This window comes from Drosophila arizonae, chromosome 2, assembly GCF_054131065.1.
Source record: "Drosophila arizonae isolate 15081-1271.41 chromosome 2, UAZ_ARI_1.0, whole genome shotgun sequence".
NCBI classification, from domain to species: Eukaryota; Metazoa; Arthropoda; class Insecta; order Diptera; family Drosophilidae; genus Drosophila; species Drosophila arizonae.
In genome coordinates, this window is record NC_142922.1 from 3,088,045 (window position 1) to 3,644,252 (window position 556,208).

General features: G+C 38.5%; 70 protein-coding genes, 8 long non-coding RNA genes and 7 other non-coding genes across 137 annotated transcripts; 40 read left to right on the top strand and 45 right to left on the bottom strand.

Moving 5' to 3' along the window:
- The first annotated feature begins 3,853 nt into the window (after positions 1-3,853).
- yellow-e (L-dopachrome tautomerase yellow-e) lies at positions 3,854-11,447 on the top strand. Of its 2 annotated transcripts, none has more exons than XM_018000333.2 (4): positions 3,854-3,983; positions 9,556-10,249; positions 10,309-10,441; positions 10,508-11,447. In XM_018000333.2, exons 1-4 carry the CDS (start codon positions 3,972-3,974, stop codon positions 11,292-11,294), a joined length of 1,626 nt encoding a protein of 541 aa, XP_017855822.1. In that variant the 5' UTR covers positions 3,854-3,971; the 3' UTR covers positions 11,295-11,447. The 2 variants fall into 2 exon arrangements, with proteins under 2 accessions (XP_017855822.1, XP_089318464.1); XM_089462338.1 differs by lacking the exon at positions 3,854-3,983 and adding an exon at positions 4,008-4,340.
- A 1,618-nt stretch (positions 11,448-13,065) lies between these two features.
- LOC149270191 (uncharacterized) lies at positions 13,066-14,860 on the bottom strand. The gene is made up of 3 exons (XR_016268597.1): positions 14,748-14,860; positions 13,248-14,646; positions 13,066-13,155 (listed from the first exon to the last, which is right to left on the bottom strand). It is a non-coding gene; the product is annotated as an uncharacterized LOC149270191 (long non-coding RNA).
- On the top strand, positions 13,399-14,801 carry yellow-e3 (L-dopachrome tautomerase yellow-e3). Its single transcript, XM_018018878.2, has 3 exons — positions 13,399-13,770; positions 13,828-14,203; positions 14,265-14,801. The coding sequence occupies exons 1-3, from the start codon at positions 13,399-13,401 to the stop codon at positions 14,741-14,743; spliced, it is 1,227 nt and encodes a 408-aa protein (XP_017874367.1). The 3' UTR covers positions 14,744-14,801.
- A 45-nt stretch (positions 14,861-14,905) lies between the features above and the next one.
- On the top strand, positions 14,906-15,475 carry Dpm3 (Dolichyl-phosphate mannosyltransferase subunit 3). Its single transcript, XM_018000335.2, has 2 exons — positions 14,906-15,159; positions 15,220-15,475. The coding sequence occupies exons 1-2, from the start codon at positions 15,010-15,012 to the stop codon at positions 15,352-15,354; spliced, it is 285 nt and encodes a 94-aa protein (XP_017855824.1). The 5' UTR covers positions 14,906-15,009; the 3' UTR covers positions 15,355-15,475.
- A 403-nt stretch (positions 15,476-15,878) lies between these two features.
- On the top strand, positions 15,879-18,802 carry GILT1 (Gamma-interferon-inducible lysosomal thiol reductase 1). The gene is made up of 4 exons (XM_018000334.2): positions 15,879-16,066; positions 17,785-17,919; positions 18,011-18,370; positions 18,444-18,802. Exons 1-4 carry the CDS (start codon positions 16,007-16,009, stop codon positions 18,624-18,626), a joined length of 738 nt encoding a protein of 245 aa, XP_017855823.1. The 5' UTR covers positions 15,879-16,006; the 3' UTR covers positions 18,627-18,802.
- Positions 18,803-20,552: 1,750 nt separating this feature from the next.
- On the top strand, positions 20,553-28,023 carry CCHa2 (neuropeptide CCHamide-2). Of its 4 annotated transcripts, none has more exons than XM_018018519.2 (4): positions 20,553-20,820; positions 24,941-25,018; positions 27,319-27,554; positions 27,618-28,023. In XM_018018519.2, exons 2-4 carry the CDS (start codon positions 24,946-24,948, stop codon positions 27,723-27,725), a joined length of 417 nt encoding a protein of 138 aa, XP_017874008.2. In that variant the 5' UTR covers positions 20,553-20,820; positions 24,941-24,945; the 3' UTR covers positions 27,726-28,023. The 4 variants fall into 4 exon arrangements, with proteins under 4 accessions (XP_017874008.2, XP_017874010.2, XP_089318467.1 ...); XM_018018521.2 differs by lacking the exon at positions 20,553-20,820 and adding an exon at positions 24,037-24,360; XM_089462341.1 differs by lacking the exon at positions 20,553-20,820 and adding an exon at positions 24,356-24,473.
- Positions 28,024-28,618: 595 nt separating this feature from the next.
- LOC108621290 (WD repeat-containing protein 36) lies at positions 28,619-31,747 on the top strand. The gene is made up of 3 exons (XM_018018505.2): positions 28,619-29,916; positions 29,983-30,420; positions 30,488-31,747. The coding sequence occupies exons 1-3, from the start codon at positions 28,752-28,754 to the stop codon at positions 31,669-31,671; spliced, it is 2,787 nt and encodes a 928-aa protein (XP_017873994.1). The 5' UTR covers positions 28,619-28,751; the 3' UTR covers positions 31,672-31,747.
- Positions 31,748-32,248: 501 nt separating this feature from the next.
- Positions 32,249-35,545, bottom strand: Droj2 (DnaJ heat shock protein family (Hsp40) member A4-like). The gene is made up of 3 exons (XM_018018510.2): positions 35,318-35,545; positions 33,272-34,407; positions 32,249-33,189 (listed from the first exon to the last, which is right to left on the bottom strand). The coding sequence occupies exons 2-3, from the start codon at positions 34,370-34,372 to the stop codon at positions 33,079-33,081; spliced, it is 1,212 nt and encodes a 403-aa protein (XP_017873999.1). The 5' UTR covers positions 34,373-34,407; positions 35,318-35,545; the 3' UTR covers positions 32,249-33,078.
- A 78-nt stretch (positions 35,546-35,623) lies between these two features.
- mRpS21 (mitochondrial ribosomal protein S21) lies at positions 35,624-36,145 on the top strand. The gene is made up of 2 exons (XM_018018523.2): positions 35,624-35,892; positions 35,954-36,145. The coding sequence occupies exons 1-2, from the start codon at positions 35,746-35,748 to the stop codon at positions 36,068-36,070; spliced, it is 264 nt and encodes an 87-aa protein (XP_017874012.1). The 5' UTR covers positions 35,624-35,745; the 3' UTR covers positions 36,071-36,145.
- Positions 36,146-36,220: 75 nt separating this feature from the next.
- Positions 36,221-40,684, top strand: LOC108621291 (uncharacterized). 3 transcript variants are annotated; one of them, XM_018018506.2, is made up of 9 exons: positions 36,221-36,360; positions 37,915-38,018; positions 38,084-38,466; positions 38,581-39,006; positions 39,176-39,304; positions 39,650-39,959; positions 40,028-40,125; positions 40,257-40,386; positions 40,452-40,684. In XM_018018506.2, exons 2-9 carry the CDS (start codon positions 37,931-37,933, stop codon positions 40,568-40,570), a joined length of 1,683 nt encoding a protein of 560 aa, XP_017873995.1. In that variant the 5' UTR covers positions 36,221-36,360; positions 37,915-37,930; the 3' UTR covers positions 40,571-40,684. The 3 variants fall into 3 exon arrangements, with proteins under 3 accessions (XP_017873995.1, XP_017873997.1, XP_017873998.1); XM_018018508.2 differs by having other exon boundaries at positions 38,614-39,006; XM_018018509.2 differs by lacking the exon at positions 38,581-39,006 and having other exon boundaries at positions 36,222-36,360.
- Positions 39,746-42,375, bottom strand: LOC108621299 (uncharacterized). The gene is made up of 2 exons (XM_018018522.2): positions 42,127-42,375; positions 39,746-42,067 (listed from the first exon to the last, which is right to left on the bottom strand). Exons 1-2 carry the CDS (start codon positions 42,219-42,221, stop codon positions 41,851-41,853), a joined length of 312 nt encoding a protein of 103 aa, XP_017874011.1. The 5' UTR covers positions 42,222-42,375; the 3' UTR covers positions 39,746-41,850.
- A 1,442-nt stretch (positions 42,376-43,817) lies between these two features.
- Positions 43,818-45,249, top strand: Lip3 (Lipase 3). Its single transcript, XM_018018511.2, has 3 exons — positions 43,818-43,967; positions 44,031-44,750; positions 44,818-45,249. The coding sequence occupies exons 1-3, from the start codon at positions 43,884-43,886 to the stop codon at positions 45,196-45,198; spliced, it is 1,185 nt and encodes a 394-aa protein (XP_017874000.1). The 5' UTR covers positions 43,818-43,883; the 3' UTR covers positions 45,199-45,249.
- CheA87a (Chemosensory protein A 87a) lies at positions 45,170-46,119 on the bottom strand. The gene is made up of 2 exons (XM_018018518.2): positions 45,853-46,119; positions 45,170-45,559 (listed from the first exon to the last, which is right to left on the bottom strand). Exons 1-2 carry the CDS (start codon positions 46,072-46,074, stop codon positions 45,242-45,244), a joined length of 540 nt encoding a protein of 179 aa, XP_017874007.1. The 5' UTR covers positions 46,075-46,119; the 3' UTR covers positions 45,170-45,241.
- A 151-nt stretch (positions 46,120-46,270) lies between these two features.
- Positions 46,271-50,231, bottom strand: Dic1 (Dicarboxylate carrier 1). Its single transcript, XM_018018513.2, has 3 exons — positions 49,909-50,231; positions 46,945-47,373; positions 46,271-46,873 (listed from the first exon to the last, which is right to left on the bottom strand). The coding sequence occupies exons 2-3, from the start codon at positions 47,340-47,342 to the stop codon at positions 46,429-46,431; spliced, it is 843 nt and encodes a 280-aa protein (XP_017874002.1). The 5' UTR covers positions 47,343-47,373; positions 49,909-50,231; the 3' UTR covers positions 46,271-46,428.
- Elp6 (Elongator complex protein 6) lies at positions 47,668-53,114 on the top strand. Of its 2 annotated transcripts, none has more exons than XM_018018517.2 (2): positions 47,668-47,828; positions 52,211-53,114. In XM_018018517.2, the coding sequence occupies exon 2, from the start codon at positions 52,237-52,239 to the stop codon at positions 52,993-52,995; it is 759 nt and encodes a 252-aa protein (XP_017874006.2). In that variant the 5' UTR covers positions 47,668-47,828; positions 52,211-52,236; the 3' UTR covers positions 52,996-53,114. The 2 variants fall into 2 exon arrangements, with proteins under 2 accessions (XP_017874006.2, XP_017874005.2); XM_018018516.2 differs by lacking the exon at positions 47,668-47,828 and adding an exon at positions 50,354-50,572.
- On the top strand, positions 51,799-51,872 carry TRNAI-AAU (transfer RNA isoleucine (anticodon AAU)). The gene has a single exon. It is a non-coding gene; the product is annotated as a tRNA-Ile (tRNA).
- Positions 53,115-73,195: 20,081 nt separating the features above from the next.
- PK2-R1 (Pyrokinin 2 receptor 1) lies at positions 73,196-81,768 on the bottom strand. 3 transcript variants are annotated; one of them, XM_089476379.1, is made up of 8 exons: positions 81,333-81,768; positions 78,216-78,983; positions 77,969-78,134; positions 76,165-76,297; positions 75,902-76,100; positions 75,453-75,485; positions 74,650-74,873; positions 73,196-74,594 (listed from the first exon to the last, which is right to left on the bottom strand). In XM_089476379.1, exons 2-8 carry the CDS (start codon positions 78,754-78,756, stop codon positions 73,782-73,784), a joined length of 2,109 nt encoding a protein of 702 aa, XP_089332505.1. In that variant the 5' UTR covers positions 78,757-78,983; positions 81,333-81,768; the 3' UTR covers positions 73,196-73,781. The 3 variants fall into 3 exon arrangements, with proteins under 3 accessions (XP_089332505.1, XP_089332507.1, XP_089332506.1); XM_089476381.1 differs by lacking the exon at positions 75,453-75,485 and having other exon boundaries at positions 74,650-74,870; XM_089476380.1 differs by lacking the exon at positions 75,453-75,485 and having other exon boundaries at positions 73,197-74,594.
- Positions 81,769-87,677: 5,909 nt separating this feature from the next.
- On the top strand, positions 87,678-94,040 carry PK2-R2 (Pyrokinin 2 receptor 2). 6 transcript variants are annotated; one of them, XM_089468758.1, is made up of 9 exons: positions 87,696-87,819; positions 88,675-89,402; positions 89,482-89,989; positions 90,048-90,213; positions 90,273-90,411; positions 92,208-92,406; positions 92,540-92,754; positions 92,810-92,920; positions 92,991-94,040. In XM_089468758.1, the coding sequence occupies exons 3-9, from the start codon at positions 89,608-89,610 to the stop codon at positions 93,768-93,770; spliced, it is 1,992 nt and encodes a 663-aa protein (XP_089324884.1). In that variant the 5' UTR covers positions 87,696-87,819; positions 88,675-89,402; positions 89,482-89,607; the 3' UTR covers positions 93,771-94,040. The 6 variants fall into 6 exon arrangements, with proteins under 6 accessions (XP_089324880.1, XP_089324878.1, XP_089324884.1 ...); XM_089468754.1 differs by having other exon boundaries at positions 87,678-87,819; positions 88,578-89,989; XM_089468752.1 differs by lacking the exon at positions 88,675-89,402 and having other exon boundaries at positions 87,692-87,819.
- Positions 94,041-103,383: 9,343 nt separating this feature from the next.
- LOC149270192 (uncharacterized) lies at positions 103,384-104,279 on the bottom strand. Its single transcript, XR_016270055.1, has 2 exons — positions 103,718-104,279; positions 103,384-103,660 (listed from the first exon to the last, which is right to left on the bottom strand). It is a non-coding gene; the product is annotated as an uncharacterized LOC149270192 (long non-coding RNA).
- A 5,437-nt stretch (positions 104,280-109,716) lies between these two features.
- LOC108621601 (aminopeptidase A) lies at positions 109,717-121,726 on the bottom strand. Of its 2 annotated transcripts, none has more exons than XM_018019018.2 (9): positions 121,594-121,726; positions 121,114-121,517; positions 120,015-120,385; positions 112,306-112,453; positions 111,727-112,248; positions 111,372-111,664; positions 111,153-111,296; positions 110,599-111,090; positions 109,717-110,532 (listed from the first exon to the last, which is right to left on the bottom strand). In XM_018019018.2, exons 1-9 carry the CDS (start codon positions 121,601-121,603, stop codon positions 109,857-109,859), a joined length of 3,060 nt encoding a protein of 1,019 aa, XP_017874507.1. In that variant the 5' UTR covers positions 121,604-121,726; the 3' UTR covers positions 109,717-109,856. The 2 variants fall into 2 exon arrangements, with proteins under 2 accessions (XP_017874507.1, XP_017874506.1); XM_018019017.2 differs by lacking the exons at positions 120,015-120,385; positions 121,114-121,517; positions 121,594-121,726 and adding exons at positions 112,589-113,075; positions 113,327-113,759; positions 119,505-119,663.
- On the bottom strand, positions 120,540-120,995 carry LOC108621607 (uncharacterized). Its single transcript, XM_018019024.2, has 2 exons — positions 120,876-120,995; positions 120,540-120,811 (listed from the first exon to the last, which is right to left on the bottom strand). Exons 1-2 carry the CDS (start codon positions 120,901-120,903, stop codon positions 120,597-120,599), a joined length of 243 nt encoding a protein of 80 aa, XP_017874513.1. The 5' UTR covers positions 120,904-120,995; the 3' UTR covers positions 120,540-120,596.
- A 280-nt stretch (positions 121,727-122,006) lies between the features above and the next one.
- Positions 122,007-125,586, bottom strand: LOC108621604 (glutamyl aminopeptidase). Of its 2 annotated transcripts, none has more exons than XM_089463217.1 (6): positions 125,041-125,586; positions 124,619-124,977; positions 124,410-124,557; positions 123,818-124,351; positions 122,811-123,748; positions 122,007-122,733 (listed from the first exon to the last, which is right to left on the bottom strand). In XM_089463217.1, exons 1-6 carry the CDS (start codon positions 125,206-125,208, stop codon positions 122,055-122,057), a joined length of 2,826 nt encoding a protein of 941 aa, XP_089319343.1. In that variant the 5' UTR covers positions 125,209-125,586; the 3' UTR covers positions 122,007-122,054. The 2 variants fall into 2 exon arrangements, with proteins under 2 accessions (XP_089319343.1, XP_017874509.1); XM_018019020.2 differs by having other exon boundaries at positions 124,619-124,974; positions 125,041-125,582.
- Positions 125,587-126,430: 844 nt separating this feature from the next.
- Positions 126,431-130,109, bottom strand: LOC108621603 (glutamyl aminopeptidase). Its single transcript, XM_018019019.2, has 7 exons — positions 128,924-130,109; positions 128,744-128,841; positions 128,353-128,670; positions 128,125-128,243; positions 127,963-128,048; positions 127,486-127,891; positions 126,431-127,237 (listed from the first exon to the last, which is right to left on the bottom strand). The coding sequence occupies exons 1-7, from the start codon at positions 130,107-130,109 to the stop codon at positions 126,583-126,585; spliced, it is 2,868 nt and encodes a 955-aa protein (XP_017874508.1). The 3' UTR covers positions 126,431-126,582.
- Positions 130,110-130,245: 136 nt separating this feature from the next.
- Positions 130,246-133,172, top strand: wntD (wnt inhibitor of Dorsal). Its single transcript, XM_018019023.2, has one exon. It carries the CDS (start codon positions 131,911-131,913, stop codon positions 132,844-132,846), a length of 936 nt encoding a protein of 311 aa, XP_017874512.1. The 5' UTR covers positions 130,246-131,910; the 3' UTR covers positions 132,847-133,172.
- A 498-nt stretch (positions 133,173-133,670) lies between these two features.
- Positions 133,671-135,206, bottom strand: Osi22 (Osiris 22). The gene is made up of 2 exons (XM_018019022.2): positions 134,425-135,206; positions 133,671-134,355 (listed from the first exon to the last, which is right to left on the bottom strand). Exons 1-2 carry the CDS (start codon positions 135,137-135,139, stop codon positions 134,027-134,029), a joined length of 1,044 nt encoding a protein of 347 aa, XP_017874511.1. The 5' UTR covers positions 135,140-135,206; the 3' UTR covers positions 133,671-134,026.
- Positions 135,207-138,628: 3,422 nt separating this feature from the next.
- Positions 138,629-139,377, top strand: apn (apnoia). Its single transcript, XM_018018364.2, has 2 exons — positions 138,629-138,852; positions 138,920-139,377. Exons 1-2 carry the CDS (start codon positions 138,750-138,752, stop codon positions 139,204-139,206), a joined length of 390 nt encoding a protein of 129 aa, XP_017873853.2. The 5' UTR covers positions 138,629-138,749; the 3' UTR covers positions 139,207-139,377.
- Positions 139,378-139,914: 537 nt separating this feature from the next.
- Positions 139,915-142,650, top strand: LOC108612729 (uncharacterized). Its single transcript, XM_018005742.2, has 3 exons — positions 139,915-140,264; positions 141,176-141,575; positions 141,633-142,650. The coding sequence occupies exons 1-3, from the start codon at positions 140,124-140,126 to the stop codon at positions 142,142-142,144; spliced, it is 1,053 nt and encodes a 350-aa protein (XP_017861231.2). The 5' UTR covers positions 139,915-140,123; the 3' UTR covers positions 142,145-142,650.
- Positions 142,651-143,625: 975 nt separating this feature from the next.
- Positions 143,626-149,683, bottom strand: LOC108621182 (acyl-CoA Delta-9 desaturase). Its single transcript, XM_018018361.2, has 5 exons — positions 149,206-149,683; positions 145,873-146,218; positions 145,457-145,793; positions 145,023-145,369; positions 143,626-144,955 (listed from the first exon to the last, which is right to left on the bottom strand). Exons 2-5 carry the CDS (start codon positions 146,216-146,218, stop codon positions 144,696-144,698), a joined length of 1,290 nt encoding a protein of 429 aa, XP_017873850.1. The 5' UTR covers positions 149,206-149,683; the 3' UTR covers positions 143,626-144,695.
- An 8,266-nt stretch (positions 149,684-157,949) lies between these two features.
- TBC1D5 (TBC1 domain family member 5) lies at positions 157,950-160,617 on the top strand. The gene is made up of 7 exons (XM_018018355.2): positions 157,950-158,474; positions 158,534-158,938; positions 158,997-159,090; positions 159,153-159,298; positions 159,358-159,500; positions 159,568-159,908; positions 159,972-160,617. The coding sequence occupies exons 1-7, from the start codon at positions 158,131-158,133 to the stop codon at positions 160,464-160,466; spliced, it is 1,968 nt and encodes a 655-aa protein (XP_017873844.1). The 5' UTR covers positions 157,950-158,130; the 3' UTR covers positions 160,467-160,617.
- Positions 160,618-161,256: 639 nt separating this feature from the next.
- On the bottom strand, positions 161,257-165,555 carry Su(var)3-7 (Suppressor of variegation 3-7). 2 transcript variants are annotated; one of them, XM_018018353.2, is made up of 6 exons: positions 165,422-165,555; positions 164,657-165,340; positions 164,041-164,598; positions 163,646-163,981; positions 162,682-163,587; positions 161,257-162,631 (listed from the first exon to the last, which is right to left on the bottom strand). In XM_018018353.2, the coding sequence occupies exons 2-6, from the start codon at positions 165,316-165,318 to the stop codon at positions 161,419-161,421; spliced, it is 3,675 nt and encodes a 1,224-aa protein (XP_017873842.1). In that variant the 5' UTR covers positions 165,319-165,340; positions 165,422-165,555; the 3' UTR covers positions 161,257-161,418. The 2 variants fall into 2 exon arrangements, with proteins under 2 accessions (XP_017873842.1, XP_017873843.1); XM_018018354.2 differs by having other exon boundaries at positions 161,257-162,616; positions 164,657-165,490.
- A 166-nt stretch (positions 165,556-165,721) lies between these two features.
- On the top strand, positions 165,722-166,475 carry Bet5 (blocked early in transport 5). Its single transcript, XM_018018366.2, has 3 exons — positions 165,722-165,924; positions 166,002-166,144; positions 166,206-166,475. Exons 1-3 carry the CDS (start codon positions 165,826-165,828, stop codon positions 166,399-166,401), a joined length of 438 nt encoding a protein of 145 aa, XP_017873855.1. The 5' UTR covers positions 165,722-165,825; the 3' UTR covers positions 166,402-166,475.
- A 7,751-nt stretch (positions 166,476-174,226) lies between these two features.
- Positions 174,227-182,220, bottom strand: LOC108621179 (acyl-CoA Delta-9 desaturase). The gene is made up of 4 exons (XM_018018356.2): positions 181,230-182,220; positions 176,489-176,619; positions 175,481-175,872; positions 174,227-175,413 (listed from the first exon to the last, which is right to left on the bottom strand). Exons 1-4 carry the CDS (start codon positions 181,681-181,683, stop codon positions 174,978-174,980), a joined length of 1,413 nt encoding a protein of 470 aa, XP_017873845.1. The 5' UTR covers positions 181,684-182,220; the 3' UTR covers positions 174,227-174,977.
- A 6,603-nt stretch (positions 182,221-188,823) lies between these two features.
- On the bottom strand, positions 188,824-191,218 carry LOC108621183 (acyl-CoA Delta-9 desaturase). 2 transcript variants are annotated; one of them, XR_016268673.1, is made up of 5 exons: positions 190,958-191,218; positions 190,747-190,877; positions 190,073-190,278; positions 189,457-190,013; positions 188,824-189,377 (listed from the first exon to the last, which is right to left on the bottom strand). XR_016268673.1 is itself a non-coding variant. In XM_018018362.2 (4 exons), the coding sequence occupies exons 1-4, from the start codon at positions 191,124-191,126 to the stop codon at positions 189,512-189,514; spliced, it is 1,008 nt and encodes a 335-aa protein (XP_017873851.1). In that variant the 5' UTR covers positions 191,127-191,218; the 3' UTR covers positions 189,368-189,511. The 2 variants fall into 2 exon arrangements, 1 of the variants encoding a protein (XP_017873851.1); XM_018018362.2 differs by having other exon boundaries at positions 189,368-190,013.
- A 685-nt stretch (positions 191,219-191,903) lies between these two features.
- Positions 191,904-201,082, bottom strand: LOC108621180 (acyl-CoA desaturase). 4 transcript variants are annotated; one of them, XM_089462845.1, is made up of 7 exons: positions 200,941-201,082; positions 199,986-200,155; positions 195,023-195,460; positions 193,377-193,507; positions 192,592-192,983; positions 192,339-192,514; positions 191,904-192,275 (listed from the first exon to the last, which is right to left on the bottom strand). In XM_089462845.1, exons 3-7 carry the CDS (start codon positions 195,414-195,416, stop codon positions 192,112-192,114), a joined length of 1,257 nt encoding a protein of 418 aa, XP_089318971.1. In that variant the 5' UTR covers positions 195,417-195,460; positions 199,986-200,155; positions 200,941-201,082; the 3' UTR covers positions 191,904-192,111. The 4 variants fall into 4 exon arrangements, with proteins under 4 accessions (XP_089318971.1, XP_089318972.1, XP_017873847.1 ...); XM_089462846.1 differs by lacking the exon at positions 200,941-201,082 and adding an exon at positions 199,799-199,867 and having other exon boundaries at positions 199,986-200,051; XM_018018358.2 differs by lacking the exon at positions 199,986-200,155.
- LOC149270193 (uncharacterized) lies at positions 199,757-206,333 on the top strand. Its single transcript, XR_016268675.1, has 3 exons — positions 199,757-199,897; positions 200,657-201,261; positions 201,333-206,333. It is a non-coding gene; the product is annotated as an uncharacterized LOC149270193 (long non-coding RNA).
- RpS7 (ribosomal protein S7) lies at positions 206,117-208,245 on the bottom strand. Its single transcript, XM_018018365.2, has 4 exons — positions 208,087-208,245; positions 207,617-207,784; positions 207,218-207,550; positions 206,117-206,359 (listed from the first exon to the last, which is right to left on the bottom strand). Exons 2-4 carry the CDS (start codon positions 207,782-207,784, stop codon positions 206,276-206,278), a joined length of 585 nt encoding a protein of 194 aa, XP_017873854.1. The 5' UTR covers positions 208,087-208,245; the 3' UTR covers positions 206,117-206,275.
- LOC149270194 (small nucleolar RNA psi18S-1377) lies at positions 206,638-206,773 on the bottom strand. The gene has a single exon (XR_016268813.1). It is a non-coding gene; the product is annotated as a small nucleolar RNA psi18S-1377 (small nucleolar RNA).
- Positions 206,872-207,007, bottom strand: LOC149270195 (small nucleolar RNA psi18S-1377). The gene has a single exon (XR_016268814.1). It is a non-coding gene; the product is annotated as a small nucleolar RNA psi18S-1377 (small nucleolar RNA).
- LOC149270196 (small nucleolar RNA psi18S-1377) lies at positions 207,026-207,165 on the bottom strand. Its single transcript, XR_016268815.1, has one exon. It is a non-coding gene; the product is annotated as a small nucleolar RNA psi18S-1377 (small nucleolar RNA).
- Positions 208,246-209,007: 762 nt separating the features above from the next.
- Positions 209,008-209,450, bottom strand: LOC108621190 (cecropin-2). The gene is made up of 2 exons (XM_018018370.2): positions 209,262-209,450; positions 209,008-209,197 (listed from the first exon to the last, which is right to left on the bottom strand). The coding sequence occupies exons 1-2, from the start codon at positions 209,358-209,360 to the stop codon at positions 209,105-209,107; spliced, it is 192 nt and encodes a 63-aa protein (XP_017873859.1). The 5' UTR covers positions 209,361-209,450; the 3' UTR covers positions 209,008-209,104.
- A 1,199-nt stretch (positions 209,451-210,649) lies between these two features.
- LOC108621188 (cecropin-1/3-like) lies at positions 210,650-211,108 on the bottom strand. Its single transcript, XM_018018368.2, has 2 exons — positions 210,899-211,108; positions 210,650-210,835 (listed from the first exon to the last, which is right to left on the bottom strand). The coding sequence occupies exons 1-2, from the start codon at positions 210,995-210,997 to the stop codon at positions 210,743-210,745; spliced, it is 192 nt and encodes a 63-aa protein (XP_017873857.1). The 5' UTR covers positions 210,998-211,108; the 3' UTR covers positions 210,650-210,742.
- Positions 211,109-214,435: 3,327 nt separating this feature from the next.
- Positions 214,436-215,560, top strand: LOC108621187 (cecropin-like). 2 transcript variants are annotated; one of them, XR_016268674.1, is made up of 3 exons: positions 214,436-214,643; positions 214,717-215,329; positions 215,389-215,560. XR_016268674.1 is itself a non-coding variant. In XM_018018367.2 (3 exons), exons 2-3 carry the CDS (start codon positions 215,227-215,229, stop codon positions 215,515-215,517), a joined length of 228 nt encoding a protein of 75 aa, XP_017873856.1. In that variant the 5' UTR covers positions 214,452-214,643; positions 214,717-215,226; the 3' UTR covers positions 215,518-215,560. The 2 variants fall into 2 exon arrangements, 1 of the variants encoding a protein (XP_017873856.1); XM_018018367.2 differs by having other exon boundaries at positions 214,452-214,643; positions 214,717-215,325.
- Positions 215,561-216,039: 479 nt separating this feature from the next.
- On the top strand, positions 216,040-216,519 carry LOC108621189 (cecropin-1/3). The gene is made up of 2 exons (XM_018018369.2): positions 216,040-216,264; positions 216,328-216,519. Exons 1-2 carry the CDS (start codon positions 216,166-216,168, stop codon positions 216,418-216,420), a joined length of 192 nt encoding a protein of 63 aa, XP_017873858.1. The 5' UTR covers positions 216,040-216,165; the 3' UTR covers positions 216,421-216,519.
- Positions 216,520-217,489: 970 nt separating this feature from the next.
- LOC108621192 (cecropin-1/3-like) lies at positions 217,490-217,973 on the top strand. The gene is made up of 2 exons (XM_018018371.2): positions 217,490-217,702; positions 217,766-217,973. Exons 1-2 carry the CDS (start codon positions 217,604-217,606, stop codon positions 217,856-217,858), a joined length of 192 nt encoding a protein of 63 aa, XP_017873860.1. The 5' UTR covers positions 217,490-217,603; the 3' UTR covers positions 217,859-217,973.
- A 26,486-nt stretch (positions 217,974-244,459) lies between these two features.
- Positions 244,460-244,951, bottom strand: LOC149270197 (uncharacterized). Its single transcript, XR_016270214.1, has 2 exons — positions 244,795-244,951; positions 244,460-244,743 (listed from the first exon to the last, which is right to left on the bottom strand). It is a non-coding gene; the product is annotated as an uncharacterized LOC149270197 (long non-coding RNA).
- A 3,513-nt stretch (positions 244,952-248,464) lies between these two features.
- Positions 248,465-251,476, bottom strand: LOC108609102 (CLIP domain-containing serine protease B8). Its single transcript, XM_018000796.2, has 4 exons — positions 250,200-251,476; positions 249,945-250,041; positions 249,587-249,885; positions 248,465-249,527 (listed from the first exon to the last, which is right to left on the bottom strand). Exons 1-4 carry the CDS (start codon positions 250,822-250,824, stop codon positions 249,205-249,207), a joined length of 1,344 nt encoding a protein of 447 aa, XP_017856285.1. The 5' UTR covers positions 250,825-251,476; the 3' UTR covers positions 248,465-249,204.
- A 1,472-nt stretch (positions 251,477-252,948) lies between these two features.
- LOC108609103 (serine protease 7) lies at positions 252,949-276,586 on the bottom strand. Of its 5 annotated transcripts, none has more exons than XM_089471411.1 (3): positions 276,464-276,586; positions 254,341-254,998; positions 252,949-253,699 (listed from the first exon to the last, which is right to left on the bottom strand). In XM_089471411.1, exons 1-3 carry the CDS (start codon positions 276,483-276,485, stop codon positions 253,105-253,107), a joined length of 1,275 nt encoding a protein of 424 aa, XP_089327537.1. In that variant the 5' UTR covers positions 276,486-276,586; the 3' UTR covers positions 252,949-253,104. The 5 variants fall into 5 exon arrangements, with proteins under 5 accessions (XP_089327537.1, XP_017856286.1, XP_089327557.1 ...); XM_018000797.2 differs by lacking the exon at positions 276,464-276,586 and adding an exon at positions 256,364-256,538; XM_089471431.1 differs by lacking the exon at positions 276,464-276,586 and adding an exon at positions 256,500-256,518.
- TRNAL-UAG (transfer RNA leucine (anticodon UAG)) lies at positions 259,210-259,289 on the bottom strand. Its single transcript has one exon. It is a non-coding gene; the product is annotated as a tRNA-Leu (tRNA).
- On the bottom strand, positions 259,793-259,872 carry TRNAL-UAG (transfer RNA leucine (anticodon UAG)). The gene has a single exon. It is a non-coding gene; the product is annotated as a tRNA-Leu (tRNA).
- Positions 261,275-262,563, top strand: LOC108610251 (uncharacterized). Its single transcript, XR_016271424.1, has 3 exons — positions 261,275-261,499; positions 261,575-262,034; positions 262,097-262,563. It is a non-coding gene; the product is annotated as an uncharacterized LOC108610251 (transcript).
- On the top strand, positions 263,557-264,665 carry LOC108609185 (uncharacterized). The gene is made up of 2 exons (XM_018000915.2): positions 263,557-263,758; positions 263,824-264,665. Exons 1-2 carry the CDS (start codon positions 263,663-263,665, stop codon positions 264,586-264,588), a joined length of 861 nt encoding a protein of 286 aa, XP_017856404.1. The 5' UTR covers positions 263,557-263,662; the 3' UTR covers positions 264,589-264,665.
- LOC108609460 (uncharacterized) lies at positions 265,229-266,287 on the top strand. The gene is made up of 6 exons (XM_018001183.2): positions 265,229-265,518; positions 265,600-265,707; positions 265,770-265,829; positions 265,904-265,936; positions 266,006-266,092; positions 266,152-266,287. The coding sequence occupies exons 1-6, from the start codon at positions 265,279-265,281 to the stop codon at positions 266,170-266,172; spliced, it is 549 nt and encodes a 182-aa protein (XP_017856672.1). The 5' UTR covers positions 265,229-265,278; the 3' UTR covers positions 266,173-266,287.
- LOC149270198 (uncharacterized) lies at positions 268,899-269,992 on the bottom strand. The gene is made up of 3 exons (XR_016271605.1): positions 269,782-269,992; positions 269,330-269,600; positions 268,899-269,269 (listed from the first exon to the last, which is right to left on the bottom strand). It is a non-coding gene; the product is annotated as an uncharacterized LOC149270198 (long non-coding RNA).
- Positions 276,587-289,290: 12,704 nt separating the features above from the next.
- Positions 289,291-294,333, top strand: LOC108612543 (odorant receptor 42b-like). Of its 4 annotated transcripts, none has more exons than XM_089461683.1 (4): positions 289,291-292,861; positions 292,973-293,194; positions 293,616-293,973; positions 294,049-294,333. In XM_089461683.1, exons 1-4 carry the CDS (start codon positions 292,425-292,427, stop codon positions 294,118-294,120), a joined length of 1,089 nt encoding a protein of 362 aa, XP_089317809.1. In that variant the 5' UTR covers positions 289,291-292,424; the 3' UTR covers positions 294,121-294,333. The 4 variants fall into 4 exon arrangements, with proteins under 4 accessions (XP_089317809.1, XP_089317810.1, XP_089317808.1 ...); XM_089461684.1 differs by having other exon boundaries at positions 289,292-290,073; positions 292,626-293,194; positions 294,049-294,330; XM_089461685.1 differs by having other exon boundaries at positions 289,294-291,169; positions 292,626-293,194; positions 294,049-294,328.
- A 955-nt stretch (positions 294,334-295,288) lies between these two features.
- Positions 295,289-297,262, top strand: LOC108611137 (odorant receptor 42b-like). 2 transcript variants are annotated; one of them, XM_089468642.1, is made up of 4 exons: positions 295,289-295,892; positions 296,004-296,225; positions 296,617-296,974; positions 297,050-297,262. In XM_089468642.1, exons 1-4 carry the CDS (start codon positions 295,456-295,458, stop codon positions 297,119-297,121), a joined length of 1,089 nt encoding a protein of 362 aa, XP_089324768.1. In that variant the 5' UTR covers positions 295,289-295,455; the 3' UTR covers positions 297,122-297,262. The 2 variants fall into 2 exon arrangements, with proteins under 2 accessions (XP_089324768.1, XP_017859105.1); XM_018003616.2 differs by having other exon boundaries at positions 295,289-296,225.
- Positions 297,263-298,005: 743 nt separating this feature from the next.
- Positions 298,006-299,489, top strand: LOC108612630 (odorant receptor 42b-like). Its single transcript, XM_018005619.2, has 3 exons — positions 298,006-298,832; positions 298,883-299,240; positions 299,302-299,489. The coding sequence occupies exons 1-3, from the start codon at positions 298,063-298,065 to the stop codon at positions 299,371-299,373; spliced, it is 1,200 nt and encodes a 399-aa protein (XP_017861108.2). The 5' UTR covers positions 298,006-298,062; the 3' UTR covers positions 299,374-299,489.
- Positions 299,490-305,932: 6,443 nt separating this feature from the next.
- heca (hdc homolog, cell cycle regulator) lies at positions 305,933-423,849 on the top strand. The gene is made up of 6 exons (XM_018003464.2): positions 305,933-307,877; positions 349,871-349,967; positions 408,140-408,328; positions 409,313-409,401; positions 409,492-409,591; positions 410,716-423,849. Exons 1-6 carry the CDS (start codon positions 306,586-306,588, stop codon positions 410,887-410,889), a joined length of 1,941 nt encoding a protein of 646 aa, XP_017858953.2. The 5' UTR covers positions 305,933-306,585; the 3' UTR covers positions 410,890-423,849.
- On the bottom strand, positions 345,104-346,261 carry LOC108611257 (uncharacterized). The gene is made up of 4 exons (XM_089461901.1): positions 345,913-346,261; positions 345,760-345,851; positions 345,566-345,701; positions 345,104-345,504 (listed from the first exon to the last, which is right to left on the bottom strand). The coding sequence occupies exons 1-4, from the start codon at positions 346,019-346,021 to the stop codon at positions 345,410-345,412; spliced, it is 432 nt and encodes a 143-aa protein (XP_089318027.1). The 5' UTR covers positions 346,022-346,261; the 3' UTR covers positions 345,104-345,409.
- Positions 423,850-430,979: 7,130 nt separating the features above from the next.
- On the bottom strand, positions 430,980-434,062 carry Fer1HCH (ferritin 1 heavy chain). Of its 4 annotated transcripts, XM_089465052.1 has the most exons (6): positions 433,926-434,062; positions 433,630-433,860; positions 433,195-433,320; positions 432,366-432,449; positions 431,984-432,261; positions 430,980-431,921 (listed from the first exon to the last, which is right to left on the bottom strand). In XM_089465052.1, the coding sequence occupies exons 3-6, from the start codon at positions 433,271-433,273 to the stop codon at positions 431,640-431,642; spliced, it is 723 nt and encodes a 240-aa protein (XP_089321178.1). In that variant the 5' UTR covers positions 433,274-433,320; positions 433,630-433,860; positions 433,926-434,062; the 3' UTR covers positions 430,980-431,639. The 4 variants fall into 4 exon arrangements, with proteins under 4 accessions (XP_089321178.1, XP_017859254.1, XP_089321175.1 ...); XM_018003765.2 differs by lacking the exon at positions 432,366-432,449; XM_089465049.1 differs by having other exon boundaries at positions 433,195-433,860.
- Positions 434,063-434,891: 829 nt separating this feature from the next.
- On the top strand, positions 434,892-436,780 carry Fer2LCH (ferritin 2 light chain). Of its 4 annotated transcripts, none has more exons than XM_089465068.1 (4): positions 434,892-435,050; positions 435,374-435,503; positions 435,708-435,734; positions 435,819-436,780. In XM_089465068.1, the coding sequence occupies exons 2-4, from the start codon at positions 435,392-435,394 to the stop codon at positions 436,382-436,384; spliced, it is 705 nt and encodes a 234-aa protein (XP_089321194.1). In that variant the 5' UTR covers positions 434,892-435,050; positions 435,374-435,391; the 3' UTR covers positions 436,385-436,780. The 4 variants fall into 4 exon arrangements, with proteins under 4 accessions (XP_089321194.1, XP_089321201.1, XP_089321192.1 ...); XM_089465066.1 differs by having other exon boundaries at positions 434,953-435,112; XM_089465075.1 differs by lacking the exon at positions 435,708-435,734 and having other exon boundaries at positions 434,894-435,050.
- Positions 436,781-448,089: 11,309 nt separating this feature from the next.
- On the bottom strand, positions 448,090-450,084 carry LOC149270199 (uncharacterized). Its single transcript, XR_016271660.1, has 2 exons — positions 449,413-450,084; positions 448,090-449,326 (listed from the first exon to the last, which is right to left on the bottom strand). It is a non-coding gene; the product is annotated as an uncharacterized LOC149270199 (long non-coding RNA).
- A 21,762-nt stretch (positions 450,085-471,846) lies between these two features.
- LOC149270200 (uncharacterized) lies at positions 471,847-473,107 on the bottom strand. Its single transcript, XR_016271587.1, has 4 exons — positions 472,914-473,107; positions 472,533-472,843; positions 471,965-472,470; positions 471,847-471,902 (listed from the first exon to the last, which is right to left on the bottom strand). It is a non-coding gene; the product is annotated as an uncharacterized LOC149270200 (long non-coding RNA).
- Positions 473,108-473,277: 170 nt separating this feature from the next.
- On the bottom strand, positions 473,278-474,189 carry LOC149270201 (uncharacterized). The gene is made up of 3 exons (XR_016271586.1): positions 473,995-474,189; positions 473,430-473,931; positions 473,278-473,367 (listed from the first exon to the last, which is right to left on the bottom strand). It is a non-coding gene; the product is annotated as an uncharacterized LOC149270201 (long non-coding RNA).
- Positions 474,190-474,386: 197 nt separating this feature from the next.
- On the bottom strand, positions 474,387-479,870 carry LOC108611277 (uncharacterized). 5 transcript variants are annotated; one of them, XR_016271583.1, is made up of 8 exons: positions 479,692-479,868; positions 479,375-479,627; positions 476,423-477,166; positions 476,171-476,358; positions 475,717-476,096; positions 475,128-475,652; positions 474,539-475,063; positions 474,387-474,484 (listed from the first exon to the last, which is right to left on the bottom strand). XR_016271583.1 is itself a non-coding variant. In XM_089476255.1 (3 exons), the coding sequence occupies exons 1-2, from the start codon at positions 479,791-479,793 to the stop codon at positions 479,388-479,390; spliced, it is 342 nt and encodes a 113-aa protein (XP_089332381.1). In that variant the 5' UTR covers positions 479,794-479,870; the 3' UTR covers positions 477,182-478,293; positions 479,375-479,387. The 5 variants fall into 5 exon arrangements, 1 of the variants encoding a protein (XP_089332381.1); XR_016271585.1 differs by having other exon boundaries at positions 474,999-475,063; positions 475,717-476,358; XR_016271584.1 differs by having other exon boundaries at positions 474,548-475,063; positions 475,717-476,358.
- Positions 479,871-479,918: 48 nt separating this feature from the next.
- Positions 479,919-481,181, top strand: LOC108611172 (uncharacterized). The gene is made up of 2 exons (XM_018003660.2): positions 479,919-480,085; positions 480,146-481,181. The coding sequence occupies exons 1-2, from the start codon at positions 479,988-479,990 to the stop codon at positions 481,032-481,034; spliced, it is 987 nt and encodes a 328-aa protein (XP_017859149.1). The 5' UTR covers positions 479,919-479,987; the 3' UTR covers positions 481,035-481,181.
- LOC108611247 (mitochondrial transcription rescue factor 1) lies at positions 481,136-481,875 on the top strand. The gene is made up of 3 exons (XM_018003776.2): positions 481,136-481,437; positions 481,492-481,564; positions 481,630-481,875. The coding sequence occupies exons 1-3, from the start codon at positions 481,136-481,138 to the stop codon at positions 481,831-481,833; spliced, it is 579 nt and encodes a 192-aa protein (XP_017859265.1). The 3' UTR covers positions 481,834-481,875.
- Nep7 (Neprilysin 7) lies at positions 481,871-484,559 on the bottom strand. Its single transcript, XM_018003558.2, has 2 exons — positions 483,038-484,559; positions 481,871-482,981 (listed from the first exon to the last, which is right to left on the bottom strand). Exons 1-2 carry the CDS (start codon positions 484,184-484,186, stop codon positions 481,974-481,976), a joined length of 2,157 nt encoding a protein of 718 aa, XP_017859047.1. The 5' UTR covers positions 484,187-484,559; the 3' UTR covers positions 481,871-481,973.
- A 218-nt stretch (positions 484,560-484,777) lies between these two features.
- LOC108611113 (uncharacterized protein CG4951) lies at positions 484,778-488,014 on the top strand. 2 transcript variants are annotated; one of them, XM_018003594.2, is made up of 7 exons: positions 484,778-485,004; positions 485,064-485,518; positions 485,582-485,782; positions 485,842-485,925; positions 485,985-486,218; positions 486,549-486,756; positions 486,821-488,014. In XM_018003594.2, exons 1-7 carry the CDS (start codon positions 484,954-484,956, stop codon positions 486,995-486,997), a joined length of 1,410 nt encoding a protein of 469 aa, XP_017859083.1. In that variant the 5' UTR covers positions 484,778-484,953; the 3' UTR covers positions 486,998-488,014. The 2 variants fall into 2 exon arrangements, with proteins under 2 accessions (XP_017859083.1, XP_089332376.1); XM_089476250.1 differs by having other exon boundaries at positions 484,784-485,004; positions 486,867-488,014.
- Positions 486,980-490,906, bottom strand: Gp93 (heat shock protein 90 Gp93). The gene is made up of 6 exons (XM_018003526.2): positions 490,816-490,906; positions 490,512-490,752; positions 490,314-490,400; positions 490,065-490,147; positions 488,315-489,579; positions 486,980-488,253 (listed from the first exon to the last, which is right to left on the bottom strand). Exons 2-6 carry the CDS (start codon positions 490,549-490,551, stop codon positions 487,356-487,358), a joined length of 2,373 nt encoding a protein of 790 aa, XP_017859015.1. The 5' UTR covers positions 490,552-490,752; positions 490,816-490,906; the 3' UTR covers positions 486,980-487,355.
- A 101-nt stretch (positions 490,907-491,007) lies between these two features.
- On the top strand, positions 491,008-497,791 carry mfrn (mitochondrial iron transporter mitoferrin). 3 transcript variants are annotated; one of them, XM_018003636.2, is made up of 7 exons: positions 491,008-491,163; positions 491,218-492,054; positions 495,953-496,041; positions 496,112-496,236; positions 496,309-496,544; positions 496,611-496,772; positions 496,840-497,791. In XM_018003636.2, the coding sequence occupies exons 2-7, from the start codon at positions 491,938-491,940 to the stop codon at positions 497,260-497,262; spliced, it is 1,152 nt and encodes a 383-aa protein (XP_017859125.1). In that variant the 5' UTR covers positions 491,008-491,163; positions 491,218-491,937; the 3' UTR covers positions 497,263-497,791. The 3 variants fall into 3 exon arrangements, with proteins under 3 accessions (XP_017859125.1, XP_089332377.1, XP_089332378.1); XM_089476251.1 differs by having other exon boundaries at positions 491,013-491,163; positions 491,230-492,054; XM_089476252.1 differs by having other exon boundaries at positions 491,030-491,167; positions 491,230-492,054.
- Positions 497,792-498,555: 764 nt separating this feature from the next.
- BOD1 (Biorientation Defective 1) lies at positions 498,556-502,566 on the bottom strand. Of its 2 annotated transcripts, XM_018003492.2 has the most exons (5): positions 502,010-502,566; positions 501,208-501,953; positions 499,145-501,148; positions 498,935-498,948; positions 498,657-498,824 (listed from the first exon to the last, which is right to left on the bottom strand). In XM_018003492.2, exons 1-4 carry the CDS (start codon positions 502,231-502,233, stop codon positions 498,941-498,943), a joined length of 2,982 nt encoding a protein of 993 aa, XP_017858981.1. In that variant the 5' UTR covers positions 502,234-502,566; the 3' UTR covers positions 498,657-498,824; positions 498,935-498,940. The 2 variants fall into 2 exon arrangements, with proteins under 2 accessions (XP_017858964.1, XP_017858981.1); XM_018003475.2 differs by lacking the exon at positions 498,935-498,948 and having other exon boundaries at positions 498,556-498,824; positions 502,010-502,565.
- A 90-nt stretch (positions 502,567-502,656) lies between these two features.
- Positions 502,657-507,622, top strand: NSD (Nuclear receptor binding SET domain protein). The gene is made up of 5 exons (XM_018003452.2): positions 502,657-503,083; positions 503,140-504,325; positions 504,387-506,907; positions 506,963-507,088; positions 507,149-507,622. The coding sequence occupies exons 1-5, from the start codon at positions 502,762-502,764 to the stop codon at positions 507,347-507,349; spliced, it is 4,356 nt and encodes a 1,451-aa protein (XP_017858941.2). The 5' UTR covers positions 502,657-502,761; the 3' UTR covers positions 507,350-507,622.
- On the bottom strand, positions 507,621-515,769 carry mino (glycerol-3-phosphate acyltransferase mino). Of its 2 annotated transcripts, XM_018003504.2 has the most exons (8): positions 514,668-515,769; positions 511,298-511,409; positions 510,581-510,745; positions 509,537-510,522; positions 509,169-509,473; positions 508,762-509,105; positions 508,381-508,705; positions 507,621-508,317 (listed from the first exon to the last, which is right to left on the bottom strand). In XM_018003504.2, the coding sequence occupies exons 1-8, from the start codon at positions 514,778-514,780 to the stop codon at positions 508,085-508,087; spliced, it is 2,583 nt and encodes an 860-aa protein (XP_017858993.1). In that variant the 5' UTR covers positions 514,781-515,769; the 3' UTR covers positions 507,621-508,084. The 2 variants fall into 2 exon arrangements, with proteins under 2 accessions (XP_017858993.1, XP_017859003.2); XM_018003514.2 differs by lacking the exons at positions 511,298-511,409; positions 514,668-515,769 and adding an exon at positions 510,877-511,059.
- Positions 511,458-515,505, top strand: nenya (RING finger protein nenya). Its single transcript, XM_089476254.1, has one exon. The coding sequence runs from the start codon at positions 511,906-511,908 to the stop codon at positions 512,596-512,598; it is 693 nt and encodes a 230-aa protein (XP_089332380.1). The 5' UTR covers positions 511,458-511,905; the 3' UTR covers positions 512,599-515,505.
- A 275-nt stretch (positions 515,770-516,044) lies between the features above and the next one.
- RpL4 (ribosomal protein L4) lies at positions 516,045-518,017 on the bottom strand. The gene is made up of 4 exons (XM_018003604.2): positions 517,861-518,017; positions 517,487-517,667; positions 517,045-517,415; positions 516,045-516,803 (listed from the first exon to the last, which is right to left on the bottom strand). Exons 1-4 carry the CDS (start codon positions 517,861-517,863, stop codon positions 516,153-516,155), a joined length of 1,206 nt encoding a protein of 401 aa, XP_017859093.1. The 5' UTR covers positions 517,864-518,017; the 3' UTR covers positions 516,045-516,152.
- A 95-nt stretch (positions 518,018-518,112) lies between these two features.
- On the top strand, positions 518,113-519,136 carry BCAS2 (BCAS2 pre-mRNA processing factor). The gene is made up of 2 exons (XM_018003686.2): positions 518,113-518,253; positions 518,313-519,136. Exons 1-2 carry the CDS (start codon positions 518,179-518,181, stop codon positions 519,063-519,065), a joined length of 828 nt encoding a protein of 275 aa, XP_017859175.1. The 5' UTR covers positions 518,113-518,178; the 3' UTR covers positions 519,066-519,136.
- On the bottom strand, positions 519,074-522,927 carry LOC108611078 (colorectal mutant cancer protein). Of its 2 annotated transcripts, none has more exons than XM_018003538.2 (7): positions 522,313-522,927; positions 521,437-521,692; positions 521,050-521,382; positions 520,848-520,984; positions 520,494-520,780; positions 519,732-520,436; positions 519,074-519,668 (listed from the first exon to the last, which is right to left on the bottom strand). In XM_018003538.2, exons 1-7 carry the CDS (start codon positions 522,640-522,642, stop codon positions 519,503-519,505), a joined length of 2,214 nt encoding a protein of 737 aa, XP_017859027.1. In that variant the 5' UTR covers positions 522,643-522,927; the 3' UTR covers positions 519,074-519,502. The 2 variants fall into 2 exon arrangements, with proteins under 2 accessions (XP_017859027.1, XP_017859035.1); XM_018003546.2 differs by lacking the exon at positions 522,313-522,927 and adding an exon at positions 521,755-522,166.
- A 117-nt stretch (positions 522,928-523,044) lies between these two features.
- On the bottom strand, positions 523,045-525,743 carry LOC108611103 (coiled-coil domain-containing protein 149). 2 transcript variants are annotated; one of them, XM_018003567.2, is made up of 6 exons: positions 525,316-525,733; positions 524,671-525,261; positions 524,507-524,614; positions 524,043-524,127; positions 523,848-523,986; positions 523,045-523,783 (listed from the first exon to the last, which is right to left on the bottom strand). In XM_018003567.2, exons 1-6 carry the CDS (start codon positions 525,457-525,459, stop codon positions 523,210-523,212), a joined length of 1,641 nt encoding a protein of 546 aa, XP_017859056.1. In that variant the 5' UTR covers positions 525,460-525,733; the 3' UTR covers positions 523,045-523,209. The 2 variants fall into 2 exon arrangements, with proteins under 2 accessions (XP_017859056.1, XP_089332369.1); XM_089476243.1 differs by having other exon boundaries at positions 523,296-523,794; positions 525,316-525,743.
- A 258-nt stretch (positions 525,744-526,001) lies between these two features.
- On the top strand, positions 526,002-530,836 carry gb (solute carrier family 7 member genderblind). 6 transcript variants are annotated; one of them, XM_089476244.1, is made up of 8 exons: positions 526,002-526,289; positions 526,374-526,590; positions 526,768-527,276; positions 528,751-529,264; positions 529,338-529,538; positions 529,615-529,764; positions 529,844-530,021; positions 530,155-530,836. In XM_089476244.1, exons 2-8 carry the CDS (start codon positions 526,588-526,590, stop codon positions 530,214-530,216), a joined length of 1,617 nt encoding a protein of 538 aa, XP_089332370.1. In that variant the 5' UTR covers positions 526,002-526,289; positions 526,374-526,587; the 3' UTR covers positions 530,217-530,836. The 6 variants fall into 6 exon arrangements, with proteins under 6 accessions (XP_089332370.1, XP_089332371.1, XP_089332373.1 ...); XM_089476245.1 differs by having other exon boundaries at positions 526,407-526,590; XM_089476247.1 differs by having other exon boundaries at positions 526,002-526,590; positions 526,763-527,276.
- Positions 530,837-534,214: 3,378 nt separating this feature from the next.
- On the top strand, positions 534,215-538,763 carry CAH9 (Carbonic anhydrase 9). Its single transcript, XM_018003674.2, has 7 exons — positions 534,215-534,436; positions 536,503-536,615; positions 536,947-537,037; positions 537,101-537,369; positions 537,431-537,581; positions 538,306-538,385; positions 538,449-538,763. The coding sequence occupies exons 1-7, from the start codon at positions 534,385-534,387 to the stop codon at positions 538,623-538,625; spliced, it is 933 nt and encodes a 310-aa protein (XP_017859163.1). The 5' UTR covers positions 534,215-534,384; the 3' UTR covers positions 538,626-538,763.
- On the bottom strand, positions 538,683-540,336 carry LOC108611189 (protein takeout-like). The gene is made up of 5 exons (XM_018003699.2): positions 540,194-540,336; positions 540,035-540,127; positions 539,806-539,962; positions 539,168-539,301; positions 538,683-539,098 (listed from the first exon to the last, which is right to left on the bottom strand). Exons 1-5 carry the CDS (start codon positions 540,276-540,278, stop codon positions 538,746-538,748), a joined length of 822 nt encoding a protein of 273 aa, XP_017859188.1. The 5' UTR covers positions 540,279-540,336; the 3' UTR covers positions 538,683-538,745.
- A 1,839-nt stretch (positions 540,337-542,175) lies between these two features.
- Positions 542,176-545,841, top strand: eater (transmembrane receptor protein eater). The gene is made up of 4 exons (XM_089476241.1): positions 542,176-542,358; positions 542,443-542,606; positions 542,668-545,447; positions 545,511-545,841. The coding sequence occupies exons 1-4, from the start codon at positions 542,269-542,271 to the stop codon at positions 545,564-545,566; spliced, it is 3,090 nt and encodes a 1,029-aa protein (XP_089332367.1). The 5' UTR covers positions 542,176-542,268; the 3' UTR covers positions 545,567-545,841.
- Positions 545,842-549,380: 3,539 nt separating this feature from the next.
- Positions 549,381-550,688, bottom strand: LOC108611200 (protein takeout). The gene is made up of 4 exons (XM_018003710.2): positions 550,449-550,688; positions 550,121-550,370; positions 549,845-549,978; positions 549,381-549,784 (listed from the first exon to the last, which is right to left on the bottom strand). Exons 1-4 carry the CDS (start codon positions 550,540-550,542, stop codon positions 549,444-549,446), a joined length of 819 nt encoding a protein of 272 aa, XP_017859199.1. The 5' UTR covers positions 550,543-550,688; the 3' UTR covers positions 549,381-549,443.
- Positions 550,689-551,154: 466 nt separating this feature from the next.
- Positions 551,155-552,336, bottom strand: LOC108612456 (circadian clock-controlled protein daywake). The gene is made up of 4 exons (XM_018005378.2): positions 552,154-552,336; positions 551,846-552,092; positions 551,613-551,746; positions 551,155-551,554 (listed from the first exon to the last, which is right to left on the bottom strand). Exons 1-4 carry the CDS (start codon positions 552,245-552,247, stop codon positions 551,244-551,246), a joined length of 786 nt encoding a protein of 261 aa, XP_017860867.2. The 5' UTR covers positions 552,248-552,336; the 3' UTR covers positions 551,155-551,243.
- Positions 552,337-553,450: 1,114 nt separating this feature from the next.
- Positions 553,451-554,965, top strand: LOC108611210 (protein takeout-like). The gene is made up of 5 exons (XM_018003721.2): positions 553,451-553,596; positions 553,667-553,759; positions 554,033-554,186; positions 554,250-554,389; positions 554,450-554,965. Exons 1-5 carry the CDS (start codon positions 553,503-553,505, stop codon positions 554,758-554,760), a joined length of 792 nt encoding a protein of 263 aa, XP_017859210.1. The 5' UTR covers positions 553,451-553,502; the 3' UTR covers positions 554,761-554,965.
- Positions 554,966-556,208: the final 1,243 nt, after the last annotated feature.

Below are 556,208 nucleotides of genomic sequence, written 5' to 3' on the forward strand. Positions count from 1 at the left end.
CGTCTCTCGACTGGAGCGTTTACTAATATCGCATCGAATCGTCAACACATCATTCGATTGGGCTTGGGCGCAGGCCTAGAGTGTCTGGGCTCACATGGACTTGGCATTTTTACTTGATTATATTTTATTTGTAGTTTTATTTTTATCTTTTTCTTGTTGGTCTCTCTATAAATTGGTTGACTTTCGAAATAGCCAACAGCTAATGAGCGACTTTTGAGGGCATTGCCGCTGTCGTTGTGAAAGGAGAACTGACAACAGCAACGGGCAGCGGAAAGCGGCAAGCGGGAAGCGGGAAGCGGCCAGCGGCAATAGGGCTATGCCACCTACAACGCCAGCTCCACCTTCGGCTCCAGCTCAGATGTCGTAAGCGTAACGGTAATCATCATCGCCATCGTAATCCTAACCATGTTACGGTCAAGTGCAGAAAGCACTAGTCGAATTTCATGCAGCTTGAGTTACGGCATTATATCATATGGCCAATTACCATAGACAAATACCGGATAAGCCAAACCTTGACTTTGGCCACTTTGGCAGCACTCATTCAGTTCTAAATACCAGATATTGGGTATATGTATATATGCATATATGTATATCTATATATAGCTATATCGTCATATAGCCAACTATAGGTGAAGTGAATGCATTTAGCCAATTAAAGCCCAACCAGATGAACTTTTCGGGAATGTCTGTACATGCTAGAGTTGAACATGCCGAAAAGACACACGCTGCATGCATGCATGTGTGTGTGTGTGTGTCTGATTCATGCAACCAAAGCTAACGTGCTACATGCTGAGACTAGTGCCCAAAAAATCCACAAGAGCTGCTGTGACTTTAGCAGCTTGGCTAATTCTGGCGCCGTAAACCAGTTTAAATGTCGTTGTCGTTGCTCTGGTTGCTCACGTTGCTGCTGCTGCTGCTGCTGTTGTTACTATGTATTTTTAGTGGCCGCAACAATTGCTTTTTATTTTTAATGTTTTCTTTTGGCCTTTTTTTTTTTGCATAACCCCTTTTGCGCATTAGCTGCAGCTGTCCACATCAAATACATCACAGAACCTAGCAAAAGCGGCAATTAAAAGCTCTTTAAGATCTGCACTTAACACATAATGCATATATAGTATATATACTATATAAATATTGTTTATATTGGTGGGCTGGACTCTCTTACTTTCGATTTCAACATGTATTTCGTTATTTTCGGCTGTCAATTTGGGTTTGCCTCCACTCTGGGCAAACAAGTTGTTGTTGCCGGCCAGCCAGGCTCTGATTGGGCTTTCACCAATCTCAATCGCTGCACATGTCCCGCAACTATTACGACATCCAGCCGCTGTACACCTGCCTGAGGATTTGTGTCTAAACCATTTATAGGTTCGTTACAGTTCACGGTTTTTAATATCAAATTAGCATATGATAAATATGTTTATAAGCATTTTTAACGGGCTCAAAACGTTTTTTTTTTAATTATTTGCAAAGTTGTTTACATTATTTTTGCACAAAGCTTTTATTATCGTATTTTGTTATTCAAATAAGTAATATTTAATTGTTATATAAATTTTGGAAATTCTCTCAACTGAATCAAAAGTCATTGACATCAAATCATAAAATTTTTCATTAGTTACCAAAAAAAAAAAAAAAAAGTTATTTAAATATTGTTCCTAACTGGATAAAGGATTAGCGAAGCAATAAGAAAATATTTATTCCTGAGTTTTAGGTTAGTAAATCTAGCATCTTTTAATAAATTTACCTCCCAAGTTATTTTATATCAAATTTCCTAAAGTCTAATCCCTTATTTATCAACAATTTTAGTTGAAATAATTTATGCATGCAAATTAAGTCAAATTAAAATGAAATATTTTTTGTTTATATATGCATATATCATACTTAATAGCTAACACAACATAACATTTTAAAGCACAGCCACAGTGTCATATATCGTATGTCATATATAAATTCGAAAGCTTTGCTTTCAAGTCCCTACACAGACTGCTTAACTAACTTGCTGTATTACATTTAATTACTTGCCTAATGTCAGCTCTATATAAAGCTAATTAATTGCTTTAATTGTGCCCTAAGCTGTCATGTTTACAAAATCCAGCACATTTATTGACCGCATTTATTGCTGCTGAGAGATGTGCATCATCAGAAGTCCTCCTTTAAAAAGATAAACTGGTTTCAATATTTATTTTTGTTTTTCTGGACTAAGTGCGCCGCATTCCAAAGCAGAACACAAAAACATTTAAAATATATATATAAAAAAAATATATTAATTTAACATAATTAAAATAAAATAATAATAAACGCTCGATATAATTTTGCGAAGCTCGTTTAACTTGTATGCCATACAGCTGCCTGACGTGTAGGCTTAATTTGCTTTACCAGATTGGCTAGATATATAAACACAAATATCGATTATCAAGAAGTTCAAACAGACAGAATTGAGCTTTGATTGCCAAATTGCGATAATGAACTTGTAAATGCAAGTTAGCTAAATAAACTAGTTACGCACACGCTCACACTTACACATGCGCAGACACACACACACACACTAGTTGCATGCAAATTTGCGGAAGATGTGCTGTCAGCTGAGAGCTTAGCTGAGTTAAAAGTAGCTGCAATTTTGCATACTGGCCAACAGAGCGTATGATTAATAGCCGTGTCAACAAATATAAGAGCACGGAGTTGCCACTGCAACTTGAAGTTTAGGCGGTTTTTATGGCGCCCGACATTGCCCCGCCGTTTATCATGATATACCCTGTGAGGTAGACATGCAATGGGCATATAGTGTCAAATATGTTATATATATTTTCATATTATTTTCTATTTTCTTTTTTATATTCCTTGAACTTGCTCTTCGACTAACAGATATATCTGTGACTCTCGAAGATCAAGAGTTGACTAAAAAGTCTATAAGTATGTATATGACTTAACATATACCTTTTATCATTTCCGCCAACTCCAATAATCAAACATCTATAAATTCTCCAGGCTTCAAAGCAGAGACAATAATGCTTAAAATTCGGATTTGTATATTTAAAAAGTCTCATCTTATAATATACATATATGTACATTTTATATGTATACATACATACGTATATATGTTTCATTCAAGTACGTTTTTTCTTTTTTCATTTTGCCCCATTCAAACAGGAAATTGAACAAAAGAAAACGTCTCCCTGACTAAACGTAAAAGGTCATCAAATGTGTTCCCATAAAAACCTGAACTTGAAATTTCTTTCGTTCTTTTATGCGAATTGCATTTCGCAACAAAACACTAATTAAATTAAAAATAATACAAATTCAATGTTAAAGTTAAGTTAATAATTCAATTTAGTTTCTTTTAAGTCCAAGTTTTTGTTTTATATTTAACAACATTGAATGTTAAGTAAATAAATATATTTATAAATATCATTGTGATATTTATATATTTAAAGCAGATAGCTCAAGGTATGATTCAACAACTTTTGAAAAATAGTATGCATTTAATATAAATACAAGTACATAAATAAATACAATAAGTTTTAATAATGAAGGCATTTACTTGCCTTTAGAGAAAATAAAATAAATTCCCAGATATATTTCCATTATAATATTTGTGAATACAATTCTATTTTGAGTAATTGAACTAAAAATATTACTTAAATTAATTTCGCATTGACAAACAGCAACTTCCAGCTGTAATAAATATTCAAATTAATATCTATACAAAATAATAAACACTTAATTAAGGCCAGTTTTAGCATCACAAGCAATGCCGCATATATAGTATATGCACCCTATAGGGTATACTTCTGCTTCGACACCTGAACGTGCAGCTTTGCTGTTTGATATTTGAGTTTTGAAGAAAAAAAAAAGCTCTTATAAAATTCGGTGCGCTTGTGATACGAGCGCAGTCGCAAAACGGCAATCGCAACGCTTGGACGTGTCGCGAACAGCACGAAAAAAATCAGATAAAGCGAATTCGTATAGCCCGCTGAATGTGCCTCAAAGTAAGCTAATGCCAGGGGAAAACCTCTAAATGCTAAAACGCCAACCGTTAACCGCCAACCAGCAATCGCTAGCCGCTAACCGCTAACAAATTGGCCAGCAAAACAAAAGACTTAGGCAACGAACGCGAATGCATTTCTCGGCTGTGGCACGGGGCACGGTCTTCAACGGTTAAAGTGGCAATTGGCATGCGTCTCTGTGTTGAAGTGTGCAGTGCGGTGTATTGTGCATTTGAATCGAAATTGCCACAGTGTGTGCGGCTCAGTGTGCGAGCCATAGCCAAACTCCCAACGACTCTCACCATATCCGTATTGCATTCTACAAGAGCCGCGGATATCGATTGCAACAAATGTATATATGTATGCACATCTAAATAGATACGTATATGCAATTAAGCTATCCATAGCCAAGGGTATGCTGTTGGCCAATAGCCTTGTTTAGCAATTGGCCAAAAGTGCACACCGGCTGCCGTGTTGCACTTCTTGCGTGGCCAAAACAAAAAGAACTCTGTTAATTAAGTTGGCCAGCAACGCGTGTTGTTTGCTTTTGCTTTTGCTTTTGCCAATCGATCGCCAGCGCCAAGTGTGAATCGAGATCGTGTTGGCATCCAAACTTGGCTATATCTTGCTGGGTGTATGTGTGTGAAACAGCTATATCAGAGTATATAGTATATATATTGAATGTAGAATCTAAAGTAATTGTCTTGCGAATATATAAATTCTGCAAGGGCATACACATTCACACATATATAGCAGCGTGTGTCTACCATATATATATATATATATATATATATATATATATATATATATATATATATATATATTCAATTCAATTCAATTCAATTCTGTAAGGGCAAAAATTTAGCCATGTCTCTCTGCCATAAGCCATATATATGTGTTCTAAATCTATACAATCAATTAATCCATTTACTCATCTGCTATTGTCTGGCTAAACAGGTTTCCTTGACATTATCATATTGGCTGCTATATAACATATAATAATTATATTAATTATATTATTATTATAGTATGATAAAATTAATTTTATATGTCAGTATGAAAAACTGGTTGTATTTGATTGTATTAATCCAATCGTAAACCAATCCAGTTGCTCAGAGAAACCTAATGATCTAAGTTATATAGCTTTTTTATTGACAATTTTAAATCTTCTGAAAAATATGCAGCCAAAAATTGAATCAATAATTAATTAGTTCATAATAGCTGAAATTTATTGATTATTGATCAAGTTTAGTTCATTAAACTCGAGCTCGAGACAAACCCGATTTCTAGCTAAGCATATTTTTTAACTTTCTGATGATACAGTAAAGATTTAGAGCTCAAATCTGTGAAATAATATTTTTCAAGCTAAATATATTGCATAAAATATAATTTGACTTTAGTCGATTTTCTTATGGTACACACTCAAACATATATCAGCGGAGAGCATTTTATTTTGGTAGTTCTCTTACTAGATCATGCTTCTCATTTTTGACTTATTCAGATGCCCTCTCAGATCTTTAGTAAATGTAATGGGTTTATTAAATCCCAAGACACCCAAAACTTAAAATGAATATGAAATGCACTTTCCTTTGTTAAAAATACCCCAGAAAGGGTTAGTGTCTATAAACATTCTGCGTAGTATTCTCACTTTACCATTGTACACAATAAACATCTCGATATATCATTGTCATGTTAAAGCCACTCAAAGCAAATTTGAATTAAAAACTCAATTTTTCACTTCAAACTTTCATCAAATCCAATATAAACACATATATATGACTTATACACCGTCTTTTATATCTACCATAAGACTAGCGTTTACATTTATGGCTCTGCTCGCTTTATGAGGAAGCAGCTTCATCACGTTTGGCCTCTGAGTTCAACTTTGTGGCTGGCAATTTTTATTGCAATCACGTGTTAATTTGGTAACGATGGCGCTTCCGTGCGACCCTTAATTAGATCAAATTCAAAACTTAATTAAAAACTGAAGTGATAGAGACAACAAGAAAAAATCCAGTGATTCATATTTATGTTCTCACATGGCGCTATATGCATATAGAATGCTCCAGTTGCAGCAATTAAACAGTTTGCCACATTGTCTGCCACATCTATCTGCATGTCTGCGCCATTGTGCAACGCGTGAGAATGTCTACAGATAAGACATGAGAGAGAGAGAGAGACAGAGAGAGAGAGGGAGGGAGAAGGCAAGAGGGAGCTCGACTCTAGTTAGCTGTCGTGTGGCAAGTGCTGCAAGAAATAGTTGAGCTCAATTTGGTCTCTGTTTCTGTGGCTCTGTGTGTCTTGGGCTAACAAGCTGAGACGCTCGGGAATAAGCCTACATTACATATATAAATTTATAGCTTATTGATCAAATGTGTGTTAAGAGTTCCGGCAGTAAAGTAAAGTATTGTATTTATTATTGAAAGTATAAATGCAATATTCGACCCCTCCTCTCTCTCTCCCTCTCCCTCTCTCACTGTCTCTGTCTCTGTGTTAGCCTTTGCTCGCTGGCTGTTTAGCTGGCAGGCTTATACAAGATTATAACTATAACGAATGCCGGTTACGAGTTCAGCAAACAAGTTTGCGATGAATTTTATTTCATTTTTGTAACAATCAAACAATTTACAAATTTTAAAATGAAAACTTCAGACATGCAACACATGAATTATGCCATTTATTGTTGTAGAAGAGACAGCCGTATGACGTATGCGCATTGTAAGCCCTTTCGCTTTTATGGCGCTATCTTGTTAACCGGCTGTCATCAAAACCCCCTGAAGGCCAACTCTTGACAGCAGGCCTAATTTGCTGTCCAATGTCAGGCGGGACAGCGATTATTATGACTTATTTTATTTACAATTTTCATTGTGAACATAAAACATGAAATTGTTCGCATTTCCGCTGTGCATTGCATAATTCTTAATTATATAAATAAAAAAAAAAAGAGTAGAAATTTTCTTTATTTTTTATATTAACTGTTGACATCTTTTACATAATTTATATCAAGTTTTCGCACGAGACAGTTTTAAACTAGTTTTGATTAGCTTATCTTCAGATAGCGTCAAGCGTAAAAGAAAGTGAAAACTAGAAAAATTACCAAAATATTATAAGCATGTTGTGCGTGTATGTCTCTGTGTGTGTGTGTGCGTGTGGGCTAGACAACAGTTAGCGATAAATCAAATATATAATTGATTAGGTGAAACGAGAAATAAAACTTAGTTTGTCAATTTGATAAAGCTTTGCCTTTACTTAGTTTAGCTGCCAAACCAAAGAGTGTCTAGCAAAACGAACTGTCAGCAAAATTTATGCTCAACTCTTGCGCATGCCATGCACGTTATGCACGAGGGTCGACTCCAAACTTTTAATGACCAGCAGGTGTTGGCTTGCCTTATATTGCGTGTGAATTTCTGAATGGGCATATTGAGTTATTGAGTGTGGCTAATGATGATTGGCTGGCCATTTACTTGGAAGCAGAGCTTTGTTTGTATTTGGAAAGAAAGAGCTTGAAAGAGAGAAAAAATATTAAACAACAAATTTACTCTTATCAATGAGCTAGTTCTTCATTTCTATTCCTGTTCTCTTTTTGTTTGCCTCTGAATACAAAAACAAGCTGACAAATAAGTGGATTTTTTAATGCTATTCTTGATTTGAATTATCATAATTTAGAAGGCATCTCCATTATTTAAAATATTTATATAGAATATATATCTTGTGCTAGCCAACAAGTCGCATATCATTGAAATTGTATTAATCAAATTTTCTGTGCTCAGTTTTTGCAAACATGAAACTGGTTTCTGTAGTTAAAAGAGCATCAATCAATGTGTGACATCTATCAATTGCTGTTGAGCTGGACCAAAACTCACAAGAAAAACGCTCAAAGTAATTGCAAGCAAATATTGCTGTCAAGCGCCGCAGGATTTCGCGAAGGTCTCTCCAGATGTGGTGCTGCAGTGGCTCGACATATGCGTATATGAAATATCATGGGAATTGCTATGGGAACTTAAGAGCTGTGAATTATAAATAGAAGTAGAGATACATTCACCTGATATAAATTCTGAGATAGAACCAATTTAAATAGCATTCCCACCGGCCTAACAATATAAACGACAACCCTCGTAGTAAATCCCATATGCATATGATATAGAGCACTCTAAGTATGTGTGTGTAATATTCATTATATATACATATATTTCGCCTCAGCAACAGCTGCTCAATCTTAATCATAGAGCTCCGTCTTGATCGCAATCACAGCTGCGCATGCGAGACCAGCTATTAACAAGGCTAAGCAATAGACAAGCGCCATTTGAATACAATATCTTGACAACTTCAATTGTAATCTGCAATGCCCGCAATTGGCTCCATATACTATAATATATAACAACAATATATAAATCTGTTAACAAAGGGCAAGAAATGACATTGCATATATTAAATGATTTATATATGCAATCCTGAGTAATCCAGTAAACTATACTTCATGTATTGAATGGGTTTATAATTGAAATTAGCATTAGCTATGCATCGACTTAAGTTCGATTTAATTAAGTCTTTGATAGATGGCATTCATCTGGCAAACTTTTAATGAGAACAGTCTATCAGCTCAACACATTCCCATTGAATGGTAATTCAGAGTGTAATCGTTTATCGAACATGTCTGTCACAGACAGAAGAAGGCGTGGCTGGCCCTATGTAGTTCAGAGATTTTAAATCAGGGTAACAAGATGGCTAATAAAGCCGTGTGCACCTGATCCGCCGTATTACTGCAGCCATATTTGAAACATTAAATACAGTATATACTTTTGTATACTACAAAGAATATATATACTTTCATAACAAAATATATAATATATGTACTATAAAAAACAACATATGTATATGTAGTCGGCCAAATATATATTCTATATTGTCGCTGATAACTGATAGTTTGACTTCGATTTTTAAATGTATCTCAAAAAATACTACGAATTTACACTACCTCGAGCATTTTCTCTAAATTTGTAAAAACTTTTAATAAATAATATCAGTATTATTTTTTTATATAATATAAAATTTTAAATTTAATAAATGATAATATTTAATTATGCTTTGATAAGTGCCGACTAAAGGCCACTTATTCTCAATTTACAATCACGTAAGAAATCCCTTGGCTTATAGAAATATATACTTATTTTTTCTTAGAAAAAAAAAGTTATTTTTAATTTATTCCCTTATATCAATTTATCGTCAGAAATCACTTTTCAATTAAAAATACCTAATAAAAGCCCCATAAAATATTTGCATAAATAAAACAATAAAATTTAACTCGCTTCAATTTCATGTTAGTTAATTTCAAATTATTGAGAAATCTTTAATTATTTGCTTACAATTAACATAGATTTGGTGTGGATGGGCATATTAAATGATTGATTTATTGAAATTTCCAGCGTGAATCATTTACTAGTTTGTTTATTGGCCACATCAAGTTGGCTAAAATGAATTGAATTGCGAGTGTATTCATTTTCACGATTTCGAGTTGTTTATGGCTAATTAATTGAGTTTATATGAATGCGATTGCCTAATTTGCTTCCCCCTCATTTAGCTGGGATTCGCCATGCAACGCTTTCTGCTGGCCACTGTGCTCTGCTGGCTGCTCTGTCAGCTGCCTGGTGGCGCCCAGTCATCTGGCCTGCAGGTGATGAAGCAATGGAAGCTGCTGCGCTACAACTTTCCAAAGCAGATGCGGGCCGGCGATACGAACTTTTATAATCCGGAAAATGTGCTCATCACGGGCATTGCCGTCACGGCTGATCGCATTTTTGTGGCCACGCCGAAGCTGTTCTCGGGCGTGCCATCGACTGTCAGCTGGGTGCCAAAGGACAAGATCGGGGACTCACCCACGCTGCAGGCATTCCCCGACTGGTCCTTCTCGAACACAGCGCGCACGAACTTCAACTGCAGCGATTTGATTCTCACCTCGGTTTATCGCCTGCGCATCGACTCCTGCAATCGCCTGTGGATGCTCGATGCGGGCATCTCGCGTTCCCTGGAGGATTACGAGCCCACCTGCCCGCCCAAGATACTCGTTGTCGACCTGAGCACGGATCGCGTCGTGCGTCGCATTGACTTCCCGCCCGAAGTGCTGCGCGGTGAGACCCTGTTCACCAACATGGTCATCGATGAGACGACGGCCACGTCCTGTGACGACGTGTTCATCTACATCACGGATACCGTAGAACCGGGCATTATTGTGTACGACAGCGGCAAGGATGTCACCTGGCGTGTCTCGCATCCAGGTACAAATCCAAATCAAAGATAAAAGTGTGAACTTGTTTTATATGTGTGTCAATCGTAGCCATGTATCCGGATCCGGACTTTGCGCAATCCGAGATACTCAACGATCGCTTTGTGCTGATGGACGGCGTTGTGGGTCTGACATTCGATGAGAAAAAGGGCATTGTATACTTCCAGCCACTGGCCACAGATCGGTAAATGAGTCTATCTAGGTATATGGAATCTATATATGTATATCTGTATACTCCCATCTCTCCCAGCGTCTTCTCGGTGCACAAGGACGTGCTGCGCAGTGGACCGCTGCCCAATGGCCAAATGCTGGACGTCAAGCTGGTGGGCAAGAAGTCGTCGCAGGGCATTGGCTTGGCGGTGTCCCCTTATGACAGCAGCCTGATCTTTAGTCCGCTCACTGAGACGGCCATTGCCTCCTGGAATCCGGCGACCAATCAGCAAGCTGTCCTAGCCCAAGATGTCGACCGGCTGCAGTTTGTGGCGGACCTGACCACGACACGGGCTGAGCCGGGCGTCGTCTATGCCATATCCTCGAAGTTCCATCGCTTCTTCCTCAAGAACCTCAATCCGAACGAGTATAATAATCGCATCCTACGCATCGAACTGCCACAGGTCAAGGGCCAAACTCTCAAGAGTCCCTTGCTAGGCCATTCCCTGCCTTTACCCACAGCCCCAGCTCACAATAGCCTGCTCCACTACAGCCTGTACAACGCTCCAGCACACACGAACATCCACGTGCACTCGCAGGCGAACAGGAATGCGCTGCAAACGTACTTTACCAGTCCGGCCTTCGGCACGCCCCTGACCACCAAGACGCCGTACAAGTTCGAGAATACGGGCTTTGTCAACTATGGCCTACGCAATCCATTCACGGCGCTCAATCAGGGCGAGGCCTTTCCGCCCAGCAAGGCGACACGTGACAACTATCAGCGTTCCTATCTGGACACCCTGGTGAGCAGCCCCGTGACCACGCCTGCAGCAGCGCCCACGCCCTACCCTCAAAGCCTTCGCCACAGTGGCTTCTACTATCCCTAAACGGATTATTTTGTATTTGTATATTCTTTTGTATTTCTGTAAATATTTTGTTTAATTTATTTTATTTTTGGTTTCCGCCTCTCTTTTTATTTGTTTGTAAATATTTTATGATTTTCTATAATAATTGGTTGTTAATCCAAGAACATGTCCTTTTCATGTCATTGAACAAATATACATATACATATATAAATATAAAAAAAAAAAAACACAAATTTTACTGATTTCTTAGAAATACTTAGAGGAATACTAGAAAAAATTCTTAAAGGAAATACATAGAAGAGTTGCACTATTTATTTTTCTACAAATTTCATAGTTTCTTAGGACACTAACTAAAGTTGGAAATTTATAATGTATTCTCGTGATATTAATATCAAAGATAATTAACTGATTATAGAATGTTGTAAACTGATCCTAAACAGATTCTAAAAAAAGTTAGACTTCAGTATGAACCCAATTTATAGATAGTTGTGAATGTCAAAGAAGTTAAATAGCCGAAACACGACTTTGACATTTGCTTCAAAGTATTTAACTACAATTAGTTCAACTATCTAAAAACCTTTTCAATTTTGCTGTTAATTGAATGTTTGACTATATATCTGACTAACAGCTGCCAGTTAAAGTAATAATGAATTGATTAAACAAATTTTTAATTACATAATTAAGTTACAGTTTCTGACAAGTTGAACTCTGGCGCTCTCAAAGCCGACTTTAATGAGCCATAAAACGACGGCTTAACCAGTTCTCAAATGAAATTGTGTTTTTATTATATTTTGTTTGTTTCTATCTTAGGCAACGCTTTCGGGCGATTTCTCGCTTATGGTGGCTTGGTTCTGCTTGGCTAATCTGAACTTAAGTTTCATTTGGTTTTGGTCTTTGGCTCGACTTAATTGATACAAAATAAGTGCAAAAAATGCAGCCGATTCGTAAATTGATTGATCGAGTAGGCCATAATTTTAAACGTTTCCAAAACTTTAATGACATTAAATTCCTAAGAGAAATAAATTGTTAATTTGTTTTGAAGCAACTTCCGCTCTCTTCAAGCCTTAAACTGGTTGAGAATCGCAAGCATTCCGCTGTGGAATCGTGCAAAGTCCGCTTTATGTGCATAGCTGAAAGGCCATTCAAATTTCAAAAATTTCTTTTTAAAGCACTTGCTGCCTGAGCTCTAGACATCAAAGAAAACAATTAAGATTGATTAAGTTTTTGGCTATTTGACTAGTGGATACTCTGTAAGCTCATGACAATAAATATTTCAATTATTAAATAAGAAAAATTGTAGGAATTATTTTAAAATATATAAAAAAAATATTTTTAAATATATTTATATAAATATTTTCTATTTTTCCAAACTGTTAAACTACCCTCGGAAAGACAAAATTTTGTTTACTAAAAGCTCAAGCTGTAGCTACAAAAGCTTGCCTCTATCTCTCTATCTCTTGCTACAATATATTATATACATCAGTGACTTTCACTGTTTACAGGGTGTATACAAATTTGAGTACTCCTTGCAAAATGGAATGTAAGTGGCATGAAGACATGGAATTAAACACGCTGATACAGAAAAAAAACATGTGACGGCACACGAGACTCCGGCGCGTGGAAAAAGCAAGTTCACTGACGATCCCAAATACCCGAAGATCGACCAACTGCAGCCGGTTTGGCTTTGATGGCTTTGGAGTGTTGGCTCAGAAGTGGTTAAGCCTACACTCAAATTGCGGGTTGACAGCATTTTCCGGCAGACAGCGGGCGGCCGGGCGAGCGAGCGCGGGAGTGCGGGAGTGAGCGAGAGGCAAATCAATTAACATGCTGTGAGCCAAGGAGGCTGGATGCAGGTGGCATGAAGTGTGCGTGTTCTATGCGTCTATGTAAATAGAAAGAGAAAAGGTGTCCATAAATCTCACAAGTATTTAACGGCAATAAACTCGACGTGTATGTGTGTGAGTGCGTGTGTACCTGTGATAGGGCTCTCGACTGTTTTGCCCCTTTTAGGGTTTGTTAACACTAGCCAGGCCAACATGGGCCCTACCTGCGGCTGCAGCTCAGTGTTGCAGCATCGCCTGAGTAGCTAAGACGAGATTTTCATTTTGCTTTTCGAGCTCTTCAAATGTTTCGTGTCAGCATTGTCCTGTTGGCTGTGGGCCTAGTCCTAGTCCTGGCCAATGCGAGTGCCCAACAGTTGCGCATTAAGCAGCTGCACACGCTGCACAGGTGGAGCAATCTGAGCCTGGGACCGGATGAGGCCAGCAATAGCCATTTCCTGCCCGTCGATCTGGACATTGAGTACGGCGACGAGGGGCGTCATCGCACATTTCTGACCATACCACGCCTGAGCACGGGCACGCCATTTACGCTGGCCACCGTAGCAGCGGCTGATAATAAAGTGGTTGAGAATCCCCGCCTGGAGCCCTATCCCAGCCTGGAATGGCATCAGTCAGCTAACAACTGTTCGGGCATCACTTCGGCCATCAGGACTTTTGTGAGTTCAGGCTCCAAGCTAAGCTTAGACGTATTTTAATTCCTATTCCGTCTACAGATTGATGAGTGCTGGCGTCTTTGGGTTGTGGATTCGGGTCAAGTGAACTCCTTGCAGTTGTGTGCTCCACAAGTCTTGATATTCGATCTGGTCAAAGATGTCCTCGTGCAGCGTACCATGCTGGCCCCGCACATGTACACGCCCAGTGTATCGATTTTTACAGCGATGGTCGTGGATCTGGATGAGAGCAAATGCTTGGGTGGCAGGGCTTACATAGCGGATGCCTGGGGCTATGGCCTGATTGTCTTTGATGCGCTCACCGACAAATCCTGGCGCATCGAGCACGAGTCCATGCAGCCGTCCTTGGGAGTGCGTCGCTTTGGCAACGCCCATGCTGGCATTTTCACAGTGAGCTTGAGTCCGCGTCAGGCAGCAGGTTGTCTCATTCACATCATCTTGAAAACGTATCTCTACAATATCCTTCCTTTCGATTTCAGAGCGCTTTTTGTACTTCCACACGCTGAATAGCTTCTATGAGATAGCCCTTCCCTTGCACGTGGTCAACAACGAGAGCATCTGGCAGCAGCAGACTTCGAGCAAGGCGATCAGCAAACATTTTCGCATCCTGGGCACGCGTGGCACCCAGTGCGAATCGGAGGTCATGGACAATGGCGGTAATCTCTACTGCAGCCTCATCAGTCTGGGTGCTCTGATCAGTTGGAACGAGCATTCCAATTACACTGCAGACGATATACGCGCGGTGGCCTACAATCCGCAGCAGCTTAAATTTGTAACTGGCCTGAAAATCAATCTGAACTCAAGGGGAGAGAATGAACTATGGGCGCTGAGTAGTGAACCGAATCTCTTTGTGGGCGGCACCTTGAAAGAAAACGAGATTAAGTTTCAAATTGTTGGCTGTCGTACAGCTGATTTGCTGGCAAATAAACCATGCACAGTGGGCGCTGCGCAGTCTTAATTACCTTTAATAATATGTATTAGTTTTAAACTTAATAAATTTACTCATTGATTAGAAATTACATTTTAAATTTCAACTACATTTTCGCTTGCTCGCATTAGCTGCTTGTCACGGCACGCAGTCAGCTGTTTGTGGCCAAGTGAATACCGATTTCACTGCTATCGATTTATCGTTCATCACTAGGCCGGCCGCTTGTTTACGTGTTGCATTAGAGGAGTGTTGATTATTTGGAATTTCTATATTTGTATTAATAATTAGCGTTAAACATGACAAATCTACAGCGTTGGCTATTCTATGCAACGCTCTTCGCAGTGCCTTACCTGAGCATTGTATTGGGAACAGTGCAAACATCATTTACAACCAAATATTTGCTACACATTCAACTGCTACCGCTGGTGCTGCTAGTTCTTTTTGGTGTAAGTTTCTTGGAGAATTCCAGGCATACTTCAGGTTAACCCCTTTTTATTTACCTTTAGATATATTCCGCATGGATTGTGCTGTATCGCACTTTCACATTTAACGACTGTCCCTCAGCTGCAAAGGAATTGCAGCTGGAGATATTGGAGGCGCGTAAAGATTTGATTGCAAAGGGATTCAAGTTTCGCGATTGATGCCACAGAGAATGTTTTTAATTAAACTGACATCTGCATGTACATACATTTATAGCTGAAAACATTTATTGTAATCTGTAATTCCATTTAATATAAAGAGAAATTTTGTGTGTAAATCAAACTTTTATCCCCTGAGATCTGCGTGCAGCATGAACGCAGTACATGAATTCAATTCCCATTCGAATTGAGCCCAACACGATCCAATTAGCTGCGTTATGCTAATTAGCATTTTCCACAGAGAGCGCCAATGCTGCTGTACCCTTAACAAGAGAGACACAAAGCTCCCCTCTAATTGAGTTACGGTGCTTTTTAGTGCACTTCTACTAAGCTTTGGCCTATGCATTAGCTGCGTTCGATCTGTAAACTGTAATATGCATGCACACATATGCATGCGTATGCATATACACACATATACTTCTATAGGACCAAGCCCAACTCTAATTACGTATGCATGTGAGCGTTCGCTCTCGCGCTCAGACTGGAAAGCAGTAGAGCCGCTGCTGTTGCTGTCCAAACCAAGAGGCGAAGCAATGAAACAGTTCACGCTTAGACGTCAGCACGTTCACAACAACTAGCGCTTTAATTGTGTTCGTGTCAGCATAACATAAATCGTTAACCGTAGGAAAACGAAAATAAAAAGAAATCAAGAAGCATGACTCACAAGATTATATTATTGGCCTGCCTGGCTGTTTCTGTGTGTAGCGCCGCTAAGGTAAGTGTTACATAATCACAGCAAATCTTACACACTATCAAATTAAAATGCAAGCATTGAAATTCGCGATTTCAAAAAAAGTAATGTACTGGGTCAGGGTCGACAGTCTTAAATAAAAGAAAAATCAAAAAGAAGCAGCCTCGCGCCCATTTCAAATGCAGCAACAAGTGGCGCGCCCTATAAAATGGGTTGAATGAACTGATGATGGAAAATGCAGCAGCTGGAAAATATTTAATTCACATGTGTATACACATACATACATATATGCATAAATAATTGTATAAATTCAGTTTTCTCTGTTTTGTTTTTGTTTTGAGAGTCAAAACCGGTTCTTAATGCCGACCAGTTTCCATTTCATTGTATTTAAATGTGTGTATATGTGTGAGTGTAATGCATGCGGGAACCGGTGCTGTCTGCTTGCCCATCGGCCACTCTTGGAAGCCCCTTTCCAGGCAACCTGTTGTTGCTCTTGCTGCTGCTGCTGTTCACAAGAATGGAACTCATAACAGTTCTACTGATGAGCTTCCAGTATAGACAGCACTATAAGAACTTCTGTCTGGTAAAAAAAAAAAAAAAAACAAATTGAACACAATGGAATTATAAGCAAATTTCGTTTGTTGTATCTATTTGTGCATGTGTATGTGCGGCTACGCTGGCATTTTTAAATAAACATTTTATTTAATGCGCATCATTTGTCGACTTAGTCACGACAAGTTGTAATTTGCCTCATGCAAAATTTCGCAATTTATAGTTAAAAATTTGTTATTAGGTTCACAAAGATTATGGAAAATATATATGAATTATATGAGATTGTAGACTCATTTGTTTTTATCGAATAGCAACGTCTATTGCAATATGTTTAAATGAAATATGACAAACTGTGGAGCTTTATTTTATGTAGACATAAAAACCAGATGTTGGAAAAAAAGAGAAATATAATTAAGAATAATATTTGAAATGTCATACAGCTGAAATATTTTTGCAGATATATTCATCTATGTATGTATGTACATATATATATATATATATATATATATATATATATATATATATATATATATATACTTTTGCGTGCCCAGACTTAAACTTCATTTTATTTATATTTTTATATATACATATTTACATATATTTGCTGGTAGATAAGTAAATAAAAATTATATAACTAAATTTTGTTTAGCATTAGATCCATTATTTTCATATGCATAGTTATATTTTTTTAAAGGTCGATTGATAATTAACAAATTATTTAAATCAAATTATCATTTTTTGCACATGACATGTATACATATATACATATGTATGTACATATATGTATATAGTATAATCACGAGATATTTTTAGCAGTCTGGCAACGCGATAATCTTAAACGTAGCTTAATTTAGTGTGATTAAAGTTTATAGAACAATTTATTTTGGAAATATAAAGACTATAAAGTTAGCCATTTATGATATACTCTTTCGTAGAGAGCAAATGAAGCCTAGTTCTTTTTTGGTTCATACCCTGAAGCCATTGTTTGCTTTTGTTCGAGTCACAAAATTCAATTTTTGGCCATGCTCAGTCAAACGAAACTGTTTTGCATTTGCAGTAGAAATGCAAATTGGCAGGCACAAAATATGGACATCACATTATGAAGCATGTGCATAATACGACACACCCATACACACACCCACACACACAGGCATACACCTGACTCACACTTGTATTGCATTGTTTACCAGGTGCCCGTAGCCATTTACTATGAGTCCCTGTGCCCGGACAGCGCCAAGTTTATTACGGAGCAACTGTATCCGGCGATGAAGACCGAGCTGCGTGACTTCGTCGAACTGACATTTGTGCCCTTTGGCAAATCCCAGGTGAGTTAGTCAATGGAACAATGCCTCATTTGTCACACGGGCACACTAACTAACTGAAACTCTTCATTCTCCATTTGCATTTCCCACGCAGTTTTTCACACAAGGCTCGGAGGTGACCTTCACCTGCCACCACGGCCCCAACGAGTGCTACGGCAACAAGGTGCATGCCTGCGCCATTGAGCACATTCAGGCCAATTCGTATCAGGTGGAGTACACCCGCGAATCGCTAACGCTTGACTTTATCAACTGCCTGATGCGCGCCGGCAAGAACTTCCCCGACAACGTGTACCCCGGCCAGCGTTGCGCTACGGAAAACCATGTCAACAACTGGGAGAACATCAAGACCTGTGCCAACACCACCGATGGCAGCATCCTGCTGCGCAAGGCTGGCGAGACCACGCAGCGCCTAAAGGAGCCGCTGACCAGTGTGCCCACCATCCTGTTCAATGAGGTAGGCCCTAGCTAGCCGCAGGCTCCCCAATCTTATCAGTGACTAAAATTGATTCTCCCTTGACCTATCGCAGCAATTCGACAAGAAAGTCAATGAGCGTGCCCAGGTCAACTTTGCCGGCACGCTCTGCAAATATGTGTCGGCGCCCCAGCCCCGCATCTGTGCCCAACATAACGGCGCCATGGGTCTCGTTGGCACTGGCTCCCTTCTCAGCGCCATCTTGGGCATCTGGTTCATGCGTCAGCTTTTCAACTAAGTGCTCGGCATGAATATCTAATTTGAATCTCCGCAATTTGTATATTACTTTATTACTTTACATCCCAGCTTAATTAAAATCCGTCCACAATTAGCTCTAGCATTTATGCAAAAGTTTATCAAATAATAATACAATTGGAGCTTTAAAAATTAAAGATTTATATATTTTAAACTAGACTTTGATTGTGTTTATCTATCAATGTGCTGAAAATGTATTAAAATGTGGCTATATAAATTCAATTTTTGATGCAGTTTTCATTGGAGTTGTAAGTGGAACAAATTGCATATGACTTAATCTGCCTCCCTGACTAACTTGATTAATAGTATTACAAGTTTTTATTTGACAATGTTTCATTCTTAAAATCTATATTTTCCATCTTTGAGATTTGAGTACTCGCGTTGTAGTAGCAAGATGAATCATAATAAAGCCAGCTGGTAGTTAACGTAACGTAAGGCTGATATTCCAAGAAAAATAATAGAGAAATTCTCCTCAATTATTTTTTCATATAATATAACTATTATCAATATATATATAATATAACTATTATATGAAAAAATAATTGAGAAGAATTTCTCTATATATATTTAGAATTTCTTTAAAATATCTATCAATTTTTTATTATTTTTATATAATTCTTAATTTAGAATATCTTTGAAATGACATTAATATTATGATTATAGCAATGTCATATGATTCTTAGCATTTTTAGAAATTTCTTTGAATTAAAAATTGTTTTGTACTTTGAAGTACAATGAACCAATGAAATTCGAAAAGCAGGATATAATGATTTTAATATGAACTTAAGGTATCTTATTTTTCTTTGAACATTGAATTGAATTGTGTTATTCTACGATTCGAAGTTAAAATGCTCTCTTTAGATGATGGCCGAGGTGATAGACGCAATTTTTAAGAACAGAGCCCACATCGCTTTCTAGCAAAGCTGCCTCATAAGGCTAAAATAATACTAGATGAAATGAGGGGTTTGATTATCTCTCTCTCTCTTTCTCTCTTTCTCTACCGAAAAGAATTCTCACTAATCAGATCAAGTGTTAGTATATTGACGTGCTCCTTCACCCCATATATACATATATATAATTAATATACGCTTAGATTTGTTTATTAGCAAATTAGGTAGCCCTGCGGAAATGCACAATAAGCCATTTTATATACATACATGTGTAGATATTTCGAATAGTGATAGAGAGCTCTATATGTATGCATATGCAGGGGCGTAGCACCAGCTTCTGTTTGATGTCAAATATTTTGATCTGTGTTGTGTTTGGGGGCAGCAGCAACAGCAATAGCAACAGCTGCTTATCGAGGTAATTTTTCTACAGGCGATAAGCCGTTGGGCTTTAGCAACAATTGAAAATAATTGTTGTAAACAAGTCAAGCTACATATATATGTATATATATAAATTTATACATGCATAGGTATATAGGTATTCATAAATTTATGCAAATATACAGTGAATCAAAGCCAATTTAATTGAGTTAACATCAAGACAGCCCACGCGGCAGGAGTTCAGAAAAGTTAAGAAAATTATCCACGGGTTAGACGTCATTCACGCGTATATATATATATCATATATCAATTGATATATACATATATAAATCTGTGCCCATTGCTAATTTGAAACAGAAGCAGCGCGGTTGCTCTTTAGCCCCTATCACGGGGCATGCCTGTGGCCCTAAATTTTATTTTTGGGCGTTCAAATGGCTGCGGCACCCACGCAGAACTAGTGGCATCAATAGTCATTGCATACAGCCAGGCGGCAGTTGGCAACGCTTCGTGTGTCACTCGGCTAAGGGCGCGCATCTGATTGGCTGCGAGGCAGCTACACTCACACCCACACACCTACACTGACAGGCTCACACCCACACACGCACACAGAGCTGGGGCTCGTCCTGCGATATAAAGCAGAGCCGTTTGCTCTTAACGGCATCAAACGAATTTTGGCTTTCAGTCGAGCGACATCAACACCAAAAACGCGCTAAAACCAAAAGAGTCCAAATTTAATGTTAACAATTCCATTGCAAGCCAGTTAGACTGCAAACTAAGTTTCAAAACATTTATTTAAGAAAAAAAAAAAAACAAGGTGGCAACTCTGTGTTAGCAGCAAAATCAAGATTTTGTGTGAAGTACAACTTTATACTCAAAAGTTCAAAGTAAAAAATTAAAATTAATAAATTGGTGAGTAACAATTAAGAATTTTGAAAAGTTTAAGTAATTAAACACTATAAAATGTAATTTTTTAAAACTTAATTTATGTAAAAAATATGTTTAAGTCCAGCAATATATGTTTAAAATATTCTAAATTATATATTAATTAATTGAATAATTAATTTATAATTTAAGTTTCACTTGCTTAATGTTTGGCTTAGCAAACTTTACTCCTCTCTCTATTTCTCACACACACACACAGAAATTTTGATGAGACCCTTTGGTCATATTTTGTGGCCATGTTTATTTGTTCAATTTTAATTGACTCAAATTAGATTAGTGCGCATTTGAAGTTCCTTGTTGGCTGTTGATGCCGATGCTTAACTTCTCCCACTTGGCAGCTTTGATTAATTTTTTATAAGTCGCCACGGGCTGCACTCGTTGGCAAAAGTTCAAAGTTTATAAACGTGGCCCCTCGAATCGCCAAGGCAAAACAGCTGCATAAATGAAGACTCGAGGACTCGATATAATTTGATGTACCTTTTGCTGAAGCTCCTCGGCGTGCAGCCTGCAAACAGTTTAACTCGATTTATTTGTTTACTTTGCATAGAGCTCTATTTAGTACGTACATATATATAGAGATTCATATATGCACATGCTCTTGCTAGAGTAAATTTGTTCAAGGTAAACTTAATTTTGTGAGTATCAAGGATTAGCTAGACTTTGGCAAATATTTTTCTGGATTATTAAAGAAAACTTAATAAGCGGCAAGGCATCGAATGTAAAGGATTTATATAGATAAACTTGAGGATTACTTTATTAAACCATTATTATAAATTATTATTAATTATTATGTTAAATCATAAAATATCTTAAATATCTCTACTAGTTAGATCACTCAGAGAGAGTAATTTCCTGCTTAAGTTTTAATTTTTATATCATATATACTATAAATCTAATCTTATATTACCATAGTAAATATATATATACTTTATTATATATCTTCTGTCTGTCAGATACAAACAAAACTAGCTAAAGTATCTACAAGTGTGGATAAACGTACCTTACGAATATCTCTAAGTGATCTCTCAGATACTGTCAACGCTTGCTAAAGTATCTATGAGTTACTATTTTAGTATCATATATCATATTTCGCTAATTAATTTTTTAGATACAGTAAATATTTACTGTAGTTTCTATAAGCACAAAGTATAGAAAGTATACAGAGAACACGAAGTATACATAGAATACCTACAACTGAGAATTTGCTAATGTATCTGTATCTGATCAGAGGATTTTTAGCTTAAGTTCAATTGAACCTAGCACATATGAAAGCATATCATAAGCACTTATAATAATAGTAACGAATATAACTTAGAATAATAGTATCTTATATAGTTTGTATGTGTGTATTTTGAACTCAGTGTTTATCAGTTTTATGATTCCACATATAATTTCTTTACTTTTCGCTTTTCCAGTATTTATGTGCCTTTACAGAATATTCATTTATTCATCTTCTCGACTCACATTCACAAATTAAAACGCGTAATACATGCTCTTAAAGAAATTCAATTTTTAATGTTGCGAGTAGACGAAAAATTTCCTTAACTGCTTTAAAGCATTTATTTGACAGTTGTTAATCAGCAACATTTTTATTATAAAGACTTTTTAAAGAACTAGAGAAACTTCAGAATAAATAAATATTAAATGAGCAAGTAAGAATGGTTAAATTGATTGGATGATATCCAATATACTTACTCCAATATACCACTTTCTGAACAGGCATAAAAGGCGAACAAACTACATGTATCAAGAGAAAAGAAATTGCATACAAAAAGTGTATTGAAATTGCCAACAACAATAGGACAATAAAATGCAATAAAATAAGAGAGAAATGAAAAAAACCTAGTGTGAAATGAGAGTGTTATGATGTGAAAACAATTTGCTAAGCTTCGTTAACCTAATTTCATGAGAATTACATAGAAGAACGACAAATTAAATATAGAAATATATAATGTATTAAATTCAGTTTGAGGCTTAACAATTGTTTTTACTATTATTAGCATTTTTATGAAAGTTTGAATGAATTTTAATTACTGCCTGTGTCTAATATAAAATTGAATAGAGAGTATATACTTAAGTACATGTATTTTCCTTGACTATTTATTTCACTTTTAGTGCCGCTTCAGGTCGAGGTAAGTCTCAAGAGTTTCCGAGCTGCAAACCGCAAAAGAAAAGGGCAAATAGTTTGAAAGGGCATCTAATTAACTTTCAGTGTAGTAGTAGTAGTTGCTTATCGCACTCATCTTTTATGTCAGAGGCGAGTTTTTTGTTTTGTTTTCTTCTAATCAGCTCGCGGGTTTGCTTGCTCTTAAATCGGCTATCAGCTCGGCCTGAACGCGATTCGCAGCAGCTTAGCGGGCAGGCCTTTAAGCTCCAGGCGTAACGCCATGCCGCAGGCACGCTTTTGAAAGCTGCGCGGATCTTAATAACAAATATAATATATATTATATAAATATATAATATATAATATATATGTGTAAATTATCAGCTAGCTGCTGATTAGGAAAAATTTCACACGGAACACAAAACATGGCTCAGCGAATGCAACTGAACTTTGTCTTTGGGCAGATGGTAAACGCGCCTGCCGAGCGATTCTACTGAATCAGCACCTGGCTATATGCATATATGCGTGTGTGTGTGTATGTGTGGAAAGTTTTGCGAAATTGATTTATATTAGGCAGAGCAACGGATATTATGTGTACTTTTGACAGTGCGGCAGCAGCAGGTCATTAAATCGTTATTAGCTGACAATCGGGTCTGGGAAAATTGATAAGCGAACGGCGGCAGGCGCCGACTGCAGAGGCTCCGTTGCTCATTTGCTGCGTCCCATTTGCTGGTTGACATATGACAGATTGATAAACAAAGTAATAACAATAATATTATTGTTATTCCAGCGTGTTGTGGGTGGGAGTTGCTGTTGATTTTTACAGCACACACGCACACGCACACACACACACTCACACGCACACGCACACACACACTTATCTGTTATGAATGTTTAAATTTAATATAATTCAAAAATAAACCCCATCTCGAGCGATTGTGAGTGGGCAAGTCTGCAAAGACTGACATGATTTTTAATTGCGATTAAAGCGACGCATTATGTGTCTTATCAATGAGCCAAGAGTCAAGCAATATATACGTATATGTATATACATATATATATATTAATGGGATTATAAAGCTACAGCCGAACGCCTGAGCAGTCGCAGGGCAGCGCTTGAAAATGTGAAATCGTGAATTAAATACCGCTAGCAGCTGCTATTAACTTAGTCGAATGCTGTTTTACCAATAAAACCAAACAAAACGACACCATTTTAATTCAATAGAAAATTCCGTTAAAAAAATACCCCACTTTATCTGTGATTATTCTATGCAAACGTACAAAGTTCCAAAGTAACAAATATATACATACTTATATTAATATACATAACATATGCATTTATAATATAGCAATTAAATTTCAATAAATATATTTTTAAAATCAACTAATCAGTGCGAGCTAAGGTGAGTTTTCGCAATATACATGTCGACACGCGACTTGCTGCGTTTTAGTGATATTGGAAATATTTTCGGGTCCACATGTCGTATGATTGATGGCGAATGCTTCAAAATTCATTGTAAAAGGCTTTCCAAACACAAATATGTATATGAAAATCGTGCAAATTCGTAATGACTTCATTTTATTCGACATTCAAATCACGTAATAAACGCACATTTGCTTGAGTTGTCACACACACACACGCACACGCGCGCACTAATTGCCTGTATGTGGGTGAAACATAAATCAAAGCTCAAAAGTTTTTGTGCCCCGGATTAACTACTTAGTAAATGCATGTGACTTGCGTGTGTGTGTATGCGTGTGCGTGTGCGTGTGTGTGTTTTGAACTGTGTGCCGTGCGTTTCTAATTAGTGCGGCATATCCGCAGGCCCTGCAGCCCATTGTCAGTGGCATCAACAGGTGGGCGCACGTCACGCCCAAACGCCCAGAGAACTTTAAGCAGAACTAAGTGTTTTAATTGATGTTTGTATTGCCATACCACTCTCTCAAGCTCTCCCTCTCGCTCTCTTTCTCTCTCTTTTGTAGTTAATATGAAATCCACAATTTCACTGCTGGTTGTCATCTGCACCGTCGTTCTGGCCGCCCAACAGAGCCAGGCTAAAAGTGAGTATTGTCTTTTGTGTTATTTATTTATTTATTCCTTCAAAATATTGGCCAAGGTATGCGTAGATTGCTCTCACACAAGCCACTTTAGCTCCTCTTATGGCAATACGCATTGAACAACAAACCTATAAATGCCCGTCAGGCGGAAGTCCTTAAAGACACACACACACTTATACACACACTCATACACACCTGTCCCCACAGATTATGGCTGGCAGCTGCAATTGTTACAGTTTGACTTTAACGGAAAACAAACAGAAGCTTCTCCGTCTGCGCATCGTTGACATCGTCGGCGTTGCCATTGATATTGCTCCTTTGTGGCTTTGTTTATGCAGCTGCCGCCTCATCAAATTGTGGACGATTGGACAGGTGGGTAAGGGTGTGCCATAGGAACGGCTACAGCTAGTAGTAGTGCAATTGCCACTTGCACCTGCAACATTCTCTGCGCTCTACTTCATTATGCACGCATATTTTCATAAATGAGCAACAGGGAGAGTCGATGTTTCCTATATACATGTAGGTATTTTTCTTCAATATAGATAGAAAATGTTATGAGAGGAAAATAATGACGTTGAAGAGCATAAAATATATATTTTTATATTTCTTAAAAGTTAAATGCAATAAATTTGTGTAAAATTAATTTGATATGACTCTTAATAATTTATATAATTTTGTATTCATTAATTAATTAATAAAGTGTACATTTGCTCTTAAGTAGTTCATAATATTATCACAAATTTTTTCCATACGATTTTGATATATGATCGAATTTAAATTTAAATTTATATTTAGTAAAGAAGCAATATTTAAATTTGAATTCATTTACTTAATTGTTTATTAATTAAAACAAATTTTCGTTTGCCTAAAAATGTCTCAAAGTACTTACAGAAATCAATATCAATCATGCTGAAATTTTTGATGTCATATCAAAATTTCTTTTTACATTTTATAGCCAAAAAAAAAAAAAAAGCAAAGATTGATTAAATTTTTCTTACTCCAATATTCGGATAAAATCAAATTAATATTTTTAGATTTCAGCTCCACTCCAAGTCAACTTAAGCTCTTTTCCAGTAATCCTTTTGCTTACGCATATATTTTCCCATTCAAAACTTTTATATTGAAACGTCTCATAGATTAGCCAAATGACATTTAATGTGTGTTAACAATATGTTGTTAATGCTTCCCCAAGCGACAAAAAATCACAAGTATAAAGAACATTCTATTTGAGTGACTGGAACAGAGGTTCAGCTCCCATGCGAAGTCCCATGCCTGGCGCTGTGCGAGCGGAAGCTCAAAAATAGCAACGACGAGTCAACAGACGAAAACAAACGCAGACAAACAAAAAACCCAAAAAAAATAAAATGAAATTCGAAAAAATAAAAAACACAAAATCATTGTCTCGTATAAAATATCGCATAAGGTCAAATGCTTATCAAACGTTTGTCTCTCCAGAGCATTTGGCGAGCGATTAAAGATTTCCACTCTCCTACTTATTGGGGACACACAAGAGCTCCACATGTTCGTCACAGCAGGGCACAAAGTTTGCGGCCTTCCTGCACGAGGGAATAGCCCAAACGGTTTAAACTTTGCTAGCGAGTCGCAGTTAATAACTTCTAATACCCTAAACCCATTGAAGGTGGGTACAAGAGGCTATGATGTGTTTGTGGAGAGGTTTGTGGGAATGATGAATATACTTATAAATGTATGTAGAGAGATATTCATATGAACTAAGGTGATCTAGGCATATCTATCCGTCTATCATAAAGTTCAGTCCCATAACTACAGCAGCTAAAGCTACTAAATGTCGTTTTTATACGGATAATATATAGTTTCAGTTAAGTTTAGATTTCTCATTTTATGCTCATATTAAAGTAAACAAAAAAATAAATAAATAAAAAATTTAAATTCTTGAGCTATATAGTATATAGTTAATCGCGATTTGTAAACTTTTTATCGTAAATCGTATATCGAAAATCGTAAGTCGTATATCGTATACCGTGTATAGTAAACCGTAGATAGTATACCGCATATCGTATATTTTATATCAAAGAAAAGAAACAAATATGTTTCATTAATCAATTTCCAATTGAAACATAATTCTCAATAGGGTATCTGTCAGTCGCGTAGTCTAGCATGTTTTCGTAAGCGTGCTGGAACACGCATGTTGTGCGTGGGCCTTATATCGATTACCGTTATAGCTCGAAGCATTTGCAATCTGCTGGCCAAGTAGATGGCGACTAATTCATTTTGCGATTTTACCATTTACTGATATTCTGATTTTACGATTTTGCATTTCACAGAGGGCTGTCAGGCCTATGGGCACGTCTGTTACGGCGGACATGGGAAGCGCTCCTTGAGTGCAACGGGCAATGGTGCAGCTGCCGCCAATGCCAATGCCAATGCCGTTGGCCTCGACCAAGAGTTTGTGCGTCCAAACGGTTTGCTGCCGATGCTGGCGCCAAATGAACAGCCGCCAGAAACCGAATTCGATGACTATCCATCTCGTCAAGTGCTCTATAAAATCATGAAGTCCTGGGTAAATTGAAGCTGAATAAATACGAATTCTTAGAGCAAGCCTAAATTGTTTGATTTCGTGCAGTTTAACCGTCCGCATCGACCTGTGCCTCGTCTGGGTGAGCTGGATTATCCGCTCTCGAGCTCTAGCGAAAGTTTTAACCGGGAAAGCGCGCTGAATGCGCTCAACTAAGCTAAACAACAAGTGAACCAAATTAAGCACTTTTCTGAACAACAATATCTACTACAACAACAACAAACGCTATTACCTAATGAATGTTTATTAAAATTGTTTCATCGATGTCTACACATAGCGCGATTCTCGATTCCTTGCTATTTGCATAAATTGTAAAAGTTGTATAAACAAAACAAAAAACACAAAAAAAAAATTTACTGAAGTTTTTAAGGGCTGGTAAAAATTTCAGTGTATATATTGGTAAAAAAAACACGATCAAAAGTTTTTGAATAAAATACAAGATGAATGGCTACAATAGCAGTGTTTTATTGCTTTTATCAAAAATTATTATTAACTTTATGTGTGTAACAAGCAAAAGACTATATATATATATAAAATATTTGTAGTTTGTAATTTTACTAATTATCAATTAAATACAAAATAATCGAAACAAAAATATATACGACTAAAAATACAATTTAAAAAATTCATACAACTTATCACAAGAGCTTTTATTGTATATATGTTTACAAATACATGGTTATTTAATAAAATCAAATTTAAAATTAATACAATAAAAAGCTTTTAATTTTCTAAGCACTAGACGATTAACACTAACGGAAACTTCGATAACTCAATATTTTCTCGGCCACCATTTGTTATCGATAACCTGAACAGCTGTTTAATATTTACAATTGAGCATATAATAGTGCCAATTGAGTAAATAAAAGTGAATATTTCGGATACTCAAACATATTTAACATAATATTTATTAATTATAAAGAACATAATTGATTTATTTCAAATTGTTAATTATACCGAGTCACACAGTTTTGGCTGCTGTCGGTCTCAGTTTTTAAATAAACAGCATTACAGTTTGAGTGCAATGCTCTGTTATTATAACATCGACTCACAGTTTGAATTGCATTGTTTTCAGGTTTGGAAACATTGAAAGTAACACACGTGCTCAGTCGTTGCGGGTAAACATGAAAATCGCTGAAGCATAATTAAAATATAAAAGAACGCAAATTGGGAACCAATAAAATGACGCATTTGGGTGAAGAGGACAGCCCGGTCGAGGAGAAGAAAAAACCACGCGGAATTGTTAGGGAGAGCAGCCAGATATTCCGCCGGAATCGAGCGCTTGGCTATGTCAGCAACCAGGTGCCGGCAGTGACGCGCTATGTGCAACGTCGTCGGGACACGCTGCTGATCACCTGCATTGGCCGCTCCTTTCAGGTGTACACGGCCAGCCACATGCGCCTCCTGCATGTCAGCGGCCTGCATCCAGACGAGATTACGGCGCTGGCTACGGACAGGCTACACACGTATGCGGCGAGCAACAAGTGCATCTACGCCTGGCGAGCGGGCAAGCACATACGGCATGTGTACCGGGGCCATGAAGGTAATGTGCATCTGCTGCTACCCTTTGGCCGAAACCTAATTGCTGTGGATCGCAAAAATGTGCTCAAGGTGTGGAACATACCCACCGATGACGTCTATTTGAATGTGCCCTTCGACGAGGAGGAGTTCTCTATCACAGCTCTGGCCCATCCGCCCACATATGTGAATAAAATTGTTCTCGGCTCGCGGCAGGGTCAACTGAAGATCCTGAACATTAAGAAGAACACCATACTGTGCACCCTGAGCCACCATTTACAGCGCATCACTTGCCTTGAGCCGGCGCCTGCATTGGATGTTATGGGCGTTGGCCATAGCGATGGCACCATAATTGTCTTGAATCTGAAATTTGATACGGTGCTGATCACCTTCAAGCAGGAGTGGGGCACGGTCAGTCAGTTGTCCTTCCGCACAGATGGTCCACCCATTTTGGTCTCCGCCAGCGGCATTGGGCACTTGGTCTTCTGGAACTTGGAGGAGCGCAAATTGGCTGGTCAATTGCAGGCGCACGAGAGGAAGGTGACGACGGCAATCTGCCTGCCCAGCGAGCCGGTGGTCTTCACCACATCCCCGGACAATTCAATGAAAATCTTCGTGTTCGATATGTCCGACGGCGGCGCCAGACTGCTGCGCATGCGCGAAGGTCACACGAAGCCTCCATTATTCATACGCTATCATGGCGCCAGCGGCGTCTCCATTCTGTCCGCCGGGGACGACAGCACGCTGCGCGTCTTCTCCACCATATCGGAGTCGCTGAACAAGAGCATGGGTCGAGCCACCTACAATCCCAAGGCGACCAAGAAGAAGAGTATGTTAGGACGCAATTAAAGCATCAAACCAAAGCTCAATCCCAATTTCTTTTTGTATTCCATAGATCACTTTGTGTATGACAAGAACAGCATGCCGCCAATTCTGGAGTTCACTGCGGATGCGACACGCGAAAAGGAATGGGACAACATCGCTGCAATGCACGCGGGCATCATACAGACCACCACCTGGTCGTTCCACAAGAGCCGCTTGGGCGACCATCGTTTGGTGCCACAGCAGTTTTACAATAGGAACCGCGACGATTTCCAAGCGGAAACCACATCTATCGTTGCTTCGCATTGCGGCAACTATGTTATTATTGGCTACAGCACCGGCGACGTGGAGCGCTTTAATATGCAGTCGGGCCTCCATCGCCTGAGCTACGGTGGCTTCCGCTCAGCCCACGAGGCAGCTGTGCGTGGCCTGGCGTGTGACAATTTGAATCAGTATCTGGTCTCGGGCTGCTCACAAGGCCTGGTTAAGTTCTGGCCATTCAAGGCTAATGGTGAGTGTTTGCCTAGTAAATCATTGTTCCGCCTCAAGCTCATCATCCTCACCCACTCACTTCACAGCTATGAAGCCAGTTGCCGTGCTGCGACTAGCTGATGGCGTTGCTCAAATGCGGCATCATCGCGAGAGCTCCTTGGTTGCCATTGGTCTGGATTCGTTCAAGATCTACGTGGTGGACATGGATACGCGTGTGGTGATCCGTAAGTTTGTCGGGCACACGGCAAAACTGAACGATATGGCCTTTAGTCCGGACAGCCGTTGGCTCATCACAGCCTCCATGGACTCGACCATCAAGGTGTGGGACATACCCTCATCCTATATGATCGATCACTTCAAGGTGCAGCAGCCCTGCGTCTCGCTAAGCATGTCACCCACTGGTGACTTCCTGGCCACCGCCCACATCGGCTTGTTGGGCATTTACCTGTGGGCCAACAAGACGCTGTTCAACCAGATCTCGTTGCGTTCCATAGATCCGAATGAGCCGGCGCCGTATGTGGGCCTGCCCGCTAGCATTTGCAATGCCATGGATCTTGATGATGCCATGCAGGAGCTGGGCATTGATGACGCTAACGATAATGTGGAACTGGGCGAGCAGATTGATGCCCAGTACGAAACGCCTAAGCAGCTGACGCCCGAGTTAATCACACTCTCCGGTCTGGCGGCATCGCGCTGGCAGAATCTGCTCGACCTGGAGCTGATCAAGCAGCGCAACAAGCCGAAGGCACCGCCTAAAACACCCAAACAGGCGCCCTTCTTCCTGCCGACGGTTGCAGGCCTAGATCTGCGCTTCGATGTATCCAATGGGCAAACGGACAACCCTGAGCAATCCCGTGTGCTCGAGGTCTCCTCGTTCAACAATCTGACCGCCTTTGGCAAGCAACTGGAGGCGACGGCCACAAGCAAAGACTTCGACTCCGTGGTGCAGCACATTACCCAGCTGGGTCCGTCAATGGTGGACTTCGAGATCAAATCACTGCATCCCGATGCCGGCGGCACCAGGCTCGCCATGCTGCAGTTCCTCAGCCTCATCGAGCACATGTTTGGCACGAACCAAAACTTCGAATTGGCCCAATCATATCTAAGCGTTTATCTGCGCTCCCACGGCTTGAGCTTAAGCGAATCCCCAGAGCTTGTCAGGTCGCTGCGCAGCGTTGCGCAAACCCAACAGGCGGCCTGGGAGCGCATCGAGAGCAAGTTGATCTACGGCACTGGCGTCGTCGCGGCACTGCGCAACTTTGCTCGCTAACTTGGTCTATAGCCTTAAGTCTCTTAAATTACGTTTTACCAGGTGTTTGTAAATAAATTGGTAAAGTTTTATATTACTTTGGAAGCATTTTCAAATGTCAAATTCGTATGTGATCCCAATTTTTAATTTGGCCAAAGAATAGATATACCTATCTGAAAGTGAGCTCCGTCAGTCTTGAAATCGATAGATATTGGGATTAGGAATTTCTATTGCAGTTGATTTTATAGACCATCCTAAGTTGATCGATGATGAAAAATTTGCTAATCATGCAATATTGATGATATGGAATTTTTTAAATTTAGAATTCAGCATTGGAAAAACTCAATCGAAATTCGATTTAGACATACTTATCTGATATTATATACATCATTCCCTATGTCGAATAGAGTGAAAACCTAAGAATTTGTAAGGTCTAAATGAAAGTTTAAATTCACTTTCTTTAGTAAGCTAATGTCTAAAAATTAGTCAGACCTATGAATCATATGAATCACGCCAGACTGATAACCGGCTTAGTTAATATGCAGTATCGTAACTTATCATGCGCTACCATTCAAAGAAAAGCGAACGCATAAACATATATTTTTAAAGTTGAAATTGTGTATTATTTTATTTATTATATCCGTTTAATCTAACGCTTTATTATTTAGGCTGGAATTAAATAACTTAAATTTGTTCCTAGACGCGTTGGATCGCGGTCTGTAAATATGCGGTTCTAGTGGCGAATTGATTCAAATTTTGTTTCATTTATATTTTCGTATTTCATGGGGGTGGCATCTCCTATTGTCAACTCATATATATCATATATATCCAACTCAACATAAACGGAATAAAACAATGTTTATATATAGTTTTTCGAACCACGCGTTAAAAATGTAGTGCATAATATTTTTGATAAGTATTTTCTTTTGTTTTGTTTTGTTTTTATACCTAAATATCGTAATTAGCATATCTCGTAGTCTGAAGAGCGTCTCCCGATCCTAAGCCATATATATAACTTGAAATTTTTGTTTCTTCAATTTGGATACATTTTAGTGTATATATGGGTGTGTGTGTGTGTGTGTGTAAATTTCAGTTAATTATTTGCGAGTGTTTCTTTTTTTCTTTTAGTTTTAGTTTGGGATATTACAATGAATGCAGCAAATGCCAGTCGATGCGGATGGAGTGCCAGGTGTTGGGAATATATACGCGCTAAGTGCCAAGTGGGGGGCAGTAGCTAGTTCAGACGATGTTAGTGACGGACTTGCATTGGGTTGACAATTGGAACGCGCAGAGGGGGGTTGGCGAGTGGATATTCATTCTCCAGATACACCTTGGGCGCAGACACTTGATTTACTTCTTGGATTTCGTTTTTATGGGTGTTGTTTACTTTTGTTGTGTGCTAGTTAATTTGCTTTAAGTGTAAGCCGTTTAACTGGATGTGCACTGTTGAACGCGTGGTCCGTACTGGTAGCCACCCTCGTCCTCATCATAGGCCATGCGCTGGTGTTCCTGGCGACGTTGCTTGGGATCAAAGTCCTCCTGCAAAACGAAACAATAAATAGTTAGCGATTTACTTTTTCTTAAAAGACCTCTCTCTCTCTCTTCCTCTCCTTAGACTTACCAAAACTGCATGCTCTGCATCAACTGGAATGTCAATATCTGGCGCCGGTGGCAAGCATTGCTTGAGCGTCGGGATAACTGATGGATTGAGCATGTCGGGGAATATAACTTCGAATTGAATGATGAGTGTGCCCTTCTCCAAGGGGTTCTTGAATATGGGCATACCCTCTTCAGCAATGCATTTGGTCATTTCGTGTCGGATAACTTCACCGGGTTGTGTGGAAATCAGCAGATCGCGATCATCGAGAGTCTTGATTACCCGCTGGAAGCCGCACAAAGCCTCGACCAGCTGCAGCGGCATTTTCATCATCAGATCCGTATTCGCATGCACAAATGTTGAGTGCTCTTTTTCGTCCAACAATATTATGATATCACCCGGCTGAGATTCGGGCTCGTGATCGCCCTCGCCTGCGAATACTATCTTCTGGCCATCCCGCATGCCCTTCTCGATGTGCACCTCCAGCACCTTGCGCTCTCGCACCGTTTTGCGTCCGTTGCAGTTCTTGCAGCGATCCTTCTCCTGTATGGTTTCACCGCTGCCGGAACACTTTCGGCACACCTGCTCATTGTGTTGCACGATGCCGGGCGCAATCTGTTGCACACGGACCTCGACACCATTGCCGCGACACTGCACACACTTCTCGATGCTGCCCTTCTTGCCACCGCGTCCCTCGCACTTGTCACAAATCACATTCTTTTGCAGCTGCAGCTTGCGCGTTGCTCCATTATACAGCTCCTCCAATTGAACGGACATCTGGTGGACGACATCTTTGCCGCGTCGCTCACGACGGCGACCGCCGCCGCCACTACTGAAACCGGTACCAAAGAATTTCTCAAAGAAGTCCATTGGATTACGGAAATCGCCAGAATCGGCGCCGCCCTTCTTGATGGCCGCCTCACCACCCTCGTCGTATATCTGACGCTTGTCCGCATCGGAGAGCACCTCGTACGCCTGCGAGATGGCTTTAAATTTCTCGCCCTCATTGGGATTCTTGTCTGGATGGTATTTGAGCGCCAATTTTCTGTAGGCCTTCTTCAGCTCATCAGGGGTCGCATTGGGCTTCACTCCCAGCAGATCGTAATAGCCCGTTTCCTTAACCATATTTTTTCTTGTTAGCTGATTCTTTTGCACTTTAACTGCAAGCAGAGACGAAATTACATTGCAATTACTCGGGTTGCCAGATATTTATAAACTGGTCGCTTTTTGTTCGTATAAATGGTAATTTCCGGCATGCGAAAATTCAAAAGAAAAAAAAAACGCAATATCAAGGTCGGCACACGGCGGTATCGAAGACAACAGGGCCCCACGTTTTCTAGAAATTTTCTATTTCAATATGCTTTTTTGTTCAGTTTTGGATACCACATTCGACGCCTCACAGCTGACTCTGCCCTGCTCTTTGCATTTCGTTGTCTCTCTCTCTCTCTCCCACTCTGACGTAGATACATATACACACACTCATCCATACATACATATTTATATACAAATGTACATAAACTTCTAGAAAATTTCGTCAGCAGTGCGCAGCCCTGGTTGCCGTAACCGTTGCCCCTGTGCGAACATCGGCACAAAGCGAACGGCATGATAATGTGAAAAAAAGCACACCAACACAATGACTAGGTGTAAAGCAACGTGCAAAAAACGAGACGAAGCGAAAAAATTAGAAAACGCTGTACAATTTTCTATTGATTTGTGTGCGATTTTCGTAATGTCAATTGTGCATGCTGCAATTCCCAGACAGGCGCACACATACACACATAAATATGATTATGGGCGCACACGCTAAAACATGTGCCGCGCAGGACGCTGCGTCAGAGGAATATTAATTGGGGTAGAGACAAAGAAAATTCAGCTTTCGTTGCCGACTTGAATCGATTTTGCAAAATAGTGAATCAGGCGTAACATAGTGCAATTACTAACTACGACGCAAATATAAAAATTATATATTCCCTATGATTACTTAACAAAGACTGGGCAAAAACTAATCATCAAATACACACTCACATAATGCCTGCGGGAATAATTAGACCATTTCTTAGTAGTTCTCACCTTTTTATTACAGGATTTCACGAGTATTCGAATATTTTTTCTAATAGTTATATATTTATATATATGTATACCGTTTTTACAGTACGCTTTAAGAGTTACACTTTTACTATAATTTTAAATCTATTTCGAATACTTTTTCAGCAGCCTGCTATCGCTGTACGAATGCGCCACGCTTGTTGTATGAAAGATCGAGAATATATTAGGGGTGATACATGTTACACTACTTTTATTATAATAATACTGCCATAGCAACGAGTCGCTCGTTGAGAAAATGCAACTCTGTCCCAAATGCGCCGTCTGGCAAGCCTACGACAGATACAAGCAATACGGTCACACTTCACAAAACAGCTGTCTACGGCGGCCTGGTTATTTAACTCGAGTGGAATAGACAGAGATTTAATAAAATAAATTCTGAATTTGAATTAGAAATGAGACACGCTCAATTCATAGCACGCACTGTGTTTGTGCACAACAACAACGTGGAGGAGGCATGCCGTCTTCTTAACCGGATACTCGGCAAGGAAGAAATCTTCGATCAGTTCCGCCGCACGCGCTTCTATGAGAAGCCTTACCAGGTGCGAATACAAACAATATAAACATGTTCTTAAATGTAGCTAATGACTGTTATTTTTACAGGTGCGTCGTCGTGTTAATTTTGAGAAGTGCAAAGCCATCTACAATGAGGACATGAATCGTAAAATTCAATTTGTGCTACGAAAGAACCGAGTGGATCCGTTTCCAGGCTGCAATTAAATTTACATGATTTAATGTTGTGGCGTTGTTTTTTAAATAAATCTAAAACATAGTTAAGAAACAAAAACGAAGAAACGCATAAATGAATGCTTAAGCTTTTCATGGAGCTTTTATCCTTGCAGCGGGCACACAAATGCCCCTTTGGCCTCATAGTGTTAAAGCGCTTTAGCGGCAACAGTGAGCTTTCAATTTCTATTGCTGCCAAACAATTCGCAATTCGTTGCTCGGCTCAGAGTCTTCTCTGTGTTCGTGCAGTTAGGACGAATTTTTAAGTTGATACGTTACAAGAGGTAAAAGTGAACATTTTTGGTTGTTCCATTTGTGCCAATTACAATAATAATAATATCTGTTGTTATTTGCGAAGTGTGTATTGCGTTGTTAAACATTTTTATAGCACACTTTTGAGCGTTGCCATATTTGTTATTTGTGCAAAATTCATGAGCATGTATTACTAGCGTATTTTAGTGGGTGTAGTGTGTATATGCCAGTGTGTGTGAGTGTGATTTGCGCTGCATTTGCAGCATAATTTCGGCTGTGGTTTTAACTGCTGCTACTGCAGTTTGTGCTGCATCCCCACTCAACAAAGCAATCTACAACAGCAAGTGGCTTGCAATGCGCAAAACGTGCCTAAGTGCTCCCAAATGCATCGATAATTCGCTTTTGTGGCCAATCTATTACAATCGTGTGCGTGTGTATGTGTATATGTGTGTGTAAGTGAATGTGCTTCTTCTTTTGTTTGTGTGCATGTGTGTGTGTGCCTGTGTAGCTGCCGATGGTTGGGTGGCTTAGTTAGGGACCACAGCATAAAATTCGCTTAACATCAAAGTTGGCGTGTTCCATTCTGCTCTCCCATTGACAAGCCCCACGCTTGTTGTTGCCGTTGTTGTGGCACCTTGTTCGAATACCCTTGCAATGGGTATGCTGCCTATGTTGGCAAATGTATGATTCGATGCGAGATTGTATATAGTATCGATTGTGTGTAGCATATAATTGCTAGATATATTTTATTCTTTTACTTTATTTCATTCCTGTGTTAAATTTTACTGTTATACTACATTTTGTTATCATCCTTTATTTATTATTTATTATATTAAGAGTATGTATATAAAATATTACATTTTATTTGTGAATGATATTTTATTCTTATATTGTAAATATTTAAGTCTTGAGTCAAATATCAAATGGATTAATTTTTACTGCTATGAAGTCTGAGCTTTTTGAAACAACATAATATAATTCATAATTATCTGCATTTAATGAAATTTAATTTAATTTTATCATGAATCGCTAATTTTTTTTTTTTTTTTTTTTAAATATACATATACATTTATATATAATTGCGATTTTAAATACAATGTTTACTTTTAACTATTTTAACAGTATCGAAATTTAAATTACGGATTTACAAATTTACTGTTTTTCGTATATGTAATATATTTATTTAGCAAGTGTATTTAGTTGTCGTACTTCAGAATGGAACTTACTTTTACTTTTTGTTTATGTTTCGCTGAGCGTTGCTTGCATTGCTTTTACTACCTGTAAGGGCATTTAATGTTCCCCATTACCAAATTAAACTTTTCATTTTTGTTTTGTTGTTGTTTTTTGTTTTTGGTGTTTCCGTTGTGCTGTGCTGTGCTTTGCTTTGGACGCTTTTACTGCCGCTGTTTTATCGATTTCTTGTGTTATTTTTAGCAATATTTATTTGCATTGATGTGCGTGTGTTTCTGTTTCACTCTCTTGACACTAACACTTACACACTCGAACACACTTAAACTTGCATTTGTATGCATAATCAAATTTTGTTGGCAGCTAATCAAATTGATTACGTCTAATGTCCTTTACAGCTCGAAATATTACGCTATGTTTGGCAATCGATTCGTGGCTGTTGTCCTGGTTGCCAGCTGCAGCCTGGCTCATGCCTATCCGGCGCTCTTACCATATCTCTACTGTAAGTAGGGCTCACGATATATACTATATGTATAGATATATGTACATGTATTCATGTTCGTGCAGCCCCTTTGAAGCGCAGCGCTGATACTTTTCCGCAAATCGAGGACGATGTCGTGGAGCTGGATCAGCTGAGGCAGGAGCAGCCCGCGGTGGGCAAACGACAGCACGATGGCAGCACCGCACGGACCACCACAACCACCACCAAGGAGAGCATCGAGAAAGTAATTGCCCCACCAGAGGCGGGTAGCAAGGAGCAGCCTCTGATGCCTGACCTGGAGCGTCAACTGGAGGTGGCCACGCCCCTAATGTCGATGTCCACCACAACCACCACCAGCACATCGGCAACGACGACAACGGCAGCGTTTAAGGACGATGGCGAACGCTCACAGCTAGAGGAGCCAAAGACGGCGGCCAAGCCGGCCAACGAGCCTGGCGCCCATGCTAAGGTAAAGAGCTATTGCCCTGCCCAGAACCCGTCCCATAGCTGTATTTGTATGTGTATATGTATGTATGTATGCCCCTTGTAAACCAAGCCAATATGTGTCTTTTGAAAATCCAAGTGTATATCCACGAAACCACCCAAAAACCAACAGGCTTTCTACGGTGCAGCGCGTCTAGCATTTGGCCAAAATCCCGAGGTATTGCCCACATCTCCAGCAACCACAACAACAACTACAACAACAACAACAACAATGCCCACGACTACAACAACAACATCAACAACAACTGCAGCGCCAACAGTGGCCACAGAAGACGCAGCAGCGCCAGCTGGCGAGGATGTGGCGGGTGAGCCCGTTGAGACTGCCGAAGAGACAATCGACGCAGTTGGCGGTACCGACGTAGACCCAATGCCGGATAAATTGCCTACGGCCCATCACAATCACGATATCAACAAGGAGACCATTGGCGACATACTGATAGACCAGTTGGAGACGGTGGCCAAGACCACAGAGCGACGCTCCAGCATGCCACATATGACGGCCAAGGTTCTTATGACAACTCAAAAACCATTTTACTGATCGGCAACGAATTGGCTAACCCAACCTAAATTGATCTATTCTCAACATTCGCCCACTCTTGCTTGCACTTTGACCCCACGCACATCTCTGCTGATCTGCCCTGATTCACATACTCTCTTTAATCTCTCTTTTGTAGACGGCTCAGAGCTTGCTGCGCAATGCGAATGGCCAATACTCTTCCTTTGATATGGCCCAGTATGTGTTCTGGACTGGCGACGAGACAGGCGTAGCTAGAGCTGTTGAGGAACTGATCGATGAGAATTTGGTGGGTTTATCTAACTATCTAATATTCTAGGTCGACATCCTGACATCTATATAAATATATATCCATATATTTAGAAATGATCTATAAATCGTGAGTCATGCACCCTGAGGTGAATGCCCAAACTAGGATTTGTTGTAGGAATATTCCTCCTAGCCTAAGAATATATCGAATATTTGGATATACGATTCAGTTCCAACTAGAGTATAAAATCGATATACCTCAGATACCCTGTATACCTATATCCAAAAATCCAAAAATATATATTTCATTAATTCTATCTCTACACTTCTTGAATGAATCCATTTCTATATATTTATATTCCACATTTATCTTTTATCTTCGCAGATCACCCGAGAGAGTGCTCTGAAGTTCTTGCGCGATATTCGTCTGGGCATTGAGTTCTTGCAGCGCTCCTATGCAAATCGCATTTTTCCCGAGGAGTTGCGTCAGAATCACTTGAAGCGTAATACTTTGCCTAGCTCGACAACCACATCGACAACAACAACAACCACAACGAGCACCACCACTGAAAAGCCATTCATACACTTGGACAGCGATTCGGATGCAGTAAGTCCGGAAATAGGACGAGGCAAGTCCCTAGACAGCTTCACCTTCTGGAATAAGCTGAAGGCCCTAGAGAATGAGAGTCCTCAAGGTGGGTGGCAAATAAAGAAAACTATGTAAAAAGTAACTATATATTTAAACGATATGTGTATATGTTAGATCTAACGGACTATGATGAAACCATGGGTCGTGCTAAAATCGTAGAATATTTGTATAATGAGTACAGCTTGGAGGAAATACTCTACAAATTGGCCAAGGTAAGTTGAGATATAAACAGATGAAGAGAAAGAGAGAAAGAGAGAGAGAGAGAGAGAAAGAGAGAGAAAGAGAGAGAAAGAGAGAGAGAGAGAGAGAGGGAAAGAGAGAGATTGTAACATTTATCCTGCAGGTAATGTTTGCTCAGTCTTTGGCTCATGGCTCTGATGAGGCCCAGCAGGAGCTGCAGAAGCTAACCGAATTCCTGGAACACGAGGGCAATCTGGGCATTATTCCCGTTGACTTGCAGAAGAAAGTGCTAAGTGAGTGGGGATTTAATGTTATCAATAAAAACAAGTTTTCTAATTTGTTTTCGTTTTCCTTTTAGGAGTTCTGCTCACCGCACTCTCCGATACTCTAACCGAACATCCCGAGTTGCTGCCGGCTGCGCGTGTTAACTTGGCAAATCCATTTTTCAGACTTCCAATGCATACCACAAGTCAATAGAGCATTGAGGGCAGCTCTTAAATGTTATCAAAAGTATATATATAAATATCTATATGTATACATATAATATATATGAATGAAATATTAACTAAGTTATATACACAACTGATCATATATACATACATATATAATTATTCTGTTTCACAAGTTGTTTAACATAGACAGAAATGCGCTCTCTCGGAATTGGTTCAACATTTTTTCCTTCTATACTAAAGACAACAAAAAAGAAAACAAAATGGCAAATATCGAAAGGCTTATAATTTAGTTCTTATCATAGCAAATAAAAAAAAAACTCTCGTGATATTTTTGGCAGGCTAGAAAGTGCGAGATAAAGAAACGTTTTTATATTCATCATATATACTACATATATGACAAATTTTAGAAAAGTGGTAAAAGGAACCCTTAAAAAAAATAAAGAAAATGAAGAAGACAAAAGAGAGACTTGCGCTTTTGAAAAATAGTTAATCTGAATCTGTATTGTATGCTTGCTTATATTTGATATGAGTTAGTTAAAAAAAAAAACAAAAAACATGTAGATGAAGATGAAGAAAACTTAAGAGGTTGAAGTTGATGATATCTATGTAAATGTCCTTTGTTATTTGAGGCTCTTCATATGGCATCGTTTGTTCGCTTCCCCTCAAACACTTGAAATTTAAGCAGGAAAGGGCTTAAAGTCCGCATATATCAGTAGCAAATAGAACTGCTTTTTCCAATACATACATATATATATGGTTATATATATTTTTTTTGTTCTTATTATAAGTACCCATATATATATACATATACATATGTTACATGCATACATATACCCTACTAAATAAATACATAACTAACCAGTTGCTGATTGATTGATTATACGTTTATGTTTTGCCAATTTAGTTGATTGCTCAGTTTTAAGATATATAAATATTATATATGATGTGTAAATCGCTGTAATACCAATTATTGTTTGAAAACATACTTGATATACTAAACAAAATATATATGCTATATATTGTTTAAAAACAAAATACAATCTGTGTACTTGATAGCTAGTGTCTACTATTGCCAGCTGGACTCATCGCTTACTGAATTGAAAGTTTTCAGAAATATAAAAAATAAATATTTATTCAGGAGAAATCTTGTCGGTTCTTTATAGTTAGTATCTACTGTTGATTTAGGGGATCTTTGCTATCTATTTAGCAAAGATCCCCTAAATCAACAGTTATTTTGAACTGCTCTTCTTTTCCAGATATGTATTTATTCATTTAAAATTCTTATGTGTACTTCATACTTAGTGTCTACTGTTCTTTTTTGGGCTCTTCGATCTCCGATTTGGAACCATCCAGCAACTTATTAATTTGCGCCTCTGTTAGGGGTTCCTTGCTGTTGAAAATCTTTTCGATTTCAGCGCGTTCCTCCGGATCCATTTGTTCGCTATATTGCTTGGCCAAGGCTTCCAATCGTTCCTGGTTCTGATTGAAACGTTTGGGCAACCAAAAGATCGTTTGCACCATTCTACGACGAATACAAAGGAATTCAAGATAAAGTCTTTGAGATATAATTTTCATGTATACCTGAGAAATATAAAACCCGTTACAGCCAATATCAGACACAATGCCGATGTCTTCAGCATGGTCCAGTAGTCAACAACAACTTGCTGATGCTTCATTTTGGTAATTGGTAACAGGTAGCAGCTCCGATAAGCAAAATGGGGCAACTAGTATATCCTTCCGCGACAACGCAACAGTATCTAATAAAGTGTCATAAGCCAGTTTATCGAATATTTCTTGTACATGCTGCTTAAGGGCGCAATTATCGGATTGTTGTGGTCGTGGCCGGTCGTCATGACTAACCTACATATTTGATGCATATGTGTATCTCCCACAAATCAATAATTCTGATTGCATACGTGTCTCGACTATGTGTATTCGGAGTGCTGACCTAGACCCACGTCGAATGACCTGTAGGCATAGGAAATCAAAGGAAATTCTTTTACTTTTCGAACTAGTCCTTTTTAATTATGTGCTTTAATAGTAAAGTGGGCGTGTTCTACATGGGAGACGCTCAAGCTACTTAAGGTTGTCTGTATATTTACATATATAAGAAAATAGATGCAGCCAAGCACATGTCAAAGTAGTTAAGACCTCCACTGAACTAGTTTAATAAATTGTAGGAGCTGCAGATATGATCTAAGATTTATTTTAGAGAATAACAATGATATTGCCATGAGTATGTAAAAGAATATAAACAATATTTGCAAAACCACAAAAATAAAAAATTTTAATACCTCTTATCTGTACAAAATTGAATCAGAGTCTAGATAGCAACCTGACCACCTGATATACATAACTCTATCATTGTATTTATGTATCTATCTGTATCTAATCTATATTGATAAATGTAGCTGCTATGCAACCATCATAGGCATCTATTAGGTAAATCCCTAATATCTACCAGTTATACTCTCAAATCTAAGTACAACGATTGATTTTTATTGATAACTTTTAAAGGGCTTCAGTTATCAAACCCAAATATTAAGCTTATACTAGTTATGTTATAGAATAGTATTTACTTAAAGAATTAAGTCTCTAGCGTTTACAACTATGGAGATCACTGGGTTAAAACCAATGGTATAGACAACATGTATGTCTATGCTAAATTTACGATATGTATCCCGCCTGTTTTGCGTTAAAAACGTGATGCCATTTTTTGTTTTTAAAATTTTCAATTGTTTTTCAATTGCTTTTTTTTTTTTTAATTTTTTTATACGAGCAATCACGTCACGGCCTAAATAATAAATATTGTATACCAAGCATTGACCTACGCCCGTAGGTAGACCAACAGCAAAGAATTTTGTCATGCTGTCCTGATGATGCATTTTATTTTGTATATCGTTTATAGCGAACGTACGATTGGGCTTATCAAATATATTATTTATAGTACCAGTACACACGATTGTAATGGTTTTGCACAAGAAACTCAATAAATAAAACCAAAAAATATATATACGTATATACTATATTGACGATAAAGGCCGACATGTACTGAAGTAGCATGGAGGATCGTGCGAATTGTAAATTAGAGACAAAAGTGTCTCAAATCAAAAATAGAAAAAAAAAAAAATAGATTAGACCCATGGCTCTACATAGCATTCGATTCGCTGGGGGGGTAAACAAAGTGTAAGACAACAAAAATTTTGACTCACAGACTGAATATTATCAATAGATAGTGCTGCAGGCATATCAGATCTTCTAGAGGCGATAACAGATGCCCAGCCTATATAAGGCGCTCGTATTCCCAGGCTAAGTGCAATACTGAAAGAAGGAACAAGATGAGTAGACACTTGATTTGCGCCTGCCTGCTCCTGGGCATGCTATCTCTGGCTCTGGCTGCCAAGAGACCCATCTCGGATTGCGTAAGACCCATCCACAATTAACTTGGGGCAAGTTCTAGATTTCTAGATTTCAACTGCTTTCAGGGCGAACGAATCGAGAACGATGGCTATCCCATGGAGCGCCACACCGTGGTCACCGAGGACAACTACATTCTGACCATGCATCGCATACCCTACTCCCCCAAGACAGGCGACACTGGAAAGCGACCAGTTGCGTTCCTCATGCACGGCATGCTGAGCTCCAGCTCCGATTGGGTGCTGATGGGTCCCGGCAAGGCCTTGGCCTACATCCTCTCCGATGCAGGCTACGATGTCTGGATGGGCAATGCCCGCGGCAATACGTACTCCAAGGCCCACAAATACTGGCCCACCTTCTGGCAGCTGTTCTGGAACTTCAGCTGGAACGAGATTGGCATGTACGATGTGCCCGCCATGATTGACTACGCGTTGGGTGTGACTGGCGAGAGCCAGCTGCAGTACGTAGGCCACTCCCAGGGCACCACCGTCTACCTGGTCATGATGTCCGAGCGCCCCAAATACAATGACAAGATCAAGTCGGCCCATCTGCTGGGCCCCGCCGCCTACATGGGCAACATGAAGAGTCCTTTGACACGCGCCTTCGCTCCCATTCTGGGCCAGCCCAATGCCATGGTCGAGCTCTGCGGCTCCATGGAGTTCATGCCCAGCAACAAGTTCAAGCAGGACATGGGCATTGAGATGTGCAAAGCCACCTCGCCCTACGCTGAGATGTGCGCCAATGAGATCTTCCTGATCGGCGGCTACGATTCCGAGCAATTGGACTATGTAAGTGATAGAAGAGAATAGCTAGATAACCAGATATATGACGTGCTCTATCTTGATTTCTCTGCAGGATCTGCTGGAGCACATCAAGGCTACATCGCCCGCCGGCGCTTCGGTCAATCAGAATCTGCATTTCTGCCAGGAGCACAACTCCGGCAAATTCCGCAAGTTCGATTACTCTGTGTTCCGCAATCCCTACGAGTACGGCAGCTACTATCCGCCGGAGTACAAGCTAAAGAACGCCAAGGCACCCGTCCTACTGTACTATGGTGCCAACGACTGGATGTGCGATCTGAAGGATGTGCGAAAGCTGCGCGATGAGCTGCCCAACATGGCGCTCGATTATCTGGTGCCGTTCGAGAAGTGGGCCCATCTGGACTTTATCTGGGGCACTGAGGCCAAGAAATACGTGTACGACGAAGTCGTGAAGCAAATGTCTAACTACGAATAGTTTCTTTATTCAATCAAACGATTCAAGCATTAAAGGGCATTGGTCAAGCAATCACGATTTCCATCTGGTAGCCCAATTTGATTTCGTCGTTGTTCAACAGTTGTCCATCTACTATATAGAAGCCAGTCGACAAATATTTCTCAAGTTTCGATGCATGCAGCGTGTACTCCTTAATGTAGAAATCTTGGGGAGACAATGGACAGCTCTTTGGGTCGGGTGCATTCGAATATTCCTTTATCTTCTCATATATGAAGTTCTTATATAACGATCCCATTAAATCGCAGACACCCATCACAGGATAATCCTTATGCACTTTATACTCCGATGATGGTGAATCCGCCCTAAGAATCGTAATGTTTACCTGATTTAAATTAATAAATATGTATTACTGAGATGAGATATAGGCATATGCAAAATTGATATGTATAAAATTAAATAATTACATAACAGCTAGCTGCTGTCAGTCTGCTTTGAGCAGTGAGTGTGTCATATCAGTTAGCCAACCGTCAAAGGTAATGTATGGATAGTTAGTGCTATAGCAGTTAGCAAATGTCGTCAAGCTCGATCCTTCTATTGCATAAGTATGAGAATTTGCACTTACCTATTTGTATTTTGTATAATATATTCTTATTGATATATACACATATATCTCACCTTCCAATCGTTGTCTAGGCTGGTCAACATTTTCAGCTCCCCATTGATAACAGCGCTTGTCTTTTCATCCTGGTATTTGACTCTTAAGTCAGCTCCGAACATCGTCGTGTCCTCGTGAGTCTTTGATATTTCGCCTATGGTTGAATTAAATTCGCCACCTTGCACAAGGACGCAGCTGCCGAGTAGCAGCAGTGCGAAGAGCTGCACCAAGTACACAGACATTGCAATCGGATATAAAAATTGACGAGCATCGAGCGAGGTTTATATACAGCTGCTATTGCATGCGAGCGTTGCGCATCCGCCACGTAGGCCGATCGAAATCAAAAGTGTCAACGGAAATGGCAGCATGTTTTTTAACAATCACGAATTTATGTATTTTTTTTTTTTTTTTTTTTAATGGACTTGTAACGAGATAAACTCTGCCCAGGTTGAATATTGTTATAATTCGATCAAAGCTTACATAACATAAAATTCAATTTTGATCTAAAAGTCGCAAATTATATACATTAAAAACAAAAGCCAACAGCTGCAATTTATGCAATTAACATCATCTTAAACTAGTTGCAGGCGGGAATGTTACTGCTTCTCGTAGCCGAAATTTAATCTCAGCTGCTCTAGGAACATGAACGTCAATATCGTCTGCGGACCCAGACGCACAAATGCCGGTACGTAGCCCTTGAAGAAGCCGAGCGGCCCCAGTTTCGCTGTATGCAGCACAATGTCCCAGAGACTCTTATATTCGCCGGGCTTGGCATTCATTGAGCGCGTCTTCAGCACATCCATGGGCTGTGTTAACGTCGTGGCTATGGCGCCGGCCATGAGGGAGGCGGTGAAATGCGTGACCAGATTGTCCTGGAAATAGGGCGTGGCCAACAGCGTAGATTTGATCTGGTCGTAGAAGGCAATCTGGCCAATGGTCATGAAGACGCCACGAGCCGTCGCCGTCGAGCCGCCCGAGAATAGCTTCCTGAAGCCCTCCGTCTTGTACACCTTGACAATGCCATCCACACCAGAGCGATAGCTGTTGAGAGAGCATATATAGATTATGATTAGTTTGGGATTCAGTTTAGTTTGTTTCGTTCGTCCACTTACTTTCTACGCAGTTCGGGCGGCAGTTTAACATCGTTTTGCATGCGCACATTTATCATATCTGCGGGCGTGCCAAAGATGCCGCCAATCATGCCCGAGAGGCCGGCCAGGGCGATTTTGCCCGCAAACGTGTCCGTGTTGACGAACTCCTTGCCCACCTCGTAGGCACCGAATCGTGTCGTCGAGTATGTCATTTGGCGCAGGATCGAGGCAGATAAACCATTGTAGAAGGCCAGGACACCCTGTTCCTGCATGATTTTTGGCACCAAGCGCAGCACGGACAAATGGCCCTGTTGCGTCTGCAGCGTCACCTTGAGCAGGTCCAGAGGGTGTGTCACGCATGCCGCTCCAACGCTGGCAATGCCACCAAAGTACCAATGGGCATGCTTCTCGCTGCTCATTTTGTTGATTTGCGTTTCTCCTTTTTGCTAACTAATCAATCAATCAAATTAGCAAAATATTCAAATACATTTTTGTCAATTTAACACTAAAACTATTAACGAAATTGTGATTTTATTTTAATATCAAGTTGGCGCAACATTCTTAACAGCTACAAAATATTACATCATCGCCACTATTAATAAAAGCTAAGGATAATAAAATACGCATAATCAGCTGAGCCATGACGTAAGCATTGGTTGCGCGCGCCTTCAATCACGTCAGCCATTTGGCAACACTAGTCATATATACAAAATGGCCACATCAGCGAAAACTGAACGCATCTAGTGGCAACGCTGCACGAACAGCTGTCTGCTAAATGCTGTTGAAAGCATTGTGAACTCGTTTGTGTGTAGTGCCGCTTATTGTTTTCTTTTCGTGCGCAAATTTGCAAGTTTTCCACAATCAAATCTATTAAATTGCTTTGCAGCATATGTGCCATACGATTTGTAAGTACATTGGATAAATATTTATACATATATTAGTTGCTTACATGCTGCGAAACATACAACGTGCGCGTAACTTCGGCTAAGTTGTTGACGTGCACCTAGTTAATTCTGTATGCATCTCCTATTACGAAAAAAAGCGGTTGTATTTCATTTCGGCATTGAAATTGGTCAACATGTAGCGGATATTTCTGAATATTTGAATATTTGTATATGTTTATTTTCATTTCAATTTAAAAGCTGCCTGATTGGATTTTCCTTTTAAGTTAAGCAATTTGCGCAACTGAATTATAACGATATCGGAATGAGTGTGTGTGTGCATGATAGATTATGTGTGTATAAGTGCCTGAAGCTGCATAGTTATGAGTACGCGTGTGTGTCCTTGTGTGTGTGTGTTTGCATTTATTTGCTTGATTAGCCATTTTCGAATACACACATACACACGCACACTGACCTGCGCACCCTAGCGAGTTACGGTGGGCGTGAGTGGATTCAAAGGCGTTACTGCCGATATGCCAAAATTCATATTTTAAAATAAGCTAAAATTGTTCGATTTGATATTAAAAAAAATTTTAAATTTTGAATTTTTGTCTTTCAAAAACGAATATAGCTGATAAAAATATTAAAATTGAAATTTCAGAAACAACAATGTCAATCAAAATACATATGTAGTATAAACACGTATTTAAAATTTCTAAAATTATTGCTTTATTAAGAAGGGCTATTATAATTTTTTTATAAAAAGGTTTCTGGTTATATAATATATAAAGAAACCCTAATTAAAAGAATATATAATATTTATAACGTAACCAACCACACTAAAATTATAATTGCAAAAATTCCTTTTTGTAGTTTTATTTATGTTGGGAACAATTGAAGACTTTTAGATAAATTAATGAATATACCCATTAGGGAAGTAATACTGTATTTTATTTTACGTCAAAAATATCTGATAAAATTTTCTGACTGCTACTGTAATGAATCTAATTGGAATCTGCATTTGTTTGTTCCGCTATGGACGAAGCAATTGGAAATTATATTGCTTTTACACTGGAAACTTTTTAGCGATAAATCTGCTTAGTTGCAAATGAATATATTCATGTTTAGTTGAGAACAAAAACTTATTAGCTAACAATTAACATTATTTCATGCTTAGTCACCCAACAAAATGTGACCCTGTTTGACTTTACGCTAATCGACTTTTCAGCTCGTTGCCCACTCGCCTGGTGATAACAAACTAAATAATTCCAAATATGCATAAGCTTCTTTATGAATATTTGTATGTATATGTGTATATGTATGTGTATGTATATATAAGACATTTTGTGTGAACCATGCCACGTGCAGCAAATGGCCAATAAATCACACGATTCTTTTCCTCTCTTGTGTTGCCAAAAAAGAAAAACAAGTGGATTCTGATTGGAAACACTTATTGTTTGTGTTTTTCGAGAAATCTAAGCAGCTTCCATACAGAAAGCTTAACACATAACCGTTTATCGAGCTTAACATATACAAGAGCTTTTAACAGCATAGTAAATGTAAAAACATTTGTTAGCCTTCCTGCTGTGATATAAAGATTACATGTTATACCGGCTATTGATAAGTCGTTATTATTATTAGATTTTGAACTTTTTGCTGTTTATCTGATCATAAACTGAAACGTTCCGTGAGCAAAGGTCAAAGCAAAACATCACATGATCCAATAAGAAAAATATGCTTATAGATTTATTTCTATATAATATGAAAACAGTCGCGCCTTCCCAACTAAAACATATTTCTCGGCGTGTGCGGCTGTGTACATATAATATGTGTGTGCGTGTGTGTGAGAGTGCATGTGCGTGTTTGCAAACAGCTGATTGTCACATTTTTTCATAGACGTAGATCACGACAGGTAGCGTGATAATGCCATGATTTCTCCCGCTGTTGCTATCAAAACTAATGTCTGTGCAAATGTTGGCAATTGAATTAGATTTAAACACACACATGTATATATAACGAAATGCACACACATTCATTGCATGCAGTGTAAATCGTTGCATTTTGATATTGAAAAAATTGACTACTCAGCTAATTGAAAGTTTACCTTGAAAACGCGAGAGACAAATGTTGTAGCGGCGTATGTTGTTTACCGCTATAAATTGAGCTCTATATTTTTGGCAACACCAATACACCAATACACACACACAAACACGCGCGCACACAACACAATCGACAGAGAGAGAGAGAGAGTGGGAGAGTGGGAGTTCAGCGCATCATTACCACAATTGACGGCGAAAAACTGGTCTGGATATTGTGAATCGTTCTTTACCCGGTTTCTTAGTGTTGTTCTCCCTCTCTTGCTTTACTGCTGGAACGCACACCACGCACACAACACCACAACACGACGTCGTCGCCGCTTGAGCACTGAATACGTACTGATCGAGCAGCGGGTCGTCGACGGTCGACTGAACGTCAGACGAAGCTTCGTCCAGCGACGCTCGCGCTCTTCCACTCGGCGCGCTCTCTCTCTCTTAGAAGTGTTTGGCTTTTGGATTTTGTTTTATCACTATTGAGGTGACGGCGCGGTCAAGGCGGGCAGTTTGCAACTGTTTTTCAGAAGTGTGGCGGGGCTTGGCTTACGTTAGTCAGTTGTCAGACGCTTTGGCAGTCGCAGTCGTAATCAAACTCCTATTTAACGAGTATTTCAGAGAGGGAGTGGGAGAGAGAGAGAGAGAGCGCGAGTGTGTGCCTTCATTAAACATAAATTGGTGAGAGCTTTTTATTTCTATTCTTTTCTGTCATAACCTACGTACGCGCTCACACTTTGTATGTGCGCTGCTGTGCAAGTGTTCGTGCGTATGTGTGTCTGTGCTTCCATTCTACAATTGTAGAATAATAAAGTTAATGTCAACTATCTGCCATGTAATCGATGCGAAACGAAACAACAATGATTGAAAACAATACCAGTGTGTTGTGTATATGTTTATATGTGTGTGAGAAGTTTTCATACCGTTGCAATGGCTCATCGGTGGGCTGAAGCTCATTATCGCAGCGTAGTTCGTTCTTGTTTCAATTGTACCCTGTATGTATATGTAAAGGGGCATGAATAATGTAAAGGTTATTAGAATATCAAATATATAAAATAAAAGTGAAGAGGGATTTGAGGATATTAGATATTTATTATATATGTATGTAGCTAAAACGAAATCTCCAAATAACGAAATCACTAATGGAGGTCGAGGTTATTTAACATGCTCTACTCTGTATTTCGTCAGACAAAAAATCAATTAAATTGTTGCTAAATTATAAAGAATGTGTTGAAAATTAATTAGTTCTTATATTATTTGTTAAAATATTTAATATTATTATGCATACAGTTTCCTTAACTGCAGGGTATTTTAAGGTCCATGTATTAGGCAGCAAAGATATTGTTGAAATTATCTATTTTAAATGCCCTTTATGTAATAAACAAAGTGTACAATATATTATTAATCAGCTGCTAGGCGCCTTTTGAAAAATATAAATAAATATGTACTCACATACAATATATACCCAATAAATATTTATCTGTCGTGAGTTAATTTAAAATTTATTGCCATACATAATTATTATTAATTACGAAGCTCATATTTCAAACGGCGTTCTTTCGCCATTCGCATTGACAGCCAAGGTCTAATTAGAACGTTAATTTGTTGCAGCAATTTTTTTAACGCTTTTAGCTTGATAAACAAGTGAACGATTGGCCTAGACGCTAGAAATGGCAAAATAGTCGCCTATATAATAACAAAGGCAAATGTGTTTTTCTTATTTGCTGGCTGAAAAATGGCAGAAACACGTTTAGCTATTCTATTCCAATCAGAGTTTTGTTTACCATATTCAATTTGCTTCAAAATATTTACACATGCAGAGAAGGCGCGTGCGAGCTTTTACGTAAAAGCTTTTTTCGTCTTGGGTTTACCGCTGAAATGGGCTTTTGGAGGCTCTTTGTACATGTGGCCCATTAGCTCAGCTGGTTAGAGCGTCGTGCTAATAACGCGAAGGTCGCGGGTTCGATCCCCCCATGGGCCAAGAAGAAATTTTTTTGTTTAGTTTTTCAATTTTTTTTTTCCACATTTAATAAATTATTTTCATTGATTGGCGGGTTATTGGCCACGTGTGCGGCTGACAGCGATGACGAAGTGACAAAATGAAAGTAAATAAATTAAAAAGGAAAGTCTGGAGGTCATTCTGGCCGTTTGGCCATTTGGCCATTTGGGCAATTGGCCATTTGGTCTGCAACATGAAGCATGTCGGAGCACGTGACCCCGCGTCACATTTAATTAATTGAATACACATTTTATGGCATTTATAAATTGACCAAAAACATATTCACTTCAGTTGCTCCTTTGTGTATTGTGTCTTTGCAGCTGCCCACTAAACCATAATCTGAATTATGGCCGCCTCAGTGCTGCTCGCTTGCGGTCTCAACGAACAGAAGCTGCCAGGATTCGTGCACATCAGCGAGGAATCGAATGTCGATGGCAGTTTTCTAATTAGCTGCATTCTGGGCCAACGCCTGCGTATCTCCAATGCGGGCACGCTGCTCGTCTGTCTGCAGAATCACTATCAGCATTACTTCAATGCGGGCATGCGGCTGGGCTACAACTCGAACATCTTTCTGGGCAAGACTTTCAATGTGATCGACGTGCTCAGCGACATGGCGCGACATGGCCTCAGCTCCAAGTGGCTGCGCTCTCCTGACGGTTTGACTCTGACGGAGCAGCTGGTGAAGGACATACGCGAGCAGCTGGAGAAGAACTATCCGAATCGCAGCAGCTACACCATACTGATTGATAATCTATCCATACTGATCAATCTGGGCGCCAGCAAGCAGCAGGTGCAGCAGTTCTGCCTGGATCTGGCCGACCTGGCCAAGGCGCACGATAATCTGACCGTCATCACGAAGCTGAGCAACAGCGACATCCACCCGCTCACGGACAACAATGTGGCCAAGCTGGGCAACGTGCGCATCCAGGTGCTGCGGCTGAAGAGCGGCGTCTTTCGCGAGGTCGATGGCAAGCTGCTGATCGAGCGTGTCCTGGACGACGAGGGCAGCTACTCCTGCGAGCAGACGCGCAAGGAGGTCCTCTACAAGGTCAACGATCGCAACGTCAAGATATTTAATCCCGGCGAAATCGGTGTCAAGGTTTAGCTTTTCCAAATTCGCATTGCTGCAATTTTGTATGGAATTTATTAAAGCCCATTTTGATATACCTATATATTATATACCTACATATACATAAAAGAAAACAACAACTACAACAACAACAACTCTTGCTGTAATTGTTTATATACGTACGAGGCAGACGTCTCTGTCCGAATGGCATGTGCCAATAACATCTGTTGTTTATCCGTTTCACGTTCGTCCGTTCGTTTCTTCTAATTGCGTTGTCTTCTTCTTCTGCAACTGCTGACGTCACCGCGGGCTCGACCGGACCGGCCGGACCAGCTCTCAGCATTGACGCAGACAACATGATGAATTCGTGTCTGGACATGACTTTACGGCGGGTCCATCCGACTATGTAAACCGAACTAGAGTTCAAATATCCTGCGGACCCACAGTTTAAGGGACGCTGTTCAATATGCGCTGACGATGAAAATGTGAAACAATGCGAAAATGGATGACTGGCCAGCGGGTATAACCAACGGCACAATACTCTATTCACTCTTTAAAGTTGATTTATATTGAGTTCTTCATAGTCATGACTGTTGAATGTGTGACTCTAAAACTGTGCACAAATGTCATCGACTGTTGAATATGTTATTTACTGCTTTAGTAATTTGCGATTTAGCTTAGTGAAACTGTCACGGCTTAAAGTGCGATTGACGAAGCGAATAAATCAAATACTGTTTAGGCTTAACAGCTGTAAGTTTATGGACTGAAGACTGTTCACTGACACTGTTAATAGCAGCTATCAAATTTACATTGTGTGGTAACGTAACTGTAATGAATGCAATGACTTTCAAACTATGCTGACTGTAAATATAACTATGGCTCTAGCTATAAAAGCATCGAGTCAAATTTTACCTGGAGTGAAATAATTGCTTAGCTCTTGAATATAAGTACAGTGGCTTTAAAACTATAAGCTATAACAAGAATGACTTCAAACTTTGCCAACTGTGACAATGCATGAAATGAAAATTAATGCTGATAACTATAGTTCTTATAACTGTAAGTGCAATGACCATAAAACTCCGCTAAGCCATAAACAGAATGACTTTCAAACTGTGCTGAGAAAACTAATGAAACTGCATCCACAAAGTAATCTGCTGAGCATTTCTTCTAAACTGTAAGTACAATGGCTCTCAAACTATGCTAAACTGTAAGTGGAATCGTTCTCTGTTCACTGTCACTATATAAAGAGGCGCCTATAAAGGCTACTGCATATCACTTCTTAAATTGTAAGTACAGTGGTTCTAAAACCTCTTTAGGTAGCCATAGTACTGATAGTACCCGTGTGACTGTCAAACTATGCTGATGCATCTAAAACTGCTAAGTACTAAGTAAGTAATCCAAGTAATAAATACAAAATAGTGACTCTAAAACTGTAAAACCAATAACTGTGTATACAAGTCGATCAGAAGCTCTAAGCTCAACCCGAAAATGGAAGCTCATTCTAAGCCAAAAAGTATAAGAATACTAAAACCAAATATACCCTTCTTGTCACTGCGTACGCTGTATGCAGCAAGTGAATATTGAATTTAAGCAAAACGCCCCCACAAGCTGATGAAATTTTGTCTGCCCGCCAAATGATGATAATTTGCAAAACAACAAACTCGCTTGTAATTCAATTCTTTTGCTCGACATCTAAAGTGTTTCATGAATAAAATGCCTCATTTCTTATGTATTTTGAAACATTTTTTCAAATCTCAATCAATACTGCGACGACAGATGCTGCCAATGAACTGCGCCTGAAAAGGGAAACTTTGTCAGCAACGTAATTAATTGCATCGGGAGCTTGGCTATGGTTCGCTTTCAACTTTCAACTCGAGAGTCACGTAGGTTGTAAACGACTTTTACTTTAATCACAAAATATGCTCGGGCCAGAACGGAAGCGAGCCAAAACGGAAGTTGGAATTCTGATTGGAAATCTGCTATATATACATATATATAGAGACCGCCAATGACGGCATTGCGCATCAATTTGACTAGACTTTAGAAAAAACTCGAAAATTTGGTTTACCCGTTACGGCCATCAATTTGTGTGCGTGTGTTTGGGCCAAGCTAATGACAGCGTAGAGTTTAATGGGCGAACGGAAAATTTCGTTGCATACTTTCAGGCAGTGACAAAAAATATTTCCGCTAGATTCGCATGCACAGCGAGAGAGAGCCTCTGTGCGACAATGGCATCATCATGCGGGAAAAAAGCAGAGCTAAATAACAACTCGGGCGATAATTTATGTTCAGCTGTGTAGGCCCAGTGCGCTGTCTACCCTTTCATCACTGATAATAACAGCATATTAGTATGGTCCAGAGCTGAATATATTTCGCTCTTAAAAAACCCCCAACACACACATACACACATCCAGCATCAACTTGATTTTATCTTCTTTTTTTTTTGGCGTGTGTATGAGTCTTTTCATCTGCCGATTTATATCGCCATTGTGTCGCGCGCACATCCACATCCACATAATTTCTCTCAGCTGGCACAGCATGGCGTATGCGTAATATTTATTTAACAGCCACAATTTACGCTTTAAGGTTCGCTGTTTCGGCTAAAAGGTTCTGACGGCAGCTTCTTATTTATTTTATTTGCCAGTACAAAGTGCTTGAGCCTAAAAGGGTTTCAAATTATATTAAAGTAATGAAAAACCACGAAAAAAATATGCAAAACAGCTTCAGCAATTATAAAATGCATAGCGGAAAAACATATAGTGTAACGGAAAAAGTATGTGTGTGTGTGTGTGTGTGTGTGTGGTGGCAGCCTGTCAATGTGGCTTTTAAAGCCACGTTAGTACTTTTAGGTTCCTTTAACGCTCGCACGTGCATAGACTTTGGAAGTGATTGTTCTTTTAAATTCTTACTGAATGTGAGAGAATCTGCGAAATAGAGGGTAGATAAGATACGATATATCGTAAATATAAATTTGATATTATATTGATATTGTTATTATGAAACTTGAAATCAATTAATAGTACTTTCAATTTATAGAAACTTGTATATATAAATAAAACTAGTTCAGAAATGTAAGCCCCTAAATTCTGGCATATAAGTTCTGAGTATTAGATTTAAATAGCTTCTGATTAATTTCACGTAATATTTATAAGACAGAGTATTATATCGTGAAATTTTCTGTAATACAAAATTGCAAGAATATATATCCTGGCATTATAACTTGAAATTTAGTTGTATAATGCAGGGTATATCTTAGCCTAACATAACATGACATTATACTATTTTAGTGTAAGATTATATCATATTATAAATATATATATCATATCAAAAGCTAAACCTTATATTTAAAATGCAGGGTATCTTATAGTCGATCACTTCTTTGCCGACTACTCGCTTGGCTCAAACAGTGAAGTGAATGCTTTAAAGCCACTTTTCTTTTTCCTCATAAGCAATTCACGCCTGCAGCATGAACCAGTCAGGAAATGAAATTTTTGGGGCAAATCACAACAACAACAGAAAACGAAGAATATAAATAGAGTCTGAGCAAACCGCAAAATTCATGGGAAGTAAGCAGAAATACTTGATACAGGCAGATAAATGACAAAATATAAACACTAGCTAAGTCGAAAACAAGCCGAAGGCAATTAGTTTATTTCAGAGTATTTCAAGCAAACTAAATAAACTCAGTTTATTTTAGAGTATTTCAGACGAACTTAATCCGCTCAGTTTGTCTCTGCATATTTCAAGCGAACTCAGATTGCTTTAAGCCAACAAATTCACTTCATGGTCGAATTGCTTTTGAAACAAAGTGAAATTCACATTTTACATTTGATTGTTTAATTGAATTCGACTCGGGCGAAAAGTTGAGAAATTAAGCACGCACATTTTTACTTTTCACTTATTATTCTTTTTCCCTATTTTCCTATTCTATTTCTTCTTCTTTTTTGGGCATCAGTGAGTTAGATAAAAGTTGCGAAAAGTGAATAGAGAATTTTTGCAATTTTCATATCATCATCTGGATGCTGCCAATGAACATTTGTCGGTGTCCTCTCTATCTCTATCTGCACATTTCACATTTCTATTTCGCTCTCTCGTTGGTGGTTCCGGACAATTAGGGAAACTGTTTTGTCAAGCAATTTAGCATTTGCCAACAAGATTTCTGCACACAATTTAATATTGAATTTAGCGGCTTTGCTTAGTTCGTTCTGTGGCTAAAAACATTTCCATGGAAATTTGCATCAAAAGGAATGATTGGCAATTCGCTAATCGGCTGAAACACAGCTGATAAACAACTTTTTCTGTGTTTCTTCCCCTCTCTCCCGCCCCCCTCTCTCACTTATTTCAATTAACTGCGTTGCGTATACGCAACATTTGACAGTCGACTCTCGCCAGTTTATGCCCTTGAGCGTAAATTTTCAATGATATTCGATTTTTTGCTCATTTCTATGTAGCCTGAGAACGGGGGCTCTTCCACTCAAAGTGCTCTGCGGTCTGTGGCTCTGGTTGGGTGTTAGCTGCACATGCGAAGGAGTTTGCGTTAAGTGCTTTTACACCTACGCACAGCTATGTAATGGAATTTACTTATTTTTTTTTTTTTTTTTTTTGGGCATACAAGTGGGCGAACAGTCTTCCATAATAATGTAGACGAGCGCTTGCTCACCTCAATCCTCAATCGTCGCCATCAAAACGCATGTCCAGGCTTGTCACATTATTTGGATTTCAATATCCATAGACAGAAATGGGCCGTAATTCAAACAGATATTATTTTTATGGTAAACCACAAAAAAATTCGATAAGTAAAATTTATATTATTATATGACAGTATCATATTGAATACTATTGACAGATTTTTATTAAACTGTATAAATATACTTTATATGTATATTTAAACTTATATGCTTTTTAAAAAATTGCTTAAATATTTTAGATTATCCCTCGATAATAATACATGCTTTTAAATAAATAATAAATATATGGATGAAAGTATAAAAATGATTTTATTTAATAATTTGTCATAATAATTTGTTATTTGTTAAAATAATTTCAAAGCTATATATATATATATATATATATATATATATATATATATATATATATATATATATATATATATATATATATATATATATATATATATATATTTTTTTTTTTTTTTCATTTATATTTATATATATTAATATTTTTATATTTTTATAATATATATATATATATATATAATCATTCTTTTATTTATTTTTTATTGCACTTTATTGAAATATTAGATACAAAATATTTGTATAATATATTATATTATTAATTATTTCGCTTTACATATATCTTTATATTATATATTTTATTTATCATTTGTATTAAACAAAAAATTTTTTAAAAATTATTTTGTGTTCATTTTTTAAATCCTCTAAATGTTTTAAATTTTAAGTAAATATACAACACACTTATTCCAGGGTTTAGCAAATCTCATATTACCACATCAAGAGAGCTTTAAATTCTAAGCAATTGTTGCTAATCAAGAATATATACTATTTATGCAATATACTACATATTTATACAATCAGGAGTTTTTATTGAGGTCCTTTCAAGCGTTGCACAATTCATGTTCAAATTTATAATATCCTCTTAGCATCATAAAGACACAATATGGATGCGTTTACATTGTGTCTGTGCGTGTGTGTGTGCTCGTTGGCAGGGGAATTGCATTAAAATGCTGTTTGGCCCCGTTTTTGTTATATTTGTGGGAATACATTTTGCAGGCAGCCACAAGTGGCGCAGGTCCCTCTGATTGCCCTAGGAAATGCATAAAATTCAAGGCAAGGCCAAAATCGATGCCCGAGCACCACGTGTCAAATGTGTTCGGCATGTTATGCAGAGGATTTACTGTAACTGATACTCGTCCCAGGCACAGCACATTCTCATTGAAATGTATGACACCGCACACACACACACACACACGCACACGCACGGCATATGCAGGATCTGTTGTTGCGCAATGCGCGTGGCCAGACTGATTTGTCGTGTGGGGGGTGTGGCTCGAGGCGAGGCCATGAAAATAGCTAAGCCAAAGATATGCCACACAATTCAATCACTTCATAATAAGTTCCATTTATATAAGGCTCCACGGAAATTATAGTTGTCTATCTCTTTATATAGAAAACTTAAGCGCAAAGATAAATTCCTCTTCAGCATAAAGAACACATTGAAAAGTGAAAACTACAGTCTCAGATTATAGCTTCAACATATATATCTATATATTATAAATGTACATCCAATTATATATTATATAGAAAACGTATCCATAAAATAAAATCTCTCTTGAGCATAGGGAATATTTTTAAAATCTGAATGAAATAGATATATTATACAGAAAACTTATCAACAAAGGTAAGTCCCTATTCAGCATACGTAACATATTTAAAATCTGATTAACTTTCAAGATATACCTATCCAAAGGTAAATGCCTCCTAAGCATAAGCCACATATTTAAAATCTTATCTTGGAAAAATGAAGTGCAGAGATTTGCTTCATGTATATCCATATATTCTACATAGAAAACATATCTTCACAGTCAGATCTCAGAGTATAATATTCAGATAATAGTTTCAAATATTTTATAGTTTCTATATATTATATAGCAAACGTACTTCCAAAGGTAAAGCCCCCATCAACATTAAGAACATATTTAAAATGTGAAATCTCTTGGAAAAAGTTTATTTGAATTTTAATTGCTTTTGCGTGCGCTTAAGCAGTTTAAAAGTTTTTGGCAGTCTTGCTGGCTTTGTACTTGCTCATAGAATAACTTGGGCATGGAGTCCAGTTAAATTGCTTTCTTCTGGTAGGCGTTTGCCTGGGCGCTCCGCAATGGCTGGAATGGCTGAGACTGACCCGCGGAGGATTTGCATTTTGGGGCTTGCCGCAATGGCTCAGTGCAAATTGCTAGCTAACCAAATGCGTTTAATTACATCTCATCTATCTATCTCTGTTTAGCCCACGCTTAATCTGAGATTCCAAGATTCTCGGAAAGCTCAGCGATTCGCTAATTTGGCTTCTGCTGACACCGCGAACCAACTTTATGGCTGCAATTTCGCTAAAAACTTTGCCATTTCACTAAATTTCGCACACAGCTCGAGGCGCTGAGGTCTGTGGGCGGCTAAAATTGAACGTTTGGCGAAAATCAACAGTTTGGCCAGGTTTAGTTTGGCTTGGCTCGTTTTGGCCTGTTGATGTGCAAGAGCAGCAGTGAGCCAAGATAAAAGTATATAGACATTAACATATGTGGTCAGAGGTAAACAGAGACTGATATACACACCTACAACTAAAGCACACACACAGCTAACACACACACATTAACATATCAATAAACTTGATGTGGATTTACTGGCAGGAATCATGTTTATGCTATACCCATTACAGCTGAAGCTGACGATGAAGAGTATATTGAAATTAAGAACGATTATGTGACAGATGAAGAGAGGAATCATGAATTTTTCTACAGCTTATCTTATATTATAATAAAATCATTGAATTTTAACCAAGTCGAAATGAAGAGTCATATATAATACATATATAAGTTATGGCAGAATAGGTTTCTTATCTCTTCATCGAACTTAAATTTAGAATTTGTTATCCATTTTTGCCAAACTCTTTTCTATATTTTCTGTTTAGCTTTATAAGAACTGTTTCATTTAATAAAATAATAATAAAATAAAGATATTGATTCAAAGCTTTAATAGTCTCTCTATCTCCTTCTCTCTGTCTCTCTCTCTCTCTCTTTATCTCTCTTGGTTCAGATTTATTTTTCTCTCATTTTGCAACTTTACCTCTTATAGACTACCTTGAATATCACAATAGTCTTAAGTTTCTAGCAATTGCATTCCAATTTGTATTCCCGTACTCATATGTTCTCTGAGATATTAAATCATTATTAAAGGGTAGCATTAAGTCAGGCTACTCCCCAAAAACTGTGCAGCTTCTAATACTAATATTGTTATTGCCTGTGTCAAAAACCAGTTCATATTATGAGAAGCCAATGCAAATATTTAGCTTACAGCTCTCTACGTGGTATCTTTAAGTTAGATGTCCTTTATTTGTCATTTTGACAAAGGAATTTAAATGTTTTTGCGCTTCTCGCACTTTGCCTAGCCGCATTGTTAAGACAGAATACATTAAAGCAGATTAAAGCCAAGCGTGGCAGCAGGTGGATTTGGCCCAAAAAAAAAAAAAAAAAAAAAAAAAGGAAAAGAACGACCCATTCAACTCTCTTATCACACACACCATTGAAAATACAAATTTCGTAAGCCAGTCACGAGCGTGCTTGCCGTCTCGCCTCGTGTTGAGGCAGGTCTTTCGGCTGGTGTTGGCCTCAAGCAGCGCCGTTCCTCCACTTGTTTGGACTAATTTTAATTATTTCTTGGAGCATTTTTCATGACGCCAATGTTCAAGTAGCTACACAAGCAACAAATGCATACACACACTAGCACACACACACACACTTATAGCTGGGCAAACAAATGTCTCCCCTAGCAATTTATTTAATGAAATTATCAAATTATACAAAATGTGCCGCCTAAATATAACTGCAAAGCAAATATAATGTTGTTGTTGTTGTGGTCGGCTCTGTTGTTGTTATTACTGTGAGACCACATGAAAAATAAAGCCACAGCCATGACATGCTTCATCTAGCATCTCATTCCACACACACACACACACACACACACGCACGCACGCACAGGGACAGTCACAGAGGACAGACAAGCAAACAAATATATTATAGATGGACAGCTATCAAAATTGCTGAGCACGAAGCACGACTCACGAAGATGCACGTTTGGGCAAAAGTCAGTCACGACTTTTTTAATACGTATAAAATGTACATACTCGACCCATCTGGCAATACATCATTTGCCAGTGACGGGCACAATACGCCGTACAAGCTGAATGCGACCAACAAATCTATTTGAAGCATATCAAATAATTATTATCAACAGCAAACAAATTGTGTTTTTCTTTCATAAAAAAAATCATGGGTCGAATGCCGGTTGGGTCCCTCGAATATGGATCATCCTGTATGCATATACCTATACAATGACTAACTAAATTATTGGAACAGCTAGCCTTTTAAACTTGACAGATATTTTTGTAGATCTTTTTAAACTTTTTTTTTTCTTCAATAAAATAAAAAAAAAAATTATTATATAAGAGTATTTTTTAAATAAATTTTAATTTATTAACTAAGACTGCAAAGAACATTTTTTTAAATTAAATACCCAAAAAAAAAAAAAAAAAATCCCGAACAAAAATATTGGCATACAAAAATTTTAATTTAATAAATTTTGTTATTGAATATTTAATGTTACTGTTTTATTATTTATTATGTTTATTTTCATTAAAAAGGTTGTATATAATTTCAATAAAAATTTACATTAAAATTTTTTGTTTTAAATATTCTTTGTCTTTCACATTTGAGCGGTTTTTTGTTATGAATTAAAAATTATTTTAATTTATTCTTTATCATTTGTATTTTATCTGCAACTATTCTTATAATATTATTTACAATTTTATAATATATATTCTACTTATCATTTGTAGCAAATTCATACTGATTGCATTCATTTATTATACAAAATTATTTGTACTTTGAAATTTATTTATTTAAAAATAAATCGTATTTTTCTTACACTGAAAATCAATTTAGAATTGTTTCACTTTTCTTCTAGAACTTGCTCGAAATTTCACCTGCCATCATCATCTCGCCCCCGTCTCACGCTGCCGTCTCTAGCCGACTGTCGAAATGTATCCATTACACAGACATAACTTAAATGTCCTGCCAACTGCTCCATCCCGAATCGCCAGTCACCAGCCAGCCGCCAGCCGCCAGCCACGTGGCGCAAGTATCACATTTCGTGGGCTCAATTACACAATTAATCAGAGCATTTGCAGTCGTATATTAAGCAGCTTGAGTTTTGCCCGCATTCATAGATTTGTGGCCAAGCTAACTTTTTCAATTAACACCAAATTATGCAAATTGTGTGCGTGAGTGGGGGTGTCTTTGGGTGTATGTGTGTGTGAGGATGCCAAACATCCCTTTGCCAGTCGCACTGCCTCAGGGAGCTGCTCTATCTGCCCGCCGACCAAAATTGTTCAAGTGTCAAAGTTTACATACCGTCGCCATAAAAAGTAAACTTTGCAAGTTGTGAGGTGTGTCCGCTTGAGGGGCAGACATGGGTGGGGAGGGTTCGATGTGGATGGGTGGGAAGGGAAGCTGTCCCACATAATAGCCACGCTAATGGCTTGCAATGTTAACGCAGTAGAGGACAATGTGATAAATTAAATTGAAATGATGCAAGGGCTGATTCTTAGGTTTACAAAAGCAAACAGTTTAAAAGGTTTCATTTTCTCAAAAATAGCTACAAATTGCTCTAAATTTAAATAAAAGAAACTTTAAATATTTATTCTTCTTATTATAATTCCAAAATTTATCACACAATTTCCTTACCTTTTTTTTGCAGTTTTATTATCTACAATTTTTTTCCACAGAGATTTGTAGCCCACCTCGCAGCCTTGGGCTAACTGTTTGGTAACGCTGCTGCAAACTTAGTTAGACTGTTCATTTTGTGGATGCCACAGTTGGCAGCAGCTGCAATATATTCACTCCAATATATGTATGTATATAACGGAACGCATACCTATATTCCAATTTCCCGCGCACAATACGAGTCCCAGACGAGCCAAGGCAAAGGCAAAAGCGAAAGTTGGCAATGCCAATGGAGAAGCCAAGTTGCGCTATTCATCAGGCTGCGGTTGCAGCACACTCGACCTACCCCTCCAATGTCTCCCTCTCCCTCTCCCTCTGTTTGTCTGTCTTTCCTTATCTACCTGTCCGCGGTCTGTCTGGGTCACTCCCAATTGGCACTCGAGTTACTTGGTTCGTCTCGTTGCGCTTACTTAGACGCCTAATTTACGAACTGTTCATAATACAAATGATGCATTGTCTTAGCAAGCTGCAACTGTGTTTGTGTGAGCACGTGTGTGTGGTTTGTCTACAGTCTAGGTGTGACTTGAAGAGCCAAGCACTTGCTGAGTGCTCGAGCACCTGAAAATGATTCAATTACGCAAAAGCTCTCAACTTAAATTGTTCTCAATTTAAGCATCTAGATTGAAACAATAAATATGAACATGTTAAATATTTTTGGCAAGAATAAATATGCAGTGTATTATATATCCATATATTGTTATATTTAAAAATAACAAAAATTATCAGCTGAATTTCAATATAAAACAATAAACTTAAACTTTACAGGGCATAACAATCGATCAAGTATTTATTAAAATATTTGTTTAAGTTAGAAAATGTAATTTTGTTTTTATTTTTATCTGAATCTGTATCAGAATCTGTACATAAATTTTATACGTTTACAACACATTTAGTATAATTATTTAAGAGTCAAATTCCTTAATATTAATAATATAATATCCCAATATTTTCTAGATTTAGTCTCTTAATCCTTGAGCGTAGCAGTATTCTCTCAAAATGCGTTTAAATATTAAGTATGATTCTAAAAAAAAAAAAAAAAAATTCATTCTATATATAGAGTTAGAAACTTGCAATGAACAAGAATAAAAAAATGCAATATGAATATATATTCAGTTGAATAATGGATTATATTTACAGATCAATAGACATTGATATTTTTTCCATTGATTTTAAGCTGTCTGGAGAAAAAAAAAAAAAGAATTATTTAAGTTGAATTTTACATTTTATTTCCATTTTAATATCCCCTATCCTGAACAATTTTTAAATTTATTATTATTATTTTTTTTTTAATTTTGTTTATTTATAGAAAACTTTAATTTTTTTTTTAATTTTTTTTTTTTTTTTTTTTTTTTTGCGTTTTACAAGGTGATTTTAACAGTAAAAGCGTTAGCCGGAACGCACACTGCGACACATAAAAGCGATAGCGAAAGAAAACAAATGAAAATAGATAAATAAAATCAAAGTAATGATAGAACATACATATATTTTCGCTTAAGTCTCCAACTGGCAGAATATTTTAAATTATGTGTGTATATCCATATATACTTAATGTAATTGGAATAAATCGATCTGAAAAGCAGCAGCAACAACAGCGACACTGGTTGATTTGCTTGTCGCGACGGAGTCGTCGTTGCATAAATCAAGTTTGTTTTTTTTTATTGTTTTTTTATTGTTTTTTTTATTGTTTTTTTGTTTTTTGTTTTTTTTTTTTTTGTTTTTTTTTTTTGTTTTTTTGTTTTTGCAATGGATTTAATGTTGACGCTGTCTATTTGTTGTTATTCGTACTCATTTGCCTATTGTTGACATCAGCTTTAAATAATTTATGCATGTTACCTACGCCCATATTCCCATATTATTATTACAATTTATGTGCGGTAAATAATGCATAATGCGCAGTAAACGTGGCTTACTTTGAGGCGTTCGCTTTTTGCGACTTTTGCCTGTTTTACTTGGGCTGCCTGTTTGCAGCACTGATTTATGCCCAAGCAGTGTTTGGTGTTCTTCGAATTGTGGGCGTGTCTAGTTTTTGCCCCTCCGCCACACTTGATTTGTGGCTGCGTGGCGCTTGGCGCTGATGGAAAGGTCACGTTGACTGGCGTGAACTCTCAACTCAGGTTTTGATATACGATACACGATATAGCCATAGATATATGTTATGTGCGGGAGACAGCTCGAAATCACTTTGAATCAGTTTGTCAGCGCCTCAGCTATAATTAAATGGCATTTACTTGCCTATTTGTATGCGTGTATGTGTGTGTGTGTGTGTGTGTCACGCGTGTTTGCTTTTCCGTTTTTCATTTCACTTGGCTGCTAATTTTGACAACGTCTGGCTCTGCCTTCGCTTGGTTGGCCACAAGCCAGGGCATCGAGAGGCATCGAAACGCACCGAAATCATTTCAATTAGCGTCGACTCTAACAGCCATGCAAATGTGGGCCACATGCAGCGTTTGGGCCAACTGAACGCTAAGCATTACAATGGAGCTAAAACGCAATGCCCATAGTGTGGTCCTCTGCTCGGGCATTGCTGCTGCTCCAGCAGACCGTAAGATACGTCTATTGGGTAATAGACGACAGCAAACAACAGCAAACAACAACAAACAACAACAGGCAACGACAAACAACAACAACAATCACATTAGAAGTCAGCTCAGAATTCGCTTTGCGTGTATTACAGTTTCTGTGCGATTTGTAAAACGGATGTGGCTCCTATCACACACACACACACACACACACACACACATGCACATACATATGTATATATATCTATGTACACATAGACATGTCCTGCGAACTGCAGACACATGTCGCTTTTAACGAGCGCTCCCGGCTCGGCATCCGACTCAACAGTATTAACCTTTTTCCTTTTATTCTTCTTTTTTCTTTTTTTTCCATGTCTGCCTCTGCCATCGAAATAACTCAAATGCTTTGCCGCATTTGTTGTTCCATTCTATGGCAATTTGTGTGAAATTTATTCTCACACACACACACATACACACGTACTTAGATAAGGGTCTGTACATTGTGGTCAATAGTTCAAAATTTATGTTAATGCTGGCACAACTTACTTTTAGACAAATTCAGCTTATTTATGCAATTGAATTTAGAGACGAATTTATTTTTTTATTGTTGGCAATTTAATGCCTAATTTATGCTTAATCATTTATTACGCCATGAATTTAAATAATTTTTGTTAGGCATTTTTTGCGGCTCTTTAAATAGCAGCTCTCATTGCGATTATTATTTTAAAAAAAATATATAATAAATTTTTTATTAAATTACCAACTGCTAGAGAAGAAATGCAATTAAATTAAGTAGTTGACATTAATTGACAATTTCAATTAAATTGTCGTATTTAATTATGCTCGCATTGCATCACATTTTTGCATTGAAGGCAGCTCAACTATTCAACAGAATTGGCAACTGAATGCCACAGCTGAAACTTAATTGAGTTGTAGTCAAGAGAGTTCTTATGCTCGTATATGAAGTGGAACTGCTGGAAGTGTGCTCTAGAGAGTAAACGACTGGCAGATACCCATGATTCCTTTAAATCGGTTCTTTTAAATCTCAAGTCTATTGATAAATGGACAGAAGAACTTGGCTAGATCCACTCCACTCCCCTTAATAGTAAATACTTTATGGCCACGCCTTCATCATCAAGTCACCATTTCAAGTGGGCTTTGGGTACATTGAATGGGGTATATTGGTTTTGTGCAATATCCGCTTTGGGCCGTTCTTTCGTCCGTTTGACCCTTTGCCCATTGATGCGTCGCTTCATCTGCCTGCTTTAAGAGAGATTTGTCGGGTGGAGCATATATTGTAAATACTTGTATGTGTACCCTTATCTACTAAAGTGCTTACATTTTGCGGACGTGCCCATTGGGGCGTGGCAAAACAGAAATTACATTATTATTTACAACTTAAGCGCATTTATTTATGAGTCTGCTGATAGCTAATGACTTGCAATTTGAAATACACACTCTTTTCAATCTGTGTGGCATAAAAGTATCTCTATAATGTATGATAGATTTAAATATAAATCAGTTCGATTGCGAAGCGAGAACTATGTCTGTTAGGCTCAGAAGTGGGTGCTGCCAAGATTTGCTGTTGACTTAACAGATTGGTCGAAACAGCTGCTTTTAACGAGTAGTAAGGGTATTCCACAGTAGATATTGCTGTTAAACTTCTTTATGGATTAATATCCTCTCAACCGATTCTACAGTTACAGAAAAGTTACTTAACATTTTTCAGGATAATACAAGGTGAAAAATATCTTGTACAAGTGAGCTAATATTGACCAAGTTCAAGAATGGCTCAAACATGACTCTATCTCTTAATAATGCTCAATGGTATTTTAGCTGTTGACACATATGACTTTTACAATGCATCGCAATGGAGTTGAACCACCATAACTCCATCTGTGGAGGTTGATTTGACCATAAATTCATCTATAGAGTTGAACACAAGTTGACTTCATATATAGAGTAAATCAAAAGTTGATTTGAACTATAGAGTACATGGAAAATATCGAAATATCTGTCGAGTAGATCTAAACATGACGCCATCTATAGTATATTTCACAGATGACTTAATCTATAGATAATATCTAATATGACTCCATGTATAGAGTAAGTCAAACAGAACTTCACTCATCCAATAGATCAATCATATTATTATATTTTTAATGTGTCCACATTTTGCTATTCTTCAGCACTTTTCAAGCTAGAATCAACCAGCTCTATACTGGGATACCTGTTGACCTCTTCCGTAGCTCATTTATACTGCACTGTAAGGGTATTCTGTAGTCGTTTACGATAAACTAAAACATTCAGAGTGCTTCTGCTGGTGCATGCTTCGATTTGTGTATGCTTTTAGACAGGTCATAAAAAAACTTGACATATTTGCTTCTACTTCATAGTTCAACTTTCAGTTAATCTCAATTATTATGGCTTCAGGCGGGTTTTATTTGCTCTGGTTTTATTGTTTGTGCCCCTTTACTGTATTTTGCAGCTACTAATGTTAGCGAAAACTCCTTTTATTTGCTTGTTTGCTTTTCCTAGCATGTTTGCAGTTGGTTTTTCTAGTTGACTCAATACCATTACCGAGGGCGAAAAGTTTGTGAGCGACTCGAGAAAGCAGCGTTAATTAATAAACTTTTAATAAGCCAATAAATTATAGAAACCACTGTCCGCCGTCTAATTAATCCAGCTAAACAATTGTTAAAGCTGCACAGTGACCACGTATTTTGCTGAATCTGAAATTGAATTGCCATGTATCTAAGGATTCGCTAATAATCAAGAATCCTGTGCGCATTGTCCACGATTCCGTGTTCATTTGCTTAATAAATTTCAATTGAATGCTCAAGTCGATGGCAGTGGCGGGCTTAAACAAAGCTCGAACGGATTACAAAAGACACGTTCCGCCAGTCCGGGCAGTCGGACAGTGAAGTCTCGCTACAAATGCCACGCATTGATCTCGCAAGTGCGTCAAACGATAGTTTAAAGGCAGTCTTTAAGCTTCAGTCAGAAGCTGAAGTAGATTATTATGTGCAGGGACTGTGTGTGTATGTGTGAGAAAGAGAGAGAGAGAGAGAGTTAACATAAAGAGACATCAAGCTGACGGGCTACACATTTTTGAATGGTTGTTGAATGCTAGTTCATGGGTCCTTGGTCAAGGCTAAGAGTCTTTATTATACGGCTGCAATTGTACAAGTCATTCGAGTTATTTTTGGTCCTCTACTTGATTGTGGCTATATATATATATGTATATATATATATGTGTGTGTGTGTGTGCTTGTGACAAGCTGCAGCTAATCTTTAGCTGTCTGCTTGGCGATTTCGCCCTTTTGTTTCGCCCTCTTCTGTTGCTGCTGCTGCTGTCGTTGTTGTTCTTGTTGTTGTGGTTGTGTCGAGTACATGGAGGCCATAAAACAAACACTTTTAGTTTGTTGAACTGTGACCGAGGGCTGCGTTTAATTTGTTGTCAAAAATTGCTACCGAAATTTGATGCGGCTACCAGCTGCCAGCTTGACAACAATGTTTTTCTTCGGTTTTTAACTACTTACGGCTTTTTTTTTTAGAAAAATAAATAAATTTGTTTGTTTCTTTATATATATATATGTATATATGTATAAATATATTTTTCTTTCTTTCACTATATACATATAGAAAGAGAAAGCTAATAAGCTAAAATGAAGTTAAAAATAGACCTTGTAAAAATTTAATCATAAAATAGCTTTTAAAATAGGATAAGCTCTGGTTACAAGAAAAAAAAGTAAAAATAATAATATAACTATATATACATATATACATACATGTAAGAATTTATATAAAAATATATGCGTATATTTACAACAAAAATAAATGTAATAAATGTATTGTATATTAAAGTAATTGACACTTTACTACAATATAAATGGAAATTTGTTAGCTTAGATAATAATTACTTGACAAATAATTAGCTTATAAACTCCATTATAATTGCTATTCAAGCTGCCAACAATTAAAAAAAAAAAAAGAAAAATGTAATTAGCTTATGCCTTTAAAAATAATATAATAAATATATTGTCCAAGAGAATAATTAACAATTCAATGGAATAAAAATTGATATTTGATAGCTTATATAGTAATCAGTGGCTGTTAAATTCAATTAAAACTTCTATTCATGTCGGCAACAAAAGCAATTTCCACTGCGCACTTGCTGATCAAACAATCAAACTGTTTTTACCATTGCACTCTGTGGCTAAATAAATAATAAATGCCGTGGCTGAAGCGTCGAGTTTAGTTGAAAACTCTGTGATTGCAATTTAATTAAAATATTGCAACAATGCGCAGAAAAGTAGGCTATATAAAATGTCACTCAACTGCAGTTGAATAGAAGTGTTAGTAAATACCACAAATATGATCTGGTATATATATTACAGCTATCATCTCAAATTTGGTTGGAATATGCGTTATAGTTTTGCAAATATCACAAGGGAGGCAGTTGTTGACCTCGTTGACTGAATATAAACACCGATTGGGTTCATCAATACTATGCGCTGTCTATTGCGCATAAAAACTCGACAATAAATATTCACATATATACTATATTTAGATATGTGCAAATATGTGAAAATTTATTTCTTTTATTTTTTATTGCACATGCATATACATATGGTTTTGATGAACTCACCCGCAAGTCGACGAATTTCTGTTTAAATTTTTAATTGCCCAGCCATTTGTGATGCTTAGCAAATTCCAAATTTGTTTAGCTTAGCACTTTAATTTGGTCGAAATGAACTCTAGAGCCCTTCTCTATCTCTGGAGTCCTTCAACTAGTTTCAAAACCTTTCCTGCGGCTACCCTCTTGCTCGTTAAGTGCAGACAAAAGCCACAAAACACAAAAAACAAAAAAAAAGAAAAAAAGTAGAAAAAATGCAAAATTGTTCAAAAATATAAACTAACTGACAGGATATGGGATTAAAATCTGTACTTGAGCATGTCAGCTTATGAAGAGATACAAAACTCTCATAATTTTATACTTGTGCGTGCAGCCAGACGACAATGGAAAACAATGTAATAGACTTTTTATCATATACACACAGATATTACATATATACATACATACAGACCATAGCTGTCTGTGCATAATGCCTTAAACAGGCCGCACAAATTGCCGCTACAGCAGCAGAGTGCCTGCTGGTGGGGAGTACCCGACTAGTAGATATCCTGAATGAGCCTCAAATGTATTATTTATGGCCTTGTTGAGTATATTCGCCTAAGAGATACCGTAAGTGTAACTGAGTTTGCAAGCTTTTTTTTTTGTTTGGCCTATGGTAGAAATTAAAGTAATGGGCATATCTGACTGAGAGATACCTTTACTTGAAATGTTGTTACTTGAAGACATCTTCAGTCTGACTGACTTGGAATATATTAATTGTAATATCGGTGTGGAAAGAGTCCGACAGTATAATATGCCTACCGTAGCTGTAATCTCCAATGGGAAAACGCCACGTAAAATAAATTTTGTGAGCTCCTGACTTGAGTCAGAGCTTAACCAGGCTTAACTATCTTTGGAAGTATTCTTGCTTTTAGGAAATATCTGTAATAGAGTATCTCTGATTTACAGATACCTTACACTGAACTGTCCTGGAAAATATGCTAAGAAATAGTGATAAATCGGAAGTTATATGGAGGTAGTAAAATATAATAATATAAAATCAATATCGATATTTCGATGTTTATCGATAGACTTAAACTTAACTAAGTATTACTTATTTACAAAAGAACCCTTTTTCCATTTATAATATTTCTTGAACAAAATCTGACTACCCACCTTCTTTCACTTTCAATGGGTATAAATAGGAGCAGAGACCTTAAAGGTTTTTGGCTTTAATTTTCGTTGCGGCTCCTCTGCATTCTGATTGATCACACAGACAGTCAAGCGGCGATTGCGACAACGACAAACCGGAAAAGCGATTTTTTTTCTTTTTTTGCGCGCTGAAAAGTCTTACAGTTCAAAGACTTTGCTTGCCATTCAATAACGCTCAAATTTTGACTGGTTGTCAAAAGTGAAAAATAAATTTAATGGACAAAACATGTTGCCAACAGACCTAGCTGATGGCAGAAGCCAGAAGGTTTAGGAACTGCTTATGGCGATATGCAAACTGAATTTGATTTTATGTTAAGTTAATCAACTGTTAAATGGAGTCTCGCGACCCGGGATCTCTAGAGGCAGCCATAAAATTGCTATTGAAATTTTATGTCAATTTTGGATGTTATCATTTGATAATGTGTTAAATTTTGAACTCATTTTTCATTTTGGGGCCAAATTTTATAAATATTTTATTTCTAAATGTTTATTTTTAGCGCAGCTACTGTTGCTCTGGGACTTCCTGTGCGCTGTTTTCTCAGTAAAATATATCAAATGTATAGTGTAGATGAAGGTATAGATGTACTTAATTTAGCTGCCTTGCACTTAGCCAGCTGCCAAATGCAAGTACTAAGGCTTATCCCACTGCTTTATGTATTTCCTAAGGGCAGCAATACAAAGCGAACTTTGCAAAAAGTAACTGCCAGCTACATAAGAAGTAAAAAACGATTGAAGTAAAAAACTCTTGAGAGAAGAAGAGAGAAGAAGCTAACAAAAATCGAAGTTTTCTTTCGATTTCGAAGAATCGTTGCTTGCAGCAGCTGCTGCTGGCAGTGTGTTTAAGGATAATAAAAAGAAAAAGCCTTTTCATTTATTTCCATTTGTCTTCTTTTCTTTTCTTTTTGGCCTGGCTTTGCTTGGCTTTTGGTTGCATGTGCAGAGCTTTATATGTGGTATACATACTTGTTGCCGCTTAAACACTTAATTTATGCGTGGTGCTTAAGCACTTGTGTGTTGCGTAGTCAGTTCGTCACTTGCAGTCTCGCATTAGCTGGGCATAAATCGTCTGGGCCCAGCTAATGCAGTCGCCGTCATTTATTGGCCCATAAATTTCCATGCAAACAAGTTTTCTGACCTTAGCCGAAGTTGAAGTGTTTGCTGTGTTTATGGAACGGTAAAAAGACAATAAATATTGAAAATGTATTTTTTAATATATGTTTAATATTTTTTTAAATTTATTTTTTACGTGTATTTTAATAAATAAAAAAATATGTTTTTTATATTCTTCATTTAATTAATTAAATTTTTTTAATGTTTCGTATTTTTAATATGGTTTGATATATTTAATTATTTGTTATTCGGTTAGCTATAAATGACTAGAAAAAAGCTAAAGTTCAAGCTGAAGTACTGCTCTAACAATAATAACAAAGTGTTAAGAGAGATTTGTAAATGTATGTATGTCGATTATAAAATATACGTAGATATATTAGCATGTGATATATGCATAGCATCAACAGCGTTGGCCATAAAAATATAGACATTTCTGTATATATTCAAGCCCCCTTCCAGCTAAATCTAGATTTTGTAAGTTACGCACAGCCCTGATAAGAATCCAATAAGAATAACATTAAGAACAAAATCACCAATCATTTTAACATTCAATATATAACATTTATTTATAACACTTTGCAAGACAAGTTTAACTTTATATCTGAATTGTACTTAAGTCTGGAAAGATGTAAGAAAACAAGTTTCAAGGCAAATCCCTAGCCTCGAAGCCCTTGATCGAACTTTTTTGCTATGATAGTTAAATAAAACTATTAGTTAACATTAACACACTGTACATTTATATCGATATATATACATATATATACTATCTGGAACTAAATATTTATAAAGATTTATTTGCTATCTAAATACTTGCAGCGCGGGCGCCTTTCATTTATCACAGCGACTTGGGCGTGGCATAGCCATTTCTGCCACTGACCGTTTCATTGTTGTTGGCCGGGTTTTGCTTCTTGCGCTTCTTGCGCCATGGAAACTTGCTCCCCTCTGGCCCGCCGGCGCCGACGCCCCCTCCTCCTCCCGTGGTAGCAGTGCTCGCCGTCTCCTGGTCGGGCAGACTGCTGCTGCCACTGTAGGCCGGCTCATCGCGTCGGCTGATTACACGTGTTAGCTTGAGGCGCGTGGCGGGCTGCGGTGGCTCTTCTATGGACTGGGCGGTTGCCAGCAGCAACGCGCCGTTATTTGTGGCCAGCAGCGTGCGTTTGGCACGTGCAGGCGCACAATGGCTGCGAGCCACTTCAACCACTTCCGGGTCGAGCAATGCGTGTGTATTGGCATCACTTAGCCGCGAGCTCTGCGTCTGCAGCAGGCGATGCGGCACGGCGCTGCCCGCCGACGTCGCGTACAGGTCCTGTTTGCGTTGACGCCTGCCAGCAGCAGCAGCACCACCAGCAGCACCACTGCTGCCGGCACCTGCACCGCCAACAGCGGCCAAACTGCTGCTATTAATAGTCGTGGTTGTCGTATTCGTGCGAATGCTGTCCTGCAGCGACAGCTGATGGTTGGCATCGCGACAGCGGAACTGCACCACGCGATACGATCCATATGGCTCCAGGGCATTGTTGTTGTTGCTGCAGCTGACGGGCTGCAGCCGCATCGATCCCTGCAGTCGCATCAGAGCACTGTAGTTGTGCTGGTGGTACTGATGCTGCTGCTGATTGCGGGCCAGCCCGAATTGACGCGTTAATGTAATCTGCAAGGCACATTAAGGGAAAACAAAAACCTCAAAGATTGCCGGCACCACTCACCTTGAATGCCTCCCGGAACTTGTGGCTCATGATGTTGTACAGCAGCGGATTGATGCACGTGGACAGGAAGTAGAGCACGCCGGATGTGTAGTGAAGTATGTGATAATAGTCGTTGAAGGCATCGCGACAGCGGCAGACATTAATCAGCGAAACGCCATAGACAGCCATCAGGCGCTGGGCGTGAAAGGGCGCCCAGCAGAGAAAAAAGGCAACGGCTACAGCTACTGCAAAGAGGGCAGAATGGTTTATCAAATACTTGGGGTGGCCTCGGTCTCTGTGCGGTGAGGTGTGGGAGGTGGCGGGGGAGGGGTATGGTGGCATAGGTTTTAGGTATATGGCGGCACACATGGCGTATGCGCATCATTGCGTAAAGTTTTCAAAGCGCGTCGCCAACTTTGTTTCGCTTTTCTAGCTGTGTAATCAGTGTATGTGCGTGTGTGTGAGGGTTCATACTTATTAGGGCTACACTCAGAGAAAAAGTTAATATTTTAATATATAATGTATTAAAAGCTACCAACCAAAATATTTTGGTTGGGTGGGTTTTTCCTTAATTTTTGAGCTAAAGAATTTTTTACATATAAATGACTTTAGATATATATATATATATTTTTATATATATAATATACAATAATAATATAAATTTTCCATATCAAAGTTGTGCCAAGAATTTTGTCTGCTAGAATGTTTGTATATACAACAACAAAAAATTTACAATTTTATGATCAAATAAAAAATTGTAAATTTTTTATTAAATATATAATAATAATATAATCATAATATATTTTGATATGTTTTTAACTTACAACATTTTTGTTTGTACTTTGAAAATTGTAATCCTAAAAATGAATATAAAAAAAAATGAAATGCATAAAAATAAAAATAATATAAATATAATAAAATATATTGTATAAAAAATATTTACTCTAGCATCCTCTCTGGTTGTGCACAAAGTTGGACAGTTTGTAAATGATTAACTAATTATTATTTAAGTGCAGTAAATTAAAGAAATATATACATATGTAAAGAACGTAATAAAAAACAAATAATTGTTTGAAAATAAATAAAAAAAGATAAGAATAAAAATGAAATCATAATATATTTTAGTTTTTGTATCATATTATATACAATTTAGAAAAAATAATAAGTAAACAGAACTATGACCAGATTTTCTCTGAGTGCATGACAATTCGACAGAATCCCTGCTAATTTCAATCAATCAATCAATCAAACGGATAACTTGGCCCGCACTTACCCAACATTCTGATGACACGACTTTGCGCGTTTAGGCCACGATTCGCGTCATAGGCGCGCCTCGGCAGCGACTGCAGCAAACGGCTACGCTTCAGCTTCATCCCAATCAGCACATAGAGCACACAGATCGCAGTCATGGGTCCGCAGAAGAATATAAAGCCCGAGACGGCGAAAACATGCGCGTAAAAGTTGTTCTCCATCTGCAACACGGAATGGCAAGTAAAGTTGCGGCTTGATGGGCAATTAAGCCAGTGCTGTACCCACCGTGCAGGAGTAGCCATCGCCCTGGTTAACCACCGAGAACTGCATGGCCTGTGGCAGTGCCAGCAGGAAGGCCGCCAGCCAAATAGCAAAGATGAATTTGATGGCACGCGATAACTTGGACATGGTGTGTTGCCTGTAAATGTTTCATTTTTTCAATTTATGCTCCCAAGAACTGACAGTTACATGACTGAAGTACACTTAATGTAACTTTGAGTGCTTGTGTGTGCGAGTGTGGGCGAGTGTGTGTGTACAAAACATAAACTTTTTAAGTGGCAACACAAAAAGTACTTAGTTACTTCAATTGCTACATTTCTTAAATTTTCCCAAATTATGGCAGATTTATACTACATTAATTTGATAAATATGAGAGGAGCTTAAAGCAAGTCCATCTTCCCATGTGTTAGGTTGCTTCGTAGATCTAAAGCTTTGTCTGTATTTTGTCGTTATATTCAGAGAACTGACGTGGCTTGAAGTCAGACAAAAGCCTTTGACAATTTGAAGCCAGTCAACAAAGGAAATTTATTTTTCGGATATATTTTAATTTTTATAAGAACAAATTATAAGGCTTGGTAAATTATAAAATGACTAAAGGAGTCAATATTTTTCCTTTCAGTTTCTACAGTGCGCCTGCAAGCTAAGGAATTAAAATGTACTTAATTAAATATTGTATATTGTATAAACACCTACATAAGCTGCTCTGAATACAAAGTCTATTTATAATCAGAGAAATAAGACTTGGCGCACTGGACTGTGGGCGAAGTATGGAAACGAACAGACGTTAAGGAAAAGGACTTTCAGTAAAGCGCACCCTTGCTACTATTTCCCGGAGATCCATTCCCATTAACAAATAGACTAGAATATACAGGGTGGGGCCCATGACCTATTTATGGCTTCATATTTTGGTGAAATTCTATTATAAACTTGTAAACAATACTCAGAACTATCATTATAACATTATTATAAATAAAAATCTGCTAAAAAAAAAAAAAAAAAAGAACAACAGCTCCGGTATACGGTATGTATATTTAAGGCTTGTACTGCCAGTAAACAACCCACTGTATTAAAAAAAAAATTGTTAAAATCTTTTAGAAAATTCGTAAAGCTAACAAGTTCTATTAGTCTTAAGACTTCTCCGATTAAAACCGCTTTGCTATAATTTAATAATACTTTTTTTTAATGTTTTTTATCATAAATAATGAATATTAGTGCTTTAATATCGTATCTATTTTCTGTATCAATCTGTAGATCAGCTAAAAATTAATTTTATATCATGCAACAACTACAAATAGATACAAAAATAGCAAACTGTTTGTCTTTCTAATTGAAATGTGCAAATGAAAATGGGGAAAAACTTTGCAAAGTTTTCTAAGCCCCTGCGGCTAGGAAAACGGCAAAGGTCACCTTAGATAAAATAGGGATAAAATAAACTGAATAAAATTGAATTTACTGTTTGTTTTCATTTGATAAAGAAGATAATAGTAATCGATGGAAGATAGCGCTGCCCATATAAATATTCATTATGCTTGATAACTACTGTAAAAAGTAAGTATATTAAATTAATTTATTTATTATTATTATACTATCTCGACTAGTTTGGCTTTAATTACTGGCACACCCAAAGTCAATGAAATAATTTTGTCATGTAATATTGTAAGTGGTTAGAAGCAATAAATATTATATATAGATTTTGGGATTAATTAAGTGTGCCTATATTGTGTTAGGGGATATAAATTATAGGCATGAGCCAGTGTTGCCGTAGCTAATTAGTTGTTATCTTAGGGTCAATACACGCACACTCACTTACCGAAATGGATGGCAGATGGCTATGTAGCGCTCCACGGTGAACGCCGTGATGGTTAGCACCGTGGCGTTGGCTGCCATTTCGGAGAGGACGCTCTCTATGATGCAGATGCCGTCCGTGAAGGGGTACGAGTCGGGACACCACAAATCGTACAGCTCCTGCGGTATGCCTAACGAGATGGCCGGAAGTAGCACATTAAGCATACGCAACGTTAGCCCCTTGGCATTTACTCCACTCGCACTCGACTTACCTGCGATGAGCAGAATCAAATCGGAGACGGCCAAATTGAACAGATAGAAGTTAGTGGCCGTGTGCATAAAATTGTTTCGCGAAATGACAATACAGGTTATTAGGTTGCCCAGCACGCCGGCTACAAAGATTAGCGCATAGCAAATAGTTAGGAAAATGAGCAGCGTGGGCGACTCCTCCCAGTTATCTGCGATAGTTGTTGTTGCTGTCCCTGTTGCTGTTGCCGTGGCTGTTGTCGTTGTTGTGCCATTTGTGCTATTTGCTGTTAGCAGATTTGTTAGATTCTCGGTCGTCATGTTGAGCATTTGGGCGACATGTGTTAGGAATTTGTCATTGTGCAGCAACAACAGCTCCGGGCTGGGGCTGGAGCTAGAACTGGGATTGGAGCTGGAGCTGGGACTCGGACCGAGACCGAGACCGAGACCGAGGCCAACACTCAGACTGGGCCTGCCATTGGGCAACGTATGAGCCATGAATGATTGATTGAGGCCATCATCATCGTCACTGCTGCTGGCAAGTGCAAAGTCAACGCTTTGCCTCATGCTGTCGCCGCTGCGTCAATTAATCCGCGCCCGTTGGTTTGGTGTTGACTGCCAACACTGTTATTAATATAGTCTGCTGTTGTCACTGCTGCCGCTGCCCGCACTTATCGTTATGTTTGACGTGCTGGCTGTGCACATGGCTGATAAGCTCGGCAGCCAGACGACAGGCCCCGAAAAAAACAACCTAAGCCGCACAAACAAAAAACAGCCAAAAATTGTGCATTCGCCTGTAAAGCAAACAACAACATTCAAAGTCATTAGTCTCAAGCATGAATTTAAATTGTTTTCCAAAAATACTTGGAGCATCGGCCTATCTGAGACTCCTGCGGCTTCGACACGCACCGGATTACAACAGGTGGCTAGCCACCTGGCCCTGGCTGAGTCACATCTGCGCAATATGCGAGACACTTTAAGTGATAGAAATTCATGCGGAAATTTTATGGCTTATTCGCAATTTCGTTTGACTAAAAATAGGCAGCATCCACATCGCATTGCTGTGGGGCAAGAGTTGTTGGCATAGTTTCGGCCCCCCTCCCCCTCCCCGCCCACTTTGTTTGCTGCTGCTGTTGCTGCCAGACGAAGCAAACTTTTCTGGTATTTGTGGTCAGCATAGTGAGGGAAAAGTTTTCGGAACACGAGGTAAAATATGATCTGGCAATGATGATGAATTTAAGCCCGGGGCTTAATGCGAATACGTATACGCAATTTACAGCATCTCTGATAAATGGCATTTAGAGCTCATAATTCACTCATTATTTTTCGTTGGCACGTTGACAATATGCATACGTAAATCTAACAGCTGCCAGCAGCATGGCCATAGCACAGGAGTCGAGCGAGCGAACTTTTGAACCACACACGCCAACGAGCGAGCCTCTTGGCATTAATCATATTTACAGCTCGTGTTCTTTGCCAGCCTTGAATTCGGAATACCTTTTGCATACACTCAGCTAACGTCCGGTAGCATTCAAACTTCCCCCCTAAGATTGGAAACGAACCAAAACCGCAAAGATGTTAATTGAAGTGGGCTAAAGCCAAATGATTCCTGGAATCATCGATGGCTTGGCTAATAAGATAAAATTTTCGTATGTTTAATGCTTGAACTCTCAGCCTAGGTAAAGCACTATATACATTTGGATAGGTGTTGATTAAAGTCTTAAGGTGGCGCAAAAGCAACTGCAAATTTTACTTCGAGCGAAACTAAATTAGAAAGCTTTGATGAGGTCAGATTTATTGATTATTTTATATTTATCAATATTCATTATTTATGGAAATTTGTTTTGCTAACGATTTTACCAATTGTCGCCTATGAGTCAATTGTTTTATTAAGAGGAAGAAATATGTATACAAATTATAATTTTACGATCAGATTTATTTTAGTAATCTTTTATATTTTAGGCTTTTTTAATTTTCATAGATTATAGCTCACAAGGATTGAATTGGATATTACAGTGTTTTATTGGCAATTCTTAAGAAGTGTATATTCTCTCAAGTATATCTCAGTTATATCAGCTGCCCGTTTTTACAGTTAAACAAATAAAAAATAAAAAATAAACAATTTCGAAATATATATGTGTCAAAGTTTGTTTGTCACTTTAATGCAAAAAAAAATAAAAAAAAAATAAATAAATAAATAAATTTTTTGTTTTGCTATATGAACTTCTAATCCTAAATAAGAATTGCAATTCAACTTTCAAATAAAAAAATTGAAATCAAAAAAATGCAAAAATTCATTTTGAAGTTATTTTATATGATTTTGGCAATAAGAAGAGCCAAAGCTCCACTGTGCAATGCAACACAAAAATAAATTTGACTTTGCACTTAATGAAAACTTGATTAGATAAATAAAATGGCAGCAGCCCAAAGTTTTTCTAGGGATTTAATTTGATATATAATTGGTTTATTGACAAAGAAAAATAGTTCAATATGAAAAGTTTCTTAACAATGCAATTGAATTACCATTTACTTGATTTCTCTTAGACTGTCAGTATTCAGTTCTGGGAATCAACCGAGATTATATACATTCTCGTTCACTTAAATCAAATAAAAATCTGTCATAAATACCTATAGTGCATTTCACGTGAAGTACAATCACTTGCACAACTGAAAATTTCATTTACACATGTGAAAAATAAATTCTTTCCTGGAATTTTATTGTCCTGTTGTGAAACCCGTTCCACGAAATGTTTATGCATATAAGTATGCATGTGTATGCATGCGAAAGCCCGCAAAAAAGGACACTTGCTGTTTCTTATTGGGGAAATATTGCGACGTTGTAAATATTTCTTGATGGAATAATTTAGTTTAGCCCAATCAGGCGTAAATGTCGGCTAGCCCAACCGAAAAAAACCCAACATAAATAAGTCTCTCTTTGTTCTGTCTCTCTTTCTCTCTCTCTCTTCATGTCTCTCTCCTGTCTGCTGCCCAAATACTAGAGTTCGATTAGTAATAATTCTCTGTCCGTCTGTCGATTTCTTGTTTTGTGCCAGGCATTTGATTGTTGCGCAAGGTCATGCCAGCTATTGCGGCTTAAAAATTCACAAACGCTGGCTTTAAGTCTAAATGAAAATTCAGCTTACCCAAAAGCGTTCAAATGACAGAGGCCATTAAAAACGGTTTGATTTGATTTCCCGTCACTTAAGTTGGATCAACGAGCAGTCGCACCTGAAGGCAACAATTGTTCATATCACTTTACATCCTTAGCCAAACTCTGCGCTGTTGCTAGACGCTCGTTGCCAACGCCTGCAGTCAAAGGCAGCCTCCGCGATAATAACTTAAGCAGTTTATGACTTTGTGTGGGAGAGTTTCAAACTTCAAACTTTTGTTTAACAATTTTTATATATTTGCTTAATCTAAATATTTCAATTGACTTTAAATAATGTTATTAGTTTTTGTTGTTCACAATTATATACATATAAGTTAGTTGCATCATTTAGTTAATTCAAAACTCGCGCTTCTCCACTTTAATTTATGTTCAACGCTTTGTCGGCTCGCCACACGTCCGTTTGGCAGCGCAGTCAATGTTAGACTGAATTTCCGTGTGGCTATTGCAACGGCAGTTGGCGCTCGGCTGTTAAGGGTTAACAGCTGTTAGCTAACAGTGGCGTCGCGTCCTGTAAGGCGTCACTTGCTCTCTCGCTCTCGCTGTTACCATGAATGGCTTTTGTGGCATAATTTCATTCATAAATTCATGTATTTCACCTTGCCTCAATAGAGACGGTAAGATAGGCCCCCGTCTAACGTCTAACGTGACGTATACGCAATTTAGCGCTAGGTCCATAAATGGTGGGTAATTTAATGAAATGGAATTGAATTCAAAGTGGAACAAGCATATTTAGCATTATATTGAAATGGCAAATGGGCCAAGTCGCCAACAGTTACTTTTAATATTTATTGGCCAAGGCGCCGCCCATTGACGTTCAACTGGTTCTCCGCCGCGCCGGCCAGACAGCCGCGACTGTTTGAGACGCAGCGAAACAATCAAAACTCACGCAAAATCCGAGCCGCAGCTGGCTTCTAAATCGGACAGACGTCAGTCGTCAGTGTCTGTCTGAATGTCCAGAACAAATGTCAATTGTTTTTTCTCCCTTGACTTTGGCAGGACTTTTGAGGACAACTGGCGACCGCATATTAATCTTTGGCTTTGACCGGCCATAGATTCGTGGTATTTACTTAGACACGCCGTCCTCACCGACCCCCTGAACTGCGGCGCAAGTCGTTTTGCGGCTTTAAAGCGGATTTCGCCAGTTTCTTGTTCTGCTTCTGTTATGGCCATGCGCTTTATGGTTATGGCCAAGGGCGTATACCGTGAACACTTTGTCATCGGCTCATAATTACGCCCCGAATATGGCTTGAGTCAAACAGCTCAAGCATAAATTTATCAAATGAAAATTTTACGCCATTTTCTTATGTAAATAAACATCTGATCAAAGCGAGCAGAGGCAGGGGCAGGCCACTGCAGAGCCGGCTGTAGATAGAAAAAGTGCTGAAAGGTGTAATAAAATTAAAGATGGTGTGGTTGACGCATACGCGTGGAACCTAATTTTGGCATAGATATGAAGTAAGACCTTGGAGTTGCTAGAGCAAAAACTCGATAAGGGTTTTATGTTTTTTTTTTTTTTTTTTTTTTTTTGTGTATGCGAAGACGTTTCGTTTTGGAGGTAGATTTTTAGCTAGAGCAGCTAGCAGAAGTATTTATTTATACAATTATTTTTAAATATATATATATAAATTTAAATTTAAAATGCTAATCATAATAAAAGCTAACTATGCGTAGCATCTTTCCACTCTATCTCCTTTCATACTTAATGCCAAAAATTAATTATGAACCACAATGCTTTTAGCAAGCAAATGTTTTCATATCACATATCATCAGCAACTATTTTCACGCCCTCTCAGACAGCTCTGGCATATATACAGAAGTATAATCGCATCAAGGACATCTAGGCTGAATGTGGCGCAAATAATCACAGACAATAATCTGCTTTTCGGCCATGGATTATTCATGAGATATGCAGATAAGATAAGCCAGAGCAAATGCTCACATTTGCTCACACTATTTAATTGGGTATTACGCCACCTTAGCCAACATCCACTGGCCGGCGATTCAATTGTAATTGCTGCGACAAAGTCTGTGGTCAGGACGGGCACAGGCTGATTAGCATAGAGCACATGTGGCGCATGTGGAGCGCCCAGCGTGGGCAGCTGTGTGGGGCTGCGAGCTGCCTAAATGGCTGGGCTTAAATCAAGGAGGGTCGACCGCAGCAGGGCGGGTGTTCTAGGGGCGCTTATCTTGATGGACGAGTGCAGTGGGGACGATAATTTGAGCAAGTTGGGCACAGTTGTAGGAGCCACAAATCTAATTGAATCGAGCGTGTGTGCGGGCTCAATGAACTTTGCATTGTAAATTCCTTTTTGCTTCTGTCTCTCTGCTCATTACTCATACGCCCCGAATGCCAGCTGCCGACAAGGCTTTTAATCAAATGAAGCCGCTGTCAGAAATTTCGACTTTTTCTTTTGTGGAATCGAATTTTGGGCAAGGCCGTCTAATGCTCGGCTCAATGGCTAATCGAAGAGTACAATTAGCCAGAAAAAGCCAAGACGTTGACTTGTTGCCAACGCGTGCCTGGGTCAAATAAATCGAAAAAAAAAAAACACCGAAATGAAAATGAAAATGAAAAAGGAAAGTACGTTATCCCCTCAAAATAAAAAAGGCAAAGAAAACAATTAAAACTGTTTGTCATGCCAAATACCCTTGACTGCTCTGGAATATGCATATCATTTGAATTTCGTGGGAAACTCAAAGAGAAAACAAACAGCAGAATTGGCAAAGCGCACAATAAGCAACAGCAGCTGCGTTCATTTATTTCTAAGAGGACAACATTAAGTTAGAACTGTGACTTCCTGGAAAGGGATCGGAACAGAATGAAACAAATATGTTCTGAGAACTTGTTTACGTTGGACGTGTGGACATCACTTACCAAGGCATCTAAGGCATCTAGAGGTCTAGCTCAATTTCAGAAACTGGCCCAATTCGCATGAAATTTATACTTGTAAATAGTTTAGGTTATGCTAATCTTAATATACCTTTGCTAAGTGCGTTGCGTGCTCGATAAGCTGGAGCAATGGCCAACGGGTTGGTCGAACTGCGAATGACTTTTGGCCCGACCCGTGGTTTGGCTTGCAATAAAACTAAATGAATTGGAAACTTGCACAAAAATTCGACTCAGCAACTGCGATCCAAGAACCCAGCGACAATGGCGAAACTTCAAAAAGAAAACAACACAGAAACAAAAACAACAATGGAAATAGAAATAGAAACAAGAAAAACATCGAAGTGAACCCCGTTCGGGTGCTCCGGCTGATGTCATGCCTGTGGTTCATAAAGAAAACAAACGAATTCTTTGACTTGAGCGCAAGAAAAGCTAAGCACAACTTGAAAATTGAAAGGCGACAGCTGACAATTTGCTGTTTTTCGGGCGTCCTGAGTGGGTCTCCTGGCACGTCCTGGGCTGCTGCTGTGTGTCTCTGTTTGCCTTGGCATTGAGGAGGATGCAGGAGCCATGGCATGTCCTGGTGGGTATGGTGTCAGCTGCTAAACATCTATCTCAACTGTTGTAGCGCCTACTGTTTGTTTAGGTCTTTTCTTTTGATTAAGTGGCAGCCCGCTCCCGCCCTCTCTTGTTTGTGCACTATTTGCATAGGGATTGAGATATCGAATGCATGCAATGAATTTGATTTATTTGCCCTTGTCATTCGCACGCAATTCCTCAATCGCGTCAAATAACAACATTTATGCGTTTATGGGAACTAGGCTTTTATGAGCCGTAAAGCTATGATAGATTCCCTGGCACACGCCCATTAAACCGACTGAGCTAACAAGCGCCCAGCGGGCTCATAAAATCTTACCAACTACAAGCCATAAAATGGGCACACGCCAATTTCAGTTAGCCATTTAACTGGCCAACAATTCAGCCTCCCTGTCTCTCTCTCTCTCTCTCTCTCACAGACACTCTCGTTCTTTCTTTCTGTCTTTCCGACGGCATTCTTATATTTCAATTTCGATAGCTGCCATTGGTGAAGCAGATTAAAAACTTGATCTGTTGCTGCTTTCAGCGCTTAAAGTCTCAATTTCAGTCATATTTTCATGGAGAAAATTCTGGAAAAATTTAATTGTTTTCACTTGTGGATTATAGACAATAAAAATTTATTTTAGCCTAACATTATATTTTGGTTATTCTTAAGAAAATGTTTGACTTTCACTGGCATATCAACTTAAAAGCAGCTCCCTATCGCCGCAAAATAAAAATATTGAAAATTTAATACTAATATTAACAAACGAGAATGTTACAGTCGGGTGGCAACGACTGCATAATACTCACTGTGCAAATACAGTTGAGTCATGTTTGGTTTTAAAGCAGTCAGCAGGGAGTAACATACCTATCCAATTTAACAGTTTTGACACGCCCCCGAGTGGCATACATATATACATAGTTTTTAGTCAAGAAATAGAAGAGATCAACCGTTGATTTTTTTATTGTTAATTTAATTTGATTTAATTTAGTTTTTATTTATTTATTTATTTATTTTTATACCCTGAACCCATTGAAAATGGGAAATCAGGGTATAATGGTTTTGTTGAAATGTATGTAACAGGCAGAAGGCGGCGTGGCAGACCTCACAAAGTATATATATTCTTAATCAGGGCGACGAGCTGAGTCGATTTGGCATTGTCTGTCTGTCTGTCTGGCCGTCCGTCAGTCCGTCTGTCTGTATGATTGAACGCGTCGATTTCAGAAGATATAAGAGTTAAAGACATCAATTTTTTTTTTGTGCGTCCGTATATACAGCGCGGATATCAAGTTTCTCACTAAAAATCGATAGCTCAGCCCGGTTTTCTTATCGATAAAAAACTTTATCGAAAATCGGATTTCAAATTATATCTCCTAAAGCTGGAGTCTCCAAATTTTATATGTATACTTATATGCATTTTATACACTTTCGGTTTTTGTTACAATTTACTCCACACCTCTATTTAAACCCCCTTACCCACATATTTGTAAATACTAGAGACTTGTGCTTTGGCAATTGCATGCATATCTATATTATAATCATAATCTGAAAGTTTCATGAAGAAAGTACAACCACAAGAAAAGGTTTTTAACAATAAATGTCCCATAGTAAGCCACCACTGCAGTGCACTGCAGCCAATGCGTATTTATGCGTGCGTGCGTATGCCTGAGTGTGTACGTGTATGTGTGCATATGCGAATAATTGTTGAAATCTCAGTTGCTCGAGGGGTTGAGGGGATTTCGCAGTCGAGCATTCTCGACTAGAGCTTTCTTACTTGATTTTTATTGAAATTTTATTAGACAAGTTTAACTTAATCTAGTTTTATATTTTTGACCGTTTTAACTACGTAGCTTTGAGAGTTCTTTAAAATTTGCACAATGGAGCCTACTGAGGCGTGAATATATAATAGAATTGAATAGAATAACGAAGCGGGCAAATTTTATGGCTGAGGCCTACAGTGTATTTTTAGTATGCCAAGCTAGTCTCTGAGACCATAGTAGATATATATATATATTGATATTGATTGATATATATATTATATTGACTATATGCTTTTTTCATCATAGGTTGACGATGTGAATGTATATTTATTCAATAATGAACGGCCGTGCTTCTGGGTCAATATAGTATTTCTCCATATTTAAATTCCACGCGCTTGCATTCAAACGAACGTTGCCCAAAGCCAATATACCCGTTCACGCGAAAAACACTCAAAAGTCTTTGCTGTCCACACCAAAAAAATAAAAAATATAAATAATTAAAATTAATTATAGATACCAAAATATATACATATATAAATTTCCACAGATTTATACATATGCTTAATGAAGAATCACTCTAAGGCACCAGCATAATCGAAGCATAATTATGTTTGTAAATTTGTAATGCGGTTCGCTTTAACAACTCATTGGCTCAACTCAATTATAGCCGGGAATGTCTGCTTCTGGGTGCGTAAACATTTATGAGCTTAGTATGAAGTCTTTTATAGTTAATTGAATCTATGTCAAGCTGGCTGGAATTGTGGTCATTAGTGTGGCTAAAGGTTATCATTAGTAAGGTTCTGGATGCGCTCAGGAGTCGAATACACGTAATCAGCCAGGCTCAAACACTTAAAGAAGACCCTAAATAAGATTAAGTGCATGCCACAATATTAAGTATTTGCATTTTTACATAGAAAGAGGCAGACAGTGCGTGAGCAAGCGAGAGAGAGAGAGAGAGGGAGAGAGTGAGAGAGAGGGCAGCAGCGCGGCCAAGAGAGCGCCGTCGCAGAATATGACTGAAAGCAACCGGTAGTTCTTGCTGTGCTGCCAGCGTCGGCAGCGACTGTTGCGTCGCACTGTTAACATCTGCCGCCAGAGATTTTTGGGCCAACAAAAATTCAGTCGCTGTTATACGGATGCTGCGGACAGTTGTTCTGTCGCTGTCGACCAGCTCGTGGCCCGGCTACGCAAACGGAACGTGACGCGTCGTATACGCTATATATTCGAAAAACAAGTAATAACAATCAAAATAAATAAATAAATGTTGAAAAATTCTTGAAAATTTTTAGCTTGCTACGCACAAATTCCAATACCTAAAAAAAGACAAAACTGTTTAATTAATGTCTGGTCATAAAGCTTGTTAATAAGTTAATACTCGTGCTTTTAGCGATTGGTTACTAATATGTACATACAGGCCATATTCCAAATAAGTGAATAAATATAAGTACATACAAATATACAAATGAAGAAGAAGCAGACAAAACAGATCAACAAAGTGCATTGCTCGCAAAGTTACTCAAAACAATATCAAAAGCAGTTCAAAGCAATAAAAAATAATCAAAAGACGAATGCAAAAGGCTGAATGCATAAAAATGTGGCAGGCAACATTTAATAAATTTCAATTAAACGTGTTTTAAATGCACAAGCGATTTCCAGCATCTACACAAAAAAAGAACAACAGCAACAAATGAATTCATAATTAATTGGGAATCAGTGAATAAATACGAAAATATTTCCAGCAGCCATTAGAAAGAAACGCAAATCGAATTAACAAAAATAAATAAATAAATAAATAAATAAATAAATAGAAAGAAAAAAAAAATATATATATATACATATAAAACATTAGGAAAAAATATGTATACATATATTTATTTATTTATATAAAAATATAATATAATAGATATACAAAAATATTTCAAAATATATATATATATATATTTTTTTTTTTTTTTTGGTACTTTGTAAATCATATAAAAATGAATAACAAAGTCATATAAATAGCAACAAAACTCATTAGAAAAAATAAAGAAAAAATTAAAACTTCTACTTCTACTTTCCAAAAACAAAAACCAAATCCAAATTCCAGTGATTCGAATAAACATTTTATGCCAAATGTCGCTGCATAACTTATGGATGCGATGATATGGTTTTTTAGCCATGTTGAAGGCGCTGTCCAATCAATGAGCTGCAAAAAAATAATGCCAAATTAGAAAGAACAAACGAAAAACGACAACTCGCTATATTAGTAGTTAATAAAACACAACAATAATAAAAAACAAACCGCTAATACCAACGAAACCTGTTCTGGCCTAAACATTTGTATGAATAAAATCGAACTCGACAACATTCTTGAAAAATAACGTATGCACGCCGCATAAAATTTGAAAACATAGCAAAGCAAACAAATAAATATGTTAAAAGTAAAAAAACATAAAATAATATAAATAAACAAAAGTCATTTTGTTGTTGATTTGCAAATAACCAAAAACTTAACTCTCATTTTGGACACTATCAACGACCTTGTCCGTTGCTAGCCAATCAAATCTCACTTTATTATGGAAATGTGCTTTGAGAGATATTGTAGATCCTACGAATTGCTTGACTCACTCCACCCTTACCTGGCTAATATTTAATTGATGAATATCAACGAAATTGCCGTCCGCCGCTGCCTAATGAAAATTTAATGTGCAAACTTTGCGCATTATGAAAATGTTATTGGCTCTGCAGGTGGCAGACATAATATAATTGTTTCAGCATTTGGCATATATATGTACATATATAAGTATATATGTATATCCAAGGATTTGACTTTAAGTAAAATTGCATTTTACATATCTAATACATCAGTTGGCATATACATATATACATATCTTTACTTTGCATATTCACTCAGTCCAATTGAGCATACAAATGACACTTTAGCTGCCAAGCACACAAACACAGGCACACACACATACACACAAACACATAGAGAGAAGGAGAGAGAGAGAGAGAGAGAGAGAGAGAGACAGACACAGCTATGCCCGCCATGTTGCCGGGAAGCGCAAATGTGTCTAGCATGGGCGCGACCACGCCCCCTTTGTCTGAGCTGCAACTGTTTCACAGTGAGAAATTCCTTTTGAATTTAACCCAAGTGCTGAACATATCAGCGGACAATCTGACGGAGCTGCTGCAGGGACTGGAGCCGCACGATCTGCTGACGAACCAAAGCTCGCACACAATGGCCACCCACATGGGTCTATTAGCCACGCTCAGCATTGGCTATGCGCTCATCTTTATTGCCGGCGTGCTGGGCAACCTAATCACCTGCATTGTCATCTCGCGGAACAATTTCATGCACACGGCCACCAATTTCTATCTATTCAATTTGGCCATATCGGATCTCATACTGCTGTGCTCGGGTCGGTAGCATCCCGTCTATTGTGATTGTAATTAGCTGGCTAATCCTTTGGCTTGCAGGCATGCCGCAGGACCTATATAACCTCTGGCACCCAGACAGCTATCCCTTCTCAGACGGCATTTGCATACTGGAGAGCGTGCTGTCCGAGACGGCGGCCAATGCCACCGTCCTGACCATCACCTCGTTCACCGTGGAGCGCTACATTGCCATTTGCCATCCGTTCAGGTAAGTGGCCTTGACCCTGCCCATTTGCTAGCCACTTGATTGATGTCAACTCCTACCAGGCAGCACACCATGTCCAAGCTGTCGCGTGCCATCAAGTTCATCTTTGCCATTTGGATAGCCGCCCTGTTGCTCGCCCTCCCGCAGGCCATTCAATTCTCCGTGGTCACACAGAGTCCGGGCTCATCATGTACGGTAAATGTTGGTACAACTACTACTACTACTAAGACATTTCAATCTACGCTAATAGAGAGTGGTTGTACATGAAGCAGAAGAAGAAGAAGAAGCATGAATGCTTATAGAGTAGCATAAAGTTAGGCAAAAGATTGTTGAACCGTAGTTGAATAAAACCTTGATGATGGGTGTAATGCCAAATGGAAGAAGTAATACGAAGTAGACAGCTAACGCTTCAAAACTATCCACAATAATTCCTTTTCTTGATAATGCTGAACAGCTTGGTATTTACATATATCCTGATCTTGAGATCTACTAGATATAAAATCTTATTTATTATAATTGGATTAAGTAATATAAAGCTGACAGCTGGCTCTTACTAGTCTATATAGCTATATATTGTTGAGAATGATTCAAATAAAGGCGGGAATTTATTTATATTCCTTATCGTATGATCACCCGAATCACTACAGCTACCGACAGCTGTATATCGACCATAAACTACTTCAGCAAGTTTCTCTTCCTCTTCATTAAGCCTCTCAAAGTGGCAGACCGAACCACTTTACAACATCATTTGAGTTTATTTAAATTTCTAATTAAATTCATTATTTATAACCCTCACTTTCGGCTAGCCAAACTATTAAATTATTGTTCATTAGCATTGGACCTCTACAGCATCATATTAAAATTAGTTCTTAAAGGCGGCGCGCGTTTACTATGCAAAACTAATAAATTAAAATCAAGCTTATTATCTCAAGCTCAAGCTCAAGAATAAAATATCTGATCGAAATATTTTATTTACAGACAAGTATATCATTTAAGGAGAGGAAGAGAGAAAGAGGAAAGAATTTAATGGTGTACATATACATATAGGATAGAATATTTGAGTTTATCCTCAATATACACTTTCCTCTTTATCCGATTATATTTGCTAAGCTAAAATATATATGTATGGAAGCATGTGTGTATATTTATTTTAAATATTGTATATTTTTGTTAAATCTTGCTCCTCATCTCATCAAACCTGTCTGCTCGATTCAATACATATATTGTATATTCCTATATAGACTTTATGTCTCTGTAAGAGTATTCAAATTTCAGTGAATCAATTGCATTTGATTTGATCTCTCTAACTATATTCAATTTTCGATAAGCCGAATAGCATTTTTGACAGCCTCCCCAAGATAAGACTTCTGTTTATTAGACTTCTGTGGTATATTTCCTGAGCTAATAATATACGTATACACTTACTACATTAGAATAAATCAAACTTAATTTTTTCATTCGTTAATACTTGTTTACCCTGTCAGTTGTATTTATATTTCTATTGTTCTTTCTACATACAGTCGACTCTCGTTATTTCGGAGCTCGATAATAAATAAAGCTTGGATTTATCAAGGGAATTTATTTAAATGCTGATATTTTACATATTCGCAATGTATGCTGAAATAAAGTAATCTTTGAAATGAACTCATTTATACGGGCGCCGATATTTGTTGATATCTCTCTTGCTACCCTAAATGCCACCTCTGCCCATCGGTTAAGGATCATGAAACAGCAAATCTTCATCCACTTGAACATAGTCTTTTCTTCCCACTCGTGATAACTTCGAAATGTTACAGATTTAAAATAACGAGAGTCGATTCTATGCATCTGCAAGGGCATTCAACTATCGGCACTCTGCATATAACTTTTGCCTCTCATTAATCTAGTCTCTCTGTTGCTACATATTTATATGTATATATTTGTTAAGCCGAGAGACATGCAGACATACATACAGCGATACTTATGCATCGCATTACATTGTCATTACTTTTTGACAGATGAAAAACGACTTTTTTGCACATGTCTTCGCCGTGTCCGGCTTTCTGTTCTTCGGCGGGCCGATGACGGCCATCTGTGTGCTGTACGTGCTCATCGGGATCAAGCTGAAGCGCAGCCGTCTGCTCCAGGCGCTGCCGCGTCGCAGCTACGATGTTAATCGCGGCATCAGCGCCCAGACGCGCGTCATCCGGATGCTGGGTGAGTGAGTGGGTGTGTGTGGATGCCGATGATGCTGCTGCTACTGCTGCTTCTGCTGCTGCTGCTGTTGCGTGGGCATCAACTCATTGACAACTAATAAATTCATTCATTCTTCTTTTCGGTGGCCTTTCAGTCGCTGTGGCAGTTGCCTTCTTCATCTGCTGGGCGCCCTTCCATGCTCAGCGCCTGATGGCTGTCTATGGGTCCACCTTTGGCGTCGAGTCGCAGTGGTTCAACGACCTGTTCAACGTATTGAACTATGCATCCGGCGTGCTCTACTTTCTGTCCACCTGCATCAACCCGCTGCTGTACAACATAATGAGCCACAAGTTTCGCGAGGCATTCAAGGTGAGTGGAGCGGTCAGCAGGTCGACTCACGTTAACTCTCCTCTCTGGCCTGCAGGTGACATTGGCTCGTCAATTCCGACTCTCGGGCAAGCATCAAGGTCACGGCTTGCCGCACAATTACAGCGCGCTGCGGCGCAATCAAACGGGCTCGCTGCGCCTGCACACAGTAAGCACACGCTGAAATACACTAATCACCTTTGTTGGTCAAATGCCATTGCTTATTTAACCCTCTGCAGGACAGCGTGCGTACAACCACAACTCTGACCACACTGAACGGCTGCAGCAGCAACGGGACTGCAGCTGGCGGCGCACGCAACTCGCAGCGCTTGCAGCGAGGGTCGCTCAACAGTTCGCACGCCACACTGCTGAGCACGCAGAGTCGCAGCAGACAGGACTTGTTTGCAGCCCGTGTGGCAGGAGGGGATGGGGCAGCAGCAGCAGCAGTGGGAGCAGCGGCCACTGCTGCAGCCATGCATCCACATCCCCATCGCACGCTGCAGACACAAATCTCACAATTGTCTTCGGTGGGCGATGCCCACTCGCTGCTGGAGGCGGACCTGCAGTGGCCCGAGGAGCATTACGAGCTGGCTGCCCGGCATGGCAAGAGCTCGCATTCGGCAATGGGCGCCATTGACGAGCTGAGCTGTCAATCAAGTGCTGTGGGCGGGGCGCCTGCTGTGGGGCTGTCCCGGCCGCGTGTTAAGCTCACTCGCATCACACGGCAGCCGCAGCTGCAGACAACTGCCAGCGCCTCAGCAGCAGCAGCAACTACAGCAGCAGCAGCGGCGACGACGACGACAGCTGCTGCTGTGGCCAAGTCAATGGGCAGTGGCAAAGTGCGCAAGGCAAAGGCTAAACGCTCGACGACACTCAAGGCTCTCAAAGCCAAATTGAATTGGCGTGGCAGGCAGAAGAAGAAGGAGGAGCAGGAGGAACAGCAGGAGGAGGCTGGCGCCAGCAAAGATGCTGCTGATGGCCAGACAAGTGTGGCATCAACGCCAAGTGCCGTTTATTAGTCAGCCAGTCAGGCAGTCAGTCCATTCCAGATAAAGGACAGGTACTCGTAACTGTGATAAGAGCAGCAGCAGCAGCAGCAGCAGCAGCAGCATGAATTCTACAGCAACTACAACAAACAAAAATAATTCCAATTTGCGGCCAACCTAGCGCCAACTCAATTCCTAGCAAATACTTAGTCATATATATGTATACTATATACTCGTTATGTTTCTGATCTGCTTGCATGTGTCTCAATTTCTCTTAATAAAGCAGTCACATTTTAGCTCTCATCTCTCCCTATTTCTCTCTCTGTCTTTCTCTTTCGCTTATATCTCAGCAGCAGCCAAATTATCTGCCACAGACTAATGAATTTCATGCAAGTATCTAAATGCAGCAGCCACTGTAGCTTAATCCTCAGTAATTAAGATGTCTATCGGACGCATAAATTCTCTTCTTCTTCATTTTTTTTTTTTTTTTTTTTTTTTTTTTTGGTCTAGACTGTTCGAGTGGCTTAGCAAAGCGACAGCTGTAAAATGCGCATCAGCCATTTTTTATAAAATGGCGTGCATGTGTGTGTGAGTGTATGCGTGCATGTCCATGCCCTTGACTAATTACGACAACTCATTAGGCAAGCTGTTCGAGTACTTGACTCTCATATACCCGCACTCAACTGCCGCCAAATTGCAGCCGTCGAGCGAGTCATAAAGCCAAAATACTTAAAACTAATTGAAACGAAAATTGAGCAAAATCTGTGAAGATTAATGTGAAAATGAAGTAAAGAGATTAGTCACTAAGTAAGTGATTGTGCTCAGAGCGTTGCCCCGCTTTCTACTTACCATTCGGCGGCCTTATTAATGCTGGATTTGGTTTTCATTATTTAATTTTCGGTTGCAACGACTATTACTGGCTTTTTCTTTGGCTATGTATATTTGAGATGCCGGACTATTTCTATATTGAGATGGAAGCATGGTTGAAAATGTCATGTGAGGAAAGTGTGATGGATATAAACTCATGAGTCTTTTGCATCTTGTTTTATGGCTCAGACTTCTGGTAAGCATGTTAGCCTGCAAAAACAGTTTGTGGGGATATGTTGCTGATTGCTTGTTTATGAACTCAATTATATACAAAGGAAGTGCAGAGTTCGGCAAAACAAATAATGCTTGAATTTCAATTCAACTAAAGGGCTTAACAAAGATTTTTTGAAATTTATCAATCAAGTATTTGCATGAGCTTGAATTTTTCGGAATGTAAGATGAAATTAGAGCCTATATTCAATCTTAATATTCTAACAGAAAATAGTAGCTAAAAGGTATAGATATCTGTTAAAGCAATAGCAATGAATAGAATAGAAAGTCTTCCCCCTGAAGGGGCACCAACAAATAAAAGTGGAGCGGCTGCCTCGAGTTGCAAAAGTTGATCAAAGTGATTTTATTGCAATTTACATGGAAAGCAAACTAAGAGTGAGCTAAGATGCAACACCTCCTTTCACTTCGCTTACACAGAACGTAGAGAAAACAAAATAATAATATACTTATTTATCATATTTATTTATTTTTTATTTAAGACTATCTCATCAAAACTTTCTATAACTTTAACTTTCTTTAATAACTTTTTTATTGGTTGCTAAAATAAGTTGGCCCAGCACAGGCAGTTTAAGCCAGCTGATGATTAATTCAGCAGAAAATAGTTCGATTGGTGAGTAATAAGCCAAACCTTCTGAAAACTCAACTCCATTGATTACTTTAATAATTATTTGAATTGAAATTGAAATCCAGTTAAGTAACTTACTAAATCATTGTCTGCTTACCTTACATCCTAATTTCAAGTTAGCAACTCCTCTCAGACCTTCTGGTGCAGGTATGCATAAAGTGCCAGCTGTGCACTTTGTGCCACATTTAGTTTTAATTGTCAGCGAGGAATTAATTAAGCGACAGAGCGCAATTCTGTGGCTGGCACCGTGTGTGAGCCAAAATAAATGTTTAGCAAATTCATAAAGCGCAGCGCGTGTTGCACAGTTGCTGGCAACATTTTATAGTTGACAGCATTAGAGCCACTTTGACCGCAGCATAACGAAAATGTTGGCCAAATGAAAAGAACATTTATAAATGCCAACTGGCGCAGGTGAAAGCGAAACCAAATGCGGTGGGCTCTAACAATCTGATGTGTGCCAAAAATGTTGAGCTTAAATCTAGCTGGGAACTTTAAAACAGTCAAAGGCAAGCTTTACTTACTACACTATACAATTTAGTATAAAATACTTGCCAGACATCACATTAAGTATACGCAGTGACTCACATCGTGACGCTTGGTCAATGCCCAGCCGGGAATTTCCATCAACTGTCGGTAGTTGAGTAAGTAACTGATTCACTTTACTATGCTAATCATTTGGCTTATGAGCAAAAACAGGCTGTTAGTCTGCAGTCCCGACAAAGCGACAGCAGCTAAGAAAAAAATAACGAAAAAACAAAAACATTTTCATCAAATTTGGCAGCATTTATCGTGTGTGACATGTCAAAGTCTAAATAGTTGCCGATGAATTTTATCAGTTTTTATGCGCGACCTAAAAAAACGAAAGAAGAAAAGAATACAGTGCGTACGCCTGATATGCAGACATGGCCAAAGATTGGTTACTTTGGCAACCGCATAATAAATTTTAGTGTCCCCTTATGCCATCAAATTTACTATCTACTATCGCTTTGCCAAGCATTCAACTTGTCTGGGCGCTGATGGAGCGGGGTCTGTACTCGTAGCATTCAATTTACGGGCAAATGAAATGAAAATGCGCCTTTCTGTTTGTTTGTTTCTTGCTTTATTTTCCTTACGTCTGTTTTGTATTTTAAATTTTGCTAATACGTCTTTACACACTCACGCACTCGCAATGGCACACACAATTGAGATTGAGCGCATAAATTGCATGCGAATATCGGATAAAGACGACGAGTGAGAACTAAGGGACTCGCAGCGCCCCTTATAGCCAGGCAATAAACTCCGCTCACAAACACAATTCCATTTATATGTAGAGGCGCCCCGTTAGCATTTCAAATGCGCCTTATCAATTGGGGGCGTAATGACGAGCCCATAAATTATTGTTGCCTACTTTCTTGCGGCGCCGCTACTGAAATTATTTATCGCTCTCCGATGGGGCTCACACTCGATATCAAGTTATTTAAGGCTCAATTAGTTAACACGCCTCATTCGCACTCTAATTGCCACACGCAAGCAGCCAATGGCAAATATATACATAAATTTACATAGAAAATACAGGGGAAAATGGAGGGGGAGGGGAGCAGGGGGAGCACTGGGGGGGCGAGGGCCGAGAGGGGTGAAGAGCGGGGCGTGAAGAGACACGAAGAGGACGAGAGCGAGAGCGAGAGCGAGAGCGACAGCGAGAGCGAGAGCGAGAGCGAGAGCCAGAGCCAGAGCAGAGCGAGAGCGAGAGCGAGAGCGAGAGCGAGAGCGAGAGCGAGAGCGAGAGCGAGAGCGAGAGCGAGAGCGAGAGCGAGAGCGAGAGCGAGAGCGAGAGCGAGAGCGAGAGCGAGAGCGAGAGCGAGAGCGAGAGCGAGAGCGAGAGCGAGAGCGAGAGCGAGAGCGAGAGCGAGAGCGAGAGCGAGCGAGAGCGAGAGCGAGAGCGAGAGCGAGAGCGAGAGCGAGAGCGAGAGCGAGAGCGAGAGCGAGAGCGAGAGCGAGAGCGAGAGCGAGAGCGAGAGCGAGAGCGAGAGCGAGAGCGAGAGCGAGAGCGAGAGCGAGAGCGAGAGCGAGAGCGAGAGCGAGAGCGAGAGCGAGAGCGAGAGCGAGAGCGAGAGAGAGCGAGAGCGAGAGCGAGAGCGAGAGCGAGAGCGAGAGCGAGAGCGAGAGCGAGAGCGAGAGCGAGAGCGAGAGCGAGAGCGAGAGCGAGAGCGGAGCGAGAGCGAGAGCGAGAGCGAGAGCGAGAGCGAGAGCGAGAGCGGAGAGCGAGAGCGAGAGCGTAGCGAGAGCGAGAGCGAGAGCGAGAGCAGAGCGAGAGCGATGAGGCGAGAGCGAGAGCGAGAGCGAGAGCGAGAGCGATAGCGAGAGCGAGAGCGAGAGCGAAGCGAGAGCGAGAGCGGAGCGAGAGCGAGAGCGAGAGCGAGAGCGGAGACGGAGAGCGAGAGCGAGAGCGGAGCGAGAGCGAGAGCGAGAGCGAGAGCGAGAGCGAGAGCGAGAGCGAGAGCGAGAGCGAGAGCGAGAGCGAAGGCGAGAGCGAGAGCGAGAGCGAGAGCGAGAGCGAGAGACGAGAGGAGAGCGGAGCGAGAGCGGGAGCGAGAGCGAGAGCGAGAGCGAGAGCGAGAGCGAGAGCGAGAGCGATGAGCGAGAGCGAGAGCGAGAGCGAGAGCGAGAGCGAGAGCGAGAGCGAGAGCGAAGCGAGAGCGAGAGCGAGAGCGAGAGCGAGAGCGAGAGCGAGAGCTAGGAGAGCGAGAGCGAGAGCGAGAGCGAGAGCGAGAGCGAGAGCGAGAGCGAGAGCGAGAGCGAGAGCGAAGCAGAGCGAGAGCGGGAGAGCGATAGCGAGAGCGAGAGCGAGAGCGAGAGCGGGAGCGAGAGCGGAGCGAGAGCGAGAGCGAGAGCGAGAGCGAGAGCGAGAGCGAGCGAGAGCGAGAGCGAGAGGAGAGCTAGAGCGAGAGCGAGAGCGAGAGCGAGAGCGGAGGAGAGCGAGAGCGAGAGCGAGAGCGAGAGCGAGAGCGAGAGCGAGAGCGAGAGCGAGAGCGAGAGCGAGAGCGAGAGCGAGAGCGAGAGCGAGAGCGAGAGCGAGAGCGAGAGCGGGAGCGAGAGCGGAGCGAGAGCGAGAGCGAGAGCGAGAGCGAGAGCGAGAGCGAGAGCGAGAGCGAGAGCGAGCGAGCGATAGCGAGAGCGAGAGCGAGAGCGAGAGCGAGAGCGATAGCTCGAGAGATAGCGAGAGCGAGAGCGAGAGCGATAGCGAGAGAGAGAGCGAGAGTCTAGAGTCGAGAGCTAGAGCTAGAGCGAGAGCGAGAGCGAGAGCGAGAGCTAGAGCTAATATCGAGATCTATGATCTATATCTATATCTATATCTATATCTATATCTAGATCGATATCTATATCGATATCTATAGTCTATATCTATAGCTATATCTATATCTATATCTATATCTATATCTATATCTATATCTATATCTATATCACACTCAACGCTCGCATCTCTACATCGAAGCTGAAGGAATAAAAATACATACTTAATATCAAAGTTCTTGAGCATAGCAGTTATTCAGCTGGCACGTACAAATCGCCTGAGATGTCAATGGATAGGCTGGGGTAGAGGAGACGAATGAACAGGGATAGATGACTGGGATTTTTGGATGTTTGCTTAAGCCTGGTAGCCTTTAGCCTTTTGACTTTGCATTTGCCATTGACTACACGCTCTCTGGTTTGATAATCTTCTATTTCCGTTTCTGTTTCGCTTTCGCTTTCTCTTTCTCCCTCTCCTCTTTTTCTTTCCGTTGGCAGTTGCTTTTGCCTGGCATTGTTCTTGCCATTTGGCACGTTGTTAGTGGCCTTTGGGTGCGTGCAGTTGTCGTAAAATGGAATTTGATAGGCCATGACATGAATATAGTAGCTGGACACATACACACACAGGCATACTTGCATACATTTACAATCTGCGATTGCCTAAATGCCAAATAAAGTGCAATTCAATGATCGAGCCCCGTGCCAAACATAAAATACCAAACATGCTAAAAATACCAACGACTGTCTAATACCCTACCCTAAAAAATACTGCATTTTTGTATGGGCTTATAATTTAATCGACAAATCTATTTATAAGATATGTGAAACTTTTGAATACTATATGATGTGAAAAGAATCATTGTGTTCAAAATGGATGCTGCACAACAAATGGCAAGCATAATAATATACATTTGCTATTATTTCTAAACAAAGCACAACAAGTACTCAAATTTAATATCCAAACAAAAAGCCAGTGAGCAAGCTTTAGGGCATGCTCGACTAGAAGATACCCTGAACACCGAATATTCAGCATATAAAGGAATATTTGATATTTATAGATTCTTAAATTAACGAAAGGATAGACGAACTAATCCACGCAGATTGTCCTCCATTATCTGGTCAAGTCCTTTTGTCCGTCGGACGTTGCATACAATCCTACAAATCATCATACCCGGTTTTCCCATTTTCATTGGGCACGAAAATCTCTCTTTGCTTTCTAAAAGCAAAAATTTGTAAAATAATTTGCTGACTCTGACTTGGCGACAAATTGTTGGCATGGCCTGCGATAAGACTTATATAGAAATGTTTTGCATATTTGCGTCACGTTGACAATAATACTAAAGGTAGGCAGGCTACTTACAGTCGAGTATCTGACAAATGCCTACATCACAGACCATTTCTATGGTGACCTTGAAGCTGATTTGCAGCCAAATTCCCGAAAACGTTGAAACGAAATATAATCATAAATTACCTGTTTAACGGGAAATGCAAATGGAAATGATGGATTGACTAGGAAGTGTATTGCGCATTCGTTGTCAGCTTAAAATTCTGTATAATTGCCAATGGAATTCGAACTAATATTTAAAAAAAAAATAAAAATAAAAAATAAATAAATAAATAAAGTAAACTTTAAAATATTTAAATTGAAGCATGGGCATATTGAATTAATTAAGATCGCAAAGCCTAAACATTTGAAAGCAGCTGGTAAAATCGTTATTTAGCTGACCGGCTTGAAGACCCGTTTGTTGTTGCTTATTTATTATGTTAGACACGCTTAATATATGCAAAATATTAATTGACGCGCGACAGACCAACAAGTCGGCAATACGCCTACCAAAAACATAACGAAAACAAATTTAAAAACAGAAACAAAATCTGCGATTGGTCCAAATAGCTGAAGAGCAATGCTGACTCAGCCAGCGAATAAAATTTGTTGTTGCTCGCGCTTAAGTTTTAATAGCAGCCGTTAAAAGTTTAGCACACATACAGACATATACTATTGCTCTCTCTCTCTCTCTCTCTCTCTCGCTATATATATATATGTATATCTCTACTATAGATCTGAGCCAAGCAAAACTTAAAAGCCATTCAGCTCGTGGCTGCACATTAAGGCTCGACTTATCTAGGATGTGGACGGGTTTCATATTGACTCCCAACAAAAGGCAACTGAACTTTTCGGCTCGCTATGAATATATCTATACTATATAGTATACATATCTATATATAAAACGTTCTATACTCTTTATGTATATACTATATATTCACGCATATTTATTAAAACCAGTCAGTCGGCTTGGCCCTGAACCTGTTATATGAATTCGCCATATTAAATTGGAGCAATTTATATGTTAAGTTCGCTTAATGCACGCACCACGATAGCCGCCACGACTTACGGTCTCAGATTTTACTTGTTTCTGTAATTGCTTTAAAGAGCGAATCGCGTCACTAACATTCAATTTCAATTTTATCATTTAAAGTGATGTAAATTGGATATACGTGATTAGAATACTTCAATGAGAGTCCGAATTATAAAGACATTGGGTTAAGTTGGCAGCAGTTTGTGGAGTAACATTTCATTATGTATTGACTATTCACTAAGTTGAAGTGTCCTATGTTAGGTTTATGTTATGCTATCTTATGTTAAGCCATTTTAAGCTAAGATGTACAGAATACAGTATTGATATGTTCTGTTAAATAAAGTTATGTTATGCTCTGTAATCTCATGTTGAGTTATATTCGTATATGTAATATTTTGTTAGGATGATGCTCTATGTTAAATCATATGAAGTAGTTTTGGATTATATTAAATTATTTTATGTTATGCCCTTCTATGTTATGCCTTTTTAGCTATGCTAAGGAACGTGAATTTAGATTTGGTCATTTGGAGCTTTGCCTATGACATAATATATTATATCAAGTTAAATTGCACTCGATATACTATATACCTTATGGTATATTATATACCTTATGGTATACTATATTATGAATGTTATGGTTATGATATCTAACATTTTTCTCCACTGACTCACAGTTTAGCAGTTACTCAGCTATAAATCACTGATAATTCTGCAAACAATTTTGATAGCAATCCTTTTGCTTTCCCTTCCTTTATATTAATAGCAATTTCATATCATAAATTATATTTTTTAGATTTCCACAAATTGATTGTAGAGTTGTTTGCCCCTTGAGGAATGTTTCTAGCTGAAAAAATACGTGCAGCTCTTGAATGAAACCAAATGAGTACGAAAAAAGAAATAAAACAACAATAATTTGACATTGATGGGGTCTATTAAAAAAATATGGCGAGCTCTTAAATTTGAACAGAAGTTCCGAAATGAACATGGGGAGAGCGCTGCACAAAGACCTGATTGAATTAAATGGAAACATAACAATCTTAATTAATTGTAAACAAGCAATGGACAAAAAGAACCGCAACTGCTTGCCTCCTTTCCTCACTTTTTAGCTTCTGATTGTTTACACCACGGACAGGCATATGGCTGCCAAGAATGGGATATAAAAATAATAAAAATAGGTGTGGGGGCGGCACTGCATTGGGTAGTGGGTGTATGCCCAGTTCTTATGGCATGTATGATTCTTATGTGGCGCTTGATTGCGTCGACTTCGCACTGCGAGTGGGCAAAGATTGATGGCGTCGTCGACATTTGCTATTTGTATGCCATACAATAATATTGTGATTGAATTTTCCAGACAGAAGCAGCACTGCGCGAGCTGCGAGCTGCGAGCTGCGAGCTTCGAGCTGCACACACAATAAACTGGCATTTTATTTATGACAAAACGTAAAACAAGCTGTTCAGCTGAGAATAACTCGACGTGTCGGCTTTCAATCAGTCAAGTGACATTTTTTGTTAAATTGTTCATTTTCAGCAATTTTTTTGGAAGTTAAACAAACATTTGTATAAACAAAACATCAATGTTATTGACCCAATCTCCATCGTCTACGCATTTCGTAAACAAACAAATAAGTCTATCGAGAATTCCATAGAAAAGTATTCGGATTAATTGTCTAATTAGCTGCGAGTTATTAAAGAGGTGTAAAATAATTGTTGAGGATAATGATAATGATAATGATTAAGGCAATAAAGATGACAATGAGAATGATAATGTTAAAGGTAATCATCATGAGCGTGATAATGATAATGGTAATAATACTAATGGAAATGATACATAAAATGATTGTTTTATAATGATGAATACTAGAATGATCATACTAATGATCCCGGTAATGATAAAAATAATGATATTTGTAAGGAAAATGAAAATATATGATCTTCATCATCATTACCATAGTGATCATTATAAAGATCATAATGAATTTCATGAAAATGATCCTCGTAAAGAATATGATAATATGAGTAATAATAGCATCACGATCATTGAAAATATCATGAGCATAATCACGAGAACAATATGAATGCAAATGAACGTGATAATGATCTTGAAACAATAATGTGAATAACCATATCAACAATCCCAATTGCAATCCTTATAAGGACATTTAAAATGAAAGTGTTCATGACAATAATTATCATAATTATAGCGCAAATGATGACAGTAATGATAATTAAAAATATTCCCCGTCATCATTCAATTATTAACTTTTGTTCAATTAAATTCAATGAACGAAAATTTCACGCACTCAGTTCTCAAATCTTTTGTTTTATTATACATGTAGACATCTGTTTGTATTTACTCTTAATTGCTCTGGCTTTTCCTTTCTCTGCAGTTCTATATTTACACTTTGCACGCATGTTTTGCGCCATTCTGAGTAATTATAAGCTCGGCCATCCGGCGGAGGCGATTCGCTGTCGCCGTCGCTGTCGCAGTCGCTGTCGCTGTCGACGGCGCCAAATACCTCATTCGTCAATAAAACTGTGATTCATTGTGTTCTGTTGCCGGCCAGTTCAAAATATGGCTATTGCCAAATACTGTTAACATCTTAATTTGCACATAAATCGGCATGAGAGTTTACCTCATGTCAAATGGATTCGTCCAATGGGGTAGCCATAGATGAATATCTCATTATTTGGGTGGTTTGTTGATAATAGTCGATGCTTTGCACTTAGAGTTGCCTCACAGAATCATATAAAATAAGTCTTAATTATTTACAACTTTAATTTTAAATATTAATCATACATTCTTCATTTTTGGCTCATTCATAGGGTATCTGCCCGTCCAGCACTCAGCTCGTGAAATCTCGCGCTCTTGTTGTTGCAAGAATTATGGGAATGCGTCGCAGCCCACGTTTGGGTGCGTCTCGATTTATTTATGGGCCTGGAGCCAGAAAGCCGCACAGATTTGTCAGTTCATTAAAAATGAATCTATGTAAATGTTAATGAATTTAATGTGCGGCGGGGCGCAGTGACCACAGCTGTCATTCGATGCGGGAGCCCAGACATTCAGACAGTTGGAAGGTGTCAACCGTGTGGTCGCTCTAATTTATGGCCATTATTTATGTGGGCGCGTGCGAAGTGCACTAATTTAGCGCATTTGCATTCAGGCTGGAAGTGCAGTTGGCAAACTGCAAAAGTTGTACAAAGTGTGCGGAAATAAATTTAAATAAGCGCCAGCCTAGCTATCGAAACTTTGCCAATGAAGGCGGCTTATCGGGGCTCAAGGCATGCCAAATGGAATTGGAAATGGAAATGGAAATGAAAATGGAATTCGAATTCCAATTGAAAGCGGAATTGCACGCAGAAGATAAACGCAGCGAACATGGCATAAACAAGCGGAAAAATGCAAGCAAAGCCAAATGGGAAAAAGCGTTAATGGAAATTGCTTACGCTCCGATTGTCGAAAAATCGTCTCTAAGCCATTGTCGTCAAGGCCGCAAGTCAACCGTTTGGAATAAGCAGGTTACATAGCCGTATATATACTTTGGCATTAACTAAAGATTAGGCGAAAGCAGATGCCAAGCCATGAGCTGTACGTGTGGCTGAAGAGAATTGAAATTCACTCAGACATTAATTTGAAATATTTTAAAATTAATTTACATTTCACTAGCTATCTATGTACAATAAATTTAAAAACAGAATTTTGTTGATCGGGTCTGAATGCGGTGAACTAATCCACCCCATGTACTGCGCTAGCTGCGGTTACTTAGTTGCAAGGCAAAAATTAAGCATACGCAATGTGTGCAAACAGTCGAAAGTTGTGTTCAATGATGCAAATTTTGTGCGTGCAAATTTGCATTTAACTTTAAATGGAATGAAATTCCCTAGAATGCAATACAGAACTATGCTATGCTATCGCCATTCGGTTGGCCAACTTTTTTTTTTTTTGTTCTACTCTCTTGTTTATTTATGGTCTTGTTTGCTAAGCGAAAAACAAGCAGCAATAAATCAAATGTCATATTCCGAGCACACAGACAACCAAGGGAAAAACTTAAAAAATAAATACAATAGACATAATTTAGAGGGCAAGGATTTGTGATTTCAGTGGTGGATAGGCCAAAATGCGAGCTTGAGCATTCAATTAAAATGATAAACATGCGTTTGAGGGCAATTCATTGCGCCAGAGGCTTAGAGTTCACTCACATTGCGTATACGCCGTGTGTGAGCGTGTGTGTTGGTGCGAGAGCGTGGGCATGCGACTATGACATTTAATTACAGACAGTCGCATCATTAAAGTCTTTTTATTGCACTTCTTTACCAAAGAAATTTTACTGCCAACAACAACAACAAGAACAACAACACCAACAGCATGAGCATCAGTTTTATGCCATTTTATGCACACAACAACAACAGCAACAACAGACGATAGTCGATAGACAACGGACATCAGACAGATGGCAGCTTCATCCTGTGCTCTGTGGCCCGTACACACACACACACACACACACACATACATATATATACATACATATATGTCTGTCACGCATCGCCAGTTGGCTGACCAGCTAGTAAATATTCTCAGCTCAGCAAATATTCGTATGTAAACGAACCATGCACAAAATCCATGAAGCGTCAATATCTATAAAGCTCAAAACAAAATACAATAAACACATCTCTGTAAATATCATAAAATCGAATATTTCAACTAGATAAACGCTGAAGCGGAAATAGTTTTTAATGAAATTTTTTGCACAGTTTGAAAAATGTAAAAAAAAAAAAATATTTACAAAAATCAAATGATTTTATATTCAATACAACAATGCATACACTAAAATACATATAAAAGTTAATAAATATAATAAATGAATGCATACACTTAAGAAAAATATATATATTTTTAAGCTCTTATTGTTAGCAAATAAATATTATACATTTTAATAATTTAATTTTTTATATTACTTAAAATTATTTTTATTATTAATTTAGTTTATTTATTTCATTATTTTTTTATTCAATTATTTATTAATTTATTTTTTATATAATAATATTTCATATTAATTATAGCGTATTGTTATATTCGACTGGAATAATTTGCTTGAATAAACATTAACCAATTTCGTAAGCAAAAAAAAAAAAAAAAAAAAAAAAAAAAACAAACAAAAAACTTTAGAATTTTAATAATCAGAAAGCATACTAATATATATGTATATATAAATTTTTTAAAATATAAATGTTAATGCATATACCAACACAACTCTCATTCATTGATTTGATTTGCTTCAAAATAAAAACTGGTCTAAGAAATTCGGCCAATGTCAAGTAGAGAATCAGATGCAATAAATACAATAAGATAACGAAACTCATTTTAAAAGTGAAGTTTCTCGACAGATTCGCTTTAGGTTTCGTTTCAGAATTTAAGTTGAACGGAATCGATATTTGGTCAATAAAAATGAAGCGTGGCTGGGCTCAAGTGTTGCTAATTAGCGCTATTTGAGGCGCTAGTCACTAGGCAGGCCAGTGAAGCCCCCCTCTCCCCCCTCCCCCGCGCGCATCTAACCGCAGCTGACAATTTAATTTTTACGAGGCGCTTAATGTCTCTTTAATTACAGCAAGGCAGGCAAAGGCAGCGAAAGCAAAGGCGCATTGCTTGATTGAATATTTGCACCGAATTAAGATTAATGACAGAACGCCGCAGGCTGTGCCAGAACGTTGCTATTATTAACACAACATAAATAAGGACACCCGAATCCAGTCTTTCCGCTGCCAGCCAAAGCCGCCAACTTAATTTATCAACAATTTCCGGTGCTTGGCAACAGTGGAGAGCCCATGCGAGCCCGCTTAAGTTCTACTACAGAAAAAATACAAATACAGGAGAAACAAATTTAATTTCTTAGAAAGTGGCAAATCTTACGAGTCATCAACATATTCAAGGACCAATGGCGATTCAATTAGCAGTGAAATGAAGTATTTTGAAGAGTTGCCTGCATTTTTCCATTACAATTACAATTACAATCGTAATTACAATTACACACCAACAGATTTGACGTCATAAAAATGCCAACATAAAATCAAAGGTCACTTTTATTGACTTTCACACACCTACACACACACGCACACAGACACACACACACTAACAATTAGGAACTCTATATGCTCGCAATTCAGATGCAAGCTGGCAAAGGAGCAAGTCAATGGCCGCACAGCGCCGTGAATAACAGGGCGTATGCGTGTTGCCAAAGCTTGCCCGAAAGCCCGTTAAATGGCTAACAAAACGAGTTTTATAAGCAACTCAAACGCCCCTGTCTTCATTTGCTTAGACATTTGGCATTATGATAATATTTTATTGATAATCAGACAATAGAGCAGGCGTGCAATAAAGCATATAAATAAATGTATATGACCAGATGTATATATATACATTTATTATTTATCTGCATCTGCATGCGCCGAAAAAGTTGGCCCCAAATAGCAACAAAGAATCAGTTAATGCGTTTCTATAAAATTAGCCGTAAGTTTATGACTTTAATCTAGACACGTCTACAGATTTATGCAGTCTAGCTATTTACATATACTCTCATACATACATATATACATAGACATACTTATTTCATATACAGCTACTTTAGTCTACTCAGCTTGGCATGTTTATTGCCGATGCGGCGGTCTTCGACGGAACAATAAAGCGAGAACACCTAACAAACACCCAAGTACCATAAAAACGCTATTAAAACAATTTCAATCGGTTGCCCACGAATGCATAATACTCGCTCGCAGCTGCCCCGAAGGAATTCAGTTGTACAATAAAAATAATAGCATCACTTGCAATATTTTTTGCATTTATCAAATTTTAGTGAATTTACTTAATTTGGTTAAGTGAAAAAAAAGGTAAATAATATTGTTGATTAGAGTTCAGGATTATGATTTATTTAATTTACTTTTATATTTTGTTGTAAAATTAATTTTAAATGTAAGCAAGTAAGATTGAGGCAGTGCCAAATTATAAAGTAACCTGTGGTAGCAAACCGAATATACTCACTTTACTTTGAGAGTAGATGGCCTGCCGTTTTAGATGAGCAGCCAATCATAAAGCATTCCAATTGATAGTGATAGAGCAGCTCTTCTATTAGCATAAAACATATTTAAAAATTCTTAAATATTACAATAGATTGTGCTTCTAAGACTAACACACTTACTTTAAAGTATAGTTGATATACTCGCATTTCAAATTCAATTGAATTTAAACTCATTTGCACTCACAAAATGCTAATGCCTGAATAGTGCTTATAAATGAGCCCTAGAATGAGCCTGAAGCTAGAACGAACTTTGTTTGCCTGCGGACATGTGCGTTGGCTGAGAAACTTTCCTCAGTTGTTTATGGTACACTGGGGCATCGACAAGAACAGGGACAAATGAGTCAGGGCAGAATGCAAGTGGGAATCAGCATTGTGGCCTGTTGTTGAGTCGGCCAATTTAAACGCCTGCAGCCTGTTGCGAGTGCTACATTTGGTGTGTCAAATTAAAGAGGTTTTCTCCAACTGCCTTGATAGTCGCACACACATTATTGTGTCTCAATTGGGCGATTTCATTAATAGATGTTGGAGCACCGTCTGCTCGCCGGGTCGATACGAATGACCTTCTGAGTGAGTGGACCTGGCGTTCATTTAAAGGTTCAACCAGCAAGCGAGCACTTTAATTTGCCCACACAATACGCCACAATACAATGCAACTAAATGTCAGGCAATCAGGAATTTACGAGCTGCCGAGCTGCCAAGCGGCCATCAAACTCATATAAAATCGAAATCAAATAAATTGCCAACATTTTGAGCGACAGATTATAAAGGACAATTCTGTGAGTTATGCGTGCCGCTGCAAAATATGGCCATTTGTATATATTTTACTGTTGCCGAAATTTATGCAACTGGCTCGGCAGCGTTATCCTTGAAGTGTTGCCATCATGGCTTCTGCATGTAGACACCATTTGAGTGATTGGCTTTCAGCTGCAGATGATGTCCATGTGGTACAAAATGTAGATTATTTGTCACATAATCAGTTGGGAAATTCAATTGCGTTCAATTCAAGTCGTAAACAATTTGGCCTAATGGCCACAAGTAAACAGCAACAACAACAACAACAACAACAGCAGTGATGTCCTGTTGCCATAAATAGCTTGGCTGACATTAAATCATAATAAAAAAAAATAATAAAAAAAAACAAAAACCAACGCAACTGCTTTCAAATTAAATAGCCACGCGCGTCACATTTCGCCTCGTTTCCGTTTCCGCTTCCGCTATTTTATTGAGAATAACGGCACAGGGAAAGTTGGTCCAAATATTTGTAGGCCATGTGGGAGATAATAAAGCCATAAATCGGTACCAACTGAGACGAAGTGGCGAAACTGGATACCAATTTAGATACACATATCAAATGCCTTCGAATCAAATGATAAGCGATTATTTCGCTTGGTCTTTACATCGTGGTTCGTGCACAGGAATTAGCTAATTCGCAAACCCTGATTAAAGTTTCTGGTACGTTTTCCATAATTAAATAGTTTTAAGAATACTTATTTGCTGAATTAATTTGAACTTTCTCAGCCATTCTTCAGATTTTGTAGAATAGTATTTTATATAGAAATATCATATTCATACTTCATTTAATATTTTATTCAAAAAATAGTATTCACAATTCCTTTCGTTCACATTTACAATGCAGTCAAATTGCAGGCTAAGACTATTCAAAAATAAGTTGCTAATTTACAGTTTGCCCTTGGAGCAATTTATCTTAGTTGATGCGATTTGACACGGCCGCCTGTTGCACGTAGTTGGCCAACCATTTGCCGACTTGACCCTGATTGAGCTCCAGCCACTTGATGTTGGCCTTAACCGTTTCCAGTGCCCGCTGACGCGCCGCAGTGCCAGCACCAGCTTCTGGATATTTGGCAAAGAACTGTTGCATCTCCTCCAGTTTTGTTTGCGTTGCAAAGCGCCCGGTTATTGTAGGAATAAGATTACCCAAAGTGCGCTCGTTGATGCCATAACGCTCCACCAGCTGCTCCCAGTTTTCGCGCACATAGTCCCAGACGAGGCTCTGACCAACTGGATTGGCGGAAATTTGTCCCAGCAATGAGAAATAGTCTTGGCGGCGCACATTCTTTTCGTCCCATGCCAAATTGATGTAGCGTTGCAGCAGCCAAGGCACCTTAATAGCTGTCAGTGCATTCATCAGCTTCACTTTCTCCTGTGCGTCGGGTTCAGACAGATAGAGTTGCCAGACCTGATCCCAGGCGGCTTCTGTGTTCACTTCTTGCAGACCATAGAAGTAGACAACATCGCGCACATCAGGATTAGGACGCGTATCGGAATTGGTCAGCCACTGCTGGAACAAAGTGGCAGCCTGCTGCAGCGAGCTCTCGTGTCCGACTCCGCAAGCAGCACTCAGCACCTTGTTGCGCAGCTTACTGCAAATTTGAATTGAAAATTCAATAAATTACAATGGCCAAACGTAAATGAAGTGTCATATTTACTTTTCCAAATGATCCGTGCCCACGGTAAAGGTCAGCTTCTCCACAATTGGTGACAGCAGCTTGCGAGCGTACGTTGTAAAGTCCTTGTAAAGGCTTGTGTAGTAAACACGGTTTCTGAGCGATATCAGTGATGCGGTGCCCACGCTCCAAGGCACATAGTCCTTCTCCTCTTCCAGATATGTGCTCATGTCTAGCGCAATGGTGTAGTCCAGCTGTGCTGCATCCGCCAAGGCATTGGCGTCGTTCAACAAATGTGCTCGATCCGCAGTGCTGAAGTCTTCACGTGAATTCTTCAGAGCTTCAAGCAAAGTTTTCCACTGCTCCTCGGCATAGTTGACGCGATAGTAGCCCACCTGGTCCTTGTTGAACTTTACCCAACTAACAGTACTTGGCACAGAGATGACAAGCTGGTTATCGTTATAGTTGAATATTGTGGTTTTTGGCGTGCTGTCCGCGCTTGTTACGTAGGTTATTGGTATGGACCAGCGATAGCTGTAAAACAAATGAAAAAGAGTTGAGTGTATTGCGCAGATGAACCAACAATAATCACATACTTGAAGGAGGACGGTTCGACCACAACATTATAGTCATCCTGATTGGCTAGAAAACGTTTCTGTTTCAGTCTGTAATTGTTTCCATCCTTCGCCACCTCAACCACCGGCAATCCCATCTGTTCGGTCCACGTTTGCATGATTTGCCTGCAAGCAAGAGTGAAGAGTTATAAGATAGACTGTAATCCCAATAGAAGCAGCTCACTAGCTGCATTGACATACTTGACATCAAAGTCGAGACCCTCCTCTTCCTCAACGGCCGTCAAATAATCTTCGGTGGTGGCTGTGCTATAGATGTGACGGTTCAAATAGCGCGTGGTCGCGTTTTTCAGTTTCTCCTCGGTCACAAGATTCTCCAGCATGCGCACCAAAGAGGCGCCCTTAGAGTAGGTGATGGTATCGAAGTATTCGGTGATCTCAGCTGGACTCTCAATCGTTTTGACAATGGGATGTGATGCAAGCGTAGAATCGATCTTCAACACTGGATGCAGCTCGTCAATCACAAATTGATTCATCTGTGCGCCGAAAATATAATATATAAAAGCAAAAGAACAAACAGAGCACAGAGAACTCTTACCATATCCCAATCAGCGTGCATGTACTGCACGCCCTTGTACTCTATGAATGAGGCAAAGCCTTCGTTGAGCCACAGATCGTTCCACCATTTCATGGTGACCAAATTGCCAAACCATTGATGAGCCAGTTCATGGGCAACGACAGTGGCAACGCGTTGCTTGTTTGCGCTGGAGCTGGTCTTCTCATCGTACAGCAGCGCCGTCTCCCGGTATGTGACCAGACCCCAGTTCTCCATGGCACCGGAGACAAAGTCGGGTATGGCAACCATATCCAATTTGGGCAACGGATACGAAATGTTGAACATATCTATATAATATTCAATAACGCCAGCGCCAATATCCAAGGCGTATTGGGCCTTCGAAATCTGTGCTTTCGGCGCAAAAACGCTTATGTCGATGTTGGTTCCTCCAATTTTCTTCGAAATGTGCGCAAAGTCCGAAACGACAAAGGCAGCCAAATAGGTACTCATGGGCACTGTCTCCTCGAACGTCACCTCAGTCAGATTGCCCTCAATGTGTTCGCTCTTTAAGAGGAAGTTATTAAAGACAGTTCATTTGTGACTCTATTTGTCTTCACTTACGGCGACTGGCATATTGGAGAGGACGTGGTACTCGTCCCCACTGGGACGGGCCACTGTGATGACAAACTGTGCCTTTAGATGCGGCTCATCGAAACAGGGGAAAGCTCTGCGCGCATAGGTGGGCTCGAATTTGGTGGAAATGATATGTCTGTAAGCAAATTAAGCATATTCATTTATTGCTCATATCCAAAAACCAATTCAATTAGATAAAGGTTAGTCATTGGTCAAATTATAGTGCATGCATCTAGGGTTAGCTTATGAAAGACACCAAATCTGCGTCTACCTGCTGCGATTGGTCAGCGAATCGTAGTATGAGCTCTGGTACATCCCGGTTAAGCGATCGACCAATGAACCATTGAATTTCAGATGCAGCGTATAGTTGCCCACCTCCAGTGGCTGATCGAATTCGCTCACCCAGTACTCGAGATCGGGATAGGCAAAGCTGAGCGTTGGCTTGATTTCCGTCAATGGAGCACCCGAATCATCCAGGCGCTGCAGTTGCCCATGGCTCACATTTAACTGATTAATATGCACGGGTATAAATGCAATGGGATCCAGTACTTGTAGATAGATGCTAATGTTGCCCGTATAGCTCTTCGCATTGAAATCGGGACGCAAATCCAACTTGTATTTTTGTGGCTGCAGCGCCTTGGGCAAGCGGTAGGTGAGTTTCTGCAGTACACGGCTAACAGCTCGAATTTCAGGTGATATGGCAGCCATGGCGTGTACTTTTCTCGTTGTTGGCACTTGGGTGGTGTACGCTCGATTATCTGTGTTTTTTTTTTTATTATTTTTATTAATTGTTTATCAGTAATTTATAAATTAGTTCAAAATTTTATTTTTTGCAACTCAGCGCGTCGAGCAGCTGTTGCGTTGTCGATAACGATAACGATATCGATAACGCAGCACAGTATGCTGAGCAAAGCATAAGCAGCCATACAAAGCTGATTGCTATGAGACTGCTGTTGCTTAGCGCGCACTTGCTTATTTGAGTTGATAAATTTTGGGAAATTGAACGAACCTGAGAGCACACTCAGTATTGGCTTCGTGGACAATAGCTGATCACGATCCACATATATGGTGCGTACTGTATCATTAAATACAGTTAGACTGCCAGCAGTGTTCGCCTGCTGCTTCAGATGCTCATCGGCAATATTTTTGCCCACATAAACCAATGCGCCCAGCAGAAAAGTGCAGAGGACCAAAAGGAAGACACAAAACGCGACCAGCGTGAGGACCGTGTTGCTTGGCGATTTCTTGTGGACGCGAGTCGTATCCTTGATGCGGTGATTGTCATCTGTGGAGAGGCTGCTGCGTGGACGCACGTTTTTTGTCGCATACATGCCGACCTGACTTTTTAGCCCTTTCCTTATTTATAATTGAGACTATTTGGCTTAATTTGTAATTGGCCACTATTTAAATTGGTACTCAAACATTTATGATGATTGGGCGTGCTATAATAATTGAAAGTTGGTTAATGTAGACACCAGGTATTCAGAAATTTCCACTAGCCTGATTAAGTTATATTACAATTTCGAGCTGGGTTTGTAACCTTAAAAGTAACCAGCTAAAGACAATTGGCATTTAGTTGTTCTTCAGTAGGTTAATTAAAATCGTATATTTCGAGGTAATTGTAAGCATGTAGCTTGAATCGTAGATAGCTTAGATAGTACTAAGGTATCTTAAAAATGTGTTGCCAATGGCTTTCGCTTGACGCTTCAAATCAAGCAAAAGCCAGGGGCATAACATTTCTCTCTCTAACTCGAGCTGAACTCAACTCCGAAATTTTACTCTGAACCCAATTATAGACCTGCGCTGCCACCAGGTTTCCTTACTCTGTAAGTTAATCCTAAAATTTTTTATTAAATAATCAGTGTGTATCAAGTTACAATTCCGTAAACAGGATATATTTCTATTGATTATCATTTAATAACATGGGACAGCTGTTATGTATGCAGTTTACAGTCACCTAAAGCCCTATAATATTCACAAATTATTAATAAAACAAAAATAATATCACCAAAAAATGTTTATATCTGTAGGCCCGATCAGTATTTTGCCATCGTCACCTGTAATTTGAGCTCTTCATAAACAGGCCAAATTACAGACGTGGCTATTATCACACTTTCGACTGTTAGGCCCCATAAACATAGACAGACTTATGTGTATACATAACATTCGCTTGTCGCATTTGATACGATTTTCATTCAAAGTTGATGCGATTTTGTCTCCATTGCAGATCAATCAAATGTAATCTTCAAGCTGTCACGTAATTGAGTCGCTCTGTTCGCCTTCTCTGTGTAATTGTAGCCAAGTTTAAGTCTTTTTCTGTCATTGTTGTTGTTATGGTTGTTGTTGTTGTTGTTGGCAAACCGCAATGCTGTATTACAAATTTCCAGGTTTATTGCAATTGCAATGATTCGACGACCGCAGGCCACTTTCTATAAAGGCGTTGGCTGCGACGTCAGCGTCGCTGTCGCTTGCCAGCCTGCCAGTGTATGTGTGTGTATCTGTGTGTGTGTGATTGACTGATGGATAGACGGATGGATGGATGAATGGAAAAGGTTGTTGGCTTTTTGTCAGTTGATTTGCACTGCAGTTTCTGTCTATCTTTCCCTCTCTCTCTCTCGCCCTCGGCTGGAGTCATGAGAAAAATTTCTCGTACCAAAAAATTGACTTTGCAAATGAATTGAATTAGCCATAAAAGTCAGATGCGGTAGTCAAAGCAGCAGTAATTTATGTCATCACACGTACATATGTAACATATGTGGGCTATTAAGCAATGAAGAAATTAGCATTAGGTTAATGGCCAAAACTAAACATGTTTCAGTAATCAAGCAAGCAAGTTATAATAACAATATTGTTTACAAAGTGATTCATGAATTTAATCAAACTTCCGGTTTAATGAATATATTTACACAAAAAAAAAAAAAAAAAAAAAAAAAAAATAAAATAATAATAATAAAAATAAATAAAAAATTTAGCTTCTCTTCCGAATCTTTGGGGATAATAAAAATAATCTCAAATTAGAGTTAGACGAGCTTTTCAGATCAAAGTAAAGGAGTTTTAAGCTTTTATGTGCTAGGAAAGCTATCATTCAAGCTTTAAAAGAAAGATCATAAAATATATAAAATCTTAAAATGTAAAGCTTTAATTGAGCACAAGTACGCCACAGACGTCTAATTAAGCAACCTGAAAGCTCTGAGAATCCTTTCAAGGAGAGATAAGAACCTCATATTTACGAAGCCTTTCCGTTCAAGAAATTTATTTATTTATTTACAAGCTTTTTAATAAAGGCTTTTAAGCCTAAAATATCGCTAGTGCTTATAAAATATTATTATATATACAAATATTGGAAAAAAAAAATCTTGAATTTAGATGTTTCGCTATATTTTAAGCATAATTTTTCCCATGCTACACACTGTTATATATATCTTGCTTGTATCTTTTATGCAAGCTAATATAACTGTGTCTTCATTTTCAATTCGCATAATCTATGCTATGCTCTTACAATTGTGATTTTTAAGTAGTGCAGTGTACACAGGCCCATACTTAAGTAGCTCAGCTTCCACAATAAAATGATTAAGATATGAAATTCAAGAGAGCTGCGAGCTGAGAAACATATGCGTTAATTTCGGCAGCTTGTGCGAAGCCAAATGCGAATCCGAATGCGAATGCGAATCTAAAGTGTTGAATATGATAAAATATGATAATTGTCTGGGGCCGAGGGGCAGAGATGCAGGGCGTCTGTGTGCTTGCCACACAGCTCTCAACCAACTCATCATCATCGTCTCTATTTCCATCTCTGTCGGTGACGCCTACGATGATGCAATGCATTGGCGTTGACTCAATTAGGTTGCAGACAAAAGACAACAACAACAATAACAAGCAGAAAAAAAAGAGCAACTGCAACTAAAAATGCATGACTACCTTATAAGCCGAACACTTGATGTGGCAGCTGCAAAGTATCTGCGAATGCATAATTTTATACATCCCATTGTATCCAAAGCGGATGCACTCGCAGAAAGAACTAAGCTCAATCTTAAAACTTAAAAAAAATTTATTCTTAGAATATTTATTTATATGAAGCGAAAATTGTATCTTATATGCATTCTAAAATATTAGAAAAACAGTTCATAATTTAGTTTTGATAATAGGACTACTATATACTTTCTCTCCGTGTATGCTGCTGCGCTGTTAATGAACGCGACATCAAAAGTCAAAAATTTTTTAAATTTAAATGAATTAATGAACGAACCCGAGTTGAATGCACTTGCAGAATGTTAATATTATTATTAAAAATCAAATTTGATTCTGACTCTTTTAATGCTCACTCACTTAGAAGTTAGAAGAGTATATTAGGTTTTTGCTAGCAGATAATGCTTTCATATGCTCACTGCATCTTCAGTTGATAAGATATAAAGTCTTTTTTGGATTCTATAAAGAGTTTTAGATTAAATAACTTATTTAGTTATTTAATCGCAAAACTCTTTATAAATAAGTAATAGAGATTTTTATTATATGGCTATTGCTAGAACCTATAGATAAATAGAGAACAGATATAAACTTTATTTCATTACAAACTAAATTTATAAACAACTATTTATAAAAAATATCTATATTTAATTTTTTTTTTTGTTTTTTTTTTTTTTTTTTTTTTGGCTTTATATTCTGCAGTCGATAACTCCTCACAACAAAGTTCTGACTTGTTTTAGGTTAACTTTCACACAACCGATGTAAATAAAGAAACGCCAAGTGCGACCCACAAATGCCCAAAAAGTGAGCCGCAGCGATATAACAATCGCTCTAGCCACCGGATTGGGTCACTGTGACTAAGAAATACGTGACTGAAATTGCTAATACGCACAGGCATAAGTATTTCAAAAGCACACCCAAAAACCTTTGAAGTGAATGAGAAATTGAAGCAGAAAACATAAATCTGAAAACAAAGCTAAACTTTCAACAGTTTGCCTGTTATGCACAATAAATAAATGGTATTGCTTACGGTTTTGTTTTTAAAGAAATTACATAAGGATTCGACATAATGGGAAACAACGAAATTTAAATTAATTGCAGCGAGCTTAAAAACAAAAACAAATTTACATACATAATTATTGCAAATGCATATACATTAGAATTGCGAATCTAACAAAAAAAAACTATCCATTCATTTTTTAACGATCGTTATTAGGTATTTCTTCAATAATGGCTACAAATTTGAATATAAGCGTATACTTAAAATTCATTATCGAAAGTATGGCCTATTCAAGCTAACAATTATTCAAAATCTATTCCAAATACATTCATTATTGAGGATTGTTGTCAACTTTTTTCAATCATCATTATTGAATATATAAATTTGAGCTTAGAACTCATAATCTAAGATATGGGTCATTTGAACTGAAATGTATTCAAAACCCGTTCAACAGAATCTTCAAATGTGAATTTCACCAGCCTATCTCAGACATTATTATATTTCGTTCTTTATAATAAGACATTACTATCTCAATAACGATAATAAATATAAATAATAAATGGATTATTAATGAATATATCAAGCTTCATTTATTTAAATTTCTTAATAAAAATGAAGATCCTCATTTGGAAAACTCCGAAAATCAAATTAATGAGAGTTTTGCTTTCAGCCATACTTTTTGTTAATTACAAAACTAATGATGACCTTCATTCTCTGACCAAACACCAACGAAGAATGAATGGAGGAAAGAAAAAAATTTAAATAGATCGAGCGACAGTTGGCCCGAAGGCGTTAAAGAGAAATGGACAACAACAAAAAAAAAAAAAGAAAAGAAATCAGTGCCAATGAAAATGAAAAAGGTTTGAACAAAGCGCGTCGCATGAACTTGTCAGAACAGAAAAAAAAAACACCAAACATGAGACCCAAAAAACAAAAACGAGTTAGACAGTGGTCTAAGAAGTGCAGCTGCGTAATACCCTGTGAAATGCGATTCTTCTTATATTTTAAAAATTATATATTATATAAGTTGGGTAACCTATCAAATCATTTCACATTTAACAATATATTATTAACATGCGAAAATTAACATCTAATAGTTTTTGACTATGTTTAAAAGTATTATCTCATTAGTGTTGTTGGCTAATAGAAATTCAGTCAACACAAAAATCGGCTTAGTGGTGATTCTAAAAATATAGGTGCTAAGAATGTAGGGGGTATATGATGCTTTCAATAATTACAGAGTATTTTCAGAACGAAACAAGAATCAACAAGCGACAACAACAAACGGAAACAACGCTAAAGTCGAAGTCGACCCATTTCATTTGAGCTTTTGAAGAAAGTAATATTTTTTTCATAGATAAACGAGCAGCAGCTTGCGCTTGGCCACAACAACTTGTAAATGTAAACACAGCACAGAAGCGAAGTAAAGTCGACGTCGCTGTCGCCGTCGCTGTCGCGTTCGCAGTCATCGTCATCGTCGTCGTCGTCGCCGTCTTCGTGTATTGGCCGATTTTAAGGCCAAGAACTTGCACGGCAAGTGAACTATGAGAGAGGCTGAGCCGAAGCCTGTTTGCCGGCTCAGCGGATGTGGAGCAGTGGGAGATGGGATGTGGCGGGGGGACCTAGCCCCATTGGTGTGTTGCGGTCTTGGTGTGGCAAGCGCAGTTGCAACCTGTTTTGCGTGCGTGAAAATTCTGCTGCTTCTTGCGGTTTTTTTAATTTTATTTATGATGTTTATTGTTGAAAGTCAAAGTTGGCATCGAATTCAATGGCCGCATTCGTGTTTTGTATTATTTTATTATTTCTTGTTGTTGTTGTTGTATTATTATTGTGGCTAGGTATTAGAAGTTAGTTAGATAGCTATATATAGTTATTTGGCGCCGCACCGCACTGCCCTCCCCTTTGCAATGACAACACAAAAATTTGTTCATTAGTTAGAAAAACTAAATCGAAATAAATAAAAGATAAAAATAAACGGTATTCTGTCGCATTATTTGCACTCGTACGCGAACATGTGTCAGTCCATGTCTATATCTGTTACACAGTAGCTCGTAAATCGTAGTTTACAGTTGGCTGGCAAAAATTCGGTGGTGACAGTTACATATGAGTTACAGTTAGACAGAGTCAGGGCAGCCTAGTTCATTTCGTCTGCGCTAATTTATTAACCCAGCCCAATAACTGCTCTATTTGATAACGGCACTCGGCTTAATCTGTTTTGCTTTACTTAATTCAAATCGATGCCGCGCACGTTTCTTTCACATTCGTACGAGCGCGCGAGAGAGCGAGAGACGAGATCAGAGTTCGGTGTAGCGATGCGCATTGACAAACAACGACGACCGTCGCGTTCAGCTTTGAACTTACAACTGAAAGGCGACTGCCAAAGTTGCCGTTGCGTGCAAGCTCTCCCGAAAGCTTCGCGCAACAGCTGAGACCGGCTTATTGAACAGTCGCGCTCAGCTTACCACCACCACACTGACACTTCATTGAGCATTTGGCATATAGAGATGGCACTATGCTCACGCGCTCTGTCTTTCATTGGCTTTAGCACTTGAGCGTATAGAGCTGCAATTGTGCTCACGATCTTCGACTCATATAAAGTTCAATTTAGTTTAAGTTTTCGATAAAACTGAAACGCAGAGCTTTGACTCAATGCAGCACGTTCAGTTTTGATGCCTTTCATAAGCTGCTACATTAGATGTACTCACTGTTTTAAATTCCTACGAATTAAACTCACCTCTCATTGCCATCCTCATCCACATAGCTGCTTCTATAGGAGCCAATTAGATTATCCAATTTGCAGTCAAAGCTGGCGGACAACGTATATGCCTTGTTCACGCTGAGCACCTCCTTCAGCTCGATGATTAGCAACTCTCGTGTATCATCCACATAATACGTTTTGATGGCAATGCGCATGCGCGCCATCATATTCAAAATGCTAATGCCATGCACATTCAGATCCTTGGCATGTAGCACTATCAAATTGGTAACGGCGTCCAATTGGAACTGTATGGAGACTGTGCCGTCACAGTCGCCCGTCTTCAGATCGGGATTTATGTAGACGCGATAACGTATGGGTCGAATCTCATTTGGCAGTCGATACACAATCTAGTTGCAGTAATAAATATTTGGTCAATATCCATGGTTGATAACAAGAAACGCGTTAATTATGATAAGGTTTGCGATAAAGAACTTAATCATTGGTCAGCTATCGTTGAAAGTAGCTGAACTGAACTAGCTAAAATAATATCTGAAATATACATGTATGCCGAGACGTTTTTTATTTATTGGGCATATTTAGTTAAAGGCTCTTTAGGAACTAAAATTCACTGCGTAAATGCGTTGGAAACTGATTTTTTAAACTAGACAGGTCTTTGTTCTGTATGTAATCCTCCAAAACATCAAGTTTCTCTCTTGCATCGGCTAGCTCGATCCGCAGATTGTCGCTGTGCACCACAACAGTGACCAGGGCGACGATCAGACAGGTGGACAGCAGGCCAAAGAATATGGCCACATGTTCCGCTGTGATTTTATCTAACGGAATTAGACTTGCAACATTTTAGGACTACGAATTTAGAGGGTGTTAACTGCGACTCACCCTTTAGAGTTTCTATAAATTTGACCATTTCGAATGACCAATTCGTACAATGACTACGCCTAAACTGAACTAAACGGCTGACCAATGCGCAACGCTTTTTCAGTCAAGATAAAAGGGAATAAAAACCCCAAATCGATAATCGGTAAAACCGGACTATATGATACGATAATATATGAATTGGTGCTAATGCCGACTTTACGGCAGTCTATTTAGGGCTATAAACAATGCACCTACATACCTCTTCTGGATTAGGCAGTCCGGTTGGCAGTGTAGGATATATGGGACTTGGATTGGCCGTGCTACCGGGTGTGGTACCGCCTCCAGGTGTGGTGCCGCCTCCAGGTGTGGTGCCGCCTCCAGGTGTGGTGCCGCCTCCAGGTGTGGTGCCGCCTCCAGGTGTTGTACCTCCACCGGGGCTCGTCTCTCCACCGGGTGAGGTTCCCCCACCGGGTGAGGTGAGCGTTGTACTAGATGAGGTGGGTCCTATAGTCGTGGTGTCCGCCAAGAGTACATCCAGCTTAGCTAACGCATCCTGTAGATCATCCTCCAGACTTGCATTTTCCACAGCTAGCACAATAGTGGCTACACAAAAGGCAGCAGTGGTTATGCCCAAGCAGATGGCCGCCGCCTTGACCGTTAGCCCTAATGGAAACGCCAACGATTAACACAGCTATATATACACATATCAGGAATATATATATTTTTCCTTTGCACTCACAAGCAACCATGTTTTATTTCGATAGATCCTTTGCTTTTAGCCCAATTTCCACATCCACTTCGCAAAGCGTCTGAAACTGAACTAACTTTAAAATCGGGCATCTGAGCAACTATTTGGACAGTTTATTGATATGTGGGCCTAGCTGGGCATGGTACACGATAGGCGCCTATCATTACGATGGGGCTTTTAAGGTTATATGGATGCCATAAAACAGGAATGCATATTTATATATCCAATGTGGGCAGTCCAAATCGGAGTATGACATGCAGACTTTTATCGAAGTTATTGATGCTATTAAAATCGCCACTCGGGATATCTTCAATAAAATGCATGCAAAGGTTTATTGGCTCTGGTTAACGTTTATTGATTTATAGGCTCTTAATTATGCAATTCCCTGAGTAATTGAGGAAATGTTTTTGGTGAATCGACATTTATTGGATATGGGAAAATTTTTTCGTATTTTACAATGGGTATTTAGAGGTCATTGGGGAAGGCGAACCGCCCAGCCAACTGGCAATATCGTTCCGATTCGCCTTGAGCCAATTGATATTATATTTGATGGTCTCGATCGCCTCCTGCCTGGACGAAGCGCCGGCTCCCGACTCTGGATATTTAACGAAGAATGACTCCACCTCCTGCAACTTTTGTTCACTGGCGAATTTGCTCGTTATTCTGGCAATTAATCTGCCAAAACTGCGATTGTTGAGGCCAAAGCGTGCGACTAGAGTGGGCCAATTCTCCCGATAGTAATCCCAAACAATGGGCATGCCTACAGGATTGTTAGCGATATTTTCCACAGCGGTGAAATAGTCCTGGGAGCGCACAATAGTCTCATCGCTGGCCAGGTCCAAGAAACGGTAGAGCAGCTGAGCGTCCTGCACAGCGGACAGACCAAACATCAGTTTCGACTTCTCGCTGGCATCGGACTCCGTCTTGAACAGCTCCAGCAGCGCCTCCCAGTTCTTCTCGTTGCTCGCCTGCTTCATGCCATAGTAGTAGACTACCTCGCGCAGATCGGGCGCTGGACGATTTTCCGCAGTTGGTGCGTTGAGCCATTTGGTGAAGCGTTGCTCTGCTTGCTCCAGGCAATCCTTGAACTCCAGTGCGCAGGCTAATTTCAGCACAGACATGCGCAGACGACTTGAAGAGAGAAAGAGAGAGAGAGAGAGAGAGAGAGAGTCAGATCTATACAGCTTACTTTCTCAGCTGCTACTCACTTGCCCAAATGGTTATCCTGCTCAACGGTCCAGCCGACCTGGTTGTAGACATTCGTCAGCAGGGTGCGTGCATAGCTCATATAGTCAACATAGGTATCGGTGAACATGAGCTGATCTATCAACGAAAGCAGTCCACTGCTAGCCACATACCAAGGCACAAACTCACGCTCGTTGGGCAGATAGGCGGTCATCTCCAGGGGCACTCTGTACGAGAGCTGGCTGGCATCGGCCAGGGCGAAAGCATCGTTCAGTAGATGAGCTCGATCCGCGACGTTGAAACGCGTCGGCTCAGTCATTAGCTGCTGGATGAGAGCTTGCCAAATGCTGGACTCGTAGTTGACGCGATAGTAGCCCAACTGACGTACGTTCAGCTTGATCCATTTGGCACTCGTTGGTGCCGCAATGCCCAACGTATCCTCATCGTACTCAAAAACAAGACTGTTGACTTCAGTGGCCGGCGAGCTGTCCAGAATGTAGGTAACAGGCACGGTCCACTTGTAGCCAAACTCAACGGGATCTACCACTACGTCGTAGCTGTCCTTATTGGAGAGGAACCGCTGTTGCTCGATCATGAAAGCATTTTCTCCGATACGCCGTACATTCAGCACCGGATAGCCCATCTGCTCTGTCCAGGTGCGCATCAATAGCTTCACATCCAAATCGCTGAATTGGGCAGCCACCTCGGTGAGGAAGTCATCCGTGACGGTGTTGGCGTACTTGAATTTGGTCAGATAGCTCGTTACAGCAGCCTCAAACTTCTCGGAGCCCACCAAGGATTCTAGCATACGCAGCACAGAGCCCGCCTTCTCATAGCTGATCGTATCAAAGATGGCCGAAATTTCATCCGGAGACTCCACCTTCTGCACAATGGGATGCGAGGAGAGTTTAGCGTCGTAGACGAGCACGGGCTGCAAGGCCAATATTTGAAATTGCTCCAGCTAAAAGTGGGATGAGTGCGAAAGGAGATAAAGATAGGTATATTAAGAATTTATGCTGCACTAGCTTACCATGCCCCAGTCCGGATGCACTGCGTGCACGCCCTTGTACTGCATGAAGCGAGCGAAGCCCTCGTTTAGCCACAAGTCGTTCCACCAATTCATGGTCACCAGGTTGCCAAACCACTGATGAGTTATCTCATGGGCCAGCACACCAGCAATGGACTGCTTGTTCAGCGTGGAACTGTAATTCTCGTCATAGAGCAACGCCGTCTCTCTGTAGGTGACCAGGCCCCAGTGCTCCATGGCATTGGAGGAAAAGTCCGGTATGGCTGCCATGTCCAGCTTGGGCAGCGGGTACTCCACATTGAAGTATTTGATGTAGTACTCGGTGACAGCGATGCCAAAATCTAAGGCGTACTTCACCTTATTCAGCTGATGGGGCGTGGCAAAGGCGCGCATTGTAAAATCGTTGCCGATTCCGTTGGCCTTGACCGTGCCCGTCTGTGAGTCAAAGTCGGAGACAATGATGCAGGCGAGATAGGTGCTCATTGGGACGCTGCTGGCAAACGTGACCATTGACTCCTCACCCAGATTCATGGAATCCTGTTAAGAAACTATTACGTGAGGGGAAATAAAAAAATTGAGATGAATGGCGTATTACCTCCTCGTTCATGTTCGAGAGCGCTGTATAGGAGCCGGAGTTGGGATGCACCACGCTGATAGTGAAGGTGGCCTTCAGAGCGGGCTCATCGAAGCAGGGGAACGCCTGGCGAGCATAGGTCGGCTCAAACTTGGTCGTCGCAATTTTTCTATAAAGTTGTGGCATGCTTTTAGGCTGTCTCACAATTGAAAAGAATTCACGCTACATACCGACGCTGCCCCGCGGGCGTTAAGTAGCTGCTGCTGTAGAGTCCTTCGAGTTTGCCCAACGACTTTCCCTCGAAGACAATGCCCAGCGTGACGACGACGTTCGCGGCCAGCGGCTCCTTCATATTGACAATCAGCAACTGACGCAGCTCATCCAACTCGTAGTTCTCCACCTCGTGATTTACCACATAGACACTGGTCAGGACCAGGTCTTGTGAGTGCAAGACGATTTGATTGGTTGTCTCTAGCACATTGATGCGGATTTTCTCTTGGCCCATAAAGGTATCCGCCTCCAAATTTGGATGCAAATACAGCTCATAGCTGGAGGGCTTAACCGTTTTGGGCAGGCGATAGTCGATCTGCTTGAATGATAATTGATGCTTGATGAGCTAAGTGAAACACTTCCTGATGCTAGTAAGACCCACCTCCTCTTTAGTTTCGCGCCTTGCTCTGCTAGATCTGTAGATCTGCGTATCTTTTGGCGTCTCGTATATATCAATCTTCTCCCTCACATCTCGCAGATCTGCCCCCACATGGAGGACCATAACGGCGAAGAGCAAAAACACGCTTAATCCATAGCCGTTCGAAAACATCTTGATGCCTCGACCGACGATCGCTAACTGAAGAAGTTGGTCACAATTCAGCTATGAATATACTAATCGACTGTAACCATAGTTTTTCGGTTTGCCTGCCAGTAATTCAATTTGATTGTGGGCACTTGATAGAATTTTATTGCCAACAAGGGCGATAATGCGCGTACAACTGGAACTAAAAGCTATTTGCCGTCAGTTGTCGAACTCCCACAAATAGAGCCGATGGAATTGGATAATATAAATTCGGACACTTTTTTGAGCTGTTTTATGTGTCGTGTTAACACTTGCGATAAGCGGACTCGATGACAGAAACTAATTTGATTTGCATGTTTATGAGAATGTTAGCTGTCACACCCGATGCAAATATATTGCAGATATCGGCTGACGATTCTTCACTGAATATTGACTGTCACACCCGAGACAAATATAGATATGGGCGCACGACTGAACCTAATATATGTGACGTACTAAATTAATATATGCTTATAAATACCAGAGACAGCTGGGGATAAGATAAATATTGTCATTCTCCTCGGCTTAATAATAAAGCTATCAGCACCAACTGTAAATATTATATTGATTAATATATTCAATCTACATATACGGTTTTACTTAAGTTTCAGAAAATTTTCACACTAAAATTCATTCGTTTCGTATTATATGCCTATTATATGCATTATAGTTGATTGATTTTGTCGGTAAATATAGATTTTGAAACACAAATTTGATGGGAGTATATCGTATATCTCTTCATATATCTTCATATAAATTTGAATTTGAACATATCGATAAATATCGAAGAACAACTTTGCTTGAATTGAACATTAGAGTTAACCTTTTTTGCCTTCTTTCTTATTTTTCTTCTTCTCATTCTCATTATATTCATTCTTCTTTTAGTATTACGTATACGATAAACTTATCAAATTCTGTTCGATCCGATCCGATCGATAAATATTGATCCAGAATCACGTTAATATGGTCATATGTGTAATTTTATTAATTACTCGATTTTTTAAGATTTGAGCCGCACTCATATATGTAAATCAAATAATTTTAAGATATGTATTATCGAAACAGACTGAATCTGGGAAGCACATGACATAATTTCATGCTATTCGCCTATTCTTAAGCTGTTTCTATTTTTCATAGGCAACATTGTCCCATGACTTCACCCTGTGTCCAACACTCTTCCACATATCTGGTTTATGGAGCTATTCCGATATCCATTTGAAAAATTTCTTTATTGTCATTTATGTGTTTCTCTGCAGTTCTCTAATCTTTACAATGGCAATTCGATGGTTAAAAAAAAAACTTTGTGACTCTGTTTTGTGAGCACGTCCACTACGATTGCCCCAGTTGGTCAGGTGCTTGGGGCTAGTTCAGTCGCTGTTGCTGCTCCAGCCAGGCATCGACGCTTTCGAGATTTTCGGCCAGCCACACAATGTTGTTCTTGACTGTCTCCAGGGCACGCACGCGTGCTGCTGTGCCCGCACCCGCCTCCGGGTACTTGGCAAAGAACTGTTCCATTTCCTCGAGCTTGGTCTGAGTGTGGAATCGCGCCGTTATCGATGGTATCAGATTGCCCAAGTAGCGTTCGTTGAGGCCAAAGCGGGCCACCAGCTGCGGCCAGTGCTCGCGCACATAGTCCCACACCAGCGGCTCGCCCATGGGATTGGCCGAGATGTAGGTCAGGCAAGTGAAGTAATCCTGGCCACGCACATACTCCTCATTCCAGGCCAGATCAATGTAGCGCTGCAGCAGCCAAGGCTCCTGTACGGCGGCCAGGCCATACATCAGCTTCGACTTCTCACTGGCGTCGGCCTCATTGACGAACAGCTCCCAGACGGTATCCCAAATCTCCTGGTTGCCCACCGACTGCATGCCATAGTAGTAGACAGTCTCGCGCACATCGGGATTGGGTCGCTTATCGGGCGTGGCAAGCCAGGCCTTGAACTGCTGACCGCCCTCTGTCAAGCAGGACTCTAAACCCAACGAACAAGCGGCACTCAGGGCGGTCACACGTAGGCGGCTGAGGAAGAGAATTGAGAAAGACAGATAGAGTTAAGTGGATAAGGAAGGAAGAATACTAATAAGTATTCCAAGCCCAGCTATCGATATACATTACTTTAGTAAGTAATCGATAAATCAAAAATTTTCTATATTCCTATTTCTATACGAAGCTACCTCATCTCCCATTTTTCAATAACTCCCGGATTAGATTAAAGAAAATCCACCGCAATTCCCCCTCAGTTCTGGTTCTATGAAAACCCCACTTACTTATCCAAATGATCCTCTCCTACCGTCCAGGTGAGCGACGTGTAAATCGGCTCAATCAGAGCTGTGGCATATTTCTTGAACTTGGCATAGCTGCTGGTGTAGAAGAGAGTGTGCTTCAGCGAGGTCAGCTTGGACGCAGCCACGCTCCAGGGCACATACTCCACCTCCTTGTCCAAGTACTTGGTCATGTCGAAGGCAATCTCGTAGGGCAGCTGAGTGGCATCAGCCAGGGCGAAGGCATCATTCAACAGGGAGGCACGATCGCCGGCACTGAATGCCTCTGGCTTGGCCACCATCTGATTGGCCAGCGACGCCCAGAGGGACTGATCATAGTTGACCCGATAATAGCCCACTTGATCGTAATTGAACTTGATCCAATCCACAGCAGTGGGCACGGTTATAGTGACTGTAAAGAAAGGAAAAACATAAACGATTTAAACGATAAGATAAGCAATGCAAATCGATTTGATCACTTACTTTCGCTCTTATCGTGATAAAACCATTCGCGCTTCACCGTGGGATCTTGGCTGGTCGTATATGTGATGGGTATGGACCAGCGATAGCTGCAATCGTACATATAATATATGTGTGAGTATCGAGAGACAAAAAATCAACTAAAGATAACACTAGAAAATTTACTTGAATTCCGAGGGCTCATGCACCACGTTATAGTCATTCGGATTGGACAAGAAACGCTTCTGTGTCAATTTGTATTCAGTGTCGGTAACCTTGGTGATCGTGACTACCGGCAGACCCATCTAAAACACGGCAGCCATAAAAATTGGGTTAGAGATGTGTATGTAAATCGGGAAGCTTGCTGCACAACTAGCCGATCATCATCATCATCAATCCACCGCACATGCTCACCTGCACCGTCCATGTCAGCATGATGTCCGTCACATTAAAGTCCAGCCCCAATTTGTCAATCTCGGCAAAGAAGTTGTCCGTTACGGCGTTCTGGTATTTGTATTCATTGAGATAATTGGTAACCGCTCGGCGAAAGATTGTCTCGCCCAGAAAATCTTCCAACATGCGCACCAGCGAGGAGCCTTTGGAATACGTAATGGTGTCAAAGATCTCTGTTATCTGATCGGGATTCTCAACCTTCTGAATGATGGGATGTGAGCCCAGAGTGCCATCCAGGTTGAACACTGCATGCAAAGTGCTCACAATAAATTGATCCCGCTGGAAGATGAAATAAAATTAGACTAAGCCCACATAATGAAAATAGAAAGTTATTTATAACGCCAAGACTTGCCATATTCCATTCGGGAAAGACGGAATCCACGCCCAGATATTCAATAAAGCTGGCGAAACCCTCGTTCAGCCATAAATCATTCCACCAATGCATAGTAACTGATACCAGACCGAATATAAAATCGAAACGAAATGAAATATTAGCCGAGCTTATCCCCCCGCTTATCTGGAGTGGACATACCTAAATTACCGAACCACATGTGCGCAAATTCGTGGGCTATCACACTGGCAACGCGCTGCTTGTTCACCGTGGAGCTGGTGGCCTCCTCGTACAGCAGCGAGGTCTCCCGATAGGTGACCAGACCCCAGTGCTCCATGGCGCCCGACACGAAATCGGGTATGGCGGCCATATCCAGCTTGGGCAGCGGGTACTCGATTTGGAAATAGTCGATGTAGTATTCAATGACGCCCTTGCCCACCGTCGTGGCAAAGTCGACCTTCTCGATCTGTTCGGGTGTGGCATAAACGCCCATGTCGAAGGGCTCGCCAATGCCCTTCGTATCGATCTTCACTGTCTTCGACTTAAAGTCGGAGACAATGAAGCACGCGAGGTATGTGCTCATCGGCACGCTCTTGGCAAACCGCACCTCTGTGTAGGTGTCCTTCTCCAGCTGATCCTCCACATTCATGTTGGAGAGCGAATGGTAGTCGCCGTCCTTCGGATGCACCAACGTGATCTCGAAGGTGGCCTTCAGGGCGGGCTCATCGAAGCAGGGGAACGCCTGGCGGGCATAGGTCGGCTCGAACTTGGAGGTGGCTATTTTTTTGCGACTTTCGTCGGCCTTTACATAGGACGAGCTATACAGACCAACAATTTTATTTTCCATATTGCCGGAAAACTCGAGGGTGAGCAATACAGTTGCACCCTTGGTCAGATCCTGGGTCAGGTGGATGATGAGAAACTCGCGAACCGCATCGAACTCGTAGTCCTTGACCGCAATGGTTGGCTCGATCGCCTGATAGACGTGCGCACTTTTGATATTCAAGTTTAGCGAATGCAGTACTATCTTATCCGTAGGCTCGTTCACGGTTATGCTAATTGTCTCCTCGCCCGTAAACTCACCCGTCTCGATATTCGGATACAAATAGAGATCATAGTTTGTGGGTGTCAATGCGGTCGGCAGACGATAGTCAATTTTCTCCGGCGGTTCTGTGGGGCCCGGCTCCACAGTGGTGCTCTCAGTAGGGGAACTGGGTACAGCCGTGGTGGACGTGAAACCAGCCTCGAGCTGATCTAATTTCTCCTGTGCATCGCGCAAATCCGCCTTCAAATCCGCCTTCTGCACGGCCAGCACGATTGTGGAGATGGTGAAGGCAGTGAGTGCCACGCCCAGGCAAATGCTAACCACCTTAGCAGTTATTATCATATTGACGTGAACGATGCGGGCTAATCCAAAACGGGCGACATTCAAATCGCAAATAAGCGCTAGCTACGGACAACTAGCGAGAGGTAACCATCAGCCCGAGAACTGATATCTCGTTGCTAATCTAATCGCTATCACAAGTCTCTCTCTCCCTCTCTCTACTCCTCTCTCTCACTCAGTCTGTCGCTCTGTGTATCTATAGATTTTTAATGATCTAGCTTATTTACGGGCCACTCCATTCCAAATGGCCGTATTAGCGGGATTCAATTTTTACGCATTGATTAGATTTGAGAAATGCCAAAAATCTGCGCGAATTTCCAATATTTCGAGAACATTTTTCGAGAAACTCCCGGCGCCAGCATCCTAACTTTCCCTAGCGCCGGCGCCCATATGTGTATATACCTATATGTAAATATATATCTCTTGTAAGACCAATTGACCAATCGTTGACTACCTGATCGATCGATCGGATCGGCTTTCGTTTTTGTGTACTTACCCCGGCGCCTTAGGTACTTAAAAAACCCTTTTCCGGTATGGAATTCTCGGCCTAATTAGAGATAGCGAGTTTTTGGTATTTTCATTGTGTTAAAACCCAAAACAAGAAATTTCCGCGCATGTTTTTAAGCGGGACGACTGGGGAAATGTAAGACAATGACTTTACCACTAGGAAAAAGTGTGCCACCCATTAAAAGGAAGTCTCTCATTCTCGCTCTCAGCAAATTTATAGATGTTTCGCAATAATATTGTTGCCAGTCCTCTTCAAGTGGTGCTATAAATTGGGATTAGATAGATAAGCGATATGAGTAAGCTTAATTGTTATCAATATTACATGAATATATATTGCCGAATCATATGTTGATCGATAAGTCTGACTATGACATGCCCTATAAGGCATCTGTAGACACTCTATACATTTTATTCACCAGAACTCTATTCATTTATAGATGATACATAAGAGTTATCAACCTTAAATTTATGTCTAGCACGTGTGCACCCATTGTAGAGTAGGCCCGCAGCCATTGCACCCCCATTGCCTACAGGGTATTCGCCCAATACGTTTCGCCCAATTCGTTTTCCCATCTATTCTCCTACGCCCTTTGTTTTCCGATTAAATCGTAAAAGCGTGTTGATTCCTGATAATATATTGATAGTGAACTTTGCACTCGATGATTGACTCATGGCATTCGGGCCGCATCGAGAGATTCGGTAATACCAGGACAACGAATTCGGTCTGGCAGTCTGTTAACTGTTAGCGGGATTCTCAAACAGCTTACCGCAAAGCGCAATTAATTTTCCAAATTGTATTATTTGTCATATGTTTTGTTATATAATTGGCTTTGCCAGCCGAGTTGGCAAAACACAGGGACGAGGGACTGCAGCCAGAGTACGGGAAGTTGGGAAAGTCCGTAAAACTGAATGGAATCGATTGAGTTTCATTCATGAGCACGTTCAGGCGCCGTAGGATATCTACCTGCCTAAGCGTGGGAAAGTTGATAACGCGACGGCCAAGATCCTCCAAGTCGGCCTGCCTCACAGGTAGAGCGCTACGAAATTGGGCTGCTCCGCAATTGCGTCGGATCGCCGGGATCTGTTGGGTTATTTGTGCGACGCGCTGGGAGTTTCTTCTGTTCATGAAAAAGTCCCAAGTGGAAAAAAGGCAAATTTCCGGTTTTTTGATCTCGTCTCGTATTTCCCACGGCCCACAGTTCCTACACTGGGTATAAAACCGAGCGGTTGGCTCCAGCCAGGACACAGTCGACCTAACGACAGCAACGAGAACACACACACACACCCAGAGAACACCATGTTTTATATCATACAAATATTCTTGAGCCTGGCGAGCAGTGCAACGGCTGCCAGCTTGACGGAGCCACTAAACTACTACCAATACACACAGTTCCAGGCGCCACTCTCCTGGGAGGCCATCAGCAGCAGCAGCTTGGACCAGGCCATCGCCAGTTGTCAGCGGAGCTTCAAGTGGCAGCGCTGGAATTGCCCCAACCAGGACTTTATCAGGCGTCGCACGTCACCAACTCCAGCCCAGGCGCTGGATCGCGAAGACGTCTATGTGGCTGCCATCTCCATGGCCTCCATCTTGCACACGCTCACCAAGGACTGCGCCAATGGCGTCATCGCTGGCTGCGGCTGCACCGACAGCGCCCTCAACGTGCCCTGCGCCCATGAGCCGGCCAAGGCCATGCAGCTGTACGAGCAGCGCTATGGCGTGGGCTCCGGAGCTTTGGGCCACAATCAGCGCGTGGTGGGCGCGCTATTGGAGAAGTCGCTGGAGCAGGAATGCCGCTGCATCCAGCACAGTCCGCAAGGCAGCTGCCTGGAGAAGAAGTGCGTGCAGGTGCTCAAGCCATTCGAGTCAATTGCCCAGGACCTGCTCAACATGTACGACGACGCCATACAGCTGGACACGACCGCCAGCAACCTGAAGATCATGTGGGAGAACATACCGCTCGACTCGCTTGTCTATATGCTGGACTCGCCCAACTACTGCCAGCCGGAGGCGAGCGGGCGCTGGACGGGCACCCGTGGACGCCAGTGCTCCAAGCACACGGGCAGCACTGCCGACGAGCGCCTCTCCTGCCAGCAGCTCTGCCGCGTCTGTGGATTCCGCGTGCGATCCCAGCACCTGCGCAGCGAACGGCGCTGCAACTGCAAGCTGGTCTGGGGCTTTCGCCTGCAATGCGATGTTTGCATTCAGCTGGAAAGGCACTACAGCTGCTACTAAGCCAGAGAGAAAGAGAGGGAGATAGAGCGAGAGAGGTATCCACAGAGAGTCGGAGAGAGAGCGAGACTTAGCCAATTGAGGGCGCTGGTTGAGCCCAGCCACAGCTGCAATTATTTAGTTAGACCTAAGCTAATTTATATATGCATAACTCTAATTTATTGACAACAATAATAATGAACAATAAAAATACGTAAATCGAAAAATATTACTGTGCAGAAATCATTTAACATTTGAATTGGGTATATTCACCAGACTGAACGTAAAGTTGATGTCATACGGTAATTACATTAGTTAGTCGAATATCTAATCAGTGCCAGGCCATCTAATGTTGATGTCATGCGATAATCGAATTATAGTTATTGTCTAATATCTAATATCTAAGTTCTAATATCTAATCAGCTCAGAGGCACAAACAAATTGAACATAAACGCGCATTACTAATTTGGAAATGTTATAAATATAGAACTTTTTCTTTTTTTTTTTTTTGACGATCTTAACTTCTGAACAAGCAGAAGGATGCGTAAAGTACATATTTATTTTTATTACATATTTATGTATATTATTTAACCTTGGCAAGGACCTGAATCTATCTACCCATTTTCTTTTATACAGCTTTAAATTTTCAATTCTTAATATAATTTTTTTTTAAAGATCTTTTTGCTCATTATGAATTATTATGAATTCACCGATTTTTCTTATAATTTGGAATTTGAATATCATAAAATTTTCCACTAAATTTACCAAAAAAATATTTCATGCCATACCCTACACATATGAATATACTTAATATGCTCTTCAAATTTTAGAATTGTCATCTAGAGCAAGCGATATGTATAAAATTAGAAGAGTAGAGTGACCGAATGTTGAGTGCAATGGTGTAATATATTTTCTAGTCAAGTACACCCGACTAAAGCAATCTGACTGGATTTTTGATCTGAGTATTAATTTTATTTTATTACTGGCACTCATTTTCTAGCAATTTTTTTATTTTTTAAATAAAACACAGCGACGCACCAGATTTCTTTTTATTTTATTTTCATATTTTATAACTTAATGCGAAACTTATTGCAATTTGTGTCTTTTGTTTGTTTGATCAACTAGCTGTCTAAACTCTCTCACTCATTCCCGCTCCCTCTCTCTCTCAAGCTCTCTCTCTCTCTCTCCCTGTCTCTCCCTGTCTCTAGTTGACCCAGGCAGTGGGTTTGCCCTCCACTCGGTAACCATTGTAGGCAGCTGACGCGGATGAGGCAGCCGCCGCCAGCTCGGATCTGCGGCTGGGCTCGCTGGCCCAATAGGAGGGCGCCACCTCGTAGGACTGCATCATTTTGTTGCTGTTCTTGATGGCCGATATGATGAGCAGGAATATGGCCAGCTTGCCGACTAAAATGGACTTGACCAGCAGCAGCTTCAGCTTGGTAACCAGGAACGGCACAATCGCCGATTGGATGAGAAAAGGTAAGATGAACAGCGGCAGCACTTTGGTCATCATGTCATACTTCTTGCCGCGACCTAGATGTAATTGCAGGTAAAAATGTATATTAAGTCGTCACTATAATCTCCAATTGCCTTTGAACTCACCTTCTTCGCTGTTATCCGCGGTCAGCCAGCGCGCGGCGAGTATCTCCTTTAAGTTCTCGCCGTCGAGCTTCACGCGCACGATATCGTTGCTCATGTCGAGGCTGACATTCAGGCCGGGTCCCACATGGTAGCGCTCCACGTTGTCCGCCTCATCATTGGGCTCCTCATCCAAGTCGGCCTCTGGCTCCGGCAGCTGCTCATCCAGTTTCTTTACATTGTTACGGTTCTTGCGTTTGCGCTTGCGCCGCTTCTTGCCCGCCGCCGTCTCGTTCTCATCATAGACGGGAGCGTCGGTCTGTGCCTCCAGCAGCGCTTCGGCATTCGCCTCGTTGCGCAGCTCCTGCGCCAGTGCATCATCGATGGCCACCTCCTGCTGCTGTTGCTGCTCCAGGTACTCATCTCCCTCGGTGGCCGGCTCCTCAATCGCCTCATTGTTGGCCAGGTGCACAGCACTCACCCGCTCACGCAATCGCTTCCGATACTCGCTGGTCGTCTTGTTGCCCAGATAGGTGCTCTTGTAGTTCTTATAGATGCCCATGTACATGTGGGAGCTCCTCCGCTGCGTCGGCCTATCTTCCGGCTCATAGCTGCTTGCCAGGCCGCGCGCAACCTCCTCCGAGGCAGCAGTGGTCGCCTCGCCCGTGTCCTGCTGCTGGCTGCCGGCCAAGGTGGCGCACAGCGCGAAAAACGTTAACAAACTCACAAAGCGGCTCATCTTTGGTGCATGTCAGAGAGAAGAATCGTCGCACTGAATACTGAGTGTGTGCGCACCACACGCTGGCCAGTCACTAAATGTGGCACGATCGGCGTGCCACATGCATTTTATCAACTCAGCTGCACAAGTTGCAGCAGCAACAACAGCAGCAGCAGCAGCAGCAGCAGCAGCAGCAGCAGCAGCAGCAATTGCTGTCGCAGTGGCAGAACATGCTGCGAGGAAAGCCAAGACCAGATCTGGAATTGGTATTGGAATTGGGCACAGCCAGCTTAAGACTGTGTCACTGACAACGCGCTTGCAACATCTTGCGGCACAACTGGATAGCCAAGAAGAAGCAGAAGCAGTGGAAGACGACGCCGATTCAGAATCTTCCCCAATTGAATTGTGGTCAAAACATTGTTGGCCTGCAGTGCAAACACGATAGATATCTGGAGTAGGCCTGCAATTTCTCATTGATCTCCATTATTGAATTTCTTTTAGCTGTAATTGACCAGCTTGCGTCTTGGCCATAAATAATATGAAAACGTTAAGTAGTCTGGCGAGCTGCTCTCCTGCTCTGACTGCTAACGGTCGCTCGTGTAATTCTTTGGCCATAACCAGAGACAATTAGCTCTGACGGCTATCGCATGAGAAAGTTGTTGACAGAATTGCCTGGCAAATGATCTGCTTCTTCTTCTTCTAGTAGTGCGGCTTCTCCATCTTATTTCTGCTCCAGCTTTTGCGATTGCTGCGATTGCTCTGATTGAGCTAGGAGCGGGTGTCTCGCGTCGCCAACAACTGTATCTGAAATCCAGGCTAGAAAGTAAATTCTGCCATTGCTATTGAATCCGCTTAACATATTTGGTCTCTCCACTAACTAACGACTTTCACATAACTTAATGCCGTTTATCTAAACTCGTTGCTAATCGATTCTAGGTAATTTGGAAATTTGATCTGTGTCTGATGTATTTACAGTTTTGTTTATGCATAGCAATTTGTCACAAAAAATATTTAAAAAAAAAAATAAGTATTATTATTATAATAAATATATATAGATAAAGATAGAATAATGGAATTTAGTATAGAGAAGTAAATTCTATGGAAATAATTAGTTCAATATATGTACTTAAATTTAATTATAAAAGGAAATTCTCTAGAAAAACGCCTAGTCCATATGTAAAAAGGTATAGAGGCCGATAGGAGAGATGCACATACTTAGATTGATTCAGCTGCTCAGCCTGAACCTATATATGGCATGCCACGCCTACTTCTACTTGTTACTTAAGCCTTAACAGAACTACATATTATACTCTGATTTCCCATTTTAAACGTGTTCAGGGTTTATAAAAATCATTATCTTCCATAAAAAACAATAGCAAATTGAAGTTTTTTCTAGATAAGCGAATTACTAGAAGAGCTTAGATTCAACTTATCTTATCAACTATTAAAGTACTTATGTACTTATGTATATACAATAGAATTTGATTCGGAGTACGCTTTTTAAGTAATTCACTTCATAATACTAGATCACAATCTTGTATTATGGATCAGTCTTTTTAGAGGCTAGACACGTTTTGAGGGCTTTTGCAGTTTGTAATGAAAGTGAATTGTGGACTTCAACAATGCCTACCAAAAGTATGTCTGCACTCACACACATATATATTTATCAATGGGTACGCATTGATAATTAAAATGCATTGCCTTTTGTCAATTAGCTGATAAATCAATATTGTTCATATGTATATGTACACGCAAAAACAAAAGAAGAAATGAAAGCGAATGGTTCCGTCTATTTGTCGGCAGCTGCCCTCAATATATAGACACGCGTCGTGAAAGAATGCCCATGTCCCAAAGTTTTTCAATCTGAGCACCCAAGTGCAACATGACCAAAGCCAAAGCAAAAACCAAAGCCAAAGCCAAATGAAAATCCAAAAGTGAGTCTCATCGCTTGCACCTTAAAGGGCACGCAGTTGCCACCGCCGAGTTGCAGAGTGAAAATCACTGATAGCTATGCATATTCAAAATAAAAATATGATATAAAACATAAGCGAGATAGTAAGCATTGAACGACTAGTAGATGCCCTATAGACAATTTGAAAAAAAAACAAGTAAGAAAGCTCTAGTCGAGACTGCTCGACTACGAGATCCCCTGAACCCTTGGAGTGCTAGCTATTTCAATAATTTTTCGCGTCTTTCAGCTTACACAAGAAACACACACACATACACAAACACATACACACACAAGCACCCACGCATAAACACGCATGGGCTGCAGTGTGCGCTTACTATGAGAACTTAATTGTTTAATAACTTTTTTTGTGGACGTACGATCTTCATGAAACTTTCAGATTATGATTATAACATGAATATGCATGTAATTGCCAAAGCACAAGTCTCTAGTATTTGAAATACGCGTTTTACAAAAGTGAGGGTGAGGGGGTGAATTTAGAGGTGGGGGGTAAATTTTAACAAAAACCGAAATTGTATAAATTGCATATAAGCATATATAAAAAATTTGGAGACTCTAGCAATAAAGGTGTAGAAGATATAATTTTATAACTGGTTTTCGATAAGGTTTTTCATCGATAAAAAAAAGATCGGGATGAGTTATCGAATTTTAATGATAAACTCGATATCCGCGCTGTAATTACGAACATTTTACAAAAAATTTGAAGTCTCTAGCTCTTATATCTTCGGAAATCGACGCGTTCAAACATACGGACAGACGGACAGACGGACAGACGGACAGACGGACAGACGGACAGACAGACAGACGGACAGGGCCAAATCAACTCAGCTCGTCACCCTGATCAAGAATATATATACTTTGTGGGGTCTGCCACGCCTCCTTCTGCCTGTTACATACATTTCAACAAAACCATTATACCCTGATTTCCCATTTTCAATGGGTTCAGGGTATAAAAAAAACAACTTTTATAAATAGGTCTAGAGCAAAGGATCTTTCCCGAATGAAGCTCAACTTTTGAAACAACTGCAATATCAGCTTGAATCAGCTGTATATTGATATTGAATCTGTTATCAATCATTATCAATAAAAAAAATAAAATAAAAAAAAAAAAGGGTATCGATATGGTTTTGTTATCTATCTTTATTGAAGATTTGTATTGAAATAAATAAAACTTTATCAATCTCTGTCAAAAAGAAGCTGAAACAACTCAGCCAAAACTATTCGTTCTATTCAAAAATTAACTGAATTTAACAATATTTCTATCGATAATTACCGTTTTCTTACGAACACAATCGATTTTTATCGATTCAGAATATCAACTTCCGCTTGTCCCATATGCCCCAAGACAAAGCCAACATACCACTTGAAAGCCATTTCCCTCAGTCCCTAGGGTATACTGACCCGTTGTAAGATTGGTCATCGAACGGCGCGACATTCCGCATGGCGGCAGCGGCACGAATTGCTTGTTTGGCGCACGTTCGTGCGACGTCCGGCTGTCGAATTTCAAGTAGCCAATGGCCCAGACCTCAGCCCTCAGATAAAAGCCAATGTCAATGTGGACAGCACATTCAATTGTCAGCCAGCACTGGTACCGTCTACATTGGGCGCATTGAGCAGATCGCATTACGGATTATACACTCAGGATTAAAGAGCATCAACACAATGGCTGCCGCTCAGAAATTTGCAATCACGCTGCTCGGTCTCTGTCTGCTCTGCGATTTGGTGCTCTGCCAGCAGCAGGCCAGCAATGACTCCGATGTGACTGGTTAGTAGCTAGAGCTGAGCTAGATCATCTCATATATATAGTATATAATTTATATTGTTGTAAACAGAGAGTCGCACCTTTGGTCATCATTTCCTGCGCCGCATCAGCTTCGCCCTGGTGCCGGGCGCATTTGTTGTGGGCGTGATCACCACCCTGCTGGCCGCCTTGACTGTCGTCTCGATAAAGGGCCTGGGCGTCGGTGTCATTCTGCTGGTGCTGGCCATTGGCCAGATGCTCTCCCGTGCTCTGCCCGTCCAGGCCGCAGCCGCCTACGCTGCCGCGCCCGCACCCGTGCCCGTCGTCTACTCCCACTCGCACACCCAGCAGCCCGTGTGGCTGGAGAAGGAGTGGTAATTCGAATGGGCTGGAGCTGGTCGCAGGCCACAGAATACCTCAGCGAGCGAGCATGCAACCAAATAATAATTTAAGTCTAGTTTAAATTATCTATTTACCAAACAGCAACACAGACACACACACAATAATTTATTTATTTAATACACAACGCAATTATTTAACGAAATCAAATATTTGTTTGTTGTTGTCTTTGATGGAAAGTGAAATCACCTCGTGATTAGTATGCAGCTCAGGTGGGTCATGATTTACGGTTCTTTCGTCGGCTCCAGATTGTTAAACGTGATAGAAAGTCCCGCCCCCGCCGATAATCGAATTGGGTCGCAAATCGAAGAGAAAAAAATTGATCGAAAATAATTATTGAATTTCTCTAGCACTTAGATCTCATTATGGACAGGCGACTAATTAATAAAACTCTCACTTGATTGGCAGTGCGGCTAATTAAGGCGCTGCCAATACAATTGTCAACCAGTTTAAGTCCGGCTGCAATTGTTCCACTTTGAGACAATTTCAAAGTTTCTAAACGACCGCCCCGCCACCTGCCCGCAGCTCGGCCTTAACTAAGTGCTGATAAGGCTGTCACTGATAAGAGCTGGCAGCACGCTTTAAATAACAATCATTACATCGTGCGATAATCCAGTTAACACTTCGCTCTTCATTTTGTTTTCTTTGACTCTTGACATTGAAAATTGGTACGTTTCAGCAACTGGGACGACTATAACTCAGCCGAAAGGGGCCAACGATGCACCGCCGATAGTCAGAAGAGACTGCAGCCACTGCCATGGCCCCAGCCAGTGTGACCTGCTAAACTAAATTGGCGAGAGCTCGAACGCCACTGGCCGCTCTTGGTGAAACCAGTTGGCTGTGCCGCGCTTGGCCACCAGGATCGACAGCCACTGGCAGCCACCGCGATCTGGCTGATGCATTCAGTTCAAAGCTGTTGCTGCTCTCGTGCAGTTGTGCCCACATCGAGATATCAAACTTCAGACTTCGCAATGCGTGTTATTGTTCTCGCTGTGCATATCCTGCTGGCCGTGGGCCTCGCGCAGGCCTTTGATTGGGTAAAGCATAAAAATATATATCAAATAAGATTGGTGTTGAGTGTTAGGCCACATTGACAGCAGAATTTATGACGAGAAATAATATACAATAATAATATCAGTATGATATTGTATATTAAAGTACTACTGTATAGGGTCATCCATTAAAACAAAGTCTGTGACTTCATCACGCTAAAATTGTGGTCACATATCAGAATCGTATTGATATTGCTGAGCTATCAAGGAAAGTTATATCTTAGTTTATATCCTCAAAATAAAAAAATTAAAAAAATAAAAAAAAATAAATAAATTTGTAAATGTTATATTTTTAATCCAAGTTTATTATTTCAATGTATTGCTATAAATAATACGATATATAAATTTAAATTAAAAGCAATTGTGAATTAGTGTCCCTAGGCAAAGGCATATAATTAGTATATCCATAAATTTTAATTGTTGTCAGTTACAAGTTAATACTACAGTAAGCGAACAAAAGTTTTATAGCTATATATTTCAAATGCCGAACCAAAATCTAGTTACTTTAAGTTTGTGCTCCAGCTAATTTTACTCATACTCTGAACATCTCAAAAAGAAAGAAAAAATAAGTATGAGTATGAATGTGAATATCATGAGTACTTTAGTTGATTGGAAAGAGAAGGTCTTGCTCCAAAATCCTCTCTATTTGGAGGAATAAATATTACAATTAATTCATTTTTCTGTCTAATATAAAGATTCTTTACTTCATAATATTGAACAAAAAAGAAAAATAACCTTAGTTGATTGTTAATCATATGATAGACCAATCTGAATAGTGTAAACCTTCAATGAAAAACTCAAGAGATTACACTAATCCACGTAATACCCACGTAGTACTGCTTCCCCCGCCCACATAGTAAAGTTGAAAGTGAAATTTGGTGTTGCATACTTTGCAGCGCGCCTTGAAAACCTGCGATACCTCAAGCCCGAACTGCGTGACACGCATTTTCGGCTCGACCATACCGATGCGACTGTACGAGTGTCTGAGCGAGTTCAGCATGCTGCGCTGCACGAAGCTGTTCGTGCTGCAGAAGCTGGAGGAGCGGAAGCAGTTGCCGCAGACGGGCAATGTGACGCGCGACTTTCTCGACCAGTTCTTCGGGCAGGAGACGCAACTGGGCAGCCTGATCACAGAGAAGTATCAGCAGATGTCGGAGAAGGAGCTGAATCAGCGGCTGGTGCAGAGATTTCAGCGCTTCTTCAAGAATCGCGACCTCAAGCTGCACTTTCTGCCCGGCATGCTGGTCAAGGTTGTGCCCAGCAAGGAGAACAAGCTCAAGTTTAGCCTAAAGAAGGGTGAGTATGTGCGCCAGGAGAGATATATTTGCCGCTGACTATGTCTATGCTCTGCAGCCATCAAGTCGCGCCTGGGCCGAGCACGCCGGCGCGATACGGACGACGAGCTCCATCTCATGAATCTTCACGCGCTGACTGGCGGCACCTTGGGCGGCCCGAGCGGCACGAGCGGCAGCGGAGCCAGTGCCAGTGGGGAGATCTATGTGCCGGAGGTCGAAGGCAGCTCCAAGCACAAGGGCGGTCTGGGCGGTGGTCAAGGCGGCAACGACGAAGACGGTGGCGGCGGCGGTGGCGTCGGTGGACTGCTCAAAAGGCGTAAGAAGAAACATTCCTACAAGACGACCATGCTCCAGGTGGCTGTGCCCATACTCGTCCTGCCCGTCGTACTCTTGGGCAGCCTGCTGCCCTTCATCCTGCCCACCCTCAAGATGGCCACCATTATGTCGCTCCTAATGAACAACGGCGCCTTTCTGGCCGCCATGCTCTACGCGTACTCCTCGGCCACCGCTGCCAGTGCTGCCAATCAGCCGCAGCACATCAGCTACGGCTATAGCGAGGGCTTCCATTGATCGTAAATTAATTTAATTTAGTTAAAAATTCCCATCCAGCTTGATAACAATGCTCTTCCAATAAAGACTGTCTCCCGTTCTACGGCCTTCGTTTCTTGAGTTTGATTTTAATGGAAATTGGGTGTAGAAGGGATCTTTGAAAGTGAGAGTGACCAAGGCCTCCTCCATTTGGGAGTACCGTGGCGTTGATCTTTCAATGTCGGAGAAGAGTTCTTGTGAGGAAATACCTTTTCTATCGTTCGGAATACATTTCTATTTCTAAATTTCGCAGCTTGAATATATTCCTGTGTTTTCCCTCTCTCTTTCAGAATCCAAATCTATTTTTGTTATTGCTTTCTTAATCGATTTAATCGCCTTCACCCAGGTATTGCATAAAACATAGTGGATTTTAACATAAGTTGAATAGATCTAAAGCTAAGTCGCTTGCCTTATACACTGCAACTGACCTATATACTAATATGTATTTCAATTCCCAGCAAATTCAAGGTTAAACTAATTTAATTTTATAAAGGGTAAAGTCCAAATCTAAAAAAAAAAAAAAAACATTAAGTATAATATAAAGAAATGTTAGGTATTTTTATTAGATACTCATATATGATATATATATGTTAAAAATTCTTAAGAGTTCAAGAATTTTACGTCATTTCTAAATAAAGAACTTCACCCGAAAGTTCAGCAAAAGTTTTGGATGATAAATATGCGACGTTTTTTTTTTTTTTTTTCGTTTTTTTTTTTTTTTTTTTTTTTTTTTTTTTTTTGTCGCAGCTCATTAAAAATGTATAGGCGCACGCGCGACTACAGCAACAAGACAGCAGACAACTAGTTTGGTATACAGCAGCAGCAACAACAACAACATACAGAAACAACAATGACACTTAAGCTGCCGGTACTTCCCAGTCAATCGAAAAGAAGCGAAGCATACGAAATGATTGAAGCAAACAGAGCCAGAAAATAAATATTAATTTAATAATAAAGGTGGCTTTAAATTTCATATTTGATAACTGTAATAAACCAGGCACTAAAGGCGGAAGTGCATGACCAGCAGATACCCTATTGTGCATAAAATATTTAAATATTTAGTTCTCTCTTGCTGTTCGCTCAGCAGTCCAATTGTCGGTCCTATTGAGATATCAAGATTTTAATGTATAAATGATCGTCTGATCTGAAATTTAAATATACTCGATCTTCAGTAAGAGAATAATTCGAATACTAATTAGACAATCAAAAATAAAAAATGTATAATAGATGTAGCCAGGTTAGTTGAGAGCGTGGGAAATCGTCTTTAGAGCTAGAGACTCAGCATTAAACTCCTTAATTGAACTTCTCTTGAGGATATATCTTCAAAACTTTTCGAGCTAGAACTTCTGAATTTAAAAGTTAAATTACTTCACTTTCTTCCTTGAGACTTACCAAGAAAAATTAGTTATGTCGAAATCGGGTATTATTGATTGCATATACATAAATCATAAAGAAAAGAAAAATTTACTATATATATAAATTATCTATGTTTTATTTAAAGGAAAATCTTAAACAAAATTGTATTCCTTATAGATAAGGTCAATATATATAGAATAACTCTAGAATCATATATGCTTAAACATGTTGTCTGAAATTTGTTGTCAATTGTGGCCTGTGTTGTTATTGCTCTTCATATATACATATAAATATATATACCGTTTAATCTTCACCATATTATCGTACATTAGAAATTATTTGTTTTGAAACAATCTATCAATACATCAGTTATACCATTTCCCATTGTTTTCTGAGTAAATGTTTTATATATGTTATATATATTTATATATATATATATATATATATGCTCATTAGGCATAATCTTTATTCCATTTCCAGACAAATGTCCAAGTCGCGCGATAAATTGTTTCTTTTCCTTAGCGCGAAAGACAGCATATGTATATAATTTTTTGAATTTTTTTTTTGGAATTTTAGCGAATTTTTTTTTTTTTGTGGTTTTCAATTTTGTTTTTGTTTTTCTACAAATTGTTCTGATTAAATATACAATTGGAGTCTTAAAGCTTAATATCCTACACACCTAATAACTAAAAACAATTTACACTCTCTCCATTTGAGAATCGAGACTTAAGCATAAGCCTTATCAAGTACATTTAAGTCTAGATCCACTTGCGTCGTTAGAACTCAGGCGTTACAATTTATGCATAGATATATATATATATATAGGGGTCAAATGTGTGCTCAGCATTGAACGATTAAGTAGATATATAAAAAAAAAAAATGTATATGTCTTCTACGTAGAGCTGCTGCTGGGTTTGCTTTGATAGTCTGTACAAAGTTTTGGGCTTATCTCGAATATGTTAAGGTTTGAAGATTTATCTTTTGATCTTTTCGTTTTCTTTTTTTTTGGAATTGAAGCCATTTTTTTTGCGTCCGATGCACGACATAGATAACAGACGCGCTCATTCGTATATTAGGAGTATATATGTGTATATACTGCCAGAAAACACTGTATTCCCATCTATCAAAATCGGCGAGAGTTATATAGACCATTCGGGACGCAATTCACAAACATTGTCTAATCCTGTTTGCTCTCCTCGACACTGTTCACAATGGTGGCATGCTTGCGATCCTCCTCGCTGATGTCCTTGTCGTCCCAGCCCCAGACGGCGTTCTCCTCCTTCTCGTGATCCAGGTGCATCACCAGCTCGTTTGTGGGCGCGGCACTGGAGTTGTTGTTGGCATCCAGCAGGGCGGCAATGTGGGAGCCGTCGCCAGTGCGCAGCACACGCTTGTACACCATCTCCTTGGACACGTACTTCAGATCGTAGGCTTGGCCTGACCAGAGATAAACAATAGTTTCAAAACCGCACTACAACTCGAGACAAGTTGGTCGTCTGCTTACCTATCTTGGCCATCAGATCGATAAAGGCTGTGGTCCAGTTACCATTGTAGGTGCCCAGCTCGGCTGCCTTGTAGTCCCAGGGGAAGACGTGATGGTAGTTATGCCAGCCCTCGCCGAAGGTAATGTTCGATACCAGTTTGGAGTTGACGGAGCTGATGTTCACATCGTAGGGCTTCATGCCGTAGAAGTGCGCGGCGCTGTTCACCAGCCAGGTGCCGTGCAGAGAGAGGCAATAGCGCAGCATCGAGCAGCTGAAGAAGCAGACCTTCAGCGAGGTGCCCATCAGATAGTAGGGTATCAGCATGGGCACAACAAAGCAGCAAATTGGCATCACAACAAAGTAGTATCTAAAGAGAGAGAGAGAGAGAGAGAGAGAAAGAGAGAAGGAGTTAGTATCGTTGCCTCAACTTGTCTCAGTCCTGTCTTTGACTCACTTTTTCTGGAACATGACAACGGGATCGGCCTCAATGTCGCTCATGTCAATCTGCTTGCCCTTGCCGCGCACATCGGGATGCTTCTTGCAGAGCAGCCAGCCCATGTGGGCGAAGAAGAAGCCACGGCGAGAGTTGTGCGGATCGGCATGTGTATCGGTGAACTTGTGGTGCACACGATGATCGCGTGTCCACTCCCAGATGCTGTTCTGGAATGCCAGCGACTGGCAGAGCATGAGGAAGATGCGCAGCGGCAGCTTCGCCTTGTACGCCTTGTGTGACCACAAACGATGCACGCCCGCCGTAATGCCCAAGCCGCCCAAGAACGAGAACAGATAAACTGTGTGAGAGAGAGAGAGAGAGAAGCAGAATTAGTGAATGCCGCTTGAGAGGCTGATGCTGTCCGTTCGACTACTCACTGGGCAATATTTCGAGGTAGGCGCTCTCGGCCGGTATCAAGTAGAGGCCATAGAGTGCCGTCGAGTGCAGGATGATGAACAGCACAATATTATGCCAGACGATTTGGGTCTTGAAGGGCTCGGCAGCTGCAGTCGCTTTCTGGGCATCCGTTTGGGGCGTGGCCGGCTTAGCTGCCGGCATGGGTGCTGCCTTGATGGGCGCAGTCACTGGTGCTGCTGCTGCTGCTGGCGCTGCTGTTGTTGCTGTTGTTGTTGTTGCTGCTGCTGTTGACATCTTATTATTATTGGCATCAGCCATGGCCGTCTCAGCCAATATAAAGGTGCTGCCTATTATGTTCGGTGCCATCTGCAAACACAAAAGATCAGCTTAGTAAATAACTACGTATATATGTTGACGGAATAGAAATGAAACATGCCCATATCGTCGATATTTCGCTTCCTTATTAATGGCCTGTCACAGCGGCAAATTGCTGGCAATTGTGCAGCGCTGGGATGCAAAGCAAACTCATTTGCTATGCAGAGCATGTTAGCTGACTTTCCACGTAAATGGCAGAGCGCCCCCCAACCTCCCCAGCTGAGCAGCTAATTATGGACCAGCTTTAGGCAGCTGCCTCATTACCAACGGCCTTCGATAGCTGAGCTACTTCAGATTCGAATAAAGCCGATACAAAGAATAAGCCGGAAGCAAAAGGCCAAGACAAAACAAAAACAAAAAGATAAAGCAACAAAGTATTTCGATATATACATTTATATATGTATGTATATATTTCTCTCGACACACTTCAGCACAATTCTTGAAGAGGCCATCAATAAACTATTTTGATTTTAGTATTTCAACTATTTTAGCATATTTACGCGGCACGCTTTAGTACAAATTATAGACAGACTGTATGGGCGAAGTCATGAGGTTGATCTCTCGAATTTATTAAGTTGGGCGCCTGCCACTAATTACCAATTAGATTAGAATGCCCATTTGCATGCATGATTGTACATTTTTACTTTGCGCACAATAATGAGGGAGAACACAAACAAAAAATGGAAAAAATAGAAAGAGAACTTGGAATCATGCCCTGCATTAAGTTGGCGTTGCCCCTGCGCCGCATGTAACGCGCTTTGTAATTTGATATTTGGATGACGTCAAGATTTGGCGCTGCATTTGAATGCAACTCAGCGACCTTGGCCAAGTGTGTGAAAGATGCTCGTTTGATAATTGCAGCAAGTGCAGCCAGCTGCAAATAGCTGCAACTAGCTGCAACTAGCAGCAACCAGCAGCAGCGAAGCAGCTCCATTGAGCAATTATTATTTCGTTATTTGGTTGCTTTTGGCTTAAATACTTGACTGGCGGTCGGGCAGGTGAGGCTGAGGCAGACAGGTTGGCTGCGGCGGCAGCTACTTCTTTAGAATCGACAACCGGTTGACCTCATACCACATGCACGCCGTCTAGAGTTTGATTTAATGTTCTTGTTGGCTGCTCAGCCCGGGCATTTCGTATATCGTATATCTAACTCGATGCCAACTCGTGCCTAGTTTTTGAAGTCAATAACTCGCAGCCGTTGCCAATGTCAAGTTGAAGCCGCAGCCACTTAATCGATCGGCAATTGAATTACAGGTGCGCGCATAGTTCAGCCTTTGAATATGTTCGTGCCAAAATCTATATTAATCAAAGAACTTGACCTTGACCAATGGCTAAGTAAACAAATTTACAAACAAAATTAGACTTCAATCCAGGCAGTCAATGCGCAAAAGAATTTGCATTATTTTGTGAAATGTATCTAATTAAATGTTTTGTAATACATTTAACACCAATATATATTATATATATAGTATATTTATATATAGAGCCAATCAAGCTCAACTTTGGCCTGCATAATGCTTGCCCTTAAATGCATTGCAAAATACTTCATTAATATCAATTATAAGGCAATGAAAAAGTTGACAGAGTGCATTGCACTGAAGTCGTCACATTGTAATATATGGACAAGCCAAACATATATACATATGATACCCAACTAAATCGAGAGCCAACACTACTCTTTGCCTCTGTCAAAACAAGTTTTGGGGTCTGATATGCCAATGCCAAAATATGCTGAGATTGACTAGCCTTGCTTTGTGGCTGCGGCCATCCTTACCGGAATATTAGCATAATTCGACAATGAAGAACAAAACTTATACAGAAAACAGCTTCGATTTAGAATATAAGTGACTGTGCATACACACACACATACATGTATTTATGCTGTGGGATCAAGGTTCTAGCAACGGGTTTTGGCTAGAGTTTCAAAGGCATGTGATTCTCTTGTATCATTGTGGTGTATCTTTCGTGAGAGTTTTTATTATTATGATTAATATTATTCTTTTGTTTTTTATTTGAATCGAATTGATCAATCGATCTTAAACTGCTCGGCAGCAAACACTAGCGCGTCAGAGCAACAACAATGACAATAATAATAATAATAATAATAAATATCAGCTACATTCAATCAATGTGCTATAGCTGTATGTCAATCCATCTATATCTCTATGCATATCCATTGATCAATTCGTCGGGCTGGGACGCTGTTGGCATAACAATGGATGACGCTCTGGCTCTGTCTCTGGCTGGCTGGAACGTGACGACTGTTCTATATGCATGATCGTCTTTAATGTCTTCATTGCTATGGCCAGTTCGCAATTATGCGCGCCATCCATATTCATTAAACACTATGCTAACGCATATATAGATATTCAATTTAAGAATCGACAGAAATAATACAAATACAAAAACCTGATACAAGCAGCCGCCTAGAACAATCGCGCTCATTACGCATACGCCCCATTGTGCGTAGAACGGGGAGCCTAGCCAGCCTAGCCTATCTACATATTTGATGGACTTTGACTCATTGCCTTTAAAGGCTAGCATAATTTTTTTTATTTATGCTACGTGATCCCTAACTTTGTTGCGTTTTGCTTCTTCATTTTTTCCCAATCATATTTCGATATTAAATTTTTGGTGCTCATTCTTAAAGCGCGTTATAGTTGCTGTGTGATTTCCTATTTCGCTGATGATTCACAGATTTTTTCCCATTTTATAAGTCTATATATATATATAGCTATTGTCTTCTTTATATTGTGTTCAATGGTGAAACTATGAGTTAAGAGATTCTTGACTCAAGATTGATTTGATTTTATTTATAATATTGATTGATGTTGAGCACATTCCACTTAGTGGATATCTGAGGATTTGATCATCTTAAGCATTCCTTTAATTATTTTCTCAAAATGTTGTGAAATTTCCAATGACTAACATCTCTGTTGATATAGACTTGTATTCCCTTATGAGCTGCTTGCACTTACCTTTGTTTAATTGCGTTACAGATATATATATTCTATATATATATATATATCTATTTGATGATCAGGTAAAATCCGTATGCACCGAGCTCTCGTTTTGCTTATAGATTTGCTCTTTGCTTTCTTAACAAACACACACCAAATCTGAGGTACGAGTTACGCACTCAATAGTTCGTTTTGCATCCCTATAAGGATGTTCGATATTCTATATATATATATATTTTTGGTTAACTTATCAACACACGCGGCACATCCACGGTTCGCGAAGAATGCACGGCGTATGATTGTACGGCACGTCAGGCAGATCGTTTTTAAGCTAGGCTAGTTCAAAATTCATATACATATATACATATATAGATACATATATATGTGCTTGTGTGTGTGAGTATATATATATATATATGGAGATTCGCGCACAACCGATTGACAGCGAGTGAGGTTCGGCTTTGGTGCTCCAATGCTGACGAACAACAGTGCCTCAAATAGTTAGCAACGCCGAATTTTAAAGCCGATCTTCATGCGACATGCAGTCGGCTCTCCGACCGATTCTTGAACTGTGACGATCGTTGATCGCGGTTCGCTTGTGTGATTTTTTTTGTTTCTGTTTTTGTTTTTGTTTTATTTTTTTCCCGTCGACCTAATGTGCGACGCGTGGCTTCGTTGATTTTTGGCATTAAGTAATTTGATTTAGATAAAAGCGACAGCGTAAATTGAATGTAACAAGACTTCAGTTATGCTGTGAGTGGGAGAGGGGTAGATGGGAAAGGGGGAAGAGGGGGACTCGGTGGTTTACCACGAATCGTCATAAAATTCACATTTAGCCCTGCACTCGACGACAACGTCTATTTGGCCCAACTCACGTAGGCCTCTTCAGTTCCCTCTCTCTCTTTCTCACACACACACGACTCAAGTTGTTGAGCAACATTGGATTTTCAGCTTTTCTCTTCTTTGCGGACTCTTCTAATCGTCGGCGTCTTTGGCTTACTCAACAGGGTCGGGCCTGGCTTTATTTCAGCTGCAGGTCATGCACTATCCAACTAGCGGTCAAGTTGAGCACGTTGGCTACTTTATTAACTGTCATTATGCTTAGCTGTGCTTTGCATATGCATGTCAACCATGTCAGCCGGCTAATAGACACATTTAGCTCTAAATATTCTCAATTCCATCCAATGCTGCGCGTTTGGCCTAAAAGTGGCCGCGTGTGCGATTTTTGTTAGCTTTTTATGATTTCATTAAGCTCTGAGAAGCCAAAGTCGATCGATTCAAATCGATTGAGACATAAATAATTCACTTTTTGTCCGTTCATTCATAACTACTTCTATTTGTTTATACATACATATATCATATTATATAATTGTGAATACGATTTGTATTATAATAATTATAATTATATTTGTCAATTTAATATTATTGTCGTTAATGAAATTTTTATTTTTCAATTTCATATTTCTGCTTGCATGCATAGTATTCGAATTTTATTCAGTGCCTTGATATATTGAATATATTAAAGAAATAAGAACATTGAATTATATATTTATTGCTAAAAACTAAATATTAATTTTTAATATGAAGGAAGTGGATCATAACAATCAATGAATTTAAATTCGTATATGTTTTTCATTAAAACTTCGCAAATAATCTTATGGAGCTTTACCGAAACGGAAGAAATAGATGTTTATATTTATGAAATATGAATACATATGTCTATCATATTTCTTTTATAAATATGCATCTGGGCTGACAAACTTATCTTGCATACTTTGAGCAAACTTCTTCCTAGTAAACAAAAAAAAAAAAAAAAAACACTAAAGTTTCGTCTCTTTGAGGGCCTTTTCACATAGTTTCCATGGCACTTTACATGTGAGGCAGCCGCTTTTTGTTTGTTTGTTCTCAAAGTTCGCAGTTTGCTGCTGATTTGTGGCTTTGTTACAGTTCTAAAAATCAATCGCTTTCATGACCAAACTTAATTGCTGTTGAATCCGCGTCAATATTTGGGCACGCAAAGTGACGGACGACTCGCGGTTCTCAAGACAAACAGCTAGGTGGGCCCAAGCCCCGTTTTAGGCCAATAATTATTTGTACATGTTTCGAAAAAAAAAGAAGAAACAAAAAACTGAAAATGAAAATGAAAAAAAAACTGTTTACAGTTTACTGCCAAATGTTTATTGTTAAAATGAGTTGTGTCTAATTTTGTTGTACTGACGGCCACTAAAATTGTTTGCAATGCGAACAGACAGGCAGACAGAGAGACGGACAGACAGACTCGTGCGAGAGGGTCGAGGTGTCAAAAGTCATCGTTTTGCAACTTGCAGCAACTATGGAAGGTCAACAGGTGGCAACAAAATGTTGCACAGAGTTTAAAGTCAAAGTACCTAAACATACTCATTCCACTGTCTGGCTTCAATCGTTAAATAGCCAGGAACTGTGACAAAACAACTTGATTGGAATATACTCTATAAAGGCAGAACAGAAGTCGGACCTGTGCTAAATATTATGAAGTTTCGGCGTGTGCGTATTTTATGAGGCTAATCAGAAAATCGTTATCAAAAATCGTTAATTTTTTGAGCACGTGCGTGAATATTGACTAAATACCCATCGAAATGGTTCATTCAACTTGTTCGCTGAATGAAACTGATGTGAATGAATGTAAAACTGGAGTAGTTCGCCCCAAGGTATTTGTGTCCATAAATGCGCTTTAGCACATACATCACAATTAGAGGACGTGCCTCAGAAGCAAATTAGGTCTCACCTATGCTTGTATTGTAGCAAACTAAATTTAATTCAATCCATTTTGTGCCAGCTCTGCGACACTGTGCACTCGCCGTGTAACCCCGCACACAGGTCGGGAGAGTAATTGAAAGGCTGCAGGCAGTTAGCAGCTAATGGCCGTGTCGCTGCCAAAACACTTAATGACTTGCAGCATTAAAGCACCAAAAACAGAAAACATCATAAAGAATATTAAAAAATCAAATAAACACACATGCATGCAATTAAAATTGAAAAAAAAAAATAATACAAATTGAAGATAATATGAACCTCTGCTTAGAGATGCACAAAGAAAATTCTAGCTGCGTCAAGGTGAGGCCAAGAATATTGCAGGTTCTTGAACAAAGTCAATTACCCAAAGCAATTATGAGGTCTTGAGGTGCTTGTTTAGCCTTTAATCGTAAATAAGGGGAATTTGTTTTGCTACAGATGGTTCATACCCATTATGAAATAATAGTAAAATTTATAGATAAAGAAATTTGTTTGAGACTATATAATCAGCAAAAGCCAAGAGGTTGACTTGAGCTGAAAATGAAAACAATCAGCATAAAAACTGAAATACTGCAAAAATTATTTTGTAGCGCTCATATAAGAAATAATCCAGAGGTGGACTACTGGTAAGTGTTAAATAATTAACATTCATTATAAACATGGAAAACGATCATATGCTCCAATCACAAGCCTTGGGAGATCATAGCCATAAAGATAACTTAAATTTGCTGAGGAAAAATTATGTTTATTTGCATGAAGACTGTTCCTAGTTGAAAAGAAACTTAAATAAATTTCAACAAAATTCAATATAGCAGAAATCTTTATTTGTCTCTTTATAGAGTTCCAGAAAGAGCCACTAGTTTGATAGAATTGATATTCATGGTCCTATGTCAGTCATACGATATAGTGGTCAGATACGCCAGATAATCATAGACGTCAACTAGGAAATGAAAAGCTTGCCGAATTTATGTTAAGTTTCAAAACAAACTAGAAAATTAACTTGTTTCAGAATCTGGTATAAAATTCTTATGAGAGTAAACAAATATATGTACATATATTTAATGGGTAGTATCAGATACACTCCGTCTCATATACACTCACTCTCGCGCGCTCTCTCTCTCTCTCTCTCTCTCTCTCTCTCTCGCTCGTTTGCTCTCTTTATCTCTCTGCCTTGCTCTTTTCGCTCAATATTGGCTAATCTTTTGCTTTCAGCTATATGATGCACTAAAGGTTACTTCAGAGCTTGAACTATTTGCAAGTCAAGTCAATTTTAAATGCGACGCGTGACAATTGCAAAATCTGAAACCGAGTCTGAAATTACTTTGAAAAACATAATAGAGATCGATGTGAGGCGACAAAGCAAAGGCTGCATAGTCAAGTGCAAAGTGCGTGAAAACCTAATTAGGCCTGGATTCGAATGCTTTAGGCCAAACGCTTATGCAAATACCAAATGACAGCCGCGAAATGAGGCGCAGCCACAGGAAGAACGCAATGTCACACGTTTGAGTCAACACAAAACACGCACTTAATGCCCCATGAGCATCGCCAGAGAAAAACACACAAAGCGCAAGCAAAAGGTTTGCAGCAGCGCAACACAATGGAATCTATTGAAAAACAAAAACAATAATTATAATTCTATTTGTTTCACAGCAACCTATTTCCATAGAATACACAATACACGATACTTTCTCACAGGCATTATCAGACCAAGCCAATCGTGTGGTTCTTCGATCCCAGCCCCAGGCTGATTATAACAACTGAAATCCATTAAAGCCCAATCAAAGTGACGATCTGTAAGCATATGAATAAATCACGATAGAGCATAAAGAAACACCTTAAATGATTACTCAAAATAAGTTGAGAAATTCATTGTTAAAATGCCAAGTCTAAATATTTTTTAATTTTAATCTTAATCTGCATTAAAAATGTCCAATTACTTCATGTAATGATTAAAAGGTAGAAACAACTTTATTTATATATATTCTATATATATTCTTCATAGAAATAAGGTATTTTAAAGCAACGCCTAAAATACATAAACATCTATTTATTTAAAACTCGTTTGAGTAACGACATTTTTGCCTAGCTCTTCGTCATTTAGAAGAGCCAGGTCTCCTATGCTAGTTCACCTAAAAACTATGAACTGTTGTTCTTATTAATTTTACCCTATACACATGTAGAGCTCTAGTCTTTAGTACATTTTCGATATCTGAACTCTACTAATTTATATCAATCTATTGTTGATGCGAGATCATGACTCATAGTGAACAATGAGTGAAGAATGTGAGTGATAATAAACTATAATTCTTTTCTCACTTCCTACCTGGTAGCTAACCGCTCTAAAATGTAGTTTTGATTTCATCTAACCATTTACGTATCTAAATTACTCTATCAAACATTTTTGATTGAAGAACACGCCATAATAATAGTACTTCTAAATTTTAACTGCAAATTACGGTATTCTATTCGATTTCGATCTGACCACAGTTGACAACAAGCCGATTTCACATTTGATTTTTTGTTTTTCGAGAACTCTAACGATTTTTTCAGATATTCAAGTAGAAATTGTCCAAAATCAGAGCTCAAGTGAATGAATTGTTATGCTCTGGGCAGAAAATGGAGTAGCTGACCATTCGAATTAGCAAATGAATCACGTGCAACGAGTTCGCGGCATTTCAAAACTTTACGTCTAACATTATTCTTTGTCACCATTTGCATATGCATTTGTTATTGTTTTTATTTTATTGGCACTGTTTCCGTATAAACTTTTGCCAAAAAAAGAAAAGAACAAAAACAAAAATACTGCTTTGCTTTGGCCAGTTGCTGGGTGCTGGCTAAAAAGAACGTTTGCCAACAGCGAGAACTTCACTATTTTCATTAACAACTCGATCATGCCCAGCATGGATAAGGCCCAAAAATCCGCATGCTGTTTAGAATTCAACAGCATGGCTGCAAAACCTGATTCGTGTTTTAAATATCTACATATATAAACCTATATATACTTTTATATTCTCAGCCTGAGCCTGTGCCTGGGCATGGGACTATGCCTATGTCAGTAGCTATGCTACATAGAATATCATTTCGTATTTCGTTTATTAAATACTATTCATTTTTTTCTACATTTCGTGTTGTGTTAAATACGTATACATAGATTGCTATATACATATAAATATATGTGTGTCTATGTCTAGCTGGTCTGATGTATATATAAAAAAAAAAAAGAAATAAATAAATAAATAAAAATAATAATAATGCTAAAATATAATGGGAGATTGATGGATGGCAGTGACCCTTTAGATATCTGGGCGAAACCTGTAGAACAGGTGCTAAAGGCTTGCAGATACTAAAAATACGCATAACTGGAGTATGTCGCTAATACATTAGAGCAGCTTAATATTATTCAGAACCAATTTATCTTTTTCTTTTTTGATTTTTGATTTATTACTCAGCTTTGGAGAATTCTTTACACTAGAACTAGTTATCTTCCTCTTGTGTGACCCCTTGACCTTATGATTAAGAATATTACATAAATGTATGTTTATATATATTTAGTATTTAATAGTATATAATATACTAAAGCAATGCCACTGGCATGGTCATCAAATTCTTGTCTCTTGGTCGAATATTACAGGCCTCAGACATTGACAATGGACTTCCGGCCTTTGTCTTCCGCGTACGACTTGCAAATGTAACTGTAAAGAAGCACAACATACAAAATCAAAAAATAAAATAAATAAAAAGAGTAAAACACAGCATAAGAAAATAATTAAAATATGTAAATGGATACAAAGTCACACACACACACACGCATACACACGAAAAAAGGCCAAAGTCGCGCGAAATCGAACTTCACCTCGGCTGCGTCATGCGGTCGCTGCAGAGAAGAAGCAGAAAGAGTCGCTGAAATTGAAAAGAAACACTCAAATCGACGCACATTTATGCTCAGCTGTTGCTTGATTGAACATCAGGAAATACAAAATGCTAAGCAGCCCAAAGCAAACTGTAACAGGGCCCAAAAAAAAAAAAAAAAAAAAAAAAAAAAAAAAAAATAATAACACAAACAAAAACTGAAATCAAAAACGAGTTATCTTCGGCGCTGATAAGCAGCTAACAAACGTTTTCGCTGTAGACCGTTGCACGATCGGCCAAGATATAACATAAACAATAAAATATTAAATAGAAATAAACCAACAGATTAGTTAATTAATGCGTTGCCATGGCAGCGGTTGCGTCTTCCACAATTCGCATTTGCATTGACATTGACTTTGACCGACAAAACGAAATCGAAGTCAATGCGGCGTATACTCGTTGTCCGCATGCGTCTGTGTGCGTAAGCTAGTGGTATAGTGTATATGTGTGTGTGCGTGTGCGTGTGCGTGCGTGTGAATTTCGATATATGACAATGCGCTGGACGTGCAGTTGACAGCAACTGCACTCATAATTTATTTGACAACTCAGAACAGACGGGAAGGAACCTTAAAGCTGTGTGATGTGAATATCTGTTAGTAAAAATTACATTTCGCGGCTCAATGCAGCCAGCATTGTTAGTAATTGAAATTTCAGAGCATAGTAAGACATGATTTTTTGGGTAATGCCTAAGATTCATTCATACGCTCCATTGGACAGCGGTCAGACAGCGTAAATTTGTTATAGCTGGCGGATTCATTGGGTCAAGTTTAAAATGCTAGAAATATTGCTCGAGACTAGATCAAAAAACGGCATTGACCGTCTTACTTGGTTCAAAAATCGCCAGCCATTGACCATAGCATAATAATACATTAAAAATAGAAGAGTTTCGATGCCATAAACTGCGATATTTGCAATTTGTTTTTTGTTTTTTTTTTTTTTTTTTTTTTGCAGGGGGTCGCACTTCTGCTGAAACTGTTGCTTATGCTAATGCTCATAATATTGCGGCTGCTGCGCCGGTACGACATTGTTTATTGTTTTTTTATTTCTTCTTTATTTCCTGGTTTGTCAGTTTCGTTAAGCATTATAATCGATAATTTGCTGCGTATCAAGCGCGCTAAGACAAACATTGACCTCAATGTGTGAAAGTATATATGTGCGTGATCAAATATGTATATATTGAATATTAAAATTATTTTTTAATTGCTTCGCTTTTCAAATAAATGTGTTTGCATAAATGCCCATATGCTATAACGGCCAAATAAGACCTAAAACTAGAACTATCGAGTGCCACAAATTTATGTTAACAGCAGTTGGCGCTGCTATCCATGAAATTCTAAACGAATTCAATGCTGTACAGTGGCTTACCATTATTATTTATTTATTTGCTACGAAATTTAATGCTCAGAAAACCGGTTTTTAATAACCATCAACATAGTTGATTTTAATACTTCAATTCTAGATTTAAAAAAAAAAACTTACTAAACTTTTCATATTTCTTTTTGTCGCTTTTACATCAACTTAGTCGTGCTCTAACGGCTAAAGCTGCAACTATCGATTGGCGCAATTATTTATATTCCCAGACACTAGTGATGGTATCTATAAAATTCTAAATAAACGGAATGTTGTACAGTAGCTTAGCATTAATATTTATAATTTGAAATGGGAAATTTTCTGATTAGAAAACCTGTTTTTAAACATTAATTTGTTAACCACCAACATATTTGATTAAATTGCAGCTATTCTAGATATAATAAATGACGCAGCTTTCAGTGCTTAAATAAAATAATTATACTGCAACGGCCAAATTCAAACTGAAGCTGGAACTATCGATTATCGTAAATATTTAGCACGTAACAGTCCTTGCAACAGGCTTACATGAGATTCTACCTTATGCTGTTTGCTGTACAGCGGCTTAGCATAAATATTTATATATTTGCATTTCAAAATTCTATGATTAGAACAAACCTGTTTAAAATTTTACTTGAGTACATTTAAAAAGTTGTTCTAATACCATTCTATTGCTAACATCGATAAGGCATGAACAATCGAAACTACAGCTGTGCTTGCCAGACCCGTGCAAAATGTAATAAATCTTTACACGCAGGTCGGTCACACTTGCACCCTTATCTCACAAATGTTGCCAAATATAATCAGCTTTGTTTTGTAAACCACTCACTTTTATATAGTATTTGTAAATTCAATTCAATTTGGTGCGATTATGCTTTCATTTACAATTCGCGTAGAGCAGCCAGCAACAAAGCAATGACTGTGCGGGGCATAGAAGCTATCAAATTATATATGCCGACGTCAAAGGCAGATGCAAGAGCAGCCATAAAAACAAACATACGTGAGGAAACGGGCAGGGCCGTGATAGAACCTACACCTGTTGACAAAGGCCAGGCCATGACCTCTGTGGAACGCTACAGGCAGGAATGGGCGCAATTGCTGTCCAACTTGGACGAGGACCCCGAATCTTTGCGTTTGGCTGCATTCAACGGCCAGCTGAAAATGTCAAAGTTTCGCAGCATCCACTGGGCGCTGCTGCTGCGAGTGCTGAGCGCTGATCATCGCAGCTGGGTTAGCCAGCGCACACAGCAGCGAAGCAGGTTAATTAACTAAATAATCAAACCTGCAGTACTTTATAAATGTGTAAACGAATTTGCAGATACGAGAAGTTTCGCGTGGACTATGTGCGCAATCCTCACGAGCTGGCTGGCCCTGTAGACGATGATCCCTTATCGCAGTCGACGAAAAGTGTCTGGAATCAGTATTTTAGCGATCAGGAGCTATTCGCTGTCATACGCCAGGATGTGGTGCGCACCTTTCCGGGCGTGGATTTCTTTCGCAAGTCCCTAATACAGAATGCCATGACGAACATACTCTTCTACTATGCACGGGAGCATCCGTACATGTGCTACAGGCAGGGCATGCATGAGATATTGGCGCCCATTATCTTTGTGGTCTACAGCGATCATCAGTCGCTGTTGCACTACAAAGAGATAGCCAAGACGGACATCAATGAAGCTCTGTTAAATGTTCTGGATGCGGCATATCTGGAAGCGGATACCTAGTAGGTTCTATTCATATACCCATTATATATCTATTATGATAGTATGCTCTCTTTCCAGCTCTATCTTCTCGCGCCTCATGTCTTCTGTGGAATCGTATTATCGAGTTACCAGCATAGCCTCCTCCCCAGTTGAGTTGCAGTCGACGAGCGAGGTAAGCCGTTGCCCTGGATTCATTGTTTTAAACAAATGTGTATAATAAAGATTTTATTACAGACACCCGGCGCTGACGCTGAGCCGCAATCAGAGGTGGAGGTTATCAGCCAGCTGAATTTGATACGCGATAAAATATTGGCCAAGCAGGATCAGCATTTGCATCACTATCTGCTCAAAATGGAAATTCCATTGCATATATTTGGCATGTGAGTGTAATTCACTTAAAATCTAATTTCTATAAAAATTTACCTCTGATAATTTTCAGTCGCTGGCTGCGTCTGTTGTTTGGGCGGGAATTCATGCTGCTGGATTTGCTGCTGCTCTGGGATGCCATCTTTGCAGACAGCGATCGCTTCGATCTGCCCAACTACATATTGGTGGCCATGCTGGTGCATATACGAGATAAGCGTGCGTAATTGTTTATATGTGTGCAAAGAATCCCCTTTTTGATTTGTCATTCGCTTTGTTCTTGCAGTGCTGCTGAGTGACTATACGACATCGATGACTTATCTCATGCGCTATCCCAGCCATGTCGATGTCAATCTGGTGCTGCGACACGCCTTGCACATGCTCAATCCCAAGCAATTCGACTACCCAGCGAACGCCTTCTCCTGTGTGTCATTCACAAACAATTCGCCCGCATCTGAGCCGCAAGCATCACCGCAGCGTGTGCGCACTAGCTCCGAGTCTTCAAATGTGGGTACCCAAATCGATCGGCACATCAGCTATATGCAGGCTCGCAATGCTGAGAATTCTTCTGCATTGGCGAAGCTACAGGATGTCAATCGCGTCGCCATGGATGGCTACCTTGAAGATGTAAATTTAATTCAGTGTCCCACGTAATTAGCAATTTGTAACTTTATTTGATCGTTCTTCCAGAGCCCTGAGCTACTGCGTCTGGAGCTGAAGAACGCGCAGACGGTCATCAAAATAGCTCACAGCAAACTGCTTAGCTATTTAACCACTGTGCGCAAACACATGGGCAAGCATAGCAACGAAGATCTCAGTCGTGCTCTCGATGGCATGGAGGAGCTGTGCAGTTTTCTAGATGTGAAATTAATATTCCCGCTTCATGTGCCCACAGCGCCCATTGATGAGGCACTGGAGGCCAACGAGCGCAAGCAATTGAATAGCAAACGAAACAACGCCGCTGCGATCACGCCTCCAATTGCTCGTATTCCGCAGGTGCCCGTCGCTAGCAGTAGCTATGAAATGCCCGAGAATGCCTTCATGCACAGTTCGACGCGCCGGTTGCTGGGCGATCGACGGGAGATCGAGCTGTCGACCATCACCAGCGACGAGAGACCCGAACAAATGGTGCTGCAAAATGGTTTGCCCGCGGCCGAGCCGCAACAGCCGCAACGGCCGCAATGAAACAATGTTTCAGCCATCGACTGAATATTATTTTACAAATTAAGCTAACGAATTGTGAATCCTCGATAAAAACCTTATTATTCATTTTTTATTTGTATAAACTGCATCGGAATAATACGAAATAAATGGATGCAATGTGCTGAAAACCTTATATATACACACATATATATACATATGTATAACTAAATAATTTTGCGGTTTTTTATATACTTATACTTGTAACTTTCTTTCTTTTTTATTGCAACATGATTACAATGAAAACAAAAAGTCAGTTCGTATTCATGTGATGCAAAAATTATATTTCTAAACTAATAAAATTATGAAGTTTTTTAATTTTAATATTTTCAGATATTTTCTGGTTAAGGCTCAAAATTATTAAAACTATTTTCTTAAATATGTTTGAAAAAAAAAATCGAGTGACAGTTCTGTAATAAAAACTTCATACTTTAGTAAAAGTCAAATAAAAATAGGAAAATAAAAAGTTAAGCTAACAATGGTATTTATAAACCAAATTTTTGATCTTTAATTTAAATAATAAAAATTTAAGATCAGCGAAAAAAGATTTATATGTATACACATATAAAAAATAATAAGTTTATCTATTCATATAGATAAGTAGTATATACTTTGATTCTTATTCAAATAATTCGCTTAACAGTCAACACATTTTCAATTCAAGTATCGTGGAGAACTTTTAGACTTCAGATTGCAGGAATATAATAATATAGATATATATATTATCTATGGATAATAATAACAATGCTATGTGAACATCGTGGCTTGATTCTAATTCAAATTTAACATTTCGCATAACAGTCAATACATTTACAGCTATAAATATGTCGTGGAAATCTTTGAGCTTAACACAAAGAGTAATTTGATTTCCTTACAGTTGTTTCGTGAAACAACTAAGAAAAGGCGTCACTTAGCTATTTGTATATATCAACGAGTTTTACATATTGGCTGGGTGTGATGGTCTGTTGGGTTGCACGACTGGGCGGTTCAAAACATATTGCCGACGTGCCTGATCTTGGATGTGTTGCTGCGTGTTGGTAGCGGCGTTCGAGTAGCGAGGAGTACTCTGTGGAAGCTGCTGTTGGCTGGGCTTCTGCTGCCTCACCTGCTGAGCCTGGCCAGAGTTCTGCACTGGTAAAACGATGGTGTTGTTGTTATGAATCCGCCGAAAGACAGGCGTGCTGCCAGTGCTGCCATTGCTCACGTCCGAGTTGGAACTGGGAGGCGTGTTCATTACAACTACGTTCGGTGGCGCATGATTCGATTTCTTCGATTGGGCCCTGACAGTATTTGGGCCATTCGCGCGCGCACCGCCAAAATTAGCATTCACTGTGGTCAGCTTATTGATGGGCACAACGCGCACTGAATCCTCCGGCTTGGAATTGGAGCTGGTCAGAAAGCGTCGCACCTTGAACATCACCTCCTGTGAGCGTCCATTACAAGGATCTGATGATGGCACACTGATATTTGCGGCAGTTGGCGCCGTATGTTCAACTGGAGCCGAACTCTGACTGGGTTCGGGTGTGTGATTGTTGCTGGACGACAGCCTTATCTGCGCCGGCGGTTCGTCCGGCAGATCCTCAAGGGTTATGAGTGGAGACGCAGATTCTGGTGATTCGGGAGCTTGTTGCAGCTTTCGGTTGTCTTCCTCGAAATTTAAGCGCACCGGTTCACTCTCTTTGGGTGTGCACACTGTTACTTTGTCCCTCGACTGAGCTGAATCAGCTGCTGGCACTGGGGCGTTACGTTGGATGCCGCGCAGCTCCAGGTCGCACACAATCTGCATGATTTTGGCTTTGCCTTCGGCAGCTAGATCGCTGGGCAGACTTTTCATGGTCTGTGTGATGCTCTCGAAGAACAGCTCCATGGTGTCCCGGGGCTGTGCAACGGACACGCTAGCCAATGAGCAATTGTGGGATGACGTATTGGCTGGCGAATCGTTTTCCCGCTCGAGAGTACGCAGACGCGATACAATGTCGAAGGAGGAGCATATCATGTCCTTGGCCATATCCAACTGGCTGCGCTCATCACTTCGCTTGCCCGCTGAGTCGCGCAATGCGCGCAATATGCGACGAATCTCCATCGAGCGACGCGCCCGTTTTGCTGGCGGCTGCTCCCCGGTGCTGCATTCAGACCTAGAGAGAAGCGGACTGCAAATGAGTTAATTGAGTAGCATTTAGTGAAACGGTGCTTTGCTTACTTAACGCTCAACTCCTCGTCGCTCTCCTGGTCCACATCCATTACAGACGCGGCTCGATCCGCTTCGGTGGTTGTTATCGTGGTGATCTCGCTGGTATTTCTAAGTCGCTCCAGCTGTTCCAGATGCTTGCGTGCTCCATCGTGCTGCCGCAAAAAGAATATCTTAATCGGCAGCCGAGTCTCGCACAGCTTGCAATGGCAATAATTCTCATCGTTGACATCCGGCTCCAGCCAATCGTATTTCGCCTGCAGCTCGGCCATGGCCGCTTTATGTTTGGCTTCGCCCGTGGGCAGAGCTGACGAAGCTGGTGCGGTCGTTGCCGCAGCAGATGTTGGCGGCATTCGAGCAACTCGTTTGCGTTCGAAGCGCAAGCGAACGTGTCGAGAGCTGCGCTGGTGCTTGGAGGCGTACTTAAAGCTGGGCAGGAAGACAGACACTTCGCAGAGCTTGCACCAGCCGTAATTGTGGCGGGCCTCGCTGCGCTTGTACGAAAGCCAAGGAAAGCGATCCTTCCACACCATTACCTTGCCCTGCATTGTGGCCGGCACGGCCTTGAATACTGGCTTCGGTAATGCTTTGTGTGCTGAGACTGAATGCGAGTTATCCTCATCAACAGTTACGGCTACGGACTCTTCATTGCTCTGATCACCGTTATCGTTTTCCTCCTCGAGCTTGCGCTGCCTTCGCGCTTCCTTACGGCGTGCTGCTTGGCGCGCCTTAAACTGAGCCGCAAGCTTCTTGTGGCGTGCGCTCTGCTCGTGCCGCACCTTGTTCGACTCTTTGTGGAAACGCACGCGACAGAATTTACATATCTGAATTTTGCGATCCTTTGAGTAGCGCAGCCACGGAAACTGTCGCACCACAGGCTTAGCTTTGCTCGTTGCAACGACGGTCTCTTTCTCCAGTCTGTGACAAATATTTCAAAAATATTTATAGCAATCAGGAGGAGATATTCTTTGCTTACTCTGGGGAGCTTCTTTGCGAGGTGGATAGTTTGTCGTCTTCCTGAATATAATCATCGTCGCTGCCTTCTGTCTGCGGGTCTGACTGCTCCTGCTCACTCTGCTCCTCCTCCTCCTGCTCCTGCTCCTGCTCCTCACCATTGACTGCGATAGTTGCCGCCACTGCAGCCTGATGCTTCTCCGAGTTTTCATGGTTTTTACGCTTGATTTCGGAATGCCCGTAAATGAAGCGCCGGCTGCAGACATGACAGTAGGCTATTGAAGGATCACTAGGATCAGCCACTATCCAAGGATGCTGCTCCGCATACTTTGCCCAAATGCCGCGATTCATCTTCGATCTAGAAGCAAATGAACAAAGGTTATATTTAATAGGCAAGATGAATACAATTGTACGCACAATTGTTTCTTCTTGAATGCAATTAAATTGCTGCAATGCACTTTGGTCTTCAGGTGGCGCATGAAGCTGGTTATGGCCATGCGGCAATCGCAGAGCGTGCAACGGCATTGCTGCGGATTCGTTTCGGGCAGAAGCTCACACCAGTCACTGGGATCCGTGGACTCTCCGCAGGAGTCAACGACAGTCATCACAAGCGTATCTTCAGCAGTAGCTTTGCCACTATCTCTCAGCTCCTGAGCTGGATTATCCGCGTTGTCCGATTCACTGCCGCTAAGTTTGCGTTTGCGCTTCTCCATCGATCGCTGGGCCTCGCAATGTCCTTTGCTAGTCTCGTGCCGCTTGCGCAAATAGACAAACTCCACGTTCATGCGCACATTGCAGCACTTGCACAGACCAACTGTTCCCTCCTTTTGAGTACGCTCTAGCCAATCGTGCCAGTTTAGCCAGCGCTGCCAATTGAAATCGTTTAGCTTCTCCACTTCGTTGGCGCGCTTCCTTTTCATGGCAGCCACATAGTTGTCTGTGCCGAACTCATGCTTGATATCCTGGTCAACCAGTCTGAGAAGTAGAAATATTTAGTTACGGTGCAGAGCAATAGTTATTAATAGTTACATACTCGCTCTGCTTATACTCATCGCTGTTCTTGAAGGCCAAATAATTGCTTTCACGCTCCTGGTGATAGAGCGACAGATTGTGTTGCTGAATGTATTTCAGCTTTTTGTTTATATTGATGATCACATTGCAGTACAAGCAAAAGGCAAATTCGCCGTCGCTCTCCTCGTGCAGCAGCCAAGGCCAGCGTTTCATCCAGATTTGCCAGCGTTCACCGCGGCTGATACGACGCGACCCGCTGCTGCTTGCCTCGTCGGCGCTTTCCTCCTCCTCATCATCGTCGTCATAGTCTGCCTCTTTGCTGGAATCGATGGGTTCCAGCAAACCCATCGGATCAGGTCCATTATATGAGGTGGCACTTTCGCCATCGCTGCTGGGCTCCGTTTTAGTTGAGGTTTTCTCATCATCCCTTGATTTATCCTCGCTGGCATTATTAACATTTGCCGTTTGTTTTTCACCCACCGAGGCGCCTTCATCTCCATCATCGTCATCTAACTCAATAACTAGTGTTTCTTCTGTCGCGCCCTCCACTTCCATTATTTTTAACTCGTGTACGTCCGTAGGTGACTTCTTTGACGAAGTCGACGACGCCATTTTGTTGGTATTGCCGGCATCGCTGGCATTTGGTACGGAATTTCCAGCAATTTGGGCGATTGGCGATTCCATTTCAATATGGGCAGACCTTACCCTGTTTATCCAGAATGTAATTAAATTGTTTTCTAGACCATTTGTTTAAATTGCAATAGAATAATTTCAAAGGAAGTTTTACTCTTAAAATTCGCAAGGCAGTCCAGGAGTTCGCGTTCGCCTGAAATTATCGATTACAAAATATTACGCTCTTGCGAAAACTACTCAACGATTGGCAGGGATATATCGATATGGACATGTTACAAAATTCAAAATAGTTAAATAACAAAATAAGATATCAAAATATATTAAATAATTATTCCAATTGAGTTGACAAAATGAATATGTTTTATAATTATTATATTTTTAAATTCATACTAGTTCCACTATTTATACATTAATGGACTATCCCTTTGCATCTACAAATATATCGCAAATACTATCGATATATATATTTTTTTTTATTAGGGTCACACTGTTGGAGCATTTGTTATTGTTAATTTTGTTGCTGTATTTTGTATTGCATTTAGCTGTGATTTAAACAAAATGACAATATTTAATTTGTATATATTCGACAAAATGGGCACTCTGATGCACTACGCCGAGTGGAACCGTACCAAGAAATCAGGCATAACCCGAGAAGAGGTACACATCCATCCACGTCAAAAACAAAAACAATGCCATTTGTTGTATAAATTATTTATAATGTAATAAAATTTCAGGAAGCGAAATTAACGTACGGCATGTTGTTCTCCATCAAGTCCTTTGTAAGCAAAATATCCCCCCACGACCCACGAGAAGGATTTCTTTACTACAAAACAAATCGCTACGCGTTGCACTATTTAGAGACGCCCTCTGGATTAAAGTGAGTAAAGCAACAGCTGATCTAAAGATCTAGATTAAAATGAAAATATGTATTTGTTTAGATTCGTGCTAAACACAGACACCGCAGCCATCAATGTCAAGGAGCTACTGCAACAGCTGTACGCCAAAGTCTGGGTGGAGTATGTGGTGCGTGATCCACTGTGGACGCCCGGCACAGTGGTTACATCGGAGCTGTTTCAAAGCAAACTGGACGAATTTGTCAAGCAGTCGCCCATTTTCGGCATTAGAAATATTTAGAAATGTAAGCCCACTGTATAGCTAATAGATACGTATATGTATATGTAAATAAAACATCAACTGATATGTCACAAGCGCACTGTGTCCCCAAATTGTAGTTGTTAACAGCTACAGTGGCCCTCAATTATGTTCGCACAGCAGGAAACAGCGAATTGTCGCAGCAACATTTGAAAAGAAGCCGCCCGACACTTGCGCAAGGAACACACTACAGCTGAACTGTTACTCGCAAGCATCCAAATTTATGATTTGCAATTGCATATTATCTTTTGTTTTGCTTTTTTTTTTGTTTTTTTTGTTGTCCGTGCAAATTCGTTAGCGTTTCGCATGTGAAGACAGTTATTGTTGCAGCTATTAAATCTGTGACCGACTCGCCCCCATCGCCAGTTGCTCTGCCTCGCATCCAAGGGTTTTGCGCAATGGAAAATGATTTGCAAAATGTTGCCAGCTGCCCATACACACACACACATACGCAGGCTCATGTACTTGTGTGGAAAGATCCAAAGCTAAGAGAAATGAAGAGTATGGCAAATGCCAGTCGCATGAATGACAGAGCGAGATGCAAACGTTTAACTCCGAATTTGCTGTACGATTGCTTTTTCGCAAAACCAGTCGCTGAGTACCGTTAGCAACCTTTTGGGCATGCTAATACATGCATCATACACACAAATATGTTTATATACATATACGTATGTATGTATGTGCATAAGTATATTTTTGAAGCGTGTATTTTGACTATGTCACCAAATATGCAAAGCTCCAAGTTTCCATTTATTATTCTATATGCCGGCACATGTACATATGTATGTATGTACACATTGTTTTTGTTATCCAATTTACATATGAATTGGAACATGTTTTTTTGAACTAGTTCATTTATGGAAGCCGTTTTATGCGCTTCAGTTGCTTACAGAGCATTTCAACTTCGTGAGACCAAAAACAAAATTTTCAAATATTTATGTTTCACATATTTTTTTTTTTTTTTTTTTTTTTTTGCCAGTTTTTACGATGTCTCACTTATTTAAAAATTCATGCAAGTCATCTGCAGTTTTTGGTCTAAATTTATTTGTATGTCTTTTTCTTTCTGTCATACTGATGCTTGGGTTAAATTCGAAACCGGGTTTCAACAGGGCATTGCAAAAGCAAAATCAAAAGCAAAAGCAAAAGTTGCGAACACAATGGAAATCGAAATGTAAAGCGAGTTTTTAGGCCTCGGCCTATGATTCAGTTATCGAGTGGGCTAGTGTTATATTGTAGATGGCAATAGAAAATGGTATATGTAGGTGTATACATACATATGTACATATAGGAAAACCAACATTTAATAAATCAAATGAACTGTCACATTACGGCGCCAACATCTTACAAAATGCCCTTTCCAAATCCAATTATTGCACACATATGTATGTATGTATGTATGTATTTATGCATGTGTAAATATCTATATGTATGTAAGCACATTTATATTTATATAAGTATTCAGATTTGTGTTTATCAATAGCGAATACCGGTTGGCGTATGTTTGCCTTCGGCTTTCTTTCAATTTGCTAGTTGGTGGTTTTGTTTTCGTTTATCGATGACACGATCACGATTACCATCGATTCAGTCAGCCCAATTAAACGCCGCTCGTATCCCTACAACCCACTCTGCGTGTATGTGTGTGTGTTTGTGTTACGCTCTTGCTTGTTTCTTTTGCTCACAACTTTCTGCATTTCAGTTTTTCCAAATTTGTTTTTATACCCTGAACCCATTGAAAATGGGAAATCAGGGTATAATGGTTTTGTGAAAAGTATGTAACAGGCAGAAGGAATCATCGCAGACCCCATAAAGTATATATATTCTTGATCAGCACGACGAGCTGAGTCGATATAGCCCTGTCCGTCTGTCCGTCCGTCCGTCCGTCCGTCCGTCCGTCCGTCCGTCCGTCCGTATGAGCAAAAGAATCTCAGAAGATATAAGAGCTAGAGAGCTGAAATTTGGCATGCATACTCGTGTATACCATAGGCAGTACAAGTTTGCTTTATTTTTTCGATAACTCGTCCGATAACTTTTTTATCGAGAATAATCGAAAAATCGACTTGGTTTTTTCAGCATAATTTTAACACTTTTAGACCTGGAGACTTCATATTTGGGTTGTATATAAAGTTAGTGGATACAAAGATTTTGTAATTTGCAGATTTTGGATACCACGCCCCCTTCTCCCCCAATTTGTAAAAGTACTAGTACTAGTACTTTTCAAGTACTAGAGACTTGTGCTTTGGAATGTACACATATTTTAACCATATGATTACGCTCTGAAAGTTTCATTAAGATCGTATGTCTACAAAAGAAATTATTCAACAAATAAATTCTCATATTATTGCCCACATTGCAGCGCAGCCCAAGCGCAGTCGCTGCTAACTGCGCAGTCAGCAGAGCACGTGCTTATAAGTGCATGTGTATGTATGTGTGCATAAAAGAAGTCCAGACTGATTAGAATATCAGCTTGGAGGGTTCAGGGTATCTCCTAGTCGAGCAGTCTCGACTGGAGCCTTCTTACTTGTTTTTTTTTGTTTTTCGTTTCTTTTTTTTTTTGGGTCTGCAAATGTTACGCAAATTACGAAAGCTCATTCAGTGGGTTTTATTAGATGTCAACCGAAAAGTTTACAAGGTTATGATCGCTTTGGTGGGCCGCATCCAATTGGAAAATGAAAACCAGTCAATATGTGTGTCACATGAGAAGTTGGTGTGCTCTAGTTGGAAATTTGTAGCTTGAGTGGGAGGGACTGTGATAGGTGTGGAGAGTTAATGGAATGGATTATGAAATTTCTATTATAGTTACATATTTTAATAAATTATACTTTTTTGAAGTTTATTTTTATTATAATGGAATGGAAATTTATTATATTATATATAATAAAATATGATAATCTATCGATTCTTAAGTTAACAAAAATTGATATGTATATATTATAGACTAGAGTTGTATTTATTTTCTGAGCTTGAAGAATAGAAATTTAGATGAGTAAAACGTAGTTTTATATGTCAAATTTATTCCTTCTTTTAATTTTCAATATATGATCCATTTGGCTATAAATTGAAACGTATTGATTATATCAAAAATCCACCAATACATAGAGTTATATACATTGAATTATATCGGACGCGTGAATAGTTCCATATCTCTTTCCGATTCCCTAAAGCAGAGCTGTTGGAGCTCTGATTTCATTCAAAGCACTACAAATGCATTCACTCTAAAGAAATAGCATACATCCCAAAAAGTTCATTATAGTGCTTTGATGACAGTTTCCACAGTTTAATGGTCAGGCTATAATATTATGGGTCTATTGTTTGGTGTGTGGGAACCGGGAACCTACTGGTTGGGGTAAATAATTGTGGAACCTTTGATAGGCAATTGTCGTACAGCTTTTCGCTTTAGCACAATTAAATGTGAAAAACGGGGAAAGAGGAAGCTTTAATATTTTGTTGCTAACTAAGCCTAACGAAGCAATCAACATTTTTGCCCACGCTCAATTGTGAAAGGGCCTTGGGCTCATCGTATTTGTTAAGCAGAAATCTTCGATACTGCGAAGTTGTTGACCAACTGACAAAAGTTCGATGCTAATGAAATTAGCTAAAAAAAATACTATGCAAATTAGTTTCGAGCCTAAAATAAGAACAGGGAACGAGCAACACACGTGTGATGATATTTTAGGTATAATGTAGTAAGAAAGAATCTAGTTGAGTAGATAAGACCAAGCTGGATGTATCCCACTTTTATTCTATAAGGCATATTTACTAAGCTTTAGTCCAACCTTTTATTATATAGGATTTACAAGTCTCATTTTATTTACGAACTTTACATAGAACAACTATTTATGTAAATAATTCATGTAAAATTCATAAATCAATGTTATGCATTAATTTTTGGGCATCTTTTAGTTCTTTCTAAAAATCCACAAAGAGCTCGACGAATTTCGGCTTGACAACCGCTTTTGTTTCTTCTAGATAGAATGCTGCCTGTTTGACCATATACAGAAATTGCGACTTAGTTAAGCTATAAAAAAGACGAAAAAATATTTGAATAAACCATTTTATGCAAACGCTATATATTTATATATACTATATGACTAATATCAATATCTAATATTTTAGAGAAAAATCTATAAGTGACTATAATTACATTAATGAGCAAAAATTGTGTTGATAATGTTGAATAATTGAGAATTTTTTTGCGAGGCGTTGGAACTAAATAGTTTATACTATGTTTAAATTTTAGATATATTGCTTAAATAATTTATAGATGCTTGGTTATAGTACTTAAATATTAATTAAAAAATAATTTCTATTGTGTTTTAGAGACCTTTCTTGATGCTGGAAAGTTTAAATGTTATAACCTGTTATTATTAGATAATAATGTGGAACGAAAGGTGAGTTTTAGCTTCATCCGTTATTGCTCTCAATTACTCTCAATTCGTTACAGTTTAGAAATATTAGAAATATTTAATAATCCGTAAAGCATAGAACGCTGTTTAAAAAGAAAATTAAACTTATTTTTATGACTTGTATTTCCTAAAGTGAACTAAAAGTATTAAATGCAAAAAATGAATATTGTTTACGCCGCTTTGACCTAGGTTAACTATGTGAGATAATCATTCGCCTCGTCCATTATAAAATTGACTTTGCATACAAGATGAGTAAAAGCACAATTTCGTTAAATATTTAAATTTCAATTTAATTAGGAGACGAACGGATATATATATATATATTATTGTATTTTTTTTTTCATATTAATTCGCATATTACACATATTCCATTAAATATACTACAAAAAGGAAAAGTAATATATATTGCAATTTTTCATATTTATATGTATAACTATTCCATTTATTTCTCATAGTATAACGTATATTATGGTTATTGTATCATATACTGATTTTATATCCTATATATAGTGAATATCATGATATTTTTAAGAATGAACTATCTTTAATAAACTAACTTTATTTATATACTTGTTATCAATAATAGATTTCATATATATAATATCAATTATACATTACATATTATATGAAACCTATTTTATTTGATATTTTGTCTAACTAAATTCTTAAAATTAATCGTTTCACTATCTTTTATAATAAAATATATTTACCTTACAACATATCTTCAATCATACATTTTATGTAGCAGCTTATCATATATCATACATCATGTATCGTATGTCAATTGCAAACTGATTTGGTCTTAGCTGTGTTTGCTGATTTGTGACTAATTATGAACTCTGTGACACGTAAAGTTCAGTCAATTGCGACTAACTAAGACGCGCGAGAGAGACTTGAGCCGCGATATTGTTGAGACAATATTGGTAGAGTCACAAATAGTTGACCCTTTTTTCGCTTTACGCATAATGGCAAGTGGGCCTGGCTGATAAATGGCTCATAAAAGTTAATGAGACATGCGTGCGGTTGATGAATAACTGAGCTCTGCTGCACCGCCCAGGTGGTGCAATAAGTGGCTGCGCGGCTTGGTGGTGCTGGCGGTGCAGCAGGAATTCCTTAAGGCGCGCTTCAATGTGAACCTTTTCAAGGCTCTAGACCAGGTCGACGAGGTAGTCGTGGCAATTGGCACGTAGGCCAATGCAAGCGTCATTGCTGACGCAATTACCTAGCGACTCCTTCCGTTCTGAGATAGTTTTGGATTCTTGTGCTGACTGTACAGTGAAGACGTAGATGCGACGCGCGTCTCGCACACAGCCTTGACTTGAGTTGACTCGACGCAACTTGGACCAGATGCCGCCTTGGTCACGTAGGCCAAGGCATTTAGATCCAAACCTAATCAAACCAGTTGACCACTCGCCAATTGCTCCAGCTCCATCAGCCGGCTAGTTACCTGTATATTTAGTCACCTAAATATTTAAACAAACTTATTTGCTTGAATCTGACGCATACGCATTTGCATTTGCATTTCGTTCATTTAGTTTTAGGTCAGCAGATGTTTAACTTGAATATAATAAGTTGAGCGTGGGGGGCTCAGATGCATCTGAATTTACCATATACATACATATATGTATATACAAATTTCTGAATAAAATATATGTATGTATACATTATATATTTAGTCAAGCAAGCACGTAGACAAGGCACGATCTCTAATGATGCATATCTGTAACTCATTTGCCACGGTGAATTTACAAGTCACAAATTGTATAGCGTATACGACTAGCAGATACCCTGCTAAAGCCTAACTCAGTTATATAGCATGCCAATTGAAATGCATATATTTAGTATTGTATGTAGAGTTGCCAGATGGATCCCTCGAAGTTGGATATACATAGTTAGCCAGCTTTGTCCTCTACATAAGATACCTCACATAGGATATACGAAATAAAACACAGCAGGAGTTTAATAATAACTCTTAGGCACAATTTTCAATTTTAAGTCTTATTAAATTATCTTATGTAGTTAGGTCTACTAGGTTATGTTTAAAGTAAATTTGAGGCTAGAAGTATTCAAGATTCTGAGCAAAATGTTTCTTTTATTCTTTTGCCTTGGACATATTGCTTTCCTTAATCAATAAACCTTTTCTCAAAATTTTCTATGGGTATATGAGATAAAAAACCTACTTACGAAAGTACCATGCGTGACTTAGGCCTAAATTATGCAAAATAAAAGACTTTTAAACGCAAATTCAAGATACCGCAGATCCTACGAGTATAGGGCATAAAACACATATCTAAATCACAGCTTTAATCTGAAAACTAAGGAAAGTCGAATCACTTGCAGCTCAATTGAAAACATTTTAGGTTTCACGTTTATCTTTACTATGCCATGGCTAATAAGCCGTAAGATATACAGGGCATAAAAGAGCAGACGAGTTCAAGATGAGAACTTGGCCAACTTATTACTAGACTACCAAGAAAAGGGTAGATTTTTGCAGATTAGTCATTGGCAAATAGTTACTAAACCTATGCCTAATGTAGCTCTAAGCATATGCACAATAAACAATAAAATAAAATGTTTACTAGATCTTTCTAGTGAATCAGCTAAATGGTGGAATACTACTGGAAGTATGGAAAAATATATGCAAGTAACTAACTAACAAATGACGCAACTCAAACTGAAATTATTTTTATTTTCTAGATAATATATAGAATATATATATGTATATATATATAATTTAAAATGTGTGATTTCTTTTGTTTTGACAACATATAAAAAATTAACATTGACTTTGGCTCTGTTTGGTTTCCCATTTCGGTATGAATATTTATGAAACTCTAATATTCAAAAGATCTGAATTAGTTTGAAGAAAAGCAATTTTAACTCTTTTTTGTACCTTTTTCTATTCATGCATTTTTAAAAGTTAAAAATTTCTTGATAAAAAAAATGATTTTTTGTTACGTTATAGAATTTTAATACTCTGTTCCCGAAAGGAGAAATGTATATTGGTATTACGCATTGTCTATTGCAATGTCTTATAGGGTCTATTTTCGTCAAATTTTACTTACCCTTCATAGACTAGCGTAGACAAAAGTGATATGTCTACGCCCACAGGTGGCGTGGTAAATCGGCCAGCTATGCAAATTTTTCCATTTTCAATGGGTTCAGGGAATAAACACAAACTAGGAACAAAGTATCTCTCAGTCAGTTGCGCCCGACTGGAAAGCTCTTACTTGTTTCATATATACTATACATATATTATTACCATTTCGCTTCCGGCACGTAAGTCAAGCTCATTCTAATGCTTATTAGAGTTGCTTGAAATGAAAGCCAGTTTTAATAGATTTAATTTAGGAATAATTTTCGTGAATTTGTTTCGCCCAAATCCAATAAGAAATCCAATTGAGTATATTTTTTGTAAATTATTTATTTTACACTCGTTATTTGTGGCATATTGTTTTTGATGCTCGTGTGTTTATTTAATTTGCAAACATTAATTTATAAAAGTGTTTCGCTTAAATTATGTCGTACCAATATAGTATGCTAGAGAATACCTAAACCTACGCAAAATGAATAAATGAGGGATATTTGTGGATATCGTTGAATATGGAATCTCTGATCGGGGCTAGGGAATTCGTGTGTGCGTGTTTGTGTGTGTATCTGCATTTATTGGTAGAATTTCTTGTGTGCACACGGCCCTCGCACCTGTTGCAGATTATGCGATACGAATATAAGAATAACAGAATAATTATAATAAGAATATTAATTTAATAAAAGAAACGATAATCGACCATCACCCGCCCCACGCCCAAGACGCACAAGTTGCGGATGCCTAGAGACATATATCGTCCGTATATCGTATATAATTAATTATATATTTATATATATATATATATATATAAGTATATATACCTATTCGAGGATATATATAGTTATATATAGAAACAGCCATATGTGGCCTGCTTCAGGTATGACAAGACCTCGCATGATTTTATGAGTTAAGTGTTAAGATTTTTACAAACATATTTGTTTTTGTTGTTTGTATTTTTTTTATGTTGTTTTTTGTTGTTGTTGTTGAAGAGCCCCACACTTAAGTAAACCGCTGAATCCTTGACAATTCACAATCTGTCTTTAGCAGCTGAAACTACTACCTAATCCTTAAGCGGCCAACTTTTTTGTCGCCTTCTTCTGTCGCTCGCCCTCGTTCTCATTCTCGTCGAGCTTGGCGCTCTCAGTGCTGCTCGACTCGGCATCGTACTCCAGCTCGGGATCCGGCACTTCGGCGTAGTGGATATGCCCAACCATTTGGGTGGGCACGGCTCCAAATTGAGCTGCTCCCTTGCCACGCTGCGATTCGTGTGACCCGTCGCCGAATTTCTCGAGAGTGCGACGCACCAGCTCCTTGGACGGCTGCTTCATGTCGTACGCCCAGCCCAGTTTGTGGAACGTGTCCAGCACCATGGTGGTGAAGTTGACCTTGTAGTTGCCCAGCTCAGCTGCTTTGTAGTCCCAGGGGAAGACGTGATGGTAGTTGTGCCAGCCCTCGCCCATGGATATGATGGACACATAGATGTTCTCGCTCGGCATGATGCGCCTTGGGTTATAAAATGAATGGAAATGCTATCACGCGCGAACAATTACCAATCCGGCGGGACACTTACTTGTCATATGGACGCGAGCCCCACAGATGGGCGGCACTATTCACCGACCAGGTGAAGTTCAGGCTGAACACGTAACGGAACAGGCACTGGGTCACGAAGGCGTGGTACCAGGAGTCGTTCCAGCAGTAGACCGGCACCAGCGTGGGCAGCACGAAGCAGAGCAACACCTTCAGCACATAGAAGTACTTCTGATGGAACTGTATGACGGGATCCGAAACGATGTCGCTCATGTCGATCTGACGGCCACGACGCAACACTTCCGGATGCTTCAGCATCATTAGCCAGCCAACGTGCGAGAAGAAGAAGCCGCGATTCGCATTATGCGGATCGGCGTCTGTTTCCGAGTACTTGTGATGCACTCGATGATCTCGCACCCAATCGTACATGGTGTTCTGCAAATGGAATTCAAGTTTTCAGTTCGCGTTAATAGTCTCCATAATCGCATTACGCGCGGTCATTAACTAAGACAAATGTATCTGTCAGATGCGTTTTTTCTCTCTCTTTTTGGGCTAACTATCTTTTGTGCATTACACTGCTGTCAATTTCCAGTTTTCGACATTAAGCTGTTGTACTTAATGATTGCAATTAATGTTAATTACGTTACAGCCAATTTGTCTCTCGGCAAAAAAAAAAAAATTAAATAAAATAAAACAAAACGAAACCTTTGAAAATTAACAAAGCATAATTTAAATGAGTTGACAGAAATGCCAAAATTACATGGCAAAAGACTTGGCTGTGCTGCCATAAGGTCAGCTAAGCGAATTTTTGACAGAGACAGAGTGAGAGAGAGAGAGGGAGAAAGAGATTGATGCGGAAAGGTCAACAGATGCTCGATAAACTTAAAGTGCTATACATGGAAATTCTATAGGAATTTATACATATATATAACATAATATGTATAGACTAGATTTAAGATATTTGAGAGTTCTTTTTATAGTTTTACCTTTTCTTTTCTAATAGAACTGTTTAGATCAGAAGACTCTGGACGAGCTATGTATCATAACTTACCTGACCAGCTACTGAGTAGCTGATCATCAAAAGGCTTCTGAGGATCGCGTTCGCCTTATAGCTGCGATGTGTCCAGAAGCGATGAGCACCTGCTGTCACGCCAAACCCAGCAACGCCGCCCATGAATAGAGCTGAAAGTAAACAGAAAATAACACCTTAGATATAGTCATAAGGTTAACAGATCCAATCAACTGCCCTCAAAAGCGTCAATAAAACAGAAACAGCTAAGAGTGAAACTAATGAAGTGCTCGACTAACAGATACCCAAAACCCACGTGTGTGCTGTCTCTTGAGGTAATGTGAGAAGAGTAGGCAAACAATTGAAATACTTTATATGTGTGTATAGTTGAGAAGAATCTGAATACCAAATATGGAGTCTCTTGTGAAGTGAAGTATACGTGATGTTTTCTAGCGAGTAAATTGTTATATGAAATTGAATCAAGTTCGCGGAAATATTAAAAGTCATTGATGTTCTGAAAGAAGCATGAATTACGTATACTATTGTTCATATGCTATTCACGGACGTACAGAGAGAATCATGGATGGATAGACAGACAAAGGAACCTTGTTTAAGGACAGAATCACGGATGGACAGACAAACAAAGGAACTATGTTTAGCCTACTTCACGGTGAGTTACAATCAATAATATATTATATATATACTCTATAGATTGAGGAACCCAGGAACTAGGCAATAAACGACATACACCATCCACTCAATTTCAATGGGTATACAAACTACAAAAATGCATGCTAATTGAATATAAAATTGTGAATAGAAATAACTAAAATAGCAAAAATTACATTTGACGGAAATTGAGGCATTTGTGTTGTGGTGTTAATTTGTTGGTCAAGACGGAAACCTAAACTCGGATAGTCGAAGCGAAGTCCACAAGGCCAATCAAGGGAGCATTTATTAAAATTATTTAATCATTTGTGTTTTGTAAGTACAGTAATTACCGGCTACAGCGACAGCATCATGACATGCTAATAGCATAATGCATACACGTGACTCTGGCTGTGACTGTTACTGTGACTGTGATTGTGATTGTGATTGTAATTGTGATTGTGGGTGTCACGACATTTCGGCTGAATTTCCATCACACCCACAATCAAGGAGGAAGCACAGCCTCAAGCACCACTGCTTAATGATCAAATCGAACTTTAATTATTGAACTGTCACCAGACGATGTCGAATGTATCTGAATAAGCGGCCAATTTTATCTACGAAATACACGTAGAAATGAGCTTCAACAACAATTAACAGCGAGCAACGCGATTCGCAAGTGCTTTTCCGCAAACCCCCAACAACTAATGACGAAAACAAAATGATCAGACAATGACATTTGCAATAGACAAAGAGACTAAACAACTCCGCGGACAATCGCCAATGATCGTTAACAATATTGATAGACGCAGCGTTACACAATTTTTACTGATGAACTATTAACAGTTCCCCTCGGCCCCGGTCCGGCCCCGGCCCCGGTCACGGCCTCGGCGCCCCCTCTCCAAAGTCCTATCCCAAAACGGTGAATGAAAGATTAACCTTCAAAAGTTTATTGCTGGTTGCTGGTTGCTGGTTGCGACAGGGCGGCAAACCAAAAAACCGAAAAATCAAAGAAACCTGTTTTCCTAGCTCAAAACCTGACAATTTAGACTGCTGTTGGCCATCTATTTATAAATAGATACATACAAACACACATGTACGCAACATTTGACCACTAAAAATCATTCCAGTTGCAACAAATCAATTCAATTCGATTGCTAGAATGCTATCCAGACCTTAGACCCTGCCTGGCAGGGGTTAACAAGGCTAAGCCGCTTGTAATCCAATTCAATGCATATCAATTGCCTATGCCTATCAGGATTTCTATCAATCTAACACAATGGTATATTAGGAATTTGCAAGTCAAATGGAATGCATTAGCTGCACGATCCAGATGTCAAAGTTGTCGAGTCCAAGGCGCTTTGTCGAATCATCCGATGCGCTTTTGCCTATAGCTAAAGAGGTAAACGTGACGCATAGAGGTGATATATGAAAATGCATTGGACTAATAGATATTTGCAATTTTGATTCTAGGAAATATACAAAACGACATTTTCCTATTCGATTTTATAATATTTTTACTTAAATTGAAATAATATAATCTATACAACTTATATGCAGTATTTTCGTCATTATATATTATCAATAATTCTATAGATATAAATTTTTACATTTATCTACGAGTATAGTTCCCCCCGCACCGCATTTGGTAAATATCGAAACGCGGCCATTGGTGCGAAACGTCTTTTGTTTAACATCATAACGCCCCAGAAACTAATTAATATCATTACTGATGCGACGATCGTGTTAAACATGACAAAAAGAAATACAAGAAATAAAAAACTACGACGAAAACAAAATATTACAAAATAAAAGATCTAAAATATATAACTAAACAACTCGACTTTTAAATACGCTAAATAGCTCAAATTTCGCTCTTTGGATGGGAGATACTATGGAAACTTAGTACTTGCTAATGTTGTAGAATTTAGCATTATTTTATGAGTTCGCCTTGGAGTTATCGATTTCGTGAAGCAAAGCAACAATTATTGAGTACTTAATAAATGCGGAAGTAATTACAGTCCTACCCACAGAGCTATAGCTTTACCAGATTAACTTACAGGTCAAACTAAGGAATAAGTAAAAACAGATAGCGTAAGATGAACTCGTCTCTCGATCTTTGGGTACATATATGCAAAATTCATATATGAATGAATGTATATATACATTTGTGTACATAAATACCTGTTATTCATACAAATCGAATATGATGACGACTCTTACTCGTCTCACCTACGAGCTATATGTTTGAATAACAAAAATTTGCTATCGATTTTTTTTTTTTTTGAAAATTATCATTTAATATGAAATGGAATTTTGCAAGGATGCCAAATGACATTAACTCGTAGAATCTATGAAATATGCCAAAATAGCAAAACTTTTTTTTTATCGATTTTTATCGCTTTCATGAAAATAAAATATGGGTTTGATATGAGTGGAAAGAGTCAGACAACACACAGACATATAACTAAATAAATCTAGTTCAACTAGATGTTAATCTCTACCAACACCATGTATATAAATTTACATGCTGTCAACCACGCCTCCTATTGACTGGCACATACTCCCCAAGACATGCACTCTGCCCTGCATACCCTTTTTTCCCATGCTCAAAATACTATGTAAAGGTAACGATCATTAAGTAAACGCTGCACGTCGGCCTGTAATTTGCCAAAATATTTACGAGCGAAACACCGCCCATAAAGGGTCTAGACAAGTGCGTGCTCCATGGACCCGGCTGCAGCTAGCGGGCTCAATAAATATGGAAATTAAACGCAAGTATTTCAGTGAAGTAGTTTTCGTTTTCACCTGCGCTCTTCTGCATTAAATTGCAATGAGATGGGATTTCCAATGATGCGCCAATAAAAACTGATGCTCAGACGATGCTGTACCGCGAGCGATCTCAATGCCAAGTGGGGCTCAATATAATTTAGTTTGTTTTTGTTGTTGTTGCTGCTGCTGCTGTTGTTGTTTTTTCGCATGCGTAGAGTCATAAATCGTGTATATTCATACATGTAGACTTATGTTGTGTGTATTGAACCATGGCCCTGGCTGGGACTTACATGGAAGTCTCTGAACGCCAGCTCAAATATGGCTAAAATGGCGAAGAGGCGGCTCGGCTCGGCTCGGCGGCATTGTCTAGCTTCGGCTTGGCAACGCCAGAATGCGTGTGGCTTACAAATAACCTTGGCTGCTCATAAGCATTTGACTAATGTCCCACAAATAAGAATAAAGCAATAATGTCAACTGAATATTTGGTTTACTTTTCATACGTTTTCATTTTCATTTTCATGTCTGAACTGTGTCAGTGCGCTTTAATGCTGAATTTGCAAAGCACAGCTCAAAAACAAAAACAAAAGAAGAGAAAATACAGAAATTAAAAAAAAAAGAGGGAAAAAGACAAAAGCAAATACCCTATAAACCCGATGCCAAATGAAATGAAATTTCAACATGGCGAAGGCGAAGACAACGCTAGCTGCGATGCCAGTGCCGCTGCCGACGGCGACGGCGACGTCGACGTCGATGGCAACAGCAACGGCAACGCGTCGTTGGCAACGCCAGCCCAGCAGCGTTGCCAAGACAAGAAAAAAATCATGTTAAGTAGTAATTAATTAAAGCCAATAAATATGAGTTCGAAGTGTAACTGTGAATGTAAGCCAAAAATATTGTGAAATACTTGAGATGCCAAGCCGCCCTGCCTCCGCGCCCTTCACTCTGCCTACGCACCTAAGCCGAGCTGTGTAAATTACTTTCTTTCTCGCTCGTCAGCACATGCGCCCGAATTGCAAATAACGGCAAAAGACAGTGTGAAAGACAAAGAGAGCGAGCGAGGCGAAGCGCGAAGCAGAAGTTGAAGATGAGCAAATGGGAAATACATAAGCCAATACAAAACATGAGATGACACCACACAAAAATGTTCATATTCATACATATGTATGTATGTATGCATGTAGGTATGTATGCGTGTGTGTTGTATGTCGGTATGCTTCTCGAAGTGTGTGTGTTTATACATAATCATTCGTAATTTCGGAATCAAAGCAACTGCAGTTGTATTTGTTGTCGATGTAACTAGCTGGGCAGGTGGGCGACTGACACTTTGCCACAGCTTATATAATATAATGGGGCCAATACTTACCCCAAAGAACCGTGTAAACGCGCAATTCGTGTATCGGATAGGTGACCAGACAGAAGAGGGCGACCAGATGCAGCAAGGAGATCTGTATGACCTTGTCCCATTTGAGGGGCGCGTTGAAGCGCCAGCCCAGGATATTGTCGCCCTTGAAATTGCGCACGTATTCCTCCATGTTGATTTGATCCTTGGGTATGTAGTCGATCAGATGCTTTGGAATATTCCTGACCGCCGGCTCTGCTGACAGTGGCACCGACTTCTGCTGTTGCTGTTGTTGTTGCTGCTGCGGCTGCTGCTGCTTGCCGCGCGGCATCGACTCGGGCGATGAGTCCTCGCTGCGGCGCGCCTGCGCCTCGCTGCTCAGCTTGGCACGACGCGCCAGCAGCGGCGGGCTGCCCTCACCTGTGCTGGCCATGGGCGTGGTGCTGCACACGCGCTCCGATGTGGACAGGTGACCCATTTGGTGCTGTGCTGTCTATGACTAAGAGATGGGTAGGGGCAGGGGACTCGGGCAAGGGGATTACGATTTGTCAAAACTTTTCACTTGGGCTGGCGGAAACCCAGGTTTCGTAATTGCCGCTCCAAATCCAACAACTTTCTTCTTCACAGATTTACACACAAAACAAATTTTTTAATTGCGACTGGAAGTACGTTTTTGTTGGCTTTGTCGCCTGCTATTTATTTCTTTTATCTTATTATTTTCTTTTCTTGGTCGTTTTGGCTTTATTTTACTTATTTTCGGTTGTTTTTCGCTTTTGGTTTTGCTTTTGCTTTGCACTCGTAACACTTGTCGCGGCCCTTTTTATGGATATCTCTCGCTCTCCGTGTGCGTGTGTGTGTGTGTGTGTGTATGTGTGTGATGGTTGGGTCTTTGGGTGCAAGACCGCGTTTTCTCTTCGTCGGGGGACCTGGGATACTCGTGTGGATTTTTGGCTTTTCCTTGCGCTCTGACTATCTAACGAACTTAACCCGCCGCCGTTCCGTAGACAAATGATCGCAGTCAAAACTTAAAATTTCTACCCTATGCCGGCGCTGGCTTTGACGTTGGCGTTAGCGTTGGCGTTGACGCTGACGCAGCTGCTGGCGTCGCTGCTGCTGCTCTTGCTGTGGCCATTGTTGATGTTGCTGTTGCTGCTGTTGCTGTTGCTGCTGCTGCTGCTGCTGCTGATGGCTGGGCTGACACGCCACAAAACTGACTGATTGACCGACTGACTGATTGTTGTTGCTGTTATTGTTGTTGGTAGTTGTGGTGGTGGTGCGCACTGTGGACTCAGTAAACTTAATACAAAGACAAAAACTGCAAAGCAAAGGCCAAGATTATGCCACCACACACACACACACACACTCAGGCACGCAGGCACGCACACTCGTGCACTTGCCACTGCGTCAAAGCTCGCTGTGCGACTTCGGCGTAGGGCTCGAGCTTCGGCTGCGAGCTTCGGCTGCGAGCTTCGTCGCAGCATCAGTCGGATTGGCGGGGAATTTTGCTGTTATTGTTGTTGCTGTTATTGGTTTTGGTCATCTCTGCTGCTGCTGCTGCTGCTGCTGCTGGCAATCGACAAGAAGTCTGCTGACTGCGCAGCCAAAGCTGTTTCCTGTTAGGCAATGCGCATGACACGTAGGAGTGAGCCGTGTCTCTCTCCAATCGATCTCAACAGATTTGCATGCATTAACATATACTGTTAACACGAACATTTATCTATATATCAAAATAAAAACTATGTCAACCGTATGCTTTATTGTATATATCGGCCCTAAGGGCATTTACCTATTTGTAAATTTATTATAAGAAAAATCACCTTTGTTTTAAATGATGTAAACTCAGTTGGATCATTCGCAAGCCGATTTCTATTTGGCGTAGGTTAGTGCGTTGTCTACCTGTGCCCAATCAAATGGAGTGCAAAATTATTGCACAAGAGCCAACAGCTAATTCTGTTCGTCGATTGTATTTGCATATGACAAAAGCAAAACCAAAAACAAAAAAACCAAAACCAACAACAAATTTCCCAATCAATCTCTCTTCCATAAAATCTCTGAGTCTCGGAATATGTTTATGTTTGTGTGTGTGTGTGTGTGTGTTTGTGTTGTATTTAAAATTGGATCCACAGCTGTAGTTCGCTGCTGTTGTTGTTATTGTTGTTGTTGTTGTTGCTGTTGTCATGTGGCCTTCTCCACTTTGGCTTTTTTTGTTGACCAAAGTCAAAAACCGTTCGATGATCATGAAGTTCAACAGCAGCAAAAGCAACAGCAACAGCAGAAAGAGCAGCAGCAACAGCAACGTCGACTACTTTGCTTTCTCTTTACGTAACGGCAACAAAGCCAAAGACAAAAGCCAAAAAGCCAAAAATTTAATTAAAACGCAGCAAAAACAGCGAAACTAAATAAAAGCCAAGCACTAAAAGGAAGCGCAAGCGCGATCTTTAAAACCTAAACGAAACATCGGGAGGTATAAAACTGAAAGACTACAAAATAAATTCAAAGCTGCAGCTCGCACGGTCTTAACTATTTCAGCGATTCCCGTGCATTTACGAGATTTTGTTGTCGGTGTCGCAGCTATTTTTTTTCTTCTTCTTTCCTCAGCTGTTTTGTGGTTTATGTTGTAAGCTTCACACATTAGCAAATTTAGCTGAACATCAAACTTCAATTGTCAAAAGAAAACAACCAAAAACCGAAAAACAAAAAAATAGTCAACACAAATGCCCAACTTGACCACAATGCAAGAGGCAAAGGCGAGAATATATGCGCACGCATATACACTGCAAGAAAATAGAGTATCATCGTCGATTTACGTATATTGAATAGAGCTCAAACAGTTAAAATAGTAGGGAATTTTTGTGGCTTAGGTACATTTGTGTATTGTTACACTTGGTCATTTGGAATACTTAGTATATTTGGAACACTTGGTACATTTTGAGTTCTTGGTATACTTGGAACATTTGGAACACTTGGTACATATGGATATCTTGGTAGACTTGGAACACTTGGTACATTTGGAACTCGGTAAATTTGCCTCACCTGGTGCATTTGGAGTATTTGGTACATTTGTTGGGGCACTTGGTACGTTTGGAACACTTGATTTGACTTGGAGCATTTGGATTACTTTTAACAGCTGCAATATTTTATAAAGTTGGTACACTTAGTATTCTACTTGAACAAATCGGTATACTTAAGAGACGTCTTACACTGGGTGTGCCTGGCATGCTTGGTACATTTTCAACACTTGGCACATTTGTCAGATTCGGTACACTTGTCAAACTAGGTTCTCTTGACACACTTGGAGCATTTGGTACACTTGAGACACCTGTTAGACGCATTGTAAGTTTCACAAGCTTTACCTTCAATATTTCTAATGGTCCAAGTGAGTTCAAAGAATTCTTTAAACATACATATGTACATATACCATCTGACACCTTTGCGATCTGTTAAGCACACCTAGCGAATTGTGAGTGGATTGCTTATAATAAATTTGACAAATTATCTCAATGAGCATTCACAATATGTTGAGCCAGTAGCTGGTTTGTTTGCTTTATTTACTTTATTGCGCAGCTTCACTTAGTCAAGTTTGCAACGTCAGCGGTTTTTATGAACGAAACAACTGAAAGACAAAGAAATAAATTCTGGGCCCAAAGAATTGTACGAATGCGAACAAAGCTCTTTACTATGTACCTAAGTACCCCCGCCACACATACAGACATAGGCATGACTTCCCATTCTTCACTTTGTGAATAGCAACAAATATCTGAAATTTAATCATTTCCTACTCTTGCGCTATTTGGTCACAATCAAAAACCATTCATTTCATTCCCGAGCCAGAGTCGTATGAAAAGACAATTTGCTGCCGATTAGTTGGCTAAGGTTTATTTCTTTTTACCATACCCTATAAAAAGTGTGGGTAGATAATGGACATGCTGTGACTATGGGTATATGTGTATCATTATATGGAATCTATTTGGCGTTATAGATGTTTCTACATCATATGCAAAGTCTGATCGCATGACTTTTGATCGATAGTTCCTTCCAAGTCTATAATAAAAATATATGTAGTTTTAGAGACTTTGTCCCCTCTCGGTACTGACTCAATAAGTATTACACCAACCTTGGTAGAGCTGTTGCGCTTTCAAATGCGGGCGCAACGACATATAAATATATGACAGATAATAGAATCGTTGCACTTTCAAATACGGGGGCATTTCGCCCAGAATTAATGAGACGAAGCCGCTTTGTTTCAAAATCAAACTTGAGCTTAGGCACATGTTTGCATGCATTGAGGATAATTAGACTTTGTGCAATTTCTTAGGCTACGCATCGGACTGCACATTCTGTAGCATTCATTTGCATTATTGTGTAGAATTTTTAATTGAATGCGAATGCGAATAATTATTTGGGTTCAGGGTAACTTATAGTCGGGCATTCGTCATCAAGATACATTGTCGTATTTCTACTTGGCTTTTAGTTTTTACTAGCTTTTTATTGATTTTTTCCAAAAAAGGCGTCAGTGTGCAAAAATGCTGTTCAGGGTTATAGACAAATGTATTAAGAGTGGTACCTATTTCAATTTGAGGTACAATGCGATAAAGGTACATTTTAATTGCATCTGAGCAGATTTTGTATATTTGCTTTGATTTTGCATAAGATTGAAGCTTTTATTTATGTTTTCAAAACATGAATGTTTACTCCAGCAGAAAAGTCACGTATGTACATTATGGGAAATTGCAGACACATAAATATACGTACATAAGATGCATTTCCTAATTTCGTTAGCCTTGAATTGGTATTTAAATGTGTGAATATTAGGTATATTTTTGGGCTTTTCGGTTCTCTATGGATACATGGTAAATTATTATATAAATCAGCTAAATTTTAATGTATTTATTGGTGCTGTATGGTTAATTGCAGATAATCACGACTGTATATGGTCCATTATATCTAATTCTTTGCTGCTCTTAAAGGTGTATTTGTAGACAGATATATGTATGTATACACAATAGATTATCGTATTTTCCATGTTCTTGGTACTTTATGATTTATAGATTTGATATTTGATTTATAGATTTGATATTTACTTGATGGCTAATTACCGATTATATTATTTTTAGGCACACTATAAATATCTCGTTTATATGTTAATGTCGAATGGGTGTTCTTAGCCGTCCATATATATATAGATACATAAGTACATGTGGCCATTCTCTTAGACAGATGAACACGTAGGTACATTTGGAAAATTTTCATGTATTTTCTTTTTTTGTTCAGTAAATAACATATGGCATATTAGGTCTTGTTTGCACCTCTTAGGTACTTGATAGGCTCGTTGCTCTGCATTAGGCATCGGCCATCGAGCAACAAACATTAAATATTAAACATTACACAAGTTAAAGCCGTCAACAATAAATTGCGTATCTGTGCAACCTTCAACTGTCGCTCCGTTGACTATTTCCATGAAAAAGACAAAAAAAAACACACACACACACATATTCATACAACAGAAACAAATTAACATAACAAAGCGCAAAAGTAGGCACAGCGCAAGTGCAATTTGCAACAAACTTAATGCCCCAGCGAAGTGTGAACAAAAAACGAACTATCTACAGCCACACACACACACACACACAAACACATCCACACACAGACACATTCACACACCGCCATATGCAATCAAAAACCATTTTTATTATGGCTGCGCATGTGTGTCTGCCTGTGTGTGTGTGTATGTGTGTGCTTTGTACCTGCCACTGCCACAAACAAAAAGCAAATCAATCAAGAGTAACTTTTCAAAAATTAAGAATATCGAATACTCTCTCAGTCAAAACAGAAAAAATATTTAAAATATTAAATATATAAATATTAAATATACTGAATGCTATAAATAACTTGGCTCAACGAGTTATAGAATTAATTTAAAATAAAATTAAAATAATAAAAATCTCAGCTGATATATAAATATTTTATAATTGCTATAAAATACTCTATATATTATTTATAAATATATTCTATTTAATTCTACAATCTACACTAAAGTCTTAGATGTATAAGCCCTCTAGTCGAAGCCCGCGTTAAAACTCGTATGCCCCATTGTCTAGTGTATATGAAACTACAGCAAGCTTTGCGTCGGCGCAGCTTTTAGCTGGCAAATTCATTAGTAATCACTTCATAGCCATTAGGAATTAGTACAAGTGCCTCACATAAACACACAAACACACTCACACACACAGAGACTACTGCAGTAAATCTCGACTATATCAAGCTTAAATTTACAAATCTGATACTATACTACTACAATATATACTTTTGATACTATATATATATTTAAATTTGGAGTTGGCCAAAAAGTGTTTTATTTTATAAAAAAATTATTTTAAGATAAACACAACCAGTTAAGTCAAGCATATTTTACAGGCATCCATCATACTTATTGTTTCGTTAGCTTTTTATGGGATTCTTTGATTTTATCTCTAATTATAAATGTGTGCGGAAAGCGTAGTTGGACGATCTTAAAACTTTTGTGCCAAGTCACAAGTAAAAGCAGCAAAACATGTTAAAATGCAAGCGGCAATGCTCGACTGCAAAATACTCTGGCCTTATAATTGTTGAACAGGTGCCAAAATATCTTAGCCACGCCAGCTTAGTGAAGTTTTCAAGGGGTTTAATCCCATTTGAAGTTGGGCATATTCAAGCTTTGTTTACTTACATTCTAGAAACCCCTTTTTTTTCATTGCAAGCAAGTATTATTTATCATCATAGTTATCATCGAATTGTCCCAAGTAAATTGGTACAATGCGAAATCGCGTGCCAAGCCGATATACTCTCTTCACTCTCTGTCCAGAGCATGTAAAGGCATATTTAAATTCCTTTGAATTTGCATTGCAGAACTTAGATTGAAACGCGCCCAGCTTGATTGAGCGCAACTCAAGCGCAAAGCCTAGTCCCAAATGTTGTTGATTCAGTCAATATTTGCCATGGCAATTGGACAGGAGCTGCACGCAACGTAGAATACCAGGCGATCTATGTATATACATACATACATATATGATAGTTGCTTTGGCTTTTAGACTCAGCAAAGGTCTTAGCTATTTTTTTTCTCTTTCTTTCGGCGAGGCTTCTGTGCGATGCGCTGCGAAGTGCTTAAATATTGACGCATCAATCAAGCACTGGGCAAACATTGCGTATTAGTGATAATTTATTGAGTGCGACTCATTTAATTTGCTCATAGTGGCACGCAACGCCCTTATGGGCCTTATGGGAGTGTGGGGGGTCCACGCTTGGAAAAATCTTAAGTGAATCGATTGCCAAATGGAAAGGCATTTGAAAATGGGTATTCCGAGTGTCGTCGGCTCTCGTAAAACTAATTTGGAAAGCCTAATTATAAAGATTTGTTAAGTTGTTTAGAGCTTGAAGTTCATTTTATGACTTGGCCTTATCGGCATGGTGATCTTAGATTCGAGCATTGGGCAAATACAACAAAATCACAGTCGCGGCAGGCAAACTGTAGATAAGACGAAACTATTGGAATGGACCCTTTGAATAGACTTGCAGCAAATTGAATTTGTATATATAATAGATCTGAACAGAAAATAAAACAGTCACTGGAAATATAAAAGACTTCTAATTTTACATTGGGAATTGTGAATTTATTATTCAACAATCATCATTAATTATTCATTCATCATTCACAATTAAAGGGATGAATGAATAATGAATGATGAGTAATGAATAATTCATGGTGAATAATGAATGATGAATGTGGAATAATAAATGATAAATGATGAATAAGGAATGATGAAAAATGAACAAAGAATGATGAAGAATAAGAAATGAATGATGAATAATGCATAATGAATGATGAATGATGAAGATTGAGTAATGGGTAATGAGTGATGAGTAACAAACAATAAATGATGTATGATGAGCGATGACTGATGAAGGATAAGTGGTGACTGATGACTGATAGCCGATGAGTTATTAGCGATAGGTGATGAGTGATGACCAATTAATGATAAGGGATGATTGATGAGGGATAATAAATGAGAAACCCAAATGGCAAATTATGAATGATGAATTTTGCATGTACATAGATTTCTATGGTTAACACTTCTGTAAAACGATGGAACTTTGCTGCCGCTCATATGAATAAATTCCGCTAGAGCTATGCGCCATCTAAAAATTATATTTAATTTAATCAATGTACTCTTATAGACATAAACATGAGTAGTAATAATAATAATAATAGCTTTACCAATTATGCATTATTGATGATTGAATGCTAAAATTTTGTTTCCATCGTGCGCGCCTCACATGAACTTATCGCGGTTGAGAAAATGGTTGAATGGGCGTAAACTTTCCTCGAGCTTCACCTGCTCGTTGATGCACTCGATAATTGGACGATTCTTCTCCACGGCCTCCGTTAAGCCATTGCGCACCGCCACCGAGGAGACGGTGTGCAGGTCCTTGGCCAGATCAAGGGCCGCAAAGACACGGATCATGGTGGAGCCCGTGCCATTGGCATAGTCCCCAAACTCCCCACTCAGATAGTCATTGGGCAGCAGATAGTGGAATTGGGGCCAGAAGGATTTCGTAATGAAAAATATGCTGTTTGAGTCGGTGGGCTTGAAGCCCTTGTGTATGCTCCAAATGAAATGTGCCGAGTTCACAAGATTTCCGATATTCAACACAATCAAACTGCGCAGCCAGAAGCCGACGAAGAATGAGTTGGTCAAGGCCTCGCCGAAGTACTGGAACGGCGTATTCACGGGCAGAAGCACATTTATCAGAACATAGAGAAGCACATAGTAGCTGAAAATAGATTGGATAGCTGACGATTGCGGAGCATAGATTCTTAATAGGTCACTTACCGTTTCTGGAACATGACAATCTTATCGTTCTCGATATCGGACATGTCCACCTCCTTCAAGAGCTGCTCCTGTTGCTGCGAGTACTTCAACATATTGCCATGTAGTTGAGCATACCAAAAGTTATGCTTGCTATAATAGGGATCTTCGTCCTTCTGGAAATACGCATGATGCAGCCGATGTGCCTGAACGCGACTGTAAATGGAGCCCTAGACAAAGGATACATATGAAGAATTTTTCAAGTATTTCATTTCATTTAAACCTAAACCCCAATTGTATTATACCTAAGATCTCTATACAATGTTTTAGTTAAATATCTCACATTCATTCATTCATTTTCAAGAATAAGAAATTAGATTCCTTTACATAAATTTAAATAAAATTGGGTAATAGGTATGATTTACGTTGCCCCAACATATAAATAAGTAGTTATAATCATACTCAGCCATTTTAAGTGAAGATATAATATTTAAGTACATACTAATATATAGTAAACATATTTTTAGTCGCAGTAAAACAAATAAATATTAAACCAGATTTTCCACACGATCTGCTCTCAAAGATAACCGCTTGAGGTGCTGATCATAGCTAAGGTTTGTGTCTACGCTAAAAGCGCAGAGTACAAGCTTTGGCACAAGCTTTACGCCAGTGGCGTAGCTGACTGGGGGCTCACTTACCTGGCCAGACATCGTCTGGCAGAGCATGAGGAACAGGCGCAGCGGAGCAACTGCTGTGAAGGTGCGATGCGCCCACAATCGATGCAAGCCCACCGTCACGCCCAGAATGCCCAATAAGGTGAGTGCGGTAGCTGGAATAGATTAACCAAGACACGTGTGAAATTACCAAATTGAAAATGCAGCAACCTCGCGCCTGACTTATTCAACTCACTAAATAAAATCGTAGACCAAAGGGCGCTCGTGAATGTTACATAAATGCCATAGCTGCCTAAAATATAGACATGGATGTACCAGAGCACGAGAGGCCAGCTGGCATCGCGCTTCTTGAACTCCACATCGCCTTGGGTATCCTTTTTGTCTGTCTTCGCTTCTCCTGCCATCCTATGTCAATCCTTTTCTTGTTATCCAGGTGAAGCTAACTGTTGCAGACGCTGGCTAGATCGCTACTGGATTGGACTGTAGCACGACGGTGCTGTCTAAGCTACCCTAGGTTCAAATAGGAGTACCCCTATACATATGCATGAGAGCCGTATAAATTTGCGTACGTCGGCGTAAATATGCGAATGTTCTTTATAGCGGGCTCACATTGTATGTACGATATTTAATTTAAAACTTTTACTTTGTGTATTCTTCTATAAATAAATCGCCAGAATACCCCTTTGATTGTCTATGAATGTTTAAATAAGCTTGGTCATTCCAAGTTGCAACTGTATTTAAATTATTTAAAACAGACTATATTATAGTGTGACAATGTTTTCTTTTCGAAGTAAATAAGAGGAGTACCCCTAATGCATATACAATACAGACTGACCATTCGATTGCTGTTGTGTATGTCTATATTTTTGTAAAATATTTACATTTTCCGTAGTACTGTAATGCTAGTTTTTATTATAGTCAGACAGTTCGAATCCCCCTAATCACCTACGAGGCAATTCACAAGCTAAACTTGGTTCGCTAGTAATTTTTAAGTATATAGCAGGAGCCACTATTTATTAATTTGAATCCCGATTTTCAAGTTGAATAGGAAAAATCAGGACTACCCCTAATCATATATACTGAGAAAAAAATACAAAAAATTACAAAATAACAAAATAGAAATATTTGTAAAGTGCTTTGATGATCTTCCATTAGATAATAAATAAGGGAATACCCAAATATCAAAGGCAACAACAGCTTGGGCTGGTTTTAATATGTTCATGTCATTCTCTTAAAACGTAACACAAGCGACTACAAGAGCAAGCAGTGTAGTTTACATCTGTAGTATTGTGGGTTGGATATTGGGACGCTTATCTAATAACTTAGGATTTACAACAAAACACAGGCGAATAAGTGCTAATACTATAGCATCACTAAGTGCCACAGAGCTCAATTTTGCATCTTGGCCAACTCGGCGAGATCCTCGCGTGGCAAGTCGCGATCTCCAAAGCCCCAAACTTGATTCTTGTGCGCGTACTCGTCGCTGAGGAAACGCGTACCATCGCCGCACTTGGCTGCGCGTCGCTTCACCATTTCTGGTGAGACCGATTTGCCTATGAAGACAGAAAATTTCAGATCATTCAGATATCAATTGAGATCACACTCGATCGACTTACGTTCGCTGGCAAGGCCGATGCGTGCACAGAAGTCTATGAAAGCTGTTGTCACATTCAAAGTGTAGTTGCCAAATTCGCCCGTCTTGTAGTCCCAGGGAAAGACATGATGATAGTTGTGCCATCCCTCGCCCATGGCCAGAAACGAGACTACGGGTGCCTCCACGGGTGTAATGTTTCTAAGTAAAGCAAAAAAGAAAACATTTTACTATGAATTCATCCATTCGATATCAATATCCCTGAAGTTTCCACTCACTTGTCATACGGTTTGTTGCCGTACATGTGAGCCACGCTGTTCACAAAGAAGGCCACGTTGAGTGTCCAGGTGAAGCGCATATTGAAGTTTATCCAGAAGGACATCCAGAGATCCTCCTGCCAGAAGTACCAGGGCACCAGCACGGGCAACACAATTGAGCAGAGAGCAAACAAGGGTATATAGTATTTGCGCTGAAACATGACCACTGCATCTGCCTCCAGATCCGACATATCGATCACCTTGCGTTTCTCAATCACCTTCGGATGTGGAGTCAGAAACAGCCAGCCAACGTGCGCAAAGAAAAAGCCGCGCTTGGCATTATGCGGATCCGCATCCGTCTCTGAGAACTTGTGATGTATTCTGTGATCCAAAGCCCACGTATAAGCATCGCGCTGAATAGTAAAACAGAGATCGAGTAATTAGAGTTCTGTTAATCAGTTGAATTACTAATAACTTGGTCGATCTCAAGAATTAAAGTTGTATATTGAGTAATCCCTAACTGAGCTAGAACTTTTTAGCTGTAATGTTATTAATAAGTTATATAAATTCGATTTCAAGAACGGTATTTAAATGAACCAGTTGGTCTTGGAATTTACTTTATTTTATGGAGTATGCACTTTTACATAGAGAAAATCCTACATTAACTTTTGTCGGAACTTGTTCCGGATATATTAAGATGAATCAGATTAATGATTCACTCAGATTCTAAAAACTTGAGTGATTGGTACACCTTTTTACATTATTTAGGTTAAATATTTAACTTAAAATATTTCATTGTTACTTACCTGTCCCGCTATGGAGAACATAAACGCCAGCAAGATGCGCAGAAATAGCGATGCTGTGTAGGACTTGTGAGACCAGAGGCGATGCGCACCCGCCGTAATGCCAATGCCCGATACCCAAATGCAGCCAACAACTGCAGAGAGAGAGAGAGAGAGAGGGAGAGTGAAAAATTGTTAAAGAGTGGGCAGAGGAAAGTGTTTGAAACTTTTGTTTGCTGTGGATGCTGTCACGCTTGATTTGCTCGCAATTCGATGATATAATAATGGCACCGTGCTATAATGCTATATATAAACGCATGGCAATTGAAATAGTCAGAGAGCTAATGTTGGCAGGGGAGACACCATACTAGAGAGGAGACCCTTCCCTCCCCACCTGGCTCTTTGTCTCTTTCTAATGCCATGCGTCAGAGCAGCTGTCACCTATTCGCCCGACTCTATGGAAATGATTTTGATCACCGTTCAAAGCCCAATGAATGCCAATTTAAACGATCGTTAACTTTAATTACACTGGTCAAAGTGCACATTACTTGTCGTTCGAGTTTTTGTAGGTATCTAGGGTAAATCTCGAAACGAAATTGTATGCTTTCAAAAACAATCTAATAAACCAACTTATAGAGAATTTTAGTCGGAATTTAACTTAGCAAATGGAAACACATAGAATCCGGTTATAAAGACTACGCTTATCGCATCCGTCAGGTTATTGCGACGAAAATTCTGGTCTCCAGGCAAGCTTATATGAACAAATTTATACAGGTTTTCAAAATATCCAAGTTCCTTGAGGCGTCGTTATAGGCGGACTGCACTGTATGTCATAGTCAATTTCATTATGATTATCATCATTGTAATTAACATTATCATATGACTATGATATATCATTTTCATTACCATTTGTATTGCCGTTATTATTGACATTGTCATTAATATTGCCATTGCAAATTGTCATTGTCATTGTTATTTACCATAATTGAATATTGTTGTTATCATTGTCATTACGATCATTTTTTCTTGTTGTTCATTAACATCTTCTCAGCTCACATTATCGCTCTGACTATTATGATTATTATTATTATAACTATCATTATCATAATCATAATCACAATAGTCAATTTCATAATCACTCTAGATTTTGACAGTATAAACGAGCTTATCATTATCGTTATGGTAGAATTCCATTAGTCCTGTTCTCACCTAATCTATATTATCAGGAATATATACCTATCTTTAAAAGATATAGATAATTGCTTTAAGCCACCTTCTTATCAAGTGCTAATTTATGAGTTTGATAAATGAGGCTGATTCGAATACGATTTTATGTTACTGTAGAGTCGAAAATATGCACCTTACATCATTTATATATATTAGTTATAACCTTTAACATAACGATTTGTTTTGACTCAAATTCTATGCTCCTATTCATAAAGATTTGCGTGCGTGTTAGTAACTATGAGTAAATAAAATATTGCTCAAAAAGCTAACTGAAATATAATTAACATATTGTTCAAGACAATTAGAGTGTCTCTGGGGCGCAGTTCGCTTGCTCACATATGTTAATTACAAGTCACCACCCTGTGGAAAAATATATTTGGGGTATGTACTCTACCCCGAATATATATGTGTATATATATGGCATATGATTGATTGATACATACCCCATAGGAATGTGTAGAACTTGGCGCTAAATAGCAGGTACAGGCCATAGAGGGCGCCAGCGTGTAGGAACGTTTGGGCACCCAGATCAGGCCATCTGATCTGCGGCTTGTAAACGACTTCATCAGTGTCCGACTTCTGTCCCTGCTGCTGCTCCTCGACCAGCTTCAATGTCTTTTCTGGATTCTCCTTGTAGACAGCATTCTCCTCGCTATATCCTAAATTATCATCATCTAACTCTTTGGTCTGTTTAGCATCTGTGGCTGGGGCTTTCCTGTTTTTCAACTGATTGTCCTGGCACATCGCACCCAGGCTGCAGGCCCCACCGTTGCTCTGTCCTGCAACGGAGTCGGCGTTGACGTTGGGCTTACTGGGCGTGGGCGTCGACAGGCACATGGTGTTCACGCTTGTGGGACTTGGTGTAGAGCTCGCTGGACTATCTGAAATGACAGTTGACGACACAAACGATGAGTAATCAAGTAGCTGTAGACCTGCTAATTGCACTTTCGCCCATAATTTAACAGCCTATTGATAGGAAATTGGGATTTGAAATAATGTGAATTGAGTGTGAAAATTCGTAGATGTCTCTCAAATGGTTGAACTGGTTTTAGTACATCTACTTTAAAGCAACTCGTCTCGCCCAGAGTTTACACTAACTATTAACATTTCCCATTCTCAAGTTAAGCTTGTCAATTCTCTGTGCACTTGATCTTATCAAAGTAGTCACACTCCATCTCATTTAGAAGTAGTGCCTCTTTGATAGTTCCTTATCTTTTTGATAGTTTCTGTTTGCCTCCTACATTAAAACAGTTTCTTGACTATTGACATTGTCATGACTATAACCCAGATACTACAGTTTATTGCTGAATTGAATTCTTCAAATATCATTATATACGATCAACTCTTACTTTATATATATTATACATATGTATATAAATATATATTTCTTTTATATCTAAAATCTATCAAAAAAACTTTAAACAATATTTTTTACCATAATATATTGTATTAAGTACATGTTTTGGCATTTCAGTTAATTTAACTCCTAAACCCAAAAAAATAAAATGAATTAATAAAAATTAATATAAAATTTGAAATTAAATTTTTTTTTTTCTTTACAAAAAAGTATATACCCAATTCTAAAATTTCTCATATTGGGTAGTTGCTCAGTCGAGCAACAAATGCAAACAAAAAGTTTCTAGGTTTTATTTTAGAGTCTTTAGACTCTTCATGCTGCTTCAGAGTGAACCTATTATTCGGCTATGACATAACGCCCTATGCAAATAGATGAGACAAGCGATAAAAAATGATGAAGGAAAGTGTTTACGACTCAACCATACACTATGCTAAGCATTTGGACTCAGGGCAAGATATTCCCAGGGCTCTGATTGTCTTACATCTTTTCTCACTCTGAGAGAGAATATTTATTTAAGATCTATTGCGAAATTTCGAGTGCTGCAAATTGGAATTTTCATTTGTGTTTTGGTATAAAAAGCAAATGGTTTAGCTCTTAAAAACTCTTAATATTTATTTTAGATTTGCAAATGAATCACTTGATGCGTGAGATAATCATATACGTTATAAGTTATGATAGACATTTAACAATATAATAATAATAATTTTTGCTTACACTTGAAAAGCTATAAAACTTATATTTTAATTGGGCCTTTCAAAGTATAATAAATCTACTGATAGCAATATTTATACGTAGCTTTATAAATAGCTCAGCAATATAATATTCATATCGCGAAAAATAACAAAAAATTGAAACCTCCCGTCAATACGGATAAAAAGTCGCTGTGTCACCGGGATTCATGACATTTGTTGGTTCTGAGCTGCTACCGAAATGCTTATCAGTTACCAAGAAGTAAACTAAATTTGCTAGACAATTTCTAATCAGTGATAAGCAGTGGAACACCTGGCGCTATCACATAAATGACCCGATGTCTGGGCACGCGGTTTGCAGCTGAAATTCATTCTGAATTTCGGTTATTGATAAGCGATAAGCAATCATATTTGACTGCAATTGAACAACACCTCCTATGATTCATCTATAATCATCAACAGGTGTGCAATGACTCAATTCTTGTAGAAATGTTTGCGATCTTATTCTACATATATCATATAAAAGAGCGCGTACTTGAAAAAGCCAGGTGAGAGCATGACGTATTGAAACAATTTTGTATATATTTCTATGGACAGCATAAACAAGACTCGTGTCACGCAAGTAAATGCGATAAGTAAAACCTGAAGTGGTAAGATACGACTATAAGAGTTTCTTGAAATTGACTCACTATTATCACTACTATTAATTAAAGAAATGTTTAATAGGATCATGTGCTGTGTATATGGCATAGAAATTAATGAATTAGAATTATGTCAATGAGTCACAACCAAAATCACGACACGAACATATAACGATTCAGATATGAAGCAAAGAAAGAAAACTCCGTCCTAGCATCTGAAGAAGTAAGAATATAAATTCAAGTTTATGAGGAGGTTTTAGTTCAGAAATAGAATTTTTAAAAAGAAATCGTGTCACGTAAGCAAACATCAGACAAGAATTCTCAAATATTTCGAATATCCAACTGTGTTAGCTGAGTTAGATCTTTATGAAAGACTACGAATAATTTTGAGCTGGAAATTAATAATTAAATTGTGAAAGTCGTATCACGGGCCCATCTCTACAGTGGGCCCATTTCTTTGGCCACGGTCAAAGGAATTTTATTGCCACAAATAATATAGAGTCGTTGGCGTTGCGTTGCCGTATGCCATTGGCAATCTGCTATTGGTTCCGCACTTGTTGCTGATAAGATAAGTTAGCTATCTCTATAGCACGCATCTGTCAATTCAAGGCGTTTATATGTACACATATACATATATACGTATCTTTCTGTGAATACATGATTTTGCCGGCATTGCTCATACGCAGCGTGCGCCGCATTGGCGTCCCCATGGCGCGCAAACACGCCCCGTTTCGCATTTGCCTTTTAATTAGAAAAAATGTAGCACATTAGGAGCCAACTGAGAGCGTATGCCGAGCACGCTAATTTGATAAGGGAGAGGAATACAATTAATGTGAAACGTAAAGGAACTGAAACTAGGAGCTTTGGCTGTCAATGGCAATCAAATAGAGTAAAGGCTGTATGTGAGTGAGTGGGACACAAAGGGTATTGGCCCAAGCCCAAACCATAACTCCAAGTCCAACCACGCTTTACGAGCGTGTCACAGAAATCAGCCAAATATTTTCATTGGAGCGACGCACGCGACTCGAGTGTTAGAAGGGCTTTGAGGGTTTTATTGAGTTCAAAGTCTAGTCCAGAGAGCATGCATAAATTACGCTTGATATACAAAATTCATTTGTTAATTCGACTCAGCCACAGCTTGGCAACGGGCGAAAATTCTATTACGCTTAATAATAAATAATAATAAACAATAAAAAGAGGCCAAAGCGAGACCATAAGCGCTATTGACATTCGTTAAAAACCTCGCCGCCCGACCGTCGCCCGAGCTCTCAATATTTGCCAATCGCTTGCCGATTCGCACGTCCCTATCAATAAACTATAAGCATTAGAAAGACAAAATACTAATAAAAACAATCATAAATAAAAGCGATGCAGCCGGGTGCAAACAGCCGCAACATACTCCTTCATGATTCAAATGGAATTCAATAAAATGTAGAAATCGATATTTATCACGAACTAATTATTTATAGATCTTTACTTTATATGAGATCAGTTAAATCTAAGTGACAGACATTAGGAAGGAATAATATAAGAATAGAAGTAGTTTTCTTTTACTCTCGCGAATCATGAAAAATATAAAATGTATTTAATCTATCGAACTATCATTAAAAACTAACTTTAACAAAAAACAGAATGAACATAGTATATAATCAATATACTCTTTTTCCTATAAGGACAGGAGTATATAAACTAATAAGCACCAGCAATAATAATCTTCACTCGCATACAAATTGACAGGCTGTCACTTGCGGCCAATTTTCATTGGCTATCTTGATGGGAGCTTTAGAACGATAGAAGCATGTGCTTAGCATAAATACCCTGTGAAATTAGTTCATTAATACAAAAAAAAAAAAAAAAATTTTTTTGTTAAAATTCTTAAGATTTTTTTGTGATATGACGAAGATTGTGTTGGACTTTGAAGTCCATGTGATAGGCTCACAATAAAAACTTATCAATGAAACTTAATTCAACGTAATTTATGTATATACTCCGCTTTCATTCTATCATAGACAATACATTTAAGGGTATTCTCTGAAATGTAACCATTAATATTTAAATAAAATATTTTTATCTGGTCTCCCCTGTAACTTTATTCTTATACTGGTACCCCTAGGAGCTAATTGTGAAGCAATCAAAGTTATTTTGATATATTTAATCAGCAAGAGCAACTATTACCCCAGTGACTAATAGTATAATATATAAAATTAATAGCAAAAACAAAACATTTTAATATCTACACAGATCTCATTTAGTTACATTTTAATTGAAGCAGTTAATCGCATGTAAGATAAAAATATAACTAAACTTATTAAAGTTCTCATAATTTAGCGCGACAATAACGACTGATTTGGCTGGGTATATAATTTATATATGTATACATATGTACATATAAAAATATATGCACTGATATACACGAATAATCTTGTTATGCCACATCAGTTTTATTCATTTTAGAAAAACTCTTCAGTAAAATTAGAAATGTTTCGAAATCTCACGTCACATCACATTGCTATATATATTTGATATACTTACAAGAGCAGCTGATTTCAAAATATGAAAGACCCTTAATAGATTCCCGCGAAACTATTTCGATTCTTATTACTTTCGGAAATAAATGAGCAGCAAACAAACGTGAGTATACACATTAGACCATTTGCAAGTAATATTTTGAGCATCTTTGCTTGGCTATATTGTTTTTACAAAATATTTTTGATTTTACCTCTCGGAAGCTCGATTATTCGTTTAGTCCAGTCGATAGTTTTCTCTTTGTATTGCTTAAAGGAATTGCATAGCTCCCAGCTGAATTTTTAGATGGACTAATGACATATTCTCCCAGAGTTTTGGATATCAGCTCACCAACCAATGGGTTTTACGTATGTCTGAACTATGCTACAATTTAATTATGAATGAATTATATTAAGAATAGAACACAAATCCATTTGTTCAGTTCGACTAATTGACACTTATTGCTATGCTACACGATGCTACAGTAATAATTAGAGCAATTCCTTTGGGACTCGTTAACCAGCCACTTGAGGTCGCATATTAATCCAACAGTATATATAGATAAGTAGAAAATATATATTATCAATTATATATTATCAAATTATAACAGTATAACAGCAGTATACAAACATATTTTTTTATTAGTAATACCGTGATATCCGATCAACTGTATAACAGTATATCTGTATAACAGCATATCCTAGTATATGATAGTTTGCAAATTTAACTGTAACAGTAAACAGTAACAGTACACACATCAGCAGTATAACAGTCTATCTGTATAAGTATAACCGCTTCTACACCTACATGAGTAAAACATTTTCTACGTGTATAACACTCTAAATATATAACCATTTGACTGTTTTCAATCATTTAACTTTTCAGCTTTCAGTAGTTAAACAAAACAGTTCAGATTGGCCAGTAAAATATATTACAAAAATATCGAACAACCCATAAATTTCTGCAAATGTCACAGAAGTCGCACAAATTGTTAAATTTTGAATAATTCGCTTACGTCAGGGGAACGAACGTTTCGGATTCTCTTAATATTAACATGAAAAAATTACGTTCCGTGTCTATAATTTATATTTATTTGTTTAGCATATGGTTTATGGGTCTGTAAATTACTTTGTTGAAATGCAAACATTGGCTAATTTGGTTGGACGCACTTAGATCTTGATGAGGAGAAGCGGGGAGGTGTCGTATTTGGGAATATTGTTGTTATTGTAATTTTGAAACTATTGCCAATATTGTTGTAGATTTTCTCGCTGCGCGCTCTGCTGTTCACCAACCGAACGAACTTAAATGACTAACAGCCACTGCTCAACTGGCCGACATTTACTACATCCACATCAAAGAGCTGGCGGCGGCGGCGACGTCGACGTCGACGTGGACGTCGCAGTCACTGCCGCAGCGCCAGCGGGAGCCGGAGCGGGAGCGAGAGCGGCAGTCACTAGCTGTGCGGAGTAAAGATGAGGGAAATGGAAATGGTGGGACACCCTTTGCCGCGATTCGTATTCATTATTTTTCGGTTCATTATTATTTTACTTTTATTTTGCAGCTGGTTGAGTAGAGGTGCCGTCCCAAACTTTGTTATCTACCCATGCTCTCTCTTCTACGACTGTTTACTATTCTCTGTTGTGCTCACACATTCCGTAAACATTACAAAAACAATAAGGAACGAAGAAAAAACCTGCTTGCTGTCTGTTGGCGCGCCAAGCGAATTGTAGTTCAAAGTCAATGCCTCTCACTCACTCGTTCTCCCTCTCTGACTCTCCGCGTGGGCGATGAGTGGCTGTAGACTAGGGGTGAGCAACAGCCTTACTCTAGAGCCGGCATTTCGTCATCGGGCGCCGACAAAGCTCGTAAATATCGGAAGCCGCGTCGCTGCTGGCGTCGCTGCCTGTGTGATGAACGAACGCTAACCCAGTTTTCTGTTTGACGCCCAAGCACGCTTGTTGCTTTCCCATGCCAACCAAACTCACGTTGCCTCTCTCCCTCTCCCTATGCCGCTCTTGCTCTTTCACTCCAGCTCTCTCGCATTTGTTTGATGCCTGCTCTGGCTGATTATCGGCTTCTCATTGCGTGCGCTTCGCCTGCGTCTGGGCAGTCTGCGGAATGTGTCCCCTGTCGTCTGTGGGAGGGAGAGCACAAATATCGTTAGGTGGAGAGACTAGCAACACATGCGTAGCGCGTGGTCGTCGACTGTGGCTTTTTTTTCAAATTTGGTTTCTTTCATATCATATACAAATAAAACGACCAAAGCAGACGTTAATGAAACGGAAGAGCTGCGTTGCTGTTTATCTCTGTGGAGTGTTAAATAATAAATTGTTAAATGCTGATAAGCCGCTCATAGGCAAGTAGTTATGAAATGTTTACACATAGCGAACCTAAGCTAATATAGTAAAACAGTTTTTTTTTTTTTTAAATCTTTAAAAGCAGAGCACAAGATCAAGTTCGAAAGGTTTGTGGCTCACATTTTCCGTGTTTTCTCAGCCTTCAAATTCAAATTTAAAAACGATAAATTTATGAATAGAAGATGTAAATTTAAGAAAAGAGAGAAAAAAAAAACATATGTAAATTGCTATGAACCGGTTTGCTCGTGTCTGGTGGGCGGGGGGCGTAGGCCAACGCAGCGAATGATGATGCAATGGCAACGTGCTGATAAATATAGAATACGCTGAGCGCGCAACTCTACACTAATGTATGTACATACATATGTATCTAGAGTCCACACAGTTGCAAAGCTAGCGAGTGTGCGACTGTGTGTGTGTGTGTGTGTGTGTGTGTGTGTGTATCCATGATCAATGGCTGTATCTTTACGCTTATCGAGCAAAACAAAACAAAATTCAAAAAGTGTTTAGTTTCGGCATTTGGCTGGCAGGAATGAAGCTTACAGATTTTAATTGTTTATTTTTTGTTTGTTTTTCTTTTTTTTTGTCTACTCAACATTCGTTTTGAGACACTTCACTGCACACTGTGCAAAGGGGCATATTAGTTTTCGTGTTTATATTGGAATTGGAGCGAGGGTTGATATCATGATATCTAAGTAGCATATTAGTAAGAGCTTTTGATTACAGAGTATTACACAGTCAGATATTCCCGTTGAAGCCAATCATTTCTATTTGATTGTGTAATCAAATACTTTTATGCCTCTTAAGGCACGTTGTAATACTGCAGTTCTCTTTGGCCAGACCATGGGCGTACACTCAACACCTACGCTCCACGCCCCACGCCCCATTCCTGGGTCACCTTGCTTAGGTATGAGCAGAGACCCCACACCAAAGTGGGCACTATTGACACAGCTGTGCAGTGGTATAAGCATGCGATAGGAGTGTACTAATTGGGTCTCACAATGATAAGACGATAAGATTAGTCACTCTATATAGGCTCTGTAGGGTATATATGTAGGGAATATAGGGCTGTGTCTGCATGGAGTAATGCAGTCTCGGCACTTGCAGCCCAGAGATGAGTCATGGCACGCCCATTGCCAATAACAGCAACAAGTGATGACATAATTTTCACACAATTGTGAGTCAATAATTCATCAAGCCCACCCAGGCCTCCCCCGCCTCGCTCGCTTCCGCAGAACAGACAGGATAATAGCTGAAGGACAACTCGTACTGGATGAGTGCCATAAACATTTTTGCTCCAAATAAAATTAAAATAGAAAGTGGCTGGAAATTCACATAAGCAATATTGAAGTGTGTGTGGGTGTACGTGTGCGGGCGTGTGTATGTATGTGTGTGGACTTCTAATTAATGTTTGGCTTATCAAAGTCAAGGCGCATGCGTCACCAATACCGCCTCCGTTTTGCCACAGCTAAGCCGGCCAAGTTAGTCCAGCTGATAAGGCTGGCGATAAACTGGATGTTAAATAATATGGCAGCCGCACAATTGGGCAAACATGAATAATTGATTTGACCCGTTGGGGGCCATTTGCCTGACGTGAACTTGATAACCATCGTCCGTCGTCCAATTGTAATGGCGTACAGCCCTAATCGAATGCTACAGAGTATATACGCCTATCTGTCTGCTAGACTATCAATCAAAACACCCAACTACAACAGAAATTAACAGCAACAACAACAACAGCAGCGAAGGTAACACAAAATGTTGCGGCCGGGATACCTTTTTAATTGCATGGGCAAACCCGTTTTCTACCATGTCCCTGGACGTTGGGCTTTTGTTGACAGTTGGTACAGTGGAGACTCTGCAACAGCTTCAAGTTCCAGATAAATTTTATATGATTTCAAAATTTTGCAAAAAATATCCAAATAAATTATTTTGCTCATAAAAGTTTGTCCTGGGACCAGAAATTTCGTCGCTATAACCGCACAGACGCTTTAAGCGAAGTAGTTATAGCCGGATTCTACTATATAAAAAATTTAATTAGTTAAACATATGTAAAACTATAAAATGTTCTTTAAATTTGTTTTCCTCTTTTTTTTTGGATCAATACACAAATTTTCCCAAATTTTTACCACAGCTCTGATTCACACAACAAGCTTTAATCCAATTGGTTCGTTCAAGCGTGGCTCCACTGTCCATTTTAGCTAGAACATTAATGCGCGGCATTTGCTGTAATTCATTTCAAAATTGTTGTATTGCGTGATTTGATGTTGACTGAAATCGAATATCAAAATGGCAATCAATTCGGTTTGTTGTGGTCTCCAGTCTTTCTGTCTGTAACCCGGAGATACGAAAAATGTTCGAAATTAAAGCTATGCGCTAAAATTGCAGATGTAAATATTTATATTGAGCATACAACTTGTCGATCGATCTTATATTACAATTATGATAAATTTACTATATTGCCTTGCATAAAGAAATATCAAAGAATTTCAAATTGAGACATAGTGCTTCCCAGTCCAAACATTTAAAAAACAAATAATTCTAGTAGTTCTATTGTGGTTGTTATCCCTGCTATTTGCCTAAGTAGAAGCAACCACCAATGTGGTGTGTTTGGTTGGGTTAGCAAAGACACACACCAATGCAGGCAATGGCGAATTTAAGGCGAGTCAAGCTACAAACCAATATCTCTGCTCGCAAATAATAGTGTATCATGGATAATATATACAGAACATATAAGATATAATAAAGTAAATGTAAATAGCTTTAAAACAATAATTTAATTTTAATATCTTGACAATCTTAAATAACTATATAATAACTTAAGGAAGTGGTTTACAAGGATTTTAAAACACTATTTTAATAATTTAAAAATTTCTAAATGAAAGTTACTTAAGGTAGTTTACAGTTACTACAAAAACGCAGAGAGAACTCATATGCAAATATATGTATTAAAAAAAAAAAAAAAACAACTACATTGTCTGGGAGACAAATACTGATATCTTAAATTTCTTAAAATTCAGATTTGCTTACAAAGCTCTTTTGGGCCTTACAGGAAATTTAGTAACTACTAATAATGAGAGAAATCTAATATTTAGTAGAAAATATGACATTTTGATGCTGTTCTACATTACAAATACTGTTAGAAGTATTTCTCGCTCATTTCCCAGTACTTACATAATTATATTATTTAACAATCACTAAAGTCAGTTATAGATGTTGTAGTCCCTCACAAAAAGGGTTAAAAACAAAAGTGAATTTAATTAACATACAACATCCAGCTGCGTTTAATCATAAATGTTGGTATTTAGTACACTTTTTTGGATTCATTGTCTTGGCATAAATCATTAATCCTTTTGCTTGTAGTAAGCAGTCAACTCCCACTTCCACCACACCCACCAAACCGCCAGGCGCACCCCTCCCACAAGAACCCCTTCTCTTGGATGTCACACACGTGATTATTCCAAATATTTATTACCGATTCCCACATGTCCTGTAATTACAAGCGGCGCATGTAAATGAGCCGAGTCGAGTGGAAAAGTAGACCTAGTCGGCCGCAGGATTAACCCCTTTTCGCACATGTGTGGCAAAAGGATCTCACGCATCGCTGCCACAAATGCGTGTATGCGTGTGTGTGCGTTGGCTGGGGTATATATCAAACGAGAACAGTTACAAAGTGAATCCAATAAATACACTTTTTAATTAAAGGCCTCCCAGTCAGACATATGCAACGCCGCCTGGGGAAATGCGCGAGCGCCGTTCAAAAGGATATTTCACACAAGGCGTTGGCTTCTAATTTATCGAACGTCCTTTAATCACACATGTACGCCACGCCCACTTTGATGTGTGTACATTAAAATAGGAATTATAAATTATCCTTATAATGACACCCTCTCTCCATACAAGATTAAATTACAATTCATATTTCAGCAAGTAATCTAATACACGTTCAATCGTATCCAGTTGAACAAAAATCAAAATATCAATTCATTAATTAAATTTTTAAAAATGTTTACTGATTTTATTTAGTTGACGTCGCGCGTTCTTTCAGCTCATTTGCATGTTAAAAATAACTTCTGTACGACAGAATTCCTTTTGTTGAAACTAAACGACAGCGCAACGGCGACGACGACATTGCCAGTGGAAAACACTCTTAGACATTCAGGTAGTTGTCTGGGAATTCGAAGGTAACATCGCGGCCGGTAAGCTTCTTGTAGACCGATGTGAAGGTATCAACCTGAGAAAGAGAGAGCGAATAGAGATTAGCAATCATTTTTATAGATAAAACATTTATAGCTGAGAGCATTAGACAAGTGTTAAACGGTTCAGCATATTGCTACAGCATGATGCATTGCAGCAATGGCGCGCTGAGCAGGTCTTTTTGATTTGCCGCCGAAATAGGAAGTCCCGAGGCACCAGGCACAAAAACGGCGCTCGGGAGGCAAATAGGCGGGGGGAAATTACAAGAAGGGACATATGTATATTGTTATACATAGAATATATAGTTTAGGAGTAAGCTGTATCCAGTGATTAGTATTGCAAAAGCCTTTGGGTAGATAGGCTCAACAACGTGGATAATTGGAATTTGCTATGCGTTCTGTTTGACAATCACTGAATGATAATGCTAATTCAGCGAATAACACAAGAACGGGAGGGAGGTCGATAGCGATAAACAGCTTAAATCACAGGTAAACAAAATTACAAGAAAGGACATAAAGCAATATACATAGAAAATATACTTTAGGAGTAAGCTGTATCCAGTGATTAGTATTGCAAAAGCCCTTGAGTAGATAGGCCCAACAACGTGGATAATTGGAATTTGCTATGCGTTCTGTTTGACAATCACTGAATGATGATGCTAATTCAGCGAATAACACAAGAACGGTAATGTAAACAATACTGAAAATGTGGCCAATATATGGAGATGTGCGCCCGCAGGAATGCGTGAATGGAGCACAATAACGAGTTATTGGCTAATTTGATATGTGTCCCCTTTGACAATCACGGCGCTTGATGAACGTGCCGCAAATAACACGGGGACAACATACAAATAATGTTTAATTTGAACTGACTTATCAATCAGTAAAATACTTACTTTGTGTTCGATGGTGGTCTGCTGGTTCTTGTCCAGGTGCACCTTGACCAGCTGAGAGCCGTCCAGCTTGACGCGGACGCGCTTGCCAACGATCTCGGCGGGGAATACCAGATCCTCCAGAATGGCATCGTACACAGCGGTCAGAGTGCGCGAGCGTGGACGCTTCTGTTTCAGTGGGTTGCGCGCCTTGCGCGTTGGCTTGGGCAGAATCTTGCGCTCGCCAATGACGACAACATGCTTGCCAGAGAATTTCTTCTCCAGTTCGCGCACCAAAATGATCTGGATCTTTTGGAACACCTTCTGCTGTGGAATGGGCACGTAGATGATGACGGCCTACACACACACACATGGAAGAGAAAACAATTATTTAAAATATAAACACAAACAAGCAAAACTCACCTTCTTGCTGCCAAACTCAATCTCGCGTGCACGAGTAATGTGCAAATCGCGCAGGTAGGGCTTCAGGTCGCTGTTGGCCTCCAACTCAACGAGCGCCTGGGCGATCGACTTCTCGAAATCATCGGGGTCCGCGCCGCCGGGCTTAATAATTTTAGAGCCGATGGCCATCTGTAAGTGAATGAAAAGAGACGTTTAGTATATTATTATGATTCACTGCTGCGAAAAACGGCAACACACAACAAGACCGCTGCCCAGCCAATATTTGAATTGTTCATTTCACTCAGTTGCCTTTAACCTTTTAGCAAATCACTGAGCATCGACTTGGTTTCAATGGTTTTCACTTAGCAACTTAGGACAATTTCGTTGGCAGCATTTGATTGACTCGTTTTACCATTCATTTTTGGCTTTGCATTGCATGTTGTGCCGGTTTTTCGGCTTTTTCAAAGCATTCACAGAAAATGTACACCAACCTTTGTCGACTATTTTGACAGGAAAGGAAGTCGTCGATTTGACACTGAACCGTGCAAAACGTCATCGATGCGCAGGGTTGCTTTCCACGTGAAGTTAGCGGCAAACGGTTAGGTTGTGCGCAAGCCCACTAGATGGCGCTCTCGTGCAATTAAATTGCTTTTGAATTTATGTATTTAAATAAATATTTTTGAAATTAACAAAAGCAAATGTAATGTAATGAATGGAAAAATATAAATGTATATGAAATTGTTAGTTTAAGTTAAATTTTACAATCTTAATAAGTATTAATTTGAATGCATTCTTCTTATTAAAATTAAAAAAAAAAACAGCTGTCAATTAAATGGCATTTTATATGCTTATCTAAACATTTTTTAGTTAAGGCAGCTGTTGTCTGTTTATCAAATAAAGTTGCTGGACTCTAACTAAATTTTTGCTATAAAAATCCAAGATATTTTGAAGCCTACATACTTTTCAAAAGGCTATTGAACTGAAAACTTGATGTGAATTGGGCTTTTATATAAATAAATTTCAATTCAATATAAGGAGCAACGCCAGCCATAGCGCAAAATGAACTACGTCACTATTCTCGGCCTGTGCTCCTTCTTGCTGCTCATCTACATGGATCAATCCGAAGCGCACTTCCTACAAGACTCTTTCAATTCTCTTGTAAAGTTTATCAAGCGAATGTTTTCGAAAGAAGATAATCCACTTAATAAAAAATTTCTCTAATAACTAAGTAATATAAGTATATGAAGGTGCAATCAAATATTATTTTTACTACATTATTATTTGCTTAAATTAATATTATATTAATAATATTTTTACTAATATTATCACTATAAAAATCTTACTTGATAGCCAACCAGTCTAGGATCTAGGAGTATAGCTCATAACCATGATAAATAAATTATCAGTTATCATTTTTTTATTTTATTATAAGTTTATTAAAAATGTCTTATGATAATGTAATAAATAATGTACATAATTTCTACAATAAATAAGGAATCCTGTATAGGTTTAGCCTCTGGCTGTGGCGGCTACGTTCGCAGCCTGCTGAGCAATGCCCAAGCCCTGGATGGTGGCATCTCGTGTGTGCTGGCCAACACGTTCCTTCAAGGACAGATATTTTAATAAGTATTTTGTTTTGATTTGATATTAGTTGTTGGAGACTTACAATTTTCTTGCCAATCTTCTTCAGCCAACCAGCCTCGGATTGACCCATGCTGATGGCCAGGATAAGAGCAACAAAGATGAAAACCTTGTAGAAGTTCATGATGGGGTTATATTCTTTGGAATCTGGGTGTTAAGACGCGAGTAGGTTGAGCTGCTGCGGTTGATGCTGAGTGACTGATGAATTGAGTAGCCAGCCAACGTCGCTTTTATAGCTCGTATGGGTCGATGTCGCTGATAAGCCTCGCATCTCAAAAAGAACAACGACTGAACGCTCTAGGGGATTTTGTTTGGTGAAAAAGCACACTGACAAAATCCAAGTCTGTTTGTAACAAGGCGTATATGGTAGGAAAGACTAGGTATAAGAAATGTATGCATGATTCATAGAAACAATTAAGTATTTTTATATACATTAAAAAAATTTATATTATCAAAAAAACATTTTTTTTTTTAAATAATAAACTGTCATCAGAGAGTTTTTTTGTTGGCTAGAAAAATGTTAAGGTATTCAAAAATTGTAAACATTAAAAAAAATAATCAATTAACGTTGCCAAAAATTCGGGTGTTTCCGCATTCTCTCTCCCTTCATCTCTTCCGTTATCTTTCTTTCCCTCTCTCCCTATTAGCCCCTCTGATTGAACGGTCATATCAATTGTTTTTATCGGGTATTCACCAAACATATTTACCAAAATAACATAATGAAACGTCATAACTGAAAGAAATAAAAATTTGTAAAGCAAATTCAATTATAAATCTCTTTCTTTCTTAAAATTTGCTGAAGTTAATCAATGTATGGTGATTCATTAAGCAGTTAGCAGTCATCATTTCATCTCATTAAAATCTAATATTCTATAAAAGTGTATATTTGTATCAAATGTGTATAGTTATGAATAATATATAAAGTTAGGGTTAAAACACGTTAGGATAATGAAGGAGGTTACAATTAAGTTGACACTGGAGCATGCCAGCCGCAGTACTAGAAGATCCGAATAGAAGGGGGATTTCGATAAGCCAAATTAACGCTTTGTTACTTCAGTTAGCTGTGTTTTGGGCTCTGCCCCAGCTAAGAGCCATAGACTGAGCTAGGTGAATAAACTAAGGTAAATTCAATCTTTATAGAAAGCTCAAGTGTTCCAGTTGAGCAAATAAACAATGTACGAAATGTGTTCTCTAGCTGTACTGTAAATATCCATGCAATTAAAAAAATGTATTTGCCATGGAATACTTTTGGTTTACTTTCCAATCTACGTCAAATACTCTTTTAAATATTTAAATTAAAGTCGATGCACAGCTTATCAGAAGACAGCCCAGCTGTATGGAACATGTGTATTGCATAATATGTATAAAGAGAGGAGATCAAGTAGGTACTACAGTTAATAATAATATCTGTGGTTTCTGTTTGTACTTTAAATATTTATTTATAAAAGTCTTAAAAGTTAATGAAAATATATTTTTAAACTCAATAATCTGAAATTTTATATAGGTTTAGCCCCTGGCTGTGGCCGCAACGTTTGCTGCCTGTTGAGCTATGCCCAAGCCCTGGATGGTGGCATCTCGTGTGTTCTGGCCAATGCGTTCCTATAAGGATAAATCGTTAATAAATAATATGTCGAAAGTTAATTTTAGTTATTAGAAACTTACAATTCTCTTGCCAATCTTCTTCAGCCAACCAGCCTCGGATTGACCAAGGCTGATGGCCAGGATGAGGGCAACGAAAATGAAGACCTTGTAGAAGTTCATAATGGAGCTTGATATATAGAAATATTCTATAGAATTTTAAAGGAGTTTTGAGCTAGAAAGCTGTAGCTTTTGCTGTTGATGCTGAGTGACTGATGGAATGTGCAGCCAGCCGGAGTTACTTTTATAGCTCGTTTGGGTCGACGTGGCTGATAACTCTCTCCACGCGACGATACGGCGGGGAATTTGTTTGGTAAACAGAGCAATGTGAGGTGTGTTCAGTATTTGTGTTCCCGCAGATAAATATTCCAGAATTAAAGAAAAACAAAAGAAAGAAAGAGGAGGTATACAAATTTCAAAGCTGTGCGCTATTGAAAAAAATATTGAACTAGAGCTTGTTGCCTAATTATATTAAATTCTTGGGGATGTAAATGTTCTAATTTGTAGCCTTACTAAGGCAGCTATTAAATATATAATCAATTATAATTATAACAATAATCATAGTAATACTATTTGATCAGTTCTTCATTAATGTCAATTCCCTAACCTAGTGCATTCACATTAGGCCCAAGTTAATAATTCAATAATAATGAAAATTAAAATTGTAAAAATCTAGTGGAAATTTTAATTTGACTTTTACCTGAAGCTGTGAAAGCTTCTAATAATTAGTAATAGAAATCGTATTCATATTCAACTTATTTATTTACTTATATGCGAACTTCTAATAAGAATCGCGTTGTTTGCTCAGCTGCGGCTATGTGTTTTTATCCAATTGGAATTCTTCTGTTTGCTAGTGATGCAACTGTACTCGTGTGCCATTAGTATTATTGGTTGTGTGGGCGTGGTAGCGGCTCTTGTACTATATCAACCACCGAGTCAAAGACAAGGACAATGAATTAAGTCAACAGTGGGCAGCATGGGACATCAGCAGCAGGATGTGCCCACTGTCAGGATATGCCACTAATTTCCTTAACAAGTAAAAACGCTTCGGTCTTGACTTTCGCCAAAATCAAACTCAAAGCATTTCCAAGGCAACGCGGCTCTCTCTGCAGCCTTCTCCCCTTTCCATTCCCTTCCATTCCTTTCCGGTTTTCTGCTGTTTCTGCTGCGGCCTGTTGCTAAAATGTAAATAAAATCGCTCGAATTAACCGCTGAGTGACAGGCACAAGCAACATCCAGAGCTCTGCCTCTGTCATAACAGCCCCAAAGCCTAGAGAAAACATCGACTCCGACTCCGACTCCGACTCCGACTGCGACTCTGACTGCGATCCAGCTGCACAGTTTGACTTAATGCTGTTCATGTCCCTGTTAAAGACTTTGAGCGCCCAGAGAAGCGTAAATAAGACAATAAATGCAACTGGTTTTTATTTGTTGCCAGCTATTTGCATAAAATGGGAGAGGGTGATATGAAAGTTGCAGATGTTGTTTGTTGTTTGTGGCCTGCTGAAAATAATGGGCGTTAGGCACAGGTATGAAAATGAGATATACAGAGAAACAATGAGATATGAAGTTATACCAGTTAGGATAAAAATTGAAATCCCTGGAAATCAAAGGAGTCTATTTTATTTCCAGCTCGTTGATTCGTTTTATAATATATTTACTGAAAACTGAAAACTCTTCTCTAATCATATTAAAAGCTTTACACAAATTTACATACTTTTAAATGAGCTTACATAATTTTAAACCAGCTTAAATGTAAGCCAAATTGATAAAGACAAATAAAAAGAAAAGCAATTTTTTTTTTTGCCATTTTTAATTAACTGAAATTAAAATTGTAAGATGAAACAAAATGAAACGCTTTTATAGATTCAAGTAATGTTATAGATTCGAAAACTAATGAAGAAGAGCTTTCAATATTATACCGTAGTCGAGTCGCATATTTTTGTCAAATTGTGTAAGAGAGAGAACACAAAAACAACAATAATATTCATGTTGATTTAAAATTAAAATCTATATTATTTTTAGTCCATATAATATTCGTAAAAATATACATATAATAAAACGGCATTTCTCTTGCTAACTGATAAGAAAATTTTGCAGTGAAACTGACTAGAACTAGTATAATCAAGCCAGTCCACTTAATAGTCTATAAAGCTGCAGTTAAGTGATAATACAAGATGAGAAGATGAGTTAACAAAATATCATAAAGTAGTTGCAATTGGCATAGTAAAACCTAAATTAGGCTTAGTCATAGGGAAGATCCATAAACTTTCAGATATACTATTCATAAAATGCACTCTAACGTCTAAATCAACTAAATTCGAGTGCATACAAAACAAGCGAATGTGACCTTCTTATACAAGTACAGACTGTAGCTGCAATTAAGTGGTGCCTAACATGTGTATAAACATGGATATACTTCATATACATACAAATATTGTTTAGTATGTTTGCACATTTTCAGGTCCATATTAATCAGCTAGCTTTTTGTAGTGAACTTGCAGAGGTTTACTTAGGTGCTATCTGTAGGCTGCTGCGGGGAATTTTTCAGTCAATCGAACCACTTGGGATTCACATTACACAGTTCTTCTAGAAAACACAGAAGAGCAGAGCAATCAGCGTATTTAGCTGATAACTGGGGCAGATGCGCTGATAAAGCGCGATGGCAACGCCGACAAAGAGAGAAACACCAACAACAACAACAACAACGACAGCAATCAGCGAATATAACAAAAGCAAAATCAAAAGGCAAGCTCAAACAAAAAACCTGCTTTTACTGATTCTTTGTGACGTGCGTGTTTGCTCGCTCAAGTGATCCGTCATTGTCATTATCGGCAGCCCGATCGGATCAGCGACATATTCATATATACTACATACAAGTATTCCCCAGTTGTAGTCAGAATTGAAGAATTGTATTCTCTGAAAAACCCGCGAACAAATTTCATTCATAAACTCAATTTATAGTAGAAATTTGTATTTCACCCAATTCTGAGCTGCCTTTCAGGCATGACAAACATGTTTGGTGGTTACCCGATCGAAGCGCATTTGTATGACAGTTCGATCAGTCTGGCTAATTAAGTGAGAAGAATGTGAAGAATTCCCGTTGGATAAACTATTTGACAACGCTTTGTAATGTCAGGGTTGACATTATTAATTCGATTAATATGTTTTTGCTTTATAGTAATTCGTCACAATTGGCGTTTTTAATGGGGTTACATCTTTTAACTGATTGTTTTCCATCATTGACTTTCATAAACACTTTAAAGACATTATTTAAAAAATTAAAAATTTATGTAATTTCTTCAACATCTAATTTCCAAAATCTCACAGCTACAATTACATGAATATTCAGTTCAAACAAAACTGTTTGTATTCGATTATGTAAGAGAGAAGGAGACAATGTAGAAATACCTAGTAATTCTATTGGACAACCTACTTGTCCAAGCCCTGCTTGAATTTAGCGTACAAATTTGAATAAATTTGATTTTACTTTGCATTAATTAGTCACATTTGGCGTTCTAAATAGCGTTAGTTGAATCTCTAGCTGCAAGCAAATAATATATATCTTAAATTATACATACATGCATTGGGACTTATTTTTTGGTCATTGGCTCAGTATCATCATCTATAACTCTAGCTCAACTCAACATTTACATTCCACGGAAAATTAATTATGAACTTGAAGGTCTTCATCTTCGTTGCCCTAATCCTGGCCCTCAGCGTGGGTCAATCCAAAGCTAATTGGCTGGATGATCTTGGCAAGAAAATAGTAAGCCTCTAAGAAACAAAATCAAATCAAAGCAAATTACTTACGAATATACATATACCTTCTAACTTGAAAGCAACGTGCTAGTCAACACATCAAGATGCCACCCTCCAAGGCTGCGGCATTGTTCAGCGAGTTACGAAAGAAGTTGTCAAAAGTTAAACCTATTCCGAATCCATTATTAATTATTATAAAAATGCCTTTTGTATGCAATTTTAAGACGTCAAATTGCAAAAACTGATTTTTCTGTTTATAATATTTTTATTCCCCGTTCTCTTGAAGACATGACGAACATGTTTGGTTGTAACCCGATCACAGCGTATTCCTATGCCAGTTCGATCAATAGATTGAGAGAGAAAGCGAGAATGTGAATTGAGAATTTTCGGTCTACTTCGTTATGCCATACTCGGATAAATTTGATTGGATTACTAGTAATTAGTCACATTTGACGGTCAAAATAGGTATTCATAGCACCATAACTGAAGACAAAGGTTTTATTTCTTAAGGCACATATATTATGACTTGTGTCTAGTTCAAGTCGCAACTTTCACAGTAAACGGAATATTTCTGTACGCCAAAGACCAATATGAAGTTCTACAAAATCTTCATCATTGTTGCCCTCATCCTGGCCATCAGCATGAGACAATCCGAGGCTGGTCTTGCTGGTACGACTGTCACGGCAATTGTAGGTAGTCAATAGCTTAAATCAAATCAGAACAACTTACTTATCAATGGTTTATTCATATAGACAAATATTGGACAGGCTATTAAAAATATCTACGTCGCTGGCTGGGAAAAGGTTAAAGAGGTAACCAATAAAGTGGTCAGTGCAATTAAAGCAAGAAATGGACAACCCGATACATTAAGAGCATATTAATAAACACTGTAGAAACACAATAAAAAGAAAAGTAAGCTTGTTATTAATTTTAGTACCTCCCTCTGTATGGTCTGTATAAATTATCTAAATACGATAATTGAAAGTGGATATGAAGAAAATCGAATGGTGAACTAAAATATTTATATTTGCTTAACTCCACTCGAGCACTTTAACTTCTCATAAAGCATATTGTATAAAGTCACGAGACTGAACTTTGATTGAAAATGTTTTCAATTTGCGAATTACTTAATATATTTTTGACTTCACAATAATCAATCTGAATTTACAGCTTGTATAGAATACAGATTTATTTGACAATATAATAATACTTTTTGTTTAAATGATTTACAAATACATAAATATCATACGAAGCGTACATATTGAGCTTGTGACAACAGAATTGGATTTAAAGCGGGTGTTTTTCACCTCGAAAAATCCCCTAATTCATCCATCCATTCACTGTTCCGTGTTTTACCTAAGAGCTTATCAGCGCCTGTATAGATAACGCGAGCTATAAAAGCGACGCTGGCTGACTACCCAATTCATCAGTCATTTGGCATCAGCAGCAGCAGCAGCAGCAGCAGCAGCTAAAACTCAAGTCTTAACTCCCAGATTCCAAGGAATATACTTCAATAATACAACTTCAACATGAACTTCTACAAGATCTTCATCTTCGTTGCCCTCATCCTGGCCATCAGCATGGGTCAATCTGAGGCTGGTTGGCTGAAGAAGATTGGCAAGAAAATTGTAAGTCTCCAACAACTAAAATCAAATTAAAACGCATTACTTATTAGAGATGTATCCTTCTAGGAACGCATTGGCCAGCACACACGAGATGCCACCATCCAGGGCTTGGGCATTGCCCAGCAGGCTGCGAACGTGGCTGCCACAGCCAGGGGTTAATGCAACATTTCTTATTATTCATTAAAAATACTTATTTATTTTATTATTCTAAGACTTTAAATAATAAATATTATAAATATATTTATCAAAAATAAACAACCCATGACTTTTAATTTTCTCTGTAGCACCTTCCAAAAGGCATTTATTAAGTATTTATTTGCTCAGATTGCGGCCTTGAGCTTCCTAGACAAACTCAACTAAGCGTAGCTCAACGCATTCTAGGGCATGATCATTCCAATAATTCCATGCTTACTATAGGGATGAGCTTGCGTTGCTCAGCATCTCGTCGCCTTTTATAGGGCAACTAATGTAGTTGCATTTGAATCTAGTTTTAACATCACTTTCCTCGCACGTGTTATATATATTTACATTCATGTATACTTATATATGTATATTAATATATACACAATATATATATGCGTAATCAATGATATTACCACCAAAGATATTTTATTCAAATTTAGAAAAACATAAAAACAAAATTAGTTACAAACTATAAATTTGTAATTTGATTATTTTTTTTTCTCTTAATTATTTGTATTTGTATTTGTATTATAGGTATCTAGTCTCAATTCGAGTTGACTCTATTTTGCTATGTTATGAGTGCGGCCGTGCAGCTACCCGAGAGTTCAATTCCGATTGGCTAATTGAGAAGAGAGAGACAGAGAGTGAGTGAGAGAGATAGACATAGAGAGAAAGAAAGAGAGACAGAATCAGTGAAAGCGAGAAAGACAGAGTCAGAGAGAGAGAGAGAGAGAGAGAGAGAGAGAGAGAGAAAAAGAGAGAGAGAGCAAGAGTTGTTAACTTACTAATAGTCTTTCTAAATATATTTGTTTGATGGGATATACTTTTACACATTTAAAAACACTAAAAAACACTTTATTGCTTGAATGATTCATAGATATATTTCTTAAATATAGCATACCATACCATCGCATGTTCCCATGGCGGCACCCGTGTGCTTTTTCGCCAAACAAAATCCCCTCGTGCGTTCAGCCGCCGTTCTTTTTTGAGATGCGAGGCTTATCAGTGGCGTCGACCCATACGAGCTATAAAAGCAATGCTGGCTGACTACACAATTCATCAGTCACTCAGCATCAGCAGCAGCAGCTACAGCTACTCAACCTCCTCAAGTCTTATCCGCCAACTTCCAAGGAATATACTTCAATAATACAGCCTCAACATGAACTTCTACAAGATCTTCATTTTTCTTGCCCTCATCCTGGCAATTAGCATGGGTCAATCTGAGGCTGGTTGGCTGAAGAAAATCGGCAAGAAAATTGTAAGTCTCCAACAACTATAATCAAATTGAATCACATTAATTATTAACGATTTATCCTTATAGGAACGCATTGGCCAGCACACACGAGATGCCACCATTCAGGTCTTGGGCATAGCTCAACAGGCAGCTAACGTTGCGGCCACAGCCAGGGGCTAAATGTATATAGAATCTATTATTATTTATTTTTAAAATATATTTATTTCATAATTGTAAGATTTTTATAATAAATACTGTGAATACATTGAACAAAAAGAACTAAATTAATATTGATTTATTATTAACTGTAGTAGCCACTTGACCACATCTCTATCTACATACTCCGAAATTGAAATACATACACTACCAGGTCTTTGTCATTTATCAGTTGGAGTTTTGAGTTTCATAAAAAGAAGAGAAATATTCCAAAAACTAAAACTTTGCTGTTCAGTTCAAAGAATTGTTTTTAGTAAACTTGATTTTAATATTAAGATAATTATATTAGTCACTTTAGTTTTGCCATTGAACCTGTTTCGCAATGATTACTAATTAAAATGAACTACTTTTTAAACTAAACGGGGTTTCGTTCAAAGAGTAAATTCCAGGAAATACGCCAATGATTCAGTTTAAAGTATTCAATTTTAGCTCAATTTTAATAAAATTTGAGTTCTAATAAACTCTCTAACCAAAATTATCCCAGGGCTCAAACCGACTGTTCCCATGACTCATCAAACATGATTTATTTAAACACTGCAATATTTGACTAAATAAAATCCCCATTGAATCAAATTCACGCTTTAGGCTTTTGGGTATAAAAGCGACTGCTACTAGCCAAGTCGATTATCAGTTAAGCAATTTCTATTGATATAGAAATATCTGCAACTTTGACATTAACTTTCACAAGATCTTGGCTTTACCGATTTTGGCCATTTGCATGGGCCAGGCCACACACATTTTTATCAATCTAGTAGTTAGGTAGATATATTTATTTTTGCAAGCAAAATCGAGACTAAAAATGCAGCTCAAGTGATTCTACAAAAGTGATATAATATAGTTTTATATGCTTCAATAAGACTCATTTCTAATTTAACCTTAAACTAGATTTGCTATGCAATACGAGACCAATAAATCAGGAAATAGATCGTCAATAGCCTATACCCTTAGGTTTTCAAGATCTTGTGACATCACAAAAAAATTATACTTTCTTTACAACTCCATTAGCTGAAAGTATTAATCATTTAGAGAGGCAGAGAAAGAGAGAGAGAGAGAGTAGGGCAATAGGACAGTTCGACTTTCAGAACAAAGTCTTCCGAAAAGTGTGACAAATATACAATTTCTATTGAACTATATGCAAATAATAATTATAATAATATATTTCACTTATGTTAAAAAACTACAATTATGCGAATATGTGGATTATAATATACAATAACATACTTTCTATTTATTTGTCGAGCAATGTAAATGCAATTCAAACTCCATTTACATGAACGATATGTCGACGTAGGTACAGTTCTTCATATTTATATTGTTCACACAGGGTTGGTTTGGGTTCGGTTCCCACAGTTAGGGTAAAATACCACCAATTGTAAGAAACAAGTGTAAGAGCTCCCTTGGCAATAGACCCGGGATCTATATGAGTGCCGCGCCTGCAGCCTTTGTTGCTGGTCATTTTGAGCATAAAACGCGTTTAAATGTCAAAACACTTGTAAATCGCACATACGCACACAAGCACACACACACCACACACATGTGTGTGTGTGTGTAGTTTGCTTTGATTTTAGTTACATTTGGGAGCAGTTCCGGCACGTGACCACAAAGTTTACATTAAATTAACAGCGTGCCCTATGAAAATATCATGCACAGACCCGACTACCGAGTTGGCAAATTAAAGCAAGTCAGAGTTGGCAGAGCAAGGTTGCTCTTACAGGATTACCTGCCTGCCTGCCACACAGGGCATTTCAACTGCCAAAGTGAGCAAATGAATTGAATTTGAATACGAATTCAGTCTAATTACAGCTGCACAACTTCAGCGGCTTAGCGCAACTCGCCTGGGAAATCGACAGGCCGCATCTCCGCGCTTCCGATTTTATTTTTCTTTTTTATTAGCCACCTTTGGCGGTTGTAAAGGAAGAAAAACGAGAAGTACACGACTGCCTGATACTCGTTAAGGATGAAAAATAAATAAATTTGTAAAGATTTATGTTTTTTATGTTTATTCGTATCATTGTGGGTCTCTAGAGTAGGAACAGCTATGGTAGATGTATGCACTTTGAGTCGCTAGATGCGTTATAGATCAGTTGAAATATCATACAACTATAGAACTGTAAAGTCCTTGCTTTAAGCAATTGTGTTTCCTTATATTGTGTGTGTATTATGTTTTTTGATCGAATTCTAGAGATGATTTTTAGGAACCCAGCCAGCGGCTCTACGTTTAATATTGTTAGTTAAGAGTAGCAATTAGAGCAATAAAATAGATTCGTAAGAGCTTTGTCTATTGGTTCCCTCTTCTCTCTTTCCTTGCTTCTCTCGCTCGCTCAGCGCTCGGCTTGATTATGCTTCCAACTCCAATTCAAACTTCTACATCAGCGGGTACGATAACATATTTCAAACTTCTCCACATCATATCGTTGGTATATTCTATCAAACCAATATACTCCCTTTTCACTTAATGAGCGGGCATTAAGGACAGTAGCTGGCAGCACATGGTTTGAATTATTGACAGCTTAGGCGTCGCAAGTGCCAGTCAATCATTATCATTTGAGCCGGCATTTGAATAACAATAAAGATCAGGCGAAATTCTAATTTATGCATTGATTTCGACCTCCCCCTTCGCCAAGCTGCCTCGGAGCTTATGTAATAATCATTTTTAAATTACATATAAAAAGAGAGAAGCAACGCCACAGCTTCTAAGTAATTTAACAACTTCCTGACGCCCGCCCGCAGCGCAGATTGTAAAATTTCTCTCAATTTTAGCTGAAAGCTGGCGTCGTAAATCCCAGAAAATCATCTGTAAGCCGCGCATGGGGCCGCATCAAACAACACTTGAAAGTATGTTGAAATATTGTAATATGCGTCGCAGATAGCCTATAGATAGGATATATATATTGTATATGCAGAGAGAGAGAGACAGGGAGAGGGGGAGAGAGAGCGAGGACACCCCGTGTCGCCTGACTCTTCAGAATGCGTTTACAATCCATTGAGAAGCTGGCGATGTATCAATAATATTGTTGCCCAAACCTCGTCGAGTTCAAAAAGGTGGTGAAAGTGGTTCGACCCGCGGCACATGTAGCACAGTGTAGGGCCAGGGACGGGCCTGGTTACAGCTAAAAATAATGTTTGACTTAATTTCTTTTATGGCTCAATATAACCATTATTCGCACTACTTGAGCACCCGGCCAAGTGGCGCTTGGGCCGCATAATCAGCAAATTTAAATTCAATTCGCTTGTCGCTCGCCGATTTTAAAATGTTCGCCCTTAAGGCAGATGGGGGCGACAGGATGACAGGGCAACAGGGCAGCTGGGGGCGTGGCGGGTGTCAGCCGCACACGCCAAAGTCGTGCCACAAATTTACGAACCTTTGCCGAGCTCTGCGGCTTTGATTGCGGCTGAATCTCGCTCGTTCTGTGCAAATCTTTGCCAACAATTTGGCAACTGTGAAGCACTTTCCCGCAATTTATTTCAGCGTAACATAATTTATCATATTTAAATAACCATAAACCGTTACATATAGTTATGATAAAAGTATATGTATGTAGTAAAATTATAATAGATTTAAAGTTTTGCTGAGCTTTAATTTCTTTGAAATTAAGAATTTCCATACACGAACTTCTACTCTCATGGCGAGAAAAATCGATTTGAACTTAATATAAAAGCTATCAGCTTAGTTTGTGATTAAACACGTAAGCTAGGTCTGCACCAGTCTTTAAACTAAGCTTACATAATCGCTCGCTCTGCCTCTCTCGCTCTCTCTCTTTTAGTTTTCTTTAGTTTGTTTTTAGTGAGTCTATTCAAAATGCGTTATAAATCATGTATGAAAACCCCATTTTGTTCTGCATTTCATATAAATTGTTGTTATTTCTTGTTGTATTTTTGGATAGAAAACCAAAATACGCTCGCCTCTGACATGGAAAACAATGCAAAAAACAATTCAATTTATAAAATATTTTTGGTTTCATATTTGACTATTTTTTGTGTGTATTTTCGCTCGATATTTTCGTTTTGTGGAATGGTTGACTGAATGCACAGCACGAGCACATGAAAAATGTGATGATATATATTTTCTTATATTTTTTTTTATTTTTATTTTGGTCTGAATTGAGGCATTTCATTTCATACGCATTTCAATGGCTTTTGTTGAAGGACTCACATGTCGCCTGGCTCGTTTGCCCAGATTTATGGCCGGCTTGACGATGGCGCATTACATTGTCCAAATTAATAAAGGTGCCCCCCTGGCCCGGCCCGGCCCGGCCCGGCCCGGCCCGGCCCGCCCCGGCGCTCAGCCGCCTTTGGCCTGAGGTTCTCTGCTCTTCGAACCCTGAACTCTCACCCCTTTTCAGACCATGGCGCAACAATTTAATAAACACTCGAGCGCTCTGTCCTTTTTTGGGTGCATTTCGAGCATAAATTGAAATTGTTTTGTATCTCTGTGAGACACAACAACAACAGCAACAACAACATGAACTATGCTGCCTCTATGCATTGTGTTTAGGCATTCAACTGCGCGTGTTTGTGCATAGTCCTCGTGCAATAAAAAGAATTATTGAAATGCTGTCGATTTCCACACGAATGACCCACAATGAGAATGACAAGCCTTTTTCGCCAGATCAACATAGTTCGCGCGAGGGTGATAAGGTTTGCCCATAAACATATACATATATACATATAAGTATATATGAATAATATTGCTTATGAATAGTTGAGCAAAATGAATTCCTATATCATACAAGTGTGAGTGCTCTTAACTGGCTGCATGACAAATATTTACCATATGCCTTTTAATATCTTTAGAGAGAGATTCCAAAGATTCCGTGAAGTGGCAATTCATGGGGATTCCTTGTGTAATTTGATAAGTCTTTTTAAGATCAGAATAAACAAAATATATATTGTATACTAAATTGAAATATTTAAGATTGCATTTCTTTACTAAACTATCTGATCTTTACTAATCTAATCTCTTGTCTTCAGACTTCCTCAAAAGTTTCTTCTTCTGTGACGTTGTCTTGTGGCAAGTATGTTTAGGATCTGTGTACTACTTTAAGCATCATATTTTGTACTTTTTGTTATTCAATAAAAAACATTCTATTAATCTCCATATAGATAAGCTGGCAATCCAATTAAAACTTGTACCACACGCACACACACTTACACACTTTTGACTCTCAATTCAATTAATAACAATTTAACGGTTCGTGGCACAGAATCCAATTGCCAGTTGCCCGTTGCTCGATTATGAAGATAAAAGAAAATGTGGCCAAGCGTTTTCCTCTGACAGGCGCACGTCACTTTTTGCCCGGTCACAAATTAATCTCGATCCGAGGCAGCCCAAAAAATTATTAATGAGACGCATGTGTGTGTGTGTGCGAGTGAGAAAAGTCTTAGCCCGAGTAAAAAAAAAATGCGAAGGACTTGGCACCCTCATTAACGGGAAATTAGTTTTTCCCGGCATATTTGCTGCTCTGATTTCTGAGCTGGTGTCAAACTGGAAGTAACAAAGAATTTTCCTGGGGTGATTAAATGCGGAAATGAAGCAAACAGCTTGAGCGGACTGCTCGACCAATTGAGTATCGCAGAGGTGTGGTGTGTGGTGTGTGGCAAAGCGCATAATATTAGAGACCAGCCAGCAAGGACAATAACGGGAACACCGAAGAGGATTAACTGAACTTTCGGCCCAGTTCTTGTCCCGTCTCGTGTTGCCCGGCGTTATTTTTATTTGAATTAATTTTTCGTGCGACGGCACTCAAGTGCCACACATAAATCCTTGAAGCGTTGCATTGTCCTCGGTGTCTGCGAGTGTCCTTTGAGTGCACTTAATTATGCGGAAGTAGGAATGCGAATGGCTTCGCGTGTGTCTATGTGTGTGTGTGTGTGTGTGTGTGAACGGTCTTTCCTGACATTTCTGACTTATTTTACATCAAATTTGCCGCAATTATTTTCCATTTTTCCAACGCCTGCGGCTGATGAGCGTCAAATGCAGAGCGAAAACTCCAACTGTGGTACAGTTGTGTGCAACACGTTGCCGTGGCACCTTCGAGCGTTGCACGTTGCTTCCTGCCTTTATTCTAAAATTTCAATTACCAGTCACTCAGCATTGTTTGCCATTCGTTGTTTGGTTTATTGATATGCTCGCCAGTCCCTTGGGATACTTCCCAAGTCAAGCCAAGCCAAGCTGCCTGTCATATTGCGTTTGTTCTGTTTTCTTTTTTTTTTTTTTTTTGTTTCGTTTGTTGCTCGCCCCCAAATTGATGCCCTGCCAATAATTTGTTTAATGGCAGCGTAAAAAATTAGACCATATTGAATGTCAATTGTTTGATTTTTTGATTAAGGGTCCACAGAGTCCACAGTGCCCGGTCTGTTGCCTGTCCAACTGCCTGGCTGACTGCCTCCGTGACTCCTGCTGCCTGATTATGTCCTGGCCGGAGCTACCTCTCCACACTGATTAAATATTGAAAGAGTAAAGTATGTAATGTAATATGAACCCGCAACCGACCGCAGACAAAACCTTTATTTTTTCGTTTTTACAAATTCGGTTGTTGTGTTTGTAAGTGGAGAGTGTTGCATCTGCCCTCATAACTTTTATGAATGACAAGAGATGTGCGTGCATTATACTTGAATTGCTGTAAAATGCTGAATATGCTGAAAATATAGTTTAGTTTGATATGAACCCTCTAAGTTTTTCAGAAAAAGATATATTCATAAATTATATCAATCATATATATGTTAAAATTTTAAAAATTTCAATGGAAGGAACAAATCAAGAATTTATTAGAAAAACAGAAATTCGAGCTGATGTGTGGTTTGCCTGGTTTATAGTATGGTATCCTAAGATGTATTTTCTAATGTCCTTGTCATATTGAGTACATTTTCCATTAGCTTAGTGCGCTGCTAGCGTATGTAACCCTTCTTTATGCACCACTATATCATATACTTTCGTGAAAGATTATAATTCCCAAATAAATCTTTTCAGTTTGAAGCTCAATGTCAATGACAATGCAATAAATTTTTAAATTTAATGGAAAAGTTTCTTTTATAAAACTAAATCTCAATTCTCAAAAAGCAGACGCTTTATTCTCGACTTATGGTAGAACAAGTAAGAAGACTCTAGTCGAGACTGCTCGACTAGGAGATACCCTGAACCCTCTAAGCTGATATTCTAATCATTCTGCACTTCTTTTATGCACACATACATACAGATGCATCCACACGCACGCATAAGCCTGCGCTCTGCTAACTGCGCAGTAAGCAACGACTGCGCTTAAATATGTGTGTAAGTTCCAAAGCACAAGTCTCTAGTACTTGAAATGCGTTTTTTACAAATTGGTGGAGAAGGGGGCGTGGTATCCAAAATCTGTAAATTACAAAATCTTTGTATGGAATAACTTTATATACAACACAAATTTGAACACTCCAGGTCTAAAAATGTTCAAATTAGGCTAAAAAACAAAATCAATTTTTCGATTATTCTCGATAAAAAAGTTATCAGACGAATTATCGAAAAACTAAAGCAAACTCGTACTGCGTATGGTACTCACGAGTATGCATGCCAAATTTCAGCTCTCTAGCTCTTATAACTTCTGAGATCGACGCACTCATACGGACGGACGGACGGACGGACGGACGGACGGACAGACGGACAGGGCTATATCGACTCAGCTCGTCACGCTGATCAAGAATATATATACTTTGTGGGGTCTGCCACGCCTCCTTCTGCCCGTTACATACTTTTTCACAAAACCATTATACCCTGATTTCCCATTTTCAATGGGTTCAGGGTATAAAAATTGTTAGCTTCTAATTTCCAACGGCTACAGCTGTCACAGTTTCATTTTTTACTAAAACTCCGTGGGATCATTAATCAAAACTCTTTACGCCAACAAGATATTAGCATAACGAGCTGTAAAGGAAACCCAATACCTACCCTCCACCCACATGCCCCTACCCCTCTTAGATGTGGCTAAAAAGCAAAGCTATGTCAATTTACGCAACACAAAGCGCTAGGAAAAACCATTTTCGCCAAGGCTTAAAATTGCAAAACGGATATGAAAAGTCAGACAGTCAAGCCGAAGAAGAAGGAGAGGGAGAGATGAAGAGATTCAGTTGAGGCAGCACACATGTGCTGCAGTTCCCAGTCTGCACGATTTGCCACAAAGCCTTTTCGCGCTTTTCACTTTATGCGTATTTCTAGGCAAAAATATCATTAATTTTAGCGGCTGGAGGGGGTGGAGGGAGGTAGCGGGGGCGTGGCAGGACGGCCTGTTGATGATGCTGTTGGCATTTTCAACGTTTCATCAGTTGACAACGCCCCAGTCGTCAGGACACTTTTACTTGCCACACATGCCACATGCCCCAAGCCACTTGTTGTTGCTGTTGTTGTTGTTGTCGTTGCGATTTTTATGAATTTTTGCAAAGTTGAGTGCGAAACATATGTCGAGCTGCTGCGCGTTACAGTTTGACGTGCCACTGATTGGCGCCAGTCTCTCGAACGGCAAAGGGAACGGGTACGGGGCAAGAGCAGTGGCTATGGCAGGGGCATGCCCCTTGGCTGTTGCTGACGCCCAGCTTTGCTTAAATGAATGCAAATTTTTTTATTTAAACATTACGGTAATGGCATTGAGCTGTCAATATGTTTGTCTTTTTATTGTTGCTGCTGCTGCTGCTGCTGCTGCTGCTGCATGCGGCACAGTCAAAGGTGGCAAGTCTAGCACGGATGTGGCATGCGGCATGCGGCGTGTGGCATGTCTGCTGCTGACAGCTTGAAAAATGGCAAATAGCGAGCGTAGTCAATTCCCATAGCATCCTAAATCGAATCGAATTCATGAATATTCGCAATGTAAATTAGAGCAGTGGAGCTGGAATTTGTATAACGAAATTTGCGCAATTAGCTGAAAGTGAGAAATTTAGATTATATATTTGAAAAAAAAAAAATTTTTTTTGTTTTTTTTTTTAATCTGCTCAAAGTTGACAAGCTCTATATATCTACATATATAAGGTAAATCATAGGGGGAAGACAATATTCAATTCATAATAGTAGCGTGCATGAGTTGATTGAGTTGAAATTCTGAATATTTTTTCATCAGAAGAACTCTTTATTAATATAATACATTTTTTGTATAGTGAAAAAGGCAGTACAATTATTCTAGATGATAATTAAATGTATACCAATAAACAAGTCGGCTAAGTCAAATATGTTGGGCGTGGGATATGAATTGGAATTGGAATTGGGAAGCTTCCTACGGATCAGCATGGAGCTCAGAGCATCACCAGAAAGCATCTAACATACATGAGCGAGGCAAACCCTCATAAGATTTCGCTGTGCTGAAATGGAATTTATTGTCCTAGAGAAAGAGACCGAAGAGAAGGGAAAAACAATTAGGTATAGAGAGATTTCGCATAAAAGACAACCAACTTGCTGGAGTTGCACTGTTTTTAAAGATCCAAATCAAGCCTATCGTACAGGAACCTAAATGTATTGTATTGAAAAGGTGAGTTCTATAGAGGTTCCATCTGTGTGTAGTATGGTGCGTGGTATCAAACATGTGCGATGCTTCACTAATAGAATGGAACGATGCTTAATTTAATATCATTGCATAAGAATACTAGAGTCCCCAACACTCCAGCAGAGCTTTCATAACTCACAATCTGCTGCATTTATCATGACACACATTTTGACTTACACTGCACGCTGCGATTACTGGGAAAGAGCCATAAAAATTATTAATGAATTACAAGCAACAACGAAATGAATAATTTCAGCCAATAAAAATAGAACAACTGGGCAATATCAGATTTCGTCATTTCGTCATTTCGATCCAAGAGGAGGGAAAAGGAACAGTTGCAGCTCGATCGCGTGCCGGCCAAAACAAATCATTAATCATCGAACTGTTGCAATTTCCGTGTGGTTGGGGCTGTGGTTGAAATTAATTTTGTAGAAAAATACAAAACGCCCCAGGCGCGACTTGTAGGGGGTAGGAGGAGCGCAGGAGCGGGGGAGTGGAGGAAGGAGTGCTACACATAGGCCGAGGGTGGCTGGAGCTGAGTGCCAAAGCCTCGGGGACCAAAACAACATTAAAAACTACTAAAAAGGCGGCAAAGCGATGGGCGGGGGGGAGCTCGAGCTGGGCGGCTGCTGAGGCCTGTGTCTGACACATGCGGCGCTTCATTTTTTACGAGCATCCCACAGAAAAAGAGAAGCAGAAAAACTTTCACACATTGTTGTTAGGATGTGTAGCGAAAGCGCTGCGGGATATTTGTGACATGCCCCGCCCACCCAACCAACGCCCAGCACACACACACACACACTCAGACACACACTGAGCCACACTCGAACACCCAGAGTTCGAGTTCGAGCTCGAGTCGGGGTCACAATCGGGTGTTCATTGTAAATAACGATTTGCGACGATTTGTGTCAGGGCTGATGACGTCGCGTCACCGTCCCCGTCGATATCATTGATACTTTGTCAAACGTGTAAATTACATGGCGCGTTCCGCGCTTGCGATTTATTTCTCACATGCAAATTTTGCCGAAAAACCCGTTAGATGACGGCGACATCATCATCATTATTCAAAGAGCTTGGCAAATCCCAATGGAGTCGAGGATGCCACGCGCTGGCTGAATCCAGTTCGCAAACTACTTTAAAATTTCAACCAATTTCAAATGACTTCTTGTCACACATGTGGCCTGGTCGGGGCAGGAGGCGGAATAGGAGGAGGAGGAGTGAAGGCTTAGCTGGGTGCTAGGACATTGCATCGTTAGTGCAAATCGCATCAACGCGCGTTTTGATTGATGTCAGACGCTTGTAAGTCGCCGCGCTCCATCCACAATCCCTCGCAGCCCCTGCGGTTTGACTTTAAGCCTAACCCCTTTTCCTGCCTCCGCTGCTGCTCAACGCTTTGACATGCGCTCGTCACGCCAGTTTTCAGCAGTTTTTCACGCGTTCATATTTTGTAATATTTTTGTCGGGAAAGCTTCGTTTTTTGCATCTGTGATTTATGTGGGCCCAAAGGGATGACTCTGCATTGGGGGAGTTGTGTTGTTTATAAGGGTTAAGCTGTTTCAATTTCACGTGCACTGATTAGGTCAGATAAGCATGATAATGTTAAGATTGTGTCATGTTTGTGGGCCGTTCACAGTTTGACACTCACACACACATATATTCAAATGAGCGCACAGTGGCTGTCAAACTGTAGCCAACTGTCGCACTCGTGTGCATTGGCCAGTGAACTATGTGCACACTTCTTGAGCTTGACCGGTCGGCAGTTAACCAGTCGTGGAGTTGCCAGTCATTTATCAAATCGGTGACTGTGGCAACTCTGGCTTAGCCGGTTTGAAGAGCGTGCGACAAATGTGCAAACAAATGCCCGTTATTCACGCTCAATGACTTTCAATTAGGACAGCAGGCGATCTTTCTCCAACCGTTTTGTGCCCTACAGCCCTGGTCAAGTGCGCGTCCAGTTGCCATGTTAATTGGCTAACACGCAAAGGGGTTAAACGTGCCCACTGTCCACCCCAATGGGCAAGGCCAGCTACGGGCGCGCATTGTCCATCAAATTGCCTTGATGATGCAGCAAACTTCAAAAAGTATTTTTCTGCTCGTTAGTTGCGTAATTTTTCGAAATTTCTAATCTGCAGACTGTACCCGAAACCGTTAAGAAATTCATTGGAATTACTCCAAACATTATTTTGCTGGTCATTCTGGGCATTGTCTGCGCAATGAATTTGTCAATAAGCCCGACATGTTCGTGTGTGGAATATACATTTAGTTGAGATATTGCTATTGGGAAGGCATTGCTTAGTTTTTGCAATCAAGTTGGATAGTAAAGTGACTTTAAAAACTATTTCTTTACAACTTGAACTCAATACATTTCCTTGAATTATAAATTGATATATTGGATCTGCAAATTTAAGGAGATACAAGTTTCAGCATAACGGACTTCGTCCTAAGAGACTTTAAATACAATTTTCAAATAGCTTTAAATATATTCATTGAATTCTATAAACAGGGATGCCCGTCAGCGGGCAGAGACTCTTAAATTAAATAAATAATAAATTGATTTTTTGTTTGATTATTATTTTCTGCAAGTCATTCTCTTAATTGATTGCAAATCCAAAAACATAGAAAATAGATTGAGCACAGCTCGTGTGTGGAATGTATAACAATCTTCAAATGTCATCAATGAAGAAGAGAGAGAGAAAATAAAGCAAATAAAAAGGAAATGCAGAAATGATATGAAATAGCTGAAAGAAATTCTAAATAAAAAACTAAAAAAAAGTTAAATATAATTTGATATCATTTAGCAAAGTTAATTTAATATCGAACTGCATAACGTGTTCATAGCAGGTAACAGTTCGCTCTTTCTCTATCTCTCTCTCTTTCTCTCTCCCAGTGACATTGCGTACAGTTGCGTGCAAAATATAATAGAGATGCGCTTCCTTTATATCTATTATTACCAATATATATATAACATATACACACATATATGTACCTATATAAGGCATGCAAATGGCGTACGCTTTTCTTTCATCATTTCCATTTTTGCAGCCGCCTTTTGAAAGCAATTGAAGCAGAAATGCCTCAAATCATGTTCCACATGACAAACAGTACTAATGTTGGCAAACTTTACGACTTTCCGCAATGCAAACACCGGCTCCAAGAGCCAACCCTTTAATGAAACATGCGACGGGTTGCCCTCGCAACAACAACAGACAGCAACAACAAAAAAATCCGCAAACTTTAAAGCAAACAACAGCAGCAGCAGCAGCAGGAGCAGGATCAGCCCCTCCTCCGGCTATATACACTCTGCTCTGTTACTCAGATGCGTTTGACAAAATGACAACCATGGTCCAGGGTCCATGGTGCTCCTCATGCCAAACGGATTGTGCCCATTGATTGCTCTAGCCGGGTGACTGCTAACTGGTGAACGATAACTGGTGAACGGTGGCTGCCTCGTGCCTCGTGTCTCGTGCCTCGTGCCTCCTGCTGGTTGCTGTTTGGCGGTCGCCTGCGTCTGCTTCACGCTTTATTGGTTCCATTTCGCATGTCAAGTTCTCCGTCCACCTCGCGGCTAATTTGCAAATAATATGCATGTGGGTGTATCTCTCTCTGAGTGTGTGTGTGTTTGTGTGAGTGCGTCTGTGCGTTGCTAGCATGTAAATTTTTGGCAAAAGGGATGCCATTCTCAAGCATCCACGAGCTCATCTATTTTTGTTTATTCGCTTTGGCGGTTGGCTTTCAAAATACGAAATTAGATTTTAAAATCCTTTTTGCGTGCAGCTTAACGCTTTTCTTCATCTTTTTTTTGGCTCAATACGCGCTCACAATTTGTGATGGAGCATATTGGTTTAGATGAGGAACATAGAATTCGAATGAGAAGCTGTAGATTTATTTAGTCTTTAGTTTTCATGCCAAGTAAACCAATATGCTCTATCTTCAATTTGGAGTATTATCTCTCTTTATCTATGCCCATTTGAGGTGTGGCACATCAGCTGCAGGGCTATATATAATAGCATCTGCAATCTAAGTCGACCTGACGTCCGCTCTAAACCCTGAACTGTAGGCGAGCATTACGCAGTTGTTGACAGCCGTCTAGCTATTGTTGACTCGATTTTATTTACATTTGCAAATTAAGGTCACAATTTGCCGCATTTATTTGTGCCCCTTTTTTCACGTTTGTTGGCCAAATGTTTGCCCATTGGCCTTTACCTTTGAAGATGTTGGGCTTTCAGCTCACGTGGCCCACTTGAAAGCCCAAGGCAAATATGTTGCCAATTTGTTGTAAATCTTTTGATTTGAAGAAAGCGCTTTAGTCTGAGTCTGTCGTCCACACTGTTTGCCGGATGCCACATGCCACATGCCACAGTCATCGCACCAGCCCCAGCCCCAGCCCAGTTTACATTATGCAAATGACATGCGTCGCAGCCTGATAAGAAGTGGGCGCAGGTAAGCGCAAAGCGAACAATTGATTATGATTGTGATTATGATGGAGCGACGCGCTAAAGTCAATAACAATAGCATAATGCTAAGGACACAAATACAGCTGCCAACAATGGACGCGGCACAGCTATCCCAGTGGTAAGTCTCATGTCTATCGTCCAATGCCCAACCACAAACGCAAACGCAAACGCAATCCCAGTTACCAATTCCATAGCGGAAACTGAGAGCGCACCACTTAAAATTAATGGAAATGTATAGCACACACACACACGCACACACAGACTTACACTCGCACAATTGAAATTTAAATAAAAACTGTCGATGCTCAAGTGAAGTTCCCAGTGCTCCACTTGCTCAGGCCCGTCCTGCTCCTGCCACTCACGCGAATGTCTCTGTCGAAGCGTAAAATATTATGGCATTATCAAGGAAACGCAATAAATTTCGCTGGACGCGCGTTAGTCAAATTTCAATACAATAAAAAATAAGAATGAAATACAAGTAAACAGGTAAACACTTGCACGACTGAGCAGATACCCTGTAAGCCTTACAGCAACAGGCTAATTTCATAATATGGATCTTATACATTGTAAATACCTTTCTCAATTTATCGATTGCTTATACCAAAGATCCAGGACATAGCTGCCTTAGCTTTTCATTTTTCATTTCAAAACTAATTTAGATTTGTATGTTAATGATATGTGAAATTTAATTGTAATTGCTTTAGATTCCTGAAATTTCTTTAAAATTTATTATGTGCTTATCGATTTTTATCGATTTTTTATATAAGCATATAGTTTGCATTCATAATTCCTGCGACTTTGTATGCTTGCTGTATGCTATTATATAGATATATATATCTGATTTTTTGATAACCGTATATATATGACATTCAAAAGCTATAGTTGTCTGGTTTTCGACATATCTACTTTAGCAGTTTACATAAACTTTCTGCGCCTCATTATACTCTGCTAAGCACACTCTCAATTTTTACAGAGTATAAAATGAAAGAAAAAACTGTTTGAATTTACAATTAGCTGTTTGGATGGAGGTTGAGTGGCATTGTTGTCATGGTGTGTGTGTGTGTGTGTGTCGATTGATAAAGTGTTTGAGCCAGTGTCCTGCCGCGTTTCATTTTTTTTCACAGGCCACTGACGAGAGGGGACTCAGAGACGAGGACCACCGCGGCGTTATTATCTTGGATTTGGCATGCGTTGCGCCAGGCATCTAATTACAGAAACAGGAGCCAGCAGCCAAGGAGTGCCAAGGATATTCAAATGCGAATTTAAGCTGTGAATGACACTCGCGCTGTTCCGTTATAGCCGTTGCCTTGGTCGCCTTTGTGCCTGCCCAGTCATTGGCCATGGCAACAGTTGCCACTTGGCCAGCTCACTCACTCTCTCACTCTCCCTCCTCTCTTCGTCGGTCGAGTCATTAAGAGTTCGTAATTGCTCTGGCCTGACTTATCAGCAGTCCAATAATGTGCATATGGAGTACTTGGAGTAGCCTCTAGTTTATCTAATGTCGCATCCCCTGTTGTTTTTATTGCCTTTCACTTGATTTGTTAGTGTGACCAAAAACTTTCTCTTGGCCAACTCAATTCACATATGAATTGTTTATGGACCACACCCACCCACGCTGCTCATATCCGAGTTTCATAAAGGAAATGACATTTTTCCACGGCGTTTCTAACCATTGACATATATGTTATATATATAAGTGTATATTCAGCTCGAAAGTGGAATCTCGGCTAACGTTCCACATTTCCGTTTTTGGTTTTTCCCCTTGACTGCGCCGAGGATGACGCAGCGACACAGGCGCTTTTCTTTTCCTTTTTTCTTGGCTTGTGGCATCGCTCGATTATGGACGGAAATGAAAACCCATAAAAATCCTTTCCTACGGTGATTAGTTAACATATTTTTCTCAGACATCTATGGGCAAGGGAAACAATTATTTATGTGAAATATTATTTTTATTATTTATTATTGTTGTTCTCTTGGTGGTGCTCCTTCATGAGTGTGCGTGTGTGTGCTCCGAGTGGTTGAGGTCCATTAAACTTTCTGCCCGCTCGGTCATTTATGAGTTATGCATATTAAAAGAGGGTTCACCACTTAATAAACATATATATTCATATTTATATATCAATATTGGGGACTCTCTTTCAATGTGTAGACGAAATTTGGGTTTATTTTATTTTCGTTATGAATAAATCTAGATATTTTAGATTGTATTTCAGCAAATAAAAATGAATTCTTAGCATTTAATTTACAATTTGCAAAATAAATTCATACAAGATATGTAATTCATAAAGGTTCAAAAAATGATTACAAAATATTATTAATTATAAAGTAATTAAAAAAGAGAAGATAAAAGAACAAATTATGATAAATTAGAAATTAAATATTGGCGTAGAGCTGTAAAAAAAAATATATCGAAAATTTACATATTTTACAAAAAAAAAAAAAAAAAAAAAAAAAAAAAAAAATTACTTATAAAGTGTATATCAATTATGGAGTAATTTACATATACCAGCATTTTATAAAATGTTTCAAAAATTATGCAGGCTGTGAGTGAGCAAGAGCGAGATTATGGAATCAATGCAGATGCAACCACAGGGGCGGCATTTGTTGTTGTTGCTGTTCTTTAATGTCCTGACAAGCACAGCACGCTGACAAATAATTGAAATCAATCAAAATGCTTAAGGACCTTCTGTGCTGCCAAAAATGAAAGAAAAAAAGGTAGCGACGCGTGCGCCGAAATGTTGCCAACTAATCAAAATTCAATTTGACAACGCTGGCCAGGCGCTTAAATCATTAAAATCAAAATTCGCAAATGATGCGCATAATCAACTCGACGCACAATTTTCCCATGTAACAGCGGCAGCAACTAGAGGCAGGATCAGTAACTGCCACAAGCTGCTTTGATGGGTTCATTCGGTGACAATTGAAATATAGTCGGGCATTTGTTGCTGCCAATGTTTGCAAACATGTAACCCCTGCTCCTGCCCCTGATCCTGCTACTGCTCTTGCTCCTTCTCCTGCTCCTGCTCCTGCTCCTGACCCACCTCTTTGTTGCTCCGCTTGTTGTTGCGGCAGCGAAGCGTATCAATAAATCCATTTAAAATTGCGTGCAGGCCGCGTGTGTGTGCTGGGTCGAGTGTTTGTCCTTTCAGGCCGCACATAATGCAATGGGAATTATGGCTGCTTAGTGTTCCGACAATATATCGAAAATAAATTGGCAGCGACAGCAAAACAAAAGCGCCAAAAGACGTCACCAATTGACATCGCGCTATCGATACACATACGCAACCCTAGTTGGCTAATACCCAGTCCAGACCCGATCTAAGCAACCCTCAATTTAAAATGCAAAAAATCCAAGTAAATCAATTTCAGTTCGCAAAAAAAAAAAAAAAAAAAACGAACCTGGGCACGTTCTGTGCGTTAAGTCGGCCAATAAATCAAATTAGAAATATTTGTATTTTACTTTGATTTTCTACTGTCTCCAAAATTATGCGCATATGCAGAAACAATCTCTCTCCCCCACTCTTTTACTCGCTCTATCTATCTCTCTATATAGACATTGTAATTTGTGCGAAATCCTTAAAATCCAACACATTTATCACATATATGCGCACATAAATCAGCATGTGCCTTGCATGTGGGCGTGGGCGTGGCAGTTATCTTGACACAGTTTCGGCACTCCAAAAACCAAAATCTAAAATCTACAATTCTAAAGGGCCATAAAATGCGCTTCGTCGCAACGGGCGCGCCTAATTTGCACATTTTCACTATTTTAATGGTCGCAGCTCTGATTTTTTAATGCGCCTGTTTATGATTTTATGCGCTTTCTATGCTAATTTCCAGCCACAAATGTAGATCGTAAACTAAAGGTGACGTCATTAATCATAAACAAATTTATGCAAGTGGGCGTCACGAAGGGTACTTAAGCACACAGCAACCCAAACGCACTCTGCCAGATAGAAAACTGTACTCGATTTTCCTTTCTTCCTCTTTGTAAGTGTTGTCACTGGAATACAATTGAGATTGTTATTTAAAGTAGCGAATCCGAATTTATAGCTTAGAAACTGACATTAATCATGCATACATTGAACTAATTTTAAAGCGGGCCAATTTATCAATGTGATATGACAGAATTTAATGGTAATGTTTTGTTATATGTGAAATTTCTAATTACAAAAGCGAAACTCGAAACTTAATTTTACTTAAGAAAAATAAACATTCCTAAAATATTTTAATATATTTTATATACATGACTATACACATATCTAAGTAATTCAACACTATTCGTATTTTTAAATATTATCTAAGTAATTTAACACTTTTTAATTTTCAATCATATTTTTCAAGTCCTATTATATATTTTAATAAAAATAATTATATATTTATTTATCACCATTTTTGGCGGCATATATATTTATTTTTTATTTTTTTCTTTAAATATTGTATATAATATAATTAACTATTTTAATACAATTCTATTAATATATTAAACATAAAGAAACTGATTAATATAGTAAATGTATATAATAATAAAATATAAATAATAAATATATATAGTAAAACAAACCAAATACCTTTTGGATATTTCTGTAAATAATATATTAAAATATATTTTTATGTGCATAATGTATATCATATTAGCCCCATATCCAGACAAATATAAAAACCATGCTTTTAGCTTAGTCTACTTTAAGTGACAACCTTTTCGATTTCACTTTGCTTGCAGCAGACAGTTTCGCCTCTGGGGTCTTCAATCCGTTTTTAGTGTCGTTTGGCAAATGCTTTTTAATAATTTAAGCCAAAATGCAAAGGAGCGAACTATGCATAGTAGATGGGTATCTAAATATATGTATTTACGACTCCCCCGTCATGTTGTCAATAACAATTTCGCAATGACACACGCACACACACACAGACGCTTGAGAGAGAAGGCAAACTAAAACCCCTTTGGCTACAAATCGCTGCAAATTACATACATAAAATTTTATCACCCAATATCGGAAATGGATTCCTTGCTGTACCAATACACACCAGACTAATGGGATCTCTACCCCCACATCACCCCTCCTCCACTTTCAGCTAAACAAAGAACGAATGGCCAAATCTTGAAGCAGCTGCGTTCACGTCATTTGCAGGCACTCGGACAGACCATCAAAGTAGTTGCAACAATTGCTCGATGGGATTTGCACAGTAAAGCGAGAAAATAAGTAAGAGAAAAAAAAAATAAAAATAAAAATAAGTAAGCCAAAAGGGTTGCCAACTGCCATTTGATATTTTTTGATGGTCATAAGCAGTCATAATTTCATTATTATAAAGTGTCAAGTGCGCCCGACTGCTGCCCATTATGGAAATGGGCACTTTGTGTGGCCATTCCGAGGGCGGTTAACGATTTTGGTGGGGCACAGCTGGGATTAAGGCTAAGTGCGCGATTGGAATTTTAAGTTGGCCCTACGTCCGTCAGGCAAATCAAACTTGGTCTAATTACTTTGAATTATGCGCCTAATTTGGCGCAATATTTCGTTGCCAGGACGACGATGGGTGATTCATGAGTGGGAGAAAGGGTCGTGGGCCGAGGCCAGTCAATCATGCCAACTGTTGCCATCAGTCAACTCCAAAATTGAAGCCGTCGTCAAGCCAACTTACAGCATGGAAGGGTGCAATCGTCATAAACGTGGCGCATTGGATTACATAATGTCAAGAAGCGAGCCCGACGGCGAGTCGAAGTGAGACCTGCTTCTGTTCTTACATATCTTTCTCCATTTCTTTTTTTTTTTTTTTTTTTTGGTCAGCCCGAGGGCAGTTTGGGTCAGCGAAGGGATTACATATGAGTGCGAAACTGGGTCTAACCACAAGCGAGCAGCAGCCAGACCAACTCATGTAACCACAAAACGGCTTTTAGGGACTTGAGCAGCTAGCCCCAGGGGCCAGTGGGCAATGGCAACGGGTAAGTCAATCCTAGCCCAAATCGAGCAGCAGCTGAAGTACAGTTAATGCCTTGGACACAGATTAATCAGTGTATCGGGCAATGAATTCATTGCTCGTATGTAGCTAATGAAGCCGCACAGGCGGGCCCAGTAAGCAAAAGTCAGCACATTTTTCCATTTAATTGGCGCACAATTCAAACATGCGACGACGACACTCGAAGGGTTTCCACAAATTACAGCTCTCAATCAATGCAATTTACACAGCTAGGACAACAAAAAGGAAATCCATCAAAAACCATAACCAGCCAAAGAAGAAAAAATCCGAAAAACTACTTGAACATTTTACTGACCCCAAAGTTCTTCTATTCTTTTTTTTATACCCTGTGTGGGGTAACTGCTACAAGCGGAGCATGATGAAATATCAGCTACTATAAAAAGTTTTGTGAAGCTAGTTTTGAGAAAGATACAGAGGTATTATGAAAATTATAGAGCTCAATTTCTACACAATTTTCTATAATATTCTTATACATTTTTTTTTTTTAATTGAATATTATTTTACAGATTTTTTCTTGCATCTAAGCCTATGATATAAAATTTAGTTTTCTATTATTTTTCGAATTTATTTTCGCATGAGCTTAAGCTAATATTATTCAAATCATACTCGTTTAAACCGAATCGATTGCTTAGTTTGCTAAAAGAACTAATCTAGTTCCGATCTAAAAATATTATCTCTGTTTGGAACATCTTTCGACTGACAACTTCTCTACGGAATATTTTCAAGTCGTTTACTCCCCGACAACTTCCAACATATTCCATTTTCTTTGCGCTGTACTTTCGCAACAATAAATTATCAAAATTTGTGACATAAATCAGTGATGCGACCGCAGCAGCAGTCACATATTGGCAGCATATAAACTTTTCACTTTTCAATATTTGCTCGGACCCTTCTCGACTCTTGTTTGCTCTGCTTAACCAGAGAGTGGGTAGGGCAGAGTCAACAAGAACTGTGCGGGTGTGTTTGATTTGTTTGGCATATTGAAGTGGTCAAGTGGTCGAATGCGAAAGCGAATGCGAATGAGGGACACATGAATCACCAGCAGCAGCACCAGTAGCAGGAGCAGCAGCTGGAGGAGGAGTAGCAGGAGTTGTGACAGCTAGCGTATCCATGTAAGTGGGCGTAACTCCAGTGCTTGCCCAGTTATGGGCGTTAAGTTAATTGATTAAGGGCAGCGAAACCATAGAAAGAATTTACGAAAAAATGTACCGTTAAATTGCGAGCATTGTCCAGCTTAAATTGTGCGCCACAAGAAGGGCTGCCACATAATGTGGCAACTGTGCGAGCCTTTGTTGCGTTTTGATTGGAATTTTATGAGCGTTTACCTGCTGTGCTCCGAGATAAGAGGCCAACTGTCTAAGCCAGCTTGCTATGGCAGCCAGCCATATTTGGCTATATTTATGCGTTTAATAAGCAACATGACATGTTGCAAATGTCATGTGTGTGTCGACTGTCATTCAAATGAAGGAACTGCCCCAAGTGAGAGCTGGGAGACGCGTGCGCAGGATGTGCTTGATTACTCTGACATTTTGCAGGGTATCGCGCCATGTACGTTAATGAATGAAATAAATTTAATTTTGGCAATTAATGCACTGCCAAGCATCAGACGTCAGCAAGTTTCCCCCTCAATCGCAATCTGTTAACTTTATGTTTATCATTATTGACTCGTGAGTGCTTCGCTCGCCCTTTCACTTGTCGCTCATAATGAGCGCCGAGTTCCGACTATGACGCCGCCCCCACTTGCGGGGCGTGGCCATTCTTGGCTTAGATTGGTTCGCATTTCGTAATCAAATATTTCTGCTTTTCGCAAATTGCAATAAAAACGGACAGCAGAGGGTACCAAGCACTAGCCGGAGGGTTGAAACGGCACAGCTAGAGGCGAGATGCAGGAGGCGAGAGACAGTGCTTAGTCATCATAGTCATCATCATTGAGGCCCGAAGGCAACTTATTGAATTTCTTTTTCTCAAGTGCTGCTTTAACGCTATTTACGAGACAGTTCTCTTTAGATACAAACTCTGTAGGAGAGGGAGCGCAATTTTTTCCTTCACACCTGGTGCATGATTCCATTGTGCGTCCACTTCAAAGCCACTTGAAACTGGAACAAAGGTTATGCATGTGTGCGTGTGTGTGTGTGTGTGAAAAGTCTCAGCAATTAGTGCTAAAAGCAGCATCAAAGCTGAATACAAAGACACGAAAAAAAAAGTAAAAGAAAAGCGAGGCTAATAACTAGATTAGAGCTTAAAGCCGCAAACGTGACTTCATTAAATATGAGCTGAAGCCACAAAAAATTAAAGGAAGAGAAAAGGAAACGCGTTTGCAGTTAATCGACGCTTTCCATATGAGATATGAAGGATAATATTACAATGCGCTCGCTGTCCATGTATCCATTACACTCGACTGACGGCCGACTGCATTGGCTGAGAGGGTGATTTCGCTGGCTGGCTGGCCGGCCGGCCGATTAGTTCAGTCAGCCGAGACCAAGTTCTGGGCCATGTCCACTCGTTGCCGAGTCCATCAATGGCACATCAAACTGTCCGAGCAATAACAACAATGGAACCATTCAATCAGCGCGCATAAAAACATAAAGAGATTTTAATTTTTTGATTATGTTGAGCGTGTGTGCGTGTAAGTGTGTGTGCGTGTGTGTGTGATATGTGCGTGTCCTGCTCTCGAGGGACTTTTTCCTCTTTGCCTTTGTCCAATCGTTAATCAATGAAGTTCGTGTGTGGAACTCCCCTTCGATCGAGACGCAGAACCCTCTGGTCAGCAGCAGGACAGCTCATTTGCGGATTTAGCATAATAAAAAAGGAGGAAAAGGAAGAAAAATCAAGCAAGTTGATTAAATTTCGTTTGAGCTGAAGAAAAGCGTCACGAAATTTTGTGTGCTAATGCGTCGTAATTTCTATTAAAGTCAGTTCCGGACGAGGGGAAGTTAGTCGAGGTTGATGTAATTCAGACAATAATTGCAGTTCATCAGCTGCAACCGGAATTACGCTGGGATATAATACTCTCTCTCTCTATATATATATTTTCATACATATATATAGTTGGTACAGCACCTGAGGTAGGGAAAATGTTAAAGCTACGCCTGCTTCCGCTCAATTAAACAATTGAATGCAATTGAAGGCCTACTATACTCCAAGACAACAAAAGACAAATCATGGCTATTAATTCCGCACTCGTGGAATGTTTCATTATGTGTGGAAGCAACCAGCAGGCAACTGGAACCCGGGCAACTTCTGCCACTCTTCTTTGTGCACACATGTGGCACAAGGATTCCAATGCTCCTGCTGCTGCTGCTCCTGCTCCTTCTGCTTACTTTTAATTTCCTTGCGCCGCCTTATTACTTCCATTCATATGCAAATCGTTGGACTGTAACACAAAAGCCAGTAGCAGCAGCAGCAGCATCAGTGGAAAACCTGAAAAGCCCAGCGCAACAAAAGTCAAAAGAAAAAGCAGAAAGGAAAAGGAAAATTGTATAAATGGGAAAAACGAACGCGCATCAAGTCGCTTGGCATTTGGCTGTGAGCGATTAAAAAATGGCAACTGCCTCTGTCAAGGCATATGCTTAGCATATGAATGCCCAATCCTCCAATACCATATAGTACACTGGAAAAAATATTAAGTGATTGCTCAGTATGCATATTAGAGTACAAGCTCTACAAAAAGAGTTTAAGTTTTAAATGAACTATTTTTTTAAGACAAAAACTATGTGACTCTTTCGGTATAAATAATTCTTTAAAATAGAAATTCTTTTGAATGTAAATTTTTGCAAAAAAAAAAGTATATTTATATAATCAAAAATGAATTAAATAGCTAAAATTTAGTAACAAAATTCTTATATTATTTTTAATTGGTTTGAAGGATATCTAAATTTTGTTTAATTTTGATGGACATTTTAATGCCGATATCAGAACATATAAATACATTTAAATTTTCCTTAAAGATCGTATTTAAATATCTAATAATATTATTCATAATAATATTATGTTAAATTCAAATATTCTATTCTTATATATTTGTATTTAGTTGTTTATTCATTTTTAAAACTTTTTTATGTTTGTAAATAATAAGTTTTATCTAAGTATTTATTTATTTGATCATTTTATTACCTTGAACTTAGTTCTTATTTCATTCAAAGTGAATGTTTCAACATATACCTTACTTTGTTTTCAGTGCATCATCTTAAAGTGCCTGAGAGCTCTTGCTGAGTTCGCAGGATTTTCACCTCGTAACCCAAAAAATGTACTCCGTGGTGTTGGTGTGGTGGTGGTGATGGTGGTGTTTCTGTCTTTTAACTACCCGCGAATGGACCGTCAAATGCTTTATGGGGTTGTTATTATTGTTGTTGTTGTTGTCGCTGTCCTTGTTGTTGTTGTTGTCGTGATGTTGGGACTATACCAACGATATGAGTGCTACAATTTGGATTTTAAGCATGCCATATCAAATTTAAATGAATCGCTTTGCCTACCTCCGGGGACTACATGTGGCGCTTATAGCTCTATAGATTTAGGGTTACAGAAAACTGTATCACTTATGTGCTTGTGTGTTTGAGTATGTATTTGTGTGAGCATAGAAACAGTTCACATTTCCAATTTCCGCTGCGATTTCGCTCTTTTGTTTGGCAAAACAATTAATGTTATTTTGCATAATAGTTGGGCGTCGAACATTGGGCGTTGGGCGTTGGGTTTGCTCTGGGCCGCAGCCACACAAAAGGTCACACAAAAACCTTTGGCCACATGTGGTCCACAAAATCTACAACTCCCCTGAATTTCTAGTTTCTGCTGTTCTTGCTATCAAATTGTATTTGACTTTGAAACAAGCTCGCTGATGGCGACAAAAAGGTGTATGTGTAGTGATGTGTGTATGTGTGAGTGTGCATCTGTGTGCGTGTGTGAGTGTGTCTGTCAAGTTATTCGCTGACAGCTTCAAGTGCTCTCCTTCCTTAGGCTCTACGCTAGCTTCAACTTCAAGTGCCGCTTTGCTAATGTGCAAAAAATGTTGCCGAACTTTGTTGCAGCTGCAAATTGCCGCTGAGCTGCCACAACGAGTGCCACTTGAGTATTTGGGAAAATTGCCAAAAAGACACACACAAGTGTTGTGTCACACACTCGCACACACACACACACACATGCTCACTCACACACATATGGCTTACTTCCCTGCTTATTTATTTATTTTCGCTTAAATGACACGAATTTGTCATCTGATTGCAGAGCTAACATGCACCCCGTTGCTTTGCCCCAGACCAGCTCAGCTCCCAGCTGCCTCCAGCTCCTGCCCCACCCACTCTCACATGCATACATATGTCGTTGTTTGCTTGGCCTAACGCCCACCTTTTGTTTGCACAGTAGCTCAAAATTTCAATTAGAAGGGAGCACAAAAAAAAAAAATGTATTGTAAAGAAAATGTTACAAAATGTTTATAATTAGTTTTTCGTATGCAAATTTCGTTGTGGCAACAAATTGAAATTAAATATTCTTTTTATTGTGCGAACTTTGACCTCAGGCTGTGACCCACTGCCTTAGAAATTGAGGTCTGACAGCTCACAGCCCACAGCTCGGCAAGGTGACGTTGGTGATTCAGGCACGTTCACTGCATTATTTCCGCCACATTGAGCTGATGTTGTTGGCAATTTAATTTCAATAAAATAAATATGCATAGCTCACAGTACAGTCTGCACAATTATAACGGAAAATTCATATAATTTGCACACGTTCAAATGCCAACCCAAACGAGATAAACGGAAGTAAGCGACGTCGCCAACAGATTCAAGAGAGATTCGCATCTTCTCACTCTACAGCTGCCTGGAGTGCTTTTCCACTCATTTCAACAGCTTGTTGCTAATTTCTAATAAATATTGAACACATCTCCAGAGAGTGGAGGGTGTGGACTCTGCCCTGGCAATATGCAAATTATGCCAGCACAATTTTCGCACAATATGAAAGTCATAATTTTTGGCATCACGTGTCGCCTTGGCTTGTGATTATTATCATTGCAATGCATTGGGGGGTTTGCATTATGCCCATGTTGATTAAAAATCTAATGTCTATTGCTGTTGATGTTTGTGCTTGTTTATACATGTACTACAATAGAGTTTGTTGATTTTGCGTTAGCGACACGTGGCACAGCATGACGAGCCGAACAGAGGGAGACAGAGAGAGAGGGGTACAGTTGAGCCTATTGAGAATTGAAAATCCAGTTTGGCAGCAAACTCTTAAAATTTGTAGAAATGGAGGTGAGTTATTAACACAATCTCTTACGGAATTTGGAAACTAAAAGAAGGTACATATTGCATTCTTATATAAATACTCAAGTCAGGAGTTCGATTTGAATTGCTAACAATTTTTAGAGATTACAGTCTATAGTTTTGGAGCTATTTCAAATATAATACGAATTATTAAAACTTAATATATTATTATTAAAATTATATACAATATACAAGATATACCCTTTGCTTTGACTATGGCCTGTAGTGTAGCTCTAAGAGCTCTTCATAAGAAAATAAACAATCAATTTAACAATTTGTAATCAAAGAGTTTTCAATTAACCACACATTAATTATTATTATTATTATATTTTTTTTCCTGCCATTACTGTAGCTGGAGTTTCCCCAATTTAGTATGCCGCTCACTCAGCTTTATTTATCATTTATTGCATACTTTTTGGTTGTCGCATTTAATGCAAAATAAAATTCACTTTGTACAAATATTAGTGATGCTTGAAAGAATTCCGGGTAGTGGCTCTAGTCGACCTCTGATACTTGTGATGCTTGCGTTTTCTGTCACGATTACCTTGGTCCTTGTTGTTGTGCGTCCTTTTTGGGCTGAATCGGAGTCTTTGCAGTGGTCGAGGATTGCCAAACATAATGGCCGCCGGTCCCGCATGAGCGAATGCCTCAGTTGAAGCTGCCTCAATCTGTGTACATTCAAATTGTGCGACTGACTGTCAAGGACTTCAACTACGTACCTCCACAGAATGACGATGTCTACCATCACACAATTGCAGCAGGACACTCAATAGAGCTAAGATCATGCAATAGCGCCACATAATACTTTGATTTAATTGTAATTCATATATCAATATATGCGTTTGTTTATGCGTGTACTAAGCTCAAGCTTTTCACTCTGACTGATATAATAAATAAATTACTGTTTACGACCGACCAGATTATCAAGTGTCTGTGGAGTGCATATACATATGCATATACGCGCACACATATAGATTATACACTATATCCGCTGGAGAAGTATTGATTGACTGGAGAGAACAAATGTTTAAGTACATATATTTCTTAATTAAACACTATCTTATATAGGTATGAACAATATACTCTATATTATACAATATTTTGTTGTGGCTCTGCTACATACAGTTTAGTTTCAGAGTGCCCATAATTCAAGTCTAAATTCTATTTTTCATATCTAGATCATGCTCCAAAATAGTACCAAATAAATACTAGAACTCTTAAAAAGCCTAAGATATAGACGTGAATAACAGTTCATGTGATAATAAATACATTGTATGTTTGAAAGGCTAAAAGCGATTGTTGTTTAATAGTAAGATAAAAGGTTGAGTTTTTCGAGAATACAATAATCTTTATATAAATACATATATGTTAATATAAGTCTCGGCTTAGCTTAAATATTAAGTTAACTAAAAATACATATAACAAACTTCAGCTAACATTATAAGTAATGCACATTATAATGATTTCCTTTCTTCTTTTCTTATGCAGCAAGTGTATAAAAACTTCGTTTTTATTGACTCTCGGTAAGCCTTTATTTATGCTTCCCGTTCGACACATAAGACGCAATACGTAAAATGCTTTTACTCTGATAAGAACGCATATACATATGTCTCTCAGTCCCGCCGTTCGCTCTTCCCACTTTGCACTAATTCTATTTTTATATTCTCTGTAATTCTGACATCCATTAACTAATGAAAACGATACTCTCAATATATACACACATATATATATTATAAACATTTATTTCTTTTTTTTTTCGCATTCTAATTTCATTGTGTTTCCACAACAATTTCACCCAAATGCCCATGTGAATTACCCTTGAACCCTGCCCACTTTCCCATATGCCCGCCCCTCTTGTATACATATGTGGCTGTCATGCAAAGCGTTTGATGGTCGTATCCTGTCCTGTCCTGTCCTGTGACAGACATTTAATGGCAGTGTCAACGTCTGTCGCATTTTGTTGATATTGTTGTTGATACTGGAGCTGCTCGCGAAATTAACAAATCGATAAACTTTTATCGTTATGCATTTCGTTGCTCAGCTGCACATAAATGGAAATCCAATTGGCGAGCACATAAAAAACGACACGAAACATCTAATAAAACGTCACTGGCAAAGCTGAGAGGCAAAACGGTTCTGCACCTGTAGAGCTACGGCCATATGGCTAATTTTATGGAGTTTACCTATTCATTTTCCAATTTTGTCCAAACAAACAAACTTTTTACACAAAAGCCTCTGCGGCAAAAACTCTGGCCCAACTCAATTATCCACTGCAAGAGGGTTGCTTCGACTTTTAAATTCGATTAGGCGACCTTTTCTACTGCGCAGCACACAATTTGGAATTTTTTCAAAGTTGAGTGGGCGTGGCAGCTGAACTGTTTTGCCCCATAGTACTCTAAACAAATTAGCTGGCTGTCCTTTCAACGAATATTACTTCTCATTATTTTTCAATTTTTGCGGTTACATCTATTCACTTATTATTCTCTTTGGGATGCCCAGAATGGACAAATGTGAGCCCACAAAAAATAATAACCCCTCACTTAACTATGCTGTGTTGGCAAGAGGAGGGCGTGGCTGAGCACGTAAAGTTTCTGAGTAATACGGGTAATGCATCCATTTCAATGTCTTCTTTAAATATAATTCACACCTTTTAGTGAATTATTATTTCAAAATTTCTTTCAGTTTTCAATGTCAAATACATTTGGCAATTTCCTGACATTCGTTTAACATTTATGTAAACATATACACATGTTTACATAAATATATCTCTATTTAGTTCAAGGTTAACGAAAATCGCCAAAGCTTCGTAATGAGCTGCGCAAATAGCGATAGCAACAACAGCAACAGAGACAACAACAATAATGCCTCACTGTCTTCTTCTGACTGTTGAACATCATCATGAATATTAATGCGACATATCGCACACATATCAGCATAAATAGCATTAACATTAACATTAACAGCAACAACAACAGCAGCAGCCGCAGCAGCAGCATTCGCAGCAACCCGTCAAAGAGTCAAGTTCACTTTCACTACGCTGACGCATACTCTATCATTATCATCATCATGATGATGATGATCATCATCAGCATTCAGTGTTGGCCAGTGACCAATTTTGGTCAGTGGCACAGTTGGAATCAGCAGCGCCCGCTGCCAAACTGTGCATACAAATTGTTTGCCCTGTCTTTGGGCTATTTTTGGCCAACTCGGTTTGGCCTGATGAATGGCATCGATTTGAATTTGGGCAGCATTAGGCTTGGCTTGAATTGAGTTGGCTTGGCTCGGCTTGGCTTGACTTGGCCATGCCCAGCTCGTCTCAATTTGGCCCGCATTGCATCACTGCTCACGTTCGAAATCGGCCGTAGTCCGCGTTGAGCCAGGTCTACGCCAGGTCTGCCTGCCTGGACTGCACGCGAATGATGAGTGAAAGCAAAGTGTGGCAATCAATGACGACATCAAAACGACGACGAAAAAGTATACATATATATATTGAATATAGAAGCAGCGATGACTGTGGAACTCGATGGTTAAATGCTCTAACAATGTTAATTATGATCGAATATATTAAATTACGATTTTGTATTCTCAAAGAGGAACCGAGTTAGACTATTTGGCCATAAAAGTTGAATTTCAGTTGACTGAATCGGAGTCTTAGATTAAGGAATTAAATTTCAAATTTCTTCTTATTGAGATTTTATTATTTAGAGCAGTTGACAATTATAATTTTCATATTGTATTGTACAGAGATAGAATAAAGTGTTCTCATTAATCAAACTTTTAATATCACAATAAAGTCAAGATATTTTCAAAATTAAATTATATGTAATATTATTATATTGAATACAAACTTTTAGTTTAGAGTACAACTAAATGTATATTAATTAAATATGTATGTATTGTATGTTTTAGATTTTTATTGATTTATTTTATTTGTCTGCTTCTCAAACATCTCTATACTTTTTGTACTTCCTTACCAAATCATAATACCCCTTGTTAGTGTATTTAAAACTGCAATATCAAGTTTAACCAGCTGCTGACAGGGATGTAAAAAAAAAGTGAAACAGCTGACTGGCTGTCTATATAACTGTCTGGCTGGTAAGCTGTCCGTTCGGCTGTCTGTTCAATCATTTGCTTAACGTGTCGCCTCTTCCATGGACACGCCCCGCAGTCCTGGGGCTCAAGGGCATGCGACGCTAGCTAAGTGCAAGTGCAAACAGTAAATTCAACTCTTCTTCATTGTTATCTGTTTCCTTTTTATTTCCCCCCATCTCCACTGCAATGAGTCATTATGGCGGCAGCATCGACAACCTCCAATTGCAGCTGGAACCGAGCCAAGATCAGCTCAGGTCTTGGAACATTTCTGGCATTTGATTAATAAGGAAAACGTGCTAGTGTGTGTAAATATTTTAATAGCTTATTTCAATAGAAACATGTTTTTCAGACTTTTGTTAACTCACACACACATGCTAAAGCACACACACATATACAGACACACGCTCACACACTCACGCACTGACACAACAGCATGCACACACGCATTCACACTAAGTAACTGTTAGATAATTAGCAAAATATGTACAAATATTTAGAAACAGTTCAGTCCAATGGCCACCGACCCCCTCCGCAACCCGCCTTTCGTATAGGCGCCAGCTGTTAACGGCACATTGAAATACGTCCGCACTGCAAATCTGACGTCAATATTCCACATTCCATCCTCGTCTATGAGTTAATATGGCTCTCAATCGTCTATAAGAATCTAATATCAACGTTTTACGTTCTCTGCCCTCCTTTACTGCCCCGTTCTCCCGTTCTCTCGCTCTCTCTATTTCTTTAGGTCGGTAGTGCTCTCGATCCAGTTGCTGGCTAATTGGAATATGAACCCTAGTATTAACTGACGTCAATATTTTCTATTGCCTAACCACCCTTTCCTCACCGTCGCGACCTGTCGATCTTCTCCCTCTCCCTCTTATAGCTTAATGAGGTTCAGATTTCAATTTTTGCTCTATTGAAATTGGCTTTAAACAGAATTTGACGTCAATAAAACATTCTATCTATCCCTCCCCCTCTCACAATACCACCTCAGAGAGAAGCTCCCTCCTCCCCTCTATGCTCCCTCTTCCACTCCCTCTCTATTTCTTGATTATGCTCTCAATCCAGTTAATATAGCTTAGGACAGATGTATAGACGCCCGGTCCGGAGCCGCATTGCGTGAATCCGTAGCTTACAATGCCGTAAGCCACCCAGCGCGAGTGTTGGCGATCGAAGAACATGAGCGGACCTCCGCTGTCACCGGCACAGGTGTCTTTTGCCTTCTCGCCGCCGGCGCAGAGTTGCTTAGGACCCAGTCGCACACCATAGAGATCCAGCATCTTGCTGCAGTTTTCGCTGGACACATAGGGTATGCGCAGCTTCAGTTTGATCGGGCTGTGCGTATTAATGAAATACTTGTTGACTGTAAGAGATCAGAGTTAGAAGAGGGGTACTATACCAGCCAGCGAGGTCAACACTTACAGAGATCGGTGCGTCCCCAGCCGGAGACGGAGAACATTTGCCCCTCGGTCAGTGGTGTCTGAACAGTCTTGTTGGGCAGACAGATGGGCATGATGAAGTGCGTGAAGCTAACCGGATGCTTCAGTCGGATTATGGCAATGTCATTGTACTTGTGACTCGAGTACTCCTTGTACTCCGGATGCACATGAATGTGCTCATAGCCAATATCCAGTGCCGCATCCGCACAGCTCAAGTAATTGGGCTCCTCAATGCAATCCGGCTCCGTCTTGACATTGAACTCCCCCAAACGCACGTGTTTCCTATAATGTCACTGATGAAATTAATAGACCCTTAAATAAAGCTCACTTAACAGACTTACAAGCCGCGACGTTCCCGCACACCCTCGCCCTGAACGCAATGCGCAGCTGTCAGAACATGTCGATCGTCAATCAGAGCTCCACTACAACCGTAGTCATCTAAGGACAATGGTGAGAAAAGGCGACTATTTAATTTGAATTTAATATTTGCTCAAACTATTTAATAAAATCATCAAAGTGATCGAAGCACTTTTTAATTCGGTTTTCCTATCCCACATTGTATTTCGGACAGTCCCGCCCTCTGAGCCGCAACTTACTTGAATGATAGACCAGCAATGCCAGCCATGGATATTCGTCCAGTTCAGCAATTTCCCCACCATAGATGCGATTCGTAACCTGCTTGCCACACTCGTTGAGCAGATTGAAGCCCGTGCTGGGCTCCACGGTTTGAATGCGTCTCTTCAACTTCTTCCGCTTGAAGCGCGCGGTTACATCCAGAAAGCGACGATACTCAAACTTGGTGAATTGTATAACCGGATAGAGATAGTCCTGGCCATTGGCTGGGCAACATACGAGTGGATTATACGAAGCATCCTCTATCGTAAGAGCAGCAGCAGTTGCTGTTATATTTGCTGTGTCCGTTGCATTTACCGTTGCTATTGCCGTTGCATTCACTGTTGTCTCCATTTCGCATTGCACCTTCTTCAGAAAGTTGACGCGCTCCGAGCTCAAATTCGTCACATTGCGCACCTGTAAATAGGCGGCGCACTGGCTCACCTGTACACAAACGCCACGCTTTGTTTCGTTGGGTATATCGCAAGCCAGCTGCGCCGGCTGAGGCGGCTGAGACTGAGACTCAGCGCTGCTGGCTGTGATGCGCAGGGCAAGGGCGAGCAATGTGCTGGCCACCCACAATGCGCCGCTGCTTGGGTGAGGGTACATCAGCGATTGGCCGAGTCCAGGTCCAAACAATGCGATGCTTTAACGAGAGCGACGCCAACGTCGACAAACAGAGAGGCGAACAGGCGGGGAACAACGCGACGTATACGCAATCGCGAACGCGTGCAATACTCAAAAGCAAATGTCGCGAATATCGAATTGTTGATTGTTGATTGTTGACTGTTGATTGTGGACTGTGGATTGCTGAGCGGCGTATGAAAACGCATACGAAAAGTGAATCCGCTCGCGTGAACGCTCGGCCGTGTATTAAAATCCAATTTGAATGCTGCGCGCAGCGGCGACAGCGTCAACCGAAACCGAAACTAAAACCGATGCCGAAACTACAACAGCGACTCGGAAGAGCCGAAGCTAAAAGTGCCAAAAAAAAAAAAAAACAAAAACAAAGCAAAAAGAAATAAAAAAAACGAAAACAAAAAGCAAAAGTAAATAGGTAAATAAATAAATAAATAAACGACCACAGCCCTCGCCAGCTTGTGACACCAAAACGAGCCCAAAAACTGCAATCGCCGTTAACGAAACGGGAGCAACGGTCAGCGTCGTTGTCGTTGTTATTGTGGCTGCTGCTACTACTACTGTTGTTGTTGTTATTGCTGGCCGCACGCTGGCAACTGGTACGCGGGTCCGGTTATGCAATCAGCCGTCAGCTGTGTTTTCTGGTTTCACTTTCATTCGGCGTTCGAGCTGTGCGATTAGACATTGCCTACTTTTAGGGTAAGCTTTAAAAGCTGCCATCAAAAGCTTTTAGGGAAGAGTGAGAGAGCGAGAGCTTTTGCAATTGAATATGGAATTAGATCAATAGGAGCAGAGAACGGATGAAAGATCGATCGATATGACTAATTACAAGTATGCATATTATATCAGACATACGCTCTATTCAAATTGTCTCAGTTAGTGAATCATATAGGATATACACATATGAGCCCTTAATTATACCCTTATTTACAATTGTTTTCAGAAGATTACTAATACCTATATCAAGTTGGAAACTCCAACACTAAAATTAACTGGAAGCTCCAGTAACTAAATGTTTATTAGATTGATAATTGAAATGTCCCTGCTGCCAATGAGACATGACGAATGGGTGCTTCAACTGAGTAACTGTCAAGGCTCTCTATATGGGTTTCTAATGTTGCATGTTTTGTTTATATACATTAAAAGTTTATTTGTCTCATAAATAATCATATAAATATGATAGCTAGTTTTAAATTGAGTTTCGACATCAGGTTGATTAGGGTACTAGTGATGGTACATATTTCATATACAGATGATGTTTATAAAACAAAAGTTTTGCTCTATATATCATATATATATCGGTATATTATTTGATATGCTCCGAATAACACATGTTTACATTTATCATATAAAATATTGCTATTTGAACAATCTGACATATTTTTTATTTCACAACTACTAAAACATCAATTCGAACAGACCAATAGGGCTGGGATTGTCCAGATGACCAACAAATCATTTTTACAAACAAAATTTTTATAGCAAAAAGATAATGCTAAGTTCGAATGGTAAGTTAATAAACTTCCATAGAACAACGAAAGTTACACAGGGCAAATTTATTAATTATAATTTGGATATATCTATACATAAGAGCAAAAAGGAGCTATGAAAACATGACCACAGGCTGTAGCATTGCTTTGCCAATGTCAGAAATGATAAATAGAAAAGATATTTTGAAATTGCCTTAAGAAAGGAAAATTACCAAGTCTGAAAGGCCAAAGCAAATAAAAATAGAATTTTTCAATAACATATTCTTCATTTATATTTAAAGCATATGCAAACTATGGATCTATGTCATCTCCCTATCAATATTCATCCAAGTCACATTTAATATAAGACAGCGAGCCATAACCACAAAAAGCTTTGGTCAAAGTCCAAGAACAGCTGGAACGGCTTCAACTGCTGCTGCTTCTACAGCTGTTGCTGCTGCTGCTGCTGTTGTTGTTATTGTGTTGGCCAATTGTGACCGGAAGCTTTTGTTGCGGTTTATATTTATATGCTGTGGCCAATTAAAGTGTGGTGGCAATGTCAATGGCAGGCGATTGTATCGACGGACGTGCTGGAAAATCCAAAGGTTTTTCAAAAGCCAGTTCATTCACTTTGCGCATAGTCTCTAAGCTAGATTCTTTTATTTTGGCTAAAACACTTACGACTAATATTAAATATGTTATTGATATGGTTGTATGTATAAACGAGTATGTTGGCAAGATCACAATTCGAGCTTTAGTTTTAGGGCGAGCGCTGCTCTCGTTAGGCTCTCACATTCTGCTTTATCCAGATGTCATAGGCCGCGACGCTGGTATAGACGCCCGGCCAGTCCTTCAAGCCGCACTTGTAGCCAAACGAGACAATGCCCTCCAGCACCCAGGCATTGTCACGGAACCGCAATAGCGGTCCGCCGGAGTCACCATCGCAGCTATCCTGCGCATATTTCCCGCCCGCACACATCTGTGTGGGCATTATGCTGATCTTACGCTCCGAAAATTTACGCTTACACTGCGCCGGCTCCACGAAGTTAACGGTTAGCTTCTGCTTGATCGGACTACGTGCTGTTTGCAGGGTCCGGCCGTAGCCAACGACCGTATACTGTTGTCCCGCCCTCTTCGTTTCCGGCGCCACCACCGAGGGCAGGCAGGCTGGCTGTATGCTGCTCGAGTAGTGCACATTTCGATCCAGCCGCACCAATCCAATGTCGTGCAGCTGATTCGGCGTCCGCTCCTTGTACAGCTCATGGACGATCACCTCCTCAATGCCCAAGCGCTGGGCAGCCGGCGCACAGGGGCCGCCGCCTCTCGGGCAATCCACTGCGGAGCGTGTATCGTGCTCGCCCAGACGCGCCGAGGCACTAAAATATAACAAATTAAGTAATAAAATCAAATTTATAAACTGAAGTTAAAGCATGGGGCGCGCTTGTTTAGCAGGAAATCAGATATATTGCTAATTGAATTTAAAAAGTGCGAACGGGTCAGCCGCCAAACACCCAATGCAAAGCGAAAACAAAAGCAAAAGCAGCCGGTCGAGTAAATTAAGAGCGCAACGAATTGTTATCCACTTTGAACCGCCGTTCCATGACACCTGCACCCCCTCTCAACCCAACCTCCACCCTTTTCCCCTTCCCCAGCGAAAAAACAAAACACCGAACCTAACCCAGCCCAAAGCAAGACTTAAATGAATCACGTTAATAAGGCAGCAGCAGCAGCAGAAGTCGCTAAACGCTTTGAATCTGGTTTGGCCAACTTAATTAATATTCTTAAACATTTAGACAATAACAATCAGAGCGTCACACACCCAGAAAAAAAGATATACAAGCGGTTAGCTGGAGTCCCCCATAGCGGCTAATTAGCTGCTTGGAAATCGCAGCTCGATTCGCAGCAATGCGTGAATTTTTTTACGTATGATTAAGCAGTGCGAATTTTCGTCACGGCTAACGGAAAGTTGAATGAAATTATGAAACCTGTTCGGAAGTAAATTTGAAATTCTACTTACAGTGGTCCAATTTCTCGCACGATCCGTCCCACTAGACAGTGGGCAGCGGTTAGCACATAGCGCTGATTGATCAAGGTGCCTGCACAGCTTGTTGAGAGTCCGTTGCCGGCAAGGCGTCTGTACTCGAGCAGGACCATCCAGGGGAATTCGTTGAGATCGGCATCCTCGCCGCCATAGATCTTGTTGTCAATGGTGACACCCCCGCAGGCGGGCGGCTGTGGCAACAGAGCCGAGCCATCCACCTGCTGTGGCTGGCGTCGACCCTGACTCTGACGGCCCGGACTCTGCGACAGACTGCTGTCGGCGCTTTGCTCCTCGCCAAAGCTCCAGGGTCGCCGATCGCTGGGAAAGAGCAGTGTGGTTGGCGCTGGGGTATTAGTAGCACGATTCCAACCGAAATCGTAGCCCTCGCTGAGGTCACTAAAGTCCGGATAGTCGGCAAAGTTGGGCGTCACACGGTAACTGCGCGTGTAGCCAGTATCTCGAGTGCAGCAGATAAATGGACGATTATCTTGGCCCATTCCACAGCTTGACTCTCTAATGAACTGCTTCTCCGTGGTCGACAGACTCGACTGCTGCAGCACCGAATACAGAGTCTGGCACTCATTTATCTGCACACAAAGGCCGGCGCGTTGATTGGGATTGATGCAACGCGCGTCTGCAAGAGTTAAAGAGAGAGAGCGAGACAATCAGAGATCTGGTTTATGTGGGGAAGAACACGGCCTAAGCATGAGAATTGACAACGACATTCCTGTGGTTCCCCTACTCGCCTAAAATACCCTAGTCATTGATGTTTATGTTATTTATATTTCCGAATCAAAAGTGAATGGAAAGTTAACTGAAGAAGTCGAGGTAGCCCAAATCGAATCGAAAGAGATTTATGTTTTTCATTTAAAATAATGTTTGTAGACTTTAAACTAAGATATGAAACATTGTATATGAGATTTATATTATATATACATTATATTATAAACACATAATTTGAGAAATTATATATAGGTTTTGAAAATCAATTCTAACTAAAAATTCTTTTTTTTTTTTTAATTCTTATAATAAAATTAATTTCACTTTTTTTCTTTGAAAAAATCAGTAAACATTTTAAGCTTCATTAAGATATATATAACAATATATATTAAGTATAAATATATTTAACACTCAATAAAAATTTAATTCACAAAATCAAATTTCATAAAATATAAAAAATATTCATTCCCAAAATATGTATTGACCATTCTCATAGTATATTTACTAAAGTTTCAACAAAACGTGAATTTACATATAAATAGTCTTTTGTTTATGAAAATTGAACTGAAAGCTCAACAATTGCTTGCTGAACAAGATTAAATCGAACATAACCTAGATATAACCTAGATACACCGAAATAATTGAGCGGTTCTTACTCATTTATAGCATTGTCTTTATTTTATTTCACTTTTTTATGGTAAACAGTTGATATAAGTTATATTTACATCAAAATGAAACGTTTCATCATGTATTGACCATTCTCATAGTATATTTACTAAAGTTTCAACAAAACGTGAATTTACATATAAATAGTCTTTTGTTTATGAAAATTGAACTGAAAGCTCAACAATTGCTTGCTGAACAAGATTAAATCGAATATAACCTAGATATAACCTAGATACACCGAAATAATTGAGCGGTTCTTACTCATTTATAGCATTGTCTTTATTTTATTTCACTTTTTTATGGTAAACAGTTGATATAAGTTATATTTACATCAAAATGAAACGTTTCATCACGTAAATTTCAGTACAAAAATTGTTGTTTTAAGGTTGCATTGAACTTGGCACGCGCTGGTGTTTAACAGTCTTTAGCGACTGGTTGAAAACCGGCTATAATTAGTATTTAATTATGCACTTTTCCCCAAAGCTCGTGTATATGATTCTTTTGTTATTATTATTTTTTTTTTTTTTTTTTCGGGTACACAAAGCACATTCTTAGTATTAGGTGTGTATTAATGAAATCCCGGTGAATTTGTGGTTTTTCATTTGTCACTTACAACGCGCTCTTGTGTAATCCGCAAATAAAATGCACAACAACAACACAAAAAATTTCATTATTAATAAATTAAGAACGGATGCTTTATGAAATTATAAACATTTAAAAGTGGAATATATGTATGTATAGATGTTTACCGTCCAACTAGACGTTTGAAATGAAACTGTGAGCTGTTGACTGTTGTTTGAGAGCTTTTATAGCTGCGTGATCGTGATTAGCTGAGAGTTAATACAACAAGAACGAATGCATACGTGAGTCTTGTGAGAACCGGTGTTAAGAACTTGAAAGCAGCCAAAAGCGACCGCCTCAAAATGGGGCTTAACATGTGGTTAAAGCATTTGCTATACACCTATATATATAAAACAAACAAATTATCAAACCAAAATATACAAGAACAAAAAATATATGTTTATATGTGTATGATATTAGATATTAGTTTTTTTTTTTTTTATATATATATACATATATATATGTCACTGGTCAATACTCAATGACATTAACAATGCGTCTATGCTTCTTGGGAAAAATCTCATGTTTTGGCAGCGAGTACAATGAACCTAATGTCAAGTCAATGAAATCCGTGTGCCACGTCACAAATATGACTGAGACTGTGGCGAAAATTCCGGCTAATTGATTTGAGAACTGCTCTGTTTCGTTTACTCATCTGTCTGGCAATTAAATTTGCTCAATAATTAATTTGCCTATTTGTCATAAGAAATGGATTAAAATTATGATAGTTTGCTTATATCCAAATGCTATTTCTTATAAATATTCTTAAAGCCAAAAAACAAACAAATAATATATAGTTATTTTTGATTCCATCACTGGGATTTCCTGATATGCATGTACCAATGGGTTGCTATTAACCCGAACGGAACTATCCTAACACCATTCGTTGCTGTAACGAGTTCCTAATGCGTATTTAATCTGATAGACTGACCTGTCACAGCATTAAAATTTCCATTCATTCATTGTTGACTCACCTGCACATCAAATTTAAATAACCAAAGAAAAATCACATTTCTAATTCTATACATTTTGTAATATAGTACATACATAAATTATATATAAATTTAATATAATATGTATGTATGTATTAAATACTATAAAACAAATATGTTGTATTGTAATCAAAAGTATAAGTGTAAATATTCTAATCTAAATTTTGATTAGTTTTTTATAAATGATTAAAACATGTATGATTAAATGAGTCACATTTTAATGCAATTTCATATATAAATATATTTTATTTTTCTATAATAATCAAAGCGTTGTGTATATATAATTGAAAGTTGATTAATAAAAAAAATACCGATCACAAATATGAATAAATCTTTAAGTTAACAAAATTAGTTCACATTTTTCCTATAGTAAGATTTATAATGTGGCTATAAATACCAAATACAACAAATATTTATAATAAATAGTTACATATTTACAATCTAAAATATTTTAATAGATTTTTATACCCTGAACCCATTGAAAATGGGAAATCAGGGTAGAATGGTTTTGTTAAAAGTATGTAATAGGCAGAAGATGGCGTAAGGTGATCAGGGCGACAAGTTGAGTCGATTTGGCCCTGTCCGTCTGTCTGTCCGCCCGTCCGTATGTATGAACGCGTCGGTCTCAGAAGATTTAAGAGCTAGAGACTTAAAATTTTTCCTAGGTTCGTGCATATCTCGCGCACAGCAAGCTTTTCTCTAAATATCCCGATATTTTACTATCGATTAAAAACCCTTTCGAAAGCTAATTAATTAATTATATCTCCCACACCTTTAGAGCTAGAGCTTTTAAATTTTAAATGTAGACTTATATGTATTTTATACAATTTCGGTTTTTATTTAAATTTACCCCCACCTCTATATTCACCCTCTGCGTGTATGTGTGTGTGCATGTGCGAATAATTATTGAAATATCAGTTGCTCGAAGGGTTCAGGGGATCTCGTAGTCGAGCAGTTTCGACTAGAGCTTTCTTACTTGTTATACTAAGAAACTATTATTCAATGTTATAAGCATACTTGACGCATTTTCCCGTATGACAAACTAATCTGGATTAACGTTCGAAGCTTTCATAATAATATATTCTTAATCATATTTGCAGCATCGGTCCAGATATTTATTTATAGACGTGCACTAAAAACAAATTGTCTGGCATCATAATAAATAGAAAACCTCAACTACTAGTCAACTACTACTAATCTGGAATTTTATCCGAACCGTCTTTCATTAGACTGCGATTGTATAGAGACAGCATTTCACTTTAAGCAAGCCGAAGGCCTTAGTAGCCAGCGCTTAGTTGTTAAGTTAGATTATAATTTAAATTACAGTTAGCTGTTATAGATAAATAAATAAAACATTCCATCGTATTTTCTATTATTTAAGTTCTTAAGAATTTTCAAAAAGACTTTCAGCTAAATTGGTAAGATATACATAGGTTTCACAGAAAATCCATGCCTTCGTATTTCCAATTAGCTTTGAAAGAAAGCTTTTAAGAAAAAAAAACATTAGATAAGTTGTGTTGCTTTACATTTGATTCATTTATTTGCCCCGCGGCGAGGACAGTTACATGGAACCGCAAAGCCCTTTAATTTCCTGTTGCTTTTCCTTTCATTTTATTCCCAAATTGGACCGACCACGGCGGGTTACTAACAAGATCAACGTGTTACCGCAGAAAGGGTTCAAATGGAGTTAACTAGCGCACGCGGGAAATGTCAACGCCAGATAAACGTCTGTGCCGGAAAACGGGCGTGGACATGCTTTAATTAAGCGCGAAATATTCCGAGTGCTAATGCAAAACAGCTTGCAACCACCAGAAAAAAATAAAAATGAAAATAAATGCTAACCGCTTGACAGCGGTGGGATTCGAACCCACGCCCTTTCGGACTGGTGCCTAAAACCAGCGCCTTAGACCGCTCGGCCACGCTGCCATATGCCGGCACCGTGATTTCAAGCCCACAACTTTCACACAACCTATTTTCAAATACAAATGTTCTAATCAGAATCCAACACATTACCTTGTCTACATATGCATACATGTATATTTATATGTATGTACTTTACAAGAGCTGTATATTCTATATAAAGCTAATTATAAACTATCCAAATTGTGTACCTCTATTATGTCCCTAATTTTTTTCATTGAATTTTAATTAACATTAGGAAAACTTGATATATAGATTTCATACTTTGCTTTGCGTTAATCTATTTAAATTTCATTTAATACACTCTTCAGATTTACATTAAAAAAAAAAAAAAAAAAAAAAAAAAAAAAAAAAAAAAAAACATAAAATGATTGGACACACAATAGACATGGATAGACTATATACACCATACATATTATTTATTATTATTATTTTTATAAAATAATACGTACTATATATACTCTGCATAGATGTGATGAATATATTCTAAGCATAAAAATATAAAAATCTGACAGCGGTGGGATTCGAACCCACGCCCTTTCGGACTGGTGCCTAAAACCAGCGCCTTAGACCGCTCGGCCACGCTGCCTCATACGGCTTTGTGTCAAATATGCTACTTGAATTCGCACCACAATTCAGTTGTCTGTCGTCTGCTACTAAAATCTTGGTATAGTTTCGGGGATGATTTACACGAGTGTTGCCGAGTTATATTTTTAAAAGGTAGTAAACAACAAAACAAAAAAGTAGTAAAAACCGGCACTTGCTACTGATTGGCAGCAAGAATATGTACATGATATTAAGTGCAATTAAAAATAATTTTTGAGGCGAATTATAATTGAAAGCTAATTTTGAAAATGTAATTTATTAAAAGCAAAATAGTATTGTTTAATGATAGTTAAAAATTAAAGAAAAAGAAAATTATACTATAAATATCTTAACTATATACACTAACCAACTAAAATTTGTATGCATATTTGGTGTACTTCTACATACATATACGCATATAATTTACTTGATAATCATATAATATAGAGAAATATTTGTAAATAAGAAAAAAAACATTATTAAAGCTAATACATATTTATGCATATTTGGTGTACTTCTACATACATATATGCATATAATTTACTTGATAATCATATGATATAGAGAAATATTTGTAAATAAGAAAAAAACATTATTAAAGCTAAGACAAACAAATTTGTTACCTATATAGTATAATCGTAAGCTAAATCAAAATGTAGAAAATATTCAAAAGCAGCAGAAGTTTTTTATGCAGTCTTGCACTTAGTGATGGTAAGAATTAAAATCAAGAACTATAAAATAAAATATACCCGAGCAATAACAATGCCAAAAACACTTTTTACGACTCAGGATTCACATCAAAGCTATTCTAATTCATTGACAAACGCATTTTGATTTTGCGATAATGAGCCTGGGCATAAGGTCACGGTGGTCAGGGCATGTTGAGATACAGATACAAACGTTTAGCTACCTTCCCTGCAATCATGCGCCCTTTGAGGTCGACAGTTTCTAGCCGCACACCCCGTTGTTTTGTTGTTATTTTACGATTTGTGCATTTCGCAAATTCGCAAGCAAAATAAAAAACAAACAAAAAACGAAAAGGTTTCCCTTTCTATATATTTTATAGCATTTTTATGACGATATAGTTTACTATTTTGCTTCTATATTTTTTTTCTTCCCCGTCTTCTGGGTTTACGAGCGTTTTATAACTTGTTTACATTAGGCAAGTGAGTAACGGTAACCCTGGGAAGCGTTTTATGCAAAAATCTATTAAAACGATGGCGAGCTGCATAAAAATCACAATAAATGCGTCTTAAACGGTTCATAACACAGCCACCACAGGGATTACGCCAGCTCGACTTGACTTTGCCCCCACTCCAGTTCACATTGCTACGCCTCAAACTGAGTTTGAAGTTTGAGGCAAGCGTTGCCAATGGACCGTGACAATTGTTGCTGCAAATGAAAATGTCGCATGGAGCAGTCTGCAGCTCAGTTTAGGGTCTAATCTGACAGTTGACAAAATGTCCGCTATCATATCAACTATAATTGTGTTCACAATATATTTAATGCTGCCCACTGTGGAGGTTTACGTTATACGAGCTCTAGAAAAGAATATGGAGGAAATGGGCTACCAAATGGAAGAAAATAGCAATGTGAGCCCATGCTTAAGCAATATTATAGGCAATATCTTTGTAAGTATGCATCTAAAGTTTTCTTAGTAATGGATTTCAATACTATATCTATTGTTTTCTTCAATTTCACTTTAGCTCGAATTCGGTTCACAAATTAAGCGCAAAACAAAGAATTATTTACAACATATAAATGTGATAAATGGACAGAATTATTCTATATTCTTTAGTTTCTCAAGAAAACATATAATACCATAGGCCGCTCGATAATTTGACATATGTATATAAGTTAAAAGAAAACTAAAAATAAAAAAATTGTATGCCAAATGCAAAACAAGAAAAAAGCTAACAAAAAAAAACATAATTAGCTACAGTTACGTCGACTTAATTTCATAACGAAATATTTAAGTTCTTTATACATTTCACAAATTAAAATTTAACGCAGTTTCTAAGCTAACTAACTTGATGTGAAAAGATTTGTTTTAGTTAACACAGAATGTTTAAGCTGATATATATTGCTCTTCTAACGGTGCTGATTTCAAGCCTAGATGCACGCCCAGAGAGTATCGACGACTTGGAATCATTGTTGAACAGCGCTGTAAGTTTTCAAACGCATTTATAGATTAAAGATATAATCAGACTTAGTTTGATTTTAAATAGGGTGAATATAATAAAATCGTGCCAACCGGAAAGGCGAGATCATTTTCTATCAAACCAGATGAAAATGTTCTTATCAATTTGAATTATAAACCAGCAAAGTCAGGACGTCGCAAACCGGGACATAAGAAATCCAAAAGCCAAAGCCCACAATACTACCTGAACTTTACGTTTCAGAACTATAAGAATCCAAAAGAAGACACAAAAAAGAAGCCAAACAAAAATCAGCATGGATTTAAAAAAAATCAGTTTACAGATTTTCCTCTTAAGGGCGAAGATCCTTAGGCATTAACAGATCATCCTGAATATACATAAATCGTAATTGAAAAAAAATAAGAAATTAAGATATATAAAAAAAAAAAAAAAAAAAAAAAAATTAAATGGAAATGAATTATATTTCTTAAGTCACTAAATATAATTGCAATAATGTTTATCAAAATATATGGTCAATTAAAAAAATATCTCGTAAATTTTGATGTTTGGTTTTGCACTTTGCAGCCGAATATACGTAAGTACATATAAGTATATAAGCACATCACGTATAACCATGACGGATCCCATGAAATAAATATATTTACAGACGACCACATTATTATGACTATATGAAATCAGCTGATCATTCTGAATAAGAATAGTTATATAGATTTTTACAAAACCATTTAGCCCTGATTTCCCATTTTCAACTGGTGCAAGAACTGATTTATATTGGAATGCTTATCGACAAGCCACAAATGCTATTGTACACTAAACTTAAGTGTGAAATTAAGTTTTTCAATTAAACTATTTGATATGTATTAAAAAGTTATCTTTGAATATTTGCGTTCAACAAATTTGATTTTATGTTCGCAAAGTGGAATTTGGACATATTGATAAAAATTTTATTTTTTTCAATTGGATTTCGATATAAAAAAAAATACTGTATATATATCTAAGTACTTTACAATTTTTTCACTTTATAAAATTGATTTCCTGTCATTTCCTAAATGTATAGACCTAACAATAATTCATAATCAAATAATTTTTAAGCTCAAAAGCTAACAAAATTATGATGGCAAACCAATTACCGGAATAGGCAATTATAACTAATATACTTTGAGATAAGCATGGGCACACAAACTTGCAAACTCTTAAAAGGCAATTAATATTCTGTCCCTGAACACACTTCAATCAAATTTCTTATCAAATAATGTGACAAATTTTAACAATTATTAATTAAAAAGTAGAAAATTATGAATTAAAAATTGTCGCTGTTTATTTGATAAAAAAAAGTAAAATAAAAAAAAATTTGCTAATGTGCATATTAATTCAATGGAAAGACAATACGTCTTGCTCTAGATAATGGCCAGGCCACCTTTAAAAATATTGACACGCCGAAAATTCCCTAGATAATAATCCGTAGACAGAGTCTAGCGATAAGCTTATCGCAATTTATCGACTTTCGTTCGCCTATAAATACGACCTGAAACATGCAAATATCTTTAGTTGCTATTACAATTTTTATTGTATAGCATACTAAAAACATAGTGTATACTATATATCTAGAAAAATATCTGAACCGAAAGCCTCAGCATGAAATTCTTCGTTATTCTTGCCTTGTCGATGACCGTATTGGGTCTGCAGGATGTGAGCGCCAGAAGCATATTTGACAGTCTTGGCCAAGAGTTTGTATGTGTTAAATGCGGAAGATACAACCCGATGAAGATGTAAATCTCAACTGCTTTCGTTTTCAGGGAAATTTTGGTAACGCAATTGGCAAGGAAGCCTCAGCTTTAGGCAATGCCATAGGCCAGGCAGCCTCTCAGTTCGGCAATAATGTGGGTCAAGCTGCAAACAATCTCGGCAACGCGGTGAGCAGCAGTCAGCTGGGCCAGGACGCCTCCAACTTGGGCAACTCCATTGGCCAAGCGGCCTCGCATTTTGGCAATGAAGTGGGCCAAGCCGCTGGCAATTTGGGCCACATAATTGCAACGAATGCATCTAACATGGCTCACAATATTGCCACTGGCGCATCCAATTTTGGCAACAGCGTGGCATCCGATGCATCCAGTCTGGCACATGACATCGCCAATAGCTTTAATTCCGATGAAAACTCTGCTTCCAATGTGGCCAGCAATGTTGCTTCTGATGCTTCCAATGTGGCCAGCAATGTTGCTTCTGATGCTTCTAATGTGGCCAGCAATGTTGCCAGCTCTGCTTCCAATGTGGCCAGCAATATTGCCAACACTGCATCCAACATTGGTAGCAATGTGGCTTCTGATGCCTCCAATGTGGCCAGCAATGTTGCCAGCTCTGCTTCCAATGTTGCCAGCAATGTTGCTTCTGATGCTTCCAATGTGGCTAACAACATTGCCAACTCTGCATCCAATGTTGGCAGTAATATTGCTAACTCTGCTTCCAATGTGGCTAACAACATTGCCAATTCTGCTTCCAATGTGGCCCACAACATTGCCAATGCAGCTTCCAATGTTGCCAACAATGTGGGTAACTTTTTGTAAGCGAACTACCCAAATGTTTGTAATCAGCGATATAATATCATCGTAAATAAAGCTATAATTTCTGTCTAATATAAAAACGTTTTTATGTTTTCTAATTTCTTGTTGACCTGATTAAAGTCTGAAGAATAGAAATTCGTATTTACAAATTGGGTTTCATACTTCACGAATTGAATTCGAGTACAGTAGAATCCGGTTATAACGACACGCATGGACCCTTGAGCGTTACAGATGGGATGGATTCTCCTATATATTTTTGTTTATTTCACATATGACAAGCGTTGCTATTTACAGAGCTGAATATCTTACAAATTGTGTATCTAACACAATAAATAGTATCTTTTGGCTTATAGCTCTACAAAGCAATAGACCCACAATTCAAACAACCCGCTTGGATCTATTTTAAGATCCTTTGCACATTACACAACTTGACTATTTCTGTCATAAAAATAGTTTATATTAAGAAAAGCCTTTAACTTAACATTCACCGCAACGCGATAAGAAGTTTAAACATCAATCAGTGCGCGCCGCCAGTTTCGTATATGAATTATTAGCTACTTGAGCTTAAGAAGGGCGACTTATAATTACATTTTACTGCGACTCAACTTAGTTACATAGATAAGATGCCTATATAAATCATACTGCTTGTCCCTACAATCAAAACAGTTAACAAGTTAAAACCGAACAAGCAATATGCAAGTCAAAATTGTAGCCCTCTTGGCCATCTTTGTGATGGCACAACAAGCCGATGCTGGCACCATTACCTTTGGTGATCTAATGGGCGATATTTCGAAGGTAGCTGTAGCTGGCGAGAAAGCAATCCATCAACTGGAGAATAAGGTATTCGATTCTGCTCAGTCTGAAGTGGAACATGTTGAAACAGCGATACAAAACATGCTAAGTGATATGGCTAATGGATTGGATGATCTAGCTGTAAGTATGAGCATTATAAACTGGCCGAGAGTCTTGAAATTCGATCCTAGATATATGATCTCTACAAATTCCCATCTCTAGAATGCCCTAACCAATTTGCGAGCTCAGCGTGATTATGTTCAACCGGAGCCAAAAGATCTTCTCGGCAGTCTTATGGGTGACATGGGCAATGAACTTGGTCATTTGGCTGTAAGTTGAACAGAGCTCACCATTTTACTTGAAACTATAATATATATATACTCAATATACAGAACACTATCACCAGCCTCAGTGTACAGATTCAGGCCATGCCCAAGTCTAGCAGCGTTTCAGTAAGCATCAACATGAGCTCAACTTGAGATTTTATAATAAATTTGTGTGTTTTTTTTTTTCTGCTTCAATACAGTCCTCTGGTGCCTCGATAATTGGAGAAGTTGGCGTAAGTACTTATCGTGTTCCCAAAATTAATAAACACGATTTATTTTATTATTAATTTGTTTATTTATAGGGTCTGAGCGCTCAGGCCATCGCATCTGCTGCTCATGCTGCTGCACCCTATGTGAAGCAACTGAATACTGCTCTGGGCGATCTTGCTGTGAGTTCCACATTATTACTTCATTTTGAACTTCGGCTAATTACTTTGAACTATTACAGAACTCCCTTACCCATCTATAGATTGGACCATATCAAGTAGAAAACATTTATATTTTCTATCTTTATACTCGCATATTCATAATCAATCAATTTGTAGTTTTAATAAAGCGTGTTCTGAACTTTTTGAACTTTACAAGCAATCTGGATAAAAATAATTATGTTGCGCTCGAGTTTTCGGAATCTAAGATCTATAGGCGGAGCCAATTTGATACAGTCCATTTCCAGATGCCTTTCCTACAAAATCATCTATTTTCTCTTCAGTCTGATATGGGTAATGCAGAAAGAAGAGCAGCATTAGAAGATCAAATTACCTGAAAATCACCAACGCCATAACTGCCCCGACCATCCCGAGTTGCCTCTGATCTAATGTTCATTGACCAAGCCATAGAACATAAAGCTTTACCCCGATGATAGAATCGAATAACATGTAGACAACAAGACAGACAACTAACTATATTATTCCAAATCTCAAGGCACTCTCTTCAGTATGTAAAGACTTATACCAAGGGAGATAATTTTCATTTCATGAACGATTATAAATATTGCATATATTTTATATACTTTATACATTATATTATAGTAGAAAAAATATATGTACCCAATTAAAATATATAACAGTCTACTTCTGATTCTAAATATCTGTAAATCTGAAGTTGAATCACTTCACCGCGCATGATCATGCATTTAAAATATATGTATATTGCTTAAGCTATCAAAAGATGAGCATAAAATCAGATATATCCACTGTAAGAGCAGCAATATAATCGTTTGCTTGATCTTCTTTGTATGCCTTAAATAATTTTATTTATTTTTTTATTTTTCTACAGCGCCGTTTATAGGGCTTAGCCACAGTCGCAGATGCTCGTGCTACGGAAATTGGGTCATCTAAAAGGGTGAGTCGTTATATGGACCAGCGGAAGACAGCGCCAGGGGGAACACAGCTCGTATGTTATTTAGACGTTGCATGATGGCATATGCATAAACATACTTGTATGCATAACTGTGTGTGACTGGCTTTTGTCGGCTGTTGTTGTTGTTATTGTTATTGTTGTTGTAGGTGTTATTAAGTCAGTTTATTGAGCGGCAAATTTCGTTTGTTTTGGCAACAGGAAAATTGGATATTTACGTCCAGCCGAACAATATATACGCACGATGTTCCCCAAAAAGTCGTGCACGCCGTCATAAAGCTGTAATTATGAACAATTTTTACAAGCATTTTGTTAATTAATTTTGGCAGCTCAAAGATGTAGAGAAAAAGAAAAGAAAAAAAATATATTCAAAAAACCCTTTTGTATGCACGCCCACACATGTCAGCGTCGCATATTTATGAACTATTTAAAAAAAATATATATAATTTGATATCAATTAAAATGCAGAAGCCATAGCTGCTACTAGGCACGACTCTACAGCACACACAATGCGTGTGACCAACTATTTATTTTTTTTTAATCATGAAAAAAAATAAATAAATAAATAATTGTCACATCGTGTTGCAGGCACATTTATTGCAACTTCAGCTCTAAATTCCATAAACCCGTTTTGTGGGTGCTATTAAATGATCAAATTAAGTACATTTTACTGATTGAATCGGTCAACTATTCACGAGAACACGCATTACATTGTAGGGTCGAACTGATTGCCTAATACCCAATCGGTGCTAAGAAGTAATATGTATTCGAAGACTAGGGTAGAAGACTGTTTGGGTATGTCCATAGTAATTCATCTGAGAAAATTTGAATAAATTGGCTACAAAGAGAGGGAAACAACTCACATTCTACTAATCCCTTTAAGGGAGAGTTTTATTATTTTCGATCAATTTATAAAAAATTCCCATGTCATTTTATGTTTTTTCTCAATGTAGAGTTTCCGACTAATGGACTTTATAATCTAAAAATTTTGTTTAAAATTTATAAGAAATTAATGGATTTTTTAAGATCTGTATTATGAATATTAGGAAAATTTTTAGCAGTAGATACACAAGATATATTATATTATTTATAGACATTTATAATATTGTAAAATTATATTCTTCAAAACCTAATAAAGATGAACATTTCATAAAACCAATATACTCCATTCAGCTCACAATCGGATATAAAGCAGTGGCAAAAGGTGCTGGGAACCGGTTCGCGAACGTTTCTATGTTAGTGGTCAAGGTCTAAGGAGCAGTAGACACTCGGACAGTGGACAGTAAAAAAAAAAAAAAAAGAAAAAAACACAGAACTGACTATAGAATGCAGTCAAAGCGGAATAAACAATAGCAATGAACAGAGCAGCAGAAGCAATTCCAAAATAAATGCGAAAAACTGGAGCCAAAGTGAGATCGTCCAGAATTGCATAAACATTGAAGTTATACGAATATAAGTATGTGTTATATACACGCAACATATATATCAGCTATGTGCAGCTGTGTTAGTGCTGTCCTAAAATTAGAATTCAACTCTTAGTAGGGTGACTCTGTGAAATAAATACTAAAAATATTCAATATAGGTATTTAAATAAAATGAGCTGTAAATAAATGTTTTTGATTTTATTCTAAAACTGATATAATATGTTTTGCTTAATTTTTAAAATTTGTAGACTTGGTTTTTTTTTTACTTTTTTTAAATAATTTAAGCTTAATTTAAACGTGAGCTATGTGATATGATTTCTAAAATATTTATATCATTTATAGTATAAATTGTTTGTATATATAACATTTTAAATCAAAATGTGTATGTATATAATTCAAGTAAATTCTTTCAGGCTCCAAACTTGCGCAAAAAATACTCTAGTTCCAAATAGATAATTATAATAGTAAATAAAAATATATAGATTAAAATTACCAATAAAAAAAATTTAATTAGAAAAATATTTAAAATTAAAATGAGATTATTTGGATAGACTCTTTTGCAGTGAATTATGAATATGTTTTATTTATATTGAGACACCCTAATGATGGCATGCACCACGGTCGCAGTGCAGCAAAAAGTTGCATGCATTAAATATATATGTATATACTTATTATATATATAAGTGTGTTTGAGGGACAATTGCGAGTGTGTTTGTGTGCCACAAAGGGTTGCCAAACCACTTGCTTTATGTACGAAGTACAAAAATAAAAATAAATAAAAGCGGGCTGCAAGAAAAAAATCCCTATATTGAAATTTTTAGCAATGCGAATACATAAAATACATACATACTGTCCGCATGTTGAACGAAAAACTGGTTTCTCTTATTGATTACGTTGCAAGCCACTGCCACTGCCATCCCGTCTCCGGTCCCTTCGGGCCGTAGCCAAAGGTTGTCTTATCTTATCGAGAGAAGCCAACTTTTTGGAACTAACACCTGAACTTCAAATCGGGACGCGAATCGTCTAGCAACTGCTGCATTATTTGTCACAAAATTTCAGCTGTCAACTGTCAGTTCAAAGTGGGCCTGCAATAAAACTTGGTGTGTGTGAAGCGGCACTTAACACGCACAACAACAACAACAGCTTCATTAAAATTAATTAATGCCTGGGCACACACTCAGGCACAACAAGGAGCAGGGAGCCGAGCACAACAATAGGTGTCAAAGGGGGGAAGTTGCCATCATTAGGCGCATATCAGTCATTTTTTTTTCGGAGTTTTCCTCTTTAGATACACTTACCGATGTGTATTATAATTTGGTCAGAAATTGTGTCAAGTATAGCAGAAGACTTTAAAGAGCATATAAAGTAGGAGCTAGAAAGAAGGAACTGCTAGAAGCTAGAACCTGGAAGTTAGGAATTGGAACTGGGAACTAGGCGATAAGAACTAGAAATTGAGAACTGAGATCTTAGAACTGGGAACTATGAACTAATAAATAAAAGCTAGGAACTAAGAACTATAAACTAATAACTAGGTACTAGGAACTAGAAACTGAGAACTTCGAACAAGAAAATGGAAAGAACTATCAAGTAAGGCGAATAAACTTTTATAATTATATATTTTTATTATGTATGTAAAATAAATTCTTACAAAAACTAAAAGCTATATACCAAACAGGGTATACAAAAGTCCACCTCAATGTTCCTCCATCAAGTTTTTTTTTGTTAGCCGAAAAATATTCACAAATTAAATTAAATGAAGTGAGTGTGAAAATGTTGTTGGTAGGGGTAAAGAAACAACTGGAAAGCCACACAGAAAACATTAAACAGCCGAACAGTGGGCAGGGTCCAAAGGAAATACGCTCAAGTGATTTTCATACCAAAGTTGTTGTTATTGTTGCTGGTGTAGCTGTTTGCTGTTGATGTAAAATCAAGATAAGCAAATTGTTGCCGAAAAAAAAAAAAATGTGAGCACAAAGGAAGCGATTTGGACATTTTAATGATGATAGAGCATGACATAGAATAAATGAAAATAAAATCCATTTAAATTGTACATCAATATATATATATAAACACCCATACATACATATACACATGATATGATATGACTCAAGAATAGCTGAGCTATAATAACTATATGATTAAAGAGCTTTCCAAATTAAATATCGATATGTCAGCCAGTTATATTTTGGTATTTAGAAGTACGCGCTCTTATCTAAATACAATGAAAAGTAACCAGAAATTTTTTTTATTCATTATTTTATTTATTTATTTATTTTTTTTTATTTATTTTTTTTTTTTTTTTTGTATTGGCAGTGAACAATTTAGGCAACTCATTTTGAGTTAATTGTTTTTTTAGTTGATGAAAATGCACATCAGTTGGAATATTAACTAGTCTTAAGCTAATTAAAGAACCAACTCATTTTGTATGAATATTTTTGAGTGTTAATTGGGTTTCAAGTATTATTTTATAAAGAGAATATTTTCTTAAAATTCTTGAAGTCAGCCATAAAGCAAACGCTTGGTTAACTTGACGAAACGTTAAAATAACAGTAAGATTATTCCATTCGAATCAACGATAAATTAGCTTCTGTTTTATAAAATGAAGTTGAAATCGATTTACAACTCATATCCTTTATATATTTATTTTATGTTAAATATTTATTTTATTTTCATTTTTTTTTTTCGACACGAATGCAGCACATGCCACCAATGTTCCCTGTCATAAGCAAGACTTTCGATAATTATAATTCTGTTTTTTTTTTTTCTTTCATCTTTTTTTTGTCTGTCAAATTGTGGTTGTCATACAAATTAATACCCAAAAAAAAAGGAAAAAATACACGGTGAAGTGTGTGCAAATGTTATGCACAGGCACAGGCACATGGACAGATACCCTAATGTGGCTGCAACCTGTTTGCTCATGACAATGTGTTGCAACTGTTTTGATTTGGTGTTGCCGAAAAACGGGTTACCGAACACATTTCAAGTTCAAAAGTGCAATTACGTGCAACATGTGGCAAAGTAGCTGCCCAGCTAAATGGAGCAAATCAATGCGCGACTTGAGCATGGGAAATGGGGGCAAGTAGCAGACGCATTTTATAAGTATAGACCCCTATGAAGGTCTTGCTGTCTCAACTGATAAAGAGATAATGTGGCTACAATGAAATTTATTAAAAGAAACACACATACACTCGCAAAATATATGCGTTTATATGTATGAATATAGAATGAAAGAGTAAATGTGACAGCAACAAAAACACAGACTGCGTCTGTCTAATTGTCTGACTGGCGGTCTGGCTGACTGACTAGCTGAGCAGTCAGCCCGTACATGCTATATAAGGCAATGCCAATGATATCATCACAGACATACACACTCACACACACGCACATGCATACTGGCTGAGAGGCAGAGCCAACCGCAGATACTTAAGTATCTCAACTGGCGTGGCGCAGGCATTATTTTTGTATTCCACTCTTTCCACTGCAAATGTTGATAATTTGAAGCATGAAATGCAGAAATACCGCGCATACACACACATCAACACACATACACACACACACACACACACACATACACACACAAGTTCAAGTTTGACATACAGGATCCCATTCAAGGCCCCAACAACAAGTAAATACAAAACGAGACGCAAAATCGCAAACAAGTTTCGCTTTTATTTAGTGCCCCGAGCAGCGCCAAGTTGCAGATTCCACATGCAACTGTGTGTGTGAGTGTGTGTATAAGCATGCCCATATACATACAACACATATATGTATATAGTGTATATATAAGCTATATACAGCGTCCCGTCGTTACGTGCCGCAGCATTAAAATGGAACAACTTATGTACGTGAACATGGATGGGCTTGTTCCCTGCACCAGTCCCAGACCCAGACGCAGACACAGTCCAGGGCCCAGGCCCGGTTCATCGTCGGCACTTAATGCTCCACTGATTGCACAACGATCGCACGCTGCTGCGCAAACGCAAACAGCAACCGTCCCCGGCAGAGCGACCATAAAAGGGCGCTCTGCACCAGAATTGCAAACATTCAGACGTTCAGATACAATTGTATCTGCATCTGTATATGTTGCTGCTGCAGCGCGTCATAGTAGCCCAGTGCCCAGTCGATGCCCGTTGTCGGTGTTGGAGTCGATATCGGTGTCGGTGTCAGTAGGTAGACTCATGCATGCATGCACACATACACATCTATGTGTGTCAGCCACAAGGAGCTGAAATTAAAGTAAGGCAGGAGGTTTGTTGTGCCAACCATATGTTTTTAGCTTTCGATTCGCATGTATCTGCTAGATACTTGTTGCACTCTTTGCACAATAGCCATTTAATTATTTACACCGAGCCCTCTCCCACTCTACTTCTCTCTCTCTCTCTCTCTCTCTCTCTCTCTCTTTGTTGGCGGCAGGAGTGGGCGAGCTGCGTTGGCGGAGACGGGTTTACGGCAGAGTAAGCCCAAACACGCAGATTAAAAACTGATTTCCCAGCAAGGATCGCTTGATTAATCGCAAATCGTGCGCACACAATCGTTCAGAGATCACGTTTCTCTCGTCAGCACTGGACTCTGGCCAGCAGCATCAGCAGCAGCTACTTTAGAGTCTTTAAAAATAGTCGGCACGCTCGTTGTGGCAGGGTCTCAGATAGACAGACACAGATATGAGTTAAGATCCTCAGAAGGCAGTCAATTCATCAATGCTGAACGGCCGTCCGCCGAGGCACGGAAATAGCTAAAGTCTATCGTTACATTCTAAATTCTTCATGTCCCTCAGAACAGACAGATAGATAATAAGAAGAGCCTTTTATATAGAAACCCTAGAATAAAATGGAGCGGTGATATAACGATTCTATAACAATTTAAAGAGCAACAATAATACAGTTTATGAATAATTCAGGCATATATAATATTCTGGTAACTCTTTTGCTTTTAGATATTCCATAGAACGATATAATTCGATATTCGTTATCGATACATATTTAATAACAATGCAAAAATAGGGACACTTTTTACATCAGTCATAGCCTATATTAAAATTGGACAGACATGTTCTGGATTGTTTCACTTAGGCAAACAATTTTATTTTGAATTGCTGCACATTCTCAAAAATGATATGAAAAGTGCTTCAAATTTATTGAAAATTATAACTCAATAATAAATTAGTGCATGGTATGTACATATATCTCAGAGAAATTAAGATTCTTTGTTGTGATATATGGAAATTCCAATTGCTTTTACATAGGCTAGTCGCAGACAAATGATTTATATGAAAGACGCACTTGTGCTTATCAAATAGGAACTCAAGACGAAAAACAAAAAACCTCTGACACCCTCAAAAATGTTATGTGATATTTGGGCTGATTTGCCCTAAGCAAACATAACATGTGTTTTATTATGCTCGCCTTGGGAGTGCATAGAGTATATTGGCTTTGTGCAAGAGCTTGTTGTATGAGACTTTAACGTAAAATATATATAAAGTGAATATCTGGTAATCATCTGTACAATTCGAGTTAACATTTTATACCATCATTTAGTGATAAATCAATAGACTGAATATCATCCATAGATCTATGATCACAGAGATTTTCAGATGAATTACAAAAGTTTTGTCCACTGAGTTGTTGTAAATACAAACGCATCGAATTTGATCATGCAGCTCGATTTGAATATGAACGAGTATTACCCAGTCAGTCGTAGCCTGTCATACTTGTTTCTTTCAACAAGATGCCAGGGCAATGGGGTTGCCGTTGTAGAAGTTTGGCGTCCAATTTCCAATTTCTTGTCATGTTGTTTCTACTGCCAGCAGTTGTGGTTCGTTTGGCAAGCGCTATAAATTACAGAATCATTAAAGAAAAAAAAAAAAAAAACAAAAACACACACACACGCACCACGGCCACATAGAGAAAACACATATTTAGTGGCGTAATTTTAAGCAAATAAACAAAATTCATTTTTGGCCGAATGAAAAGAATTATTTGTTTAGGCAGCCGACAGTATCTCATAAGGGCATATTCCTTATGCTAATTGCGACTTGACTTTAAAGGCATCATAATTTCGGCTTTGCCATAAATCACGTACATATATTAATATAAATCCAAAATTATGACCATACCATGCTGACAGCATCGACCTTTTAACCCTTTGCGACAGTTCAACTCTTTTCTTTTTTTTTTTTTGCTGACTTTCTAATTAAGCGACAAAAGGAGAGTGCAACTGGAAAAAATACCCAAAATATGTACAGCTTTTTATTTTGATAAATTACTTTTTGTATATAAAAGGAAAAAAATAAATAAGAAAATAAAAATACAAGGTACTTGGTGCGGTATACACAGCTTAAAGATACTACTGCTTTTCTAAATCAATATTTACTTGCAAATATAAATCAACGAAATACAGTTTTGTCAACCAAATTGACTTCACTAAAAATATTTATCGATTTATTTTAAGAAAAATATTTGTTCCTCTTTATTAACAAAATAAACATATTTTGGATAAAAATATCATATTAACATAAAAATAATTATTTTAACCTGTTAGGTCTACTTAATGTAAAAATCCATAATCGATTTTTATCGAAAATACAACTAAAATCTTATTTGAAATTTTCGATAAATATTCTTCGTGACTTACATTAGTTAACCGATCTGTCATGCATCGATATTGTAAAGTGTCCAAGTCTAAATGCTTGTTCATAATACCCATAGCTCGCCATAATATAGGGTATGTATATACCTTACAAAAATGTATACAAACAGAATGAACAGGCGGCATGATGTACGATACCCTGGGGAACATTTTGTGCCCCAATCGCGGGACAAATTGCTAACAAAAGCACAAAAATGCAAATCAAAATGACAAAAGCAATTAAATTTAACCCATTTTCAATACAACAAAAAAACTGAAGTCCAACAAACGTACGGCAAAAAAAATGAAAATCGAAAAGAAAACTTGACTTTTTGTGGTTATTTCATGTGGAAAATGTACTGCATCACGCGGCTCAAAAGGGCGCGAAGCGAAGCGGTTGCCAACAGTTGCAGTCGAAAGCCAAATAAGAAGAAGAAGATGAAAAAACACTGACAAAGGGTAAAGGACGATGGCTAAGGGGGCGCTTTTAATTATTGGCGCCTGCATGTGTCTCAATTTAAATTAGCTGCGCGCTGCTCAGCACAAAATTAAAATTCAATTTAAAAATGCCACGAAAAATAGCAAAAAAAAAAAAAAAACATAAATAAATAAAAAAGAAAAAATCGTATAACAAAAGTGAACTAATTTGCTTAGATCCAAAAGGGGTGTAAAGGCTCGCCAGCCAACCCTTTTGAAGTTACGGAAATTAGTTTCACAATTTATTACATTAAAAAAAGAAGCAAATAAGAGGAGCAGAAGAAGAATCAGCAGCAACAGCAGCACAATTCGCACAGGCGGCGCATTTCACGCGCTTTTCAATTGCCATAAAGATGATTTATGATTATCACATTTAATAAGCAGAAATTTTTTTTTTTTTTTTTTTGTTTTAGTTTTTTTTTTTTTGTAATTCCCGGCAAATGGCCAGTTAGCTGTTTAGTCGGAAACATCTGTCTCGACCGCCACAATTAACACATTATATGCCATGAGGCATTCAACACTTGGAGCCCACATCAATCGCTGCACGAGAGAAGAGAAAAAACTGTTTTGCGATCCTCAATGACATTGAAATGTGCACTTGGCATGCCGACCAGTGGGCAAGGGGTGCTGGTACCACGGGGTCGTTGGTGCTGGTGCTAGTTGCTCGGCAATGCCTTGAAACTGAAAAGAAGAATGGTAGGGGGACAGGCGTTTTGCCAGTCGCGGGATCAACTTGAAAGCGGCGTACAAAAGTAAACAACAAAAGAGCTGGCTGGAGCTGCTTCTATACCCTGTTCGGCAAACGACAAAGATGTGTATATTTGACAGCTAAATAATATATTGTAGCATTAACTGAAATCTGTTAGAGTTATCACTCACTGATTAAAATAGTAATGTCCATAGGCCTCTTAAGAATCGACTTTTTACCGAAGCAAAATCATTGAAAAATTTGAATCAATTTGCAGTCTAAAAATCACACAGAATCCATAATTATCTATTTGAGTTTGACAACTATATCGAAAGACAGCATTTTCAGTCACATAAAAACTATATTTTTCTTTGCAATTAGCAATCAACCTACCTAAGTTGAATACTTGACGTTCAGTAGAGTATCGCAGAGTCGCTTATACCCAGTCGCTATGTAGTGTGCTTGGTGTTTCTGAAGTTGTTCTGCTGAGATGCTGCTAGCCAGAACAAACATTGTTAGCGCTAAATGCGCCTCAACAACGTTTTCGTTTTCTCTGGCAACATTTTGCGCTCTCCGGCCCGCAGTTGCCTGGCTGCAACTGAGGCAAAGCCTGAAACAATATTTACACGTCGAGCACGAAGTTGCAACTTGAATGTGGCCATGGCTTTGACTGTTGTTGTTGTTGTTGTTGCTGTTGCTGTTGCTTGGTGTCGACAGATTCGCCCGGATATAAAATTATAAAAATAAGAAGCATTCCGTCTGCGCCGTGAGACCTGCCACACTCGATGTTGCACTTGGGCTGACCTTGGACTGTATGCACTAAACCAATCTATCTCCAACTAATAGCCAATACTCTCTACTCTCCTCATTCTCGCTCTCTCTGTCTTTCTTTCTCTATCTCCGTCATTCTGTCGATCTCTCTCTCGCTCTCTCCGTCAGTCTCTCCCACTGTCTAACTCCCTCACTATCTCTCTTATTCTCTTTCACTCCCTCTCACTCTCTTTCGCTCTCTGTGCCGATCTGCGCGTCTCTGTCATCTGAGATCGATGCGCTCAGACATACGGAAAGGCGCACAGGGCTAAATCGGCTCAGATCGTCGCTCTCGTCAAATATATATATATATACTTTACTGGGTCTACCAAGCCTTCTTCTACCTGTTATAAGCATTTTATTAAAACCAATATACCCCTATTTTTCATTTCCAATATAATAAAAAAATAATAATAATATAATAAATATACAAAAATAAATATATTTCAAACATGTGTTATTCGTTGATCTTCAAAAGAAGAAGTCAAGTAGTCTAAAGCAGTTTTACTTATTACAAGTCCCAGTATGCCTTGATTTGGTCAGAAAAAGCTTCATACATATTGTAGTTTACTTTCGTCCTATTTACTATTGAACATTCGAGCATCGTAGTATATTTAGCCAACGTAAAAAAAAACACAAAATTCTCTCAGCAGTTAAATTTACAACAAAATTATATAATGTGTAATGATGGATCGTGTACACTTCGTTGTAAAGCCTTATTTTTGGCGGGTTGGTCGCTAGGCCATGGACTTCTGAATCTGATCTTTTACCTTCATCAATATCGTATGTTAATTGACAATTTTTTTGTTTTTTTGGTTAATTAATATAATTTTTATAAACAGAAACTTCCCTTGGTTTATGGTTTATGGGCTCTAATTATTTTATAGCCATCGCAGTATTTAGTGCCCTCTCCGTAGTAGGTGGTATATTAATGTTGGTCGCAATCTTCAAGGTATGTACTCAGTCATATAATATAATAATATAATATAATATTTATATTCATTTTAAAGAATATTAAATGGCTACATCTATTGGGACTAGTGTTAAGCTGGGGTCTTCCTGTCGTTATCGCCTATTTCATTTATCCACTTGGTAAGTTCCGTAAGATTTTAATTGTATGAATTGGAATATTAAATTGCTATTTCTTTTTAGTCATACACATTGTTTTTACTATATGTGCTTGTCGGTACTATAATGAAATGAGATGAAAAAAAAAAAATGAAAAATGTCTAATCAACTGTCCATGTTCTGACGAAAAGCGAAATTGTAAAGTGAATTGCACAATGATAACGAAATTCATCTATTGTATTTATTCTGGGGGCCTGGACCGTCTTGAAATTGGCTAATGGGAATACCAACAACAACAAAAATAGAAATCTCTTGCCGGCAGCTCACACCTTATAAATAGTTGCAGCATAATCAATTTATGGATCGACTATAAAATTCAATCTGCAGCTGTGTACCAACACTCGATTGCAACCACAAGGCGTTGACATCTGTCAACACGAGATTTTATTTTTTTCTCAAATTTTCCTTCAAGCTGCTGTAAACGCTTGAGAGGGTCTTCTATTTTGCTCGATCCTCGGCATAGGAATTGGATTCTCCATTAAGGCGTTTTTCTTTGCTATCGGCTGGGCACTATTTCTACAAAATTAAGAAAGTATTGAAATTAAATAAAACGTTGTATGCGAATTCAATACTAAAGGTATATATATATATACTGTTTACATTAAAACCCAATTAATGTAAACAGTATATATATTACTAGGACATTGTGATTTTACTAGGTCATAGTTGTATAAGAAATAAAATAAAACAAAACAACTGGTAAACTGCTTAGCTCTAACAGTCGATATTCATGAAATGTGGGCGTCGACGACTGAGCCCAGACTCAAATTTGATGGTCAACTGAAGCCGGCTGGGCCAGTTCCTATAATCTCTCATTGTCAGATTTGGATTGGATGCGGTGATACGTGTGACCTTAATCTGTATTGACATGTTTCACAAATTATATAATGCAGTTGTCGTCGGCATTCGTGAGGCGCAGTTGATGGGCTTGTCTTACCTAATGATATGACATCAATTGAAGCTCTTCAACGAGCATACTTTAATCCAATTGAGCTATACAATACCTATTCTATACACCATTTATGCAGCTTGGCTACAATCTACTGAGCCGAATTCTCTATTTTGTACAGATGGACAATATGATTCAAGCGTTCTTGTAAGCCAAAAAGGTATACATATATCTGATATTTTCAGATATTTCCTTTGGCTTGTCTTTCTGCAAATTATCAACAACTTTAGGCTGACAACTGCTGCAGAATGCATTTCAAGTGCACTTCACTTGATGACAAATGTCGTCAAGGTAAGAATGAATAAAAATAAAGATGAGCCACAAACGACATAAGTTATAACACCTATTGTAAAATATATACAATATATGTTACATACGTGAACTTAAGGCAGGTGCAGATACATACACACAGCAAGAGACACACATATACATATGACCATATATAAGTACTTGATCTAGGCTCATGCGTACAAAGAACTAGCATTAGAATCCAATAAGAGGGATTCCAATTGGAATGCGTAAAAGCTGGAAGTGCATATTTGCAATTGGAATTTGGAATTGACATCGAATTTTGACATTTTTATTTTCTTTAAAATTTTTCCCAAAATTTATTTTGTTTTTTTTTTTTTACAAAGTATAGCAAAATATTGTTATATATTTGATATGTATTATCTATTTCATGATATGGTGACTTATTGCGTAAAGTGCACGTATAAACGAATGAATGTACGCGTGTGTGTGTAATTAGCAAGAACGGCGCAGAGATGCGAATTGTCTGTATGGACTGTGGGGGCAACGCTGCACGATTTAACGAGCTGCGACTGCAACAGCAACTGCAACAGCAACAGCAACAACAACGTTTGCCGTCAAAGGCTTTCAGCTTACAGTGCGCCCCCATGCGGCGAGCGGGGCAGCAGAAACCCCACACATATGCATTTGGAAGAATTATGAGGCGTTGGCAACGCACTTTTGGCTAAAGGAGCCCGGCTGGCGGCACCACAGCCAGGCCCCCGCCATGCCCCCGCCATGCCCCCGTGCAGCCCTCTCATAGTCGCTTGGCCTCTTGAGCAGACATGCAGCGCATGCAACGTAGCGTTTCAATTTATGCGAAGTGATTCGTCATGCGGTTAACTTTAGAATCCGCACACAAACAGAAACACACACAATCGCACACACACACACATGTATTGGTGTTGTTTCAGTCTGCTGCAGGCTGCAGCTGTGTGGCATTTGCATATACATACATACATACATACATACATATATGAATTGGCCAGGGCAGGGGCATTGAAACCTAGACGATTGCCAAGTCCAAGGCAACGCCTTGCCTCAGGGCGAGGTGGGCGTTGGGTAGTTTGGGTGTGGCTGCTGTTCGTTATACCCTCTAAGCCTATTGAATGTGCTCAAGAAATAAAGTAGGGTATACACCTTGGAATGCTAACTGCTAAATTGATGTCACCGGCCAAAAAAGCCTCAGAGCGACGAGAGCTTAACGTGGATGTAGTCCGATCCATCGTAAGCTCATTCATAGCTGCAATAAAATCTGAAGACTTGATTCAAAAATGATTAAGATTCGAGAGAAATAAAAGTGTGTTTTATAGAGATGAGAGTTTCGGCAGGAACCTAAATCGTATAACTAAAACAAAAGCTATGATCATATGTAACAGACATTGTGTGTATGTGTGTGTGTGTATGTATGTCCTACACGAAAGCTATAACGCTCAACAGCAGTTCTTGGCAGGGTATTCACTAGTCGAGCACAGCCGGCTACATTACGCTGCTGCTTGTTGTTGTTGTTGTTGCTTTTGCTGTTGTTGCAACAGCTCAATTGACAACGTTGACACTGACATTTCTTATGCTCCGTTTTGTTGCACGTTTGACCATGAAAGTCGAGAGAGAGAGAGAGAGAGAGAGAGAGAGAGAGGCAACGAGCGAGAGAGACGTTAATGGCTAATGAAATGTTTGTTGTTTGTTGTCTTGTTATTAGCTAAAAGCCGGATGGGGGCTAGGCCACGACCGCTCTGGACCAAGCCCCATCAACGCACAATTGTTGTCAAATGTTGCACGTCCAGATAAATTTGTGTTGCACGCATTGCAGTCGAACCAAGCCAAGCTGATCCGAGCTGGGCTGGGCCTGTTCCCTGACTGATAAGCCAAGTGGTGCTAATGAAGTTGTTCGCTCGCATTGTTTGCCTTCACTTCCACTTAGCCAGCTAACAGATTATGGGCCATTCAACCCACAAACATATAGCAGCATTTTAGGAGCTATTCGTACTACCTAACTAATTAACGATATTTTCTTGAAAACAGTTTGTAAACATGGTTTCACTTTGATTGCAAAAAAATAATATGTGACCAGAGTATTTGTGTATAAATTCTTGAAAAGAAATTATTATTGACGATGCATGAAAGATAAATCTGTATAAAAATTTCTATATGGCTATAAGCTAAAACTAAAGAAAACTAGAAAAACAGATGCAATGGAAGAAACAGAGATAGAAAGAAAAAATAAAATAAAAATCAAACAAAAATTTCTAAATTTCTAGAGATAGACAATATTACAATGCATCATTTTTCTCTTACTATGTGATTCATGATTCATGAAAGTACTCTACTCTTCATTGGTTAGTTACAAGACAGATTCATCTCTTATATGAACTCTTGATCGCATAGTAAAGCGAACATATTAGATAAACATTAAAAGCTAAACAAACACAAACTAATTTGTAAACTCCATCGGACCAAATTCGACTGGAAACAATAGAGCTCTGGTTACATCCCAAAAATAAAAAAAAGGTCACAAACTTTTTGTGGAGCAAGCAAAAACTGAACACAAATTCGACTTTGAATGGCGGCACTTTGATTTCGTTAAGCTATACAAAATTCGACGACTATAAAAAAGAAATGAAAAAAAAAATAAGAAGAAATTAATAAATTCTCATAAAATGCCCACGAAATAGGCTCAGCACATGAGATTTCCGATATTGCGCGATGCGCAGCTGAGAGAGCTGAGGCGGACTCTTGGCCATAGGCCACGAACTGAGTCACAGTCGGAGGCGAAGCTCTCAAAAAGCGGACCATTTTAATTTTGTTAATTTACCACAATGTTTGGATGGCGCAGTTTGCCTAGTTTTAAATAGGCAGCTGCGGCTACGGCTGCTGCTGCTGCTGCTTGGGGGAAGCTGAAGATCTATAGGTCTAGCGAGGGCGACAATAAAACAGAATTTTCTCATGCTCGATGCCCCAAGAGCAAATTGTTTACACACAACGCTGGCGACGCTTTCTTTAGCAGATTTTGATTTCGATTGTGGTTTTTCATTGTTGTTGCCAGGCGGTTTAATACCCTAAGCGAAGTGCAGAGTGAGCATATTGGACTAAAGGGATAGCCAATGAGATTTCTTGAATATATATTTATTATATTTAAATTCTAATGAATTGGCTTTTAAAAACATTCAAATTTGATTCCTTATTTGACCAAACTTTATCTAGAATAATAAAATGAAAGATTTTTGTAGATATAAGCAAGATTGAAGATACAAATTTCCATTGTATATTATTAAATATTATTAAAGTACTAAAACTCCATATAATTCTATTTAACTTTATACTTGTTCTAAGTTCCCGAAACTAGGTATCAGAAAAATTAATAACTCATAACCCTTACAAACCTACTTATCTTTAGAGAATTAAATCGAAACTAACGTAAAGATTTCCTTGCATATAAATAAGTCTTGCGGAAACTCTATCATTCTTTTCCGCTCTAAACTGGTCTACAGGGTATCTTTAACATTGTTTTTATTATCAGCAACGGCAATGCTTACGGACTTGTGTATGTCATTTAGCAGCTGAATGATTTATGCCCCAAAATTTCAGTTCAGCTCGTTTCGTTTCGTTTCGCTTTGTTTCGTACACTTCAATGTGAATGCCAAATGCGTAGTTACGCATATTGAACGATGATCCACAGACACACACACACACTTGCACACGCACATTCATAGACATACCCTGTCAATAGGCAGATACAAATCGTCGAGCACTGCCATTGGCCACTCGGCCACACTCAGCGAACTCCAGATGCTCGCTCACCATATGAGAGGAGCGTATTGGTTTTTTTTTTTCAAATATTGTATTTTAATATGAATTTGTGTAATTGAGATTACATACTTGATGCTTCTGAAGTGTAGACTTATGCTTTGCCCATGGATATAAATGTGAACCATTAAATTCTATATTCAGACTTGATTCGAAAAACAGCTGAAAGAAACATCAGAAAGATGGATCATTTCGATCAAATTATATTGGGATAACAACATTTGCTTTACTCCATCGATTTAAAACTAAATTATATCTATATTATATAACATTATATATCTATATTATATATCTATATTTCTATTTATTTATTGGATTATTAATCTGTTGATGTAGTCCACAGATAGATCTGTGAATAATATTATTTAAATCATTGTAGACTGCTTTTTTACGTACATATTCACATAACAAACGAAACATCAATTTATTGATTATTTTCAAAAGTATTAAAGTGGAGTAACAATAAATTATTAATACACATACCTAGTTTTTGTGATTTTTATATAGACTACATCAAAGCGACTCGTCGTTCTTATCAAAAATATATATTTACTCTACGGAGTCTACCTTTAACATAGATTTTCATGAAACGAATATACCCTGTATTTACATTTTTAAAACCCTAATATATCTCGTATTTACATTTTTATTGGGTTCGCTATTCGAAGTTTACCTGGTTTTGTAGCATGAACGAGTATTAGTCAGTCGGCTAAGAACCAACTACAACATTCTTACTTGCCTTCTATATAGAATATATATAACATCTACATACTCATATATTTTTAATGAATAACAATTTTGGTTTACTATAAAGAAATAGAGAGCGCTGGGCGGTTCCTGGAACTGTTGAGCGGATGTGTTGATTTATGCCTGTTTGTCGCAGCAGGGCCGCGGGGTGGGCGGGGCTAGGCGCTGCTTCAGCAGATGGAACCTCTCGCATTGCGTAAGAACCGCCATGTGCTATTGTTCAACAAAGGAGAAGAAGAAGAAGAGGCAACAGTTTTACAATTAAGCGAAATTAATCTAATTGGACAAGTCACAAAAAAAAATAAATAAAAGAAATCCAGAAGACGAGGAGAGAACAAATGCCAAAATAAAAGGGGTGCCATCAAATCCTGTGGGAAAGTTTCAGGGCAGGTTTCACTTTTACAGTGGCACCTAGCTCTATGCGAACAGTTGGTGCTTCGGTCATGGTCTAATTGCATTTGGGCAGCGGCTCCACATGCAACAAGGGGTTAAATGGACATGCACAAATTTGATCAGCAACCGCAGCTAGCGGCGACGAGGTCGATGGGTCTCGCCTCGCCTCGTCTCGGATCGGATCGGATCGGGTCGGGTCGGGTTGGGTCGGTGCAGGCATTTGCTGGACAAATGAGCAGCCAACCAGGCAGTCAGCATTAATCCAATTCCAGCGGATGTAACGGTCCATGGTTGACAAACAATTGCAATGTTGCATGTTGTTGGGTTCCGTGTGGAAGGCAGCCAAAAAGCAAAAACAAAAAAACTAAACAAAAACATGCACGAAATTCGCGCAAAGGGAGTGCACGACTAGCAGTCACCCTGTACGCATAATGAACATGTGTGTGAGAGTGAAAGTGTAACAACTACGACTAACGCACATCCTATGCATGCATCATAGCATAGAAGCGACTTTTAAATCGACTAATAGATACCCTATAGATGCGCAGTAATTGTAAAAGTAGCTATGACATCTTAGACAACTCACAGATATGCTAAATTACTATCATTAGCTGACTAACAAATACCCTATATATAGACATAGGCGCACCATATAGCATAGCTTGAAAATACACTGTTAGGCAACTAAGAATACCCTATTTACCAAATAAATGCATATTATATAAATCACTATAGGATTATAATTTAAACTTATACTTTGTTTCTTCTTCTTATTCGTTGTGTCTACTTCTTCGATATATCTATAATATGGATTCTATATGCCATACTGACTGTACTCCTTACTAAATAAAATATAATAATTTGCCGTCCCAGATCTTAACTTAAATGTAGCATGCATAATTATAAGCATGTTCACTTATAATGCAATCAGTTAATATAGATAGTCTTGTGGATAGCTGATTCTATGTCTACAATAATGCAGAAAACAAAACTGAAAATTCTCATAAGCTCAAACATATGCCCTCAAACCCATATACCCTTACACAGCAGCTTTGGCCACAGGGTATAGAGAGAGAACAGGCTGCATGACAATGTGCAAAAGTTTTTGCATGCCAATAGGGAGTTCGGGCATTGCGAACACAAATTGGGAGCAGCGCACGTATAAATCAGCACAGAGTGCGACAGAGAAGGCGCCAAAGGGAGGGAGTGGGGCAACAGAGAGCGAGAGGGAGAGAGAGGGAGTGTGGGTAACGGTAAGTGAGTTCTAAATTGCGCTCTAGAGTCGTGCAATTAATCTGTTAAGCTGCTGTGACGCCAGCAGCAAATAAATATATAAATATATATATATATACCATATATTTTATGAATATTTGTATAATCACAGAGAGCTGAAGAACTTTCGAATTGAATGGGAAAATTGGCCATCGAGTTACACTGAATGCGCGAGGCCCAGATGTAGGCGTGCGTTGCCTCTCAGTGGGTGGAGCTGCGCTAAAATTTCGATATGTATTTCATATGCTGGCCAATTTGGGGTTGGCCAAAGCACAAACACACATACAGCAGCATGTGTGTATGCGTGTGTATTGGGGCACTTTCCTTTTCGTATGAGAAAAAAAAAAGAAAGAAAAACAAAGAAAAGGCCGTCATAGCACAAAACAGATTAGATAAAAGCTGTGAAGACATTTGAGGGTGTTTGCTGAAAATCTAGATAGGACAGGTAAAACCTGTTACCTGGCAAAAAATGTGAATTGTAAAGAAATTTAACTTAGAAATCAATTACCGGGGAAGCTCAACATTCAAAGATTTTAAATCTCGAGCAGCTATAGCGGCGCACGGACGGACAGCTAGACGGATATTGCACAAAAACCCATATACACATTTCACTTTAGTGAATGGGTGTAAAGATCAGACTTATGTTAGTATATTAATCTGCTAAGATTTACATGAATGTATATGAATAAAATACTTCAATGAAATGCTTTAAATTACCAAGAATTTCAATAATGATTTACTCTTAAATCTTTTTTATACAACACTGTTAAAAAAAACTATAGTCAATTGTTGAACTAATATATTTTTTCTTTTGTATGTATATAATATATTTTTATATATTTAATAAAAGAAATTTTTAATCTCTGTTCAATCTATTTTTCGAAATGTATTCGACTATATAATTTACTATATCATAAACTTAATGTACCCACAATTTTTTCTCAGTATTTATATTATATCTCCAATTCATTATTGAATTTTCAAGCAGCTTCGTCACTTACATAAATATCTATAATATTATTATAAGGCTCGATGTATCTCTTCAACCTTTTTCAGATCAATTTGTGAATTAAATCTATAAAGTATAATTATCTATACAATCTTCTGTAGTACATAACTTTCTCTAGTGAATGCCTATGTATGAACTACCATTTTCCCTTCACTCAAATATATAGATTATATATATTGGTATTACCCTAACAACTCTCTAAGCAAAATTAAGTTATGCCGCAGCACGAGCGCCAAAACAAAGCAATTTCAGGCGAGAGCAACTCTAACCACAGTGATGACTCACTAAGGCAACCATAGAGAAAAAAATACAAGTAAAAAATTAAATCGGAATCTATTATGGAGCTGCGCAGTAGCAGCATAAAGGACCAAACAGCTTGGCCATAATTTCGATTTCCCTTTTCTGTGTGTGGAAAATAAAACGCAAATTGGCAAAAGCTGCTGAAAAACGAAAGAAAAACTCACTCACACACACACACACATGCAGAGTCTCAGATAGGCATGGAAAATGTGCAGGAAATGGGGTGTGGGCGGAGGCGGGTCAGCTAAACCGCATAGGGCCATTAACAACATGAAACACCTTGTCCCAAACGCACACACACACACACAGGCACACACTCTCACACACAGACGCGACCTCGGCCAAGTCAGAGTCAAAGTCTTGGCCAAACTCCGCGACGAAGCCAAACAAATGTGCAGAAAAGCAGGCGCAACTCTTGACGAATGGCAAGCAGGGGGAGGGTGGATGAGGGGAGGAGAGCGGGGTGGGGTAGCGCATAAGAAGAGGCACAGCAAAAAGAACTGCCTAAGAAAAACGACAGCTCAGCATAGATATATACACACAAATACATACATATGTATGTATGTATGTATGTATGTATGTATGTATGTCTTGCAAGTAACTCAAGTATCTCCGTGTATGTGTATCTGTATCTGTGTGTGTGTATTTGTATCTATGCCTCGTTGTAGCTGTAGCTCCGGCTCTGGCTCTGGCTGTGGCTGTGGCAAAGTGACATTAAAACTCCGCATTGGATGGAGTCCAAGTTTCCCTTTTACTTGCAGCTTATGTGGCACTGACGTAATGCGGCAAAGCTGCTGCGCCAAACTCCAGCCACACCCACACAGCGCGCCCCCTTGGCAACATGCCGCCCTCCTCCCATGCCCCATGCCTCATGCTCCATGCCGCCTGCTGCTGTGTACAACAATTTCTTACTTCTTCTTCTCTCTGTATTTGTATTTTTTTTTTTTTTTTCAAGGTTTCAAGGCCCAGTAGCATAGAAAATTCACGATCAAGAACGTGGAAAGTTGCTGCCGCTGCCGCTGCTGTTGCTGCTGCTGCTGCTGTTGTTGCATGTGGCAGGTTTGGGCCGCGGGGCTGGGTTCTTGGTCGAGAGAGCGACACGCGTATTGCGTATGGACAGAGGAGGCGGCTGGGGGGCGGGCGGCCGGTGGGCATGGTCGAGGCGGAGTTGCTGACATTGGTGGTTGCTGCAACAGCGACTGCGCAGCGAGAGCGCCCGCTTGCCACGAACTGGTAGGAGTACGAGGTGCCCGAGCGAGGGGGGAAGGGGCTGGGCCGCAGCCCTTTTGTTGCCAGGCGTGTTTGAATGCTTTATGCGCACATTTGATCTTGGAGTTTGAGTTGAGTGGCTCGCTGACTCGGTGGCTCGGTGGAGCGACTCTGCTGCGATTGAGGTTTATTTATGGCCCACGGCTTTTGGCTAACATTTTTGCCACCACGACGCGTGCGTTTTGTTTTATTTTTATTTTTTGTTCTTCTTCTTTTTCTCTGGGCTGGCAACTCCCTTATCGAGCCATTACTTTTTGGGGCAGGCGAGTGGCGTTGGCATAGATAATGGCCAAAACGGGGAACCGTGCTCAAATAACTCGAGAAATTTCAAATTCTCTCATATCTATACCTATAGATGTGTGTGTGTATGTATATATGTCTATAACTGAAAATCGTAGAATGGGATACAATAGACACACATATAAGAGTATTCTAGTTAGAGCATATAAAGAAATCTGGAATTCGTTTTCGAAACAAAATATTTACTCCTATCATATGTATAATTTGTTGTGATTTTCTATGATATGAAATGATATAATATAGTATTCTATATACAAACGACGAGAGCCTGACATATACGATATATGACTACGCTAGACCTCTAGACCTCTATGGATCTTCACATTGAGATCAGTTCTCACATACTTAAATATATAAAGCAATATGCATCTCATTAGCTTCTGTATAATTACTTTATCATACGATAATTAAACAAATACAAAAAGAAATATTATTTAATATAAAACATTTTTGGTGTAATAAATTATATTCATTAAATTTTTTGATATATTTTATTTTATATATAATAAAATAAAATAAAATAATAATTGGCTGCTTAATAATCATTTTTATTAATAGTAATACTAACAAAAAATATATATATTTTATATTTTTAATAAGTTGATATACTAATGGCTAAATTTCTACTTAAAGATATGTATGTACTTTTTTTTGTATATATTATAAATATAATTGTTTTATATTTTTCTTCTAGCGAAGCAGAAGTAAGGTCCAATTACTATATTTTGCAAATTAAATTATTTTTTGACAAGAAATATTATTATTGTTTATTGTTTTCATTATTAATCTCTATGATATAGTATAGTATATGGCTTTTCTGTAAAGCTGTACACCATGAAACTTCATGGAATATATGTATGTATACATATGTATATATGTATGTGTCTGTATAAAAGTGATATAACAATAACAAAAATAATTAGAGCTCTTGCACACTCCTCAACTCATTTCTTGTCCATGAAAAACGCGCCGAACAAAACGAAGAAGAGAACAAGTGATAAAATTGATTAAATTTCGATTCGTACATAGAAAACGTTGTGATAAAGCCCGAAGCAGAGAACACGTTTTTGGCATTACATAAGCAGGCTGAAAGCGTGGCAGACTGACAGAGAGGCAGGCGAGCGGACAGAGACAGGATTATGGGTCGAAAACAGGAAAGCAGACAAAACAAAAACCGGAAGAACAGGAAAAAGTGGGCGAAATGTCAAAAACTGGACAGCAGAGCGAAGAGTAACAAAAAAAAGAAGCAGAAGCAGCAGCAGCAAAAGAAGAAGAGACCAATAACAGCAGCAGGCGACTAAGGGAGCGGCGGCGGCCTGTTCTATGCTGCTGCCCACTCGAAAAAAATAACCAGCATTATACAGCGCGCACCTCATCCTTCGCCTTCTTCATTGTCGCAGCCAGCAACCGCCAGCAGTATCGTGCAGTCAGTCCTTGGGTATTGCGAAAAAGAGCCATAGAAATGGCGATAAAACAGAAAATGTGCAAAACCAACACGAATGCAAAAGGCAATAGAGAGTGCAAGTAGGCAAGTGAGTTGCCTGTGTGCGTGTGTGTGTGCGAATAAGCATGCTGTTGGTAGTGAGAGTATATGTATATGTATATGGATACATACATTCATATGCTTGCATATATACACACATATAAACGAAGTGTTAAACGAACGCAACACGAAGTTGCTTTCAAGGTCTGGAGCGCAGGCAGCAGACAGCAGGTTCTGGAAGGCAGCGACGCCAACGCAGCGTCAGCCGTCACATTCCATTCCCGCTGCAATTGCACGAAGTTGCCCTTGGACTTGCACTTGAAAACCGAGTGACGGTAGCGACTGCGCGTCTGCTGCTGACGTCGACGTCGGCATTATGTTGGAGTTGTGTTGCATGCTCGGCACGGCCGGCTCCTAATGCGCGCGCATGCCTCAAACCCAACTGCAGTTGCGGTTGTCGCTGCCGCTGCTGCAATCGCTGTCGCTGCTGCAGTCGCTATCGCTGCTGCTGCCGCAGTCGCAGTCAGTGTGGCCGCCATCAAACCAAACGCTTCGTTCGTTTTGCAGCAAATTTCGTTTTCATGCAGCAAATTTCAATTTTATGTTATAAAATCGCACGCACACAGCTGCAGCCATATGATTATGCAGCTGTATGGGTGTGTGTGTGTGTGCATGCATAATGCACACGTTCTTCTGTGCTGCTTATGTGCATGTGTGTGTATATGCATGCATTTTTGGCTTTTGCCATACTTCCTTTACGCCGTTTGCCAATTTTTTTGTTGCTGCTGTGTTCACTCGTCTCTCTTTACCACTACCGCCAAAATAATGTTGAAGGTCAGCGTGTTAGTGTAAATTCAGTTTTTAAATATGTACACACACATCTACATATACATATGTAATATGTAAATGCGTGTGTGTGTTGTGTGCTTGTATGCTTGTGCAAAAGCCACCCACACGCATTTGCTTTGAGTTGGTCCTATTGCAAGCGCTAAGCATCATCTGTGATGAATTTTATGACACTTTGATTCGGCGTGTATAACAGTTATTAGAGAACCGATTCTTATTGCTGCTATGACTTATGTAAAAGTGTTATACATATTTATACATGTGTATACACACATCTACATATATATATTTATATTTATGTAAGTATGGATATTTGCCTCGCTTTCAGGTACAGTTTGAACCAGTTCGACTCAAGCTAATTAGCTGAACTATAATTGAAGTTATCGTTAATCGATTCGTTCAGTGTAATTCTACGACACATTCTAACATGCTAATTTTTCTCAGTGTGCAAATGTATAATTTATTTATTTCTATATACTCTTTCCTAGTTCCTTGAACTTAATTAATAGTGAAAACAATTAGCTTAACTTTTAATTGTAAGGTCATAAATAAACAAGTAAGAAAGCTCTAGTCGAGACTGCTCGACTACGAGATCCCCTAAACCCTTGGAGTAATATGTATTTCAATCATTTTTCGCGTCTTTCAGCTTACACATGAAACACGCACACACACACACACACACACACAAACACACACACACACACACACACACACAGACACACACACATACCCGAACATTTACATACACATACACACACAAGCATAAGCACGCATGGGTGGCAGTGAGCGCTTACTATGAGAACTTAATTGCTTAATAACTTTTTATGTAAGACGATCTTCATGAAACTTTCAGATTATGATTATAACATGGATATGCATGTATGACATACGCTTTTTACAAAGGTGATGGTGAGGGGGTGAATTTAAGGGTGGGGGTAAATTTAAGCAAAAACCGAAATTGTATAAATTGCATATAAACATACATTAAAAATTTTGAGACTCTAGCAATAAAGGTGTAGAAGATATAATTTTATAGATGGTTTTCGATAAGGTTTTTTATCGATAAAAAAGACAGGGATGAGTTATCGATTTTTAATGATAAACTCGATATCCGCGCTGTAATTACGGACATTTTAAAGAAAAATTTGAAGCCTCTAGCTCTTATATCTTCTGAAATCGACGCGTTCATACATACGGACAGACGGACAGGGCCAAATCGACTCAGCTCGTCACCCTGATCAAGAATATATATACTTTGTGGGGTCTGCCACGCCTCCTTCTGCCTGTTACATACATTTCAACAAAACCATTATACCCTGATTTCCCATTGAAAATGGGTTCAGGGTATAAAAATAAGGAATTTACCGTTTTGTTGAAAAACTAAAGGAGAAAAGTTTCCTCAACCTTTCCATACTGCGAAAACATAATTTTTTCTGGTGGGAATTATTGCATTACGCTAAAAAGGTATAAATAATGATAAATCAACCAGCGTACTTCAGTAAGCGAATAATTGTGAACTGCAAATATTGTGAATAGAGCGATTTAACTCCAACAATGATTTTCGAATATATCAGGAAACCAGATGGGGAAAATCTGCTTAGAGCCCGTGAGTCCTTTAAATATGCAGAGGACATTATGGTCTATATGGGCTGGGGCTCTATCAAGGGGCGTGGCTACATAAATCGACGATTATATAGACTGTATACGGGTTTGATCGTCGCCTTCACTATATATGTTCCGGTTCTATTCGTACAGTCACTCATGTGGACCATAGATATCTCCCACGCTGATACTTTATTCACCACGCTGGAAGTGTTCTTCAGCGCCCCCGCCTATACGATTAGATCGGCCATAATGCTACATGCTAGATGGCGTGTGGACAAGGCCAAGGATATGTTGGACGTAATGAGCGAGCGTTTGGTGACACACGAAGAGCGAGTGAGAGTTCATCGATTGGCCGTCAACTGCAATTACATAACACTTCTATATCGGTTTGTATACACTATACCAACGTCACTGAATCTGGTCTATACCGTCTACAACGGATATCCGCCTCTGAATTTGTATAATCCATTTGTGGACTGGCATAAGGATACGCGCAGCCTTTGGATCGCAGCACTTTACGAATATTTCATACAGTTCATTGCGATCCATGCCTTTATAGTAATGGATAGTACGCCTCTGATATTCGGGTTGACTGTGCGATCCTATACACAATGGCTGACAGAGCGGGTCGAAAGATTGCGCAATAATCCCAAAAGAACTGAGGATGAGAACTACCAGGAACTTGTTCAATGCATCAAGGATCATCAACTTATTTTGGAGTGAGTGAAAAAAGAATATAATTATATCTATATGGTATATGTGAGGGAATTTTAATTAATGATCGATTTTACTATCGAATATATTTGTACACTCGTGATAAATTATAATTTTTGGTCTTGTACCTTCCATTTTCCATCTTCAATAATTTTCTATCTCAATAAATCCTCATTTTATATATTCAACTTTCAATCTCAATTTTTCTATTATTAATTTTTAATCTTCCATTAGCATCAATCAATCTATAATCTTTAATGTTCCATATTCCATCTTCAATATACAATCGTCATAACTTCAATCTTCCATCTTTCATTTTCAACCATCAGTCTTCCGTCTTCCATCAGCCATCTTCATTCCTTATTCAAACTTCAATCTAAACTCCTCAAATTTAAATTCTTAATCTTCAATCTTACATTCGTTTAGTTACAGCGAGAATATGCGTCCTCTGATCTCCCGTGCGTTGTTTGTTCAGTATGCCACAGCATCCTTGGTGATGGCTGCAACGCTCGTTCATTTGGTGGCTTTTGCGGATATGGTCTCGGGCATTACAACGACGATTTATATGATATCTAGTATGTTTCAAACTTTCCCATTTTCGTACATCTGTGAGCAGATAGTTGAAGACTGTGAACTACTATCCATGGCTATATTTCATTCGAATTGGATCGGTGCGCCTACCGCCTACACTTCGGCCCTTAAGTATTTCATTCACAGGACCCAGCAACCAATCCAATTTATAGCCGGCGGCGTATTCCTCATATGCCTGAACGTAAATATTCAAGTAAGTTCATATGTTTCATGGTATTTGTTTGGAATTACATATATTGTTTTCTCTCTCCCTCTCCCCCTCTTTAAGGTGGCCAAATTTGCATTTTCTTTGACAACACTTGTTCAACAGATGAGCGTATTTGAAAACTTTGATCGTTAAATTACTGGATGATCATTGGAATATTGAATATAAATTATATATATTGAGAAATACAAAATTCTACTTAATTTGTTCTGTTAATTTTATAAAGGGTTAATATATAAGTTTCGAAATTGAATGACAATAATACTATATAAATAGTGATAGGCCAAGGATCTGTTGGACGTGGTGAGCGAGCGTTGCCTCATATATGAGGAAAGAGTTGTAGTCCCCAAGTTAGCGACTCGCTGCCATTATATTATATGTGTATATCATGTGATATATTTTATACCTACTTCTGTGACCTATGCCCGTCGGGCTACACCGCCATTGAACTTATATAATCCCTTTGTGGACTAGCGTGATGGTACTCGCAGCTTGTGGCTTTTGGCTTTTTCCAAATTTCCTTTACGATGTTTGCCATTTTGTTATACCCTGAACCCATTGAAAATGGCAGAAGGAAGCGGAGACCCCATACAGTATATATATTCGAGATCTCAAAAGATATGAGCTAGAGAGGTGAAATTGCATACTCGTGTATACCATACACAGTACGAGTGTATCATATTTATTCGGTAACTCACTCGATATCTTTTTATCGACAATAATCGATAAATTGTTTTCGTTTTTTCAGCCTAATTTGAATACTATTGCACCTGAAGACTTCAGATTCATTATATAAATTTAATGGATACACGCCCCCTTCGCCCCCAACACATTTAAACATTATGTTTACGTTCTGAAAAATTAATTAAGATCAAATTATTCAACAAATAAATTCTCATAATATTGCCCATACTGCAGCACAGCCCAATCGCTGTCGGTGCTAACTGCGCAGTCAGCGCAGAGCAGCATGCGTGTGGATGCATGTGTATGCCGGTGTGTATGTGTTATTGTATGTGTGTACAAAAGGAGTGCAGAATGATTAGAATATCAGCTGGCAGGTATCATTCACCATCATTGAAGTTATCGTTAATCGATTTGTTCAGTGTAATTCTACGACACATTCTAACATGCTAATTTTTCTCAGTGTGCAAATGTATAATTTATTTATTTCTATATACTCTTTCCTAGCTCAGCTAATTAAGTTCCTTGAACTTAATTAATAGTGAAAACAATTAGCTTAACTTTTAATTGTAAAGTCATAAATATAAATAAGAAATTTACCGTTTTGTTGAAAAACTAAAGGAGAAAAGTTTCCTCAACTTTTCCATACTGCGAAAACATAATTTTTTCTGGTGGGAATTATTGCATTACGCTAAAAAGGTATAAATAATGATAAATCAACTAGCTTACTTCAGTAAGCGGATAATTGTGAACTGCAAATATTGTGAATAAAGCGATTTAACTCCAACAATGATTTTCGAATATATCAGGAAACCAGATGGGGAAAATCTGCTTAGAGCCCGTGAAGCCTACAAATACGTCGATGATATTATGGTCTTCTTGGGCTGGGGCTCGACCGAGGGGCGTGGCAAAATAAATCGACGATTATATAGACTGTATACGGTTTTGGTCGTCATCTTCAGTCTATATCTTCCCTTTCTATTCGCTCAGTCGCTCATGTTAACCATAGATATATCCCATGCCGATACTCTATTCACCACGCTCGAGGTGTTCTTCAACGGCCCCGCCTATACGATCAAGTCGGCCATAATGCTTCGCAATAGATGGCGTGTGGACAAGGCCAAGGATATGTTGGACGTGATGAGCGAGCGTTTGGTGACATACGAAGAGCGAGTGAGAGTTCATCGATTGGCCGTCAACTGCAATTACATAACACTTCTATATCGGTTTGTATACACTATACCAACGACACTGAATCTAGTATATAGCGTCTACTATGGATATCCGCCTCTAAATTTGTATAATCCATTTGTGGACTGGCATAAGGATACGCGCAGCCTTTGGATCGCAGCACTTTACGAATATTTCCTACAGATCTTTGCGGTCCATGCCTTCATGGCATCGGATTCTATGCCTCTGATATTCGGGCTGACTGTGCGATCCTATACACAATGGCTGACAGAGCGGGTCGAAAGATTGCGCAATAATCCCAAAAGACCTGAGGATGAGAACTACCAGGAACTTGTTCAATGCATCAAGGATCATCAGCTTATTGTGGAGTGAGTGAAAAGAGTATATAAATATATCTAAGTTGTATATGGGAGGGATTTATAATTGAATATTATTGAATTGAATATTACATTTTATTATATTCGTATACTCGTAAGAAATTTTCATTTTTAGTCTTGTGTCTTCCATTTTGCATCTTCAATCATTTTCTATCTCAATAAATCCTCATTTTTTAAATTCAACTTTCAAACTCAATTCTTCTATCATCTATCTTCTATTTCAGTCTTCCATTAGGATCAATCAATCTATAATCTTGAGTGTACCATTTTTCATCTTCCATCTTCAATCTACAATCGTTAAACTTCTTACCTCCACCTTCAATATTCAATCTGCAATCTCAAATCGTCAATTTTCCATTCTTAATCTTCAATCTTTCATTAGGTACAGCGAGAACATGCGTCCTCTGATCTCTATTGCCTTGTTTGTTCAGTATACCACAGCATCCTTGGTGATGGCTTCATCACTCGTTCATTTGGTGACTTTTGCGGATATGGTCTCGGGCATTACAACCACCATTTATATGATCTCCTGTATGTTTCAAACATTTCCAATTTCGTACATCTGCGAGCAGATAGTTGAAGACTGTGAACTACTATCCATGGCTATATTTCATTCGAATTGGATCGGTGCGCCTACCGCCTACACTTCGGCCCTTAAGTATTTCATTCACAGGACCCAACAACCAATCCAATTTATAGCCGGCGGCGTATTCCTCATATGCCTGAACGTAAATATTCAAGTAAGTTGATATGTTTCATGGTATTTGTTTGGAATTACATATATTGTCTCCTCTCTCCCTCTCCCCCTCTTTAAGGTGGCCAAATTTGCATTTTCTTTGACCACATTTGTTCAACAGATGAGCGTATTTGAAAACTTTGATCGTTAAATTACCGGAAAACCGTTTATTAGAAGCCATATTTAAATAAATATATATTCTTGACTTATAAATGAGATAGAAAATGCACTACAAAATAGATGCACTACAGAATAGATTATAAAATCATATAATGCACTTTGTTCAATAAATATATAATTTGGAAATTAAAATAGGTTTTTTTTTTTTTTAAATAATATATGCACATATACATATAAATACGATTGGTTTATTGTAAAGCTGATATTATTTCACATTCGATTCTGACTGTGGGAATTTTGCCAGATTCTGTTTTGGATTTATAATGAATTTCTTCAATTGGTGATACGTCCATTTAGAAAGAAATAACTGACACATTTTTTCTCAGCCATAGATTAAATATTCCCTCAATGACTTGCACAAAATAAAAAGTCGCGAGAACTTTCTATATAATTATGAAGAAAAATTATTTGTTTGCCATCTGGAATATTGAATACACTTTAGATTTATGTGATATATATATAGAGTAATACGAAATTCTACTTTATTTATTTTGTTGATTTTATAAAGAGATATATCAGTTTCGAAATTGAATGAGAATAATGCTTTAAAATTGGTGATACATATATAATTTCATATATAAATTTAAGATTCATAATTTTTTGGATTAATTACATCATTATCATCATCATAACCTTTCATGGAGTAGCTAAGCAGTAAAAGATTTTGATTGAAATAAATTTATTTAAAAGTTCTCAAAAATTTCAACAGAAATTATACTACAGAAAACCGAAGAGCCTATATGCTTATAGCGTATAAGAATTTGCATATCATCAAATCTTTCATTTTTTTCAATTTAAAGCAACAATCTAGAATATCTAATTTGTCCATAGACCTATATATAAAGCAATTTCCAGTCAGATTTCGTCAGTTAACTTGAGCTTTGAGTGCTGTAAGAAGATTTTTGTGGAAAAATGAAATTTAAATATCTTCGAGAAGCTGAAGGGGAGAATCTGTTTCATTCGCGCCATGCCTATAAATATCTGGACTATATGTTGAGAAATTTGGGATGGGGCTCGACAGCATCGTATAGCTATATGAAAAAGCAACTCTATAGAGTTTGGACTGGTTTGGTCGTGGCCTTTACACTATATGTTCCGGTCCTATTCGTACAGTCTCTGATGTGGACCATAGATATATCCCATGCCGATACTCTATTCACCTCTCTGGAAGTGTTTTTCAATGCACCCGCCTATACGATCAAGTCGACAATAATGCTCCTGAATCGATGGCGCGTGGATAAGGCCAAGGATCTGTTGGACGTGATGAGCGAGCGTTGCGTCACATATGAGGAAAGAGTCGAAGTCCACAAATTGGCAACTCGCTGCAATTATATTATATGTGTATATCATGTAATATATTTTATACCGACATCTCTGAACCTGGCCTATGCCATCTCGACGGGTATACCGCCATTGAACCTATATAATCCCTTTGTGGACTGGCGTGACGGTACTCGCAGCTTGTGGATCGCCTCGATCTTGGAGTATTTCCTACAGGTATTCGCCATCTATGCCACCTTGGCACTGGATGCTACTCCTTTGATATTCGGATTGACTGTAAGGGCCTATATCAAGTGGCTCCATGTGAGGGTGGAACGATTGCGAATGCAGACTGATATGACTGAAGATGAGAACTACGAGGAACTAGTGCTATGCATCAAGGATCATAAACTTATTTTAGAGTAAGTATATCTATATATCTCTATATAACTATATAATTAACTCTCTTCAGCTACTGTGAGAACATGCGTCCTCTGATCTCTCGCACAATGTTTGTTCAGTATGCGACTGTATCGTTGGTGCTGGCTTCGACTTTGATCCATTTGGTTTCATTTGCTGACTTGATATCGGGCATTACGACGGCTATATATATGACGGCTAGCTTGTTTCAAACTTTTCCATTCTCATATACGTGCGATCTGATTGTTGAAGACTGTGAAAATTTAGCCTTGGCCATATTTCATTCGCACTGGATGGGCTCCAGTCGACCTTATAAATCGGCTCTAGTCTACTTCATACATAAGGTACAACAGCCGATTATCTTTCTTGGCGGCGGGGTCTTTCCCATATGCCTGAACATAAATATTCAGGTAAGATATTATTAGTTTGACATTTTTTAAGTGAAAAATAAAGTATACGATCCCTTTATAGGTAGCGAAGTTTGCATTTTCGCTGATGACTTTCGTACAACAAATGAGCATATTCGAAAACTTTGAGAAGTAATCAGAGCAATATATGTTTTAATTGAATTAGTTTTGGATGAATTATATACATTTAATTATACATTTAGTAATTTGATATTTAATGCACCCACGTCACTTTTTGATTAAAACTAAAATAAATAAAATGGTTTACTAATAAAATATTTCATATTTTAAATGATGGGTTCTATGATTACGATGTATAATTTCTCCTGAGTCTATTCGTGGATATATGCCAGAGACCTATTGGTCTAAAATATTTGTAGGTTAGGTATATATGTATATAAATGTAAATAAATATATGTCCATATACTAGAGGACGTATACGAGGACTCTCTCTAATACTTATTAGCCCAACTAAATGTCTATACCAATTTTTATTTTATTTTTAGCAATTTATTTTATCTTTTCACAAATACCCAAATAGTGCTCGGGTTTTCCGATATATTTGAGATACATTGAAAACATATTATTATCTCATGAATTTTGTAAGTCTATTCGTATCAATCTTTGTATCTCGTATCTATCTATCTTTGAGTTAGATACGTATCTATGTTATTGCCCTAACTTTCTATTTTCCCAACAAACCATTTAGAAATTCTCATTACTAACAGAGTTTTTACCTTCATTTTCTTTAGCCACTCCACGTCTGTGTAGGTCTACCTGAATGTTCAGCCATATTACAGTTGATTCCACATTTGTATGGGCGGAGTTAGCTAGGTGTAGGCACTGAAGGAAACATTTAACTATACTTAGACGAGAATACATGTACATACATATATACATATATGTATACACTTTGTTGCCCTACTACGCTTATTACAGTTAGTATTTGTATAGATGTACCCATATACATATGTATATATAAATGTATTTACTCTCTCATCTGTAGAAAAAATAACCCCGAAACAAGTGAGCCGAAAAGTGCGTGCGCCTCAAAATCTTCGTCTCCTTGTCCTTGTCCTTGTCCCTGCTAATGCTCTCTCTCTAGCCCTCCCTCTCCCACTTACTCCTTCTCCTCACTCTCTGTCTTTCTCTCGCGCGCGTACTCTCTCGCTTTCGTTACATGCCAACACAAAGGACAAATGAAATTTTAGCTCTGTTGCGCTGTCTCGTTCACTTTCACTTTCTGCTTTCACACACTCACACACACATACATACAAACAAAATGAGATATGCTATACAAATACATATGTAAATACATGGATATACATACATATACGTACGTATTGGGCATGCCTTTATACTTATATTTGTGGGTAGGTAATCTAAACAAAAAAACTCCGTTCTAGAGTTAAATCTATATATGTATACTAAACTTTTGGGGATAGTTTTATCTCTATACTAAATATTCAGGTTATCTTTTTTCTTTAACAGAGGCTGGAATTTTGTTTTTTAATTTTTGTACTATATTTGATAGGGTTTCTTTCATAATACCATAAAAATATTGACACAAAAAAAAATATTTTTAAATTTTAAAAATATTTTTCTATAATATTCTAACAAAAACTTTGCTTTAATACCAGCATCTACTTTAAGAAAATGGATTATAATATATGCTCGGTATGCCTGCTATATAATCTACATCTCATATATGTATATATACACATAGAATCTATATTCTAAGGATTTCATATACCATACTCAACAATCCGGGAGAACTGCAAATAGTTGAAATGTTGGTTTTTGGGCCATTTTCAATTGCAAATGCTGACTTCATTTGGTTTACATATGTAAGAGAGAGGGGGAAGAATGGAAAGAGGGAGACAGATACTCCAACGCTCAAGCTGAATTAATAAGAGAGGGCGCCCAAACCCCACATTAACGCCCACGCCCCCAGAGCCATGGCAAACCAAAAAATGAAACGAAAACGCAAAGTGGAAAACAAAATGGAGTTTGAGTTATTTTTGGCAAACGAAATAACGGCACCCTTCGTGCACAGCTGGGCTCATAAAGAGTGTGTCTATATATATATATACATCATATATACCAGATATACTTTATGTATATATACAGTTGTGGCGTTATGTACTCGACTGTGGACAGTGGTTGTCATGCCAGCATGAAAAATTTCAAACCCTATTTTGGGTTTCAAAGCCGCTTCCGATTGGATAAATGCGGGAGTATGGGTAATTACAAATAATACCCAGCCACACGCATACAAATAAATATACATACACATATATACACATTTATATATGTACAGGGTATATGGGGATCTGTGCATCTGCTGTGTACCACTGACACACCCTCGATAGCCTCAGCTGAGAGCGGTAGGGGTCGAAAGGGGTATGGGTGCTACGGCCGCTACCACCGCCAACTTAATGCGAACTTGATTTTTGCATGCATCAATTTTAAAGTGAGAGTACAGTGAAATCCATAAAAGTTGAAGAAGAAGAACTACTAAAACACATCACGCACCAGAGTTGCTACAGATGTGCGGAATATAATACGATTTGGTATGAGAACGAATCTTTCACATAGAAAATCTCTTTAGTTTTTTTATTTTTATATATTTAAATAAATTGCGTTCAAATTTGATATATTAATTAAAGTAAGATTGTACAAGAAATTCAGTTTTTCATACAGAGAATGAGAGTTAATATACATTTCAGGCAAAATTAAAGATATTGGATCTCGAATACAAATTATGGTACAAAATTTAAGATATACAAAAAAATGGAAATGTTGATATAATATATAGAAAGATAGAGATAGATATATATGTATGTATATAGATACAGAGATAGATGGGTATGCCATTAAATTATTTATTACATATTTTTTTGATGAATTGGGAAAATTGGAAAAATTAAAGAATTTTTAACGTTATGTATAAGTAATTCAATAAACACATTAATTTTTGGTAAACATATTAAAAAATTATTCTTGAAAATTTCCGTAAGTTTCACCATATATATATTCACCATACTTAAATATTATTATTTATTTCATAGTCATTCCATATGCAAATTCCTTTAGTTATGAAAATCATCGAATGTATCTTGTTGAAGGATTAACTGAAATGCAATTCGTAGGTTCTCTCTCCAAAATCTTTTAATTTTGGTGCAAGAAAAATAATTGCTAATGCTCAAGTAAATTCAAGTCTCTTATGAGTACTTTAGCTGTGCATTCGCCGAGCTTTCACTGTACTTGCAGGTTTGTTTGCGTCTTAGCCGCAAAGTTTCCTTCGGCACCAAATATCGACACGCTTTCTCACACGCAAAACAGGAAGTCTTGGTCTTGGTAGTCTTCATGCTGGGTGTCAAAAGGCGATGTTTAGACCGACATTTATTTATGGCAACCCAGACCATGCCCATGCCCATGTCCAGGGGCTACGTCTTCTGCAGCCTTTAGTTGCCATTAATTATGAAAATTAAAGTTGATGCGTGTCGTCGTCGTCGTCGACGTCTACGTCGCGACTCGCGACGTCGCCAAACCTAAAGCTGAAACTGAAGCTGAAGCTGAATTATGGTCCCAGCCGCAGGGCTGCAAAATTCTCGCTGCACTGCGATCCCCCAGTTTCATTTTACTGGTCATTAAAATTAGGTCAGCGCAGAGACGCACACAATAAAATAATAAGTAAAGAAAATAATAATAAAGGAGAAAAGAAAAGAACTCACGAAGCAAAGCAACGCAAACTAGTCCAATTCCAACTTCCTCCGTTGACGCCTGGTTCTTTGTTCTCTTTTCTGTGTGTATATCATTCCCTCTCTCTCTCTCGCACTTGATTATTCTTTACGCCTCGATCCTTCCAGCTAGAATACCAAACAAGCACATGCACACATACACACATGCACACATGTTCGCTCACCCATTCACACTGTCGAACTTATTACGCAATGGCTGCGATCTGCCTACCTGACTTAATTATTATATCAGAGCAGCTACCCCTCGCGACGCTCCCTCCGCACACACTCGCATTCAAGCTCACACACACATGCAGGTAGACAGGCAGGCAGGCACAAAAGGTGGCCCAAAAACTACGCAGTTTTTGACTTTGCCAGTTGGACGCGACCAAGGCCTTGACTTTATGCCAAGTCCTTCGTTAACGAATCCTATAAGAAACACAAACACACATGCAAACAAGTTATCCCCATTAATGTGTGCCTGTATGTATTTTTGTTTTCATTTGATCTACTTTTTGCATACATACACATGTACGTATGCATGTATGGACACTTTGCAAGACACGTGCGAGCAGCACAGCTGCAAACCTATCGAGTTTTTGATCGTTATGTTATCGATATATTTAAAATTCATACACATGTACAAATGTTCATAAATAAATACATATGTATGTATACAGTTTATAAATCATTTAAATTATTGCTCTATCAGCAAAAGTTTTCACTTTCCAGCAGATGATGGGAGTCTGAATTCGTATCTGCTTGTTCATACATACATATATGTATATGCACATACATACGTATACATACCACAGTACATGCGCCAGTGACGTTAGTGCATCGATAGTACATGAAAGTTACATATGTAAATATGGTATTAAATACATACATACATACACAAAGTCTCTAATATATCGCCTGAAATATGTACATACATACATACATATTATTAGTGACATAAACAGGCACATGCACATACATATAGACACACTTGCATACATACAAATGTATTTACATACATATGTATGACTGTGTATACAACTAGAAGTACACAAATACGTACATATGTACGTATGTATGTATATGCATATGTACGTACGTATATATGTATATATGTATGTACATATAAAGCTCATCCTACACGTGCCCTTATTTTGGGTTTTGCCTTTGTTATTTGTTTTCGTCCTGTTCCGCAACACGCTTTGCTTTTCGATTTTAATACAGGACTCTAAAAGGGAAGCAGCACAATTCAAACGTACATAAGCAAGCAACACATACACAGAAATATATATGTACAAATAATGCACATGTATACACACATACATTCATACACACAAGTAGAAGAGCAGTCGATGATGCGAAGAGCGCAACAGAGAACAGCGACGATACTGACACCAACAGCGAAAAAGCATCAGAGCGGTGTAATAAATTATGGAATACCCTACATTATTGAAGTGCAAGAATTCATATGTCTATGCTCATCATTTTATTTATGTAAATCAAATGAAATTTAATCCACAATAATATGGCTTGTTATATTTTAGCGAGTTTTTTTATTCACATGCACCAAAGAAAATATTTTCAGCATGTTTAGAGAAGTGCATACTCCTTGCAGCGTGCCAAATAGTTCGACTTGGCTCGCATGTTTCCATTTTGCTTTTGCTGTTTTATGCCTTCTTCAGCTTGCTTTTTTAATGCCTCTTTTATTTTTGTTCGTGTGCCATTGTGTTAAGTTGCCTATGTATTTGTGCTTATATACGCTAATATTGTAAATGCACATGTGTGTGCGTGTTTTTTGGGATTATATACCAAATTGAAGCACAGTCAGCAGTAGACGGCCTGCAAGGGGTCCCGTTCCTGTCAAAACCAAAACAAAGTAGATGTAGGGAAGATGTACGCACATACTCATACATATGTACATATATGTATATACATATCTATTTGTATTTGTGCACATCTGATAGTCAATAAGGAGACGGGTAAGATACATATTTTGGCACAGGTATCAATACATATTGCGAATTGTACACATCTAGTTGACATGCGAGTATATGTATCTAAATGTATAAATATATTATTAGACTGTATCTAAGAATAAACTTTCACATAAATAAACTTTATGGAATATTCCGATCAGCTGCCAGAATGTTCTTGGTAAATTTTTAAAAGCAAATCAACTCGACAACCCTGCTCAACGCAGTCTGTTGTTTGTTTTGCCGGCTTTTTTGCGTCACACACACACACAAACGACCATAAGCATGACCATGCACACACTAGCGTCATACATGTTGCGCCTGGTGTGCTGTCGAGCATTTTACTGACGTTGCGCAGCGCAGTACAACATGTTGTAGGGGAAACGAGCTGCGTTTGCGTCATGTTCGAGTCGCATTGAAAGTGAATTTGAATAGAACTTTTCTTGCTATCTCCCTTGCTCGTTTACTCAAGTGCCGCAAGCTCCACCAACCAACCCCATGGAAAATACATTGCCAAAAAACCACCCCGCCCGACATCTCGATTTTTAGCGCCAAAACTTGTACGAAATTTTCCTCAAATGAAAAACAAGCATTTTCCGCAGCGAGGTGGCGACGTCGATTTCGGTGGTGGTGGAAAGTGAAACCAGCCAACCAAACCACCCTAACACCCACTCACCCCTAAGCAACAACAACAGCAACAAAATAAGTAAAACTTGCAACTGCGCTGCCAGCGTCGTGGTTGGACCAAACGCTGCCGAGCCATGCAGCGGCTGTGCAACTTGACGGACAACATCGAGCTGCTCGACCCATCCACCCACCAACAACAACAAAAGCAACAGAGGCAGAGGCAGAGGCAGCGTCTGCGGCAGCGGCACGGCAGCGGAACGGCAGCGACAGCAGCAGCGCGAATACGTGTGCGTTTGTGTTGCCTCTGCCGGTCGGCTGCGCGATTGTGTGTGTGTGTGTTTCAAATTTCAGTTTCAGTTTGTTGTTCGTCCGGTGGACTGTTCGGCTGCTCGTGTGTACCGTTCGTTTCATTTAGTTGGATTTTCGCTTTTGATCTGGTTGGTTGTGTTTATCGCAACGCTCTCCGTTCGCCGCACTTGATCTAAAAGTTGGAAGTGGCAAAGCGAAACAATGCAAAATCAGCGAAGAACATAATAAAAAAATAAAATAAATAAACGGCATCGAATACATTTTGTATACATATATATATTTTCCTACTCAATAAATAATATGCAGAAAAGACAGTGTGTGGTGTAATAAAATAAAAACAAAAACCGGCGCCGCCAAATAAACAATTTTTGTGCGTGTGTGCGAATTAAAAAAATAAAATTAAATAAATAAAATAAATAAAAATGTAAAAAACAAAATAAATTTTTGATACTAGAAACGCGCGTTGTAAACTCAGCTCAGGTATAAATTTAGCAATAAATTAACAATAAAAAAACATAGACTGCAATTTTGTGTACACTTTTTATACAGTTGAAAAATTAACGAAAATTTTGAAGAACCAAAAATATTTAAACATGCTGAGGCAGTTGCTTAGCAGGGCTTAAAAAATATTTTGTTATAAATAAGAAGCGGAAATAGTTGAGAGCAGCAAAAAATTTGTTAGACACGTGCGAATTTATGGCGCCGCGTCGCAGCAGCAGCAGCGGTAACTCTCAACAGCAGCAGCAGCAGCAACAACTAGAGCTACAACTCCAGCAGCAGCAGCAGGAGCTGCATCTCTACAACTCCACTCTCCACTTCCCGACTCCGCTTTCTACAGCAAACATGGCGCCAATGCAGCAAACGCTCAGCGTCGGCGTTCAGTTGACGCGCTGTTGCTATCCTAACGGTGAATGCACCAAACTGGACACCCTCATCGCCCTGGACGATCAGAGTCGGCTCGGCGACTATGTGCGCGTGGTGTGCAACAATGAGAACTGCAACGAGGGCCAGTATATGCATCGGGATTGCTTCGAGCAGTGGGAGGCGGGCGTGCTGCAGCAGCTGAAGGCGAGCGCTCGGGGTCGCAGCTGGTCGGAGCGGCAGCGAGTGCAGCAGTTGTGGACCAAAAAGGGCTACGATCTGGTCTATAAGAATTGCACCTGCAAGTGCGGCCGTGGGCATTTGCGCAAGGATCTGGAATGGCCACCGACTGGAATTTGTTTCCAGCGGTCGTTGATTGGCAGCGGCGGCAGCGGCAGCGATGACGATGACAAAAAGGCGAAGGCGAAGAAGAAGCGAAATCGCAATACCAATGGAAATGCCAACAATAATAACAACAACAACAACAACTCAGCCAACAACCAAAAACAAGGTGTTGTTGCCCTAGCGCCGATCAACACGAATGCGGCGAATATTACGCCCAATCCGAATGTGGGCGTGATTGGCTCTGGTTTACCCCACAACAACAACAGCAACGGCAGCAACAACAACAGCAGCAGCAATAATCATGCCACTGGCTTGCAGCCCAGTGTTGTGGCAACCCTCAGCAACATACTCATGAGCAGCAACAACAGCAACAACAACATCAATGGCAACAACAACAACAACAACAATCACAATGTGTTGGGCCTAGATTTGCGTGCTCGCGCTGGAAGCCTCTCATCCAGTGGTTCCAGTTCGCCCTCGGCCTCGCAGTCCAGCGCGGACAGTTCGCTCTCGCCCGTGCAGCAGCAACAGTTGCACTATCAGCAACAGCAACAACAGCAGCAATTGCAGCTGCTGCAACAACAACAACAACAACATAACGGTCTCGCCCTGGCCAAGTGCCTGCTGCAGCCACCAACACCGTCAGCAGCAGCAGCAGCAGCACCGCAGCTGCCCTCCTTGGCCAACATCAGCGGATTCAAGCCGCTCGCCAGCTACGATCAGCAGCAGCTCGTGCAGCAGCAGAAGAACAAAGAAGTCGAAATCTACTCGGAACGAGTGCGGTAAGTTAACAGTAAATAATACAGTGCAGCCCTCACTCCTTGCCCCCCTATCGTTCGCGCCTTCACTTGATTGAATTTGAAAATTTCCCAACATGTGGGCGCAATGTCAATAATTCGAAATTCTAAATAAAAGTGAGGAACAAAATTAGAAATTTTTATCTACACTAAATGACAAAATTAGGCAATAACAAAGAAAGAGAATAAAAAATTTATTGAAATATACTTAAAATTGAATAAAATTAAAAATTTTTTTTTGATTGATTGATTTTAATTTATTTTCGAAAGATATTTTTTAATAGCAAATTAAATTAATAGAAAATATATACATAGATAGATACTAACTAAAACTTATTTCATTGAAAAAAAAAGTAATAATAATAATAAAATAAAAAAAAATAAAAAAAAAAATTAACAAAAAAAATTTTTTTTGTCATTATAAAATGTTAATTATATAAACATTGAAGTATTCCATATTTTAAAGATTTTCATCCATGACCATTGCGATTAATTTCTTGTTTGATAGTGTTCGGAAGCAAATGTTTGTTTGTTTGCCGTTGTATTTTTTTTATTTTTTTTTTAATATTGTTGCGCTTATATAACCTTGATATTTCCAAAACGATTCTCACTCGCAAACAGCTGCCAAATATAAAAAGAAGAAGATTAATCGCCGAAATTAATTTAAATTATTTGTAAAATATGTCTTTTGAAATAAATCACAAGATATTTTTTTTTTGTTTTTGTTTTTGTTTTTGTTACTCTTTTTTGTAAATACTTTCAAGGAAGCTCGCTTGCATTATGCAAATCAAGCAAACTTAATCACACCAAGCTAAATGTCTCTTTCTCTGTTTTTCTCGCAGCCTTACTTCCTTTCGCCTGCACAGTACTTTCGCTCTCTCACTCGCTCGCTCACTCTCATTCTCTCGCTGATCTTCCAATGCCTGCCTGCCTCGTCGCATTCTGTTTGCGAATTTCAAGCGTTGCGTTTTTTTTTCGCTTTGCCATTCTGCTTGTTATTTCCTTTTTGGTCGCACGTTTATTATTTATTTATATACGTACGTATGTGTGTGTGTGTGTATGTTTGTACTTGTATTACGAGTTTCACTTTTATCGAATTCAGTTTATTTATTTTGTTTCTCTTCTTTTCTTTCGCTTGTGCGCTTGCTTTATCTGTTTGTGTGTTTTTATCCATTACTTTGGGTCAAGGTTTGGTATTCGCCTGCTCCTTGCCCTCACCGCTTCTCGTTGATTGAAGATTTGCCCTCACACATGCGAAATTAATCATCAAAATTTATTGAAAGCTTCAACAGCCGAAATATATTAAGAACTATGTAAATTCTTACACACATACATATACATCAAGCTGTATATGTGTGTGTATATACTTTTATTTTCATTATGCCCAATTTTAAAATTTCCGTTTCTCAAAGCGAATTCGTCGTTGGGCGCATTAAAATTTATTCCAGTCCGATAAAAAATACAAATGTGTGTGTGTGTATGTGTGGGTGTGTGCGAGCAAAACAAGCAGCAAATGCTAAACAACAACATGACGACTACGAAGAAGAACGAAGAACGAAAAAAAAAATAGATCGTGCTTTTATATTTGGTTGTGGCCCTCTTTTTGCTCTTATTTCTTGTTGATTTCCAAGCTCTTCTCTCATATACATGCATACATATGCCTGTGTGCTCCGCTCTGGGTTTTTGTTTTTCTCTTCTTCTTCGTCTTCTGTTTTGCACAAGATCTGCACAGCCTGAGCCTGTGCCGCTTTACCCTTTCCCTGTCCTTTCATCATGTGTTGCTCGTTCAACCCCGAAAAACAGAAGACAAAAACAAACCAACTTCTAATTCCCTTCATTCGTTTAGGCTCTCTTCTTTGCTGTTTTCGTTGTTATTGTGCTTGCTTTTGTCCAGTTTTCAAGGCCGTAATATTTGTTTTTATTTTTATTCTTTTGGCTCTTTCATTTTCTGTTGTTGTTGTTCTTGTCGCAGCTTTCGAATATTCTTTGTGTCTCTTCTCTGATTTAATTTTGATCTGTTATATTGCTTCCAGCGCACAGTTGTTGCGCCTATGTGACACAGTTGCTCTCTCGCGCTCTTTTACACACTCTCTCTCTTGAAGACAATCTGCAAAGCTTGTGCCTGCTTCTGTTTATGCATTGCAGTTGCTGGTTATCAAGAGAGAGGGAGATGGAGAAAAAAACCGGCTGATGTGTATTATTTTCTGCGTTTGCACTTTTTAATTCATAAAAGCAAACAATTTTTGTTATCGCTTTTTATTTCTTTTGCGTATTTGTTTTTTTTTTTCTGATTTTTGTTGCTTGCTATTTATAGCGCCACACGCGGCGATTTTATTTTTATTTTTGTATTTTTGATAAACAAACGTTTTTAGACATTTTCTGACTTTGCGATTTGTGCGTTTGTAGCTCTTTAATATTTATTTAATTCGCCCTTCCAATGCTGCTGCTGCTGCTGCCGCTGCCGAGCGTGCCTAAGCTTTGCAGATACTCACACACAAACACACATTGTTACTTGTGTGTGGCTCTGTATGTGTAACGTGTTTGCCGGCATTTTCTTTTTATGTATTCGTCGTATTCAATGTCAAGGTTAAGACTTATTTTATGTATTCATTTTGTTTGGGCGTTTGTTTTTATGATTTTTATTCTTTGCCGCTCTTTCGTCTGCCTACAGTAAAAACAAACTTTTTTCTCTGTGTTTGTGTGTGCAGAAAGCTCTTCCTGTTTGGAGCAGCCGTAACAACAAAAGCAGCAGCGGCAGCAGCAACAACAACAGCAACCATAAAGAGCTAAAAGATTTCTCCCGCTGCTTTGTCTGCAAATGATTTATGCCCCCACCGTTGTGATTAGTCATGGTCTGTGCACAGCGCCACCCTTCTCCCTCTCTGTCCCTCTCTCTTCCGCACTACCTGCCATTTGCACTCTATTCAAATGTCGCCTGTCCGTCTCTCTTCACACCCACGTGTTGCGAATGGCTGTGCGTTGTTCGGTCGTGTGCTTCAAATCTATATCTATTGCCTCTTTTCTATTCTTTGCGTAGGCGCTGCGATACGGCCGTGCCCCCTTCCACTATGCCTCTCCGCCTTTTACGCGCTGTCTTCCTGCTTGCATCTAAATACATGAGATTCACGAACTTTCCTGAAGAAACGAGGGAAGAGAAAAAAGTAAACAACTAGGGAATAGCGCGCGCGCTCAATTGAAAACAAATTGCGCAGGGCTCAGCGCCGCAAATAGTTGTAGTTGCAGTTGTTGTTGTTGTTGTAGCTATACTAATGTGCATTTGAAATAAAAACAAACGCAGCAACAGCAACAAATACACAAACGGAATATGAAAAACAATTACCAAGTGTCTACGAATTTGTTTTTATCGACGCCATCAGGCGCAAATCTTTGCCTCGCCCTCACCTCCTCCCTCGCTGTTGCTTGGAAGTGCGACGGCAAAAAATTATACTTAACAAGTGTGCAGAAAATTGTCGGGTGGGCACGACCTGCGAAATACCCTGCTATTGGTCTAAGTATTGATACTGCTATTAATAATACGGCGATCGATGATTCGCAATTATCGATATTTTTCACCACAATGCAAACCACTTGATCGATAATGTGATCGATAATTTATAGTATAATATATTGGCTACCACATTTACTATACAAACCAGATGTTGCTCATATTGCTCATATTGTTTTTGACGCAGTTTGTCAGATAATCGATAATGTTATCGATAAGTTAAAATAAATAAAATTGTTTCTCCATCCGCGTACACAGCTTGAAATCGTATGCTCATCGGTATGTTATCGATTACCGATAACTCACACAGTTGAATATGTGCTAGGTATCTCTGTATACCCATCATACCCCCTAGTCGCCTACTTAGCGCTATGTGGTATTACGAGTATTAACAAATTTCGCACGACTTTGGTTTTTAGTTGGTGTTGATTATATGGAACTGCGACTGGGGCGCTCGTATTGGACTGCCCGCCCAATCCATTTAAACCATATCGTACAACTTGAGAATATATTGTATATGCATATGTCAGCTCATATATATGTATTTATAAATATATGTATTGACTTGTGTGTAGTAAAAATTATGAAATAGTATTATTGCCGCCGTCGCGTCACTCGCATTGCCAGATGTCATTTGCAAATTGTTTTTGCTCAGGCCGGGCAAAAGGGGGAGAAGGGGTTGGCATCGGCGGCGGGGTAGCGCGAGGTATTAGCCTGTTATTCATATAACACTAATTGAGCACGTTCCAAAATTGTCGTCTAGACTTGAAGCATAAAATCTGCAATGTAAAAATTTTATTATTGCGGAAGCAAATTTCCATTACATTACATTAATTGTTGTTTTTGTTTGTGGGTTTTTGTATGGAGAATTGGAATAGAGGTTCTCAAAAAATATCAATATATCAGGCAACAAATAGACGTATATAAATATAAATAGAAATTGTAAATTTTGTGTAAGGTTAGGTTTTTGGGAAAACATATACGTCCATTTATATAACAACGTTTGCATATAGGGGCCGCAGCGAACCATGAAATAAACTGAACTCAAGGGGGTGGTCAGAAGTCAAAGGGCAGATGGCTTGATGTCCATTTACAGCCAAATTGAGGAAGCATTAAAAAACAAACGTTGACACTTGGCGTTAAATAATTAGAAATTATTGTTGGGCATTTGGTGAGGGTATGAACAGTAGGGGTTTCATTCGAGAAATTCTTCAAAACGTCTTAGATGTCTGTTTGAAAATGGTAGAATTCGAAAAAGTGTGAGATTGAGTTGAAGAATATAAACAAATATTTCAACAAAATATATAAAATTAGTGTAAGATGGAGTTGAAGAATATAAATAAATACAATATTTCTACAAAATATGAAAAATTAGATTGAGGTAAATAAGCTAAGAAAAACCAACATAAATATACAAAAAAATAAAAAAAAAAAAAAAAAAAAATTAAGAATCATTAAACACAAATTTAAGTTCGAATTAAAATATATAATTTTGTTCATGAAAATAGTAGAGCTCCATGAAGAAATGTAAAGATGATCGAGTTTAGTTTAGAATAGAAAGCAATGAGAAAAATTGTGAATAAATTTCCTAAATTCTTCTTGTTTCATCTATGTATAAATACATGTGTGTGTATAGGTAAAGCAGTATTTGCCATACGCACGATATTCTAGGGAGAGTTACCTACCTAGCCGCAGAGCCCATTTGCAAATTGAAGCACTAGCATTCTTGTGCCATGGGGCAGAGATGAGAGCAAGAAAAACTATGCAGTGGCAAAACCTTTTGGCCCGCAACACGCCCAACCGAACTCTCTTTTTTCTTGTTGTTGTGCCTTGCCTACCCACACCTGACCGCAAAAGCTATTAATGAAATCTTTGCCCAAAAAACGCATGCATACCTTATATATATATGTATATACATACACACACACACACGCACACACAGATGCAGCTGGTAAAGCCCACACGTGCGTTAATACAAGCACATCATATGCCAAAGTACCCAGTAGGAAATAGTTGCCGAAAAACAAGTAATGCCAATGAGGCATGCAAAAGTAGAGCTTTGGCTAGTGAAATACGAGTCAAAAATATTAATTTCTGTAAATATGTTTTTAACTATAATTTATGGATTTTTTTTTTTTGCCTATAACTAAGTTTGAGTTAATAGCAATAAATAATTTGATTATAAAATTAAATTTATAAATATATCATTTTTATTATTTCTATTGTTATTAATATTTCTCTGAATATTATTATGATAAATATTTTTCATAAACTGTATTTTAATATTTATTGTTAATTTTCCAACTGGGTCTTCTGCCATATGCATATATGTAGGTACTTGTACATATGTATATGTATTAATCTGTCGTCTGGTTGCGCCTACGCCACACATACACATACATACACACACACACTTACGCTTGCATGCAACGGCGCATGTCTGACAGTCCTATCTACCTCTTTCACTCTGCTCTGCCCCCCAACTCCAGTTGCATTTTCATTGCCAACAGACAATGCCAGGGCAAACTCCATTACACACGCTCACACCCACACCCACACCTACACACACACACCCACCAGCAGCTGCATACACATACACTGCCACAGGAGTCGCTGGCTTATAGCCAGCATGTGGAGCAAAATGCTGAGCCAACTGAAGCCTTTCAAGTTGCCAAAGCCGGCAAAGAGGCGCAGTGTATGCGCTTATATATATATATGCATATAAATGTAGTACGTGAGTGTGTGTGTGTGTGTGCCTGTTGTGTTTATCTGTCTGCCCTTATGTGTGTGCATTTAGGCTTTTGTGCGAGCCAAACGAGGCGAGGCCCAGGCCCAGGAGCAGCAGCAGCAGCAGCAGCAGTCGCAGTTGTTGCCGTTGCGCTGCAAGCAGAAATTGCAATCAATATTGCGGGGCTCCATTGTTGTTGTTGCCATCGAGCAGCTGCCAGACACAAAAACGCAACATGAGAAAAAAAGCAACAACAACAACAACAGCAACCTACAACATAGCTGGCAACAGTAAAAACGAGGCTCGTAAATGAAAGCAGCTCTCAGAGCAAGAATGAAAAATTTCACATATACAAATGCAGCTATATATGTATATGTATGTATATATATATATATATATATATATATATATTCACAGTCGCACTCGCATATGAAAACATTTTTGCAAAATAAAATAAAAAAAAATTACGATAAATGTCGACTCCCTCTTTTGGGGCCACAGAGAGGCTCCACAATGGCAGCAGTGCACACACACACACACATATACTCATACTCACATAGCCCACCCACTCACTCACACGCACTCTTCCGTTCATTCATAGGCAGCACTCACTTTAGTTGGTTTGTTTGCCTGTGCCCTATTTGATATCCATTAAAACGATTCAGTTGCCATTTTATACTCCCAATCTCTGAAAATATGCATGCAAATGCATCCTCTGCTTGTGTGTGCGCTTGTGTGTGTGTAAGTGTATTGGTGTCCATTTGATTTGCAATTTGTGTCGCTTTGCATCCTTTTTTGTGACTCTGCCTGATGCTTTCTATGTTCGCTTTTATTTGTTTATTAGTTTTGGGCGCACAGTTGCAATTTTCATTTAGCCATTGCAGCTGCTTGGGTGGAGGGGGGTGGAAGGAGGAAGGGAAGGAGAGACGTTACTGGCTGGAGGTGTGCACAAATTAGAGATACGTATATATATTTCGATATTGTGCGGCGCCTCTTGCCTGTCGTCTGGCAGCCATAAATCATTTTGCCGTTGCGTTGCTCGACTGCAAATGTTTTGTTAATTGAGATCAAGATAGGCTAAGCTAAACTTGGCTAAGAGCCGAGTGAAAAATTGTAAATAGCTAAAATTGATCAGCTAGATCAGATTGAATGGTTATAGAGAAATTTATAAAGATTATTTATATTATTATTAATAATTAAATTCTTTTTTATTTTTGTTAATGCAATTGATATTAAACACATTTCGTAATCTCCAAAAAAAAAAAAAAAAAAAAAAAAATGTTTTTTAAACTCCAAATATGCTAATTTAAATGCTAATAAAATTTAAAAAATACGTTTTATAATATTACTTAACAAAAATACCAAAAATATATACATATATAACTTTTTTTTTTGAAAGTCAATTAAAAGTTATAAATTACGTTTCAATATCTTTCTAATATCTAAAAATATGCAAAAATGATTTGAAATACGTTTTAAAATCTTCACAAAAATGTGTTTTTAGACCTTGGAGTCTTATAATTATTCCCATCAATTCTAATATTTAATAACTGTTTGATAACTCAATGAAATTACATTCGCATTAATGAATTGAAATTCAATTTTGACTAAACAGAAAACAAATTTTGCAAATTATAATGGCAGCCGCAATTTGATTATTTTTTGGCCAATATAATTCTGGTAATTGTGGTAATTGAAATTGCCGGTTATTAAGACTGTAATTTATGAGTGTGTGTGTGTGTGCGTTGACTGATAATTATAATTGCATTGCTCGACATTTCATTTGGAATGGGATAAGCTTTTTCGGGTATTGCATATCTTTCGGCATATAGATTAACCAATTTTTTGGGTAGCTGTTCGTTCGGTTGATGATCGCCCCAGACACGCCCCCTTACGGCAAGGCAGACATTAAGCAGCAAAAGCAATAAGAACACCAACAACAGCAACAACAACGGAAACATGAATGTATTTATTTATTTTGCTGCTTCATCGTAAAAATAATTTGGTTTTATTGCCATGGAAAATTTTTTGTTTGGATGAAGTCGGAGAAAAAGTCTAAAGGCTGAAAAGAAAGACTTGTGCGGAGTCAAGTTGCAGTCATTGTTGTGCCTGTTGCTAATGTTGCATGCAACCAAAAAGTACGTAAACCCCAAGCCCCAAAAAAAGGCAATCGTAACGCGTTTTATGTCCTCGTCATGCTGTTGGGGCCCGACTTTAATTTGGGGTCCGTTGCAAATCCGCAAATCAACGCCACATGCGCTCGCTTTCTGTTAACCAAAAAAAAAAAAAAAAAAAAAAAAAAAAGAAAGAAATACAAATAAAAACTAAAATAAATAAATCAAGAGTTCTCGATTGAAAGTTACCCTTTTTTTTGTTGGTACTTATTCTTGTGAATATTTTAGCTTAATTTCTAGAATTCATCCTGAAATAATGATTTTATATGTAATTTTTGAGCCAATAAATCATGTCTTTGTTTTCAATTTAAGAAACTATAAAATAGTTTCTGTGATAGACAAAAGAAATGTGTAACAACTAAATTTTCCGTTGTTCTTTTCTTACATTATACAATATATGAATGTTGAATAGACAAATGAAGGGTGTAGCAATGTGAAATCATATCTAGTAGTTCTTATAATTCTTAGATTCAAGATTGTATAGATGAGTTCAATATTTGACAATATGGACTGATATTTAGAAGCTGGTACAAGTATTATTTAGCTATGCTACTATTAAACGGTATATATACCAAGTTTAAACACATTAACTCTGCTAGTTTCTGAGTTCAAACAGACAACTCAAAGATTTAACAATGGGAGATGATAGTGTCATGGCTCTTATTTGAGTATGGTATGAAAGATTTTATATGCCAACTTTAAACACAATAGCTTTTATAGTTTCAGAGTTCGATTAGATAGTTTATTAAGTTTATATAGATCGAACACACAGCTCTAATAATATATATTTCCTTAATGGGTCTGTTGCTTGCATAATTGATGTATACCCGTTTTTAGTAATTTTTAATGATTACAGGGTATACAAATTGCACTCATGCAATGACTGCCTGCAGCATGTCTGCGCTGCTTACATATATGTATGTATGTCTGTCTGTATGCACACACACGTGTATTTAATTGCTGTGGGCTGCCTTTCATCTGGTTTTCCTTCTGTATATTTCTTTCCGCTTTGCTTCCCTTCTCTCTCCCTCTCTCTCTCTCTCCCTCTCTCTCTCTCTGTCTGCCATTGACATTTGGTTTTTGGCCATGGACTCAGCACTTATTCAATTAAACAAAACGCAAAAGTTGTTAACTTGGCTCTCAGCTCAATAGCCATAGCATATGCAACGCCCAACTCTCGTCGCCGATCAAAATCATGAAGCGTCAAATTGTTATGAGCACAAGATGAGACGATACAAATGGCAACGGTTATCGCACCAAAGTAACGCAATCAGTCGTGACAGAGAAATGTCTCTAGCCCTCGCCCTCGCCCTAGCCCCCGCCTTGGCCCTCGCTCACGCCCTTTTTCAAAGAGACAAACAAGCAGCCAACACAGAGAACTAAGCACTTGCTGACTGCAACTAAATAGATATTATATAAGCATAAAGAATATGTTTGCCGCCAGCTAAAGAAAGAAATTGAAGACTTTTCGCACTTTCTCTCTTTCACTCTCACTCTCTCTCTCTCCGACACCATACATCCATTCATAGTAGTACTTGAGCTAGTGAACTAAACAAGCTAATAATCATAAAACCAAATGAGTTTGAACGTCACAACAGACTCTCTGTCTGTCTCTCTCTCTCTCTCTCTCTCTCTTTCGACAGGATATTTGGGGCATCTTGCAGCAGCAAGCAGCGTGTGGCATGCCGCGAGTGGCATAGAGCACACAGAGCTCAGGGCGACAAAAAAATCATCAACATTATCGTCAATGTTTGCGCTGTCGAGAGTGACGATTAAAATTTAAGCTTCATTTGAGCTTTGTTGTGGGCGTCGATTGGGGGTGTGGCTGCATGCTTCACTGGCTAACTGACTGACTGGCTGGCTGAATATGCCGTCAAAGAAGCTGTCTTGTGATTGAGTAGGTGTCAATAATCGTTGGGGCTATACAAATATATATTAACATATATACACAGATGTGTGAAATGCGATTATAATGCAGAGTTAAGCTATATAGCTTATAAGTCTGTGTACTTGAGTTGTCTCTTATAAAACGAATGCAATGAAATTGAACTGTCGCTGCAAAGGTTAAGTGACAAAAAAAAAAAAAAAAAAAAAAAATTAATTTTTTCATATATTAAAGTGAATCAGAAAATTATATATTATAGAATTATTTCTCACTTGTTACTGTTATATCTGGACATAGTTAGGAAGCTTAAAATATTATCTAGAAATAGTTAGATAGCTAGATAGTTGCTACTGATAAGATAAGGCTTCCTTTTGATATAAAATCTTTTCATTTCTTTAGTTTATGTTAAGTTGGAATATTTTTTTAAAGAGTGGTTTCTGATGATTTCTTTAAGGGTATATATTTTCAACTTTAAGCAAGTTACAATATTTTGCTCGCAAGTATTTTTTTTAATATTTGTTTTTTTTTTTTTATATGAAATCAATTAATTTAATATACTGTTATAGTTATTACACATCAATTTTCCGTTGGCTAAATTCCCCCATTCATAGCGAAGTTCATGTGTCAATTAATAGAGCATCGTTTAGTTTTTGGCTTGAACAACTATCACAAAGTTTGTTATAAAAAAAAAAAAAACCAAACTTTCTCACGCCACAATTTTGTTGTAATATGGCCAACCCAATCACCGATATAATTAATAATAGCAACAACAACAACAACAATAATAACGACAACACTTCAGGCCAATGAGCTCTGGCAATGATCGTTGCTGCTTCGTTGGCTGCGATGAACGCTGTTGGCTTTTTATTTAGTTGTTGTTGTTGTTGCTTTTGGCCTGGCGGCGCTTTGAAAGACGGCGCTCAAATGAAATTGCAACGTATCTATTGCAATAGCAGCAACAACAACAATAACAGCAACAACAGTTGCAATTTAGCTGTAACAACAACAGTTTATTGAACTTCTTGCAGGCGCCAGTTACAATTAAAAATAAATGTTTTATGTTTAAAATTGAAAAAAAAGAGAAGCGTAGAGTAGCTAAACCCCTCACTAAGTTGTCAGTTGATTCAATTAAAAAATAAACTACTGCAAGAAATACAAAAAAAAAGAAAAAAAAAAACATGTGTGGGGAAATTGCATGACTTGAAAATACCCTGAACAAGGGAAGCCCTTAGGAAATCAAAATGGGGATGCTTTTGATATATACGTATAGGGATACTAGTATATAATATGTAGTTTATGGTAGCCTAACAAATTTTGAGCTGGCGTATGTGTGATTACACAGAGTCCCAAGTGTCTAGTATTTTAAATAGTTTTATTTAGAATATGAAAAGATACGAAATGTTAAAAAATACTTCAAATTTCATTAGGAAACTATGTATACGTTTATTGCTTTATCAGCCTTGAACGATGTTTATATTTATGATTTTTAAAATTAGCCCAATGTATCGATAAATATCGATAATATAAAACAGACTTGAGCCATAAAATTTGTAGGCAGAATTAAGATATATGCATATATCTAAAAAGTCTGACTAGCTAGACTGCTAGTAGGATGTAGCTCACTTTTGCCACGCCTTCTTTTGGCCCTTCTTATATACCCTTTGAACACTGCCTATGGTTACAGGGTAGAAAGCAAAAGCGATCGCGCAGCCCAGCGACAAAATTACTGAAAGATATGAGAGATCTTTAACAGGCCATACACATATTAATATATATATTTATCCTTATATATATGTATATGCCGGCAGTCAGGTAGACCTGCTCATATGTGCATTTAGTTACTCTAAAAAAATATATATATATAAGACCAAAAAAAAAAAAAAAGCGAAGCAACTTTCACTTTCGGTCATTTTGAGTGCCTGCGACGAGTACCGCTTGCTGCATGCCCCATGCCCCATACCCCTGAGGCTGCAGCAGTGTCTCCCTCCTTTCTCAATTGATGACAACAAAAAACTAAAAAGCGCAAAAAAAAAAAAAACAAAATTGATAATAAAAATTCAACATTTATTGCGAATCGTTGGCGTCTCGAGCTTCACTTTCGTTTTTATTTCAATGCTTTTTTTTTCTTAGGCTTAAGATAAAGTTTAATTTAATGAAAAAGCGCATAAAAATTGCATTTGCCACAGATTCGTATCAATGGAACACAAATTGAAAAGAAAATAACTATAAAATATATGCCATTTGCATGCGTGGTGGAATCATTGGAGATAAGCGTAGCTAAATATAATTATAGCATTTTTTCAATCGCTTTTATATGGTCAATTGAAGCTCAACAATTGTTGATAGTATTACATTACCTATGTACCGTTAGTCAGCACTAGAAATCAGCTTGTTATGTTGGCTATAACTTGTTAAGTTGGCAGCGCTGTTGCATATTGAATTCTGCTGTTAGCTGCTACATATTTAATTAAAATAAATAGTTGCACGCTTAAGCTTATATAAATCTCATAAGTTTCACCATTTTCAACGTCTGCTAATCTGTTTTCTTAAGACCTTCTCACATAATTCAAGATTATATATTTTCTTTTCGCTTTGCTTGTTACTCCTTTTTGCAAGTAAGATTTGCCATAAAGCCACACACAAAGTACATTTGCTATATATAGCTGCAGCAGCAATGTCTATATATGTATGTATGTACGTATATACATTTCATAATATACTTGCTGGTTAATATTTATGGCCTAGGCCTTTTGCTACTACTTATAAGCTGATAAGACCATGGGCAGGGCCGCGGTCGGGCCTCTGCTCTGATGCACACACAATGAAATGCCATTGAGAAGCTGTACAAAAAAAGAAAAAGAAGAAGAAGAAAAAACAGGGTATAAAAAAAGAGGAGCCGTCAGCAGATGCTACCTTAAGATTAAGGCTCAGTTACAATGGCAGCAACAGCAGCAAGACTTTTGTTGTTGTTTTTGTCTTCGTTTTTTTCAGAGTGAATTTTCGTCGTTTTTTGTTGCTGTTGCTGTTGTTGTTTTGTTTTCTTAACAGCAATTTTATCGCGTGCATAAACAAGCTGCAATGTGGAGTGGGGATTGGGGAGTTGATCGCAGGGGGGGGGGGGGGTGCAGAGCGTAGTAAGAGTGGGCGGTTAACGGAGCAGGGGGAGCGGGCACTGAGCAACAACTTCGACTTGTTTCGAACTTCGAACTGACTTTCAAGTTTACAAAGTCATGCAACATGGCCATGTGCAGCATCAGTTCGTTTATGCTCGTTCACTCAACTAGAAAAGCGAGTATATTGGTTTTGCTGCTGTAAGGCTTGCCAAAAGTATAAATTGATATTGGATAATTGAATTCTATCTATAAATCTAGCAGAAAATATGATACCTGTCATCATCTTTGAGAGCTCTAAGCAACTCTGCTCGACTTGTGCCATTAATTTAGACCCTGAGCGAGCATTAGGCAGTCAGTTTTGAGTGCACGCTCACTTGGTGCCTTTGCTGTTGTAGCTTACCACCTCGATTGTCATTGTCATTGTTGCTGCTGCAGTTGTTGTTGCTGTTGTTGCTGGCCGCAACTGTCAGCGGCCTCTTAAAAATTATTGCAGGACATTTGCAAAAATGGCCAAAAGGTGAACTTTTTTATTTATTTATGCAAAGCACTTCGGCTTTAACCTTTTTTATGGTTGTTTATTTTTGCTCTTTTTTTTCCTGCTTCTTCAGCTTCATATCTGTTGCAATTATAAAGCAACAACAATAACGGCAACTTGGCTGATTTTTGAGGTCACATAAACCACAGGAAAAAAAGCTGTTTCGCATATATATATGTATAGTTTATGTAGGTTGATTTTTTTTGTATAAGTATAAATGTTTAAAAATATATAAATTGCTAAATATAGTAAAAGCGATGATATAAATACATTGCAAGCCTTGAATCCCCTTTGTTCAGTGTCCCTTGAATTAATTTTTGTATTTAGAAACAGCATGTTAATGTATTGAAATTTTTTTACTTTTTATTAATATGGCATTTATAAGATACAAATTATAAATTTATTTAAAATTATAACTCAAAGGTTTTTTTTTTTTTTTTTTTTTTTTTTTTTTTCAAGAAATAAAAATAAATTAATAAAAATAAAATAATATTTATAAAAATAGATTTTATTGCAATAATGAATATAAAAGGTAAAAGTAAATATTCACTACAAAAAATGTATAAATAATATAAATGTATATAACTATTAAAATATATATCAATAACAAAAAAATATATGTTAAATTATTATTATTAAAATATCTCTTCTTTATCTCATTCCCTGTATTTCTGCTTTTTCTCTTTTGCAGGTAAGTCAAGTGGACATCTTTCTGTTTTCTTTGCGACCTGTCTCAAGTGCCGGAACGGGCAACGGGCAAATAAATCGCAGCAAATGGCGCATAATTTTAGCTTTTGCCTCGTTGCCTATTGGTGGGTGAGTTGCCTTGTCTCGACTGGGCTTAAAGATGATCTCTGCACTCAGCTTGCGCTCGCTCTCTCTTTCTCTTCTCTCACTTTATGCGATTTGTTGACGCTTTAAGTTAAATGCTCCCCGCGGCGTCATAAAGCAACATTTAAGCGCAATTTAATGGTTCAATGACATAATGAATATGCAACAACACGCGCAGAGCAGACGCTGCCACTAGTAGTAGCTGTCCTCCTGCTCTTGGCTGCCAGCTAATTAGCTGCATTCATAATTTTTCGTGCACATTATTTACATGCTAAGTACGGCATCAGGGACCAGGACATGGACAGGACACAGAACAGAGTCAGAGCCGGAGCTGGAGCCAGAGCTGGAGCGGAAGCCCAGACAGACATAGGAATGGGGCAAACCGCAAAAGACACAACGTTGTCCTTTCTGCCACAGCGCATTGCGCCGCTCCCCCGCTGTCCTTGCAATTAGCTCGTCTTTCCTCTTTGTTGAGCGGCTTGTCCTTGCTTGTTGCTGCTGCCACACAAAAGCCTCAGCCGCCAACTTATTTACAGTTATGCGCCTGCATTTGCAAGCTGCAAGTCGGAACTCTTACAAGTACCAGCCGAAAAAAAAACTAAAAAAAACTAAAGAAAAAAAAAATGGAGTTGAAAAGAAAAAGTAAAAATTCCAATGAAAAGTCTGTTCCGACCACTGCATACTCTGTTTTTGAGAAATGTGAATAGATAAATAGTGTATAGATATCCTCCTAAGCTGGGAATAAATAAGGAAATTCATCCAACTTTAAATTCTCTATAACTTCAAACTGAGTAAAACTTGTGTTAATATACCTCGATCTACCCGTTTGCTACTTAAAGCCAGGGTATTCACAGCGACAATAGTTGGTCGTCTGCAACTGCAGCTCGAACTGCAAGTGAAAAGTTTTTTAATTGAACAATTTTAAGTTTATATTTTATTGAACATCACGGGGAAAAAACGATTTAAAACAAAAGCAAAAACTTGGCCAAGTTTGGAGTTTGAGTTAGCTGCTTAAAGTTTTGGGTTTGGCAACGACTTCCACTTCGACTTCGACTTTGGGTTGAGTTTTGGGCTGAAGATGCAACCCAAGAGTACAACAAAAGAAGACGGCTTAAAGAAATGCTTCGGCAGTGCTGGCGCAGCGGGTGCATGCAACATGAGCCCCGGCTGCTGCTGCCACTTTACTTAAGCCGCTTAGCATGCGCCAAAAGATTGCGCACGGCTCGTAAATAATGAAGCAAACGCCGCCAGGCAAGCACCTGGGCAACATTTTTGCCAAGGGCTTACACGAACTGTGACTTAAAAATGTTGTCGAGCTTAAAAAGTGGCAACGCTTAAGCTACGCACATTAAATCGATGAAATATTTAAACGCTACACGCTATCAATTCTCATTCTCATTTTCATTATCATTTTCCATTTCCATTTCGTATTATCCTGGCGCCTGTCCTGTCCCTAGACATGGCCCTGGCCAAGGACCACGAACGAGCACAGAGTTAACTGGCCAACTGGGCGCGACGCTGTTTCTGATTTATGCGACTGACTACAGCAGGGACAGAGTGCGACAGAGAGGGAAAGAGGATGCGAAGTGTGTGTGTGTGAGAGAGAGAGAGAGAGAGTGAGAGAGGGAGAGGGGGAGACTGGGTAGGGTGCTTTTGTCGGGTCAGACGCGCTAATTACGCGATCAAGTCTGTTTGAGATGGGGGCGTGGCGCAATGACAATGACTAGACATTTCATTCATTCATTCAACTTTATGACTCGTCTGTCGTCTGGCTCGCTTGACTGTAAATGTAACTTTTATTTTTCAATTTTCTCAACTCTTTTTTACTAGCTTTTGTTGTTGCGGCTGCAGCAGCAGCTGCTCCTGTTGTTGTTATAGTTGTTGCTCTTTGTTGTTGTAGCATTGTCCTGCGCATCTCCTCCTGTTTTTATGTTTTTTTTTTTTTTTTTTTTGCTAATGGTTTATTTTGTCAGTCGCATTGTTTGCCTGTCAGACATAAACCAGCCAACTGTTGTTTTAAAGAGAAACTTAAGAGAAACATAAGCTCTGTTTTTAAATTCTCTACCCTTCAGATTTGATGTATGTATATATACATATATACTTTATTAATAAATGTTAAAAAGATTTTTTGTTTATTCATTTTTTATGAATATTTTAACTCTTAACTGCTTACTATTTTCCTTCTCAACTCCTGAAATGTAGGAGTTCCTTTCAGTTTATATTAAAAATATCTATGCTACTACAACACGATTTTTATGTTCATGATATATTATGCTTATTAAATGTCCTTTATATGTGTTTGTATTCTGTTTAATAATATTTCATGTTTATTTTACACCAACTGTTTTCTATCGATCAATATATATTAAACATTTATTATAAATTTATCTACAATATTTCCTTCATTATAAGAGTATTTAATCTTCGTTGGGCTGCCGTCCCTCATTCGTCTCATTTTTGTCTCTGCTGTCCCGCAATTAGGAATTCTTGTTGCAAATGTTTTCTTCTCTGTCTCTCCCTCTCTCTGTATCTAATGGGACAGCGCTTGCAGCTAGTTATTGTTATTGCTGTTGTTTCAATATTTAAATGCAGCATTTATTATTTGAAATGTTAAAAATTGTGAAATGAGTTTGACATCAAATCAATTATGCAAGCATTGTTTATTTATTTTTTTAATGCATTGTAAATATATTTGCTTCTAATTGTATACATATAAATATATATATACATATATAAATAAATATACATATATATCTTTATATCCATTCAAAAATGGCAGCACAATTGATTATGGCCATAAAAAGCATTTTGCGAGTTGTCAATTGCCATTTGGCCGAAATCTTTTTTATATTATTTCTCTCTGCGTCTGTTTGTGTTCGCTTTGAGTTTGAGTTTGAATCTTAATTTGTTTGTTTTTTTCTCCTTTTTTTGTTTTTAAGTGCCGTTCATTACGTTGACTCACTGTCAAATTACATTTGACTTCCAATTGCCAAACTTGTAAATACTGTCAAAAAAAAAAAAAAAAAAAAAAAAAAAAAAAAAAAGTTACTTTACAAAATAGAAAACATTAAAAAATATCATCATTTTATAAAGTATGTTTTTTTTCCCCCTTTGATTTATGATATTTTAATATGCGCTTATACGATTTTAATTAGCGTTTAATTTTTCGCTTATATAAATTGTTTTTTAATTGTGGTGGCTTAATGTTACAATGTTGTACCTTGAAGACGCTTATGTGGTATTTTAAAAATACTGCAGAGTTCTATGTGTATTTACGTCCTTCATCTATTATAATTTGTTGACTTTAATTATGAATGTGTTTTATTTTCGATATTTAAAAAATACTGTATATTTGATATTTTTACATATAGCATAGTCGCTTGCATCTATTAATATATATATATATTTTTTTTTGCATTTGATTATATTACTCATACGCCTAGGCACACCGACAATTGCTGCCGCTTGAATAGGCTCAGCTACTCAACTTGGTCAAACGAAACAAGTCGGCAATGAGGCAGCAACAACAACAGCAATGCTGACAACAACAATAACAACAGCAACAACAGCGACAAGAGCACTCAATACTATTGCACAAAAAAACGTGCCACGCATGACAGTCACACGCATAGATACTCATACTTACACATACACATACACATACTTATACACACACGCCCATTCGCTTACACGTTTGTTGCACTTTAAGGTAAATGCACTTTACAGCGTCGGCGTCGACTGCGACTGCGCTGCGCTGCTATGCGTCGTGTCTGTCAAACAGTTAGCTAAAATCAAATGATGCCTTGTCGCTAACGTTTGCCACACACAAACACAATTACACAAACGCACACACACACACACACACACACACACAAAATCAAAAAGAAAACGACAAAAAGCTGTTGACAAAGTTTTTGAAATATTCGCATACATTGCATTATGCGACAATTTATGTTTTTTAATTAACCATCCAAAAAAAACTTTCAATTTGTCGCCGCGATGCACAAAATATATTTGCATATTGATTACAAAAAGTGACGAAAGAAAAAATCTGTGAAAAACTTCAAAAAGTTTTTCATTTACAGACATGCAGCGGCTGGGGGCCTGCTCAACTGTCAATATTGAACAGAAATTAAAAATAATAAAAAAGTACATACAAATATTTTAAAACAAACATTCATGCTGTGCCGCTCGATAAGCAAAAGCTGACAGTGGAAAAAAATCGACAAATCCCGGAATATAAACGCGCTATATGCTTGGAAAAAGCGAAGCCTTGAAATCCACACACATACACACACAAGCACACACACTGTGGTAGAGTACGTGCCTGGCATTTCATGGGCCGTATGAATGAAAACAAAGCATTGAAGTATGATGTTTCGCTCTCGCCCCCGCCTTCAGCATTTATGGCAAATATTTAAAAATTAAAAAAACCAAATGCAGACACGAACGTAAAGTGGAGCTTTTGCCCCTGACAGTCAGACAGACAGACGAGCGGGCGGACGGACGGATAGACAGAAAGACAGCTGGGCGATCCCATGTCTTGTCTGTCTGTCTGCCTGTTGGCATTTCCTAGAGTTCTTAAGCTCCCCTCGCAATATTCTTGTTGTTGCTGATGTTGTTGTTGTTGCTGTAACCTTGCGCTTTGTTTCAGCGGCCATTAAACCACATATATAGCTCATACAATCTTTATGTATTTGTATTTCGATATGCACATATTTGCTGTAGACATAAATCCCCAATGGGTCTACGATTTCACTGTCAATATAGCGCATACGCCGTGTATTCTTTTTTTTTTTTAATTTTTAATTTTTTACTTTTTTTTTTTCTGTTATTTGTATTATTTAAAAAAAAACAGACGCCGAAGTTGATGTGCTTCACATTGCATGCAGCTCTGATATGCAAGCAGTATAATAAGATATGACTACGAGCAATTGCTGTAAACGATGACTAGGTGGGCTTAAAATGTTTGGTAGATTTAATTAAGAATATGGTTTTAAAGTGAAAATTAGTTTTGAAAAGGAATATGATACGATTTTGATAGTTTTGGCTCAAATAATGATGGTTATATATAGGGTCATATTTGACGATTTATGAACATGATTTTATATAGCAATTTTGTAATAGAACCTAGAGCGAGCTTTGATTAACCGTTAATTATTTTTGTTCTATTATATTCGAATTCCTGCTTGATCACAATAATGAATATTCTTAATAATTTTATAGGTAGTTTGTTTCATATTTTAAGTTCAGTTTATTTGTAGCTTTCAAGTGGTTTAAAAATTATTTATAGGCCGAAGGCCCCAGTACTTAATTTTATGTAAGTTTTCTTTTTACATGATCTCTGATAAATATGTAGATATAAATTAGTATATTAAATTATTTTTATTTTCAGCATGCTACTTTTTTTTCATATTTTTTTAATCTTAAAAATTTTTTTTTTAAAATAAAAAATGTCTATAAAATTTCAACAGTTTCTTAACTATTTCAAGCTAGTTTTTCACAATTTCTTCTCTACTTAAACTTCTCTCTTGACTATTTATGGCCTTGTTATTAAGCCACCCTCGCTTAGATGCACACTCACACTCATAGCGCTGTATACATAATCATGCTCATGCACATATGTATTTATACGCGCACTCATACACAATCTAGTCGCACTATTCAATGAATCTGTCCTTGGCAAAGTGCATTGTCGGCGCGGCGTTCATTCGCCTGCCGCCGTTGCAGTTGCTGCTGCTGCTGCTGCTGTTGTTGGCAGCGTTTTAGTTGAAGCTTTTTTTGCGTAATTTATTGACATGAAGCAGTTATTTATTGACTGGGCGGCTGTTTAACTAAAAAAAAAACCTAAAAAAAAAAATCAACTTCGATTGCGCACGCACTTTCTAAAAAAGCAACGAAAAAATTGTAAAAGTAACTAAAGAAGAAAAAAAAAAAAAAACCTCGCACAAATATTTACGAAATACAAATTAAACAAAGCAGCTCGCAACACAAGACACATGCATTGTTTTTTCAGGGCTGTGAAAATGAAAGTGTTGTTGTTGTTGTTGCTGCTGCTGCTGCTGATACGCAAACACGCGCCAAGTGGGTCACTTGAGAAGATCAGCTGTCATAGCCATATGCATAATTTATATAGTATATATATACTATAAATATATATGTACGTATGATTGTATATATAAATATCTGTGTGAGGGTCTCTTATTACAATATAAAGCTTGGAAATTTCAGGCTCAAGGCTCTTGATAAGGCTTCTTCAATTTACATGCTCGTGCATGACGTGAAAAGAGTATATTGGTTGTCAGACTTTGGTTTCTATAGACTTGAAATGTGGCATATATACAATCAGGCATGCCGTTATCTTATTTTAAGGGATGACAAATTAGAATGAACTATATATATTCTACAGTTTTGCAGCTAACATGCTTGGGAGTGGTATTTTTCTTAATTTTTTCATAAAATACATTAAATTTTAATATTTTAAATACCAATTTCAATAAACCTTGCCACTAGAACGAGTATCATGCAGTCAGTTGCTCCCGACTACGAACTCTCACACTTTTATCAGACAGCTGCATTTGTCTTGTTGGGATTGGAGCTCGTGGTTGAAGTTGGAGTTGTACTTGGGGTGAACTGGCTCGCACTTGAGCAAATACTCAATGTCTTATCAATGGTCAACTTTGGCTTTCATTTGCATCACACTTGGATGTAAAGAAAGAGGGCCTTTCATTAGGCGCTAAAAGCAGTTTTTGTTGTTATTGTTATCGCACAGGCCACCGCTGTTCATCGATAATCTATCAATGACATTATGCGTATATAGTCGTGCCTATACTATATACTCACTATCTACATATATATGTACCTATATATGCTAAGTATGAATGGTGCTGCTTTGTTAAGAAATTTATCGGCCCTCGCCAATTGACATTTGCAAATGAAATGTAATTTGAAATGCATATCTCATGGTATGTATATATGTATATAGATATATGTATGTATATGTATATGAGCAAGCACTCAAGCACTCGGTAAAAGTCGACAGCAACTACTTAGGAATGATTATTGCTCAATGACATTAACTGAAAGTGGCAATTAGCATTTGCTTCTTTAGTCAAAGTTCTATTAGCATTCAACTATATTTAGTCAAGCTTAAAAGCTTGCTGCGTAGTTAAATGGATCAAGCTTTAGATGCGCTTCCATTTTCATTTCGTATATAATATGAAAAATATATTTAGAATAAAATTGCGATCAAAGTTTGCCTGTGCTTATTGAAAATATATTTACATGTGCATAACTAAACACAAAAATATTGATAGAGCTTTTAAGCTCTGGGATGTCTTTAAAAGCTGTTTGTTTTCATGCGCTTTGAAAGCAAAAAAAAAAAAAAAAACTCGAATGCTCTGTCAGCTTAGATTCCAATCAGTAAAGAAATACTTTTTAATTTCCTTCTCAGCTTGGGAAATGCCAGCTGAGCTTAAACTTCATTAACTTCAATCTAACTGTAGTTAAGCTCATTTAATATCAGCTCTCAAGCGTAATCTTATCTTAATTTTTGGCTTGACATTTGCCGTTTGGTTCCATGGGGCTCTAATTAGTTACATTTTGTTTGCAATTGGCGAATGTCCCGATTTGGTGCGCTCTTAATCTGCGCCACAGAAATTGTGCAATTGGTAACTGGGCAAGAGATTAGATCGCCGCACCTGCAGTCTGACAGACGTTGCCATTTAAATGACGTTTCTCTCTAGATTTGTATTTATTATTATTATTAACGCTTCGACTTTTTCGATAATTTACTGAAAAATAAACTCAAATTTTCGGCACCACGCCCAGTTTGCGTGTTGCTTCACCTTTGCTGCCAACCCACTGGCCAAGCGAGCCAAAATTTCACATGCTTTATAAAAACAGACAGAAACACAAAAAGGGGCAACAAGTTTTCAATATGATTCTCACGGCTGAAGTTTGTTGTACTCGTTCATGCGATAAACTGAGTATATTAGTTTTGTTAAACTTTATCTAATGATGACGGATTCAGCTTTTGATTAGTTTAAAAAATGCTGCCTTTAAAGAGACCTAAAAATTATTAGTATACCCTGAAACCATTGGAAATAATGTATATATGGCTTCTTTTATTTTATTTTTTAAATTTAATTAAAATTGTTTTTGTAAATTAAAAGTTTTTTTTTGAAAATAATTTTTTTGTTTAATTTATATATATTTTTTAATTTAAATTTTTATATTTTTAAATTTTTTTTTCTCGACTTTTTTATTATAATTTTTAATTTTATTTAATTTTTTTTTTTTTTTAATTTAAGTTTAAAATTTTTTTGGTTATTATATTTGTTATATTTTTTGTATTTTTTTTGAATATTTTATTTCTTATTAAACTAAAATCTTAAAAAAAAATACAAATTTTTTATTGTTTAGTAATTTATTTTAATAGGCTTAATTTTGTTAATTAATATTGTATTTATTTTTTTTTATCGCATCACTATTATGATTATTATTATTTTGTTTTTTTGTTTTTTTGCAATTTAAGTTTAATTTTCAATTGCATTATGCTTCCTGGCAAAACCTTTTTTTTGTAATTTTTTTTTATTTTATTTATATATACTTTTTTGGTTTATTTGAATTTTGTTTATTGCTTTGCCGCCGTCCGACGATTTTTGTCAGTTGATCTTTGACACATTTTGGGGTGCGGCTACGTTGAATACGTCGCCTCCTGCTTCGCTTATATTTATTTATTTTATTTGTCTTTTCTTTTATTTTACTTAAAATTGGCTCATTGTGACTGCTGTTGTTGCTGTTGTTGTTGTTGCGTCTCAGTAGGTGACTTTTGAGCTGTCGCTTGGCTGTTGTTGCTGTCGCTTTTGATCGCTTATCACCAACACATTTTTACCTTCTGCTGCGACATGTGCACGTACAACAATTGTTGTTGTTGTTGTGCTTGGTATTGACGGCATGTTCCTTGTTGTGCCCGATTAATTGCATATTAATTTTCGGTGCCGATCTTGGCACGTTTCTTACGCCAATTGGGTGAAACGGCAAAGCCAAAAAGAGAAAAAAATGAAAACAAACAAACAGTCAGGTAGTAGATGGCTATATGTGACGGTGTAATACGCGCTCGTTGTTTGGATGAAGCTTGAAACTTTTCAACTTTTAATGTCTAACAAAAGTAGACCTAAACACTCTTTCTTAACTTGAGCAATGAATAAATATGCTGAGCATGACCGAATCTTGAATACACTACAGAGAAAACATATTTACTGAAGGTTATAATGAATAATACTTAATGCATAATGCTCTATGTCCGTGAATATGTCTCCTTCAAAGCATTATCGTGCTTCGTTACAAAACTCTAATGCTCGCACGCAAGGGTATATAGGAAAAGAAGGGGGAAAAAAGATAGGACAGAAAAAAAACCAACAAACTTAAAGCCCCAAATAATCATAACAATGAAACGTATTTAAAATTGTGAGCGCGTGCTTTTGACTGACGTGCTTGATTTTTATAATTATTATTCCTATACACATAGTATATACATATGTCTCTATCTCCCTCTTTCTCTCTCTGTATAGATATGTATATTCCAGTGTATATAGCATTGTGCGAAGCGTGAGAACAAAACTCAACTCAGCAATTGCAAACTGGATAGTTTTATTTTTTCTTTAATTAATCTCTAAAGCCGCAGCAGCAATCGTTGCGCCAACGATGGAAAAGGAAAGCGACGATGCGTCGCTTTCAGTTTCGAATGCAGCGTGCAGCATGCCACGCCCACGAAGCAGCGGCGACAAGCGGCCGTCACAAAAGAGTGAAGGCGGCGCAAAATGCTTTTGCAACATCATCTTCATTAGCAACAGCTACAGCAGCAACAACAGACTCGATTGCTGTTGTTGCTGTTGCCTTCGTGATCAGTGGCAGCAACATGTTGCCAACAGTCGCGGAGTTGCTGCTGCAATGGCAAATAAATTTATTTGTTGCGCTACTGTTACAAGTTACTTAAACACTTGCAAGTTGTTGCTGTTGCTGCTGCTGCTGCTGCTGTTGCTATTGTTGCTTTTGCACAATTTGCGTTTGTTGAACCTTTTTTTTTTGTTGTTGCTAAAAAATTGGCTTGTAATGTTTTGTAGAAAGCGCACTGTGGCCATTGAACAACTGAGCAAGTGTACAACTGGGCAAGTGGGCGTGTCAGCGTTTGCCTCATTTTCAGGCCAATTTTTAGTTGGATGTTGCTGTTTGTAGCTTTTCTTGCTACCAATTTTCGCGTAATTATATTCAAATTTAAAACTATGTAAATTTCTTACAAAATTATTTGCATTTAAATTGCCCGGCCAGCGAGCAGCAGAAGCAATAGCAACAATAGCAACAACAACAGCGTCAGCATTAACAATTATTGCAAATTACTTAGCAAAATTGTTGTTGTTGTAGCTATTGCTGTTGCTTGTGTGTAGTGTCGGCGTTAAATGAAATGAAATGAAATGGAATTGAACTTGCTGCCCACGCAGCCCACCCTCTCGTAACACCCCCACACACATACACATTCACACACATTCGCTCTTTGAATGCCCGCTTGAATAGTTGACATCATATATTTATTGTTGTTTATGGCTTAACTAGAATTTCAATGCACTTTAAAGTCGACTTATCAACGCTGTAACAGTAAATAGTTAACAGCAACAACAACAACAACAACCATAACAACAACAACACCAGCAAGTGAGCTACCTTGATTGCATTTGTCTAACCAGAATGCTTAACCAATTGATTTGCCACACGTTCTCTCTCTCTCTCTCTCTCTCTCTCTCTCTCTCTCTCGATGATTCATCCGAACAGCAGTTTTTCTTTCTTTCCCTTTCTCTGTCTCTCTTTACCTTCATATATTGTAATTTTTGCATTTCACATGCTTTGGTAATGTTTTCATTGCAAATTGAATATAATTAATGAAATGTCAATATATAAATTAATTGATCGTTTGTGTATAGAACGACTGTCTCTGTTCCCCCCATAGCTAACCGGTTAGTCGTTGAGGTAGCTGCACCTAGATTTAGTTTATTTAATATTAGTTTTTTTTTTAATTATTTTTATTTTTATTTATTTGTTATTTTACAAAATTATAATTAATACTGGTATATTTTTAAATAGATTTGTTGAGTTTTCATGAGCTATAATTTATTTCAAATTTGATAATTGAGTTGGATAATGTGTTATATATTCAAGTTGGATTCAGAGACGACCTGTGCTTTAGTGTAGGTGGAAAATAAATAATATAAATGAAATGCAATTAATTATAGGGAAATGATTATGAAAATAAGAATAATTAAATGATTTCTAATTTATTTATGAGTATGATATAATATTAGAAAATTATAAAATAAAGTTGGTATAAAAAAGTTATTAATAATGATAAGAATAACTCGGATAAAGAGCACAGAAATAATAATCGTGATTAAATAAACAATATAAATATATTTAATATGTAAAGCTATTAATAGATTATAAAAAGGAAATAATAAAAATGAAAATAGTAATGTTTGTATAAAATTAATAATTATATGAGTCAACTATCGTCACACTGATTGTGCCTCAACAGCAGCAGCAGAAGCAGCAGCAATTGCTGCTTACTTCAATGATAGATCTAGAAATTTGCATAATTATTAATGGGGATTCTTTGCGGTAAATTTTGTATTTATTTAAATTTTAATATTTGAATAGTCCCACATCTTCAGCCCCAAGTGAAAAATAAGTCATGTTATTTAGGCTCGATCATGCAGTTTTGCTGTTTACTTTGGATTTGTTAACTACTTGCCATATGCGTCTTTATTTTGTTATCGTATATTTTTTGTGATTTCTGCCTTTGCTTTAACAATTTTATTTACTTACTTTTTTATTTCTGCGAACGCGCCTTTGTTGTGTGCTCTACAAGTATTTTTTATCTAATATATTATTCTTAAATATTATTATTATTTTTTTTTTTTGCCTTATCAGCTGTTCAATTTGTACATTATATACTTAAAGTAATATGTTTAATGAAAGCGCAAAAATCTTAATTAAATACGCTTGTACAACATGGCAACCCAATAGCCGAGCTTATGTCATGATGACGACAATTCCGATACAGATACAGATTCTGGGCGCCATATACCGAGTATACATGTATATACATATATGATATCTACAATATGTAGAGAACTGCAGCGAGGCAGCTGTTTTCATTGAATTTGGTTTGTGCGGATTTCTAAGTGTTATTCATAAGTAACAAACGAGTGGAAACAAGATGTTTTTCTTCTTCTTCTTCTTCCTTCCTTCTCTTTTCTTTCTCTTTTATTGTGTTGTCTATGAGGGTCTAGAATTAATTGTGCCGAAGTTTGGGGCTAGCTTATCTGGCAGCTTTTCTGTTTCTGTTACCATATGAAAAATGCCCTTTGCTGTCATAACTTCAACAACAATAACAACAACAACAATTACCTGCAACTAAGCGTAGCTGTCGTTGTTCTGGCTACCTGCGGCTTTTTTCCTTTTGTTATCTTAATAAGAAATCTGGTGGAAAAAAAGCATATAAATATCGTCTAACATGTTGCTAGGGCTTAAGGGCTGGGCTCGGCCTAAGCTATGGCCTCCCAGCACTTGCCACATTTTCATATGAATTTCATTTAATTTTTGTCGGTTGTTGTCTCATTTGCATGTTTTTCACTTAAGCAACTCGCGTTTTCACTCCAATTCACAAGCAGCCAACACGTCTGCGGGTGGCCCCTAGGCACAATTTACATACATATGTATATATATATATATATATATATACATATAGTTGACAATTTGGCCAGTTGGCCCTGACATTTGAAGCGGCATTTTGTATTTGATGTTTGTGTGGTTTGAGGGTGCAACACGATGGCCACGGTAGCCATAACTAACTACTACAACAATTGCCAACGTCATCTTACGTGGGTCAACATTTCGTTTTTTTTTTTTTAAATATTTTTTTTTCTTGCTACCTTTCGGTCTTGGTCTAATTATGTTGACGTGCTGCTGGTCAGGCGTGCACCCGCCACATGACTGGACTTATTTGCTTGATGTGTTGAATGGAGTATATTGGTTGTATATGCACACATTGCCACACATATACAACTGTGAAGGAGCATCAGGAAGTCGGCTATGCCCGCCTGTAGCGTATTTCCCACTTCATTTTAATTAATTCGTATTGCAATCTGAGGGCTGCATTTTGGCCAGCTAATTTATTTTTATTTATTATATGCGACTGCTCTTCAAACAAAACAAAAAACGAAAAGGTCGCTCAACTGTGAGCGCTCAACGCGCACTAATTTTCCGTAATTTTTCTAAAGAATTTTCACGCCAACGCCCATTAAGCATTGACAATGTGCCTTTGTTGTTGTTGTTGCTGTTTGCTCTGTGGCTGCTGCTGTTTGACTTTTGTTTTATTGTCTAATTTGCAGCTGAGCTGAGTGCGTTGACTGACCGACCACATTCAGACAGCCCAACACAAACCAAATATAACTAAATTACACAATTATTGGGCAAGGCAAACACTTTTTGAAGAGCTACACGGCAATTGCGCGACCGGCAGCAGCAGCAGCAGCAGCAGTAACACCGAGCGTGCCATAAAAGCCTTGAATTAATTAAAAATCTAAGCCTATGCTGTGGCTCATAAATAACGAGACAGCAGCAGCAGCAATAATTATAACAGCTACAGTGGCAATACCTAAAAATAATGTTATTTAATTAACAAAACAAAAATGAAGGCTTAAAATTGAGTCAAGTAATCTAGCACTTGGATACTCTATCAAAGTCTAGATAAGCGAGCAAATCAAATATGTTTGGAGTGTAGATCTTACCGAAATCTATATAGAGTACAATCTAATGAACACATGTGTATGTCTTATGAGCTTTGCCCATGCGGGCAATTAAAATGTACAAAAAGTATTTTTTTGTTGTTGTTGCTGTTGTAGTTTTGATCTATCGAATCTAGTGCTATGTGCGCGCCTAGTCTCTGGGCAGTTATTTGGAGGCGCATGAAAAATGTTTGTCGATTTGTTGTTGTTCGTTGGCGGCGGCGGCGAACTTTAATTGAATGTATAAATCACGCGTGTGTGCATTGAGATAGACAGATCACAGACAGTTTTGCCGAAGTTGTGGCTCACATTTACCTCGTTGCCCGTTGTCTTGTCTGTGGGACTTGAAGCATTGGGCCTGTCATGACATGTGTCAGCTAGGAGCTGGCTAAATGCAAGCACTTTTTTTCTTCGATTTCGTGTTTTTGGCCTACACACTTGGGTGGAGTGCACAAATTAGATTTGGCCATAAAGACAGTTGCAGATACAGCTCAAGATAGACTTGTAGATACAGTCAGAGATACATTTGATCAAAAATGTTAGCATGTTGACTAATAATTATTTGTTGAGTGAGAAGCTGGAGATAGAAACACTTAATTCAATTCTCTTTATCTAGATACATTTGCGGATGTTAATAGGTTTATAGAAACATATATAGATACATTCCATATATGGATATAGATACAGATAGAACATTTCTATACTTATATAGAAACATTTATGCACGTACTTACACGTACTTATATAGATACAGATACAAACACAGATATAGTCAAAGATACGTGTATAGATATAGATAAAAATCAGTTAAAACACACTTACATTTTAATAGTTACAGATGCAGATACACATATAGAATCAATTACATTTATAGACAATGATTCCTATATAGATACAGATACATTAATATATACAGATACAAATACACACGTAGAGATGCAAATACTTCTGTAGATATAGATACTGCTATCACATGCGTGATAAAGACACATAGGCACAAATACTTTTAGCAATACAACTAAAGCTACAGATACAAAGACACGCACAACTCACAGATACGTGCGGCGAACGCCTTTGTTTGGCATCCGAAATAAATTGCTACAAAAATATTGGCAATTGGAATTAATGGCCAACGCTTAACAGGCAGCAGCAGCGGCAGCAGCCACTGCCACGGCTGCTCGCTGGTTGCCTAATTATCTGATGAATATTTTTTCTACATTTTTGTTTCGGCTTTTTGCGTGTATTTGGCCAACGCCCAGCGGCAGCAAAGTATTCCAAATCTGTTGTTAAGTTGGCTCAAATAGTTAAAGAGTGCCGCTGACAGCTCAATTTGTTATTGAGATAGATCGAAACAAATGCGCGTCTCGAGCGTATTGTTTCGTTTGCCAAGCTCTGCTCAGCTACGTTCCCATGGCCCGAACGCCGCTATTTGCGCAAAGAGCTAACCAAACGATCTTCAGTTAGTCAAAGCCAACTGCAACTAGTTTTACGCATGAGAGTTTCAGTTTCAGCTGCGTTTAAACTTTGAATATTGCTTGTGCTGCTTAAATATTTGATGGAAATTCCATGAAATGTTTTTGCACCGACCGAAAACCTAATTAAATGTGCAAGTGTGGGAGCATGGGAGTGTATGTGTGTGTGTGTGGGTGCATACATATTTAGCTAACAGCATTAATTAAATCAAAATCAAACGATTAGATGTCTCGTCTGGTTCTGTTAACACGTGTAAATGAGCGTCTGGCCATCGATATATCTGACTGTCTGTCTGTTTAACTGTGTGTGAGTGTGTGTGTGAGTTGTGCCAGCACACAAACTAACAAGCAAACAAGGCGCAGACAAACAACAGCCAAAAGTCGTTAAGCTCTTTGCATCCCAGTCGCAAATATTTGCTCAAATCTTTGCGCCACACAAACGAAAGACAGGCAAGGCTCTCACTTTTTTTTTGCTGCCAGCCCTATATCAATAATTAACAAATAAAAATATTGTATGTATGTGTGTGTGTATGTAAAATATATAGGCTCATACTAACACATGCTCAACTTGGGGCAATTAATTTGACGCCTCTGGAAAATGTCTACATATGTTGCAAATGAAAGAAAAAAGAGAGCGATGCATTAACTGTGCTTATCAGGCAGATACCCTATATTAAATGTGTTATAGAGGACTATATATTAAAGTATAGAGAGATTCATATAAAAAAAATCACAAGAAATTTGGTTTAAATCTTTGGAAATTAATAATTTTATTTTACATTAATTTCTAGATGAACTAAATTGTTTGTCAATTGTCAGCTAGCCTTCTAAGCATTGCTTTACAGGGTATGCAAGGCAGCACAATCTACACCAAATGCTAAAACCCATTTTAATTGCAAAAAATACAGAAACTGTGCGTGTGGCATGAGAAATGAAAAGGGATCAAGTCACACAAGTCCCAGTGGTGCAAGTCAGTCCGTCGTGTCGCGTCGCCGCCTGCTAGCCACAGTGCGGCCTGCTGGCCCGCATGTGTTTCGTATCTATGACGCGGTCCGTCCCAGTGTCTGTCTCTAGCTATCTGTTGTCTGGCTGACTGTCTGTCTTTTAGTTTTTTCGTTGTTTGCCTGAACTTGCCACCGCAACACGCGAACGCGCCGCAACCACATGCGCGCTGAATGCCCCAAACTCACATCTCCACATCGAAAGCAGAGCAAAACATGGGGCAAGTTTTCACATTTGGAAGTCGGCAGGCGGCAGTTTGCAGTCGGCGGTCGGCGGTCGGTAGTTGGTCTATAAGACTGCATATAACACCATAACGACCATAACACTACTAACATCAAATTGCATATTTGTCCAAAGTAATGAGACTTTTCACAGCTTGGCGCGCCAGTGTCTTGCCACTTCTTCGCCCGCCGCCTTCCTCCATCAGTCCACGCCCACTTTTGTCTGGCATGGGGGCCAGCGCAGCGTGAAGTTGTCCACAAGCAGAGCCGCCTCTGGCTCTGGCATAGAATGCATTATGGGAATTTTGTGGCATTTTCATTAACAAGTTTGTGTGCGTGTGTGTGTGGCTGTCTGCATGCATGTGTGTGAGTGCGAATGTGTGTGTCTTTGCGGCATTTTTAATTTGTTTGCGATTAACACGCGAACGTTAAAAATTTTAAGGCACACATACTTTTCCGTCTGACTCATAAAATTTTTGATATGTGTCGCAGATTATTAAACTAAAACAACTTATCGTTAGTTATAAAAAGTATATATACATGTATGTATATAAATTTATATATATATATATATATATATATATATATATATATATATATATATATATATATATATATATATATATATATATATATATATATACATATATGAGAAACTCAATAGTGAAATAATTATTCGCTAATCTCTATAGTAATTCGTTATGTGTTTTAATAGGGCAATAAATTTGTTGAAAGCTAAAAATTTATGAATGTAGAACTCAATAGAAATTTTATGGAGATCAAACATTATAAATAATGTAAAATATAAAAAATATTTGAAGCAGAACTTATATGTAGATACAAAAAAAAAAAAAAAAAAATATATATATATATATATATATAAAAAAAAAAAAATAAAAATAAATAAATAACAATAAAAAAATAAATAAATAAAAAAAAAATAATAATAAAGATAATATTTAAAATTAATAATAAATAAATAAATTTTAAAAATTTAAAAAATAAAAGAAGTAAAAAAAAAAATTTTTTTTTTTAAAAGTATATATTTAAAAAAAATTTAAAAAATGTATATAGTTGATTATAAATTTTTTGCGATAGTCGCGATAGTCTATTTTAATATTGGCACGACAATGGAGTAGTTTAATTTATGCATAGCATGTATTCAAAAATATTCATACCTATATTATTGTAGACCTTTTTTATACTTCTAAGTAAAATTGGCGCCTCAGAGCAAAGTTAAGGTGCTATATATTGTAGAGCTGTGTGGCTGGCAGCTGGCGATGCAATTTATAGCGTTAACTTATGAGGGTGCAAAGTAATGTAAAGTAGAGTAAATCCAAATGAATTCAATTCTTTTTTTCTGTTTTATGTATTTATTTGCGGGTATTAGCTATAACATGGGCGAGTGGAGGAGCCCGCCAGGACGCTGCCTGCAATTAATTAACGGCAATGAGAGATGTTGCCGTTGCCTTTATGGCAACTAATGTGCGTTGCTTTTGTTTCTTTATGTTGCAGCAACATATTGCCGTATTATTTGTACGGTTTTTTTTTTCTTTTTCTTCGGCTTTTGTGTGCTTTTGCTTGGCTCGACTGGCCAATGTCTGGCTAATTTTCTATTTATTTCACCGCACAACGTGCATTGCCGTCTGACAGCAGCTGTGTGCATGTGTGTGTGTGTGTGCTCCACAATCAGTCTAATTTATGAGTTTCTTGCACTTTCAGCCCAAAAATCGTTAAAGCGCCCGAATTGTAACTTTAACTGGACGCTCTCTTGTCATTTATTTTAGTTGAGTTTATTTTATTTTATTTTATTTATTTGAGTTTTATTTTTTTGAGCTTAAAGTTTGAATTCGTGTTGCTGACCGCACCCTGGCTCAGAACTAGTTTAAATACATTCGTTACTTCACTCCATTCGCTCATCAACTTGGAATTGACTCTAATGACATTCACGTTTCTGTTGCATTTCGAATGCCAATTGCCAATTGCGAATTGGCTGTTGCCAGTTTGCCCATTGCCTGGCACACGCCTGGCAGCCCGCTTGGCTACTGGGCTTGAAGTTCAGCACGGGGTCGGGAGCTGGGGGAAGGGAGGGAGGCAGTGTTGCTCCTTTGGCCCGTGCGTGTTGTCATTGTTTGTTGTATGCTGGATGCTGGAGCTGTTTAAGAGACAACATTTTCCATTTAGCTGCAACTGATCTCATCTGACATGGCCTTTTAGCTATGATTTATGTATGCGCTTTTCTGCTTCAAGTGCAAATACTTAAATACACTCGGTTAAGGAGTATAGCGATTGTATTGTGCTGTATGTGAGACAGACTTTTCGATATGTATATGAGTATATAATATGTATACTCTTAATCAGCTTCAAGAGCTTTGAAATGCAGCTCATATCAGCAGCTATTAATGTTGGCTGCTATATAGAATGTATGACTTGTGATTATATATAGCTAGTATATATATAGCTATGTATATTATAACAGAGAATTACCATTTATTTATTTCATCATAAATTATTTTATGATATTTTAGAAAAAAAAAAAAAAGAATCTTACTCGAGGCTTTAAAAAATAAAATTACTCCAATTATACTTGTATTTCCTCTATAAAAAGTAAATTAGATCAAATAATATAAAATTTGTTGTAGTGTATTTAATATTCATTAACTATATACAATTATCTGCATTTACAGATTGTTCTTGTTTTATGGGCGTCTGTTGTCATGTGGGTTGTTTAGCAATTGTTGTTTAAATTAGCTCGTGCATTGCTCTTAAATAAAGAAAATAAGTTATAAGAAAAAATGTAATATTAGCTTTATTGTTTTTATTATTTTTTTCCTTATTACTATACAGTATTAATTAATTTATTGTTTGTACTTGAACGAGACACGATTGGCACAAATGCATGCATAAATTTTGTAACATGAAATGCCAATGAGACATTTCTTCGAGCTATGATAAATTCCGATTCAGCATCAATGTAAATCACAGTGCAGACTGCAGATTGCAAACGGTTTGCGCAATTAATTTGCGCTGCAAATTTTCTGCAAATTTCTGTTGCAATTCGATATCTGCTGAAGATTGCACCGATCAGATATGGGATAAACGCTCAGCCATATTGGGGCTATGCCACAACAGCAGCAGCAACAACAACAACAACAATTATTAAGCGTAGATCGGCAGCCAAACGATCGAGTAGAAAATTTGGTTTCACATTACACATTGAAAGGAAAAAACTTGTTGCTGCTGCTGCCGGGTGGAAATTGTTGAATGCATTTAGTGACCATTAATCAATTTGCAGTGCCGACGCTGGCGATTTTCTGGCGGGATTTGTGGCCAGTAAATAAACACCCGCTAAAGCGAAAAGCACGCTAGTTACAGCAACCAATTAAACTGCACTTTTAGTGTTTTACTTTTTATTTTACTCTCCGTCTAGACTGTGTTTTATGTTTGTCGTCTCGAATTACTCATAATTTGTTATATGTTTAGCAGCTTTTAGATTTTCCATTTCATTCATGCAAATTGTCAATAATAATTCACATTTGACATAATCTTTATAAATTGGCCATATTCGCAGAAGCTGTGAATGCGAATATGCTTCAAGTGCTCCTCCCCAGACACACTGGACCCACACAATAATCACAATGTTTGTGAAATGAAAGTCAAATGTTGATAAGAGACTTTTTGATATTTTCAACTGTCATTTAGCTATTTTTGTTAGCTTGTATATAAATTTTTTTTCATTCCTGAAGCTTCCTCGAAAACTGAAAATGAGCTTTAAATGATTTTTTAAACAAGTCTTTGGCCTGCCATTGTTTCTCGTGAATAATACTTAGGCAAATGTTAAGCTACTTTTCATTATTTCTTTAATTTTACATTACAATTTACTAACAGTTTATATTTTATTTTCTATTATATACATATTTACAGTGCGTTACCCCTTGCCCTTTATTTTTACAAATTTTACTTTCAATGGAGAAGAATTGTAAGCAAAATGAAAGTAAAAAGTCAATTAGAGATAATTTTCGTTATTTTCTGTTTAGTTGGATTTTTTGTGTTTTTTTTTTTTTTTTTTGGTGGCTTGTGGCTTCAACTTTGCCATTTGGAATATGCAATGCAATAATTCGCTACCTCGCAATCGCAATGATTCAGTTTTAGCAGTTTTTTCTTTGCTTTTTGGCTTTCCCGGAGGCAACAAATTGGCAGGTAGCTAATGCTGTAGCGTTGTGTGTGTATGTGTATACGCTTCGTAAAGTTCAAGCCCGAGGCTAGCTGGCTGTCTATAGATGTTTGACGGGGCGTGGTTAACCAAGTAGCCCAAGTGGCAAATTCAATCAATAGCCAGCTATGGATGGAAGTTGCAATTGCAAATGCAACCAAATATATATATATATGTATGTATATATATATAGAAAATATGTACAGTGCAGTCGCAGTATACTCGTCAGCGCACACTGAAAATTGAATTTGAATTTAAATTTGGATTTTGTTTGGTTTTTGGTTTTTTTTTTTTCTTTTTTGTATCTCTGAGCGCAAAATTGATGTGAAAAACGTGAGTTACGGCAATTGCACGAAAATTGTGTACGTCCGCGCTACTATTTGATATTTATTTATATGTATTTCGATATTTATGGCTAGGTGTGGCCCAACAACAATAACTGCAATTAAATTATCAACAAATCAAATAATATGACAAATTTTTTTTAGCCCAAAAAAATATTTGGCAATTGGCGCTTGTAGCTATTAAGGCCTCTTTTGGCATTTAGTTTCTAATTGAAATTGAATTGATTTGCATTGACACACCGGAACTGGCAAGCGAATCGTCAATAATTTTGTTAAATCACACGCGCTTCGCCCTGACAACAGACCAAATTCAAATATATTTGAATCAAAGATTATTATATTAATTATTATGCTATATTTGCTTAGGCGAAAACTCGTTTTTGAACAATCAATGCCTGGTTTGAACTACAAAGGTAGTTTTTGGCATAAAAAGCAACAAGTTTGAAATCTTTTAATGTCATTTCAAGCATAATATTAAACATATTTTGTCGCACGTTTAGTCTGTTTTGCATAAAGATATATACGAGATATATACGAGAGGTATAAAAGACCAGTAGTTGGCTCAATTGATATATCTAAACACAGGGTATTTCTTAGTCAAGCACTGTGTTTCTTATTTAGACACACACACATACACAAGCAACTGACAGAAACTTGGCAATTCAATCTATTTGATGCCTCGCAATATTCATACGCCACGTTGTACGAAGCATCATTTGCTGCTATGCCAAGTCAACATCTCTGTGTGTATGTGTGCGTGTTTGCATTTGTGCTGCAAGCTTGCATTGCGCTTGCACCAAATTGAAGCATTTCACATTTTTAATTTGTACGTGATAGGGCAAATACATAGTTGCTGCCTGCTACTCGATGATGTTCGAGTTCCATTTGCTGTTTGTGCTCTTGCTTTTGTTTTGATGTTTGAGCACAGAAATTATGCAGCAATTGCCAAGTAGAAAAAGAGCTTTTGTTGTTGTTGCTATTATAGTTGTTGTAGCTGGCAGGGTGCCTGCCCCCCTTGATGTTGCATGCTTAACTCCCAGACAAATTGTCTCTCGTGTCTGCTTTGTCTGGCAGCACTTAGCACGTGATTGAAAATTGCAACGAAATGAAGAGATTGCAACAGCAACAGCAACAAAAACAACAACAATGTTTAGTTCTTGTTGCACACAATTCATTTCGCATTCATTTCACTTCAGTTTTTGCATTTCATTCGATTGAAAATTAAGTTAGATTTTGTTGTACCTCCAAATTTGGAAAATTACAGGCAACATCGCATTTTTGTTGTTGTGGACTCTTTGTTTTTGGCATTAAAAGCAAATTTACAAATTAGTGTGAAATTATGGCAAAAAAAAAAAAAAAAAAAAAAAAAAAAAAAAAAACGCCACACACAAACAAGAACAGCTCAAATGGCAGCAATAACAACAAAGTAATTTCGCCGAAAAAATAGGAAGAACAAAAAATATGAACGAAGTAAAGCAACAACAACAGACAGCAAACTCACCGAATATAAAAGCTGCTAAAATAATATGTAAAGAAAACAAAAGATTTGAAGGCAATTCATATTTTAGACGACTTTTAAATACACTTGATAATTTAATAATTTGAAAAATGTATTTAATAATATAATTTGTATGTATATTTATCAATTATATGCTAATGTTTAGCTCCTCCGTCATAATTTATTGAACGTTCCCATTTGCATCTGTCTCGATATGAATAAACCACAACCCAAAAGTAAACGCTGAAAACTGTCATAAGAGTTGTATATAAGAAATATATATATACATATAGTATAGATGTCATACATACCCATTGTAAGTAGTATGAAGGAAACTAAATAGACGCAGAAATTACATGTTGCAGCCAATATAATAAAATATATAAGGCTGGTCCCCAGATGTATGCCACTTGATATCAAATAAACCAAGAGAAAGTTTGGCGATTTCTAAATGAGCCGATATATATTGATAATCAAATAGATAAGTTTTGATATTATATCTTACATAAATTATGCCCATCAGCAGAAACACATTGCCAATCAGATATATCATGCCACCCAAGCGACTCACTATCAAGAACTTATTTCCAGAAGACCCTGCTTAAACGATGAAATAAATATTTATTTACATTTATACTCTGTATTGATTTCAACTTACATTGACCCAGGCAAATGGCGTAAAATGATAACATGAACTCAAAGACATAGATGATAAAAGAACCGCAACGCAGATCTACGCAGAAGCAACATTTCTTTAAGAGTTTCATTTTAATTTTCTGTATAAAATACACTTGATGCAAAAGTCATGGCCTAGCTGTAAGGCCCTGATCTAGGCTAAGGCATACATACACACAACAAGTTGTTTAGCCGTACTACACGGAATTTCCAGCAAGGTCAAAGTCAGCTGCTCGGAACCACAAAAATAAAAAAAATAAAAACCAAACAATAGCCTAAAAAAAAAAAACAAGTAAAAATGCTCTAGACGCAAATGAACGTTGAGAACATACCCTAAGTAATTGTTTTTCCGAACTGGTGGGAAATTAAGAAGTTCTAAAAATGTCTAAAAATACCAAAATGAACTTGTTCTGATCGTGATCAAGAATACATGCCTACATACTGCTTGTGGCATAGAGCTTAGCTAATTCATCATACCACGTTTTCCTAGGTTCAGTCGTTCTAGGGTATAAGGGAACCTTGTATATGTAGTGCTTGCTGTGTTATACGTTTAATATTCTAATTTAGGCTTTGTTCTATGAGCTGCTAAAGATTATGCCTAACGGGTGGGCGGGGGCGTTGGCGCTTAGGGGGAGTGGCAGTAACTCCAATTTGACAAGACAAAGTCGTTGAGCGTCTCTATAAATTACAGTTCGTTCAGCTGGAGGAGTCGCCGCTGCGGGTGCTTGGCATTTAAATGGAGTAGATATATATTTATATACTATATATATGTATATGTATATTTGCTATATATAGCGTATACTATATGTATATCCATTTACCTTTCGCGATACTCCAATGAATAAAATAACCATTCAAACAGCTTTTAATTAACAGTCAGCACTGGCAATCAGCGACGCACGTGCGTTCTTCTGGCCGCACCGAAAAAAAAATGAAACAGAAACAGAAAACTGAAAATGAAAATTAAGCCGGAGAGGCCTAGCCATTAAAATTCATTAGCCATATGCACATCGGCCGCGCTTTTATTAATAAACAATAAAACACATTAAAGAAACCAAGCCAAAAAAAAAAAATTTATATATATAATTTAAATGATGAAACGAATTTATAAATTTTTGGCAACGAGAGCAGCTGCATTGGCAGCTCGATTGGCCAAAATAACAGCAGCTAAGCAACAAAAAGGTCAAAATGCTTTTTTGAATTGTCTGCTATAATTTCGCACGCTCTCTGTTCAAAGGCGTGGCCCTTCGTTGGCCCAGCTAAAAAGGTTAAGAGGGCCAAAAGTACATTAGGGGCATTACTGTAGATCAATTATTTTTTGGGTTTAAATATTTATGTTAGTCAATATATAATTTGTGGTTAAGTGAAGCAAGAAATCATTTTTTTAATGTGTTTTTAACAAATGTATTTAAATTTATTTTTGCAATTCAAATATTACAAAATTAAAATACAAATATAGTATATAAAAAACAATAAAAAAAATTAATTACAAAAAAATAATAATAAGAAATAAATATAAATTAATACAATATAATTTAAAAAATATTTGTGATATATTTCTTAATTTATAGTTGTTATGATAGTTTAATATTATGCCAGATTTTTATAACAACAAGCTAAATAGCTTTGAATTTTGTGTTTAGTTAACGTAACGCATATAGCCTTTTTCTTTTAGATGAGCGAGTATAGAAAAGGTTCTTTTTACTCATCTATTTCTCTTTCTCTGCCCTCTCTCGTTTTAATGACGTAATTGTCAAGCCTCGTCGTGAACTCGCCTTTTGCTTGCTTAATTGTGTAATTGTTTAAAAATAAATTACAATTTCGTTTAATTTCGTGTTGATAAGCGTGCATATGACTAATATTTTAGCTGATGTTCAACGGGGTAGGACGGTGTAGATATGAAGGCACGTAGACAGTCGGTCTGTTATACTTATTTCTTGTTTATTTCAATTTTTTTTTTTTTTTCAATATCATTCTTAATTTTTTTTTTTATGTATGTTATATAATCGAGGCATAAAATGCTGTATAAATATAAATAAGAGATATATAAGTATAACATTTGTTGAATATAAGATAAGTACACGCAGAAAGCTTTGTAGCTCTCTGAGTATTGCTAGATAAGTACATTGTATTATCTTTATATTGATGTTAGACTATTGCTATATAGAGCTCTATTTTCAGCTGCGAGCAATGAGACGACAATATGGTATTTACTATTCTAAAATTGAGTCAAATCGCGATCACGCTGACTAAGAAAGTAAAACGCTCGAGTTGTTTACTATTTCTAATATTCAAATAGATGTCGAGTACATATATGTTTATACACACACATACTGGTCTATCCATATATAGCGTTAATCGTTTTACAGCACTTAAAGTTGAGTGTTTAAAAATAGTCGCTACTCATAGTAAACGTTAATTGTTATTGCGCTAATTCGATAAGGGGCGTTTGGCTGATATTGGGTTCAAGTTCAGTGGGTGCGCGATGGGGCGGTTGCTGTGCTGCTGAAGGTGGCTCCCACCCACTCGCACACACACTCTCTCACTCTCTGTCTCACTCACTCTCCAGCTCTTTAGATAACACTTTCAAATTGTTGCATAAATAATTTCAACAACTGAAATAATATTTTAATCTATTCAATGTCAAGGTCAAGCGAGACACACAACAAGAAATTCGTTTGTTTTGCTCTCGACATTTCTTTTTCTTTATTTTTTCGCTTTTATGTACTCTCCCTCGTGTTTATTTTCTGCTCGCCTCGTTGTGGATTTTTTATTTTTGTTTTATTGAGTATTGTTGATAACTCTATTTGCTTGGGCTTTACGTAAAAAAAAGGAAAAAAGTAAAAAAAAAAAAAAAAACAGCAACAAAAACAATAAAATTCTTCAACAGTCCGTGACAAGACAAAATTCCAACAGCAACAACAACAGTGGCCAAAAATCCAGCTTTGGACAAAAAATTTGCTTTGTATTTAATTTTATTTATTATACTCGTTCAGTTAGTAAATAGAGTATTATGATTTTGTAAAGTGTTATATAAAATATATATTACAGGAAAATATATGTCTTCCGCAGTCTGAACATGAGCGAGTATCATGCAGTCAGCACGATTAAAATATTTTTTGCTGTCATTTGTTTAAAATTTGTCAGTTATTTGTTTTGTTTTTATGATATTTACTTTACTTTCCGTTTTGTCTAATTCAAATAAAACAGTTAAAAGGCAAATTTATTACATTTTAGAATTTATGACTCATATGCGTAGATAATGCAGCTTGTTTTTGTTTTTGTTAAATTGTGCCTTACTATGGCCGGATCTTGGAGTTGAAATCGTCACGTATTAGCTCAATGAAAGCCAAACATTTTACATGTAACATATATAGCTTTTGAATAGCTTCACTTGGGATATGCGATTGGGGGTGCCTCTGTCGCCTCTCATAGCCAACGTAGTTACGTGCGCTTTGTGGCCAAAGGAAATCTTTATCTGACGGCGACGTCACTTTGTGCAGCAAGGCACATGCAATTTCCGCTGGCTGTCAACTGCCAACGTATTCGATATGCATTGCTATGATGCGAGAGAATATTGTAAGAAAAATGCTGTCATAATGTATAATACAATATATATATATAAATATGTATATATACAAAGCATAAGCATATTGCAAATATACCCTGCAGTGTGGGCGGAAATGGGTGTAATAAAAAAGGTAAAAGGCAATTCCTAAAAGAACATCATCTGCATACAAAGTCTTGGGAAGAAATTTCCTTATTTAGTTTACTGACTTTTTTTATGCAAAATTTTCTTGTAGCTAAAAAAAGTTATTTTATTATAGGATATGCTGCAAGTTGTGTATTCCTTTCATAAGTATCTTATGCATATCTTTATATTTATTTTCTGAATTGCATTTGCTTATCATATTTTGTTTATGTTTTCTTTCTATTTACAGCTCCACCTCTGGTTGCAATGGCATCTTCTCACGTCGCGTGGATTTCTCATCATTCAATTTGCTGCCAAAGACGCGTTTGAATTCTTATCAAGTTAAGGTGAGTTATTGCCAACTATATCTATCTATGGCATATATAAATGAATAAGTGAATATAGTCAATTCGTCGCGCTCTTTGCTCATTAATCAGCTAAACGAACTACAACTCTAGCTGACTTTAGCTATTTCTATACACTCATTGACTCGCTTACTCGCTCACTTATTCACATTTCTTGATTATACTGCATTCATTCATTCACAAATGTTCAATTCGCTGGGCTTTCAGTTCTTGGAAGTTACACACAATCATATATATGTATATGAAATCGCCTGACTTGGCAATTGGCTGACTAGCAATTGGATATGGTCTTGGGACAGGCCATGGCTATGTTAGGGATCTTATGGGTTAGGGGCCAGCTGCTGCTGCTGCTGCTTCTGTGGCATTGTTTGCATAGCGCAATAGTTTAGATAATTTGCAGATGTTGTTGTATCAGTCAGCCAGCAAAACGAAAATGACAAAATTCTATGGAAAAAGCAGTATAAGAAAATTGCTGGCAAAGTTTTCTGATGTTGTTTTTGGCTTTTGTTATTGTTTTCGGTTTTCATATATGTTTTAGGTGTCACATAAAGGAACTGAAATATGTGAGTTTTGTTGTTTGAACTACTGGGCGATATTTTTTCTAAGCGAAATAGAGCTTTTACTAATGGATTTAAGAAATTTTATTGGGCATTCGATAACATTATTGGAGGAAGGAGAGTGAGTTGGAGAGTGAATTAGAGGAAGTGTATAATACAGAATGACAAATCTTTTAAATTGAAATATCTAAATATAATATTACGATGCGTAAGGAATGCACTGCTAAAAATTTTGAAAGTGTTGGGTTTATTGAACAGAACATAGTATATACCTATAATTAGTTATCAAACAGCAATTTATTCAATTTTTTGTTGAAATGTATTTTGGGTGAACTCCTAAAATGAACGCAGTTTGCAACCCATATTCGATTGAGATATAAAAAGTTTGGCCTGCCCATGATATTGAATACCTTAAGTATATAAACAATCTCTCCCCTGTCAACTAGTTCAAGTAAGCTTCAATAGCCATTAAATTTATTTATTATATTGATTGTGCATTTTTCAATGCAATTTCAAATTTTTATTAATAATAACAATAATTTGTTATTATAAACATTTATTTTTACTATAAGCATTTTTAATTTCTACTTTGGACTTTGCCTTTGTTAGAGTATTTGTGTTTCGTTGTGCTCTTGTGGCAGCCTCTCGTTGTGGCTAACTGTGTATTAGATTACTGTTTACACTTTCGGTTGTGCCAATGTCGGCATATTTTATGTGTGTGCGTTGCGGAGCAGCGAGCCAACGGTAAAGGAATGAAGCAAGCAACTTTGAGCTGCATAGTGTTTTGATATGCTGCGGTTTTTTTTTTTTTCATTATTATTATTATTATTGTTATTATTTATTATTGCTGATAATGGTTATGCGAGAGCGGATATTGAACTGTACCCCATTGAACAGACCGCACAAGTTGTTCGAGTAGCAATTAGCTGAAGCTGTAGACGCAGTCGTGAAAAATGCATAAATAGAAAATGTAAAGCTGTGAGAGTTCGCTTTGAAAATTTTATGATAGATATAAAAACATACAAACATACATACATATGTATATACACTCTCGCAGGACACAATAGCAATTGCCGAGTAGATAATGCAAAAAGGCTATGGGCAGGAGTTTGAGCGGGTGAAGGGAAACACTCTGTGTGCATGACAATAGCAAAATGTTTGTGGCTACCTGTCGCTGCAGCTATAACTGTATCTGTATCTGTATCTGTATCTACATCTATAGCTTCTGAATCCCTAGCCAACTTATGTAGCCCATCTGCGCCCAGCTTGGTGCTAGCTTTTGTCTGCTTCAAAACTTTACAATTCAATTTTTATCTCACTCTCGCTCTTTCTCTCGCTCTCTCGTTGTATTGGTATATGTGCGTGTCTTATATCTCCAGCTCTCTCCCTTCTTTTCCATCTCTCTCTTTATTTTGGCAGTCTGCCGCTTGGCATGCATTTGAAATTGCATTTTGTATTGAATTTATAAATATTTAATGCCATTCAAAATGCCATGCAATCGCCCAGACTAAACGAAACCAAACCAAACCGAAGCGAAACGAAACGAAACCAAAACCCCAAACTGATTCTGAAGCGTTGGCGTATTAAATTTGTATAAACCTTGCCATGACTAACTGTCTAGGATTTGCCTCACAGCAAAGGATGTCCAAACCAAAAGTTCTTCGTTTTCTGCTTAAAGCAACTCAGCTTTGTGCTCATCATATTAGTTGGTAGCTTGGTGCTGCAATTTCAAGAGCTAGAAAAGTTTTTTCCATTCGAGGCGAGCAAGTTGAGAGCCAAGTTTTAGTTTGGAATTGCAAACTGCGAATATGGCGGGACGTAACTTTTTTAAAATGATAAAAACTGAAGAATTTTTTTTTAGTTTTGTGCCCGAATAGCTTTCGGCATTTTGTACAGATTGCCGATGGCGCAGCGCCTGAACATTGTTTGCTCAAAGGATTAAGTTATCAAAATTGGAGAAGAAAACTGGTTCTGGTTCTCTGGTTCTCTAATAATTAACACAAGTCAACTTGTTAATCATTGAGCAATTGGCAGCAGTTGATTCCCAAAAGGGTTGTTTGTAAGCCGCATCGCTGATTTTTTAATCAGCGCATATCATTGACTGGCCCGCGGGTCCCTTTCGCGGGATCAACTCGTTCCGTCAGCTGTCAACATTTTTATTACCCCTCAACGAGCTCTCGTCTCAGCTTTTAATCAGCTATAATTATAATTACCAAATAAAATGAGAAATGAGAAAAAAAAAAGAATACCCAAGTTAGGAAATTGTTCCGGGTAGTTTCTAGCGTGTTTTCATTACGACTTAAGTCAACTTGTTTCGTCATTTATTACGCTTCACATTGTTGTTGGCACATCTGCTAATTGTTGTTGCTGTTCTCTGTCGGCGATACCCTTTACTTTTCCATTCTTGTTTCGCTTATGGGGTGAAGTCCCACATTAATGATTAAGCGTGGAAAATTGCGTGATTGTTGCCTGCTCTTCTACTCCACGGTATCAAATTGATGACGAGTATATTAGATTATGAAAAAATATTTGAGTAGAGCTTCCAGTCAAAATGAATTGCATAAAACAAAATTTTTTGAATTAAGTATGTGTAAAAAATATTTATCATTATATATAGATTTTTTGTTCCAATTTCATTAATTCATAATTTTTAATTTTCATATTTTATATTATACACATATAATTTTTTGTTCAATTTATTTACTTTTTTTTATTATTTCATAATCATTCGGTTGCATTCCTTTCTTAATACGTTCAAATATGTATCAATATGTTAGAACCTAATTTGCTACTAAGTAAAACAAATTGCTCCCAAATACAGTAAGGGTATTCTTATACTATATGGCGCTCGTTTATTTCGATTTCGATTGCGATTGCGATGTTTAGTCTGCCAATCAATCTTTGTCTTTGCTTGCAAAAAAAGTCTGGTAAAAAGCGAACTTTAAACAAGAAAATAAGTTCGCTCTTGTTGTTGTTATTTAAATGATTGATGAGCACGACGTTCATCTGGCTATTATGGCGCGCAGATGTCGTGAATTGGAGCTGAAATTCGGAATATGCATATAGATAAATACGATACGCAAATATTTGCACAGACATTTGCTGGCTATTGAAAAAGTTTTTAATTCTTACGTATATTTTTTTTTTTTTGAGAATGCATAAATGGTATGTGTGTAAAAAAATTGAAAATTTATGGATGTGTAAGTTTTTAGAGGTTATTGATGTCAGCTGCAAGGTTTTTCTCTTAGAGCATTTCCGTTTCAAGCAACAGTTGAAGCTGATGAAGTGAAGAATGATTACAACTTGCCTTATTTAAAATGAGGCATGCTAAGTATTCCTTATCTCTACAGAATTGAGAGAGAGAGAGAGAGATAAAAGAATAGTCAAATAATAATTCTCTTCCGAACGCATAGCATAAAACCAATATACTTTTTCTCACTACATGAGCGGGTATGGAAAACATTCCGAATAGTTTTTTGTTGCACGTCAGTTGACACTCTTGGAAGGAAGTGTTGACACTCTGAAGATTGATAGCTGCACTTTTGTGTATTATTTTTTTTTTTTTTAATTCTTGATGCCCTTTCCGCTGCCAGCCATTTTGTTGGTCTGGCCTGAACCCAAAAAAATATTTGTGTGCCTGCCTGCCTGGCGGCCTGCCTGCCTGCATAGGCGTTTGTGCAACGTGCCACATGAAATGCGTCTCGTAGGCGCCAGTCCGAGAATAATTTATGCAATTTTGAACTCTTCAAAAGGCAAACGAAAAATTGCCCAACCAAATATAATATATTTATGCATGCTGCATAGCATAGCAACAGCTATCAGTGAGTGTGTACACACACATGTGTGTATGTGTGTGTGTATTCTCTTGTGTAGTTCATTTCCATGCACCATATAGTTTATGGCCCGAATCACTCATCGTTGCTTTTGACAGACATTTTTGACTACGCTTTGCATTTTGGAAGTTTTATACCCTGTTTCCTTAAAAGCTCGAAAGGGTGTTCAGAATTTGTGGCAGTTTTATGATATAGTACAATTCATCAGGTGTGAACGTTTGCTTGATGTGTAGCGGAATTCATTTTATAGCCTTGATTTGCTGTCTCAGCCAGTTGAGCCAAGGGCTTAGAAGGCATGTGCTAGTCGAGCATATTTAGTTTATTATATTGTTGTGGCATATTTTTTTGGTTTATTTAAAGTGCTTCAATTTATGCAAAAGTTCTACTCTAGCCACGCCCCCATACACACATAAACACACACATACAGGTAAATTGTGCTTTGGGCCATGTTTGCTACGTATTTTTGGAGTGTTGAGTGGCGTCTCGTGTCTGGTGGCTGGCGGAGTCTGTAGACTACGCCGGAGTTTTGGTAGTAGCTCTCTGTCAGCTGTAAGTGATGGGCGTTGTTGCTATTGTTGTTGTTGTTGCTGTTGTTGTTGTTGCTGTTGTTGCTGTGCTTGACTGGCTTTAACATGACATTTATTGTAACTGTCGCCGTCGCCGCCGCAACGCAGCAACGCAGCAACATTGTTACAGGTTGTAAGTTGTTGTTGTCATTTAAACATTTGATGTGCATTGTGGTAGACATGCCCTGCAGCAGACGGCGCCAGCAGCAGCGGAGGCATCATTGATAAGTTGTAGTCGCAGTCATTGTCATGGCAACATGTTGCCAGCATTTGCTGTTGCAACGTCTGACAGACAGATTAACAGAAAGCATGCACAAATTTATAAACATATATACATGTCTGCACACACATATATATATATATATATATGTATATACATCTTTATATATTTGTTCTTATCAAGCTCTCACATTGTCATTTATTTCAATTTTTGCATCTCTCGCGCAAATTGCTGGCAATCATATGCACAAGACTTAAGTCTTAAGTGGCTGCCACAAGACGTTTGTGTGGCAAAATGAATAATTATGCTGCTGCTGTTTTGTATCCTTAAACTCGCAGTCACACTCAAGGCTCACACAATCAAACGGCAGTGTCTTCAGACGTGCCAGCTGAGACTTGGCAGTGTTTGTGCCTGGTTTCTGCTGCTTAATTAAAATTAGCCCAAAGCGCCCGCAAAACCTACACTCACACTCACACACACATATTTACACATTCTCTCACGTATACCCATTGAGCGCTGCTTGTACTTCTATTAAGCGTAAACCAAACATTTTGTGTGTTTGTAGGCAGTTCAATGTACGGCTTATGTCCTTTAGCATGCTTTTTTGAATGGCATTCGAGAGGAAAATTTAATTTCAATTTTCTCATCAAAATGCTTTTGTTGTTGTTGTAGGCTGCTGCCAGTTTCGTTAGGTGTCCCTTTTTTTTTTTTGGCTGATTGTGCCTACAACAGACAGGCGCAAGGATAATGTCGGCGCACACACACACACACACTTACACAGAGTGAGAGTGAGAGAGAGATAGAGATAGAACGTGTGCTGACATGACATTGAAATGTTGTTGAACTTTTGGGCTTTGCACATTTACAAAATGTCAAATTTTTCTTGCCACAGGCTGTTTGTCAGTTGGCCTGGCCCATGCATTACATATGAATATTAGCGCACACACACCTGAGTGTGTATGTGTGTGTGCTGTTGAGGTAGCTTTCGTATGTGCTAATTGTAACGACAAATGCGTCGAGCGACGCATTAAACAAATTAAAAATGCATTGACTTTTGATGTTAACGAGCGTGTCACACACACACACACACGCATAACAATGTACTTGTTTAACCTAAAAACAAAAATCACAGCAACAACAATAACAAAATAATAACAAAAGCTCTTCAATGTCTGCCCACACGTTAAGCGTGAAACGTCATTTGCATTGCCACCATCAACAATTAAGCATTTGTTTACAATCCCCCCAACAACAATACATAAAAATTTAAATTAAAAAAAAAAAAAACAAAAACAAAAAAAAGAATGAATAAAAAATAAGCTATAAAATATTTATACATGTACGTATTTGGTTTATTCCTGCTCAATTGCAATCTGTTTAAGTATTTCTATATCTAGCACCGTCTCGGCTCCAGCTTCGAGCACTCTAAAGCTGCGAGACGTTTCCACACCCAAGCCCAAACAGCAATAAAAATTAAAACCTCGTCTGGCAATTTTTATTTTTGTTTTATGTTTTTATATCAATTTAATGTGCTCTATAATATATGTATGCATGTATGACATCTATCGATACAAACAAAACCCAAGCATTGTTTTATGTGGCTTGTCTATTGGTCATTAGACATGAAAATAACTGAGAAGCTTTTGGCATTCAATGACAAATTATATAAGTATGTACCCAAAATTCTTGTGAATATTGTGAGACGTTCTTATGAAAATATACAAGTTATCGAATTAGATATACGCTACTTATTGATTATAGAAGAATATCTATGAGAAGATATTCAAAGCGTACCTTATAAGATCTAGATCGAGATATGCCTGAAACACATATGCTTTATATTATTCTCATGAAAATACATGGCAGTTATCTCATGCCTCCTGCTGCGTGTTTCACGAAGGTAATTATCGAAATTTAAAAATAGTATCGAAAGTGGTGCCTGGAAATACTTGAAATGTTTTAACTCAACAACTTTCTTGTTCATTTAAAAAACTTTCAAAATAAGTGCACAATTCTGAAGTTATTTAGTTTATTGCATTGGGCGCAAAAGTTAATTGAATTTAGGGTTCGGCCCGACAGACGAGTGTATTTATTGTTGCATTGTTTGCCGGCAGCAGCAGCAGTAGCAGCAGCAGCAGCTGGTTGCTGCAATTGCAGTGAACCGCAACGGTTTGCAATTTTTCAAGTTAACGCTTCATTTGGCTGCAAGTGAAATTGGCTGCGTTTTTATAGCAGGCGGGGAAAGGGGGCAAGTGCGTTTGTGTGAATCGGGCTGAAACGTGAATTGTGGCAATAACAATTAAAGTGTCGTCTGTCCTTTAAGTTATTACCATTTTGTGATGGTTTATTGTTAATGCATTATGCATTCGCATTCATATTTATATTATAATTTGGTTAAAATTTACGAAAAGCTTTTCGCTTCATCTTCTTCTTCTTCTTTTCTCATATTTTTCGCTGTTTGCTGGCAACTCGAGCGGCGACACAAGTCAACAAACTTTACGGCAAACAATTTCATGTGTTTATTGTTTTCACATTTTGTTGTTGTTGTTGTCGCTTGGCTGCTGCAATTGAAGCCAGACTCGAATTTAGCCTCAGTCTGAGACTCGTTGTATGACAGCTGACTGACATAATGTCCGCTGTAAGTTTGCTTCCATTGCGCCCGCCTGATGAGCAATAATGATGTTACTAATGATCATGTGGACAATAATGATAATGATGATGATGACGTTGACGCTTCAGTCGCATCGGCCGAGTGTCAAGCATCTGACAGCGCTCCCAAGTGCTCTCTGTGACGATCAAACTGCCTTTGTGCCGCTAATGACCCAATGTGCAGCAGCTCACTCAAGACAAGCCCCATTTGCCACCAGAAACACATGTGGGGTATATTTGTATTTCTGTAGGCTTTATGTGGTGGGCCCGTTTTTCTTGGGAAAACAAATCTATTTAATTGCGGAAAAAAGGTATATAATGTGTGTGTTGATTAGATTATTAATTAATTTTGCTGCGCTCAATTAACGATAATCTATTCTAAAACACTTTTTATTTCGTAATCGAGCTGTGTAAACTGTTTTTCTTAAAGTGTATGTATGTGACGTATATATATGTATATGTTTATTTTAGTATATATATCGATATATGTTATGAGTTTTCAGATTTCAAGTAACTCAGTTACGATATGAAGATTAAAGCAAATAGAGAACAAATTTTAATCCAGACAAGTAGTTTCAGTTATCTAAATATCGAGTATAATCGATACTTGTTTCAATTTATTATTTGAATTTTTCGATAAATGTTCTATTATAGTTATTATTGCCTGTATCAACATAATAATGTTATCGATAAATTTAATCTAACCGATAGCAGTTTTCTTTTAAGCTTCTCATATATGGATACATTATTCTAAAATCCAAATTACACTTTAATTTTCATCTTATCTACATAGTTATTATCCATTTCTCAGAAAGAGTATTTCACATCATCTCTTCTCACATCAACTTCATTTCTCAACTCATTCAATGAGCTGTGTGCACTTGATGCGTTAGTTTGTTGAAAATTGTTTTAATCGTTGCAATAATTTGCAATGACAGCTTGAAGATTTATGTGCGCCACCGATTGCATTTCAGTTTTTGGCGAACATTTTAATTAAAGCCAAATGCCGTCGATGACATAATCCCAGACTGTAGACGCTGAAGTCGACACAGTCATTAGCCACCCTCAAAAGCGCGTCTCGAGACACCTAACAACGAGACCAGCGCTACGAGAATTATAGTTTGTTGTTCTTGTTGTTGTTGTTGTTGCTGTTGTAGTTGGCATTGTCTCGCCCCCAGATGTCTATTAGAGAACTTTATTCGCATAAGTATTTAGGCTGGCGCTGTGGACAATAAATCTGATTAATGTGCAAATAATTTTCGATTCAAGGCAAGTTCCATTGGCAGCTCAACTCGACGCAACTCGACTCGATTCGCCTCGCCTCACCTCGACTCGCCTCGACTCTTGTATGTGGCACATTTAAGTGGCACATTTAATTTTGATGTTTGCGTTGTTCACTTGACTCTGATTTATATTCGGTTTTTGTCTTGTTTGTTGTTGTTATAATTGCTTTTATTGTTATTGCCGTTGCATGTTATGTTTTCTTCTTTTCCTTTTTGGCCACTTACAACATTTTCTTTTTTAATTGCGGCTGTTTTGTTGTCAACATATGGCCAAGACGCTGCTGCTGTAATATTCATGCGAATTCACAATATTATTTCTTCTTCTCATATTTAGCTCAGTTCTCTGTGTAAGACTGTGTGTGAGTGTGTGTGTGTGGGCGCTACGCTTGAGGGCGTCGAAATCATATAAATACATATATATATATATTTTTTTTAATTTTTTTTTTTGGTCTGCTCTCTTTTTTTTGCTTATTTTATTTGCAAGTTTTGTGCGGGTCGCCTTTATTTGCGTTAATGAAAATAAATTGCTTAATTTGTGGAGTTTACATAAAATTAAAAGTAATTTTTCACTCGCTACTCTGAGCTAGCTCGCCTTAGCATAAACAAAGCCATAAAATCACAATTAGAGCGTGCATTTTGTAGCGCAGTGTAATGCTGTGCTACAGTAGATGTCCTTACGAGCAGCTGTATGCTGTAGAGCATATGTGCATATGTGTGTATGTATATATGTATGTGTGTATTCACTTGTTCACAGGTCCGGTGCAATTTGCAATTTATTTGTGTTATACCCTGTAGGCAGGCTTAAAGAGAGAAGATTTGTTGTTAGCAAATGCAGGTAAAAGCCAGGTGAAGATAAGTAACCGAAAAAGCGGAAGATAAAGAGCAAGAGGAGAGCTAATCTAGACGATAGCTATGTTTCGCCCGTTCATCGAATAGCTAGGCATACAACACCGCCTCCAGGGTATTTCCTAGTCGTGCAAGCACTTTTGTTATATTTATTTCTGTATGTGTACTTTATATACTCTGTTATTTTGGCGCTCACTTGCAGCTGGCTGGATGGTTGGCTGGCAGGAAACAGCCGCCAGTCATCCACTCAGCGAAGTCATTCAGCCGGAGGAACCGAACAGAACAACACTGAACAGGCTGCCAGTCATTGAAACACAAAAAAAAAAAAAAGAAAACAAGGTAAAAAAAAAATAATAATAAAGAAAGAAAGGAAAACTGCGCCAACGCCTGCTGCACATTATTAACTTTTGCTCAGTTTCCGTTTCTCTACGTCCTGTGCTTGAGGTCAATGCGCCAGGACATGCCAGGACATGCCACAGCTCTGGCTTGCATATTCCCGCAGAGCCAAAAACACGAACCCAAAAAAAAAAAAAAAAAACCGCAAAGCAGCGAGAGCCACTTTAATTACAGCCAATCATTTATCATAAAAATGAAATGCCATTCGCAAAATATGAGAGTCATAAATATAAGCTCGAGTGTATCTTTAAATAAGCAGCACAGCGAATCTGAGGCGTCGAGGGCATGGCACTTGAGATGTGCAATAAAAGCATTAAGCGCCATGCTGAATTTGTAGATGGATTTCTTTTTCTTTTTTTTAGGGCTAAGAGAATAGACTGAATAATTTAATTTAATTGGAAGCAATTATAAAAGGGAATTGAGGGCTGCAATAAAAGTGTAATTGAAAGCACGACTGAAATTTTAAGAGCCACGAAAACATAGAATGGGAATATGATATGAGGAAAATGAAATATAATGCAAAAATATATTATATTGTTATAAATAAAAGACAAAAATAAAATAAATGAAAAATATATGTATTAGTATAAAAAGATATAAATATACAAACTTATGTGCATATGCAAAAAAAAATTGTTTTTAAAATATTAAATTAAAAAAAAAGAAATAAAAAAAAAATAAATAAAATTTGGTAAATTTTTAAAAATATATTAAAATAAAAATAAAAATAAAAAATGTATATATCTATGAATAATAATAAATATACAAACAAAAATATAAAGAAATAAAGATAAAAGTAAAAAAATAAATAATTCAGAATGTTGAGAATATTAAATATTTGTAATCTAAAGAGAAAAGTTGTCGAGGAAATATGTTATCCTTTGAGAAGCCTTGCATTGCAAATATTAGACGTTGCATTAAAATCAAGTTAATTTCATCAATAAGAGCATTAAATTTCTACTTTAGCTAATCTTAAATGCAATCATATTAGTTGCAATCGTTTTTGCAGTCTGTTTCACTAATTTTATGTGCCACTTTGTCCCACAAGACGGGTTTTTTATATTGCCAAGTGCAACTCATCAAATTTGCCTTTGCTTAGGATTAGAGAGAAAGAGACAGAGCCAGAGAGAAAGGAGAAAGAGGGAGTTAGAGAGTTGTTCTTTAAAAGCAACCCGCACACAATGTGCATCTAATGGACTGTAACAGCAGCTCAGCAGCTTCTAATCAACACAAGACATCACACACAGCACACACACACACAAATTTACACACTTTCACACCCATGGCTGGTTGATCTTCCTTATGTCGCATAATCCAACGATAATAGAAAACTGCTTTGATCCAATGTCTTTTATGGACAATTTGTATGCGTCGCCTTTTGGCCCCGCGTTCCATCTAGCTAGCGTATCCTGCCATCGTCTGCCATCGATGCACAAAATTACCAATTTCTGGCCATAAAATGTAAGAGGGAACAAGTTGGCGCCATTAGACAGACAGACAGACGGAGTGAGAGAGGGAGATGGAGAGAGAAAGAGAGAGGAAGAGATGGCCAACAGGCTGGCGCTATATAATGCGCTCGAAGCACATTTTATTTTTATGTTCATTATGAGGCAATATGCTCAAGGATGAGGTCGTTCGTGCTCTCTCTCTCTCTCTCTCTCTCTCTCTCTCTCTATGTTTTCTCATTCTGCTTGCATTCTGTCGTTTCTTTGGCTGCTGCAGCTGCCGTCTACAAAGTTGCCAATTAGATGTGAAAAGGAACGAAGAAAATAACTAAAACTTTGCATGCATATTTAAAACAGCAGCTGCCCCACTGTGCATTGACCGTGGTCGGTCATCCGCTGACCTGGCGCCAGCACCTGCTGCCCGCCCAAAGAACCGAAAGAAAAGAATAGAATAAAAGAAAATACAAAATATTTGCCCAGACTAAAAACCAGAATTTACAAAAAGCCAATCAATTTTATGACAAAGCCTCTCGAACCCAAACATACAAATTTAAATATGCTTAAAGCAATAAAATGAAGAAAACGAAACAGTGTAAAAGAAAAAATCGCGTCTTTTATTGCCTTGGATGTGGCTGCCTGCCTCCTGCTCGCGGCACGCACTGTTTCCCGCCTCCTGCCAGACAGCCAGCTTAGATTGCCAGCTATTTATTACAAGTTCAGACACCTTTATATTAAATTGTGTCTAGGCTAACGAAATGCCATAAAAGGCGCACTTAAAGCTCAGTTCCCTAATGCTCCAATGTCCTGGCTGCCGTTGCCACAGACACACACACACACACACGCCTCCCGCTTCCTACCTCCTTTGCAGCTTTTTTCCCACGCTTATATATATACATCGAGAGTGAGAGAGAAACATTTGTCCTTCGTTTAAATAATATATAAGTGCGTCAGACAGATTTCGTGGGGTAGCCAAAAGTCTGCGTGCCGCACATTTGCGAAATGCCTCCCGGCGGAGCAGCGCGTCGCAAGGTCAAAGCACTCGACAACACACATATACACACACACATATATACACACAGAAGCATTCCCTAAGACCCTACACACACTCACTCAGAAGTTTATTAACATTTTACGCAACCAAAAATATTCCCTACGCAACATAAACATAAAAAGGCAGCATGCTTGCGCTCGGTCGAAAGTTGAGCGCCTACGCAAAGGCCAAGTGCAAGGACATGCGCCTATCCCAAAAGGGGGCGGTGGTGGGCCGCTGTGGGTTGGGCTGGTCTGGGCTTTCACGGCCATGGCCATGGGCCTGGCTCTGTGGCTCGGCGGCGGCTCATTGTCACGGCCATGGCCACGAGAAAATGCCGGCCGGCCTGGCTTTGATGAAAGCTCTTTTTAGGCTCCCAATTGTAGGCGCCTGCGCTTTGCTTACACTCTCTCTCTCTCTTTCTCTCTCGCTCTCTCTATATCTCATTTGCTTGGGTTTAATGTCCTTTGCAGCCGTATAGATACATTTGCTGCATGCCTGCGTTTTATTCTGGAGGCGCCACGCGCGCCTCTCTGCCACTCACAGATATTTCCAGCTTTTTTCCACGTGTTCGACTTCGTCTTGCTGTGGCCCGCAAATCGAGAAAGTTGTTGACGCCGACACCAAACCCAAAAATTTACCCATGACTAATGTCCTCAGCTAATGACGTGCCATAGCAACGCCCCACTGTCCACGCACACACACCCACACACATGCACACTTACTTCTACTTAGTCTATTTTTGTAAACTTTTTGCCTTTTTTATGGCATACTTTATGGCGCTTAAATTGTTGTTGTTTGACATGTGCTTGTGCGTGTGTGTATGTGTGTAGGGCTGGTGTATTTGTGTGTGTGTGTTCAGCTGGGGCTTGCCCATGCGTTGTTTTTTTTTTCGCTTCTATTTTCTGTGGGTTTTCCTCGCTTGCCTTGGCTGTTTAATTTACATGGCGGTCATTATCATGCATTTGTCTAGCAAATGCCGCATGTTGCATGTTGCATGTTGCAATTTTCTATGTGTGCCTGTGTATGTGTGTGCAAAAACAAATGGTTGGCAAAGCAAAAAGCGCCGCACGCGACAATTTCCCAGCGCCCCGCGCTTCACATGATTAATGTAAAGTTTTTTTTCCACTCTCTTTGCTTTGGCTTTGTGCCGGGTTTTTCTTTGGCTTTTTCATTTTATTTATTTATTTTTATTTTTACATTTTTTTTCGTATTGCTTTTCGCTGCAGTCTTTGCATTGCAGCTTGTTCTTATTTTCATTTTTCGTTTGGCTTCATCAGCTTTTTAATTTCGCTTAATGAAAAATTGCGAATCGAGTTTTTGAGCGTATGTTTTCCTTTTTTTCTTTTTCTGCTCTTTCATATAATTTTTTAACGCTGGAATTAAAAGCGCTTAAGTGAGTGACAGAGTCTCGACGTCATTTAATTGCCTTGGCGGCAAAGGAAAGTGAGAGTTTTTTTTAATTTATTTTTTGCTGCTGTCAGCCGTTTAATGATGATGTGCATGTGCAGTGCACAGATACCCTGCACTACCCAACCCCATCCCTGTGCTCTATACATCGTTGGGTGTATGATTAATGAAGCGATGACGTCATGTGGCACGCAACATGTAAATAATGATGTTGATTTAACTTTTGATATTTTTCGTTGTGGCCTTTTCATAAAAAGAAAATGCGAGTTTTACATTGTTTGCGGTTGATTTAAGTAGAATAAATGGAAAAGGTTTTGGCTGGCAAAACTTTGACGAAATTAATGAGCAGCTGTGACAGCAATGCACTTTGAATTTCATTGTAAGAAATATAAAAAAAAAGAAATATTTAAAGCAAAAACTTGTGCTCATTAATATTATAAATTTAATTATTACGCAGGAAGTATTTTTGTAACTCCAATCAGGTAATCTGGACTACAGCAATTAATATGTATATACACATATATATATGACTATCATATGCATTACTATTCATCTCCGTTGATGAGTTCAGACGATCTTATTATTACTTGAATATAATTGTAGAAACTATATAACCGAAGGTCGAGCAAAAAATAAAGAATCGTGGCTTATTCTCTTTCATATCGAGTCTTTTATTTGGTCTACTCGAATCAAGTCCAAATCAGACTCCATTGTCTGGAAGTGTATCTAAACGTCAGCGTGTCAATTTTGATTCTCTAATTTTCATAATGAATTATAAATCTTTTAAATTTAATTTAATTTTTTTTTTCCATAAAATATTCAAATGTGCATTGTTCCCGAAAGTTTTTAAACCAGTTCGTTTTGAATGCTTTGTTCAAAATTTTTAATGATTTTGTTAATAATAATTTTGCGCCTTTTTTCTGCTCTTTTTTTATTCGTCCATCATTAATTTAAATGATGGCTTTTTGATGAGTATTGCAATCGGGGTGCCACAGCGGGTGGCGTTTAAGTATTTGATCTGGTATTTAAATTTGCCAGCTGGACGAACGTTCGCTTGGCTCGACGATTAATCATTCGTGTAGTTGGTCAGTTTGGTTTGCTTAGCTTTGCTTTCTGTTGGCTTCATGTATTTGCGTTTGTTTACTTATGATTTCAATGGTATTCTTTCTCTTTTTATTTTATTTTATTTTTTTTTAATGATTCTGATGCGACAAACGTTTTACTTACGCTTCAGCACTTTTCGCTGGCATTCGCATCCTGGATGGATGCTGCGTTCGACTTTGTTTTCCACTTGAGCGGCGGGCGTTGTCGTCTGGCGATGCTTTGATGCATTAATTTCTTACCTTGTCTGAGCCGAACATCTTTTGTGTGTATGTGTGTGTGTGTGTGTGTGTGTTTGGGTGGTGTACATGTCGCCTCCGACAAATGCATCCATCATGAATGAAAAGCAAATGCCGCCGCTGTCGGCGCCGTCGCTGCCTTGCAGCAAAGGCGTCAGACTGTAAACTATAAGATACAGGCTGCAGATACAGCCAACAGCTAACAGCCAACATATACATGCTGCAAATATAGCTATAGATACATTCGCACAATGCCCGAGGTCGCCTGAGCTGCCTGACTGACTGACGGCCTGGCTGACAGTGAGTGCAAATGATTTGCACCTAAGCATTTGGCCGCAAAGTATTTGTATTTGCCCGCCCTTTGGCAGCGCTTTCAAGTACAGCTGATATACTCTAACTTAAGCAGGGTATTCCGAATTTGTAATGGCTTAGGGAGAGTTAAAAGTTAAAGACATGAGACACCCTGACTATTTGAGTAGAAATGCCTGACAAGAAAATCTATAAATAAGTATGAGAAGCGAATAGAGAGGCTTCTTCCAAGCAAACATTTGGAATATCAGACATTTAGTATTTATACCGTAAGGGTATTTAAACTTCTCTAACATTGCGCTTATAAATTTATTTTTCTTCAACTCTGTTGTATTTTTGTTAAATTTGTTTGCCTGTTTTGTTGTTGTCGTTGCTCTTGTTATTATTGTTGTTGTTGCTATAGCTGTTCGCGTGTTGTGCTTTTATCCTGGCATCTGGCATCTACTCAGCAGCTACTCGACAGTCACTTAAATTGCCATTTCAACAGCTCATTTCGCATGCCCAGGCTTAAAGAGCAAGCCCCCTCAGCTCCTACAACAGCAAATACTCCGCTGTCTCTCTCACTCTCCCCTCTCTCTGCTCCCTTTCTTCAGTTTGCTTTTACTATGTTGTTTGCCTGCTGGCTGCGGGTTCGTTGTCTGCTGCCTTTTTCTGCACGTGCAAATCCAAAAGGTAGTTCAACTGCCATTTATCATACGCAATGTTGTACCAGCTGTACATATATGTGTGTGTGTATGTGTGCTGTGTATTCAATGCGAAATAACTGCCAAAATTGACGCGTTTGCTGCACATGTTAAATGCGACTGATCAGAAATGCACAACAGCCAACATTTAAGTTATGCTTGGACGGTGAGGCATGTTTAAAGTCGAAGACTCTTAAGTGAAAAGAGACAGAGGAACAGAGAGGGCGAGAGAGGGCGAGAGAGAGAGAGTGAGTGAGTGTGAGCGAGAAGGTGTCGTGACTGGCTAACTGTGGAGGTCAGTTAGCAATTGCTCTTAGCTGCGACTGTTGCCACATGCTGCTAACATTTCAGCATTTCCCTTATTCTTGTGCTGCCGCTTGCCCCGTTTTGTTATCTGCAACAATTTAGTGGCACTTCCTTGCGCCAAATCGTCGCCGGTCAGCAAAACGTCAAGAGCAGCAACAACAAAAAGTTGGCTGTGTAGGTTCATTGCTCGTTAAGTTATTGTCACCTTTATGGCCAGTTCCGAAGTGTCTGCTCAGGACATGGCAGTAGACTTTGGCTTTTCCAAGTGCTGCTTGTTAGTTGCATGTGTGTGTGTGTCTTTTCAAGGTGTGTATGTGTGTCTGTGCATAAGAAATTTGCACCTCACAGCAGTTGTCCTGTCCAAAGGGCCGGCGTCTTGCCACGAATTGTTGCCAACATTTCTACTTGCTTCGTGTTGCTGATGTCGCGACGCTGATAAAGAAAAAAAAAATATATATATATATATATGTATAAGTTGGCCGGCCGCTACGATTCGATTTCTTTTGTAAAATGCAGTCGACGACGAGCGTTTTTGTGGCAGTTCAAGCAACTGAGTGGCAAGAAGTAGAAGCAGAGATGAGAAAAATAAAAATGGGTAGCAGCTCAGCTTTATTTGTTGTTGTTGCTACTGTCTACACTTCATTTCCGTTCATTGATTCATATGGAATATATGTGTTTGCGATACAGAAATGAATTTAATTTCAATACTTCAAAGGCGCTCACGGCGCTCCAGGCGCTTTAAGTATGTGTGCGCTGTTCCATACAATTTTCACACATCATATATATAGAAATATATAAATATATCTCTCCTGCTTCCACTCAATTCCTATACAATGCTTTAATATATCGAAATGTTACTTCAAATTGTATATAGTTCACTAACCGCGCCTCTCTAGTCGCTTCTCATACTCTATTTGCCTGTCCGCACCGCTCTCTGCGCTTCTCAGACGCTTAATAATGCATTTAATCAGTTAGATAAACACAACTAATTCGATTTGGACAAGTTTTGTCTCTGTGGCTGTTCGTAATTAGCTTATTTACTTTGGCTAATTAAAGTTTGTTAACTCATTTTGACCCGCTCGCTGACTGCTTCACTTTAGCGCTTACCGTTTGAATGAGTGGGTGCTTGAATGCATGAATACATGAATACATTTTGCCGGCGCGCAGCGAATGCATTGACTATGAGCATGAATTGAATGCATAGACGAATGCCAAACACTTGCTGTGGCTTTGACTATTTATTATGCTGGAGCTCAACTGGCAAATCAATTTCAATGCATCGATATTGTTTTCACGCATTGCATGGCTGTCAGGCAACACCCTTAACCATATGTTGGGTATACCCTGTATTGGCAATGGAAGTGGGTGTATTGATTTTTAAAAAGTTTTCCTATAAATATCTTACAATAAATCATAAATTATTTTTCGACTCCAAGAATAGCAAAAACCTAGCTTAAAAAGCAAATAAATAAATAAATAATATTTAAATAAAATTGATAAGCTCTTATTTATAATTCCACGTGGGTATTTTCTAGCCGTTCACTCCCGCCTACATATATATCTTCTTTAGCACATGTGTCTCTGTGTGTGTGTGTGTGTGCTAATAATTTGCTGCACTCGCCTGCCGCGGCACGTAGCAAATAGCTTTGGGTTCAATAATAAATGTGACTGGCTTTGTCAGGATTACCGTTTCAAGCGTTGCACTTCAGTTGCAGCAGCCCCCAAGCCGCTGCGGCGCCCTGCCGCTCTGTCTACTGTTGCACCTGTGCATGACGTGTTGCGTGATGATGAAGTGGCAGCTTTTGGCCGCATCAAATTAATTAAAGCATTTGTCTGTCTCTCAATTTTTTTTTAAAGTGCAGTTTTCACTTTTTGCTCTGTGCGCGCTGTGGCGCTGTGGGCGCCAGACAGCTTGGCAGCATACTTACATGGGCCCACGCCCATTTCCGATTGCCGTCAGTGTGTGGTGAAGAGGTGGAGAGGGAGTTGAGCAACTGAGGAGCTAAGGATACGCCCCCTTCTTTGTTGACTCCTTTGCTGGCGCAGACATGCATTTTTATGCGCCGTTTGGCCATTTCTACACATGTCTATGGTATTTTTATGGCAAACTTTTTATTTGCACCTCATAAAATGGCAAATGCGCTGCGTTCTATGCAGCACTAAACACAATGCGGCAGACATGCGTGTGTGAGTGTGTGTATTTCGTTGCTCGTGTATGTCTGCCACAAATGTGATATTTATGATGCTTCGCTTGGTCCTTTGGTCTGTGTGTGTATGTCTGCCTGTCTGTTCGTCTGTCTCTCTGTATCCTGTCTCATGTGTAATGGAAAAATGCTGCTCGACGCCTTTGTAGTTTTTCCTTCGTTCTTTTTGCCTTTCACTCAACTGCATGGATACTTTCACTCCGCTCAGCCCAGTCCAGCCCGAGCTGCTCTAATTTATATATTTTGCTGAACTAATTAAAATTTAATTTCAACATGACCAAAAATCTACTCTAATTGATATTAATATCTCCATGTCTCTCTCTCTCTCTCTCTCTCTCTGTCTCTTTGCAGGTATGTTGTGCACTTTTCTCTACATAAATCTAATGTTGCATTTCGAGTTTGGTAAGTGTAAAACGGAAACTAGAAACCAAAAACTTTATAGACTGCAACAAAAAGTGTTCACGGTCATAGTCTGGCAAAAGTTATTCAAAAGTTCTGGTATCAAGCATACTTTTTGCTTAGCTAAGGACTCGAAACTTAATTACTTGAGGTTAGAATTGAAGAAAATTGGGAATTAAACGGAGTGAAGTAGAGGCAAAGGTCAGGGGGCAAAGGAGAATTATGTTTGCAAGTGCACTTGAAAGTTGTGGTATGTAATTGGATTCTGGGAGCTATAAATGGAGAGGGAGAAAGAGTCGAAGTGTTGGTAAATGTGTCCGTAAACTTATGTTGATAAATGTATATTTTCAATAGAGTTTATAAATGAGTTTTGGTAGAGGCTAAACAAGGTGTTCTAAATAAGTTTTGTTAAATGATACAAACAGTGTTGGTAAATCGCAACTACTTTCAAGGTTGCTTTAACTGGAAAATCAGTCAGAAAAAAATTATGTTTAAAATTCAGTGTTAGTAAATGGCAAAATAGTCAATAAAATACAACACTATTAATATTTTATGTTATAAGCAGCAAATTTAAAAGACTTAGAGAAGTGTTGGTAAAATACAACACTATTAATATTTTATGTTATAAGCAGCAAATTTAAAAGACTTAGAGAAGTGTTGGTAAAAGACAAATAGAAGTGTTGATAAACATGAATAAAATTCAATGGAAAAATCTTTTGAATAGAATTTATAAAACCGTTTTCTCTACAGCGATAGCGAAAAATGATTTCTTTTCTAGGAGTCATCAGACCAGCTTTGTATATTTAGTTAATCCTAAACACTAAAGTAAACAAATAGCTTAATTCTGGGAGATTTTTATGTTCAGCTTTTATGAGGAATTTAACAAATCAACTCAACTGTGGCAGAACGAATGACGTTGCACCTTGGCAGCTGCAGCGTTGCACGTCGAGAACATTCAAATATTTTATAGACCAAATTGTGTCACTTGCTCTTTCTCTCTGTCTCTCTCTCTCTCTCTCTCTTTCTCTCTCACTCTCTCTCTGTCTCTATGTGCTTAAAATGAATTTTTGCCATCCTTTATGTTTTTTATTTTCAACACATAAACGCGCTTAATAAACACACGTTGCACGTAGCCAGTTGTGCGTTGCGCGCTGCACGTTGCACGTTGGACGTCGCATGCTGATGCCCAAAAGCAGTTGTAAAACAAAACAGCGAAAACAGAAAAAAAGTTAAAATAGTTTTAGCCAAAAGTTCCGCTGCATTAAATTGCGCCCGAAAGCACTTTGGGGCAAGTTTATTAGTTGCGACCTTAACGTATTTGCAGCAGCGCAGATTGCTCATACGACACGTTGGCCGCTGCTCTTGCCACCAACTTTTATGATCGCGCGCATTTTATTAGCGCATTGCAGAGTTTTTATTGCCGCTGTTGTTGCTCTCGCTTTTATGCGCCGCGCACCAACACTCAATTGAGTTGCCGCTTGAGGTGGCAGCTCAAAAGCTGCCACTGCCATAGCTACTAATTCTGCCTCGGCCTCTGCCCCTTCCCACTGGCTCTGTTCCTACACCTCTTTTGTAAAGGTGAACAAACTGCCGTTCATTGTTTGGTTTGCATTGAAATCCTGATTGTGATCCATTGACGCTCAGTGTTTTGGCATCTATTTGCGTCTCTATTTGCTTAGAAATAGAGTGTGTGAGAGAGAGAGAGAGAAGGAGAGTGACATGCGGTGTTTGCTTTTGTTTCTTTGCCTTTCGGCTTATCTGCGGTTGTCTCTGCGTCAAATGTTTCGCAAGTTCTTTATTCAAATGTCACATCAATTTGAGCTCTGACATCGCTGCTGCGCACATGTTTGGGTTGTAGGTCCTGGATCCTGGATTACCTTTTGCTACTGCGCATTTTGGGTTAAAGGTAAGACGCAAAAGTTCGAACTGCGCAGGTTTCTTGAGCTCGAGCCATAGCTTGATCCCTTTTTTTATGCTGCCTACCCGCTTTGAGCAATTAATTTGCCACATGGCGTCGCCATTTGCTGTGTCGAGTCAACGCAAAAGTCAGTCAAGGAGGCGAAGCTGTCAGCATTGAGAAGAAAGGAGCAGAAATAATAAAAATGAATACAATTGAAATTGTAGGCAATGTTCTTTACGTTTACTTAAACCCTTTGTTAGCCAAACAATCGCCGTTAAGCTGCTCCCGAATACCAGTTTCTCAAATGCCAACACATTTTTATTAGCCCTGACGTTGGATTGCCTAGAAACTAATGGACCGTGCGAGTGAATCCCTACCCGGTGCAGATATGAAGTGCGGAAAGTTGAGGGACAGCTGATGAAAGGGGTTTCGAAAGAAGCTACGGCATACAGAAACGTATTGCTAAAATATTAGTTATGTAAGCATTAGCATGTATATTGGTAATAGAATGGATTTTATTTAGGCTCAGAATCAGCATTAGTATAAGCGTTGGCATTCGGATTTGTATTGAGGCTTAAAAATTGCAATTAGTTTTACAGCATTAGCATTGCATTGCTCATTATCAATACAATTATTACTATTATTAGAAATAATATTTTATACATTAATAGTTTTCACATTAGCATTGCTTTAAAATTTACCAATACAATTATAGCTATTATTGGCATTAAAATCAACTTTGACTTAGTATTGGAAATCATAAAAAGGAAAATTCCATTCGCATTGCCATTAGCATAATCATTCCAATGAGACTTATTATGATGTGCATTAGCGTTCATATAAGTATTAGTCATCAATTATAATTACAAATTCTGGCAGCATTAGTACTGTTACGGTATATATGTTCATGTTACATTATCAATATATCATATTGCATTAGTATATGCTTATAGGCACTTGCATTATCATCAGCATTGGCATTGCTATTAATGAAACAGAGTTTTCGAATTCGTTTCAATTTTAAATCATTTGTATATTCATTATTATTAGCAGTTATAATTGTATAAGCATCTGTATTAGTTTCTATAATTATTATCAGCATTCATATTATTATGCATGTGCATAAGGGTTGGATTAAACTGTCTGGCTGGCGCGTGTGTGCACTTAGGTGTGTGTCTGAGCGTGCGTGTGTATCTCTGTGTGTGTATTGTCTGTGTGTACTCGTGCACTGCCACCCTTCAGCCTCTGCCTATTGCTGTTGCTTGCGGCGGCAACTGCAAGTTGCAATTCACACGAATTTGCCACAACTCATCTGTGTCTGGTTTTTTCGTGTTTTGTGTTTTGAGTCTTTGCTAATTTATGCAGTGCTTTTTAATTGCCTCATGCCACAAAGTGCAGCACGCTGTTGCATAATTGCATTTTTTTTTTTTTGTGGCGCATGTCCTTGCAACTAAATTGGAAAAACATTTCCGTTTTCCTTTTGTTCATTTTTGTTTTGTTTGTACTTGTTTTTTGTGTTGTTTTTCGTTTTTGTTCTTGTTGTTGCAGCTTGCAATTATTTGCATAATCCGCAATTTTAGTTACAGACAGCAAAGCGAGCGTTGCAGGACAACGTCGTCCTGGGATTAGCTGTTGCTGTTTCTGCTCCTGCTGCTGCTGCTCTGTCTCTACTTCTCCCTTTTCAGCTCGCTGCACACGTAAATATCTATGTATATACATATATATTTGTCTGTAGCTGTATGTCTGTCTGTGCATTGCCGCAAGCTGTCTGCCGCACTTGCAACTGAGCAATTTAAATAAATTTCATGCTGCATGCCACAAAATTATGAATTTAAATGTCCGCTGATAAATCGCAGACGAACTACGACTAAGAACTGCTCGAACAGTCGGGTATGCAACACTGCATAATGCTTGTTCATGGCGCTAGAATAGCTAAACTGTAGTGGAAATTTTGCTCCCAAATTTCGCTCTGAATATATGGGAATTCTTGGATACTAAAGACCCGTCAGAATCATAAAACAAATAGCAGGTCTACTAGTCAGGGCATGCAGAAACTAATATGCCCGCGTTCTGCTTGTAAACGAGTATAGAAGACGTCTTTGCTAAAAAAGCAATTTGAACAATTTCAGTGCATAGCTTTTACTTTCGACCAAGCTCAACTCCCTGAAGGACCTTTACTCCTTTGTGAGCTGAGATTAGATATGACCGTCGCCGTGGCCGATAAAGTGCATTTTGTGCTCTTGATGCAAATGACAAGCCAGATAAAGGTACGAATAGAGTGCAGTAAAGTTCTTTAAAATATGGCCAGCTCTTGGCTTGGCTGGCTAGTCGTGGTAATTGCTGTCGTTACCACAAAAAAAAAAAAAAGAAGAAAAAAAACAGAAATGTAATTAAAAACATATTATAAACATTTTACTTGCACTCTCTCCTGCTGCTGCTGCCCTCAAAAAGGACACGGCCAATGGGCAAATTGTGCGGGCATTTCGTCTGCTTTTTTATGTGTGTCCTGCATATTAAGTGGGCCCAAACACAGCTGCGACGCGCCGTCGGCGCTTAAATTATGCACAAATTATTTTGGCTTAAAGCAAAATTTACGTCAATTATGCATTTTATGTGAAATGCAAAGGCGAAATATTCCAACTCCTTATTATTATTTCTGGGTACTAAAAGCGATTTATGACTGAGAGCGAATTACAATTTCAATTAATTTTAAGCTTCATTTTATGTCTTGTATGGTCACCTTTTTTTTTCGCATTACGTTAGCTATTTTGATATCACTTGAGAACGGGCAAAGGGTTGCTGCACGGCACACATTAAGGCTCATAACTTGTCTTTATGTTCGTGTATAAAATATATTTAAAGCGGATTAAGTGTAAAACGAAGCAGAAGCTGAAGCAGGAGTAGCAGCAGAAACAGAAGAGTTGCGAGTTGCGAAGTCCACTCAAAAAGTTGGTCGCGCAGAAACCAACTGCGGGACACTCGAGAAATCAGTGAATTGTGTCTTGCTAATGGGATTCTATGGAAAATAAGAGAAAAAAACAAATTATTGCTTAAAAGTCGATTATAGGAAAAGACAAAAGCCTGGGGGTTGCTATTAAGCTATGAATGGGTAAATGAGTGTATAATGTCTGGGTCTATTTATTATACTTAAGCTGCTAAAGGGATTTTAAATATAAGATGATAGATATATAGCTGTAATAGAAAATATGTGCATATAAACACATGAAGTGTTTTTTTTAATATATATATATATATATATATATATATATATATATATATATATATATATATATATATATATATATATATATATATATATATATATATATTTTTTTTTTTTTTTGCAATCTTCAAGAAAATTAAAAAAAAAAAATAATTTTCCTAAATACATATATTTATATATATTTTCTTAAGCTCAATTCACATGCAACTCAATATGGCTTAATCAACACTTAATTACATGAGCACTTATGTACATATAATGATGTGCTATAATTTTTACCTGCTAATGGCGTATCCCATGCCCATCTTAAATTTCCACAGATTTCATTTCATTTTGATCCCTTGTCTTGGTTTTTTTTTTTTTTTTCTGTTAAGTAGGAATTTACTTTGAATGAAACCCAACAAAAGCATCAAGCATATATCGAAGGCATATGCTCTTCAACTACCGAATTACATTTATATGAAGGGGGATAAAGAAAGAGAGAAAAACAAATATAAAGAGTGCCATCGGCTGGTACTGACTGCGTAATACGCGTTCGGATAAGAAAAATCTATACATTTTTGAGCATAGTAAAGTCTCTCTTTTTATGAGCTTTATTAATTTGACTGAAAAATTATAAATAGTCTTAGCTTACATACATACATCGAGTACGCCTATGGTATGTAATTCAGTTTCAAATTCGTAAATTGTTAGATCGGCTCGTATACATAGTAACAAGGGTATATTTATATAATATATTGGTGCAAAATCATTATTTCCCTATCATGTTGTGGACGGGCATAAATATTATTTCAGTACCCCAAAGACAACAAAAAGAAATTGCCGCAGCAAAGTTTTGTCTTTTTGGCTGGCAATGCGCCTACCTGAGCGCGAATTAGAGAACCTGAAGCCGAACCAGAATCTTTGGCTTCTTTTTTCTTTTTTTTTTTTGGTACTTCTCTTTTTTTGGGTAGGGTCCATTGTTGTGCATTGATCCTTTTCTGTTTGAAGAGGGTCGCGCCGCGTGTTGCAGTGGCGCGTTGACGTTGCGGCTGCGCATTGTCGATGGGTCTTCTTGCCTTGCAGCAGCAGCAGCAGCAATAAGAACGACGACAGCAGCAACAACAACAACAACAACCACCGGCTTGACAATGACAATAGCAATAACAGCATGAGCAACCGCAGCAGCTCTTATCAGATTACATAATGTGACATAATTAATTTCGAAACGCTGAATTCCTTAGCATCGTCGCCCTGAGGGCTTTCTCTTAGCCCTTTTGTTGAACAACAAACAATCCGTGCTAGGCCTGTGTCGCTAGCCAAGTTAAAAGGGCCGTGTTTAGTTAGAGCCCATGTTCGCAGCTAGTTAATCAAATTTGGGTCATCGAGCGCACATGTAAAAACACAATTTTCCAGCTAATCTCTGTTAGCCGACTGAGAATATCGTTATCGTTTGGCCTGAACTCGAACTGCTAGCTGGGAGTTCCAGTTCTTGCTAAATACTTACAATACGCTTGAAATCCAATTTACAACATATATTTTTCTTTTTTTTTTTTTTGTATTTTTTATTTATTTCTTTATCGGACAACACATAAATCAAGCAATTGTGGGCTTCAGTCTTATATAAGGCCATGTATATAAACTCGTGTATAGAAACATATTTTTCTCTATATAAATTTCGAATATATCATTGACAATCCTTGCCGCTGTGCGACGACATGTTTGGTCTTTGTGCTTCGCTTTGGCTGGCTTGTTGTAATCATTTTTATTTATCACAAAAATTGTATCGTCTGCTTTTGGTAGCCACTGTTAATGGTGTTGTTGCTGCTGCTACTGCTGCTGTTGTTGTTGTCACGCGTAAAACAATGAGACATTAACCCAAAAAGAATAAGGCAATGCAATTTGTTAAAATGTACAGCACAGAGACGGAGAGTAGCTGAAAATTAAGTATATGAAATGCTCTGATTAACTGATGTAGACTAACAGATACCTAGTAAAAGGTTGTTCTTTAAAAATCCAAAATCGATCTTTAAATATCTAAAATAGATTTAGAAATACCCTGTAAAATATAATAAAATATCCTGTAGTGTAGCAGGAGCAACAGTTGTATGGGTATAGCAATACTATGATTATATACTAACAGATACCCTGTATGGAATATTCTAAGATCTGTAAGATTAGCTCTAGGAAGACTTTTTAGGATGCTAAAGGTATTCCGTATCTTGATGAAAGATAGAATTCTATTATTAGATAACAATAGACGTAAATGGGATTTTTATATAAGATCTGTTTTTCAAGTGCTAGGGTTGTTATATGTGCTTGGGCCAAATACTCAAAGCAAAATATAAATATGCTACTCATATAATATATATAGTATATAAATATACCCAGCCTACACAATTTTCCTTTTTGTACAGGGTATACTTAGCTAAGAAATTGTGATGAAAACAAAGCTGACTAAATTTTTCTGTCGCATGATGTTGGCGACCCATTAGGGAAATGCACAAACTAAGAATGTCGCAGTTGTGCTGTTATGTTTATTGCAATTGTTGTTGTTGTTGTTCGTGTTGATTTCAGTAGAAAATGTTGATGCAAACTTTTAAGAGCGCATTTGTTGTTATTTTTATTGTTTTTACGATTGGACAGCATCCGCTGCTAACAACAGCAACAACAATTAGAACATTTGCATAAAATTATTGAGCGAAAAAATAAAATAAAACGGAAAGGAAAACAACCAAAAATTACGTAATGCAACTGATTTATCGGTCTTTATATATAAAGTATAATTTTAAAAAATTTTATCAATCAATTTTTAGAATTCACTCAATTCAAGCAACAAAAGCTGAGTTTGCCTTAAATATCAAGTCAATTAAGAGTACATATATTTATATATAAGTACATATTCACAAATTCCCTGTAGGCCAGACGTTAGCTGATAAACTTTACACACACACACACACTCTCGTTGACCCGTCGTCAGAAGCATTGTTTTCAAGGATGTAGACACCATAAAAAGCCATACAATATTTCAGTCATAAAAAAAAATCGCAAAACAAATTGCTTTTTTAAGCTCAAGTTAATCAGCAAAAGTCAGCAGTTGCGTCAGTTGGGTACGGCGTGGTTAGGGTATACGATAAGCGTTAGTTTTAATACAGTAAAAACTATGCTCTACACACACACACTCACATACTCACTATCGTGCACTCGTAATATTTATGACTAGTGTATGGTCTATGGGTAATGTAATGTAATGTAATACTTCATATGTAAATAGCCAAAATAAACTGACCATAATAATTGCAAAGCAACCTCCATTTCAATTCTCATTCCCCAATGTTGTGCAGGACGTGACTTATGCGATTTACAAATGTATGTATTTATTTCATATGTGAATTTGGAAACGCAGAAAAACAAATCCATAAACCTTGTCTGGGTCAGAACCGTACAACATAAATGTGATGCCAGCTGTGCAAACTGAAACCTCAATAGTTTGTAATGTTTCATTTTCTTTTATACTACATATATTACATATACAGTACCGAGCAAAAATGAGTGAATGTTACAGAAGTTTGACTTTCATCACGCATAAAAATTAAACCATACCAGCAAATCAACAAATTTTTTTGTGTGTTTGTTTATTAGTGTATTCTTAACAAATACAAAAAAGTTGCAAGGCTAAATTAGCAAAATTCAAAAAATTAGAAATAAAAAACCGAAAAAATCCACATAAACTCAATTTTGCACGTTTAAAAAAAACTACTAAAAACTAAAAAAAACTAAACATTTTTAATATTTAGTCCAAAACCCTTATTAGCAATAATTTTGTTGACTATTTTTGGCATGCTCTCAGCCAAACTTTGAATCATTTCTTTCGGAAATTGGCTCCACTCCGCTTCTACGCGCTCCCATAAGCTGTCAATGTTCGTTGGGGCTGCATCATACTGTCCCAGCCGTCTTTTCACTATTGAACACAGATTTTCAATAGGATTGAAGTCGGGATAGGATTTATATATAGACTCTATATGTATGGAGCGAAAATTAGCTTAAAATTCTGCTTTCCTATCCATTCCTAAATAATCTTTACAGTATGTTTTGGATCGCCATCTTGTTGAAAACCCTTTCTCTGTGGGAACATGCACATTTATCAGTGAATTTGGGAAGATGGGTTTGAAGAATATTCATATAATCCTTCCTCTATGTAGAGGATCAACGTTCTACCAAGAGAAGCATCCCCAAACCATAATGCTGCCGCAGCCATGTTTGACGATTTCCTTTACATGATGTCGTTGAATGCGTTCCCCAGGTCTGCACCAGCAATATTGCTTTCCATATGATTGGAAACGGTTAAATTTTAATTCATCTGACCAAACAACTCGTTTCCAATCATAAATGCTCCAGTTTTTGTGATCCCTTGCAAATTTCAAACGCGCCTTCACATTTTTTTTCGGACAATGCAGGTTTGTTTTTTAACGAATGATACATATCCGAAGCCACGAATTTCTCTTCTAGCAGTCCATTTGCTAACATTTTTATTAATTACTAGAGAAACACCCTTTGGTGCTAGCAGCTTGTTTTTCTTAATTTTCGACATCATTAGGCGAGCATCAGAACCCGAGAACAGTTTTTTGCAACCTTTGACTTGAGTTTTCGGAGTCAAATTTCGGCTGATTCAAAGCTTTTCGGCAATAATAAGCGAAGGAAATCCCTTCCCGGTCAGGCACACACCACTATTTTCAATGTCGACTGAAATTTTCCACATTTTAAAATTATATTTCACCAATTATTTTAAATTTGTTGCGAAAAGAAAATGTGCTTCAAATCGCTTTACAAATAAGAATATTAAAAGGACTAAGATAACGGTAATTCTACATGCTCAATCTACGACTAAGAAGAATACCCAAGGAGCTAAGTTATGGGGAAATCTGGATGATTTCGGCTGAGAAGAGAAGTAGAAGAGCCAAAGTATTGGCAATTATGAAACGTGCAAAATTGAGTTTATGTGGATTTTTTTGGTTTTTTATTTTTCATTAATTGAGTTTAGCTGATTTAGCGTTGCAACTTTTTCTATTTGTTAAGAACAAACTAATAAACAAGTATAAAAAACAAAATCTTAATTTGCTTGTATGGTTTAATTTTTATGCGTGATGAAAGTCAAAGTTGTGAAACATTCACTCATTTTTGCTCGGTACTGTATATTTTTGCTTCTCCTTAAAAATTTACGCATTTAGTGTGCTAAATTTCTGTTCTTGTTAGTTTTGTGTGTTTGATAGATACCCTATATGTATACAACAAAGAAAGTAATGAAAGTCTTTGAGGAAATAAGTTTCTCGCTCTTAAACTCATATAACTTCTTAGTTAACTTCCATTGTTCTTATTATAAAAGTTTTATCAAATTTTTGGTTTTTTCTAGTTTACCATATATATAACGATAAATATAGATTTTCATATTATATATATGATACTTGAAACGAGTTTTTTATACTTACCTACCATATTTTTGATATCATATTTAGCATCTACCCGCTCTATATCGGATAATTCCTGGTAGGGTACTTCCTGATCATGCACTCTAGTTTTATTCGGAATTATGCAATTGCGTATTTGGCTATTACAAAGCATATGAATGACAGACAGCCCACTCTCATAGACCTCATATTGCGCCATCACAGAGCTCCGTTTTAGTAGTTTTCTGGGTGTATTTTTTCTCTTTTTGTTAATTGAATCGTAAAAGTGCTCAGCATAATTATCGCCTGCAATTGTTTATTATTGTTATAGCTAATAACATGTGTGTGCCAAGTTGTAATGTACACTTAAATAATTGCATTCCACTATTATTATTGTTATTATTATTGTTGTTGTTATTGTTGTTATTGTTCATGTTGTTTGGGTTTTGTGTTCTTTGCTTCGAAATGTTTGCATTTTTCATTTTTGCAGGCCCCAATGCAAATCCATGTAAACAAGAGACGAAGGTGGAGGTGCAGGTGGAGGTGGAGGTAGAGGTAGAGATGGAAGGCCGTGCGAGTTCATCGCTCCAAATCAATGCTATACCTATGTTAGGCAGTACTAACTATTCATATATGTATATATATTGTATATATATATATATATATATATATATATATATATATATATATATATATATATATATATATATATATATATATATATATATATATATATATATATATATATATATATATATATATATATATATATATCTATATATATATATATATATATATATAAATCTGGGCACTATCTGGCCACTGACCACTGAAAATAGCAGCAGCAGCTCTCACGCATCTTGTCAACATTTTGCATTTTTGGATGCTATGCAAATGAAAAATGCAAAGAGAAATACGTTAAAGTGTAGGTGAACTAGAGGGTGGGACGGGAAGTTCAAGAGGATGATTTAATTACTTTGGGGAAGGCATATAAATATATATACTTAAAGAGAGAGAGAGAGAGAGGTCTGATAAATTTCAAACTATATTAGACACTTATTCTTGGCTTGGTTCTTGTGCCCATGCAACTGTCTCTAAATCACAGGAAATCAATTGGCTTCCACCTTTATAGGCGAATCTAACAGAAACGTGAACAGTTCTACATGTTGTATAAATATATTGAGTCAAATAAATTTTCAAATATTTTTTATTGAGTAATTAATGCGTATATATGTATGTGCACATGTCTATAGCATTATACATACTTATATTATTTGTAGAAGCAATCTTTTAATCGGCTGTCACATTTTCTTATATCTTCAGTTCTATGAAAGAGAGCTGCCAGTTATATACATGCAACTTAAGTATTGTTTTTGTCAAACTCATTAAACAGCCCTCGCATACACACAACCACACATACACGCTCACAGTTTGTTGCACAGTTGTCTTGGTTTGCATGCCAGCTGATGAGCGTAGCTGCCGCAGCTATTGACACTTGGCCGTATTGCCATGAAGCGCATTCCGAGTGCATTCACTTCAATGCACGCTGATCTTTGGCAGATGACGTCATCATCATCAGCAGCAGTCGCAGTTGCAGCCGCAGCATCCACAATGTTGCGCATTGAAATGGGGCAACCTCGTATCTATGTAAATCTAACTGCTAAGCGTTTAACTGATTTTATGTAATTACAAGCAATTTTCAACAGCTTTATTTGCATATATGTTTGTTGACTGACATATATGTAATACTATATGTATACCTCTCTATATGCATACATCTATATGATTAATGATCGACATTCGATATAAAACGACTTTGATTATCTATTTGACATTGTTGTTAGAGCTGGGGTATTGTATGCTAACACACACTTAGCATAAACCTTTGCATTAATTATGTCAACTTAATGTGCAAACATGTTTAGTTATTCCACGTGATTAATTAGTTAAACTGTTGATTAGCATAAGTCTAAATGGAGCTAATTAGCGTATAGCGCGCATTAATTTATAGAGTATCTATATATACATTTTTAGATGTTAAATTTACATTTATACAAATGTGTTTGTCCATTTCATCTAGAGAGGATATTTATAAATAATATTGTATGATGCTATATAAAGATTTCGGCATATGCTTCAAATATTGTCATGATTTATAATTTATCGAGTTACTAAATAACAATAATATTAATATCTATATTATATAGTATTTAGTTACACTATACTATACTATAAATATCAGCCAATACTTAAAGGTACATCGTATGGAAACTTTATCTACTTCTAACAGATCTTAGGAAATGTTTGGAATTATAATTAAACAGCAATGCATGGAGTAGCTGAGCAATGAGTATTAATAGTTAGGGTATCTCCTCATCGTTAACTCAGATCTTTTTCAATAGAGTATATCAACCTCTCCGCACTACATTCATGCTAGATTTGGAATCTGTTTATATTGCACTTGTATTTACAGTTCGGTGTGCCAGTTTCTTTTGGCAAAAAAGCAGAGAAAAAAATTAACGAAGCCAAACATCCGCCAGGCAAAAATAAAATTTGTTAAACAACACGACGATCCTCGATTTTTGTTTTGTTTTTTTTTTTTTAATGTTATTTCCCCCACGCTACATAAAAACAATGCAAATTAATGTCAACAAGCGGCATTTAGCATTAAAAGTCAAGCATTCGCCTAATTACAAAGCTGCAGCATGTTGCACATGAAAATTAAAAACAGGCAGCAAGTGCAACTATCGGCCACAAACATCAAAGCCGGCTGACAAAAAAAAAAAAAAAAGAATATAAAAAAACGAATAAAAAAAAATGACATCGCTTGTGGCAATTAGTCAAATTTACCTACAACAACAACTACAACGATAAATGATGAATTTCATTATGCGATTTGTTAACGTGCCGTTGCAACGGCCAAGATCGCTGCGGCAGCGCAGCCGCCGCGCAGTTTGTGTTGCTTAAATATATATGGGGGCCGCCCACGTCAGCAGCAGCGGCAGTCGAACATTAGGCAACGGAGTGCAATGGACGACGTTGCTGCCAACAAAAACGGCAAATGAAATGCAATGAGCGGCGCAGCAGCAGAGGAAACAGCCAGCAACAAAAGCGAAACAAAAGCCAAAAAGAAACGCGCAAAAAAAAAAACTGAAATGAAACTAACAACAATGCATGGCAGAGCGCGAATAGTTGTTGTTTTTTTCTAAAACAAAATGAAATTGTTACGCGCATTACATGACTGCGCTGTCGGCGTCGACGGCAACGTCGCTGTCTGATAATAGGAAAAAAAAAGCAGCTCGGCGACAACGGCCCAATGACAAAAAGTGTGCGATAGGTCGGTACTTTTTTTTTGTTCGGATGAGCGTCGGGAAGAGGGGTATATGGGACTGATAATGAAGGCAGAGCAAGTAGAAATAAGGATAGAAGTAAAATAAGTAAATATATGCATACAAATTAAATGAAAATTCCATAATAATAATGTTATTATTTTTTGATCAAGCATTTGATTATAATATTTGAGCATAACCATTTTAAATTTATAGGGTATTTATGTACATCGATCATTTTTGGTAAGCTTTTGCAGCTTTTGTTTTACTGTTTAACTTTTCGTGTGTGTGTGAGTGTGTTTTTTTTTTTCAACTGCTAATTGTTTGCATTTGGTTGCTGCTGCATTTGCTTTGCTGCTGCTGCTGCTGCTGCTGGCAGCAGTGCAATTTGCATGTGTCGCGAGTTTATTGACCGCGGCGTGGGCAGTAAAACTATTTATAGATAAGAAAATGTGGCAAGAGTGCCAAGAAATGTTGCGCAAACGAACGCATGACGGATGACGATGAAGTGAACAAGAGAGAGGGGGGAAGGAGCAATGGGAGTGCGTGAGTGAATGAGGTAGAGTTAGGTAGCGAGTTGATTGAGACCGCAATTATTTTTGCATTGCCTGGCAACAAGTTGGCGGCAGATGTTGCTAAGCCAACGCCTGACCCACCGGATGTTGCCTCTCTCTCTCTCTCGCTCTCACTTGCACTTACTGGCCTGCTATCCTTGTCTAGCTTGCAGAGCAATCATAGCGCAAATGAAGCAAACATTTTCTGTTAACAACTTAATGCGCTCGATGGCGTCGCCCCGCTGATTATGCGCCTCAATCAACAGTAACAACGCCAGCAACAGCAGCAGCAACAGCAGCAGCCAGCAACAGCAACAACTGCACTTCATAATTTTTGCTATCTGAGCTGCCATCGCGTTCGCTTTTTATTTCACTTTTAATGCAATTAACTTGGCACTTGTCTGACTATCTGTCTAACTGTCTGTCTGCAAGTCGCTGCCGTCTGTCCCCAGACATTGCTGTCGCCGTCTTTGTCATTGTCGCCGTGTTGGTTGCTGTTGCTGTTGTTGTTGTTAACCTGCGAGCATAGTGGGCTTTGCCTTCTGCCTTTGGCCAGTTTGCTTTATGGCCAGCTAATGCGGTTTTTATCTGTTTTTCTTGGCCAAGATTTATTTTATTGTTATTGGAAAAGCCGCTTCGCAAATACACATGTGACTGTATGTATGTATGTGCATGTGTGTGTGTGTGTGTGTGCTGAAAGTTGCTAGAAATGTTGGCAGCAGCCAACAGCGAATGGTCCAAGTTGGCTTGAGGAAATGAAGCTAATGTGTATATTGCCCTCAGCCCTCTGGTCTGTTTGTCTTATTAATTCGCCATTAGAGCGTGATTAATGTTGTTTATTTCACTCGAAGTTATTAGCTAAATGTGTTAATTATGAGCGCCGATTAGTTGAACTCGAGCAACTATAGAAATTCGCTCTAAGGGCGAGGTAAAAATGATTTCATAAGAACATTAAAAAACCACAAGTGCAAAAAATTCGCTAAAAATAATCAAGTAATTTATGTCGTCTGAACTGGAAAAGCTTTTAACTGCAGACTGTCAAACTCCCACATGCTCAATGTGTGCATATTGATGCGTCCTTCGATTTAGCCTTACTAACAAAAAATATGCACTTCTCATGACAGTTTTTCATATTTTATTAGATTTTTTTTAAGCAAACATATTTTTCACACCAAAATCAATTAAAATATTTTTTGTGTGCAGAGTTGTGAGGGGCAGGCAGGGGCAAGGGCAGGGGGTTCGGTTGCGATTTTCATGGTAATGACCGCACGGCAACAACCCATAATGGATGTCCATGACAACAAACAAAAAAAATGTGCATAAAACAACAAAAGCAAACAGTTAACGAGGCGAGAGACGAGACGAGACAAACAAACGAGCGCCGAAACGTGTCGAATATCATTTAAATAACAAATTAGTTTTTGAAGTATTTTATTTTATCATTTTATATATATATATATTTCGCTTGCATTTGAGCATAAATTGCAAATCAGTTATGCAGTTTTTTGCGCCATTTAAATATTTGCACTTAATATATGCGAAAAAAGTTTTAGATGTGGAAAAATTTCAATTTAGATTATGCTTAAAATAGAACTCGATTTTTATATTGAATAATTTTTTTTTTATTTCTATTTATTTATTATTATTATTATTATTATTATTTACCATTCTCTTTACACTCTACTCTGTGCAAAAATAACTGAACTTTGTGTAGATCCACTTTTTGGGTATTCCACACCCCCAATTGGGACACATACGGTTATATTATTTTTATTTTATTTAATATACGAATTTTTTGATTTTCTTTCAATTCAATTCAATTTAATATTAAGCACTCAAAAATATTCTCAGTGTATTTTCTTGATTTGCTTAAAACTACGATTTCCCAAGACTTTGGCATAGCTGAAATAAATTTCAAACGCTATCACGACTTGTGACACCTACAGTCGAGAGCAAATAAACTTTGTTTTGGCGTGTTCTTGAATGCCAGCAATTGGCCAATAACTAACAATATATATAAATATATACACACATCCATATAGACGAGTAGACATCTGGGAGGTGGTGAGGCGGGCAGGCTGTTGTTTAGACGGCGTCATTGACGATTAGCGCTGCATAATTACAGGCGCTGTGCGGCGCCTGTGACAAATGACAAACGGGCGACAACTTTTGACTGTAATTTGAACTTAATGAGATTCAATTTAATTAACACACAGACAAGGTGTCTGAGTGCACATGTGTGTGTGTTTGCGTCTCGCTCTTGTAATTAACACCTTAGCACATACCTGTTTCAGCTGTGCCCGCATCGCATGTTTTTGAATAATTTTGTTTCCATTTTTGTGCGTCACGCATACATTTTTATAACGGCTGCTTTGACCCTCGCATAGCGCCCACCCACAACATAAGCCATATGGGTGTGTGTGGGTCAATGTCAGCAAATCTCGCCCATTGTTAATTTAGACATTTTGACCCAAAAGCTCTAAGCTTAGATCAGCTGCTGTATTTCTACGCAATTTATGTGCCACACAATTGGCCACAAACAAAAATGTTTACGATGCTTGCCGCAAACGGCCGACTACTTGTTGCCAATCCATGTTTACTCGACTGGGGCCAGCCAGCCCGCTAGCCAGCCTAGCCAGCTGGTCAGTTGGCCAGTCTCTGTGCGCTTATCTGCCTCAGGCCATATATGTGTGCAGGCTTTGAGCATTTGTCAAATTGATTGTGAAATAAATTGTTTGTTTTGTATTTGGCCAATTGTTTGAGAGACAATGCGGCACAAAGAGATGATGCATGCACCGTTTCCCCAGTCACCAGTCGTCTGCTTTGCATTGCGTTTATCTCTGCATAACTTAATGCTAAATTATAGACTCTGGCAACTACTTAAAATTGTTGGCCTAAGCACGTATGCAGCTCACACAAATTGTGGGCCATCTTTAAAAGCAATGAACTGCGATTTATTGCTGAGAGAAAATGGCCACGTTTACTGCAATGAATTGCATATGAGATAGTCTTAGCCATATTCATTGTTATTGTTGATAACTTTGCTGATATATCAACTAAAAAATTGTTAGATGTTGCTTTATTTTGCTTATGTATAAATCTTCACTTAATTATCAATGTTTCTATTAGAAATTAAATCGGATCTCTTCCTATGAATTGAACATGAAATAGGAATCGTAAATTATTGAATACTTAAATGATTATCTTAAGCTGAACTCAATCTGTGTTTTGAATATGGATTTTCTATTTTCTAGCATCTAGATTAGGCAAACATTTCCTCAATATAGTCAAGATTTATAGTTGTATTCGCCACTAACTAAACCAGAACTATTATGTATTAACGTTTATATTAGATATAGTAATATATAGCTTTCATATATGTGATAAAACTAATCTTAACTTTATCTCTCTCTCGCTCTCTCTATTGCAGGTATGTACACACATTTCCTATATATACATATAAATCTGTATAGAGATGACTCATCCGCTACGGGTAATACAATCGGGAGTAGTTCACACAAAAAGCAAACAGCAAATGCTATCAAAGCCTGTTATATATATAGTTGATGTGCTTTACCTTGATATGTCCATAAATACATATATTTATATATGTATATAGCTTTTGTCTCGTTCTGTGGTTGCCCCCACATTGACTGTTATTGTTGTTTTTGTTTGTCTGGCATCGCATCTGTAGCTAATTTACATAATAAGCGCACAGCTGTTAATTAATAACGTTAACGGGTCACCTGGCCAATAAATAAAGCCACGGCACAACATCAAAAGCACAGCTGATAACATAATAAGATCAAACACGAAATCAAAATCCCAATCGTAAAATCAAAAATTGTAAAGCCAAAAATAAAAATTAAAAAAAAAAGTATGCGTCACACATAAATTAGATGTGAAACCCATAAATTCGAGGCTTACAGCTGTTTAGACCCGGCTCAAGACCCAAAAAGCCAGCCAACAGATAACTCTCTGATAGGCAGCTGCATAGGTAGATGATCAATTTGTTGTTGTTGTGCGATATCTGTTTATCTCTCTCTCTCTCTTTCTCTTTTTTTCTTTTTTTGGTAGGCGTTGTTTTACATTAACGCGCCGAGAGCATTTCCGCTATTCGAGCAAGCGCTCAGCAATCTGCGCTTTTGCATAACATAGCAAATACCCTGGAAATTTAAGGGAATGATTGTGCAGTCTTTGAAGAGTTGCTTGAGTTTTCAAAATTAAATGTGGAATACAAGCTACATAATAAATTATATAATTGAATATATATATTGTTGTATACCATTATTTATAAGACTTTTGTATATTTAAGAAATACATGTAAGAGTCGACCAATTCCGATCACAATTACTAGTAAAAAATTGTACTCATAACATCTTTTCACAATTGCTCATCATATATCAAACATCTTCAAACATACAACCCATTGATAGATCAATTAGTTAAATATAAATACATTTATTTATTTATATGGGACACTTTATTTTTAATCAATTACTGCATAAATATAAAATAAAATAAATAAGTTTAGATATTGTATGTATATAGAAAGTTCTTAATTCTGAATTTCAAATTGTTAGAAAATTCCGTATTGAACTTTTTTGAGTATATAGCTTTGAAGTTCAGAGTCTGAACTCAATAACATCTATTAAAAGCTATTCAGCTATACTCCGCAGCAGAGAGACTTGAGCTTACAGGGTATCCATTAGTCGAATCAATCTAATTCACTGCCTTTTATCGTTCGACTGTCTTGCTTCTTAAGGCAACTGCTAAATCAATTAAGAAATCATAGACACAACCACGCCCCCCAGGGGCCGTCAATTGATGTATATTTTACATGGGCAATAAAAATGAAACGCCGACGCGTTGCCGAGGCTTGCAATTTTCGAATTTGCAGCAGCAGCGGCGGCGGCGCCACCAACGCGCTGCAAAGCGTTGGAACCGTTGGAAAAAAAAAGAAACGTTGAAAAACGTGGCATGTTGCAATGGCATAGACAATGCACAAACACACATTTCATTTGCGTTTGCGTTTGCAGCGCTGTTGCAAGTGGGTACAAAGTAGTCTGAAGTTTTTGATCAACAGCGCTCTGGGGAGTGCCTGCTGCAACATGTTGTTGCTGCTGCTTAGCTGGCAAAAATTGATTTGTTGTGGCAATAAAAGCGAAACGTTCAATCAAGCGTGCGCTAACAATCTGCCTGGCAGATCTACAACTTTAACTCTTTCCAAGCAACAACAACAGCAATAGTTGCTGCTGCTGCAAGCAGATAAAAATCTGTGTTGCCCAATGTGTGTGTGTGAGTGTGTGTTCCCAACAGGAGTTTGCACTTAAAAATTCTACATAAACAATTCCGCTTGACCAAAAAATATATTTTTGCTGCAGCTGTTGCTGTTGCTGTTGCCATGCAACATGTTGCTGCAATAGCAATCGCTAGCCAATGTGCATCCAATTGGCAGCGTGTGTCATAATTGTGCACTGCCCCCACTCTCTCACCCACTCTCTCTCTCTCTCTCACACGCTCTCTCTCAGTCTTGCTTTCTTTCTACCTCTCACTCTCGCGCTGTAGAACGTACGTGCCAAATGGCACAAAAAACGTCGCCAACGCTGATTGCAACAACAATAACTATAGCAGCAGCAGCAGCAGCAGCGGCAGTGGCAGCGGCAGCAACTGTTGCTGCTGGCGTCGGCTGTTGTCGTTTGGCCGCCATCGCAATCTAATGTCAGATAGTTTTGCGGTCGCTAACCCGCCACGACTATGCGTATGTGTGTGTATGTATATGTGAGACTGTGTGTGGAAAATGTGAAAAATAGAAATAGCACAGCGCAACGCACACACACACACACACACACACACGCACACTCGCACACAGTTTGCAATTAGTTTGTGCACTGATGATGAATGCAAATTAGGAAAAGAAAAAAGTTGATATGCGCATAGAGAGAAAGAACAAGAAACTCAATAGACCGACAACAACTTGTCTATACTCTTTTTATATGTAAGCACTTTCAGTGTGTTAAAAAAAATGTTATAAGCATTTTTCTTTTTCTGCAACAATTCATATATAAAATAAAAAAAATAAAATAAAATAAAATAAAATAAAAGTAAACATTTGTAGTGTGCTTTTTATATATTTACACAAATATATATTATTTCCCTTTCAAATATATAAATATTTTCTGATAGAATACATATATTTTGTGATATAAATTTAAAAAAAAAAAAAAATTTTTTTTATATATATTGTATATACATATCGTCATAAAAATCCAGTTGAGCCTAGTTCTTAAGGCAATTAAAAAAAGTTGTAAAATTTATATATAATACTTATGTCATGTCAGTTTTGTTATCAGTGGGCATCGCAATAGCTGCCTAACACTTTATCTAAACAAGATTATAGTGCGCTGTGTGATATATGCAAGGCTTTTATATAAGTAGCTTCAATAGAGCTCGAGCAGCGCACAAGGTTAATAAATAAGTGAAAATATAATTAAGCTCTATCAATATACTGCTTTGTCAAATATTATAAACTGCTTTTCCAGCACATGTTGTCAATCAAACACAGCCAACTTATGCATAGGGTATAGGCTAAGCAGACAGCTTACAGCTGTAAGAGATACTTTTACTTAAGCGTAATCTGTCATTTGGTTGAGCTTCAGCGCGATTCAATCGCCAAACACGGTGCGAACGTAGATAATCTATAAGTTGCAAGAATGTTGCTATATGTGTGTTTGCTCATATATTTAAACAAGCATGTGTGCATGTGCGTGCGTGTGTGTGTTTGTATTTGTATTTGTGTATGCCACATAAAACGCCAACAAGTCAGTTGACATCTGCCACACGCTCCGCCCCGGCCACCGCACAGCGCCACCGCATTTGACCAGCTGCTTTGGCTGGCCGCTTATGGCTGTCAATCAAGTCGTTCCGTTTGTGCCGTCTTCCACAATTATCCGTTCTAATGACAGACCCAATGCAATGTTTGTTTATAAGCTGATGGACAACAGCGACGAAGACGACGACAAAAAAAAAAAAAAAAAAAGATAAAATAAAATAAAAACAAAAAGCTGTTGCTGCTTGCCACATGTTATACTTTGACAAGATGCCAACGCAAATGCGTGGCAACATATGCAGCAGCGGCAGTTGCCCTCCAAAAAAGACTAAAAAAAAACTGCCAAAGCACTTAAAAACATGCTAAAAATGTAATTCCAACAACAGCAAAAAGTCAAAAAATAAATAAAAAATACATAATAAAATTGAAGCACAAAAGATGTCAGGCCAGAAAATTTTTGCTTATTGCCTAATGCTTGGGCCCGTTTCAGTTGTTGTTGTTAGTTGGTAATTATTGCGACTGCTGTATATTCTATATGAGCTTGTGTGTGTCTGTGTGTGTGTGTGTGTGTGTGTGTGTGTGTGGGCAACGACATTGTTGCTGTAAAAATGCTTAAAATGCCAAACAGAGTGCCATAAAAATGGCAAAGCAACAACAGCAACAACAACTATTGAGACTGAAACTTGAAAACACTTTTGCTTTCAGCTGCTCAAAAGCAACAGCAGCAACAACAACAACAGCAACAACAACAGCAGCAGCTTTCAGTTCTGCTCTTTTTTATGACTTTCGTTTGCTGTTGCTGTTGGACTCTGCCTACACTAACCTATGACAATAATTAGCAGGCTTCAGCAAGCAACAGCAATAACAACAACCAAGCATGAAATAATAATAATAAAAAAATGACATGTGCTTTGCTAAGGTGTTCCGTTCTTGTAGTTGTTGTTGTTGTTGCTGTTAGCGAATTGATTGCGACGCAATTAGCCAACAGCTTTTGCCTCTCATGCTCCCTCACTCACTCTCTCCCTCTCTCTTAGTCACTCAGCACACGCTTTTTGAAGGCCAGCCAAAAAGTAGACAATACATTTAGCAATGCAAAGTAAAAAAGAAACAAAAAATCAGTCGTAAATTAATCAAAACAAATTGATCGCAGCCAGTTTTTGAAGATCAAGTTTTGCCACAAAATCAAACAACTGTCATAATTTGCTTTAGACTGTATTGATTTTTAGCTGCTTCAAGAATAACAATTTTTGAGCTTGTTTCAAGTTTCGCTGTGATTTCGCATCTTAATAAAATATGAATTTTTATCTAATTTTGCTGCAAAATATAAACGATATTTGAATTTGAATAATCATTGATTAGTCTTACGGCCAAAAATATTAATTTATATTTGAATAATTATGGATTCATATTTTTACTATAATTAAAAGTGTCAATAGAAAACTATAAATATAGAAAAACTATATACTAATACAAGGTAGATCATAATCTATATATGTATGTATATACCCAAAAAAAAAAAAATGTATATACTAATAAAATATAGAACACTGTATCTATAGATTAGAATCAATAAAAAACTATATATACCCTAAAAAATAAATAAACATCAATATCGATGTCCAATTTTGGTTTTTTGCTGTCATTTAAAACAGTTTTAAAACTAAAATCACTAAATATATAGACAAATATGTATAGCTAAATCATAAAAGTGAAAGACTTACACCAGCCCCATTTAGGCAGAGTTATATTAGGCTTATATAAAATTCCCTAAGCAAACAAATATCCCATCTTTAGTGTAACTTTCACGAGCTGTTCAAGCAGACCTTAGGGAGTTTACGATCCCCAGACTAAACAATTTTTGTCGAATTTTTCGCAAAAGGAAGATATTTTTTTTTAATTTTAATATTTTGCACATATATCTAAAGACAAATATGAAGATATATTTGTTTAAGGAAATTTCTCAGTTATTAATGACACATCATGAATCATAAATAAATGCATATTGATTGTAGACAAACATCAGTTGCTCAAGTGTTGTTGTTGCAGCATTGGTGAGCTTTGTCATTATTAGCTCAGTTGGCAACAGTTGAAAGAGTTGGCAGCGCTGAGCACGTTTATTGGCCAAGCTGTTGATGGCTTGTTTGACTTGGCAATGCGGACAAATTTACTTATGTACATAAATGCATTGGCTACACAGCTCGACCCGCCAGCTGCCAATTGGCTAGACAATTTCTATTAAAGGTAGTCGATCAAATTGACTAACTCTTGTCCGCCCCCGTCTCCACCTCTGCCGCTGCTCTGCACTATGTTGTCGCTGGCATTTGGTTGTGCAATGGTTGCAACGCCTTCCCCGGGGGGTCAACACCGGCCATATTTGTGGCAAGTTAACGGTACACGATGCAGCAGCGGCACAACAAGACACCCACAACACAGACGGACGGGGAGCATAGTTTTTGGTAATATTTCTGCTGAAGCCAAGAGGCATGAGACTATTGGCGCACATGCTGTGCCAATTAATAGTTGCATCTGTCTGCGATAAGAGGTGCTTATATTGCAGCTGCTTATCGCGCGTGCCGAATGCTGCAGGCCAGCCAGCAAATTGTTCAACGCCCCATTTTGTGGCAACAACTCAACAATTGCCACGCCGCTGGGGCAATTGTAAGGCCACAACTCAATTAAGTGCAACAGTTGCTGCTCCTGCTGCTGCTGCTGCTGCTGGTCATGATCGTGTTTTATCGATTGCTGCCAATCGTCGCCAACTGCCGTCCATTTCCTTGCCACAAGTTTTGTCACGTTTCCACAGAAACGTTTGCCACAAGCCCCCATTGCCTCTCGGCTGGGGCACCCTTTGCTCCTAGCCGTGGCACGAAATTCATTTTGCAAATTTCGTTTTCATTACGTTGATACTCTGTCATGAGTAGGGAAAGAGCATATTGGCATTAACATTTATGTTTGCCGATTCAGTTTTTCTCTTACATTGAACAAGTACTAGACAGTCAGCTAAACTCGCTTGCAGTGCTCTCATATGTCTTGCTTCATATAACAAAAAAAAAAAAAAAAAGAAGCTGCCTAAAAATAGCTTTTAAAAACTTGGCAACGCAACCAGCTGCAACAACAACAACAAGAGCAACAAAAGGAAAAGGACCCGCGCTGTCTGCCGCAAACTTCCACTTCATTCGGTTTTATGTGATTTGTGGGAATGGGCATGAATATGAGCGGGTGAGTGAGGGTGTGCGAATGCTTATGTTTGCTGCTCTTATTCATTCATAAGAGCCTGCTCCAGATACCCTGTAAATGTGGCTTCAACAAGTTGTTAATGATATAACAGAAGTAGTTGAAATTTTCAAATATTTCCTATGTATATATAAATATTATTTTATGGGGTATACTTTAATTGCAAGTTATTATATATTTTAATAAATTATATTTAGTACAACCTCAGGGGTCACATGATCTATGAAATCTAATCTTTAATTGATTAAAACACTGGATCAATCAGATCAATTCCATCATGTATAATACACATATTACATATCTTTCTATCCTCTATCATGTGGTATGCACATATAACATATCCTTGCCAACTGCTCTCATCTACTACAGGATAACTGAAGGCCCATCAAATTTGAATAGTTTTACATGTTAATGTTTCGACTTTTTGGTGTGGCAACTGCCTGAGGTGCCTGCATCACCTACTACGTCTTCAGCTTCAGTTGGCTCGGAGCTCATTTTCTGGCAACGATTATGCTGATATTTGAAGTGCCTTTGATGCGCATTTCGTTTTTTTGTTTCGGCCATTTGGGCAAAAATGTATTTTAAAACTTGGGAAGCCGGCGGTTCGGACAGCTGGACAGGCGGACAGTTGCTGCTGCTGCTGCCGCCGCCGCCGCCGCCTATTGATTTTTACGAGGCAAAGGTAAAGTTTGTTGAACCCCGACAGCAACAACTACCTGAAAGCCAGCCAGGCATTCATGTTGACCATTTTTGGGCATTTCGGCCAGGTAACTGAAAAAAAATAAAATAAAATAAAATGTGTGTCCATTAATTTTGGAATGGCGACAGCTTCAAGTTAACACCAATTAGTCGCATCCTCTGCTCTCCACAAACATTTGCATTGCATGCTGGGCATTTATTTGATTTTCCAAATATATATATATATATATATATGTATATGTGTATGTATATTCCTATATCTGTTGAAAGTCACTTAAATCAACTAACTAACTTGGCTTGCAAATGTCATTGACCAGTTCAGTTCGGGGCATTAAAGTGCTTGAATTGACTTTTGGCACAAAACGTTTTGCTTAGCTGTTCAAACTTGTTGTTTGCTGTGACATGGGTCACAGTGTGGCAGCTCAGCCCAGGCACGCCCCCCCCCCCCCCCCCCCCCCCCCCCCCCCCCCTAACAGCCCACACAATTTGTGTCTGGAACGCTTGTAGTCTGCCCTCGCTCTGACCCTCTTTCTCTCTCTCTCTGTCTCTCTCTTTCTCTCTTGTGTATGTCCTGGGGGCCAGTCCATTATGCTGGCTTATTTGTTTTAATATTCGCTGCTCGTTGTCTCTCGCTAGTTTTGGCCAAAGTCTTTTGCATATCCCGGCGGCTTATCGTTAACAGCACATTAAAGGATTTCAGCATCTCGTAGCCAACGGCTCTTACAGGACATTTGCGACTTTTGTTTTGTTTTGTTTCGTTTCGTCTTGGCTTATCGGCAACATTGTGTTAGGCTTTAAGACATGGCCAAGGACAACATACAAGGATTTCCGGCAGACAGGCTGTCTGCATGCCTGAAGGCCAAGGACATGCCACATTGTTGCATACGAGCATACATGCAGATGTATGTATATATTCTTTGATTAAACCAATCCATCAACTTGCAATTCAATCAAATTCCTCTGCCACAGCATGCATAAAAACAATTGTGTTGCTGCTGCCGTGTTCGCTTTTATCTTCAGTCTATGCTGGCTGACTGGCTGGCTGGCTGGCTGGCTGGCTGACTGGCAGTAGACGCTTGCTTGAGCCCGCACTTAATGCGCACTTCAGTTGATGTCCTGGACACGCCCCAATTGTGTTTTTGGCATTGTCTAACGCATTGTCGCTGACAGCATCTCAACAGACGCCGCAGCAGCAGCAGCAGCAGCAGCAGCAGCAGCAGCAGCAGCAGCAACAGCAGCAGCAGACACTTGTCTCGTCCTGGAGAGACCTCGACTTGAATATTTTAATGTGCTTGCTGCTGCTTGCCCGAGTCCTGTGTCGTTTGTGTTAATGTCACTTGGTAAACTTGGCAAAAGTTTTACGCTGCAGTCGCCGTTCCCCCCACCATCCCGCTGCCGCCATCGAGATTCGGTCCTTGTCGTTGCCGGCTCGTTATCTATTGCCGGCAAACGACAGGCGGCAGCATTGATTTAATGACGTTGACGCGACTCCTTTGACTCCCAGCTGCTGCCGTAGCAGCGCTAGCAGCCTCAGCCCCAACCAGAATCCATCCAGAGCTACACCAAACCCACTTTCGGTCTACGCTGATCTGCTCAGCTACGCTTTTTGCTTTATTTATTGATTTAAGTTTGCAATTTCTTTGGCATATCCTTTTTTCATTCCACACTTATTTGTTGCTGGCGCACTTATCCTTTTTGAATCCACGCTCTTGCTTTCTGTATTTGTGCAACGTTTGCAAAATTTATGCGCGTTGCTTTCTCCTGCCAGCCTGGCCGTCTGTCTAACTGTCTGACTGTCTGCCTGTCTCCTCTTCTGCTATCAGTTGAGCTGCTCGCCAGCCTCCTGCCACTTTGTCTAAGCATCTTTTAAATAAATAACAAAAAAACCAATTGCGAAGCATAATATGGCAAAAATAAAATCAAGTCAAATAAAGCGCCTCGCGTGGTGCATTGAACCTGACAGCCAACTCCTGCTCCGCCTGCCTGCAGCCAGGTTCAGCTCCTGCTCCAACTCCTGGCCATGTCCTGACTGCATGCATGCTACTTTTATTGTATTGCCTTTTATTGGTTTTTGATTTGTCTTCGGCTTCGCTTTTTTTCTGTTGACTGATTTATTTACTTTTTGGCCAAGCTTCTTCATTACCAATAAGACGCTTAGTTTTGTAATGTAATGTGAGCGCGAGTCCTTGAGCGCAAAATTAATTATCGAAGAGTGCTGTTTGCCACGCCCCTCGCCGTCGTCTCTTGGTTGTTGAAAACGCAATCGTGTTACGCCCTTTGCTTGTTTTTTGCTTTTATTTTGTCTGCTTTGAAGTTTTCTTTCTTTTCGCTTTCTGTCTTGAATTTTATTTGTTTCTCACGACTGCATTTTGGCTCCCTCTCTCTCTATGTGTGCGTGTGTGTGTGCACGCGTGTGCGTGTAATGGAATTATTTGCAATGATAACTCACATGCAGGCAACTCCTGTCTGTCTGACTGATTGTCTGTCTGTCTCGCTCTTGCTTGAGTCCTTCCATTCGACAGCCACTCAATGGCCGTCCAACTCAGGTTCAAAATTCGTCCTTCAGCCGCCGAGTTGCTCGCAACTGCAATTTAATTACTTTCTTTGGTTGCCTTTGGTATTTCGAGAGCACACATGCACATATATGTATCTATGTGTGTGTGTGTGTGTGTGTGTGTGTGAATGCCACAAATTTAACCCGAGCAACAACAAAAACGCAATTTAGCCATTTAGCAAGAAGCTGCATTATATTCATGAGAGGCGAGCTAGGAAGCTGAGAGCATAGGTTGCTGTTCTGATGTGTGCAGAGCATGTGTACAGTGAAAGCTGCCTATGAATGAAAGTAGATTTATGTAAGCGTATGCTAAGGGCTTGAAAAGTCTCAAGTGCAAACCAAATATATGTATATTATATAAGTAAATGGATTAAATAAGTTGGCAGAGAATGGGATTTTAAGCAAGTGTTAGGCTATGGGTATGATGATAATTTTGAATAACTTTATAGTCTTTTGAGATTAGATTAGTTTCTCCCATAGTTTCATAGTCTTTTAAGAGGCAAAAACTGACCTGTCGTAGGTTGCCTAAAATCTGAAATAATTTTTAAATCTCTTAGGGCTAAAATTGAAAAATATTATAGGTATATAGATTGTTTCTAAGGGATCCTTATTTATATTATAAAATCTCAATAAATAGATAGGTATATATTTTTCATGTACATACATATATGTACATACATATATTTCAATATTTGTTGTGAATCATTATTTGATGAATGCTGTCAGCATCAACTCATCACATTGTGTATCTATTAAATAAGTATACATGCACACATATATACCTGTTCATTAGTTTGATTACAATCCAAAATGTCGTAGCTGAGCGCATGAATTTCAATTTGTGGTTTCGCTTGAAGGCTGGTTAACTCCACTTAAAAGACAATTGTAAAGCGTTTGAGCTCAAATTTAAAGAGCAGCAAAAACTTTTGCTGCAAACTTGCTAACAAAAGGAATCTAAGGAGCAGCAGCAGGAGCTGCCGTTGGCCGTCGGAGGTTATCCTGGGGCGCTGTCCTCGCACATTTGCCAACGACCATGTGCTTTAAATCATTTTCATTTTCAACAGCTGCTGTGGCTGCTGGCTGCTAGCAGCTCTCTGCCTTTGCCTCCCCCTCCCCCTTTCCATCTCTCTCTCTCTCTGTCTCTCTTCATACTTGGTCATTGTCCTGCGCTGATTTAGCGCTGGACACTTATCGCACCTTGTTTAGTCAGTTAAACTGTCAGCCAGACGTTGGAGCACGGGCAGCTGGGTGTGTTTAAGTATTTTGTTGGTTTTCTTTTTTTTTTTTTGTGTTTTGTTTTTAATGCCACGCCCCGCCCACGCGCCGCCCACTTGATTAATTGCAGTTTTGTGCGGCACTTGGTGAAAAACCAGCAGCCGCATTTGAGAGTGTCGCTAATTATTTATGTAAATGTTTTCGCTTGAAATGATGAACATTTTTATGGGCGTGGCGCTAGGTCTGGACAGCCGCTAAAAAAAGAAACTGCTCTTAATAAGCCGTTCAAAGCAAAAAAAATACTGTGCTTAATGAAATACTAAAAGTATGTGTGTGAGTGTGTGTATGTGTGTGTGTGTGCTGGTGTTAGTTTGTCTGGCAGCTGTCATTATCCTGGCTAACTCACATGCTAGCGCCTTAATTAGAAATGCTAATCAGAACGCGTGGCAAAGCCACTTAGCGACATTGCGTATACGCCATGTCGCACACCTAGAACGAGAGCGCATTTACCTTTTGTTTGCCAGCGTATCTGTCGATTAGTGGTCTCATATGTGTATGTGTACGTGTATGGCTGAGTGTGTGTGTGCGTGTGTGTGCGGTTATTGCCTTGCTAGTTAGCTGCTGCTGCGCTGCTTTGACTTTTATTGGCCTTCTTAAAAATGTCTTCAATGTGAGTGCACTGGCTTCAAGTTTCGGTTTCTGTTTTTGTTCTTTGGAGGAAGGAGATTTCATTTTTTAATGTCGTGTTTATTTTGACATTTTCATTATGTGTGTGCGTGTGTGGGTGTACGTGTGTGCCTGTTGTCTGTCTGCATTACGCTCGAGCTTGCTTTTGTGTGGCTGTTGTTGCTTTTAATTATATTTTGTTTTCACGCCGCACATTTTGAACTCTTGGCTTAGCTGAAATGTGTCTGAAATGTGTCGACTGCAAAGTTGCAGCCGAAATGTATATAATATATATCTCATATATATATATACAAAATTTAAATGCAAGTTCAACATGAAAACTTGAACTTGCTTGGTTTTCTTAATCAAACTTTTACCATGAAGTTTTTCACTTTTACGTTATTTTCTCTCTCTCTTTCCCTCTCGCGCTATGCTCTTCTTTTGGGCGAATGCAACTCTTGGCGCTATTGTATTTGAGCATTTGAGTTTAGAATTTGGTCTGCTCTTTTGTGCCCGTGTAATTAAAATGCAGACAGCCATTTGGCATTTCAGTTTTGCTTTGCTTTCCGCTTAGCTTTGCTTTCTTTTCATTATATACATACATATTTTTTCTGTTTTTTTGCAATTTTCCTTTTTTTGCAATTATAAAGATATGCGTTCAAAGTTGATAAAAAAAAAGGGGGCAGCAAAAAAAGAAAATAGTAATTTACTTCAACTGCTCCCCAGTTGCTGCCCTCGGGAAATGGTCACCAATTAGTTGACTGAAAAAAAAAAAAAAAAAAAAAAAAAAAAAAACTGAAAAAGTGCAACAAAAGCAGTTTGCTTATCAGCTGTGTGTGATAAAAATGCAATGCGAATTGCTGTGCCTATTGGCTGCTTATCAGTTGAGCAAAGCAATGCAAGCAGAACGAGTTATTAGTGCTGTTTGCTGTGCTTTGCGTGTGTGTTTAAAGTTCATTGATCCACAGCGGCGATAAGGCCTGCCATATAAAAATAGTTTCGTTTTATCACTCATACGCACCGTGTGCTCGTTCTGCCCTGATACGCGTGTACAAAAATAACTTGAAGCAACTGCATAGTAACACACATTGTAGCACACACACACACACACAGACGACTTGCTAAATCGCCAGGGCATTAAGTTAAGTGGAAGAAATTACAGTCAGCGAGAAAGGCTGTGAGTGAGAGAGAATGATAGAGTGAGAGAGAGAGAGAGAGAGAGAGAGAGAGAGAGAGAGAGAGAACAGCGTGTAATTTCTTTTCTGTCTCTGCCAGCCAAATGGCTTACAGTTCGTTTAGTTGGCCTGGTAATATGCTAGGGCTTAAGTTCCAATCAAAGCAATCTACTGTAAGAACATAAAACGCATGCTGTTGCAACTGCGACTACGACTGCGAAGGACTCGAGGAACACTCAACAAAAAAAGGGAACATAATAATAGAAAAATAATTAAACAATTAACTTTTATGATTTGGCTGCCATTTTTTTGCTGTTTTTCTTTTGGTAATTTCTCAGCAAGCTCCATAAGAAAACTATTAGCGCCACCAAATGCATTTAAATGGCATGCTTAAACGCCGTGGGCGGGGCAGCTTTAAGGTTCATTTATATACTTTATGCTAAACATGAATATAATTGCCTTTCGGGGCCAATTTTAAAATACGTAAATGTGGCAGACAGACGTTGGCTCGCGGGGTCAGTTCAATAAACTGTTCGACAGATGCCGACGGAAAAATTTCCTAAGCATACTTATAGGGGCGCCAGTCAAGGCTAAAGCAAAATGAAAATGAAAAAAAAAAAAAATTGTATTTCAAGAGATTGCATTTAGTTTTTAGCTTTTAGCATTTGCCATCGGCATTGGCATTGGCTTTGCCAATAAAAGGCCATTATGCTATAGAACATTGAACGCACAATAAACAAACCAGACTGGACAAGCACCAACAACAGCAACAACAACAACATCATAAAAGGGCAAATACAATTTATTTGCAAATTGATATTTAAGGGTCAGACCAGGCAAAAAGCGAAGTCAGCGCATAAATAAATGATTTGCCAAGAAGACAGTGAATACCCAACAACACGAGATAAAGCTAATGGCTAAATGCAAAAAATGTCATTGAAAAACTGAAATGAAAAAAAAAAAAAAATCAAAACAAAACAAAACATGAGGCAAATGAAATGGAAACGAGTTGAAATATTTATTAAGAAAGTGACGAGGCTTAAATACTCTAGATGGCTTATAAATAAATGAGAGATTAGGCACATAAAAATTTTATAATTTTTATAAATAAAAAAAAAATATTTAGTTGACCTAATAGTTTTCAAAAAAACCAAACTATAGCTTTAAAAATTGTTATTACATAGATATAAATAAAATATACTATATATATACTTACATATGAATTAGAGCTACTTAAATCGACTTCAATCTTAATACAAATAGAAATATAATTCGCAACTTCATGCAGCTCATCTTATAAACCAAGTTTACTACAAGGCTAATCTAATATCAACAGCAGTCATTTAAGCCATGCATTACCTACGCTTTTACAGATCTGGAATGCCCTTAGCAAGCATATATACAAATATTTTCAAAAATACAAATTAAATAACAGTTGTAACTGAAGAGCGCTTGGCATTTGACAAGCTAAAGACGGTTGCTCAGCATTGCATTCAACTGGCATGTGTCCAAAATGAAAATTTCAAACAGAATTATTTGAAGTCAAAAGCAAACTTCAAGTTCACTGAACCACGGGTAAAGTGCCTAATGAAGTTATAACAGCAAAATTTCATTTTGCATTATTTTCAATAGAATTTTACACTTGTTTTTGCACAAAAAGAGAGAGAGGTAGAGAGTGAGAGAGAGAGGGAGAGAGTTTTCATTTAGCAATTGTGTCGCGCATTTGAATTAAGTGCAAATGATACGATGGCTGCAGGTGGAATTGGAGCTGGAGCTAGAGTTCGGGGCATGCAACAAACGACACGCTTTTAAGCCACTTCGAGTAGCGCTTAACCCCCAAATGTGCCCCTCCAGCTGCGTGCGGCTGCCCCGCATTTGCCTTAACCAAAGAGTAAGGACTGCTTCCGTCTGACATTGGTCTGGTTCAGTCTGGTCTGGCTTCGGTATCTGTTTTGGTCGCTTTGGCTCGTTGCTTGGCTGCTTTGGCACTCCTTTTGCGTGTTTTTTTGTTTCCATTGTCTGTCTGCTGGGTTTTCCTTTTTGTCTTCTCTGAATTTATTGAAATGTTTGTTTGTCTGCATTCGTTGCTGTTGCTGTTGCTGTTGCTGCTGCTGCTGGTTGCATTGTTGTATGCCATGGCACAGCTGCGCCCAGAGTCCTGGCTCCTATGCGCCGCATAGCGTATCCCTATGCTCACCCGCTGCTTTTCTCCTTTGGATATTGTATTTTTTGTGGCCCTCTCGCTGCGTTTGTTGTCGCAAAATATTATTACTCCATTTCATTTATAAGAGTGCCGCCTGCTAGTTCCTTATGGCCCCGTGTTCCTGTCAAATCCTCACCTAAAACCTAAACTCCTCTCGTATCTAGTGACGGTCCTTGCCTCTATTTGTACAATGTTCTTTGACAATATTTTTATGCTACCATTTTTATACTCAGTAGAAGGGATTGTGAGTAAGTTTGATAGTTGAGCTTGTGGCAGATAGTATGAGCTGATAGACTGACTATATAAAATGTGTGGATGAACGATCTCTATTATAGTTGTGTGATTTGCATTAAGTTAACTCAATTAGATTGGAAACAGTTATAGTACTAGCTCTAGTACTTCTTGGAGAGCTCTTGCTCCTTTCGTATTCAAGGATATACAGTTTCTTTTAAGTGTGTCTAAGGCTCCAATCCGTTATTTATATCTATTATTATCTATATCCATATATGTACATATCGCTCATTCTACCTTAACCCATTCAAATCCTTTTTAACTCCGAGCTGTTTGATCGTTTTTGCAGATTATTGTGATGCTGCCTGTATAATTTGTAAAAACAGCTTATCAGCAATTACAGGGTATCTGGCTAATGCTCATTGCTATTTATGCGCTACTTCATATCCTTTTAACTGTGGCCTGTTTGCTCGCTTGGATTGCTTTTAAAGATTATTGTGCTGCAGCCACAGATGCAGTTGCTTAGCAAGAGTGTTGTCTCTGGCTGTGTATGTGTGTGTGTGGGTGCGTGTGTGTGTGTGTGGGAGATTTCTAGCTAAACAGTTGGGGCTTGGCATGTTTGCAATTCCATTTCATTGTCAGTGTCAAACGACGTTTGCTTGTTTTTCTGGCTTGTCATTGGCTTTGAATGCTGCCAGTTAATCTGCAGTGGAAAGGCGCAGCTGGCTTTGGCTGAGCAGCCGCAATATTAAAAGTCATTTTGTATCTGGGCTGCCACTTGGCCAAATTAAGCAGCAGAGCCAGTTGCCTCTTGACTACCGCCTGCTGCCTGCTGCCTACTGCCACGCCCACTGGCACCTTGAGTGGCATTTTGTAATTCAGTTTTTGTTGCAGCTTTCTTTTGTCTTTGGTCTTTGTTGTCGCCCACTTTATGGCAAGCCGTTTCATTTGCTTCGTGCTTCACTCAGCTGGCAATACAATTTTTCAATTTCCACAAATGACAATCGTCAATTGACGTTGATAGTTTTTCCGGCAGGCAGGCAGGCAGGCAACCAGGCAGGCTTAATAAAATCGTTTGACATCAAATGGCTGCAAAGAGAGGACGCCCACAGTTGCTGTTGGTGGTGGTGGTGGTGGTTTGGTGGTGCCGGCACCACGTAGGCTGCTACTATCAACATCAATTGTCGATTAATGAGGCGTTGCACAGTGTCGCATAAATTAAACAACTACACTTCTTTCACATTGCTCAAAAAAGCAACTAAAATATTTAATAACAGCTAGCTGCTGCTGCTGCTGCTACTGCCTAAAGGGGCTAAAAGCGAGTTTCGTGTTTGTTTACTGTCTGCACAAACAAAACACGTAAGCACACACACACTTACACACTCCTGCACACATGAGCACACATAGCAGTAACCTTTTGAGTTTTTAACTTGCTTAAAAGTAAATACGTTGTAAATGTAGAAGCATACTTGTTAACTTTTTAATAAAGGCTAAGAGGCGGCAAGGGCGGCGAAGGCAGCGAAGTCTGTGACAAAAGTTTTGCATAAGAATTTAATTTGATGATATGATTAAAGGCGAAAATAAGGCTGTATAAAATACACATCTATGCATTTCAATTGGTTTAAAATTTAAAATGTTCATACAGTAAAATATATGAAATAAAATATGCGTAAAATATTTATTCACATATTTATTATAAATAATATTCCGCCTGCAACATATTTTGCCATTCAAAAATGAAAGCCAACTCTCAATGACTGCATAATTTCCGCATAATTTACTACAAATAATTGAAAGATTAATATTAACTCCCAATTCATGCCAAATTGTACTTAATACATGCTTGGCATGCATTAAATGAAATATCAAAATAGTAAAATTTTGAACTGAAATCTGTACAACAATTTGAATTGTCTGCTGTAAAAAAAAAATGGAATTAAATTTGATTGGAATATTGATTTCAGTAATTAAATTACATTTAATGGTAAATCAACCAAATGAGCAAAAAAAGAGAAAAATAAAGTTAAATAATGCGTAAGTTTTAAATGAATAAACTCTATTACTATCTCTTTCTCTCTCACTCAGTCTGCATAGTGGCGCCAAATGTAGCCAAAAAGGGGGATAAACTCATGGAATTTCGCTCTCAAATATTTATGGCCATCGAAAGTAACAATTTTAATGGATTTCACCAACTTTTGAGACACTTGGCAACTATACATCGTGTATGAAGTATATAGAATGTAGATATTTGTATATATCTCTTCGCTTAGCTTCCCCATTTGGACAGCTCAGCCCATTGAAATGCAATTTAATTTAATGTGTTTATGAAAATCGTAGCACTTGGCAACGGCAATTGAATTGCCATTGTCTGCTTAGGGGGTGTGGCACATGTTGTCGACTCGTAAGTGCAAACAAAAAGTAGAGTAGAAAGCGGGCAAGACGACTATTGTATGCACTAATAATATATTATTTGGCTATACAATTTAAATGTAGCATAGAAGTTGATGAAGTGTGGAATGTTGTAAATAAAAATTATACCTCCTATGGTTCAGCTTCTATTAGATTATTCAAGACTAACTATATTATTCATATATAGATGATATAGGATTTTGGTTTTGGAAATATAGGGTTTTAGTTCGTATAAATGAAATTCAATTATCAGAAAAAATCATTTTAAACTAGATATATAGAGCCACATAGCTCATTAAAATTGCTAAAATGCTGCTCTGCTCTGTCAGCAAAAAGAAGATGCCTAGCTAAAATAACCTCTTGAAGGGTATTCAAGCGCCGCCTGGACTTTGATTTGTGGCCAGTGGAATTACGAGTTACCAAATTCGTTGTGTGGCAGCAGCAACGCGACGACCCTTTAATAGCATGTGAATATTTATGGTCAAAGGGAAGCACGCTGTCTAAGCTGATTTATGCTGGGTGGCTGTGTGGCTATGTGCCTGCTGTTGGCCAAGGAAATGACAACTGAATGGCTTCATTAGCGCCAGCAAACTTGGCCAAGTTTATTGCACTTCGACTTTTGACTTTAACAATTTCGGCGGGCAACGCACTCCTGCCGAAACTTGACAATAAAAAAGAAAAGTGAGCAAACTCAAGCTAAGAGAAATAGAAATAAATTTTCATGCTTATGAAAATTTTGTGGCATTCGAGCATTTGGGGCAAAGCCCCCCAAAAAGCAGCACGCGACACTCATAAATGATGTGGCTGGGCGTTTTGTGGCAGTTGCAACCAGTTGCGCCACTTGACCATTTGGGCAGCCAAATTAACAAATTGTCACGTAGCCAAGCAATATATAGAAATGTCTATAGATATTTCCCTCACTCTCACTCTCACTCTTTGTAAAGGAATTTCTATATGTCTGTCTCTTACTCTGTCTCACTCTCTCTTTATTTATTGACCAAAGGCATTGTCTGAAATTGATGGCGTGTCTTTGGCAGTGCTTTTTGGCTAGAGCTTAACTTGAATTGTTATTGTTATTGTTGCTGTTGACGTTGACGTTGTTGTTGTTGTTGTTCTTGTTTGTGTAACCCTAGAATATGCAATTGTTTTATGCCCAGCCCTCACTCAATCAACTCAATTGCGGCTTAAGCGTGTCTGCCATACCGAAAGCGCTTTTGTTTAATGAGTCAAATTTGTGCTTCGTATCGCTTACTCTGCAACAGCCACCACGCCCACGCCCACGTCCACGCCCCAAAACTCAAACAAGCCTGGCCAAAAATTAAAGCAAACATTGATTAATCGAGTTTAGTGCGCCAGCTCGCGTTGATTTCATTGTTGGATGCGAATTTATGAGACAGACAAACATAGAGCAGGACTCTTGAATGGCTGCCCCCTTTTAGCTCAGCCTAGATAATAGAATTTGGGAAGAGGCCAAGAGTCTCAGCACCTTGTGCAAATATTAATTTGCTGATTGTTTTGTTTTTCGCATCAGTTTTGACTGTTTTTGTTTGGTTAATTCGATTCAACGGGATTCTATTCTCTGGCTGGTGATTAAAAGTTCTTTGCAAATATTTGCACAACATTTTATCGGTTCATCTGCATTGGCTTGAGCGCGTCTTATTAAAAGTGCATTAAACTTGTCCCGCAGTTGGAAGAGACACATAAACACGTAGTGCTTCAATTCCCATTGCTGCAATTGATTAGGACGTACGTGTCCTGGCGTCCTTGTGTGTGTGTGTGTTTTAACTCTTATTACTAAATAATGCAGCATGTCTGTGTCGTTATGCGGGCGGGTGAGAGTGTGTACAGGTGTGCGTGTGTGCTGCTGTGTTTGTGTGTGTGCGTGCGAGTGCTCGGTCACCTGGGCAAACGGCAATTACCTGTGTGGTATTGAAGCTTCTCAAACTTTGATTAGTGTCTGCTGTAGCTTTTATGTATTTGGCTATATTTTGTGCATCCTTCAACACCTTGCGCATATACCCTGTAAATGTAATGTGAGGAATGTTGATATTGTAAATAAATGTAGAGATTGCTGATGAATATACATCTGATAAGTAGGAAATGTGCAATTGATTTAGTTATGTGACACTAGATAATTTGATTGTACTTTCCGGCTTAAAAAATCGATAAATATCGATAGTTTTCAGGTCGCTTCTTGTTTCTTCTCTGCATACTCCATATTATTTTAGAATCTATAAAGCTTACTTTAATATTAAAATATCGCACTTAATATCTATAAAAATGTGCATAAAAAAATGTTTAAAGCAAAATTTATCATAGACAAATGCAACAGATACAGCAGACACTGCCTAAGCTGTACTGTTACTGATCTGAATCTTAAATTGAATTTAAGCTTCACTGTGCTTATAAAGCCCATACTCAGCTGACTTACAGGGTATCTCTTATGCAGTTAACCTTGTGCATGCAGTCGTATTATTTTGGCATTCCTATTGACTTTGGCTGCTTGACGGCTTTATTAGAGCTGCGGCTCGCCATATTGATTATCGATTGGGGAATTGCCCTGACTCAGGTCTGCGCTGGCCATTGTATATATACATATGTATAAATGTGTGTTTGTGTGTGTGTGTGTGTGTGTGCATGTATGCTTTCAATTTAGCCATCCTGCTAGCCATTTGGCTTAGCCAGCTAGACACACACGTCGCTAGCTGCTTGGCTGGCTGAATGGCTGGGCACGTTTGGATTTTATGGTTCATTTGTTGTTGCGCTTAGACGCCAACGTCCTGCTTCTGCACACACACACACAAACATATTTGTATATATGTATTTGTATAGTACGTAAACATATTGTGCTTATGCCTTGGCACCTTGGCATTATTATAGTTTTTCTCTTAGATACCCATAAATTCCCGTTCAATATTTGATTATGCTTCTCCTGCTCCCCCCCATCGTTCGAAGCTCAACTTTAAATTCAACGAACACCGACACACAGACACATATGCTAAACGAATTTCGTTCTTTCTCTTTGTATTTGCAGATTGAGGACGAGGGCAATCATGGCAATGATGAGACACGCCTCTTCATACTCTCATCGCTGGCCCAGTCGCAGATGAGTCGCGTCGCCTGCATCTTGTGCGAGGAGCCGTTGCTTGTATTCGATCGCTATCCCCTGGTCGATGGCTCCTTCTTTCTAAGTCCCAAGCAGCATTCCAGCGGCTGCATTGAGGTAAGTCCATCTCTCTCTATCTCTATCTCTGTCTTTCTTTTACTCTTTGTCGACCCTAAATGCTCATCATTAATAACCATCAAATGTTGGCGCTGGGGCTACACCCACGCTCGATCCGCTTTCACTCGCCCACGTGGCGCAGGCAGAACTTTCAGCTGCAATTAGTTGTTGCAAATTTGACAGCAGGCAGAAAAGAGTTATATACATATATATATGTATAATGTGTCTCTACAATGGGTGAAATGTGAAATACTCAGCAGGAGGAGGAGCATAGGGGCAGCGAGCGGGCACCTTGGCGCACCTAAGTCGCCTTTATAGCATTTGCAATTTATGACCCATTTCAGTCAGCATAATTACGGCAGCGCCTAATAAACTGCCAAGCGGGCACAGTGTTGCTGTTGCTGTTGCTGTTGCAGTTGCAGTGGCTGCAGCACAGACGCACACGAAGCAACCGATGCGACGACCCACGTGCAACAGCGTCGCAGCACGAGCAAGAGCAACCTACGTAGCCAGCCTTTGGCTTTTTGTCATGCCTGGGCTGACATGGCTTCCCGCTTCCCTTGTTTGCGCTTTAATTTAAACCTGGATTTATAATTCATTGCCAGCTGGCCGGGCCTGGCCTGGTCTGGTCTGGTCTGGTCTGGTCTGGTCTGGCTGGGTCTGTTTGGGTCTTGTCTGGGCCCTGGATCTGTGCAGTGTGCCTCGACTGCTGGCTGCCACCGTCGGAGGGCCAGCGTCTCGTGGGCGTTTGCTATGCATTTTGCATTTTATTTGAAATTATTATGTCGCGTCGCCAGTTGAAGCCCTTTTTTTCATGTAGAAAGTTGCAAAGAAATAATTTTTCATTGTTGCGGGAATGAATTATGCGACTGAACTAGAGCTCCGTTTTTTTGTTTTTTTTTTTTTTTTTTTTTTTTTTTTTGTTCTCCTACCAACCAAGTAAGCTTATTAAATGTGTATGTTCTTCTTGTTCTCCCATTCCAGGTCAAATACGAGGGACGCATGCTCTATTTGACCTGCGTATGCATGAGCTGCCTGGATGGCACCTCCAGCTGTCGTGTCATCAGCTGCCGGTAAGTGTTCGGAGAGGAAGCCTTAAGAAGGCTCCAGCCTGCCGCCTGCATGTCTCAATGTAATTCAATCAATTCGATTATCTCTTATAGATTCTGCAATGAGCCCTGGGATGGGTCCAACCTGGTGCTTGGCACAATGTACGCCTACGATATCTTTGCGGCTATGCCATGCTGTGCTGAGCGTTTCAAGGTGAGTAAAATTTAAGTTTGTGCTGTGAACATTTAATGTTAATGCAATGTTAAATATTTCACTATAACTTAAAGAGTTATAAGAGCCAAGAGAAATTGAGCTAGAGCTGATTGAATTGTACTTAATCAAGCTTAAATAATATAATAATAAACATATATGAGGATGATTTGAAAGTTGGACAGTCTTTAGAGTTCAAGAGCTTTCAAAGTTCATTACGAACTTAAATATGAAATATTCCTCAATTATTTTATTGATATCCTAAAAAAAATTAAAAAGTCCATTCAGCTTTTAAATCTCATTTTAAATTTAAATGTAATTTTATATATAAAGGCTTCATATTTTTAACTGAATGTTTTGATAACTATTTATTAATACTCAACTAAGCCCAAATTAAAAGGCCTTAATACATTTTTCGAAGACAGTCAACCTCATTTAATGCCTTGACGTCGCACAGTCCTCTTTAATATAAATAAAACTTTTGCTGCCCCTAGGTGTCCCCCCGGGTTTCTATAGCAAAAAACTAACCCAAAGTCGGCATAAAAACGCACAAAATGTACTAAAAAAGGTCAAATTTGCATGCAGATGACTACTTTACAGAAAATTTAAAAAAATTTTTTTTTTTTTAAATTTATTTTCTTATATTTTTTTTATTTGTTTTGTTATATTTATGGCATATAATTTAAATAAAATCAATTTCAACAAAAAAAATGGTAGTTTTTCATAAAAAAACATACATTTTAGGACAAAAATCACATTTTTCAGGTTTGAGGTAAAACTGTGAAGCACCCTGTTAACGCATCACCCTGTATTTTGGCCTATTTATAGCTTGAAAAATTCTCTGTCGAATGCTTTTTAAATTTTTGAAATATCTTGCTTGGTTCAAAAGTTATGATTTTTGCAACGCAAAATGAGCAAAGGCCCCACTGTGCGTCGCTCTATTGCGAATCCTGCCTAGACTAGTTTTACATAAGCCAAATGGTCTTTATTGCTCTATGCTCTTTCGTGAGCTTTTCATATGCTTAACTACTTAACCACCTCTGCAATTCCAGCTAATCTCTAAATAAAATTTTCGTTTTCATTTACATTTCTGTTTCTCTTTTTCGTTTTTTGTATTTTTCTTGCAGTGCAATAATTGCTTCAAGATGCTAATGCATCCACAGCAGCGGCTGAGCTTTTACAGCGACTACTCGCACGGCGTCACTTGCCCCTATTGCAACACGCAGGACACTCACTTTGTTAAGCCGCTTAGCTACTGCTACACCAAGAGCAATGCGACGCGGCTGCAGGCGATCGCATAACATGAGGCCCCGTTGGAGACACCAACGGTTGCTGGCGCAAATGTAAATGCGAACGCAGTCACAGCCAGTGGCAATGGTGCTTCAACGGCCTCCAAGCAGCCGCTATATAATGCGGCCATCGACTACTCCGCCCCGCTGCAACAGCAGATTAATCCCGACTTAATTGGCGCCCATCCGCACGCCCAACAACATCAGCAGGTAAGGCAGCAACAGCAGCAGCTACCACAGCAACAGCAGCAGCAGCAGCAGCAACAACAACAGCAATTAGCAACAGTTGCCCCCACAGCAGTAGCTGCCACACAACGTGCACCAGAAGCTGCCTATTTGGTAACAGCAACAGCTGCTGCTGCTCGTGCTGCCAACTACCAGCAGCAGCAACAAACCCAACAACAACAGCAGCACAAGTTAAGCTACTCAAATAGCCTGATGGCCATGGCGGATGTTATGAGCAAGTATCAGCAACAACAACAACAACAACAGCAACAGCCACTCAAGCAATTGGGCCACTTGAGCCTGGGCCACGATGCTAACGGGCTTTTATTGAGCAACATAAACAACAGCAACGCCAACAACGGCAACAACAGCAACAACATTGGCGTTAGCAGCAGTATTAGTAACTTATTAATTAGCCATAATTCACAAAGCAACAACAGCAACGGCAACAATGGCGTCAAATTGAGCGCCTGGTCACAGCCGGCACCCGCCGCCCACATGGCCCAGGCGGAGGCCATATCCGCATTGTGGGGCTGCGCCAGCAATGCCTCAACCAGCGGCTCGACCAGCGGCTGCTCCTCGGGCAGCGGCTCACAGCCGTCGTTGAGTCCGACCAGCAGCCACAGCAAGGAGCTGCTCTGGGCACAAACCTCGCCCAGTTGCGCCCAGCTCAGGGATAATTTCTACATAGCTAAGGAACTAATGCTGCCGCATGCTGCCTCCCCCACGGCCTCGTTGACCAGCTCCTCGGGCGCCTCCTCGAACGGTGGCAATGGCTGGGGCAATGGCAATGGGACACAATATGCCAAGTTGAGTGCCGCGCAGAATATTTGGGAGCTGCCTACTGCTCAGGACATGTTTAGCGATCTCCTGTGCAATTTGCACATTAGCCAGGATGGCAACAGTAGCAGCAGCAACAAGAGCAACAACAACAACAACATCAACAAGCTCAACGATGCTTCAGATGTGAGCTCCAATTCATCATCCGCAGCCGGCGAGCTTTTGGAGATGGCCAACATTTGGCGACACAGCAGCAACATGCAACATGCCATGCCCCAGCAGCAGCAGCAGCAACAACAGCAGCAGCAGCATCTATTTGAGGAGCCGGCAGGTGGCGCTGCCTGCATGCAGCTCTTCAACGACTATCTAAACATGACCAACTAAAGCCGCAAATGTTACTCTAGCCAAATTTAACAGAGAATAGTAACAGTAACATTAACATTAACAGTAAATATTAACAGTAACATTACATACTAATAGAGCAACGGCAACACAAACAACCAACAGGCAGGTAAAAGCAAATTTCCAACAACAACTTTTATAGCAATATATCCAAATAAAGAAAAACCAACTACTTTTGCCCCCTGCCAGCAAAAAAGTTGCTGTAGTTTCTTTTTAAACTAATCTAACAAAAAACGTCAAAACGATTTTACTAAAAAAGCAAAAAAAAACAAAACAAAACGTAACTAAAAACAAATTTCCTGTTACTTTTGTTGAGTTTAAACATTTTTAACACACACAAGCAAAAATGATGAAAACAAATCTAAATGAAAGCAATTCTTAGTTTTATATTATAAAAGAAATTTTTATACTACAAAAAAAATCTACCAAAAAAAAAAAAAAAAAAAGGAAAGAAGAAGAAAACGATTCGCCTACTTTTTGGCATGAAATTTTTTTCTATTATTTAGCGAGTATGAAGAAGGATGTGAAAATGTATTGAAAGCAAAGCATTTAAAGTTCGTTGAAACAAGATGAAAATTTGCTGTGCTGCTCAATAAAAACATAAAAAATAAAACACACACACAAATAAACATAAAAAAAAATATTAAATTAAATAATATATAATGAGAAAGTAAACAAAACAAATTTTTGCTACAATTTACATATAATTACGAAAAAAAAAATTACACATAAATTTATAAACTAAATTAAGCGATAAGTTGCACATCTTTACCTAAACGATTGGTAATTATTTCTAGATTATAGTCAGCGAATTGAAAAAGCAGTTGCAACCAACAAACACCCCAGGCCAACCCCCACCCTCACTCTCAAAACCACCCTTAAGCACTCCACAACAAATTCAATAATTCAGTTAGAACCGGCACATGCAATCCGAAAATAGTTCAAAGCCCCATCAAAAAAAATCCCCAAAGGGTATTTGAGGAGGAGAACCAGTTGCCCGCCCATCCTAAGATATAAGTTTTGTTTTTATTTATATAAAAGTAATAAACAAAAAAGAAAAAAAAATTTTTTCGGCGCAGCGTGATTATTAATTAATAAGTTTTAAATAAGCTAAGAATTCCCCCTTAAGAAATGCGAAAAATCAATTCAAAATTTTCGTATTTAATATTTCGGCTAGGTTATCATTTTTGTACTATGTATGAATATGTTTAGATCGGCCCCATTTTCTCTCCCCTCCCCAAACCTATCTCCCTCTCACCACTATATTTGTATCTTTATCATATTCGTGTATCTATGTATCTATCTGTAGTAATTGTTTAGCAGCAAGACAAATTAGTAGCAGAACAGCCGTTTGTGATGGATCTCTTGTGTGTTTTGTGTGCATTGCACTCGCAAATCACAAATCGCTATCGATAGGGCTTTTTTCTAGGTTTAAGCAAGTATTTTTTCTAAATTTAACAATTTACGATATTAATATATATACATATACTTATATGGTATGCAAACATCCCAAACAATTTAAAGAGCGGTTCAATGTTTCCTGTTTTGTGTTTTAATTTTGTGCATCAATAAAAAAAAGTCACCAGAAATTCCCCTCCTCTACTAAACAGCCTTTCCAACTCGTAAATTGTGTAAAATGTTTGAAGATTTTCAATCTGAACTTTTAATTAAATTAAAAGCAAAAACCAAATTTGATATTCGATCCCTACTGTGAAAAAAAAATTTTTTTTTTTAAATTAAATTGTGGTAAAGTTTCAAAAGATTTCAATCTTTACTTTTAATCGAATTAGAAGGAAAAACCAAATCTGATATTCAACTGTGACATTCTTTCAAAAATAAACTCCAAATTGTGTGAAAATTTCAAAAGATTTTAATCTATACTTTTAATTGAATTAAAAGGATAAACCAAAATGATAATTCCAACTGTGACAGCGAATGATTCGGTCCAATCTAAACAGCAGAAACTGTGTTAAACGTTTAACTTTAATTAACATCGATCGGTGTATTGTGTTGCGTTTATAACGTCATGATTCTAGCGATCAAACTTATTTCTTTCCTTAAGTTTTCGTCAAACTATCTGTGAATTGCGTCGCATCCATCGAATCCTTTTGTTAGTGATTCCCAAAGTTGGTTCGCTTCGCACTTAACTTTTGCCTGTGACAAAAAATTTTATAAAAATTTAAAAATCATCCCGACTCATCCCCTGTGTTAAACATTTTATAAAAATGTCTAAAAAATATTTACCACAATTGCCTCGATAAGATATGAACCAAAATAACAGCCAAAACTGTGAACCAAATTCTAAATTTGCGATTTGTGAGTTGTTCGTTGCGAACAATTTTTTTAAATATAAAAACCCAGCCTCAAATAACTGTGAACTCATTTAGAGATTAAGCAAGTCTTTCGAATTTGCATTAGATTTGTTTTCTATTTCCCACTTTATTTTCCCTTTTCCTATTTCTTATGTTACAATTTTGTATATTTTCCTTTATTTTTATCTTATTTGAAAGAGATAATTATAAAAACTCTTCTATTTAATTTCATTCTTAATTTTGTAATGCAATTCGTAAATTTCTTTCTATTGCCAAAATTAAATTCAGTTTAAATTAAAATTTTGCTTTTCCGTTTTTCTCAGTCTTGTGATACAATTTTATATATTTCAGTCTCCCTCTCTTATACCTGTGTAAAGTCTACGCAACGTAGAAATTTTTTGAAAAAATTAAAAATAAAAATATATTTAACAGTGTGATAGACTTTTGATATTATATACCCCACAAATAAACCCTGCCCTCTTTCCCAATTCCCTACATTTTTGGTGACTTTTTTTTGGCTTGGTTTCACTCCGAAATACCTTAAAAGCTCGATGGGACTACGAATCTATGGGCTATAGTTATTAGTTAACGGATTTTTGTGCATGTGCCGCGATTCCCAACACTGAAAATCTTGGCAGTTTTTCTGAATTTGCCGCCATTTAAATATACCAAAAAAACAAAAACAAAAAAAAAAAAAAAACAAAATATTTTCATTCAAGCAGGACAAATAAAATGGGGAATAATGAACGAAGTGATAGTAAAAGAAATGTTTCGTTTGCATACTTAACTATATAGAATTATGCTTAAGTTTATAAATATATAAAATACATATATACATATAGTATATATACCCTAACCTTAACAAAGAAGAAAACTCCCAACAACAACACTTTTGGCATTTACTTGAGAGAATTATATGTATATATATTTAGATATATATGAATCTGGCAAACAAACGTATATAATTTTCGTCTAAATTTAAGATTTAACACTATCTATAAATTCAAAAGAAAATTTTCATAAAATACATACACACACAACTACATCTAATCTAAAAACACAAAATAAATTTTTTTTAGATATTTAATTGGCAAACGCACATACCCTCACACTCGCAAAGAGTTTTATAGATATTCCTCAAGGATTAAATACACACATACCCTATATGCAAGGTCAAAGGCAGCAGCAGCACGCACCACCAACTATGATATAAGTCAGCCCGTGTTTATAACCTTTTTTTGCTTAGTTTTTTTATTTAGTTTTGAATTTTATTTTTGTTTTAGTTCAATGTGCAAAGTAAAAAAAGCGTTAAAACTAACTAAAAACTAAAAATAAAATAAGGGAAAATAAAAAACTTATGCCCACCTCAGCCACCAAGAAAAACAAACCATTAATTAAAAAATAAATAAATAATAAACGCAAATCCTTAAATAAACAATAAATAAAGTAAATAGTAGTCACAACTTTCAATACACACGCAAATAGCAATAAATAATTTAACATTAAAAAACTAAATAACTAAAAAGTGAATATTAATTAATTGAAAACATTTAAATATAATTTATATTACCTCCTTAGCAAAAATCAATAACAAATCATAAAGAATATAAAAAAATTGGTAAAAAAAAAAAAAGAAGAGAAAATTTCAAAATGAAGACAGTTTTTGTTTAGTCTTATTTAACTTTAAATATGAAATATTTAATTTTAAAATCAATTTTGAAATTTGTTTTATTTTTATGTTTGATTCAAATGAAAACTAAAATATTTGCACGCTGCCCAAAATTTTTGCATATAATATATATGGTAAACTATATTTATTTGGCTTCTACAATATCTTCAATATATACATATATTCAAATTTCGTACCCCCACATAAAAATCATCTATATATATCACCAAATTGCTTAAAACTTCAGCCAAAATTTCTTTAAAAAAAACATACACACCAAATTTTTGATAGCTCCCCAAACGATCGATTTTTAGTGGACTTTCAAGTAGCATCCATGAGCTCTCTCAGATCATCTGATGACGAAATGTACAAATTGGTCGGAATTTTTGGCAATTTGTTGCGAGGGGGTGCCCAGTCTCTAATAAGAAACTATATTTCAAAGCGTAGCAGATATTTGTTTTCGGTTTGTTTTTATTTTTTTTTATTTTTGATTTTATCGTATAATTAGATATTTACTTATCTCTTCCCCTCACATGTATTTATATATTCATTTGTAAATTAATTTTTCTTCTTATTTTTCGGTATATCTGTCTGCCCCCACTCTCTAATTTCTAATCGTATACAAAATTTTTAGCACACTTTTTATTTTGATTTAAGCATTATTTGTTTAATGTGTAATATAATACTTTGTACCTTTTTCACTTATGTTAAAGAGAAGCAAGCAAGTCCCAGTGTGTTTGATACCCTGAAATCGTGTGTGCAAATGCAAAGGGCAGCAGTAGGCGTGGTCACACCCATAAAATATATAGTTAATGTATATCAATATTAATATATGTTTTCTCTATCCGCATGTCCATCTGTCAAACCTCTTTTTTGCTTAACATCGATAAAAATTTATATTTTTTATTTTCCTAAAAATGTATTTCTTAAAAACTTATAAATGATGGCAATTCAAGCATTACGCACTATTCAGGGTATTTTCTGGTCGAATATTCCCGGCTGGAGCACTTTCTAACTTGTTTTTATTTTGTGTTTCTTCATCAAGCCCACAAAAATAAAAAAAATAAATATATATATATTTATAAACAACACGAAACAAAATCCCATCTTTGTCTACTTTTTAATGTAATTTAGTTGAATATTTTAGTTGATTTTTTATTATATTATTATTATATTATGACTATTCATAATTGAAAACTAAATAAATTTAATTATACATCAATAAAATATATACATATAAACAGAGAAAAACACGAAAAATCACATAAATAATTACAACTACAAATAACTTTTTGCTATTATTATTATTATTATTACATTTAATAAATATACAATTTTTGTTGAATTTTAAAATGATTAAATGAAATATTTGTATTATTTAAAAACTTGTTTTTTATTTATTATTGTTTAATGCAATTTATTTATTATTGGTTTACTTTGGTTTGTATGATACATTTTCTTTTATTAAAGCAAGTATTTTAAAAAATTTAATTATATAAATTGCCGGACGACAAACTGCCGAGTTTTGCATACTTTTTAGACGTGAGTAAAAAGCCCTTTAGTGAGTACTTAAATCGGGTCCACTGTAGCTTAGACCAATCCGATTCGTATACCTTTACCGTGAAATGTATTGTATAGCATTTAGTGAAAGATGCTGAAGGCCAGGTCCTTTTGGCTTTTAACCTTAACTTAGCCTATCTAAGTTTTATACTCGTTCAAGATATGAAGAAGAGTTTATTACTTCCGTGCAATGTCTGTTTGTCTAACTGTTTGTCTCTCTTGACATATCTTGAATTTGAAGATATTTAAATATGAATATGAATATATTCAAGGTTAGCATATATAAAAACCCTCTTCCACAGTTTTACAGCTTACATCTTCTTTTCATATAGGCAATTAAATATCCACACTCAATTAAATTTTAAATCTCTGTTTCATGAACGAGTATTACGTAGTCGGTTTCATTCGACTTTCACTTTTATGTGTTATGTCTTTATTTGTTTTTAAGTCCCCCAATTCCTTACTTAAATACAGATACAAATAGCAACTTGTATAACGTAGGAACATGTTAATCGCCGCATAAATACACAAATACACACACACATATATACATATACATATAAAATAGCTTAGCAATTGCATTGCGCCTCGGCGTATGCAACGGTTTTTGTTTTTGCTTTTGGTAAAGAGAATTTTTGCTTTTAGGTTTATTATTTAGCAAAACTTACTTACTGAGTTACCTGTACATGTCCCGCCTAGTGTGCTAATCCCCTTAACGCTTTCCCGACCCCGCCCCTAAAAAAAACGAAAACTGCACTAAATCAATTTCTTAGTTGAATTTTGTCATCTTTGTCTTTGTCAATGTTGTAGTCGAATTTTTGTTCACGTTTGTTCTCGTTATGTTACAAATTTCTTGCCAAAGTACAAAACAAACTAAATCAATTCCTTGTAATTCCTAAATGACAAAGTGTACGTACCCTTTGAGTTACCTGAGAAGGAGAGAGAGAGAGAGAGAGAAGGAGTGAGTAAACATTGATTATAGTAAAGGAAAGTTAGAGGAAAGCCAGCAGCGACTCGCTCGTTTTCAGATTCGAGTTCAAAATCCTTATTTCGATTTTTGGTTCCATTTGATTTCTCACAATAATATTAGCTACGTAGGCAACCATACTTATTACTCGAATACTTTGTTAGAGCTTAAGTACATATATATTGTGTGTAAATGTTTAAGAGATTCATTCAAGAAGAAGCATATGAACAATTATTTTAGAGCCCAGTTTTGTAGAGGCATCGAAAAGGTTTTGCTAGAAACGAATTTTCCTTTCAAATTTTTCTGCTCCATATATATTTAGATTCGGATTTAATTGCTATAAATATATGTGTATTTTTAGCATACTATTATATTAGATACAATTCGTCTTTAAGCACTACATCATAAAAACCAAAAAGAAAAACCGATAGCTGGTCAGCATGGGTACAAGAACCGCTGGTAAAGTGGACCAACCAATCGGTTAAACATGCTAACGATGAAACTAACATAAACATTAACATAAATCATGATAAGTTATTATATTTAACACCCAAACACATACGCATACATGCACATTTGTATGTTTGTATTTAGCATTAGGCTTTGATCCAGTAAAATAGAAAGCAAGAAAAAGTGTTGAGCAAGCAATACGAGCGAGGGCCCAACAAGGCCACAAATTCCCCCGGGAAGCGCCGTGGCCTGGTCTCGCGAACTAAAACAAAAAAATTCCCCATAAAATACTATAATAATTATATAGCTTACACATTATATATAATGATATATGTATTACAATATAATTTGTGGGAAAATCAATCTCTGAATATGAATTGTCGAACAATCGTTGCCATTTATTTCTCTCAATATATATATATATATATAGAGAAGTCTCCAAGCCAAGGGTCGTATGTGTTGTACTTAGGTTCTTGTCGTAGTGCTCTATGCTTTACGCTTTATGTTCTATATGATAAACTATAATTATAAACTATAAGCACGAGTATTTAATCGGGTTAGTCTTAAGTTGCAAATCAGCCGAAGCAGATGAAGAAGAATGAAATCGAAGCATGAGTTAAGATCAACATTCGCTATCTGTGTGTGTGTTAACGAAAAAATGTGATGTGTGTGCCGCAAAGTATGCAAGGCTTGCGTTAACTGTAATGATAACAGCAGAGCAGCAGCAGCAGCAGCAATAACAGTAACGTAACAGTTACTGTTCGAGCTAACGGTAAACAGTGTATGCATAAAAAAGACTGAATGACTGAAAAAAAACAATGGAAACTCGTGATGATTTATAGATAAGCTAAGAAGCGTATCTGATAAATCGAAAACAAAAATGAAAAAATAACATCCAAGCAATTCAGGTATTTGAAAAACAAAAGCAAAAACGAAACATTCAAATGGACTTCCATGTATTTAAGCAAAATATTAAAATAGAGACTAAATGAGATACAAATTCAAATGCAACGTACTGCAAACAAAAATTTCTACCTCATTGTTGATAACTACATAAAAAAAATGTGTTGCAGAGCCCAAATACCTCAATGCAAAAAAAAATAATAATAATAATAATAATAATAATAATTTTAAAAAAATAAAATAAAAACAAAACAAAAATCATAATAAGTAAAAAAAATAAAAATTTAACCACCGATGAATGTAGATGTTTTATAAACATAAGCTAATTGTTTATAAATAATTATCACTTCATGTCATGTCGGTCACCAAGCAGTCATCAATCATCAGTCATCAGTCATTAGTCATCAGTCATTCGTCATGCATCATCAGTCACACACACACACACGGTTAACTTTTATTATTTCGTCAAAGTTTTTTTCTAAGCATTATAAAAGTCGTTTTATTACGATATGTAAGAACGCAACACCAAATAATTAGTTTAACTAGATTTACACACCTACATCTAGCATAACGCATATATCATTTGATTTGGATTTTGATTTTCATACAATTTCGTATATCGTAAGAAATACGATATTCAAGAACGCAACACCAAATATTTATTCTGAATAGATTTACACACATCTAGCATAACGTATCTTGTGTTTCATACATTTTCGGATATCGTACGATATTTGAGCAAGCAACGCCACATAATAATAATCGATATACATATACAAATATTCAAATCGTACATTCAGTTCGATAGTTTTAGAAGTAAATATATACGTATATATATTTTTTAGGCCAGCCACAAAAATATTTCACATTAATTGGCACTACAAATAAGTAAAAGAAATCTAAGAACAAAAAAACAAAAAACAAAAAAAAAGTATAAATAATAAATTTGACAAGCAACTCGGCTAAACAATCATTTTTCACGAACATAATTGGAAAAAGCTTTTCTTTTTTTCTGCGTTTGATTTGGATTTTCTTGTTTAAGAAAAAACTAAGTTTTCCTTGAAAAGAGCTCCCCGATATGTGATATTTAATTGGTAAAGAATGTGAAAAGCAAAAGCAAAATTTTGTAAAATGAGCAAAAAGCATTGGACATACCCTGTAAAACTCATAACTGTGAGCATATTCGCTTAGCATTTAAGTTCAATTGTCGGACGATCGAATATTTTTCTAAAGAAAAATAAAACTGAATTGGGATTCGAACTGTGAGCATTGGCTTAGCATCTAAGTTGGATTTGGACAAAAAAATATTTTTCTAAAAAACAAAAAATAAAAAAAAAATTCGTTTGGGATTCGATCTGTGAAGCATGAGCAATGGATATGTGGTATTTACTTAAGTGAGCGTTCCCAGATAATCTGATGTCATATTTTAATAAAACTTCCCATAGACATCACAGTCTATTTTGGAATATATTTTGGATTAAGCTTATCGAAAACAATCATTGCATTAAATTATTTATATAATTGAAAAAAAAAAGAACATCCTTACTACTCATAACTGTGAAAAATTCGAATCGAAAGGAAACTCTTAATATGTTGCTCACAGAGCAAATCAAAATTCATTTTGCAAATAGTTTTGTGGCTGCTTAAAAATATAAAACGCTAACCCATAAAAGATATACAGTTATCGATACTGATCGATCGATAAAATTTTCACAATCTTAAGCTTTCGGTGTCAACATTATATATAGCATATATATACCGCTTCAGATAGGAATCTATACGTATATCTAGCTTAAGTAAGCTCTAGAGTTTAGACTAAGCACGCTTCTTAGTGAACCCCATACTGGGTCAAGCAAATCGAAAAAGCGAATTGTCATTAACAATTTCTTAACAATTAACTTACACACACATACACAAATACAATTACAAAAATAATGGAATACATACCTCAAATTAGAATTTTTCTAGTTTAATTCTTACAACAAAATACCTATATACATATAAATGTTACAAATAAAAAAATTAAACAAAAAATTAAAAAAAAAAAAATATTGTACGTACTATAAATCAAGAAGAAGACACCTAAAATGAAAATCCAAAACGAAAAGAACAGTACTTGTATGCAAATTATGCGAAATTTTTTAATAGTAAAATTCAAGAGCCATTTAATAAACAATATAAACTAAGGGGTTTTTAAACGTTTCCAGACTTAAGAGTAAAACACATATGCATACATATGTATATATATGTGAACAGACATACATCATCAACCAATATTTACATATATATATACATATATATATTTATTTAATGCTGCCAAAATCAAAGCTGCCATATAGAAACGAAAATGAAATTCGTATTCCAAAAACAAAAAAACTAAACAAAAAATATTGTAGTGAAAATTTTAGAGGTAGCTGCCCCAGAAACCCCCACAGGAAACGGATAACTGAAAATGCATTTGAAAAGAAACTAATCTAAACTTGAATATCTAGAATATCTCAGCGAGTATTTAGGGTGTTTTCTCTTTTAAAAAATATAAAATGTCTATTATAATGAACTATTATTGCATTATTATTACGCATTACGGATTATGGTATATGGAATATTATATTATATTATATATAGGGCATATATTGTATATGAAGTTTTTCATTGTAATACTTATATATAATCTATTTGAATGTCAACATTATTGAACTTTGTAGTATGTTTCGTTATATATAAAACACTTATACTCTCTCACACACACACACACACTCACACACAATTTAGCAACTCCTAATCTTTATAGATGACTCTCAAGAATTCACTCGACTGCGCACGGTCTGTAGACATTTCCCTTTCACATAGTTGAATTTCTGCTACTCAGGTATGGGCGTGTCCTACGGCCGGAGCGTAGTCCGGTATTTCTTGCGGCCATGCGGTAGGCGTTATTTGCCAGTTTTTTAAGTTTTAGTTTAGTTTTAATTTAGTTCTCTATATATATTAAACCTATTCTCTCTGCTCCCAAGGCAGTGGGAGATGTAGGAAGCGCCATAGTGGAATTTTGTTTAAGTTTTTTGTTTCGTTTCTATTATTGAAAATGAATAAAATTTATGCAAATCATATGATAAAACGTAATTAAACAAAAACCAAAAAATATATAAATAACAAAAAAAAAATACACTTTACCTTATTTAGATGCAATGAAACTTTAATTCCTTGAATTAGTCAAATTTGATTTTGGACCTGAACAAAAAAAAAAAAAAAACAAAAACAAAAAAAAAAAAAACTTTATGTAAAACAAAGTACATACTTATACATATATACACACACACTCATATATATATATAAAAAATACAACTTGCAAAATAGACAAATAGACGAAAAGGACCTCGACTTGTATTATGTTCTGCAGGCCGTAAGCTCCCGAAACCCTGCAGCTCCCTTTGGTTTTTGAGTTGAAAGCAAGAGCAAAAGAGAAATGATGGGAAATATCTATTGTATCTGTTTTGATTTCCTTGTTAAAACTAAAGCAAATATACAAAATGAATATTTTACAAAACTGAAAAACAAAAAGAAAATGAAAAAAGTGAAGGCGAGAAATTACAAAGAGAAAAAAACCATTGAAAGATACAAAAAACATGAACCTCAGCACTCCTGCATCCTACACAAATGTAACAAAGTAAAAACAAGTAAAAAAAAAAAAATTAAAAAAAAAAAAAGCCCTAGCGAAATCAAAACATAATATGAAAAAACACCGATGAAGGCTTAGCAACAATATAATATAATATATATAAAAAAAAGAAAAAAAAATACAAACCAAAAATGCGCCCCTCCCCCATTTTTCGAAAGTACAAATTGTTTTTATTGTGAAAAGATTTTTTAAATAAAAAACGTATGCGAAGTTAAAAGAAGATGCAGAAGCAGTAGCAGAAGATAAGGAAGAAGTATTTGAAGCGAGTTGGCAACAAGTAATTCATAGACAAAGCAGCCCCATTCCCCCACGCCCATAGTAAACAGAACAGTAAAATTGCCTGAAAACAAATTATAATACAAAATGATTATAAAACTGTTTTTTAATGCTTTAAAATTACGAAAAAATAAAAATTATCCAAGCTTGAACTTTGTTTCCTTTTTGTTAAACTAAAACATAAACTTAAACAAAAGTAAATATAAAAGAAAAAGAAATATTTAAAAAGAAATTTAGAATGCAAAAAAAAAAAAAATCTAAACTAAAAAAGTTAAAAATTAAAATTGCTTTCGAATCAAATTAAACAGCATAAAAGCACAGAAAACAAACAAATTTTCATAATTTATATTTAATTTTGCTTACACCAAAAATATTTTACAAATTAAACACAAAAACACTTAAAAACTTTATATTGGCGAAACAATTTCATTATTTTTGTCTCTAAACTAAAACATAAAAATAAAAAATTAATAAAAAAAAAAAAAAAAAAAAAACAATTGGTATAAGCATAACATATACAGAATATTGTAATCCCCTTTAGCACTTAAACATTTTATATATATGTATAAATATACATATATATATATGCAAATCTATATAATATGCATATTTGTCTTTATTAATAATATTATACAAATAACATTTGCTATATTATATATTATATTATATAAAAAAAAAATCGATGAACACTTCTAATTATATATTATATATGTATAAGAGGACGAGCAAAATGAGATATTTGTAAAACCCCAAAAATAATAATATGAAAATACGAAACGATATAAATCTTTCAATAAAGTGCGACCATTGTCGTTTATAATCATCAAAAACTAAAATACAAAATCTGATTATTTAATCGGGGCAAATAGAGCTTGCCCTTGGGTAAATAAACTTGTGGGGAACTAGTTCCAGTTCCAGTGGTAGTTCCAAAGCCCTAACTGCTCACCAGTCAGCCCGCTTGACCCCTGGGGGCATCAAGTAATGTCCACAAACAAAAGCGACAGGCCAGAATAAAAAGGGTTGCTGCGGGGACTTTGGGGAGAGCAAAGGACGCTGAATGGGGTTTGGAAGCTGGTTAAGTGGAGCTTTGGGTGGCGCTGCTGCGCATTTTGTTTGATGGATGCTGTTAAGTAGCCCTTTGGGCCCAAAATCTCATTCACTCGCTCAACTGACTGGCAAATGGCGATGACCATTTGGCTGGTCAACAAATCTGGCTGAATAGAGCTGGCCATCGTTCGTTTTGACAATCAATAGTGGTTCCGTTTGAAGTCAATATCGAAAATTAAAATGAGCTAAAATATTGCAAGTCTTAAATATAGACCTGCATACGATAAAACTGGATATACCAAACATAAACAGAAGATATTCTTAGATATGGAAGAACTCAGTAGGATATGAAATTAGATGGAATAACAGTTGAGCCTGGACTGGCATAGGATCCATCAACAAGATGGGTAAAGAAAAAAAAAAAACGAAGTTGAATTTTGGGAACAATGATCCAAAAATCGAATATAAAGCGGTAAGTTATTGTTTTTTAATCGAGCTTTAGCTAATTGGTTTTTATTTTGTATATCACTAAAAGCTGGTGCTTAGGACTGCAGCTAGATTTAACTAGGCTCTAGCCGATAATGTTGATAATGATTCAAGCTGTAAAAGGTATGGGAGGAACTTGAATACTTCAGTTTCCACCTGGCTGTAGCTTGTTCCTAGTGCATTCTGACGTAGAATTCCCTTGCCTTTTGTGGTTTGGGATCTAGCTTTGGAATAATATTTATAGATAATTTAGCTAGACTTTGCCCCTAACCCAGAGAAAGTTAGCTTGAACGAGTCTTAAATTGTTGAGGATCTTTATAGAATTAGCTTATCTATAAACCTAGCTTTTGTGGGTTTATAACGGATAAATAATTAGCTTGGCCTGAGCAGAGGATGTGGCTGCGGATGTATCTGTGGAATGGCTATGGCTATAGCTTGTTTTAATAGTTCAAAATTTAGCTTCTAGTTGCCTTGGCCAAGCAGAGATCTCAGTGTGTAGCTGCCAGCCAAAACGTTGCCAGCACTGACAGGCAGCAGCTAAACGTGGCAACTGACTGTTTGATTGACTGGCTTTGAGCCCATAAGCTGCTGTGGCAGCCACTTTGGCTGGCGCTGGGCATTCGATAGCTAATTAGCCGCTGCACCTGTTTGGCTAGCTAATTAATTTTTGGCTGCCATGGCAACTGATGCAGCAACAAAATATCATGGTGCACAAATTCAATTGAAATGGCTGCAGCCACAGCTGATGCAGCTACAATCGGAGGCGGAGGCAGAGGCAGAGGAGGCAGCTGCTCCATAAAGTGGCAACTGGAGCCGCAACGCACTTAGGAGCAGACATGGACGTGTCTGCGTGTGAAGTTTAAGCTGTTTGGCTTTACCAAGCACTGAATGTGTGGGTGGGCGGGTGTTTGTGTACACATACACAGAGAGAGAGAGAGAGAGAGAGAGAGTCAGTCGAGTAGCGGAAATCAAACAGGGAAAGACAGAGACAGAGTCGGAGACTGAGGCAAAGAATGGGAGAGTGCGTACTTAGCTGTTGACTGCAGCTGTGGCTGCGTGGTACGTGGCATGTCTGCAATTGTCTGCGTGGCCGGCATGGCAAATATTTAACCCAAACAATGCGCTTAAATCAAAAGCAAGCCATGTCTGCCGCATAACTACGCGACAAGCAATCAAACAGCGAGATGGGAAGCTGGCAGCCAGGAGGCGGCAGCCTAGAGTCCGCACATATTCCCACACACACACACACATACACGCACACATACATATATGTATATATCCCTATTTGAAACCCACTTTTGACTGACGCTGCACTTTTGGCTTTTAATGCACTCACAGACCGAAGAAGAAGTTTACAGCTCGGAGTTTGCAGTTTGGCAGGCAAATCAGTTTGGCCTTTGAACCTGACCAATCGCTCTCTGGCCGCATATTTGTGGCCATTGAACTGCGGCGTGTGCCATAAACACAACACACACACAGACAGGCAGCTCTGATTCGCTTGCTCCTCTCTTTCTCCATCAGTCGTTCTCTATCTCTATCAAAAATGTCAGCCATGAAAACTTTCGCCTTCAGTTGGTCAGCTAAAAAGTGTCCGAGGCATGCCCCAAAGGACTCGTAAGTCTGAGCATGCATAATTAGAAAACTTTTTGGCATAAGTCATATTTGTTTGTGATCTTAACTAAAAGCAACAACAACAACGAACACAAATGTGGTCACATGACAATGTGCCGTTATCTTTATAAATCAAAGGGAATTAGAAGATCTCCCCCGTTGGCCAAATGCTTGAGATTGTTGCTAAAGCTCCTGCCCATTAACTGGACAAAGGAGTCCTCACACATATTTTTAATGATTTATTCCCAATTTAAGTAAGATTTCGTGCCCGAAATGCTTTTACCCCACGGTCCTGTACATGTCCTGGCCTTGTCCTGGCTGCTGCTGTGTGTGTGTGTCCTAATATGCAAATCAAATTTATTGCACTCGCTCGCATCCGTCCTGGCCGTGGGTCACACCACGAATCCTTTTTATCTCTGCTGTCGCCCCCCCATAAATCTTGTATAAGTTGCTCCTTGGAGCAGTCAATATGCTAAATCAGCAGACGCCTGAAGGGGTTGCCAGGCGAAGAGGGTGAGTTTGTTTGGACAGCTGCTAAGACATTTCAATAACGCTTTAGCATTCCGACTGCCAATGCGAGAATGTGAGCAGACATTCCTTGCAATCGGGGCGAGTGGGGGGGAGCGGGGCGCCTTTTGGCCATGTCTGCAGAATTTTAATCAAACTGCTTGACAACCTCATTTGATTAGTACAAACTGACGTGTGCTTAAGCCAAATGCTTAACAACTATTTGAAGCGAGATAAATGCGCATTTGATAAGAAGCTTCAATTAAGAAAAGTGAGAATGATTGCAAGACAAAAAAAAGACAGCCTTATAGATACACGGCCGGACAAACAAAAAGACAAGATTGATCAGCTCGACTGTTGATCATGACTGCAAGCATATATAGTTTTTATAGAATCTACCAGAACTCTTTCTCTATTCCCCCTTAGGTCTCTCCTCTTGCATACGCATTCAATAAAGGCATTATACCCCACATTCCCTGCGGACAGGGTATAAATAAGTTTGTGAATGAAATGCCAGCTAGATAGCTACTATCGGGGAAACTGCAACTCTCTCAAAAGTTGAGAACCGGTTTTAAGAGACTTGCTTAACGGCAATCGCCATGGCTGTCATAGTTCACGAGTCCTGCGAAGATTTATAGTGTGAAAGGCAAACAGCGGGGCAGGAGCGGGCAGAAAGTGCTGCTAGTTGGCAGCCAAAATGAGTTGAAGACAAAGCCACAGCCAGGATATGAAATACGCGAGTGTCCTGTTGATGTCCTGCGGTGCCAAGCAGCAGCAGCTGAAGCAGTCCTCGACCCGACGCCCTAAATCAAATGGAACAGACATTGTCAGTCAACGTTAGGCAGGCGCAATAAAAAGGATTTTCGTGCTGTACCAAATGCATTTTCCCATTTCCCACAATTTTCATGATGTGCCTATTGAGCGAGCGTGAGTGGGGCGAGGGTTGGCTACGGCGACTGTCGCCCGTTGCAAATTTGTCAACAGGCACAACAAATGACAATGTGATAAGCGGCACAAGTTTTTGTGTTTTTTTTTTATCCTCCTGTGCTATCAGGAAATAAATCACTAACCACAAAAAAAAATTGATGAAAATGAGTAGAAAATATGAGAAAAACATAAAAAGACGTCGACTGTAACTAACTACATAATACTCGTTCACAATTGATATCAGCATGAGATTTAAGCATTTGCGGTCTTCTGATCTATACACATAACTATCCATACATTTTTCCAAGTTTTATTTATATCTGTTTATATATGTATGTCTCTCCATCTATCAAATCAAATCTTTCAGTTCATACAAACATCTGTCTATCATCTATATGCTTGTATGTGTATCTATCAATCTATCTATTGATATATAACCATCTATCTATTTAGCAATCTATCTATCCATTTTTCATATATATATATGTATCTACCTTTCCATATGTCAGTTTATCTATCTATCATACAAACATCTATCTATCCATCTATCTACCCTAGCGACCCTATTACAAATATCTCGTTTTGCCAAGAATATAGCATATATATATATATATATATATAGAAATTTGGGAATTTCGAGTCACTCTTCCTGTAGACTTTCTTGACAAGCTGAAAACAGCCAATAACGAATACACTCACTTCACGCCTTGCACGAGTATAGAAACACATGCTAAGAAAAGAAAGACAGAAAAAAAACACTTGCAATAAAAATGATGAGCAGAGCAAAAAAGCGTGTCGAATGGGAAAAGTTGCTATCAGCGCATTTGTGGCGCTTGGCCAGGATTGATAGTGTGTCCATTTGTATGCCGGACAGAACTTTGACCCCGCCCCGACCCGGCGCGAACTCAGCTCAAATTGCGCTTGAATTTTAGCAAGAAATTTGCAACCCATTGTCCGGGCGGACGAGTTTAAAAGGCTTGCGGTACATCTGTGCAAATATTAGCTTATGAAATTGTTTAAAATGCACAACCCATTTCGTGGCTTTGACAAGACATAGCAGTGCGCCTTGGTCACGCTTCGCAGGATGGGGGATGGAAAGGAGGCAGGATGCAGTCAGGACAACAACAGCATCAAGAGAAAAGAAACATCATCCAGAGCCATTTGACAGTTGCCACAATTTATCATAATTCAATGCATGCCATGTCCTGTCAATCACCAAGCAGGACGAAAGGGTGAACACACATTAGTTCGATTGAGTTGGATGGGGTTGGCCGATTGCCGTTAGCCCTTGGGCTTGTTCTGCTGGGACATTTTTACAAGTGACTTATGAATTATTCCTTATGGCCAACCGAAGCATGTCCGACTCTCTCGCATCCTTTTTTCTTTTTGTACTCCCCAATCAGATTAGCCTCAGCGCTTTCAGCTACATGAAAGGGTCAATAGAGCCAATGGGACGTCTATCAAATGGAATACACAATGTGATTCTACAGATTAGATTTCCATTCGGATGGCTAATACGTGACCATAAAACACCTCAATGGACAGCCAAAACACTTGTTCCATACAGCTTTACACGTATTAACTGATGGACATTTAAAAAAAATTATAATGAGAAGATATGATGACAAATTTAACTAAAAGAAAATATAGGAAAGTATAAAAGAAACATTTTGTATAGTTCTTGAGCTTTCGAGTAGCTGAAATATGTGCCTCAACTGCACTAATTGATTCTGTCAGGATTTGAAATAATCATTCAGGTAGAATCCACTGACTCACATTAACTTAAAGAATCCCAAGCTCAGGACCCAAAACATAAGACATCAGACACAAGACCTAAGACCCAACACCAAAGGACAAGCCCAAGACCAGAAGCAAGATCCAAGACGCATGACCGAAGGCCCAAGTCCGAAGACTTACAAGATAAGACGCACGACCCAAGAACCTAGAGGGAACACCAAAGCCAACATCAAGACCAAATCTTAAAATCCCACACCCAAGACCTAAGACCCAAGATCCAAATGCGCGAGACCAAGCAAGACGACGACCAAGATCGGAGATTAAAATCAAGACTAAGATCAATTTTAATAATCTCTCTGTTTCAGCTTTCAATATTATTTTTAAGAAATGAGCTTCGCTTTCAATAACAAATAAGTTAAAATTCTACATGCGCTACGAATGAAAAACAAAGTTTTACAAATGTGGTTTTTATACAAAAAATTCCAAGAATAAACAGTTTTTTACACTTTCCAAATACTTACCTTCCCAAATATAAAATTATATTGTATAAGTGAAAGACAATAAAACTTGGTTTGATCGTAGTCTTTATTAAGTTAGTATTATTATTGACTAATTGACAGAAAAATATACGTTTTATAATATATATATATTTGTGTATATCATGTACTTGTTTATATCTAAATGTAGATCATTCAATTTGCAATGATTTGATGACTCGGGAATTTTCCCGGAGCCGTAGAACGTCGATTTGAACTTTTGAGCACGCGTACTCGAGGCGAGATAACGAAACAGTTATACGTAACAAATATTGTAAATAAATCACAACTTTTGACTGTCATACTTGTAGCAATTGATAAAGGTATGATGCCTGATTAGTGCTAAGCCCCAGCTGGAGAGCGGGATTGATAAGAAAAGAACTCGTGGATTTGACTGTGCCTTGGAATGAAATTGAATTCAAACAGAACGTGATATATATTTATTTGGCCAATACTTGATTTTCATTCGGAAACAAACGATAAAAAAAGAAAGTATTTTACTTTTGAGTATGATTTAATTATAAACTAATTTTGGCAAAGAAAAATGATCGTGTGGATAACAAAATACTTGATGCGATGGAGTATCTGCTGCAGAGGCTAGTAACAGTTAATTTTAAATAGATATCTTTCGGGAGCACAGTATAAACTATGAATAGCTTGCTAGACAATGAGTTGAATTTGGGGATGTTGTTTACATGTTCTTGTCGAACAGGAATTCGCCCAACTCTCCCTGGGAGGACATCATCTTCTCCAATGTGGTGATCTTGCCAGCCAGTTCGCGTTGGCCGGTCAGCTGCTCCTCCAGATAGACGCCGGTCAGGTAGTCAACCAGATGGTAATCGTTATCATCAGCCTTCTTGGAGTTGCCCTCGCAGGTCTTAATCAGATCGCGAATGGACTTGGTGACCTCGGTCTCCAGCTTGAAGGCATCCTCCAAAGCAGACAGTCCAGACCAGTTCTTTACCTTGACAGGCTATAAGAGGACAATCGTAAAGGTCCCAGAAAATCTACTAAGAAGTTTGTCAAATTACTTACCGATACTTTGATTAGGTCCTTCACGGTGTGGGTCAACTCGCCACGCATTGACAGGTATTCGATCAGCTTGGCTCCATGCTCGCGCTCTTCCTTAGCAGCCTTGAAGAAGTGTTCGGCGAAACCAGGACGATTGACGGTATCGTTCGAGAAATAGGCAGCCATAGCCAGGTACTGCATGGAGGCATTGATCTCCTTCTGGATCTGCTCGCGCATGCTCCTAATGCAGGGCTCCTTCATGTCCGGCCATCCTCTGAATGCAGCATTTGACTTGATGTTACCTATAGAGAGGGAGATTAATTGAAATTAAGTCATTAACATAAATATACAACATACAAATTACATATATCAAACAATTTATGCTTATTTCATAAGCAGCACCTACACTTTGAGGTTTCTTGACTTTCGATTTCTTGTTGCTTTTTATTTTTCAAGTCCTGCATAACACTTGACTGTTGATCTCTGGGTGCTAAGGGGTGCGGGCGGTGGTTAGCGTTGCCATTACGCAATCTGCAGTGGTCATTGCATATGTATGCATTTATGTATGTGTATAATGCAAACTAATGTTTCTTGGAACAAGTAAAGCGTGTGCAAAAGTAAAATGCAGTTATTTCCTAAGTTCGCTCTCTCGTTCTCATCTCCATATTTTTGTTCTCTGCGCATTGCGATAACGTGCTCAAGTGTCGCCATAGCAACGGCATTTGTTTTGGTTTCGTGCCGTGTGCAAAAATGCCCGCTTCTAGTCCAACCCAGCTAATTCTATCTCACTCGCACATTCAAGCTTGAGCTCGAGCCGTGTGCAAAACAACAAAAACATAATACGGGAATTATTGCTGAGGGCGCGAAAAACAGAAATTTAACTTCACACATACAATATATGGAAATTAAGTTCATCTGTTACATAAAGCTACCAAAGTTAGCGAAAGTTCGTTAAATTGGTTTAATATTTATAGATTTGAATAACTTCCAGATTATACGATGAAGAGAGCAGACCAGCACAACAGCTGACCTAGCGCTCTCTTAGTTCCGTGTGCGCACGCCCCGCTGCTCTTAATAAACTCTCACTCACGCTCTCTCTCTCTCTTTGTTTGGACGAACAGTTCGTCGCCATTGTATGGAATTGCGTCGAATTTTATTGGTTTTTTTTCAAAATATTTTTGTTTTGTTTAAAAGAATGAAGCAACTACTAAATATTATATATTTAAATTACTTACATTGCAAATTGTCTGCCTGGGCCATGTTAATGGCGGCCAGAACGGTCAGTAGACAAAAACTCGCACAGAATTTCATCATTTTATTCTTCGGGTTCCTCTTGTTGTTGTTGTTGTTGATGTTGATGTCTTTACACAAAATCACAGAACAAATTATATCACTTTCAGTTAATAAATCAATGCAAACAGTTCCTGTTTACGTGCTCTGTCTAAATGCACAAATGAAAATGAACCAATTCGGTTGCTCGACCAATTTTAAATAGAGAAGTTTCTAGGCGATCTCTTATCGTCTCAATTGTCTATCAAAGCTACCTTTACGCACACTGGCATAGAAGGCAAAGCTTGCTTTTTCAATTCAATTGGACTTTTTGGATTATTTGATCTTTCCGGTACTTTATGATACCGTTTTATATACCCTGACAAACTTTTCACACGTACTTGGAATTTTTCGTAATTCTTCTGCTTTACGCGCCTTCGCTATGTGAATGCAAACTGTCGGTGCCTGTGTCGAGCAAAACACTTTTAAACGCTTCGTCGTTGGTCGCTCTCGCTCACAAAGAGCGGTGTGTGAGTACTTGCAATACGTGTACGCTGTATGTGAGCCTCTGTGTGTGCGTGTGAGTTCACTCTTATCAATTCAATATGTCGTCGTACGGTTTGTTATTGTTGCTATCGCATTGAAAATATAATATATACCATTTGATAGACGTATGTACTTGATTTACCACACTTACTTCCACACGTCCTCAATACAAAACCTCCTCTGTTCGACAGCACTATCGTTGCTGAATTTAGCCTAACTCCAATATGGCCGTATGGCTGTTTGACCGCAGACGCTGCTCAGTCAGCTGTTCTTTGTTACACATTTACCCTGTAAAATGGGTATATTAACTTAGACATACGATGAACTTAGACATAAGATGAAATACTTTATGAATTGTAACAAATTGTTTAGCTTCAAATACATGCCTTGGTATAGTATGTATATAATAATACATAATAAGAATGAATCATTATTTTTATGCATGTATATGATGTATGGTCTACCGTCTAGGGTATGGCAAAACCGACTCCTTGTTCTTGTTTTAGTTTTGTCTGCTCATGTCATGGGTTGCCATGCACCTTTGTTTAATATAAATAAAATTTGATGGTTTAATACCTAACGTGAAGCAGAAACATGGATATTGTAGGATCAATCAAGATATTGATTGACTATCAGTGCGAACATGACAACTAATGCAGAGTAGTCATAGCATAAATGATGTTTGATAAGAGTCATGTCAAATGATAACAAAACATGTAATAACCGGATACCTTTTGATTACTTTCGTTTATTTTTGAAAATTTATGGCATTAGATTGCTTGTCAATATTGAGAAGTCATTGTTACAGCTTGATATAGATTTTATCACACGTGGGTTGCTTATACATGTTTCTCCTTACTAAAATTAATTTGAATTCAATGCACGTATAACTGAGGTTCGCTCGAGTCAATTTCTAGTCATAGGAAGATTCAAATTTATGCAAGAACTTTCAACAGCCTGGTAACTCTATTCAGCATTGAGAACTCAAGCAACTTGTGAGTGCCTGAGTCACAAAGAAAAACAACCGCAATGACAATACGAATAACAACAACAACAGAGACGCGGCCATATTGCCTGAGCCATGTTTGACTGACATCGAAATCCCCCGGAGAGACGACGAGTGCAAAACAACATACCCATACACTCTCTATCTCGCACTCACACTCGCGCACTCACGCACACTGGCACACTGAGTGCGGTGCTGCCGAGGCATAGAAACGAGACAAACGCAACGCTATAAACAGCAGTTCAGAAATTGAGTTCCAACAAGCAGCACGTAAGAAAACACGAAAATCAAAGCAGAACAACTTTTAATTCAATTTAACGCGTCTATTTAAAGTAAGTGGTACACTTCAATTGTTGGCTAATTGCTACGATTATAAATAGTGTAAAAATAATATATTTAAACTATTGAAAACAAATTAGTTGCAAGCAACTTGAAAAATCGTTCGCGAGAAAGAGAAAGAATGTTCAAGAAAACTCTACGACGCAAAAGTCGCTGCTTTGTTTTTCTTTGAATCACATTAACTAGAAACAGAGTGACAGGTTTTGAAATTCAAAATACGTCTAATTGTGAAATTCTATTTATTCTTATTCTAGAAAGTGAAAACAAATAAAATGAAATATTTCATTGCATTCGTTTTGGTTGCGGGCCTCTGCGCTCTTGCGCAGGCCCAAGAGCAGAGCTGCCAAGTAGACGTTCAGTCTGCTTGCGGACAGAGTGCCAACGGTGAGTACAAAAAGAAAAAATACTGTATGAAATAAGAGAATGAATGAGCGCACGAATGGAAGAGAGTGCAAGAGAGCGATTGAATGATTATTATTATGAGCGTGTGTTTGTGTGCGTGTGTGTGTGCATGAGCAGTTGATCCGGTTTTAACTGTAACTGTGTATTGTTTTCTGAATATCTTATTTTTAAAAATAAACAAACAAGCGCTCATGGCATTTTTCTCAGGCGAAAGTAAGCAAAAACACTTCCTCATTATAATTAGGGAAGCCCAACTCACACAGCTAAAAATTTGACCTTCTCTTTGTTGCTTCTCAGGTGGTGTGGCAAATTGTAATGCGCGCTATGCTGCCATTGGACACCTGGAGCATAAGATGCAGGACTACATCCACTTGCAGCTGAAGAAATCATATGAATATCTGCTGATGGCCACCCACTTCAACTCGTACCAGATGAACCGCCCCGGCTTCCAGAAGCTCTATCAGGGTCTCTCCGATCGCGCTTTCGATGATACCATTGCCCTCATCAAGCAAGTGACTCGTCGTGGTGGCTCTGTCGACTTTAGCAAGCCCCATCAGCAGGGTGTTGCCCAGCCCCCAGAGGTGCATCTGAATGAACTGGAGTCTCTGGCACGTGCTTTGGACAACGAGAAGGAGCTGACCAACGGCGCCATTCATGTGCACACCAGCGCCACCCACGGCACCACTGAGAACCGCATCCACGATCCCGAGATGGCCCACTATCTGCAGGAGAACTTCTTGAGCAAGCAGGCAGCATCTGTCCGCACCCTCTCTGGCTATGCCAACGATCTGTCCAAGCTGGTGAGCGTGCGCGAGCCCGCCCTTTCGGTCTACCTGTTCGACGAGTATCTGCAGAAGCAATAAGCAGTTATCTCCTCTCTATCGCAACTCTTATCAAAATTCACTCATCTGTTAATTTGCTAGTATTACAAAGATACCAAAACGAAAATAAACCCCCGAAACGCTGCGTTCTGTAAATTAAAATTGTCATTTTAGTTGTGTTTAATATAATAATAAATTGAAGCGCAGCAGCCACAAAAGCAAAACAAAAACAAAATGAAGTAACATTTGATTTCCTATCGACTATTGAATTATTTACTACATCAACAAACACACACATACTATATGCACATACACACCCACTCACATATTTGTGATAAAGTTTAAGTAAGCAGCATTCGCTTGAACAAATATATCTTTAAAAAATTATGTTACCAAGCTAAATAAATAAAGAAATAAAGTCAACCAATATACGCAGTATATCATGTTTTCTTTCCTCATGTTTAGCATGCAGATAAAATGGCTGGCAAAAAATTCTGAAAACAAATCACAGCTGTCTACTTGCTCTTCGTCTAGCTGATAACGCTCGAGCTGAGTCGAGCCGAACTGCGGGTGTACTTTGAATGCGACTCTGATTACAAAGCGTCAAGTGCGGCATTTAGAGCAACTAAGTATACACAAATTGGACTATACTATATGACAAATTCGAGTGCGAGCGACGCGGCTGGATCTTTGATCGATGCAAATACTAATTCGCTTTCATTGTTGTGAAATGGGACAAAGAAATATCTACAAAGGCGAAATGTTTTCTATATGCATACGTGAGATGGGAATAGTGCTTTCTCAATAAAGAATTTAATTTATTAATAAACGTATTTAATTATTTACTATCAGGCCAGGAATCTTCTAGTTAAGCTTTCTTTTGAAAGCACTTCTGTTGCCTTCTGGGTTATGTAATTTGTTAAGCCGAAAATTGTCTATAATTTATTGTACTAGATTGGCCTACATGTGCGTCATATCTGGTATATTTAAGCTAAGGAATTTTGTACTTCTGCTCTCTTACTTTATGATATATTGCACTTGATAGATATCTATAACATGTTATATCAGATATTTTTAATCTGTGGCATTTTAAAAGATTTTTTAGGTCTTTCTCTCTTTCTCTATAGTTCCGATGATAAGACTATTTTGATGCATTGCAATTGATGAATTGCTGATCTACATAACAATGTAGTCTATATCTTATCGGGCGGTACTTCAACTGAAGTAGTGTTAAAGCCACGTTTCATTGTAGTGAAACACGTCATATTTTTCATTTCTATTTGCTTACGTCGGGATTTATCGCCCGTTGCACACGATTTCCGGTTGGCTGAGGGAGGCCATGCTCTCCTCTGGGGCAGCCATTTTGGCTGCTGACTAAGCCAAAGCTGACTAACGGTAAAGAGTGCCTCTGTTGCTATTATACATATAAGACGTACTAGACATTCTATCTTTCTCTCTCTCTCTCTCACTCACTCTCATTTACTGCCTCTCTTAATCCCAGTCTGCCTCAGGCAGACGTGTTTTACTCTGACGCTGCAACGCAGTTTCCTTATCTTTAATTTCGATGCGAATTGCAATTATTGTAAATATTTTTCATGACTGTTTCCCCTCTCTCACACTTGCTTACACACACACACACACACACACACACACACACACAGAGACATACTTTATATGGGAAGCAGCCACGCAGAAGAGCCATTTATCAATTAGTGACGCCCATTCAATTGGGATTTTATTCGTTTATATTTTCGTCTATGGACCACTTGCACGTAAAATGCACGTCCATTGGCTCAATTTTGTGCGATAGTGTGTACTATATAATTATGGGTCGGAGGTCATCAAAATCTGGGCAATAGACGCGTGTTATGCTGTAATTAGAATATGACAGCCAACAACCAAATGGCGACCATAAAGGCAACGATGCTCGCATAACGGTTAAGTTAAGAGTGCGATTATGATGCAATGGAGCAGGGGACAATGGGTCTACGACTCCGAAATGGGCTCTGCGACCCTGCTGGCCTGCACTGGTCATTAAATGTTAATCCACTTAATATTAATTGCGCTGATTTGCGGCCAAAGGAGGTATACATATGTATATGTATAGGGTATATTCTAGGAGGGTTTCTCTTCCATAATTGCGGTCATTTCGAGTGTATTTGTCAAGGGTTTTCGTGGGCTTACACGCACACGTATCGCACACATGCGACGCCGTTGCCTAATGTCTAATTGCTTTTGCTCACAAAGGTCCGTGGGTGTGTGTGCGTGGAACCCTTTTGGCCAAATGCCTCATAAAGGTGCTCTAAAACTCCAAATTCTTCAATTAATTTATGCATTTTAATAAACGCGCCAAGCAATTAGCTTCATGTAGAAAACTATTTCATTTATGTTGTTGTTGTTGTTGTAGTTGTTGCTGTTGCTGCGGCTGCTGCTGCCGCCAGCTGTTGTCAAAGGATTCGCCAAAAGGATTCATATCAATTTATGGCTACATGTGTGTCTGTGTGTGTATGAGTGTGTGTGTCTGCCCGTCTGTATGCAAAAATAGCAATTTAATTTCGTTTTATTGCATTTGCCATTTGCAGCCAGTGAACAGCAGCTGCGCCACAGAACTTCAATAAATAATCCAATTCATTCTCTTTTATTCGAAATTTTAATGAATATCTTCAAACTTTACGCCTGCAAATTTCGTCTGAAGCCTTCAACTATAACAAATGAAAAGCTAAAACTCAAATATTTTATGCATTTTTATTTCACAAAAATTTACTTCTGTTGAAGTATGTAAGATAAAAAAAAAAAACAATTATTTTTTAATTGAATTTTATATTTTTTGAGGATTTACACTTTTAAAGTCTTGGAAAAAGATTTAGTAGATTTAATTGTTGTATTTGCATGCTCTGTAAAGATCAATATAATAATAGAATTCGCAAAGGCAATGAAAAATATTTTTTAAAAATATTGAAATAGATATAATTTCATGAAAAATTATGAATTTATGATTGGGTTCTTTCTTTAAAGCGATGAAATGTGAAACATAATTAGCGAATCAATCGAAGATTGACCATGAATTGTCAAGGTCTAAAATATTAATTAATTATAATTTATATTACATTATATATACTATAAATATTTGTATGTATATGTTCTAATTGGCTATGCATCAACAATTGTATACTATTAAGTGGAGCAATAATAACATTCCTTACGATTTTCTATAGTCTTTATTAAACACATTCATCTTCATTTTCTTGGCGTAATATGTTGTTGACTTGCAGTTCGGATGAATTAGTAAGCCTTACTTTTATTTTGTAAGTCTAGGTTTTAACATATCTGTAGCAAATGATATAATTTACCATAACATTTTTAAATTAAGATGTCAGCTATACTCTTTTTTTTAGTCTTAGGAAATTATATCAGCTATTTGCATTTATTATTTAGTCACTAGAGGTAGAAGATTTTATTCCATTCTAATATTTCCAACTCAGTTCAAAATCTGTTTTGGTAACCGACGAAATACATAATTACCTCGGAATCTTCTTTTGCAACATGTCATAAAAAACATTCTTCTTATTTCTCAAAATAAAGTTTCGAATTACATTCATAACATAACATATTTTCGAGCACCTGTTTCTCCCCCTAAGTACCTAAGTACCACCATTTGAATATTATATGGGCATATTGTGCCTCTCGGCAACTTGTGCGTAATAAAGCGATTTGCATAGTCAATCGGCTCACTTTGAAATCGATAGCTCAACAATTTGGCCAAACAATGGCAATATTGAGGCTATGCAATCCATTGGGATCGAACGATTAGCAGAGCAATCGAATCAGGGCCAATAATCAGGGCAAACAAGCTAATGGATTTCCGATAAGCGAAACGTTGATAAGACTAAGAGTACAAATAGGTTTTATTGTGCTGTTGTTGTTGTTTTTGCAATTGCCTTTTGTTGTTTTTTGCATAAATGAAATGTTTTGCAAAATCTCATATAGTTGAATCGTATTGCAGGGTGGATCAGCGGCAGGCATTGCAACCTGAAACGCTGAGATGCTGAGCCACCCCAGTGGGCACAGCTGCCGGCAGTCAATTTGAATAAATCCACTTTTCAAGGTCAGTGGGTAAAACAAGTTGCGAAATTTTTCAGCACACCCCATTGCAAAAAATAAAGACAACAATTCGAGCTGAGGTCTAGCACTATTGGACATTGGCATGCCCTATAAACAGAGACATTGATACTACTACTATTTACTTTCATACTTATATTAATACTAGCAGTGATGCTAATACTAATACTAATGTTAATAAATACACATACTTACTCTAATACTAATGCAAGTACTAATTCTTGCACTTATGCTCATAAAATTGGACAAACTAATACTAATAATAATAATAATGCTAATGCTACTCATACTTATACCAACATAGTTACATATACTATTACTATTACTTATGCTAATGCTAATGCTAATGATCATGCTAATGCTAATGCTTATGGTAACATCAATGCTGAGCCCAATTCTAGTTCTAGTACTTATGCTAATGGTAATACCAATGCTAATGTCAATGATCATGCTAATGTTAAAACTAATGATCATAAAATCAAGAGATCATGATTATGATGATAATGATAGCAATAGTATTAACTAAGCTAATGCTAATACTAATACTAATACTAATTAACAACTTGCCTCTGCTATGGCTTTCAAACCACCCTCTGTTCTAAAATACAGGGTATACAAAGCCACCCCATTGCGTGCAATTGGGGTTGTGATTGTTTTTGTTGCTGTTACTTAGAGCCTTGAAGAGGAAATGGTCAAAAATGACATGTGGCTGGCGAAATTTGCATACGCACAACGCACAAATGCCAAAATGCGAATTTGCAGAGGGAGTATCTAAATTAGAGGCGGACAGGAAGGCGGGCGGGCAGGACTAACCAGGACAACGCAGGCAGTCGAGCTGGTCATGCGTAGGGCAAGGCACGCGCCAGATCCAGCTAAAAAGCTGAAAGGCAACTGTACAACATTGCCGGAACTGGGATAAGGGCAGGCAGAGAGTGAGACAGAGAGAGAGAGAGAGACTTAAGCGAAGCCTTCAGGGTGGCATTCACATTCATTTATTTCGGGTGCATAACTTGCAATGAGCATAACTTTGGCCCGCTCACTCAAATATTTATGGCAAATTTGCTGGAGCACTAAATTAAAATTCAATAAATCATCATTTATATTTCAACTGACTGCATGGAGTGCACTTTCTCTTCCACTCTCACTCTCTCTCTCTCGATCTCTGTCTATCTCACGCCTGGCTGGCTGGAAAAAGTTGATCGAAATTTCATTAGTGTCTGCTGCGCTTTTTTGTTTAAGTTTGGCATTTAGTTTTGCAATTATCCTTTTGCAATTTGCCGCCATCCAGTGTTGGCTGTGTGTCCTGTGCGTGTCCTGTGTTTGCAAACTTTTCCCAAACACTGCAAAACTTTCCAATGTGCAGTTTTTTCGCTTGTTTATCTCACTCACTCTATCTCTCCCACTCTCTCTCCCGCTTTACATCGTATTCTAGCTTTAATTCCGCCTTCTACTGTTGCGAATGTCCTGATTTAGCTGCATTTAATGACAGCGCCGAAGCTCGCTTATTTTTTGGCCTGCTAATTAATTTTTGCGTGTCGCCAACGACTCTGTCAACTTGCAGCTAATTGTTATTGTTTCAACTACCGTCGAGAGGGTGTTGCTGCCAGTTTTGCGGTTTCAAATTGTGCAGCTCTCGTGTATGTGTGTGTGTGTGTGGGTGTGTGCAGCAAGGCGAAAATTTGCGCCATAAACATAAAAATTAACGACTGCCACAAGTTGTAAAAGACAAAGGCAGCGCACACGCACACGCACACTCACACACCCGCACACTCTCACACATGTACACACACACGTATACCTTGCTAGTTTTGGTCAACATTAAAATCAGTTTTTATGTTGCAACCACACCTACCAATTGTGGCTGCTACGTGCTGCATGCCTCCGCCAGTTGCTCTTGATTAAAAATCAACAGGAAACATCATTCGAAATGGCCGGAAGATTATTTAGTCAAGCTAACGCTAAAGCCAAAGTCAAAGCCAAGGCGAAAGCGAAAGCGAAAGCGTTTTGCCAGCTGATAGTCTGGACGGCAATTCTGAAAGATTCGCTTTTAGCTGACAGCTTGAATGCTTCACTTCCCTTGCTCTAAGCATAAGCGGATTAAAGCGACTCTGCCTCAGCTGCAAAAAAAAAGAGAGAGAGAATGAGGAGAAAAGGCTTATCTCAACTGCACGAAATTTGAATGCCCTTCCAAACATGGAACTTGGAAAAATATATATTTGTCTATCTGTATTTAACAATCTATTTGTATTAGATATTACTAAGATATTTTCCTTATAATTATCAAAACACAGTGAGACGACTACGATGAATTTATAAGCTAATTTTAATCTAATATTATTAATCTATTTTCTTATCTCATTTAAGTTTTTGAATATTTCAATTCAGAAATACACATCAAATCTTTTCAATCTACTTCAAACTTTCATTTAAGAACAGTCTTTCTTTAAAGGATAAACTTCTTCTTTTTTGGAATGATCAATGCCTTTCATGAAATGTGAGTACCCTCCTCAAGAGGGTATTATAAAATGTTTTGGCATTATTCGCACCAGGCTCGCGGATGGCAGAGCAGCTCGTGCCGTATAAAGTGGCTGGATGACAGTGCGATTAACTTGCTGTAAGCCATAAATGTTGCAAGTGCAACGCTCACAATCCCCCCGCCCACTCCCTGGCAGCTGTTGCCTCTGGCAATCGCCTCCACTAATTTTGTATGCATGAGCTGAAATGAAGAGCAGTGCAGAAAAAAAATAAAATTGTAAACTGTCTGGGCGTGGGCATTCAGTCAGTGGTAGGGGCGTGGCACTTGGTATAAACGCCTTAACGTTCATAATGCGCTGCGCTCCTCCACAGTGGCATTGCTGTGCGGCACTTAAAAAATCAAGTCCATCGCAGCCGCAGACCCACAAGGATCAAGGACTTCAAGCCATATCTCCCCCTCCCTCAGATGCCGGCAACATTTTAATCCATATTTCTTGCCGTCTGGCAGACAATTTCAAAGATAATAGCATACATATAGATGGTATTCCTCTTCTTTTTTTTTTTTTTTGTTGCAGACGCAGTCAAGGATTACGATTACCATGCGCCATACAAAAATTGCCCGGACGCAGCATCTGGCAGCTGCAGTGCCAGGACCAGCCAGGACCAGCCAGGACATGCCAGAACGAGCCGGTGCGAGTTATTGCAGCCGGACGGACCACTGCAATTCGCGCACTAAGCGACGACATGGCCAAAAAAATTATCATTCGGCTATAAATTGGGGCAAGCACTTGGAGCAGCAGCAGCAACAGCCGCAGCAGTAGGAGGAGCAGGAGCAGCTGAATCAGATGCAGCATTAACAGTTTCAGCAGCGATTATAGTGGATTTTATTATCAACATAGTCGATTATCTTATATGGAGTAAATGCACTCTTAAAGATTTTTCGGCCTATTCTGTATATTATATTATTAGCATTGGGCACTTCTCCAGAAAAGTCTATAACTAAATTACAAAAGAAATCAAGGCGTTCTCACGCGACAAAAGTAGAATTTTCTAGAGAAATGCCCATATATTGCTTATAGAAAATATACAACTGATTGAAACTTGAATCCCTAGGAACGGGAAGTGTGGACTCTAAAAATAGGCAGATGAGCGATGACTCTGACCTTCAGTGATAAGAATGTGTAAGAGAAGATCGCTGAGCCTTAAAAACTCAGCGATAAATAAATCTAATGTAAGGGCTGAAAATATGCATTAGTCTAGGTAAAAGCCCGTACACAGAAGGCTAATAATAATACGAAACTAAACAACATGTTAGTGAAGTGTATTTGCTCAATCCGATTCCAGATATGTAATTCAGGATTTATAATTATTCTAGAAATTCCAGCTAGAGCACATAGTGGAGACTTGAACCCGAATCCAAGTAGCTGTGGTTATGATAATACCGTATCCGTGCGCTAGGCTGGGGATTATCATCCCATCCGGTAATCTTTGCATACCAAATACTTTCCAGTTGCCATCTGCATTAGTCATTCATAATAAATAGCTGTTCGATTGTAGCTCATTAGATATACATACATGTATATCATCTATATATAATTCCCCATGCATTATTCACTTTGTTTAATTAAACGAATCGAATTGCCGAAATGTTGAGCAACTCTTTGCTGGCTTTTGTGCCTAAATGCAGTGTAAATAAGTAATTAGCTCACACTCCGGGCTGATTTCATAATGCACAATTTGCAATTAGCGGGTAGCATATACCCCTTGCCCATACCCAGTGCCAGTTGAAGGAAAGGGTAGTTCAGATTTGCAGAGCGCATTTGCAGACTTGGCTGCAGTTTCGCCTCCGGCGAGAATTTCAATTAATTTTCACTCGATAAAGTAGGCGGCTGCGGTTACAATTTGTAGGCGGCTGGACAGCAAGGGCGTGGCCACACTTCGCAACAGTCAAAACGGACGGACGCCCACTCGCCCCCACTCGTTGAGGTTGATTGAAAATGCGAGCGATATGGGAACAAAGTAGCCAAGTTAATGCCAGAAATGTCGAAACTTTGTCAACGTTATGATAGCTGTACGTTGAACTCAATGGTGGATGCGATTGCGGGTGGTCTGGTGTGGTGTGGTGTGGTGTGGTGTGGTGTCATAGGGGACGATTCTGTGGCTCTGCTGTCGAGCCACAACAAAGGCCGCGCCATGACGGCGGCACGTAGCAAAAGTTTTCCAAAAACAAGATAAGCAGATTTACTTAAAGTTTTTGCGAATTCCCGACGTGCTGCTGCCGCTGTCTCTCTCACCAAGGGCGGCAGATAGCCAAGAATGGTGGGCGTGGCGGTGCGCTGAAAAGTGCAGTATGTCGCCCCGCCCCCTGCAGGCTGCAGTTGTTAATTAGAAACGGGGGCTGATTAGCGATAGCTATCAAGCCGCATTACATTAGCTTGGAGCTCAGGTGTGCCGAGTGGGGACTGCGACTGCATTTACCTGTGTATTAGAGAGCGTGCAATCGACATTTGCCACCTGAATGCGGCGCGCCCTGCAATCGAGTCAAAGGCAACACGTAAATGCAATCAGGCTGAAGCGCACGTAGCGATATCGAAAGGCTGTCAGAGTCGTCGGGACTCTCGGTCTATTTGAAGTGGATTAATCAGAGTGTCGCTGTCTGCCCTGACTCCAGTCGTAGTGCCTGTTCCGTCCATTGGCACGTAACACTAAGAAGCATTTCATGTGGTTTTAAAAGCTACACGCTCGTATATCAAACAAAGCCGAAGACCCCTGTTCCCTCTCTCGCCCCTCTCACTCTGTATGCAATGCAACATTTATTGAATGTATTGCCCGAACTACTATGATTATTGTTTGTTATTATTATTATTACGAGTAGTATCAGCAGCATGAACAAATACACGTATGTACTCGTAGAAATCAGCTTGGCAACAAATTGTTATCTATATTTGTTTATTTAGTTTGAACATTTCATAATGCGAATAACAGTTCGACTAGAGCTGAATGTCATGAATATTTTGCCATGACGACTTTGCAACTGTCAAAGTTTCGTGTATCGTTCCGCATATGATATAATTTAATATCTTTTAAGTACCCACAGTTGACGGTGATACTGGTGACACCAAGAATCGCGCAGAAAATCAGCAGAAGACCTGAAGTAATACCCAATGTATAAAACATCAAAATCTACAATACCCTTGAAGATAAATTTAAAGTCTTCAAAACTTGTTATAATATTTACTTAAACTTAATTTGTAGTTAAACAAACAAATTCTACACCAATCACTTTCCTTCACTCATCGCAGAGATATTCATCCGCCTGCTTGAGATCATTGATATTTATTGAATTTCTTTAGAACAAAGGATTATAATTTATTTGTATGTTTATTTGAATATTAAATCCTAACCATCTTTATAAAATCTTTTCTTATCGATCTTTATATTTAGGGTATATGAAATATTTCGCCATATATCCTATGTACATATCTATATCTTTAATGTATATAAAATCTTTATCTAGAAATGTTGAGCAAATAAAACCTAAAAAATAATATACTATAATATATACTATAGATACAATTGTATCTTATATAGTCTACATGATAATTAAACAGCTCTAGATATGTATATCACCTCAACGGGGTTTGTCTAAAGCACAGTCCTTGGTAGACCTTGACAATAACCTCTTCATACCTGCCCACAGCACTGTCAAAGTCATAGGCTTAATTTGTCTCATGCACTCCTACTCCTTGTTGTGCTATACTCCACAGTGTTTACTGTACTGCAGTTGAGTTGTCAAGGGATCGGGATCGTCAGCCAGTCAACCGCAGCAAATCAAAATAATTGCGAGAAAAAGAGGCTAGACAGAGAAGTAAGCGCTGGGCCTGCTTATCGGCACGCTCGATGCGATTTTAATAACATTTTTAGAGATATTGCGCCGTTAAGGATGCCCGCAAGGACCCTGCAGGAGGCAGCAGGAGGCAGTCGGCAGTCGGCAGGCAATGTTTATATTGCAAAGACATCAAACATCTAAACGGGCCAGAGCCAGAGATATCGGGGACTGCCAAGAAAACAGAATAATAATAAACAATTCGGCAATTGTCTCTTGAACTGTCGCTGCTTCTGCTTCTGCTGCTGTTGCTGCTGCTGCTGCTGCTGCGAGGGCAGGGCATAAAGTCAAATAATAAAACATTTTAACTCGGCATTTGATGGTTGTTTTTATTTCGTTGGCATTGCGACGGGCAAATAAAAACAAAACGCACGACGGCACGAGCCGTAGTCGAAGCCGAAGTTGATGCCGCAGTCGAGCTGCTGGCAGGATGCAAGGACATGAACCTGGCTGCAAACACCTTGAAGCGCTTTAATTTTTATGATTTGCCCCCGAGACGTCGACAAAGGCAGGCGCATCGTAAATCTAACAAGATGAGCTCGCTGCTCGCAAAATTTATGCAATTAGAAATTGATATTATACAATTTGATATCCTTTGTGCGGGCAGGACACGCGTTCGCCATGCCATAAAAAGTGCCAACTGCAATTTTTATGTTATTATTCGAATTTGAATTTTTATGCCTGCGTGACTATGCAGCGCACACATTTCGATTCGTCTGGGCGCCACAAATTTGTAGCTGCCTCTATATAATATTATTTTATTAATCATTTAATCCAGTCCCGCCGCCTGGGCGGACATTGATAAGCCGCCAAACAATAGCAAAATGTGAGAAGCGCCACAGCTGCTGCGAGTCCAGCCGCAGCTTCAGCTCCTTTTCAGCCCCGCGGCTTAGCCAAAAGATACAAAGATACAAAGTCATTACGAACGCATTCATAATTAATATATTTACATAGATTACAAAAATTTAGAACGAACGGCAGCTGCGGGGGGCGGGGTATGCCAACGGCCGAAGTGCACCAAGCGGAAGAAGAATTCGCTTAATGAGTTTATTAAATTATTTGTTGAGCTTAGAGCAAGTGTCCAGGCTGTGAAATACTCTGTAGAGTGCGGGAATTAACAGAGTCTTAAGATGGAATGGAGTCTTAAAAGCGTTTTACAAAATATATTTCTAGAAAAAAAAATAAATAAAAAATATTAATAACTAGCAGGCCCGGCAAACGTTGCATTGCCCTCTATATTATTTCTAGGTAAAAAATTGTTGAAAGCTATGTTGTTCAGGCTGGGATACACTGATAAATTTATTAATCGGATTTTCATTCAAGCACCTTGTTGTAAACGACATTCTTCGTTTTTTGGTCGGGTGCAAGAACAAATAATGCGGATCGTTTGCCAACACGTGAGCATGCCACATACAATTGACCATGAGAAAAACACGCATTTTCTAGATTGAGGCCACAAATAGTCAAAGATTGGCCCTGTGACTTGTTGATCGTCATGGCGAAGGCAAGACGAAGCGGGAATTGAATTCGTTTAAATTCAAAGGGCATATCTGTTGAGCTCATCGGAATCCTAGGAATAAGAACTTCCTCATCTTTAAATTTTCCTTTGAGTATCAACGCGTGAATCACATTGCTCATCAGTTTTCTTATCACCAAACGCGTTCCATTGCACAGTTTTGGTTGGTTTAAATTTCTAAGCATGCAAATCATGGAGAATTGCTCTTTTCATAGCTGTGTTCATTTCTTGACGCCGGTCAAGTTGTTCTTCCATATTGCCCATGAAGTATATTTGCAAGAATTTTTGCTGTGCATCTTCAATAGGTTGCAATGATCCAATGCGATGGCAAATCTGGCCTTGAATCTTTAAATTCAAAGCCATAGTTATTATAGTTATATTTACAAACACTATTTACAGAAATCTAACAAACTACATTATTCAAAATTTTTTTTTGGCAGTCATAGAAAATAAAATTTTTAACGTAAATTACCTTAAATATCCGTCTCCAATATTTTCCGCCCCAAATTATGTCATTTGGAAACAGGCATTGTATTTTTGAGTGTTCGCTAGAAAATGTCGTGATTCTAGTGTTTCGCCATAAAGCAGGGAACGCAATGGCTATGGTGACCGCTAATGGCAATGTCACAAACCGGGCGTTTCACCAGCAAACTTCAATGCGCCACAATGCTAGCAAACAACGTCCATTGGACCAATGCAAACTAAACGATTCAAGCTGTAATCAATGGTGCAATCATATCGAAACGCTGCTCGATTCAAATCAATCCTTGAACCATTTCTTATTGCCATTTCACGGGCTGCCTCTCTTTGAGAAGCACGAATTAAGGCCCTTCTTCCCTGGGTACTAACGCGGAGCCTTTCTCGGGCGATTTCTCGCTCTTCGTCAGATAATTGACTCGCGCTATTCCGTTGCCTAATTGCATTATGGGTCCGCCGGGAAAGATTAGATCTTCTAGGACGCGGCATTTTTATTAATATTGTAGTAATACTGCCCTCGCACAAAACCATATAAAACAATCGAGAAATATAAATATAAATAATTTACACAAATTTATGTTTGAGACAAACAAATACCTGAACTTTCGAGATATTTAGCTTTTGTAAAAGTCCAAAAATACAATTTTTAATAATTAACTTTTTTTTTTTTAATTTCGAATTTTGAATTTTGAATTTTTTATTTATTTTTGATTGTTAGGTTTTAATCTTTTGATTTTTTTTTTAATTTTTGCAGATTTTTGATTTGAAATATTTATAAAGTTTAAAAGTCCGAAAATATAAAAAGCCAAAAATACACATTTTAATAATTACCTTTTTTTTTTAATTTCGAATTTTTAATTTTTTATTTATTTTTTGAACAGTCAGGTTTTAATCTTTTGATTTTTTGCAGATTTTTGATTTGAAATATTTTTCCTTTTGATTTGAAATTTTTTTTTTTTTTTTTTTTTTTTTTTTTTTTTTTTTTGAATAGTCAGGTCTGCTCGAGGTCAGGAGACCGTAGACTGACTGACTACATTTGTTTATTTACTTCTACACTATTGTCAAAACTGTCACTGTTACCAAGCCTACTGGGTATAAAAAAAATTTGAACATTTGGGGAAAAAACCGCGTTTTTCAAGTATTCGGCAAATTTTTTCAGTATTTTTAAGACCCTATACTAAACTCGTTGCGGAGACAAATCCAACAAATCAAAAACCATGAAAATTGGTTCAGCCCAAATCAAGTTATAAGCAGTCTTTACTTTTACACAACTTTCTTTTATATATATAGATATTAATTTGATAATATTTGTTGGAGCTGCTTTCTTATTAGAAATATTAAAAGACATTTTAATTAAAAACATTTTTAAAATTTTTAGCTTGATATAACACTTAAGAAAGGCAAAATAAAATTAAGAAAATATTGACATAAAGTCATTTGAATATTTTAGGTATTTAAAATTTAAAAACTGCATATTAATTTTCATTGTAAATAATAAATAAATATTATTTAGTGCTCTATATTTTTTCAATTTTAATTTTGAATTTATTTAAAAAGGTTAAACAAATATCAATATTTTCCTTAAAAATAAGTGTTTGCGAATGTCCATATTAAATATAATATATAAATATAGATATTGAAACAAAATTTAATAACTTTTAATCAAATTGTTTACGTTAAACACCCTAAATTCAAGGAGCTTGAAAGGAAGTATTCGTACATATTAAAAACAAAAACCACTTTATATTCCGAGCATATTGTATAAATGCAAATACTATTAAGCAAACAATGCAAAATTATTTCAGAATTAAAAATCAACTTTTCGTTGATTACTTTATCACATCAAGACTGTACAGCAGTCCAGCAGGAGTCCACGCATAATGAAAAGGGGGAAAAACTAAAGGCAACAGAAACTGGAAAAAGTGAAGAAAAACGAAAAAAAAAAAATAAATTAACTGTAATAGGAATACCTCCTGGCCTTCAATCTTTGAGTTCGCGCCACCCGCGTTGGCTAATTACGAATTCAGGCTAAGGAAATAAAAACAATTTCCGAGGGTTGGTGAAATTGAAACAAATCTAATAAATGGAACCAGAAATGTGCGTACATCAAGTCTAAGTGAATTTCGAATCGAACTTTCAGCTGCACTCAGGCAGGCAGCACACGTAATGAGATCCTTGGACAGGACAACGGATCCGTTTCGGAAGCAACTGAAAAAAATTTGCATAATTTTCTTGAACAGTTTTCCATTATTTCAATGTCTGCATTTCAAGTAATTTTTTTACCCAAATTTTTTTTGTGTTATTTTTTTTCGTAGCTTCGCAATTAAACGTGTAATTACTCGACTGCTTAAAAATGCGCGAGATGTCCGGACTGCGAAGGGTGCGCTACCTATAGGTTTTTCGTCCTTTTCCTTTCTTTTTTTTTTTTTGTTTTTAATTTGAGCCAACATTATTCTAATTGTTGTTGTTGCTGCTTGGCTAACGGAAGTTTTGCGCTTGTTTTCATTTGATTTTCGTATTTATTATGGTCTGAGTTATTAGCGCGCTCTCTCAATTACAGCAGGAGTACAACAACAACAACAACAACAAAAGTAGAAAAGTCTGGGGCTCTGTTTACTTGTTGTGACATTCTCAAGTGGTGCATAAAAATGAGCAATGGGTGGGTGAATGGGTAGCTGGATAGGTAGAGGTGTACGAGGGAGGGGTTGCTAATTGGTGGCTTAAGGCAGTCTTCATAGGGCGCTCTTCACAATGTTAAATAGAGCATAGTCGTATTTTGTCTTGTACATATATGTATATGCAGCTAATAGGTGCAGACGGAGGGGTGTATTGACTTGCGCTTGTCGGCTTACATAGATCATTGTACGTACTACGTAGTATTTTCTGTTCATAAAGTTAAAAAGACCATAAGTTAAAAGATCATTTATTAAATCTGGCTAGAGGGTATAGGAGTATAGAGTGTAGCGGAAAAAACTACCTAATGAAATTGAATCATTTCTGCTAGCTTTAAAAAAAATAATTTTTTTTAAATAAAAAAAAAACATTTGAGAAAGCTCTAGTCGAGACTACCCCACTAGGAGATCCCCTCATATCCCTGATCCTCTTTTGTGATAAACTCGATATTAAAACAAGTAAGAAAGCTCTAGTCGAGACTGCTCGACTACGAGATCCCCTGAACCCTTGGAGCAATAGATATTTCAATAATTTTTCGCGTCTTTCAGCTTACACAAGAAACACGCACACACACACACACACAGGCACGTACGCACACACAGGCATACATACACACACACGCATACAGACACACATACACACACACACACGCATACATACACAAACGCATACACACACACATACACATACACACACACATACACAAACACATACACACACATACACACACAAGCACCCACCCATAAACACGCATGGGCTGCAGTGTGCGCTTACTATGAGAACTTAATTGTTTAATAACTTTTTTTATGGACGTACGATCTTCATGAAACTTTCAGATTATGATTATAACATGGATATGCATGTAATTGCCAAAGCACAAGTCTCTAGTATTTGAAATACGCTTTTTACAAAAGTGAGGGTGAGGGGGTGAATTTAAGGGTGGGGGGTAAATTTTAACAAAAACCGAAATTGTATAAATTGCATATAAGCATACATTAAAAATTTGGAGACTCTAGCAATAAAGGTGTAGAAGATATAATTTTATAACTGGTTTTCGATAAGGTTTTTTATCGATAAAAAAAGATCGGGATGAGTTATCGATTTTTAATGATAAACTTGATATGCGCGCTGTAATTACGGACATTTTAAAAAAAATTTGAAGTCTCTAGCTCTTATATCTTCTGAAATCGACGCGTTCATACATACGGACAGACGGACAGACGGACAGACGGACAGACGGACAGACAGACGGACAGGGCCAAATCAACTCAGCTCGTCACCCTGATCAAGAATATATATACTTTGTGGGGTCTGCCACGCCTCCTTCTCCCTGTTACATATATTTCAACAAAACCATTATACCCTGATTTCCCATTGAAAATGGGTTCAGGGTATAAAAAAAATTAAGTCTCTAGCTCTTATAACTTCTGAGATCGACGCGTTCATACATACGGACAGACGGACAGAGCTGAATCGACTCAGCTCGTCACGCTGATCAAGAATATATATACTTTATTGGGTCTGCCACGCCTCTTTCTGCCTGTTACATACATTTCAACGAAACCCTGATTTCGCATTTTCAATGGGGTCAGGGTATAAAAAGAACAAAACTGTCGCAGCCTGGATTCGAACCCGAGTCGAAGCTCCACGCAACTTACCAAATTTCCAGTAGCAAATTTGCAATAGAATTCGAATGCGATTTATCAATTAAATCTCAATTGGGATTCTTAGAATAGCTTTCAAGCTCCGACAGTGTCAGCAGCTTAAAAGCTACAGTTTTAGAGCTACACGGCACTTCCAAGCTTTAACAGCTTCGCTGCAATTGCATATACTGCTCCGTTGCCCATTCCCATGTTCATACACTTTTCGAGCTTTTCAAGCAATAATTTCCAGTAATTTCAGTTTTCAAGCATTCAGACCATTGCCAATAATAGAGCAACGGTCAGTCATTGACAATTCGCATAAGTATATAATTTTGTTTTGAGCTTGATATCAACTTGCTATCAATAAATTGGCATCGATACAGATGGCGAGAGGCAACAGAAGTGAACTCGACACTAATCTCCTCAAATAAAGGATATCCATAACGGTATCCGTTCAGTCTCCGGTTGATGTGCCGCAGCAAAGGCAGAAAAAGTCGCTGTCGGGCCAGCCAATGGACAGGCTGCACTTAAGGCTACTCAAGGCAGCAGCCAGACAGAAAGTCTGAGTAGAGAAACAACAGCAACAACAACATAAACAACAGCAACAAAGAGCTGGCGGAAGACTACAAAAGCTTCGATATAGTTGTAATAAAAATGATTTCCTTAAAGCGTGGCTGGGAAAGAGCGGAAAAGTGAAATTGGCAAAAACGCGCCACGCGAAACTCTATTAGCGTGCTAGACAAAGGAGCCGCCAGCTGCCCCTGCTCGAATAGTTTTATGATTTTGATAGCAACTGACAGGCAGGCAGGATGTGGGGAGAGGGAAAGGGAGAGGGAGAGGAGATTGAAATGCCAAAAGGATATGGCCATCAGTTTTGGCTCTTGGCTAAAATAAATTTCATTTGATTTTCGCAACTGACGAATTTTTCTCATTTGCGATAAACTAATGGACGCAAATGAAAGGCGATGTGGAGCGGGTGGGGGCTCAAGCAATTAGGCTAAACAATTGATGTTTCTTTTAGTTTTTGTTATCGGCCAGCAAATGGCCAAGTCTAGGCAGGCGGACATCAAGTTGTTAAAGCGCACTCAACTGCGCAGAAAATTGTGTGGAAAATTGCGGCGCATCTAATCCTGTGCTGATGTCTTGTAATTGGCTTTAAAGTTCTGTGAGCTCTGAGTCAAAGTTTTTAAGCACATGTCATATGTGCTGGTGTGTGTCAGTGTGTGTGTGTGGCATGTGGCATGTGGCATGTGGCACATGCGACACGCTAAGCTTAGCACTGAGTGTTTGCTGCTTTATCACGACTTTCAGTTTTGTCCACCCCCAACTACCTTTGTCCTGTTGCCTGAGCGCACTTTTTGCATACTCATTCTATTGCCACATATCCTGCCAGAGCATGTGTGTGTGTGCGTGTGTGCGTGCAGGAGTCGTAAATCTTGTTGAGCAACAGAGAGAGAGAAAAAAACGAACAGCGTGCAGTGCGTCGCGTCTGTCTGCATCATAAATCATATGCAGCCAAGTAGCTGCTTACACAAAGATACTTAAGTATCTATAAGATACGCTACGTGCATCTGAGCGTAAGCAAAGCAAATTTGATCATTTTTACGCTTTTGACATGTGAATTGCTTCTGGGCCAAAACACCCAACAAACCAAGTCAGCCAGCCACTTATAGCATATCCTTCTGTAATTACAGTTTGAATGATCAGCGCAGCTGAAATTTGTACGAGCTGCATATTTTTAGACTTGGGGAAGGATATAGATTTGAGAAGGTTTCTTAAATTAAATCGGTCTCTTAGAGTATACAAAACGAGGTAACTTGGAATTATGAATAACTCAAAGTGTAATTCACAGTCAAATTAGCAATTAAAATTTATTTAACATTTTAATTTGAGTCACATTTGAAATATCTGAGAGCGAGGGAAAGTAGGATATATGAAAGACATGTCATGAAATATATCGTATTAAGGAGAACACTAGTCTTGTAACAATGGACAGTTACAAAAAATACTAAATGTAAAAATTGATTGAATGAGTCAAAATTAATATTCATATTAAAAACACGAATATACCACAAATTTCAAGAACCTTACTACAGAATAGATAAACGTATAGATGGAAAGACGGACAGACAACAACATAGCTGAGTTCGTATTGCTTACAATATATATAGCTTCAAGTATGTGCATAAAAATAATGCTTAAAATATAGACTTTTCATTTTAGTTCTGTTCAGTTCCTAAAAAATGAAGATATTTAATATCTTTTTCAAATAGGTATGCGATTATTAAGAGGTTGGACTTGTAGAACGTTTTCTTTATAAAATATAGAACTTATAAGAAATATATAATTATACTAACCTAACTCTCTTAGAACTAAATAAATTCCATACAATACCTAAGCAGAGGTAACTTCCTTCGTCCAAAAATCATTGTTTTCTTTTAATGTTTTTGTCTTTCCCAACTCATTTAACTCCTTCCTGAGTTTAGCCCCAGCTGCAACCCCTTCGAAAAAAGCAATCTCAGCCATGATGACTGGCGGGCAAAAACTATCAGAGGCGACGCACCCAGGAGACAGACTGCCAATTAACAGTTACATGTTTGTACAAAATAATTGGGTTGCGTGACACGAGGATAAGCGACAGCCAGAAAAGCCAGGAGAGAGAGGAGAGATAGGAGAGCCGAGGACCTGGCTAAATAGTAAACAAATAGAGGAACTTAGCTTAAAACAAACATAGCGCAACTATATAATTATGAGCGTGTGCACTTATTGCTGAGATAGTGCGTCATCATCGTTATTATCTCCATCATCAACATGCTCATTATGATTGCAGAGGGGCAACCCAGTGTGCCGCAGGACAAAGGCGTTGCTAAAGTTATTAACGCGTCGTGTGGTGTCAATCAACTTGGGCCCTGGGCGCGTTTTTGCATGCGACCAGCCCAACGACGGCACCGCCACGCCCCGCACCACCGACCGCCCACCGCCCACCGCCGATGAAAAGCCGCCTTTCTGTTTGATTTTTGGGGCAAAAAAGCGAAAGGCAGGAAAACGTGTGCCAGACCAAAAAGCAAACAGACGGCCAGAGGATTAGGACTTGTAAGGCTGTCGTTCGACTGGTAACGAAATTTATGTTAATTTAATTGCAACACATTAAAATAGTTTCACGTCACGAAGTCCTGCAAGGATATGACGGTTAAAGGGTTGCCAAATACCCCCACCACCCCACTCCCAGACACTTGCCGACGACAGGCGATTGATGTGTGTAAATGTGTGTGCGTGTCTGTGTGTGTGTGTGTGCCAGGACGTGTGTAAACCAAGATTGTTTGCCTTTTGCGGCTGCCTGGTTGCCATTGACAAATTTGAGGCATCGTCTGCAGCATCTTTAATTAAGTTACCCCCATCCTCGAGAGCTCTATACACGTAGTCGTGGCATTGTTTGGCCATGCGAAATTCATGAGCATCATTATCGATAGTTTCACATTTCATCATCCTCGGCTGGTACATCAAAGACAGACGACACGGGCATCAACATAATACAATTTAAATTACAATCCTTGCCCAAAGGCAACATTGAGGCTGTCTTAAAGGATGCCAAAGCCGAGGCAGTGCCGACAAAATGCTTAATTTTGGTAATTCGAAAATCACATGTGCTGATTTTATAATTTTTGTGATCATTAAAGTCACTTTGATGGCATAAAACAAAAACCGATTTGTATATGATATTTTGATATCAAAATTTTCTTGATTTATATGTTAATATGTTAATAACTGTCACTCTGGTGTAAGTTAAATATTGATATATTAAGAGTTGTTTTAATTTTGACAGCCTGTCTATGGCTGCCTCTGTGTCTCCCCAATAAACTATCATTCATTTATATCTTCTCTTTCAATCATAAAGATGAATTTATAAAAAAAAAAAAAAATTGAATATATACCCATTTAATTTGTAAATTTTTTTATCTCTGCTTATAGCATATAGTGCGGTTATTGCGACGAAAATTCTGGTTCCCAGACAAACTTATTTAAGCTAATTTATATGGTCATAGAGACTTTAGGGTATAACGCTGATGCAGTCAGCGTCGTTAGAATCGAGTTCTACTGTATATAAATAAAAGTAATAGACAATTTTAAACCTTTATAAAAGTTAATCAATTTTCTAAAATCTGATGGCATTCCTTCTGAACCGCATATTCATCATTTTAAAACTCTCCATAATTTTCAAGAAACTTTGAATAGAATACAGAAGAGAAACTAAAAATGTTTTATTTTTGTATGCATTCAAGCAAAATATATAAATAGAATACAGAAATGAAATGAAAGAGTTTTATATATGCACCTAACATTCTTCAAAATCCTTTAATCAAAATACTATCTTTACTACACTAAACACTAGTCTGAGACTCATCAGAATCTGCATTCTTTAGTAATTCAAATTATTTCTACATATCACTTAGGTAACTCATCTATCCAGATTCCTGCAGGGCCTAAAACATTTGCCCAGTGAGCTGGCAGGAATAGCTCTTAAAAGGCATAGAAACCAACTCCATAAAGGATCAAAGAATGCGCCACAACTCGACGATTTTCATAAGTTTTGCTGTGTTTGGTAAATGTTTATTTATGGCTGCGCAGTTTGTATTTATGGCCGAATCATGATGACAAATGTACCATGTGGCAAACACTTGAAATAGACACCAAATCCCGGCCAGTCCCCGCCCACAGACGAAAACTATTCGAGCCACCCTCTCACGCCTTGGTTCACTCTATGAGCAAAACATTTTGCAAATATTTTGTCAAGCTTAGAAATAAAATACATATCTGAAGAATATATGGAGGAATATATGAAGAAATATTTATCGCTCGCTCAGCACATTACACACCTAATTTCTATATTAGTTTTTGTTATTGGACAGTGTCCAGCAAAGAAGAAGAAGAAGAAGAAGCAGAGGGGGCAATGGGGAGTGGACAATGGGCAGTGGGGATGGTCACTTGCATATTTATATATTTGTATAACTTGATTGGATTTTCGTCACGCCTTCGAGCAAAACATTTGTCTCGCCCATCTATCAGGGCGAGCTTTATATTTTTCTTGCCTTGCCTCGGGCTTTACCTATTTATGACCGGCTCATTAGGTGGCGGCCAAGTCGGGCAATAACCTTTGTTCCTTTGTTTGCAAAGGGTTTAAGCCTAACAAATGATTCCAATTTGCGTTGCAGCCAACACACAAATGTCTATCATTTCATTCAGGGAGGCAGGACCTGGCGGTAGATGGCAGCGCAGGGCAAGGCAAGGCAGGGCAGGGCAGCTGCTTGTCTATTGATCACAATTGAACATTATTTAATCGTCTGTAAATAATAGTTATAAATTTTCAATATAACAACAATGCTTGGCCATTGATCTATGACACATTTATCAAAAAACTGCGTCTCAGTCTTGCATTTGAATTGTTTATTGAAGAAGAGTTTTCTAAGTTTTCATTAGAAAGTCATAAATTTGATTTACGCTCTGTGCAGCTGTTGGCATTTCGCTTATCCTTAATATATATGTTAAATACCATATCTGGTCAGATATTGAACAATTAGAGCTAACATAAATCGCATCATGAACGCGCAGGGCTCACGGCGCACGGCAGACGGCATTAACACATCATTAGGAAAACACGGCGGAAACGTGTTCAAATGGCCAGTAACAACAGAAGAAGAGGAGAGCAAAAATGGTTGGACGACTGTAACTGACTGTCTAATGCTCTGTTGGCTGAGGTTTTGAAGTTGAATGTGTCACTGTTAGCTGGTCTAGTCTAAACTTTATCTTGTCTAGCGAAATCCATTCTCCTCTAGTATACTTCAGTCTACATTAGTCAATTCTAGTCAATTCTAGTCAACTCTAGTCAACTCTAGGCAACTCTAGGCAACTCTAGTCAACTCCAGTCTACTCTTATCTAAATTAGTCAAACCTAGTCAGCTCCAGTCTACTCAGCCCTTTAATACTCTGCCATAGTTTAGAATACTCTGATATCTTGAGGATAATCAAATTAAAGTTAATTCTTCAAAAGCCGATATACTCTTCAGTTTTTCAAATTCTTAAGCAGCGTACAAAAAGAAAACAAAATTTATAACCAAAAAAAAAAAAAAAAAATTAAAAGGAAATGCTGCGATGGACACGCTGTGAATGTGGGGCAAGTCGAGGTCCTGGCGCATTTTATTGCTTTGAAATGTTATATCTGTGGCGCTGGGCTGTGGGTGTTAACATGTAAACGCCGTCGCTAATGCCCGGGCCACGAAAATAACGGGCCACATTTAAAACTAAGAGCGTTACAAATGCGGCAAAGGAGGAGGGTAGGAATGGGGATGGAGGCAACTGGGCAGAAAGGACTCTCGGGGCTTGGGCTGGTCGACAAGTTTATGTTTTTGATTTGCATTTGAAGTGGCAGTCAAAGCCACTTGGCAGTCGCTGTCAAAAGTAGCTGATTTATGTGTGTGTATGATGGAGAGAGAGAGTGAAAGAGAGAGAGAGAGAGAGAGAGAGGGGTATTCTGTACCTGACAGCAGCTAAAAGCTAGTCTCTGATCTGTGCGTAGAGCGTATAATTTATGCCAATTTAATTGAATGCGCCGCATATGAAAAGCCTGAGTGAATTTCCCTTAGCTGCTGCTGCTGCCCTCGCCCCCTACCGCCCACCCGTGTCCCTGGAGAGCTGCCAAGACAATTGCAAATGAATATATATGAATTGCAAATGAATGTATTCACAAGAAAGTTAAATTGAATTTGTTGCTCATTAAAATGAGCTCCACTTTTCGCTACTTCCAAATCAATTTTGAGTGCGGCGGATTCTCTTGGCTAGCAGGGGTTGCAGTTCAACCTGAAAAACCACTTAACCACACACATGCCACGCCCACACGCTCATACGCACACGCTCACAGCAAAGCAAGGCAAGTGTTGTGCGTGGCTACCGCCATTTTGGCTAGCCACAGTCAACGGCGACACTTTCATGTTAACGCCTCATGGCCATAATTAGGGTTATAATTTCTGCAAAATTATGTGTGGAAGCCCCTTTTTAAAAACCCGTTACAGAGCACATGTGTGCGTGCTGGAGATGGGTGCGTGACACGAGCACGTTTAAAGTGAATGCATGGATGCTACGATATATAAAATACTTAAAAGTTTGTGAGTTAGTTTACTGAGTGACTGATTGAGAAACTTGCTGATTGAGTGACTGACTAATTGGGTATTCATAGGCCAATTGATTGATTGATGGGTTGCTTCACTGATTTACTGCCTGAATCAGTCAGTTGGTTGATATGCTACGTTCAATCAATAGGTTAATAGATAGACTGACTAATTGAGTGGTCTCATATAAGTGAAGATAGGCCAGCCAATTGCTTGACCGTCGGTGTGCCTGTTTGAATGATTAATTGGCTGATTTACTGACTGACTGAATAGCAGATATACAGTCTGACTGTTAGGCTATATGCATTGACCGACTGACTGGCGCTCTGCACGGAAGATTGACTGATTGATTGATTGACTGATTGAACTAATGCTTAAACAATTTAACTGGTTTCATTGATGAAGAGGATTTCAACTGTTTGGCTGATTTCCTGCCTGATTGAATTGACTGATCGATTGAACTGTCTTACTGCCTGATTGACTGACTGGGTAACTGCGTGATTAATTAACTAATTGACTGAAGGACTGGTAGACTATCAAGTAGGCTGATTGTCTTGTAGATTAATTGTCAGTGTGATTGATATTGGCTGATAATAAAATTAGTTAACTCTATAATTAGTGGCAATCATAAAGCGATAATTCTGATCTAAGCCGTCCAGAATATTTTTCAGCGTTTTTTTTTTTTTTGCTCTCAAATATATATGCTTTAAAGACAAAGCAAAGGCAGATGAAACTATAAAGATATATATATAGCTGAATATAAGTGTATAGATAGAAGAGTTCTCAAACGCTATACTTTTCTCATCTCCAGATACGCATATGCATTTCATATTAAACAGACACACTCGTATATGCCACAACAGCTGTCCTGGTCGCAACTTAACGTGGGCTCCACCATGTATTAATGGCCTTATGGCTTTTGCGCTATCAACAGCTTCAGCCCGATCATTGCGTCATTCCCACTCCAGATGCCACTGCCCCCTCCAGCAGTGGCTCCCCCTCTCGAACTGAACCCCTGCTTCACGCTTTGGCTTAACATGAATTTTAATTATGTGAACGACTCGGCGCTGATATTTGAATATTTTTGCCGTTGCAAGGAGCGAGACCGAGAGCAGTTAATTTCATTAATAAATATTTATGGTTGCCGTTAAGCCTTTACTTTTGGGTGGGCGTGGCATGGCTGTAATTTATAGCCGAGTAGAGCAGAGTACAGCACCGTCAGTCAGCAGGCGGAGTTTAACTCCTTGACTCAATCTCGATTTCAATTTCAATTTCAATTTGTGTCTCGGGGCCATCGCTCATGGTCAATGTGAAGAGTGGAAAAACCTCAGCACGGCCAAGCGAAATTACGTGCTACGAGATGATTCTGTTTTCCGTTTCAATTTTATTTTTTCTGCGCTTTTTCCTTTTGTTGTGAGCACATGTGAGTGTGTAACTCTGTGTGTGTGTGTGTGTGTGTGTGTGTGTGTGTGTGTGTATGTGTGTGTGTGTGTATCGGAGTCAGCCATAGTCGGCTCGTTAGTGCGCCAATTGATTGATGATCAAATTGAGGCATGTCTCGGCGGATATGTCGAGTCAGTGTCAAGACAGAACAATGCAACACGCATAGAAAAGCACTTATCACACCTCTTGCTTCAGCTCCAGCTGCCCCTTGGCCAAGTGGCATCAAATCAGTGCAGGGATTTTCAACTGCCAAACAAACACATAGACACAGACAAGACACACACACACACACGTACACACACACGCAGTCACGTAGCATCGCTGTACAGTTAAGCAGGAGCAAACTAAAATTGTGAATTCAAAAACCACCCGCAGCCCAAAAAACTTGCGCATCATCAGCCGTGCGTGGCTGGCAGCTTTTAAGTCCCGCTGGCAACACGGAGATTAACTCAAATTTGTGGCGCCACAATAAATTTCACGGCCCGGCATTAAAAATTAAGCGTTGCCACAAAACGAGTTGCAAGTGGCTTTTTTGCTTCAAGACACTTTTGAGCCCAGACAGCCCCATCCTAATTACACTGTGCTACCGAGCTGAGTGAGCATTACTCTCTGGAAACAATATGTACATACATATAAAGAATTAAAAGTGATCTAGTGCCCATCTCTCTCGATTTCTCTTAATTTTTGGTTTACTTACCTCATTTGTATATTTTGTATATCTTTATTATCATCATTTATTATCATCATTTTGTATATCTTTATTATCATCATTATTTTATTTTATATTCTAGACTTTCATCGACTAAAAGTCCAGACAATAAGTCTACTTAGGAATAGTTAGCAGGAATTAATCAAATAATACGTAGGAGTAAATTAATATAAATTTCTATTTAGAATTTAAAAAATTTGACTAATTTGTTGTGTTTAAAATTATTTTTATTAAGATGCTTATAATAATCTAATATATAATCATATATTTAATAAAACCAAATGAAAGGAAATGAAACAAAAATATATATTTATTTATTTATTTTTCATTTAACTCACTAACATCAGTTTTCCTGTTGCACAGTGTAACCTTTGACAAGTTTTCCTTAAAAAAAGTTTATGTTTTTTTCGCTACAATAAATTTCACCTGCGTTGTCTTTTCGAGTTACGCCTTTGCATATGTCTCGGATGTTTAATTTATGTGTGGATAGTCACAGATCTATCTCCTCCCTTCCACTCTCTCTCTTGCTCGTACTATCCCTCGCTCTCTCTCTCTCTCCTTCACTTAACTTGCTTTGGGTGATTACAAAAACTTACTTAGAGACTTGTCTGTGCACGCATTCGCCTAGTTGAATCCGTCGAGTGAATTTATGTGCTTAGTGCGACAGATTTCTTTCTTTCGTTCTTCCTCCTGCCACGCCCATTCCCACGGATTCGATCAACCCTCTGTGTGGACGACGTAGCGGGAAATCTAATAAAAAATCCATTTGGGAAAATGTGGCAATTTTTTCCTCATATTTCAGTGTGTTTTACAGCAGCACGAAAACAAATTACGAAATGTGTTAGAAAAGGGCATATTTTCCACATTTATTTTGATGGAAATCTAAAAGAAAAACACCAGAAAAAAAAACAAGTACAGAAACACAGGGCAGTTAGCCACGCCCACCCGCTGCTGCGTGTGACCATTTACCCTTATTAGAGCGACGCACTTTGCATTGCTTTCGTTTTTTTTTTCACAATTTTTTTTTTTTTTTTTTTTTTTTTTCATTTTAATTTACATAATTTATGGCCAGCAACAAAAGTCACATGCAGCATATGCGCGCGCTTTTTTTCCATAACTTTTTTTTTATTAAAAATTTGTTTATTATTTACGATTTTTTAAGCTGCGAAACGCCACAGCAAATGAGACGCAAATTATACGAATGCGTGCGTCTTAATTTTGGTTTAATATTCATTCTCGCTCGAAGAGGTGAAGAGGGTATATTGGGTGCTGGCTTTGCGAGGTATATAAGGACTGTTCATTTGAACTTTTATTTGATGCTTTTTAATATTTATATCTGTACTTTTTCTATGAATAGAAAATCAATTTTTCAATATATCGAATATATATTAAAATATATTTTCCAGGAATTCTTTTATACTTCAAGAGCTAGTCCCATGCATGTACTTAAGCATTTCATAGAAGAAATAGATCTGTATATAGATCAATATTTTCCATCTTCTCTAGAAAAAAAAACTTCTCTGGCGATATGATCTACAGTTTTAGAGATAGAATGGAAAGACGATCAATCAGCTTTTCTATATATTGAGATGATATGAGACGACGTATTAGAGCAAGGGATCAAATTGAAATTTTAAGCAATTATCAAATACCAACATTGATCAAAATAATCAAGTTTCAACTTATCATAATAATCTCTCTCCCATTTTATCCACGATACACATCATGAACGAGCATCATAAAGTCGTTCACGCTGGTGCTTCTCATTTGTAGTTATTTAATTTTTTTGACTTTTGTGCTGGTTCATTAAGAGCTCATTAAAAAGTGCAGAGCAACAAGTTGATGTGGAGCATTTGAACACGTTTTTAATTTTAATGCATTTTATGGTCTTTTAACGATGTCCCTCAAAAGTTCAACAGTTCAGCATTTGAGCCGCCCTTAGCTGCCGCCTTTCACTTTATGTTAACAGTGACTCAAATTCAACTTCAAGTTCATCTGTAACCTTTCTCTCCTCTCCTCTTCCCTGCACTCCTCGAGCAATCCCAGCTGCCCGTCATCGTCAACGCACATCATGTCAAACTTCATTAGCAACTGCTTTTTGGCTGCCGCCAAGGGTGCAACAGCCCTTGATCCTTGCCTTCTCCTGTCGTCCTGTTCCCATTCTGCGGGTTCTGGGTTTTGCGGTCTCATGATGCGCCCCTTGATGCGCTCTTTGTTTTTATGGTTTGCGCTAATTAGTTACGAAGTCGTTGAATTTAATAGAAATTGCCGTGTTGAAAGTTATTGCCATGTTGCACTCGACACTCAGCAAGCGACACTTAATAGACGAGAAAGACAATCGACAATGGTAATCGACAATAAATAATCGATACGTTAGAGTTACTAATTGAGAATCAAGAATCAGCACTCACGGCTCGACAGTAAACAATTGATAATTAATAATAGAAATCGACACTTGACTACGGACAATCGTCACATTATATTCTGGATTATCGATCTTCCACAATCGGTATTTAATCTATGATCGCTAGTCGATATCTAAGCTACATTTATCTGCTAATTCTCGATGTACTGTCGTCTATAGATTGGAGATTGGAGATTATTGATCGATAATCAATAAACAATATTGACAAAAATCGAATCTTAACGAGAGTAGAGACAATCAATGATCAAGCCATCAATATCAATAACCTATAGAGGAAATTGAACAACAATAAATAAATTAATAATAATGATAATCAACAATCGAATCGATCATTAACTACCCAACTTTGATACTTAATAATCCAAGCTCGACAAGTGATAATCGATTATAGACAACCGACAGTCAACAATTAACTATCGACACTCAACAAATGGATATTCAAGAATCATATAGACGACAGATAAATCAACAGGCGATAGACTGACCAAAAAAGCCACAAACCGAGCCAATTACGCAAAACTCATTAAAATAAAACGAAAGTGGGCAATGGAAATTCTTGGAGGCAAGATGTGGCCCATAAATCTGCTGGCTTAGTCACACAAAAGGGTTAAGGACAACGTCTCGGGGTTTTGTGAAATTAATAAAAAAGAGGAGAGAGGAAAGTAAGAAAAGGAATATCAGGAGCAGCCAGGCGACGTTATAAATCAAAGTCACGGGCTTTGTGCATGGCAGGGAATTTGTAGCCAAGTCACAGACAGAGAAAGAGAGGGAGATGAAGAAAGTGAAAGAGAAAGAGAGAGCATGTTCCCAGCCAATGAAATCCAATTGGATCCAAATCCCAGTTGCTGCTTTTCCTGTTTCCTGTTGCTTCGTGGCTCGCATTGTTGCCGTTGGCATTTGAATAAAGTTGCAACAATGTTTGGTCCATAAGCACAATAAGTGCCGCTGACATGTTAAGGCAACGGCGCAGCAAGATTTATGGCCAAATGGCGCCAATTTCAAAAATTGAATTTTTACCAGGCTAATCAGAGGCGCATTTTACAAGTTTTTTATATTATATATATTTTCTTTTTTTCGGACACATGTCGCAAATCCCTAATGCCTAATGCGCTTATTTGTTGCGCTGCGAAAAACAACGCAGGAAAAACACCAAAAAATAGTGGAGAAAAAAGAAAATGTCATTTGGCACTTGACGAACAAGTTTTGATTAAATTGGATTGGAAAATGCTCATAACTGTCACACATGCCACAGAATGAGAATGAGAGTGAGAGTGTGTGAGTGTTGACAGTGTTTGACAAGTTACAGGACGAAAAACCACCCAAAAATCTTGTGCAATTTTTCAATAAACTCATCAAAGCATCGGCTTTGAACCCTCCAACATGCAGCATGTCCTGCGGCTGCTCGTAAACGCAATTTGATTTATGAACAAAGCCTAAAATTGAAAATTGTCCCATGGTCACTTTAATTTTTGAGTTATGCGACTTTAAAAACTACAAACACACACGTAATCCCTGTGAAAAACGAAGAGGGCAGAGGGGGAGTTGAACGTGCGCTACGTTGGCCGGAAGTGAATTATGTGAGGTTATGTAATGATGACACTGACACACACACACCCGTACACATACATACACAGACAGAGGCGGTACAGTTGTCAGCACTAGAGTGAAGACTGTACTTTTTGTAAATAAGCAAATGCCACGCGTCGCTTGTTAGCCCAGTCCGACTCCGACTCCGAGTACGACTCCAACTCCCGCAAAGTTAAAGAGCAGCAATCGGTTCAACCCTCGTGACCAGTCATCCACATTGTTCTTGTTCTTGCTGTTGGACGTTGAAGTGCCTTCATGGTTTTAGTGTCAGCTTATAGTTGTGACAATCCGTACTGAGCTGGTGATGACTATCAGACGAGTCCTTTTGGCTGTTGCTTCCACTGCCGCTGCCTCTGCTGCTGCTGTTGCGTGAAAGTGCGAAATATGCTCAACAATATAACCACTACAGCAACGGAACTATTTCATTTAACTCATTATACCCTATGTACATTCAAGTGGGATAAGCGGATATGATGCTTACGAGAAATCTTATCCCAGAGGATGACAGTATGGGCATTTTTATAAGCTTGTATTGACAGAATGTAGTCCCTCCGAAATCTGAGTTGTTCATATAGAAATATTCAATGAGTTCTGCTCAAAAAGTATAAAAAACATTTTTTAAGGGAACATTCTAATGTATATGATATCATATTATATATATATGCTATCAAGAACGAATAAATTTATAAGGTAAAATATCATTCTATTTAAATATGCAATAAACCGATATATTTAATATTTTGATGATATTTTTGAAGAACTACAACTCTTCTTTTGTTTCTCATGCTTCCTAGCTTATATATTTAAAAATCGTATACACATAGGCTTACCTATTTCTATAGTTCTTCAAAACCATGAAAACCAAATAATGAGCTTCTTCAAGACCTAGGGTATCTGCCAGCCTAACACACTCCAACCAGTCCTCTAGCACTGCTCAGCTTACACTCATCATTTACATAAATTATCTACTTGACCAAACTGGACGGAGCATGCCACGCATGCTTGAAGCGCATTGTCACAAAACCCTTTCGGCCGAAGTGGACGCACTTTGATCAGTTGCGCAATTATGCGAAATTGTTTTTTAATTAAATTATACGAGGAAAATATGTGCCATGGCTGCCGGCACCTGCTACGGCGCGCAATGAAAACTGAAAACTAAAAGCGAAAAATTGAAAATGGAAAACCTAAAACTGAAAGCTGACTGCCCCGACTAACCGAAACATGTTCATCTGTGTTGCACTGTGATATTTGAATCGCGTGCTTTTTCCACTGCCTGGAGCACTGTATTTTTCATGGGTTTTCGATTTTAATTGAAATTTATGCGCACATTCCACCCGTTCAGGGGCGGGGCGGTGCGATGCGGCCAGCCGGTTGTGGGCCATGGTCACGTGTTCGCCAAAAGAGTGTTGCAAATTGTTGGTAACAACTATGGGCGTGGCACGCCCACAGTGTCAGCCATGATTTACGTGCCGCACTTTTGTTATTTATGTCGCATGCAAAAACATTTTGTTATTGTTGTTGTTGTTTTTTTTTTTTTTTTAAGTGTAATTCTGTGTGTTCATGTGTAAAATTTGAAATTGTTGTAAATAATTACCCTAATGGCTCGCTGACTTGGCTGCTTGGCCGGCTGACTAGCTGGCGCCCAAGCCAATCTCCGCCCACTTTCAACCCCCGGGTACAGTTACGCAGTTAATTTGTGAGCCAGCATCGTCGCCATTTGTAATTAAGCTTAAACCGTTAATATTTTAGCCAGATAAGAGGCCATACCCTTACCCAAAAAAACAAAATAAAAGAGAGACAATTGCAACCGAGCGTAACTGACTTTGTAATACCTGCTTACGGGTAAAAGCTAAATATAAAATTTGTTCAAGTATGTTTCCACAGGTCTATAAGTAGATGCGGTAGATGGTATACAATTCTACGGCTAGAGAAGTCGAACTGCGAAAGATTTGATTTGTTTCGCCCAACGTGAATGTAGGTATATCATTTAAGTTTGATCTGTAGATAACATAAAAGGGAAACAACTTCCCAAGCTCTAGGGCCCAAGAGAAACTTGGAGATGTTGACTAGTGCTTAAAATTCAAGAAATGAAGAAGACATATCTTTCTAGAGTTGTTTGCAATTTAAACTGCAGATGATTACATACATTTATATACATTTTTATACATTTATATATTTAACATTTTGATTCTCAAACCAATATACTCAGTTCGCTCGATGAAAGCCTATGGAAAACCCCGTCGTAGATTTATGTGAACGCCAGGGCAAAAGTTTTGCCAAATTGTTTGAAAAACATTTCACGGTCCGGCGAAAGCGAAAATTCTCTGCTTTGGGTGTTAACTCGGGCTCGGAATCTCCATCTATGATATTCTGTTCACTTTGTCTTAATCTGCACTGCGCTTTCGCTCGTCGAAATTGGGCATGAAAATGAAAACGAAACTCTCTGCTTGTTTATTGGTGTTTGCAATCGGTGGAATTTAATTAGCCTGCCAAGTCGTTAGCAAGATTCGAAAAGTAAGATTCAGTAAAATATGCATGCGATTCAGTGGGTGGCCGGGGTTGAGGGCCGAGCATATCTAGACGCAACAAATATTTGGGCTCATTGACTCTATGTTCATTAAGGAAGACAGTCTGAAATCTAGCTTAGAATATGTTAATTCGAATATGTTATTATTCTTTCAGGTGCGAGTTAATGTGTTGACAGAAATCGAAATAATATTTGAAAACATGCAAAGGGTCTTCTCTATGCTCTTTTTGCTGTGAAGCTAACTTTTATTTAATTATCTGAAATTGAACAACTCTTTCACAGCCTGCGGACATAAAAAAATTTATGTATTTTAATGTGTAATTAATGTAATTTTTAAATAGTCAAAATAAAAATTTAAGTACTAATTGAATATTATATTATTAAAATATATTCTACATTAGAAATAAACTGGTGCATCTCAGTGTTTTACTTTAAGATCTCAAAAAAGAACAACAAAATTATAATACATATATTAATTCAATCTTCATTGAATAGTAATTGAATATGAACATTTATTTATATGAACAAGTATTTATTTTGGCGGCTGCGGGGTTTGGTGTTTGGGGCCATGTCGACGGATTTTTTTTGGGCATAGGTGCTGCCAAAATATCTCCGAGACGTTGCAGTCGGGCGTTACCAATTGCAGAATACTCATTCACATCCCATTAGCAGTTTAGTAGCTATGTTTTGAGTTTCTAGCTCAAATACTGTAGAAAATGTAGCTTTTGCCAGTTTGCCACGCCCCTAGCTCTTAAAATTGTAGGAGATATAAACTCTTACGGTTTGCCATGTCCCCTGGGGGTGGAGATGTATCCACGATAGCTCTTTGTACTTGGATGGTCAAAATGGATGGTTGGATGGTTGAAAAGTCATATATCCACCATAGCTTGTTGTTCTTGATTCAGCTTTCTAGCTCTTCAACTAATATGATTTTAGGCATATCGGAAAACTCATCCTCCAATTCGCCAAGTGGGCGGATCGGGAATATTTTTGCACTATAAATCGGAGATTGCGTGCTTACGGACAGACGGACGGTCAAAACGGACATGCACAAAAGCAATATACTCACTTCACTTTCGTTAATGAATGCAAAAAGCCACTAACTCTGGAAGTATATCATTTCACAGTTCGAATTCACAAGAGAGACGACTTCTAATTCAGCGATGCGGCATTCTTAAATCACTGAAAAACATATCTATATATATACATAAATGAAAAAATTGAACTACGATGACCTTTTCGAATCTCTACTATCAGCGCCGATTTAACATTTTCTCCTTATAAAATGTATTTCTTTATTATTTATAAACACAAATTGAATATTTTTTATTTAAACTTAATTCCATCAAATAATATCAACTAATTTATAAGAAAAAAGAGCTTTTAAAGTATACGGGCTACTTTTTGTGCTAGATTATCTGCATAGAGCAAAAAAAAAGATTATTATATATCATATTTTCATAATATCATAATTTTTCTTACTATGAGTGTTAAAACTATTAGAAATAAAAATGTTCGTGTGATTTGGGGGTTGCGGTTCCACTTCGATATTCACTGGCCTTTGCCTTCGCCTTGGCCTTGGCCTTGGCCGTAGTTTCGGCCGTCGACGTCGTTTTAAGCCCATTGGTGCTGCCAAAGTATCACCAAGACATAAGAATATCACAAAAATTAAAAGCCACTGAAACTGGAAGTATTTCATTTCGAAGCTGTCTCAGTTCGAATTCACAAGAGAGACTACTTCCAATTCAGTGATGCGGCATTCTTCAATAATTACAGATCACATATAAGTATATTTATGTATATACTTATATATATCAGTGACAAATTTAATTGCGATGACCTTTCCGAATCTCTATTATCAGCGTGGATTTAGCCTTGCAGAGTTTGCAAGCTTTGAAGCGTTGAAGTAAACAAGCAGCTAATATTCTCTAAAAATTTAAAATTGAATAGACATTTATATACACTTATCAACTTTATTTAAATACATATAAATACAAAACAAAATAAACAGCAGCTTAGCCAATGTGAATATCTGCAATGACCAAGAAAATTTTGTGAAAAATTTTTCAATAAATATTTAACTTCATTATTATTATAACTTACTATTGTGATGTATATTTATATTAATTTTTGGCAGTTTGAAGCGGGGCATTGCTTTGCGCTTTGGTGCTGCCAAAACATCGCTGAGGCACAAAAAAATGCCAACAATAAAAAGCCACTGAAACTTAAAGTATTTCATATCGAGTATAGGTAAGAATGTTTTAGCAAATATGTAGGGAGTTTGCGCGCAGATGAAGCTGTCACAGCTTGAGCTCACGTGGAAGACTTCAAATTAATCAGCAATGCAAAATTCTTAAATTATTAAAAATTACTAAGAAACTGAGCTGCGACGACCTATTTATTGTAATCTCTGTTATCAGCTTGGAATTAACGTTCAGCAAGAAAGCGAAAGTAATTCCCCAAAAAGTTTACAAAAAACCCAATGTGAAAGCCAGCGGGTATTCTCAACGCAAAGATCAACATCAAACACGATAGCACAATCACTGGGCATTCGTATAGTATATAACTCTTCAATATCGATATATTAGCAATGTTGCGCCCTCTGCTGTAGCTTAAGATTTTGAATTAATAAATAGAAAGAAAACAAGTCCTGAGTCCCTAAATCAACCGAGTCCCTTATTAGAGACTGGCACATAAATCAAGAATTTCATTTTGAAAATTAGTTGCTGTAACTATTCGATATTACGGAGGCCGTTGAAGAGCCTAGAATATAAATTTGCTTATTAACTAACTGAAAGAAGCAAAATATTACAAGGAAATTTGATCCCACATTCTGCATTCCTTAATTAAAACTTGTTTTCATATAACTCCATAAATCTAATTTATTGAGAAGGTGCAGCATGGCTTTTTTGAGTGACTTCTGCAAGAAAAAGCTAAATGTAAGAAAAACATAAACATTATTTATTATTAATAATAACTTACTTATACCACCAACGTCGACTGAAAGGAAAGGAAAGCTGAAATCAAGAAATGGACGCGGCTCTGGTGAAACAGCACCGATGCATAAAACAAAGAATAGAAGCAAAGGACATTTTGACTTGAAGAATTTCATTTTAAATTCAGTTGAGAGCTGAAGTTGTCACAATTAGAAATCGCTTGAAAGACTATTTCTTTTGCATCGCAGAGATATTCTTTAATACGCTGTGAAACTGTCCAATAACTTAATAAGCATACATAAATTGTATTATAAGCGAAAAATAACTGTGAAAGACTTTTCGCCTCTTACTATTCCCCTCAACTTGCGGTAAATAGCAATAGTTATTCATTATCGATTTATGAACGATATTACAGCAGCTTGTGAAGAACCTAAAATATGATTATTAAATAACGAAAAGAAGAAATTTGATCCCACATTCTTCATTCCTTTATATAAAATTCCATAAATCAAATTTATTTAAAAGGTTGAACTTTTGTTCTTCGGTTTATTGCTGCAAGCAAAAACTAAATGTAAGTAAAACGTGAAAATTATTTATGACGAATTAAAACTTACTTATACCACCAACGTCGAGTGTGAAGAGTGGAACGCTTAAATCTAAAAAGGGAAGCGGCTCTGGTGAAACATCACCGATGCATAAGACAAATAAGAGAAGCAAAGCTGATTTTGACTTGAAGAATTTCATTTTAAAATCAGTTGAGAGCTGACGTTGTCACTAGGAGAAATCGGTTGAAAGACTATCTAATGCAACGAACCGATATTATTAAATACACTTCAGAATCTTTATTAGCATACGTAAATTGCATTATGGGCGTAAAGATGTGTGAAAAAATTCCATGCAAATAACTTATTAGATTAGCCTATATCTGAAAAAAAAAAAAAAATACTGAAATGTAAGAAAAACATATGTAAATTATTTTTAATAAATGAACTTACGAATACCACCAACGTTGATAGTTAGGATTGGCACGGTTAAATCTAGAAAGCGAAATTGGTTTACTACTATTTCAGTGTTGCGTAAAGCAAGGAATATGAGAAAACGGGGTTTCAACTTGAAGAATTTCATTTTGAATATTAGCTGAGAGCTGAAGTTGTCACAGTTTCAAATCGCTTGAAGGACTGTTACTTATACTTTAATGCGATATTCTTCAATACGTTACCAAATTGTCTTACTACCTAATTATAATGCTTAAATGTGTGAAAATATATATTAGAGCACAGCCCCTGAACGATATTACGGCAATTGCTGTGAAGCTCATCATTCAAGATTCCTTAATAAATAATAAGAAAACACATGCCCTGACATTTTACACAGAAAAATGATATATTTTATTATAGAAGCTTAGTTTTTTACAATTCCATGCAAATAACCTATTAGCTTAGCCTATGTCTGAAAGAAAAACTGAAATGTGAGTAAAACATATGTAAATTATTCTTAATAAATGAACTTACGAAAACCACCGACGTTGACTGTAAAGATGGGTACGGTTAAATCTAGAAAGCGAAATTGGCTTACTTCTATTTCAGGGTTGCGTAAAGCAAGGAATATGAGAAAATGGGGCTTCAACTTGAAGAATTTCATTTTGAATATTAGCTGAGAGCTGAAGTTGTCACAGTTTCAAATCGCTTGAAGGACTGTTTCTTATACTTCGATGCGTTATTCTTAAATATGTTAAGAAATTGTCTTATTACCCAATTATCATGCTTAAATGTGTGAAAATATATATTAGAGCTGTATCGTCTCTCAGTATTCCCCTGGACCCTTCTTAAATAGCAATAAGTATTCATTATCAACCGTTAAACGGTGTTACGGCCCATAACTCAAGATTTTCTAATAGACAATTAAAAAAGCAAGCCACACAAAATTTTACATTGCAATATCTTCATTTACTTATAGAATCTTCTTTTTATACAGTCGGCAAGCATCTAATTTATTTACGCTACCATTCTATGTCTGCAACGAAAAATTATATATAAAAGAAAACTATGAAAATTATTTCAATGAATTATAGCTTACATATGCCACCATTGTGGATTGTTGCGTTTGGTACATTTATATGTAAAAAGCGATTCTGCTCTGCCAATACATCAGCATTTCGTAAAGCAAGAAGTACAAGGAAATGAGATGCTAACTTGAAGAACATCATTTTGAATATCAGTTGGGAGATGAAATTGTTACAGATCGAAATCTCTCGAGCGACTATTTCTTAGGCAACAAAGCGATCGTCTCGCATTTAGCGTTGTGAAATTGTCTAATTGCCTAATTATCGTACATAACTTGTATTATAAGCGAAAACATTTCTGTAAAATAGCAATAAGTATTCATTATCGACTAATAAACGATGTTACGGCCTCTGATGAAGGGCTAGTTTTTTTTAATAATAAAAAAGAAAAAGTCATGACAGAATGTTAAATTGCAAATTATTTATTTATAGAAACTTGGTTTTATACAATTCCATGCATCCATCTAATTTAATTACAATCTCAAGCTTAGCCTTAGCCCACGTCTGCAAAAAAAATTAAATGTTGAAATTTATTATTTGCTTTGAATTATAGCTTACGTAGACCACCATTGTTGACTGTTAGGCCTGCCACGTTTAAATTTAAAACGCGTTGATTCTCGTTCAATACATCAACGTTGCATAAAACGAGGAATACAAGAAAATGAGATGCCAACTCGAAGAATTTCATTTTGAATATTAGTTGAGAGCTGAAATTGTCGCAGTTTCAAATCGTTCGAAAGACTATTTCTTATACAGCGAAGCGATATACCTAAATATGTTGTAAAATTGTCTAATTTCATAACCTATCCTCATGCTTTAATTGCATTATAAATGTGTGAAAATAACTATTTAAGTGGTTTCGTCACTCAGTATTACCCTGGACCCTTGTTAAGTAGCAATAAGTATTCATTTTCGATTGATTAACGGAATTACGGCCCATACCTCAAGATTTTTTAATAGACAATGGAAAAAAGCAAGCCTCGCAAAATTTCACATTGCAATATCTTCATTTACTTACAGAATCTTCATTTTATACAATCGGCAAGCATCTAATTTATTTACAATTTCAATCTTAGCCTATGTCTGCAATGAAAATTTATATATAAAAGAAACCTATGAAAATTATTTGCGATGAATGATTACTTACGTACGCCACCATTGTTGATTGTTGCGATATCAATGTTTACATCTAAAAGGCGTTGATTCTCCACCAATACATCAACATTGCATAAAACGAGGAATACAAGAAAATGAGGTTCCAACTTGAAGAATATCATTTTCAATATTTGTTGAGAGCTGAATTTGTGTCAGTTTCAAATCGCTTGAAAGACTGTTTCTTATGCAGCGAAGCGATATACTTGAATACGTTCTAAAATTGTCTGATTTTATAAACTATTCTCATGCTTAAATTGCATTATAAATGTGTGAAAATAACTATTTAAGTGGTTTCGTCACTCAGTATTACCCTGGACCCTTGTTAAGTAGCAATAAGTATTCATTTTCGATTGATTAACGGAATTACGGCCCATACCTCAAGATTTTTTAATAGACAATGGAAAAAAGCAAGCCTCGCAAAATTTCTCATTGCAATATATTCATTTATTTACAGAATCTTCATTTTATACAATCGGCAAGTATCTAATTTATTTACAATTTCAATCTTAGCCTATGTCTGCAATGAAAAGTTATATATAAAAGAAACCTATGAAAATTATTTGCGATGAATGATTACTTACGTACGCCACCATTGTTGATTGTTGCGATATCTATGTTTACATCTAAAAGCCGTTGATCCTTCACCAATACATCAACATTGCATAAAACGAGGAATACAAGTAAATGAGGTTCCAACTTGAAGAATATCATTTTCAATATTTGTTGAGAGCTGAAATTGTGTCAGCTTCAAATCGCTTGAAAGACTGTTTCTTATGCAGCGAAGCGATATACTTGAATACGTTCTAAAATCGTCTGATTCTATAAACTATTCTCATGCTTAAATTGCATTATAAATGTGTGAAAATAACTATTTAAGTGGTTTCGTCACTCAGTGTTCCCCTCGACTTCAGTTAAATAGCAATAAGTATTCATTACCGACTGATAAACGATGTCATGGTCCCTGTCAAGGATCATTAATTAAAAGAGCCCATTAAAAATTCAGCGTATACTGGATTTCGTAAACACCATAAATACTTTATCTGGGCGACGAACCGAGGCGATTTAAAACTATCCGTCTGTCTCAAGAAGTAAAAGAGAATATTTTAAAGGAATACAATCCCTTTTTGGAATCCAACACTCTTCATTCATTTACAAATGCTTGACTTAAAAAAATTCTAAATATCTAATTTTTTGGCCATCCCAAGATTAGCCAGTGTTCATATCTGCAAGGAAGAATTGAGTGCAAGCTAAACATATTGAAAATATTTCAGAAATATTATAGCTTACTTATACCACCAACATCAATTGTAAACAGTGGTAGGTGTAAATTCAAAAATGGTCGCGGCGCTGCCAAATTATCCCGGATACTTAAGGCGAGGACAACAAGAAAAATACCTTCCAACCTGAGCCAGAGTTTCATTTTGATGTTAGTTTAGATTAGTTGAAATAGTGTGAAAGACTGTTTCTTATAATTCGCATTGATTTTCTTAAATACTTTGTGAAGTGCTCTAATTACATTTTAGAATCTTTACTATCATGCTTCAATTGCATTAGAAGCGAAAAAAATGCGTGAAATAACTCTTTAAGTTTTTATATACCTACAATATTTTATATTCTATGTATGTATGAGATGTGATAAAAAAAATTCACATTTAAGCTTGACACAATTTACATATACAGTGGACCCTCGGTTAACGAACGCCCAAGCCCAATGTTTCATAAGATTAACAAAATTGTTATCGAACATTGTCACAATGAGCAATGGCTCATTGTAAAAGTCTACAATAAGAAATAAAGAAAATTATATCATTAATTAACTTGCTTCATTACAACTAACTATTGAAATGATTGCTTATCTGTACGATTCGGCGGTAAAAATATTAGTCATCAATATAATTATATTTATTTCTATACTTTATTATTAACTATTACAAAATTAATATTATTTGAAAACCACTAATTTATACATATATAACTTATTTCTATACATATATGTATTTCAAAAATATTAAGCTTGATGGGATGGGATATCTGTAAAGGGAAAGAAAACTTGATAAAATCATATAAAACATATAAAAAAGAAAATTTCATGAAAATATATAAATTATTATTATGTTTTAATTATTATTATGGCTACTGTTAATTGAGGCCAATATACTTGGCATCGCACATCAGTGCTCTCGAAATTCCCCGGATGTATAAGGCAACAAGAAAATACCACTGAAACATGAATAATTTCATTTTGAATATTCAAAATAATCAACGTGTTACGTCACAGTTTGAAGTAAATGCGAGATTGCTAAATGCGAAAGTGTCTAGAGGCCTTTGAGTTGCAATGAATTTTGAGCCCCGAAACAAAATGTGCCAATCGGAGAGCAAAGCGTGTTTTGACCCATTGAGCAAGTATAGGGTATGTCTATTCATTGGAATAGACTAATATAAACATGCATAAATTGCATTATAAGCGACGTAAATAAAAGATTTTAAGTGCTCAAATGCGTGGAATCAGGCACTGATGCCGCTTCGCCCCTCGGAATACGGTTCGGCTTGCGTTAAATAGCCATAACTATTCATTATCGACATATAAACGATGTTACGGCCCCTGTCGAAGTGCTCATAACTTCAGATTTTATATTAAATAAACGAGACAAAGCGAACCCAAACAAAATGTCACGCAGAAGAGGGGAGGGTTAGGCGTCCAGGCAGAGAGAGAGAAAGAGGCACACATATGCACGAGAATCCTTTTGACCCACAAAATTGAATATGTACATACATATATATACATATTTATATGTATGTAATGCATGAGAACCCTTTCTTCTGGTGCTACATCCTGCGTAATTCAATATTTGACTATATGAGATTTATGGCCACAGGGGCTAGCGAGAAGCTTCCGGCGTTACAGAGAGAGTGAGAGAGAGCGGCGTCCTCTTTTTTTTTTCCTTTTTTATTTGTATAAAGTATAATTTTTGATTTAGTGCGATTTTCGTGTCAACGCTGAGCCCTGATGTCGCGCAAAGGGTTAACGCAATAGTTTTGCAATATCCATGGTGCCAAGAGTGGAAAATACGTTTCTGTTTGCTTTGGCCAATGGCGGATATGAGACCACATGCTGGTAGTTATAGTCCCAGGACAGGCAGGACAGGCGGGTGGCTTAGCTTGAAGGGGCCATGGAAAAGGAAAAACAATGGCATTTATTGCCATGTTGAACGATTATTTGATTTTTCACGCACTTAACAACAAACACGAAACTTAAAAACAAACAAAAAATAAAGCGAATGGAAAGTATCGGGCTTGCAAATACCCTATAATGAGTAAATGAGATAGTATATCTAGAGTTGCCTGCAGTGAACAATTATATTGCCTAAAATTAGGTACACTAACACTAACATATAGATATTCTGTTTATAGATACATACATATGTATATACAATTTCTGATAGATATATTCAAATGATTTTACCACATATAATGTATATAGCTAGACATATTTCTCAAATTTTTATATATATTTTTATGTATTATATATTATTCACAATATTTTCTACTATACCCAATAATCATATCCTTCTCATATTATACAATTACTAGAAATTTGTCAATATATTCGAAAATCTCCATAATACTTAAGACACCAACTTTAAGCATATGTATGCTATTCAAGATTTTTTCTTCCAGCTGTCAAAACGAAATTCCCTACCCGAAACAACTACAATAGGTATAAAGTAGCAACAATCCCACATTGATAGCGAGAGATGCGCGTAAAAATTTATTTTTATTATTATGTAAAATATATCAGACAGGAGCAGTAGCAGCAATGGCAGACAGTAGAAAGTCAAAAATTCAATAGATGCATGGCTGGCAACAAATTGCTTTGTTTGTCGACCTTCCCATTGAATTCGAGTGGGAATTAGTTGAGGGAAAGCGCCCACACGCTTATCAAATGGGGTTGGCACGGCGACAGGATGCAAATGCCAGTTGATAAGGCGTTAAAAATGTTTTGCCAAAAACCAATTTGCCGAGCAGAAAATTTGCATATGAGTGTGTTATATGTATATATGTTATATACTGGCAGCTGGAAGAAGTACGTAATCAAAGGGTTGCGTACGGCCGGAAGCGAAGGGCGTGAAAATTTATTGCAGGTTGCATTAAATTTAATTTGAAGCGTGCGCGGAAACTTTAAAATGTGGCGCTCTTTCCGTGATACAAAAAGCTATTTTGATATGTTGATTGAGTTACCTGTGTGCTCTTATCATTGGCGCCCCTTCATTTCCTCGATTTGCTTGAGCAGCAACTGCATACGATCCTTCATCAGGGGCTGGCCACGCTGTGTGCGCTTGCTGATGACTTTGGTCTTCTCCAGGCGCTGCTTTTTGTACGCCTTGATGCGTGCCTCCTTCTCGGCCTTAATCTTTTCACGTTCCGCCTGCGCTGCAGCAGCCTTTTGCTTCCGTATCATATTTCGTATTTCAGGTTTATTTGGTTTCTTGTCCTAATAAACAATGCAAATTGTATACGCCTCGCCGACTTGTTGTTATACAGTGTTTTTTACATACCGATTTCTGTTGTTTTTTCTTGAAGTTGGGCTTCTGTTTTTGACCAGCCCTTGCAGGCTTTTTATTAAATTTTCCCAAATTTTTTTGCGGTTTTGGTTTCATTGTTTTCTTTTTGTAAATAAGTTTATAAACACAGCGGCACGTGTGGAAAACAGCTGATTACAAACATTTCATTACTTTACAGCACTACTATTGGAAACTTTATCGATAATCGTGGTATTTTTGGTCAAATTTGGCGCATTTATACAAATGTCACTCGCGTGGACCAAACATATTTCTATTCAGTTTGAACTGCAATGAGTTTGACAGAAATTAAACAGAAAGAAGGCAAAGCTAAGAAGAATGTGCTGCCCAAGCTGCGCACTCTATTGGCCAATCCATATAAACAGCACAGGTAAGTCAAATGTAATTTCGCACACAAAGTCCCCAAACTAAGCTAAATAATTCGTTCCAGCCCCGTGCTGCCCGAAAGCGAGTTGCTGGAACTGCAACAAATATTTAAATCTACTTTAAATGAAAGTGCTCATACACAGCAAAAATTTGTGACCCAGAATCACATACACCTGGGCTTGGAAAGCTCACTACGGGCTATTAATGGACGGCGGTTCTCCTGCGTTTTCATTTCTCTCAGCTTAAGGCCTTCCCACCTAGTGCGTCTTATTGCAACCACAGCTAGTGTCAAAGTTCCAACAGCTCCCATCTATGCGCAACCCAAATTGGAGGATCTCACACATGAGATATTTGGAGTACGAGCGTTAGCGCTAGTATTGCCGATAGACCTAAACAGCATAAGCTCCAAATTGGCCAAATGGGTGGAAGTCCGAAAAAAACCTGTGGTCAAAAAAGTCGTAAAGCCTGCCTCCAAAAAGACTGGAAAGAAACGCAAGGCGATAGAACAAGTTCTTATTAATACAGAAAATGAACCACAAGCGGTAAAGACAGCTCCAACAGAAGAAAAGGAATGGAGTGGTGATTACATATCGTGTGCAAGTGATGGAGCCGTATTAAGGATTAGCCAATTGGATGCGCAAACAGAGGCGGAGCAGTTAAGCATAGCGCTTAGCAAGCTTGGCAAGAAAAGTGCAAATAAAACAGAAATACCGGATGTCAAAAATACGAAACCGGAAGAAGACAATGAAATAATAACATTGGCAGCTAATGAGCCAATGGAAGTAGATACAGCTGAGGCTGCCGAAGACGATGAATTTCTGCCTGCTGAGCTGACAAATTATCAGCCGTTAACTCAGCATCTGATCTGTGCGAATCCAAACAAGAAACCCAAAAAGAAACGAAACAAAAACAAAAAGCAAACAAACCAACCGCCACAAAAAAAATCCAACTGATGGTTGGCAACGCCAACAGCTAAAACAGCTGTTGAATTTTAGGTTATGTATCGTTTGTATATTATTTTATTGTTATCGTAATTTTAAAAGGCCGCATAAAAATGCTGCGCAGCATACGGCAAATTGTACGAATACGGAAATGTTTAACTCCACCGCTATTTAATTTAACCAATGCAACAACAGCAACGGGGACACTGAGAGTGGTCAAACAAGCATCGTTGCATACAAGTTCAGTTTCATATAAATATGACAAGAAATCATCGCGAAAGTCGGACGACATTGACTCGGATGATGAAGACGATGATGAATTTAAAGACGAACGTGATTCCAAAGTAGTTAAAACGAAAGTGAACTCATTGCGTGCGGATTTAATACTAAAATCCGGACTAGGCTTGGCCAGAAAGTAAGTATTTCATACAACAAATTGCGCTCAATGAAATGAACTCAATATTTATAGCAAAGTGGAACAGAAATTCTATGAGAGCAAAATCCGCGTAAATGGAAAGAAGTTGATGAAAAAGAGCGAGCAGGTGAGTTAAGATCGTCAACAGCAACCGATTTTGTCACATAATGCTATTCTTAATTCTATCTGCAGCTCGAGGTTGGAGACGAGATTGATGTAATACGCGGCTACAGTCAGACGAATCCCTCTCATTTGGTTATCGCACGTGTTATTATACTCTCTGCCGGAGAGCGTGATGACGGACTCAGTGTTAGTTTGCGTCGCTATAAATCGCTGCTGATCGAGAACTACAGCGGCCCAAATGCCTACAAATCATCAGAGCCCGTGCAACACTAAACCGCAGAATACGAATAAATATAATCAACAAACACCATTTTATGTGGCATGCCTTGTATTTACATTTATGTGACACAAACACGTCTTAATCAATTATTTCATGGATTGTTCCTCTTGCTTATCAGCTCCGAATTACGTCGTTACCAGACGCGGCATTTGCTCGCTATCGGATGCATTGGACTGCCACGCTCGCAATGGTATGCTTGCGCAAAGTCGTCGTTGTTGGTGACGGCACCGAGCACCCTATACTTGTCCATGGGATGCTCGTCGGTTAGCTCCTCCCAATAGTGCTTCTCCTCGTAGTCGGCACACCAAAGCTGCGCAAAGCCAAGGAAGAACAATTGCTCCGGCGACAGATCCAGGCCAGGCATCTGCTCATCCCGATCCACATACGAGGCATTATTCTCGCCATTCAGTTGCAGCTGTTTCATGTGATTGCGATATGCACTCATAGATTCGCGCAAACCTCCGCTGTCTGCAATACTCTCGTCCTTTGTCTGATTGCCGTTAATGTTGCGATTGATTTCCGGTATAAGATAGTTATTGAAATGATCCACAAAGCACATGGAACGCTCGTTGAACACCTCGCCCGACTTTTTCGACCACCAATAGCGTGATGTACCATTGCTATCGTACGTGGCCCCAATAGTGTCAAAACCATGGGTCAACTCGTGGCCCACCAGGTAGCCGAGGGTTCCAAACTTCAGTGAGTTTGGCCACGCTTGATCGTAGCTCGGCGGGTGGAGTATGCCGGCCATAACATTAATGGAGTTGTCCAAATTGTAATAGAAGGCATTCACTTGCATGCCCACCAGCAGCTCCAGCGGCTTCGTGTCATTCGTCAGGCTCTTATGATGTATGCCGAGATAACGCTTCATATAGGTGCTAAAGCGCTTCAAATTTATATTATTTTCCGGAAAATTATTGGGTTTAACAGTCAGATTACTTATTGCACGTATCAGACTTTCTGAAAGATTTTTATCCTGGAATGCACCGATGCGAGTGACAATTGTTGACTCCTTCAGCAGCGCCTCCTTACGCGTCTCCGCGTCCAACCAATTGGCATTATCAAGAAACGTGAGATGACTCTTGCGCAGCTCCGAAATGATGTTGGCAACCTCGGCACTTGCCTCTTCCGTGAAATATTTCTAAGCAAACAGGAAAGCTATTAAATTGGATACAGTGGAGTTGAGGCAATACGAACCACAAAGTAAAGCTTGTCCAGCAGATAGGGCATCGAGTATTGGATCGTAAGTATGCAGTGATCTCGCTGATATTTAGCAGCCTTTAACTTGGCGTCCATGGTGTAAAGCAACTTCATGGCCATATAGTTGGCGGCGGCCACTTTGTGCTTGGCGCACACCTTATCCAGCTCGTAGTAGAAAAAGTCACAGTAGCGCTCAGCTGGATACGGGTCAAAACGTAGGTTATTCCAAGAAATCTCATAGTATTGCTTCCATTGGGGAAATGGCTCTGTGAAAAATTCATCCGTCAGCAGATCACACTTGTCCGAATCCTCCTCGAAGCGATCTGCGATCTTCAGGACCTCACGCCAGAAGGCAAAAATACCGGCAATGACCTCGACAATCTTCTCTTCGGGCAGGCCGTAAGCCTGCAGATAGCCTCGCATGCGCTTCTCATTGAGCTTGTAGCCTTTGGTGTCATTGGTGGCGATGTTGTCGCTGTGCACAATATAGTCGAAGCCCAACTCGGGCAGCCTGAAGTATGGCATGAACGGATATTGCTGCAGGTGTTTTTCATAGATGAGCCCTTGGGCGCCATAGTTGGTCAAGTGGGAGCTCATGTTGAACCAGCTGAAATTTGAAGCCAGCCAAGCTTCGCCCTCGACTGCGGGGAAGCCACCAACAGACTTGATAAGCGCCAGATAAGCGGGGTCGGCTGCTGGCAGCGGATACAGCTCAGCGTTAAGGCATGCGTTATAGAATTGTTGTGTAATCCTCAGCTCAGCCCCATAGCCAAGATCCTCGGCCAGCGTTGTGTTCGCCAACAGCAGCTCCTCGGCCACATCGGCCAGCGTGTAAACAATGTCCAGAAGATTGCTACGCTTGTGCTGGGACTGTCGCTCCTGCTTCACATTCTTCCAGTTGCCACACGCGTACTCGTAAAAATCATCACAGGGCGCCACGCTGCGATTCATATAACTGAGCATTTGGGTCGCATAGGCCCTCAAATACTCAACATTGGGATTCGCTGGAATGGTGTTATCAATTGTGGCGTCATCAATCTCGGGTTTTGTCTCCGCTGCGGGCTTCGCTACGCAAGTAGCGAATAAAACGCTGACCGTTAAGGCAACAGCGCATATCAATGAATTTATTTTTTTAATCTCAATCATTTTCCTTTTCAACTGCGCGTTTACCCTTTCACAAATACAAAAGTGTAATCTACACAAGACAGTCTATGAGTTTTGATCGATGGATTTGAACTAATGAAAATAATTACGCGCTCTCGAGAGGGAACTTTTTGCGCGTCTAATTCATTCAGAATCTAATTTCAAACTGTGTGGCCCGGCGGAACACACAAATTTGCTAGCATTAGCTCTCGCTGTTATTATCCGCGTACGTCGGTGTGCTGATAACAAATACATTATGTCGTTAAATCGAAAACATGACCTATTCTAAGCGTGGCAGATAACGTGCGTAGTATATTCTCTCATTAGCCAATTTAATGCGGCGTCCGTTTCGAAATTAAGTGCGCGCCACAGATTCAATCAAATTTATAGTTACCAACACCCAACGACTGATTTTTTTCATCGATAGACTCGATAAGTCCCCAGGTAACGATTAAAAAAGGTATGCTGTTTCCTAGCTGGCAAATTGCAAATAACCCTCTTCATATATTTTTCATTTGCTTGCAATGATTTATGCCATGACACTGTTTAACAATTCTAATCATTTGATAAATAGTTGAATGGTTGAATTATTTGTAGTTAATTTATTATTCCTACAATATCAATTTCATGCAAATATATGGTAGCTCGATCAAATTTTCCTTAACTGTTCTGCTTAAAAATTGCCGCCAATATCGATGTGGCAACGCTGTACATATCAAATAGTATTCCATTTTTTGTTGCAGTTTGAATTGATGCACTCCTAAATAACTATGTCATTTTCAAGTGTTGGCGTATATCGCGTTGTTCTTCAACAATATATGGTAAGTCTAAAACACTACAAGCTACTGCATTAAAATTAAAATGAATCTATTATATGCAGTATGCATCGCACCGAATATTGTGTATCATTAAAATACTACCGGATAAGGTGAGTTTATTTGAAAAGGAGGCTGAAAATGACTTCAACTGGATGACGGCGGCTCGTTGGAGTAAAATCGAAAGCGGGCTTTTTCGCTTGTTTGCCAGCATCGACAATTGGCAGGAAGATGCGCCCAACGTAAACACCCAGATGCTCATAGATCACATCAAAGTAAATGTGAGCGCATCGAAGGAACTGCTGCTGGCGGCACAGCAACTACTGCAAGATAAGATAAAGTGTGATTTAGGTGTGGAAATTGTGTTGCATTATATGTCACACGAGGACGAAACAATTGTTAGTCCGAAGGCAACAAAACGCAAGCTAGTGCAGAAGGCAAAGGAAGCAGCAGTGGAGCCTGATAAAGTGAAGTTAAACGCTGTTGGCTCGAACAAGCAGAATACAGCATCTAAAAGCAGGTGAAGATTTGAAAGTGGCGCTATAGCATTTCAACATAGTTTAACATTTAACAATTTCTTCAGTAATTCCGAACAGTCGCAGACGAATAATGCGGAGCCAAAAACGAAACGTAGAGATTTGTCAAAGTCGGATAAAAAACGTGGTCGTCGATCCATTTCACAGGGCAATCACAGACCCAACAAGTACGTGACGCCAAGCACAAAAAGCCAACAGACTGCGCCTCAGAGCCGTGCAGCTAAGCGCAGCAAAACTCCACCTTCTCGGTATATTTACATATAATTTTAATATATATTCAATATAATATCTATTGACCAATTTACAGTTCAACCTCCGTGGAGCCGAAGACTGGACGTCGTTCTGCCCGCTCTCCTGTGAGGCCAAATCGTTACAATGAATTTGTTATGAGGTACATGCAAGGTTCATAAGACTACTTTGTCAGATATTTAATGATACTCTCTTTCATAGCGTTAAATCAACACGCAAACCAAAACAAAATCTAGCCGATAAGTTTACCGACTCCAGCTCAGAAAAGGGGTCAAGCAGTAAACCAGCTGGCGACCAACAGAAACCAACAGAGCAAAAAACTGACGCCCAAAAGTGGAGCCTTGATCAGCTCGGTGGATCTAAAATTAATAGTGCTGCGCTGATAGAACTTAATGACATGCTTAAAGTGCCCAAGCCGCGTGAAGTTAAAATTCTGTAAGACTTCAATTGTGTATGTAGAATACATAAGAAAGAAAGTTGATATTTATCTGCATATTCTGTTTGTTTCTCTGTCAATTAGTCTTTGTTTAACCAGCCATTTGGAGCATTAGTTCTAATACCAGTTTATTGTATAGATGTACTTTCCAAAGCGAAGGCCTATTGATCGATTGTTGATTAGGATGGGTTAACTATAGTATTGCTGCTGCTCCTTAAGCGTTAGTCCTAAATGGCGTCTTGCTCCAGTTTCTTATAGATGCCTCTCATTTGTGTGGGCATGCACTAAAATATATTTGAAAATACATATCATTTGAAATTTGTTTGCAGTCTGCTCCAGGATATGGATGAGGCATCTGTGTTGAGCACATTCGAGACATATCGAGCAGATTTCGATCGCCTGTTCAAGGAGCGACAGCACAAGTATCAAACAACTAACTACATGAGCATCGATCATTATCACATCATGGATATTTTAAATAAAACGATACGCGACAGCATGATGAAGAAACTGGCCGAAGTATATAACAAATCGGGCGTAAGTCAATCTAATTCAGAATTACATAGGCATTTCCTGAAATTCCAATTTGCTCTCCATGCAGCCGCATGGTTCGCTTATCATAAATGGTTTACTGCCACTTTGGATAGTTCGCCTCTTCATGGACAAGTTCAAGCTAACGCAGCAGGAGGCAGTGCATCAGATTGCGGATCAACTTAAGTACGACACCTATCTAAGAGCTGTCAACGATGAGCCGATTAAATCGTTTTTGGATGACTGATGGATCAGCCCACAAATAGTATTTATTTATCTATTTAAATATAAGTTATATCCAATTTATTTAGATTTTTTTGGAATCTCTGTTACGCTTTTCATTCATTTATATCTCTCGTTTGCTTGCACATAATAATAAACTTTCGATTCTTTTGAGAGAGCAAGATTTATGATTCTTAAATCTAAAGAAGTATCTAAGTTGATGTACTGTTGATGCAACGGTAGTGTATCACCTGCGCACATGCGTAGGGTACGTACTCAGTCTGTCTTCCACAATCGCATATTTACACAATTCATATACATATATATATTTTGCATGTGGGATGTTATAGTATGGACATATGGGATGGTTGACCTCTGGTGTCTTAGAGCTCATCATGCTGCTGCTCCTCGTCGTCCTCATCGACAGTGTTGCTCGTATCGTTGCTATCCTTCACCTCATCAGTGTCATCACTGTCATCTTCATCGATCTCAATTTGTTCGTCCAGAGGCACGCCCAGAGTTTGGCGCATCATACGCTCAATGCTGTCGGCAAAGTTCGACGTCTCCTGCAGCATGTAGCCGGAGCGCAGAGTGGCGGTGCGGAACATCATGACAGCCATATCTTTGGCCGTTTGATCAGCCTCATCGGCTTCGACGCGACGCAAGAGTTCGCGCATCAGCGGATGTCTGGGATTAATTTCTAACGTTTTCTTCTGGTTGAGGTAGTAGCTACGCTGTGGATCATCGGCCTTCTGATGGGCGTTCGACATGGCCAGACGCTCCATGTTGCCGGTCCAGCCGAACACGCTGGCCACCAAAGCGCATGGCGAATTGCTCAGACGCTCCGATACCTGGGCTTTGCTAATCTGGTCCTTAAGGGCCACCTCGCTCAACCATTTAATCAATGGCTCGAATGTGGTCTTCAGCAACTCAAACTTCTCCTTGCTCTTCTCAGACTCGTTTAGCTTGAAGCCCTCCTTGGCAACATTTTGGAATTTCTTGCCATCGAATTCGGGCAGTGCAGAGATGCAATATTCATCAACGGCCTCGACCAAAAACAGCACTTCGTAGCCCTTGCTCAATAGACGCTCAACGAACGGCGACTTCTCGACCTCAGCACGGTTGGCACCGGCGATATAGTAGATATGCTCCTGCTTGGACTTCATGCGCTCAACGTACTCGGCCAGCGAGGTGACGCCCTTGCCATTGGAGCTCTGGAAGCGCAGCAGCTTAGCCAGGCGGGAACGATTGCTGGGATCCTCCATGACGCCCAATTTAATGCTAAAACGAAAGAATATAAATTAGTATATTTGAATATAAACTTTTCTCAAAATGTACTTACTTGGTGGAGAACTCCTTCCAGAACTTCTCGTATGTGGCCTTGTCAATCTTCTTAATCATGTCCAATACCTTGCGCACCAATTTCTTCTTGATGACCTTGATCAGCTTGTGCTGCTGCAGAGTTTCGCGAGAGACATTCAATGGCAGATCATCAGAGTCGACCACGCCGCGAATGAAGCTCAAGTAGTTGGGCATCATGTCGTTGAACTCATCGGTGATGAAAACACGACGCACGTAGAGCTTAATGTTGTCGGATTTGGTACCATAGCGATTGAAAGATTCCGATGGCTGAATCTTTGGAATGTACAGCAAACTCTTGAAGGTGACCTCACCCTCGGCTACGAAATGTGTTTGTGTTAGGGGCTCACTAGAGTCCTTAGTCAGACTCTTGTAGAATGCGTTGTATTCCTCCTCGGTGACTTCGGAGGGCTTGCGCGTCCAGATGGGTTTGCTATCATTGATCAGTAGCCAATCCCAGGTGGTCTTGGAAACCTTCTTTGTTTTGGGCTTATCCTGCTCAGTAGCCTCCTCGACCTTGGCATCTTCATCAGCATCCTCAACGTCATCTTCAGTCTTTTCGGTCTCGGGTGCTTCATCCTCGACGGGCACCTCCTCTTCGACAGTCTTGCTGGACCACATCAGAATGGGGAAGTTGATGAATTGCGAGTATTTGCGAATCAAATCGCGCACGGTATCCTCTTCCAAAAAGTCCTGAGCCTCATCCTTCAGGTACAATGAAATGATGGAGCCCCGCTTCAGGGTGTCACCACGTGGATCTTCCGTAATGGAGAAGCTATTGGCATCCGACTCCCAGATGTACTGCTTGTCGTCGTTGTGCTTGGTGGTAACCACAACTCGATCAGCGACCAGGAAGGCCGAATAGAAGCCCACACCGAACTGTCCAATCATATCATTCAAGTCCTGTCCCTCCGATTTGCTGGGATCCTGCATTTTAGCAAGGAAATCCGCTGTGCCAGACTTGGCAATTGTACCCAAATTGTTAATAAGATCCTGATACGTCATGCCAATGCCCGAATCCAAAATGTGCAACACTTTGTTCTCCTTGTCGGCCTTAATACGTATATACAATTCCGGATTCGATTCAAGTTCCTTACTATTGGTTAGTGCCAGCAAACGAATCTTGTCAATGGCATCGGAGGCATTCGAGATTAACTCGCGCAAGAAGATCTCCTTGTTGCGATACAGCGAATTAATAATCAGCTTCATCATGCGATTCACCTCCGTTTGGAATGTGAACTTTTCAGCCTACGTAAAAAGAAATATATATAAATAATTAGAAATAATTATAGAAATTTACAAAAATAAATACATATAAGTAAGTATAATAAAACAAAAATATCTATTTAATGCAGGGCAATAGTAATAAAAAACATATAATATTAATAGATTTACACAAATGCAATTAAAGAAAAAGATCCATTTAATGCGAGAAAGAAACTAAATAATTAAATGGTATTTGATTTGAGCACGCTTGATTAGATTTCATTAATTTATGAATGGGGCGTATACATATGAATGTCTGTGTGTGCTTGTATATATGTATGTGTATGTTGTACATATGTATACGTATGCGTGTATGTGGACGAAGAGCTAAATCCGTAAATAAACATAAGGTATTTGTTAGTCGACCATTCATATCCGTCATATTTGTGAATGAAGTATGGATACTTATCACTATTTACTTATGTGTGTTTAGGTATATACAGAAGTATAAATGTGTGTGTGCCTACCTTTTCGCGTATTTCTTTCAGCTGTGCCACATTAAGACCATCCAATTGAATAGCTTCTTCTTCCCGTTTTAACGTTTCGGCATCTATAGTCAATAAATTAATAAACATGTACAAGAGCACAATATGAGTAAGCATGTATTTGTATGGAGATAAGGGGCGTCAGCATGGACAACGGTAAAACTTATCGCTGACGTGTACAAAAAGAAAACGCTGCTGACCGGCAGGGGGCGTGCACGCTCTGACTCTTACCTGTTCTAGAGCCTTCCTTAAAGGCACCCATATCCACATCAATCGTCTCCACGTTGTCCGCTTCATCAGCGACTATCTGATTTATGCCTAATTCCGCAACCATTTCAACAATATTAATAAATTTGTTTTAATCAAAAATTAGGTTAAATTGCCGGCAAAGAATTTTATGCGTGGCAACACAGCAAAATATGTATTTACCTGCTAAGAGCAAAAGGCCGAGCAGCAGAAACTGCTTCATCTTTATATTATTTACAACTTGACTGATAAACTTCTTTTAATTGGCTTTTGGCCACGTCAGTTGAACGACTTCAGATCACCGACAGAATCCGTTGTAACTCCCCAAGTTGGAGGTTGACCGACCGAACGCTTTTCGCACACAAAAATGACGGCGTCGCGTCGCAGACAAAGCGTATAAATAAGTGGCGAGAGTGTTGCCACCCTACGAAAAGTAATTGAAATGATTATTTTAAAGTTACAAGACTGGCCCTATTAATATTATTACCTAAATCGGTTTGTCACACGTTTCCTATTTATTTTTAAGACAAATAAAAACTTTTGTTGATATTTCATGCTGTCAGCGTCAAACCAAAAACAAAATAGTAGACTGAAATCGAAAGGTAAATATCGATAAATTACGTTGAGTTCGCAAAGTTGCCAGGGCAGAGCAACATTCGATAACTTTCAGTTCAAGCTGTTTTTGACATTACTTTTTGACCGCGTTCTTCTCCCATGCTCCCATGCTTACATACACACACACACACACACGTGCACTCAGCTCAACTTGCAGGCACGATTTGAGACTTGTAGTTGGCTAAAATACTAAATGATTTTACATAAATTCAACATTTGTGTGAGTTAGTTATCATACACCTAGCAAATACAATATATCTATTTTATAATCTAGTTCATTTTTTAGAACCCATTTTATAGAATGCGCCACGGCAGCAGCGTATAGCGACAGCAGCAGCAGCAGCAGCAGCGAGACGCGAGTGCGAGCGAGCAGCAACAAAATCGACAACGTATAGCAACATTTCATTGTTGTTCGTCGTGCGTGGAGGTGGTGCACCCGTCAATTATAGTTTCGCGTAGTCCCATACATCCGCCGTCCTCTACTTACATATACACATACACATAAGAAGACCGCTAACACGGAAAAGGCCCACAACCGTGTTATACAACAAAATTAATAGTGTGCAAATTAAAGTACGCCGGCAATCGATGTGAATTTGTCCTTCAACTTCAACCCAGTTGCGTGCCCCCACATCTAAATTCATCGCAAATAATAATAGTAACAACGCCAACATTAAACGAACGCGAGTGTGTGTGTGTTTCTGTGCGTGTGTGAGTGCGCGCAACGTAAGGCAATATCATCCAAAGTGCGTGCTCGCGCTCGGTTATCAGCTGCTCGCTGGTGGCAGTGCCTGTAAACTCGCTGCGAAAGTTGTGGCGAAAGGCAGAAGCGAAGAGAAATCACATTGTCAAAGCAAAAGAAACGCCAATAACGCAAGCAACGCTAGCGGCTGCTCACTGAACTTATTTTAGTTAATTGTAAAAGAGATTCCAATAAGAAATTTATTTGGGATATCAAAGTCAATTCCAAATTCCAACAGAGGCCAGCAACGCCATGAATATGGATGACTACGAATCGCTGCCGACGACCAGCGTCGGTATTAATATGACTGCTGGCGCGCTAGCGGGCGTATTGGAGCATGTTGTCATGTATCCGCTGGACTCGGTTAAGGTGAGTGTTTGTGTGTATATACAGTATTGATGTTGTTTTTCACTTTTCCAATGAACGCAAAAGCTGTGTATGTAATCGAGGAAGTGCATAAACATAACGTACCTAACCTCAAAATCGCGCATATCTTTACCCATTCGTGTGTATGTGCATGTGCGTGTACCTGTGTTAGTGTGCTAGTGTTTTCGTCTTATGCCTCGGCATAATCGTGATGTAATTTCTTTGACTTTTGCTGCTCAGCAATGCGCGCGTTGCTCGCCGCCCCACCACACCCCCAAAAATCCTCTCTCATTGGGAATTCAGACTCCAATTCGTAATGCTCAGCTCAGCTTAGATGATTTATCTGTGTCACGCTGACCGTATGCTTAGCAATCTGTCTCTTATCAGTCACGTTCTTGACGGTGTTATAAAATATTTTCATTTTTACAGATAAGATTAGCTTTCATTTATTCGGCAGCGGTAGCTAAGTCACGCATTATGATATAATCTAATTGGAAACATACATGATAAAAAATAATATATGAATAATAGAGTAATAAATACGTCAGAACCTTCCACTTGCCAAAGTCTATTAAATTTCGCAATTAACAACAATCGAAACCACTTTGTATGTTTGTATATAGGAATACTGTTGAACAAGTTCAACACGACAATGAGAACTGTTCGAAATGATATCAATGTTTACGTTTTACATGGACTTTTGATTAGTTTTTTGGCGAATGAGCAATGCAAATAATACAAGACTAAACAATATACCCTTTAAAGATATCAATTATAAAAGATTAATGATTTTAGTGATTAGTGATTTTTCACGTATAATAAGTGAATAAGAGAGTTTTAACTTTATTCATTAAAAATAAAGTTTTATAATTTTCATGTCTTACGGTAATTAGAATGACTGTCTTTGCTATCAAATAAACTAAACTAAAATTTGGGTAAAAAAAACCTAATCTTAAAAACCTGTCTATGGTAAAATATCTTGTAGACACAAAAAGGTTATAAAATCTTTTATATATGTACATATTTTTATACAGCTCATATTCCAGTGAATTGAGAGCTACACACACCCACACACACACATACATATACGTGCCTAGTACATCCATCTATTTGCGCACTTAACCATGGAACGTCATTGCGGTTTCTCAGCAAACGTATTATCTTATTAATATGTATATATGCAAATTGTAAATATATACATATGAGTGTGGAGCATGCACTCAGCATGGCTGATTCTTGGATTTAAGAAAAATATTTACTCGTTTGCGAGTACGTACAACATTCACTTCGTTTGCCGAGCCGAGCGATTATTGATTTTCTTAACGAAAACCAGAATAAAAGTACAAATAATATTGCAGTCGGTCGCAACGATGTGCTTGAACAGCTCCAATTTATATAGATGACAAGTTAATGTTTTCCGATTTGCTGTTACCTATTGGGCAAGCAATATATAATTTATAGATCTAACTGTAGAGAACGTGATCACATTGATCCAACTGCTAGACTTTGTGATCCTACGCTTAAAATGATGAAAGATTAATAATTGGAGGCGATGTATATAATATATGATATATATGTAAGATAATCTATATAATCTATATATATATATTATCTAAACATGATGTATGTATATGATATATCATCTTTTGACATTCCCCTTCATTTGAAATTCTAGCTTACAAACTTTAATAGATACTTTTATTTGTGATCTGGAACAAACCTGAAGGGGTCTATCTAACTATGAAATTCGTATATTTTATTGCGTGAATATGTGAAATCCAAGTCTCTATGGAACCCTTGACAGTCATATACGTAATCCAAGTCCTGACTTCATTCCCAGCAGGCAAATCCACACAACAACTTAGCACTGTTGGAAGAGAAGAGGTATTTCAATAGCTGCTAACTGCCTTCCATTCATATAGACAAACAGACGCTCGCACGCACAGCCAATAAACTCTTTGTCATTGCGAACGAGTATGAGAAGTAAAAATAAAATGTTTCTTTTTGCCATAATTCCTCATATAAATATGAACGATCCATATTTGACGGGCGGCTGGCAATTAAATGCCAAACTAAAGCTGTCTAGGGATTCCCGGCGTCATCGACAGACGCCACATAGTCATACATATATATATATATTCATATATGTGCATATATATGCACACACATATGTATAGGTATTTATTGTCACATTGTGACGAGCTTATTTCCAGGCGTTACGACACATTCCGAGTAAAATTCTCAATTGAGCGACAATTAAACAAACAACTTTGTTGTTGCTGCTGCTGCTATTGCTTGTTTTAGTTTATAAATAATTGTATTTCATTTTGTTGTTGTTATTCTTTTATTTGCTGATTTGCCATTTTGCTTATCAAGAAAGGCTTTATATGGGATCCCAGCGGGGGGTTAACTTTTCCGTTGCCTAAGGTCATTGCGGAAGGTGACGTGATAGAGTATAATTTAGTTGGAATTTTTAGCTTAAGAATACTTTTGGATTAATATAGATAATCAAATAATCTATGTATTTTGGATTTAAGGTATATCGTATATATTTTATAGATCATTCGTGGAAACGTTCTTCGATTATGTTCATAAAATATGAATAATATCTATTGCTAAATCCGTATGATATAGTATATAGACCAGGCTGGAGAGTAGTATTAGTCTACAATTGAAGAGTATGGCAACCCACAATACAATGCATCAATAAATTAATCTTGCGCAATCATATATAATATCACCACATACATATGTGTATATATGTATTTATATATTGTCCAGACACTCCTTAAAGTACTTGTTTTTAATTAAAAACAGATTCGTTCGATCACCGTCAATGTGGCTTTTATATTGCTGATTTTCGTCACCTTGAATTGGCTTCTCGTTGACGCTGATATCGTTTTTGTCGACGTTGATTTGATAGTGCGGACTTTCCCTTGTTATACATATACCTCAACTATATAATAATTATATACTACATATATATGTAAATGTACATATGTAGATTGCGCTTTGTTAACAGATAAGTTGCTAGCCATTGTTGTAGCTATAATTTTATCTTATCGTATTCGTGCCGCTTTCTGTGTAATTTATATGGCAAGTGATGCTGTCAAATCATAAATGGAAAATTACTAGCGATCGCCGAACGGTTTTCTTGACTAGCGAATTTCTATTGGCTTCTTGCCAACAATAGTATGCCTTTCCTAGAAATCTATGAGGTAATTCTGTCTGTGTTCTATATTCAAATTGCTGTGCGCTTCAACTAGGCTAAAGAAAATGATTTATTCCATTGTATTGCTTTGAAATTCTGAGAAATATGGTTTTATCTAATCTGAATAGCGTTTTATCTATATAATATAATAATATACTTTCTTGAAAGCCTTTGACATCTGTTTGCAACATTCAGCCACTTGAAGGCACTGATACATTAAAAATGTGCAGTCGATTCTCCCTTTTGTTTATAATACAAATACATACAAATATTTTCTACGTTTGAACTAGATTTCTTGTGAAATTCAGTTTATTTTGTAGTTGCATTCAATGAGTAACTCATCAATACTATAATTTTTGCTGATCTCATGTCATTTGCAACATGAACGGCAACCGAAGATTTGCTGTTATCAACAAAGGTTGAAACATATACATATCTGCTATGATTTTTCCTGCAGAACTCCTGTTATTGAAATTACCGTTTCAAATCGCAACTGTTATGAACTGTTCATTGCATTGATGTAACAAGTTTTCCAATGGCATACTGTTATTAACGTTGCAAAGTTCATTGATATATGAGAATTATCTATAATTATAGCAATTATTAACAAAATGATGTCAATTCAAAATTTGAATTATTATTATTCAATTGATATATTTATATACGTATATTGATTTTGGATCTTTACAGACCCGCATGCAGAGTCTAACATCGCCTACAGCTCATTTGAATATCATGGCTACGTTACGGAACATGATCTCCCGAGAGGGACTCATGAGGTATGCATTTAGTACGCATTTTAATATTGTAACTTCTTTTATTCATATTGATCTATTTTGTTTCGTTTAGACCCGTGCGTGGCGCGAGCGCTGTGGTACTTGGCGCTGGACCCGCCCATTCATTATATTTTGCTGTCTATGAGATGACAAAGGAATCGCTGACGAAGGTCACATCACACAATCATCTAAACTATGGTGCGTTGCAGCTATAAACTAACCCATTTGATATATTGACCTCATTATTGTTGGGCCTGGCTGGGGTTTTAGTGGTGTCCGGTTCTGTGGCGACCCTCATACACGATGCCATTTCCAATCCCACGGACGTGATCAAGCAGCGCATGCAGATGTACAACTCGCCATATACCTCGGTTATACGATGCATGCGGGACGTTTACCTCAAGGAGGGCCTCCGTGCCTTCTATCGCTCCTACTCAACGCAGCTGGTCATGAATATACCATATCAGACAATTCATTTTACAACATACGAATTTCTACAGAATATGGTAAGATAGTGCTGAAAAGAGTAAGAGAAAAGAACTTCACTAATTTAGTGTGTTTAATTCGTATAGTTAAATGTAGAGCGCAAGTATAATCCAGTGGTGCATATGGCGGCGGGTGGAGCAGCTGGTGCAGCGGCAGCGGCCATAACGACGCCAATGGACGTGATTAAGACTCTGCTTAACACGCAGGAAACAGGACTCACCAAGGGCATGCTGGAAGCCAGCCGAAAAGTAGATAGCCAATGAACAATGAACTGAATGATTGATTACAACTAATATGTATTCCCATTGTTTGTAGATTTACCGAATGGCCGGAGCCCGTGGATTCTTTAAGGGAATAACAGCACGTGTATTGTACTCCATGCCCGCCACTGCAATCTGTTGGTCCACGTACGAGTTCTTCAAGTTCTATTTGTGCGGCTTGAAGCCGGAGGAGTATAAATCGTCAATTACGGGCCGCTCTGAGCTGGCCAAACCCAAAGCTAATGTCGACTACGTGTTGCCCAAGAGTGAGGCCGAGGAGCAAGGCGAAGACTTGGCAGACCTCACGGTCAAGGAGGTAACAACGATTCACCAGCCGGCACCGCCAAGTGTGAGTGCGTCCGGTGCCATTAAGACGGTCTGTGAGCTATCGACACGAACCGCGGCGCCCACCATCAACATGCATACGAGGCACACGGAAGTGAAGAGTCCGTATGAACGGGGATTCTCCAGTACGTAAGCTGGGCACGTAAACAGCAGCGACTAAAAATAAGCGTAGCTTTTAGTTAAGAGAGCAACCAGAGCGAAGCATAATATGTGTATGTAAATATTTGGTGAAGAATGAGGAGAAGACTGCGATGGTGTCGGACACAGCGTTTCAAACGCTTGGCGACTGCCATTGCCCGTTCTTTGCCCTTCGTTTTGGCTGCTTTTGTTTGAATAATCGGCGTGGAGTCGGTATGAGAGTTTTATCACTCCATAGTGGGAGGTTAAATTGTAGTTGTTGTTGTGCACAAAACTCTTACAATCCCCTCCCTCCTCCCCCCTATACACAAACACACTCCTAGACACACACACACACACCCATACATACACAATCATACGATACAGTCATCTGCGAAATTCTTGTTAAAAATACTGATAATAATATTGTATCTATGTTACTTGAAAATGATGAGAGGAAACCTCCTTGTAAACCTAATAATATGTATTACTGCGATGATTTTTTTTTAAACAAATTTAAAAGTATATATACATATATAAATATATTTATGTTTATGTTGTTAAAGTAAAGAGGAAATGCAAAAATGCAGGAAACATTAAACGCAATGCAAAAAATATTAAAAAAATAACAAAAAATCGTCATTCGCGGAAAAATTAATTGATTTGTAATCAAATTACAATTAAAACAAATACACTTTATGCTGTTACAAAAAAAAAAAAAAAAAGAACAACAAATTTTCAATTAGTTTCGGTAAAAAATAACTACTTAGTATACCACATATGTGTGAATGATCCCAGATGGTGTCCCTGGCTGCACGATCCAGTGTTCGATTGTGATTCCCAATTGTTAAAGTTGTATTATTATTAATATTTGTTTGTATGTTTGATCCCTGTACCAGTTAATCGAGCTATTGATCAATACTTAAATGTACCAAAGTTTTTAGGCTAAAAAGAGACGAAGATGATGAAAAAAGAGTTCAATTCTGTAGACGGCATCACAATCGAACATCGGATCGAACTCCGGGACTAAATACTATATAAATATATTCCTCCACATACATATACATCATACTTATGTTTATTGTTTGTTAATTTACATTACTTTATATATATATGCGTATATATATATATATATATCTATGTATATAGATGTACACTTGATATTTATCAATGTACTCGTAGCCCTTTAAATTAATACATTTTATTGTTAAATAATTGAAGAGACAAACAGCAACAAAAAAAGAGATAAACAATGGAGAAAACAAAAAATTCCCAAAAATAATTAAATGGCTATATAAAAAACAAACTGTTTTATGTCAAATGCAACAAAAACAATTGCCTTTTTATTATCAATTCTATTATTATTTTTTACATATTTATATTTGATTTGATTCGCGTTTCTTTAGTGTGTGTGTGTGTGTGTGTGTGTGTGTGTGTGAAGCACAAGCTAGAGGATTGAATCCAGGCCGCGACGACGCGAACGCTGCGACAAAACTGGGCGGGGCTTGTAGAGATCATCGTTCGTGTAGCGCTGCTGCTGGCACAGCTTCTGGCTGAGGCGTCTGCCCGACAAATCATCTGTGAATTAAGATCATACATACATTAGACATTATATATGATTTGAGTCCCATTTAAGGTAAAGGTTTTAGGACTACAATTGAAATGTGTTAGATATGCTGGCATCTTACCCAGTTTTAGAGCTCTAGAGAAAATACATAATGTGCGATTTATGGATTTAGGGTTTATATGCGTGTGGAAGGCATGTGAATAGAAAATAGAGGCAGATATGTACAGATATATGTATATGTATATAGATATATAATTATTTATGTATTTGTAAGTAATTGAAGTATGATGGATTAGTATCTTCCAAGAATATAGGCTTTATCTCTATTTACCTTTTTCGTGCTCTTCATTTTCCTTGGAATTGACGCTAATCTCAGATGGTGTGGGCGATGTCTTTGCCTCATCGCGACGCGATCTCTTGGCTTTGGCATTGGGACTGCCTGAGGTGCTGCTGCCGCTGCTGCTGAAATTGCTCTGCTCTTTGGAAGACGATGCCTCGCTGCTGAGACGACGCTTGCTCACACTGCGACGCGGACAACTCGGGTCCCCAAGCTCACTCAAAACGTTGACCAACTGCCGTCGATCCTTAATGTGCTGCTCAATCAGCTGCAGACGCACCTTAAACTCCTCAGCGTCCTGCTCGAAATGCGTAATACTATCGGCAGTTACTTTGACCTCAACTACGTGCCCTAAGCTTATGGCTTCCTTGATGGGCTCTGCATTTTGTGGATCAGCAACAGCATCAACCACTGCTTCCGTTTTATCTTCAGGCTGTGGACTAACCTCTTCAGGTATTTCCTCAACGCTTTCGGTTTCAGTGGGCAACGTTTCCGCGTCAGCTGAAACATCAACTGGTTCTGTGACTGGCTCCACAATTGGATCCGTAACTGGCTCCACAATGGCCTCTTCAACTGGTTCCACAACTGGCTCTGGTGACTTGCTTGTAGGCGCTATACTTTCTTTCGATTTCTCAGCCGCTTTCTTTACCTCGTTGTCACTTGCTTCAGGTTCATTATTCTCCTCTGTTGGCTTCTGCGCTGCACCTGCGCCGCTCAGCTCAACGAAGTTAGCTGTCGATTGCTGCAGCATGTCACTAACGATGACGACATTGCTGGCCGACAGCAGTTCAGCCGAATCATTGTTGCTCGTCGTCCCATTGGTGCCATTGTTTCCATTCGTGCCGCTGCTCTCCGCTGGCTTGCTTCCATTTTGAACTGTTGTATCAGTGCTATTCTCTTTAGTTCGACTCTCAGAGCTGTCTAAATGGGACTTACTGAAACTGCCAGGTGGCTCATCATTCGAATCGTTGCTATGTCGCTTTTGCAGCTTTTCTTTGACTTCGTTGTGATCATCTTGGATCACTGCTGTTGTGGAATTGGAGGCGGAATTGGAAGTTGAATTGGAGCTAGACTTGTTCCGATCCCGTTCACGATCACGATCTCGTTCACGCTCGCGCTTTGAATTCGACGATGAGCTCCCACTTCCGTTGTGGCTACGACTATGATGACTATGGCTGTGGGTTTCTTTGCTGTCACGACTCTTTGCGCGATCGCGCTCGGAGCGCGACCCAGATGAGCTGGATTTGTGTTTCTTGTGCGCGGATGAAGAAGATTCGTGTCGCGACGATGAACGCTTAGAGGAGGATGTGGAATCATGGTTGCTACGGCTGGATGTGCTTGTAGTGGAGCTCTTGTCATTTTTAGAACTGCTGCTCCGATGCTTAGAACTGGATGAATGTGTTGAATGGGAAGAGGAATGTTTCGAGCTGGATGAAGTTTTGCTCCGCGACTTATCATGGTCACGTTCACGTTCCCGACTCTTTCGCCGCTGTTTGTCATCAGAGCGAGAGTGCGAATGCTGACGTTTGTCCTTGTCCCTAGAATGTGACGACTTCTTCGTCTGCGAGGACGACGAAGCGGAGGCAGGCGAAGCAGTCAATTCGACAGATTTGTTAATCTCATCTTTAAGCTCATCTGATACAGTTGGTAACGTTGTGGCCACAGGCTCAGCCTCAACTGCCTTCGGATCTTCGGTTGGTGGCAATTCAGGCTTTATTTCTGGCCTTGGCGGCTCTTCAGGCAATGGAGGGAACTGAGGTATTGGCGTTGCATTTTCTTTGGATATCATTGGCTCCGAATTGTGTTGTGATTCCGTAAACAGACCAAAATTACTCTCTGATTTAATAGGCTCTGGCGACGGATTTGGTATTGTCCCTTGGGGATTATCGCAGGCATCATTTATATTGGCCTTCACTTCACTCATGATGGCATCCTCAATGGAAAGAGCGCCCGCTCCACCATTCGAGCATTGCGACAAGGAATTCCTGCGCTCAGTGCCTGGAAGTAGAATAATTTTAGATTAAATAGACAAAAGTAGTTTTGCGGTTAGCACCAACCCTCGAATGTGATCGCATCCTGCTTGATATCAAAATGCAACTGTCGCCCGCAGTTGTCGCTTGCATCGTTGGAGTTCTCATTGAACTTGGGCATTTGCGCCTCCTCGGACATGCTGGCGGCAATATTCGTCGTCAGCTCAATGCTGTTGTTGGTGGACGACTGCTGTGGTGCGTCGGTCGAAGCAATGGTGAGGCGACTGTCGCTAGAAACCTGGGATAGCTGTGAGGCTTGCGAGGCGCCAGCGTCTCGCGAGTCATTCGCCAGCTCCTTGACATCCTTAACCGAATCGGATGTGTTTAGCGATGCATTGTTTGTGTCTTCCTTAATGCTGCTGGCCGGCTCGAATGCAGGCGATGTGGCATCATCCTCATCGAGAATATCATCAATATCTACACCTGGAGGCAGATCATCGTCTTTGCTGTCATCCCTCGCATCCGACTTAACTGTTCCGCGATCAGAATCTGGACTAATTTGCTCCAAATCTGTTGGTAACAAGCTAGCGGTTGTCTCCACCTTAAGTAGACTGCCACCATTCATATGGCCAAGACCATGGCCAGTGTAGGGCGGCAAGGGTGGTGCTGGCAGCAGCGGCGGACGCGGCGGTGGGTTTGTGGGTGGCGGTGGTGGAGTAATGCCCAAATACTTGTATGCTATGCTCTCAATTTTGGGCTCAAATATTGTGGCCACCTTCGGGTTGACCACTTGATCCACTATATGATCGACGCCCTTGTCCAACACATCAGAGCTGCAAGGGCACGATTTATATAGTGGGGAAACTAATTAAAAAAGGTTTAGACTTACTCGAGCAAATGTTTACGCAGCCTTTCCCTCAGCTGTACTTTGTTTGTGTCGGGAGTCCAATGTTGTTTGCTCAGGAACTCGTTTACAGCGGTCTCCACACGATTCCGTACATTCTGGTATGCGGGCTTCGTGTCCACATCGGCCAGGCAGCAATTGAAGCGAAACTCGTCAAAGACTCCCTGCGACTTGACTTCCTCGATGAGTGTCTTTACAAAATTGTCCATTTTGTATGGACACAACGAAATAAATTACAATTTATGTTTTGGACTAAATGTTTTTCTCAGGCGTTGTGGTGTGACCATAGACAATTTATGTTAAAATACTCATTTTTATTTGCCATTTAAATATGTATTTTACATTGACTTTTCAGTATTTGTGTAGCACTCCTGAAACACTGTTAAGCAACAGCTGCACTGTTATGGGTATGTTTTTGTTCTCAGCTGTTACATTTCAATTCAATAATCGTATTTTTCTTTGAGGACTGTAATAAAATCAAGCTTAATTATTATTTAAAATAAAACTGCATTAATAAAATTAGTTTTGTTTGATTTTCTAAATAATTAATGATTATTTTCGGTTTAACATTAGTGTGCTCTGTTACTATGTTACGGCATATGTTAATGTTTTTGGGGTGACCACAGATGTATAGTAATGCAACACTGTATAAAAATTTGGCGCAAGCAAGCGCTTCGTATGCTTGGTATTATTTCTGTGCTTGTTAATGCAATCTGAATAATTAAGCAATTATAGTAATGAAATTAAACGCAAATAATACAGATATAGACATGCAAAATGCTGATGCTGTTCATAAATCAACTGTGGCCATGGAGAAACCAACTACAAATTCCATAACACCAACGCTCAGCAAATCTGAGGTACAATCTTCAAACAAAACTAAGCGCTTTCCTGGAAATTTGCTGCTTCGAAATTTACTAAACGACGCCGAGTCGGCCACCGACAGTAGTGAGCAGCAAACGGAAAATGAACAGCACAACACAGCAGAAATGCGACAAACACCACAAATGGCAGCAGAAACGACAGCTGAAGAAAAGCATCGAGCAAGAACACAACATAGTAAGTAGAAAGTTGTTAAATCGAAACTAGTTATCAAGGCTAATGACTTTCTTTAGGAAAGCGCGACTTGATCAATTTGCAGTCAAACTTGAGCCCCAAATACATTGGATATGCCAATGCCAACTCCCCAATAACCACAATGTCTGAAAATTTAGACAAAATGCGCACAACACGTCGCCGTAATCAGCCTCTAAACAGCAGCTGTGAACTAAATGCCAGAGATAGGGACAGCGATGTGGCGTCGCCTAAGAGCTACGTAACGGCTGGTGCCTACATGAGTCCCATTGATAAGCTGCTCATTAAAAATGGCGCCAATTCACCCAACAGCACGGGCTTCGAGGCCGACGCTGAGGATGTGGCATTGATGAAACCATCACGCAAACAGCTCAAGCGTAAACTGAAACGTGGCCCAAAGCAAAAGATTAAGAGCATTCGAACGGATGATGCAGCCAATAAATCTAGTGTAGATTCAAATGTGGAGGAGCAACTGCCGCAGGTAGAGGGTATAGTGGAAAAAAGTCCTGACCAACCTGAGCTATCAATCAAAGTTGAGCCAATGGAAGAGGTTGTGGAGCAAAAAATATTTCAGACTGATGACCAAAATAATGTTGAACCAAAGCTAAAAGTTGAGGAAATTAAGGATGCAGACCAGGGCCCGGTGGAGTCTACGGCAATCGACGTTGAACCATTGCCATCTCCACCAGATCATATAGAGCCCGCCAACAATAGCGAGCAATCGATCAAATCGCCCTCATCAATCAGTTTAGATAGTGCAAAGGGCTCGTCAATTGTCACCGATGCGGGCTGGCCCACCTACCAGGTGGGTGATCTTTATTGGGGCAAGCTGTTTACCTACTGCTACTGGCCCTGCATGGTCTGTCCGGATCAGTTGGGCCAGATTGTGGGCAATCCACAGACGCATCCGCAACGCAAGTCAACGGACAGTGCGCCCGGAGCGCCGGTACCCATTCAGGTGCATGTTCGCTTCTTTGCCGATAATGGTCGTCACAATTGGATCAAGTCGGAGAATCTGTTGCCCTTTGCCGGTCTGAAAGCATTTCAGGATCTGCGCGAAGAGGTGCGCATCAAGCTCGGGCCCCGTAGCATCAAATACCGCCAAATGGTGGCCAAACAGAATAAGCTGCTCGTGTGGCACCAAGCCATCGAGGAGGCAGACATTGTTGCTCAGCTACCGTATGAAGAGCGCATGCAAAAGTTCTTTGACCTCTACGAATCAGCTATGTAAGTAGAAGCTAATCCATTATTAACTCATTCTTATACCTTTGCTTTTTGCTTCCGGTAGCACTCAGAACAGGGAGAAACGCAAGCAGACGAAGTCCGCCCGTCACGACACCTCCGATGTGGGCAGCAGCCTGTATGACTCCACCGATAATTTGCTGGCCAAGTCCACTTCTACGGGTCAGCTGGTGGCCGTCAAGCGAGAACGTTCGTCCACACCGTTCAGTCCGGCCTATTCGCCCGTCAAGCACAATCATCAGAAACGTGCAAAGCGGCGCAAGCTCAGCGGAAACGTTGAGGCCCAAGTGGGCTATACTTCTTCTGTTCCGGATGCTTCTGCGGAAAAGATGCATTCACCTGACTTGATTAACTATAAAAATCCAGAGTTTGGACAACTGTTCGATGCGGTCAAGGAGTACGTGATGGTTCATCGGCAGGAGGAGAAGGTTGAGAAGGTACTGCTAGCGGTGGTCCGTAACATTTGGTCACTTAAGCAACTGCAGCTGCGCGAATTGGAGCGAGATTTGGCCAATGGCGATGAAGAGCTGTTGGGATCGGCTCGCCTGGGCGCGGAACGCGGACGCGGCGCTGGCACCATAAAGCGTCTCTCGAATCGTCTGAAGACCATGATGCTGCGACGCAGTCTAACGCCAGTTGTTCCGTCCAACTCAAGTGCAGCTGCATCCCATTCAACACTGCATACCCCAGAGTTAGTGGAACCGGATCGACAACTCGCGGAGCAAAACAAAGTGAAAAAACCCATTGGCAGAGCCATTGAGGAAGTGATCGACGATATTCTGCAGCTGGACCGCAAATATCTATTTCGTGGTCTAAATCGCGAGCCTGTGTGCAAATACTGCTACGAACCGGGCGGCAATATACAGCGCTGTTCGCTCAACTGCAACACCTGGTTGCATGCCACGTGCCTGGCGCAGCAGGGGAGTGCAAGTAGCAAACCAATGAAAGCTCCAAAGGCAATTAACAACACGCCCGAGCCGCTGTCCAGCTCATCGCCCGTTTTAGACGTAGAGCCGACAACTACGACAGCGGTGGTTAAGCACATAACTGGCGATGAGGTGAAGCGGGAGCAGGAAGAGGCGGAGAAGCAGTCACTTATATGTCAGGAATGCGCCACTGGCAAATCGAATGCCTGTTGCATATGTCATGAGCACCAATTGCCAGTCAGCTCGCCGCCGACATCGCCAATAAAGCTGGAGACAGAGGAGACTTCTGCGGCCAGCAACAAGCTGATCCACTGCAGCCAACCACTGTGCAACAGTGTGTTCCATGCCAGCTGCTGCAAGTATTGGCCGCAGGCGAACGTCAGCAACTCCATGACACGCTGCCCGATGCACGTGTGCCACACCTGCGTCTCGGAAGACCCCAGCGGCAAGTACCAGCAGCTGGGCAGCGCCAAGCTGACGAAGTGCGTCAAGTGCCCGGCCACGTATCACCAGGACTCTCGCTGCATTCCAGCAGGCTCGCGCATGCTAACCGTCACTCATCTAATCTGTCCCAGGCACAACATTGCCAAGGCGGACGCTAACCTAAATGTGCTGTGGTGCTACATCTGCGTGCGTGGCGGCGAGCTGCTCTGCTGCGAGACCTGCCCCATTGCGGTGCATGCGCACTGTCGCAACATTCCAATCAAGACCAACGAGAGCTACATCTGCGAGGAGTGCGAGAGCGGACGTCTGCCACTGTATGGCGAGATCGTGTGGGCCAAATTCAATAACTTCCGCTGGTGGCCTGCCATCATATTGCCGCCTACGGAGATACCCAGCAATATACTGAAGAAGCCGCATGGCATGAATGACTTTGTGGTGCGTTTCTTTGGCACCAACGATCACGGCTGGATATCGCGTCGACGCGTTTATCTGTATATTGAGGGCGACACTGGCGACGGCAACAAGAGTAAGTCCCTAATGTCTAAGCGCTATATGGCCGGCGTGGAGGAGGCAACACGTTTCCTCAAGATCATCAAAGAGAAACGGCAGGAACAGGCCTTGGGTCGATTAACTGGGAATAAGCTTCACCCGCCGCCGTATGTCAAGATCAAGACTAACAAACCGGTGCCGCCCGTACGATTCGTCTACAACGAGCAAGATCTGAACATCTGCGACTGCAAGCCGGGCAGCGCCCATCCCTGTGGCCCCGAATCGGGTTGCCTCAATCGTATGCTCTACCACGAATGCCATCCGGATTACTGCCATGCGGGCACCCGATGCGAGAATCAATTGTTTGAGCTGCGCAAGTCGCCACGCCTGGAGGTCGTCTACATGAACGAACGCGGCTTTGGCCTGGTCTGCCGTGAGCCCATCAAGGAAGGCGATTTCATCATCGAGTATGTCGGCGAGGTCATCAATCATGCCGAATTCCAGCGTCGCATGGCCCAAAAGACTAAGAATCGGGATGAGAACTTTTATTTCCTGGGCGTAGAGAAAGATTTCATCATTGATGCGGGTCCCAAGGGAAATCTGGCTCGCTTCATGAATCATTCCTGTGAGCCGAACTGTGCGACCCAAAAGTGGACAGTGAATTGTAATAATCGCGTGGGACTCTTCGCCATCAAGGACATTCCAGAGGTAAGGAATATGATGAAGACAGAAGAAACCCATTTTAATTTCATTATCATTGCAGAATACTGAGCTCACGTTCAATTATCTATGGGATGATCTGATGAACAATGGCAAGAAGGCTTGCTTCTGCGGCGCCAAGCGTTGTTCCGGCGAGATTGGCGGCAAGCTAAAGGACGAAGAGATGAAGGCAAGCAAATGCTTCAAATTCAATTAAACAATATCTATATGTATCAATATCCCTACACAGGACACGAAACTGAAGCAATTGGCAAGACAGAAAGGCATTCGCATTAATGTCAGCGCACCCAAGAAGAAAACAGTTAAGAGGGCCAAAACCAAGCAGATCAGTGCAGACGCTGTGCCCCCAACGGAATCAACAGCGGATGCTGCAGAGACTGCAACTACTACTGCTGCTGAGGCTGCTGCCTCTGCCGTGCCGGAACCGTAGTTTAATAGACATGATTATAGATTATATTATATATATATATACATTTACGGCATATTTGTTGCTTATTATCTTTTTTATTAAATTTTTTATACACAACTCATTCAATTACGCCGGACTATGGACGCTTCTATATTTACATATATAATTTATTGTTTGTTATGATTAAGTATGAACGTTGTAGAACAGTTAAGACTCATGAAAAATGTATATTTAAAAGTTTTTGAAATAATTTTTGAAAAGAATAAACGCAAAAGGCATTGCACGGACTCAGTAGTATTCAAAAATTTTTATTTCATCATTAAATCAGTTCATTATTTGGTTCACATTATATATAGATATATAAATTTATGTATTGATATAGTTGCTTCGACAACTGCCCGTAGAAAAATATGCTTATATATACATATGTGCGCACATATCATATATGTATGTATGAATGTATACATATTTTGTTCCACTTTTGGTTTAGTCGCTTAGCTGACCTACAGTAAAAATGTAGACAACTCTTTGGCATTGACATAACTCGTACTCGTACAACTAAGAACGAAAAAAAAACATAACTAAAGATATATATTACGTCTTAAATTTAGAATCTAAGAGTATGCACTTTAATCTTAAGTAGGATTAACTACTTTGTAACGAGCGAGAGAGAGAAGGAGGCGGAGAAGTAGAGAAGCGAATGCCAAACGTAAAGAAAACAAAACGATGATATATCAAAAAAGGAAACGCAGATTGTTAAACTGGCGGCGGATCATTCAACAGTTTCTGCTGACTAAAGTGACCCGCATTGAACTTTGGAACGACGGCTTCAATTTTCTTGACAATGGAGTTCAGCGACTCCCGCGACATCTCGTAAAGCGTGTTGAGCGAGATCAAACGCAGGCCGCGCTGGTTGCACACTTCAATCACAGACCATTTCTCAAAAAGCTTTAAGCAATTGCGCACGGAGTCAGTCGAAATGCTTTCAGCTAGAAAGAAAATTAATTAGTTTATTATCTTAGGGCCTCAAATTTTATAGCAGTGCTTCTTACCATATACACAGCTACCGCGGGTAACTTTATTGGATATATCGTTGATAACAAAACTGATAAATTCTGATTCCAGCATTGCGCTGCGGTGGAGAATTTGCAGCGACTGCGCGACAGCCAAATATGTGGCGGCAAATGGTGCCAAGACCTCGCAAATGTTGCGCTGCTGTTCGAGTGTTTCTCGGGCCAGCAACAGCAGATCGGAATCCTGCGATACGTGCTGTAAGTCTTCACTATCATTATTATCATAGTCGTCACTCTCATCCAATTCGTAGGCCAATCGACGAGCTAAGCGTTGCGTTTCTGCCGTATGACCAGAATCTTGAACCTATAAATAGAATCTTTAGGCTATATAATATATATGTATGTTTCATAATGCATTACCTCACTTCGGCGCAGACAACCATTGATAAGAAGCTCGTCTAGTTGTTTATGCAGCAAATTCTCCAATACTTGCGTTGGCTTGTTTAATATAAATTCGTAACGATAGACAAGACAATTCTCCAGAGCAGTCTCAATTAGTTTTCTTTGCGAAACACCTGGTGCTTCATTAGCATCGTCTTTGGCTTCTGGCAAGAGCGAATGAAATGTAGTCAGCAAAATGGAACTTAGGGCAAAATGAGGCGTTAGCATGTTGGAGTAGTACGACAGCTCTATGAAACTTTCCACCGTGGGTACAGCACGTATGAACATATGGCCATTCTCGTCGCGTACGCGGGTTACCAAACCTGTACAAATGTTGAATATATATATCAAAAATCTATAGAGTGATGGACAAGAGTATCGCCTACCTGTGCCCAGCAGATCACAGGCATAAGCCACAATGTGCGCCGATTCGCCTGAGAAACCCAAATCCTTGAAGCCAGTCAGTGTATTACGCAAATCATCAAGCGCAGCGGCAATTAGCTGCTCTTCGGCGCCATTGCGAAAACGTGTGAGCAGCAAGAAGGCCAGAGCATTGGTAGACATCACAGACGTGGCTGCAGCACAGTCAAAAACTACCTGGCGTGAGATGCTTTCGATAAGATTGCGATGTTCCTCACAGACGACATCGGTGCCGTACAACGAGGACGTTGATTGATTGTGCTGCAGGGTTCTGTAGGCGAAAAAAAAAAACATATTTGAAATATATATACCTGCATATATTATATTCTGTTACCTGGATGCAGGCTTATACACCTTTGAGTTGCCATCTTCACGTGCAATTTTATTGTACGAGCTGACGAGCTCGCGTATTGAATAGGGTTCATTGAAGTCAATGCGCATCAGACCATAGTTGGAGTTGAGGGCTTTCCAAATGCCCGAAATGGCCTTCCTGAACGACTCAGGCACCTTTTTCTCGCCCTTCTGTTCACGCACAAAATTACCATCAACCAGACGCTCGTAGTTGACAGAGACCGGCACCAGCAGAGCGTCCGGTATGCTGCCATCCATGAAGGCATTCACAATCACTGATAATATGCCGCCCTTGGGCATGCAAGGCTTGCCCGTACGCGTTCGTCCGCCCTCGATAAAGAACTCAACGTTGTGACCCTGTTTCAGAGCGTGCGTTATATACAAATGTAGAGCTGCACGATAGAGCACATCTTTCTTGCCCTCGACGGGATCGATTTTGCGCTTAATAAAGAAGGCGCCTAGGCCACGCAGTAGAGTGCCAAAAACTGGTATCTGGAGATTGTTGCCAGCGGCAACCAGTGGACTTCGAATATCATTGTTGGTCAGTATGAAAGTCACCATTATGTAGTCCAAGTGACTGCGATGTAGTGGCACAAAGATCAGCGGTGTGTCTGGCGAGCGTTTCGAGGCATTCTGCAACATTTCGATTTGTTTCGTATTGGTCACAACGCCAGATAGGAAGCAGGGCAGCAGTTTGTAGAGCAGCCAAGAGGTTATGGCAAGCAAGGTGTTGTTCAAAGTGGAGCCCATTTCCTTGAGTATTGTGATGGCGCGTTGCTCTTGCTTATGCAGTATCTTTTGATACGATATACCCTCCTTTTCGTCTTGTTCCTCATCTTTATCGCCGCTTATGCTGCGAGCAAGCAGTCGATGTCCATTTTTGGCATAGCGTTCTTCACGCAGAGCTTGTTCGGCTGCCTGTTTAATGGCATGTTTAAAGACGGCATCATTGTGAACAATTTCCGTGACCTGCGCAACATAGAGGATAAGAGGTTAACTCAAATTATTATGTAGACCATGCACTCACCTGGCGGTAATCAAATTTCTCACTTCGCACCACCTGAGCCACATAGGGCAATACACTGCCCCAGTCGAAAACGCTTTTGAACGGCTTTACTCCAGCATGAGGCGTCAGCTCTAACATATTCCGAGTGCCGATGCCATGCTCCAGAAAGTTTTGCGGTTTTGGTTCCTGCATAAGCATAATAATGTCAGATTTTAGTAAATATATATGTATGGATACATGTGATGCAATTCGCCCGCGCAAATGCAAAAATACGTAATACAATCCGTCTACCCATTCGAATCAAGAACAAGACTTACCTCAAACCAGCCACGCGCCCTAAATTCATTCATTTTAATTAAAACTACCAAATTCGTTTATATGTATGTATGTTTGTGCTTTGCTTCTGTATTAAAAATTCTCATTTCATTCAATAAAGCGCCGGCAACTGAATGCGTTGAGCGATAGCTTTCGTCCAGCTTTACAAATGTATATCGATTGCAAATTCAATCGATTCGCACAACAACAAAGATGGCAACTCCACGGAATTTTCGAATGGCGCCACATGTAATGTTTGCATGTGTACGCTGTGTGATTTACTGAATGAAAATCTTATCAGCTCGCATTTCACTGTCCACACATTCATACATATGTACATACATAGCCGTGTACACATGTATTTCATTGCGTGCTCTAAGGTTAATGAATGCATATGCGATTTGATAAGCGGTGTAAACTTACATTTGGACGGAGCGTAAATAAAATCTCATTGCCAATGGTGTTGAACTTTCCCAGCGATGAACGATAGCTTAGATTTAAATTGGGAAATAAACGGGCGATAATAGCGGGTGCTCTGTAAACAAAAAATTCAAACAATACATAAAGATTATCATATGTCTACTATTGGAAAATAGTTTTTGACTACCGTATGTTATGTGAAAATTAATAAATAGTTACTGCTATTATATTCAAAAGTGCGCAATAAAAAGTACGATTGCCCCACTGAAAGCACCTCATATAGTCTGTAGTCCAATTTGCTATATACAGCGAAACGTACGTATGTATTTTATAAAGTTCACTAACCTAGATTATATACATTCATACATGTACGATTGCCTGATAAGTAATTAGTTGCCCACAAAAACAAAGCTAATCAAATTGTGTGCAAAGAAAATTTAACTGTATAATATATACACATACACATTCATACATATACGCAAACACAAATTATATGTAAGAGCAACAAAGTGGCAAGGACGTTCATCATCTGGTGAATATCGACTACACTATCGAAACTATGTTGCCAGATAGATAAATGAGAAACCGTTATTTGTGAAAATATACTCGAAATGTTTCCTGTACATTGCAATAGTTGTTTCAAAAAACGGGAGGCTGCGCCAGGTACAGAATATTTGCTTACTCGCTGTCATCATATAATCTGCGCTAAATGCGCGCCCAATTCAACAAATGGCGAGCGAAAGTGTCCCGTCTGCAATCGTAGCTTTAGTAGCGTAGCCATTACAAGCTCGATGCCAACCCATGCTGCCAACTATTTTACCAATCCCAGCATATTTTTGAAAATGTATCGGAGTATTAGCCAATTCCAAAGTGATCAACGTAACTCGTACTATGCAAACTACTACAAAAATCAGGCGCAATTGCCAAAGAAAAAACTCAAGCTGCAGGGTTACATAAAGCTGGAAGCTCAATTGCGGGAGCAAAATGACAACGAAATGCGACGCATCAGAGAGTTACGTAACTACATCGACTACTACGAAAGGAACGACGAAAAGTTTCCTGGCAATGCAAGTTACAGCTCTTCTGATATATCGAGTACATCGCGCATGATTAGCCGTCCACGGACGCCCTCCCTTAGCGCCACTGACGACACCACGCTCACAGATGACGGTGACATGAATGAAAGCGCTCATATGGAGAAATTCGATAAGCTGCTCTCGCAGGCAACCTTAACAATATCCCAACGCGCGAAGCTTAAGAGATCTAAAAGACGAGACTCTAGAAATAGCGTTAAAAGTCCGTGAGATAAATGCTCACTAATTTGGTAACAAAAAACACGAGAAAACAATATTGACGTCTAAAAATTTAATTAATTTTCATATCTTAGTATAAAAAACCCATTTAAATTCTCATCTTAAGTTCAACTACTCTAAAAATTAGATGTTTAAAATGAAATATAAAGTCCATATTGTATTATTTGTTAAAACAAGTATTTAAGCTAATAATGTTCTGCTATAGGAAATAAGATTACTCAAAAATTTATTTGTTTCAGTTACTCGTGTATGGAAAGTTTTTTCTTAGTTTCAAGCTTTAGCTCGACTACACATAAACAATAAACATATATGTACATATACGTATGTGTATGTATTTATACATGCATATGTATCAGTATTTACGTATTATATGATAATACGAAATAAGAGCCTCATCAGATTAGAATTACTTAAGACTTGGACGCGCTAATTTCAACAGCAGTCGATTTCAATTCAGAACGTTCTTTATATTTAAATTGTACTTTAAAATCAAATTTGGTAAATACAAAATATGAAAATAAAAATATGTAAATGCTAATATTGGCTATAAAGAGTATGTGGTTTATTAGTTAGCATTTATAGCATTTGCATGTGTTCGTTTATGAGCTCATGCATAGTCATTCTGTTTATTGCAGTTTTGATCGTTTATTGGTTTATAATTCGAACTGAGGCAAACATCAATCAGCTCAAATTATGAATTGAGCTTTGCACTGCTATTAAGTAGCTGATTGAGATTAGCTTTACGGAGCGATTAAGGGGGTGCACTCGAAATAACAATAGCAAAAACTTAATCCGATAATTAGCTGGTCATTTAATATTTATTTACAGAACACACATACATACATATAGAGAGAGGAGATTTTCAATTATGATAATTGTTGCCAAACGGTCGAACGAGTGCTATCACAACAGTGAGTGTTATCACAACAACACTTAGAAGAGAATGATCGTACGGGAGAGCGGCGTTGTGGGAAGCAGGGAGAGAGAGAGCGAGCACAGGTGTGAGTGCATGCAAAACGAACTACAAATACATTGAATTTTGCGTCAGCAGTGGGCGAATGCACTTGCATGCAAATGACCTTTGTGCATCCTTAGACTACTGACACTATCGACTGACTATTGACTATCGGCTGTTCTTCCTTTGGCCCCGCCACGTGCTCGATAAGTGCAATGCGTCACATACCCAAAACGACACGTTTACACACATATGTAGATTTGGCGAACCAAATTTAAAAGCTCGTTTCGAATGCGCTGCATACCTTACGCGTCACAGCAACAACACTCAACGGTCGGTTTACTACGCGATTTTTAAGTGTTTTCTTTGTATACCCGAATGTGCATGTGTGTGTGTGTCTAAATATAACAAAGCTTTTCAAAACCAATTTATACGCATACATGCATACATAAATATATATGTAAGTACATGCATGCATCCAATGCAGTAAGTCACATTTGCATTGGTTTGCATTTTTAAGGGAAGCTTTTTCACTTTAAGATTACAACTTTGTCATTTTTAAATTAATTTATCGAACCACTTTCTAATCGAATAGGTGAACGATAGCTGGTGATAAGAAAATTTACGCAATTAACGTACGGAGATTTATTTACAATTTTAACTTCTATAGAAATGCAATGTATGCAAGAATTATAAATATGTTCTGGTATTTGTCTTCATCTTTATCTCATTGCTGATAAGAACAGCTCATTCAGAGTATATGACTAAAGCTTAATGAAAATGACAGATTGCATAAGTCCAATATAATCGTCTTCATCTGGTAAGCTTTCACTTGCATTGTGTAAATATTTTTGAAAAACGCAATCACAGCTTAAACAGATGCGTACCAATTTAGTAGCCACTACTGTATTTAGGTATGTATGCATATGTATGTGTGTTTCTGTTAGTGCATGCATACAGATGCGTTCTGTATGTACAGCTGACTGTCGGCGTCATTAATTGAACTTGACAGATGCTGTTGGCTATTGTTGCCGGCAGAACCACTGACGACGCCATCACCAGATGACTTCTCTTGCTTCCCAAGCCCTAGGTTAGGTTAACTTACCGAGTTTTAGCAAAAACGTAGTACACAATAAGTGCCACTGATGCGATTTCGATGCCGCCAAGCAAGGAAATTTCCGCCACACATTGGGCAAAGTTTAAAACGGACGTCAACATGATGAACAAAGTAAAATGTTCAAACTTTGGCGTCCAAAGTGCGTGGCCTTTTGTAATGGCGGCCCGCAATTATGATGACACCCAGCAGTAGTGGCACTGATATAAAGTTGATGTTGCTGGCTGATATGTACTTTGCCTTGACTGTCCGCAATCTTTGCGGAAAATTACGACGCGCATGGAAAGAGCGCCTCCTGCTCTCACTGTGTCTGTCAGTGTTTACGTGCTGCTGTATACAGATGCGCCCCGCTCCGTTCGCCTATTCCCTGTGCGCTTGTGTGCTCTGGCCATATACTGCGTTCTACTCTACATAACCAGACATCATCGTCGATGTCGCGACCCGTAATTCACGAGACAACGTTGTGAATTTTATTAAAGTATCGTATGATTTGGATTCTGCGCTTTGATTTATTCCAATTTCGTTTTATTTGCATCAATCTTGATAATTCACGCTTTATTATCGTTCTTTGATTTGTGCTATTTTATTAATTTGTATACTTGTGTGTGTGTTTTTTATTCGTATTTCGAGTGTGCAATAAAAAAACGAAAAATTGTTTTTGTTCTATTTTGGCACAGACACTTCTTATTCCCTTCCTTGTGTGGGGTAATTGCAACGGATTTGTCGTTGTTGCCGGCTTCCTTTGTTATTGGTGGTGAATGGTTTTTTCATTCTTTGTGTTCTTTTTATTTTCGTTTTTTTTTTTTTTTTTTTTTTTTTTTTTTCAAAACGTAGGGCACAGAACGCGCAGATGATACGTCCGCTCGGCTCGAGCGCGCAATTCGGAATAAACACGCTTGCAATCGTTGCTCTTTAATTAAATGCCAATTAACGTGTGACAACAAAAGTGGACGGAAACACATAAAAAACAACATATAACAAATACATTTGTATATAAACTAAGCGCAAGCCGAAGATCACCAGCAGCAACAATTCACGAATGACACAAGTTCTGCCGATAAGAGCATCGATAGGCAACTACTGACTGAATGTTATCAGCTGGTAGGAGAGACTACCCAAAAGAGAGAGGCAGCACATCAAATACTCTCTTTGAAAAAGAAGCATCGCGACTAGCGAGCAAAACTGAGAGCCACACATGACGTAGCGGAGAGAGCGGCCAAGATTATGTAGCTTTCCGAGGCAGCGCGAACAGCACTCTCTTTTTGAAGATAAGCGTCGGCAAGGTGTGAGAGTGAGGGGGGGAGCCAACGAGCAGTAAACACGCGGCATCAATAAGAGCAACAATTGAAATTGCCTAAGACTAAATAGTTTAATTAGATATTACTTTCGCACTGTATTATGAATAAAATTCATACAACTTTTGTTATTTATTATATAAAAAGAGTTTTGTAGTCGGCTATTATGTGGAAAGTACGTTTACTTCTTGGCCGCGGGCTTCTTAGCGGCAACCTTCTTCTTGCGGGCGGCCAACAGCTTGGCGCGGTTGGCAGCAGCCTTTGTGGCGACATTGGCGAAATGCGACTTAGCCAGCTCGACGTTCTGTTTCTTGGCCTTGGCTAGAACCTTGGCCACGGTACGCTTCTCAGCGGCCAGGGCAGCACGACGCTTGAGGACCTCAGCATAGGGATTCAACTTGATCAGTTGACGCACGTTGGACAGAGGATTGAGGCGGCGCACACGACGGAACACCTGCTTGCGTGGGTCACGCAGCACCTTGCGGATCTCCTCGGATTTCAAGAGGCGCGACAGATCTGTGTTGGCCATCTTGGGCTGGGGCAGATTGTAGCCCTTCTTCAGAGTGGATGGCTTCTTCCAGGTGCCGAACAGATCGTTCAGGCGTGCGAATGCCGACTCGGTCCAGATGACGAAACGGCCAACGTGACCGCCTGGAGCCAGTTTCAGCAAGTTCAGTTTATCCACACTGATTGTCTCAATGCCGGGGATATTGCGGAAGGCCTTGCGCAGACCCTCATCCTTGTCGTAGACAACCAGAGGACCACGACGGGCAATGCGGCGACGGTCGCGCATGGTACCACGGCCAGCACGGAAGCGCTGCGACTTGTACACCTGCAATGAGTTTTACACATTTAGTATAAATAGTTCAATGTAAATTGATGCAGCTGTGGCCCTCCACTGCAAACGATGGCACCTTGGAATCAGGCTGCAATCGTAACGCCTAGGAGGGCAGTTTATTTAGCAACGCATTATTGCTTGAGATGCTGGTGTAACGGAAAAATACAATATCTATATGATTCCGCCCAGGAATACGTTGCGTATATGAGAACAATTAACGATATTGCGTACAAACCTTCTGGATATCTGCCCAGATCTTCATGCGACGTAAGAAGACGACGGCCTGCTTGGTTTTCTGCAGCTTCTGGACCTCATCGGACACAACCAATGGGAATTCGGAAACGCCATCGATGATGTGTCCCTTCGACTGCACCAATGCGGGTACACCGGAGGCGGCGATAGCCGACACCAAAGCATAACGGCGTTGGTTTACATTCACCTTGCGGTGCCAGCGACGGAAGGTCTTGGTTGGTGCGAACATGCGACCACCACGGCACATGTTACCGAAGGCACCCTGACCGGAGCGGTGAGTACCGCCACCACGGACACGGGGAATACGTGCAACAGCACGTCCAGTACCCCAGGACTCGGCAGAAGTCTGGTGACCTGGTTTGATAAAATAGATAAATTGGTTTTAATTTGTTACAAACAAACAAGAAACAAAAAGTTGCACTTACCAGCCAGTTCGCTGACGGCATAGGCCTGACGGTTGTTGCGGCGCATCAGCTGGTGCACTTCGTTGACCACATCCGGACGAATGGGTGCCTTGAATACGGCAGGCAGGCAGATGTTCTTCTCCTTAACTGCCTCATTCTTTTCCGTGTACACGGAGACCAATGGCCTAGCGTTGCCTAAGCTCTGCAAGCATTACAAATGAATTACATTAAATTGACATCACAATAGTCGCGCGGCCGACGCACACTGTTAACACGTGGAGGTTAGGACGAAGTTTTCGGGCATTATTTTTAGTGTTTTTCACGTTTTAACTCTGTAAAATAGCCGTTTTTGCAGTATACGGTGGCACGGACAACACTCAAACACATTTGCTCACCATTTTCGCTGATTTTTAATCCCAATAAATGGTTTTAATTTTTCTGCAAACGCAGATGCCGTCCTCTATTTAATAAGAAGAACGAAGAAAGAAAGAGAGCTGCCGGAAACGACCTAAAAGTGCTGCCACTCGTTTTTCAGAGGCCATGGTTGCATTTCTGACAACATGGCTGTTGGACTGTCAAATAATTTCTGTTTAAAATACGATATATGTCTATCGAATATTATGGACGTTTTACAGCACTATATAAATATAAACAAAATATTGTGTGTTGCGTTTTTACCAAGAATAATTTCGTTTTTATAATTACTGAAACAAATGGCCGATGAAGTTATTGTTGATGCTTTGCCTTACATAGATCATGGCTATGATGACGTGGGCGTCCGAGAATCGGTAATTAAAGTGTTTTATACTCACTTTTTTGTTATGCTAACTATTCGTTTCCATTTCAGGCACTAGCCATGGTAGAGGAGGAATGCCGGCGCTATCGGCCAACCAAGAACTATCTAGACCATCTGCCCCTGCCAGCATCATCACCATTCGAGACGCCATTGATGATCAATGAATTTGAGCGGATACAAAATCGTTTGCCTATGGAAACGCTCTCCATGAAGCGCTACGAACTGCCGCCTCCACCCTCTGGCAAGCTGTCTGAGGTGTCTGCCTGGCAAGAGTCGATTGAGAACTCCATGGCACAGCTGGAACATCAGTGGGTGCGTTCGTTGAATCTTGAGCTAATGTTAGATTACGGCACCGAAGCCTGGAAATCGTATCTGGAAGTATTCACAGCCATGCAGGCCAAAGCCCAGCTACAGTTGCAGCAGCTGAAAAAGGACATGCAGGACATCAATTGGCAACGTAAACAGGCGCAAACACAGGCCGGTGAAAAGCTGCGTGCTCTAGAGGCACACTGGGTGCTTCTCGTATCAAAAAACTATGAAATTGAGACCGAGTGCGTTGAGCTAGAAAAAGTCATAAAAGCGGCGCGCGAGCAACTCGCGCAGCTGGCGCCACCTAGTGTAGAGCCAGAGCAAACGAATGGCCATGCCACAAAGGAGGAGGAGAGCAAGGCCCACGATAGCAATGGTGATATGAAAGAGGAGGGGGAAGAGAAGGAGCATCCTGCTGTGGAGGCTCCTAATGTGGAAGCTCCTGCTGTGGAGGCTACTAATCAAGATGAGGGCGAGGGCTCAAATGATTCATAGTCTCGCTGTAGTTTTTGTTTACTATAATTTGTACAATTTGAATTAAATATACATACATACATCTCTCTATATATATTGAGTCGTATAACAAGCAAAATGCGAATACTTTGTATAAATATAGGATTCGTGTGTTTGTGTGTGTGTGTGTGTCTAGATCTAGATTCGAGATTATGCAATTGTAGTTAATACAGCTTCCATTCGCTGTCCTCAGTTGTAGTCGTGTATGGCACATTTGTGATACTATCTATGGCTTATGGCTCGCACAGGAGCGCGAGGTGGGAGCAGCAGCAGCAGTAGCGGATCGAAAGGAAAAGGAGCAGCATATAAAGGAACCATAGCAATTAGCAGGATATGTGGCGGGCATGTGCGCTTCATCGCTCCCGTGCATTGATTAACCAAAAAGCCAAGCAAACAGTTAAAGGATTCGCTGTCAACATCTACAGCGTTGTCTCAGGAACATGTTCCGACTGTGGCAACCTGTGCCGCTGCTGCATCATCAGTAGTTGCTCCTGCTCCAGCCGCATGTCGGCCACCTTCTGCTCCAGTTTCTTCATGCGCATCTGATATTTGCGTTTACTCTGTTCCAGCAGCTGGCTCAGATTGCTGCAAAGGAGGAAGAGTCTTGGTTAAATCTATACACTGGATATCTGCTACTTCTACACTTACTCGTTGGATTTTTGCAGTTGCCGAAAGTTCTGATGCATTTGCTCGCACTTCTCGTCGTTAGCCTTGTGTGTGGCATTGATGCTCAGCAGGGTCTGAATGCGACTCTTTAGCTCCGCCTCCCGGCTGAGCGCCTCGACCAGCTGCTGCTCGGTGAGCGCCGCCTGCTCCGCCTCCGAGTAGGACACCCGATTGTTGGCCTGCAGTTGCTTCAGTGCTTCATGGAGAATGCTCACACGCTCATTCGCGTACTGCTGCTCTTGCTCGGCCTCCTCCTTTTTGGCCTTCAGCTGTTGGTTTTGCTCGCGCAAGTCCAGCAGCTCCTGCATGATGACAGCCATCTCTAGATCCATGGGCGAGTGCTTCTCCTTGTCTAGCTCCTGATCCTTCTCCAAGGCCAAACGCTTCTTCTCAAACACATCACAGAACGGCGACTCCAGATTGACTATGGTCTGCTGCACCACGGAGCGGCGGCCCTTCAGCTTAGAGACATGACAGCGCAGACGATTATCATCGTCGCTCGACCATTGCTGCTTGTGCTTGGGCACATTTTCCACACCCAGATTCATGTTGTGCTGCCACGGCCCCAAGCTATTCTCGCACAGATCCTTCTCGCTCTCCAGTCGGGCTAGCAGATGATGCGCCACTGTTTCCACGGCTCGCCGACTCTCCTCGGCGGCAGCGGATTTATCGTTCAGCAAGGCCAACCTGCATGACAATCATTCAATCAAGCAATCAATCAATTAACTCAAGTGATATGCCCACCTGCTCTCCAGCAGCGCCAGCATCACATCGTAAGCCTCAATGGCGCGATCGCTGCAGTTGAGCGCCAGCTGCAGGGCCACAGCATTCGATTCGTATTTGCCGCAGAGCAGATAGAGATGCTCGGTGTGCTCCTTGGACTCGTCCAAGGTGAGGGAGAGCAATGTGTTGCGCACTTTCATTTGCTCCAGCTGGCGCTGCACTCGCTCCAGCTCTAGTTGCAGGGGCGCCATCAAAGTATCCATCAAAGTGTTCTGCTTGCAAACCAAATGCTCGACAAGATTGATGTCCTGTTGGAGGTGGAGGGCAGAGTGTAAAGACTGTGCATGGATCACTTGCTGCTGGCTGCTAGCTTACCTCATTGCTGAGCTCTGTGTGGTCTTTCTCCGGGTCAGGCGAGGCATCTAGCTGCGATTCACTTTTGCTGGCGCAACGCAGCTTCACGCGCTCGGCCATTTTGACGCACTTCTGCGGGCTGGTCACGGATACGCAAGCTGCAAGGATTTGGTTATTCGTAGGATAGTAGAGTAAGGCTTCCGCAAGAGTTGCCTGGACGTACCATTCAAATCATTAAGTTGGTTGCCATTCTCATTGGCCTCCATATCGCAGGCAAAGTATATGACATTGGGTTGATCCTCCACGACGGCTGAGTCCTTGTCCTTGGTGGCCAGCTCGGCCTGCAGCAACGCTATCTGTGCACGCAGATGCAGCACCTCCTCCTGCAGCGCCTCCAGCTGCCCCTTGCTAATGGCATCCTGTTGCTTGATGTGGGCATTCTCGGCGCTGGAACAGGCACCTTCGAAATCCTCCAATGGCTCCGTTTGACACTCGCCATCCGCATTGGTTAGATTCAGTTCCGAATCGTATATGGAGCCCTCCTGGTAGCTGACCTCTGTTGAAATTGATTTCTATATTGAGTCTATGAAATGCATTCATTGGGACTTACCGCTGCCCTCGCCCTCCGGCTCCTGCTCCTCCATTATGATATGCTCCTGTTTGCTGCGCAATTTCTTGCTAAGCTCTGCAATGACGCAGTGCATCTCGGTGATGCGGCATTCGTGGGCTTGACTAACCACCTCTAGGCGCTTGTGACACAACTCACGCTCCGCATTGCTCTCCGCGAGCTGGCGCTCAGTCTGTTGCAGGCGCTGCAACAGCTCGCGCACTCGATTCTCCAGCTGCTGCACCGACAACTGCTCCACCTGCAAGAGAGGAAGCCACAGATTAGTGGAGAGGCGAAAAGAAATCGATTTTCAGTTTTCACATTGATAGGCCGCCGTGACATGGGCTGTGCCATCAGCGTATATTCCCAACTGCGTCGCTTCTCGGCATGTTGAAAGAATCCCACGCCCCCGCTGCTTCCGCCAAGAGGCGTGTCACTGCAGCACAGGCAGCTCAGGCTGCGCGGCAGCAGCTCTTCCGATATCATGATCAAATTGAAAAGAGACCCAAAAGAAAATAAACGAATTTTCGCCAGCGATTACGTCGTCGTTGTTGCTGCACTTCGTCTTGCAGCTTGACCCTGTGTCTTGCAACGCAGCTGCGCAGTGTCAAAAATCCACACACTCGCGGTACATACACATGTGTGTGCGCGTGTGTGTGTGTATGTGTAACTATGTAACGGTCACTTACAATTTGTTGACAATTCGGCAATGTATGTATGTGTGTGTGTGTGTGTCTGTTTGTGTCCGTGAGTCTGTGTGTATTGTGTGTCTACGTGTGTGCGTGTGTATCCCTGTGTGCGTGTCTGGCTGCGTAGCCATGTAACGGTATTTACTTTGTTGACATCATGTCTGTGCATGTCTGCGTAACGGTCACTTACTTTGTTGACAATGTCGAGGGTCGAGCAGCTGGATATGTTGTTGTCGCTCTCGGTCGTGTCCCGCTGCGTATGCTCCGGTGAGTCTAGCTCAATGGAGTCCACAATATGCCTGTGTTGGCCTAGAGCAGTACTGGTGGCGCCTACACCGCCTCCGCCGCGCGGTGATATGCTGCCGAAGACGAATTCAATGTCATCGCCCATGACACCACCGCCACCTCCGCCGCCGCTACCACTCTTTGATATGGCTTTGATATCCCTTTGCTGCTGACGACGCGCCAGATCCGCACCAATCTTGGCAACGCGCGCTATTTGCACATCATTGGACATCATTGATAAAGTGTTTTGTCCACTTGTCTATCTGATTGGATTTTGTGTGTGCTGCTTATTTATTGACTAATTTGTCTGGCTCAGACGGTTGACTTTGTGTGCGCTGCGTTTTTTTACGCGTGTTTCGTTTGCTTTTGATTGGCGCTCCATTTCCACATTTTAATGGCACTTGAGTTCACATGGTCGGCGCAAACAGCAATCACTTTTAAGACATTTTTAATTCAAAAATTAAACGAAACAAAAATAACATTGGCAACAGCTACAAATTTCTTATCAGAAAATGTATACTATAGTAGACATGCAGTGTTGCACAACGCGGAAACTCCAGTCGACTGTGCTGTAAAACTGCGCCAAAAATTAACGGCGTTCATATTTGAAAATCGAATAAATAGAAATTTGTCGACCTAAATTTTTTCTGCACACATGTGTTTATTGTACGCTGTAAACAATAGATAAATATATGTATGTAGTTTATAATTCGTATTGTGTATAACGGCATAAGCACGATATGCTTATTATGAATAGGTATGCACGGAAGCATTACACAAATAACATTTAACTAGTTTACAACTAATGCATTTTTGCCGCGTTTTCAGCGCGTATTGTGACCATTGCCTCGTAGTCCCTCATATCCAATTCATGGAGTGCTTTCTGCACCAGCTCAGCCAAATGTGGAGGCAAATCTTTGAGGTCTTCTTTGCGCTCCCTAACCACAGCGCTAGAGACTCGCGGTGTGCCATTATAATTGCCCGAGTCAGTTGTAGGCGACGGCGATTTATTCGTATTAACCGCCAGCTCATTCAGCCGCACGTCGATGCCATAAACTGAAGAGTCGGCTGACTCCGAGGATAGCGAGGACATGCCGTCATCCGATTGTGGCACACCCGTCGTTCTCCCATCGTATGGCTCGGATAAATGTGTGTTTGCCGTTTCGGCTGGTTTGACTGCTGCTGTTTCCACCTCGTCGGGACCCACATCATCGACCATGGCTGCACAGTAGCCATTGAGTAATAGCTGCGACGGTGCATAACCCAGCTCCTCCTCCTCCTCCTCGTCCACATTCTCCAATGCGGTATTTTCGGAGTCGCCGCTAAGTAGCTGCTGCCAACGCTGCTCCAGCTCCGCCATTTTGGTAGCGAGTATTCTAAAAAGAGGCTTCATTTTATTTAATTTTTGAGTAATATTTATTTATGTTCTTTTTTACTAACTTGTTGGTGCGCTTCTGATGCGTCAATGCCAAATTCTTATCGTTTAGGTTGTCCAGCAGCGCCAAGCACAAGGATTTTAGATCGTGTATGGTCTCCGTTTTGCCGGGCAAATCAATGCCGCTTTCCAATATAGTTTTCACTATAAAAGGGGGCTATAACCTTAGAAATCATTTAAAAAGACTTTAAGCAACTGACCTTGGCGTGGACTCAATATGGTTTCATCATTTGCGCTGCCCCCAAGCTTAACGATGCCCTTTTTACGCTTTGCTTCCACCATGTTCTGAGCAAATGCGGATTTGGGATAAATATTTTATAAAATAAGTATGTTTATATTGTGAGGCGTATGATAAGAGAGAGAGAGAGGGAGAGAGAGAGGGAGAGAGAGAGATAGAGAGAGTGAGAGAGAAAGAGAGAGAGAGACAAATAAGTGTCTAGTGTCTGTAGGATTCGTACAGTGAGTAATGAGTATATTCAGAGATTCCAATGAGAATCTACCTAATCTGATTCTATGAATGCTCCCAAGGCTGGACAGAATAAGTTTAGATAGCTGAATAAAGTATCTGATTGCATATTCTAGTCTTCTAAATGTATGTTCTCCTTCTCCCCTTTTGAGATGCCATATGGTATATATGCCTGTCAGGTAAAGCTTCAAGGTTTACCTTATATTTATTGATCGATTGCTTCGTCAGCTCTAGCTCACTTTCCTGGATCTTCACACGTTCGTGTAGGTACTTGTTCTCCAGCAGCACGCCATCAATATCGAGCAACTGAAAATGGTTGGACGTTGCATGCGTATTTTTCACATCTAGTATGTAAGGCTCACCTTTGGATGCATTTTATTGGCCTTGAGGGCCACCAAGAGCTCATGGTTGAGCCTGTGCGCTTTGCACTTGTACGCATCCCGTTCAGTAATTAGTTCCTCCTTTTCATCAATAATACCCTTGAGATCGTATGCTAATTGTGCGTTCTTCTTTTTTAGATTCTCCAGATGGCAAATGAAATTTGCGCGCTCCCGTTTCCATTGCAGCTCCTCTTTGTTGTGGGCCGCATTCTCGTTGAGCAGCGTCTGCAATCGGGATTTGCTGTTGGACTCCCTCTCGCGCAACAGTTCCATGTCGCCTTGCAGTTCGTTCAACCGTTGCTTAAGGGCCTCCACCTCGGTGTTTAGCTTGAGATTCAATTCACGTGTCTCGTGCAGCAGCGCAGCAAGACTCGAATTCTGGCTTAAAGCGCCACATGCGTTTCCATTCCCGGCCAGCAGTTCACTATTCCGTTTCATGGCCGAGTACCGCAACTGCAGCGTCTCGGCCATCAATTTGTACTGGTCGCGCTCAACACGAAACTGTTCTAGCTCCTGGCGTAAGATGCGCAATGCCTCAACTTTACTCTGAAGCTTTCGATGGACTGCCGACGTCTGCAAGAGGGGATTAAAAACTGTTCTCCATTCTTCAAACATCTATTAACTTACCTCCACATTATAGTTTTCCATATGTTTGCCAAACATGTAGTCGTATTGATTGACATTAACAATGTTACTGCTGCAATTGCTATTCGAGGCATTGCTCTGTCCGTCGTCCGTGTCCATGTCTCCATATGCTACTCTTAAGTTCATATAAGCTCGTCGTGTTTGACATGAACAGTTGTTAATTATGCGTTGACTTGTTTTTATTTTTACATAAAATAAATGTAAATAATTTATACACAGTTTTCAACGTGCTACGTGCGCTTGTAAGTGCAGTAATTTGTTCATATGTTCGTCCATGGAAAAATAATCAATTTTTATTTGCGACTGCGCAATCCATAAAATTTGAATGTTAGTGTTGCTCAATTTTTCGGAAGGAGCAGCAGGTGTTAGGCACCATTGTTGCCAGGTTCAAATATGGTTAACATAGTTGCCCTGCTTGATTTTCGCGCCAAATGGGGATGCTGGGTAAATTGAATTTTTTTTTAATACAAATTCGATCGAATTTTATATATTCTATAATACACCATGTTTAAAAATAAATGCTGTTAAATATATTATATAGCATATACATCCTGAAAAAAGTCCGTCAAAGAAATACCACACTTTAAATATTCACACACTTTAAATATTCGATTCTTCTCAGCTGATTTTTGCATATATCGAAGACATCGGAAAATTCATCGTGAGTATATATTGACGTTCCGCCACGTTTTAGAAAATTGTACCGCATTGTGTGCTATCGGCAGCTTAACAAATCTTATATTTAATAATACAAGCCAGTATGATAGGCTCTGTCAATATAAATGATTTCCTTGTAAAAAACTACATTAATAAAATTACATCAGCTGCGGTCACCAAAATGATGACGTCCCCAATAAAATTTGAGACCTAAAAATATCTATATCGATATATCAGAAACTTCAACAATTTCCTTTTGTTTCTCCTCGTTCTTCGTCAAACGTGCAGTTGGCTTATTGGTAATTCATTCAATTAAAACTTCCGGCCGTTGGATAAATAATTATCTTATTTAATGTGCTTAACTATTATTTATCATCCAACAGTTAATTAAAATCACAGTGTACAAATATTTTTAGAAAATTACCATTTTTTTTGCAAGAAGAGTTACATGTGCGAACGTAAATGAGATAGCAACACGGCGTGAGAGACGAAAGAATACGAAGTGGGTTAGCAAAACAATAAATGAAATGCATACAATTAGAATAGAGAATTGTTAGCCGACAGATTAGTTTACGCGGGAATGAAAAAAAAAAATTCATGGTAAGCCAGTAAACGTCACATCACCATATATCAACGTCCACACATACACATAAACCCCGATCACACGCCGAGACCTCTTCATTCTCATCAAACAAGCCGACACTCCTCTGGCTTGCTTAATCAATTAGCTGGGCACATCACACACACTCAAACCTCAACTCATTTTGGTCAGTCTAGTTTTGTACTCGAAGCGTAGCGTGCGTGTCCGACATTAAAGCTCCTCAGCACACACAAACATACACTGACAGAATGGTGTCCAGTAAACTCCAGTCGCCGACGAGCGAAATGGTCTTGCTTACACCAAGCACTGAGAATCCGCCCAGCATTGTGGCAGCTGCGACCAAGGATAAGGATGCCAAGCGAGAGGGATCTGCCGAATCGGACAGCAGTCGTGTTGTGATGAAGAAACAGTTAGGCTTACTCGAAGGTGTGGCCATTATACTGGGAATTATATTCGGCTCGGGCATATTTGTTTCGCCCAAAGGTGTCCTGCAGGAGGTGGATGCTGTGGGCACTTCCTTGGTCATTTGGGTGCTATGTGGCCTGCTCTCCATGATCGGTGCTCTTTGCTATGCGGAACTGGGTACAGCCATACCCAAGTCTGGCGGGGATTATGCCTATATATTCGAGGCATATGGTTCACTGCCGGCTTTCTTGTATCTATGGGATGCCATGATGATATTTGTGTAAGTATTTTATTTTTCAAATTTGTGATTTCAATGAAAACTTCAAGCTTAACCTCTTTCTTCCATTTACATGGAGTTAAATGAATGGCTTACGCAATTCAAGCGATTGTTGCGTCTTCTCTTTCAATTAAAGGTTTAATTGAATTCAAGAGATTTGTGTTGTGTTCTATGGTTAGTGGTCAAGATTAACGCTGTCGGTTTCCATTTAATTTCAGGTTATCAGGTTAATTATTGCCAATTGCTATGATTGCTATGATTATTGTTATCACCATCTGATATGCCTTCAGCGTTATATTATGAATATATATATTCAGTGCTTATCATAATTATAGCCCACTCAGCAACTTAAACTTTGAGCCAGTTTTAACAACATATTTAAGGGTTTTCAAAAATATATTTTGCAGCACTTTGTAGACTGGAGCATATTTAGTAGATTTTATTGAAATTTTTGTTCAATTTATGGAAAACTAAGAAAGAATCGTTAACTTTTGCTCTGTGCTAGCATTTTTGCTTGCATTTTTGTGTATCATAATTATAGCCCACTGTCGCAAATTTTTTATTAAGTGCGGAACAGACTTTTGGCTTTAAAGACATTGTAATTAAGCAAATTTAGATAGTTTTTAAGAGATGCCGCTTGGAAAACAATTATCTTATTATGAAAAGGGCCGTATTTTCTCACTTTTCGAGTCAGGAGAGTCTATTTCGAGTATTTTACGAATTTTGAGAAAAAGTCAAAGTGTAATTAAAATTTGTTTAGAAGAGAATTTTTGAGTTAACTGAGGCAAATGGAGGCCGGACTATGTATTACCATTAGTTTTTCCATCAATCCGCAACGAATTTCGATTTCTGTTACCAAAATATGAATATGGGCTATAATTTTGATACAGTAAATGGTGCTGTTTTTCTTTGTTTTTAACTTCTTTTTAAGAAATCGTTATTAAATCGTTCATTTTAAGTGAAAAAGTTTTTTGCCATTCATAATTGAAATACTGAACTACTAATTTTCGAAGATTTTGAGGAAATATTCCATTTGGGAAAAATTTATGATAAGCACTGTATATTCAGATAATGAATATATTTCTTGTTTAGCAATACTACTATTGCTATTATTGATAGATTTTTATAATTTATAGCTGTCATATGCTGCCTATGCCCAAATTTATCTAAAAGTTGTGATTTAATAGGCTGCAAGGCCAAATTTTCGGGGTTGTTAAACTTTTCAATATAAATGAAGCTTAATTGATATATGTATGTCTTCAAACCAATAAATCTATTTATATATACATATTTGTGTCTACATACCTTATGCATTTGTGTAGTCGTGATAATGATACAGTGTAGTAGCCATATATATGTATTTAATGGAAATATTTGCAAACACTTGCGCGATTGCAAATACTTATGAATTGTTTTGTTTGCCTGTTTCCTGTTGAATTTGATATATTTATTAATGTGAATGTTTACTGATTTGCAGGCCGACGACAAATGCAATAATGGGTCTAACATTCGCCTCCTACGTGCTGCAGCCCTTCTTCGCCGATGGCTGCGAGATACCAAAACTTGCCCTGCAGCTGTTGGCAGCGGTTACCATCTGCTTTCTGACCTACTTGAACTGCTATTATATGAAGGTCACAACGAAAATGCAAAACGTTATCATGTTCACCAAAATAGCGGCTTTGGTATTAATCATTATCGTTGGCTCGATCTGGATGCTGATGGGTCATACGGAGAACTTTGATAAGCCTTTTGAGAATACCGAAACCGATCCTGGCAAGCTATCGGTGGCATTTTATTCGGGCATTTTCTCATATGCTGGCTGGAACTATTTGAATTTCATGACCGAAGAGCTGCGCGATCCATATCGCAATTTGCCGCGTGCCATTTATATATCATTGCCCTTGGTAACTGGCATTTATGTGCTGGCCAATATGGCCTATCTGGCTGTGCTATCGGCACCCGAGATGATCGCTTCCAATGCCATTGCTGTGGTAAGTACGCTTGTATGTTAATGAGTATGAGATTATATTGATTGATTGTTTTTTGTTTTACATTTTATTGTAGACTTTTGGCAACAAGATTATGGGAAACTTTGCCCTCATCATACCCATTATGGTGGCCATTTCGGCTTTTGGCGGCCTCTCAGTACACATTATGACCTCGTCGCGTATGTGCTTTGTCGGCGCCCGAAATGGACATATGCCCGCAGTGCTTTCTCACATTAGTGTTAAGAGCTACACGCCGTTGCCTTCGCTAGCTTTTCTGGTAAGCGGCTGTCTGACTTCTAACTTGACTTATTGATTGAAGGGAAGTTGACTAATTGAACTTGTTTGCCCTGCAGTGTCTGCTATCAATTGTGATGCTGCTTGTGAGCGATGTGTATGTGCTTATCACTTATTCCAGCATTGTGGAATCTTTCTTTATTATGCTATCGGTGTCGGCTGTTTTGTATTTTCGCTACAAGCGCCCCACTATGGATCGGCCAATTAAAGTGAGTTCTGCAGCTTTCTTATGAATCTTTTGACAAATATTCGTTTGTATATGCATTATAAATATTTTCCTTTGGTCAGGTCTCGCTGTGGATACCCGCAGTGTTTGTCATTGTGTGCGCCTTTCTGGTGGTCGTTCCGGTTTACGTTGCGCCATTTGAGGTCGCTATGGGCTTGCTAATAACGCTAATTGGCATCCCATTCTATTACGTCGGCATCGTGTGGAAGAACAAACCAATATGGGTGCAGCACGCGATTGGTGCGTAGACAAGCGGCGTGTGCCGTGCGGGCCTTTGGCCTTGACAATCGCCACGTTTGGTCATTAAAACCTACATTTACACATTCACATATTACCAGCTAAATAATATATTTGCGTTTTATGTACTTTCTAGATTCAGTGACATTTACGTGCCAAAAACTCTTTTTGTCCGCCAAAGAGGAGAAAGAGGATTAATTAAAGACAAGGATATAAATAAGAGAATTCATCACAAATATACAATACATCACAATCAATACATCACAATCGATACATCACAAATGACACATCACAAATAAAAGGAAGGAAAGAATGTTGACTAAAAGTGCAAAGACATCGAATATTATTTTTAAATATTTATGTATTTGACACATTTGTGGACTACTAAATTGTTAAGCTCCAGTTATAATGATTTCTGTATACCACAAATAGGAGATTGGTTTGTTTCTTACTTTTATTTTTATGATATTTACGTGACGAGGAACAACATGTAAATGGTTTTTATTTACTTTATTTCGAACTGATTTGTATCATGTACCATAGATTAGATGTTTAAAATAATTTTGCCAGATCATATATGTGTGTTTATATAGGCTTATAAATTATATTAATAATATTTTGTTAGACCAAAGTACACCAATGTAATATGCCAAAGTTCATAATACATTAATAATTTATTCATCACAGACTACCAAAATGTATACAACCAAATTATTTCCGCTCGATTGATATTATCTATGTGTTTTTTCTCATTTTATATTACAAATTGTATTTGATAACCTAAGAGAAACTGAATAAAGAAACTTTTACATGTTAAATGTGATCTTTTAGGCGGCAAGACTTGTCGCAGAAAAAGTATGCAATGCAAACTGTAAAATTGTAAATAGTTTAACATACGGTCACGGCGTATTTGTCGTCATTGCCATTGTCCGACCAATTCATTATCACTGATAAGCCATATGAATAGAATGTACTTATTTTTAAGCCCAGTAAGACAGTATAATGTACGATGCTCGGCGATTTGCTGGCAGGTTTTTGTCTAAAAATAAACCCCTAGCTACTGGCCGCACAAATAGCCATTGGACATTCCCGGCACGTCGCCGTCGCCTGACGACAGCTTTACGGATTGTATCTGAGAACATGAACGAAGCACATGTAGTAGTCCTCTGTCTATCTGTCTAGTGTGTAAATATGCCATGAATCGATCTCAATATCTAGGTGTTTTTAATTGATAAAAGTATAGTGCGCCTTTCGAGCTGCTTGTCATTCTGCTCAGGCGCTTTCATTTGATTATCTGATCAAGATTTCGCGTACCTATGGCTAAGTGTTTTGTATGGGCCGTGCGCTAAATTCATAGCCGTTTTCAGTTTTTTATTTCACTTTTTATAGTTTTTTAAATATATGCCAGAGAAAAGACAAATTACTTAAGTATTGTCATGAGTAGCAAATTTCAGCTTTATTGCTTTCTTTAATGTTTGAATAATTGTGCTTAAATGTGATCATCATTTCGGATGTGCAACGCTCTGCATTCCAAATTGCTGCGCCCATAGCTCTGACAATTTATATAGATCTATAATGTGGGATACGTACATGTGTAGATATATTGTAAAACAAGCATCTAGTCAATGATCAAATCGGATGTGAATCAAATGAAATTATTACAAGATCAAAGTCATTTTAAGGGCATAGGCGAGCTTCATAATATATATGTCTTTCTGTAAAGGAGGTGATCTTGATGGGAATAGCTCTAAGATTGAGTTATATAATTATTATCAGATTTACACTTCTCTATGTAGTGTATATAGAATTTAAATTTGTATGGGGAAAGATTCAAATTTCATATATTTTCCGACCCCGAAATGGGTTAGCTAAGAACAAGTAGTACGAGAAAGACGATTCTATGAGTTATCACCTTTTGTTTAGTTATATATGTGTTTATTGATCAAATGGAAATTTCGACTTGGCACAGTTAATTAATTTTCAGCTGATTTAATTAATTAACATTTGAAATAGGTAAATCTATTAGTAAATCTATTAATATATTTATAAGTATTTCCCAGCTCAATTATGATATAACATTAAATCGAAGTACCTATACATATATGCCCATATATAATGTACAAAAACTTGTATATCCTGCAATTTCGAGCACGTGCTTATCATATGCTGTCGATTAACACATTCAGGCAACACATTCGACTATCATTAAGAGTTCGTGCTAAATCGTTTAAATACGACAAACTAACAATTATCACGCGTTCCCAAAATGTTCTATAAATCTAGACTGGAAATCAAGCATATAACATATACATTTCACTTCTAATTGATTACGCTCATTTCTATGAATTATGAAACACAATTAAGAAAAAAAAAAAAACAAGCAAAGTTGAATAAAATGTAGGCTACCGATATATCTCACCTATTATGTGCATGTGAGGATAACTACTAATTGCTCGAAATGATATTTGCTTTTTGTTTTTTTCCAAGGTCTCGATTGGAGTTTGGAACTGAGTTCGATTGAAATTCCAACTGTCTGGCAAATTATCGTATAATGTACGAGCTCATAAGTAGATGTAGGTTCAAAATGTATTCATTTTCGAATTGTCAAGCACGATTTTGTTTCTTTGCAATATCCAAATATGTCACGAGTTTCCGATAGACATGTAAATAAAAAATGTTTATGCACTGAAAAATCACAATTATTTCAATTGGAATAACATTGCAAATGAATCAACTGAAATTGTAGAAATGTTTTAGCTTAAGTTGGCTGCGGCAAACAGAGGAATGCTTGGGATTCACATGAAAACGGAGCTGAATTTAGAAACAAACAATCTGAATGGGAAATATGTTTATTATTTACGTTGAACTGAATACGTGTAAACAATTGGGAGTTCTCTAGTGCAATTTTGTATATATTTCTTGTATTGTGTAAGATCAATATACCTAATCCTAATAGTTATTATACGTATAGTCTATCATATTTATGCATAGTCATGCGGAAATGTCTCACACTTAACGTGTGAAAATTCGCTGAATGACTGTGTTTGGGCTCATCAAATTTCATTTGATTATGATAGCCACGCGTATAATTAGTAGCAGTTTGTTTTGTTGTTTTTATCAATATTTACCAAGCATTAGTAATGTCTCAGACCTATATAAGAGTTGGAATGCAAAACAAAATATTATCAAATGATTGAAAGCCGTTTCCTTCTTGTGTTTACCTTCAGCATTAACCGAGCGCGAATTGTGATTAATCATCTTCGTTTTCTTTCGCATTCTAATTAATGTTGAGCATACACAGTGTGCTGCATTTAGTTGAAGTGAATTTTAGGCGCACGTAATGCTACTTCAAATTCGATTTCATTAAGCGAACGGCATTAGAGCAAAGCTACAACAGCTCAATACTTCAATACCCATTGACAAAACGATCGATGGATCGATGGATCGATCGTGTGCTCGGTCGTAGTCTGGTGTTGTTTGTGCGATTTCGATAGTAGCATGTGTGTATGGGTTAGTGCATACCTTGTAAATGTGTACTGAAGAGTATGTCGATTGTGTAATATTATGTAACAGTTCTATAGGAAATCATATCAATAATAATTTAAGACAGGTCCAGAGTAATCTAATTGTAATAAATATATTATATAATAATATGTATATGTATTACATACTACATGGAATATAGCATTGTACACCTAAAACCTACTAACGTGTACCTTGTAAGTAGTACCGAACACCCTGTATATACCACCTAGTATACTGTATACTCTATATAGTATAGTATATATAGTATATTTAATTGCATATTACCTTGTATCTCGTTAGCGGATTGTTGTACCTATTACCTTATGTCGTACAAAGTACAGTAAATTGTACCTTAAGCTAGAGCATCTTACATTTTATTGCCTAGTACCAAGTATCTTGTACTTTGTGCATTGTACCTACCATCTACCATTCCTTATGTAGTATACGCAAATTGTACCTAAAACTCTATAGCACTTTATATATCTAATATCTAAATTGTTTCTAGCACATAAATTTCGTTATAGGGTATCTCTCAGTCAGCAATGCTCACCAAGACTGCCTTGTATTTTATGGCCGCTGTCGAGAGTGCGGAGCACGCGCTTTATGCGGGGATTTGAGCTTTCGAATTTTTCAATTAGTTCGTTGACGCTTGGGGAAGTTGTGAAGGTGCTTGAAACGCTAAACGTACGCGCAGTTTAGAATCGACCAGCCAAGCGCAAAGGTGTTGCAAGGTGTTCTACCAGTGCTCGGTGATCAGGAGTGCTGCTCAGTGTAGAAGCAAGCCTTGAGATATAGAGCTTTGAAATATAAATACAAATAGTAATAATAATCAACGCCTGCGATGCACCTGCTAATACTACAAGCAGCTTTTCTTGTGATCTGCTGGTCTCAAGGTAAAAACAATTGCTCGTAAATATGGTGATACCCAAGTGTTACATAACAGCTGACAGGCTGGCAGGCGACAGACGATAGACGACAGGAAACAGGCTGTGGTCATGTGATACCTTTGACCATTGTACCAAAAGTGCAGTCATCGAATAAATCAATGAAAAGCAAAAGTGATAATCATAAATACTGAAGGTGCCCCGGCAAAACCCAATCAGTATCAATTTCACGCCGAACATACGAAACTGTTTCAGCTCTTATCTTTGATCAGTCAACAATGGGCATACGACCTGACAGAGTGCCACCAAATGTCAAGGCTACGGTGAATCATTTTTATTGATATCTACCTGACTACGATAGCTATATTTAGATATTTACCAATTTATGATAGTACAGTTCGAAGTACTACCAAAGACACACTTTACACAAATTTGATTGCCGTAGATTTATGGTATTTACGTGCACTTGAAACTTTTTCAATGGCGAAATACCTATTAATACATTTATTGCTGTCATTGATTTTGATTAAGCACACTTCAGTGATATAAATAGGCTGGTAGCTAATGAGTACCCTAACTTACATAACAAACTTATCTGTTACGTGATCTGATCGTGATACTCGACTCCAAGAGAAAACAAAGAAATAATCAAGTGTTAATTCTCAGATAATCAATAAATTAGCTACTCTAAGAATTGAAGCGATCACTTCAGAGATCATCATATGATCGATGTTGATATCGTGTTAAACGATTTGAGTATGCTTCAATTAAGCAAGAGTTTTGTTTATTTACGGCTTATCGTCTATAAGTCAGTATATATTTTTATGTATACACTCATTGGAGATATGAGTCGAAATGTTTTCGTATTAGGATAGGCCTGGAGTCTATTCTTAGCGTTAATGCCATCATATGTATTTTTATATTTCATTAGTGTTTGCTTTTATTGATATTATAACTGTTATTGCGTCAACGTGATTTGAACCTATTTATTACTTATTATTGATATTCATTATTTATTAAAATTATATTACTATATTATATTACTTATTACCTCTTCGGTAATAATAATACCTTTATAAGTCTTAGTTTCTTTTCCAAGCAGTCACATTTGTCTTATTTTGGGCTCTACTTTGACTTTATCTTGACTGTCTAGCAGATCAATCCTTCTATCCTTCTTTCATGGTAGAAGAATGTAGTAACAGAAGTACTTTGTGGTCATCATCGAACATCATCGTGATGTCAGAGTTCACTTCTGAGTTAACTCATATCTTCATCTTTTCAGATATAATATTTATTGTTACATGATCATTATTATTATGTTTACATAATTCAATTAAGTTCATTTTTCAACAAAAAGATTCTAGGCGATAACATGGGTTCACATCAGTTCACATCGGTTAGCTCAATATCACGACGTTTCGTGTTTCGATCTACTTTCCACTTATTATTCTAATTCATTATTTCGATAATGCCAATTAGTATAAATGCGAAAATAAATATTTTTCTATCTGCGCGCTAATTGAGACGTGTAGAAATATATAATTGTCATATGATATGCATGCTAATAGCCAGTTTTGCTATTGGCTTTCAATGTGGGTTAATTTTTCCAGTTATCATAGACGAAATATTGGTTGGGACTTGTATAACATAGGCTAGAATTCAGACCGTGGAGTCAGACAGGTGGTAAAAAATTATTGAAAAATATTTACCTGCTACGCTCATTATCTGTATCAATATCAATATCAATGTCAATGATTGTGGGCCGGTATCTATATATACATATATTATATATATTGTATTTAGCATGGCCTTGTGCTTTCTTTATAAAACTCATTTATTGATTTATCTGTTTGCTAGACAGCAAACAGTTAGCATTTGTTTGCGCTCCCATTTATTTGCAATAATTCACAACTGCTCGTATATGTCACTGATAAGCTCTGTCTGCGGCGCACGTGATATGATTCTGATGTTCCCCAACTAAATGTTAGTGGTTAGCACTAGACACACACTGCACACTGCGACTCACCGTCTACTACATATTTATCAAAACATATTTCATCGTCCTTCTTTTGCAGTGGTCAATGGTCATGTGTTCGGCTACTCGGAGCCCAATCAGAGGCGTTGGGCGCGTCATCACGGACACTGTGCGGGCAAGACACAGTCACCTATAGCCATCACCTCCAGCCATGTAAGTGCACTGTGAGAAAATTCGAACTAATTTGTAAGCAAAAAGCAAATTCAATTAAATAAATACCAAAGTTAAAATTAATATATATATTACGAGCACTCAAAAAATTTAGTAAAAATAAAATTAATTTTTAATTTTTAACGTATAATAACTAAATATCTAACTGTTTTTATTATACAAATATAAAATATAAAAATATTAAACCAATTATTTAACTCTTTTTCTTGTTCATTTGTATGCATTTCATTAACCCCATTTCTCTGAGTGTATTAGTGTATTACACAGTCAATTTATTAATCGTTACCCATTTGAATTACTCATATTATTGCAGACAATACCCATACACATGCCGGCAGTGGATATGATTGGCTATCACAATCTGCTGCCATATCCGCTTAAAATGATTAACAATGGCCACACGGGTAAGTGGGCGAGGGGGTGTCCACATAATTGCACTGATTAATTATCGCGTTTTCGTTCACCAGTCACCATTGGCATACCCAAGCTAAACAGCAGCGAGGAGCTGTACGAGTTCCTGCCGTATATACGGGGCGCTAAGCTGCCCGGCGAGTTCGAAGTGGAGGGTCTGCACTTCCACTGGGGCGACAAGAACAATCGTGGCTCCGAGCACGTCATCAACGACATTCGCTACACCATGGAAATGCATATTGTGCATCGCAACAAGAAATATGCGACGCTGGGCGAGGCACTAAACCATCCCGATGGTGCGGCGGTGCTGGGCTTCTTTTTCAATGTGAGTGCCGGCAGCAGCATTAGGCAAATGTGTTCCAAGCTAATCTCGTTTCCTCTTACAGCTGGATGAGGATGAGGGCCTGGGACTGGTTACCATCAATCGTCATCTGCACCTAATCGCCGAAGCCAACCAGGAGGCGGCACTGAATGTCACATTTTCGCTATCCTCGCTGATTGCCAATGTGGATGTGGACAAGTTCTACACATACAAGGGTAAGCGGGGCGTATGATATGTGAGAAGAGAGCATATTGATTTGTGTGATAAAGAGCTGGACAATTTTTCCTACATATCAATAAGATCAAAATGGGATTATAGTATTATTATAATTAGAAGCTAGTACATTTATAAAACTAGGGTGGCCAATGGCCATGTGAATGACGTCTAGCATTAGATCAAATATATTTTATTTTAGACATGACGTATGTATGTTGATTGATGACGTCAAGAGCTAAATCAATTAATAACAATTGATAGCTTAGGGTGGCCATAATTGGCATATACTTAGGTTGATAACATCTCATAGATGAATGGGATTTTCAAGGTGGACCAAATGTTGTTTAAAGATTTATAACAACTTCAACCTAAAATCAATAAAATCTCTGTGATATACATACGCTCGATATTGAAATCGTTGCTTTCTGATATATGAGCGAGTATGATTGTATGTATGTATGAGTATGTCGATTACACCCGACTGTCTCAGAGTTAGGGCTGTATATTGAGGCGCTCTATTATTTTGCAATACAAATATAAGCATTCATATTTTGTATTACTAGTGATTGAGCGAGTATTAGACAGTCAGTTACATCCTTAACTGTTTTGCATGGGTGCAGCATTGCAGCTGTCACCGTGTCATATGCCATTTACATTTGCATGACAGTTGATTGTATGAATTAATGAGGGAATGGCTTTTAACACTTAATATTTCGTTTGCAGGCTCGCTGACGACGCCGCCCTGCTCGGAGGCCGTCACCTGGATACTGTTTCCCGATCCCATACCCATATCGCCCAAGCAGGTGAGTAACCAGTGCATCAGAGCGCAGTGCGTATATCTAATGTGATTTGTTATTGCTTTGCAGATCTCTCGTTTCCGCCAGCTGTCGGACACTCAGGATGGCGCCTTGGTGGACAACTTCAGAACGCTGCAGCCCGTCGGCAATCGCCGGATCTTTGCGCGCACCGGACACGTGCGCCACACATCGATTGCGGCTCTGAAGCACGAGGGCGATTATCTCAAGTACGATTGGTTCTATTGAGTGGCCAAGCTGTGTGGATGCTCAGTGTGCCATGCTACGTTAGACTAGTCTAAGCAATTAGTTTCTTTTTGCATTTATTATTTAATTGTTAGCTAAAATCCTCTCAATAAGTAAATAATATTATGCTGTTAGACGTGATTTGCGACCGTAGAGCTGCAGCGAATTGGGTATATCCTCTACGAAAAAATTGGCTGGCATCAGACTGAACATCTTCTTCAACAGATCGAACAATGTGCTCTGCAGAGTTTCCTTGATCAGTGGACGGAACGTCTCGAAGAAACTTCTCCAGTTCTCATTGAAGAACTCATTTGTGCTCTGCTCCACCTCCTTGCTGTGCCCATTGAACAAATTGTCCAAATACGTGCGCACATGGCCCACCTTCAGCTTGACGCTCACGTCAGTCACATTGTAGAAGGTGTAGCCGCCCTTCTCGTATAGTCGCGTCTTGGCATTAAGCAGAATGTCTAGATCATCTGTCAGGGAATTATATATGTGTATGTAAATTTCTGATTCGCTGTATATATGTATTTATGTATAATCACCAATCTCTATAAATATGTTGCCGTTTCCATGCAACGGTATTATTAAGACACTTCCGACCATCTGGTATTTACCGTCTAAGCGAAAGCGCGGTATATAGATTTTATCCTGCCAGCTAAAGTCCTTTTTGCTGACCCTGAAATAAGTTGAAATAATTTGAATTTGAAATTTTAGAAAGACGGATGTAAAATTATATTGTATATACGGTATGCCATAGTCAAATTGTAGTTTTAATTATCATCTCTTTTCTATTATTTATATCTTTTCTGTTCTGTTCTTCTATTTCCATCTCATTCCCACTATTTTCATCTCTTCCCTTTTATTTCTTTCTCTCTTCTTTCTTTTCATTTATTTCTATTTCTTTTTCTACCTTCTATTTATTCTATATTCTAATCTCGCTTTCTCTTTCTGTTGATTTCATTTTCTTCTCTCATCTTCTCTTTCCATTTCATTTCAGTTTTGTTGTTCTCTTTCCATCAATCAATATATATAACAGTCGTAATAACAACACACTCTGTTTATAAGCTATATACACGCATACAATGAACGTCTCCAGATGATCTTAGATGTGCAATATTAATTTTAATAGGTATGCTAGAATTGAGTGCAGTGTGTACTGAGAAGGTTATGATTTACTCACTTGCTTTCCTTGACTATTGTTTTGCCAAAGCCACGTATCACCAGATCGCTTAGATTGGCCGATATAGAGGAAACATAGCTATTCGTTTGTGTGAATGTCAGCTGATCCTGTTTCATGGGATCGATGGGTCCGAAAGACGCCTCAATTTCGGGTATGCCTTTGAGTAAGAAAGGGAAGTGATAGCATTTAGTTTCGTGTGAATTTTTTGGTATTCAAGTTTGCTGCTCACCTTTGATGACCTCGTTTAGAAATGCTTGTATGGAACGCGTTGAGCAGTTCGTAAAGTCGGGCTCTTTGATGCGACACGATTCAATATATGATGCTGTGCTTAAGCAATATTAAATTGAGTTTCACTCCTTGATTAACTGTATATAAAAACATCGCTTACGTTTTTCCGTATAATATTCCAGGCCTTTCACATAGACGACAGTCACAAAGAAACAAACCAAGCCAAGCTCTAACGCATCGAACATCGTATAAAACTTATATATTGATTAGTTTTTATAATATTCGTATGTTTATATTTTCCGTTCACCAAGCAAACGCGTTACTTGCGTTTAAATGAGAGATATTTCAGTGAGATGCTGAATCTTATATATCCCATATATGTAGAATATGTAAATACCTGCTCTGAGCGCCGCTTGCAGTTGTAGTTGCAGCAACTAGTTCAATTAAGTTAATATAATTCTGGAAAATACGTGAACAAGCTGAGCAATTTTATCTGTGTGTTTGGTACAACTAAGTTTTCAATACAATACGAGGGCCTCTATGCAATTTATCTAAACTGTTTTTGCAACTTTTACAGATTATTAATAAAGTTAGAAAATAATAAAAGAACAATAGTTCTTAAATAGAAAATATTTAAAAAATACAAGAAAAATATTTTTGCTTATTGTTTTATTTGTAAAAGATGCATTTATATAAAATTAAATAAATTAAAAAAACTACATTTCTTCTAATTTACATACAACATAAAATTTTTAATTTTTGTTTGGTTTTGCAATAACTTGAATTAAATAAGCAATGATAAGTAATATATATTTGAAGTGAATCATGGCTTGCTTACAAGCTGATAAAACACTATTGTAGTTAAAATTTCCATGGCAGCTTACGTACTTCCTCTAAAAGTTGTTTAATAAATTAAATGTCTATGACGATTTACGGAAATCCCATTAAATACTATATAATAGCAAATAAAAAGTTGATTTGTTTATAGTTGCTTGTTCTATTTGCAATAAATCGGTCTTGACGATGTAATAACAATTGTAACTAGTAATTATACATATATGCCGTGAGTAGATTTGAAATGCCCGGAATGTGGCATACTTCTAAGCAAAGCAAAATATTCTTTCTCTTTAAGTTGTATCTCAAGATTATGTTTCTATCAGTAAGGTATGACTTACTTTTTACATTTTTTGGAAATTTTACGCAAAAGAGCACTTTTTCATATACAATTTTATATATACAATTCCAAAAATCCACAGCAAAAAAAAAAAAAGAAAGAATAAATAAATAAAATAAAAGTCTCCATAATTGAACCGAAATTTTGCAGAAAGTTTCTTTTTAAATTTGTTATGATTGTGCTTTAATTCAGATATATGTAATAATACAATTTCAAACACCCTCCCTCATATCATATTAATATATATTATTATATAATTATATTATCTACATATTTATTTATATGTATATATACATACATCTTCCGTTTGTGTTATATTTGTAATAACAAAAAAAAACTTCTATATGCAGTCATTCTAATGCGAGTTTTTATGTATATGTAAATATACATATATGTACATATATATATGCATGAGCCATGACCAACTTAGACTTGCAATTCTAAAAATGCTCAGAGCGAAAAAGAAAACATACAAACATCAAGTTGGTATGCCACATTTTATACAATTAAATATTTTAAAGAGTTTATATTTTTTAAATTGAAATGATGCATATAATTAAGATTTTCCTTTTTTCCAAAACCGAATTTGTATGCCTCATCCTTTACAATTAAATATTGTTTTTTATTTAAACAATATATAATCACTATATTTTTGAATTAAAAAGATGCAAAAAATTTCCTTTATTTGTATTTTGTAAATTTTAATTGAAATTTTAAATTAAAAAAAAAATTAAATAAATATTTGTTTAACATACTTATTTATTTAAATTATATCTTATTTAATAATTTCACATACTCACCAATTGTGGAAAGGGTATTAAATGTTGGGTCTGCTATTAATATTAAATTTAAGAACTGAAGATATGAGCAGCTAAAGTTCAGGCAGAGACCGCATGGTAAGTTTGCGATAAGCCCTTCATTCACATTCATTCTTGAGCGAATCGCAACGAAATGAGAGCACAGAACTTAGCTTGCGATTCGCTAAAGAGTGCAAGAAGAATGTGTAACTTATAGTCGAGTCGCACTCCCAGTTCTAAGTCGATCGGCGTAGATACTGCACGATGTTGGTCCGACATATATTCATATATCTTCTCTTGCCCAGTTACGCTTTGGCACAGATTTGCACAGTAAATAAATATGTTGGGAACCAAGTAAGTGGTTCATGTTTGCTACAGATACATTCATATATGTGAACAACTTTTTTTTTTATATATTATATCTATTTCAACATATAGCTAAAAAAAGTTAAAGTATGCTGCAATGGCTATTACCGTACACGCAGTGCGCAACTCGAATGTTCTCCCATATGTAAAAATTGTAGGAAAGGCAAATGTATAAAGCCAAATGTCTGCCAATGCTTTGCGGGCTACGACAATTTCAACCATTTGCCAAATGCTTAGTGAGTAACTTTTTTATAAACTGTTGTCTGTACCAATTTCTATAACTATCTACATATCCAGTTGCGTTCCGAAATGCAAGGGCGACTGTAAAAACGGATATTGTGGATCGCCAGGAAAATGCAAGTGTGCCCAGCGTTACAAACTCGATGAAGCCACTGGGCATTGTTTACCGATCTGCGACAAAGGCTGTCCTAATGGAACTTGCAAATTACCCGGAATTTGTATATGCAATGAGAATTACACATTAAATATAAAAACAAAGATATGCCAGCCGATTTGCAAGGCCGGCTACAGTCTGAATGTAACCCAAAATATTTGCGAACCTATCTGCGAAGACGGCTGCCTAAACGGCAGCTGCTCGGTCCCAAATGACTGCGAATGTCTATCTGGATATATAAAAATTAGTAATTCTTTGTGTCTGCCGGATTGCCCACATGGTTGTCAGAATGGTTTTTGTAGTGCTCCAGGAAAATGCACGTGTAACGAAGGATATTCTCCAGTCACTGAGAACAGATGTGTTCCAGAATGTAAAGATGGATGCGAGAACGGTGTCTGTAGTGCTCCAGGGAAATGCACCTGTAACGAAGGATACTTTCCTGTCTCTGAGAATAGATGTGCTCCAGAATGCAAAGATGGATGCGAGAACGGTGTCTGTAGTGCTCCAGGGAAATGCACCTGTAACGAAGGATATTCTCCAGTCGCTGAGAATAGATGTGCTCCAGAATGTAAAGATGGATGCGAGAATGGTGTCTGTAGTGCTCCAGGGAAATGCACCTGTAACGAAGGATACTTTCCTGTCACTGAGAATAGATGTGCTCCAGAATGTAAAGATGGATGCGAGAACGGTGTCTGTAGTGCTCCAGGGAAATGCACCTGTAACGAAGGATATTCTCCAGTCGCTGAGAATAGATGTGCTCCAGAATGTAAAGATGGGTGTGAAAATGGTTTCTGTAGTGCACCAGGGCAATGCAGCTGTAATGAAGGATATTCTCCACTCATTGAGAATAGATGTGCTCCAGAATGCAAAGATGGATGCGAGAACGGTGTCTGTAGTGCTCCAGGGAAATGCACCTGTAACGAAGGATATTCTCCAGTCGCTGAGAATAGATGTGCTCCAGAATGTAAAGATGGATGCGAGAACGGTGTCTGTAGTGCTCCAGGGAAATGCACCTGTCACGAAGGATATTCTCCAGTCATTGAGAATAGATGTGCTCCAGAATGTAAAGATGGATGCGAGAACGGATTTTGTAGTGCTCCAGGGAAATGCACCTGTAACGAAGGATACTTTCCTGTCACTGAGAAAACTTGTGCGCCAGAATGTACAGATGGATGCGAGAACGGTTTCTGTAGTGCTCCAGGGAAATGCACCTGTAACGAAGGACATTTTCCTGTCTCTGAGAATAGATGTGCTCCAGAATGTAAAGATGGATGCGAGAACGGTGTCTGTAGTGCTCCAGGGAAATGCACCTGTAACGAAGGATACTTTCCTGTCTCTGAGAATAGATGTGCTCCAGAATGCAAAGATGGCTGCGAGAACGGTTTCTGTAGTGCTCCAGGGAAATGCACCTGTCACGAAGGATACTATCCTGTCTCTGAGATTAGATGTGCTCCAGAATGTAAAGGTGGATGCGAGAACGGTGTCTGTAGTGCTCCAGGGAAATGCACCTGTAACGAAGGATATTCTCCAGTCGCTGAGAATAGATGTGCTCCAGAATGTAAAGATGGGTGTGAAAATGGTTTCTGTAGTGCACCAGGGCAATGCAGCTGTAATGAAGGATATTCTCCACTCATTGAGAATAGATGTGCTCCAGAATGCAAAGATGGATGCGAGAACGGTGTCTGTAGTGCTCCAGGGAAATGCACCTGTAGCGAAGGATATTTTCCTGTGAATGAGAATAGATGTGCTCCCGAATGTGAAGATGGATGCGAGAACGGTGTCTGTAGTGCTCCAGGAAAATGCACCTGTAGCGCAGGATATTCTCCAGTTACTGAGAATAGTTTTTCTCCCGAATGTGAAGATGGATGCGAGAACGGTGTGTGTAGTGCTCCAGGGAAATGCACTTGTAACGAAGGATATTTTCCTGTCTCTGAGAATAGATGTGCTCCAGAATGTAAAGATGGATGCGAGAACGGATTTTGTAGTGCTCCAGGAAAATGCAGCTGTAAAGAAGGATATTTGCCTTTGACTGAAAGCAGATGTGCTCCAGAATGTAAAGATGGATGCGAGAACGGTTTCTGTAGTGCACCAGGGCAATGCAGCTGTAATGAAGGATTTTCTCCAGTCACTGAAAAGAGTTGTACCCCAGTTTGTCAGCCCGGGTGCTCCACTGGTTTCTGTGCATCGCCTAACAACTGTAGTTGCTTTGAGGGTTTCGCCTTTAATGGAACTGCTTGTGTTGCCATATCGGATGACGCAACGAGATCAAGTACCGCAACGACAGAGATAACAGAAATTTCGGTCATGGGACTGATGACGTGTGAGGAACGTTGCTGGAATGGAACTTTTTTGGAGGGACAGTGCTCCTGTGAGGAGCACTACTATTTGACCGTAGATAGTAAGAACACTCTCAGATTGCTTTGTCTGCCTGAGTGCAAGCAGAAGTGCGTCCATGGCTACTGTGCATATCCAGATGTATGTGTGTGCTATGATGGCCAGGTTGCGGAAGAAGGAGTGGAGTGCCCAAGTCCTAATGGCATAGAAACTTTGGGTCAAACTGGAAAATTGGCCCATTTGAAGTGGTTCATTGTATTGGTTGCTGGTACGATTATGGTATTAACAATGACAATAATCGTGGTCATTCATAAATTAAGGAAGCGTGATTACAGAGTAGACGTAAAAGGTGAGTCCAATCTATCCCTCCACCTATATCGAGGTAGATCTAATCAGTTTATTTTCGTTGCAGAACAACTTTATGGAGTGCACTTCTCAGCAAAACAAGCGGATATAATACGATCGTAGAGCCATTTTGATATGTCTGGCATATTGTGCAAAGTGGAATGAAGTCTCGCGTATTTCGAGTGCTACTTCTAGATAGATTAAGAACTAATTATATTTAATATATGCAGGTTAGTTAATGCCAGAAATCTAGAATGCTTCAATGCATATGGCTCTTGATATGTGGTGAAAAAATAAACATTAAACATAAGATTGTTAACAAATATCTTTTTGTATAAATATAATATGTAATACATGGTGGTTCATTTGGTGTTTTATAAAAACTTTTTGAATTTTCATTTTGATTTTATTTTTTATACCCTAAACCCATTGAAAATGGGAAATCAGGGTATAATGGTTTTGTGAAAAGTATGTAACAGGCAGAAGGAATCATCGCAGACCTCATAAAGTATATATTCTTGATCAGGACGACGAGCTGAGTCGATATAGCCCTGTCCGTCTGTCGGTCCGTCCGTCCGTCCGTCCGTCCGTCCGTATGAGCAAAAGGATCTCAGAAGATATTGTATAAGAGCTAGAGAGCTGAAATTTGGCATGCATACTCGTGTATACCATAGGCAGTACAAGTTTATCATATTTTTCGATAACTTTTTTATCGAGAATAATCGAAAAATCGACATTGTTTTTTCAGCCTAATTTGAACACTTTTAGACCTGGAGACTTCAAATTTGCGTTGCTCACACTGCAGCGCAGCCCAAGCGCAGTCGCTGCTTACTGCGCAGTTAGCAGAGCGCAGGCATATGCGTGCGTGTGGATGCATGTGTATGTGTGCAAAAAAGAAGTCCAGAATGATTAGAATATCAGCTTGGAGGGTTCAGGGTATCTCCTAGTCGAGCAGTCTCGACTGGAGTTTTCTTACTTGTTATACCCTGAACCCATTGAAAATGGGAAATCAGGGTATAATGGTTTTGTTAAAAGTATGTAACAGGCAGAAGGAGGCGTGGCAGACCCCACAAAGTATATATATTCTTGATCAGGGCGACGAGCTGAGTCGATTTGGCCCTGTCCGTCTGTCTGTCCGTCCGTCCGTCCGTCCGTCCGTCCGTCCGTCCGTCCGTCCGTCCGTCCGTCCGTATGTATGAACGCGTCGATTTCAGAAGATATAAGAGCTAGAGACTTCAAATTTTTTTTAAAATGTCCGTAATTACAGCGCGCATATCAAGTTTATCATTAAAAATCGATAACTCATCCCGATCTTTTTTTATCGATAAAAACCCTTATCGAAAACCAATTATAAAATTATATCTTCTACACCCTTATTGCTAGAGTCTCCAAATTTTTAATGTATGCTTATATGCAATTTTTACAATTTCGGTTTTTGTTAAAATTTACCCCCCACCCTTAAATTCACCCCCTCGCCATCACTTTTGTAAAAAGCGTATTTCAAATACTAGAGACTTGGGCTTTGGAATGTACACACATATTTACCATATGATTACACTCTAAAAGATTCATTAAGATCGTATGTCTACAAAAGAAATTATTTAACAAATAAATTCTCATAATATTGCCCACACTGCAGCGCAGCCCAAGCGCAGTCGCTGCTTACTGCGCAGTTAGCAGAGGGCAGGCTTATGCGTGCGTGTGGATGCATGTGTATGTATGTGTGCATAAAAGAAGTGCAGAATGATTAGAATATCAGCTTGGAGGGTTCAGGGTATCTCCTAGTCGAGCAGTCTCGACTGGAGCTTTCTTACTTGTTTTTATATTATTTTTCTTGTTCCATAATCTGAAGAGACCCATGAAAGTATGACTGATGAGCTAATGACGGCATCGAAAGAGGAGCTGAACAAAATCATAAAAAATATGTATCTATCGGGAATTACCTAAAAAAAAAATTGATATTGAAATAACGAAGAGAACACTCGAAAAACTAAAAATAAAGTCTCAGTACTTTTTGAATAGACCTCGTTTGGGAAACGCATATCGGTCAAAGGTAGGTTATTTGCTAGTCGGAGACTATTGACTGTTCTTAGTTGTTATAGATATTTACAGATTTGATCGCTAGCTTATTAAATATATGAGTGTACTATAAGCAGCACTTGATCTAAACATAAAATGTGAAATAGATTTTTTGTTCAACTGATTGTATATATGAACTCAGGGAATTACCCGAGAATTACCCGGTCTGACAGTCTGTTTACGCATATTGAAGCCGTCGATAAGCTTTTCTTAGCGCACACTCTCTGATAAGGCTACACTGGAAGAAAATATAAATAGACTTATATATGTATGTGTATAGAGAATAACGTTTCATATTAGCTCAGAGTAGTTCTTTACAAATTAACTTATGTTGAGCAATATGCAGCCCTATTTATGACCATCTAGAACTTCCCGCCAGTGCACTGTAGTGAAAGCTCGGATGAATAAGTGATAAGTGATATAAGCACTGAGTTATGTAATTAAATCTGCGATACTCACACTGCAATTTTTTCTCTTCAGTCTTACAGTCTAATTGATCGAAGATGTTAGTCCAGAATATATTCATATATTTTCTTTTACCCACTTGCCTTTTGGCACAGATTTGTACAAAGTATGCGTATAATAGAAAGGGTAAAGTAAGTTTTAAAGTTGTGATACGACTATGAACGAGTATGTAATCAATTAATCAAACATAGAAAACAAGAATCTCTGATTGCTGCAGGGGCTACGAGAGCACTCCAAAGACCAAAACGCATTTTGAATGTAAGCCTATTTGTGCGAATTGTGTGAACGGTAAATGCATTAAGCCTCATGTTTGTAAGTGCTTTAAAAGCTATGTTAATGATCAGCATATTTCACCGAATCCGTGAGTCGATAGCAGACGAACACATAATGCATATACATATTTAAATTATCGTCTTCTTGCTGTAACAGTTGTGTGCCTGTCTGCTCGGCCTCAAATGACTGCGAGTGTCAACCAGGATATGTCAAAGTGAGTAGCTCCATGTGTCTGCCGGATTGCCCAAATTGCGAGAACGGACTCTGTAGTGCTCCAGGGAAATGTAGCTGTAACGAAGGATTTACTCCAGTCACTGAAAACAGCTGTACCCCAGTTTGTGAGCCCGGGTGCTCCACTGGTTTCTGTGCATCGCCTAACAACTGTAGTTGCTTTGAGGGTTTCGCCTTCAATGGAACTGCATGTGTTGCCATATCTGATGACCCAAAGAGATAAAGTACCACAACGACAGAGATAACAGAAATTTCGGACATGGGACTGATGACGTGTGAGGAACGTTGCTGGAATGGAACTTTTTTGGAGGGACAGTGCTCCTGTGAGGAGCACTACTATTTGACCGTAGATAGTAAGAACACTCTCAGATTGCTTTGTCTGCCTGAGTGCAAGCAGAAGTGCGTCCATGGCTACTGTGCATATCCAGATGTATGTGTATGCTACGATGGCTAGGTCATGAAGGAAGGAGTGGAATGTCCAAGCCCTAATGGCACAGATGGTATATTACATGTGGATTATTATATTAGTTTCTGTTATTATGGTATTGACATTGACCATATATGTGAAAATTGTTGAAATAATAGAAATTGTTAACCCTCAATCTAACCGTAGTATATATACGCCATAATATTGACTTTTGTGTAAATCGAGGTGATGCCAACTCAAGCTTAGAGCTATATTGATAAGTCTTTCAGCCTTCAAGATGTGGAATCAAATATCAAGTATTGCAAATAATTTATGTAAGAATTAATTACCTATAATATATGCATGTTAATTGGCGTCAGAATATCCAGTTTATAATGCTTAAATGCAGTTTGCAATTCATGTAAATGAAATGCAACAAACATTTTACTAAACGAGGGCAGAAATTGAAATTTGTGTTAAGTGTAATATGGAATGGGCTGATCAGAGTTTATTTTATTTTCATGAGTATTATAATTATCATTTATGTTATTGGTTTTTGCCATAGAGCTGCTGGGGCGTTGGAATATCCTCAATAAAGAAATTAGCCGGTATCAGATGGAATACCTTGGACATGATTTCATAGAATATGTTCGACACAGTTTCCAGTATAAGGGGCTTCAGCGCCTCGTAGAAGTCGCGCCAGTTATCATTGAAGAACTGATTCGTGCTGCGCGCCACTTCCGGGCTGCGTCCATTGAATAGGTTATCCAATTCGGTATGCACCCGGGACATATTCAGCTTAACGCGCACCGCGGTCACATTGTCAAAGGTGAAGCCGCCCTTCTCATACAGTCGCGTTGTGGTCAGCAGCAGTACATCGAGATCCTCTAAGGTTATTGACCATGACTATGATTAATTCTGATAGATTCTGAATGATGCACACTTACCGATCTCTATGTAAAAGTGACCTGTGCCACTCAACGGTATTAGGAGTATGCGACCGGCCATTTGATATGTCGCATCCAGACGCATTTTGGGCAGATAGACTTTGGTTTGCCAGCCAAAGTCCTTTTTGCTAACGCTATGAGCATATATTAAGTCAATATCAAGTATATATATGAATATATATACTAACTCATTATTTGTGCTTAGTCATAGACTTTATTTGTATTATATTCAAGATATAAATATATGTTGATAATGTTCAATGGTCAACTACTCACCGGCTTTCCCTGATTATGGTCTTGGTGAAACCTTTGACTATCACATCGGTCAGATTGGCACTGATTGTGGCCACCTCATTGTTGTCCTGCTTAAAGTAGATATTCCTCACATGCATGGGATCGAAGGGTCCGATGGCCTCTACAACTTCCGGTATGCCAATGACCACTTGATCCACCAGCTTCTGTATGCTGTGCGTGGAGCAGTTGGTGAAGCCCGGCTCATAGATGCGGCACGAGGGCAACCACGATGCTAATGATGGACGTGCGTTATATAAGAGTGTCAACTGCATCGAGGCAGACTCGAAGGCCTATCCATTGGCCAACTTACGCTTCTCCGTGTAGTACTCCACGGCGACGACCCCGTTCAGTATACAAACTGCAGCAAGCAGTCCGCAGCAAAGGCTAAACGAACTTTTCATCATGACGTCCGGCGAGTATCTAAATGCGAATCCAACTGACAGTGCAGCTCGATTACATCAAACTGTGCCACACCATATATGAGATGCGGACGGAATGGAGGCAGTACGTTCTCGTCGCTGAGCTTTGAGCTCACAATTAAACAATTCTTAATGTCAGGCAGTTTTAAATCGAAGTGTCTACGCGATCAATGCGAGCTTGTATAGTTGTATATGCTTAACTAGCTATGTATATATAAATAATTTTACATCTAATCGGAAAATTACACTATAATTATATTTGTTGAGATAAAAAAGTGTCATTCAATTTATTAAGCAAATTATATCTATTTTGCAGATGTGAGGTTATTGAAATATATAAATTGTTGTCTGATTTATTTTGAAGGGCCTGTGCATATATATATTATTTAGCTTTTATTATTATTATTTGTTGATCTGTAATATTTATTTGGTGTTGTATCACTTTGCAATTTTTTACTAGTTTAAGTTATTTTTACATGTCTTGCTCCCTTTCTTCCTCTCTCACTCTTCTTCACTCAGGCCGTCTATTTATTTCCCCTTCTGCCCCTTTCTTTACCTTACTCTACATGTATTAGTTTTAAGGATTAGCCACTAAGCTAAGATTTGAACACATCCACGTTAATATTTATTCAGAGAATATATTTCATCTTTCATCATCAAAATTTGACAATATTTCCATCTATTAATTAGTGAAAATTTTTTATAAAGTAGGTTGCCGGAACATAGCCTAATATCTTCTTCGTACGATCCAGTATAATCGCATTTAAGGTCTGCTGAATTGTTGGTTGAAGCACTTGGTAGAGGTCACGCCAATTCTCATTAAATATCGTATGGGCTGCATCACTCAGCTCGGGGTTGTTGGGGAATAGATTGTTAAGCTTAATGTGGAATTTACCGATCGACGCTAACGAGATTTTCACCCGTTGCACATCGGCGAAATTTCCTACATCAGAGATGCGCGGCTTGACAGCCAATTCCATGCTACTGACCAAATTTTCTAGAATTGAACATAGCATGATTTCACCTCTTAAGCTATATGTATTTGGTTAATTTACCTATCTCGAAGTGACCGTTGCCATGGCCATTCAGAGGTAGGGCCAGCACTTGACCCTTCACCTTGTAGTCAAAATCAAAACGCAATTTGGGCAGAAATACCAGGCCTGCAGCAACATGCTTAGAGGGATTGTAGCTAAAGAAGCACAAATAATTGCATTACTGATTCTAAATTCTACATATATTAAATTACAGGGTATATATTTTTAGATTGAGTTAATTTCTGAAAGCTCACCTGGCCTCTTTCACGGTCAGCAGTCGGGCGCCTTTGATATAAACATTCTGCATATCCGCATTGAGCGAAATGGCGCTGTTTGTGTTCTGTGAGAATTTGATACGCTTCACGAGTAGTGGATCAAAGGAGCCCACGGCATTTGTGCCGGGTATACCATTCCTCCATTCGACGAACATGTTCTGCATATTGCTGGACAGACATTTGCTAAACTGTGGATCTTCCAGGACGCAAGGCGTTAAAAAATTGGCTAGAAGAATCCGAAATCAAAATTTGAGCAAACTATTAATATTCTAGTTGTTGTTACTTACGTTTCTCCGCCAGATAATTGGAGGCTTTAGTCAGAGCTATCAACATGGATATAGCCAAAAGGAAGAAACCATTACAATTTTTTACTTTGTACATTTTTAAATTAAGATGCAATGCAATGCAAGCGCAAAGAAAATATTGTTAGCTTAGCTTGAAAGCGACGATTGTTCTGATATTGCGGGAGTGCAGTCATTATATCTTATACTCCAAATGAAATTCAGAAATCCAGAATTATATATATATATATATCGTTATATATAAACTTGTATATTTTTATTTTATTGTTTTCTTTCTCAAGTTCACAGTTTTGGTTTAATTGACTTCAAAAATAAACGAGTTCTGTGGCGTTAGACTTGTCTGCATCATACAGGGTGATCTTGCCATATGAGTATTTAATAATAACATTTGCAGTAATCTCTATCTTCTCTTTCGCACCTACTCTTGACATCTTTTTCGCTCATATTTAAATTAGCTGCGAGTGCACTCAACGACCTTGACCTTTTAATCGGTTTTTTATGTTGAGGGTACTTGAACTAAGATGCAATGCAATGAAATGTTCAATTGACGTAAATAATTTATATCAATCCATTCAAAGCCTTATCAATTTTATAACAAGATAGACTCAGCCAAACCAGAATTCATGACATTGTTTTTACACAGCCTAATTTTAATTTCCGATTAATGTATTTTTATTTAAAAATTAATTTTTGATATACATTTACCGCTTTAGCTTACGGCGGAGCCCATATATATATTTGTTTATTTACATTTCTAAAAAATTCCATTTAAAGACTAGCTGAGTTATATCTACTATATATTTTAAGTCTTTATAAAATTTAAAAAGTTTTAATTTATATAAACAAATTGTAGTTTTTTAAGCAGCCTATATAACTTTCCATCCATGGTTTATTATGCCCTGGAAATCATAAATATTTGTAGTAAGAGTGTGTCACATTATAATTTTAGTCTGGAGGAAGCCATTTGAATCAGATGCTTATCTATTTTATGATTAATATTTATACATTTACTTACGATAATTTGAATAATTTTATTCATGTTTTTCTTAGCTTGAGCTAGTCAACATTAGTTACACGATGTTTGTGTGTCAAAAGGTTTTAATTCTCTCTGTCTCTCTCGCGTATATTGTAAATGATTGACGATGCCACTCAGATCAAGGTCTGTGGCTGCGGGGCTGTTAAACCCTCGCTCTTCATACAACATAATACATATACTATAGTCGCACCGATCGAAAAGCTTAACGCTTATTGCTAACGCCATTGGTTGAATAGCTCATTTTGTATTTTTTTGTTGACCGCCAGTCCATGGTGAGCGGCCAACTGAAGCGGTAGCAATGCAGCCCAATCTGATAGTTGTCTTCTATTTGGCACTTGTTGCACCACTGAGCTTTGTTGTGGTGCAATCGCAAAAGTTTCTGCCTGAACCACGTTTGTTTTACTATAGCAAATGATTTTCTTTGGGACTCAATTTTGATTTTATTTTCGACTTGTCTTTTAGCCACATTTATAAAGCCTTGCGCACTGAAGGATAGCCAGAGTAACGACTGCTTGGCTAGGAATATTGAAAACATTTTTCAACACTGGCGGAATGGTGAGTGATATGAACATGTGTATGGGCTGTAAATTTCAATATGATTTATGCGAATTTCGTTAAATATATATTCAAAAGTTTTCTAAAACTAAAACTGTTTCTATAGACATATGTACAAATACGAAAAGAATCATTTCCATTTAATTTTCTTTATAATACAATATATCATATACGTTTCCCAACACTCAATAATATTTATGCAGGACTTGCAAGTTCCAATAGGATTTCCATATATGTATTATCCGCCACTAACCACTTTCTCTTTATATATAGGCGTACCGGGCCTCAGCGGTGTTGGCTCTCTGGATCCATTTCGGGTGAATCGCTTGCGCATTGCCCAGCGAGTGCCACCAAATGTGGATGTGCGTGTGGAGTTGCGAAATATGACCACAGTGGGTCTCAGCCAGGCCAAGATACTGAACAGCACGTAAGTAGCGAACGTTGGGTAATGTACAATTCAGTTTTGTAAAAAAAGCAATCCTGTTTGTAGCACGTTGTACAACACTGGCCACTATAATCTCGGCTTTCATGTGCATCTAACACAAATCAATTTGACGAGCAAATACAAGCTGAAGGGGCATGTACTCCTACTCAATCTTAACAGCACCGGCGTTTTGACCTCCGAGTTGGGTTAGTATATCCCATGTCTGTACGGAAAGCAGTTAGGTAAACTATGTATCTGTTTTTCAGACAATCTGGAGTTCTATGTGGCATTCCGAATGCAGCCACAGCAGGCAGAGGGCATCACATTCATGAATGTGACCGCAATTAAGACGGACATCGCACGCATCGACAACATTCGCATTAATCTAACCAATCTATTTAATGGCAATAAGGAACTGGAACGTAGTGCCAACGATATCTTCAATGAGAATTGGCGCGTTCTGTTTGAAATCTTGCGGCCCGTTCTGACCCAAACTTTTGACAGCGTTCTGGAGGATCGATTTACTAAAGTATTTCGATATTTGCCAGCCAAGTATTTGTTCAAGGACGTTGAATAATTATTTGAAGCTCATTCTTAAAAAGTCCATTTGGCCAAAGTACATTAGCATAGAAAAACACTTCAATAAGGCTCTAAAGCTCACAAATACGAGAGACACATATTAAGTATTCGGCTCATAAATAAAATAGCTCTTAAACACAAATTAACAGCTTTTTTCAAACTAATACAAAATAGTGACTTGAAAATACCCTATAATGCATATGGGGGTATATATCCATAACATGTTTGCTTTCTTAGCTTACTTATGTAGAATTACATATACATTTGTGTAGATGCCAATATGATATTTTCATGAATTATCTTTACTATATTATCATACCCTCATACTGGAAAATACATATAATGAGGTATGTTTAAATTATATGCGCTCTTTACCAAGCCGACAAGCTAAGTCGCTTAAAGCATTTCTGGTTGTACTTCCATATGAGGTCTGATAAAGTGTAATAGCTAGTGACTTGAAACTTTAAATATTTGTTACAAATTAGATAGTTTATCCTTCTATAACTTGATCTATTATAGTCGAGAAACATAAAAGCGAACAGTTACTTATTTGAATACATAGATTATAGATACTCCCTCCATCCGTCTGCTAAATTTGAATGAATGATTTTTGCTTTGGCGAATATACGCATATGGATGTTCTTATCACGTTCTGCTAATTTCATATAAGAAGAAAAACTAGAATATAAGTTATTCAAGAATTGATAAAGCTTAGACCGAAAACTGCGCAATAAGCAGAGTGCTCGCTAATATGTGTGTGTGTGTATTGCTTGCTTTGTATGTAGAAACTTAGAATGACTGGAATAGCAACTCTTGGCAGACTGCAGGGTAGCTCTTAGTCGGGCATTTCCGACTATAGAACTCTTAAGTATTTTAATAAATCATACTAATTTCAATATAGATAAACTTGACATCAATGAGTAATCGCTAGGCAAAGTAGAATATTTTTACAGGCTATATACATACTATACACAAGCATATACATACATATAGTCAAACAACTTTCTTCTAAACAGCTGTTTGAATAAACTCGGCCATTGCATGTTACCCTATCGCACAGCTATCCCTGGTTACAGGGTATACTATTATGTATACACAATTTGCATTTCTCTGTTGCCCTGCCAGCAACCAGTTTTGTGGCTATTGCAAAGCATTGACTAGGTCAGTTGGCTCTTTCATTCCGATTCGCTTTTGGCTAGTTGCGAAAAAAGCCCAAAGAAATGGCTAACAGAAAGAGCAGAGCAAACGTTTTGGTTTTTATTATTAGTTATTCATCTCGCTAAATGGCCAATCGGCATGTTGTTCAGGCAAATGCTTTGCATAACTCGCATTGCTAGACTTCTGAGTCGAGTGTTGCTCCAGAAAGCTTCCGCATGCAATACCCTAGGAGGACGGGCACTGAGCGGGGCGTGCTCATTGCATATGCGTGTGCGCGGGCTGGCAGCA

Excerpts from the sequence above, each read along its gene's own strand:
- apn (XM_018018364.2), top strand. The coding sequence starts at position 138,750 with ATGGCTGCCGCTCAGAAATTTGCAATCACGCTGCTCGGTCTCTGTCTG. Across the intron at positions 138,853-138,919 it reads CAATGACTCCGATGTGACTG|AGAGTCGCACCTTTGGTCAT; the intron begins GTTAGTAGCTAG and ends TGTTGTAAACAG.
- Elp6 (XM_018018517.2), top strand. The coding sequence starts at position 52,237 with ATGGCCGCCTCAGTGCTGCTCGCTTGCGGTCTCAACGAACAGAAGCTG.
- gb (XM_089476244.1), top strand. Across the intron at positions 529,765-529,843 it reads CTATGGATCGGCCAATTAAA|GTCTCGCTGTGGATACCCGC; the intron begins GTGAGTTCTGCA and ends TCCTTTGGTCAG. Across the intron at positions 530,022-530,154 it reads ATGGGTGCAGCACGCGATTG|ATTCAGTGACATTTACGTGC; the intron begins GTGCGTAGACAA and ends TGTACTTTCTAG.
- LOC108611078 (XM_018003538.2), bottom strand. The coding sequence starts at position 522,642 with ATGATGTCCAATGATGTGCAAATAGCGCGCGTTGCCAAGATTGGTGCG. Across the intron at positions 520,985-521,049 it reads CCAACTTAATGATTTGAATG|CTTGCGTATCCGTGACCAGC; the intron begins GTACGTCCAGGC and ends AAATCCTTGCAG. Across the intron at positions 520,781-520,847 it reads ACACAGAGCTCAGCAATGAG|GACATCAATCTTGTCGAGCA; the intron begins GTAAGCTAGCAG and ends CACCTCCAACAG.
- Bet5 (XM_018018366.2), top strand. The coding sequence starts at position 165,826 with ATGACAATATTTAATTTGTATATATTCGACAAAATGGGCACTCTGATG. Across the intron at positions 165,925-166,001 it reads CAGGCATAACCCGAGAAGAG|GAAGCGAAATTAACGTACGG; the intron begins GTACACATCCAT and ends ATAAAATTTCAG. Across the intron at positions 166,145-166,205 it reads GAGACGCCCTCTGGATTAAA|ATTCGTGCTAAACACAGACA; the intron begins GTGAGTAAAGCA and ends GTATTTGTTTAG.
- LOC108611200 (XM_018003710.2), bottom strand. The coding sequence starts at position 550,542 with ATGATGAAAAGTTCGTTTAGCCTTTGCTGCGGACTGCTTGCTGCAGTT. Across the intron at positions 550,371-550,448 it reads GGAGTACTACACGGAGAAGC|CATCGTGGTTGCCCTCGTGC; the intron begins GTAAGTTGGCCA and ends GTCCATCATTAG. Across the intron at positions 549,785-549,844 it reads TCACTTTTACATAGAGATCG|AGGATCTCGATGTACTGCTG; the intron begins GTAAGTGTGCAT and ends CAATAACCTTAG.
- LOC108611257 (XM_089461901.1), bottom strand. The coding sequence starts at position 346,021 with ATGAAACTCTTAAAGAAATGTTGCTTCTGCGTAGATCTGCGTTGCGGT. Across the intron at positions 345,852-345,912 it reads CGCCATTTGCCTGGGTCAAT|GGTCTTCTGGAAATAAGTTC; the intron begins GTAAGTTGAAAT and ends TCGTTTAAGCAG. Across the intron at positions 345,505-345,565 it reads CTTCATACTACTTACAATGG|TTTTCAGCGTTTACTTTTGG; the intron begins GTATGTATGACA and ends CTCTTATGACAG.
- LOC108621188 (XM_018018368.2), bottom strand. The coding sequence starts at position 210,997 with ATGAACTTCTACAAGGTCTTCATTTTCGTTGCCCTCATCCTGGCCATC. Across the intron at positions 210,836-210,898 it reads AGAAGATTGGCAAGAGAATT|GAACGCATTGGCCAGAACAC; the intron begins GTAAGTTTCTAA and ends TTATCCTTATAG.
- LOC108611277 (XM_089476255.1), bottom strand. The coding sequence starts at position 479,793 with ATGAAACCAAAACCGCAAAAAAATTTGGGAAAATTTAATAAAAAGCCT. Across the intron at positions 479,628-479,691 it reads AGAAAAAACAACAGAAATCG|GACAAGAAACCAAATAAACC; the intron begins GTATGTAAAAAA and ends ATTGTTTATTAG.
- LOC108621189 (XM_018018369.2), top strand. The coding sequence starts at position 216,166 with ATGAACTTCTACAAGATCTTCATCTTCGTTGCCCTCATCCTGGCCATC. Across the intron at positions 216,265-216,327 it reads AGAAGATTGGCAAGAAAATT|GAACGCATTGGCCAGCACAC; the intron begins GTAAGTCTCCAA and ends GTATCCTTCTAG.
- yellow-e3 (XM_018018878.2), top strand. The coding sequence starts at position 13,399 with ATGTTTCGTGTCAGCATTGTCCTGTTGGCTGTGGGCCTAGTCCTAGTC. Across the intron at positions 13,771-13,827 it reads CTTCGGCCATCAGGACTTTT|ATTGATGAGTGCTGGCGTCT; the intron begins GTGAGTTCAGGC and ends TTCCGTCTACAG. Across the intron at positions 14,204-14,264 it reads GAGTCCGCGTCAGGCAGCAG|AGCGCTTTTTGTACTTCCAC; the intron begins GTTGTCTCATTC and ends TTTCGATTTCAG.
- RpS7 (XM_018018365.2), bottom strand. The coding sequence starts at position 207,784 with ATGGCCATCGGCTCTAAAATTATTAAGCCCGGCGGCGCGGACCCCGAT. Across the intron at positions 207,551-207,616 it reads TTGAGTTTGGCAGCAAGAAG|GCCGTCATCATCTACGTGCC; the intron begins GTGAGTTTTGCT and ends GTGTGTGTGTAG. Across the intron at positions 206,360-207,217 it reads AGACCACCATCGAACACAAA|GTTGATACCTTCACATCGGT; the intron begins GTAAGTATTTTA and ends TCTCTTTCTCAG.
- LOC108621290 (XM_018018505.2), top strand. The coding sequence starts at position 28,752 with ATGACGCATTTGGGTGAAGAGGACAGCCCGGTCGAGGAGAAGAAAAAA. Across the intron at positions 29,917-29,982 it reads CAAGGCGACCAAGAAGAAGA|ATCACTTTGTGTATGACAAG; the intron begins GTATGTTAGGAC and ends TGTATTCCATAG. Across the intron at positions 30,421-30,487 it reads CTGGCCATTCAAGGCTAATG|CTATGAAGCCAGTTGCCGTG; the intron begins GTGAGTGTTTGC and ends CTCACTTCACAG.
- LOC108609102 (XM_018000796.2), bottom strand. The coding sequence starts at position 250,824 with ATGTACCCTCACCCAAGCAGCGGCGCATTGTGGGTGGCCAGCACATTG. Across the intron at positions 249,886-249,944 it reads GTGCGGGAACGTCGCGGCTT|GAAACACGTGCGTTTGGGGG; the intron begins GTAAGTCTGTTA and ends GTGACATTATAG. Across the intron at positions 249,528-249,586 it reads CTGGGGACGCACCGATCTCT|TCAACAAGTATTTCATTAAT; the intron begins GTAAGTGTTGAC and ends GATCTCTTACAG.
- GILT1 (XM_018000334.2), top strand. The coding sequence starts at position 16,007 with ATGACTCACAAGATTATATTATTGGCCTGCCTGGCTGTTTCTGTGTGT. Across the intron at positions 16,067-17,784 it reads CTGTGTGTAGCGCCGCTAAG|GTGCCCGTAGCCATTTACTA; the intron begins GTAAGTGTTACA and ends ATTGTTTACCAG. Across the intron at positions 17,920-18,010 it reads TGCCCTTTGGCAAATCCCAG|TTTTTCACACAAGGCTCGGA; the intron begins GTGAGTTAGTCA and ends TTTCCCACGCAG.
- LOC108621187 (XM_018018367.2), top strand. The coding sequence starts at position 215,227 with ATGAAGTTCTACAAAATCTTCATCATTGTTGCCCTCATCCTGGCCATC. Across the intron at positions 215,326-215,388 it reads GTACGACTGTCACGGCAATT|ACAAATATTGGACAGGCTAT; the intron begins GTAGGTAGTCAA and ends TTATTCATATAG.
- LOC108621601 (XM_018019017.2), bottom strand. The coding sequence starts at position 113,648 with ATGTATGCGACAAAAAACGTGCGTCCACGCAGCAGCCTCTCCACAGAT. Across the intron at positions 113,076-113,326 it reads AATACTGAGTGTGCTCTCAG|ATAATCGAGCGTACACCACC; the intron begins GTTCGTTCAATT and ends AAAAAAACACAG. Across the intron at positions 111,665-111,726 it reads TGCACGCTGATTGGGATATG|ATGAATCAATTTGTGATTGA; the intron begins GTAAGAGTTCTC and ends TTCGGCGCACAG.
- LOC108621183 (XM_018018362.2), bottom strand. The coding sequence starts at position 191,126 with ATGGCAGGAGAAGCGAAGACAGACAAAAAGGATACCCAAGGCGATGTG. Across the intron at positions 190,878-190,957 it reads TTGGTCTACGATTTTATTTA|CTACCGCACTCACCTTATTG; the intron begins GTGAGTTGAATA and ends AATCTATTCCAG. Across the intron at positions 190,279-190,746 it reads GCCAGACGATGTCTGGCCAG|GGCTCCATTTACAGTCGCGT; the intron begins GTAAGTGAGCCC and ends TCCTTTGTCTAG.
- NSD (XM_018003452.2), top strand. The coding sequence starts at position 502,762 with ATGAAATTAAACGCAAATAATACAGATATAGACATGCAAAATGCTGAT. Across the intron at positions 503,084-503,139 it reads TCGAGCAAGAACACAACATA|GAAAGCGCGACTTGATCAAT; the intron begins GTAAGTAGAAAG and ends GACTTTCTTTAG. Across the intron at positions 506,908-506,962 it reads CCATCAAGGACATTCCAGAG|AATACTGAGCTCACGTTCAA; the intron begins GTAAGGAATATG and ends TTATCATTGCAG.
- mfrn (XM_018003636.2), top strand. The coding sequence starts at position 491,938 with ATGAATATGGATGACTACGAATCGCTGCCGACGACCAGCGTCGGTATT. Across the intron at positions 496,042-496,111 it reads TCCCGAGAGGGACTCATGAG|ACCCGTGCGTGGCGCGAGCG; the intron begins GTATGCATTTAG and ends TGTTTCGTTTAG. Across the intron at positions 496,237-496,308 it reads ACACAATCATCTAAACTATG|TGGTGTCCGGTTCTGTGGCG; the intron begins GTGCGTTGCAGC and ends CTGGGGTTTTAG.
- LOC108621603 (XM_018019019.2), bottom strand. The coding sequence starts at position 130,109 with ATGATAATAACTGCTAAGGTGGTTAGCATTTGCCTGGGCGTGGCACTC. Across the intron at positions 128,842-128,923 it reads CATGTGGTTCGGTAATTTAG|TTACTATGCATTGGTGGAAT; the intron begins GTATGTCCACTC and ends GTCTGGTATCAG. Across the intron at positions 128,244-128,352 it reads TGCTGACATGGACGGTGCAG|ATGGGTCTGCCGGTAGTCAC; the intron begins GTGAGCATGTGC and ends GCCGTGTTTTAG.
- LOC108611247 (XM_018003776.2), top strand. The coding sequence starts at position 481,136 with ATGCTGCGCAGCATACGGCAAATTGTACGAATACGGAAATGTTTAACT. Across the intron at positions 481,438-481,491 it reads GGACTAGGCTTGGCCAGAAA|CAAAGTGGAACAGAAATTCT; the intron begins GTAAGTATTTCA and ends CAATATTTATAG. Across the intron at positions 481,565-481,629 it reads TGATGAAAAAGAGCGAGCAG|CTCGAGGTTGGAGACGAGAT; the intron begins GTGAGTTAAGAT and ends TTCTATCTGCAG.
- Osi22 (XM_018019022.2), bottom strand. The coding sequence starts at position 135,139 with ATGAGCCGCTTTGTGAGTTTGTTAACGTTTTTCGCGCTGTGCGCCACC. Across the intron at positions 134,356-134,424 it reads CGCGGATAACAGCGAAGAAG|GTCGCGGCAAGAAGTATGAC; the intron begins GTGAGTTCAAAG and ends AATTACATCTAG.
- RpL4 (XM_018003604.2), bottom strand. Across the intron at positions 517,416-517,486 it reads TGCCGTCAGCGAACTGGCTG|GTCACCAGACTTCTGCCGAG; the intron begins GTAAGTGCAACT and ends TTATCAAACCAG. Across the intron at positions 516,804-517,044 it reads TCTGGGCAGATATCCAGAAG|GTGTACAAGTCGCAGCGCTT; the intron begins GTTTGTACGCAA and ends AACTCATTGCAG.
- nenya (XM_089476254.1), top strand. The coding sequence starts at position 511,906 with ATGTTTCCTGTACATTGCAATAGTTGTTTCAAAAAACGGGAGGCTGCG.
- Nep7 (XM_018003558.2), bottom strand. The coding sequence starts at position 484,186 with ATGATTGAGATTAAAAAAATAAATTCATTGATATGCGCTGTTGCCTTA. Across the intron at positions 482,982-483,037 it reads TGGACAAGCTTTACTTTGTG|AAATATTTCACGGAAGAGGC; the intron begins GTTCGTATTGCC and ends CTGTTTGCTTAG.
- PK2-R1 (XM_089476379.1), bottom strand. The coding sequence starts at position 78,756 with ATGAGGCAAAGCGTTGACTTTGCACTTGCCAGCAGCAGTGACGATGAT. Across the intron at positions 78,135-78,215 it reads TTTGATTCTGCTCATCGCAG|GCATACCGCAGGAGCTGTAC; the intron begins GTAAGTCGAGTG and ends CCATCTCGTTAG. Across the intron at positions 76,101-76,164 it reads GCGATGGCTACTCCTGCACG|ATGGAGAACAACTTTTACGC; the intron begins GTGGGTACAGCA and ends TCCGTGTTGCAG.
- eater (XM_089476241.1), top strand. The coding sequence starts at position 542,269 with ATGTTGGTCCGACATATATTCATATATCTTCTCTTGCCCAGTTACGCT. Across the intron at positions 542,607-542,667 it reads AACCATTTGCCAAATGCTTA|TTGCGTTCCGAAATGCAAGG; the intron begins GTGAGTAACTTT and ends CTACATATCCAG. Across the intron at positions 545,448-545,510 it reads TTACAGAGTAGACGTAAAAG|AACAACTTTATGGAGTGCAC; the intron begins GTGAGTCCAATC and ends TTTTCGTTGCAG.
- TBC1D5 (XM_018018355.2), top strand. The coding sequence starts at position 158,131 with ATGACTGTGCGGGGCATAGAAGCTATCAAATTATATATGCCGACGTCA. Across the intron at positions 158,475-158,533 it reads CGCACACAGCAGCGAAGCAG|ATACGAGAAGTTTCGCGTGG; the intron begins GTTAATTAACTA and ends ACGAATTTGCAG. Across the intron at positions 159,909-159,971 it reads TGGATGGCTACCTTGAAGAT|AGCCCTGAGCTACTGCGTCT; the intron begins GTAAATTTAATT and ends TCGTTCTTCCAG.
- yellow-e (XM_089462338.1), top strand. The coding sequence starts at position 4,170 with ATGCGTCTCTGTGTTGAAGTGTGCAGTGCGGTGTATTGTGCATTTGAA. Across the intron at positions 4,341-9,555 it reads ATTGCAACAAATGTATATAT|CTGGGATTCGCCATGCAACG; the intron begins GTATGCACATCT and ends CCCCTCATTTAG. Across the intron at positions 10,250-10,308 it reads CTGGCGTGTCTCGCATCCAG|CCATGTATCCGGATCCGGAC; the intron begins GTACAAATCCAA and ends TGTCAATCGTAG.
- LOC108611172 (XM_018003660.2), top strand. The coding sequence starts at position 479,988 with ATGAGTTTGACAGAAATTAAACAGAAAGAAGGCAAAGCTAAGAAGAAT. Across the intron at positions 480,086-480,145 it reads AATCCATATAAACAGCACAG|CCCCGTGCTGCCCGAAAGCG; the intron begins GTAAGTCAAATG and ends AATTCGTTCCAG.
- Droj2 (XM_018018510.2), bottom strand. The coding sequence starts at position 34,372 with ATGGTTAAGGAAACGGGCTATTACGATCTGCTGGGAGTGAAGCCCAAT. Across the intron at positions 33,190-33,271 it reads ATGCAGAGCATGCAGTTTTG|GAGGACTTTGATCCCAAGCA; the intron begins GTAAGTCTAAGG and ends TTCGTTTTGCAG.
- Gp93 (XM_018003526.2), bottom strand. The coding sequence starts at position 490,551 with ATGAAGCAGTTTCTGCTGCTCGGCCTTTTGCTCTTAGCAG. Across the intron at positions 490,401-490,511 it reads CGGCCTTTTGCTCTTAGCAG|GCATAAATCAGATAGTCGCT; the intron begins GTAAATACATAT and ends TTGCGGAATTAG. Across the intron at positions 488,254-488,314 it reads TGGAAGGAGTTCTCCACCAA|CATTAAATTGGGCGTCATGG; the intron begins GTAAGTACATTT and ends CTTTCGTTTTAG.
- Fer1HCH (XM_089465052.1), bottom strand. The coding sequence starts at position 433,273 with ATGATGAAATTCTGTGCGAGTTTTTGTCTACTGACCGTTCTGGCCGCC. Across the intron at positions 432,450-433,194 it reads CCAGGCAGACAATTTGCAAT|CACCCAGAGATCAACAGTCA; the intron begins GTAAGTAATTTA and ends CGCACCCCTTAG. Across the intron at positions 431,922-431,983 it reads AGGACCTAATCAAAGTATCG|CCTGTCAAGGTAAAGAACTG; the intron begins GTAAGTAATTTG and ends GTCCTCTTATAG.
- heca (XM_018003464.2), top strand. The coding sequence starts at position 306,586 with ATGGCGCCGCGTCGCAGCAGCAGCAGCGGTAACTCTCAACAGCAGCAG. Across the intron at positions 409,402-409,491 it reads TGTCGTGTCATCAGCTGCCG|ATTCTGCAATGAGCCCTGGG; the intron begins GTAAGTGTTCGG and ends TATCTCTTATAG. Across the intron at positions 409,592-410,715 it reads GCTGTGCTGAGCGTTTCAAG|TGCAATAATTGCTTCAAGAT; the intron begins GTGAGTAAAATT and ends TTTTTCTTGCAG.
- LOC108611189 (XM_018003699.2), bottom strand. The coding sequence starts at position 540,278 with ATGTTCGATGCGTTAGAGCTTGGCTTGGTTTGTTTCTTTGTGACTGTC. Across the intron at positions 540,128-540,193 it reads GGAATATTATACGGAAAAAC|CATCATATATTGAATCGTGT; the intron begins GTAAGCGATGTT and ends GCTTAAGCACAG. Across the intron at positions 539,302-539,805 it reads ACAATAGTCAAGGAAAGCAA|GGTCAGCAAAAAGGACTTTA; the intron begins GTGAGTAAATCA and ends AACTTATTTCAG.
- LOC108612543 (XM_089461682.1), top strand. The coding sequence starts at position 292,425 with ATGATTTTCGAATATATCAGGAAACCAGATGGGGAAAATCTGCTTAGA. Across the intron at positions 293,195-293,615 it reads GATCATCAACTTATTTTGGA|TTACAGCGAGAATATGCGTC; the intron begins GTGAGTGAAAAA and ends ACATTCGTTTAG. Across the intron at positions 293,974-294,048 it reads GCCTGAACGTAAATATTCAA|GTGGCCAAATTTGCATTTTC; the intron begins GTAAGTTCATAT and ends CCCCTCTTTAAG.
- LOC108621299 (XM_018018522.2), bottom strand. The coding sequence starts at position 42,221 with ATGAAGCATCAGCAAGTTGTTGTTGACTACTGGACCATGCTGAAGACA. Across the intron at positions 42,068-42,126 it reads ACGGGTTTTATATTTCTCAG|AATGGTGCAAACGATCTTTT; the intron begins GTATACATGAAA and ends TATTCGTCGTAG.
- CheA87a (XM_018018518.2), bottom strand. The coding sequence starts at position 46,074 with ATGTCTGTGTACTTGGTGCAGCTCTTCGCACTGCTGCTACTCGGCAGC. Across the intron at positions 45,560-45,852 it reads GCCTAGACAACGATTGGAAG|GTAAACATTACGATTCTTAG; the intron begins GTGAGATATATG and ends AATTTAAATCAG.
- Dic1 (XM_018018513.2), bottom strand. The coding sequence starts at position 47,342 with ATGAGCAGCGAGAAGCATGCCCATTGGTACTTTGGTGGCATTGCCAGC. Across the intron at positions 46,874-46,944 it reads CCGCCCGAACTGCGTAGAAA|CTATCGCTCTGGTGTGGATG; the intron begins GTAAGTGGACGA and ends CTCTCTCAACAG.
- Fer2LCH (XM_089465068.1), top strand. The coding sequence starts at position 435,392 with ATGAAATATTTCATTGCATTCGTTTTGGTTGCGGGCCTCTGCGCTCTT. Across the intron at positions 435,504-435,707 it reads TTGCGGACAGAGTGCCAACG|CGCTCATGGCATTTTTCTCA; the intron begins GTGAGTACAAAA and ends TAAACAAACAAG. Across the intron at positions 435,735-435,818 it reads GGCATTTTTCTCAGGCGAAA|GTGGTGTGGCAAATTGTAAT; the intron begins GTAAGCAAAAAC and ends GTTGCTTCTCAG.
- LOC108611103 (XM_018003567.2), bottom strand. The coding sequence starts at position 525,459 with ATGAACTTAAGAGTAGCATATGGAGACATGGACACGGACGACGGACAG. Across the intron at positions 524,128-524,506 it reads AATCGATCAATAAATATAAG|AACATGGTGGAAGCAAAGCG; the intron begins GTAAACCTTGAA and ends GCATTTGCTCAG. Across the intron at positions 523,784-523,847 it reads CATCAGAAGCGCACCAACAA|AATACTCGCTACCAAAATGG; the intron begins GTTAGTAAAAAA and ends GCCTCTTTTTAG.
- LOC108612729 (XM_018005742.2), top strand. The coding sequence starts at position 140,124 with ATGCATTCAGTTCAAAGCTGTTGCTGCTCTCGTGCAGTTGTGCCCACA. Across the intron at positions 140,265-141,175 it reads TCGCGCAGGCCTTTGATTGG|CGCGCCTTGAAAACCTGCGA; the intron begins GTAAAGCATAAA and ends CATACTTTGCAG. Across the intron at positions 141,576-141,632 it reads CAAGTTTAGCCTAAAGAAGG|CCATCAAGTCGCGCCTGGGC; the intron begins GTGAGTATGTGC and ends TATGCTCTGCAG.
- CAH9 (XM_018003674.2), top strand. The coding sequence starts at position 534,385 with ATGCACCTGCTAATACTACAAGCAGCTTTTCTTGTGATCTGCTGGTCT. Across the intron at positions 537,370-537,430 it reads TGCTGGGCTTCTTTTTCAAT|CTGGATGAGGATGAGGGCCT; the intron begins GTGAGTGCCGGC and ends TTCCTCTTACAG. Across the intron at positions 537,582-538,305 it reads CAAGTTCTACACATACAAGG|GCTCGCTGACGACGCCGCCC; the intron begins GTAAGCGGGGCG and ends TTTCGTTTGCAG.
- CCHa2 (XM_089462341.1), top strand. The coding sequence starts at position 24,380 with ATGTCGACACGCGACTTGCTGCGTTTTAGTGATATTGGAAATATTTTC. Across the intron at positions 25,019-27,318 it reads CCAACAGAGCCAGGCTAAAA|AGGGCTGTCAGGCCTATGGG; the intron begins GTGAGTATTGTC and ends TGCATTTCACAG. Across the intron at positions 27,555-27,617 it reads ATAAAATCATGAAGTCCTGG|TTTAACCGTCCGCATCGACC; the intron begins GTAAATTGAAGC and ends GATTTCGTGCAG.
- LOC108621192 (XM_018018371.2), top strand. The coding sequence starts at position 217,604 with ATGAACTTCTACAAGATCTTCATTTTTCTTGCCCTCATCCTGGCAATT. Across the intron at positions 217,703-217,765 it reads AGAAAATCGGCAAGAAAATT|GAACGCATTGGCCAGCACAC; the intron begins GTAAGTCTCCAA and ends TTATCCTTATAG.
- Lip3 (XM_018018511.2), top strand. The coding sequence starts at position 43,884 with ATGAGTAGACACTTGATTTGCGCCTGCCTGCTCCTGGGCATGCTATCT. Across the intron at positions 43,968-44,030 it reads AGAGACCCATCTCGGATTGC|GGCGAACGAATCGAGAACGA; the intron begins GTAAGACCCATC and ends AACTGCTTTCAG. Across the intron at positions 44,751-44,817 it reads ATTCCGAGCAATTGGACTAT|GATCTGCTGGAGCACATCAA; the intron begins GTAAGTGATAGA and ends ATTTCTCTGCAG.
- LOC108621291 (XM_018018506.2), top strand. The coding sequence starts at position 37,931 with ATGTTTGGCAATCGATTCGTGGCTGTTGTCCTGGTTGCCAGCTGCAGC. Across the intron at positions 38,019-38,083 it reads GCTCTTACCATATCTCTACT|CCCCTTTGAAGCGCAGCGCT; the intron begins GTAAGTAGGGCT and ends ATGTTCGTGCAG. Across the intron at positions 39,960-40,027 it reads AGAGAATGAGAGTCCTCAAG|ATCTAACGGACTATGATGAA; the intron begins GTGGGTGGCAAA and ends TGTATATGTTAG.
- LOC108611113 (XM_018003594.2), top strand. The coding sequence starts at position 484,954 with ATGTCATTTTCAAGTGTTGGCGTATATCGCGTTGTTCTTCAACAATAT. Across the intron at positions 485,519-485,581 it reads AATACAGCATCTAAAAGCAG|TAATTCCGAACAGTCGCAGA; the intron begins GTGAAGATTTGA and ends CAATTTCTTCAG. Across the intron at positions 486,219-486,548 it reads CCGCGTGAAGTTAAAATTCT|TCTGCTCCAGGATATGGATG; the intron begins GTAAGACTTCAA and ends ATTTGTTTGCAG.
- BOD1 (XM_018003475.2), bottom strand. The coding sequence starts at position 502,233 with ATGGACAATTTTGTAAAGACACTCATCGAGGAAGTCAAGTCGCAGGGA. Across the intron at positions 501,149-501,207 it reads GGATGCGATCACATTCGAGG|GCACTGAGCGCAGGAATTCC; the intron begins GTTGGTGCTAAC and ends TTCTACTTCCAG. Across the intron at positions 498,825-499,144 it reads AAATGAAGAGCACGAAAAAG|ATGATTTGTCGGGCAGACGC; the intron begins GTAAATAGAGAT and ends CTTAATTCACAG.
- LOC108621182 (XM_018018361.2), bottom strand. The coding sequence starts at position 146,218 with ATGGCACCGAACATAATAGGCAGCACCTTTATATTGGCTGAGACGGCC. Across the intron at positions 145,370-145,456 it reads GTTGTCATGTTCCAGAAAAA|ATACTACTTTGTTGTGATGC; the intron begins GTGAGTCAAAGA and ends CTCTCTCTTTAG. Across the intron at positions 144,956-145,022 it reads CGATCTGATGGCCAAGATAG|GCCAAGCCTACGATCTGAAG; the intron begins GTAAGCAGACGA and ends ATCTCTGGTCAG.
- BCAS2 (XM_018003686.2), top strand. The coding sequence starts at position 518,179 with ATGGCCGATGAAGTTATTGTTGATGCTTTGCCTTACATAGATCATGGC. Across the intron at positions 518,254-518,312 it reads ACGTGGGCGTCCGAGAATCG|GCACTAGCCATGGTAGAGGA; the intron begins GTAATTAAAGTG and ends TTTCCATTTCAG.
- LOC108621607 (XM_018019024.2), bottom strand. The coding sequence starts at position 120,903 with ATGGTCAAATTTATAGAAACTCTAAAGG. Across the intron at positions 120,812-120,875 it reads ATTTATAGAAACTCTAAAGG|ATAAAATCACAGCGGAACAT; the intron begins GTGAGTCGCAGT and ends TAATTCCGTTAG.
- wntD (XM_018019023.2), top strand. The coding sequence starts at position 131,911 with ATGTTTTATATCATACAAATATTCTTGAGCCTGGCGAGCAGTGCAACG.
- LOC108609460 (XM_018001183.2), top strand. The coding sequence starts at position 265,279 with ATGCAAGTCAAAATTGTAGCCCTCTTGGCCATCTTTGTGATGGCACAA. Across the intron at positions 265,708-265,769 it reads ATGAACTTGGTCATTTGGCT|AACACTATCACCAGCCTCAG; the intron begins GTAAGTTGAACA and ends CTCAATATACAG. Across the intron at positions 265,830-265,903 it reads CCAAGTCTAGCAGCGTTTCA|TCCTCTGGTGCCTCGATAAT; the intron begins GTAAGCATCAAC and ends GCTTCAATACAG.
- LOC108609103 (XM_018000797.2), bottom strand. The coding sequence starts at position 256,421 with ATGAAATTTTTTGTGTTGTTGTTGTGCATTTTATTTGCGGATTACACA. Across the intron at positions 254,999-256,363 it reads GGATTACACAAGAGCGCGTT|ACGCGCGTTGCATCAATCCC; the intron begins GTAAGTGACAAA and ends TAACTCTTGCAG. Across the intron at positions 253,700-254,340 it reads GTGCGAGAAATTGGACCACT|TGCCTCGGCGCGTCTGGGCG; the intron begins GTAAGTAGAATT and ends GTTATATTTTAG.
- LOC108612456 (XM_018005378.2), bottom strand. The coding sequence starts at position 552,247 with ATGTACAAAGTAAAAAATTGTAATGGTTTCTTCCTTTTGGCTATATCC. Across the intron at positions 552,093-552,153 it reads CAATTATCTGGCGGAGAAAC|CCAATTTTTTAACGCCTTGC; the intron begins GTAAGTAACAAC and ends GGATTCTTCTAG. Across the intron at positions 551,555-551,612 it reads CAACGGTCACTTCGAGATAG|AAAATTTGGTCAGTAGCATG; the intron begins GTAAATTAACCA and ends GTTCAATTCTAG.
- LOC108611137 (XM_018003616.2), top strand. The coding sequence starts at position 295,456 with ATGATTTTCGAATATATCAGGAAACCAGATGGGGAAAATCTGCTTAGA. Across the intron at positions 296,226-296,616 it reads GATCATCAGCTTATTGTGGA|GTACAGCGAGAACATGCGTC; the intron begins GTGAGTGAAAAG and ends ATCTTTCATTAG. Across the intron at positions 296,975-297,049 it reads GCCTGAACGTAAATATTCAA|GTGGCCAAATTTGCATTTTC; the intron begins GTAAGTTGATAT and ends CCCCTCTTTAAG.
- LOC108621180 (XM_018018357.2), bottom strand. Across the intron at positions 192,984-193,376 it reads TGTTCTCCATAGCGGGACAG|CGCGATGCTTATACGTGGGC; the intron begins GTAAGTAACAAT and ends TTTACTATTCAG. Across the intron at positions 192,515-192,591 it reads GGCAACAAACCGTATGACAA|AAACATTACACCCGTGGAGG; the intron begins GTGAGTGGAAAC and ends TGCTTTACTTAG.
- mRpS21 (XM_018018523.2), top strand. The coding sequence starts at position 35,746 with ATGAGACACGCTCAATTCATAGCACGCACTGTGTTTGTGCACAACAAC. Across the intron at positions 35,893-35,953 it reads TCTATGAGAAGCCTTACCAG|GTGCGTCGTCGTGTTAATTT; the intron begins GTGCGAATACAA and ends TTATTTTTACAG.
- LOC108621179 (XM_018018356.2), bottom strand. The coding sequence starts at position 181,683 with ATGGGTCACCTGTCCACATCGGAGCGCGTGTGCAGCACCACGCCCATG. Across the intron at positions 175,873-176,488 it reads GCTACTCAGTAGCTGGTCAG|AACACCATGTACGATTGGGT; the intron begins GTAAGTTATGAT and ends TTCCATTTGCAG. Across the intron at positions 175,414-175,480 it reads GGCTCGCGTCCATATGACAA|GCGCATCATGCCGAGCGAGA; the intron begins GTAAGTGTCCCG and ends TTATAACCCAAG.
- Dpm3 (XM_018000335.2), top strand. The coding sequence starts at position 15,010 with ATGACAAATCTACAGCGTTGGCTATTCTATGCAACGCTCTTCGCAGTG. Across the intron at positions 15,160-15,219 it reads TGCTGCTAGTTCTTTTTGGT|ATATATTCCGCATGGATTGT; the intron begins GTAAGTTTCTTG and ends ATTTACCTTTAG.
- mino (XM_018003504.2), bottom strand. The coding sequence starts at position 514,780 with ATGTTGACGTCCGTTTTAAACTTTGCCCAATGTGTGGCGGAAATTTCC. Across the intron at positions 509,474-509,536 it reads GTGTATAAGCCTGCATCCAG|AACCCTGCAGCACAATCAAT; the intron begins GTAACAGAATAT and ends TTTCGCCTACAG. Across the intron at positions 508,706-508,761 it reads GTTGTCTGCGCCGAAGTGAG|GTTCAAGATTCTGGTCATAC; the intron begins GTAATGCATTAT and ends TTCTATTTATAG.
- PK2-R2 (XM_089468754.1), top strand. The coding sequence starts at position 89,608 with ATGCCCGCCATGTTGCCGGGAAGCGCAAATGTGTCTAGCATGGGCGCG. Across the intron at positions 90,214-90,272 it reads GCCATTTGCCATCCGTTCAG|GCAGCACACCATGTCCAAGC; the intron begins GTAAGTGGCCTT and ends AACTCCTACCAG. Across the intron at positions 92,921-92,990 it reads GCTCGCTGCGCCTGCACACA|GACAGCGTGCGTACAACCAC; the intron begins GTAAGCACACGC and ends AACCCTCTGCAG.
- LOC108621604 (XM_089463217.1), bottom strand. The coding sequence starts at position 125,208 with ATGTTTTCGAACGGCTATGGATTAAGCGTGTTTTTGCTCTTCGCCGTT. Across the intron at positions 124,978-125,040 it reads GGCGCGAAACTAAAGAGGAG|CAGATCGACTATCGCCTGCC; the intron begins GTGGGTCTTACT and ends TTATCATTCAAG. Across the intron at positions 123,749-123,817 it reads TGCATCCGGACTGGGGCATG|CTGGAGCAATTTCAAATATT; the intron begins GTAAGCTAGTGC and ends TCCCACTTTTAG.
- LOC108609185 (XM_018000915.2), top strand. The coding sequence starts at position 263,663 with ATGAAATTCTTCGTTATTCTTGCCTTGTCGATGACCGTATTGGGTCTG. Across the intron at positions 263,759-263,823 it reads ACAGTCTTGGCCAAGAGTTT|GGAAATTTTGGTAACGCAAT; the intron begins GTATGTGTTAAA and ends TTTCGTTTTCAG.
- LOC108612630 (XM_018005619.2), top strand. The coding sequence starts at position 298,063 with ATGAAATTTAAATATCTTCGAGAAGCTGAAGGGGAGAATCTGTTTCAT. Across the intron at positions 298,833-298,882 it reads GATCATAAACTTATTTTAGA|CTACTGTGAGAACATGCGTC; the intron begins GTAAGTATATCT and ends AACTCTCTTCAG. Across the intron at positions 299,241-299,301 it reads GCCTGAACATAAATATTCAG|GTAGCGAAGTTTGCATTTTC; the intron begins GTAAGATATTAT and ends ATCCCTTTATAG.
- LOC108611210 (XM_018003721.2), top strand. The coding sequence starts at position 553,503 with ATGCAGCCCAATCTGATAGTTGTCTTCTATTTGGCACTTGTTGCACCA. Across the intron at positions 553,597-553,666 it reads AAAGTTTCTGCCTGAACCAC|CCACATTTATAAAGCCTTGC; the intron begins GTTTGTTTTACT and ends CTTGTCTTTTAG. Across the intron at positions 554,390-554,449 it reads CGTTTTGACCTCCGAGTTGG|ACAATCTGGAGTTCTATGTG; the intron begins GTTAGTATATCC and ends TCTGTTTTTCAG.
- LOC108621190 (XM_018018370.2), bottom strand. The coding sequence starts at position 209,360 with ATGAACTTCTACAAGGTTTTCATCTTTGTTGCTCTTATCCTGGCCATC. Across the intron at positions 209,198-209,261 it reads AGAAGATTGGCAAGAAAATT|GAACGTGTTGGCCAGCACAC; the intron begins GTAAGTCTCCAA and ends CTGTCCTTGAAG.